At 40.3% G+C, this 576,716-nt stretch overlaps 1 protein-coding gene across 2 annotated transcripts; it reads right to left on the reverse strand.

The window, feature by feature from the left end:
• Positions 1-37,673: 37,673 nt before the first annotated feature.
• Positions 37,674-480,411, reverse strand: GRIN2B (glutamate ionotropic receptor NMDA type subunit 2B). 2 transcript variants are annotated; one of them, XM_055358714.2, is made up of 15 exons: positions 480,316-480,411; positions 479,742-479,976; positions 478,327-478,755; positions 363,881-364,309; positions 250,134-250,732; positions 172,716-172,830; positions 113,488-113,690; positions 112,530-112,701; positions 112,151-112,304; positions 108,765-108,890; positions 105,645-105,874; positions 68,984-69,144; positions 67,007-67,194; positions 64,176-64,414; positions 37,674-61,797 (listed from the first exon to the last, which is right to left on the reverse strand). In XM_055358714.2, the coding sequence occupies exons 4-15, from the start codon at positions 364,289-364,291 to the stop codon at positions 59,941-59,943; spliced, it is 4,455 nt and encodes a 1,484-aa protein (XP_055214689.1). In that variant the 5' UTR covers positions 364,292-364,309; positions 478,327-478,755; positions 479,742-479,976; positions 480,316-480,411; the 3' UTR covers positions 37,674-59,940. The 2 variants fall into 2 exon arrangements, with proteins under 2 accessions (XP_055214689.1, XP_055214688.1); XM_055358713.2 differs by having other exon boundaries at positions 479,742-480,411.
• Positions 480,412-576,716: the final 96,305 nt, after the last annotated feature.

Genomic DNA, 576,716 nt, shown 5'->3' on the forward strand with positions numbered 1-576,716 from the left:
GTGTGTAGGGGAAAAGCAGAGCCAGGCCCAGTACCAGGAGAAGGGGAGAAGGAATTTTGGTGAGGAAATTCAGTTCAGCAAGCATTCATTGAGCTAGGTACTAGAGATAAAACTCGATAAATTTCCTGCCACAAGAGGACATGCAAACAGGAAATTTCAATGTAATGTGCTCAGAAATAGTGTAGAGATGTGCTAGGGGACCCTGGGAGAGCTGCGTGGGGTCACTGCAGTCACTATGGGGATTATAAAGGAAGGGTATCTGGACAATGGAAGGCTGAGCTAATAGCCAAGATGTACAGACAGGAAGACAGGTCTAGACAAAATGGCAGTGTCTGAGAGAACAAGAAACTGCATGCTGTATGCTGGGGACTTTTAGCACTTGGTTAGCACGGGGGTAGTGCCAAAATGAGAATGCAGAGGTAAACAGGGCCAGGTCACAAGGGGCATTGCCTGCCATGCTGAAGAAATTAACCATTGTTCTGTTGGTAGCGTAAAAGCCATGGAAGGGTTGTCATTAAGGAAAAAATGGGGCCTGACCTGTGTTTTAGAGAGATCGTTTCACTAGCTATGTATATTTAAGGGGCAAGACTGGAGGTAGAGAGGTGTGGCTTACAGGTGATTTCAAGGGCTTAAGAAAGAATGGCAAAGGCCTGACCTAGGACAGCAGTTCCAGGGAGAAGATAGACTAAGTTGGAGACATAAATCAATGGAACCTGATTAGTTATTTGTGGTATAGGAAGAAAGGGGAAAAGAGCAGGTTTCTAGAACAGTGGTTCTTAAAGTGTGATAGGTGGAGCAGCAGCAGCAACATCACATAGGAATGTATTAGAAATGCAAATGTGGGGGCAACCCCAGACCTTGTGAACCAGTTACTGAATCAGAAACACTGAGGCTGGAGTTCAGCAGTATGTGTGTTAACAAGCCCTGCTAGTTCTGATGCAAGCTCAAGTTTGAGAACCACTAGTCTAGGATAACTTCCAGGATTTTACCTTTGGCTCCTGGGTAAATGATGCTACCATTGGCTGAGATAGGGGATACTCTAAAAGGAACAGAGTGTTTTGAGGGTGAGAAGTCAGCAAGTTAAAGAAAGGAAGAGAAACAGGGTGATTTTCAGCAAAGAAAAACAGAAAGAATTGGAAGGGAAAAGTGACTCTCAGAGCCTTCTTGACGTGCACAGTTGGCAGAGGAAAATTCTGAAAGCCCAATTCGCTGCTCTTGGGGTAACAGTGCAGGGGAGGTTGCAGTCTGAATAATGAGTCAGCAATTTTATCCCCCAAATCATTAAGAAAATCTCAGTTGCCCAAACTATTGATTGTAACCTGTACTGCTTTCTATAACAATACACAGTAGCCACAATTTGGCAGGATTTGATTGAGGTCCTCCTACCCTTGTGTGTCTGCGAAAGAATATGCGTAAACTCAGGACCCAGATCAAAACCTAACTGGGCCGTGAGAATAATTAACACTACGTTCAACAGCAGAGATGGTGGAACTTTTGCAGATCATGGCAAAACTTGGCCAAGGGGTCAGAAAAGTCCCTCTCATAGGAACAAGATCCCCTGATTTCTCTTATCTCTACCCAGCCTGTCTGATGGGAGAAGTTCATGAACTAGAACATAGTAGCCTAACCTGGCTTTATTCAAGTTTAGAAATAAAACACTGGAAATACAGAATTCAGCAGAGCTGAAGATTCCTGCAGCCACAGTGACTCATAAACACAGGCAAAGAATTTTTTATTCTTCGCTTCTGAAATTATTTGCCCCTAAATTTGTTGGTCACTGTGCCAGAGTCAGAGATCAAAGTACAGCTAATGTCAACCAAGTGAATGCTTGGGTCAAGGTGGTGAGACGTCAGCCACAATGGAGGGGGATGGGCAGGGAGAAAGGGTCATTCTTCTGCTGGATAGAGTGTCCTGGAGTGGGGTCAGTGATGGATAAAGTAAGCAAGGAGAGGAAAGGGACAAATCATGGGGGAGGTGGTAACAGAAGGGTTCTGCAGAAAGTTCTGCCTGGATCCAGCCCTGCATCACATAAAGAGAGATGAAATAGCATCCCCATCCTTGTGAAATAGAGTTACTTGCCCAGGACATTCAGGTCTGAAAATAGAAGATTTAATGCACCAAGGAGGCTAGTAACTCAGTAATGACAGAGGTATGGAAGCTTTTTCCTAACATGGTATCTGAAGATAAAAGCAGCTCAGAGTAGACACATATTTTAAGTGCTGTCCTCCTAATACAAATCCATCAGTTAGATGTGCTCTTTGACCGGCTTTTTAGCAGCAAGAATGGCTTGTACTGATGAATCCGCATGATCTGTGCCAACGTTCCCAAGCCTTTGGCTTCACAGCACCATGTTCCAACCAACTGTTCTTTTCTCTGCTCCAATTCATTCTACGTATCACTGCCAGATCAATTTTCTAAAGTAGGACCCATGACTTTGTTCTGCTCAAAACCAGCAATGGCTCCCTCTTGCCTGTACAACTGAATATAAACTTTTCAACTTGACCAAGGTACCTCGAATTTCCATTATTAATGCCTGTCTTTCCCTCAAAGCCATGGTGCTTGTAGACCCAGCTACTCAGGAAGCTGAGGTGGGAGTATTGCTTGAGTCCAGGAGGTAAAGGCTGCAGTGATCCTTGACGGTGCCACTGAATTCCCGCCTAGGTGGGAAAAAAAAAAAGACTCTCCTGGACAGAGGTTGGACATTTTAAAATTATATTTTCTTGATCCATTTGAGCAGTTTTAGAATAGAAAAGAAGGTACATATTAATGGAAGGAGGAGGAGGGTTCAAGGAGCTCTGATGAGCATTATGAGCAGCCTGTCCTAGGCACATGAGGCACATGAGAACTTGGCACACAGGATGGGGAGGGACCAAGCAACCACAGGAGGGGACTTGGTAAGGGCCTGCGATTTTTGTCTGATACATATGCAGTCTGGCTTCTTGTAGAAAGATCCACTTCAGAATTCCCAGCTAGGGAATTCTGCCTCTATGAGGGGCTGAGGGGACCCTGCTCCCATCAACCCCATGTGTACTACTAATCAAACATCTGCTGTGGGCTCCCTAACACCTTCATAAGCAGGCTTTCAGGCTTTTAAAATTAAAATAAAGAATAAATATGGTAGCACCAAGAAGCTGTCAATAATTTTCTTGAGAACAGGCAAACTTTGAGTGCACCTGCCTTATCCCCAGGAGAACAGCTGCAGCATGGAGCTCCAGGAGGGCAGCAAAGGATGTTCCCAGTTCCCATTCCTGGTAGAGTGCTTGGTCAAGTGGCTTAACCCACATGTGCTTCAGTGTCCTTATGTGTAAACTGGAGATAATAGACTAATAGTACAAGGTGCTGTTCTAGGTATTTTATACATATTATCTCATTTAATCTTTACAACAGTCTTGTGAGATAATATGTATAAAACACTCAGAAGAGCACCTTGTACTCAATAAGGCCTAAGTAAATGCATGCTGCTGCTATTAGTGGCAGATAAGGTAGGGTTCTGAAGTCAGCTTTCTTGGGTTCAGGTCACAGCTTTACCTTGCTGACCTTGGGCAATTACTTAACCTTCTCTCTATGACTCGGATTCTTCATCTGTAAAATGGGGATAAGCAATAATACTTTCCTCATAGGATTGCAGTGAAGATAAGTAAGTTAGTGCACTTTGAGCAGTGACTGGCATCATATGTTATCAAATATCAGCTACTAGGCTAATTATCTTAGTCATCTCCCTATCCCCCCCCACTCGTCTTGCCCTCCCCTTGGCCGACGTAGTTTTTTAAACTTTGATTCTTAATATTTTAGGAAGTGCTAGGATTCCCTGGAGTCTTCCTTCCTGCAAGTTCATTCTATTTTATGTCTCGATTAGTGGGTCATAGATTTACAGTGGTTGTAAAACTCGGGTGCTTGGGTCTCAGCCCAGAGACACTGATTCAGTTCAATTGCAGTGGGGCTCCAGCACTGGTATTCCTTTTAAAGCTTCCCATATTATTCTAATGTGCATTTAGTATTCAGAACAACTTGTCCATACTGGTTTGAATCAAAAGAATATAAGGAGGAGTGTAGACATACTAGACCACTCATCAAAAACCACCTAAGCCTTTTACTAAAGAAATGATCATAGAGCCTTGGTAAACCTTTCAAATTGATTTGGGAAGAACCTTGTGTTTGTGAAACTCTCAAAAGCATTTTGATGTGCATGTGTGCTTGGCTTCAGCTCAGATACCTGTAGTGATACTTACTGTGGAGACTTGCTCAGGTATTGTGGGTTGGGGGCGGGGCAGTGGCTACTATCTGGGGTCATTTGACATTGAATTTCAGCTATCATCTTTAAAAAATCACTTGAGTTATGAAGGGAAAGGAGACATAACTCAGCTCAGAGTGTCCCACCTGCTGGACCACACATATTTGGTATTTCTTTTATATTCACAGGCAGCTTTCACAGTCATTGTAAAAGATTCTTTGATTCAGGCTGAAGATTTTGAACTTTATTCTGTAAGCTGTGGAAAACTTGGAAGATTTAGGGCAGGAAAGCAATATGGTGACAGAAGAATTTCAAGAGTTCTGGTGGTGATGTGTAGAATGGATTGGATCAGGGAAAGAAAGAGGACAGGGAGTGTTATGAGAAGGCGATTGATGCAGTGCAGGTGAGAAGTGCTGGGAGAGAAGGGAGGACATGCAGTGGAATGAAGGACTGGGGTTCTATTAAGAGGTGAGGCTGGCCTTCTGAGGGGGTGGAAAATGATACCCCTTTAACCACATCACTGTCCCCTCATAGCTAAATTATGAAGCCCAAAAGCTATCTTAGCTCATTTCTTATTCAACAAGAAATTTACTTAATCTCTAGAATGTGCCAGTTGTAGGCACACGTGGTATAGTCAGTGGTGAATGGTCAGAAAAGCTTGGACAGAGCTCACTTTCTAGTGGGTAGGGGAGGAGAATATAATCACACAAAAAAATACATTAAAGTGCCATGCAGAGGATTATACTGAAGTGAAATTATAGAGCATCTAATGCCTAATTTAGATGTAGCCACAAACTGCCTTACCACGAATGTGGCATTTAAGCTGAGATCTGAAGAAGAAGGAACCAGCCTTGTGATGATTGCTGCAACAGCATCCCAGGCAGAGGAGCAGCAAGGGCAAAGGTGGCCATGAGCTTGAAAATCTGAGAAACCAAAGGAAAGCTGGTGCAGGTAGAGGATACTGGGGGGAACAGTGGTCTCAGGTGAGGTTGGAGGGGGAGGCAGAGGCCAGATTACTTAGGGAATTCAAAGTCAGGCTAAGGACTTAGTGTATCCTTTATTCCAGATAGCATAAAAAACAGTGGGAGGAGTTTTCAAAGGGGTGTAACATGAAGTGATTTGTGCATTTAAAAATAACTGTGGCCACTCTGTGGTGAATAAACTGTAAGCAGGGCAAAAAGGGTAAGAATGATATTGACTTCTGTTAGGGTAGAAGCAGTAGAGATGCAGGATAGTGAGTTGGTTTGAATATATTTTGATGATGGAACTGAGAAGATTTGATGATGTTTTATATATTGTGGTGAATGATAGGGAGAAATCAAGGCTACTTTATGGATTTTTGGTGTGAGACACTAGGGGCTACTTATTGAAGAGGGAAAGTTTCAAAAGCAGCAGGGTAACGGGGATAGGTTATCTGTAGGTATCTTCCTATCATGTTATGTTTTAGATAATTATTAAACTTCCCAGTTGAAGGGTGAAGTAAATGAATGTACGTATTTGAATGTAAGCATCTAGGCTAGGGAAAAGTTCATGATAGCAATAAAAATTTAGAATAAAGTGGATATGGAATGTAGTTAACGCCACAAGACCGGATGTAGTCACCTGGAAGGAGTGTGTAGGTAGAATAGAGATGGGAGCCTGGCACCAAGGTCTTTGGCTTAGCAATATTTTGAATTGTAGAAGAGGAAATGTTGACACAGTTGTCTGTGAAGAAGTGACCAGTGAGGAAAGAGAAGGATCAGGGGAATAAGGTATCATGAAAGCCAAGAAAAGAAAGTATTTTGGGATGAAGAAAGTGATCAACTGTGTGGGATGCTGAGAGGGGGAGTAATATGAGAACAGACTATTGGATCTAGCAACATGAAAATCATCAGGCCAGTGTAGTCTCAATGCAGCAGTAGGACTGGAAGCCTAACAGGGGTGGGTTTGAAGAAAGAATACAGGACAGGAAAGGACAGGAAATAGAGAAAGTGACATTAGGAAGCTGAAGAAATTTTGCTATAAAAGTGAGAAAAAAATGAGGCTTTGGTGGGCAAGAGAAAGTTTTATTTCAAAATTAAATAATACTAGAGCTTGTTTGTGTAGTAGAGAGGAGAGGGGCAATTAATGCAGAAGAAAGGGGGGCGAGTTGCAAGACTGAAGTCCATGAAGGTGAGAGCAGATGGGTTCAGAGCATGAGGGAAGAGTTGGCTCTGGATAAAAGCAGGAGACAGTGTGGACACATGGGCACCAATACCAAAAGGATGGTAGACTTGGTGGAAGAAAGATGGAATTGCTCTCTAATTGCTCCTTTTAAAAAAATTATAAATTATCTTAAAATACATGTAACATAAAATTTACAATCTTGCCAATTTTTAAGTGTGCATTTTAGTAGTATTAGATAAATTCATAATGTTGTGCGACTATCACATTTTTTTGTAAAACTGAAACTTTGTTCCCATTAACAATGGAATGATTTTGACTCTTCTAAGTACCTTATGTAATATATAATTGTACAGTATTTGTGTTTTTGCTACTGGCTTATTTTACTTAGCATTAATGTCTTCAAGGTCCATCCATGTTAAAGCATATTGCAGAATCTCCTTCCTTTTAAGGCTGAATAATATTCCATTGTATACATATACCACATTTTCCTTATTCATTCGTTGATGAACACTCGGGTGGCTTCCACATTTTAGCTATTGTGAAAAATGCTGACCATGAACATGGGTGTACAAATATCTCTTTAAGACCCTGCATTCAATTATTTTGGGTATATACCTAGAAGTGTAATTGCTGGATTATATGATAATTCTATTTTTAATTTTTTGAGAAACTGCCCTATCACTTTCCACAGCAGCTGTACCATTTTATATACCTACTAACAGTGCACCGTGGTTTCAATTTCTCCAACCTCATCAACATGTGTTAGTTTCTGTTTTTTGATAGTAGCCAGCCTAATTGGTTGAGGTGATATCTCATTATAGCTTTGATTTGTATTTCCCTAATGATTAATGACAGTGCGCATCTTTTTATGTGCGTATTGGTCATTTATATATCTTCTTTAAAGAAATGTCTATTCAAGTCTTTTGACTATTTGTGAATTTAGTTTGTTGGTTATTGTTGGGTTTTAGAAGTTCTCTGTATATTCTGGATATTAATCTCTTCCCAGATAAATGATTTGCAACTATTTTCTCCCATTCTGTGGGTTGCCTTTTTACTCTGTTGATAGTGTCTTTTTTGTTGTTGTTGCTGTTACTTTGATGGTTTTTAAAAATATTTATTTAAAAGAAAAGTTTTAGGTTCACAGCAAAATCAGGAGGGTACAGAGATTTCCCATATGTCCCCTGCTCCCACACATGCCTAACCTCCCCCATTTTGGTAGTGTTGATGCACACAATTTTTACATTTTCATGAGGCTCAATTTGTCTATGTTTTTCTTTTGTTGCCTATGCCTTTGGCTTCATATCCAAGAAATCATTGCCAAATCCAATGTTGTTAAGATTTTGTCTTACATTTTCTTCTAAAAAATGTATTTTAGTACTTACATGTAAGTTTTTTGATCCATTTTCAGTTAATTTGAAAATGGTGTTAGGTAAGGGTCCAGCTTCATTCCTTTCCACCTGGATATCCAGTTTTCTCAGTGCCATTTGTTGAAAAGACTATCTTTTTCTCACTGAATGGTTTCGACATATTTGTCAAAAATCATTTGACCGTAATGCAAGAGTTAATTTCTGGGCTTTCTTGTCTATTCCATTAGTTTATTTTTATGCCAGTATCACACTGTTTTGATTACTATAGCTTTATGGTAAGTCTTAAAATCAGGAAGTGTGAGTCTTCCAGCTTTGTTCTCTTTTTTCAAGACTGCTTTGGCTCTTTGAGGTCCCCTGAGATTTTATATAAATTTTAGCATGAGTTTTTCTATTTCTGCAATAATAAAAAGTCATTGAAATTTGGATAGGTAGGAACTGCATTGGATCTGTGATCTCCTTGGGTTAGTATTGACATTTTTTATAATAAGTCTTTCAATTCATGAACTTGGGATGTGTTTTCATTTACTTATGTCTTCTCTAATTTCTTTCAGCAATGTGTTATTGTTTTTGCTGTATAATTCTTTGAGTTTTTTAGTTAATTCCTAAGTATTTTATTCTTTTTGGTGTGATTGTAAATGAAATTGTTTTCATAATTCTCTTTTCAGATTGTTCATTGTCAGTGCATAGAAATGCAACTGATTTTTATGTGTCAACTTTGTATCCTGCTACTTTGCTGAATTCATATATTAGTCCTAATTATTTCATAGTGGAATCTTTAGAATTTTCTATATACTATAAAAGAGCATATCATCTGCAAACAGATAATTTTACTTCTTTATAATTTGGATGTCTTTTATTCCTTTTTATCACCTGATTTCTCTGGCTAGAACTTCCAATACTGCATTAAATAGAAGTGATGAAAGGGGGCATCTTTTCCTTGTTCCTGATCTTAGAAGGAAATATTTCAGTCTTTTACCATTGAGGATGATGTTTACTGTTGGTTTTTCATATATGGTTTTTATTATGTTGAGGTAGTTTTCTTCTATTCCTAGTTTGTTGAGTGTTTTAACCATGAAAATGTGTTGAATTTTGTCAAATGTTTTTTTCTGTACCAGTTGAGATTATCATGTGTTTTACTCCCTTAATTGTGTTAATGTGATATATTACATTAATTGATTTTCATATATTGAACCATCCTTGCATTTCAGAAATAAATCTCACTTGGTCATTGATATAATCCTTTTGATAGGCTGCTGAATTTTGTTGAGGATTTTTGTGTCAATGCTTATAAGGTATATTCATCTATAGTTTTTCCCCTTATAGTATCTTTATCTGGCTTTGGTGTCAAAGTCATGCTGGCCTCATACAATAAGTTAGGAAATCCTCCTTCTTCAATTTCCTGCAAAAATTTGAGAAGGATTAGTGTTTAGCTTTTTTAAATGTTTGGTAGAATTCACCAGCAAAGCCATCAGGTACAGGACTTTTCTTCACTGGGAGATTTTAAATTATTGATTCAATTGCCTTACTAGTTATAGGCCTATTCAGGTGTTTTATATCTTTATAATTTAGTCTTCATAGGTTTTGTGTTTCTATGAATTTGTCCATTTTATCTATCTTATCCAATTTGTTGGTATACAGTAATTCATAGTGCTCCCTTATAATCTTTTTTATTTCTATATACTTTGTAATCTCTCTACTGTCAATTATCATTGTAATAATTTGAGTCCTTCTTTTTAGTCCATCTAAATAAAGGTTTGTCAATTTTGTTGATCTTTTCAAAAAACCAACTTTTGGTTTCATTTACTTTCTCTATTATTTTTCTATTTTCTATTTTATTTATCTCTAATTATTCTTTCTTTCCTTCTGCTAGCTTTGGGTTTAGTTTGTTTGTTTGTTTCTAGTTCCTTAAGTTTTAAAGTTAGGTTGTTGATTTGAGATCTTTCTAGGTTTTTAATATATTTATAGCTATGCGTTTTCTCCTTAGCACTGCTTTTGCTATGTCCCATAAGTTTTGTTATGTTGTGTTTTCATTTAAATTTGTCAATATTTTTCAATTTCCTTTGTGATTTTTTTCTTTGATCCATTGTTTAAGAGTACATTGTATAATTTCCACAAATTTTTGAATTTTTCTGACTTTACTTCTCTTACAGATTTCTAACTTCATCCCATTATAGTCAGAGAGGGTACCCTGTATGAAATCTATCTTTTAAAATGTACTGATACTTAATTTGTGGCCTAAATATGGTCTATACTGGAAAATATCACAAATGTCTCAAGAGAAATATGTATGCTATTGCTGTTGGGTAAAGTGTTCAGTATATGTCTGTTAGATCTAGTTGGTTTTATGTGTCTTTTAAGTCTTCTGCTTCTTTACTTGTCTTCTGTGCAGTTGTTCTACCCATTATTCAGAGGGGAATATTAAAGTATCCAACTATTATTAGTAAAACTATGTTTTTCTTCAATTCCATCAGTTTTTGCTTCATATATATTTATGGTTTGTTATTAGGTACATATATGTTCATAATTTTTATATATTCTTGCTATATTGAAACTTATATTAATATATAATGTTCTTTGTCTCTTATAACTCTTTTTTTAAATTTAAAGTCCACTTATTCTCATATTAGGATAACCACCCCTGCCATCTCTTGGTTACTATTTGCATGGAATATCTTTTTCTTTTTTTTTTTTCACTTTAAATCTATTTGTGTCTTTGAATCTGAAGTGATTCTCTTACAGACAGCATATAGTTGAATCATTTGCTCTTATCCATTCTGTCAGTTTCTGCATTTTGATACAGAGTTTAATTCTCTATCAAAGTTTACAAAAGAGTTTACATTTAAAATAGCCAGTTACCAATAAGGGAGCATCTGTTTCTGTATTTTGCTATTTGTTTTCTATGGCTTTACAGCTCTTTTTGTCCCTTAATTTGTGCATTACTGTCTTCTTTTGTATTTGATTTTCTTTTTAGTAGTGAAGTGTTTAAATTTCTTTCTCATTTCGTTTTGTATATATCCCACAGCTATATTCTTTGTGGCTACAATGGGGATTACATTTAATGACCTAAAGTTATAACACTCTAATTTGAATTTTACTAGTATAACTTCAGTAACATGCAAAACCTCTGGTTTTTATAGAGCTAGACCCACCTCTTTCAGCTGTTGATGTCACAAAATTACATCTTAATACATTGTGTGCCTTGAAACAGAATTATATTATGTCAAATAATGATTTTAAATTCATTAGTCAATCAAATGAAAACAGAATGTAGAGTTACAAACCATGGCTATAATAATATTAGCTTTTAGACTAGTAATTGTGTGTTTTAAAAAAGTATTAGTTTCTAATATTCTAGAAAACAAAAAGTCACATTATGAACATTTGTTATAATAATATTTGCTTTTATAATTGGCCATGTACTTACCTTTATTCAGATCTGTATTTCTTCATATGGCTTCAAGTTACTGTCTAGTGTTTTTTCATTTCACCCTGCAGGACTTTGTTAAGAGTGAAATGGAAATGAGCATTTCTCACAGGGCAGTTCTAACGATAATAAACTCTCTCAGCTGTTGTTTATTTGGGAATATCTTAATTTCTCCCTTACTTTTAAAAGACAGTTTTGCTAGATATAGAATTCTTGGTAACAGATTATTTCCTTTTAGCACTTTGAATATATGGGCCCACTGCCCTGCCTCCTGGTTTCCAAAGTTTCTGATGAGAAACCTGCTGATAATCATATTAAGAATCCTTTATATGTTTCTCTCTTCTCTCTTGCTGCTTTCAATATTTTCTCTTTGTTTTTGGATTTTCACTGTTTGATTGTAATGTGTCTCAGCGTGAATCTTTTAAAATTCATCTTTCTTGACTTTCACTGACATTCCTGAATGTTTATATTCATGCCTTTCACCAAATTTGGGAAGTTTGAAGCCATTATTTCTTCACATGTTCTCTCTTTTCTGCTTCTGGGTCTCCCGCAATGTGTATGTTGGTTCACTTGATGGTGTTCCACAGGTCCCATAGGCTCTATTCACTTTTCTTTAATGTTTTTGATTTCTGTTCCAGACTTGATAACTTCTGTTAGCCTATCTTCAAGTTTGCTGATTTTTCTGCCTGCTTAAATCTGCCTTCGAATCCCTCTAATAGATTTTTCATTTCAGTTTTGTTCTTGTGTTTTACAGATTTTTTTTTAGGTTGTCTATCTCAATATTGTTTGGCTCTGTGTCTCCACCCAAATCTCATCTTAAATTGTAATCCCCCGTATGTCAAAGGAGAGACATATAATCCCCACATGTTGAGGGAGGGAGATGATTGAATCAGGGAATGGTTTCCCCCATGCTCTTCTCATGATAGTGAGTTAGTTCTCATGAGATCTGATGGTTTTATAAGGGGCCCTTCTCTCTTCTCTCTCCTGCTGCCATGGGAAAAAGGTCCTTGCTTCCCTTTCACCTTCCACCATGATTGTAAGTTTCCCGAGGCCTCCCCAGTTACATGGAACTGTAAGTCAATTAAACCTCTTTCCTTTAAAAATTACCCAGTCTCGGGTAGTATCTTTATAGCAGTGTGAAAATAGAGTAATACAGTCTCTTTATTGATATTTTCATTTTGTTCCTACATCATTTTCTTGACTTTCTCCATGTCTTTGTTTAGTTTTTTGAGCATCTTTAAAACAGTTGTTTAAAATTATTTATCTAGCACATTTGCCATCAGATATTTTTCAGGGACATTTTCTGTTGATTTATTTTTTTTTTCTTTGGGTCATACTTCTCTGTTTCTTCATATGCCTTGGGATGTTCTTTGTTGAAAACTGAACATTAGGACCTAAAAATGTGGTAATTCTGGAATTCAGATTTTGCTTCTTCCCCAAAGTTTGCTGTTTTTTGTTATTGTTTTTATTTTTATTGTTGTAGATGATGTCTCTCAGTGCCAAGGATCAGCCTGTGGTATAAACTTAAGGTCTTCTGAGCCTGCTCCTTTCCTGAGTGTGCATGGTTACTTTCTAATTTTCCCTGTAGTTGCAGTTGTTTTTGTATGTCCTAAAGGTTACTGTTTAGCTCCCAAAAGGGAAAAAAGAAAGGGTGCTGGCTTTTTTTGCTTTCACAAAATAACTAAGGCTTTATTTTTCCCTGATTTCAGAATGTTCATAAGAGTGTTCCCTATGACCACTATAATTAAGAAATATTGAAGGGTTTTTTTTTTTGTTTTTTTTTTTTTGTTTTTTGTTTTTGAGACAGAGTCTCATTTAGTTACCCATGCTGGAGTGAGGGGCAAGATCTTGGCTCACTGCAACCTCCGCCCCCCCCGGTTCAAGCGATCCTTGTGCCTCAGCCTCCTGAGTAGCTGGGACTACAGGTATGGACTACCATGCCTGGCTAGTTTTTGTATTTTTAGTAGAACAGCGTTTTGCTATGTTGGCCAGGCTGGTCTCCAACTCCTGACCTCAAGTGATCTGCTCACCTTGGCCTCCCAAAGTGCTAAGATTACAGGCGTGAGCTACCTATGCCTGGCCTGAAGAGGTTTTGTTTTTCATAAATTTCCTGAACTTTTTTTCTCCTCAACTTTTATTTTACATTTCAGGGTACATGTGCATGATGTGCAGGTTTGTTACATAGGTAAATGTGTGCCCTGGTGGTTTGTTGTACAGATCATCTCATCACCTAGGTATTAAGCCTAGCATCCATTAGCTATTCTTCCTGATGCTCTCCCCCGACCCCTGGCAGGTCCCAGTGAGTGTTGTTTCTCCCCTGTGTTCATGTGTTCTCATAATTCATCTCCCACTTATAAGTGAGAACATGTGGTATTTGGTTTTCTGTTCCTGCATTAGGTTGCTGAGGATGACAGCTTTCAGCTCCATCCATGACCCTGCAAAGACACGACCTCATTACTTTTCATGGCTGCATAATATTCCATGGTGTATATGTACCACATTGTCTTTATCCAGTCCATCATTGATGGGCATTTGGGTTGATTCCATGTCTTTGCTATTGTGAACAGTGCTGCAATGAATATACACATGCATGTAACTTTATAATAGAATGATTTATATTCCTTTGGGTATATACCCAGTAAAGGGGTTGCTGGGTCACATGGTGTTTCTGTCTCTAGATCTTTGAGGAATTGCCAAACTTTCTTCCACAATGGTTGAACTAATTTATATTCCCACCAACAGTGTAAGAGCATTCCGTTTTCTTCACAACCTCACCACTAGTTGTTTTTAGACTTTTTAATAATCATCATTCTGACTGGCATGAGATGGTATCTCATTGTGGTTTTAATTTGGATTTCTCCAATAATCAGTTATGTTGAGCTTTTTTTCGTGTGTTTTTTGGCCACTTGGATGTCTTCTTTTGAGAAGACATGTCCTCTGACCACTTTTTAATGTGTTTTTTTTCCCTCATAAATTTGCTTTAGTTCCTTGTAGCCTCTGGATAGTAGACCTTTGTCAGATAGATAGATGGCAAAAATTTTATTTCATTCCATAGGTTGTCTGTTCACTCTGATGATAGTTTCTTTTGCTGTGCAGAAGCTCTTTAGTTTAATTAGATCCCATTTGCCAATTTTTGCTTTTGTTGCTACTGCTTTTTGCATTTTTGTCATGAAATCTTTTCCTGTGCCTATGTCTTGAATGGCATTGCTTAGATTTTCTTCTACTTTTTTTTATAGTTTTGGGTTTTATATTTAAGTCTTTAATTCATCTTGAGTTAATGTTTGTACAAGGCATAAGGAAGGGGTCTAGCTTCAGTTTTCTGCATATGACTAGTCAGTTCTCCCAGCACCATTTATTAAGTAGGGAATCCTTTCCACATTGCTGGTTTTTTTCAGGTTTGTTGAAGATCAGATGGTCATAGATGTGCAACTTTATCGCTGAGTTCTCTATTCGATTCCATTGGTCTATATATCTACTTTTGTACCAGTACCATGCTGTTTTGGTTACTGTAGCCTTGTAGAATAGTTTGAAGTCCACCAGTGTGATGCCTCCAGCTTAGTTCTTTTTTGCTTAGGATTGTCTTGGCTATTCAGGCTCTTTTTGGATTCCATATGAATTTTAAAATAGTTTCCTCTAATTCTATAAAGAATGTCAATGGTAGTTTAGTGAGAATTGCATTGAATCTATAACTTATTTGGGGGCAGTATGGCCATTTTCACAATATCGATTCTTCCTATTGATGAAAATGGAATGTTTTTCCATTTGTTTGTGTCCTCTCTGATTTCCTTGAGCAGTGGGTTGTAGTTCTCCTTAAAGAAGTCCTTCACTTCCCTTGTTAGCTATATTCCTAGGTATTTATTCTTTTTGTAGTAATTGTGAACAGGAGTGCACTGATGATTTGGCTCTCTGCTTGGCTGTTGTTGGTGTATAGGCATGCTAGCGATTTTTGCACATTGATTTTATACCCTAAGACTTTGCTGAATTTGTTCATCAGCTTAAGAAGCTTTTGGGCTGAGATGACAGGGTTTTCTAGATATAGAATCATGTCATCTGCAAATAAGGGTAATTCAACTTCCTCTCTTCCTATTTGAATACTTTCTTTCTCTTTCCTGATTTCCCTGGCCAGAAGTTCCAATACTATGCTGAATAGGAATGGTGAGAGAGGGCATCCTTGTCTTGTGCTGGTTTTCAAGGGGAATGCTTCCAGCTTTTTCCCATTCAGTATGATATTGGCTGTCGGTTTGTCATATATGGCTCTTATTATTTTGAGGTATGTTCCTTCAGTACCTAGTTTATGGAGAGTTTTTAACATGAAAGGATGTTGAATATTATCAAAGACCTTTTCTGTGTCTGTTGAGATAATCATGTGGTTTTTGTCTTTATATCTGTTTATATGATTAGTTACATTTATTGATTTGTGTATGTTGAATAAACCTTCTTGCATCCTGGGGATGAAGCCAACTTGATTGTGGTAAATAAGTTTTTTGATGTGCTGCTGGATTCAGTTTGCCAGTATTTTATTAAGGATTTTTGCATCAATGTTCATCAAGGGTATTGGCCTGAAGTTTTCTTTTTTTGTCATATTTCTGCCAGGCTTTGGTATCAGGATGATGCTGGCCGCATAGAATGAGTCAGGGAGGAGTCCCTCCTTTTCAGTTTTTTGGAATTGTTTCAGTAGAAATGGTACCAGCTCTTCTTTGTATCTCTGATAGAATTCACCTGTAAATTTGTATGGTCCTGGGCTTTTTTTGGTTGGTAGGCTATTTGTTATTGCCTCAATTTCAGAACTTGTTGGTCTATTCATGGATTCAGTTTCTTCTTGGTTCAGTCTTGGGAGGGTGTATGTGTTCAGAAATTTATCCGTTTCTTCTAGATTTTCTAGTTTATGTGCATAGAGATGTTTATAGTATTCTCTGATGGTTGTATTTCTGTAGGGTCCCTGGTGATATCCCCCAGAACCATAACTTCTGGTTATGTTTATTTGATTCTTCTCTCTTTTCTACTTTATTAATCTAGCTAGTGGTCTATTTTATTAATTTTTTCAAAAAAACCAACTCCCAAATTTGTTGATTTTTTGAAGGGTTTTTCATGTCTCTATTTCCTTCAGTTCCACTCTGATCTTGGTTATTTCTTGTCTTCTGCTAGCATTGGGGTTTATTTGCTCTTGATTCTCTAGTTCTTTTAGTTGTGATGTTAGGTTGTTAGTTTTGATGTGGGCATTTAGTGCTATAAATTTCCCTCTTAACACTGCTTTAGCTGTGTCCCAGAGATTCTGGTACACTGTCTCTTTGTTCTCATTAAATCCCCTGGAAGTTACTTGAGTCAGTGGGGGAAGGACTTGTAACAATAGGGTAAGGTGTAACAAAAATGGCCAACTGCTTCTGTATCTGTACTTTGCTTTCAGAAGCAGCAATCAGTGGTCAGGGCATACATCCCTGATATTTAAAGGACAGGGTCCTTTTTGCCCACTCTGGCTCCTGCAAGCTACATGCAGGCTGCTCCAGGAACATGTGCACGATTGCCTGCCACAGGGCTGGGGGTAGGAGATGGGTAGCTACTGTTAAATTAACAACTGAAATTGACCACAATTGATTGCAATTTACTATGCAAGCCTTTCCCTGGAAGCTGAAAGCCTTCAAAAAACTCCAGAATTATTTTGTGCTATCATTGTCTAGGTGGGAGACAGATTCTTGGTGCTTCCCACTCCTTCATCTTTCCAGAGTCCTCTCCCAGTTGTTTCTATTTTTAAATTTTGTTTTTTTTTATTATTTATTTATTAGAAACAGTTCTCACTATGTTGCTGAGGCTGGCCTTGAACTTCTGGGCTCAAATGATCCTCCCACTTCAGCCTCCCAAGTAGCTGGGACTACAGGCATGCACACTATACCTGGCTTCAATTGTTCTTATTTCCAAATAAAGTATGAGATAAGGTCAATAATTAAGTGAAAAGGGAAAAAGAAATAGGGGACTTTAAAGAGAGAGAAGAACAGTAATTATAACAAATATTTTTATAGAACTTACCATGTTCTGGGTAGTATACAAATGTTTTACATCTATTAACCCATTTAATTTTCATAATAATCCTATATAGTGGTTCATATGAGGAAACCATATAGGTACGTATTTACATATGAAGAAACTAAGGCACATCAAGATTAAACTCACATAGCTGGTAAGTGACAGAACAATTGTTTGAACTGTCTCCAGCGACTAAGTGTGAAATAGTAGTCTCGAAGATTGCGAGAGTTGAGATACTATGGAAGTGTTATAGGATTGCCATTCATCAATTTTGAATGCCATTTAAAATGTGTGTTCATGAATTTAAGGCAAAACAGCCCAGTATACACTTTTCTTCAGAGTTCACCAATTACGGAGGAGGCTCAGAATAGCCACACAGTTTTGTTTAACCAGGCTTTGGCATTGCCTGGCAAGTTCTTGGACAGAGAATAGGGCAAAGGAGTTCATGATGCTTGTGAGGGAATGAGTATGATGATGTTGCTTGGCTGGAGATAGGACAGTGAAGATGTCTGGGGGCAATGGGGGAAATGGCAGCCTCAGTGGACTGGAAGGCTATTCTAGGTCAAAGCACTCAACAAGAAGTTGAGCTGAAAGGACAGGAGATGGTGCTCAGATGCTGGGAAAAAACTTTTGGAGAAGATGCAGTTATCAGTGTTAATGAAGGCAAAGGCATAAAACCCAGTTTGCTCTCTGTTTCCATTCTTACCTCTTATAATTCTCGTGATAGACTTCATGCTCCTTCTTTAAATAAGCATTGCAGTCTCCCATCACCATACTTTATGTGATGTCCTTGCCTTGCTCAGGATACATTTTCTCCTGTCTTCTCTCATTTGAATAGTACCCATTCTTCATGTCCTTCCTCAAATAGAACCACCTTTGTTACCCCATCTTCCCATACTGTGATGTCTTTAGCCAGAAGTTATTTCCTTTGCTCTCTTGTGGCACCGTTTTTACTCTTCATATATTATATATTGCCTTTTAATGAGACATTTGTTTTCGTGTCTTAGTTACTTTACTAGGTCTTAAGTGCTCAAGGGCAAGAAGTATAACCCTGCAACTTGGTATTCTGTTCCAGGCTTGGCCTAGTGCCTTCCTGCCAGTAGAAACAGGAAAAATATAGATTCTAATTTCCTAAGTATAAAAACTGTGTAGTAGATGCTCAGTAAACATCTATTGAATTGAATTGGTGAACTCAACACATTAGGAAATATCATTTTATATTTTCCACATTAGACTCATATATCTATGAACCAGCACTACAGCAAATCTATTCTCACTTCTTTGTGAGGTTAATATTTTGAGACCAGTCCAGTTATTAATTATAGACCATAATAGTAATATATGTAACATATCACTGTTAATTAATAATTATGTAAATATAATACATAATTATATAAATATAATATATAATTATAATATTAAATCTCATATAATACTTTGTGATAAGCATTAAGCACTATAATAGCATTAAGAAGTGGGTGTTATTATTCCTGTTTAAGGTTAAACAATTGTTCAAAGTCACAGAGGGAGCTGGCAGCAGACCTAATTATCAGTAAAATTCAATAAATGCTTTTAACCACTGTTTTCTAACTTTTTGATTATGACACACGGTAAGAATATTACACTACAGCCCATGACAAAGACATACACACATGTGCATCTGAAATTAAAGTTTCACAAATTAATACTTACCTTTACTATATGCAGTATACTTTGGTACTTCCCGTTTGATTTTATTCTGTTTCATTTTAAACGCTAAATGGAACTCCCTAAATTGATTTTACAACTTACATACAGGTTAAGACTCATAGGCAGGAAAAAGATGCCCTCACCAATGCTTTTACTGTTTTCCCTTGCTTGAATCGATGAGTGATTCACAATCCTCCTCTAATTCTCCTAAACCACTGGATCAAGTTTCATTTCTTTAAGAAAGAAGTATCCTAACTGGTGTGCCTGGGAAATAACATGCACTGAAGCTGCTGTAATTACACAGTGTTGAGCATAAGTTAAATGACATATTCCCTTCTGAGTTACAAGTAACTCAGCTACAGAATTGCTGGAGGATTAGTTAAGACAATTCTAATTGAAAAAGAAATATAATTAAATTCAGAGAAGTCAACTGTCTCTGAAGCAAATCACTCTCCTACCAGAAGATCTGTTCTCATTTACATCACACTGATTGAGCAACTCTTTGGTAGGTAGAACCCTGAATTCAGTTTTTCTCATTCTTGCTTTCATTTAGTTACTTACCAACTCATTTATTTATAAAAGATCCATTAAAAGTGAGAGCTAAGGACCGTGCTTAGTTTTCATGATGGGCACTGCCTGCAGTTTAAAATTCAGTGTCATAGCACTGAAAGGGAAAAATGACTCAGGCACTGGGGGAGGACTAAGGAGGGAGGCTCTTCATTGTGCCTGAAGGGAAAGAGGTCAGGAAAGACATCAAAGAGGGGATGAGGCTGACAGTGCACCTTGGAGTGATCAGGATTTCACATGGAAGGAGAAGCTGGAGAAGTCAGGGTAGGGCTGGGAGGCAGGGAGAGAACATTCCAAGTAGCTGATCCTGGTATGTCCAGGAAAATGCAGCTATCGTGGAGCATGTGGTACTCATGGGACATGAGGCAGGAAAAGTGAATGGGGATTGATTATGAAGATCTTCATGATATACAAGTAGTTTTGACTTTATTCCATAGGTGACAAGGAGCTACGAACAAATGTTTGGCAGCTGAATGATGGACAGTGCAGCGTTTTGGAAAGAGAGCACTAGTGTTGTGTAGGCCGGGGGATGACACAGGGTGAACCATCCTGGAAGTGGATTGAAGACAAGGGCCAGGTTTGAGAGAGATAGGCAGTAGAAGGGACGGGAGTTAGTGTCTATTCAGTGTGGACAATGGCACTTGGAATCTGCTTTGGGGGGCCAGGCAGATGGTGGTGTGATTTGCCAAGACAAGAGCTGCAGGAGAATGAGCAGGTATGGGGGACAAACTAATACATTCTATTGTATGGAGGTTGCATCTGAGGCCATCAAGAGATTTCAGGTGTAAATTACAACAGGGAGGCAGAAATATTACTCTGGAGTTCAGACATGGATCTGGTTACAGGTATAGATTTGGAGCTTATAGGTTATAGTTGGTAGTTAGAGCATTAGATCTAAATGAGTGTGTGTGTGCAGTAAAAATAAGAGCTCTAAATTAGGAAGAGCCTGCCTATTTGCAGGAGGTGAGCTGAAGAGGAGTAACATATTAAGATAGGAGAAAAAAAATCCCTGTATATATCAGCTCAAGAGGCAGGAAGATAATTGGGAATCATTGCCATTATGGATACCACAAAGGAAACAAAATTTCAACCAGGAATTTTCAACTGTATCAAATAACACAGAAAGCCTGCAGTGTTCACTGGCTTGATCAGAGCCAAGTTTAGGGGTGGGGCAAAGCATAGGGAGGTGGGGAGAAAGCTGGATTGCAAGAATGAACAGCCTATCATTGCAGCAGTGAAACATGCAGCAAAGGGGAATGTAGCAGAGGGAAATGCATCAGTGGAAAATGGAAATGCAGCAGTGGGAAATGAGAATACAGCAGAGGGAAATGTGTTAGTGGAAAATGGGAATGGAGCGGTGGGAAATGGGAATGAGGCAGAGGAGAAGAGAAATGGAGAAAGGGGAATGCAGCACTGGGGAAGGCAATGGAGAGAATGTAGTAGTGAGAAATGGGAATTCATCAGGGGGAAATGGAGGGGTGGAAATGGGAATGCAGCAGAAGATAATAGGAATGCATGAGTGGAAAATGGAAATGCAGCAGAGGGGAGTGTAGCAAAGGGAAATGGAAACGCAGCAAAGGAAATTGAGAATGTAGTAGAGGGACATGGGAATACAGCAGAGGAAAATGGGGTTGCAGAAGTGGAAAACATGGGAATGCAGCAGAGGGGATTGCAGCGTAAGAAAATGGAATGCAGCAGTGGGAAATGGGAGTGCAGCAGTGGTAGATAGGATTGCAGCAGAGGGAAATGGAATGCAGGAGTGGGAAATGGGAATGCAGCAGAGGGAGATGGAATGCAGGAGTGGGAAATGGGAATGCAGCAGAGGGAGATGGAATGCAGCAGAGGGAAATGGGATTGCAGCAGGGGGAGATGGAATGCAGGAATGGGAAATGGCAATACAGCAGAGAGAGAGGGAATGCAGGAGTGGAAAATGGGATTGCAGCAGAGGGAGATGGAATTCAGCAGTGGGAAATGGGAATGCTGGAATGGTAAATGGGATTGCAGCAGAGGGAAATGGGAATGCAGCAGAGGGAGATGGAATGCAGGAGTGGGAAATGGGAATGCAGCAGAGGGAGATGGAATGCAGCAGAGGGAAATGGGATTGCAGCAGGGGGAGATGGGATGCAGGAATGGGAAATGGGAATACAGCAGAGAGAGAGGGAATGCAGGAGTGGAAAATGGAATTGCAGCAAAGGGAGATGGAATTCAGCAGTGGGAAATGGGAATGCTGGAATGGTAAATGGGATTGCAGCAGAGGGAAATGGGAATGCAGCAGAGGGAGATGGAATGCAGCAGTGGGATAGGGATTGCAGCAGAGGGAGATGGAATTCAGGAGTCAGAAATGGGAAGATGAAGCAGAGGGAGATGGAATGCAGCAGTGGGAAATGGGAATGCTGGAATGGTAAATAGGATTGCAGCAGAGGGAAATGGGAATGCAGCAGAGGGAGATGGAATGCAGGAGTGGGAGATGGGAATGCAGCAGAGGGAGATGGGAAAGCAGCAGAGGGAGATGGAATGCAGCAGAGGGAGATGGAATGCAGGAGTGGGAAATGGGAATAAGGCAGAGGGAGATGGAATTCAGGAGTTGGAAATGGGAATGCAGGAGTGGGGAATGGGAATGCAGCAGAGGGAGATGGAATGCAGCAGAGAAAAATGGGTTTGCAGCAGAGAGAGATGGAATGCAGGAATGGGAAATGGGAATACAGCTGAGAGAGGGAATGCAGGAGTGGAAAATGGAATTGCAGCAAAGGGAGATGGAATTCAGCAGTGGGAAATGGGAATGCTGGAATGGTAAATGAGATTGCAGCAGAGGGAAATGGGAATGCAGCAGAGGGAGATGGAATGCAGGCATGGGAAATGGAAATGCAGGAGTGGGAGATGGAATAAAGAAGTGGAAAATGGGAATCCAGCAGAGGGGAATGGGATTGCAGCACAGGGAGATGGAATGCAGGAGTGGGAAACGGGAGTGCAGCAGAGGGAGATGGAATGCAGCAGTGGGATAGGGATTGCAGCAGAGGGAGATGGAATTCAGGAGTCAGAAATGGGAAGATGAAGCAGAGGGAGATGGAATGCAGCAGTGGGAAATGGGAATGCTGGAATGGTAAATGGGATTGCAGCAGAGGGAAATGGGAATGCAGCAGAGGGAGATGGAATGCAGGAGTGGGAGATGGGAATGCAGCAGAGGGAAATGGAATGCAGCAGAGGGAGATGGAATGCAGCAGAGGGAAATGGAATGCAGCAGAGGGAGATGGAATGCAGGAGTGGGAAATGGGAATGCAGCAGGGGGAGATGGAATGCAGGAGTGGGAAATGGGAATAAGGCAGAGGGAGATGGAATTCAGGAGTTGGAAATGGGAATGCAGGTGTGGGGAATGGGAATGCAGCAGAGGGAGATGGAATGCAGCAGAGAAAAATGGGTTTGCAGCAGAGAGAGATGGAATGCAGGAATGGGAAATGGGAATACAGCAGAGAGAGGGAATGCAGGAGTGGAAAATGGAATTGCAGCAAAGGGAGATGGAATTCAGCAGTGGGAAATGGGAATGCTGGAATGGTAAATGAGATTGCAGCAGAGGGAAATGGGAATGCAGGCATGGGAAATGGAAATACAGGAGTGGGAGATGGAATAAAGAAGTGGAAAATGGGAATGCAGCAGAGGGGAATGGGATTGCAGCAGAGGGAGATGGAATGCAGGAGTGGGAAATGGGAATGCAGCAGAGGGAGATGGAATGCAGCAGTGGGATAGGGATTGCAGCAGAGGGAGATGGAATTCAGGAGTCAGAAATGGGAAGATGAAGCAGAGGGAGATGGAATGCAGCAGTGGGAAATGGGAATGCTGGAATGGTAAATAGGATTGCAGCAGAGGGAAATGGGAATGCAGCAGAGGGAGATGGAATGCAGGAGTGGGAGATGGGAATGCAGCAGAGGGAGATGGGAAAGCAGCAGAGGGAGATGGAATGCAGCAGAGGGAGATGGAATGCAGGAGTGGGAAATGGGAATAAGGTAGAGGGAGATGGAATTCAGGAGTTGGAAATGGGAATGCAGGAGTGGGGAATGGGAATGCAGCAGAGGGAGATGGAATGCAGCAGAGAAAAATGGGTTTGCAGCAGAGAGAGATGGAATGCAGGAATGGGAAATGGGAATACAGCTGAGAGAGGGAATGCAGGAGTGGAAAATGGAATTGCAGCAAAGGGAGATGGAATTCAGCAGTGGGAAATGGGAATGCTGGAATGGTAAATGAGATTGCAGCAGAGGGAAATGGGAATGCAGCAGAGGGAGATGGAATGCAGGCATGGGAAATGGAAATGCAGGAGTGGGAGATGGAATAAAGAAGTGGAAAATGGGAATCCAGCAGAGGGGAATAGGATTGCAGCACAGGGAGATGGAATGCAGGAGTGGGAAATGGGAATGCAGCAGAGGGAGATGGAATGCAGCAGTGGGATAGGGATTGCAGCAGAGGGAGATGGAATTCAGGAGTCAGAAATGGGAAGATGAAGCAGAGGGAGATGGAATGCAGCAGTGGGAAATGGGAATGCTGGAATGGTAAATGGGATTGCAGCAGAGGGAAATGGGAATGCAGCAGAGGGAGATGGAATGCAGGAGTGGGAGATGGGAATGCAGCAGAGGGAGATGGGAAAGCAGCAGAGGGAGATGGAATGCAGCAGAGGGAGATGGAATGCAGGAGTGGGAAATGGGAATGCAGCAGAGGGAGATGGAATGCAGCAGAGGGAAATGGAATGCAGCAGAGGGAGATGGAATGCAGGAGTGGGAGATGGGAATGCAGGAGTGGGAAATGAAATGCAGCAAAGGGGAAGGAGAATGCATTAGAGAGACATGGGAATCCCACAGGGGAAAATGGGACTGCAGAAGAGGAAAACAGTCATGCAGCTGTGGAAAATGCAGGAGAGGGGAAGGCCGCAGGATCAGTGGGCAGCCTGGCATCATGAGTAAGTGGAGATACCATCACAGGTTCATTTGTTCGACTAATAGTGATTGAATACCCACTCTGTTTGGGGCATTTGTCTCAGTCCTAGGGATACATCAGTGAATGAGAGAAGATGAAAATCCCTTCCCTTATAAAGCTTACTTACATTCTCAAATGACCTGGAAATGAATACCGATTGTGCCACTTCCTTCTGTGTAGCCTTGGGAAATTCTTTAATCTTAGTTGGTCTTTGTTTACTAGTCCATAAAATGGTATGGCAATAGTACCTCTGTCACTGGGTACTTGTGAGAAACAGAAAAGTAACATAAACCACTTGGCCCAGTGTCTGCTCCTAATTATCTCTCAATAAATGTTAACTAAGTTAAGTAGACTGTGGGCTACTTTTTCAGAGACATGCCTATAATGGTAATTAAAAGAGATCTGATAATGGCTAAAAGTGCAACCAGGATTCAGGGAGGACATTTTTCATGATGGGAGAGGTCTGGCTTAATTGTGTACGTGGGAAGTGTGAGTCAAGTCAAGGAGAAATCTAATCCATGGCATGAGAGCCTGGAGGAGACGATAGGGCCTGTGCGTTCCCATTCGGTGGGGAGTCGCGCCTCACACTTACCACATCATCCAGAGTCTCAATTGGGTGAAACAAAATGGCCGTGCTCACAACCTCTCATGTTCCTGTATTTTCACCATCTTCTTATTGCCTATTTCTGGATCCAGGCTTCTTTGACCGCCGAGGGGATTAGCCCCTCAGTGTGCTGTTGGCCCACGCCAGAGGCAGCAGCCCTATTACCGGGGTGACCATTTACCCACATGTCCCAGCACTCTCTTTTTCACATCAGCCTATGATTTCAGTTCTTCCCACATTTTAAAGTCTCTTCCTTCCCCAGACTCAAGAGCTGTGGGTGTTGCAAGACCACACTAACTATGGAGCTAATATAGATCTAAATCCCCTGTTCACCAACTAGCTGTGTAGCTTTGGTAAAGTTCCTCAACTTCTCTGAACCCTTGTTTCCTCCATTGTGAACATGAGAATTATACTCCCTTCGTGGTGTTATGGAAACATCAAACCTGAAAATGGAAACTATCAATTCCACTGCCTGGCACACACTAAGTGCTCCATAAACATTTGTTTTTCTTTTATATTTTGTTTTGTTTTTTGACAGGAGTCTCATTCTGCTGCCCAGCTGGAGTTCAGTGGCATGATCCTGGCTCACTGCAACCTTCGCCTCCTGGGTTCAAGCGATTCTCCTGCCTCAGCCTCCCAAGTAGCTGGGATTACAGGTGCCCACCACCACACCCAGCTAACTTTTATATTTTTAGTAGAGACGGGGTTTCACCATGTTGGCCAGGCTGGTCTCAAACTCCTGACCTCAAATGATCCACCTGCCTCGGCCTCCCAAAGTGCTGGGTTTACAGGCCTGAGCCACTGCACTGGCCATATTTGTTTTTCTTATCCCAATAGTCCCTAAGCATACAATCATTTAATACTTACCTTAAAATGACAAACACAGAGACTCACAGAACATTACACGATAATTTACTTAACAATTTCTAACCTATAAAATGGGAGTAACAATAGCATAAATATGCAGTGTCACATCTTTGTGGTTATTTTGACTTTTGCACTCATGAAGGCAAACATGAAAATGCTCCAGGTCTACTTTTCCATCAGGACTGAAATCTTGGTGGGGTGAGAAGTTCTGGTACTAGATGCTACAGTGAGATGGAAAACTGAAGTGTGTTCTACGTTGAATATGAGAATCCTTAAACCAAAAGACAGTATGTGCCTTAAACTTCCAGTAGGGTTGTTCGCATTCCAGCGTCACTTCCAGGGCTAACTTAGAGACCTGAGATAGACTGACCCAGTAGCACGGAGTTCTGAAGACAATTCCCAGTTTTGTGCAGACTGGGCCTGCCTAAGCAGTGATGTCGGGTTTTGTGCCAAAACTGTCAGCATGGAAGGAGTTGAGAATAAAGATACATCCAGACAAGTCAGAGGCCAGGAAGGAACACAGGCAGGACAGGCCATCAGTAAGATATTTCCTCATAATGTCAAAAAGGAACCCAAATTTAGCCCCTGACAGATGTTAACATAGGAATCCAGCAGTAGCGTGTCCAAACAGCCTGGTTGTTGCTGGCATGGTCATCCCTCTTCTGTAGACACAGATACACCACCCTCTTACATGTAGGGGTGTGCTCACTGCCCTTCGCTAGGCTACAGGGGTTTCTGCCACTCCCTTTGGTTTCTCCACTCTAAATTTGGGTTTTTCACTCCAACTTTGGGTTTAACCAGTCTAAGCCATTAACCTGAGTAATATCAGTTCTGTCTGCCCTGATGGTGCACCAATCTTAGAAGTCAGCAAGGGTAAAAGAGAAAAAGAGAATGTTATACATACGATTCCTCCTCTCTCCTGTTTCCCCAACACACCCCCACATTATCCCTTTCACAGAGCCTTTGCACTGGCCGTTCCTTCTGCATAGAATGCTCTTCCCCTAGAATCTTTCATGGCTCTCTCCCACTCTGCTCATGTGGAACCTTCTCGGAGGCTTCCTTGACCACTCACCCTGGACTCTCCCCACTTCTTTCTGTTTACTCTTCTCCATAGCATTGATTACTCTTTGGCACAGTAAACATCTTACATGTTTGTTTTTTATTTGCCTCCACTCACCAGATCTCACACTTCACTAAGGAAGGGATTTTTGTCAGATCCAATCACGGCTGTACCATCAGTCACAAGAATTTACCTGGCATATAGTAGATGCTCAGATACTTGTTGGAAGGAAGGAAAGGAGGGAATGGAAAGGGAAAACAAACATATAAAAAAAGGCAAAGTTGCATTTTTTGCCTAAGAGCTTCCAATTTTACATTGTTTAACCTTGTACTCTATGCAGAGCCTCTGCTCACATCCTTGAGTGCAGAGAGGCATTAGTGCAAGTATCTGTCACTCAGGACCCTCCAGTCAGGCTGTGTTCTTGAGATCAGGTAGAAAACAAGTGGCATAAAAGAGATGTGAGCATCAAAGGAAGAGGAGCCCACATTGCTGGGGTGACTGGAAAAGGCTGCAAGGAGGAGGTGACATTTGAGATGGTGTTTCATGGGGTATTGGGAGTGCAAATGGGAGTATCTGCGTGAAAGTAGGGAAGGATGGGATGCGATTGGAGAATAGTAAATAGACTAAGTGAGCTTCAGCTCCTGGTGTGTGAGGGAACCCCAGACAAGAAAGCCAGAAGGGGAAACAAGCCCACGATGTTGGGGAAGTGTTCATGCTCATTCACAGGCAGTGGGAAGCCATAGCTAGCCTGGGGAGCCAAATGGCCAGGACCGTTTTGTGTCATAAGAAGGTCATCTGAGCAGATTTGAAGAATGGATGGGTGTGAGGGACTCTGAGGGGAGCGGATCCTTCAGGACTTCATTGCGTTCATTCCTTAGGGAGATACAGAGGGCCTAATTCAGAAGGAGGGAGAGCATTTAGATGTATTTCAGAAGCAGATTTGACAGGACTTGGAAACTGATGCATACTGGAGTGGGGACAAGGAGAGTCAAAGAGTCAAAGCTGACCCAGACTTTGAGCCTCGGCATGGGAGAAGGGAAAAGGCATATAAGGAGGGAGAATTTGCAGAGGCCATGTGGATGCACCCACTGGTTCACCCTCATTTTGAGTAGGAAAGCCCTAGGACCAAGATGTTAAAGTAAGCAACTGTTCCCACTTTGTCCATCTTTTCTGTAATCTTTTAGAACACCTGAGACTTAGAGCTACACACAACAGGCTGTGCGGTGATGTGCTGGGCAACAGAACATCGATTTCGACGTCAAAAGACCTTCATAGTGCTTCCGAATTCTGACTTAGCTTAGGCAAGTGCCTGAACCAATGGGTTCCTCAGTTTCTCCTTTCTGTTGGAATTGGGTAATGTTGATATTCACCAACCTGCTCTGCAGCATAAAAGTCTAATGGCAAACAAAGTTTGTTATGTACATTGAACTCCTGGCCTAAAAGGGACTGTGATGGAAACACAGTTGGTCCATCCACATAAAGTACTTATTATGTTAGGAGTGTAATTAAGGTCCTGCCGAGCTATTCATAAGGTAAGGTGGGGTGGAGGTGGGGTTATGTTGGATCAGGCCAGATTCCAGCTAATGGAATTACCCTCTCCCTGTGAGCCTTCCTCCGCTGCCCTTCTGGTTCCTTGTGCACCCCTCCATTCTCACTGTTGGCTCTCAGCAGCTCTGCTCTGTTCTATGCAGATGGTTTCACTCTTGCCAGCCTCTACCGGGGAAGAAGTTGCACTTGTGAGAGGAGACAAAGGCCACTAAGTGGGTCCAAGAGACACAGCTGCGCCGCTCCAGGACACTGGGACATGGCAGGGACCTGAGTAAGGCAAGGTTATTATTTTTCCTTTCTCTACCATCCAAACACGAAGCTACCTGTGGCAACTAAATTGCAAAGGCTAAGCTTTGAGTCTGTGTTGGACCTATTGACCTGGGGTAATTGGGAAAAGAACAGGAAATTATAATGGGTTGAAGGTGGCCTGCAGAGCCCAGGCCCCATGTGAATGCAGTCGCTGCTGTGAAATGGAAGCTAAGAGTACAGTGCCTATTACTTTCCCACAAGATGCTAAGAAGTAAAGCTTTTTGCTCTTTGCTATGGAGATGGTGAAAGACTGGAGGCATTTTGTGCCCCTTTCCCTGAAAAGCAGGGCTCTAATCTGATGGGCAGAGTGGCTAAAGGAGTTCATGCAGATTAAAGGAGAACCTGGGTCCAGGCTTTGCAGGGGGAGAAGCTGGTACAAGAGATGCCTGTGATCTATCCGGAAGCATCAGCACATTGACACAGCCTCCAGGCCCATGGTGTGACCCTCTCTGGTTTTTGAGCCAACATTCTTAGGATGAGAAGTTAGACAGGAGAGCTGGGAGGGTCTCCGTGAAGGCAGGCCTGGGGGACAGCCTGCCTAACCTGGAAAGCATTCCCTTGAGGTCATGGTGTCTGTCTGATCCTGCCAATTTGGAGAATCCTGTCATCTTCCTTCCTAGGGATTCTCATGCCAGGGTGATGAAGTTAAGGCCTGAAGTAGGTTAAATAAGAAAACTAAGTAGGAAGACAAAGCTTTGAATTAAAAATAGAGACCTGACCCATGTCTGACATTCACCTTCATGTGGAAAAGGAGAGGAAGATTTGGCATTCTACGTTTTTGTTTTGTTTTGTTTTGCTACTGGGATGGGTGACTTAATCATAGGGAAGGAAGGATGTCTGTGTCTATATTTGGTTTCATTGTACCCTCCCTTCTGCCAGTCCTCACAAAATCATATGTGAGTGAAGCATTCAATCCTTTTTCCAAACTCTCTTGAGAAGACCTCACTCCCCAAGTGAGTTGTTGCCTTCGCCTTTCCTTTCCCCTCAATTGCTTTGCAATCTCTCCTTTGAATCCCACTTCCCTGATGTTCACCCTTGAAGGTAAAAGCCACTATGGCTCAGAGCCCCTGCAGGGCACAAGATCAGTGATGCTGGGTGAATCTGGGAGCTTCATCTTCTGATAATAAGGGTCCACGCGCTTCGGATTCAATATGGCATGAGAGCTTCCCGGTGGCCAAGGCTGGTTTGGGGGAGGGTGACATGAATTCCTCTAGCGGCTACATGGCAGCCTAGAGACTCCCTCCCTCATTTTTTCTTTTCCGATTAAATAGAAATGGCAGTGACTTGTGGAGTGATGTGGGAGAGAGGGGATGACCACCTTACAGACACTACAGGATGACGTAGAAATAATTTAGAGCCTGAAATACCAGGAGGCAATGACTTCGCCAAGAATCTGGTACATTTTCCTGTCCCTAGGAAAAATTGTGTACTTGTTGATTTCATAGGGAGACTGGGGAGGGACACAGTGCAAGCAGAGTGGGGAGATCAAATTGTAGAGTATCAGAAACGTGACTACATTCAGCTCTCACTTTGGTATTTCCTCAGGCATGTCTATGCAATAAGATGTCAGCACCATGACACTGTTATGGTGAGGTAAGGAGAGCCAGGGCAAGTTTTTTGGGTTCATGCAATCCATTTCTTGCTGGTAAATGTTTAGAAAGGATCTGCCAAGTTGTTTTCTTCATGTGAAGGTTTTATAATAGTGACTAGATCAAAGTTATGAGGAAGGGTATGCTTCTGTCTGTATATTTGGTTCCATTATACCTTTGCTTCTGCGGCATCATTCTCATCACCGTATGTTACATTTTTCATCTCCTAAATTTCTGCAATTATCCATGCCAATCATCATGAGAGTTGCATGGTACAATGGAGAGTGCACTGGACTTGGGAAACCTGGGGTCCACTTCTCACTGTGTGGCCTTGGAAAAGTCACTTCCCCTAGTTTCCTCATCTGTAACATGATGATAATGCTGCCTGCCTACCTACCTGTCAAGGCTGTGGTGAGACTCAAAAAGACGAATGTATAGAAGCGATTTCTCTTCCTGAGTCACCTGCCCTTTTCTATCTCTCCCCTCCCACATCCCCAAGTCTAGCATTTTCTATACTTTTATATATGCCTGTGTCTCTTTTTCACTTCAATTCAGGTGTGGCTTTCCTAATCTGCTGTGAAGATACTCTTTCAAAATGAGTCTTCTGCAACAGTATCCCCTTCTCTAAAGAGGATTTCATGCCTCCACCCCAGATTTAAAGGCTCCTCCACTGAAGCTGGCACCACATGCACAGGTAGCACTTTCCAGGATGAGTAATCAGACCTACATCCTTAAGGCTCTGCAAGACCGAATGCAGTGGGCACAAGTAGCCTCCCACTTGGGACAAACCCAAGTTTGTCGGGGCCATATATGGCTTTCCAAGACTTTGCCCAAGGAAGCACTGGCATATATATTCCTGAGGGCAGGACTGCTGGTCTCTTTTGCAAGCTGCTAGATCTTTAACTCCTAGAACAATGCCTGGCACATAGCAGACATTGCATGCTCACTCAATAAATATTCGGATGAATGAGTGAATGCAAATGAGTAGAAGCAGTGGCAGACCTGCTCTTCCCCTAGAATTTTCTCATAGGTCCTGCGCCAGAATCATCTCCACAGTCCCCACATAACCTTTGTGATCGTTGTTAACTTAGATTAGAACAGCTTTATCAAAATCTGCCAGTAGGTTTATCCTAAGAAAAAAGCTACACAGACAAAATAATGAAGATATCCTTTTTTCCTCCACTGCCACCACAACCAACAGAATAAATATAAAGCAGATAGATATACAAGCACCTACTTATATAAGTGATATTATTATTAAATGAGTTATATAGAAAATAAATTATAAATTATATATTATGTAACTAATGTTATGTAAATATCATCCTCTCTATAAAGCTGTCAGGAAATATTCTCATTATGTACAGGCTGCAAATTAATTAAGTGAATTCTTTTACCATTGTGATATAGCAATAAAAGCAAAGAAAAAGTCTGGCATTAGCGTTTGGTTACAGAATAAATACGCCAGTAGCTCATGCAGCCTTTTCTTAACCGGAATCATTGAAACGGATCCCATTCCTTAAAGGGGCATGCTCTCCCAGGCTTCATGAGGGAAGCCTATGCAAACTTTTCCTTCATCTCACTTTGTGATCTGACAGCAGAGTTATAAAGAGAGTGTTCCAATATAGCTGCCATGGTCCAGTTGAGGCAACTGACCAAAGCAAGAATTTGAGCAGGGAAAAGTTAAAGAACTGTTAACTGCATAATTGTTTTGTGAAAGGGTGAAAGAGAACCCTGAGTTGTAATGTGAGTAGCAACTACAGAGAATGACTTCCACTCTGGGATAGAGGGAACGTGAACAAGGAAGGGACTTTCTGCTGAGAGGGGAGCTCCGCAAGGCTGAGATTCAAGACTAAGACCATGGCAAGGGCGTGGCTGCTGCACAAGAAAGAAACGGGCAGAAAGCCATCCTGGGATGGGGGAACTGCCCACGAGAGCTGGGGAGACGTCAGGAGCCAGATGCCCACAGAGGGGCTGGCTTGCTAACTGAACAAAACAAAACAAAAAACCTTTCGTCCACCAGTCTCCCAGTCTCCCTCTGGCGCCCTCTATTGGCAGAGCCTAGCATAGAGAGGCTGCCAAAGGAGAGCTGTAGCTTACAGAGACCACCAGGATCACAAAGTAAGGCAAGAAGGACACGGGTGAATGTGGAAGCCCCAGATTAGTAACTGACACACCTCAAAGGACATATTGGGTAAATAATATTTCTGGGTTTCCTATATTCTTACTGTGAACCCTCTGTGCATTCCCTCTGGCTGTAGGTATTTGCACCAGCCTCTTTCCCTTCTCCTGGCCCTGATTCATTTTTTCTGGCATTAACTGAGACCACTTGTTTCTAGCCCTGGCTCCAGCTGAGCACCCCCCAAAGAGTTTTTACAAATTACTGAGTATTTAGCATCTGCAACTTCAAAATCTCCTTAGGTAACGCTAATATACAGCCAGAGTTGAAAACCTCTGGACTAGACGTTGACAAGAAATAAAGCTGCCTCAGAAATGACATTTTTAGGAGCACTGTGGCCTTCAAAGGCTCCATAACAGAAAAATTCTGCGTTAAGATAGATCTGTTCCACTGTGGAACTCCAAGCTGGCTAAGTAACATCACTGCACCTTGATTTCCTTCTTTGTAAAATGAGGAGTTGGGAGGGAAATACATTTTCCCCAGCGTTATTATAAACAGCACATGTGACAATATATGTAAAATGTTTAGTGCAGTGCTGGCCATTATTAAGTATCCAATAGTTAATGTTTATGTTGACAGTGATGGTGGTGATTCTCTCTTGCAAAGACCATTTCTTCATGACTTTCTCAGAATGGCTACCCAACGTGATACTCTGAACAAAGCAAAAACCCTCAAACACAAAGAGTTACAAAGGGACAAGATCTGATAATATTGGTGCCTAAGGAAGTATAAGGAACTACTTGTTGAGCATCAGAAAGGGGCAAGTCAATGATCAAGGTGTTGCTAGACAGAATGATACCACATTACATTTATCCTCAGCACTTTACAGTTTGCAGAATAGCTTCATGTTCATTGTCTAGTTTACTTTTTGCAGTAGATCTGTGAGGTGGTTTGAGTGATAAGAGCTTGGAAATGTGCATCACTGGTTTTGAACTGCTGATCTTTCTCTTAATAGCTGTATGACTTTGAGCAAGTTGACAAATCTCTCCAAACCTCAGTACTGTAATAACATTTGTAAAATGAGGTATTAAGAGGATCACATGAGATAATGAATGAAAGGGGCTAGAATAAGGTAGGTGCACATTAAATGATAGTTATTTTGGATGTAACTTGAAAGAAAAAAATTTCCTCTTCTCTGATAACTGAGAGGTTTCTTGGATAGGATAAATAATCACACTGTTGTGTGCAGTGGGATTAGAGAAAAATCTATACAAACATTAATTTCAAGAAAAGGCAAAAGAGAAAGAGAACAATCTTGACGTTCAAAGCTTTCGAGAGAGTGTATAGCTAAGCAGTGTAGACACCATGTATGTAGTCCCATGGTACTGAGGTACTGAGGTCCCATCAATGACTAATAAAATAGCCCCCGCATGGTGGCTGTTTTATGACTCATTTGAGGGACGTCAGTACCTAGACCGACAGCAGAAGGAAAAACAAAAAAATTGGCACTGCTTTTCTCTGAAAGAAGAAATACTATTTCTCTGGTATAAATACAGCTTTGAAGAGTCTGTTGCTGCAGCTAGGAGAAGGGACCTGTGTACGTGGGTGTGTTGAGGGCCAGTGGTGGGAAAGGGGAAGTTACTGCACACTCACTTGCTTCCTGAGGTGAGACAGGTCATAAGAAATGGTAGGGGCTGCCCCAAACTAGAGAGCAGATACTCTCTGGAGGCACTCAAATCTGAATATTCAAAAAGCAGTGCCCGCCCCACAAAACCAGTTTCCTGACTGATTTTGAGGTCAGAATCAGTCTTCAGGACACCAGTTTTTGACCTTTGATTTAGAATCCCTTATTTGTGGAATAATACCAGAGGTGTCCACTGGTCAACCAGGAAAAAATATACCCCCTGCTCTCGTGGGCACATCTAAAAGAAGATTGGATGTGGAGGAGCAAAGCCCACCTTTTGCTGTCCTGATGAAGCCCCCTGTGATGTCAGACAATTATTCCGACTATGGGGCATGTGCTTGAGGGAACTACAGTGTCCTAGAGTTTGCCTGGAAGAGGGGAAGGGACTAATTTCCAGGCAAAGAACATCAATGTGGATAGGTTTCCCTAACTGAGGGGGTTAGAGAATCAAGACCCAGGCTATGGAGAGCTGAAAAAAAAGGTGCCTTTTTAGAAGATCATAGATTTTAAATTGAGGAGTAAGTCCAGGAATTATGGCCAATGAACCAACCTTGCGGAGTAAGTTTATAGTTTTGATTTTCTTCCCATAATCATGAGAATAGTCACATTGAAGGTCGATTTCAAGTTTAAATTTTATGTGTAGAATTTCCTTTACATAGAGGAGCTTTGCAGTATGTCTATATCTAGCCATGTATGCTGGGAATAGGCAGAATTAGAGAATGAGGCTGTAATCATAAAATGGTGCCTCCGTTATGTCCATTCTTCAGCTCCAAATGGAAGAGGAAAGAGGTCCTGGAGTTCCAAAGGGTGACTGTCTGTGCTGTGAGTAGTTGTCCATGGTGAGAGGAGAGTGACAACAAACAGCTGCCACATATAATGGAATTAGAAGTAAATAGGAGGCCCGCTTTCCCCAGATGCACATACATAGTGGTTCACATTCTGGCTGTATATTAAAATCACCTGGGCAAGTTTTCAACCCCTAACCCCCCCAGCCACCCAGGACAATTGAATGAGACTCTCTAGGGGATGAGACTCAGGCATCAGCATTTCAGAAATACTCAGATGACTCCACTATGTAAAACTGAGAACTACTGCTCCAGGTAACCTTTGACGGGGAGGGCAGATAGACCAACATCTGGGTTTCAAGATAAGAAAACGGAAGTCTAGATGATTTGATGCAGGCCACAAATGATAGCTTTGGCATAATTTTTTTGACAGGCCCTGCAGACTCTCAGAACCACTTTTCTGGTGGTCTCTTCCCATCTTCTTGGTCATTCCAGAATTCCACAAGAAATTTCTTTCAGAGGATCATTTATATTTTTGAATGAATTAGTTTGCATTTGTAAAAGAATAGGGGAATAGAAATATTCAAATCAAGTGTTCAGGGTAGGTTCTACCTTCCTAGTGATGTATGCAGGGGAAGAGTGTCAATCCTGGGACAGCCAAGGAGGCTCATCTTTCCGGAACCGTTGGCTGATGGGGACACAACTGGGTGCTCCCTCAGCCTTTCATTAGACTGGTCTTACTGATAGTCCCTTGCAGTGGACTTCAGGGTGGCACAAGGGCATGTAGGACACAGGTGCTCTGAGCTAATCCATTTAAGAGATTCCAGGTGTGGGTGAGGCAGGCTGTATAAAGAACAGACACTTGACATAGTCTCAGGAAGTTCTGGCACTCACCCTTGTCATTGGAGTCTTTGTTTTATTGAAGGTGTTGTGATCATGATCAAAGCTTTCATGATATCCTACTGGAGGTTCCCACCAGAATCCAGATAAATACTCTCAAGCTTCCTTATTTAAAACTAGAGCCAAGATGGGCACAGTGGCTCACACCTGTAATCCTAGCATCATAGGAAGCCGAGGCAGGCAGATCACTTGAACCCAGGAGTTCAGAATCAGCCTGGGCAACATGGTGAAACCCCATCTCTACAAAAAATACAAAATCAGCCCAGTGTGGTGGTATGCACCAGTAGTACCCAGCTACACAGGAGGCGGAGGTGGTAGAATCACTTGAGCCTGGGAGGTCAAGGCTGCAGTGAGCCGTAATCATACCTCTCCACTCCAGCCTGGATGACAGAGCAAGACCCTCTTAAAAACAAAACAAAACAAAACAAAGAAAAAAAACAAAAACAACAGAAAAATCAGAGCCAAGATTTCAAGTCTTGTCTTCCCCTAACTTTTTTTTTTAAACAAATCTCAGATTTTCAAATCAAACTTACTGTATAATTTTCAGATTATTGTTAAAACAGTTCTGTTGTCCAAAAAAAATTTGGGGTTTAAGGAAGTATCTCCAGAAGTAAAGAGAATCACTATATCTGGGAAGAATCTGGCTTTATGTTAGAGCTTGCTACTTTCTGGAATGTGCAGGGAGAAACAAGAATTTTTGTTCAGTACAAAGGAAAGTACAAGAGAGACCCTCACAGATAATCTCTCTGAGACAGTAACTTCAAAGAGATAACAATACATTATCCTGGGAGATTCCTGGAACTAGGGATTAGCCCTGCTGGCTTCTAGCCAGGGCTGCCATACATGAGCTCACCCGGGGTCCTTGGCCATGAGACAGAGTTCTTCTAAATGGTCTCTAGAAGGTCCTTTCCAGTACTAGGACTATAGGAGGAGCATGTGGCTTTTAATAAAGTGATGTTGAAATGTGCCTCATGATTGGCATGTGAAAAGCTAAATATGTCTATGCTATTTTCTTACCAGAAACAGCTAAGGGGGAGATACTATTATTTAACTTGGATAATTTAGCAATCAAGGTATAGAAAGAGAGATCATTTAGAATCCATATATAAAGCCAGTAACAGGACTGGGACTGGGAGTGGGGTGGGAAACAATCAGCAAAACAAGGGCTGGTTTGCTTTTCTGACACCTCCAAGCAATGGAAGTATGCATTAAAGAGTAAAACAATTACCAATTTACATTGTCTTCATTAATATTGGGAAGAACCAGCAAAACCCAACTGTGGGAACCTCTAAAGGATAAAGTGCTCTATTCCTTTAACAAGTATATGTCAAGAAAAAGTTAGAAAGCAAATCTTTAGATTTAAAATACATTTGAGAAATAGCAACTAATTGTATGGACCTTATGACTTACAGGAAAAAAAAATAAACCCACCACCACCCCATAAAACAGTATTACATTTGAGACAATTAGTGAACACTGGATATTTCTTATCAAGGAATTATGGCTACCTTATGATGTCACAATGGTATTGTTAAACTAAAAAAGAGTCCTTAGTAAAAGAGATATATACTGTAATGTTTACAGATGAAATCATATAATTATGGGATTTGTTTCAGAATAATACATGAGGGGGAGATGAGTGCAACCAAGGGCTCCAGCACCAGCTATAGTAGAAACAGATCCTAACCCAAGTAGATTCGCCAGTCCAAGACTCCTACCAACAATCGGAAACCAACTGGGCAAGGGGTTTTTCCCAAACAGCACTTTTAACAATCTTTTTGGAATCACAGTAAAGAAAGCACAAAGACCAAGAAAAAAACTCTGATTCTGGATTTTTTTTAACCCTGATAATTTGTGGTAGGTTTCTTTATTTTTTGAATATAAAGTGACAGAAATAATTTGCCATTAGAAAAGAGAAAGAATCTTTGACTATTTACAGCTTTTATACATCACAAAGTTTTTCTTGTTTTTTTATGTTGTCTTTTTTTTAATTCATTTTAATTTTTGTTCCTGCATCATTTGAACAAGTCCAAACTGGAAATCTATACAGCTCACAAAAAAGCCCTCCACCCAAAAGACCCCCCACCCCCACCCAACCCCAATGAGAAACAAGATAAATCAAAAGAATGAAATCAACTTATTTCTTTTGTTTAAAGGTAAGTCATTTGCTTATATATATACTTGTAATTATTTTTTTCAAGTTCAAACACCAAAATCCAAGAGAGAAAGGAAAAAATAAAAAGACCCAGTCATCCGCCCCTCCCCCCACTCCAGAATCTCAATTGATCCCTGCATGTCCAAAATAAGAAATAGATATTTACAGAAAACAGAAGCAAAACAAATAAACAAAAAAAGAACTTGGAGGTGGATGGGCTGGGGATCTGAGAGTCAAGAGGAAGGAGAGCCGGCCCCAGGAAGGAGTGTGGAGTCTGGGCCTCGCAGAGCTGAGGCAAGCCTGAGTCGTCGGTGCTCCCTGGAGAGGACATCACACGGGAAAGCTATGACCATTTCCCCTCTGCCATGTGACTTTGGGAGGGGTGCAGCTGTGAATTTGCAACGCAACCCCACAGTGGATGCATATCATGTTTCCATCATCACCCCCTTACACACGTGCGCTCACACACACGCTCACACACATGTGCACAGGCACACACACGCATCAGTCATTGTGGCTAAGTGTAATTCTGATGCTGTTGGAGCACTGGCTCCTGTCACATGGAGGAAAAGAGATTTCCCCTAGGGACAAGAGCTCACTGCCCCATCCCTTCTCTGATCTCCACTGTAACATTGCCTCTAGCTCCCTTGAATGTTTCCACAAGCGTCAGGGCTACTCTGAAGTATTAATGCTGGGATAGTCACTGGGTAACAAAGCTCCCATAAATCTATTCCCTCTGCTCCAACAATTTTGCCCCTCACTTCCCACAAATTCCTTTAACAAATAGGCGTACCCAATTTACCCCATTAACCAGGGGTGGGAGCCAGCCTGAAGGAGGGGAGATCTGAGGCAGGGTAAATGGAAGTCACATTGTTTTCTGCGCATCTTCCAAGGAGTGGATTCCGGGAGGTCAGAAAGCAAAGAGAGGTCATGACAAAACCATCCTTGGCTTCCTTTGCTTCCCTCTTCCTTCCTAAATAGAGTTCAATGCGTACTCAGTGCATAAAGTAAGGTATGACTGAGTTGGCTGTCATACCTTAAGAACTCAAGATGTGGCGTTAGATGAGCCAAGATGAACATAATTTAATCTTTTGGGGGAAAACGGCTGGCAGGATATGACCATGCTGAAGGGTTTGCCTTTATTAGTGGACAGAGAGGCTGAACCAGCAGCAGCAGTAGTTGTGATTTCATTCACACCCTGTTCAGGGTTCCGTGAGGGTTTGGAAAAATAGTTCACTAGAAATGGCCTAACGGTTTCTCTTCTCAAATTATGATTTTTTCAGGTGGCACAGGAAATAGAATTAGTGCATCCTCTGTGTCAGAAATAACGTGCAGTGTCTCTGGGGGCAGACTCTAGGTTGCTCTTGCTAAATCTCCAAATGCCTACACAGTGGAATTTTATTTTTCTGCTCTCCTTGCCAAACTACTTGTTTTTTTCAGACCCTCCCCAAGAGTCCTCACTTACCCCCTTTTCATGCAGCCCCACTCAGAGTCCTTTTCTTTCTAAGCCCTCTCCTGATCCTTGAAAACTCTTTCTCAAGGCTTTTAAAGACTTTCATTCATTTCCATGCTCCTGTCCCACTGTTTCTGTCACAAAAGAAAATACAAAATCAAAATGATCTGTCAGAGAAAACTTTCATTTAGCAGAATTGGGCAGAAGCAAAGTTGCTTTCCAATCCTTTTTATTTGATTTTTTTTTAAAGATGAACAAGGGGTAAGGTAAGTAAGAACAAATAATTATGACCCCCCCCCCCCCCCCCACAACGAGACTAGCTTAGTTGGGAACCTTAGAAAGGACAAGATTTCCTGTGAAAATGTGTACTTTCCAGGATTAATAGTCAAAATGTGGTCTCAATCCATGATAACATTTGTTGACATCTATAAAAACATGTTGTGGCCTATCACAGTTAGCAGTGGGGTTTTTAGTAGAAGTTAAAAAAGCAAATATCAGGACTGAGGAAGAGGTACCAGAGTTCCATGTGCTGCCATCAAGTCCCTGCCCCGGGCACTTGCAGCATTACCACCTCAATCTGACATAGAGACCATTAGGGCCAACCCCAAATGCCCACAGCCTCGCTTAGGGCAATCACCATGAGAAGCCCAAGACCCCCAGTCCCTCTTATCACTTGGACTTTCATCCCCAGATACCCATGCACATCTCCCATCTCAGCCCATTTCCCTTCCTTTACCAACTCCCAAATCCTGCCTAAGAATCAGTGGTTCATCACCAGCCACAACCCTGGCAATTCCTTTCCTCTTGCTCTCACAGAAACCTGGCTCCTCTTTGAGGACCCTGAATCACTCCCAGGTGGTGAGCATTTCCACTTGCACCTTCCTCATGCCCTGGGGCCTGGAGATGGAGATGCCCTTCTTGCCCCTCATTGCCATTCCAGACCATCCTCCCTCCTTTTTAAAAAAAATACCATGCAACGACAATAAAATCCAGCTTTGATGCACATCAGAGTAGGCTAGCTGCACCTCTTACTTGATGCAATGATTGAAATGTTCTCGAATCACTCTCCCTCATTCCTGTCATAATTTACATTCCTATCATATGGAAGTCAACATTTTGTTGACTTCAATATCTATATAATTCTCATATCCTGGCCTCTCAGTTCCTTGACCCCTGCTCCTTCTATAACCTTTTCCTCTATCTTATCTCAGCCCACCACCCCAACAACAGACCCCAAACCACCAATAACTGCAAGCCCTCCATAACCTCAAGCATCCACCTCTCCAACCCACCTCCTAATTTCTAGGTTATTGCTTCTGACTCACTAATTGAGTGATCCCAGCTTGAATCTCAATCCTCTGCCTCTAATATGCTTCATTGTTCCTCCTTCCCTAAAAATCCTCACTTTCCTCTACACCCAGCTTAGATTCCATGACCAAACATTATAGTTAACACACTGCAGTTGCCCTTGACTCCACATCTCTTGCTTTCATTATATTCACCTGGTTATACCCCAACCCTGTTCCAATCTAACTTGCCACCCTGTTTAAGCAGCTGAAGGTGACTGAAGAAAACAAATTTCTTTAAACTCATGATCATAAGAACTCAAATAATTCCTTTGTGCCACCTAGCATGTCTCCTATATTTTTGGTGTCTCCGACATTTTTGTTCTCACTCTTCCTGCCGGATGGCTATATGACTCATTCATGCTTTCTTCCTTCCAAAACCTCCAATACTCTTCCCCTATACTCACTCTTAACTGATGAACTCCTTTCATAGTTTACTAAAAATCAATCAGAAAAAGCATACCCCCATTATCGCATTTACCAGCCCACTTGTATCTGTGCCCAAATGCACTATCTCCCTGCTATTAATACAAACAAACCTGGTTAGTCCCCTGAAGCCAGTCCCTCTATGTATGTATTGAATCCCATGCCCTCTCACTTCATCAAAGACATTACTCCAGCAATTGTCCTCTCTCCCTAGGCATCATCAATTTTTCCTTTCTCCTGGATTAGTCTTGTCAACATAAAATGGGCTGTTATTTTTCCCATCTTAAAAAAAGAAGTCCCTCCCTGGGCGTCACATTCTCTATGATCTGCTATTTCCATGTCCTCTTTACAGCCAAACTCCTAAAGCGTTGCCTATTCCTGTTGTCTCTACCTCCTCTCCTTCCCCTCTTTCTTGAATCCACCCCATCATGCTTTTGCCCCCACCAGTCCACTGAAACAGCTCTCTTCCAGGTCATCAATGGGATGACCTCCATGTTTCCAGATAGTCTTATCCTACTCAATAATAGTACTTGTTTTACCCATTAACCACTCCTCCCATTGCTGGTCCCTTCTCATCTCCTGGAGCTTTGAACAATCCTCCACCCTGGGCCTCAGTCTAGAGAATTCTCTTCTGTCGCTACTCATTCTCTAGTTCCAGTATCATGGCTTCAAATACCAACCAAACGCATACACATTTTAAATATGTATCTTCAGGCTATATATTTTCCCTGAACTCCAGGTCCATATATCTAATTGCCTAATCATCATTTCTACTTGCAACATCTGTAGACCCCTTAAACTATAAGGCTTTCCTTCCCAGTCAGCCTCATCTGCAGGATTCCTGTCTTACACTGATGGCAACTCCAAACTTTCAATAGCTCAGGCCAAACATTCTAAGGTTATTCTTAAGATTTTTCTTTCTCTTATTCAATGTCTAATTCATCAGCAAACTGTGTGATATCGATTCTTTAAAACATTTCTGGAATCCAACTGCTTCTTATCACCTCCCCTGCTAACATCATGGCCCAAGCAACTATGATCTCTTACCAGGATTATTGCAAGAGCTTCCTAACTGGTCTTTCAGCCGCTTCCATTGTCTGCCTTCTCACGGTATACTCTCAACACAGCAGTCCCAAAGCTTCCTATTCAACTGAAGTCAGATCATATCACTCTATGCTCAGAACCTTCTAGCAACTTCTCATCTTGCTCTTGGTAAAAGCCAAATCCTGACAGTGTCCTACAAGGCCCTACCTGACTTGCGTTATTGCCCCCTCTCTGACCTCACCTCTTATACTCTCCTCCTCCCTCATTGGCCTCCCAGCTCTTTCTCAAGTTTGCCAAGCATTTGGTTTGACAGCAGGGCCTTTGCAATTGCTTTCTCTTTGCCTTTGCATAGAAAGCCCCAAGTCTCACTCCCTCATTTCCTCTAAACCTTTACTTAAATGTCATCTTTGCTTACTCAAAAGTAGCAACCCCACACCCATCCTATCATCTATCCCCCTTAATCTGCCTCATTTTTCTGCATGACACTTTGCACTATCTGACATGAGATCTATTGATTTGCTTTTTTGTCCATTTCCTCTCATCAACATACAAACTTCAAGAGGGTATGGACTTTGTGTGGTTCGTTCTTATATTCCAGCACCTAGAACAGCCTGGCATGGGTTTCCACTCAATAAATATCAACATGGATAAGTCATTTATCCAAAACATGCTCTGAAGCCACAGACCAAATATCCCCAAAATAAGAGCTCCAGTAAACAAAACAATGCAAGCAAAGAAACAACTCCTCTCCCAAAACCTGGATATTTATTCTAAGTGTTTCTAAATTTTAACCAATGGCAAGTGCAGAGCTCACTTTTCATGATTTTTCTGGTTTGAGAATTGTCCTTGGGTTAATTATTATTTTTAATAGGTAAGAAAAAAGTTACTCTGAGTTTCATTAATCTATGGCACTTTGTCCCTCCTCTCCCCTGCGGCCTAACTCCCAAATCCCCTTCAGCTATAGTGAAATACACAGACGCTGAATATTTGGGAGGATTACTTAACGTTTTAGCTTTCCTGGTTTGCTTAGAACATATGATCTACTACCCGCCAGTAATATTTTATAGCTTAGAAGATCATGTCTGAGTCAGTAAATTCCATGTTAATATGTGTAAGACTCAGGATTAAATCAATCTGTAAAATGCCTATTTGTAATCGAATCTAGCAATTTTCTTCCTGAAGTAAACAGTAATCACATTAACAACCTAGTGATTTCACTGGAGATGGGAAGATATAATTTTATTTAACAGATTTTCTCTCTCAGAGGTGACCTAACTTTGTGATCCAAAATCATTCCAATATTGAAAAAAAAAAGGTTCAGCTAACTCCATTCCCCTGATATATTCAGTTCTCAGTGCCCCTTGGCTTCCCAATGTAAGTCAATGTAATCACAATGCACACAAGGCTCTTCCACTCAGAATCTTCTTGACTGGAGAATGGAAATCATTGCAGAGGGGCTGCCCTAAAGGTTTGTAGACAAGGTTTTGAAGAAGCGAGCTACAATGCTTATCAATGTCTGTCTGGAAGGAAGCCTACATCTCTTTCTAAAGCCAGCCTGTCACCATTTCTGAGCCATCAATGGCAGCACAGCCTCTCCTTCTGCCAGAGCTCACAGGGAATGACAAATCTCTGAGGGAATACACCAGAGCATCTGGATGTGGGTGTCATCGTCTCTTCACCACCAAACCATTCTACCCCAATTTCCCTCTTCTTTGTTTCTAGATTATTTTTTTTCAACTCAGTGAAGAACATTTTTCAGAACCAAGCTTTTTGTCTGCTTGTCACTGAATCTATTTCCCATTCAACCTTCTGTTTCTCATTCCAATAGACACACAATATTAATGGTTAAAAATAACATGCAACAACTCACTGGGTGAGAAATTTAGAAACACTTGCCTCCTATGAACCCAGGGCCAAGGGGAGCTGAGGATAGTGTCACATTACCAGCATGTTCAAGCTAGACATCCTCCATCACAAAGGGCTTGTGCCTTGAAATAAATTTAAAAAGAGAGAACAAGAAAAGCCACAAAATACCTCCACATACACAACAGGCATCTCGACCAAAGCACCAGGACACATGCTCAGAGGTGGCTTAATATTCCAGAGCACATCCCTCTCCACTAAGAGGCACTCACTATCCCAGCACTTGATCTTGAGTTGAAGCACTCAGGAACAAGACCTCATTTGCCTGCTTGTCATTCTTTCTCCAACTTCCTAAGTTAAAAAATGATGAGAAAACCATGAAAAATTACTGTCAAGGGTTTCTTTTAACAGTCTGATAGTTTAGATAAGAATACAGTTTAAGGGATATATCCCATTTTCATAGGAAAGGAAAGTCGGGGAGGGGAGCCAAAAACATGAAGGGGAACCAGGAGAGCTGCCAGGAGGCTGGGAGGTGAGGAAGGGTTTCCAAGTAAGGAGCTTGGAAGGTTGTTCTCAAAGATAAAACCCACTTTGCAGTGGCTAAAAATATAAGTATTTTGGTCTATTTTATATTATAGCTGTCTTTCCTTTTGTGAAGCACCAACCACTGAAATTCATTTTGGAATCATGGCCACCCAGAAGAGGAAAGGGGTGATCATGTGTCTCAAAGAAGAGATAACTTTGAGGGAGAGGATGAAAACTGCAAAGACCCTTGGGATTAAATGAAATCTCTGATTCTACTCTTTTTTCATGAATTTCTATATGATATTTAGCAATTAGAATGTTTGACTGGCAATGGCCAGGTAGATTTCACCATTTTGTAACAAAGAGAATAAAAAAGAAAGGAAAGGAGAAAACAATAATTGGCCTAGGAGATGGGAGTTTTGTTCTTGGTCTTATTTGTCTCCCTAGGAGAAGCAGCTCTTGTCCATCCAAAGGTGAACAGAAGACTCTGCAGAGCATAATGTTGCTATGGCTTGTTTTACTGAAGTAAAGACACTGTAAATCTCAAAAATACTCCAACTTCCCTGATTCGTTTGGAAGTTATTGGGCATCTGCATTTTCCCAGGAGACTTCTCTCCACATTGTTGCAGTGTTGAAACTCTGAGATAAGAATTCCTTGCCCATCTTCTAACTTCCACCCAGATATCTGGCTTCTGTCAATAGGCCTTACCCAAACAGGGTTATGTATATGTATGTATGTGTGTGTGTGTGTGTGTGTGTGTGTGTGTGTGTGTGTGTGTGTGTGTGTGTATATATATATATATATATATTTTTTTTTTTTTTTTTTCTGAAAGCTACAGAAGAGACCTCGGAGATGTGTGAGCTGCCAAGGTGCCAATGATCAAATAGAGAAGTCTAGCTTGGAAATAAATCAAAACCATCAGAGGAATTACATTGCACCCCTGGGCTCAGTGGGAAAGAGTTTAAGTTCATGTGGATCTTGCTGTTCAGGAGCAAGCTCTGGGCTCTAAAATTGAGCTTATCTTCTCTGTCTTTCATAGGATAGCTAAGCACCCATGCCCCCTAAGGGATACTTGAAATAGGAAGATATCTTTATGTTGTGTATACTCGGTTTAGTGGCTTCAGTCTTGTGCAGATATAGATTTTCTTTGTAAGACTTCCTCCATTGGCCGCTATGGTACAGCTCAGAAAAGCTGAACTTCTCATTTCTATTTTAATATTTAATACTAAGTACAAGAGCTCTGTGGTTTCAATCAAATAGTTCTCCATTCATGCCCTCAGAGTCCCCAAGAATCCTGTTATTTTCCCACCTCCCCCTGATGAATATAGGTGTAGCAGAAGACAGGGAGTGGTCATCTTGGGGGAATAAGATGCTCCAAATACTCATCAGCTGTTGGCCCTGTGACCTGTTTTTCAGGATCATCATGATCCAGGTATCTGTAATGACACTCATGAAAAAGATGAAGTCACCACGGAGTCAAGGTAGAAATAGCTACTGCCCCTCTCTCTTAGCTTACTATGATAACACGATTTTATGTGAATTATTGGGAGGCAAAAGGACAAGGGAAAAATGAGATTTGTAATAGACTTGATTTTTTTTAGCTTAAAAAATTAGTCTAGTGCCCACCTCCTCCCCCCATCTTCATGCATGGGAATAAAAGCTACCTCCTCCGTTTCCTCCGATCATCTGAAACCAGCCTCCTGAACCAGGCTCCGGGGATCAGTACACTCTGAAGTTGATGGTATAGAAGACTCCTCACTCATTCATCTAAGGACTTTTCCATCTTCCTACATCCTCTCCTATCTTCCCTCTAGGGCTAGGAAGGACTGATAAAAAAAAAAAAGTTACTCTACATTAAGCAGGACACTAGAGCTCTTTCACTGTTTTTGGTATAAGCATAATGCTGTGAGCCAAAATTTCTTCTGCAGCCCAAACTAAAGATACTAAAATCTTTGGAAAGATGGATTATATCCTGAGCTTGATATCATTCATAAGTGAACAGGTGGGTTGTAAGAGAAGGTTGTTGCAAGATTCTCTGATCTGCGGGTGCTTAATAAATAATTCACCATTGCAACCTTGTGACAAAATCAAGGTCTCATAAGTATTCTCAGGAGACTATTAATTTTGGAGCCCCCATGCTTCCCTTTCTTCAGGATTTTGGCAGGCAGTAATTATTTATTATCGGTCTGGGGGCTATAGGTTCTTTCTTCAAGAATTCATTGTGTATGTGAACTGCCTTATATTTTTCTGTTCAGAACTAAGTTATGCCTTAATCCTAGAATCAGGCTTGTATGTTTGAACTTAATTAGACAGAGGTGCCCAGAAAAGGATGTAAGGGGCTCTCCCTTGAGGCTGCCCTGCTCACTGTGGGCTGACCAAAACTACTGACACCTTCGGAGTATCATGACTCCCCTGCACACGTTCCTGAAGGCTCTTTTGCCATGTAGCACTCTGGAAGAAATCCTCTGTCCCAGTTTATTCTTGAGCTTTTTATTTATGTGGATTACATGCTACCTAAAAAAATTTTAATAATAAAAAATTATTCACAATATCTTACCCTATAGAATTCAAAAACATTTTTATTTGACCAAGTTTTCTTCACTGTGGAAACCTCTCTAACCTTTCCAATTTTCAAATTTTTGCTTTCTTCTTGCTCTTTTTGACTTGTCTCTGTAGATGTATGTGGAGTGTGTGTGTGTGTCTACAAAGGGAAATTTCATAGATAAGATTTGGCTAAATCAGCTGCCTAGATTTCGTGACTTTTCTCCACTGCTAGATGCTGAAAACCTACAGTGGGGGCAGACAATTCAGGCAGCATTACTCGCTGAGCTAGACTGAGAGTCAGAAATTTGGACAAGTTTTGGTTCAGCCAAGTTTTGGTTCTGTCAAGAATTTTCTGTATAATCTTACTTTTGGCTAATTATCCAATTTTGTGCTTTGACTTCTCATCTGTAAAACTGAAAGATGATCTTATTTCCAAGTCAAAGGAGGTTATTTGGAGAGTGGTTATGGTAAATTCTCCTGTTCTCAGTAGAATGACTTCTGCTTCTCCATCCTCTTAGAACCAACCCATCAACAGGACCTTATGGATTCCACCAGGTCAAATAGGACAGTTAGCAGGATAACTATGTTGCTCTACCACAAAGAAAATGCTGCCTTCACATAAAGCCTCTTTTCTGTAATCCAAGATGTCCAGCTATGTACAGCAGGCCCCATCCTAGTCATTAAAATGCAGTGGGATTGACTGTGCTAGACTGATTGGGCTCGGGTTTGGAAACATTAAGTACCATGCACGTGTTCGAGCTCTGTGCTCACTCAACTTCTCATCCTAACATTGTTTGTGTTCTGAGGATGGGCTGCTGAGAGTCAACTCAGGATAAGTATACCTCAAGATGAATAAATTGAGAAAGAGAAGTAAAGAATGCAAGAGATGAAAAGTTAGTGAAGGGAAACACAGCTGTAAGTGCCCTCATTGACTTCCAAATGCATTTATATCAAAGAAAGGGTGATTTTACTACTTCATGTTTTTCTCAGTAAGAGTTCCACCTGGATGCTTCACTATCCTCCTTGCTTCCTGCCTATGTGAAACCTTGATATTTTTCTTGCTCCTGACCCTGGGAGAGAGAGAACAGATAAATTATTGAATCCGTGAAGGCATTTATCCCTATTCCTTGAGAATAGGGATTCTCAAGGAATTCTCTTATCCTTATTCCTCCCATTGAGAACAGACCTCTCCACCTCTGCTCATGATGTTTCCAAGAAGAGATGTGGGCACATGTGCGAATATGTATGTATCTAAGCAACAGGACTGTCTGTTCTCAGGGGGACTGGCTTCTGCTTCTCCATCCTCTTAGTACCAGTCCATCAACAGGACCTTAGAAGGCCACATGGATTCCATAGGGTAAAATGGGAAAATGAAGACGATAACTAGGTTGTTCCATCACAAAGAACATGCTGCCTTCACATGAAGCCTGAATATTTCTGTCAAACCTTGAGGGATCAATGATCCACAAGCCAGGTAGAGCAAAGAGAAAACACTGGCTGCATAAATTATGATATGTCTCTTTATCCCATTCTAAATGAACACTTTCATCTACCATAACATGATTGACATAGGAAATTTGGATCTATTTGTTAAGATTGTGTGTGTGCATTAGGGAGGTACATAGGCATCAGAATGCTCATGGCAAAGAGATCAAATTCTGTGTAGTTGTGCTGTTCGGGTGAATATCTGAGAGCAAAGTATAAACTACTGAGAGTATAACTCAGCCAGAGGCAACCTAATGGCCAGGTCTCTGGTTTGCAGAGGGTTCTTATGTCATGGTCAAAGGGAGCATTAAAATAGCCATTGATTTCAAAAGAAAATCAATTACAATTAAAATGTGACAATGACAGTTAACTGCAAGACTGTTCTGAATAGGGCTGAAGTTTTAGGCAGGCATGTTTTGTTTCATTTCGAAAAAAAAAACAATCCCCTCTGGAAACAGGTAATATACTTATCCTAGAGGAGCAGGCAGCTCAACAAATTCGCATTCCTGTGGCCTCTTCCCCTGACGCTGTTCTCCTGTCAGATTTCAGAGACTATGAATCTCTTACTGCAAGGGGGACAGATGGAGTCACAGCCTGGTGGCCTAAATTCTGTGGGTAAGGGTGGTGTGATAAGTCACTCCCTCTGCCCAGGGTGATGATCAAGGGCTCCTTGGGTGCTGTAATCTGAAGGACCTGGGCAGGAATGACATGGGGCCAGGTTCCTTGTGGATATCAGGACCTCACACATAAGGTTGCATTCAGGTTCCTCACTCATCTCAGCTTTGGTCCTTGCTCTTTCAAGGTTCCCTACTTTCTGAAGCTATCACTGAAGCCAGTAACCAAGGGGGAACCATGTGCCTCACATGTCAGCTTCTGGCTTTATTAGTGACACAAAAGGAAGCTCCAGTGTAGACTTCCTGTTCTTTTCCTCCCTCATATCCTCCCTTTCCTTTTATGGGTATTTGTAGGCAAAATAATTGACATGAACAGTTCATGGCTAAAATGCCTAGAATTTTGGTCCATTTATTGGCCCAAATGAGATTCATGAACGTCCTTCATGAGGATGGCTGTCTTCCTACCCTCCCACCAGCTGTTTACCAGATAATTTGTTTCATCAGCTAAAAAAAAAGTCTCATAGTATAATGAAATGGGTTTTGCTCTAAAATATTAACTATTCTCATTTTCAGGAGCATGGCTATCTAGACCCAATAGGACTTTTGAAAAGCAAAATTATCTCTCTAGACTTATATTTTAATTTTCACTAGGTATCTCCCAAGTTGTCACAAGTTTTGCCCTACCTTGCCAATAATAATTGTCCTACCCACTCCTGTCTCAATGAAGAGTGGACTTTCTTCACTTTTTTTAAAAAAAGAGACTTGTCACTGCCTGTAACTTATTTGAGTTCAGTTCTCTATAGTATGCTTTAAATTAGCACACAGTGGCAGAAGATGCCTCCCAAAGGGGAATAATTCATAGCCAATGGCATAATGAGATTTACAGAGAAGGCTGGCCAGGAGAAGGAACGGAAACATTATCGGTTACCAGAGCAGCTGAAGTGAAAGGACAGTATGAGCTCCAAGAGTTTCTTCAGAGGGACAGAGACTGACACTGGCTAGAAAGAATGATAGATTGCTAAGTAGAGGCAAGAGAGGAGGAGGAAGGGTTAACAGGGCTTCAAGAATACAGGGACCAGAGGATAAGGGAGGGCCATAAGGTCAGAAGTGATGTTGTCTCCCCCTGAGGTAATGAATCCCTTTATATTTACAGAGAAAGGAGTAGTTTAGAGACTAGCATTCTCTCTGAGCTAGCTCATTCAAATCCTAACTTACTTTCATTGTAAATATACAGATAAGAGGTAAAGTGCTCAATTACCTCAACTCTTATCCTCCCTTTGGGAGAAGTGATCCTGTAGACAAAGCCTCAGAAAGGGTGAGAAGCCAAAGAACTCAGGAAAGAAATGAAATATAAAGACAAGGTGGTGACCAGCACAGACAGTTCCCCCAAGGCCACAAATGTGGAAGTAGCGTGTAGTGAAATACAGTGGTCCTGTTGGACCACCACCTGGGGTCTACAAGGCTGTGTGATTAGTGAGCCAGAACTGTGACAAGGTTCTTTTGGTGTTGCAAGTGTTAAAAAAGAAGCTAAATATTGGATCACAGATCAGTCCCAGCATGGATCAGGTTATTAGAGACTCAATCTTGGTAGTAAAGTGTCTGGATACAAGCTCTACCCAAAGCATCTGAAAAGTTGATACCTAAAATTTGATCAATATCCTTCATAGTTTCTCCCTCTGTCACTTACTTGAACACAGGTAGTGTTCCAAGTACACTTTCCTAACCATAAAACAGTCCAAAACAACTTCAAAGGACAAAGCACTTAGAAAAAGGACAAAGCACTTAGAAAAATCCAGATTCCATTTGAAATAATGAACTGTATACATGTAGTATATACATGTGATTGTGTGTGCAGATATATATAGAGAAACTGGGGGGATTCATCCTTAGGTGCTACTGCAGATACAAATGGGCAAAATAAAGTGACTCCTTCTCAATTATAATTTATAATAATATCAAATATTTACTAATGCCTTTCATATACAAGGCACTCTGTTTAGTGCTACAGGAGATAAAAAGATTTAAAAATACATGGCCCTGAACACAGGGAGCTTATGCTGTAGCAGGAGAGATGAGATGTATAACCAAATACCTATGAAATAAGATGGCCCATGATAGCTGCCACTAGGGAGACACAACGAAAGTGTTATGGGCATTCATAAAATGCCTAAAATTATTTTCTGAATGGAAGATAAAGAAGTTGTTCTGGTCTTTGAAGACTTATATAGAGGGAATGGATATTATTCAAGAAGGGAGTGAGATGGGAGATAGGAAGGAGAGTATTTTGGACAAAGGGAACAGTTTAAGGGAAGACACAAGTGGGAAAACAAGCTGGTAGGGAAAGGTGAAACAAATGTTATTCAGCTTGTCTGGATTATGGGACACACACATAATCAAGTAACAAGAAATTATTGCTGGCAGACTACGGCAAGTGAAGCCCACTGAAGGTTGTTTCTTGATCTGAAGAATGACATCTGATTTATATTTAGGAAGTGAGTACTGACAAGAGTAGATTCAAATATAAAATATTGGAACAATACTAAAAGACACTGAAATAATCCAGACTAGAAGGAAGGGTCTGAATGAAAAGGAAAGACTGGAAACCTTAGGGGGAAGAATTAGTAGGCTTTTCAAATTTTTAGATATGCAGGATGAAGAAAATGGAGGAGGCAAAAGTGCCTGAAAAGCTTGAGTTCGGTGACGGAAGACATGGTGATACCATTAAGCAAAAGGAGGAACTTGGTGATTATGTTGGTTTGCAGCAATGGTTTTGGATATTTGAGTCAAGATGAAGTTGAGTGTTCAGAAGGTGACTGGAAGTATGTGTATGAAGGAAAAGCAAAAGGTAGGGGCTAAAAGTGAAGATTTGGGATTCATCTTCATTCAAAGAGTTATTGAAATCATAGAAGACAGAAAGATTGCTACAGAAGCATTAAGATAAGGAGAAGAGGGTCAAGCTCAGATATACCATGGCAAGTCAATGCTAAGGAGATAAGAGGAAAAGCAGGAACCAATGAGGTTAGAGGACCAGAGAACTAAGATTAAAACCAGAATGTATTGCCTCCCAATGGTAATTGTCAATGAGGTTGAAGAGCAGGGTAAGTAAAGAAAAAAGGCTATTGACTTTTGTAACAAGAACTTCATTGGAACGTTGCCTGAGAGTAGTTTCAGAAGAGTGGTAGGGTGTAGCCCATTGATGAAGCCATGAGCATAAGGTGAGGAAGTGGAGAAAGAAAGACTACCTTTTTGAGAAGTTGGGAAGTGAAAAGATAGTGATAGGACAGAAATTCAAGAGTCAAATTGGATTGAGAGATTTGTCTTTAGAGATAGTTGTAGGACGGGTGTTTCTGAGATAGTTGCAGGTAGATGTGTGGAAGGAATTAAAGATGCAAAAGAGAGAAATACAATTGGCTGGAGAGCACCTCAGAAGAGGTCAGAGCATAGGGAAGAGGAGCACTTGGTTGGGAGAAAGGATGGAAAAGATGTGTGAAAGACAAGAGAAATCTAAAGGCAGAGAGGACAGCATATGTGAGGATTCAATAATCAGATTTTCTTGTGAACACAGTAGGAAAGATTGCCTGTTGAAAGACAGGACATGAACATGAAAGGAAAATAAAACAAATTTATCAAGCACAGAATGTGACACTGAGTCAACATTGGAGAAATTAAAAAGTCCAAGTGAGTAGGCTTCAGGTGAGGTTAAATTGATTGAATTTGTGCTCTTCACATAGGTTTAAGACTTGCTCTTCTTGGGAATGCAATGAATGACAAGGGGATGGGATGCAGTTAGCTAAGCATGGTTGGTGTAGTGAGATGGCAAGAGGAAAAAGGAATTGCCGGTGAGAATATTGCTAATGTGGGTAAATACAGGGTTAGACCAAAGAGGGAATTCAATGAGGCCTGATGGATTTATGGACCAGAACAACAGAGGGGTCTTGAAGGAAGGAAGATATAGAAAAGGCAAGGTTGTGGTTAGAGAGGAAATCCCAGAGTTTTAGCTCTGGGAGGTGTAATAATTTCAAAAGAATAAGTCCAGGCCTGGCCATGACATGGGAAGCTGAATCTCTGCAATGTTTTTTCAAATAGCATAATGGATATCTTTGACTCCTACCCTGAAACCAGAAAATATTAAACTTGCATGTATAATCATACAAATGTATGCATACCTATTTATACATACATTTACATATTTTATACTTATGCTTTCATATATTCTACGTGAGTACAATATACTCCATTTTGAAACCTTTTATATCATTCACAGAACTAGCCTAGGGACATAGTACATGCACAATAGACGTTGGTTTAATTAAACTCACATATTTAACCAGAGAGCTTTTATTTTTTTCTCCTGCATAGTACTAGAATCTGCTCCACCCCCTAAATCACAACATTAAAATAATTACCGATAAAAGAGTTCAGGTTTAAAGTGTGGAAACCTAATCTTTAAAATAACAGTTTAAATTGGGCTTAGTGTTGTGCTTTTTAATTGTACCTTAATTCTTGCACTGAGTTCTTTCACCTTCTCCAAAACACAGATTCTACACACTAGAGTGCCAAGGCTCTGATGAATTCTACTCATCTACTCTGCTTTTCATCTTCAATTCTTTCAGGAGCCCTTAACCACATAATCACCCCAGCAATTATATTCAAAGCATGAAGCAGCTCCAGAAACTCACTGTACGGAGCTCTTGAGAGATGTAGAGAGAAATGTGGAAGATTTCTAACTTTCCCTACTTATTCCCAGTACTGCTATTCTAACCCATTACTCTGAACAAAATTCTTTTTTCTTGCTTCAATATTGTAAATGAGAAGCCCTAAACTTCACAGTTCTCTCCAAGGCATGAAAGTAGCAGCACTGGCTTTCAGTTTAAGGTTTTGGGTGAGGGCCTTTGTCATGGGAATAGATAGGCTATCTCTTCTAAGTCATAGAGCTCACAGGGCCACTGTGTGACTGAATCAATGTGGTTGGAATGAGTTGAGGGTGGGATGTTCTCAGATATCCTATGATTTTATACAATACTGCAACCCCACCCCCCAAACTAGAATAGAATCCTAGATTCAGATCAATATTAGACATTCTCAGACTGACTAATCTGCCATTTTAGTGTCATCCCAAACATCTGCTAGGCCTAAGAAACAATTGCCCCCCAGGTTAAGTAGCACCTGAGGTCATAAGTGGCTCTTTTACCAGATAGCAGGGTACCCCCTATGGAGGTGGAAAGTATAGGATATAGACCAACTCAGCTAATTGGAAGATTAATTAAACTGGGACAGAAACCAGACAATGACAGTAAATTTTATTGTACCATTAATTCAATTTGATTTTTCTAGCTGCCTACTCAGTAACATATAATGGAGGAGAAGCATCACTCTTCTATTTTCTATGGAAAGAATCATAGTTCTCAACCTGCCCTACAAGATACTGAATTTAGAAATTCATAAATTATACACTCATATGATTGTGTATTGAAAATAATTCCTAACCAGGAGTCCTATTTGGGTGTCACATGAGGCTTAAATAAAAGCAGGCGGAGGCCAAAATATGGTTTAAATGTCTTTGCCATCTAGAACCTGTATCCTTGTTCCCTACTCTATTGCTCTCAGTGCTCTCTGCTCCCTTCCTCTTCTCTTGTATCATAACTTATTCCCAGGAAAAGGAGTGAGATTCCTAATGTAAATTAGGTGATTAAATGTATACATCCCTAATATGGCTTAATATGTCACCTTTCCTGGGATTACTTTCATTCGAATGACAGACAGCTCAGCTCAGTGCTAAAGCAACAAATCTGTGTGGGAAGGCGGTAGTTGCAGCGGGGTGGGAAATGAAAAAGACCTTTTCAGGACCTTCAACACACCATGGACCACATAGCATACATAAGGCCAGACCCATCCCAGTGTGACTATTCACTTTCAGCTGCTTCTCCTCCATGAAGAGCTCCTTAAACAGGAGGAAAAGTCTCTGACACCCAAGTGAAGAAAGCAAAAGCTCTGCTGCAGTGTGTAGCAGCCTACTGAGCATGTATTTCCTATATGGCTTTGGGCTCAGAGAGCACATAAGGTATGGCCACAGTCCCTGGAAATGCTGAATGCATTCATCAATATCACTGCAGTGACATCATTTATGCACACATCTGAATCATTCCTAACATACAAAAACAGACATTCACAGGGTGTCAAGCAATGACAGGGCCTTTTTAGAGAGATGATGATTGAAAGAAAAAAGTGAGTTCTGGAATAGTTTTTCCAAAAGCTTATTGCCCAAACAATCTGGTTATTCTGTCTCTAAATCTTGAACTAACTAACTAAAAACCGACCAAAAAAAAAAAATGAACCAAAGAAACCTAGTTCTTAGTGACATGTGCAGGTGACCAGCACTCTGCAGAGAATTCTCCCTTGGGCAACTCCTGATGGCCACGGAAGACCGGGTGGGTGATAGTCACTTAACTGTATAGACAACTCCTACTGTATCATGTCATACATGCGTTTTTGGCACTACTGACACCAGCAACATTTAATGGAATCATTTGGGATTTTCCCCTCAATCACAACATGGCTGTGGCCAGTGCAGGGAAATACATGAAGGATGTTTCCCAAGTTCTGGCTGAGGATACACAGTGACAGATTTTGAAATAACAAAGTCCACTGTACATGCATCACTTTGAAGGGTGTGCAAAGTCTCGACTCAGGCAAATTCAAGGGTCAGATTATTGTCAGTGGAAATGCTGAGATTTAAGCATTGCCACTGAAAGGAGTTCATACAGGACCACACTCACCACCACTTCTGCAATGGAAGGGAATGATAGAGGGTACAAAGAGAGAAAGCATGGATTCTGAAGAACATGGGAATATTAGGTGCTCCTGAGGGTATCTGCGGAATTTCACAGTTTTGGATGGATTGGGTGTTGTTTCATACCCATCTGTGATATAGATTGGGCTTATAGCTGAATTCTTCCTCATGCATTTTACTTGCTTGTTATTCTGGAATTAAGTAACATCTAGATTTTAACAATGCCCAGCCTTCCTTCCTTTAAGTTTTCTTAAGCAGACCATGAGTAACTTAGTCCCAATGCAAATATCCAGTTGAAGAAAAGCAACCAATTGGGGCTAAATAAGTTTAGAAAAATAAAATTATCCAGCTAACAGCTTTTATGATGGGAGGATAGGAAAAAATGTAGTGAATATACTGGGTAAATGGATTTGGAAATTTTATCCTGTGATAGAGGCTGCCAACCTCCACAAAGCCAACAGTCTAGGAAAAGAAGTTCTATTTGTCTGGTTAACCCAAGGCCAGATTATGAACACCTGGCTCGAGGCCAGTAGCACCTTCCTGATGGCAGTAATGAGGACAAGGCAAATAAAGAGCCGCTATTGGCACCATTGCTCACGTACCCACCCTCCCACGTCTAAACCTAACTTCAGCAATCTTGCTAAGGGAATCATCTCACCGCTGAGTTTTTAGTGGATCCCATCATCTTTTCTAGAAAAGCATGCAACTTTGTAAGACACATATCCAGCACTACCTCTCTGTGACCAGATATCACATGCTTCAAAAAGTAGAGTTAGTGGAGATTTTTCCACATGTGTTTGCCAGGCTGATTTCTGAGGGTGGAGATGGGGCAGGGAGTGAGTCAGCGCCCAGGTCCTAAAGAAGAAAAGACTCAGATGACTGAGACGATTGTTTCAGCATCAGAGGAGGCCGCTGGGAGATTTCTCAGGATTGAGCTTCCTGAAACCTTTCAGTCACGCCAAGAATGGGAAGTTAATTTGACCTTAATTCTGTTTAAGCCCTTTTGGGAATCTTTCCTACCCTAGGTACTGACAGAGGAAATATGGTGCCACCAGCCTGTCTTTGTGTGGAATGTGGTAACCTAGGGTCTACCTAGAAGATAGGAATCAGACCTGGGGTTTGCTTAGAGCCAAACTGAACCCTATGTAAAACCCTGGCCAAAGTGCATGAACATTTCTCACAAACCAGTAAGAAGACTTGTTTTCTGGGGGGGATGGACACAATTACTTTCCCCTGGCTTTTTCACCATAGTGGCCTCCATGGGCATTCACTTTTTCCAGACACCCTGAAGCAAAAGCCATACAAAACAATTCCCCCAATGGAAAATGAAAACCCATAACAAAACACTTTTTCCCTCTCATTCCCATCCCCACCCCACTCCCTCCAGCCCAACACCCTGAATACTCACAAGAGAACACTTTATCTATACAAAATTAATTAGAAAACAAAATATTTACATATGAAATAAACACCATCTTGATTTCTGTTGCCAGCGGAGACTGAAAGAGCTCCCTTGGTTCTAGATTGCTGTTCGCTAGGTTAGTTGGTTTGGTTTTTTTGTTTGAAAGGGGTGAGGTAAGAGGAAGATGAGGGGATGAGTCCCTGACCCCTGGACAGAATCAGGGCGAAGCAGTGTTTACGTGGCCCTTCGCCTTCTTCCTCCTGGAGGTGCCTCACGCCCTCTGTCCTCTCTCAGTCTTTCCTGTTATCTAAGGTAAAGCACTCCGTGCTCCTCTCTCCAAATCTGTGAGAGGTTCAGCCCCTTGCCCCCATGTTCATTTTAGAAAGAAAACAAAGCTTTACAAGGCCTTCAGTTGGCTTTAAAATGAAAGATACTGAGGTAAAAATCAAGGAGGAGGGTTGGGGACAGCAGTCAAGGGCGGGATGAGGAAGGGTCACGAGTGAGGGTAAATGGGGCGAAGAGCAGCCCTGGAGGGAGTGACTTGAAGAGACATGGCAGCTTCCTTCCAGAGGAGGATGAGCACCTTTCTGGTTTATGTGTCCTGTGTGCAACATGGCGATCCTGCAGTCAAGCTTCCACACAGACCCGGGGCTCTCTGGATGCCACCCTGTGTAGGGGAGGATGGCAGGACAGTGGAACTGACCCATAGAATAGCCCTACCCCAAGTTTCAGGACCGGCAGTGACACATATTCATTTCCCTTCTCAATTTTCCAATGTTAAGTGAAGGGAGCATCAGTTCTGCCGGTACCCTCATCCCCGGAGTTTTATACATGTATATCTTTTTTTATTCCTCAATGGTACAATCTGAGAGGGAAACAAGGTGTTGCAGGAAGGTAGAAGGGCTTCTACCAAGAGTGTTCACTCTGGGCTCAAGTCACATTCCCAGGGAGCCAGGCCCAAAGAGGTGGTGGAGGGTCCCTCTCTGCCCCCGTCTCCCATTTCCAAGTCTCTTCCCCTCTTTTTGTACCTCCAGAGCTGCACTCATGGAGTGCAGCTCATTTCTCTTAAATGTCAAGCTCATTTCTCTTAACTGTCTGCTCTGTAGCAGTTGTAATCAGTTTTGGGGGGAAGAAGCCTGCTCTTCTAGCTTCAGGTTAAGTAAGAAGGGATCAAAGCATTGGAAACATCCCCCTCTCTCACTTACCCTACCATACACGACTCCTTACTTCTTCAAAGGTGGCTTTGTTCTTCCCCAAACCTTGGCCAGTCGAGAGTCTAAATGCTCAAAAGAGCTTTGTAGAATCTTTTGCTCCCAAGTGTGGGCAAAAGAATCATGGCTGTGAAAATTCTGTTTCCCTTTAGCCTTCCTGGAAAGTTCTTGGTTCAAACTGGTTGAAACAATTGCCAATCACTGAGGACTTGTTTATGTACCTTGCTCTTGCAGGATTGCTCACCACCTTTTTTTGTTTAGACCACAGAATCTTCTTTATCAAGAATTTTCATTCTCCTTATTCAAGAAGGATGAAGGGAGACACAGCCAAAATTCAGGTAACACATGGCCATCTCTGTCTGTATATAAGCCAAACAATCACACTGCTTGGGGATATTGAAAGAAACAATAGAGAGAGTCAAGGTTGCCTTCTCTTGAGGCACCTGACTACACGTGGGTGCAAGTGTGTATGAACACACATGCACGCCCAATCCACCTGCTTTTGTCCCCAAGGCACCGTGGGACACTATCATAACGTACTTTCCAGTTTGTTCAAGAATCCACTCTGCCACCAATGACCTTCTGTTCTGTTCACCGCCACTATCAAGTCTCATGGGGTTGAAGCAAGCATTTTTTGGCTTATATATAAACACAAATGGCCTCCCAACCTCTGCTTGGCACATGATTCCTAGACAGATGTCATCTAAGCAGCATGAATTTAGCCAGAGCCTCTTTCCATTCACAAGCAGTGTGCTAAATGGTCTCACATAGATGCTTTTGCTTCCTCACCTAAATGAAAAGATCAGTTTGGGAAAAGCTACCTTTGTGCTCACATAGCCTCTTTTTGGTTCTCCCAGCTTCACTCAAAGAGGATATCAAGGAGCTCTTCCACACCAGGAGGAAGCCCGCATGCAGCCCTTCCTTTCTCCGCTTTACCCTCCCCTGCTGAGAGGGCCCATGGCATCATCTCATGGGAACAGGAATGGCTGACAGCGGGGGGAAGAAGGAGAGAACTGTGAAAAGGAGGAGAGATGGTGCTGGTCACCAGGGCTGCCCTCAGTAGGAACCAGAACTCCAGGATCCCATAAATAAATTAAAACAACAAGAAAGGAGCAAATGGGAACCAAGTTCACCCCCGTCACCCTCCGTGACATGCGCATCACACGACCCACAGCCTTACCCTCCCGTACCCACCTTAACCTCTCTGTTCCCTCACTCAGACATCAGACTCAATACTAGAAAGTTTCTCATAAACATGCCCATTGCTGGAGCCATTGAAAGCCCTGGGGTTTTTGTTGTTAGGCACACAGGGGTTGGACTGGTTCCCTATACAGATGTCCTTCTGGAAACGGGCTGGCACGGCCCCATGAAGGGCCGAGACCACCGGCTTGTTGGTGACAAGGGCCCGGAAGTCCGGCCTGGCTTTCGACGCCCCCGCCACCGTGGGCTGCCTGAAGAAGTAGGATTTGCTGCCATGGAGCAAGCACTGGTCGTCCCCAAAAGTGGGGATGAAAGGGTTTTGCGTGACCCGGTCAGGGTAGAGCGACTTGCTGAGCATGTAGCCGCCGCCGGGGTTGTTGTGGTGGTGATGTCCGGCAGTGGGCACTGAGGACTTGTTGTTGGCAAAGGTGCTCTCGCCAGCTGACATCTCAAACATGTGGGCGTAGGGGCTCCCATCCATGAATCGGCCCTTGTCTTTCAGGCTTACGCTGCGCGGGGCCAGGGCGGCTTCTTCCTTCTGCAGGTCCACGAAGGTGTCGTAGGAGTGCTGCCGGCGCAGTTTGTTCCGGTTCTTCTTCTGGGCCTTGGAATTAGTCGGGCTCTGAGGGTACTTAGTGGTGGAGGCGTTTGACGTCACCGCCACTGGGGCAGCCGGCTGGTCCAGTTCCTGCAGGGAGTTGTCCTCGCTGATGTCATACAGGTTGCCTGCTTTCTTGCAAGCCTCACACCGGATGCACGCCTGCCTGCCCGAGTTCTGACCCGCCACCGTCGTGGAGTAGTTGTGCAGCTTGGAGGGACAGCTACGGCAGAAGTTGCCCCCGGACCGGTCCTCCCACTCCACGTTGGTCAGGTTCTTCTCCCAAGGTGCAGGTACCCCGCTGACCACGCCGTGTTTGTCGCCCGTCCCGTGCTTGATGTGAGACCTGTTGGTACAGGGCCCTCCTCCGCTGACGGAGTCGCGCTTAAAGTCATCACTCCGCTCCTTGTAGATGTCGGTCAGGTCCACGTGCTCCCAGTGGGGTGAGTTCTCCTTTGTTCGGAACTGGTCCAGGTAGAAGTCCCGTAGCCCTTCCTTGTCCCTGAAGTAGCGCTTGTGGTCAGGGGAGCGGGGCGGTCGGCGACGGTAGGCCAGCTCGATCTCGTCAAACTCTCTGCGGGACTTGGCCGAGGCAGGCCGCTTCTTCAGGCTGTCCTTATATTGCTGCTTACGCCTCTTGGCGGCATTGCCCTCGATGTTCCCATAGGTGACGGTGTGGGTTGAGATGTCAGAGACATCGGAGCGGATCAAGTCGTCGTGGCCACTGTAGCGGTCGCTCTTGAAGGAGAATTTGCCGTACAGGTCACTGAGCTGGCTGTGCTTGGAGGAGGGGAGGCCGATGTCCAGGGGCTTCTTGCTGATGGACCTGGACTGGGTGGTGAAGGGTGGGTTGTCACAGTCGTAGAGCCCATCGATGGAGCTGGCACTGCCAATACTATGGGGCCGGTGGTGATGGTGGTAGTGATCTTGGTACACGTTGCTGTCCTTCAGCTGCAGGTTCCCGAACGTTCTCTCTACCTCACTGATGTAGTCACTGAAGAGGTTCTCCTCACAGGGCGGGTTGTTGTAGGATTTGCAGTCAGAATGCGTGAAGCTGCGGCGGTGCTCTGAGATGTCATAGACGGATGACTCCCGTCGGATGAAGTCCAGGGCGCTCTGCGGTGAGCCATTCACACCAGACAGGTTAGCCATGTTCTTGGCCGTGCGCAGCAGGCGCAGGATGTTGGAGTGTGTGTTGTTCATGGTTGCGGTGGGGGAGTTCATTACAGACTGGCGCTCCTCGATTGCCACCCCATGGATGCAGCTGTAGATACCCTGAAACAAGAATGGAGGGACAGGTTAGATCTCCAGAGAGGCTAGAAATGACCACAAAAAACACTCTCCCACCAATAATTGCTCCAACCGGATAAGAAAAAGGGAAAGCATGAAGCGAATAGTCTAATATACTATTAGATGTGGCTAGAAGTTTGCCTAATTTATACCCCTAAATTTGGTGACTGTCATGTGGTGAGCTGAGGTTAGTGACCCGGCCATCAGAGGGGGGGGCATGGCCCCACCCAGTAACTTGAGCAAAGGGACTGGAATCATAAGATATGGCATTTTTGCCTCAGCTTCACTGTTGACTTACCGTTGTTTTCTATGCCTAGATTTTCACATCTTAAAAATGAGGCCATGATATCAACCCATAGCAAAAAATATCATCAGCCTCCTGGAAATAAACGGCCATGTTCTATGGACACTGAGGTTGCTCTGCTGTGGCTGGCCACACCTGGCTGACAGTAAAGCACAGGGGAGCTCAGTAGCTTACAACTGTCACTCTTTTCTAGCTCTGACAAATTTTAAGCAGGTTTAGAATTTTGGTCACCAAATAACAGCTGAGCAATTCTCTTCTTGAGCCAAGCATGAACAAAATTCACAGAAAGAGAGAATTAGGAAGCCCTGGGGTCAAAGAAGGATTTTTCTCCTGCTGTGTTCTACACTGTGGGAGGGAAGAATTGGGAAAAACAGCCAGTACTAAATAGGAATAAATAACTCCCTTGTTGAATTCTCTCATTTATTCTCTCTTTAGCTCCTGTTTTCCTTCTTATACTTTCTCACTCACTTAATATTATCATCAATAATTAACATCTTAACAAATTAGTATTGATCGAGAGCTCCCTGTGTACAGCTCTTTGTACAGGGCTTTGAAGGACACCGTGCAGGAGAGGCAATAGGCTGGGTTCCTGGAGGGCTCAGTATGTTTGATTCTAAAGTAAAGCCAACCTCCTTCTCACATCTTGTTCCCTGCCTGGAAAGGTGGACAAACTTGGAACTTTTCTCCCTGGCTAGGGAAAGCATTTGAAAAGAGGTTGTTTGAATTGTGTCATTATAACAAATGGGACTAATTTGGAAAGGGAAGTTGTCTCCGTGGATGGGTTAGAAGAATCGTGCGAAATGGTAAAGAAGAAAGGTTTAGACAAGGTAAGTCTCATTGTCTCACAGGGCATCAGCAAGATGGAAGATCTTCAAGGTAAGATTATTCCACTTTCCCAGTTCTTCTAACCCTTCCTGATTAAGCTCAAGAGAAAATTCCAAGCCTTTTTTCCTCTATAGAGGCATTGATCGTGTCAAAGGATTATAAATGGGGTTTTTATTACACATCACCAGCTCCTATGGCTTCCAGTGTTCCCCTATCTGAGATCTTAGGGAAGGGCTACCAAGGAAGCAACATGGCTCAGGGATCATCACCACCCCAAGTTCCAGCCTCCTGTTCTGAGCTCACCTGATGGCCTGAATTAACTCACAGCCAGAAAGGAAATGGAGAAATTGTTCTCTATCAGTAAAATACTATAGGAAAATGATGAAAAGATGAAATAATTTAATGAGAAATCAATTTTCTCATTAATACGAAACTCCGTTTGAGTCAAAGTTGGTTGGCCATATCTGGAACCTAGACCTTCATTCTAAAAGGACATTTGAGTTCACCTCTCATGAATTAGTCTCTCCACTTTATTAACAAAACCAAAAGAAGCTCACTTTTTAAAAAAACTTCTCCCTGTGACCTGTTCATACATAAAACTGTCTTCCTAGTGTCTCATTTTAGACTAGGAATGAAGAGGAGACCTAAATAAAGAATGACCTGAGAGTTTTACTCTTGCTCCAACTAGGGAAGTTTCTGGAATGTAAATTTCTTATGAGTCAGAGCTTATTTCTAAAGGTTCTGTTAAGCTCTTCAACTCTCCATAACCAACACATGGTTAAAAGGTTAAAACATAGAGTGAAACAACTAATAATATACCTTTAACATACAGTTAAAATAAGAGAGATATGTTACATATGATTATTTAAATAGAAATGTACATTTTTAAAGGATTAGATAGTTAATACAATTTATACAGAACCAACTAATGGTGATGAAAGACATTTGGTAAAAAGCCAAATTTTCCATTTTGACAGATCTGTCAGTTCTTACAGAGAACCAACTGCCCAAATCCCACACAGAAAGCTGTTTCTTGAAGGAAATATAGTATCACCCACTTTTCTGAGCCACTTGCAATCATATCACACAAACTCCTGAGAAAACATACATGATGTGGTTTCTTGCTTGAGCAACATGGGGGTGGAGATAGTGTCCTCTTGGTTCTCTCTGCTTTGCACAGTGCTAGGCTAAGCTGTCCCTAACAAGCTTTAGGCATTTAAATCAAAACACTTACTCTGCTGATGGAGAAGACCATGCCAGGCTTGCCAGAACAGACACCCATAAAGCAATGTCGGAACTGCCAATAGAAAAGGTGTTCGCAGATGAAGGTGATGAGGCTGAGAGCCATGGCCGCCCCCAACATGTAGAAGACCCCTGCCATGTTGTCAATGTCCAGCTGGCTGCTCATGACCTCATTCTTCTCATTGTGACAAATGCCAGTGAGCCAGAGAGCTTCCAGTTCTTCCATCTCCCCTGGGGAAAGGACAGAGAAGGAAAATGGATTAAAAAGAGGAGACAGGGAAGGAGCAGAGAAAAGGGAAAAAGAGGGGTATTGAGCAAGAAAGAGAAAGATACGTGACAGAAAAAGAGACAAGACGTGACAGAAAAAGAGACAAGGAGACAAAAAGAAAGGAAATGAATGAAGTTAACAGTAACCTTATTAATGCCATTACATATTAATTCATCAACGTACTTAGTAAGCATTCAATAAAAATTTCACGTGAGTACCGCAGGCGATATGAACACATGAGACATTGCTCCCGCTCTCCATTATCTAGCCTGTATAAATTGGCATATAAATAATCACAATGACAAGCTGTCTGCAGGTAACAAGAGTCCAAATTCTGTGGATGGCATGGCCAGTGGGTTTTCGTGAAGTAAGTAGGAGTTGGAAGTGGGCATGCTGGATGGATGAATTTTAATTTACGTTGTACAAAAAGGCACTCCAGGCAGCAGGAATAGTATGGTCGGTGGGAACACACAAGGCTTGTTTAAGTAAAGGCATGCAGAACAGTTCAAACAGAAAAAGGTATAGTAGGCAAAAGAAGCTGAATAAAAAAGAGTGATGTAAGAGTGCTGAAGATCTGAGTATCAGATTAAGCATTCTGTACTTTATATTATAGACAGTGGGGAATAACATAATCAAACGAGTGATTCAGAAAATTGCCCTTAAAATTGTGCAAAGCAGATTGGGTAGGGAGAAGACAAGCAGAGATAGATGGGCAGAGAGATTGATTGATTCCCTAGGGCCCCTCAGATTTACTGATCTCTTGTTGAAGAAAATAAAGAGCAAAGAGGAGTAAGCTTGGATAAAATAAGACCCCCAAATTCAGACTTGCCTTCTTTACACATTGTTTAACGGTGCTTTGATCACTTTAACTCATGTCAGATTTCAATGACCTTTTTCCACTTCACCAGATGCTAGGAAGTAGGAGGAAGTAGGAAGAGGTCCCAGACAAAAGGAAAGTAAAAGAAACCATGTGCCCTAGAATGCATCTAACTCTAGACAAGCAAAATTCTGAAAATCTCATGGAGAAAATTGCCTATTCCCATAGTTCTAGTTTGGCTAAAAAATTGAACTTTGCTTGCATAATCTGACTAAAGTTTTGGCAACTTTTGCAAATCATATCTTTCTCATGGATACAGTCTCCATTATTGCCTTTGAGTGACAGCTACACTAAAATTACAGAAGCTCTTATACCAAAATGGCTTGATAACACTCCAGCTAAAACATCCTCCTGTTTCCAATGTTAATCAAATCACTTTTCCCTTATTTTTTTGATCAAACTATGATTCTCCTAACTAGTGGAGCAGACAACTTCACCTGGATTCTAAAAATCCACCTGTGGTCTTCTGCTTCTGATCTCATCCTTAACAGCAAAGCTGCAGACATAATTGAGATAGCCACTTGGCTGATGGCTGGTGAAGCCAACTAGGGTCTGGCTGCTCATCCACAACTGAGTTAGTTTCTGTAATGCTAACAGAAACAGTAGTTTCTTTGTACAATAAAGTGAAGAGGGATGCAGAAGACAGGAATATAATGAAACAGAAGATGAGATTTTTTTCAACTCAAGTTGGTGGTTCAATCTGCTGCCAGGATGATACTGGGGAGTGGCTGATGGTGTCTGCCTCTGAGGACCCTAACCCTGCCTTCTGCCTCTTCCAGCTGAAAGAGCAAGATGGGAGAGCAGGAAGAATGAAGAGATGGCCGCAAGTTTATTTCTCTGCCCTTCCTCTGGGCACATAAAGAGCAGAGACCTTCCACAGTTCCATCTATTATTTTGGCCACATGTGAGATGACTGGATGAAACATCTAATATCAGTTCTCCTACTTTATCCCTGAAGGTTTGATTATAGCCTGCAACCCAGAAAAAGACCTCCTTGACAAACTGCTTCAATCCTCTCCCTGCCATCTTTCAGCTTGTTATGGGTTGAAAGATGTTATAGCATCCCCCTAAAATATATATGTGGAAGTCCTAACCCCCAATACCTTGGGATGTGACTTTATTTGGAAATAGAGTCATTGCAAACATAATTAAGCTGAGATCATCCCAAAGTAGGGTGAACCCCTAATCTAATATGACTGGCATTCTTAAGAAAAAGGGAAATTCAGACACAGACATGTGCAGAGGGAAAACATGCACACTGGTAAAACACCATGTGAGCATGAATCAGAGGTCAGGGGTATGCTTCTACAAGATAAGGAATGCCAAAATTATCAGCAAACCACCAGATACTATAGGAGAGGCATGAAACAGATTCTCCCTTGCAGACCCCAGAAGAGATTGACCCTGCTGGCACTGTGATTTCAGACGTCTAGTCTCTGGAAATGTGAGACAAGAGGAAATGTGAGACAAGACATTTCTGTTGTTTAAGCCACTCAGTGCATGGCACTTTGTTATGGCAGCAATAGGAAACTAATATATACCCAAAAACTACACAATATACTGTGAAATGCTTTTCCAGAAATGCACAGGTTAAAGAAATGGAAGAAAAGGAAAGGTTGATGTTTTGGACTGGCCATCAGTAGAGGACAAATGGGCACTTTCCCTTTCTTGAACTCACCATCTCCAAAGAGCTGCAGGATAGCAAGGTCCACCTGGCGCTTCCACCCAGAATCTTTTTGGATGGCAATGCCATAGCCAGTGGAAGCAAAGACCTTCCCACTGCCAATGGTCACCAGCTTGCAGCCTTCATCTCTGCCTGCCATATAGTTCAGCACTGCTGCATCATAGATGAAGGCATCCAGTTTCCTGTACAGGAAAAAAGCAAACAAATCCAATGGAGGAATTTTAGAACAAAACTACCTGTGGGGCCATTAATATGAAGCAGTAGGGTTCCAGAAAACTATGTGGAGAATTGGTTCAAAGTAAGGTTTAAGTTGGAACTCTGCCAGAATCTAAAGCCTAAATCCCAGGCTGTTCTTTATGTGCTTTTGGGTTGAAAGGAGGAGTTCTTTTCTTCCCACTGGGAATGATGAGAATGTAAGTTGGGCCTGAAGCCAACTCATAAACTGTGTCTGAAAGGAAGAAGGAGTAAAAAGGGATCAATAAAAATAATAACAGAAATAATGAAAAGTAACCACCGCAACGAGCAACAAATAGCATGGGGTTAGATTTATATAACATTTTTCATTTCTCAGTTCATTACAGTCTGGAGTGGGGATAAGTGTAGGTGTTTGTGTTTCAATAGATGTGCAATGCTATTTTTGTGGTCAGGAAGGTTCCAGTATTCTGTTGTGCAGCACAAGGATAGAGGTGAGGGGTTGAGGTGGTGGCAGTACAGGCTTGTGTAAGAGCAGATGAGTGAAACTACAAGAGAAGGCAAAATACAGAAGAATTCAGATCTCTCAAATACATAAATTACAGCATATAGTTCCTAAACATATAAGAACTTCATTTTATGTATTGTGCTTTGCAAGGCAGAAATACATAAAAAAGGGAATAAGACCAGGCGTAGGGGCAGGAAGGCATGAATCAATATTTAAAACCAACATTTAAACATGTCAAAGGTAGAGGAAGAAATTTAGATATAGCCTTACAGGCAATAGAGAGGTCTGCAAGAAAGAAAAGCAACACCATTATTCCCTTCATTTTTATTAGTTAAGTCACCTTGTTAGGTACCCGATAGAAAGGGGAACACCAAAAAACCAAAGCCCTGATATGAATGAGAACAGTGGGTGTAGCAGTGGTCAGACTACCCAAAGTGGCCCTACCTTCAAGCTCAAATTCCATCTTCTGAAATCTTCTGTGACAGTATTTATGGTGATAAAATAGAATCTAACAGTATTTTAAGTAACCATGTATCTAGGTGCCTTTTCCAGACCTGGAGCTACAAGGGTATTGAGACAAGGTCCAAGTGCTGTTAGTCATCATACAACAAAGAAAATCAGCTACGAGACCCCTTGACCTCCAAATCCCAACATCTATAATGCTCCGTTATCCATTATCTTCCATAGCTGTGGCTTGTGGAGGCCAAATGCACAAAGGGACCAGTGTGGCTGGGACTGTGCAAGCCAACACATGTGTAGGTCATGAACTCCTATGAATGGACAAACACTCCCTAGAGGACAGAGTATGTTAACACAAGCTGGCACTGGAGATCAGTCAACGCATTCTTACTGTTAATTATCTAAAAACATTTACACTTTCCCCCTTTTATTTCTCCCTTGTCCATAAGACACCAGAACCATAATTTTCACCTCTTGGACAACAGGTCTTTATTTCATACACGGCACAAATACCTTATCCTTCACTCTGCCCTCCTACTTCTACATTTATTTCACTCTTATTTCATGGTTACATTAGTGCAACTAGAAAATAATTTGTAAAAAAAATACATAGAAGTAATAGCATAGGAATCTTTGTACACTGGTCTAAATGATATGATCAAATTTAACTTGGAAATCCATAAAGAGCAAATGAAGTCTTCTTTAACATTTTATGATACCAAGCATGGTATACCTAGTGCATGTGATTCAATAGTATGCTTTATAAATGTGAGAAACAGATCAAGGACTCTGAGCTTGGAAGCAGTTCTTACCCTGTTTTCAGGGAGAGCAATGCATCATCTACACCCCTCTGGTTGAACTTTCCCATGTAGGCATGCATTTCTGCATAGTTATTGCGAATATTTCTCTCTGTGCTGCCGTTGGGCACGGTCCCAAAGCGGAAAGGGGGTGAGAAGTCATTAGGTCTCTGGAACTGGAGAAAGACAGATAGAGACAGAGCGGGAGATGGAGGGAGAGAGAGAGAGAAAAGTCATTTTAGAAAATGTGAAGAGACATTAAGTAAGTTAGCATTAGTGGATTTATAATGGAAGGGACCCAACTATAATTCACCGAATACATTAGCCCTCACTCAAGAGCAGCAATTGCTATCTGAAAGCAGACTTCAATTCAATTCAATTTAGTACATATTGTTGAGAGATTTCTATTTGCCTAACCCTGACTTTAATCTATAACCCTTCTATGTTCCTTTTATGTACACTACACAATACCAGTGTTGATGGGCCAAAGGAATGTGCTGGTGGCTTAATTACGGTGGACTAGTCACCTTTCTTTCTAAAAAAATATGTAAAATCTGTATTCAGGCCTCTTAAAGGCCTAAATACACAGTCATTGCACTATTTTGTCCATAGGGCCTTAGTGAGGTGAGCTATGTGGTACTCCTGAAGATAATTTGTTGAGTATCAAATATGTTTTGCTAAGAAATTTTCTTTTGACCTTCCCTGATGCACTGAAAGCTCATATTTTTCCCACATGAGTTGTAGGATAAACTGTACAATCAAAGACAATTTTAATTATGTTCCCTTTCTTGCTTGAGACTGAGAGTACATCTCCAGTGCCCATTATAATAAAGAGAAACCTCTTGGATTTTCATCCCTATGACATCAGCTTTATTTCTGGCTATCACCCTGCAATGCGTAAGTCTTTATGTTGCTTCCTGAACACAAAATTTGTTCATTTGTATCTTCACAGCCTCATCTAGTCCATCTCCTCAGTGCCAACTCATCTGTCTCTCTAGGCCAATTTATATCCGTTTCAAAATAAAACTCAAAACAATTTCTTCAAGAAATCTTCTGTGAATTCTTTCTCCCATCAAGTCTACCCCAAAGTGACCCATCAGAACCTGTTATTCTTTGTTTAGATCACTGTAATCCTACACATTCAATTACTCTCTAAATGTGCTAGCTAGTCTCTGATGTCATCATTAAGAGTTTAAACTCTAGATTGAAACAGATATGGATTGAAGACCAGCTCCGCCACTTACCACTGTGTAACCTTGGGCAAGTAGCATAAACGCTCTGTGCATCCTGTCCTCATTTGTAAGGAGATGATAATGCCTAGTTTTCAAGAATGTTGTGAGGATTAACTAATATAATGCATAAGAAGTGCTTGGCGGTTGGGCACGGTGGCTCACGCCTATAACCCCAGCACTTTGGGAGGCCGAGGCGGGCGGATCACGAGGTCAGGAGATCGAGACCATCCTGGCTAACACGGTGAAACCCCCGTCTCTACTAAAAATACAAAAAAGTCTCTACTAAAAATACAAAAAATTAGCCGAGCATGGTGGCAGGCACCTGTAGTCCCAGCTACTCCGGAGGCTGAGGCAGGAGAATGGCATGAACCCAGGAGGCAGAGCAAGCAGTGCGCTGAGATCATGCCATTGCACTCCAGCCTGGGCTACACAGCGAGACTCCGTCTCAAAAAAAAAGTGCTTGGCACAGCACCTGGCACACAGTAAGTGCCCAATAAATGTTCTCTTATACTATTTTTAATTTGTGTCTCTATTCTGCATTTCCTAGTAAACCTGCTATCTAAGCTGCTTATTCTATTAGTACAGCAATGATCATTGTAGCTGTGCTGTGCTTTGGCGCTGGAACAAAAATGAAGATATTTGAAGTCCTCTTGGTTTCAAGTAACAGTACCATTTACTTTGGAGATACATTTGAAAATCTAACCTGCCAACTCAGGAGAACTCTGAAGCTTTGGGATTGCCTGGGATTAGAAGTAATTCTTTTCCTTCTTAGAATATGGGAGTTCCATGGACCACAAAATATCTCAGCACCAGGAGCCATAAATGCCGTCTTAATTGCTCAGTGCTGGCCATGGTTAAAACTAGAGTCATGCAGTGGTGTTAGGCAATCTGTGATGCACCAAACAACTACTACTTCCTGACTGAGAAAGCTCCCTCTCTGACTCATCACAGGGCTTTTTGACATTAAAAGTTTTCGTTTGATTATTTTGAAAGGGGCTATAATTTTTAAGTGGATAAAGACACTACAAAAGAGTAAGAAAAATCTACAGCCAAATGGGCCACTCAGGGTTAACTAGCCCAAACCTTTCATTTTACAAATGATGAAACCCAAAGAGGGTAAGTAATTTGCTCCACATCACACAGTGGCATTGATAGCTAACAGATCAGAGCTAAATTCGCCTAATTAATAGTCACTCCTCACTGTCTCCAGCAGATAGCAAGCTTAAAGTAAATAGGGATATGCTTTATTGGAAGAGACAGACACCAGAATGCTTTGCATATCACTATCAAATACAACACTTCAGATGTTTGAAGAAAGATATTCCTCAAATCAAAAGTAGAGTAAATAACTATGGTAGATAGCAATACAACTAATTAACTCCCTTTAATCAGTAATTCCCCGCAATACTAGGACAATGACAACTGATGTTTATAATGACTAAGATACTCTAGGTCCCAAGGTATTTTCTGAAACATCAGTGAAAATTGCAATCATGTCCAATACAATTCTGGTATAAATGATTACACTTTAATTTTTCTGAAAAAATGGCAATCCATGCAAGGTATATGCAACAATTTTATGGTAACTAAATGGAATCCAGTGCCCAGAGGGCCTCACTTCCTGATGAAGCTACATTATAGGTAGTTTTCATACAGCTCTTTATATAGTAATTTTTAATTTTAAATTATTTTTAGATTTCTAAATCCTGTTTGTAATTGTATCCCTGAATAAATAAAAGCTAAAGAAATGATAAAGGGTCTAGAATAGCCAAGATAACTTTGAAAAAAAAAAAAGGAAAAAAAAAGTTAAAGGATTTACACTACCTGACTTTAAGATTCATTATAAAGCTACAGTAATCACGAGAGTGCGGCATTAGCGTACAGTCAGATCATTGGAACAGGATAGAGTGCCCACTAACAGAGCCCCACATATATGGCGCAAGGGCCATTCAGTGGAGATAGGATGGCCTTTAACAAATGGTGTTGGAATAATTAGACATCTGTTTGCTAAAAAGGAACTTCATTTCACACCTCATAAGATACACAGAACTTAAAGTGGATCATATATCTAAAATGTAAATACTAGAATTATAAAACTTATAGAAAATATAGGAGAAAATATTTGTAATCTTGAGTTAGACAGAGATTTCTTAGCTACACACCAAAAGCACAATCCACCAAAAAAGGTAAATGATAAATTGGAGTTCATAAAAATAAGAACTTTTTGGAAGATGCAGTTAAAATCATAAAAAAGATAAGCCACCGACTTGGAAGAAGTATTTGAAAATAAATTAAAGCTATTAAAACACTAAAGGAATTAGATAATAACATAGCAAGACTTATATAGTTAAGGCATCCTTCCAATGAAAATAATCAGGCCAGGTGCAGTGGCTCACGCCTGTAATCCCAGCACTTTGGAAAGCCAAAGTGGGTGGATTGCTTGAGCTCAGGAGTTTGAGGCCAGCCTGGGAAACATGGTGAAATCCCACCTCTACCAAAAATATAAAAATTAGCCATGCGTGGTGGCATGCGCTTCTAGTCCCAGCTACCTGGGAGGCTGAGGTGTGAGGATTGCTTGAGCCCAGGAGGTGGAGGTTGCAGTAAGTCAAGATTGTGCCACTGCACTTCAGCCTGGGTGACAGAGCAAGACCCTGTCTCCAAAAAAATAATAATAATAATAATAATAATAATCAAAATAATCAGAAAAACCAAGTAGTCAGTACTGGGAAGAAGGGAAGTGCTGGTCTTGGAGGCAGAGAATTTGGATTTGGATTTCAGCTTTGTCTCAGGCCAGCTGCATGAACGTGGGCAAGTTACTTAAATTTATGGACCTACCCTCTTTTCTGGAAGTATTATTTTAATGAATAAGATAATATGTAAAAAAAATACTTAATACCTGGCACATGATGGAGTCTTAAAATTCTTAGTTGCTTCTATGGAGATGAAGTTCTAACATTTAAAATTGTCCTATGTAAGGCAATGTTCCCTAAGTTTGAAAATTCTTATTCTCTAATTTGTTCCTTAAACTAGGCCAGTCTGGAGGCCAACAGGGAGAGAACATTGCCTCAGAATTAGCCAAAGCAGTGAGTTTGCCTTTTCTTTTGAAAATTCTTGTCCCAGCCTGGTGAGATCTGTGAAGTTTACATAAAACAGAGATTTTTTATACTGTCATTGGAACTTGAACTGTACTAAAATTCACATTCATGGAGAACTGTTTAGGGAGGCCCGCGGGGAAGAAGGAAAAATAATTTCCAAATATCCTGATGCTTCCAATAAATGCCCTTGTAATAAAACTTACCCCAAGCTGTAAGACATTATATGGCACTTGCTTAGCCTGAGTGGCAATTTGGGAAGGAGAAAAATTTAGCGCTGTCAAGAACCAGAATGTCTTAACATTAATAGAACAGTGAGGACCCTGAAAAAATAATTTTTAAACAAATTTAAAAGCCTAATATATCAGGGAGCTCAGTAATTGAATTAAAAAACTCAGTCTGATTTCAAAGTAGGGAAATGTGTATAGTACTCTTTATTTTCTTTTTTCTTTTTTTTTTTTTGAAACAGAGTCTCACTCTGTCACCCAGGCTGGAGTGCAGTGTTGCGATCTTGGTTCACTGAAACCTCAACTTCAACCTCCCAGGCTCAGGTGATCCTCCCACTTCAGCCTCTCAGGTAACTGAGACTACACATGTGAGCACCCACACCTGGCTAATTTTTGTACTTTTAGTAGAGACAGGGTTTCGCCATGTGGCCAGGCTGGTTTCCAACTCCTGGCCTCAAGCGATCCGCTCTGCTCGGCCTCCCAAGGTGCTAGGATTACAGGCGAAAGCCACCGTGCTGGGCCCAGCACTCTTTATTAATCACCTTTGGTCATAGAGCTTCCTTGAATGTGGAATCTTTTTCTAGGAGTCACCCAGATTGGAATTATCAACACATAGATTTGGATAGGAAAATAACACAGACAGGACGGGCCCCATTTCATAGATGAGGAAACCGAAGTCCTGAAGAGATCAAGTCGTTCAAGTAGACACAGTGTAGAGGGAGGACAAGCTGAGACTTGACCCCTGAGTATGGCCTTCCTTTTGCCAGCTGAAATGCTAGCTGAACAGTCCCACTGCTGCCTACTAGGGAGTGAAGCCACACACTGTAAGTGGGGCCACATAGAGTATCTTCCTTTTGTGGCAAATCAAATGCCAATTCCCATCCTTCCCACCGCATTTAACACACGGCTTCCAGCAATTGCTGTGAGCACACACTTGCACAAGGGCAAAACAATGCCAGAATGTTAAAAGAACTGTAATCTCATTTGATCCTCCTGGAGAGCAGCAGGGAATCAGAATTCAGCCCTCTCAGCTGTTCAGATCATCTCAGCCTCCATCTTAATGACCTCAAAGTGAATTAGTCTCAGCAACCATGCAAGGAGAAAGGTGCTCAAGGGCCAGGAGTCAAGGCCCCCACCCAGAGATGAGCAGACACTAGGGTCCTGGGCTGTTTTGGCTGCCACCTCCCTGCTAGAGAGCTTCTTATACAGCCTGGTGGAGAAAGAAAGGAAGAGGGGAGCAAGTAAGGGAAGTACGGATCTGGTCCATTTTTAATATATAAATTGATTTTCTTATGTATTAGGCATTGTAAGTCATTAATAATTGCCACTCTTATTCAATACCTATGTATGTACTGGGTATAAGTTACATTATCTCCTTTAACTATGGTAATTAAAATACATCCATTCATTTGGCAAATATTTGCCCAGCATCTATTAGGGCAGGAGACTGTATTAGGAACAGAGATACAAAGATGAAAAAAATCAGACCCAGTTTTCAAGGAGTTTGCATCACAGAGAGTCAGAAACATAAACATTCATTCAGTTTTTCATCCATTTACTTTTTCATTTCATGTATTTATTGATTTCATTCATTTATATAAGCATTCAGCAAGTATTTGTTGGTGTTTATTGTGTACAGAGGAGATGCCTGTGCTGAAGATGCAGTATTGCAGAAGAGTATGATCTTGCCTTCAAAGAGTTCACATTATAAAGAAGAGAGGCAAATAGTAAGCCTGTTTTTTATTTTTTAAATTTCTAAACAATCTTTTGTAGAGATAGGGTATCTCCATGTTGTAAAGGTTGGTATTAAACTCCCAGCCTCAAGCAGTCCTCCTACCTCAGCCTCCCATACGGTTGACTAAAGTCTGCCAGAAATTATTTGCCACTCTATAACAAACAGGTCCATGTCCCCTCCCTACCTTGATTCTTAGCTGACCTAGGTGACTTGCTTAACCAGTAGAAGGTGACAGAAGTAACATTGTGGGATTGCTGAGGCAAGGGCATAAGAAGCTTTGCAGCTTCCACCTTGGCCTTTGGGAACCTCGCTCTGAGAGAATCGGTGCACCATGTCAGAAGTCCAACAACCCTGAGGCCACCATGCTGGAGATTCCACCTATAGGTGCTCCCATCTCCAGTCCTAGCTGAGCCCTGCACTTCTACGCATTCCAGTCAGAGCCAGGCATTAGAGTAAAGCCATTATGGACTCTCCAGCCCAGCCCAGCCTCCCACTGAATATCAGTCATGCTACATGAATATCAGTCATGCTACATGAAGTAGAAGAATCACTCAGGCAAGCCCTACCCAAATATCTGACCCACAAACCAGTAAAATATAATAAAATATTCTTGCTTGAAGCCACTAAGTGTTGGGCTAGTTTGCTGTGTAGCAATAGGTGACGGAAACACAGATAATTTCAAATAGTGAAAATGAAGTGCTAGGAAGAAATTGAAACAGCATAACAGGATAAAGAGTGATTGGTAGGAGAACAAGTTTAGACTGGCTGTCCTGAAAAGGCCTCTCTGAGAAGGTGGCATCTGAACCGAGACCTGAATAATAAGAAAGAACCAGGCATACAAAGACAAGGGGGAAAATGTATCAGGCTCAGGAAACAGCAAATGCAAAGGTTCTGACATGGGGGAACAAGCTTGGTGTGACCAGGGGCTATAAATAATGTGGCGGGTGCTATGAGCAGCTGTGCCCATGCAGCAGTGACAGAACAGAACAAGGGGGCTGTCTTGATGGTGTCCCAGAGCCTGTGCACTGGGGCTAAGACTTAACCATTTAAACAAGAGGAGCAAAATGGTCTTTAGATAGAGACGAGTGTCTGTTCAAAGACACAAGGTGGTGAGAAAGATTGGGCATGATCAGAGACCACGAGCAGCTTATTGTTGCCAGAGCCTAGCAGATATGGCCATGGTGACAGGAGGTTGACCCAGCTGAAGAAGGAAGCAGGGCCTGGATCACAAAGAAAGGTGAATTCTGTGCAAAGGAGTTTAGAGTTCATAATATAAGGGATGAGAAACAGCAGAGCTTCTGGAGTTAAGCTGCCTGATTCAGATCCCAGCTATGCCACTTGATAGCTGTGTGACCTTGATCAACTCACTTAACTTGTCTGTGCCCCAGTTTCTACATTTGTACAATGGGCTGCTAATAGCACCTACCTCATAAAGTTTAAGTATTCAACCAGTCAATCTGGGCAAAGTATTGGCACAGTGCCTGGCTGATCAATACACTATGTTAGCTATTGTTATCATCATTATCATTACTATCATCATCATTGTCATCATCATCTTCATCATCGCCATTGGAAGCAACTGAAGAACTCTGCCAGAATGACAAGATTGGGTTTTTGTGTTATAAAAAGTCACCAGGTGCTGGTGTGCAGAACAGGTTGAAAGGAGTAAGATGGAGAGACAAGAGCTGAAGAGGCCCTGAGCTCTGGTGAGGGTATGGGTGCTACAGTCGGATAAGAAGGAACAGACGCATTGTCAGATATTTCCCTACACTACTAGCTAACATAAAAGACCACAGAGGTGCACGCCATTGACATATAAATTTCCTGAAAGGCTTCTAGAAGGAGGCTGAATTGAAGCTGGCAGGGAGGATGAATTGGCTTTGGAAGGGTGGCGATGGGACGTTAACATCAATTTACACCAGAGGAACTCTCTGCTTTAAGACTCCTCCAACCTGGTTAGCTTCCAGGGTGAGAATAAAGAAACATACTTGTTAAGAAGTCTTTGAGGTCCTGGCACCAGGAGAGGAGCAGGTTCTGAAAACAAAACCAAGAATGTCCTAAATACTGATGGTGTCCAAGCAGTGGTCATTCTGACCACCAGTCAAGGCCATCTCCTGATCAGCTGTCACCCAGTCCCAAGGACAATAATCAGAGTCAGATCCGGTGAATAACAGCACATAAATGAAAGCAGCTCTGTTAAAATGAAGAGGATGGTGAGGAACTGCCTTCTTGGGTAGTTGGCTTCCCTGAAAAATGGCTCTGCTCATTCAGTCTGTGTCCAATCAGCATATGCAGATTAGGACAAACCAGTGCTGTGACCTTGCAGAGGCGGATATTGCACATCCTATTTGCAGGGATCCATCCATATGAGATATAGAATCTGGGGGCTTTTGTCTTCAAAGCTTGACAATCCTACACATAAATATTCATTCCATTACTTCTGATTTTACATTTGCATCACAAAAAGAATCAATGCCCAAATGCCACTCAGCCCTTCCAGGCACCCAAGAGAAAAAGTGGGAAAGGCTTAGGAGATGTGAATGGCTTTGGGCCTGGGCTAATTATGAGGAGGTGGCAGCACATCAGAATTCTGAAGACACCACATTTTTACCTACTCAGCACCCTCCTGTTATTATTGTCATTACCCTATTTTATATTTTAATAGTATTTTTAAATTACTGACTTTTATTGTCATGAATTTTAACCAGGTATGGAATCTTGCAGTCACCACCACAATCAAGACACAAAACAATTCCATTACTCAGAAAGCTCCCTGGTGCCATTCCTTTCAAGTCACACACTCCCTTTGCTCTTAACCTCCAGCCACTCTATCCCATAGTTTTGCCTTTTCTAAAACATCATATAAATGGAATCCTATAGTACATAACCTTTTGAGACTGGCTTTTTTACTTATGATAATGCCTTTGAGATTCATCTCCAGGCCTTTGCATGTATCTGTAGGTCATTCCTTCTTATTGCTGAGTAGTATTCCATTATGTGAATGCACCAGTTGATCCATTTATCTATTGAAGGACATTTGAGTTACTTTCAGATAATTATGAATAGAGCAGCTGTAAACATTCATGTACAGGTTTTTGAGTGAACATGTTTTCATTTTTCTAAGGTAAATATTCAGGGGTGGGAGGGACGAGTCATATGACCCATGCTCCCAAAGTTTTTTACAGCTCTTCTATCTTTTGATCTTCTCAGTTTTTCCAGGAACTATCAAGCAAGTACAGAAACTGATATTATCTTCCTTAGCCCAGGGGTGTTGCACCAAACCATGTTGCCCATCACTAAATCTTCCATAATAATACCCTATGGCCCAATTAGGGTGAAGGGATATGTATGTGTGATTTCAGACTCTAGGCAGCATCTGAAGAAGGGAGGAAGTGGCTGCAGGAAGCACCCTCTCTCCTCTTCTACCATAATCCCTTGTTGGGCCCAATGGGGGAAGAAGAAGGTCAGGTGACCACACAAGGAGTAGACTTTCTGAGAGCATGAGCTCCTTCACTGTTCCATGGCCCATAAGTGCTTGGGACAGATGTGAAAAGGAGGTAATCTGTGCTTACAGTGAAAAGACAATTTTAGCCAGGCATGGTGGCTCACACCTGTAATCCCAACACTTTGGGAAGCTGAGGTAGGTGGATCACCTGAAGTCAGGAGTTTGAGACCAGCCTGGACAACATGGCAAAATCATGTCTTTACTAAAAATACAAAAATTAGCCAGGTGTGGTGGCGCATGCCTGTAGTCCCGGCTACTCGGGAGGCTGAGTCAGGAGGATTGCTTGAACTCAAGAGGCAGAGGTTGCAGTGAGCCAAAATCGTGTCACTGCACTCCACCCTGGGTGACAGAGTGAGACTTTGTCTCAAAAAAAAAAAAAAAGACAATTTAGTGATAAAACAGTAAGTAAACACATGGGTTATGGGCTCAAAGATCTAAGTTCAAATCTGAGCTCTACTACTTATTAACTGTGTGACTCAATAAACAAGCCACTTAGCTTTGAAACTGAATTTTAACAATGTTCCAAAAGGAGAAATAAGGTATAGCATCTCACTACAAATCCTCCATTTCAAAACATGGGGCCTGGAGTGGCCCCCCAAGACCCTACCCCTAAAACAAACTGGCTGTGGATATGGTGACAGAAAGTTAAACCCTTCACCTTCATGAAAGAATCTGGAATGGAGGTAAGAGGAATAAATAATTATTGTTATATTTCATTATAAAGTGTTCATTGGAGAGAATATTGTTCAAATTCATTCAAAAGGCATGGCTGAATTATGGAAACAATAATATTGCAGAATGTAGTTAGAAGCTACCGGTGTATAGGAAAATTGCCCAAATTAACTCTGTTTTCTTCCTGGGCCCCTGATGAATCTGATGACATTTTGCTACTGCCAGAAAGGGAGTTGGCATATAATAAGCATTCAACACCTTAATTGTTTCTGCTTGTTTTCCTCTTATTATTAACATTAGTGCTATAATTGCCTACAGTGGCAAACACCCTTAAGTTTACATATGAAGAGACCTGCACTTGGATGTGAGAAGGCTGGTAAGTGACCTTTCTCCTGCCTCTGGCTGTGCTGTCATTCGAGGCTGTATCTTCACAGCTCTGGATGCTGTGCTGCTGGGGAAGGAATTTTGTGCCTCTCTGAACTCAACGTGGAGCTGGGGTTCTATAATAGGCCTTAGAAAGGTGGGGATGGTGAGGACTGGAACTTATTCTCCTGTCATCACCCTCCTGCTGGAGCCGAAACAAAAGCTTGCAGCAAATAAAACACCAGTTCTTCAGATTCCTGGAATTTAGTTAATTACCAGTTTTCCTCACAACTATGGTTTTAATGCAATAAGGCAGTCATTTCTTTTGTATTTTATAAAATTTGGATACATAAGCCTTAATATTTCCTGAAATATTTCATAAAATCAGATAATGGCATGTTAGCTAGCTGAGGCTTGGTCCCTGAGTTAGCAGAGCCAAGAAAGTGGGTTTATTCCTATATTAACTATATTAACTTTAACATATCATAACCTGCACCTTGAGGTTTTAGGTGTTTGGCAAAGTCTTGTGTCTGGCCATAAAATATCACATCAGTAGCACACATTTAATGGGCATAAACCACATATAAGCCACTGAGCTCTGAAATAAAATGAGGCAACAGATACAATCCCTACCATTACAGTTTAGCTGGAAATAATAATGATGATAATTATATAATTCCAGCAGCAGCTAATGCTTCTACAGCACTCACCATGTGCCACACAATTTATGTATAGTAACTCATTGATCCTCTCATTGATGCTATGAGGTAGGCATTATTGTCTCCATTTAATGGACAGGGAAACTAATGCACAGACAGTAAGTAATTTGAATAAGGCTATACAGCTAGAAACTATCAGAGCAAGGTTTCAAATGCAGGATACTCATATTTAACTGTAAAACACACCACAGGGCTCTATGCAAATAGAATGGATGCTCAGAAAATGTACAGATTAAGGAATCCAGTGCCTGAATTAGTATGCCTATCCAATGGGAGGTAAGGAAAGGAAGGGCTACGGAAGTTTAGAGGGAGTAAAAATCATTACAAAAGGATATGGCTGGGGAGGCTGCACAGAGCAGGCAGAGATGGAGCCAACTCCTCCAGATTGGCCAAGTTTATCCAGGCAAAGAGGTCTGGTGAGGGTGATGGGGCAAGCGAAATAGCATGAGCAAAGAAGCACCGGGACGTGAGCATGGCACCCGCACTGACCTTGGGAGGAATGTTTGGCGCCTAGATAGAAACCATCCCATGGGGCACACCGAATGGTCAGACTGAGGAAGGACACTGTGAATCCCACAGTGCTCAGGTGTAGCTATTGTTCAGCTAAAGCAGCATGGCTCGAAGAACAGAGAGGTTGGAGAAGGGACGTTTACTGGAAAACTACTAAGAGCCTGGACTATTTTCAGAGGGAAAATAATGGGAGGGATAAATGAAAAAGACATCAGAGTGGAAGCCTTGACTGAATCCAAGTCTGCCTATACATTCAGAAGAACGAAGGAGAGGAAGCGGCAGAGTCAGCCTCATCCCCACCACCTTCTCTCCCACTCTCCCTCACCCACTCCTCAGGAGCCACACTGGCTTCCTTGCAGTTTCTAAAACTCACCAGGCAAGCTCCTACCCTCACATGCTCTTCTCTGCCCCAAAAGCCCTGGATATCCACATATATTGATCCCTCACTAACTTCGGGCCAGACTTAATTGCCTTTTTATTTTCTGCCCTTTCCTCCTTAGAATGTAATATAATGGACACAGTTTTGGTCTGTTTTGATCACTGCTGTATCTCTAGTGCCTAGAAAAGCATCCAACACTTAGTAAGCTCTCAATATGAATGAATGAGTGATTTAAAGAATGAATGAATTGAATCACACATGTGGATATATTTATTATATGAAAAACTCCATTCAAAGTGCACTATTTAGCTGTTGATACATTATCATGCAACACAGTTGAGCATTAACATTCCTCAGATCTAGGGCTAGCCTAGCATCTCTGGTGAATAAGGAGTTAATGTGTCCTAATGCCAGTCAAGGACATCTTTCCTGGCACTTTCTCCATTTTTCCTTCACAAAATGTATCAGATCTGAAATCCCGCAAGAGCTTGTCAGATTTAGGACTTGACAATGCATATGAATATTTCTTTGGCACCAAAAATGTGACAGAGTTAGAGATGATTATGATAACATGGAGATGAAGTGAAACAGAGGCATAAGGACAGAGGCATTTGAGTTTTATCCTTAAGTCATCCTGTGTGTGACAGGTGGCCTTCGTTGAGCTCCTTCAACCTATTCTTACACAAGATTGTTACAAAGAGGTGTTATTACTGTCCACTGCACTCTACCGCACAGACCAGCTTGGGAGGGTACAAGGGATTGTTCCAGATATTTTATAAAAGCTGTGGGTGCTAGCAAAGAGAAATGGCCTTTAAAGAAGTTTTCAAGTAAAGGAGACAGATGGATTCACCATGGAAACTGGGATTCTGAAGTTGTACCAGGAGCTTCAGCAGCTCATAAAATTTTGGAGGAGATAAAGAAGGTTACTACCAAGATTTCCACATGCAAGATTCCCAGTGAATTTAGGGTTCTCCAGTTATTAGCACAATCACCTGAGGTTCTAATACGGTATCAGCATCTTCAGAGTCATGAAGCTGGGGTGGGGCAGAAATGTCAAAGACCTCTGCCAGGTGGAGACCAGGGTGAGTGAGGATCCAGTGACAGGCAAGGCAGGGGGACAGGTGTGTCTCTGCCCTCCTGGCAATCAATCAGACCTGTCAGTTCCAAATTGAGGCATGGAAATGCCAGCATGTGTACTTACTGTCACATTGTGACCCACTTACAGCCCAGCAGAGCTTCTTCCTTTGGTCAATAAAGTCAGCCCTATGCGAGGGACACCCCGGTTTATGGAATGTTAGTATTGGGATGCAGCTTGGCGATCCCACCACGCACACTGCATGCCCCTCGGGGTTCACAATGGACCATCACAGGAGAGGACTCGAACAATCCTTTGGTAAAGAAACTTATGTAACCCTGACACAGCATTTCCCCAAACTTATTTTCCCATGGATTTCTTTTTCTAAAGAATAGCCATTATGTTTCCCAGAACACTCATAGGCTATGAAACAGTTTGAGAAATGCCAGTTGAGCAACTTTCTGCCTGTACAGAGGAGGAAACAGAGGCCTGGGAAATTCATTACCTATCCAAGACCAAACAGCCATTGTCTGCTTCTGTCTCCATCTCTTTTGTTTTTAATTTAGTCTCCACACATGTATTGAGTACCTACTCTGCACCAGGAGCTGCCCTGAACAGTCGACAGCAAGATACGGCAGACATTTCCATGTCTCAGGCTTTTAGGACTAATGGGATGCCAGTGTACTTCAGTTGTCCTTAATGGACCTCCAATTATAATGCAAACATAATTATTATAAGGTGACTGCTACAAAAGTAAAATATCAATAACCATGTTGGTAGAAAAATGAAGTTCAATTTTTCCAGTTGACTAAGGGTTAAGCCAAAAAACTTACTTTCAACCCTTTTGATGAAAATCATTCTAAACTATAGTCATTCAAACATATTCAGTGAGCATCTGCTATGTGTCATGATACAGGGAGGTAAATGATATACAGAAATGAAGACACAAAAGACCATAGATGGTTTAGGACATTATGTTTACTATGTACTTATTCCAGGAATATCCTAGAAACTATCATTACTTTTAATAATTTCTTTATATAAGCTTTCTTTGTTATCATTATATCTTTTCCCCTCTAAAAGTGGCAAGGGTTATAGTTATTTTAGGGTTGGTTACTTTTTGTTACAGAAGTGATATTTTCCTATGAAAATAGAAAGTTCTCAGCAAACACTTGGCTGATTGGGAAGCCGATGCCTCACCATTCAAAGAACAGGGCAGGCTTAACACATGCATACAAGGAGGGGACTCCTGTGCCTGTCTCACACAGGAGCCGAGGAATAATCAGGGGCTTTGAAGAAGTCATTGCCAAATAGGTCCTGAAAGAACTTTATAATTTAAGATCCGACAAGCCACATAGCAGCACAGTTGGAGACCTCACTTACTCAGTTCTCTTCTGAAATACCTGCCCAATTTAGATGGTTTGACAGGCATAGAAACCACAAGGTGAGAAAATTCTATGTGGGATTCTAAATGTCAAATATTTCTTATCTACATTACCCTCTCTTCCTTCCCCCTCAACCATTGGTCATGAAACTATCTTTCACTGTTCTCAAATTCACATGGCTAATAAAGAGTGAAAAGTACTGCCTTATGCTGTGGACACTATATGAATTACATAACTGTCTTCTTATTCATTCATTCATTGACTAGTTGGTTAATTAATTCATCTATTAATATGTGAGCACCTATATGTACGAGACCCTATTTTAATTACTGCAGATCCATTAGTGAACATAACAGACAAATTCTTGCCTTCATTGAGTTTACAGTCTAGTATGAAGAGACAATTAAATATTATAAATATGTTAAATATTAATATATCACACCATACAACATATAAATTCTATTAATGTATAAAAAGATGGAAGGACAGGGAAGAGTAAACTTTCTTTAGATCCTCTTCCAAATTTTAGATCAGATACTCATCTGGTGGCCTGAACTTAGACTGGTCATTCCCTGGAAACCCTTGTCTTTAACAATATACCACTTGTAAGCATCTTCCTCTCTGAATCTAGCCCCACTAGCCTGATGTACATTTTTTTTCTTTTCTTTTCTTTTTATTTATTTATTTTTTGTATTGTTTTTGTTTTTGAGATAGGGTCTTGCTCTGTTGCCCAGGCTGGAGTTCAGTGGCACAATCACAGCTCACTGAAGCCTTAACCTGGGCTCAAGCAATCTTCCCACCTCAGCCTCCCAAGTAGCTGGGACTATAGGTGCGTTCCACCATGCCCAGCTAATTTTTAATTTTTTTGTAAAGACAGATATTTGTCTTATTGCCCAGCCTGGTCTCAAACTCCTGGGCTCAAGTGATCTTCTCACCTCAACCTCCCAAAGTGCTGGGATTATAGGCATGAGCCACCACACCCAGCTGAATTTTCAGAAGAACAACTTCGAGTTTACGTTGGAAAAACATATTAACATTTATTTTTTCCACTTAAAATCAGAAGTCCTGTTTCATCCCAGGCTTGGAGCAGACTCTTTTTCTAGAGTAAGCAAATGGGCTGAAGAAATAGGATTACTGGTAGAATAGCTTGCCTTTGATTTGTAACAGATATTTGGGGAAATAATCTACATGAGTCAATTTCACACCTGTTTGGTTGGTGCAAAAGTAATTGTGGTTTTTGCCATCAAAAGTAATTATTTTTTAATGACAAAACCGAATGGCAAAAACCGCGATTACTTTTGTACCAGCCTTAATATAGTTTAAACATGCTAATTAGAGGGAAACAGACTCACTAATTGGGATACTTCCTCACCTACCTAGTGGGAAGTTACTCACAAATGGTCTTATTGAACTCCATGATAATTCTATCATGAGACCAGGCCACTGAATCCTTTTCATGGTCTGAAATGTGCATCTCATGTTCTCTTTGTCAATGGATTACAGAGAAGGTAGCCTACTTCAAAATTCTTGAAATTCCAAGGCAGGAGCTAATTAACAAATGGAAAATGTTTCTAACCCACAGCAAAGAATGCTGTAAAATAAAACGTTTCTCTTTTTCAAATAAGAGGCTCCATCACTAGGCAGGTGAGATATTTAGTGAAAGGATAGACATGACCAGTTGTTGGGAGTGTGGGGCAACTTATTAAACACACAGGGAAGGGTCTTGTTTTCTTTAATAACTTAAGTGACAGGATGAAAAACCTGCTCTTTAAACCTGCTGTAGGCATCAAATTGGATTGGATGGCTGGCTACTTGAGAAATAGAATTAAACATCAAAACAGTAAGTCTGGCCTGACAAAAGAAGATATTAAAAGGATGAAGTTAAATTAGGAAGCATACAAAATACTTCTTACAGGATGTAAAACCACACTGCACTAGAACTAGAAGGGACAGGAACAGGCTTTGTCAAATGCGTGCTCAAGAAAAATCATGCAGTTCTACCTGACCACATACTGCATGCATACATAATGCAGTGCTGCTTTTTTAAAATAAAGAGCCTGTCACTGGACGCTAAAGAGCAATATGTGGAATGGATGTGGTCAGGCTGCGTTATACACCAGTAGGAGGGCTTCTGACCACCGAGTGTTCTCTTCTATAACTCACAGCAGAAGGTTCAGAAATGATTAAAAGTGAGGGGATCAAGTCTTCTTGTAAAAGATTAAGACTATATTTAGCCTTGAAAGGAGCAAAAGAGGAAATTCCTCTGTTGTATTTACCATCTTATTTTTTAAGAACGAAGTGTCTGCCTCCCTCACTAGACTCTGAGAGTAGGGCTGTTTCAGCATATCTCCAACATCTCACAAGGTAGGGTTTCCGTGACATTTTGGGACATACTTATACTAAAATCATATTCACAATTTATCTGAAATTCACATTTAACTTGGTGTCCTGTATTCTTATTTGCTAAATCTGTTAGCTCTATTCAAAGGTTAACTAGTAACTATTCAATAACAATTAAGCTAATTGTTGTTATATACTAGGTATTATTGTAAATGCAGAGGATACAGAAACTTTTAAAAGCCAGGTAGATGATACAACAGAGGCTTTAGTTAATTCAAAGAAATGAGGACAGGAGCAGGATTTTGGTAACAGGTAGAATCCAAGTTGAACAAGGGGCTTACCAGGTGATTGAGGGTGGCAGTTTCTAGAGACTTTGAGATGACAAAACAGAGTTATTGATCTTTTCTATTCTGAGGGCCTCTAGGCCTTAGCTATAGGCAGTCTGGCAGATGCTAAGGACTCCTGAGATAGACTAGGTGGTTGGACAGTAACCTTAGTACCAACAAAAAGATCAGAGATTATGTTTGTGCAGAGCTGTTCTGATTTTCCTATACTCTGTTCCAGTAAGTGCTATGTAGTAGATATTTAGAATCTATCTGATGAATGAATAAATGAAAAGTAGGCGGTGAGACTGAAAAGCAATGAAACTGACTTGTATCCCTCATTTAGAGAACATCATTACTTTCTAGTTGCAACTAACAGATACACAGGATAAGTCACATTAATAGCTAGTATGCTTTAAGAATGAATTTGCCAGGAAAAACCCTATGTGGTACAGAGGTTGGAAGACAAGCTCTCTGGGCTGGGAATGAAGAAGAGGAGCTTCAGGAACTAAAACCACTGGGACTCAGCCTCTCCCAAACTCACATCTAACTTGAAATTACTATGAATTTTCCAAATGGCAAGGGGCCTTCAGAGAGAGTATTTCCTTCAATAGTGGACAGATTATGATAGACTATCAACTATGGCAATAAAAACAACTTTCATTGCTAAACACAGTAGTCAAAATGGGTATTAATTAAAAACTTAGAAATGTTATAAATTATCTGGCTGCATCAATAATTTGCAATGAAACTAAGGCTCTTCTCTAAGTCTCTGAGAGAGCTTGAAGTAGAATAAATTAGGTTTACTTTTTCTGAGTGGCTGAAAGAACAGAAAATTCTTTGGCAATATATGCCATGCAAGCAGGGAAGGCCTTAAGAAAGACCTAGTTTTTAAATTTTTATTTATTTATTTTAAGTTCTGGGATACATGTGTAGAACGTGCAGGTTTGTTATATAGGTATACACGTGCCATGGTGGTTTGCTCCACCTATCAATTCCCCATCTAGGTTTTAAGCCCCGCATGCATTAGGTATTTTTCCTAATGCTCTCCCTCCCCTAGCCCCCCACCCCCGACACGTGCTGGTGTGTGATGTTCCCCTTCCTGTGTCCATGTGTTCTCATTGTTTAATTCCTACTTATGAGTGAGAACACGTGGTGTTTGGTTTTCTGTTCCTGTGTTAGTTTCTCACTAGTTTGTTGAGAATGATGGCTTCCAGCTTTATCCATGTCCCTGCAAAGGACATGAACTCATTCTTTTTTATGGCTGCATAGTATTCCATGGTGTGTAAGTGCCACATTTTCTTTATCCAGTCTATCATTGATGGGCATTTAGGTTGGTTCCAAGTCTTTGCTATTGTAAATAGTGCTGCAGTAAACATACGTGTGCACGTGTCTTTATAGTAGAATGATTTATAATCCTTTGGGCGTATACCCAGCAATGGAATTGCTGGGGAAAGACCAGTTTTATAATTTGCCCACTCCTGTGAGAAACCATTTCCTTGGGGTAGGGCCCAGTAGTCAGGTGGAATCATAGTTGAAGCTCACTCTTGAAGTCATTGTTTTCTATCACAGAGATGGGCAAAAGACACAGATTCAGAAATGCTCACTGAGCCCTTACTATGTGCCTAGGAGGATGCTGGGAGCATGTTTTCAAAAGACCCACAAGGTTGGCTGCAAAGAGGTACTAGGCACCTCTTGTCCGAGAGGGCCATGAAGATGCTCTTCATCTAGGCATCCTCGGAGCCAGAGCTAGTTTCAAGGGGTCTAAGCACTGCAACTCGCCTGCTGCCCCTTCCACATCTTTTTTAGCCCTGACATTTGACCTTCTCTCCACCAGCCCTCCTACTCCCACCTCAAAATCTCACTGAAACAAGTGAGTGCCTGGGGCAAGCAGGGTGGAAGGAGGGCTGAGTGGTGGGCTCTTGGGTGTATTTGTAGCAGTTTGTGGCTTTCAGGGCACATGTTAATCATCTGCTAGAAACAGCATGGGCTTTGTGAGCTGGGTTTAGGAGCAAACCCTGGGTGGGTGTAGGATGTGACCACTAATATTTATTGAGGATTTAGTATGCCTGAGGCACTCTTCTAAGCTTTACAAAGAGTAACTCTTTCATCAGCACAGCAGCTATAAAGTAGGTAACATTTTAATCCCCATTCTACACATTAGGAAACTGAGGCATGAGAAGGGTTTAGGAACCTAGCCAGATCACATAGCTTCTTGTCTTAGTTTTCTCTACTGCACAGTAGAGGTAGCATCTACCTAAAAGTGGGAGATGGCAAATGAGTCAAAGAATGTAAAGCATCTAGCCTGGAGAATGCCACCCAGCAGTCACTAATGACAGGTATGCTCTCTGAGACTGTAACTATTGATGTGGTTTCATGTGATTACCATGAATGAGGGCCATGGTTGCTAATATTGCAAAAGAACACATAATACAAAGGTTAATATATTTTTGGCTTTGGACTGCAATTTTCAATAGGCAGACTCCAACCTATGAACACATTGTCCTCAATAGTTCATTTATAAATCAGCTGCTCACAAACAGAAATATGCTGCCCCCAAGAAACAATACTATAAGTGGTTGGCTCATTAAAGCCAATTTAATCCAAAAGAGAGCAGAACTTTTGTGTTAATATTATTAGCTTATGTTCTTGGAACATTTACTCATTTAATAAACTTCTACAATGTACCAGGTACTGTCTCAGGAGCTGGAAAGACATAATTATTGAAAGCATGTCTCTTGCCTCAAGGAGCTTATGATTCAGTGAAGGAAATGAGCACTTGCTCAATGATTCTAGTGGAGGGTGACGGGTGTGTTTGGGCCGTTGTAGGAGGACAGGGGTGGGTGTCTGGGGTGTGGACTCTTGATAAGTTGATAGAAACAAGAAAGAGGCCCTCGCTGGCAGGAACAGGAATGAGGGTAGGAGAGAGCCATTGTTCTAAGAAGTGGCTAACAAGCTATTGTTCTAAGAAATGGCTAACCACAAACATCCTGTCCCCAGATACCTCCTTCCAAACATAGCCCCAGCAGCATGAACCTATCTGCAGTAGCCTTTCCAGCATGACCCTATAAAACTTGCCTCCATCCCCTGCATCTTGGCAGACAGGCTTCTCTCTGCTGTACTGCCTGTTGCCCTCTTGCAATGTACCTTTCTTAGTTTCTCTAATAAATCTGCCTTTCTTTACCCACAACTGTCTTGGTAAATTCTTTTACCACCCGTGATGTAGCCCTAGCCAGTTGCACCCATGACATGGGGGTGACAAAGGCCAGAAATGGGTAATGAAGTACTGGAGGAAAGGAAAATGAATTGCCTTTGCTTGGGTTCAGAGCTGGCCCCCATACTTCATTTATCTATACCTGTACTCCACTTGCTGAGCTCTGGTGCTTTCCTAACCTCCTTTTGGGGCATCCAAGCCTGACACCCCCTATTTTCACATCCACAAAATCAAAAGCCCTGTTCTTTTGGTCTAAGGGATGACATCCAGGTGTTAAAAGGAAGATAATTTGAAAACAATGTCTTACTGATGTGTGATTAAACAAGCATTCAACTTCCCCAAAATTGTTTTTGTTGTTTATATAAAGGGTTAAACTGGAAGTTTAAATACATAAAAGCATGCCAAAAAAATGTAGTGGTCATGAAGGCCAGTTGGCCCAGTTTACAGATTGCCTTGGGAACTATTTTAAGTCATTCCTACTTCTTTACTGAACCACTAATTTTTCAGATGCTGTAAGGATAATGTGGATAGGAAGAATCAATATCATCAAAACGGCCATTCTCTCCAAAGTAATGTATACATTTAGTGCTATCCCGATCAAGCTACCATTGACTTTCTTCACAGAATTGGAAAAAACTACTTTAAATTTCATATGGAACCAAAAAAGAGCCCACATAGCCAAAACAATCCTAAGCAAAAAGAACAAAGCTGGAGGCATCATGCTACCTGACTTCAAACTATACTGCAAGCCTACAGTAACAAAAACAGCATGGTACTGGTACCAAAACAGATATATAGACCAATGGAACAGAACAGAGGCCTCAGAAATAACGCCACACATCTGCAACCATCTGATATTTGACAAACCTGACAAAAATCAAGCAATGAGGAAAGGATTCCCTATTTAATAAATGGTGTTGGGAAAAGTGGCTAGCCATATGCAGAAAGCTGAAACTGGATCCCTTCCTTACACCTTATACAAAAATTAACTCAAGATGGATTAACGACTTAAATGTAAAACCAAAAACCATAAAAACCCTAGAAGAAAACCTAGGCAATACCACTCAGAACATAGGCATGGGCAAAGACTTCATGACTAAAACACCAAAAGCCAAAATTGACAAATGGGATCTGATTAAACTAAAGAGCTTCTGCACAGCAAAATAAACTATCATCAGAGTGAACTGGCAACCTACAGAATGGGGAAAATTTTGGCAATCTGTCCATCTGACAAAGGCCTAATATCCAGAATCTACAAAGAACTTAAATTTACAAGAAAACAAACAACACCATCAAAAAGTGGGTGAAGGATATGAACAGACACTTCTTAAAAGAAGACATTTATGCAGCCAACAAACTTATGAAAAAAAGCTCATCATCACTGGTCATTAGAGAAATGCAAATCAAAACCACAATGAGATACCACCTCATGCCATTTAGAATGGTGATTATTAAAAAGTCAGGAAACAATAGATACTGGAGAGGATGTGGAGAAATAGGAAGGCTTTTACACTGTTGGTGGGAGTGTAAATTAGTTCAACCACTGTGGAAGACAGTGTGGTGATTCCTCAAGGATCTAGAACTAGAAATACAATTTGACCCAGCAATCCCATTACTGGGTATATACCCAAAGGATTATAAATCTTTCTACTATAAAGACACATGCACACCTATGTTTATTGTGGCACTGTTCACAATAGCAAAGACTTGGAACTGACCCAAATGCCCATCAATGATAGACTGGATTAAGAAAATGTGGCACATATATACCATGGAATACTATGCAGCCATAAAAAAGGATCAGTTCATGTCCTTTGCAGGGACATGGAAGAAGCTGGAAACCATCATTCACAGCAAACTAACACAAGAACAGAAAACCAAATATCACGTGTTCTCATTCATAAGTGGGAGTTGAGCAATGAGAACACACGGACACAGGGAGGGGAACATCACACACTGGGGCCTGTAAGGGGGTGGGGGGCTAGGGGAAGGATAGCATTAGGAGAAATACCTAATGTAGATGACAGGTTGATGGGTGCAGCAAACCACCATGGCATGTGTATATCTATGTAACAAACCCGCACATTCTGCACATGTACCCTAGAACTTAAAGTATTAAAAAAAAAAAAAAAAAAAAAAGCAGCTCACATGCAGGTGCCAGTACTGCCAAGTGGAAGGGCAGAAGTGGAGTGGCTGCTTGTCTAGGCCATCTGTAACCTGGGGAAACTCATCTTGGAGCATGGGTGTATTGGATAACGTGTGATTTCAGGGCATTTCCAACTGAGAGTTGAAGTTGCATTATACAGACTTTCTTCAAAAGGAGGTGGAGAACCGCTGTGCTTCCCAACACCAAATTCCTTTTTGCCCCATTCCAAGGCAATGCTACCACAGCTTTCTGGCGGAAATGCCCCTTACTACTGCATAAACTGTCTGGCTCACACAGAGTCCCAGCATGACAATTACATAATTGTGTTAAAAGCCCCTTTTTAATTACCTGGGTTTGAGAGGTGAAATTGAAATTCCAATTCAAGAGGAGATTCTGAAATGTTGGGGCAAGGTAACAGGGTGAGGCAGTCAAGAGAGAAATAAGTCCTGACAACTGTGATTACTGGAGAATGAAATAATTCTTGCTCCACATAGAGCAGGTCCTGAATGAATGAATGGCTGAATGGTACAGGTCTTTTTCAAACTAATCTCATGATGTGAGGTCTTAGTGTCCATTGATTTCTTCCTGTGTGTGTGTGTTGATCGTTCTCATGCCCTTTGCCTGGTGGATCCTGCCTGCCCTTGACTACAGGTATTCTGAGGATCGATACATTTGTGACCATGCCAGACCCTGTGCTTGCAGATGTCCACCATAACCTGAAAAATGTACTTATGGTTGTCAGACCACAGGGATATTTAAGAAATCAAGCTATTCTGGCCACACTGTTTGGACTCCAAATTATCCCGAATTATGTCAGACCTGGGGGTGACCTTCTGTATCAGGGGCCAAGTTGCACCAGGTAATGGTGCTCTGGGAGCACCCTGTCTGGTGCTGAGAACTGGCATTGACTTTGACTCTGCCTCCATCTCTACTTGATGCCTTCTCAGCCTTCTTGCCTCAGCATCAGAGGGTTAAAACAACTCCTCTAGCCGCAGCCTCTCCTCATTAGCAACCTGGAATCATTGCAGTGCTGAAGGCTGCATTGTTCTTCAGCATTTGAATACAATTTGCATAACGAAGCAGGTGAGAGCGCCTCTTGCCTGTTCAGGCAGCCGTGATTGGCAGAGAGAAAGGGATTTATAGGTAGTTGGCCACAATTAATTTGGTGTGCTTTTAAAAGGATAAAAAGAAAAGCAGAAAATTGCTCGGTGCTCCAAGTCAAAACCACATCTGTACCTTATGTGGTGTATGTGCTGGTGTGTTTGCAGGGATGGGTGGGTGTGTCATGTAAAGGCATGTGAGTTAATAACCTTGTGTGTTCAAGTGCATTTTTTTTTCTGTAAGAAAAAAAAAAAAGGCTCACTTCCCAGAGGTTCCTGAACCCCAGAGGTCCTCAGCTGCGGAGTCCTTCATGACACAATGCTGTTAGCCATCTTGTTCAATTTGTATTTGAGGCCACTCGGAGACATCATTAGAAATCACAGTATTCTTTCTTCAGTACCAGGATAACACCCAGCTCAACATCTCTTTTGTACCCAGTCCAAAAAAGGTGGAGTCCCAGCTGTCTCAGGGTCTGTTGGCAATCAGTTCTTGCAAGAAACACAGCTGGCTAATACTTTACTCAGAAAACTGTGGTGCTAGTGATAAGCTGGGAGATGTGTAGAGGAGTTTCACAGAATTAAGCATTTAGGAAATTAATATCGAGGTGGTTTATAGCCTTAAGCTACTCGTGGTCTTCTTGTCACAAGTACTTCAGAAACTAAACACTACTCTTGCTCTATTTCCCTTCTGAGATGAGGATGGAGGGGTGAAGTAGGGTGTCCTTCCCTCCACTCCATTTCTTCCCTCTCTGCCTTTTCTACTTTTCCCATAAAGGGAAGGTTGCTGAGAGTGGGATCTTTTTCTTTGTAGCTGGATTAAGTAAACACACTGGTTACTGCCTAGCAGAGAGAAAACATGACACCCAATAATATTCGATGTCTTTTTGATTCATTCATCCAGTCAACTCTCATTATATAAGTGGTTCTTAAATGTGCAAGGGGCTGTATGTGCACAAATGAAGAAAACAAACTTCGCTGGAAATACTTTTGGTTAGAATGAACAAGGTCTCTTCAAGGTTCCTGTGCACTCACAGCTGGATAACGAGTGGTCTCTGGCTGGAGTCCCATTATCACTCCTTTGAGAATCCAAGAAGCCAGGCCAGAGAAGGTCCCCAGGACAGAGGCTTTATTAGATTCCGTTGCCTCAGGCTAATGCCTCTAGAAGCATGCCCCACTTTCCTGTGTCCACACAAAGAAGACACAGGGCTCTGGTAGGCAGTATCACAGGGGCAGATGCAGGCTGTGGGGTCAGCTCTCTGGATCAAATCCTGGAACCCTCACTTTCTAGTTGTGTGACTTAGGTGAATTTGCTTAATCCTTAGATGACTCTCCTCATCTGTAAAATGATGTTAATAATGGTGATCTCAAAGGGTGGGCATAAAGATTAAAAGTAGTGAGGCAGGAGAAAAGGGTCTGGAGGAAGGGAACTTAAGGCTGACTCCTGCTGAATCAAGGAAAAACATCAAGGTCTGGGGGCAGGGAATCTAAGGCCAATTTGCACTGATTTCCCAAAGCTGAATCAAAAAGAAAAAACCTGGGCCTGGGGGCAGGGAACCTAAAGCCAATTAACGCAAACTTCCTGAAGCTAAACCGAAAGGAAAAACCCCATCTCCCATTCCCAGTAGCAAAGGATCAAAGGCTATTCTCCCTACCAACCTCCTCCTTCCACCAAGTCTCAGATGGAAAAGGGAGAGTGCCTTGGATTGGCCCTGGGCCAAGCAGGGACCATCCCTTTATCTGCATAGGGCACCAATTCACCTCAGTCTTTAATTAGCCACAGACCACATCCTTCATCCAGACAAGCGGTAGCCAATAGGAACCTCAAATGGGGCACTTAAAACCCAGAAAACTTTGTAACCAGGCCCTTGAGCCACTTGCTCGGGCCCACTCCCACCAGACAGAGTGCTTTCTCGCTTTCATAAATTCCTGCTTTTGCTGCTTCGTTCCTGTGTTTCATTACTTGGTTACTTTGTGTGCTTTGTTCAGTTCTTTGTTCAAAATACCAAGGACCTGGACAACTTCTGGTCAAGACCCTCCACCGGTAACAGTAGAACCATATGTGAAGAGTTTAATAGTAGGCTTGGCACATAATATATGCTCATTACATAGTTCAATAATAAGGGCAGAGAGAAATAGGCAGGTTTGGCCCCAGGAATCCCAGTGGCTATCATCTAGCCAAGAAATAAAACTCAACGTGATGCCAGCTCTTACAGATCCTGCATTCATTCTAGTTGTTCTCCTCCCACTCTAGGGTGGGGTGGAAGGCAGTGGTGTCAGGGAAAAGAGGAGCTGCAGAGGCAGGAAAGCACTTCCTTGGCTGGCACCACAGTGGTCTGGCATTGCCACTCCCTAGGCATGGCAGATGTCCTCCTTGCCAGGCAAGTTCTGGGCTCCCCAGAGATGCTCTCAGGAAGAACATTGGACCAACCTCAGTGCAGCTGGTCACTCACATCAGTCCCTCCAGCTTTTCCACTGGACAGCACCCCTCCTGACTCTATCTGTTGCAGTTGCCTTATCTTGGGAAGAAAGCCCTTTGGGCAGGGAGCCTTGAAAAACACCTCCTGCGACCTCAGGCCCAGACTGACTCCCTCCTTCCCATATGGCCTCATCTGGTCTTGAGAAGCAGATCTATCTGGCCATTGTGGGGAGTATGGCCCACCAGCCAGGGACCAGTTCTCACCAAGACCTGTCACCTTCAGTCTTCTCAGGTATGGGTCAAATGCCAGCCCTTCTCCATTCTAACTGCAGGGGGTGGATACCAAGCTCTCTAGATGACACCCTCAAAGCAGCTTCAGTAGGTTAAAAAGTACAGAAAAAAGAATTCCACAGCCTTCCAACAGCTACCCCACCCCCTCCACCACCCCAAAGTAGTTTTCTCTCACAATCCTTTTCTTACTTTTGATTTCCTGGCTACCTCCTTGGCAGAGTAGTGCCACACAGGTGGGAGCTTTTGGCACCTGTACTTTTATTTCCAGCCGGTTGGAGAGAGTCCTACTTGGTTTGAAAGGGTTCTCCAGATAATTTTGATATCAATGAACTGTTCTACCCCACCACTTTCCTGGCAGCTACTCCTTCCTGTGCACTCCCAAACAGAGACAACTTCTCGTACTGACTAGCCATGTACTTTTTAAAGTGAGGACCCGAGGCCTTGAGCCTCCTCCTCCTGGCTTCCTCCTGGAGTGATGGCTGACAATCCAAGCTGCTCCGTGCTGAGGGAGTCGGCTTGCCTGCTCGTTTTCTCCTCTCCACTCTGGCCATTCTCAGGATCATGTTGGCCTGAAGCCAATGCTCCTGATGCTCTCGATCAAAGCCATCACCTGAGTGGCACTGGAGTAAAATAGGAGAGGAAACATCCAAGACTATAGTGTTTTCAGAGTGTCAGCCACTTGGTCTTTAAATGGCTCTCTGTGACCCACGCTGGACAGGAAATCTAGACGTGGAATCGTAAACTAAATGGTTGGGCTTCCCTAGCCTCAGGGAGTCTCAGGCCCCCATCAGCCCTAGCATATGCCCAGCTAGGCCGAAAGGTTCCAAAAATATAGCAGGCTGCACACCTTTTCCACTCTTGCCACCATTACAGCTGGAGGCAACAAGGCTGAAACACAAAAGCCCAGAGCAGCCCTGGCCACAATTTCATTGTGAATATAATTCTGACATCTTTAAAACCTGACTCATTCTAGGCTTGATGCTTTTGGCCACATATAAATTTCCATGCTGCATTAATTTGTCTCAAAGGACTCGAACTTAGTTGTTCAGAAGTGAAACATTAATTCTTAATAAATTCTCAACCCACAACCCACAATTTAGTGAACTTATAAAAGATTAGCCCTCCCCGTACTAAAACATTGATAGTTTTTTGTTTTTAATCAGAAAAGAATGTTGGGGAACTCTCCTATTTTATGTAAATAAACTTTGGAACAAAGCAACTGCCTTCAACAGTTAGCTAAATAGAATAGCTCTCTTATAGAAACAGAGACTAGGCTGTAAATAGATTTGAAATTTGGTGGGAATCCTCAGAGCCACCTGCTCCTCCCCACCTGGGAGAGTCAGTCTGACTGGGAGAGGCCCCATAGGGAAGCTATAGACAAATTCAACGATTCCAACAGTTAAAAGAAGTGCTCATTAGCCTCTCCCACATCCAGAACATTCCAAATCTGAAAGGACAACATCCCATGCTGTGTACTTTGATTTTTGTTAATTAAAATTGTTTGTTGCCTATTTTTGGCTTTAATTTTGGGCCTAGTTCAATTCAATGCAGGTGACAAAACTGTGAATTCATACTCATGCTAGTTTGCATAGTTGCATTAAAAAAGTCGTAGTTCCAGGAAGCCTCCGGTCCTCTAATATCTTGCATAGGGATACCTTTCTAAGAAGGGTAATACAGAGCAGATCCAGGACAGCGTTGGCTTCTGATTACCTCCCTCCCTCCCTTCCTTCCTCTTTCCCCTCATACTCTCTCCATCTGTCTCCTTCCTTCTCCTTCCTTCATTTCATTTCATTTTTGTGTTTCACAAAAAGATGAGTCTACTAATATCAGCAGAATGAGACAAAGCCAAATTCTTTACCCAGGTAAGAAAGACAAACTTTCTGATATCTATTTAGTAAGTCTTCTATGCACATGGGAAACCTGTGTTCCTTGTGCAGCTTTGTGAGTGCTAAGTTACTATTTATCCAGTTATCTTGGTACCTTTATGTAGTCTTGGAGGGTAGGGATGTGTGTTTGCGTGTGTATGTGTGTGTGTGTACATTCCTGTGTAACAAGGAGGATAAGGCTACAAGAAGAGAGAGGACACCTGTTTGCTTTTGATGAGAAAAGAGTTCCCTGTGCCGGATGATCAAATAAAGTATCTTCCAGTTCTGTGATTTAAACAACATGGCACAGTCTAGAATATGAGAAGAGTGCATTAGTGTTTTTCTGCACAAAGGAATTGTGAAAATGATACATCTCACAGAAACATGTCCTCAATTCCCTTCGATAAGGACATCACTACTAAAAGGCCTCGTAGAAGGTAGTGGGGAAGTGTGCACATAAGCAGTGTAGTACGTATTGTGAGAAACTAACATTAATCCGGCTCAAGGACACAGCAAAAGGGAGCACACAATGACACTCAGGTTTTGTATTGTCTTCCTAAAATTAACCAGCAAGGAGAAGACTGCCTATAAAGCATGTCTCTGCAAAGCTTCAGTGCAAACTGGATCCATTCTTCCAGGCAAAGGAGAGGGGAACTGAATCTGATCCCACTGCAAGAAATACTCACTTTGAAAGGATGGGGCTGGGAGACTGACAATGCAAATCGGGACAAAGAGGAGAAGCACTGAAGTCTAAAGGATGCAATGAGCTCAAAGTGCAGATTACAGAAGAAGTTGTGAAGGCCTTGTATTAGGTCCCTGTGGCAGCCATAAAAAATAGCCACAAACAGAAGCTTATTCTCACATAGTTCTGAATGCCAGAAGTTCCAAAACAAGGTGTTAGCTGGGCAGTGCTTCTTCCAAAGGTTCTAGGGGAGAATCCATATCTTGCCTTTTTCGGCTTCTGGTGGCTCCATGTGTTCCCGTGGCTGCATCACTCCTGTGTCTGCTTCCATCTTCATATGGTCTTCTCATCTGCGTGTTTTCTCCCCTTCTGTGTCAAATCTGTGTCTGCCTTTTTCTTATAAGAACAATTGTCTTTGGATTTAGTGTCTACCTGGATACTCCAGGATGATCTCATCTTGAGATCTTTAACTTAATTACATTTGCAAAGATTTTTTTTTTTTCCAAACAAGGTCAATGTTTGTAGGTTCTAGGGGTTAGGATGTGGCTATATCTTTGGGAGGATACAATTCAACCCACTTCAGGCCCCAACAAGGTAGTAGAGCTTAGAGGTGAGGAATACAGTGTTAGAAGTCATAGGAAGGCAAGAAGCAGGTGGTCGTTCAAGGGAAAGAGGGCCGTTCAAGGGGAAGGGGACCACAAAAGAGGAAGGAGTAAAAGGCAACTGTGAAGCCTTGCTAGGAACCCAGTCATCAACTCCGGGTCATCTGCCCCTCAGGACTTGGAGGGTGACCACTACTAAGCCACAGGATGTTGAACTGAAGTTAAGGATCTCTTGTCTCAGTAAAGATGGATTCAGGAATTAGGACTTGGGGGTACCTGTTGGGGCACATAGCAGACCCATTCTTAAATAATGCCAGATAAGAAGTGGGGGTAGCCAACCCTGATGGACAGACCTGGGGCTAGCCAAGCCCCAGGGATCTGTTCTGGACCCATTTGGATGGAGGTCACCCTGGCAGGAATGAAGGAGGCTCAGCGCTTGGGACAGCAGTCCATGGAAAGGGTCAGACTGGCTCTGCCAATTAAGAGAACAAAAGGCAAGTGTCCTTCCCCATCTCGTGTGCATTCTGTACCTCGGACACTCCCAGGATTTGGGGAGTTTTACATTTTTCAGATCTGCTCTTGATCAGTAGCTCCAAGAAGAATAGTTGCCTGACAGGCCAAGAGGACTCCCATGCATGAATCATACCCTTACATTTTGCTCAGCTACCTAGAGGTCCAACCCAGGCCCTCATTACTAGCTCCCTGGCTAGTTGGTCATAACTGCTACTTTCTCAATTAAGTTATTTTTAGCCCAGTATTCCATGGTCTGAGTGAGATGATCTGGGCCAGGAAAAGGGTGTGACAGATCGGGCTGGAGGTTGGCTGTCTTCTGCTGGCTTCCAGCCTAAAGTTAATAGGGCAGGAAAATAAATTTGTGCAGTGGAAAGCATGGCCCCATTTCCTCACACATGCTCAACAACCACTCAACATTTCAGGGTAGTTGTGGAGTAAATTTGCTTATCACCAGGCTGATTTGTTCCAGAACACATATTTATTTACTTGCCTGCATATTGATTTAAAAGTCATGCCCTTCCTATATCCCAAAAGAATATGAAGTGACTTCCAGACCCCCATGGGACTTCTTGGAAACCCAGAAGACTCATTATTCATTTAGGTGTTACGTGGCCATCCTGATTGTACCTCCAGTGTTGCAGGCAAAGATAGCTACCCTCATTAAGCAGATGAGCACATTTTTGACATTTGAAAGTTAATAAAACTCCTCTAGTTCCTTGAGGAAAAGAGCTGCAAAATATATTTCAGGCATGTGTCACAATGGTGGTAGGAACGTGTGAAGTCGTTTGCAGCCAGATACCCTGGAGAGCCCAATGGTCAAACAGCAAACTTCTGTGACTTTAGCAGCCTCCACCTCCCTGTGGGCTTCCTCCAATCTGACCCCAGACCCCACTGACCCCCTAACTGTCCCTTCTCACTCCTGGTGCCACCGTTCTCCACCATCCAACAGTAGCTTAAAGCTAAGGGTCACTCTATACACAGGCTAAAGTCAATTTGAGGGCCATTAGCCTGCCCAAGTACTGGAAATCACCATTCTTCTCTATTTAAAATAATGTCTCTAAAAGGCTTATTAAATAAAGTGCAAATGTTACAATACTATCTAATTATTATGGCTCAATTAATTAGATAGCTACATGTTAGTAGGGGGAAAGGATCTAACTTGTTAGGCTTTGATAAGGTAGATAGGAATGTAGGAAGAAAAGTGAATAACTGGAAAAAGCATCAAATAGCATCAGGGTCTAAACAGGGTGGCACACTGTTCAGGGGCTATAGTGAGCCAGGAACACCATAAGGGCAAATTATTTAACCTCACCAAGCTTCAGCTGCCTCATCTACAAATAAAGATATTAATAGCACCATTATATAAGATAACCTATGAAATATATTTGGCATGATGCCTGGCTTGTAAGAGCTGAAAAAAATCTTACCTGGGAAGTTATCGCTGAAGTTATATTATTATTAATAATAATAACAATGATAATCATTATTATTAGTAGTAATAGTAGTGGTGGTGTTAATGTGCCCTGTTAAGTGGAATCACGGCATTACATTAAAGGATAGGGAATTAAATAGGAAAGTGGGGGCAGGGGTGTCAATTCCAGTCCTTATCTATGTCACAGCTTTCCCTGAGATTAGCTACAGGAGAAACACCCTGGCAGAGTGATTTTGGAGCCAAATACACAGGGACTCAAATTTTGGCTCTGTCACTTGATAATGTATAACTTTGGGGAAGTTACTAGTTTTCCAGAGTCTCGGTGTTCCTATTTGTAAAATGAGAATAATCATACCTGTGTGAAGACTATCCAAATAGCATACACAGAGCATACAAAATGTACCTAGTGCCCAGCAAATATGTCCCCCTCCCTCACTGGCCAAGCTCTTTTTCCTTCATACTATGGTTGGCAGACTGCAAAATGAGAAATCCATCTGGATGGGTGAGAAATATGAGAATGCATTGTGGGCTCTTTGTTAAGAGAAGAAAGATGTCACTAGCTCCCTTACACCCTCCTCCCACTGGGGGAGCTGCTGGAATGTACAGTCGGGTTGCTGAATGTTCGAACTTGCACCCATATTTAGGTACAGCATGTAGTGGAATAATTCTGAATTCACTGTAATGTGCTACCGCAAAATGGAAGCCTTCCAGTATAAAGGAGTACAAAAATAGGTTTTCATGGAAATTTAACTCTGGTTTTCTACCTTAACACAAATGAAATCTGAGTACATTTTTTTTCTGCAAAAAAGCTGAAGATAACTTTTTAAAAAGCTATAAATAGAATGGCTACAAATATCTTTCCATTATCGCTCCAAGATATTTATCACTTGATCTGAGTTATATGGAAGATATATCATCTGTAACAGTCAAAACAAGTTTAGGAACCCTTCTCCATTTTAAATGTTACTTCCTTGATGACAATCTAATCACATTGGAAAATAATCTTCAAAATCATCTCACTTCTTTTCTCAACATTATTGTTTGAATGTCTTTATTCTTTTTCTAAATTCACAGAATATACTTCCTCTCATGCATTACCATACCCTGTCCCAATAATTTGTTTTCTTTAGGTGTTAGACTGTAAGTAAGTAAGACTATAAGAATTTTAACATTTTAAGTATATTTTCAGGAAACTCTCTTTCTGATTTATATAACTGTCCATGACACTGATATGCAGTCATTAGTTACTTAAATGTTTTTTATAATTATGTAAATCATGTTGACAGATTCTGGTAGGGTGCTTACACTTTACTGTTTTGTCATCTGCGAAGTTCTGAAATGTATCAGATAACCATTTACAAAGTAAACAGCTGTTAAGGGGCACTTGCTGACTTGTTGCTTTCTTTGCCTGTGATGCTGGATCCGTTGTTTTTGCCAGGGGCTCTTAAGTAAATACAACCTCTCTTCCTCTCTCCCCACAGACTCTTTTTTTTTTTTGTCTTAATGATGAACAACTTATGGTCATTGACTTTGTGGAGTTCATGGTCAGACAGAGGAACAGGTGGTCAGGTATTGGCCTATAGATTATTGTAACAGAATGTGGAAGATACGTGTTATAATAAAGATTTGAATAGTTGCCATAATAGAGCACTAATTTCCCAGATGAGCTAGGGAAATGACTAATTTCCCAGATGAGCTAGGGAAAGCTCCACAAATAAAGGGATCTCTAATCTAGGTTTTGAAGCTTCAGTAGGAGTTTGATGAGTGAAAAAGTGGGGAAAAAAGCCTCCCAGGCAGATGCATAGATAGAGGTATGGTTGAAAAAGATGAACAGTTGTGGATACCCAGGATATGAGATGCAGGAACCCAAGCATTGGCCAATGAGACTGCAGAGCTGGGGTCACAGTGGAAATTATTTGCAAAGGTCTTGAAAGTCTCTCTCTCTCTCTCTCTCTTTCTCTCTCTGACACACACACACACACACACACACACCTGTCTTCATTCTATAAAACAAACTGATGGGATCCAACTTTTAGAACATAATCAGCATGGTATGGAGGACAGACATGTGCATATCCTGTCTGCTTTAAGAAGCCTAGAAATGGTACTTACTTCAAAATCATGGAAAAGAAAACTATCTTCCTCCATCTCAGTTATGCTTAGTTCAAACAGAAAAGCATTCAGTTGTTACTGCGTGGCCCATGAGGGTAAGAGAAAGATAAGTGCAGTATGCCAAGTAATTTTTGAGACATTTGAAGGAAGCATTTTGATACCCATGCAGATCCTCCACTTAACAGCCAAGAAGGTCTGTGACCTACCTCATCTCTGCCATATTGATGCACAGTGACATGATCTCACCATACAGTGCTATAACCATGCATAGGACATGATACACTACACCCCTGCCATGTCATGCATGGTGACATGGCCCTGCTATACTCTGTGTGGTACATAGTCTACTACATCTCTGCCACAGCCTCATGTGAAGACATGGTCTGCCATACCTCTGACAAGTCTACACATGGGGCATGGCCCATCAAGTTTCTGCAACATCCATGTTTTAGGGTGGTGCGTTAGTGCATTTTATGTTGCTATAGAGGAATACCTGAGACTAGGTAATTTATCAAGAAAAAGAAAGATTCAGTTGGCTCACAATTCTGATATCTGGAAAAGTTCAAGTTTGGGCATATGGTGACAACCTCAGGCTGCTTCCACTCATGGTGGAAGGGGCAGGGGAGCCAGCATGTGCGGAGATCATATGGCAAGAGAGGAAGCAAGAGAGAGGGGAGGTGTCAGGCTCTTTTTAACAATCAGCTGTTGGGGGAATTCTCATGGGAACTAAAAAAGCAAAAACTCACTCAGTCCCACCCCTCCCAAGGGAGCCACTAATCTGTTCATGAGAGATCCACCCCCATGACCCAAACACTGGCCATCAGGCCCCACCTTCAACACTGGGGATCAAATTTCAACATGAGATTTAAAGGGATCAGACATCCAAACAATAGGAGGTGGGCGTGGTCCACCTTACCCTAAGCCACAACCAAGTATTGAGCTCTGAGGTTGTTCTCCACCCTATTACTGTCCAGGTTACAGAAACAGTCACCAAAAGGTGATTGTGGTAGTGGCTGCAAATGGGGGGAAAAGGAGGTGTGCAACTCAAATTTTAGTTAGGGTCGTGATGAAAGATGTTGATGAAGGAACAATAAGAGAGAGGTTTAAAAATGGATTAATACATGGATGAATATATAAATGAATGTATCATAAGTCATGAGATGAGAGAAGTAAATAAAAGCTTCCAAATAAGAGAGAAAAAAATACAAGAGAGAGAATTTTTTTTTTAAATAAGGAAGAAAAATAAAGCAAAAAGGAAGACAAATCAGAGAAACAGATAACACAAAGGGGTAAACACAGTGGAGTATATATTTTCCATGGGCCATGATGTGCCCATCTCCTCAGTGTGTGTACACAGCAGCGGCCCTCTAGTAACACCCCACACTGGCAGCCCTGTGCATTTAGGCTGCCCAACCACATCTAACAGGAGGTACCATGCACTCAAAAAAATATATATATATATAAAATATATATAATAAATATATAAAAATGTATATAATATATAAAATATATAATATACATTATATAATATATAAAATATATAATATACATTATATAATATATAAAATACATAATATATATTATATATAATAAATATATAAAATATATATCATAAATATATATAGTATCTTTTCTCAAGATACTATTTATCTTCTCCACATGCTTTTGAATGTTCTTGATAAGTAGAGATGTAGAAGGAAAAATGAGAATCTGAGCCCCTGAAGAGAATATCTCCTCCTTTTCATTCTTCTCAGACCATTTGCTTAAGTGTGTAGGGTTTTAGGTTGGGCAAATCTAACCCATGTGCAAAGTACTATTTGGTCTGAAGACACACCTGTCTGCAGCTCATGGCTTCATCCTGGGGGGGTGGGGGTGGGAGTGGAAAAATATCACATTTTCTAAATCTTAAGGAAATAGAGTAGAAAATTTGTTGTAAGCACAAGTCTCCAAAATTATTTTGGCCATAAGCTTTATGGGACACTCCATGAAAGTGTCTCCCATCCCTAGTCCTGGTTACATAGTTTCAGGAGACAGATCTCCCATGGAAAATGTGATGCTTCAGGCAGACTGGAGGGTCAGATGTATTTAGAATGGGTTTTGTACATCCTCATCTAGCAGTGATGGAAAACAGCAGGCACTTTCCCTTCTCTCTCAATTGCATAGGCCCGCAGGAGGCCTGCAATTAGTAAGGGGGCAGCCCATTCATCAGCACCACACAGGGGCAATCATCCAAATCATCCAGTTAAACAGCAGTTACTTCTCTTCAAGACACAATGCTTCTTCCTGCTCAGCCCCAGAAACACATGAGTGTGCACCAGAACAAAGGGAGAGCCCACAGCCAAACACCACTGGGAAGAAAAGGAGGCCATCATGCGCCCATCTCCTCAGTGTGGGAACACGGCGGCGGTCCTCTAGTAACACCCCACATGGGCAGCCCTGTGCAGATAGGCCACCCAACCACATCCAACAGGAGGTACCATGCACTCAGAAAGCCGCTAACATACCAAGCCCCTTATTTTCAGCCTAGGGTGTACTAGTGATAACTTTTCACGAATCAGGAGGCCAACATGAAGTCACATTATTTCAGTAGGGAAACTGACTTCTACTCCCATGTTCCAATACAAGAAAACATAAGAAAGAATGGTCAATTCCAAAAATTTAGAAGACAAGCAGGTACATGAGAACTTTGAGTATGGCTGAGAACAGGATTGAGGGAAAGACGGGAGATTTCAAATGAGTCTCTTACCTTTTTGTCGCTCAGGCCAGAAACCTGGTCCACATATTCCTCTTGGATCATGAAGGCAGCTAAGTTGGCAGTGTAGCTGGCCAGGAAGATGACAGCAAAGAAGGCCCACACTGACACCATGATCTTGGAGGTGGTCCCCTTTGGGTTCTGCACAGGTACGGAGTTGTTAAACACCAGACCCCAGAGCAACCAAATAGCTTTGCCGATGGTGAAAGAGGGTCCACCAGGCTCTGGCATGACAAAAAGACAAGGACGAAAGTTAAGCCATTGTGGCTGGTTCTGTTGAAACCTACAAAGACACAGGGTGAGTCCCTGCTCAGAGCAGGAAACCCTTCCACTAAAACCAAGCCCTTTTATAGATGGCTTTTAAATTTGAGAGTGTGTATCTCTCTTTTCCAGGGACTCTCAGGAGGGCTGCAGAGGGTTCCTTAGGAGAAAAACCAGAAGCCCGGGGTGTGTGTGGGATGGTCTTTCTTGAACTAACAGTCATAACTCCCCTCTGGAGGAGCCATCAACCTGCCCCCATATACAAGACCCTCTCAAGATTACATCAAAACTGAGTAAAACAGGCCAACTATGTCACTATGGTCACAATTGGGTCATGTCTGTCATTTTTTCCTAAATTTTATATTTGTATCTACCAAGAATGCATTTTAACTTCCAAAAACATCAGCAAGAATTGTGTAAGATTGTTTTCTACCATTCATAAACCCTCTCCAAGTCTGTTTACACTGACGCTAGATGGCTTAGAATGCACTTTTTCCTGATTTTTCTTTAGCTTCTAGCACTTAGCACTCAATGTTTCAAAGACAACCCTGATCCTACTCTGATGCCAACACTTCCCAACTGGTTTCCTGCCATAGAAGCTTGCGTGTAAAAGAATATCAGGGGCCAGGCATGGTGGCTCACGCCTGTAATCCCAGCACTTTGGGAGGCCGAGGTGGGCGGATCACGAGGTCAGGAGATCGAGACCATCCTGGCTAACATGGTGAAACCCCGTCTCTACTAAAGACAAAAAATTAGCTGGGCGTGGTGGCAGGTGCCTGTAGTCCCAGCTATTCGGGAGCCTGAGGCAGGAGAATGGTGTGAACCCAGGAGGCAGAGCTTGCAGTGAGCTGAGATCGCACCACTGCACTCCAGCCTGGGCAACAGAGCAAGACTCCGTCTCAAAAAAAAAAAAAAAAAAAGAATATCAGGAAGGCCAAAGGGGAAGTCATAGAATCCTGGCCTGGCTACCTGCATCTAAGGGGAGAAAGGAAGCTGCTTTTGACTTTGATTTCCCCCCACCTAACCTTTGCACAGACAGTGCTTGGGCTTCTGCCCATGTATGTATTGTGACCTCACTGCAATCTCTATTTGCTGATGGTAAAATCTTGCCTGTTGTCTGAATCTCCATGTAGCCCCTCCACTGCAGAAATGAACATCTGCCTGCACAGTTTTACAACATATTTGCACAGGTCTTATGATGTAATCTGTGATCCTGATAGCATCTGCTCAGCCAAATAAATCATCAGGGACAACTCATGTTGAACCTGATATCTAACTGTGCACACACATCTGTGCGTGTGGACCTTATTTCATGCAACAGATGTGTAACTAAAAAGTTGTTTATAAATCAAAGCTTTATAAATTGTAAAATGCTCTAAGGAGACTTGATATTTAAAGTGGCCCCATGTTGAATTCCTCTGTGAAGACAAACATCCTTCGGTAAAGTGAGTAATTGTAAGCCCTCGCTCTGAGCTTTCTTTGCAAATCTGGGTTTTCGGCTCCTGTTATTTTTTCAAGGGAGAGAGGCAATGCACACTGACTTTAGCTCTTGACATTGCCAACCTAAGTATATACTCATGTGATTCCCAGATGTTCCACTTCTCACTGGTGCCACACAGGCTGGGATATAGCCACGGCTTCTGGATGAAGCACAGGTGGAAGGCCCCTGATTGTACCATGCCATGGAGATACCCCAAATCCCACCTCAGAATACACAAACCAAATTAAAAGGTAGGTCTTCACTTGGAAATACTTCAGTAAAGTGTTGTTTCACAGCTTAGACTGTGAATCCAACAGAAGCATGAGGAAGATTTTATAAAATACTGCTGCCTGAAACCCTATACTCAGAGATTCTTATTAAATTGGTGTAGGGTGGGGCTGGTTATTTTAACATGCAACCAACATAGAGAAACACTATTTTGAAACATACAGTGGTCTAAGCCCCAACCTAGACTTAGTGAATCAGAAAATGAGGTCCAAGCACCTGTGTCTTTTAGATGCCCCATAGATCATTCTTATGTGTAGCCAGGTTTAAGAATCTTTCCTCTTGGAGGTTTAATTCTAGGCTAGAGCTCACATTCTGGAATGGAGAAGACTCAGAGAAGGCAGAATATTTCTTAATCCTGGGGTTCTCAGGAAGTTTTAGAGGAGTTATTTACAAGGATCCCATGGTCCCCTTTAGAAATCATGTGAACTTTTAAAAACTGTCATAAATGCCTCAAACACGTGGGCAGCCCTCACATCTCTAGGTCTACCTACCCAGGAAATTGGACCATACCCAATAATAGCTATGAGTGAGAATTGGTCTTTCCCATTCATTTTATTTCCAACACCCAACTTTTATACTGTCTGGCAAGGGGGTTGAACCAGGGGCATATGCTTTGGAGATCTGGTACCTCAGTTGTGATCCTTTGGCACTGGGGAACTCAACCAGCCACAACCACCTGCATATATCCTGGGGCAATCCATTTCTTCTTGTTCTTAACATGTGTGTACAATCTGCCTTGTTAGCGACATCTGTTCCAACAGACTGCCCACAGCCTGAGGTTATCAAAATAGTTTCCTGTGACATGTTTATGCTATACCCGTATCTACCAATAGTTTTTCCTCTCCTTTACTTGGGAGTGAAACTAGGCTTGGGGCCAGGCATAAAGCAGACCTATAGATTCAAACTAACATCTTAACTGGGGTATTTCTAAAGAGACGCCAAGCTGGTGACTTAGAAGTGTTCACCTGAGGGTTCCTTTTCAGAAATGGATATGCTAGGGAAAATGCAGATAACAAATGAGGAGTCCAGAGTTTTGAAAATAAGGAGAAAAAAACGGGAAATGCAGCGGTTCCAGCCGGCCTTACCTCTGCCATCAGCGAGGCACCTGTTATAACCCACAGGGCTGAAGTACTCAAAGACAAAGACAGCCACGGCTGAGACGATGAGCAGCATCACAAACATCATCACCCATACGTCAGCGCTGAATGGCTCTGAGGAAGGGAAAAAAGCAGTGCTCAGGGTTAGAACAGAGAGCAAAAGAATTTGAATGAATTCACATATTCATTTCATATTTTAGGGGGTGGGGAACAAACCACAATGTGTTGTCTGCCTTCAGGAAGCCAGGGCCTAGGTTAGATTGTACTGAACCATTTCCTTAAAGGTCAAGGATTGCCTTCCTTCAAATACATGAGAAGGAGAGCTTCATGCCCGTGAGCCTTTTAGGTTGTAGAGGCAGTTTCTGCCATTATTGGACCAATATCTGGGTATTTCAGTAAATGGTGCAATTGGAAGAAGCACTAGCTATGAAGTGAGTGAGTTGTATTGGACTGACTCAATTTATGTTCTCATCTGTATGGCCACAGCATGTAATGGAGGCCTGGAAATGCCTTCTCCAATGCTTCTGAACCTTGCAGATACAGTCTTTCTCAACAGACCTACCTACTATTTTAGAGTTGAATTTGTTCAGGAATAATTATGTACAATAAATAAGCAGCCCCCTTTTCCCCTTGTATCATTTCTCTTAAACTTCCTAGCCTAGATTCACTTTTTCAACCTACTTTGATGTATTGTATGTTATCAGACATCATTAGGGTATGAGAATATAAGTCAATGTTAAAGTATCCTTCCACGTTAAATATTATCTGCAACAGTGGGAATTTAACAAGGGACAAGGGAACATGCCTAAGCTGTAATTCACAAACCAACTACAATCTATCCCCCATTACCAAGTGATAGGGTTGATGGGACAAGACTGGGCAAGGTAGCAAGAATGTTCCACACATACTTTCTTTAATATCTTTAATCATGTGTGCTGAATCCTTTCCAATTGAGCTAAATATCTCTCTGGCTTGGAGGTGTCCAGAAACTAGATACTATATTCCAGAAGCCATCTCTGTAAAGGCCTATAAAAAGGGACAATCACTATTCTGTCCCATGATACAATGCTCCCTCAATTGTGTCTCAAAATAGTTCTGGCCTTTTTAGCTGTCACAGCACATTGTAAACTCATAACTAAGTGAATTAACATGCTGTTTTCTCCATCTTCCAAATCATTAATAAAGATGAAGTTTAAAAAGGGGAAAAATTGGCTGAAAATTAGAAAATATATTTCTTACTCTGAAACCTACTTTATTATTGAACTCCCAAAGGAATTGTAAAAGCCTGGTCACTTAATCAATTTTTAAAAGATCTTGATAAAGCCCCAGTGCTTAACACACCAACTGTGAAATGCAAAACCTTTCAATGGCAGCTAGAGAGGTGAGCATAAGAGGTACAATTCAAAGACTCTCTCCAGAGGTGTGGAGAAAACCTCTGCACACTTGACTCTAATTGATTGCAATTCTACCCTGATTTCCCTTTTGTCTAAGATTGGGGAATAACTGAGTAAAAGCACCACCTCTATGGTCTTTTCCTCCCATTAGGCCCAGGGAAACTTTCTATACACAAAATACATCGTCTGTTTTGGTCTTTACAATTTAGAAACTACTTTTACCACATACTATATATATAATCCTTCTAATGGCCCTTTCATTAGGGATTACCTTATCTATTTTATGGAGGAGTAAACTAGGACTGAGAGGTCAAGGTTCTTTCCAATTCATACTCAGAAAGTGTCAGGGTCAGGTTACAAACTGAGCCAAAAAGTCTGTGTTTTTTCATTGTATTACATTGCTCTTTGTCCCCCCATGCTGGTTCCTGGGTTAGGGGCTGAACTCTGAAACGGCCTTATTTGTACTAGAACACAGGTTCTGAAGGCTACCATAGCTGGATTTTAATCCTACAGCTGCCAGTTATCAGCTAAGAGATGGCTGGAAAATGGCTTAATAGGTCTAAGATTCAGTTTCCTAAGCTATAAAATGGGTATAATAACATTTTATGAGTTAATATAACCAAAGGATGTACAATGATGCCTGGCACATTATATAGTAGGTGCTCAATAAATGTTGGCTTCTCTTATCCCTATAACTAACTGCTCCTCCTCTGAATACAGACGTAAACACACCCTGCCTGACATTTCTATGCTATTCCAGGGATATATTAATGTACCACTGGCTCTGCCAGTTCAGAAGTTAAGGTAGTGCTATACTGACAAGGTTAGAATTAGAATGTGGTTCTGTTTATATCTCTTAATGTTCCAATTATCCTTGCACAGCAAAAAAAAAAAAAAAAAAAGCAAATAAAATATGTATAGAAGCTATGAGAATTACTGGATACAGTGTGTACTATGTAATCACATTTCACATAAAATTGGCAAGGCTGGAATTTGCTTCACTCTGAGTAAGAAGATTAGCTAAGAAATTTGAGTAATTTATAGAAAAATTCTATGGAGCCTATAACTCCATTTTGCAATGCATTAATTGAATTAATTCCCTATGGTTAGAGCTTAAAGAAATGTTAGTCACTGTCTACTGTAATAGCCCCATTTAAAAAATGTTGATGTGCCTTAGAGAGACGGTGACTCGTCCAGGGGCTTACAGCTTGTTTATGCCAAACCCAGTCTCCTTTCTGCTAGCCCAGTGTTCTGTTTTCAAGGTGACGTTTTATTTTCCAACCCCTCATTCCATGGCCCCTGCAAAAAATATGGGGTATGAGCTCACAAAAGACCTCATCTAATTGAAATCTTGGCCTCATCTCACCCAGTCTTATATCACGTCTGAGATTTTTGACATTTAAGTGATGCTGGAGAGAATGGTATGGGGAGGGGCGCGGTGGGGTGGGAGGAAGAATCAGATCAGCTCTATCTGGCAAAGCCTCAGAAAATTTGTGTGGAAACAAAAAACCTTTTTTGGTAGCTCTGAGCGCAATTCTTGCAGATAATTAAAAATAAATAGATATTTCAATGATATCCAGAATTAGAAATTATTATGGCAAGAAGCAGTCTCAGAGATCAGCCTGGTTGAAATGACTTCTCCTATGGATGAGGAAACCAAGTCCCCAGATAGAGCAAATTTGCTCAAGGTCACATGCTGACTAAACGGCAGGAATGGGACTACAGTAAGCCCTCTGAGGACCAGCCCAGTACTACTTTCTTAGATGGCATTATGCTTTCCTATTTTTCTGGGTGTTCATCAGCTTTCATGTTTGAGATTAATTGATTTTGAAGTCCTCTAAGTGAAGTCCCTGGCTGAGTTGAGCTCCTAGCAAACCACCTTCTAGCTGGAAGAGCCTGGCCATGTGCTCCTTCTTTTTTCCTTATTTCACTTCCCCATCCATACGTCCATTTCCTTCCACCAGCAAACCCATCACTTACCTAAGAAGGCAGAAGGTGAGACAGTCCCATTGCTGCGTGACACCATGACACTGATGCCTGTCTCTATGAAGGGCACAGAGAAGTCGACCACCTCCGATCGTTCCTCATTGATGGTGAGTGAGCCCACTGCCATGTAGGCCCTCTTCATGACCACCTAAAAGAAAGGCGTAATGCTCCGATTAAAACATTCAGGAGGGCAAGGGACCACCACAAGGAAAATACAGCCTAGCAGTGGTTTTCTTTGTATAGTGGGAACAATATATCTTATTTGCCATTTTATGTTTTCTGAAATGCATAAAGTGAGCATGTTTTAAACTTATATTTAAAAGAAGGAAAATAAATGAAAATGGAAATGGAAACAGCCCTTGTGGACACTCACCTCTCCAATCATACCATTCCAGGTTCCATTGATTTTCTTCCCATGCTTGCCATTGGTAACCAGGTAAAGGTCATAGGTGAACTTCACAGATTTAGAAATTTTCTTAAGGATGTCGATACAGAACCCCTTGCAGCATTTTTTGATGTAACCCGGCTCTTCGTCTGTTTTATTCCTAGCCAATTAAAGAAACAAAAACAAACAAACAAAAAAGGCTTTGTACAAAAAGCAAACATTACCCTTTGCCATTAAAAAACCTCCAATCCCAAAGCAGGCCCCCTACACAGCTCAGCACAATTTATACTAGACTCGAGTGAAGAAATAAAGCAGGCAACAGACCTGCAATATTCTCATTATCTCGTCGTATTGAGATATGTTTCCTCTTAATTTTAATTCTCCTTTGAAGTACAAAATACATAAGAAAAGGGTACATATTTGAAGGCTTCAGTTCAATGAATTTTCAGACTGAACGCCTATTAATCAGCACCCGGATCCAGATACAGAAAAGTTACCAGTACCAGAGAGGCCTCTTGTTTCCCACTCTAGACACTTCACACCAAGGAGAACCATTATCCTGACTTTTAAAAGCATAGATTAGTTTTATATTTTTCAAAAAATTGTTCTAAATCTCAAGATTCTGGGACATGCTGGCCCAAGAAAACATATTTGAACACCAGAAGTAAACTTAAATCTCCATAAACTTGAGGTCCTAATCATTAAGGCCAAGCAAGACCAAAGAAACTTTAGTATGGGAAGTTGGCCATCATTTTCCCAGGTTACCAGCTGGACAGAACGAGACATCAGACCAGAGGGCTGCCAGTAATCCCACAGCTCAAAAGCAACTAGAAATCAGACACAGTGCCCAATTCTCATGCCTCAGGTCTCAGGCCAGCCAAGTGCTAACAGGTGCATCAAAGCTGACTCTCCCATGCCACCCAAAGTCATTGAGAGGATGCCATACTCAGTGACTATGCGTTTTTGGCAGGGGACTGTGTTCCTCATGCAGGTTCCACTCAGAGGGTCCACACTTTCCACAATGACAAATGGTGCCTCCTCCAGGGTCACAATGCTCAGATGGTCATCCTCCTGCTCTTCAGTCTCTGGACACATTCGGGGCCACACATAGTACTTCATCTGCAGGGACTTGTCTTTCCACTTCCCCACCTGCACAAGGATGAACACAAGAATCAGAAACCACTGGCCACAACATAACAGCCTGTCCCAGTATTGTCTGAACAATCCCAGGAAGCAGTTGAACAAAAGCCAACAAGTGCCAACATTGTACATACTAGAGATAGGAATACTTTTTAAATCATATGCCCCAAATGAGACTACTGTGTCCAAGTGTAAGAAAGACAATACATTCATTTATCACTCACTTACCAAACATTAAATGAGAACCTACTATGTGCTGGCACCCTGTTAAGACCCATGGCTCAAAGAAGCATCGTTCTATCCTTCATGAAGCTCACAGTGAGTGGAGTCAGATATGTAAACAAATATCTTGCAGCACTGTGTAGTAAGTGCTGTGAGGATGCTGGAGTTCCTGCATTATGTGTGGCTGCCAGTTTTTTCTATTTAGCTGTAACAAAGAGCATGATGGTGAGAGCAGCAGATAGCTTTGGAAAGGTCAACAGAACAATGGGAGCGAATGAGCCAAAATGATGTGTTTTGGCTGTAGAAGAGATCCAGTGGGGAGAGCTAGGTGGATCTAAATTGGAATAAAATTACAAATTGGGATTAAAGAATACTAACACTGTTTGGGAAGGGAGCACAGTTAGGCTGGGGATGAACATGGGTCAATGCAGATGTGCACCTCCTGGGCTGGGTGGAAGCCCTGGGATGAATCAGATATGTCTCTCTGTGAGCCACCACCTATGGCCACACAGGCTGAGTGCCCCAACACCATGGAGCACCATCCACATGGGCTCCAATGTGAAAGGCCAGTGTCCCCGAATCATGAACATGGCGGCCTGCTGGCAACCATCCTGAGAAATGTATGGGTTCCATTATTTTTCAGAAGAGCCACTCATTCCTATTTTTAAGGGAATCAACATGGCTTTGTTGGGGGGTTCTCATTCTCTCTGTCTCATTGAGTTTAATGGAGAAAGAGGGAACACTTGCTTATTTTCTATAACTGAGCATCTTCAATTATCGTAAGGAATTATGGATTGCAAGCACCTGCATTTTCTCAATCTATGATTTCCTCCATGCAGCAACGGAAATTAGTAGAACAGGTGAGGCACCAGGAACTACAACACCACTTAATTTATTAACTACAGAAATCAATAAGAAGCAACAAGTTGGTAGGACTTCATAAATTTTCAAGCAAAACGGCTTGGATTTCCATATTAATGCAAAACCCAGACTCCCTCCTTCTTGGTTTCTTTGTCCAGTAGCATAGCCACTGCCCTTGTGTTACTGCATCATTATAATGCAGGCAGTGGCTTGGTGGCATAGGCTATCTTATTTGGTACCTACACAGTCCTTGTTTGGCTGATGCTTGTTGGTTTTCTTTCAAGGGTATAAATGATGTTTTGCTTCTTTGTTCAGAATCATGCACTGAACCAAACGTTTGCTTTCCTTCATGTGTATAGGCTTCTCTGAACTGTTGATCCTGATTTTAGAACAAGTCTGTTTTTTCTCATATTGCTAAGACTACTTATTTCTAAAACAGAAATTTCCAAATGGCTCTCCAGCCAGTGGAGATACTAATGTCCTCTGCCAGTTGGGCCAGGTAGGAATTGGGAGAGGAGAGACTCAGTCCTGGGGGTCCAGGACATTGGTCACCCCCTCCCCAAATAGGCCTATTTACCCTAGTGGCCAAACTGGTTTATATTCTGCACCTTCAATAATGTGTAAAAGGTTGAGAAGCCCTAAAGTACTTATTTATTTATTTATTTATTTCCTATCATCTTCCCTCAACAGTCCCTTTTGATTTTTTTTCTCTTAAATCCAAATTTATTCTTGTCCATTTTTATTGCTACTAGCCTAGCCTATTATAGCCCAGCGGCCCATTCTGACATTATTGCAGGAAATTTCAAACCTCACTAAGGGTCCCCCAGAGTCCATTGTGGACACTGCTGCCAGATGGCTTTCTTAAAACACAATTTTGTCATATAATCCTGATTCAAAAATTTCAACAATCTCTCACTGTCCTCAGAATTGTGCCCAAATTTCTCACCTAGATAGTCAAGGTCTGTACCTTGAGTCTAGCCTACCTTGATACAGTTAACTTCACTATTTTACATCATGAATCCTTAGTTCAACTTGGAAAAGGAAGTTGTTGGTATTAAGAGCTAACATGGATTAATCAGGAACACTTTGCAACAAACTAGCTGCATTTTCTTTTCTAATAGACTTACTATATCTGTGGGAAAAATGCTACAGACATAACATTTTGGCAGAGTTTCTCAGATACTATTGTGAACAATATGGATATTGCACACTTTGATAGATTTGAAAGGAGTTTAAAATCTGTACCCAAAAAGGAAAAAAAAGAGATTGTTTAATGAATGACTGCCAACATAGAAAAAAGTCACTAGTGTCATATCAGGGGACTCTGTTCTTAGAAGCGGCCTGGGTAGTCTTTTAGAAAACAAAATACAAGTCATGCTTACAAAATTGCAGACAACAGAAAACTAGATAGGAGGAAAGATAAACTGCATTGCAGAATCAAGTTTGGAGGAGATATGAATTAGTTGGAATGATGGACTGAACCAAACTGAATGAAATGTAACAGTATTTGTACTCAAAATCTAGCATTTTGATGTTTTAAAAAGCAATTGCACAGTATCAAAAATGAGATATTTCAATCAGCAGTCTACAAAAGCTATTGCAATAACAATGGTATATTTATAGACATACATCATCGAGCATATGGGGTGAAGGGAAGGTATGAATGATCCTCCCTTGCTCTGTGTTCATCATACCACAGCTGGAAAACTGGGTTCTGATCCTATAATTCTATAATCTACTGATTTTTATTAAATATATCATTCTCATTTCCCCAACAGTAGTTTGTTCACGCAGTTCCCTCTATCACACCCTTTCCCAACTTCTACCAAGTTAGCTGGGTAATATCCTTACTTCAAGTCCATTCATTTCAACCACCAACAACTGCACACTGATTCTGTGCCAGGCACTGGGCTATGTGCTAGAGGTAACAATACCAGGTAGCATTTATTGAGGGTATAGATGTGCTAGGCACTGACCATATCTAGTAATCTCATTATATCACAGTGAGCCTGTGAGATTGAGGCTCACATTTAATGTTTCATTTTACAGATGGCTACAGAGGGGTTTGATGACTTGCCCAGGCTCCCATGGTAAGTGACTTGAAGCTGAGCAGTCTGACTCCAGAGCTTGGACTCCTACCCACCGCTCTGCACTGCTTCTCTGACAGTGAAGGAGTAAGACATGTTCCTTTTCCTCCAAGGACAGTCTAGAGGGAAAAGACACTATCCATCGATAATAATAGGCTTTGGTGATTACTCTAATATCCACTATCCATTGACAAGTTAGGCTTTGGTAATTACTGTAATAAAAGATATAAATAAAGTACTCCTGCATTCAGAGTAGAAGTGATGTTTTCTAAAAGAATCAGAAGAAATCTCAAAGAGACCCTCATTTTGAGCTGTGGCTTGAAACGTAAATGATAGCTGAGGAGGTAAGAGTTATTTATCTGCCAAGGAAAGAGCAAGAGTGAGGGAACAGAGTGGTGCAGAGGCTAAATGAAAATGGCTTATTTTTCACACCTGTAAGGTCTGAGGCATGGGGAGCAATTGTCTAGCACAGTTCTCTTCCTTACGGGCCTGCTCACTGTAGCCGGATGATCTCTGCCAATCTTGAGAGCTGACTGGATTGTGTTCATCTCTTCCCAACTCCTTGTTCAAGGGTGTCAGGCTGGTAGCTTGAAACTGGCATGGGCACCATGAAGTTGGCAAACACTATCAATCAGGCTTCCTCTGTCCAGCCCCGGCCCCTGTTGTTAAACATCTACCAGCTCACCACTGCCCAGAACCCAATCATTCATCATTTCATGCTATCTACTACCTTCTTTAATGATTTTTTAAATGTTCCAGGTGATTGTCTTAATTAAAATAATTCTAAACATGTCTCTGAGTATTTCTGAGACTGTAAACACATTTCTAAAACACTGTGAGCCTTAGTTTCTGCATCTGTAAAAATAGGTGTGTGGCATTCTGAGGTGCCTTCCACATAATTTCATGATCATAATTTCTTTAGGACAGGGGCTCTCTACATCCTACAAATTAAAGCCCGATGAAGAGGTGCTTTTAGAGGTTACTTTTTGAAGGGGTGGCAGTATCTGATTTGTTTCTGCAAAATACGAGCTTGCCTTAAAGTCGTTATTTTTTTTTCGTTTCTTCAAGGAAACAAAAAAAAAATAAGAAGGAAAGTTAAATTCCTTGAGTACTGAAAGGTGAAACTTTTTTGAAAAAAAAAAAATCAGAATATCAGATTCCCAATTCCAACAAACAGGGTTCATGTTAAAGAACATGTTTAGATAGTCACTGCCAATTCTTTATGGAGCAAAGGCAGATTACAAATGAGTAAATAACTAAAATTAACAAAAAAGGAAACAAAAATTATGTAGAAGAACAAGGTGTATTTCAAGCAATCTTTCTCTCAAGGGGGAGAAAGTATGGTGAAAAATATAAATGGGAAAGTTTGAAAGAGCAATGAAAAATAGTAAATAGAGAAAGAGAAGCCAGAGGCACCAAGCAAACATCTTGAAAGTTCATCTAGGATGTCCGAAGTGGTGTGAGTCTACAATCCTGGAAGTGCAGACAGCGGTAGAACATGAGGCTAACAGGAGATATTTCAGAGACAATGTAGCGAGAAGAACTGAATGAAGAATTTATGCTTGAGATTAATATACGATCAGGAAAATAAAAAACCTTAAGAAATAATGAAGAAAATGACTGTAAAGCACTCAGAATTCCTTTGAGGTAACTAAACAAACATCATTACCACAAGCACATTTCACAACATCTGTCTACAAAAAAATTCAGTTATCTGCCATTCTAACATTTAAAAAGATCTCTTGAGGACCAAAATCATCTTTCTCAAGAGAAAAAAAAAATTTGCCTAGTTTTTTTTTTTTTCAGAAAAACAGTGATGTTTTAGAGTTTCTGGTTTGGTTCTCTTGGTACAGGCTGAACACCTGAATAGCTGGGAATTTCTCCTCGGAAGGAAGTCTACCTTACAAACCTGTGGCACCTTCGAGTGGACTTGGCTCATAAGGCTTCCCTTAGGAAAATTCTAGGGAACTAGTCTGTAATGCTTTTAGACTTCAAAGTCTTCCTTCTGCTAACAGATTCCTCCATTACTGCCAGTGAAATTGGCACCAATTAGCACCCTGACAAGGCCACACATTAAAAAAGACCACAGAGACTGTGTTCCTCTCTGAAAGCCCCCATGTTTGTCCCTCCACCATGAACAGTTGATGTGAGCAGAAGGGCGAATGTGTCATTGTGAAGAAGGGAGAGGGGACCAGGGCAGGGTATTGAGGCCGCTGCAGTCCTTGCACAGATTAGCAAAGGACATCGGTCTCCTTGGGCTGCCTCTCTTGTCTGCATAGAAAGTCATTTTTTAAGATTCTGGAACAAAAACACTTATTAGAGCCTCTTTAGGCGTCAAAGGTTATTTTTCAAAAATCAAAGCATTTTTGTTTTTTGCTTGAGATGACATCTGGATGTAACATGAAACACTTGCTGCTTATTTTAAGCCTTCATCTGACTTTTAAAATGTGAAACTTAAAGCTACATGCTATTTCCCTGAGCAAGCTAAAGGAAGAGGCAGTCTCTGCAAGGCAGCCTAAATTCTGCATCCCATTCTGTCCTGCAGCCCCGGGGCAGGCCTCAGACTCTGAATAGAGCAGAAATCCAAGGACAGGAGGACACCCTCACTTCCCCACCCCCAAAGCTATACATCTTAACTCAACTCTGAGGATTTTTAATGTTTGAATATACGATAATACTTCATTTTGCTCAATCTTTGTTTTTCTCTATTTACCTATCTTTAGTTTGTTTTCTGCTACTATAAAAAAAACACACACAGACTGGGTAATTTATTTTTTTTTTAAATGTATCCCTCACACTTCTAGAGGCTGGGAAGTCCAATATAAAGGTGCTGGCATCTGGCAAGGGCCTTCTTGCTGCATCATCCCACGCAGAAGGCAGAAGGGCAGGAGAGTATGTGTGAGAGAGAGAGCAGGAGAGGGCCAAGCTCACTTTTATAACAAATTCACTCTCTCAATAACCAACCCACTACTTTGATAATGTCATTCATTCACTCATGAGGGCAGAGCCTCAGGACCTAATTGCCTGTAAAATGTCCCACCTCTCAACAACGTTGCATTGAAGATTAAGTTTCCAACTTAATGAACTTTGGGGGACACATTCAAACTACAGCACTACCTCTCCCCCTCATTTCTTTGTAACCAAGTGAACATTCTAACACTGTATGGCCCTGCATTATCTGTATCCATTCAAAATACATCTACATATATACAAAGAAGGGGATTTGTGTGACTTGGTATGTATGCGTGTTTCCTAAATCAAATCATAATACACACATTTCTCTACCACTTACTTTTCCCACTTCAGTGTGGAATTTCTTCCAACAGTAGATCTAACTTCTTTTAAGAACTGCATAGTAGCCTATAATAATGAATGTGCCTTGATTTATTCAAGCGTAGCCCTATTGATATTTATGATATTTCCAAAAAATTAACCAGAAGACATAATACATATCTTGGTATTTCTAAGGCATCAATTCCCAGAAATGAAAAGGTGGAACAAAAGGATATGTATGTTTTTAAATGTTCTCAATGGTGTCAGAATACAACAGTTTTCAACAATTGAAATTCCTATCAGCAAAGCACAAGAGCGCATCCTGCTCACACTCTCACCAGCACTAAGTTTTTATCACTACTAAATGCTTGCCAATCTGAGGAATGAAACACGATATCTTCCTGCTCTAATTTTCATCTCCTTGCCTCACAGTGAGCGCAAGCACCTTTCCACATCTCTTAGCCATTTAAATTTTCCTCTTTTACCCTCTAGTCACATCTTTTATCCATTTTCTATTGAGTTGTTTGTCTTTCTTATCCATTCATAGAGAAGAGCTCCTGGTGTAGTATGATAGTAACCCTTCATCTCTCAGGTAAGCTTGAAATATTGTTCCCACTCTGAGATTTGTCTTCTGACTGGTCTTTTATTCTGTGCACAAAATTTTACTGTTTTTCTTTTGCAGTAAAACATAATATGTCTTTTTAAATGGAGGGTTGGTTTCCTATCTAACTTGTAAAACAATCTACCCCACTCCCAAAGTGTTCTTCTTTGGTATTAGTATACTTTTGCATGTAGCTTTTCCTATACTACATGTGACAGAGATGCAGTTTTGCTTTCTGTTGTTGCACATGACCTTCCCCTGCCTGCAGGTCTGTCCCCTTTCCATGTTTCAGGAATGTTCTGCATTCTCCTTGGCCCTTCTCAGACCTCTCCACTGCCATGATACTGTCCCTGATCACCCCAGCCCAGAGAAAGAGCTTTCTTATTTGATCTCCTGTAATAATTTTGTGGGTCAACCTCTCCCTTTGGCTATCATATTAAAATGTTAGCTGTATTTCAAAATTCATATCTCTGAACTGGTCCTTAAGCCCTTCGAGGGCAGGGACTATATTAGATTTTCTCTTTTTTGTGCCTTGTACTGGCATGAATAACAACTATGTTCTCGGTAAATTATTGACTGATGTCACTGCACACCCTCCACAAAGCCTCCACTAGATCTCCCTCCAGTGTTCTTTCTTCCATGAAAAGGATGTAAGATATAAAGCCTGCTTCATTCTGTTTCTCTTCAGCCTTCCTGATTATAAACTTACCCTGGACAGACTCAGTTCTATGTGAATGGCTGTAAGTGCAATGGCACAATCTGCTGCAGTATCTAAAAAGGCCACTGGCATGGCTTTGATGCTTCTTCTCCTAATTATTTGCATATTCAGTGCCATCTAGGTTTAGAAATCCAGTTTTTGAAAAGTGTGCTTGGAAATAATTTCCATATTTAAATTTGATCCATGACTGCCTTTGGCCTATGACTGCCTCATCACTTACTAAGCTGGGGACCGGTGGCTCTGGGTACACACGCTGAAGGGAAGCCCATCCAGCCAATCCTGTCTGGCACCTGCATGGCTCTCCCAGGGACACTGAGACATCCACTGCCATCTCGGGCCTCAGATGCTATCCCTGGCTGAGCCCTGCCTCTCCAAGAGAGCCCAGGCCCCCTCAGCACTGTGTGTACCCATTTTTGCTGCTGGGCACTGCCCTCTGAGTGACTCTTGTTCGCTGCTTATCTTCCTTGCATCTTTCCTACTCTGGAGAGTGAAGAAATGGGAAAATGGGGGAGGTAGAGCAGACTCACCTGCCAGGAATGGAAGTTGTTGATTCCCTCAGCACCAGAGAGCTGTTATGGTCATTTCAGATAACACCACGGATGGAGATGTGATCATATTAGAGTAATTAGAGCCATTAGGGACCAGGCCGAGGGCCAGGCACTTCTTGTGGAGGTCTATCAATTCATTGCCACTAAAAAAGGTGGATATTATTAATTGCCTACAATATAGACCAAAAAACCCAAGGCTCATTGAGGGACCAGAATTTTATCTCTGATTTGTTTGACTCTAGCAGCTCATATTTTTTTCACCACGCTATGTTACCAAGAGAATATTTATGACCTCTATATTCCTTGCAAACTTACTGTGATCTAAGAGAGTAGAAGAGTCTGTTTCAGCTCACCCTAGTCTCCCAAGATCCCTGATGGTTGTGTCTAAAGGATTCATGGCAAGTGGCAACTGAAGTTCATAATGGGGGCCAGATAGGCAGAATGGTGGCAGGTGGCAGTGGGAGGCAGGGTACTGACAAGCTGTGTGACCTTGCATGAATTATTTAATCTCTCTGTGCTTGGCTCATTAGTTTTCTGCAAGTATTTGCTATTTTTTCCTCCTCCTTCTCATTATAAATATTACTACTACAATTGAAAACATCAGTGCAGCTCCTTAATGTGACTTCCTCCCAGAAACATAATTTTTTGTGCAAGTGGCTTGCAATTGTCAAGGGGGAAATACTGAACAAATTCTACTTCCCAAGCTTTTAACTCAATTTTTTCCAAACATCACGGCGAACTCTATGAGGTTCTTTTGGTTTCATTCACTATTTTCATTCACGTGCAAATAAAAACAGAAATCACAGGAATAAAAATGCCAGTACCCTTCTGAATTTACCCAAGGTCTTGAATCCAAAGAGTCCCATTGAGCGAGGTGGTGCCTCGTCATAAACCCCTCCCCGGGACAAGATGCCATTTTAGAAAAGAGCATTAATTCTTTTAGGTCAGAGAATTTTGTAAACAGTTTGCTAAACAGGCTCAAATAGGTGGAAAGATTCAACAGGATTTCCTGAAGTATCTAATGCCTCTTGGCTCAAGGGCTCAAAAACTCCCAAGCCACAACTCTCCATCCTTGGGAACCCATAATCCTCAGAGTCCTATTCTTAGACTTATAGGAGCTCAATCAGTGAGAACTGAGCTCTACCTTCTCCTTTGATGTGCCTTCTTCCAATGAAGACCTGTCTTCTGGAACAACAAAACTGGGTCCCAAACCATCTTCTGGGACATGCAGGACACAGTGAGGAACCACTCAAACAGACCACTCCCTCTAAATCAACTTCTTCCTGGACATGTGTGCACCATGCCCAAGGCCTTGGCTTGCTCCAGAACACAGCTCAGCAGCGATGCTGAACTGCTGACTGATAAATGATGGGTGGGTTCTAGGGATGCTGTTATAATCTGCTTTTGGGAACTGGGCCACAGGCTGCAATCACTGATACTGCTTGTCATCAGGTTACCTTGTCATTACTCTCTACCTTTATTCTCAAATGACAGTTGTGAGGGTAGAGCAAAAGTGTGTAATGTTGGACAATTCTGAACTGTGACTTTCTGGATTTGAGCACTGACTTGGCAAGGTCTTCATTAGTACTCAGGCAAATATGTATGTATGTGTATGTCAACTCATTCATTCACCCTACTTTATTCTAATTTGTCATATTAGTAAGGAACATAGACTTTGAAGTCAGAAATGCCCAATTTGAATCCTTGCTTTTCCATCATTGGTTGCATGTGATTCTGGATGACTTAATCTTTTTAACCCTGTGTTGTGGATGGCTACTGTTGAGCTACCAACCAGCCATCCCTACCTCTCCTTCTGACTCACTCTCCCCTCTCCCCCCTCACCATAGCTCTTTATCTCCTCCTCTTGTGAACTGCCCCTTCCTCAACTCCACCGATGTGATCCTGTGGAGGTTGCCATTTTATTCCACCTCCTGGTCTACCCACTGACCCAGCCATAGCTGAGAGGTTGAAGGGTGGGGCACCTGACTGGCTGGGTCAAATCCTCGGGATTTTTGGTAGGACCCAGGAGAATGTTAAGTCAGTCTCATTCTAGTGGCATAAGCTATAATATGTAAAATTCAGAAGCCCTGGGCAGCCATGTTTTGTAGCCTATGGAGAAACTGACCTATGGAAGGAGAGAAGAATGAAGGCAGAAGCTACTGAAAAGTAAATACAAGTGAGAGTATGAGCAAGATATATGACAGCATCAGAGTCCCGGTTTATGGCTATTCTGGGGGCTCAACCACATTCCCATTGTGAGTTCTGTTGAGATGATCCATTATCCTATAACACAGTTGTCTTTTGCTTAAGCTGGTTCAAGTTGGATGTCTATTCTTTATAATCAAAACAGTTCTCATAATGTACTGTGTATTTCATTCATAAATGGCAATATAACTATCTTTGTGGGGTTCTGATGAAAATTAAATAAAATAATGTACATAAAGTGCTTTGCAAAGTGCCTGGAGCATGGTGAGCCCTGAGTAAATGACAGTGGTTGTGGTGGCAGTAGTGACATTTATCATCGCCAATTTCTGTCAACATCTCAGGAGCCAAGAAGTAAGTTGGGTTGCAAGTGACAGGCAGATTCCTCAGCCATTCCCAAACAAGTGTCTCTCCAAAGGAAGAAGCAGCAGGGGGCCTCCACTCAAGCTCTTTGAGTCTTGGGTTCAGGCAGGGCCAATCGGCTAGAGTTCCTGTTGTTTGGTTAGTGACCTGTGGCTGCATTCTCTTCCTGGCCCTCAGGCCTTGTGGGGGTGCTTGGACAGCCACAGAGTCTACAGTCACAGCCAAACGCACTCAGCAGGCCACTTGGCATCTCTTACCACCTGGCCCATGTGCCAGACCCTGCTGCCAGGTGCAGTCATTTGCATGCCTTCCATCTCCCCTTCTATTCCCCATGCACTCCTTCTACAAGTCCCTTCCCAGGATTAAGAGCTCATAACCACAAGGGTCCTTTAAGACTCCCCACTTAGGGGTTCCCAAACCAAGTAAGTGGCAGAAACAGGATTTGAACACAGGCAGTCTGACACCAAAGCCTTTGTTTTTTACCACTCCTCTATGCCACAAATATTATGTGCCACAAGGCACATAAAATGCAGAGAACAGTATCAGGCATGTCATAATAATGTCTAATAATTGATGCTGATCTAGAATACCCGCCTGTCCTATTCTCCTTGGCAGTTCTGTGTGCCTTGGGCCTGCCATAGCATTAGATGATCTGGGGCCCAGAGAAGCAGGAGGATGAAAGACACTGAGTGGAAACAGCGCCACCATGCAGAAGGCACCAGGTTGTTGCAGAAGACCCCTGGGAGTCAGAAATGATTATACTGGTCTTCAAACAAGGCTTACTGGACTGGTCCCCAGCTTGCTCTACCCCTTGCCTGCTGACCAGTCTCATTACACCCTCTTCATGATCCTTCTCTGAATTTCAAGTGTTTTCAATATGTTTAAAGAAAAGTTTACTTGAAAATATGCAGGAATCTACTGATAGATCTTAGACAAACTAAACTAACCCCTCTCAGATATAGCTCAGGACACTAATGAAAAGTGATGCAAATCATTGCACATTTAGTAAACCAATCAAACAAGCAAAATTGGTTCTCAAGCAAATTTTTTTGGAGCTAGAACATGTAGCTGGACTAGAGCAGGACATCATCAGATGAGACTGCAGAGAGCTGCTTTTATCACTGCAGGGTGCCCATACACAAGTATCAGAAAGAAAGTAATGAGAAGCATTCTGGAAAAGGGACATATTGCATAAGTATAATGACAATATTTTCCAGACCACAAATCTGAATGTGAACACTGATAATTATGAATGTGCTTTCTGGGACAATGAAGCAATGTAGTTGAAAGTGTGATCATCCAGGAAATTCAAGACATAAGGTTGTGAATACATATGAAAAGAAACAAGGCATAAACATTAAAGAGACACATAAGAATTACTGAGGCAATGAGGGAGCACAAATGGAAGAGGTGAAAGTCATTTAAAATACATTATAATTTTAGAAGCCTAGACCACAAAGAAAAAAAAAAAGGCTTGAAGGATCTGTGTCTAAGAATGTACTTACTGTTCTCTCTAAGGTGACCTGTCAAATTCATAGAACAGTTTCCTCACACCTCACCAGGGCCATCCAAAACAAGACTAAATACTTAACAATAACACTCATTCTAAGATTGCCCAGGGTCGACCACTCTTCCTAGACAATAACGGTCAATTTGGTAGATAAGAATATCTGTAAAGAGTGAAGAAAATAGTTTTTTGTCAGATATTCTAGACTATAGGCTCCCAAACTAGGATATCCAAGGTCATTGCATCTCTCACGGAAATGCTTTTCTTCAGCTGTGGAGGGTAGAAATAGAAAGGATCCTACCTTGACTTCCATTCACAGATACTCTCCTTCTTGCCTGGATTTCTGCATTACTCCTAATGGTTTCCCCACCTCCATTCATGCTCCACTTGGCCCCCAGAGTGATTGCTCTAAACTGCACATCTGACTGCATCCTTACCCTTCTCAAAGGCTGTCAGGGCCTCCTCATTCACCTATAGAATAATATCTAACTTTGGAAAATTACACATTTATTCCCCACGTTTCACCCTTTCTCCTTTCCCTTCCTCTTTCCCTCCTTCCCTCCTCTTGCTCCTCCTCCTCCTCTTTCTTTACCTTTCTCTCCCTCTCTCTTTTCCTCTCTCTCTCTTGCCTCCCTGCCTTTGTTTCTTTTTTGGCTTATCTCTTCAGATTCCTAGCCTTTTAATTTCAATTGATAACACAGAATGCTCTTTCTTATCTGAATGTCTTTACTCATGCCCAAATCCTCTATTTTAAACCCCTGGTCTTCTGAATGACACAGCTCTTCCCTTAGGATTCGGCTCAGTAGCATCTATGCCAAGAAGTGTTTCCTTACCACACCCCTTGGCTGGACTAAGGGGTTAGGTGTCCTTCCTCTGTACTGCCAAAATACCGTGTACATATCTCGGCCTCACAACTTGCCATGATATCTTATATCTAACTGCTTATGTGTCTGGTCTCCTCCAGTAGATTATGAGTTCCTCAATGGCAGGGACTGAATATTATCATTTTCTTTTATCCCCAATACCTAGCATAGGGAAGATTACCACAGTAAGCACTAAATAAATGTTAGCTAAACACATAACAGCAAGATTTCAAAAGGGGAACCTGCTCCTGGCAGCTAATAATAGATAATGATGATTCTACCAATACTAGCTAATATTTATTGAGCATTTGGTATGTCAGAGGTGATGCTGAGCAAAACACATGCAGTATGAAATTTAATTTTCAGGATAGTCTTATAAGGTAGATATTATTTTTATATCCATTTATGGTAGATTCTTATATTAGTGGTAAATAAATGAATCAGATATCCCAGTATTCATGCCCTTGTCCAATCATTTCTCACGCTGACTCTGAGTTTAGCTTTGTGACTTGCTTTGCCCAATAGGATATCGAAAAATGTGACACATGTAGAGACTTGGATGAGCGATAGTCAGTGGGTCTTGTCTTGTCCTCTTGGAATGTTGCTGACAATGCTGAAAAAACTTGGGCCAGCCTCCTTGAGGACAACCAAACATAGAATGAGGCTCATCTGATCGCCAGTACCAACACTAGACCCATGAATTAGGCCATTTTGGATGGTTCAGCCTTGGTAGACTCATCAGATAAGTGACCCCCTGGAGACCAACCCAAAAACCACTAATTCAAACTTATTCTAATTCAAACTGCTGACCCAAAGAAGGCTGAGTAATAAAATGATGGCTGTTTCAGGCCACTAAGTTTCGAGGTGGTTGTTACACAGCAATATTCTCACACTGCTAAAAAGTACTACCTTACCCTGGGTAATTTATAAAGAAAGGAGGTTTAATTGATTCATAATTCTGCATGGCTGAGGAGGCCCCAGGAAACTCAAAATCATGGTGGAAAGCGAAGGGGAAGTAAGGCACATCTTACGTGGCAGCAGGAGAGAGAGATCAGGAGGGGGGAACTGTCAAACACTTTTACCACCAGATCTCATGAGAACTCCCTCACTATCATGAGAACAGCATGGGAAGCCACCCCCATGATCCAATCACCTCCCACCAGGTCCCACCCCAACACATGGGGATTACAATTTGAGATGAGATTTGGTTGGCAACGCAGAGCCAAACCATATCAGGTGCTCTCAGTATATCTTGTGCAACTTTTTCCTCCCAGTGTTTATAATCTAGTCTCACATCCTCCACTGAAGGGCAGGCGGATATCTGGTCTCAAAGCAAGAGATTTTAGCCTACAGCATGAAGACCTGGCCAAGCCCTGTCTGTGACTGCCCATGGGATGTTGGTACATAAACTTGCAGAGACTGATTCCGTAACTGTAAAATATGAGGGTAAAAACATTTGCCAAAATACCCTCATATAGGTTTGAGAGAAACAAAGGTGAAAATATTTGTGGAAGTTCCTTGAAACTAGCTACTCCCTGGACAAAGGCAAGGAAGGTGGCAAGAATGCTCCCATCCAGCCAAAAAGAAAAGAAAAAAAAGAAAAATACTCAGTGTTTAGAGAGTACCAAATGATGTGCCAGACACTGGGCTAAGTGGTAGGTTTTGCAGGGAGAAAATGGGGAAACTGACATGTTAAGATGCCAGGTAATTTGCCTGTGGTCACATAATTAATAAATGGCTCAACTGGATTCAAATCCTGATTTGCCTCACTCCAAAGCCTGGGCTTCTTGCACAGTGCTAAGTGGCCTCCTAAAGGAACCTCCACAGCCTATGCAAGAACAGAATTATTGGCCAGGTAGTCTACCATTAAATGGGGTCGCCAGCTTGTGGCTAAAGAAACAGATGATGAAAGAAGTGCTGAGGAGAAAATGCCTGTTTACAAACATAGCTTAATTAATTAGTCAACTCAGATGAGGCAGAAAAGGCGGGTTTCCAGATGTCTGACATCGAGAATTAATTAGCAGAAAGGCATCAGTCCTCAGGCCTTGGGTTCATGGCCAGACCACATGGTAGAATTAAATTACTAGACTTCCCCTCCAACTTAAGCCATTTGAAAGAAAACAAAACCCCAAACAATAACCTTATTAAAAATGACAACTCAACTGGAAAATCTCCACCAACCAAAGCTTCAAGTGAAGTTCAGAAAAGAAGGTTCCAGTGCTTCCAGTTCAGTTTACAAAAGAGAATGAAATGAAAGTAGGTTAGGCTAACAGTTGGTAAGTTCACATCTGTACCAAGATAAGTAAAACAGAAAATTAAGGTAGCACTTGAATTCCTATCAGGCAAAAGCCACCACCTTTGCCGAAATGTTATCACATGAGTCACTTGTAAATAGAAAGTACATGTCAATCTGCAGGAATCACCACAAAATGGGGTTGGGCCAGCCCAGGAGAACAGATAATATGGAGCCAATATTAAGTATAATGTGTACTCTTTGGGCTCTGGTGTGACTTTATGAGTAAAAGTTACTTTCCAGGAATGGGTTCCCCCACTGCTTCCACAGTTAACTTTTCACAGGGGTTCTAGAACTGCTCCTATTTTGTTGTCTATATTTTTATCAGTGAATTTCTGCAGTTGTTTGGGACTCATCCTCTGCCTAAGCAGGGAAGTTAATGAGGTTTGAAGCAACTTTGTGTCCCAGGGTGAATGGAATATAATGTACGTGGAGAGAGGTAAGGGCAAAGAGTTCAGCTAGGCTGGAGGGTTGAGGGCTGAGCAAAGGTAGACAAGGTGGGATTCCATGGGGAGGGAGGGTGTGCAGGTAGACTGGTAGATCTGGAAGTGACCTAGAAAACGTCTGTGGTTTTCAACCAGTGTATGTATTAGAATCACCTGTAATGTGATTAAAATGCTGATACCTAGGACCTATCTCAGACCAATTATATTGGAATCGCTAAGCAGGTGACTCTAATGGGCACCGGAATTGAGACCCACACACCTGTGGCAACCTATTGATTTTCCTAGTGGGGAAATGAGGGAACACATATGGAGAGGCAAAAGAGAGACTCTGTGGGTCCCTGGTGTCAGGTGACATTTCACTGAGCTGCCCTGAGAACTCCACTGCTCCTTCACAGCCTCGATCTGGCTTCATGGGAAAGGGAAATCACATAAAGTCACTCCCAGGTGCTGGGATCCTTGACCTTGTAAGGCTGTTGCACTTGTGCAGGTTTGTAGATTCCTTCACTGATGTAGAATGAGGTTGAGGGATTTAGACCAGTGAAGGTCAAAGTGTGGCCCCAAGACCGGCAGCATGGGCATCATTTGACATGCACATTCTCAGGCATCTCTCCAGAACTACTGAACTGGCAACTGTGGGCAGAACCCAGCAATCTGGTTTTAACAAAGCCTCACGCATGCTAATGTTTGAGAACTGCTGGTTTACACAACCATTTTCCAAAAATGAGTCTTTGGAGACAGGGAGAAAAGTAGGAGGTAATGGTGGTAGGGGTGTTCATGAGGATACTGGCCTGTGCCACTAAGGATAAAGGCTGGCAGTTTACTTTGGAGTAATCGAGGATGCAGGGTAAAACTCATCCCCTTCTACAACAAGGATTTTAATATTTACCAGGTATCGCCTGCCTGACCTGCAGCCAGCTGGTAGAAATAAAATGTCTCTTGTTTCCTCAAAGAGAACTCATGCCAAACTAATATATTCCTGACTTGAAAAAGTTTCATTTGCTCCTACCTGGTCTTAACTTATATCTTTCTATTGTCAACTCTTGATTATGTCTCATAATAGTTAATAAGAAGATGCATATCATAGTGAAAAGATAATCAACATTTTATTTGACTTGCAGATGTATTCACAACTCATACCCAGTCAGTAACACCAGCACCCACCCCCAAACCCACCCCACCTGTTTCTGATTCTCCCTTGGCTCAGGGTCCCTCTCAGCGCCTACTACACAGCTGCTGACGGAGGAATGTGCTGGAATGATGGAAGAGCTGGGTCACAGCAGATAATCCATTTATGGATAATAAAAAATGTGTGTCACACTTCGTTGACCATGCCAGTCCTGAGCTGCTATACATACATAAAAGATCCTTCATACCCAAGATGGATTTCAAAGCAAAATGAAAAGCCCATATGATTTGGCCATGTTCCTACTCATGTTCCAGAATAAAAGGTAGACATAATCTCTCTGACCAACATATTTACTAATTATGTGTCCTGTGCCAGTCTCTGTATGAGATCCTGCAGGGGATACGGTAGGGGATACACAGATTCTGCTTTCAAGGAGCTTAATGAAACTGAGGAAAGAGAAATACACTTATTGAGAAAGACGTTATAACATCCAGTGTATTAACTATGGTAGGCTAACTGCCGTAACAAATAGTCTGTGAAATGTATTATAATTCCAACACAATAGAATTTCATTTCTAGCTCGTGTAACCACATTGAGGTTGGCAGGGCAGCCTTTTCTAAGCAGTGATTTGGGAACCCAAGCCAATGGAGACTCTGTCATCTTCAACAGGAGGCTTCCAAAGTCCCTAGGAGGTGTCTGCATTCCAACTAGCGAGAGACAAAAGGAGCGTAGTTGAGCTGTCAGGGGAGGGTTTTATGGGCTAAGCTTTGAAGTGACACCCATCACTTCTGCCCACATTGTGTTGGCTACGGGTCCATCACATGGCCACACCTCACCATAAATGGGAAATAGAGTCCATCTGTATACCCAGAAAGGTGAACAAACACATTTTGTTAAATACCCAACAGTTTCTGCCATACTGGGCATGGTTGGGGAAGGTGTGTGAGGCTGGGGGACAGTTTTATTTATTTACACATGTGTTGTTTCATTATTTCTCACTATCACAGTAACTTCTGAAGATCCTGCTATAGTTAGGATCCTGTTATCTGAACTCGTTGCTACTTTCTTGATTTTTCCTAGAGTTTTACGGAAGACTGGGCAGTATAGCCCATTCCAAGGATGAGCATTATTGGGAGGCTATGAAAAAATTCAGCAAGAGAAGGGTAACAATCTTCAAATGATGCATCTTTAACCTCTTTGTGTTCTTTTTAGTCAATACTTCACTGCTTAGTGCCAATCCATGGAAATCACTTTCGTGCTGGCACTGCCCAGAGAGTGATAGATTTCATTCAGGTGGCTGGGCCAACAGAGGGTCCAGTAAGGCAGGACAGAAACTGCTTTACTCAGAGTGTTCATTCTGGGGTCTGATGGAATATTAATGCTGAGAGGAGGCTGAGAAACGTAGACTGTGGAGGAAAATGGGAGGAAACCTCTTCACACCGAGAAGGGGAGATGGTGAAACCAAGTCAGCTGGAAATGGAGAGGGGGCCTTTTGATGTTTTCCTGTTTTCTACAGGAAGGGAAATCAATAGATGCCTTTAAATGCTCCTCTGGGTGAAGAATGGATACTTATCTCATTTCTCCCTCTCACTACTCTTCCATCACTTTCCCAGACACCATGTTACTAGTTTAGGGTCCTGGGAGGAGCAGAGGAAGATGGAAATGCCACACACATCTGGACTACAACCCCCTGCTGCTTTGCAATGAAGACAATTTTCTAATTGGAATCAACAGACACCCAGTGTCTGCAGTCTCTGTTGGAAACAGCAGACGTAAGTAGCAATCAAAAGGTAGAGTACAAGCACAGAAGGATTAGCATGTATGTAAACCTGGGCTTTCTAACTTGGTGCCCTGAATCTAGCCATTTGCTTGTTTTAAGCAAGGCATGCTGTTTCATTTAGGCAGTTAGTGGCAGTGAAGAAATGAGTGTGTATTGGAGTTTCCTCTACATTGTGCTGGGAAAGGTATTTTATACCTCACAGATTTTATGATGGAGCCTCAGGCAGAAGTTGCCTGTATTCACACGTGTAATTAGAATATAAGTTCTTCTTTCGTTTATTCAGCAGGTATTATTTCACAACAATCAGGAGTCAGGAATTTTCTAGGTGCTGAGGACGGTGATGATAAACTAGTCCCTGCCCTCCAGAACATTCTAGTGAGGGAGAAAGACAATAAACAAATATATAGCAAAATATCAGCTAGAGAGAGCTATTGAGATAATTAAAGGTGGGAAAGAGGATGGTGTGTGATGGGAGTTAGACAGGATGTTCAGAAAAGTCTTCTAAAGAAGTGACACCTGAGCAGAGGCTTGAATAAAGTGAGTGTCATGTGACTATCTGAAGAAAGAGGATTTCAGGCAGAAGACTCTGCAAGGGCAAAGATCTTTTGATGGGACTTTGCTTGGAGTGTCTAAGGAATAGCAAGTTGGCTAGCACAGCTGGAGAACCTTGGGGGAACCAAGGGAAGTGTGGCAGAAAATCAGTCTGGTGAGATAGGGAGGACACAGACCATGCTGGGCCTGCAGCCATAGTAAGGCTTTGGATATTCTGTATGTGGTGGAAAGCCATGGCAGGATTTTGAGCAAATAGCAGACACAAACTATTACATTTTGAAAGAAGCACTTTGGTTGCTACACAGGAATTGACTAAGGGGAGCAAGAGTGGATGCAAAAGACAAGGGAACAGGAGATGGGGACGTGACTGTGATGATGGCAATAGAGGGAGTGTGAAGTGGCCACTTTCTGGATATGTTTGACAGGTGGAGATAAGAGGATTTGCTAATGAATTTGATATTGGGTTGAGAGAAAGAGAGAAATCGAAGATAACTCTGAGGTTTTGGGCCCAAGCCACTGGGTGAATGGTGGTGACATTTACTGAGACAGATCCTGGGCAGAACAGTGATTAGGCTGTGGCCAATACAGTTATTGATACCAGACAGCTTCGAATCAAAGCCCAGTTCTGCTAGTGATGAACTGTATGACCTCTGTATCTCTCTCTCTGCATCTCAGCTTCATCCTCTGTTAAATGAAGATATTAATAATACCTAAATCATAGGGTTGCTATGAAGATTAAACAAGTTAATACCTGTAAAGCACTTAGAGCAGCATCTAGAGTAAAGAAAACTCTCAATAAATATTCCCTAAAATGAGGAACATGGAGGGTGTGAAACAGACTCACAGAGAAAATCAAGAGTTTGTATTGGGACAAGGTAAGTTTGAGATTCCTATCATATATCTCAGTAGAAATATTAATGAGTAGGTGGGCATAAGAGTCTGGGCTTCAAAATTGATGATACAAATTTGAGAGACATTGACATTTAGAATATTTTGCAAGTAGAAAGACCGGATTTTATAATCTTGTACTCATTGGCCAAATTCAGGCAATAGATGAGAAATTATATGAGTTTTGAGAGCTAAAGAGAAAATAGGCAGAGTTGCAGGGTAGTATGCAAGAAGAGGAATTAATCTAGATGTAGGTAACTGATGTTTCAGTGGAAACCTGAAGGATGAACCTCCATTGGTTATTATGCTCACTGTTCCCCTTTGTATGTTTTTAATCATAACACTCATGGCCCATGTTGAGTAGGTTAAAAAATGTAAGTATAGAAAAGGACAATGTGAAAATTAATTACACACCTGTGTACATTTCCTCAAGAAAAATATCAGTTGTCTTCTTAAGTGAGATATTCCATCACCAGTAAAGGTTTTGGCACCAACCAGTGAATGGAAATGTCACAATTTCCATACAGTTTGCACTTGCAGCAAAAAATAGTCCATGGAGTAGTCAGAATTTTCTCAAAATGATAACGATAATCACGACACAGGGCCTTACCTAAGCTAACAAATTATTATCATTCATAACCTAATAGTAAGCAGGACCCTGATGAAAAGATTTACTAGTTTTCTTCTCTATTTAGGACACTATACCCTTAGAATATAGAGAGAAACTGCATCTATTAAGAAACTTATTCAAATCATCCACCTACTATTTCAGCATTCTTCTCCCTTTACTGTCTACTTTGTGTACCATATAAGTAAGGCCCAGGCTTTACTTATTTACCAACAATCAGTGAATTGTTTCACCAACTCAAACAGAGCTTGGTTAAGAGTCTAGGCCAAAATACTGTTACTGACCTGCAAATAAGTGTTATGTGTCTGAGTGGCAAAGGGGATTTAAAAGAAACGAGATTAGATTTCTCACTCAAGTGGAAAGGAAGGTTTCTACTTTTCAGAAAAACCTGCTGTCATCTTTCTGCTGTCCCAGATGGTGAGAGTTATGTACTCCTTGACCTGAGCCAAAGACAACATAAGAGAAAACAAAGAGACAAACAAGGTCTGCTCAAAGAAACTGGGCAAAAGCTCATTTCCAATGGTTTAAGTACACAAGAGACAACTTCTCAGACAAGGGCACCTCCCTTGACCCTGTTTTTCACACTATTGTTCACAAGGTTACTGAAAGAAAAGTCGTATAAGAGACTAGTCCCTACAATACCTGGAAATAACAATCATATAGTTAAAGGATTTTGAGCTCAGTGATTTTTGTTTTTGCAAGAAGTAAACCAAAACCAAGACATGTCCACGTGAATGCATAAGTACCTACTGAATGAATGTGAATGGAAATGTCCATGCAAACAGAAGGGGGTTATTGGCAGAGGCAGCCCTTGAGCACTGACCATGGACTGTAGAAAGTATCACTAGGGAAAAGTCATGCTTTCCAAAGACAGGCAAGAGCTGGGCTTCAGTTTTCGATCTGGTACTCAAAACACAAGAAAGGATCTTTTTCACTTGCAAATTCAATGTACCTCTGGAAGTATATGAGTCCATCTCTGTTTGAACTCTCATTTCAAAATGGTTCTGTCCTAAAAATGTAAGTATTAGGGCACAGATGTCAGCCCTTGACACTAAAAAACTGCTTGGAAAATAAGGTTGGCGGAAGCCTCCAAGAAGTCCTGTTACCCAGAGAACTGTGTATTCCTGGTGACCTCAGCATGGCAAATTCCATCCTACTCCATCTATGGAAATGGAAGGGTCTGAATTTTCTGGACATTACCCCGTTTCTTACCCCAGTTACCTTACTCCTGGTTCCCTAATTATGACAACCCATGGTGAAGATGAGCCCCTCTCTGCACCTTTGTTGTACCTCAGAGGAAGGAAAAAGGAAATGAAAAATAGCATTTATGGAATGCTTCCTATCTCTCAAGCCCTGAGGAAGGCCTACATACACAGTGAGCTACGTTAAGTTTTCTCCATTTCACTGAGGAGGGAGAAAAGTTGAGTTGCCCAAGGTCATTGGGCTAATGAGTTGCAGTGTCAAAACATCAAATCCAATTGTCTCTGCCAAAGCCATATTCTTTCCAGGCAAGGTAGTCTGGTTTAGATCATGCCCATTCTACTAAAGATCCCAGCAGAATTTCAGGAGCAATGCTCCTTGATTCATAGACTGTGGCAACCAGTCAGCAGCAGACCCTAGTGCCAGATAGCGCTTGGATGGGTCATAAAAATACAAAGATTCTGCAGTGGTAGAGGCAGTAAAAGCAGTCACAGTGTTCATAGACACTGAAGAGGTCAGTTCTAATGCCAGATAAATCCTGCAGTTTTCAGCAGTCCCTGTGTTAATAGCTTTTTCATACCCGAAGACCATTAATAGGTCACTTCTCAACGTTCAATGTCCCATCTCCTTTTACGTTCCCACACGTGTTCCACTTACTGCCCTTATAATCATTCTCTTGATTTCCAATAGACATTCACAAGGTTCTTTTTATCTCCTGAAAATTCTGCAGTTCTCAACAGGACCCAGTACTCAAGGAAGATTGGAAAAGCACAATGTGCCCCAGAAGAGAGATGACCTGATCAGCACTCAGAATGCTCTTATCAGAAGCATACTGCATCCTCTGCTGGGGTTCCACACTCCTTTTCTTTCATTTCACTGCAGCCTTTATTTCCTCTCTTTCTTACCTGTTTATCCTATTGTTGCTTCTTTTGTCTTTTCTTCCTCCTTCCTCTACTCATTTTCTTTTTCATCTTTTTCTCTCTCCATCCCTTTCCCTTATTAAATTTCCCATGTTCTTTTCTTTCACTTCCTCCACCTCTTACTCTTCACCTTCTCTTCTTCTTTTACACTTTTAGGGGCAAATCAGTTGAGTTGAAAAAATAGAGATGTTGAAGTCACATAAACCTGGTTCAAATGCTAGTTTTTCCACTTATGGTATCATTGGAAAAATAACTATTCTGCCCTTCCTTGAGGAAGAGGGATACCAGGCCCTGGTAGAGGTAAAATGTAGATACAAGGCCAGGCATGGCGGTACATGATTGTAGTCCCAGCTACTTGGGAGTCCGAGGTGGGAGGATTGCTTGAGCCCAGGAGTTTGAGGCTGCAGTGAGCTATGATCATGCCACTGTATTCCAGCCTGGATGACAGAGCAAGGCCGTGTCTCTAAAATAACCAAAAAGAAAAAAATGTAGATATCAACTATATTTATATGTAGATCTGAATATTAAATGAGATAGCCTGTGTAGATTCAGTTTAGGACTTTATCTGGAAATAGGACGTTCATAAATGATAGTCAAAACCCCTGCTTCCATACTGCCCCTTGCCCTGCTATTGTTAAGCCTATCTTGTCTCACACATTGATCTTGCCTTCTGTCTGTTATTCCCCATAGCTGTTGTCTCTGGTCCTGGCTCAGCATCCAATTCATTCCCCCTCTCTATTGTATCGTTTGTCTTTGACTGGATTCTCCTCATGTTCTATGCTCCTTTATTCCGAATCTGGCTTTAAGTAGAAATAACTAGACATTACAGAATGTTGCATGTTGACAAAACGTTCAAGCATCACAGTGATGGCTGATTCTAAAAAATGTAATAATAACACTATTAAATACTTTGAACCATTCTGAACTATCTATTATGAATGAGAAGCTTAGGGCCAAGGCATAGCCAAATTTCTCTGTACCTGCAGGAACCAAAATGTGTGATTGAGATGGAGCCTAGGTCGAGTAGGTAAGGACAGCACTCATTACCTACCCAAGTAACCAGAAGATAATGAGGTTTAAAAAAAATTTGAAGTTTTTAAAAATTTGTGAGCAATAGTAACCATTAGTTGTTACACCAGGTTACTTATTGGTGGACACAACTCTGTTGTGAGAAGAACCATTTAGGGTATAAACCTTCCATAAAAACTTTGGAATCATAGTTTTCCTTTCCAGAAAACATAGAACTCTGAAAATAAGCTAAACCCTGCTACTTAATTGTATTATGTTTATTATTATTATTATTATTATTATTATTATTATTAGATGAAGTCTTGCTCTGTCACCCAGACGGTGGCACAATCTCGGCTCACTGCAACCTCCGTCTCCTGGGTTCAAGTAATTCTCTTGCCTCAGCCTCCTAAGTAGCTGGGATTACAGGTGCCTGCCATCACACCTAGCTAATTTTTGTATTTTTAGTAGAGATGGGCCACCACGTTGGCCAGGCTGGTTTTGAATTCCTGACCTCAAGTGATCCTCCCACCTCAGCCTCCCACAGTGCTGGGATTACAGGTGTGAGCCACTGGGCCCAGCCTTGCATCATATTAATTTGAGGTTCATGGTAACCCACTTATCTTTGGGTAGCTCTCAGCCTGACTTGCCATTTCCATGTCTTATACTTCTCTGTCTTTATTTTCTCTGAGTTCTTGACTTCCTTTTGCCCTTGTCTTTATTGAACTTCATCCTGTTAGTTTCTGATTACTTGTCCAATTTGTTGAGGTCATTTTCAATTCTAATTGCATCCCCCAAGACTTTATTTTAGCCTACACTTTAAATTCAGTCTCATCTATGAACTTAATGAGTATGCTGTTTTGGTAACAAAGTCATGGATGATCATCTTAACTAGAAATGAATCCAGGACTGAGCCCTGTGCAGCACCATTTTTAGTGTTTACTCATTAGAGGAAATGTATAGGCAGGTGCTTTAATGAAGTTCAGTTTAGAAAATATAGGCCTCCTTCTTCAGCATCTGGAATTACTTGGCTAGAATTTTTAACATTTTTGGCAATTCAAGGCTGTATTTCTATACAAGTGAAATTTAATTAATCAAAGTCATTCTCAAAATGTAACCTTAAGGTCAGGCATGATGGCTCACGCCTGTAATCCCAGAACTTTGGGAGGCAAAGGCAGATGGATCACCTGAGGTCAGGAGCTCGAGACCAGCCTGGCCAATGTGATGAAACCCTGTCTCTATTAAAAATACAAAAAATTAGCTGGGCATGGTAGCGCACACCTGTAATTTCAGCTACTCAGGAGGCTGAGGCACAAGAATCGCTTTAATCCAGAAGCAGATGTTGCAGTGAGCCAAGATCACGCCACTGCACTCCAGCCTGGGAGACAAGAGTGAGACTCTGTCTCAAAACAAACAAACAAACAAACAAACAAACAAACAAACAAACTAGCTAACTAAACTAAACTAAAATGTAACTTTAAAAAAAAAAACCCAACTCATTATTTTGATTATGAAAGTCAGTACCTATTTTCACCATTCTTCCCTGAGAATCACTTGTGGGCACACTCTGCCTTGCTGAAGGAGCACTGAGTAGGAGGCAAGGTACTGGCTTCTAGTTCCATCTCTGCTATTCAGCGTATGATCTTGGGTGAGTCACCAAACCTTTCTCAGCCTGGACCTTATCTTCATCAAATGTGCCTTCCAGATCCAAGAAGCTATGACTCTCTCTTAAGGGCTAATTATTCTCAGTGGCTAACTATTACATGTATACTTTGATTATAAGCATTCCCATGACACTTACATATAAGATTACAACTTCAAACACATTTAAGAAATAAAAGTTAGACTAGCTTTGCATATTGCCTAGAATTCATTTGCCAAAAATGCATGTTTATTTGCTTATGCATTCCTTCTCCGTGCATGCTCAAATATTTGAATGCTGGTTATGTGTGAGATACTCTGATAACTGTTATTTTCTCATGAGGTCCCCATCTACCGATATGATATTTCAGAATTCTCAGTTGAAAAATGAGGAAACTGAAGCCCAGACTGGTTTAGTGACTGCTCAGGGCCATGGAGCTGGCTTTGGCAGAGTTGGGGCTTGATTTTGGGTTTTGGGACATAGAGTTCTGAAATCTTTCCATTATGCTATGATTGCATGGCTACCTAGCTTATTCTTCAAACTCAGTATATGCCACAAAAGAATATACCATCAATTATAGCAGCAACCAATTAAAGGCCTCACCACACAATAGAGAACTGTCTCTTTTTCAATGATGAATGACCATCAACTTAGTCTGTGAAGACAAAAGTTATTCTAAAATTTCTTACACTGGAAATGTGTAAATAATTTTCTTTAGGAAATATATAAAGGCTATTTTCTAAAAGATACTTGAATCTGAGTCTGGAAAAGAATAATTTTGAAGAAGTCAAATTCTTAGTACCAGGTGTACCTAGGAGATATTACAGGTTTGGTTCTAGACCACCACAATAAAGCAAATATTATGATAAAAAAGTCACACAAATTTTTGTTTCCAAGTGCATATAAAAGTTATATTTATACTATACTGTAGTCTGTTAAGTGTACGATAGCATTATGTCTAAAATCACAATGCATATACCTTAATTTAAAAATACTTAGAAAATGCTAAGGATCATCTGAGCCTCCAGTGAGTTGTGATCTTTTTGCTGGAGGAGGATCTCGCCTCCACGTTGATGGCTGCTGACTGATCAGGGTAGTAGTTGCTGAAGAATGGGGTGACTATGGCGATTTCTTAAAATAAAACAACAATGAAGTTTGCCACAACAATTGACTCTTCCTTTCATGAAAGATTTCTCTGTAGCATGCTACATTATTTGATAGCATTTTACCCACAACAGAACTTCCTTCAAAATTGGAGGCAATCCTCTCAAACCCTACTACTGCCTTATCAACTAAGTTTATGTAATATTCTAAATTCTTTTTCATTATTTCAACAATGTTATGGAATCTTCATTAGGAATAGATTTCATCTCAAGAAAACACTTTCTTTGCTCATCCGTAAGAATCAACTCCTCATTTCTTCAAGTTTTATCATGAGTTTGAGCAATGCAGTCACATCTTCAGGCTTTATTTCTAATTCCAGATCTCATACTATTTCCACCACATCTGTAGTTAACTCCTCCACTGAAGTCTTGAATTCCTTAAAGTCATCCATGAGGGTTGGAATAAACTTTTTCTAAACTTTTGTTAATGTTAATATTTTGACCTCCTCCCATGAATCACGAATGTTCTTAATGACATCTAAAAGGACAAATTCTTTCCAGAAGGTTTCAATTTACTTTGCCTACATCCATCAGAGGAATCATTATATATGGCAGCTATAGCCTTATGAAATGTATTTCTTAAATAATAAGACTTGAAAGTTACAATTTTTCCTTGATCCATAGGCTGTTGAATGAATATTGTGTTCACTGGCATGAAAAAACATTAATGTCCTTGTACATCCACATCAGAGGTCTTGAATGACTAGATGTATTTATTGTCAATGAGCAGTGATATTTTGAAAGGAATCTCCTTTTTTGAACAGTAGGTCTCAATAGTGGGCTTAAAATATTTGGTAAATCATGTTGTAAACAGATGTGCTCTCATCCAGGCCCCGTTTTTCCATTGATAGAGCATGGATAGAGTAAATTAAGCCGAATTCTGAAAGGCCCTAGGATTTTTGGAATAGGTCAGTGAGCACTGGCTCCAACTTAAAATCATCAGCTGCATTAGTCCCTAACAGGAGAGTCAGCCTGTCTTTAAAGCTTTAAAGCCAGGTATTGACTTCTCTTCTCTAGCTATGAAGGCCCTAGATGGCATCTTTTTCCAATAGAAGGCTGTTTTATCTATATTGAAAATCTGTTGTTTAGTGTAGCCACTTCATCAATGATCTTAGCTAGATCTCATGGATAACTTGCTGCAGCTTCTCCATCAGCAGTTCCTGCTTCACCTTGTACTTCTTTTATGTTATGAACATGGCTTCTTTCCTTAAACCTCATGAAGTAACCTCTGCTAACTTCTAACTTTTCTTCTACAGCTTCCTCACCTCTCTCAGCCTTCAAAGAATTGAAGAGAATTAGGGCCTTCCTCTGAATTAGGCTTTGGCTTAAAAGAATGCTGTGGCTGATTTGATCTTCTATCTAGACCATGAAAACTTTCTTCATGTCAGCAATCAGGCTGCTTTGCTTTCTTATCATATGTGTGTTCACTGGAGTAGCACTTTTGGCTTCCTTCAATAACCTTTCCTTTTCATTCACAACTTGGCTAATTGTTTTGTACAAGAGACCTAGCTTTCAGCCTTTCTAGGTTTTCCATGAGGCTTCCTCACTAAGCTTAATCATTTCTAGCTTCTGATTTTAAATGATAGATGTGCAAATCTTCTTTTCACTTGAACACTTAGAGGCCATTGAAGGGTCATTAACTGGACTAATTTCAATGTTGTGTCTTAGGGAATAAGGAGATCCAAGGAGAGGAAGAGAGATGGGAGAAAGGCCAGTTGCTGGAGCAGTCAGAGCACATAAGATGTTTATCAATTAAGTTTGCTGTCTTATCTGGGTGTGGTTAGTGGCATCCCAAAACAATTACAGTAGTAACATCAAAGATCACTGATCACCATAACAGATATAATAATAATGAAAAAGTTTGAAATATTGTGAGAATTACCAAGATGTGACACAGAGACATGAAGTGAGCACATGCTGTTGGGAAAATGGCAGCTGTAGACTTGCTCTACCCAGGACTGCCACAAATGCTCAATTTGTAAAAAATACAGTGTCTGTGAGGTGCAATAAAGTGAAGCAGAATAAAACCAGGTGTGCCTGTGTTAATTTCTTCAGAGAAATAAACAATTTCTTTCTCCTCCTCCTCTTCCTTTTTTTTTTTCTCTCCAAACCCTAGTTTTTCATTTTCTTTCCCACTTGATATGGGATTAGGCCTCTAGGTAGAAGGAATGATGTCAACAGCTCCCTTCCCTGACCTCCTTCAGCATTTCTCCTATCCAATTCACTGATTTCTCTGATTCACTTGCATTTTCCCTCATGGCAAGTTCTACATAAATAAATGTTTAAGTAACAGAAAGAGAAGGGGGTGACTCTAAAGACTTAGTTGTGGAATCTGGGGAAGAGTAAAGAGAAAGAGGTAAATTTGAGAGGAATGATTAGAAGAAACTCAAAGGCATCATTTCACCACATAAATTTATATTCTTCTAGTCAGTCACCTTGGACACTGAAAGTTTTTCTTTCTTAACTCCCCAGACAGTGTTCACTGATAAGTAGTCTACAACAGCTGCTACCTGGAACAAAAACGAAGAGCTGGATACAGCGGCAGATATGAGAGGTAGTGATAGGAAGTTTCTCTCCCTGATTTACAAAAAGTAATTCAAAGACATATATGCAACATTTCTAATGACAAGCTTTGGAATAGAAGCATCTGCACTCTCCTTGCTAAGCTTTTCTTTTATTACCCATTTCTCTTCCTCCAACTCTATCTACTGTCTTTGACTCCTCTTCTTTAAGAATACCTGCCTTAGTGTGTCTCCCATATACTGGAATAAAGGCACTGACATTCCTTTTATGTTTTACATACATCAGCTGTTTAAATCCTCACTGTAATAAAAAGTGGTAGATATTATTGTGGATACACCCAAAGGGGACCACACTGGGTTACTGCCCTGTGTAATCCCCTCCCTGTGACTTTCTTTTAAACAATATAATATGGAAAAGTGATACAATGTCACTCCCTTAATTAGGTTATGTTTTAATGGCAAAGGTGATATAATGTCACTCCCATGATTATGTCATGTTATATAAGCTTTCGCTTTCTTCTTCTTCCTCTTCCTCTTCTTCCTCTTCTTCCTCCTCCTCCTCCTCTTCTCCTCCTCCTCCTTCTCTTATTTCTGTATTTATTTTCATTTTTTTAGAGACAGGGTTTCACTATGTCATCCAGGCTGGTCTCAAACTCCTGGGCTCAGACTATCCTCCTGCCTCAGCTCCCAAAGTGCTGGGATTACAGGTGTGAGCCACTTCACCCAGCCACAAAATTTCTTCTTAACACACTTGAGGCAGAGATTCTCCTCTTGGCCTTGAGGAAGTAAACAGCCATTTGTCAACTGCCTATGAAGAGGGTCGCATGGCCAGGAGCTGTCAGCTGTGAGTGGTTTCTAAAAGCTGAGGGTTGTCTCCAGTCAATACCCAGTAAGAACCTCAGCCAAATAGCCACAAGCAAATGAATTCTGCCAATGAGCAGCAGACACTTAGAAGTAGCATCTTCCTCACTCAAGCCTCCAGATGAAAACATAGCAGGGCTGACACTTTAGTTGCATCTTGTGAGACCCTGAGTAGAAGATCCAGTTAAAGACATGCCTGGAGTCTTGACCCCCAGAAACTGTGATATAAGAAGTATGTGCTGTTTAAGCCACTGGGTTGATGGAAATTTATGATGCAGCAATAGATAATTAATACAATTGTTATCTCTTTTTAATAGAAGAGGAAATTAAGCTTTGGAGAACTTAAGTATGTGAGCTTTTGATAATTTGAGTAAGTTTGTTCAAGGTCACACAACCCATAAAGCAACAGGACTCATACTTAAACTTGAGTCCTCCTGAAGCCCAAAGGTTAAATGCTGTCCAATCCACCATGTTGCTTTTCCACAATTCTCTTCTCATTAACTTTCATTGTTGACTGAATATAACTATGTATGGATTACAATATGACTTCTGGTGATTTTGAACCCATAATGTATATGGTCTTGAAGTTAAAAATAACTGAAGTAGTCTGTTCCTCTCCCCATGCCCTCCTCCCTGGCCATCGTGTTAAGGAATGCTGCCCACCTCTTACCCCTGAAAGAGCAGAGAGGAGGAGAGGAAAGGGGCTGAATAGAATAGAGGGGTAGCCTGACTAGCATTGAAGAGAGGTCCACACCCACTCAAAAGGGGAATTCAGTGAATGTCTTCCAAAAGAGAACTGCTCCACCTAGGAAAAAGCTCTGAGGATCACAAATAATGAGCCTCTCACCAGGAATACCCCAGAGGCAGAAGCCTAGGGCCTATGAATAAGGTTCCATGCTCTGGGTTAATGAATCCCGCAGCTTCTCTTCAATACTATTGGTTTCAGTTGGATGAAAGGACGCTGGCAGTGGGATGACTTTGAGCTTGACGAGTCAGAGAGCATTGGTTCAGATATCTTAGGGGCTGTCTGTTTGATGTGGATTATAAAGGCTGAAAATTCATTGGTGAGGCTCGGCTGGGCCTGTCTGCTGTTGGACCAAATTGGACTGTATTTTATATGGGCCACAGTTAAATCACTAGAACAGTAATAAACTAGGTGTATCAAAATATTGACATGCCAAATTACATGAGAGCACATACGGAGTAGTATAAACCCTAGCTCTATCTAGTCTATCATATTGCTGAATTTCTAAAGCACAGTTTCAGAAAAAGCTCAACGGACAGTTGAGAACTTATTCCATGCCAGGCCCAGGGCTGAGTGCTGTGAGGGAAACACAGGGTGAGTTTTACATAGCTCTCACCCTCCTAGAGTATCTAATCCAGTAGCATAGAGAAGTATAAACATTAATAACTAAACAACCTTACAGACATTTGGAATTAGCCTCTTTGGAGCAAGCAATGGTGAAGGGCACAGCTGGCACTGGCTTTAACGCAGCCAAGTAGGTGACACTAAGTCACTTGGAAGACCAGGCGGCAAGTGTGAAAAGCTTAAGGGGCAAGGTGTCACTTGCTATAAGAAGTCCTAGGATTTAAAATTTCCTCCCACTGCCACAGAGAAAGCAGTTTCTCCTTTGATGAAAGACCTTATTGCGGTTAGCGCCTTTGACAATAGGCAGGGTCCAGTTGAAAGGACCATGAGTTCAATGAACATTTCTGGATTTTATCATCTCCACCTTCCAAGCAGAAGGCATTCACAGGAGTTGTGGAGTGAGGACTTTAGAATAAGTATAACAAATCTCTGCCCTGGAGGATCTTGTGATCTAGTTAAGGAATACTAAATTACATGCTAAATTAAATACCTAAGAGGCATAGGAGCTGTAGGAGCCTTATTGTTACATCTCCTTGAGGGTCCAGTATCTTCTTTAACTTATTAGGATATTGGTTTTAACATATGTGCTATGCGTGGTTGACATCACAAGGAAGAGAAGGAGAAGAAAGAGGGATAAGAAGAAATAGCCTGGGAAAAAATAGCACAATAGACAAAAATGCTGGCTTTAATCACACACTGGTTTGAATCTGGGCCCTGCCACTAGTGTAATTGTGCAACCTTGAGCAACTCCCTGCTACCTCTGAGCTCAGCTTCCTCATTTGGAGGGGATATTACTGACCTTGCCAGGGGTTGTTAGGAATAAGCAAGATAATGTATGTGAAGCCGGTAGCATGAGGATGTGCATCTAGTAGATGCTCAAAAGTAATTTATCAAAGGAAGGAACAAAGGCAGGCAGGGAGAGAAGACAGAAGATAGAAGTGGGAGGGACTCACTCTCCTCTACTGCCTTATTTTCCTTGAGTGTTTTAGGTTTTCGGCTGAAGCTTCTCTGTTATATACCTTCTTCTTTCCTTTTAGCAAGAGGTCAACTTGTGCTGAGAACAGCTTACAATTGGTTCCTATGAGCACTTCCACAAGATTACAGGTATTCAGGGAAAAAATTAAATCATAGTAAAATATGTTGGATAAATGCTACAGTGAAATTAAGCAACTTTTTTTACTATAGGAATCTTAGAGCCTACATTTTTTAATGTGCATTTTAACTCTTCAAGATGATAATATAATAGACAGCATTTCCCAAGTTAACTTGATAGAAACCAGTTTTTCATTGTAGATCACATGGGATTAGGGTCCATTGAATACAAGTTGATATTTATATCAAGATATCATACCAGTGGACACCAGACTGTTTGGGAAAATGTCCCCAGAAGAAGCTGCTTGGAAAATAATCTGGAAGATGAGCCCCATCTTCTGCATAACTAAGTGGTATGACCTTGCACTAAATCATTCAAACCTCTGGCCCCCTGGTTTTCTCATGTGCAAAACAGAAGGATGAAGATACATATTCTAAGTACCCTTCTAGTGCTAACAGTTTAACATTTCTATGTGAGCATAAACTACATGATTAAGAATTTGAAAACTATACACATTACTATGCTCCTTCTAGAGAACCAGCAATTCACTTCAACAGAAGCTTCGGAGGTGTTCACTGAGCAGCCACTATACACTATGCTGTGTGGTAGATGCCCTGCACTGCCCAGGCTCCTTCGATTGATGGTTCCTGGAAGAGTTTGCCTTAGGAACAAAGCAGAAAGAGGAAGAAATCTCTTTGGCTTGGCAGTCAAGGCCCTCCAGAGTCTAGGCATTTGATATTCTTCATCTCCCAATAATTATGCCAACCTTGGTCTTTCACTCCTTCCTCTCCTCCATGTGGACACTCCCTTCATATGAAAGTATTCCACATGCCTTCTCCACATGCCCAGTCATGTGCTTCCCTCCTTCCTTCGCAGCATTATCTTGCCTGCAATCTGTCCCCTTCCTCCCCTCTGTCAATGTAAATTCTCTTCTTCTTTCAGGACACCAATCAGATCACAGGAAGTCTGCCCTGTCCCCATAGTAGGGACCTTCTCTCACTCACTTACAATTCAGCAGACCATAGTGTGTGCCTTCTCACTAAGATGATAGAAAATCCCCTTTACATGTGTGTTGATTTATCTTTCCCATGAAATCTTAAAAGGTAGAGATTCAGGTCCACCAGCCACCCTTTCTTTCTGCTGGAGTTCTGAACAAGAAATTATATCCCATGAACATCAATTGGCAAATGGGGGAAAAAAGTCCCACCTCATTCAGTTCAGTAACCCCTAATCCATCTTCTCAATGAGGTCTGCCTTACTTAAAATGTCAACACACTCCCCGTAACATTTCAGACCTCCTCCCTTGCTTTATCTCTCCAACACTTATCTCTATCTAACAAATTGTATGATGTATAATTATATTGTATAATTTACTTATTCCCAACATTTTCTATCTTTCCTGCTAGAATGAATACTCCATGAAGGCATACATTTTTGTCTTTTTTGTTACTGAACCCTGGTGCTCGAGTAGTAGATTAGTTTCTGGTGCATAGTAGGTGCTGAACAAACTTTTTTAAGTAAATAAATGAATGCAGAACTCTCTGGTCAAAGCTGAGTTAGAGAATACCATTTAACCTAAAGGACTTCATATGGCCTCTTACTCTCTGCTCTTCTACCTTGCAAATCTGTGCTGGGATCTTTCCACTAAATGAGAGGGAAGTCCAGTTTGAAGCATACCTGCCAGTGCTAGAAGAAAAAGGGCAAGAGAGATAGCAAGAATACATCTGATTGTCTCAAAAGCCAAGGCCTAAGATGGTTTATATCTTCCCAAGGTCTAGTACCTCAGGCAGGGATGGCCTATAGTAGAAAAGAGAAGAAATGACAAGAGCAATGTGGGCCCAGGAATGGTCTTTGATAGTGGAGTCTGTCCTGCATTAAAACCAGGCATGTGGTCAATAAAATTAGTCAGCAGCCATGTGTAGACAGGGGGGCCTCCAACATCTGTCCCCAACCCAGTGGGGACAAGAATCTAGAAAGAAGTTTAATTATTTTGGGAAAAGAAACAGAGATGAGAGGGGAAAGAAAAATATCTCAGTGTAAACTTTGTCAAAAAATAGCACCACTACCTTTATATTCAGCATAAAATGGTGGCTCAATGAATGTTAGCTGATTGATTGGCTGGTGTTGATTTTATAGGCGTTTGTAGAAATTCTGGAAGTGAAATAGTGGCAAGTATAATGTCCATCCATTTTACTGGGCTTAGAATCCATTGCTGATATTTCCCACTCAGTGTAACTCTAACCCTAACTCCTTAATATGAACCCTTCTCTACCTGTCTCATAACTAAGCTAGAAAACAGCCTATATCAGAAGTTGTTTTCTAGTGCCAGTAAACAGAAATTAGTCCAGTGGTCTATGCAAAATGTCCATGAGGTTTGAACAGATCCACGTTTCTCTATGACTTGATATTTGCGTAATCCTGAAAAAGTTATCTAACCTCTCCAGATCTTGGTTTCCTCATCTATAAAACTGGGATAATATTTATCCAGTAAGATGTGTTATGAGAATTAAATGAGAACAGGATTTGATCTGTTCATCCATTTAACATTTAATGAGCATTTACTATGTTCTAGGCTGCATCATGCACTAGGAATCTAGAGACTAAAGAGTCAGTTCCCACTCTAGGGAACTTATACCCATCCATAAGAAATTTATTATGGTTCTCTGAATCTACCATACCCTTTTCACCTCCTTGCACTACACATGGTTTCTGCTTTGTCTAGAGGGGCCACTTTTCCTCCTCCTACCTCAGACTTTAGCACTTGGCTAACTCTTCATTATTCTTGAAGACTCACTTCAAATGTTTCCTTCTCTGGCAAGCTTTTCCTGACCTCTCTGCAGCCTCTGTGGAGAGGCTCTCTGTATCCTCTGGAGAAGAGATACAAGTAAACATGAGCAAGTGCAATATGGTGCAATAAATGTATGGATGAAGTGTGTTGGTTAGTTTGGAAACACCTAATCTGTTTCTAATAGAGGCCGCAGAGAGGTCAGGAAAAGCTTGCCAGAGAAGGCAACATTTGAACTGAGCCTTCAAGAATTGTGAAGAGTTAGCCAAGTGCTAACAGTCTGATGTAGGAGGAGGAATATTGGCCCTTCTAGACAAAGCGGAAACCATGTGCAGTGCAAGGAGGTGAGGAAGGTATGGTAGATTCAAAGAACCATAATCAATTTCTTATGCATGGGTATAAGTTAAGAAATTATGGAAAAAGAGAAGGAAGAGGCAAGCAAGACACACCAATGGGCAGGCGGCCTAACTCCAATCACCAATGGCTCTTTCAGAAAGGAGACACAAATGGTTCAACTGCATAAGGCAAAGAGAGTCAAAGGTCTTTCTCTGATCACTCAGTAGCAAGATTCTGAAGAAAGCTGCTCTAGATTGTTATTACTGAGAATTACTAAAAAGGCTGAAGAAAGAAGACGGTGGAAAAATTCAACTTCCTTTCCAAGCATCCTTCCCAGCAAGGTAGCTGTTAACAAAGAAAATAGAAATGGAAGCTCCTTAGCGGGGCTCTGAGTTTTCATCTTGATGTCACTGGAGCACTATTGCAGAGTTTTAGTCAGGGAACTGACATGAATAATTTTATGTTTTAGGAGGATCCATCTGACACTGTGTGAAGGATAGATAAGAAAAGGGCTAGATTAGAGTCAAGGAAAGAAGGAAATTGCAGTAATTCATGCAATCAATGACAAAGGCAATAAAAGAGAAAATAAAGAGGAGATGGTAGATCAAAGAGATGGATAGATGAAGAAGAGGAATCACTTAGCAAGTCCCAGCTTTCTACGTTGGACAGTTAGGTAGATTGTGATGCCAACATCGATATAAGAGGAGAAGCATGTTGGAAAGAGAGGGGAGAAAATGGGGCATTAACTTTTGAGTTTGGTGGGCTTGGGGTCTCTGTGAGACATAAAAGTTAAGGCTTAAAAGAAGGGGGTTGGGCATCTAAGTTGGGTTCAGGAGAAAAATCAGGCTATGCAGATTTGAAAGGCATTACTTTTAGACAGGCATTGTTCATAAAGTCTGTGTAGATGGGTCTCTGAGAAGACGAGAAGATCAAAAACGGTACCCTGGAGTACATCAATAAATAAGGGAAGGCAGAGTGGGAGTAAAGATGGAAGGTAAGGGGAGGGGGAGTGAGAAAAAAAGCCAGCAGAGAAAAGAGAGACTTAAACAGAAAAAAGAAGGAGTTGCAAGGAAAGAGGGGTCCCCAGTATCAAATGTCAGAGAGATGTCAGTAAGTTAACAAATTTACACATAAGAAATCACAAATGGCATTAGGAAGGGCAATTATAATGGAAGCACACAGTACAATATTAACTCAGTAGGCGACTTTCATTCTCTTCAAGTGTATATGGTGGGAGCTCACCTAACACCACAGCTTTACATCCACTATTTCACATAAGTATATCTCTACCCATTTTCAGTAGGCATGTTTCATCTATAACCACTAATTGGTAACATTAATTGTCCATCTTTCCTCTTTTCTGCAGTACAGGCCTACGGTTCACACTAAAATTTCTATTTGTTGAGCCAGTCTTAGGACTAAGTATCTGATTTTTGTCAAAAATCACAAAAAAATGTTATGCAACTCTGCTACCTCCTTTCTGCACTCTCTTCTGACTCTCAAAATCCAAAAAGGCTGTACCTATCCTTCCAGTATTTTCTGTCTGTGACCCAAAAGCAGAGGAATGCTGTGCCAGGGGTGGGCTGCTGAATAGCCCTCACTGCTAGAGTGGCTCAATGGGAATCCTCCGATGAAAGGCATGACAGAAAAGGTAGATGTTATTTCTGGAATTATTATGATAAGAGGTGTAATGAGAAGCTCACTGCAGGGCCAGATAGGAAGAAAAGGGAGGAGGTGGCAAGGGAAAGAAAAGCTTCCCTGGGCTCTTTGCAAAGAAGCTCTAGGAAAATATTTGAAAATGTGTGCATGTTGAGAAGTGGCAGGAAACAGAAGAATGAAAGACCCCAACAATGGTTAACTAATTCTGTTTGCTTGTTTGTATATGAAAAACCAAAGTGAAAATCTTGACATGAAGCACATCTTTTAAGAAACCCATTGCTGACTCTGATGGTCTCTGCTTAAACCTTCAGATAATAGCCTTACAGGTTAATGCCAATGCAATGATATACAGAACAGTCTTAGGACTGGCTCCCCCAAACTGCTGGCTGCCAATGTGTCAAATGGTTCTGTTTCCAACAGTTTACTTTCATTGAGTTCCTGTATACAAAAAGTGCTGACTCTGTTTTTCTTTCATAGATGAAACTGCTAAAAGCCCCAAAGTCCAGTTCTGGCCATCCTGCTGGTGTGTTTTGCTCTTCTCAGGTGGTATTGTCCAGATAACTCAGGTCCTGGCATCTCTGTTCACCTGTTACAATGGCAATTACAATGAGGAAAAGCTAGATTTGCCTCCAGTTCTGCAAAGCCCATCCTAAGGTTTCAGAACAGCTCTCAGGGTGAGGATAATATTCTGTCTCAGGTTCTGGCTACTTCACTGAAGGTTTTACAAGCAGGAGAAACAGGCTTACACCTGTTAGAAAGGACAGGAACCCAGGAGAACAAAAAACAATATTTCAACGGAAGAAATGGAATTGAAAAATGTCAGTCTTCCACAGCTTTCTCCCTATGAGTAAAAGAAGTGAATTAGTAATTCCCTGAGTTGGGCCAGTGTAACACTTTTGAGAAACCCAGAGAAGTTAAGATTTAGTAGGGTGGTAGTTGCATATCATTTGGAGAGAATCAACATTCAACCAAAAAACCCACCGAGCACAAGATTACCCAAAGGCATTCAAAAGCCGTAAAATTCTTATACTTCTTTCCATGTACAAGCAAACCAGTGAGTCAAAAGCCACATCTTTTCAAGTTTGTTCTCCTAACCTACCTCATCCCAGAATAGAACCACCCAGCCCAACCAGTCATGATGATAATCAAGCCATGCCTGAGGCTAAAGCAAAAATGCTGGCCAGATTCTTGCTGTCAGCAAACATTGAGCATGAGGCTTGAATTTTACAGCAGTAAGAATTGACTGAGAAGGAAAATGGGCATTAGGACACTTGGAAGCTACTGCAGATTAATCCCCACTGCATCCTCAATAGAATGAGAATGGGACCAGACCTTTCTCTGTGTTACATTCAGTGGTGCATGGGAAGTCAGCATAGTCTCTGGAATTCGACTGCATGGTCCAACGCCTGGCTCTTCCATTGACTAGCTGTGTCCTTCAGAAAGTCACTAAACCTCTCTGGGCCTCATGTTGTTGGCCTATATTTGTTTTTGTCATATTAAATATTGACTCCATAGCAATGTTGTGAGGATTTGTATGAGTTAATGTAAGTGATCTGCTTAGAACAGTGCCTGACCTATAAATACTGACACACTGTAGACATATTATAGTGTTAGCTATTACTAACACTTTGTTATCTGTCAATCAGGGCTCCAGTTGCTTGAGAGAATCGTCTTTACAAGAAGGATTGGCTGACACTCCCTAAATTTTCTTATTCCTTACTTTCATTTCCTCTGCCTTCTGCCCTAGATGGAGTCTGTGCTGTTCCTTACCTCTTTTGAGAAAACTCCACCTCCACTCCCTTCTAGCTTCTCCTGTAGTGTTTTTCTTTACCTTTCCCTCTCCGTTCTCTTGCTTCTCTACCTGTCAGTTCTCTCCACTCATCTTCCTCAATCTCCTTCCTTGGAGAACAGAATCTAGCACACTGTAGGAACGTATTAAAGATTTGTTGAATGAATGGTCAACCAAAGCATGATCATATGATTCAGTTCCTGAATACAATAACAATTTCAAAATATAAAAAGGAAAAAAAGCATCACTATGCCCTATAAATTGTTTCTAATTTTGAAGGAAAAGATTACAGAGAAAGAGACAAATGGTCACACATAAAACAGTATCTAGGATCACAGAATAAAACGAACAAACAAAAAGAGACTGTTTTGCAGTGGGGTAGGGAACACTGGTGGTGTTCTGTGTGCATGTAACCATGACACACCTATGTGCAGGCAGTTCAGCCTGATTTGAATCACCAACGTTTCTTCCAGGAAGGAGACACAAATAAGTCAACTGCACAAAGCAAAGAGAGTCAAAGGTCTTTCTCTGATCGCTGGTCGCAAGGTTCTGAAGAAATCTGCTCTAGGTTGTTATTACTGAGAATTTTACTAAATTTTACTAAAAAGGCAGAAGAAAGAGGACAGTGGAAAAATTCAACCTCCCTTCCAAGCATCCTTCCCAGGAAGGTAGCTGTTAACAAAGACCATGGAACCAAGTGACTGAGCTGCCCCATCTAAGAAATGAAGTTCTAAAAATAAGCTATTCTTATAACTAATGAATAAATAGATGTCACTAAAAATACACCATAGTCAGAACACTGGAAAATCTAAAACTGTACTTAAAACTACAGATTGTTTGAACTAGATGGACCATAAGAGTTTAATCCAACCCTCTTGTTTTATAGATATGGATGGAAACCGAAGCCCAGGGACATTTTGTGACTTGTCCAAGGTCACCCACTAGATGGATGGCAAAGCCAAGACATGATAATCCAAGGGGAAGGGACTCACTTCTTTCTGGGATACTAGGACTCAGAAAACGGATCAATCACACCAAGTCAAGTACAGGTGTCCTGCTTGAGTCACACAGCATGGGATTGCCAGAGTAGAGAAGGAGAGCAGGAGAGGGGCCTGAGAGTTGCTTTGCTGCCAGTCAGCTGACTGACTGCAAAGAGTAAATAAAAGTTATGTTCAGGATTGAAAAAGTAAGGTGAAGGGGAAGTGGAGCAATAAAACCCACTAGGAAAACCACTTCCTGTCTTGCAGCACGTGGTTACTGAATGGTGTCCTGGGGAATTGGGGATGTTCCAAGAATCAGCTTTTAAGGGCCAAATAGCTTTTCCATGTTCTAAAAGCTGCTAGAGCTCCCCTTCATAAAGAAGGGCCCAGGTGCTCATCTATTATTAAGCATGTTTAAAAAGGCATTTAAGAGAAAGCACCAGGAGACAGATTTGCAGCTGCAATGGCAGTCCCAGGAGGGCAGTGCTTGCTTAGAGAAGGAGCAGAGTTCATGTTAGCGATATGGGAAGAGCCAACACAGGCAGGTGTTTGGTGTTCCCTGACACCTGTTGGTGTGCTCTTCAGCAGTTCACTAAAAAGTGAGTGATGCAGAAGGCAAAGCCAACAAATGCCAGATATCAATACAACACGTTCAGACCAATAAGCCATGACCAAGATTTGCCCCTTGTGTTGGGGGGCAGGGAAGAGGGGAGTACAGAGGGGCAGAAATTTAAAAATCATGGGATAAATACATGAATCTAAATAGATAATGGACAGAGATTAGATATTTCATATATTTTAATAGTAGATAAATGGTTAGTTTATACGATGTAATATATTTTTGACATCATTCACAGCATATTGTGATTATAGATTATAAAACAAGATGTATAATACTATCTCAATTTTATAAAAACATTCCCACATGTTTTTATAAAACACATTTATAGGCTGGGCACAGTGGCTTACGCCTGTAATCCTAGCCCTTTGGGAGGCCAAGGCAGTCGGATCACCTGAGGTCGGGAGTTTGAGACCAGCCTGACCAACATGGAGACACCCTGTCTCTACTAAAAATACACAATTAGCTGGGCGTGGTGGTACATGCCTGTACTCCCCCAGCTACTCGGGAGGCTGAGGCAGGAGAATCACTTGAACCCGGGAGGCTGAGGTTGCGGTGAGCCGAGATTGTGCCATTGCACTCCAGCCTGGGCAACAAGAGCAAAACTCCATCTAAAAAAAAAAAAAAAAAAAAAACCAAAAAGCCAACCCACACATTTATAATATAAAGGTAAAAGGACTAAAATGATATAAATCAAAATATAAACAAATTATCTCTGGGTGGTTGAATTTGAGGTAGATTTTATTTTCTTCATGCTCTTCTCTAATTAACTTTTCCTTAATGAACGAGTGCTATACTTTTGACATCAGACACAAATAACAAAATATCGTTACATAAAAGAGAAATGAAAACGAAACAGGATTCCTCAGGTTCTGAAAAAGAGATCCTCATAATTAGATGGAATACATTTAAGACCATGGTTTAAGGTATTTTCCTTCTTTAGGATCTTACACTTAAGAAGAGTCTTTTAAGCGGCCAATAATTCAGCTGGAGAATAAAAACATAGATTTTGAAGAGCAGAGATCCATCACTGAAGAACAATAAGAATTTATATTTGGGTAAAAATATTTGTGTCCATCTATTCCTTAAATTGTCAAGAAAAACCCTAATGCCTGAGTTTTAAACAATGAGTAAAAGAACAGAGCTACATTGTTCTGTGATTGTCCGGCATGGTCTGTTTTTGATGGGGTGGGGTCTTGTGAAGCATCTCTTCCCAATGATGCATGAATGAGAACCACTGAGAAGTCAGGCTTCATCCCCTCCTCTCCTCCTTAAAGTCCCCTGCCTTCACCTTGCTGTCATGCTGTCCTGGCTCTACCAACCTCTTGGGTGATGACTACTTCTCCCTTTCCTTTGCTGATTCCACTCTCTCCTCTTACCCTGCACCCACCCAGAGGCATGTCCTGTAGCCCATGTCCTTGGTCCTCTTCCCTCTCCTTCTGTTCTCGTTAGAAACTCATCTTCTCACTAGCCTTCAATTATCCCCTCCATGGAGAACATCCCTCAGTCTGCATTCTTAGTGGTATCTTCACACCAGAACCACAAATTGACATTTCTACTTCCCTCCTGACTCAACAGTAACTCAGAATTAGAAATCCTAAAATTGAACCCATGAAACTGCTTCCCCGTCACTAATTTTGTTCCTTGTTTTGATGTCCCAGTGTCCCATAAATGTCCCATTTCCTGAAGTTCAATTCTTCAGTGGTCATTGTCTCATCTTTCCCAGTAGGTTACAGATTTATTCCACCTCTGCCATCACTCTCGCAGCCACCTCTGCTCCATGATTGTCCACATTCATTCAGGCCCAAGATGACTGCGGCATTCCTGCAGGCACCTAAGTTCCTACACCCCATCACAGCTGCTGGATGAATTTTTTGAAGAGAAGTCATAATCACATCACTCTCCCACTCACAAACATTTCATGGCTTCCGATTGCTTCTTGAGTTAATTCAAACTATCTTTGCTTCTAATGCTCTTTAAGCTCAATCTTCCCTTAAAGATGTCTCTCTACCCCCTTATTTGTACCTATCACCTAGATAATTTTTTTAAAAAAACTCTTATTCAATAAACAAATATTATACTTCACCTGTTACTCCCTCTGCCTGAAATATCATCCTCAGTTCCAATATTACTCACCTCTAAAACCTTCCCTATCATTTAAAGCCTATCAATAAAATCATGTTCTTCTCAAAACCCTTCCTGATTCCCTTAACCAGATATGTAATTTCTTTTTATAAGCCCCTTTGTCTTATCATTTATTAGTTATCTATTGCTGTGTAAAAAGTTATAAAACTTAGTGGTATAAAGCACAAATATTGATTATCCCACAGTTTCTGTCGGTCAGGAATCCAGACACGCTTTAGCTGGGTCCTGTGGCTCCGGGCTGTATACGGGGCTGTATGGCAGCGGGCAGGCCCCAGTCCTCATCTGTTGCTACTCAGGGACATCAGTTCCTTGCCACTTGGGCAGGGTTGCTCACAGCGAGGTGGCTGGCTTCCCTTAGAGCAAGGGATGCAAGAGAGAGGGCCCCAGTACAGAAGCTAGTCCTTTCATGTGCACATCTAAAAACTGACATCTTATCACTTCACTATTCTATTCCTAATAATCAAGTTGCTAAATTTAGCCCATAACTGGGGGAGAGGACCACACACAGGCATGAATAACATGAAGTACAATCTTTGGGGGTCATCTTAGCGGCTGCCTACCACATCATATACTTCCCTGCATCATACCTGTGTAATTTTCTTAACCCCTCTGTTAAAAGGGTACATTTCTTGAGAACAGGGTGTCTATTTACCTTTATATTTTCCTCTTAGCACCCAGCACAGAGTCCTTCATAGAAGAGCCCTTCAGTTTAGTTTTGTTGAATTGAACTGAAGCTAACTGATTGATAAAAGTGCTAACTCTGGACACAGGCAGCAAAAGCAATGCCTCTTTCTCGTGGACTTTGAGAATCTGCTTTCACGTGAAAAGCAGAAACACCACTGGGGATCAGAGAAGAAGAGGTTCACTAGAGCTTTGTGGAGTAGAAAAATGCTATATGGTCAATGTTGTTCTATGAATATTAGGAAATTCCATTCTGAGACGAAGTGTTTCTAACTTTTGGGGTGGGATGAAGGGATCTAAAATCGCCAAAAAGAGACTAAGCACTTCCTTTGCATCCTTATTTAGCACTTGCACAATATAAAGATACATGTGTAATTATTGTCATTATTAACTTCCCTTCGCTTCTAGCCAGACTGTTCAAAGCCTCATGAGTACGGCTCTTCTGCTTTGACAACTTCAACCTCATCTTTTCTTGACTCTGCTTTTCCTCCTCTCTCTCCATAGTTTAATCAGTATAGCATGACTTAAAATCATCATGCTTTCTCTCTACACTTTTAGACTATATCACTCTGTTTTTAATTGCTGTCAGTTTTCCATTCTTACATTTAAGATGCAACATTCTGGCCCTGCCTTCATTTCTAATTTCAGTTTTTCCTATATTCACGTTTCATTTACCCTTTCCTTCATTCTCCTAGTCCTGTAGCTGAGCTTTTCCTCTGTTGAAGCCTTCCTTTCTTTGCTAGGTAAATGCCCTTGGATCACTCAAAGTCGCTGTAAAGCTCATGCCTGTGAAGCCATTCTGGGTATTCCTTCAGTTAGGATTATTTGTTACTCTGCCAAGAAAAAAGACAAATACACACTCCTCATGTGCTGAAAACCTTTTAATGCGTTAAAAGTCGATATTTCTGTATTTCATTGTCTGACAAACAGAAAACCCCCTTCAGACAAGTAGTGCCTTTTGCCTTCTACACTTCCAGGGTACATCTGGAGATTCCGTGCAACACAGAACTGGAATTGCTCCGCGTGCTTGCATTTCCAAGGCAGTGCTCAGAACTCGTAGCTGCCCCCTAGAGACTCCAAGGTAAACTGCAGGAGCAATCAAAACGCTGTGTCAGCTCCATAAATGCCCAATCCCTTAATCCTAAATCTACCCATTTCTAAGGTATCCATTTTAGATTTTAAGCAGGGAATGACTCATTTTCGAACTCATCCGTGTTCTGGGAGTTGCAAACTCCAGTGTCTGCAGGGGCTAGGTAGATAATTAATGAAAGAGGTGGGACACTTGCAGGGGGCTGAGATGAACTGGACAGCATGTATTCCATCCAAAGGTGGCCCAGCAGAATGTCAACGCAGTGTTGCCCATCTTCTGATTTTTCAGGAAATCCAGAATCTGGAGTTCTATGGGAATCTGAATTTTTAAATTTTAGAAACCAATTTAATCTTTAAATATACCTTTTAGGCCGTATAGAACATGTCGATGGCCCAAAAGTAGTCTGTTGACTGCCAGTTTATGACCTTTCCTATACACCCTCACCAGGTCCCATGTTGTGTCACATTCGATGGTACAGGGTCAACTGGAGACAAGCAAGTGAAATAATTTCCGTAACAGCTGTGAAAGAAAGCCAAAAGATGCCATGCTCACTTAGAACAGTAGGCTAGAGTAGGTAACTCACTAAATGCAGTTCTTATTAAACAATGAAGGTTAATGCTTCTTGATTTTTTGGAAAAATCAAGCATAAATATTGTAATGTTCATAGCCTGATGTGACAGATTATATAAATCCATACCCATTCTCTAAAATCTAGCAGCGAGAAAAAAATGGGAGATAAAATACTACTTACATTTCTCCTGTGGCCTCAAAGTGGGCCTGTAGCCTCAGCACAGAATCTGTATACAATTTAGGCAGAGGACTTGTGGACATAATTTGGAAAGTTCTTACATAAGTTGCTAGTGAAATTTCTTATGACAGCTGCTGAACATACTCTGAAGAAATTTAACTAGCAACTTATTTAAAATGATAAATCTATCAAAAGCCCCTTTGAGACTGGCCTTAAGAGTCTGACAGCCACTGCACCCTGTCTTACCACCTTAAGGGTATATGGCACTATCTGAAATGATCATATGTATTGATTTGTTTATATGTTTGTTGTCTGGCCCCACTCACCAAGACACAGGCTCCTTGAGGAAGGGAACTTGTTGGTCTTGTTCAATACTGTTTCCCCAGCACCTAGAATAGTGCCCAGCCCTTAGTAGGGGCTCGGGAAAATATTCGCCAAATGCATAAACCCAATTGGCCTCGTGTCAGGGAATGTCTTGAGCAACTACATGAAGATATCAGGTAATTAAGAATCTTCTGGAGTGAGTAGGACAGGCTTTAACTTTTTCTTACTGGGCTACTGGCTCTGTCCTCCACTTTATGAAAGGATAAAGGTTCAGTTTTATTATAAAATTAATGGCTGGAAAATAAAATGAGAACAGAGAACAATGACAGAGTGGCAGCCTTAAATATCTATTAAGCAGATACTTCTCCTTGTGAAAAGGAAATGTCTGTGATCAGCGGCCCTTATGTTTTATAGGTCAAAACTCAGATTACTGGGCCTCATCCCTAGAGCTTCTGGTGTAGAAGCTGAGAATCTGTACTTCTAGTAAGTTCCCCGGTGATGCTAATGCTGTTGGTCCAGGGGCCACACTTTGAGAACCTCTGATGTAAACTGTGAAATGCTCTTCAGTTGTCTATTGTTAAGACCATTCACCACTCCCCTCACCTACCATTTCACCGCCATCCCCTTTATGTTCAACTATGACTAACCATGACTATGGGCATGTCTTTTGACATTAAACCACTTTCCCTTGCAGAAGGAATTTTTTTAATGGTTATGAGCTAATCTATCTGCTGCAGAATAAGGAAGACATAAAGGGAAAACTGGCAATTCTTTAAGATCAACCACAACATGGTGGTTTATTACAGTGAAACAACACCCAAGAAGATCAAATAGCACAAGGACACACTATAAGGTTTCATAAACTGTGATTATTGCTTAATGTGTTTTGGTTGTAATTTAATGGTTACTGAGAACCCACAATGTGCTAAATCAAAACTGAGGGGTTTCTAATTGCCTGATTTCTGAGTGATAGGCCCAGCATGGACTGCTGTGCTATGCTGTAGACTTTGTCAGTATTTTATTATTAATTAAGACTCACCTTTTAAAAATCCCTGTGCAAAAAGTCATTTTAGAATGAAGGAAAAAAGCTTGCTCATTTCACATTTATAACTAGGCACATCAAAAATCTATATACTGTTTTATAGTTTCTTCCTGTTAGTGACTAAGGCCAAAACCCAACTAGTTTGTGTGTGTCTTTGTGTAGTTAAGTATGGTCAATTTTTCCATTTTCCTGTTTTCTAGAATCTAATTTCATTTGTATTATCATTGGTTTAAAACGTGTTCAAGTAAAATGATAGCGAACACGAGAGTAGCACTTGCTACATGTCAGATATTGTGCTAAGAATTTTACATGAATTATAATTTTAGTTTTAACAAAATTAAAACTTTACAGTTTGAGGTAGGTGCTATTATAATCCCCATTTTACAGATGAAGAAACAAAGGCACAGAAAGGGGGAATAACATTTATTTAAATTTATTTAGATAAATCACTGCACTGGGCAGAGGTGACCAAAATATGGTTTCTCTTGGTTTTTGAACTGTGTGTCAAAAGACAAGTTCAAGAATCCAAGGTCAAGAGAAAAGCATAAGACAGGGCTTAAGGCATAAAAGCACAAGAGGTGCTGGAGAATAGTTAGTTGCAATTATTGGGTATGGAGGCTGAATGCAGAGAGGTGAGGAGGGAAAAGGAAGGGAAGGTGGGTCAACCTCAAACACCACGATTTTGGGGCTGGGGTGGGGGAGAAGAACACTTTGCCCTGTGGAAATGTTTCCCAAATTTCATTCATTCAAGTAGTACTGTAACAATTTTGCCACATCTGTATACCACCTATACTAATTTTTGAAATAATCTTTAAGAATATATGTATCAAAAAATTCGTGTCATTACTATAAATGTAAGTTGTGCCACTTCCCAAAAGTAGAAGATAACTATAAAAATAGATGATTATTTAAACAAAAAAATACTCATCCCTCCTGAATTAACTCAAATACTACAGTTGAAATTCACAGCCACATGTGAGGAAACACTGATGCAGCAATGATGAATTTGAAGATCAGTGTTCTTATTGTTGAATTTTATTCCTACTTTTTCTTTCTTATACATATATTTTTTTAACTTAATTGAGTTTAATTTATCTTATTTTATGTAAGATCTCAAAATTCCTCTCCCTTAGCTAGTTGAGTTCATAAAATATTTGGTTGCTTGTGTTTCAAATAAAGCAGTTAAATTTTCATGTTACTGTCCCACTAAGGTTTAAGAGCTGTTTTTGTAGGTCAGCTATTTTAAATTCCCCTCAGTGTTTTGACATTTCTCTGCACCTCCAACAGATGTCTGATCAATGGGGCTGCAGGGATACGGTGCCACTGCCATGATGGTTGATTTTAGAAAAGCTTTTAATTCAGAAGACGACTATTTCCTCGAAAATCCCTTCCATGCAATGAGGACCTAGACAGCTGTTTCTGTAGGTAGTTATGGCCTTTATAATTCAAAGAAACATGTTCTTTCCTCACAGTTTGAGGAGATAGGTTCTGAGTTTCTAACTGAAAAGAGGGTGTGTGTGTGTGTGTGTGTGTGTGTGTGTGTGATAACAGGAATTATAAGTATAGAAAGATACAAGAAAGCTTTCTCCCCCCTTTATCTTTCTTTCCCTCTCTCCTTTCCTTCCTTTCTTCCTTCTATTTTTGCTAATCACAGAAAAATGTTACACTGAAATAGCCAGTCACAGTCTGGGCTAACCAGCCTCCACACCTCCAGCTCCACCCCAGATGCTGGACCATTTCTTAACACGTAGTTTTAAAACTCAAGTAGCAGGGTCTGCATATTTCTATAGTGTGACTTGTCCTCTCGTCTGTGAATTTATCCCCATTGACATTGCTACATTTGGACCCCATTAGTCTAGTTGTACTCTTATACTCCATGTATTGAGGCAAAAAGCACACTGGACACAAATGGAGCTGGATGTAAATGTCTACACCCAGCTCTGCCACTCCTTAGCTATGTGACTTTGGGAAAATCATGTGACCTCTCTGATCCTCAATTTACTTACATGTACAAGTATTTCTCAACATTTTAATAGGAATCAAAATGGGATCATATATGCTACATTTGTCCATTAACAACATTGCTAATAACATGTTACATAAAAGTCAGATATATTCATGGCCAAATCTTCCTAATGTCCCTTAATTCCAGGCTAGACTGTCTGATCATTTATATGTCTTTCCCAGATCCTATAGGGAAAATGGAATTTTGTGTTCACTTTTCTATAAAGAGAATGCTGAGGTGCCTTAAATATTCACTATGAATTTTACCTCAAAGGGAATATTCTGTTCCTTTGCCAGCAAACTTCCTTTCCTATGGGATGGATGAAGAAAAATGAGTACATATTATTTCAGGAAGAGTCAAAGATGATGACCTCAGAAGACATCTGACAGCAAACGCTTGAGCTAGAAAAACATGGAAAGGCATCCACCAGAAGTTTGGTGTGAGCAGGAATGTGGTGTGCACCTGGAGAATAGGGCAGTGGAGCACGGGCTTCTTTCCCCTCGAGGTCCATCACTCCCTCCCCAGTGACTGCCTTCTATGTGCACTCTTCTCCTTCCAGGGTCATACTTTCTTTCTCACCATTCCCCTGGCACAGATTTGCTTTAAGTTTAAACCTTCAGAACAGCTAGCTGACAGAACTAAGACCTGGAACGCCTGTAAAACTAGCAATGGGCCACCTATATGACAGTGAAGGACACCTGGCCACAGAACAGAGAGGGAGGGTGGAAGGAAAGTAGAAAAGCTCCTAAGCAAGCCACCTTAAGACATCTCTGTCAGAATAAACTAAAAGGTTCACCAAATTATGAGCAGAAATAACCCTAATAGAGAAAATTATAAAATCACCCTGAATAATCTGAATGCTATGGCTGCTGTGGGAAATTTATGTTCATGGTTTTTATTAATAGCTTTTATTATTTTTAAATTTCATTTTTTTGTTGTTGTTGGCTATTACTTCCTTTAAAATGTTTGTACCACAGGCTGCTTGGCAGAGTTAACATGCCAAGGTCAGAGCTTCTCTTCCTGTATACATGAATTATTTCTACCCTGTTTCTGGCCAGCTCTCATAAATAGGTATCGTGGAGATACAGCCTGTGCATGGCTGGTACAAATCCATCATCACTGCAGGACAAACTCAACGCATAAGATCTTCGGGTGCTAGATCAATAAAGGCATGTTTGCATATGAAGGACAATCAGGTATTATAGCTTTAATGCCAAACTTCAGGTCTTAGCTAAAGTCAATATGCTATTAATGTAGGCACAAAGTAGCTTGTTTGGTGAAAAATATGTAAAGGTATTTTTATAGTATACTGCTATAGCAGCAAGTCAGGTATGTTCTATCCCTACTGGTGAAAGAAGGGCATTGCTCTCTCCCTTCTGGGTCATGTATGAACCACAGAATAGAAACAGCGCTGGAAAGGGTCTCATACTGAGCAGTAGTCATATGACTCCTTGGGAACGTGAGTCTGAATTTTACAAGCCTTCAACTTTCAAGAAAATGAAACCAATATGATGAAAAATGCAGACAGACATGGAACACATGGACAACCCCATTCTCTGTGATGTAACTACCAAAGATAAGAAATACATACCTCAACAAAGTTAGAAGGCAGCACACTGTATGAGAAGATCAAAAAGAGAAAACCCTCTGGGACTCCTAGCAGACCCGAAATAACAAAGGACAGCCTTCCACCAGACTGCATATGTGTCCCCTGATTGTTGCAGAATCGATATAAACAAACCAATTCCCAAATTAAGGGTTTTCATTTTTAACATTTAGGGACATTGGATAAGAAAAAAAGGGGCCAAATCTTCTCACCTTAAAAAGCAATCTTATGGCATCAAAGTTAGACCACCAACTCTGAAATTATTTTCATATGAGAACCAGAGTTTCTATTTAACATGCATATGAATGTCTAATCATAGGGAACCAGTTTGAAGAAGCATGTTATATTCTTACAGTGTAATATTCGGCATTAAGTTTCATGCTTTTGAAAAACACTTAATAAAAAGGGAACATGTCCACAATATCCTAGGAAGAGAAAAAAGTAGATTGCAAATTATCCATACATTAAGATCCCAATTCTGTTGTATTATTCTGTATTGTATTATAGTGTACACACAGAATGCACAGAAAAAAAAACACTGGAAAGAAATTTTAAAATATAACTGCTAATTCTTTGTAGGTGCAGATATGGGTAAATTTTATTTTATTCCCTCAAATGTCTTTAATAAACATTAATTACCCACATAATAAGAAAATCATAAATGTTGTTTTTAACCTAGATATAAACATAGAATTTTCTCATCTCTCTACCACTCTTTCAACACCAGTACTGGAAAAGCATTATAACATAAAAATTAGAAAAAAATTGTTTAGAGGACTCAGGGACAAACCACAGATAACTGTCATGAAACAAAAATCTCAATAACATTTAAATGAGATGGATGAAAGCCATCTTTTGGCTTTGGGGACACTTTCCTTTTCACTGTTTTTCCTGAAGCCAAGGTTAGGCCAGCACTTCTTCAGTCTCTGAATTCAGTTCTGCTTTCTCTGTCCATCAGCATGTACAGGTTTCAAAAGTAAAGTCAACCAAGGTTATCTTGTCCTTTTATCCTTTTCATTCAGTGGCTGTTGACAAGCACTGGAAGACAACCAGCCTTTCTGAAATGATATTCCAAAGTCTATTCCCCCAATACATCCTGCTCTTCTCTTTGAATTATTTCATAAATGTGCATGGGAGTAGCAGCTTGACATTTTGGACTGAGCCTACAGCAGTGTTGAGACTTTAGGGATTAACAGCACACCTCTACCTCCTCCTCTCCATGGCTGCCTCCTGTAATCTCTTTCTGGAACCCTGGAGAACGGTGTAGTCAAACAGGATGGGCCAGGGCTCTTGGAGCTCAGTGAACAAGGAAACTTCTGGATGTGAGGGTCTGCACTAATCACAACTCAGAAAAACACAACAAAATATGTAATCCAGTGGCCCCGTGTCATTGTCGTAAGTAAAATACACATTAGTGGAGTCTTTACTAATGAACATCAACCCAATGTTAGATGGTATCAAATAGTAAGATTTAAAAATCACCTTAGTTTATAGAAATGTTAAACATCACAACAAGCACTTTTTTTATTGCAATGTACTTGTTTTGTTTTTCCCAGCCACCAGGAAAGCTACCATACAAATTTGTGGGGGCAGTCCCTGGCTCATGGTAGGTGCTTAATAATTATGTGTGAGAAGGAAAGAAGGAATGAAGGAGGAAAAGGAAAAAGAAAGAAGGGGAAGTAAAAAGGAAGAGAGGGGAGGTTGGAAGGGGAGGGAGAGGAGGTGGAGAGGGAAAGGAGGGGAGGTGGGGAGGGGAGGGGAGGGAGGGGAGGTGGGGAGATAGGGAGGATAAGCCATTTAGTTCACGCATTGTTGCTTGCACAGGACTGTACATTACAGAGAGACAAGGACATATACAATTTTGAGGACTTTCAAAGTCATCCCCTGGTGTTGTTAACAGTTCCAGTACTCAACACTTCTCTCTATTAAGAAATTCTCCCTTTAGCTAATATAAACCCTCTCTGCTTGATCTTAAGCCCACTCACTCTGGTTGTGTCTCAGAGGAGAAAGTGAACAGCTGATCTCCACACTTGGTACAATTATTCTTCATACATTTAAAGAGAATAAGTCATCACCTCATTGCCTTTTTTTTCTTTCCCTTAACAACCCCAATTCCCATAGCCTTTCTCCATGGATCCTGTCTTCTAATCCCTTAATCCAATGATGCGTATTAGTACTCAGTTCAAAGTCAGTAAAAATAGCATGTTGTCAAACGGTGGTATCAGGAGATCCTGAATAAACACACTTGCCATGAGGAGCTTCTGTTTCACCCCCTTAGATGCCCTCTGTAGAGCCTGGAGAGAGCATGAATATCCCCTGGCCTCTCCTCTGAGGCTGGGAGGTGGAACAAAGTCTGTCCAGCTGTGCCCAAGCAGTCACCAACACTGCATTTACTGGCCTACTCAGTGATGTCTCACACCATGCTAGGCACAGAGGTATAGTGGAGAGGCACACAGATGTGCCAGTTTCTTCTGAGTGAGTGAATGTGCATGAGCGGGGATGGAGGAGCTGTTTTATTTTGCCAGTCAAAAGCTTTCAAGTAATATCAATAGAGGTAGTGATTGACCTCTATTGTATAAACACTGATTTGATCATTGTGGACTATGATCACCATAGTCCTTAGGGGCTAGGATCACAGAGCCCCCACACCCAGGAGTTGGTGCTACCTTCTGGACACGAAGTCACCAGAGACACAGCGTCCCTTAGCCTGTCTTATTTATTCCAGGCTGCAGATACTGGCGGAGCATTCTGTTTTACTACATTTTCATTGCTTCAGCTCTTGTGGGGGTCTCCCTTTTCTCGGTTTGGTTGCACTCCTTCCCTCCAGTTGATCCATCCATTAATTCCTGAGTACTATCATGGGTTCAAAACTGTGTGCCATGCACTTTCATTTCTAGTCTCTCCTTTACTGGTGGATGTGGCTGTGACATCTCAGAGTTGAAAGCCATAGATGGAAACAGGTTTGGGGAGTCCAGAGAAAGATCTACACAAACTGAAAATGTTTTTAGTCTACATAAGGAAGGGAGTTTTCTGGTAGGTGGAGGCAGGGAAGAGGGAGTGGGCTTATAAAACACCCTCTTGTCTCTTTCTGAAAAAGATAAGCAGAGGTGCAAATCTTACATATTCTCCTTTAATTCTGACCCAGACAGTCCCTTTAAGGTCTGTTTACATCTCAGAGCCCAAAAATGCACCATCATCATTTCTTGAAGTCATTACTCAGAGCACACCCCCACTGCATTTCATTTTTATTATCACCATTTTAGGAACGATTAAATGGAAGCAGAGAGCAGTAGCAATGAAGCAAATCATGAGAGGCTCTGATAGAGACAGAAGCCTTAAAGCTTGTTGGAACTGCATCTCTGTGCCAGACTATTTTTAAAGCAAGTTTATGCAGCTGTCCCCCACTTAGGAGCCTTACAAATGAGCCCAGTCTGCACACAATGATTTTTTTTCACCATTTCTACCCTTTCCAACTCACCATGCTATGTCTGCATGCATATGTGTGTGTAAAATATTTCTTTTTAAATGTCCTTCTCCACATTCCTATATACCAGGGAGATGTCCTTGGCTTTCTGTGAATCAAATTCTGATCCGGAGATCTCTTTGCTATTCTAGCCCCCTAAGCCTCCAAGAGGTTCCTTACATAGGATCCCATTAAAGGTTCACAAGAGCAGATACTGTTCATTTTGTTATTAAAGTAGTTGGGTAAATGTATCAAATCTGTAAATGTTTGGAGTATTTTCAGAGGAGTACATAAGAAATTGGCAATAACAATTGCTCTGGGGAGGATTCCAGAGACTGGGAACAGCATTGCTCTGGAGAGGGAAGCAAAGGGTCATAGACGAGAAGAGGACTTTCTTTTTACTGGGTACTCTTTTGTGCCATTTGATTTTTTACCATGTGCAAATATTACCTTAAAAATTACACAAGAAGGGTATTGACTACCAATTGACACTTGTTGGAGACTGACTGCTTCAGTGACTATTCACTGATGTTTGACTGTAAAACCTCTTTGAATCTTTACAACAGCCTTATGTAAAACCCTATGTTACAAACTCAGGTAGTATCCATCACTAGCTGATAAATGGCAACATGGAGAACTGAACTCAGTTCTGATTTCCAAAACCATAGACTATGTTGTGTTGACTTCAAGTCTTCCCAAGAGAACAAAATGTGTAAGACTGTAGCATTGGGACTACTTTTAGGAACCTAAAGGAACATTGGGAAGTCGTATCACATGGTTCACACCAACAACTTAATCTTCCTTGACCCGAGATGCCTTGTTAAAAGCTGGTCACACATGTATGACTCCATTGGGAATTGGGCCTCCCTGACAATTCCCCCCAAGTCCTTCCCTGGCACTGGGGTGCTCACTCGAGAGGAAGGGAAGTCACCTGTTCCCATGCTGTCTCCAGTAAACTTCTGTCTAAATGGGAGACTTTCAGGGTAGAAGTGAAATAGCTTGTCAATATTCTAGTTCTCCTAAGCATACAGATTCTTCATTTATTTAGCAATTATCTTTTGAGTGGTCCAGACACTGAAGGCAAGCACTCTTCTGAAGGGTCAGAATTACAGAGGTGAGCAAGGTCCTTGCCCCCAGGAAGCATCCATCCATCCTGGTGTGAAGAGGCAGGCAATAAACAAACAAGCAAGCAAGTAAGCAAAATGCCAGATAATGAGTGTATTCAGGAAAATTAAAATCTACTGTTAGACAGTGTGATGGGGTGACTACCTCATCATGGGTCATTAGGAGGGCCTTTCTGGAGAAATATTTACTTAAATGACAGGAATGACAAATATGTCCTAGGAGCTATGCCCTTCAAAACAAGCTCAGGTTCCTGTGTGTTCCATCCCTCACCCAATTTCTTTTCCAATCTGCTATTTATTTGCAAGGAGATTTTGCAGTCCCAGAAGTTAGCACTAGAAAGGACCCAAGAAGTCTTCTTAGTCCCATGCCATCATTTTAGAGATGAGAAAAGAAAAATGTAGAAAAGTGAAAAAAGCAGGTCCCATGGCTAGTTAGTGGCCTGACCAGTGGCTGACAGTCCTATCTGTAGCCCATATTTCTTCCACAAACCCACATTCCTCCCCTGCTTATCTGTCCAGTGTTCAACTCCTCCCTGTAGAATCTTCACCCTGGTGCCTGCCTCCCTGGAGTCCACTGACACTAAATCCTCCCTGGACCAAGGGGACTTTCTGAAGCAGCATTAGGCATCTTGAGGATGATGTCCTGGGGATGAGGATAACAGTGGAAGGACCAATACAACTTTCCATGATGCAATCTCACCACAACCCAGCCATTCCCTGGAGCCACACCTGGCTCCTGCCATCCTCCCTGCCCACAGGTGAGCCCTAATAGGAGCCTTCAAGTTGGGGAGCTACATGGCTCTATGACCTCAATGAACACTAGACATCTATCTTCCAAAGTGTTCCCTGGGTTAATTGAGTCGATATGAAAATGTTCTATTCTATTATCTCAACCCCTCCCAAATGCCCTACAAAAAGATTAACCACAAAATTCCTTTAAATAGCAACTTCCTTTAGTACATGTAAAGTATGATCTACAAAAATTCAATCTACACAAAGATTTTCTCCTGCCCCTCCCCACGAAACAACAGCTACCGTATCAAGGGCAACAACATGAACTTGGATTCTTAATGGTAGATTTTGGGATTCTTTTATTATGTAATGATTCTCATACATGCTACAAATATTTATTGAACTGCTCTATGAAATACGCCCTTACAGGTTGCTGTGAGGACACAATTGAGCTAAAGACACAGCCTCTGCCCTTTGGAAGCTTGCATATGGACAACTCTAACAAGAGGCAGATGTGATGGGTGCTACCTCAGACATATGGACAAAATCTACAGGGGATAAGGGAGTGTGAGATTTTATCTCAGTCAAAGATGAGGGGAGGAAGCTGCAACATTTTAATTGGGTTTCAAAGGATGGTTATGATTATATAATTGGATAATTCATTCTAGGAAGAAACATCATGACATGTACAGGGGACGGCACCTACAAAGGCACATTCTCAGAACAAGAAGAAGCCCAGGGTAGCTTAATTGTAAGACAGGAAATCATGAGGAGGAGAATAAAGGCTTGGAAGGCAGACCAGAGCCTTGAATGCAAGAACAGATCAAGTCTAGCCCCAGTCCATAAACCACAGAAGGCTCAAGTTGGCTTTGGGCAGAGAAGGAACATCACAGTCAGAGTTGTGCTTCAGGAAGCTCATTCTGGCAGCCATATTTTGGACTAATCTGAAGGAGTAAAGGCAGGTACCAGGGACAAGGAGGCCCATTTAAAAAATTATCACATAGTCCCTGGATCATATATAAAGTAAAGAATAAATTCAAGAGCTAGAATAAAAGTAGAATTGGTGAGGGAAGGGATCCAAACCCTAGGAAGTAGGGTCTAGTTCTAGAAAGGGGTAGGGGATGCAGGCCTCAGATTCTGGACTCAAGAAGAGGAGTCAATATGACCTGATGGTGAGTGGTGTCTCTTTAAGAAAAGGCTGTTGTGAGATGCCTCCTCCTGCTTAAGACAGTAATTGTGAGCCTACTGCAAAGAAAGCTGCCCCCTCTGTACATCTTATGAGCTACCTATGAAGCCTCAGTTATTAATAGCTCCTCTTCTAGAGACAGACAGAAGTGCCTGTTACACATGAAGAGCCCAGAACATTTCTTAAATTATGACGTCTCTACAGCAGCAGTGAAAGAAGCTTGATTGTAGTGAAAAGCAGAAGCCCAGGGAACAACCATTTCTGAACAAATGATAACTCAGTGGAGGGAGGGCAACTTTAATCAAGAACATCAGGCAGGCCAAGTGCAGTGGCACACACCTCTAATTCCAGTGCTTTGGGAGGCTGAGGCAGAAGGATCACTTGAGGCCAGGAGTTCAAGACCAGCCTGGGCAACATAGTGAGACCTCATTTCTACCAAAAATTTGAAAGTTGGCCAGGCATGGTGACACACACCCATAGTCCCAGCTACCTGGGAGGCTGAGCTGGAAGGACAGGTTGAGCCCAGGATTTTGAGGTTGCAGTGAGCTATGACAGCACCACTGCACTCTAGTCTGAGTGACAGAATGAGACCCTGTCTCAAAAGAATAAGATTAAATAAAAAGCTGGCATAATTTAAGCCTTATAATTGCGCCCTATCTGATAAAAGAAAATGCACGATAGATTGAGGTCTTTCAACTTGAAGAATTACATCCTGGATTCTACTGCCTGCGCCACACATGCCTAGTTTCTCGGGTGAGCATTCACACATTCACATAACTAGCTGTCCAGGGCTCTCTGTGATGAGGTTGTGAATTTCAAGAAGTTTATCTCTGGCCTCATTTTCTGGTAACTCTCTCTAGAAATATATAGCTGGATTTCCATTCTAGGCAGAACTATGCTAACATTTTGAAGCCCATTCTCAGCCAATTGGTCCATGGAATCTGTGGAAGTTGTCTTAAATCAGTTTCCCAACATGTTTTCACAGAATATGAATATCATGAACAAAGGGGTCTCGAGGTAGAATAATTTTAGGAAATTCCATTCTAAATAAAAGTAAAGATGTTTCCTTGCTATAAGACACCTCTGAACTTCCAAGGGTTAGTATGTTCCAAGACTCTCCTAGAGTGAGAAACAGTAGGTAGCATCTCCCAACCTTATGTATCTGTAAAACTATTTTTCAGCAAAATGTCTTGAGAGACAAGAGCACTGCAGAACATATTTGGAGAAAAATCAGTGATGACATTACTCTCAGGAATACTTGTATTCAACTGGGAATCTGAAATAATAAAAATTGTAATACTAATTGAGTGCTTACTAGGAACCAGGCACCTTTCTAAATACTTCACATATACTTAATCCTTATACCTGTTGGTACTATTATTATTATTTTCCTTCTATGGATGAGAAAACTGAGGCATCAAGTAGTGAAGAGATTTGTCTAAGATCCTACATAGAGCTGGGAATTGGACCTAGACAGTCTGGTGCCCACAGAAATTAATTTCTGATGGTAGAATTTCAAACACTGTGATCAACTGGCAGTGGGAGAGATTGAGCAGAGCCTTGCATGTGAATCCTTCAATCACAATAAGTCTAAACCTTTCTTCTCATAAATTCGTCTTTATAAGCTTCCCAGATGCTCTCTAGGACACAACTCCTGAACTATACCACTAATTCAGTTTCTTCACCAAATTATGTTATATTGTACACACATACTCTTCCACAAAAACAAAGTCAAGATTCAGACAGCAATGCAATTATCAACAATAAATGGTAATACACAAAGAAAACAATCTCTTGATTAACAAAAATAGCAAGTAAATGAACATGCAAGTTTGAGAAATGGCTTCTCCTGTGTATCAAGGTATTGATCCCTTGCTCCACAGGTCTAGGGACAAAAGCCAAAGGACTACTTTCCTTCATTGTGTTGCAAAATTTCACATTTCTACTCTACTTTGCTCAAGAATTGTCAAAGACGTGTCTTACCCTTTCCCACTTCCTCTCCTTGTTCAGAAGAATTATCACCAGTTTTGGGTGCATCTGGTAACCATCTTCACTGAAGGACAAATTCCTCCCCTCAAAAGTGACGTTGATCAGATACCTGTAAAGATAAAATAAAAGGAAGATTAAAAGTATGAAGAGGGTATACCATGAACAAGGCAGTCAGGTATATAGAGAGAAAGCTGGCTGGAGACAGACGAGTAAATAGAAATACAGATACCATTATCAAATTTGGTACTCCTTGAACTCCCATTTGATTATGCAATAGAGTCATCCAAGTTTTCACATAGTAGGAATCACATGAAAAAGTAATATAAAAATTTTAAACAAAAGATGTTTGGTCACCGCATGTTCTCCCTTACAAGTGGGAGCTGAACAATGTGAACACATAGGCACAGGGAGGGGAACAAGACACACTGGGGCCTGTAGGCAGGGAAGTGGGGAGAGGGAGAGCATTAGGAAAAACAGCAAATGCATGCTGGGCTTAATATTTAGGTGACGGGTTGCTAGGTGCAGCAAATCACCATGTCACAAGTTTACCTATAAAATGAACCTGCACATCCTGCACATGTACCCCAGAACTTAAAATTAAAAATAAAAATTTTTAAAAAGGTATTTGGTTTAAGTTCAGTCTAGAGGTATGACTTTGAGCAAATTACTCAGCCTTTTTGAGCCTCTGTGTTTTTCCCTATCAGTGAAAACTAGGTTAATAAAGGGACCTACTTCATTAGGTTTGTAAGGCTTAAAGGGGATAACTTAGGTTAACCACTTACCATGTGGCCTGGTGCATAGTAGAGTCTCATTAAGTGCTAACAATTGCTATCGAAAAACAAAGGTGGATTAAAGGTTGGAAGTGGTAGAGATAAGAAATGAAAGTAGGAGTGTACCAAGACAACTTTCTGCTAAGAGAGGTGGCATATAGGAGCCTAGAGTCTCCCTCTATCCCAGAGATACGCACATACTCTTTAACTCTTGCTAAGGTCTTGCCAAGCCCATACTTCTAAGAGTTGTGAGATGAGTACAGTAAGCAGGGATCTGATATGACAGGATGCATCTGGAAATCAGGGCTATTACACAATGTATAGGGAACATAAAATACTAAGGAATGGGAAAAGGTGGGAAAGGGATTTCACAGAGTGCTCTGGTTACTTGTGCATAGATTAGCAGAAACTCTGGAGGTAACTAGAGTCAGACCAATGAAACTGTCTTCCTCCTGGACACCTTCACCTCAGCCCACCCTTTTCCCCTCTGGCTGCTGTCATCTGATGAGCAGTCCCTTCACTGGGAATTCCCAAAGGCATGCTCATTACAACTGCATTAGTGCAACTGCACTGATGGTAATTAATGTCCTTTTACCATAATGGCCCAAGGAATCAATAATGATTAGCTCTGTGTTCATATGACATGTTACTCTGGAGCCTTGGGCTTAATGTTGCTTGTGAGACCGTGTCCCTGCTAAGAAGCAAAAGGGGTATCTTGTAACTGCAGTGAGGATGCTAAAGGAGGCAGCTTGAAGACTTTTTTTTTAACTCCTCTCATTCAATGAAACTGGGAGATCTTCTTTGATTCTTCCAGGTAACATTAGGTTAAACAACAAGGTTGCTAGGATGCATATTCTTCTGGTGATTCTAATGATGCTTATGCAGCATGAACCAAACCCTCATGGATCACTTCTCATTTCCAGAACTACCTGGGATGTTTAAGCCTGTCATTCCCTGGTCCTGTGTAGCTTCACAAATGCAATCAAGAACACAGAAGATCCCAAAGGAGTAGCGATTCCTAGAATCTTAGAATTGAAAGAGATTTTCACAATCAACTAGCCTACCACTTCTTACAGTTTATGCTTCCCTTCTATATCATAATATTGGTCTTCTCAGCTCTTCTTGAATTCTTTCACTGATGGGGAACTTTTAATGGCACCTTCTGGGCTCAAGGTAGGCATCTCGGTGTTGGCTACTTAGTTCTTTTACTTAAAGCTGAAACCTCCTCCCCTGCAACCCTTTGATACCTGTTTCCTCTTTAGAGATTCTACAGTCTTAGTCTAATCCTTCTTCTACATGAGAGTTTCTCAAGTATTTGAAGACATTTATCATACATCCCTTATGAAATCAATTTTACTCTTTAAAGACCTGTTAAACTCTTTTAGTTCTATAATTTTAACTTGATGGATTAAAAAACAAGCATAAGGAGGTTAAATTATTTCCCAATGTTATTGTATGGCAGACGCACCTGACAGCAGTAACTTATGCATACCCTGAGAATGACCCTACTGTCTAAGAAAAATGTTCAGAGTCCTAAGCTAAGAAATCTTGGAATAGCCAACCCAGAGATTCACTTTTTATCTATGAAGGACATCTAAACCCCCAGTTCATCTGCTGGAATGCAGGCCATACAGGGAATCAGAGCCCTTTGTTTTGGGTTAAATGAACCTTTAGGTGAACATTGCTAAGTGAAAATGCTATATAAACTACATGCATTTTACAAATGGTAGCTGTTCTCCTGTCCAGCCCACCACCACTGGATTGTCCTTGTATGTAAGTTTCCCCAGTAAATCCTATGTCTCATTCATTATCTCTGGGTCTCTTCTTAGGCCTTTCAGATATGGTGCCATCGCTATTGGAGTCAACAAGGGTCCAGTATGACAGTTACACAGCTAATTGGGAGCAGAAGTAACATTTTAAGCAATATCTCCAGTTTCATGTCCTTTCCTGACACCAGCCTGATTCTCATATACAACATCAGACTTAGCATCCCAAGGCCTTTACATATTCCTCATATGCCATGGCTTCGTGTTTTCTACCATCCCACCTTGGCTGCTCTCTCCAGACACCTCCACTCAGTGACATGTAGCATCCCCAACACAACTCAGTGCTCAATCTGCTCCACTTCTTGCCCTGTTCCTCAGCTCTCAGCCCAGAGCTGCTCACCCAAGCCCATCATTAGTGTGAAGGTAATATTCAGGTCTCTTATAGTTTGCAATGACTCTAACACTCCAGCCAAAGGCCCTGAAGAATTCATTGCATAGAATATAATTACAAAACCATGAGACAGGATATTTTAAACCAACAAACTAGAATGTAAGCACCAATATAATATACTTGAAAATGTATTCTTACTACAAAGACCCTGAATAATTTCTGGAGTCTTCAAATAAAGTTTATGAGACATGTAAAACAATTTGGTCTCATCTATTTTGAAAGGAGGAAGGAAAGAAGGAAAAAGGGAGAAAAGGAAAGAGGAAGGAAAGAAAGAGAGGAAAAGTGGGAGGAAGGAAGAGAGAGATGGAGGAGAGAGGGGTAAGGAAGAAGAAGGATAGGAGGGAAATAAATTATCTGGCTTAAGCATCCACCTTGTCATCAGACATTGTGCTGAATAATTCTGCCTTTAGCTAAAACACCATTAAGAATATTTAAAGGAAAGTATCTATTTCAGAAGGCAATTACAAAAGAGAAGTTCCAAAAATAATTCAATTAATAAGCAACATCAATGGAATAACTATATAGCCTCTCAAGATGACTTCTTTGAAGGGGACAGCATTGAATTAGGTGTACAAGTTGAGAAATTTGAACTTGCAGAAAATAAATCACACTCATGAGCAATGTAATTGGTCTGTAAATTTTTCTGGCTATTCCTGTTCCAGCGCCTTCTGATTTTCCTTAGAAATTGTTCTCTTTCTGGGGTGCTCCTCCTCTTCCAGCTCTAAGTTCATTTTATCTACCTAAGCACTCCGCACATATTTTACACTTATCAAAAACATTAGTAAAATTTTATGACAATATACAAAATATTCTTCTCCAAAGTATCCTTTCATCATTCATATCTGTCAGCAGCATATAGATTAATCATTCACACTGTGTTTTCATGAGTAATTTCTTGTGGTGTGAGAACATTTAGCCATTAGTGAGGAGCTTGCAAATATACATCAGCCTTGAGCAAGATGCCCTCTGAATAGCAGAACAAACCCATCCATTCATTGGTAATGAAAAGTGTGAAAAAATAATTGGGGGTGTGGTCACTTCTAGACATGTGATCTTGGCACCTGAATCTCAGTTATTCTTCTCTAAAATGGAGACATCATTTTACTTCCAGCTTATCAGAGAAGTCTGTTGTGATGATCAAATGAAAGAGTGGATAGGAAAACTATATAAAATATAATACAAATATAAGGTTATTTAATAGGAAAAATTCAGAAAAAGAATATATTAGCATAATTTGAGTGTCTAAAGGCAAGAAAGTTGCTTGATTTTAAACCTCAGTGAATAAGTGTGATAACCACATTTTAACAAGACTCAATTATCAATGAAATACATCTGAAAAATGGAGATTGGCTTCTACATATGGAGGCTAAACTAGATCAAATGGCTATATTAATCAATTTAACTTTCCATAAGACCTGAAAATATCCAACTACCCTTGGATCTGGCTGTACTTTGTCGATTTTTAATATTAATTAGAACCTCGAAACGTTCATGGGTGAATCCTGGGTAAAGGGTTAAATTATAATTAAGAGATGCCATAGCTATTCTATTTCTCTCCAAACATGTCATCCTCAGGTACACAGTCAAAAAGCTTTGCTTCAAGTGGCAGCCAAATGCAGAAGTTCTGCCCATGAGACTCAAATCCCCTGGAAGTCCCATCAAGGTTGTGTGTGTGTGTGTGTGTGTGTGTGTGTATTTTAAATTGCTTGATTTGTCTCTAGAATGTAGTTTGAACCTTAAGAAACCAGATGGTCTGCCTCATACAGTTCTAATATTACACAGAATCTCACATTGCTAAAACTAGGAGAGAACTTAGAAATTATCCATGGAGAACCTTCATTTTAGAGAGGAGAAAATAGGTCCCAAGATGCAAAACAACTTTGCCAAGGTGACCTGCCTGTTCAGGACTGGAGCTGAAGTCTTCTGACTCTCAGCTCAGGGTCCTTCCATGATCACCAAGTGAAGTAAAATCAGTTCCACAGAGCTCCAGATGTGCATTTTAGCATTCTTGAATCACATGGCACATCCTGGACTATATAGATCCCTAATACAGACTGCATAAAACAAAATCTATCTTAGATGATTAATTTACCTGCTTGCCTGCTTGTTGAGAAAGAGCCTCAGAATCCTGATGGGCTCAGAGCCAATACATTTGCTTTATATGGCCAAAGTCACACCGCAGTGAGCTTAATAGGATCAGGCTAAGGTTAAAGAGCCGTTCTGTCTCTCTCACTTTGGCCATGCCACTCCAAGCTCATCTACTGCACCACATTGATACCCACAGCAATGATTTAGCAGCATACCCTGAGTGGGAGGCACTCGAAGGAGCTCTACCAGAATTTTCCCAGCCAACCAACAGCCCTAGAACTACAATATTTACTTTACCCTGTATGTCTTTACAAGCACTAGATTTTTAAAAATTAATATCTGCTAATGTGTCAATAAGAGAAGAGACAGCATCTCATTTCATCCAATCTTTTCATCTTCAGATGAAACAGACAAAGCCCAGCAGGGCTTTTGTGATTAGATGACAAGGCTGAGAATAGGACCCAGGTGTCCTAACCCCTAGTCCGGTGTTCTTTCCGTGTGCCACCATGCTTTTAAAAAGTGGCGGTTTTTCATATCTCTCATTTTTGTTCTCTAGCTATTAAAAGTAAAGTGATAAAAGAACACAGTTCCAGGCAAGAGACAAATTCTTGACCCCCTCTTTTTTTGCAGTTTTCTGGCTCTGAAAAGCTGTAACTCTGTAACTTTGTATCATGCATGTGTCACCTTCTAAAGCCTTCAGCTTCCTCATCTATAAAACAGGTGGTTCATACCATCTTACTTGTCTGATGTGAGAAGCTACAGGGAGGATCCTTTGACCTGTTGTTTATCTCTACATTTCTTTTCTTCTTTTTTAAAAATAGTTTTTAGTGTGTATATGTAAGGTATCCAACATGATTTTATGGGATACATATAGATAGTAAAAAAGATTACTCTAGTGAAGCAAATTAACTTATCACCTCACATTTCATCTGATTAATACTGTTCTTATTAATATTGCTATAATTCTGTTATTATTAGCTGCTGTTATTACTCTCTACCATGTGAATGGAGAAAACACAATTCTTTTGAAAGACTAGAGTTTCTTTTTAGAAATTATGATTATTTATACACAATACCTCTAGAAATAGTAAAAACAATTTCCCAAAGGATTAGAAATAGTGGACTTAAAAACTTTTAAAAGCTACCTAATTACAGACTGGTATTGGAGAAAAGAGGCAAAGATATTTAAAAATTAGATTTTCAGTGTTCTAGTTTAGATAGACTAAATAGAAATTTCTGAATTTTTCCTAGCTAAGAAATTCATAATTATCAAAATAAATCCAAAATGATTAATCCAGTTTAGCGTGGTCAACATGGCAGGCAAGATTATTACAATCTGGTCAACAATGTCCTCTTTTTAAGGAAGAAGGATTTGAAGAAGTTTTAAATGATTCCTTTGAGATATGTCATATATAAAAATATTACAACTCTGTGGTTGGACAATATAATTAGAAATGCCAGTTTCCTAAGCTGTTCTTTTCTTTTAGGCAAAATGATACCTTGTAGAGAAGCTCAGGAATAACTAATTTAAAGAGCAGACTGTAATATTAGTTTATGATTACTTGAGATGGGTTAAAAAGTTTGTCTTCCAGTGGATTACACATTTTCTCTGAAATGGTGTTTATGCCATTAATTTATTTTGCAAACCATTCTTCACAAATCATAAAATGTTCAAGTTTGGGCTAGTTCATATCACTGTTATTTAAATTCTAAATTAGTGGTGTTAAGTTAATGAGATATTAAAGTATCTTAAATTCTAAATTAGTGGTGTTAAGTTAATGAGATATTAAAGTATCTTGAAGAGTGATTGATACAAATTTAATATACCTCTTATCTCCTACTGGTGGTGAGAATTGTGCTTTAGCCCCTTAGTAGTTTGGGCTGAACTGAATTCATTAGAGGTGTAAGTGGCAATGTGTAAATTCACCATCTATTATGAAGAAAAAGTGCTTTCAGCCCCCTTGGCCTGACAATAAAAAATTTCAGAGAGCTATTACCTGGATTCTGTTTCACAACTGAATACCATGAATTAGTTTAATCTGCAATGAAAGAAAACAGAGGAGGACTGATATAAGAAGGTAGAGAACATTAACCTCCCTCCAGAAAGATGCTATCTTTGGCCAATTATCAAAGCAATGAGAATTTTAAGGAGTTCTGTCACCAGCTGTGATAACCTCCTATCTATGCCACCTTTCACCAAGCAGGGTCAATGTGGCAGGCCATGGCTGGGGAACAATGCTCTCTAGACTTACCTACGGGTCCATCTGGGATGAAATGGAGGAACTCATTCTCATTAGTAAGATATTCTCATTCAAATGAATGAAAAAAATCTGGACAATGCCCCAAAATGCTTAGTGGTGAGAGGTGAATAGAAAGAAAATAAAGGGGAGAAACAGTAAGTAAAGAGGGAAAGAATACAGTGTGTATAACACACGTACACACTCATACTGCAACAGGCAGTGTAGCGAGGTGTTTAAGAACAAGGGCACAGTTCTTAAACAGTGTAATAGTCACAGTGTCCATTCAAATCCTGCACCCACCAGTTCTGAAGCTGTGTGGTCTTGCAAGTTATTTAACCTCTCTTTCCTTATTTTCTTCACCATAAAAAATATAAATAATAATATTACCTATCTCATAGGATTGTTGTGTTTCAATATATATAAAGGGGATGTGAGGGTGATCTGGCTGCGGCATCTGTCAATCCATCGATTGCCAGGGTTGATTCAGCTGATCTGTCTGGCTACGCAGGTGTCCCCTTCCTCCCTCACTACTCCATGTGCATCCGTCCCTAAGCTGCAGGCTCAGTGGAAGAAGATGACCATTCCCGATAAAGGAGGACCGGTCTTCAGTCAAGGGTATGTGAGTAGCTGGGCTTCCATTCTAGAACCTCCAAACAAGCTCTCAACATATATAAAAGACTTAGAATTCTCCCTATCACAGAGTAAGCATTATGTATTAGTTGTTATTATTATTACCTATTTTTTTACATTGCCTGGGTGTCAGGGGAGTTAGCATTTGAAGGGACTTTTGGATCACAGTCTAACTGTTCATATTTAGAGCTGAACACTCTGAAGCTTGGGACAATGATGTCATGCTTCGGCCCATTTAGTTGAGTCTGGGTCTCCTAATTCCTGGATCTCTGTTTTTCCATAATACTACCAGTTCAGTATATTCTCTCTCATTCCTATAACATCCAGAACTATTAAGGCTTGGGAATATTTGTTTTGTTCTTACTATGATTAGTTACCCCTGTGAGGTGTTTTGCAGTGGGCAGTCACTAAATCATACCACTTCGATATAAAGTTCACTTTCCAAGGAAGGCAAAAGATGTGCTCATACCTCCATAATTTTAGTCTAGAATAAATGATTCCTCAAAATGATCCCCCTTCTGACCTCCCAGATCTCTGCTTTGAACACTATGTAATTCTCTTTAAAATCCCTTTGGAGAGAACACATTCTTGATTATGTGTGAAGGTACCACACTTCCTTAGGGAACTAGCGAGGCTGCCTTTTGATGCCAATTAATCAAATGTGCAGAATACCAAAGTTGCTTCTCATTTAGCTCTATGCACAGAACTCAGTGACGAAAAATGAAATTCCTCCTTGTGCTCATGCTCACGACTCTTAGTCACCTCTACTATAGGTGAGACCTGGTAAGGTGCTACAGGAAAGCCAGACTTATTAGACTATGTTAGAAAGGTAGAAATCCCCAGAGAGAAGAAACCAAGTAGCTTTTCTGCATAATGTTACTGTCACTGGATTATTTTTCCTTTTAGTTCATATTTCCATGCTGTATATAAGTTAAAATCACTTTCTTAAAACACTGAATAAAATTCCTTTCTTCTTCCAGAGATTAGGTGTTCAGTATGTTGGAATGCAGCCCAGAGTAGGTAGGCTATCAAAACTAAGTGGTGAGACCTTCCCAGAGAAAATACCAAGGCAGATCAAAGGCTAGCTGATCACTGACTACGTTATCTCTTTTTTGCGACTATTAATAATTTTAAGGTGAAGGCTTGTCTTTCTGACATCCATTTTAGCCCACAGGCTGGCAAAACTATTCAGGGGCTATGTAAACAATGACTGGCAAAGATTTCTCTAGGACATTCAACTATGGCAGGAAGACTTTCCTTCCTGTGAACTTTCAGGCCTACTGAAAGAAACCCTGAGCGTATGTACTCAAGAAGCCCTTGGGTAAGAACCTAAAGTGACCTAGGTATGATATCAATGGAAAAGAATAAGAAGGCTTTTCTCTCCCTTTTGATCTTTCTCCATTTCCTCAATTTGTCCTTTCTGTAGCCTCTCTCTACCTCCTCTTACACATTGGGTGGTCAACAAAATCAACACACAGGAAATATCTCCATACACACAGTTCCTGCCCCCTCTGTAGCTACCATATTTTTGACTTCACAATTCCCTCTAACAGCTCTACCAAAGGGGGCAAAATGGTAGATGAATATATGATGAGTTGGTGATGGCTTCACTTACAGGGCTGGAGAGTGGAAGTTATGAGGAATTGTCACTCATGGAAAAAGAAGGTTATAATTTAGTTTTCCAGTAATGGTTGGCAGAGTTCTTCAAGTGAAGATTTATAGAAGCGATTGTGTTGAATTGGGAGGAGGAGAGGGTCAAAGGAGGGAGGGTCTTCCAGGGTCAGGGGGACATTTCCAACAGAGAGAAGACTCAAGATGCCTGGGTGAAGATTATGTCTTTAGGGGAGACAGGCATGTCATGCTATGTATGTGAGACAGAGAGTGGTGGAAGCTGTTGACTCATTCAAAAACATATCTCTGACTTCAGAAAACCCAGTCATAAACTACACCTACCATACAGATAAAATCCTTTCACATAGGGAACGAAATCATTTCTCCCAAGGAAAGACCAGAGTAACGAGAGAGATGCAAAGTGGAATATAATCTGGGAATGGAGAAAGTGAACTGACAGGAAGATTTGTTTGCAATAAGGAGTTTGTTAATGTAGTTCCTGTAGCACATTCTGGAGAACAGCTTTCTGGGCTACAGTTCAGTGAGATGAACAATCTCTAACAGTAGGGTTGGTTTTAAGGGTACAGGAAATTTGTACTAGATGGCAGTGAAAGGGATATTATGGATCTGAAAACTGCGAAGCCAAATGTGTACATAATCAAAGAAAATACATCTAGATGAGAAAAACCACAATGCAAAAGTGCTGGTCAAAAGTTATCAGTCAAACCCACATCTTATATTTCTAGAGTTTCTTTAAGTTTCACTCTAACGCAGTACATTATTGCACTGTTTCTAGACCAGGTTAGAATAAAGAGGTTGGGGAAGATCAAATTTATTTATGTATTTAGTTAAAGACATCCATTGATCTTTTCCAATATTCTAAAATGAGATTGACCCTTGAGTCAGAGTTTCAAGCAAGATGAGGCCAAGAGTTTCTTCAAACCAAACCCCATTTCCCTCTTTTCTCATCCTCAAGAGGACAGCACCATGAACCCCAATTGCATCTTCACTGGGAAGCTGAAAGAAACGTGTAATCATCTCTCCCTGCTGTACTGTGTGGGGGCTAGAACTCTGCTGTTCCTTCTCTGTCAGGGGATCCTAGCTCTTTCTCTCCCTCTGTAGGTTGATGTTTCCATGGAAACATACTCTTTAATGCTTCTGAAATTACTGTGCATTTATACCATTAACTCTTTTTTGACCAGGGCAAATCACAAAGAGATTTTTCAACCCCTATGAAAAAGTAATTTTATTTTCTATCTCTTCTTACTGGGAACTTTTTAAAAAAGTAATTGGCACCTGATGACCCTATTTCCTCCCCAGACTTCACTCCTTAACACTTGTAATCTTTGCTTTTGCCTCTTTTCTACTGAAACTATTACAGCTGCAAAATCATCAATAATCAAACAAGGCTGAGATGATTTGGCTGTCTGTCCATCCGAGCAAGGATGTGTGTCCCCTCCAAACCTCATGTTGAAATTTGAACCCCAATATTGGAGGTGGAGCCTAATGGAAGCTGTTTGGGTCATGAAAAGATTAATGCCCTCCCTTGGGGATAAGTTCCTTTTTTTATCAGGTCCCATGAGAACCAGTTGTTAAAAAGAGTCTGGGTGCACACCCCTCCCTGACCTTGCTTCTTCTCTCGCCATGTGATCTCTCAACATGAAGTGTCTCTTTCACCTTCCCCCATGAGTAGAAGCAGACTGAGGCCCCCATCAGAGGCGGATGCCCAATATTGAACTTTCCAGCCATCAGCGTCATCAAAAAGTAAACCTTTTTCCTTTACAAATTACCAGCCTTGAGTTTTCTTTATAGCAACACAAAATAAACTAAGACAAAGATCAACAAAAATAAAATCAGTAGCCTTTGCTGTATCATCATTCTCCTAAGTGTTCTATAGTCTCTAACAGTTGATACTCCCAGTTTTTCTTAGCAAGTCCCTTTTTTGTACTTTATTATTTAAAGTAGGATAATATCTTGGTTCTCCTTATACATCTCAGGCTAGTCATCTCTCCATTTTTTCTCCACTTTGACTTGAAACTCCCCAATTTGGGGGTATGCCAAGGTTCAATTTTGAGCCCATATTGTCTCCCTCTGAGATGCATTCACAGCCATAACATCAACAATCATGCCAAGGTCTCCAAAATCCCTATCATAGGTTCCACCAATTCCCTGACCTTCAGCTCAATATTTCTGATTGGAATGTTCTACTTGAATGCTCAGATCAAATTTAACATGACCAAGTCCAAGCCAGGTTCCCCTATGAGGACAATGAGACCACCACACTTACAGCTTTAAAACTGTTACAGCTTTGTCTTCTCTCTTTCTGTTATAATTTCATCTTTAACACATGAATGAAAAGAAGAATTAGCTGGCTGCTCTTAGGTACTGGATTCCCAGGATGAATCAAATCAATTAAAAGTCAACTGTAGTTTAGCTTCATGTACAAAATATGCTGACTGACATTTTTCCCCTCTTCAGCACATAGTTTCAGAACTTTGTCTCCACAAGGTAAATGAATCTCATAGCTTTCTGATCTATAAGTGAAGTTGCTTGGAAGTCTTAGTTATGCTCTGGCTGCTCGATTTTTTAAAAAATCCAACAATGCTACCATTTATTGAGCACATGCCTAGCCTTGTTTTGGGTGCTTTACATTATTTTACATTCTCACATCAATGATATAAAATAATAGGTAAATACTATAATGAAGGCCCAAGGTTGGGAGCACTGGGAGTTGAATCCATCCACTTCTGAATGATTCTAAAGCCCATTTTCCTTCCAATGCCCCACACTAAGAACAATGTTGTCAAGAGAAGCAATGGTCAGTAGGAAAGAAAAGAAAGAAGCCACAAACTTCTAAGATGGTAGAACTAAAATTCAAATCCAGATCTGAATGGCTCCAAGCCCTAGGCTCTTGATTATGATTTATACACCAACCAGTGGTCCATCAGTTGTTTTAAATTGTCCCTGATGCCATCACCATAAAGAGGCCTACAGGAAAGTCAACTAAACACACAGGCTTTTTACAGCCCTAAGAGAGACCAGAGGCACATTACTGGTAAGGAGCTATGTTCATAGGATAATTAGAGAACCCCAGTCTCTAAGGGCTGTCAATCTGTCATATTTCACAAGCACTAACCCAAAAAAGTGAATAAATTGAATGAATTTGCCTTATAAAAAAACAGGAGAAAAACCACACAGCAGTAAGCTTGACTGGACTTATAGAGGAATTAATTCTTAGATCGTGCTCTGGAAGGAAGTCAGTTATGAAAGTCTAAGACTGAATTCTTGGAGTTCCTGTTAAAGGCAGACAATAAGAGCTAGAATATTTATTTGGTTTGGTTAAGAGTGACAAAAACTTATCCTGGTTTGGCACAGAATATCCAAATTCTCTCTGGACTTAAAAATACAATATTAAAGTATTTCTTTGGAGCTATAGTCAACTCTCAATTGCCCTCAACAGGACAGGCTGATCTTCACTTATAATCTGGACAATCAAATACATAAATTAGTCTCAGTACTTACCCTGTTTGATCTCTCCACAGATGCACACCGTAGAATAGCTCCTTCCTGTGAAATTGCTTTCTGTCTAGATACTACCATGCTATGTTATCTTAGTTCTCCTCCTTCATCTGTGATTTCTCCTTCTTTACTGGATGCCTTTATCTTTTCTCTTATTTTACTTTTTAAAGGAAATTCAAAACAGGCTGTTTATTTCTCATTTTATGCAGATATCAGCCATTCCCATGGCACAAACTCTTCTTCTAAGTGGATTAGTCCAATTCTTCTCCTCCAGGTCTGACCTCTTATTCCCCATTTCCATCCTTTGCCAGTCATCCCCACTTGCATTTATCCCTATTACAAACTCTTAGTGCCTGAAATTGATTGGCTTTATCTTCGCTCTCAAAATAGCTGACTTTCAATTCTTCCTCTCTCTCAATGAGTTAAAACTTACGAAGCACTTGGAAAGGTGCCTGGAACATAGTAGGCACTCAGTAAATATTAACTAGCCTTATTCCTTTAGTCTTGAAATCTTCCAGCTGTCTCCAACATTTTTCTTTTAATTTCCCATGGCCAATCCATCATCCAAAACTTCCCTTTCTTTACAAAATGATTCTTACATTTGTCCCTTCTTTTCTACTCCCTAAATGTTTACCCTAGACCAGGCATATATCCACTCATACCCAGATACTTGCAACAGCCTCCTCCTGGGCCTTTTGCCTTATATCATTGCCACCCTCCCCAATACTATCCCCATTTAATCTTACCATGAGATTTCTTAGTGCCACATCACTACTTGCTCAAACATCTCCAATGGCTCCGCACTGCCTAGAGCCAAAGCCTGCTCTCGGCGAAGGTTCTCTATACCCTGGTCCCTTCTACCTGTTTGGAATTCTCTCATCTTCTTTACATGAACTCTTGCTGAAGCCAAGAACCATCTTTGCTGTCCCCTGACAAACATTATTTACACTTTCTGCCTCTTCCATTTCCTCTCAATTGAGCATAATCCAACTCTTGCTCATGCTTATGGACTCAGATCAAATCTTATCCTCTCTCTACACTTTCCTATCAATCTGAGGCCTTCTCCCCTCTTCTCTACTCTTGTCTTATCTTGCCTCCAGTCCACACTTCAACATTTCATTTATTGTTCACCTGACTTGTTCTGTTCCCTTTTATTACTTAATTTTTTACTTGTCTGTATCTTGTCTTCCATGATAGACAACATACTATTTAAAGGTAAAAATCAAATCTCGTCCTTCTGTTATCCTTTGCAGAACCCAAACTAGTGTCTTGCTTGTGGTAAGTATTCAATAATACTTATTGATTTGTTTTTCACTTGCAGAAGACTAGTGTTGAAATCCTCCCATGCTACTTCCTCACTTCTCACTCCCACCCACACCCCTTCTATGTCACACCACACACACACACACACACACAATTTACAAATACTTTTTTTTGCCTCTCTCTCTCTCTCTCTCTCACACACACACACACACACACATGCAACTGGCATTGAGTACTGGTTCCCTGTGGAAGAAAGTAATTCCTCCAATTATTAATTTAAAAAAAGAATAAATTCTAAAGAATATATATATCTATAATCTTTCTTTTCTAAAGAATGAGATGAAAGTTTGGATTGACTTCATTCTTGCCCAGACTCTTTTTAAACTTCTCCCTTTTGATGTTTTTCTCATTACACTGCCATAAAAACATAGATCTGCCTGTGAGGATCATGTAATCTACCCAAATCCTTATTCTCTCCATGGTATTGTGCCCTTGGAGAGAGCTGACACAGGAGTGAACATAATTAATGATCGGTAGAGAAATCAAAAGCGATTTCTCTTTGTTTCTGAAATATTTTATTCCGTAAGAAAGAAAAATAAATAAAATTTCTTGATATTGCAGTTGCTGGCTATGATTTTTTTAGTTTAGAAACTCAAAGCATTGGGGGAATCTGAAATATATGTTAAAATTAATATGTGAATATTCTTCACTAACATAAATCATTTTGTCAGTTTGGAAAGAAATGAAATCAAATTCATCTTACTTATAACATTGAGATGAGGAGGTCTTTTAAGAGAAACTAGAAAAACAAAAGGGACATTTATTCATTATTTTTTTCTAGTACTTTTCAATTTTTGAGGAAAATTAAAATATCCTCAGTGGAGAAGAGGAATAATCTTTTTCTCAATCTTCACATGGTTAGGTGCACATAACTACAAAATCCCATTCTCACTCCTTCCCACTCCTCACTCCCTACACACATCACAGCAAGGTGAGGGTGAATAGTTGATATTCACACTAAGATCTTCTCTACATTTGGCCCAACTCTTAATAACCCAGGATGTCAGTATCTTCAGAGAGGCCCTGTGGGTCCATGCAAATAATGCCTGAAGTGAATATTCCATGGCTGGGAAATTAAGAGTTGAGGATAGTTCAGAAATTTCTTGTTTGTAGATAACATCAGGACATGATGAAGTAGTTCAGGTGGAAATCAGAAAGGTATTATGAATAAGTCTCTCTGAACCACAGTAAAGACTTAATCCCTGTGAAAGCAAAGGAAGTTAATTTGATTACCACTTGCTTGAATTCCCTCAAATTCTTGGGCATCCTAGCATAACCTACAGGAATTTAGCATTTCAGTCAATTTCTTTACCCACTTTTCCAGTCACTACCAGGTTGCTTTGATTATATTAAGTTAAAAACACATTCGATATGATTGGGGAAAAGAAGCAAAATAGCTTGAAGAAATACAGTGTTTGATGTCTTCAATTACAAAGGGGGTTGGGGTGAGTGTAGAAGAGATAGAAATGTGAGAGAACAAGCACACACTAGAGAGAAATGAAGAGATGGAGAGGAGATGAAACAGCATGCAGCATGCTGGATAACATCTCCATGGCAACCACATTACATGTACAGAGAACTGCCAAAATAAGTCAAGATCCAAGCAAGTAGGTGTTGGTGGAAAGAGAAGACAAGCATTCAGCAATGGGCAAAAACCACCTAGAGGAGATGAATTATCTTTGTGAATTTAACTCTTCTTCCCATTTGTTTTTCTAACCACACCCAAAGCTCTAGTTTGAGTGAGAATGTGTCTAAAGTGTCGAGGCTGCCAAATCCAGATCATTCAGGAAGGTCTCAGGATGACATGAATGAGGCTTAAAAAGCCCCCGATTGAAGCCAAGAGAAAAATCATTAAGTGAGGTAAATAATTTCCCTGTAGCAATTAACTCACTTTCCCAAGATTTTTCAGCAATTTGCACAGAAGGAATATACTTTTTTATTTTCCAGGTGGCTTCAGGAGGGGTAACAAAGTTGATGAAAACATTATTGGGCAGGTAAAATGGAAACTATGAAGATAGGTACCAAGTTCATACATTAGGGAGCCAGGCTGTCCATTGGTGAAATCTATCCCTGTAACACAGGGAGAATCCTATTAAAAGTATAGTCAAGATGTCCCTAGAGAATATAGGTGCTCAGAATACATACAGCAGGTCCTCAAATGACATATTTTTGTTCAACTTGTTTCCTTACAATGATGAGAAAAAAATGGATTTCTGGCTGGGCGGGGCCCCTGTCTGTGTGGAGTTTGCACATTTTCCCCACATCTGTGTGGGTTTTCTCCAGTTACTCTGGTTTCCTCCCACATCTCAAAGCTGTGCACGTTAGGTGAACTGCTGTGTCTACATGGTGCCAGCATGAGCAAGTATGGGTGTGTGTGAGTGTGCCCTGTGATGGGATGCCATCCTGTCCTAGGTCAGTGTTCACCTTGACCCTCAGCTGTTAGGGTAGTCTCTGGTTACCCGAGACCATGAACTCGAATAGTTGGGTAGTAATCATTACTTATTTTCATTAATCTTTCTTTTCTTTTTTTTTTTTTTTTTTTTTTTGAGGCAGAGTTTTGCTCTTGTTGTCCAGGCTGGAGTGCAATGGCACCATCTCGGCTCACTGCAACATCCACCTCCTGGGTTCAAGTGATTCTCCTGCCTCAGCCTCCCGAGTAGCTGGGATTACAGGCGCCTGCCACCACACCCGGCTAATTTTGTATTTTTAGTAGAGATGGGGTTGCTCCATGTTGGTCAGGCTGGTCCCAAACTCCCAACCTCAGGTGATCTGCCTGCCTAGGCCTCCCAGAGTACTAGGATTACAGGCGTGAGCCACTGCACCCAGCCTCTAATCTTTCTTAAGTATACATATAGCTCACATTTATCTTAATGTTTAATATTAGAAGTGTGTTAGGTCTTTATTTAGAAGTTTGATGATGTTTTTGTGACCAAAGAGATACTATAGGAACTTAAGTCTTTATACCAATTAGCTGATGGTCAAATTGGTTTCATTCTACATCATTTCGCTTAAGGTTGCAGTTTCCAAGACCCTATCGATGAAGTTAAGTGAAGACTTATTGCATGTTTCTTGGGACATTTAAAATTACCCAGCAAATATAAAGTAAATACACATTTATATATTTTATATTTAAATATCAAAATATGTATATATGTGAAGGAAAAACTATAAAGCATGGCATATACCTTATAGCCCTTCCTCTACACCTTTAGGTCATCACATATAAGAACCGCAAGCTCTCCAGTATTTTTATGCCTTCCAGCAGCACTCGTGGAGAGCCCATGATAACATGCAACCCAGGGCTGCTTCTCACAGGTTTACATCCAGAGGCTGAGCTGGGTCCCTGACATTGGCCTGGAGAGCCTGTTAAAAATATGGATTCCTGGGCCACACTTGAAAGACAGGGATTCAATATCCCTGCTTCATAGTATGCATTTTAAATCTCCCTGGGTGGTTGTCTTGTGTAGACAGGCATGGAAACCATCAGAGGAAACATACATCCCTCCTTCCCCTTCTCCGGTGACTCCCCTACTCTCTGCCTTGCCAAGCAGTGGTGAGTAACCTTTTCCTTGCCTCTGGAACAGCAGCATCACACCTGTTAGAGAGCTGTTCCCAGGGCACTTCTGAGGCCAGAAAAGTGTCCTTCTGCACTGAAAAATGAGTTAGACCAGTTCTGGTCACCAACTACTACCATCTAGAGGAGTCTGCTCTCAGATGCACTCTCCTATAAATTCTGGGTGGAAGGGATAGAGGGGAACTAGGAAGAAAGAGAACCTAGGTTCCACCAGAGGACCGAGTCAGCAAGGGAGAGTAGTTAGGTCTTAAGGTGCAATAAACAGCCAAATTTTGAATGAGAAATAAGCACACTCTTTTTTCTCCTGTCCATGCACAGAAGTACTTCCCTACATCATAGCCTTGCCAGAAAAATTAAAGATAAGTTAAAAGAGCCCTTGAACATCACATAGCTCAACACTCAGCTCTCGTACTGTTTGAGAACACCATCATTTTCTGGTTTAGATTTATACAACTGTACATTTGGAGAAGCTCTTCCAAAACCAAATAATTGTGTAAAAAATGAAATTAACCAGGTGAGGCATCTGACAAAGGCAGTGTCAAGTTTATGCAGCAAATGCTCATTGAACCCTACGATGTGTCAGGCACTGTGAACATGGGGATAAGTAAGAAAAGTCATCATTCTTCTCAAGCACTGATTGTGTTACAGGTGTCTTATGTATGTTACCTAATATAATCCCATGTTACAGATGAGGAAACTAATGATCAGAAGGTGACTCATTTTGTTGAAGTCAGACAGCTAGTAAGTGACAGACTGGAATTAAAATTGAGGTTTACCCCAAAATTATACTTCATTAAGTCCACTACAGTAGCTCCTTCCCAGTCTATTGTACAAGAAAATGTCATATATATATACATATAAATTAATATTCGTCACCACATATCCACTCTTCTCCTCTATTTTAATCCTCAAACAGGCACCAAGGATACATGGAAATATGATGAGACAAAAAAAGAATGTGTCTTCTGAGAAGAGATGAGACACTACTCATATTACTTTTTCCAGGACTGGGGAAAGTGAAGAAAAGTCTCTGTGAATGAAGTAAAGGATTACAAAGTTTTTTTATGGCCTTCATTTGCCTTTTCTTTCATTCTTCCCTCTTCATAAGACTTGAGGCTATGTGTGCTCCTACTTTAGAAGTGACAGACTGTGAAGAATTAAGAGGATTTAAAGTGGTGTCAATGACAAGGAACAAGGAGTTTGCTGTTCTATGGAAAGCTGCAAAGGGATCTCTAAGCTTTCTACATTGTCCCACTCAATTCACCAAAGAGAGAAAACTGATGTGAAAGAAGTCTTTGTCAAGAAAATAAATGAATTTGTATTTTGGGGTGTATCCTAACCATCATATAGAAAACAGACAGGATAGGAAACCAGTGCATAAAGCCTACATCTTTCGCTCACCTATCCCCTTCCTTCCCTTCTACCTTGCCAAACACTGGCCTGCCACTGTCATATCTCTCAGGTGTACGACCTAGCAATAACTGAGTCAAGGCAGCAAAGCTGAGGAGAGGAAAACCCCATGAAAACAATGGTTTAAAGACTATGCTGGTTTTATAGAGAAGTAAGAACATAAGAAGCTGGTGGGGAGCAAGCTTCAGGCTTCACCAGGGGAGTTATTTTAGCTGGGTCTGAAAGAGCGAGTAGTCTACTTGGCAAAGAAGAGAAGAATGGAGAGTCCAGAGAGTGTGTCAGGTACAAAGAAGAGTATGGGAATGATGAAGGTATAGCTGCGGGACAGGAGGGAGGAAAGAGAATAACGGAGTCAGGGTGGGCAGAAGCAATGGAAGAAATAAGGCTGAAAACAGGGCCAATTGTGAAGCTTTTGAACAGGATGCTGTATTCCTATAAATAAGTACCCAAGAACAGTTTTCAAACAGGGCAGATAAGTGATCCAATTAATTTTTCTAATTAATTTTTTTCATTGTTGTTAAGAAAAATAGTGGTTGGCATAAAGACAGGTTAAGGGGCTCATAGTGTAGATAAGGGAAACAATGCAAACCTGAACCCCAGTAGTGGAAATGATGATTGCATGCTGGAGAATAATCTGAGACTATTGTGAAGAGTGGATGGATGTGACATGTGAAATGTAGTGGATTTAAATGCATCAATTGCTCCCTGTGACTTCAGGGAGAATAAGTATAGCTCTGACCTCTGCAGGACACTATCAAGGTATGACACCTTGTATTTATGATCTTTCTTACTGTAACTACAACCTCCTTAGGACTTCAAGGTCAAAGGTGAGCTGACTGGTTCTTATTAAAATTGGCAAAGGAAGAAGAAATGCTTGGGAGTCAAGAAGGAAAGGAAGCCTGGAGCATTAATGAAGACCAAGAAGGGGTGCAGCGTAATCATGTTGCACATTGGAAGACTGAGCTAGTATGAGTACACAGAATGATGTGAGGGAAACAGCATCCCACAAGTAAACTTTTATATATGTAACAAAAGGTGCGTAACTACCTTGGGAGCCCTCCTATCTTCAGACATGAGAATACTAGCTTGGAGTTCTTTAACTATCTTCATTGTTCTTGTTCAGCCTTCTCAAAATCACCAACATCTCTTTTACATGGTGGGATATAAGATGGTTGCTTCAGTAATTATTCCAAAGTCCACACCCTGATGTCCTCTCAAATCTCAGAGATGTTGGCGCATATCATTTGAAAAAGTTGCCCCAGGAATAAAAAAGTTGCTAGAATCTACCTGCACCATGCAGTCTCACCACCACTAAAATCTTCTACTCCAATATGTGCCAGACCTATGCTGAATAAGAAGAAAGATTGCACACCAATTTGATACTTCAATGAACTCATATGGACTTGGGCTCCCTCTCATTACGGCATCATATTACAGGAACATGTTTAAGTCATGGCTCACTGTGATTCTCAGCTGTATGTTGCCATCCTCTTTCATCCCGTTTTCCTGTAAGTGAGCTCTTCATTATCAGTACTAATGGAGGACAGGGAGGGCATACCTAACCAAAATCAACAGATAACTCCAAAACTTATTGTAGGCAAAGGGTTCAAAATTCTCCCCCACCAAGCCCTTTGCAGAGCTCCTATCATGAAGCAGAACTTAATAATGCTTTAGCCGTTCTTTATGCTTCTCCATATCAGCTGGTGGAAGTCCTAACAAGCAGCAAAATGACCAAAACCCAGCAGGAGGGGAAAGGGTGAAAAGCAAAAGACCTAGAAACTGCACAAAGTGGGTAATAAGTGCCTGAATGATGAGCTCTTGGAAAATCAGGCCCTGCTTGATGAGGTTTATTCCCCCACCCCCTAAATGCAATGAAGACAAATCACCCAGCAAGTTTGCTCTAAGATGTAAATTCTGAGTTGCCATGAATTACTCCCACAACTCAGGAGAGAGGCAAAGAATGGGAAAAGCCTCAATTTTCACTTTTTAAATGTGCAACCATAACCTTAAAATTCATCCAATTCAGGAAGCAGCTTGTCTCTAAATGTGATCAGAAAAAAAAAACAGAACAGTCTATTGAGTCTATCAGGGCTTCTGACACACTCACAGATGGTGCAATTAACATCTAGCTGAATCCGTATCCCTACCCCATTTCTCCCTTGTCACCCTACTAGCTTTTGGGAACACCTGATTTTATCTCCCCTTGTATTCTTATCCCCTGTTCTCTCTCATGTAGGTGCTACAGTCACTAGAAGGAGACTTCTTATTTGACAGTGACATTCCAAAAGCAGGAACTAGAGTGGGGGGGGGGGGGCTGGAAGGAGCCTCAGCAAAGAGGCTCTACTCCATGTTCCTCATCCCAAACATTTTGTCCAAGGTTGCACTTAGGGACAATATCCCTACCAATGAAATAGAGCCTTTTAAAGAGATCAGAAGCAATATAACCTCATCCATTAAATCTGTGCAGTGAAAACATGGTATCCAAGTTAGTATTTTCTGTACTTTTGTGTGCATTTCAAGAATTTCACATTAAAAATGTTTCACTGTATAAAACACACACTCAAAAAAACAGTTAACCTGCCCCAACACTACTGTTTCACTACTTAAGCAGAGAATGTTGATCCTGAGAGTGCATTTTGCTCAATCCAACACGTGACACTGCAACGTGCACCAAAGTCACAGATAAGATCACTTTTGCATCTGACATGTAGAATGATAAATAGACCCCACCTGCTCTTCTCCACTGGGTAGCATTTCTTAAATGAGAAGCTGGGACATTATTCAGATGTAACTACCATTGCACAGAACAGCACTATTTCTTCCAGCTTTGGCATTCAGCTGGAGGTCACCTCCCCACATCATTATCAGGCCATGCTCCATGGTTGATGAGGCAATGAGTGGATAACACACACTGCTGAGGGATGCGCGTGCATGCTGTTCTATACTGATGCAATACCATGCGGTGGAGTTGGGGCGGGGGGCGTGGGGAGCGGAATGATTCTACATTTAGGAACGTCTCCAAATCCCAGCAAATCCCTTCCTTGTTGAAACAATGAAACCCTCCACAAGGAGAGCCCCTATAGAAAAGCAAGACAGTAGGGAATTTCTCAAAATGTTCCTTTTGTGGAGACAAGTAAATATTAGTTGAAGTTGCTTTGATAGTATAATTTCAATTTTGTATACGATAAAATGACTTGTGTCTGAACAAACAAAATATATTTATAACAGATTTTGAAAAGCCTGACAGAAAATATTCAAAAAATATAACAGTATTACATCTTTGTGTGTGATAAAAATCAGTCTATTATATAATTGTTTCAAATATTTCCACAATGTGTATACATATATTACTTTTATATACAGAAAAAATATATTTTAAAAACCAAAGAAGATCTACTTTGATCATCCGCATACAGTACTACATAACAAATCAAAATTATTTTTATTTTTTTGAGACAGAGTTTCTCTCTGTCACCCATGCTGCAGTGCAGTGGCACGATCCTGGCTCACTGCAACCTCTGCCTCCTGGGTTCAAGTAACTATCCTGCCTCAGGCTCCTGAGCAGCTGGGACTACAGGCGTGCACCACCATGCCAGGCTAACTTTTCTATTTTTAGTAGAGATGGGGTTTCACCATGTTGCTCAGGCTGGTCTCGAACTCCTGACCTCAGGTGATCCACCTGCCTCAGCCTCCCAAAGTGCTGGCATTACAGGCGTGAGCCACCGCACCCGGCCAAATCAAAATTATTATTATAATATGTAGAAACTTGGGAAGGTGACCATCCATTGAAACATTGTCTAAAAAAGCAGAATAAAAATTAGGCACATGCTATGATGACAACTATATAAAAGTAAGCATGCATAAGGTCAAAGGCTACTGTAAATTAAAATACTTATGTTAGGATGGTGGGAATATCAGTGAACTTTCTTCTGTTCTGATTTTCGTATTGCTGCTGTCTACGTATTATATGCCTTGGGAAAGTTGGCTTCTCTGAGGTACCATCTCCCCAATACCTGCAGTGCATTGTTGTGCTACAAAGTAGGACATATACACTTTCTGGAACTAATAGATAACTAATAAATGGTGGCCACTAGGGTCTCCTAAATGGAAGTACAGTAAGCAAGCATGGAACTTTTATCGAGGTATTACAAATAGTATAAGAAATCTGCAAAAGAATCACAAGAATTAACATGTATCACTTGTTTAACAGGGATCTCTGAAAAAAGATAGGGTTGGCAAAGGAAACTTGTCTGTTGAAAACCTACAAAAGAAGAATTAATGTATAAAAAAGTGATTTTTCTAGCACCTTGGAGAGGAGAAACCTACCTGAAAGGAAAAAAAATAATTTTTTTTTTTTTAGATGGAGTCTTGCTCTGTTGCCAGGCCGGAGTGAAGTAGCATTATCTCAGCTCACTGCAACCTCGGCCTCCTGGGTTCAAGTGATTTCTCCTGCCTCAGCCTCCCAAGTAGCTGGGACTACAGGTGTCTGCCACCACGCCCAGCTAATTTTTGCATTTTTAGTAGAGACGGGGTTTCACCATATTGGCCAGGCTGGTCTTGAACTCCTGACCTTGTGATCCGCCCACCTCAGCCTCCCGAAGTGCTGGGATTACAGGCATGAGCCACCGCACCCAGCCTTTTTTTTTTGTCTAAATAAATACCTTTGGCAGATAACAATCTAGTTGAGATGGAAAGATTATAACTTCAGTGACACCAGACCCTCAGACCACGTAATTCACTCCTTTTTCTCTTTCTAAACTTACCAGGGAATCTTTTTATTGTAACTGGGCAGCGGCAGCTCCAGAATTTCAACAAAAGAGGACTGAAGGGCAGTAATACGCTGTCTGTCTGTGGTGAGGTGGGATGGGAGATGTCAGTACCCTGGGACTTTTCTTGAGACATCATCTGCACAGTAAGTACACTGGTTTTATTCTCATTGTATTCCTATTTTCCAGGATTTGAAAGAGAAACTGATGGCAATTTTAAGGAGGTCAAATACCATCCCCCTCCTCTTGGCCTATGTAATTTCACTAACTGTGGAATTTTTCTACTACAATGAGAACATAACGAAAAACCAACTTGAGTTGATTGACAAATCTTTTTAATAGATATTTTTCAGTGAATGTTTGGAGTTCATTAAAAATGACTGCAATTTCTCTATCACTTTCTCCATCAAGAGGTAGTCTACTTCTATCTTCCCCCATACCCCCACTACCCTTAACTCTGGATTGGGCTGTAACTGCTTTGACCAAGAGAATACAGCAGAAGTGATACTTGCCAGGCAGCACTAGTCACAATGTTTGAGGAACCCCAAGTGGCCAAGTGGAAAGGGCCACATGGACGAGAATTGAGTCCTGGCGACTCCCAGGTGACAGCTAGTACCAGTTTGCCAGGCATATGAGTACCCCACCTTGGGAGTGGATCCTCCAGCCCTCGTCAAACACTCTAACTAAGGCCACTTGGAGCTAAAATAAGCTGTGCCTGTTGGGTCCTTCCTAAACTGTGAAATTGTTAGCAGATAAATAAGTGTTGTTAACTTAACACAATAAGTTTGGAGGTGATTTGCTATGGAACAATCCACAATGGAAACTGTGTAACTAAATGATAACTGGTTTACATTTCAGTCTTTGATGAGTTTGGTGAGGTGTATTAATCTGTTTTCATACTGCCTTCCCGAGACTGGGTAATTTTTAAAGAAAAAGGTTTAATCGACTCACAATTCAGCAAGGCTGGGGAGGCCTCAGGAAACTTACAACCGTGGCAGAAAGTGAAGGGGAAACGAGGCACCTACTTCACAAGGCAGCAGGTAGAAGAAGTGCACACAGGAAGAACTAACACACACTTATAAAACATCGGATCTCAAGAGAACTCACTCACTATCACAAGAACAGCATCGAGGGAACCACCCCAGTGATTCAGTTACCTCCACCTGGCCTCTCCCTTGACACATGAGGATTATGAGGATTATGGGGATTACAATTCAAGGTGAGATTTGGGTGGGGACACAAAGCCTAACCATATCAGGTTGGTTATTGCCTTGATTCTGACCAACTCTAGGAAACTTATGAAATTGAGATTGAAAGACTAAAAATTCATGGGGTATCATAATCCTGTCAAAGCAATACTTTTTGACTTCTGCCTAAAGTACCACACTGGTCTCAATGAATTCAAAAAATTCATTTAACTAATACTTACCAAGCAACTATTATGTGTGAAATACTAGGGATTCAGTGGCACACACACACACACAAAAAAACAGACGGTTCCTGCCACCACAGTGTTCTTGGTCTAGTAGATGTCTAATTTCATCCCTCCAACTACAACAAGCAGTGCCTGCTCTAACTGAATTAACTACAACCGCACCATCCAGGCAAGATCACAATGGAAGGTTTTGTTTTGATGATGAAGACTGGATGACTAGCACAAGAAGCCCAGGACTATGCATTACAATGTGTGTTAAACTGCTGTCAGTTCAGTTTGGCTTGCTTCAAGCATAGCACTCAAAGATCCAGACAAGAACTCCACCAATCCTCCTGAACACAGCCTTACTTCAGTGTTCTTTGGATAAAAGACAAACACAAAGCAAAGCAGAGGTTCAGAAGAGCTGTGAGAAGAATCCTTGAAGGCCTGTTGAAAAATTCATATGCACCTCCTCTACCAAGTAAGTTGAGTCTTTGCTACACAAATCAGTATTTGTCAATTCAAACTCCAAGAAGTCTTTTCTTTCTACATTTGAATAATCTCAGCAATAACAGAACTTCAGCAATTTGCCGACAAATAATCACATTAATTAAGATTTGTAAAAGTGTTTTATAATTTATGGATCTCTTTCATGTACGTAATTGTTCTTCCACTATCATTCTCAGAAAGTATTTCCCATAGGACCTTAGCTTGATTCCTTCCAAGCTACTACCATCACATCCAGAGTAACAGAATTATAATTGTTAAAATATTTATAAGTTTACTGATTAAAAATATGTTCACCAGGATCTTTCCCTTAAAGAGGGAATCTCAAGGTATTTAATTTTTATTTGATAACTTTATGTGCTACCTAGATCCAAGGAGGACTTCATAACAGAACATAGCAGTCAGAGCATGCACATGGCATCTGTTTGCTCAGAGATTGATTGGTTTTCTGGTCTGGCCTTACGCTCTTGACTTCAGTAGACTAGGGAATGTCTCTGTATCAGTGATAAATGAAAAGATCTAGGATTGAAACTGTGATAAGTGGCTATAAACTAAACCAGGAAGCACAGCTGTTAAATAAGCATTATGATTTGAACACAAGAATAGATTCCATTAATCCGCCCTCCGGGGGGTCCATACACAATTAGTGAAAGTCTATCCATCCCTGAGAGCCAGCTCCATTATAACCAGGGATTCAACTCACTTCCCAATACCCCATAAAGACGGACCCCACAAGAGTTAAAGAGTGGCTTTCCAGGGCTCTCGTGCAAACAGGAGACCCCAGGCCAGCATTAAAAATTTTAAGTTATCATTTGCTCTCCCTTCCTGTCATACCACGTGTTTATGTGCTTGTCAAACTCCCATTCCTTAGAGCTAAAGTCTCAGTCAGACTAGGAAGAAATAAATCTATGCATTCCAAATTAACTCATTGCTTACAAGTTTGTATAGAAAGGGCACTGCACAAACTTAGAAGAGGGTCCATAACATGAACATCGGTCATAGCGTTTTTATGATGTCAATTTCCCAGCACATGGCAGGAAAGTGTTTGGAGGAATGGACACGTTAAAAAATTTGTGCAAAGGTGCCATGTGGGTTAAACTGTTTTGTGAATCACCACTACATTTTTATGCTCCCAGGGATACTTGTTTATTACCTCAAATAAATTTCTAATTGGGGTGGGTTTTTAGAAAAAGATTGCATGCAATGGTTGGGCTTTTCTTTAAGTGATTTCACTCCCATATGGCCAGCTAGAGAAGGAGGGAAAGAAAAGATAACAGGCCTTTAAACCCCTCCCTTATTTGGGCATAATGAGAGACCTCTTGCTGATGCCCACTCTTCATATTTGTGTTATTCCTGAAATACTATTGTCAGCTCACAACTTTATATTTTTTATCACTCACATGCTGTATGTTCATTAGAGCAAATGAAAAAATGCAGTTAAGAAAAATAATAATAATTTCACTTTGTAGAGACAACCCACATTATTATTTTAGCAACTTTCCCAGATGAAAACATCTAGGCATCAATATGCAAATACAACAGAAATATATATCAATTATACATAACTGCTGTAATGTTTTATTTTCATTCAATACTTTAATCTCTCTCTCTACACATACACACACAAATATGCAATATATTTTTAAAAATTCATAATCTTTCATTGAATTATTAACCAAAATTTAATCAACCCCCTCTTCATGAAAATTTAGGATGTTTTCAATTCACAAAAACTGGATAACCACCCTCATAGGCATATCTTTGTGCAATAAACCTATTCCTTATTTTAAGTAAGGTTGACCACCATGGGATCCTTTTAACTTCAATCCATTTATTCCCAACTGCTTCTTCCCACTTGGGAAACATAAAAATACATATAGCAAATGTAATCTCACATAGTCACTTTCACTCACAATGACATGCAGATTCAAACTCAACTCATACAGAAATACACCCAGTATACAGATTCCTCATACATTCACTTGTCTCTGTCATCAAAAGAGATGAAGAGGCTAGGATAAGGCTATGGCTGCATGAAGATAGGGACAGGATAGCAGAGGAGTTCTGAAGATTGGGGAGAAATGAAAATTAGTCAGAGATTTGTCAGAGAGATAAGAAAATAGTAATGTGGTCATGAGGCTGGCATCTCCAGTTATGAGAAGAAGGTATCAAAGTCATCAATTAGGAAAAGTTTGATGCTGAGACCAGGAGACTGACAGTGACATGGATGCTCAAGGGTAGGATGCATGAGGAGGACTTAGCCAGATGGGGGCTACACCACCACCATGCAGAGCCAATGCCAGGGCTTGCGGGAAAACTCTCAATGAGAAAGGGAAAGGATGGAGGAGAAGGGCATGGGCTGATGAGAGGAAGAAGGATTTGATCCCTGTGAAACACACTGCTTGAATGGCCAATCCTTGAACATGCATTTTACCCAGCATCTTTTAATGACTCAAGCCAAATCCTGACACACCAACAGATTTCTCTAACTCTGCATTCATCTATTTTCAGAATATGCTGAACTAACACCCACAGCATTACAGTTCTTCTTGGTCATCACACCATCCCCCAGTGCCATCCCAATCTCTAGGAGACACCCACATACCCACCTAATCTAGTGCCCCCCAAATCCTATTGGCACCATCTCCAAGTGAACTCCTTCCTTGCCAGTTAGACCCAGCACTCCATGTAATTCCATGAGATTTCTTCTCCCCATGGCTGCACCTATGTTAAATGAGATAAAACAGCGTCTGCCTCACAGCATTGTTGTGAGAGCTAAATGAATTAATACAGGTAAAAGGACTTCTAAGTCCTTTGCCTGAGGCATTGTCAAAGCTCAAAAATGTTAACCATTATTACAATGATTTCTCATTTGTAAATAAAACACATGTCACTGATACTCTTATTCCTCATTTTTTACTGAGCCCTAATTTGGAGGAATCGGTTTCTTTCTGCCTAAAATATTAATGCCACATGACTGATTTCAGTGGAATATCTTCACAACCGATACATCCTTAGGTAGCCCCTTCTCCAATTCCCAGGTACCTTTGTGTCATCATATAAGCATACCTGGATTTGACAATCCTATCCATTCTTTTTTCCTTCCCCCTGATAATGATTTGCTGTGCATACTCATTTTCATATATCCACCATCCCTAGCAGGTGCTTTACACATAGGAGGTATTTAACAAATGTTGAATTTGATTCCCCTGCTCTCTTGCCTTAGCTTTTCCCTATTACCCATTATCTGCCTAACTTCTCCATAAACCACAAAGCCATTTTATGAGGAAATAAATGCCATATGATCTCACAGTTACTTGTAGTAATCATCATGTCTATTATTTCAAATTCTCTGGACAAGGCACTCTAAGAGACACTAGGGGAAATAATCCCAGATGATCAGATTAGAAAGGCATGGATGATATAAGGCATAGTGTCTTGTATTATCTAGATTTATAATTTAAAAGTATACTATATTTTGAACTTTCATGACAGGAGGCACACATATATATGTTCGTAAGGATTCCCGAAATGTGTTTGTATACCACAAAGGGATTATGTCTGTTAACACATTAATGAACAACAAAAAATGCACTGTATCACCGATGGCCCTGTCTAACGACCTGGCTGTAACACCAGTCATTTTTGTTTTCACCAAAAATAGTCCACAAGCTTCCCCACATTGAAAGTCATTGATGAGATCTCCAAAGCAGTTATTTTGAATTTAGTCTAAATTTCTCTTTACTATAATAATTATTTTTAAATAATGTGGAGATACTCAAGAGTTCAGAGAACTTTAATCAAGGTGGCTAAAGACATTAAAATAAACCCTTTGATGAACAGTGCAAGAAACTGCAGTTGTTTAGTCTAGACAGCAGGGTCAGAAAGGTGACGAGAGTTTGTCTTCACATTCATGAAGGGTTGTTATTAGTGAGGTAGTAATCATTTGCTATCCATGCCCACAGTAGACAACACAGGAGCAAACAAATTAAATTACATCAGGAAAGATTTCAATTAGACATAAGGAAGAACCTCCCGGCTGATTAATTAGTAGAATAAAGTCCTTGAGAGAGACTGTCATCCTCATCTCTGGAGTGCTTCAAGGAGGCAGTAAACAATTCTCTACCTTGGCAGGCGTTGGTAATCATCTAGCTATGCCACCAAGACCTCTAGAGGTCCCCTCCACCTATTTGATTTGATGAGTCTCTTACAGTGCTTATTGGTATCTCATGGGTCACAGAAATACACTGGAACTGGCAAAACACTGAGGCTCAATAAGGCTGGAAAACAGCAGGGATTAGTGGGAGAATTAAGGACTGAATAGACATAAGAAATGCCATTCTTCAATATGATCATATTCTAACTCTGTTAAGATCAAAAGAAAAATGCATAAACTCATACTTTCCCAGTGGGAGACTAAATGGTTAGAAATAAAATAAAGTATCTTCCAGCAACCTAAGGAGAACTCAATCAGCAGAGAAAATAAAAAGGTCAAAGTAGACTCACTATTTAATCATATTTTCCAGGACACCGACATGCCTCCCACAGATCTAAAGCCCCAGCTTTATGCCATGTTGCTGTATGGACAGCAGTAGTCCCCAAACTAATCTCACACGTTTCCTCCTGTAGCCTGAACATGGAATTCCCAAGCTCCCCATGTCTGACCATCAAAGCGTTAACCACCTTGAAAGCCCAAGCTCAGATGCCACCTGCCCTAGGAAGATTTTTCGAATCTCCTAAACTGGAATGTCAGAACTGTGTGAGTCCTGTTTGCCTCAGCTCCACACAGCTACAGGGACAAAACTCTCACAAAGTAAATCAGAGCAGGAGACATTTTGGCCTGCTTTGTCCCAAGGCATCTTCCCAGGCCCAGAGAGCTCCCACGGTTCTCTTCTTTCCCTTTGATGCAGGCTTTCAGACACAGTCTCCTTCCTCCTTCTCTCAGGAACAGCCACCCCATCTATTATCCCTTGTAAAAATCTCTTTGCCCAAGCCTGGCTATAGAGAGGCAATGAGGTTTTCCAACCCTTCACTTCTCGCTGCTCATGAGGGTCAGCATGTAAACTCCTTTCTGTTTAAGGGTCTTATTCTTAATCTATGAGCATGAATGGTAAAAAACACAAGATCGTAATTAAAGTGAAAATCTCACTTTGCTTTTGTTCCTGAATCAAGAGCCTACCAAATGTCAATTCTGTCAGCTCTTACTCTATTAATGAAGGCCTTGTAGTCTCTCTTTCACTCCAGCAATTCATTCAAGGGAGAACAATAGATCTACACCAGCATCAGGTTGCATCTCAGAAGATCTCACAGGGGACAACGCCCAAACAAGTAGGTCTCCTGCAACTCTTTAACGGATATTTTATGAAAGATGGCCTGTGACTCAGGAGGAGAAGCCTCTGATTCCCTTTCAGTGATATTAATCACTATATCTTCTTCCTGAACCCAATAGCTATATATAACAGAGCTAGATACTCATAGAGATGCCCATTTGCTATACGTTTATGTAGTTTCCAAAACATTAACATTATTTTCTTGGGGTCTTTGGAATGTTGTGGTTATCTAAAGAAAAGTTAAACAGTGTTATATCAATAAACAACTAAATCAGGGAAATCAATGCATTTTTTTGACCACTTATCAGATCTCTTGCACCAGTGAACAGCAGTTATAAAATCTGAGATTTTCACTTAGCACCTATTCGGTGCAGGGCTTGAGATAGGTGGAGAATGTGCAGATATACAAAACATGGCTGCTTGGTGGACAGTAAAATTGAAAAAAAAAATTTAATTTAAATTTTTGTAAATCCTATTGGAATATTTCTATTCAATGCCTGAAAAGAAGGAATGAAAGCAACAAATCTCTTTGAGAATTTGTAACACGTAAAATATACAGCAAGTTTACTGGGCAATCATGGTGAGAGAGACAGGCACAGGCTCCTAGGTCTCCCACAGAGCTCTTGTAGAGAGCTGATCTGCTGGACCCAAGCTGAAGGTCTAAGCAAGGCTAGAAGCCTGATACATGTAGAGTTTGTTCTTTAAGGAACAGGGGAGTTACAGGCAATAAGGCAGAGTGGGCTGTGACTCAGCAGGTACAGACTTGGGTTGAAATTAGTCCAGCTATCCCAGACCAAAAGGTGAACAGCAGCAAAACTAATAAAGGCTGTGAATTTACCACTTCCCAATAGAATTGGTTTTGGAAATGAGCTGGCAATTATAAGATTCTCTTTGAGGCTGGGTAATGAGGAGAGGCTATGTCCTCTCCTTCCCCCAGAAAAAACCACGCTTCCCGTAAGTTTTATTCTGTCACACTTAAAACAACTTTGTGGGAGTAGGCATTGTTATTTCCATTTTACAGAGAGAATTGAGTTCGACCTGAGAGATTAAGAAAAGTCACCAGTGAGGCCACTGTAACGTCAAAGCCTATGTATGAACTCCCTTTTTCCATATGAAGATCATTTTTCTTAATAGAGAAGATGTAATTAAAATAGAGATGGACTATTTCTGATTTCATTTATCATCTGTTTACATAAGACCAACTGCCCCATGAAATAAGTCTATCCTTTGGTTATTCTTGCTCCACATTTTAAAAGTTATCTTTATTATTTTGGCATTTGAAGAGGAGAGGAGACATTGAATTTGTGGGGTTTTTTGAGCACTTATTTATGCTAAATACTTTACATACATCATTTCTCCCTATAAAATATCATTTTCCTATTACATACAAGAAAAAAACTGGTACATACACAGAGAGGTTAATCAACTTATCCAAGGTGACAGGTATTGGTAATTCTAACTATCTTCTTGCAGTACTGTTCAGGGTACACTAGTGTTTTCTTTGTTTATTAGCTTTTTCATTCATTCGAAAATATTTATGGAGTGCTTCCAATATTTATTTAGTTCCAGACTCTGTTCCCAGTACCTGGGATACATAGAACAAAGATCCTTGCCCTTGTAAAGCTTAAATTCTAATGGTGGTAATAGATAATAAATGAGAAACCCAGGTTTACATAAATAAAGAAGTGGTTTTTCTTTCATCTTGTGAAGTATGCCTTCAAAATCCAAACTTACTGGTTCTGGTTCCAGATAAGATGGAGTGAACACATGCCAATTTTTTTCTCCTACTTAACACAACTATAAAACCTTGATAAAATTCATGGCACACCTATCTGAGGTCTCTGAGAATAAAATATCAACAGGCAGATTGAGAAGAACACCAGAATTCAAAGTGTCACCAAACTGAGTGGCTTTAAATAAGGCTCAGAAACTCATAACATAATATTTAAAATATCCAAAATACAATCCAAAATTACTCAGCATACAAAGAACCATAACATGTCGGCTTGTACAAGAAAAAAACAATTGACAGGCCCCCAACATTGTGATGACACAAATGTTCAAATTATCTGACCAAGATTTTAAAGCAGCTATTATAAAAATACTCAAACAAGCAATCATGAACATGCTTTCAACAAAAGTTAAAATCGAAAGCATCAGCAAAGACACAGAAGATAGAAAGAAGAACCAAACAGAAATTTTGGAAATGAAACAATATAATGGTTAATATAAAAAATACCTGCTGGATGGAACTCAGTGACCAAAATGTTAGTAATAGAGGAAAGAGTCAGTGAACTTAAAGGTAACAAGTATAGCTGAGCAGTACCTTCTCCTTGAGGCTCTAAGTACTGCACCAGATCCACGGGTCACTACCTCTGAGCTTCTAAATTCTAATAACCACAACCCCAGCTCTAAAACGAAGTCCCGGCAGGTATTATTTCTCAGTATTCCCGTTTCATTCTTCCAGCTGTCTGATTTCCTATATTACATTCCCACTGTTGACAAACATTCATATATTTCTGGTGAGAATGTAAAATGATACTACCGCTTTGAAAAATGGTTGGCCATATCTGATAAGGTTAAACATGTACCTATCCTATAACCAATTATTCAGCTCCTGGGTATATACCCAAGAGAAATAAAAACATATGTCCACAAAAGCATATAAACAAAAATGTTCAGAGCATTTTTATTCACAACAGCTAAAAACTAGAAACAGCCCAAATGTTCATCAACAGAAAACAATAAATTCTGTTATATTCATAAAATGGTACATTACTCAGCTTTAAAAAGGAGCATACTGTTGATAAATGCAACAACATGAGTGAATCTCAAAACATTATATTGAGCAAAGGAAGCCAGACATACAGTAAGATATATTTTATGACTGAATTTATATGAAGTTCTAGGTATTGATGGGATGTATCTCAAAATAATAAGAGCTATCTATGACAAACCCACAGCCAATATCTTACTGAATGGGCAAAAACTGGAAGCATTCCCTTTGAAAACTGGCACAAGACAGGGATACCCTCTCTCACCGCTCCTATTCAACATAGTGTTGGAAGTTCTGGCCAGGGCAATTAGGCAGGAGAAGGAAGTAAAGGGTATTCAATTAGGAAAAGAAGAAGTCAAATTGTCCCTGTTTGCAGAAGACACGATTGTATGTCTAGAAAACCCCATCATCTCAGCCCAAAATCTCCTTAAGCTGATAGGCAACTTCAGCAAAGTCTCAGGATACAAAATCAATGTGCAAAAATCACAAGCATTCTTACACACCAATAACAGACAAACAGACAGCCAAATCATGAGTAAACTCCCGTTCACAAGTGCTTCAAAGAGAATAAAATACCTAGGAATCCAACTTACAAGGGATGTGAAGGACCTCTTCAAGAACTACAAACCACTGCTCAATGAAATAAAAGAGGACACAAACAAATGGAAGAACATTCCATGCTCATGGGTAGGAAGAATCAATACTGTGAAAATGGCCATAATGCCCAAGGTAATTTATAGATTCAGTGCCATCCCCATCAAGCTACCAATGACTTTCTTCACAGAATTGGAAAAAAACTACTTTAAAGTTCATATGGAACTAAAAAAGAGCCCACATTGCCAAGTCAATCCTAAGCCAAAAGAACAAAGCTGGAGGCATCATGCTACCTGACTTCAAACTATACTACAAGGCCACAGTAACCAAAACAGCATGGTACTGGTACCAAAACAGAGATATAGACCAATGGAACAGAACAGAGCCCTCAGAAATAGTGCTACATATCTACAACCATCTGATCTTTGACAAACCTGAGAAAAACAAGAAACGGAGAAATGATTCCCTATTTAATAAATGGTGCTGGGAAAACTGGCTAGCCATATGTAGAAAGCTGAAACTGGATCCCTTCCTTACACTTTATACAAAAATGAATTCAAGATGGATTAAAGACTTACATGTTAGACCTAAAACCATAAAAACCCTAGAAGAAAACCTAGGCAATACCATTCAGGACATAGGCATGGGCAAGGACTTCATGGCTAAAACACCAAAAGCAATGGCAACAAAAGCCAAAATTGACAAATGGGATCTCATTAAACTAAAGAGCTTCTGCACAGCAAAAGAAACTACCATCAGAGTGAACAGGCAACCTACAGAATGGGAGAAAATTTTTGCAATCTACTTATCTGACAAAGGGCTAATATCCAGAATCTACAATGAACTCCAACAAATTTACAAGAAAAAAACAAACGACCCCATCAAAAAGTGGGCAAAGGATATGAACAGACACTTCTCAAAAGAAGACATTTATGCAGCCAACAGACACATGAAAAAATGCTCATCATCACTGGCCATCAGAGAAATGCAAATCAAAACCACAATGAGATACCATCTCACACCAGTTAGAATGGCAATCATTAAAAAGTCAGGAAACAACAGGTGCTGGAGAGGATGTGGAAAATTGGAACACTTTTACACTGTTGGTGGAACTGTAAACTAGTTCAACCATTGTGGAAGTCAGTGTGGTGATTCCTCAGGGATCTAGAACTAGAAATACCATTTGACCCAGCCATCCCATTACTGGGTATATACCCAAAAGATTATAAATCATACTGCTATAAAGATACATGCACATGTATGTTTACTGCGGCACTATTCACAATAGCAAAGACTTGGAACCAACCCAAATGTCCAACAATGATAGACTGGATTAAGAAAATGGGGCACATATATATCATGGCATACTATGCAGCCATAAAAAATGATGAGTTCATGTCCTTTGTAGGGACATGGATGAAGCCAGAAACCATCATTCTCAGCAAACTATCACAAGGACAAAAAAACCAAACACCGCATGTTCTCACTCATAGGTGGGAATTGAACAATGAGAACACATGGACACAGGAAGGGGAACATCACACACCGGGGCCTGTTGTAGGGTGGGGGGAAGAGGGAGGGATAGCATTAGGAGATATACCTAATGTTAAATGACGAGTTAATGAGTGCGGCATACCAACATGGCACATGTATACATATGTAACAAACCTGCACGTTGTGCACATGTACCCTAAAACTTAAAGTATAATAAAAAATAAATAAAAATAAAATAAAATATATTATTAATGAAAGAAAAAAGCAAAATTAATCTATGGTGAAATAAATCAAAACAGTGGTCGCCTTTGTGTATAGATGTGTATTGGGAGTGGGGAGAGGACAAGTATTGACTGGGAAGGGGCATGAGACACAACTGGTGATAAAAATGTTCCATATACTGATAGAGGTGTGGGTTATACCCATGAAGGCATTTGTGAAAGCTCACTGAATAGGCACCTAAGATAAATGTTGAAACACCTAGTGTGCTTTGTTTTCATTACAATTTTATCTTTGGAGAATATTATAAAGTCTCTGACTATCAGGGAAAGCCAATCTTTTCTATCAACTTTTGAAATGTATTGCTATAAAGTATAGGGCGTATGTTTTCTACTTTCAAAATTTTAAACCCTAAGTTAATATGGTCAATAGCTCTCTCCCAAGTTTCTAGGTACCCCCACATCTTCAAACAGTTCTTGGAGATAGCTTCTCTTGGTGTTAATTTATATTCAGAATATGTGACAGTGAAAATGTTTCTTGATCTCAATTTAGTTCACTTCAATAAATATTACCGAGCATAACTATGTACAAGGCAAGGTGCAAAGTGATGCAAGAAATCCAAGATAGGTAGCATTTAGTCCCTCCTTCAATATGCTTACCACCAAGCATAAGATGAGATACCAAAGAATTAAAATATAGGCAGGATAGAAGTAATTTTAAAGAGTGTAATACACAATCAACAAGACATGAAACATTTACAGTACATTTAAGAAACGTTAGGTATTTCTTTTAACATCCTTGGTTGAAACCATTTTAAGTTAACAACATGACTTTTTTCCCCTACTCTTGGTCCATTTGATGCTCTCCTTTTATGCTCCTAGCAGACATAATTAGCAGACACTGATGATTTCATTCCACCAAATCTCCATTCCTATTAGCCCTAATAATTTTAGCAAGTGATCGTGAAAGAACACTGACCTTAGTGGCTTAAGCCTCCCATATTCAAGAGGTCCCCATCTTACGAAGACAGGCAGTATGACTCCCTCTAAAGAGGCACCAACTTCTTTTCAAATGAATCACAGAATCTAATTATTCTGAAAATTATTTAAGCAGAAATCAGTACCTATATTCATCCCATAAAAGAGCAGCCATGAAATACTTCCCTAGCAATGAGCCATCAGTGTTGGTAAGACGTTCTTAATAGAACAAGAAGTCACATGAACCAATACGTCATTCCACATGTGAACAAAAATTCTATAAGGGAACAACTCAGAATCTGGTTGTTATTTTTGCCTGTTTTTTTTCTTGCTATCAGGGTCACTAATGCTTAAGAAAGAAAAGTACGTAGAGAGTGGGGCAAAAGTTGAGACAATAAAGCTTGCATATTTAGAAATCTGTGTCTACAAGATGTTTCCTTCTTCTGAACAAAAGCTTGCCATTATTACCAACCACTTAGAGCTTTTAGTCTGCCTGGCTGGAGAACAATGCAGAGTGTTTAAGATGATCTGTTACCAGTGTTTTGTAAAGATTTTTTTTTCTTACTCCTAAGGACTTTGCTCCTTTGTGACCTTAAGGGTGTGTAATTTTCAGTTTCTGTTTAGCATAGACAAGATGAGTATTGTTTCTAGCCCTGTATTCTAAAAGCAAAATCCCTAAAACTCCAATTCAGAAATTAAATAGATTTCTAAAAATGTACCCTACATCACTCAGCCAAAGTCTGTCTCTCAGGAAGTGGGAGGGCATAAGATTCTCTCCTTCCTGTCCTCCCTCCCCCACCCACCACTCCTGATGGATTGGAGATGTCAGCTTGTCAAGTCTTATTGGGTGCTACCTGATGTAAGTCCACACTGAGGCAGTAAAAATCTGTTTGCAGTCAGCTCTTTTAATAAGTCTCAGCAAACAGGAGGAAAGCAGATCTATTCAGTAAGATACTTCCTCTGATACAGCAGAGAAAAAATAGTCCATGACAGAGGCTTGATATGGAGGAGACTTTTAGACAAAGAACAGTTCTTTCTTTAGCAAAGCTGGAGAGAAATAGTTTCCCTAGGGATTTGAGGATTCTAAGAAATACTGTATTTTTATGCTTATGATTCAAAGCTGACCCAGACTCCAAACTTTTTAAAAAGGAGGTCATATCTCCCCTGTAAAATGCCCCCATCCCACAGAGTCTTGCTGAGTCCTAAGCATTTTGTGGGTTCAGAACTCTGATAAATTATATTGATGCTGCCTCTTAATCTTAAGCCCAAATGGGGAACGCTGGTTGGTTACCCAGCCTTCCACCTATGCCAAAAAGGATAAGAAAGCCTGAGAAGGCCAGATGTTCTGAGAATATATTTTATAACACAAATCACCTAATTTTTTTATTATTGTTTGTGCAAGTTTAAGGGGTACATACGCAGTTTTGATACATGCACAGATTGTGTAGTGGTCAAGTTAGGGCTTTTAGGGTATCTATCGCCTGAATAACATATGTTGTCTCCATTAACTCTTTTCTCGTCATATACCAAAGTAAAGAGTTCCTCAAGAAATTTCAAAACTCTGGGAAATATGTGTTTATGTACTATCACTTCATTATTCAGATAAAATTAGGTGCCAACCACCTGAAGAGAGTGGGCCAATCTTTTCAGTAAAAGATTGCTTCTCGTAGTTCTTAGCGCATTGCTGGAGTATTATGGGTCTTAACGGTGCTAAACGTTGATGGATGGTGGTGGTGGTGGTGATAGTTATGACGATGATGTATGAAGTAATGAAGAAGACAATGATGTTCGCTAACAAGATGAAGCCAAATTTAAAAATGACCTGACAGGGTGAATTATTCTGGGAATAATTATTATGTATGTATTCCTTCATTCACTTTTCTGAAGCCTCTCCGTTATCATCCTCCATATCATATTCACTTCTCCTAGAATAGTGCAGACATGGCAGAAAGTGAATTCCAGGAGTCTGGCTAGTAACATTCAAATTAAACTTATTGCACCATTAGACTGAGAGATGTTTTTCTTTCTGGCAAGAATAAAATGATAACTATAAAAGTTCTTAACAATATAAGGTTTTTCAGGAATAGTCTTGCACTGAAGGTAAAAAGTTGTCTCTGTTCCTAACTCTTAGGAAAAGTAACATGCAATAAACACTTAGTAACATTTTGAATGAATGCATGCATGATTGGATAAATAAATGGATAAATATACAAAAGAGTGGGTAAATGAATAAATGGTTCATTGAACTATATCTCTCTACTTTTTAGAATAGTTACTGATTGTGCAGGTAAAAATCACATCGTAAGAAATCTGGGGCTTATCCTCTGAAAGAATGATCTCAGAGAACCTAAACTCTGATCTTTCAAATGAGTATTTTAAGATCACTGTACATGTGCTTCAGAAGCTTACTGCAAAATATAACCCCTTGATAATAAAACAAAATAAACTAGTCATGATGATGTCATAAGAGCAAGTCCTTTTCTAGGTCATTATAATTTTTCATGTCAATTTCCACAGAATTTTAACCAGAAGATCTGTAGAAGCAGTAGAATTTTATCTCTATGGGATGTGGTGATGGAGGTATGTTTCTTCCAGCATTTGCTTACAACTCCCATAATATCTATTTACAAATCATTATCCTGTCCTTCATGATCTAAGTCCAAAAATCACTGAGCTAACAGCCACACAATCCTTTCTGTAGGATTTTTTAAAAGCCTACAAAGAAAGTCTCAATGGATAGTTGGTGACCTAAACATCACCAGGTTGAAAACTCCTTGGGGATAAGAATATCCCCAATTATAATACCTCTGTATCTACAACAAACTTAATAGTAAGTTCTGCATAAAACAGCCTCTTAATAAATGTCCATTGATTAAATGCAGAAATGGGACTAAGGTGATGCAATAGGAAATAAATACTGTGCAAATTTAGAGACAGGAGAGTATAGTGTAGGGAGGTGAAGTCAGAACAGACTTCACGGAGGATGACAGACTTAAATAATATATTGAAATAAATGGCTGTGCTATGAGCCAGTAGTAATCTAAGCATCTAAAATGAAAAAGCACTAAGCTCTAAGGGTGCAGAGCTATCTCACAGTGGCACCTTATACAGGGTATTTCTGACTTTGAATATCTTACTGTTGAGAAGAACCCTACCTAAATGGGCCATGCATTTCATTGTCACAGTGGATGATGGCAAGTGAAATATGAGACTGATGTCGAATTTTTCAAGAAAGATGGAAGACAGGGATGTGGAATGAAGGTGAGAAAGAAAGAAGGAAAGAAATGCTTTCAATGAAAGAAATTCTTCTTTCCCACATTTCCAGTTGAAGGATTAATCTGTCTTCTCAGAGTTAATGTCATATGATGATCTTTAGGAAAACACAAAATAGAGGGCATTTAGCACTGCCAAATGTTCCTATCATTCCATTCCTGTCCTGTCCACATATAGTAGTGTTAGTTTCATAATCTTTGGTCTTTGTGACTGAGAAAGTCCTTCTCATTCACACCTCTGCCTAAGGTGACTACCCTGATGTGACTAAATACGCAAGGACTTAGTTCTTTGACCTAATGCAAGAACTATAGAAAACTGCTAAATTTTCTGCAAACCCAGAAAATAAGAATGGTCAGTTCTCAACAGAAAGGGAAATGAGGGAAAGGGTACTAGCATTTCCTATGTAATAAATATGTTTGCATTGTATCATGCCATATATGTGCATGTGTGTGTGTGTGTGTGTGTGTGTGTATTCACTCAATCGTTACAGAGACCCTTAAATTTTGGAGTTCATATCTCCTTTTTTACAGTTGGTAAAGCTGAGGTACGGACAGTTTTACACAAGTTAAATAGCTACTAAGTGGTTATGAATCCCAGGAGACTTGGGATTCATAACTAGGTCTGGCTGACTCTAAAATATACTGCAGCTCAGAAAACAGGCAATTCTGGGTAATAAAAAAACAATTCTGATTTAAAATAAAAGCAAGGCAATGCAGAATAATAAGAAAAGATCATTAGAATTAAACCCAGCCCCGCTTGGAATACTATCTCTATCATCAACCCTTAAACAAATTACTTTCCATTAGCCACAGTTTCTCCTCTGTTAAATGGCCTAAGAACTACCCGACAACACAGCAGTATGAACTAGATATGATAATCTTTGTGAATGTGCCTAACCCAGTAGCCTATACAATAGGGCTCCTGGCACAGAATCTGTACCGAGTAGGCATTCAGTAAATATTTGTTGAATGATAATGCAGTAGACGTGCGAGAACCCACAAGAACTCACAAAATCATAACAGATGGTTGTCTTATTTTTAAGGATTACCTATCCCTTCCCCACCCCCAGAGATCACACTACCTATACCTTCACTGTCATAAATCAAAAGTAAAAAAATACAAAATACTGGAGGTGGAAGTAGAGGCACAGTCTGGGTGATCCAAAACGGAAAATGGACTCATTCTTTTGCCGCAAATCACAGTATCTTTTTCTGTTTGTCTACTGAGGTGGCTTCCCTTATAGCCACCCTTAGAACAAGAAAAGTAAAACAAATCCCAAAAGAAACATGGGGGCTTAAGGTCAGACACTGAGGATGCTCCGTCAGGCATTTTCTCCCATTTTCTCTTTAATGTCTTTCCTCTTCGTTCTCCTCCATGACCTCCTTTGTCTCTTGGATCTATAATGATGATTCATTCCCTGCATCTCCTTATGGAAAGGAAGACTTTGCCTCTCACGGACAATGATTATGTTTGACATGGTGACCCTAGTCTCCTATTCTGAGACATCCTCCCCCAGTGCCACACTCACTCACTTTTCTCTAACCTGGAGCATGCTTTGGCTGCTGCAGCTCCCATGTAATTCTCCAGAAGAACATGTGAGTTTCAGTTCCAAGAACATCTCAGTGGCCTGCATGCCACATACATGCTGCTCCTCTTCCTCCTTTTCCCGCCTTCAAGGTGAGGAGACAAAGCATCTCAGCCTGATCAGTCAAGAAACTTAACCAGTAGTATTTAAGGAGAGATTCATAGCTGTGAAAGTCCACATATAGTTTCAAGTGCTGCGGAGGAAGTACCAAGGAAAAAAAGAGCCAAGACCCGGACTGGACCGAGGCAGTTCCAAAGATGAAGGGGTGGGGTGAGGAGAAGCCAGAGTTGTTACTGGCTTACACCCAAGTGTAAATTGTGTGCTTTGCCCTACAGCATTTTTATGGCGTTGGAAAGCTTCTCTAGGAAATTCCTATGGAACTGGAGGTGAAAAAAATGTAAATAAGAGAAACTATAATGTTGCCTTGCACAGTAGCTTCTAAAGAGGATCTGGAAGCCCTCTAGACAATCACATGATATCCCTGGTGGGCAAACTCTGTCACGTAAGGTTGAACTTAGTAGAGATGACAAAGTTAATGCACCACAGGGCTATCACTGGTTATGTGACTTTTGTGTTTTAGTTTAAAAGGGGGTATAATGACTGGCTCCCTTCACACTGTAAGTAGAAACACAGAGAAGATATGCATCAATGAGCAACCTCTCTCCAACTCACCACTTGCACAGGGACTAAAGATGCCTTTTGTAGACCAACGCTTCATGCCAAAATATACCAAAGCACTGACCTACCTACTTTGCTAAGAGACACATGCTAAGTCTCAACCACTCACAGCATGGGTAAGAGGCCATCATCCACCCACCCACATGCCTGTTGTCACAAGAATTCTCCCCAACAGCTCCTCATACACTGAAATCGCACTCAGTTAACTCATCACCACTCACTCTCTTCCATTTCCAGGGGCCAGGGGCTGACCTACACCTGGTATCCAACAGAGTAGACTGCCACTCCCGCAAGCTCACCACCACTACTTTCTCTCCTGCACAGTGAGCCACTTGCTCCTGGAATCAGTCCCCTCTATAAATATATGTACAGTGCATTCAGTCACTCATTCTTGTTGGCTTTTTCCCAGTTGAATAAACACTTAAGTGTAAACCTACTCCTTAATTCACTTATCCACATTAACCAGATTTATTAATTAGATAAATCATCCCTTGTACTCTGTTGTAAATTCTAAAGTAGGATCACTTAAAAAAAAAAGTCTAAAGTCTCCAATAAATTTCAACAAACATTTATTGTGGTATGAAACTCCAAACAAGAGAAGTCCATCTTAACAACCAAAATGGTGGTAACACTGATTACCACCATGAGAAGCTACATGGTGGTACCTGAATAGGAGACCATCACAGTACAATGTGCAGGGATTCTTGTAAAGCCATGCCAACATTTCTGTTCACTGAACATGAAACTTGTGATAAGCCCAAAATGTAGATATCAAATTCACATAGCTACTTTTTGCATCTTTACATGGCGTCTGTTTCAGAAAACCATTCTTATGCTAACTTGTCCCTTTGGAAGTATAGCTGTCTTAAGGCCACAGGGTCAGGAGGAAATTCTTTCGTTATTTCGGAGAAATGAAAGGCTATTTTTTAGGGCAATCACTCTCATTACTTGGTGCTTTTGTCCATTAAAATTCTGGAGCCTCTGCTTCCAAATACCAAAACTGGTTTATCACAACAGTACTGCATGATTGTGAAAAACTTCCAGTCCAACTACCTTGTAAGCCTTTAAATAGACAGAAGGAACAACTATCCCAAACCATGGGACCTGTGCAAGGCTGGGAAAAGGTTGGCCCCAGGAATGGCATGATGCACTTACAGTGTGAGGGGAGCATGATAGAAACAAAACGGCAAACCAGAGTCTCAGTTCCCTGGGCTAATGGAGACGTAGGGAATGTCGAGTCAGCCTGGCTTTGTCTAATTAAAAAATAAGCTTCTCATGTGGATAATCCCCTGGCTTGTGTCACTTCCCAGGTACCTGTGGCCTGGCATCTGTCACAGGGTGTCTGGCTCCTCAGTTCTGGCATATTCAACCAAGCAGTCTTTTTCTTACATCCCCAATACAAAATGGCATGCCCTTTCTAGCACTGTGTCAGATTGTCTACACTGGTGCACAGGACTTACTATGATGGAAAGGGGGTAGCATTAATGTACTTGAGACATAAAACTGGCTAGGGTCAAACGTCATCTTGAAGGTTTTTAAGGAAAGCATTTAATTCAGCGGCAGATTTATGTCTTTGTGACTGTTCACCAACAGTGCATTAAGCTAAGTTTCAAAAAGCAAAGTCTAGTCTGTCGAAAAACATGAACTAAAAGTCCCTTATTGGCTTCCTTCTACCAGCAGATTTCTAAAGGGCTAGAAAAGTCTAGAGTAAGCCTCAATCTTATGGCAATCCTATCACTGCTCTTGAAAGTCCCTCTATTGCCCTCTCCATGTTTGGTAAAGTACTAAACAAACACCTTATTTATAGGAGGGGCTTCCAGAATTTCTATATAGAAAGAGCCTGAGTGGAGGTGTGAGGCAGAAACCTTTTGTAAGGGGCAAGACTAAAGGAAACATCTTGGAGCTGCTCTTGCAGGGTAAGTACAGTGTTTACTAATCAGTTCCTTTAACATATACTGCCTACTATATACTGGGATAAGCACTTTAGAAACTTATATGAACAAATTCGACACAGATCTTGGACTCATGATACTCATGTCTAAAGGGAGAGAGAGATAATAAACTACAACCACAGGACTGAGGCAATAAAAATATTAACTAATGGTAGCAGCTATTTAGAGAATTAATTAGTACCGTACAATAGATAGTGACCAAGCAGCTGCTTGGTATTGGGTAGGCAGGAAAGACCATTCTGAGCAAATAGTAGTTAAACTGAGACCTAAATGGCAAGAGTGAGCTGGCAATATGAAAAACATGCCAAGGAGAGAGGGAAGCATGTTCAAGAATCCTGAGGCAGGAAGAAGCTTGGCACATTTGAAGAAAAGGAAAGAAGCTGATGGAGTCAGAAGACAGCAGCCAAGGAAAAAGGGGAATAGAAAAAGTAAGGCAGGGAAGGTGTTGGATTTTATTCTAAGTGTGACAGGAGGCCATTGAAAAATTTTGATGTGATCATCTGATTTCCTTAAAAAAAAATTTATTCTGGTTGTTGTGTGGGGAGGGCAACTGGGAGACTCTTGCAGGAATCCTGGAAAAGGATTAGGGTGATTGGCAGAAAGGAGAGCAGATGAGATGATGAAAAGACAGGCTCAATAGCATGGACTTATGTGTTGGATATTGGTGTAAGAAAAATAAGTAAGGAAAACCTGCCTTGGTGACCTTAGTTCACCATTTACTGAGTTGGGGAAGACTAGAAAAGGAGCAATTTGAAAAAGGAAAAAAGTTACGATTTTCACCATGTTAAGTTTTAGGTGCCTCACAGACACTGTTCGGAAATGTTTAGTAGGTAACTAGAGAGTCTAGTCTAGAGTTCTGAGGAATGGTCCAAGTTGTAGATGTGTACCTGAGAGTCATTACCTATAAAGGATATGTAAAAGCCATAGACCAGATGAAGTCATCTAGGAAAGTTATGTAAATTCAACAAATAAATAAATAAAGGAGCTCAAGCAGAGCTCTTTGGGCAGCGAACATTTAGTGGTGGGTAGAAAAGAACAGAGCTAGCAAGGAAGATTGAAAAACTGTCCAATAAGATGAGGGTAAAATCACAAGAGTGTAGCTTTGTGAATATCAAGAAAATCTTTCAGTAAGGAATCTGTCATTTCATCGAATGCTGCAGAGGGGACAAGATGATAGTAGACTGACTATTGGATTTGGTAACATAGTGACCACTGGTGACTTTGGCAAGAGCCACAAGAACCATTCCATTAACACAGTATGAATGGACATCTGAAAGAAATGGGTTAAGGAGGGTGAAAGAGGTGAGGAAGTAGAGAAAGCAGTTATAGACAACTCTTTCAAGATGTTTTGCTATTAAGAGGAACAGAAAAACAAGGAAATAGGCAAAAGCAGATGTGTGGTCAAGGATTTCAGGGGTTTTTTTATATATAGAATGTACTAGAACTTACTTGTGGGTACTTGAAATAATATAGTGGAGAAGGAGAAATAGCAAAGTCCTTGAAAAGGAAAAAGCCTGAGATCCAAAATTTAAGAGTTCAAAAAAGCTAAATTCAAGATCTTTTGCTTTCTCAAGGACTTTGCTATTTGTAAGAATTGGTCTCTAGTAGAAGCAGGGATTCTTCATCCACAGTAGCCAGAGTGTAGACAGAGGGCATGGGTACTGATGCAGGTAAGCTGGTAACTTTGGTAGTATAAAAATGAGAAAGTTCCTGGCAGAATAACTCAATTTTCTCAATGAATTATGAGGCAGACTTAGCAGCAAAGAGTGCTACTTATAGAAAAGAGGATATGTAATGGGTTCAGAGTGACAAGAGAGACTGCGAAGTTATTTTGAAGTGGGAGAAAGTTAACATAGTAAGGAATGTAGCTGGAGTGCTGGGCTGACTCGAGTGACAATTTGAGATCCGTGGCTTCATCATCATGGTTGTGTTTTTCCAGTTCAGAAAAGAAACTGGAGTTGCTTGATTGCTTCCAGACAAGCAAGAAATGAGCAGTTTGTTTAACTGAGGCTATTCATCAGGCACCACTGTGCACCACTTCAAATCGTCTCACCACACCTGCTCTTCCAGGGATGGATTTGGTGATCACTTCTGCTCTGGCTTCAGCCAACTTCACGGAACACCTCATCTGTAGCTACTTTCCAGCTATAGCTTCTTGCCCTGGGGTTTCTCCTTCACTTGTGTCCAGGAAGCAGGACACTAATGAAGGAACTGCTGGAGACGTGCATATATGCAACCCGGAGATACAGCAGACTGAAAGGGAGCCTCTGAATAAATGCTTACACCTTTTTTTTTTGTTATTTATTATTATACTTTAAGTTCTGGGATACATGTACAGAATGTGCAGGTTTGTTACATAGGTATACACGTGCCATGGTGGTTTGCTGCACCCATCAACCCATCATCTACATTAGGTATTTCTCCTAATACTATCCCCCCACCTTTTGTTTTTTAGTATACAGTTCTAAGACACATTTCTTAAGGCTTCTTAGAGCATTTCTTGTAGGATGAATGACCACTTACTGTCAGCAATGCTCAACCAGATAATGTACCCTTGTATCAATTTTCTCTCCTTCCCTGTCTCACTGTTCTGGTCCCTAAGCCCTGCTCCCTAGAATTACTTAAAAAAAAAAAAACTTGCATATAAGCTAGTGCCTCATTCTCTGCCATCAAAGGAACTCAGGTAAGATAACTGGCATTAGGAGTGGCTTTAGAAATCAGCTCCTCAAGATGGGACTGTGGAATTCAGTGAAGACCCCACTGCTACAGGTGAGTGAAGTAGTATTAATTCCTAGTATGTTCATTCTTTAGCATCACAAATACTAACACTCTTACCTGTGGTGGATTGGGATAAGCCAGTGGTAGAGGGTAATGTATTGGGTTGTGTGGTGGCTCTGGTATTTGAAAAATACGTGAGCAGTTGGCTGGCTTTGTCAATACATTTTCAAGTCTTAAAAAAATAAACTGGAAGAATCAAATGAACTGACTATCAACTCAGGAAATCCTGCTGAAAATCAGATCCAGAGGAAAAAAACTAATAGTGGCAATGCTACCAAAGAGACTAAATGCATAACCTTGGAATTCCTCCTTTGTGGAAATTCTAATAGGAAATTCCAATAGGAAAAGAATGGGACCTGGAGACCCACGTGGTACACTTAGGAAGACAGTAAGAGGGGATTTTCCTGAAACCTCTTAGAAGGCAAGAAAAGCTCCTCCCCTCTTGCCAAAGGAAATAAATCTGCCTTTAAAAATACTGTAAAGAACACATCTGAAGCAGGTGCCTCTCATTCTGACTCCTGTCCTCAATATGTGACCCCATCTCTCTGTAGTCCCTACAGGCCAATAACTAGAGCCAGGTCATAGCACAACTACAGCTGGAAAATACAGTCCCTAGAAGGGATGAATATCTAGGAGGAAATAGTTTACGTACTGAAGGAATTGCAATGGAAAGGCCCGGCCAATTACAGGTTTGCAGAAATCAGGAAGCACATGTAGGAATGAACTTTGAGGAAGTTAGACTGGAGGTAGAATGGGATAGAGAATTTATTGGCACAGCAACACTTTCTTGTGAAATGATATTCAAACTCCTTGCAGAGATGCCTATAGGCATTCCTAATATACTCCTGGGTTGATGGCCTAGGGGATGAGGTGATAAATGATGGGAAGACTTTGGCAAAATATTGAAAAAGAGATCAGAAGATTAAGAAGGTGGGAATGTTAAAATGGAAGTATTAATTTTATGTGAGACTGAAAATTGATTACCTGACTCTGTCCTAAGATGCATTTCTGAAGGCTCTCCTAGGATGCCCTTGTGGGATCCAGCACCTGTCACTCACAGGGTTTCAGCTCAATAAGGCTCCTATCATTGGCTTTACCCCCTTCCACATTCACTCTCCTACTCCCTAATTTCTGCTCCCTAAGATTGTTTCCCATATAAACTCCTTGCACAAAGGCTAAGACAGGCTGCTTCTAAGAAGTAGAAATTCTAGGCAGGCTAAATAATCCTGAGACTGCACAGGGCCCTACCACTACCTCCAAAAATTATTGCCAGATGCATTCTACTATGGTGTCTAGGACATAGCAGGTCCCCAGCAGATAATTTCCTCCTCCTTTTCTTCCCCCTTCATCTGAAACAGTAAATTCAGACGTCAGTGAAAGGCAAACACTTCCTTGAGACAGAGCAATAATGCTTGTATAGCAATTGCAAACTCTTGTGCTCTGTGCCTACCAAAAGCCCCTCCTGAAACCACTCTTCTTTGGGCAAACCTCTGCTCTTTATTTCTCAGCACACCGTTGTCACTATCTAGCCTCAGGATAATAGTGTCCCCTGGAGGGATCAGTTCTTCCTCTGGGGAAATCAAAGAGCAGATCAGGAATTAGTCACCAGATTGTGTCATTTTGAATACAAGGAAGAAAAGAAGAATGAGAGGAAAGAAAGGGGAAGAGGAGGGGTGGAGGAGGATGTGCAGGTAAGAGGGAAGAGGAGTCAGGCAGTAGGGTGGCAGGACTGTATTTGGTGAGTTCACACATTTTATTGTATTTCAGCATCACAATACATTTGCAAGGTGTTCTCCTAGTCATACAGCTGGGGAAGCTAAGGCATATGGTCCCTGTTTTAAACAACTGATTCTTCAGCTAAATTAGCAGCTAGGAGTTACAGGTTGGGCCACAGCATGAGCAAGACACAGGACTTGATCAAGAATGAGGGAAACCAAGCAGATCGGATACACAGACTCTTTACACTTCTGCCTTCTTATAGCTTGTATTTATTTGTTTATACCAATTTATGGAAAAGCATCACAAAACTATTACAGAATACAGACTGCTAGAATATTTTCATTTTCCCTCTGCTTAACAAGAAATGGAGCAATTTCCAGGGAAGAGGGCCCAGGGTTTTGTGAAGAGAAACCCCAACTTCACTGAACTCTAAGTTCTGATGCTGCCAGAATGAAGGAGCCCAGAAATCAGAGCAGGACACAGGGATGGGCAGAGAGATGAGGGCATGGGGTTAACTGCAAAATGAACTTCACAATGACTCTCCTGGAGATTTCACCAGACTGGAGTTTCTTGCAGATCTTCACCTGCTCTGCTTTATTTCTGGAAGGTCCAGAGCATTACATCACTTCCCTCTGCTTCCCTACTGAGATTTCTACCCATGAATTTCTACCTACACCCATGAAATTGCTAATTTCTTATTCCACTGTATCCTTTCTTGAGTTTCCTGCTGAAGTAGTCATACCTCTTAGCCATTTCAGCATTTTTCTTTAAACTAGCTACTTTGTAAATTTTATATTCTTTCTCCACTTCCAGAAATATCAAAGCTTGAAAGACTCATAATAGCCTAGAGGTGAAGGGGCCAATATTTTTTTTTAATTAAAAAAAATTGTCGGGCACATTGGTTCATGCCTGTAATCCCAGCACTTTGGGAGGCCAAGGCGGGCAGATCACCTGAGGCCAGGAGTTTGAGACCAGCCTGGCCAACATGGTGAAACCTTGTCTCTACTAAAAATACAAAAATTAGCCAGGCATGGTGGCGGCCACCTGTAATCCCAGCTACTTGAGAGGCTGAAGCAGGAGAATCACTTGAACTCAGGAGGTGGAGGTTACAGTGAGCCAAGATCATGCCACTGCACTCCAGCCTGGACAAAAGAGTGAGACTCTGTCAAAAAAAAGAAAGAAATATATATATATTTATATATTATAAATATATATATAAATATATTATATAACATTTACTCAAGCCACATACTATTTCTATTTACTTTTTCTTCTTTTTTATAATTTCATTTATTTTTTTAAATTTACTTTTTTATTTCAATAGGTTTTTGGGGAACACATGGTATTTGGTTACATAAATAAGTTATTTAGTAGTGATTTCTGAGATTTTGGTGCACCCATCACCTGAGCAATGTACCCTGTACCCAATGTGTAGTCTTTTATCCCTCACCCGCCTCCGACCCTTTCCCCAAGTCCACAAAAGTCCATTGTGTCATTCTTATGCCTTTGCATCCTCATAGCTTAGCTCCCACTTATAAATAAGAACATACCGTTTGGTTTTCCACTCCTGAGTAAAACTATTAACTAATTAATTATCGGAGCAATCCTTTCACAGAACAGTTATTATCTCCATTTTTTCAGATGAGGAAACTGAGGCTCAACAAGATTAAATAACTAGTAATTTAATCAAGTTGTGTAAGAAATGGAAAGAACTAGAGCAACCAGAAAGCGGCAGAGCTCAGGATTTGAATATAGGTAAGAGGCTCCAAATTCTGCACTCTTAACCCTAGGGATTGTCTAACCCATTCCCTTCATTTTATAAATAAGGAGAGTAAGACACAAAGAAACTAAGTGACATATGCCACGACAAGGTAGGGTGTGGACTGCCATGCAAGTCTTCTGATTTCCAGTTTAATGTTTTTGTTGCTATACAACACAGCCTTGGTTCCAGACAACAGTTCTCACATCTAGTCTATGTTTTCTGGTGGTTTCCCATGAGTTCTTGAATTGATCTGAAGATTTACAATTTCACAAAGGATGTTCATTTTATCAAGGCTGTATAGAAAAAGCACTTGAGATTGTAAGGATTTACACCTGGTCATTTGGGGCTTTAGCATTGGGTGATTCAAATGCTAGCTCTTCCCTCATTAGATGTGACACAGCTTGTTCTTTAACTCTCTGGGAAATCTAGTTGTTATAGCTGAGGGGACCTGCAAATTGTAAGAAATATATAAATCCCGTTATTACAACAGTGATGATGATTAGTCCTGTTAAAAGCACAATGTTTTACCCATTATTTCTGCAGAGTTTGTGAAATGGTGACAGGGATAGAGACTCAGATGGTCATTGTTTCTCAAGGTGGGAGGACCTGATGCTGTGATCACTGCTGGGAAGAGGGAAGGCTGTGAGTAAAAGCTAGGAAATGCAAACCATGTCCCTACTTATGCAAACCATGTTCCTACTTATTAACAGCTCTGGATAACAGCTCTGTGGGGTAAAATGTAAATCTGTCAATAAAGGAGATACTGTGAGTCACGGAAACCTACCTCTGCATGCACCCCTTCTCCTGGGCATGGATAGCATGCATCATTGACCCTTTCACTGTAGCTCTTACTGTAGCATTGTGAGTAAAGCTTATGTAAAACTGATCACATTTGGTATTTTGGCTGTTTTCCCAGCCACCTCCATTGTTGGAGATTGTGGGCCCCTCAAGGGCAGAAACCCTGGTCTTTTATTTCTGTATTTACAAAGCCAGTAACATGGTTGGCACTCAGGAAATGGTGGTTGAATAATGAATGAATGCATGATTTTACGACCTCCTCAGATTGCAATCACTTTGCTTTCATTCAGCAGCCCACGACTCAGATTCATGCACTGAGTAGTCCTCCCAGGGTTGTGGTTGGGTAGGACTAACTTTGGAGTATGGGAACCAATAAACTTTTAGGGAGAATGAAAAAGAATATTGAAGGCTAGAAATTTTTTTCAACCAGTTTTAGAGAACCACTGTTTAGTAGTTCTTTAATATTTCATCATCCAGCCACCAAAGGATGCCCACAACTCCCTATACATCAGAATATTTTCCTTATATATGTTTTAAAAATAAGAAATTTGTTTTGTAGGTAATCTGATACTTAAGGAGATACACAGAGAGCTGTAGTTTGGGGCTTCAGAGACGATTTTTAAGACTGGAAGAGAGAAAGGATGGAGAAAAAGGCCAAAGAGGGGAGATGGCAATTCATACCCTCTTTGTATGTGCTTCAATATCAAAGATTCCTTAATGGCAGGAACCAGGTGTAGACTTGATAGATCTCCCACAGCATCTATCACTGACTGTACACACAGCCAATGCTCAGTGAAAATTAGATGGATGGATGGAAGGATTGGTGGGTGGATGGATGCACAGAGGGAGTATAATTTGCTATTGCCAGCATTACCAAGAGTCACCTGTAAGTTGTTTAACTCTAGTCAGAATGCCCAAATAACCTACCAGTTTGATAATCACTTTCTTACTCATTTATTTCCTCTGGACTCTTCTTCACACAGAACTAATATTCACTTATTTTCTGTTCTTTATTAAATTATTCAAAAGAAACCCTTACCTCCCTCAGCACCCATCAGTAAAACTCTCTACATACACAAGTATCTTCTCACACAAATCACACAACATAATACAATGGTATTCTTACTTATGGTATTGTGTCTCCATCTGAGAAAGAGATGAAGTCAGAGACAGAGTTAAAGTCTAAGAAGGATGTTTTATTTTTCTGTTTTTTTCTTACTTAGCACTAGCTATCCTGTGCTTTAAACAAAGAAAACAAAATATGCTAACAATAACTTAACATTTATTCCCAGCATGGGAGTGGCGGGGAGGAGGTTAATGCAGATAAGTCCTTGTGTACCGCACTATCAATCATAACTCTTTATCACAAATAATGCACTGCCATTCCCACAGCTGCACCCAGCTGTTTGGGTCATCTTTAGTCACGTCCGAACTCATTCTCAGAGTCCTATCTTCCTTCTGTCTCTCCTGTTTTTATGTAGCTCTCTGTCTGTCTTAGCTTTTGTATGATGAAGATTTTCAAGGCCAGGTAAGTCTTGGGCTGGGAGTAGCCTGTTCATGGAGAGACAGTCTTGGAGGAGGGTGGAAGGAAGAGTCATTAGGGAGAAAGCTTGGGGAAGATGGAGGCAGAGAATGGAGCCAAATGAATCACCAGAGGAAAGAGAATCACTGGAGAAGTGCAATAGAATATGTAGGAAAGACTGTCTCCCAGATATCTTGCTCATTCGAGAACTTCCAGAAAAGAAATAGCTGAAAGAGATGGAGAATGGGTTTGAGGAAAGTCATACTCTGTTCTGTGAAGGATTCATTTTGCTGCCGAAAGGAAATAACTACAGGAGAAGAGAGAGACAGAAAGAAACCAGGAGTAGGGTGGGCGAGACAAAGAGGAAGCCATATGGGGAGGGGGGTGGGAGGATAAGGGCGAGGAGGAGAGAACATGGCATGCAGTGGGAACACTGTTGGAAACATAAGAACCGCCCCCAGAAACAAAATGCCAGCATCTCTGGGCAAAAAATCTAAATTGTCAGCACATGTATCTTTGCTCTGCGAAATATACACCTATTTTTTTTTTTTAATTTCAGGATGATTCCCCATTCCAACAGCAGTAAAACACTTCAGACTGAGAGACTCAGATAATTTCCTTCTTCCTATCATGAAGCATCCCCAGGCCACTTCCTCACTGTTCCTCATAAAGGTGCCATCCTCAGGCTGGGGTCCCTTGGCAGGGAAAATTCAGGAACAAGGAATTGCTCAGATTTCATATAGATTTATGTCTTATAAAACTATAATGGAAGAAATCCGTTCGTCTTCAAAAAATGAGAAAAAGAAAATACAATTTTTAATGATTACACTTTCCAAATACAATGTTTTATTCAATTATCAATAATTAATGTCAATAAGAGCAGGGATAGCCCAATAAAACAAGCAAAATTAGATACTAATAACCAAACAAACTGACTGTATTTTGGTACTCTTTGTTCCAGGCCCCCTGCTAAGCACTTTGTATACATTCTTATTTAACGAGCACAGAAACAGTACAAAGCCTTTAGTGTTGCCTCCATTTTTATAGATGAAGAAGCAAACCCAGAGAGGTTAGGAACCTGGCCATGGTCATTCAGCTAACAAGTATACGGGCCAGGATGTTGAGAGACCCCTGGCATCTAATCATGTGCCAAGGGCCCCAAATCTCATTGTAGGCAATAGTGAGTGTTAAGTTTCTTCCCCACCAAATTTTTCCTACACCTCGTAATAGGGGGAAAATGGTTTGAATCTTTCCCTTCCCTTAAATTTCTTCCTTATGCTGTTTATAAAATGATCAAACATTAGGCAACTGAGCAGAATAATTAAAAAACTAAATAATCCCTGATTAATGGTAGTTAAGTGTACAAAAAAAGGGAAATAAAAGGTAAGGTCGGCCCACAAATGCCTGCCCTCTCTACCACATTTGACATGACTGAACCCATTTCCTTTCTTAAAATGGTTATTTCTTTTGGCTTTAATAACATGTGCACCTATACAGCTGACCACCGCAATCCTCCTTCCCTGTCTCCACCAGGCCTGTGTCCTTCACTGAATACTGTGGCTCCTCCTGCCCTGGAACTATAGCTGATGTTCAAGGCTCAGTCCATAGCTCACTTTTTTCTAGATACTCCTCTCCTGAGACAACTCAGCTTTTCTCAGCTGGGCCACTGACGGTTGTATCCACTCTATGCTGATAAATTTTAAATCTGTAATTCCACGTTCCAGACTGCATAGCTGTAGGCACTACAAGACATCCTCACTAACGTGTCCAGCCCTCAGTTCAGAATTTGATGCAGCTTCTGTGAAAAGCAAGTTCCCACTCCAACTTCTCAGTTTCCACCAATCTATCATCATACCTTCAATCTTAAAATCCAAAAGCCATCACACCTGTAATCCCAGCACTTTGGGAGGCTGAGACGGGTGGATCACAAGGTCAGGAGATGGAGACCAACATGGCTAACACAGTCAAACCCCATGTCCACTAAAAATACAAAAAAAATTAGCTGGGCGTGGTGGTGGGCACCTGTAGTCCCAGCTACTTGGGAGGCTGAGGCAGGAGAATGGCATGAACTCGGGAGGTGGAGCTTGCAGTGAGCCGAGATCGCACCACTGCACTCCAGCCTTGGTGACAGAGTGAGACTCTATCTCAAACAAACAAACAAACAAACAAACAAACAAACAAAAAACAAAAGAAACCAAAAGCCCAGCTTTGACCATTTTGTCCCCTGTATTAGCTCTACAGAGGACATTACTGGATCCTAAAGAAGTGTCCTTCACAATTATCTTGCAATCCCAATGGCCACCAAAATTCTGGCCCTCATCACCTCACATTTGGGGAATTTGAAAAAGGCCTGACTTGCCTCCCCATCTTGATTTACTCTTGCCCCATTCTCTCATATAGTAATAATGAGATTAATTTTCTTAAAATAACCATTTATCATAACCATTTCATCAAGTGTTTTTTATGATTACCTTCCAGAGTAAAGTTAAATGACATTAATCTAGCTTTCAGGGTTCTCCATGACCTATTGGTTAATAGTAACACTCATTCAGCCATGGGTAGAGATTCAAGAACTAACTAGGCTGTTTCATAGAGAAAGGATTTAAAACAAAAATACACTAATGGTGCCTAATTGAACTCATTTACAGAATGAGAGCATATAAGAGCTAAAATTTAATGTAATGCAACCCTTTACTATTGCATGTTCATTACCACACTTTTTTTTTTTTGGATGAGAAAACAGATCTGGAGAAAATAAATGACTTAATTAAGATCACATATTTCCATGCCAACTCCCAATATGGTACCTTTCTGATGATAGCTTGTTGCCTTTCAAAAGAACAACTCTGTTCCACTTGTAAACACCACATTTATCTCCCATGACTTGTTTACAATTCCATTCAGGTCAAGTTGATTCCAGTATAACCCTCACATAAACATTCAGTGTCAAGTCCAAATCTTTGTTCATGCTATTATTCCCATTTGAAGAAACTCCCCCTTCCCTCGGGCCTCTGTATTCTACATTCTTTGAAATCCAGGTCAAGTGTCACTCCAACCCCTCCAAGATGTATCAAGGCTGTAACTTCAGCCGACCTAGACAATATCCCTCTACTATAGCATTTGAATTGTACTATACCAATGTGAGACATGTAATCATATTATTTCATGTTTACTCAACATTTTTGTGTGTGGGGACTTCACTTCTTGACTAAACTCAACTTCTTAAGTGAGCTGGATCATGTCTTTTCTATTGTGTTATCCTTCACAGTGAGTATAGCTCTTTGCAAAGTAGGTACTTTACTGTTTGTTGAAAATATAAAGAATCTAAAAATAGAATCTGAAACAAAATCTTAAACAGGTAATCCAAGAGCCCAGAGAAAATCAAGTCCACAGATAAATCAAGCTTAATTTCACAATTAGCTTAAGTTAATTCACTCATTCGACAAGTATATAATGAGTGCCTACACTGAGCTCATTAAAGTGCTAAGCATTAAAATGCAATGGTGAGTGAAACAGACACATCCCTGCCAACGTGGAGCTAACAGTCTAGTTAGAGGAACACACACATATATTAAAAGTTTAACCAGGACTGTAGAGAACATGAAAAGAAGTGAACAGATTTGGGATACATGATTAAAGGAAAGGAGGGCCAGGAAAGAATAAAAAATAACTTGTGAATTTCTGGTACGTGCAACAGGAAGGATAACCATGCCATTCCCCTGAGTTGGAGAAAACCAGTGGAGGACAAGGTTTATGGGGGTATATCAGGAAAACTCAACCTTGGGCATGCTGAACAATTCCATTAGCAGAACCTATTAGGTAAAAGAAGTTGACCCAAAATGGTTTAAAGTTTTTTTTTTTTTGACCTTTACCCTATTCATTGTCATAAACACCCTATACTTCCCCAAAAGTAAAAACTCTACCAAGTAGGCCTGAGAAGAGGAAAGCAGAATCAAGGACTCAGACAGCCCAGAATTGGGTAATTAAACTAACTGGGTAGGTTAGTGTTCGCTGAGGCAAGGAGAATATAAAATAAATCTTTTCAATCAAAGAAAATAAAATCTGGCCTATTTATTTCTCTTTATCAAGTGAATCAAAAGCTTGGCTAAATGAAAAACTAAAACCAATCTAAAAGAGGATGGCTCCTGGTGTTGTATACATCCATGCAAGAGGTAGGCTTGCGTAGAGGCTCTTAATCTTCACTCCCCCTCTGAGACATTGTTGGCTGCTGTATAATATTGTGGTATAAATGAGGCCAGCGTTCTGGATTAAAATCTCTTCAAGCCTCTTCATTGATCACAGGGTTGGAAAGAAACATAGAAGTTCAATACCTCATATAATCAAAAAATCAAAAAACTTTGGAATCAGAAGGAACGTAGGGCTCACGTCTTCTAAATTCTTTCTTTCCAAGTAAGCATCTCTTGTAAGACATTATTTTACAGAGAAGAAAACCAATCAAAGTCTGAAAAGGTAAAATGACTTGCCTGCCTAAGGTAACACAGCAAATTAGTGACAAAGCTGGGAACAGAACCATGCTCTCTTGCTTCTTGCCACTATACCATACAGTCTGGAGGGAAAAGAGAAGGGTCTGCCTAGAGAGCAGTTCCTTTCGGAAAGTAATTTGAGATCAAGTTGATGATATCTAGGGAGGATAATTTCCATTCTAAGTTTCAATTTGCTAAATGAAGCCCCCATAGGTACTTAATCACATGAGTAAAATGACCGAAATGATACTTGAAAAATACAAAATTCATAGTAGATGATTTTGTGATATTCAAGATATGGGAAATAGAGCAGCTTGTTATAGAAATCTAGGCACAGGCTAATGAGGATAGTGACTCTGCAGGTGGCAAGAAAGGATGACTTAACTTAGGGGCACTGTGCAGGGTGATGGGCATCTGACTGATGCAGATACAAAAGGAATAAAGAGCAGTGAGGAATCCCTTCCAAGTACGTTACTGATTACAAAGCCCGAGACCATGGGAATGCTTTATGTGCACATAGCAAATGCTGAAAACTAGTTCAAAGCCTAACTGCTTCTGCCAATGAATCGAGTCATTTTCACACATGAAGATGGCATATTTAATCTTTAAAAATAATAATCAGGTTTTGTACTCCACGTGCACAAACCCCACCTTTTATTTCTTTATGGATTCATTCACATTTTCATTCAATAGAAAATGTTTGTGTCTACTGTGCCATGAATCCTAGGGTGGATACCACAATGATTTTTTAATGTGAACTGTTTGCACATCTATGTGCTATGCCATAGGTATGAACAAAGGGCTATGGGAGCACAAAGAGAGGAATGACTAATTCTGCCTGGAATCGTCAGAAAAGGCTTCAGAGAGGAGGCAACACTTCAGTCAGATCTTAAAGGACACCTATGTCCTTCCAGGGAAATTGAAAGAGAGGAGCATCACAAGGAACAGCCTATGCAAATGCATGAAGGGGTAAAAGACTGCCATACTAAGAGAGTGGCCAGTAATGTTATTTGATGTTGTGAGATCACAAGCAGTGTATGTTGGCATAAGGTGGGGAGTTGGAGGAGAGGGTAGTTAAATAAGATAAGCCCAATTATGAAGGTTAAGGCCAGATATTCAAAGGTCTTTTATGGCTTGCCAAGAAATGTGGACCATATCCAGTGGATAAAATAAGCCATCAGAGATTTGTGAGGAAATTAGGTTTCTGCTCTAGATATCCAATTCTTTATTATTTGCAGCACATGGAAATCTTATTTGAGCCAATAAAACATGGTTACAACTTCTTTCTCATACCCAACTTGATTTGAGAAAGACTACTATAGCTACTTTGAAGTCTTCAATGATAATGTTTCCATCTAAAAAAGTGCAGACATGAAGGTGATAGGTTTTTTATCATCCAATGCAATGACTAGACATCAGCTTCCTGGAAGATGCTTGTTGGGGTCTTTGTCATGCCTTTGAAATGGATGTCTGGTCAAGCCTTGGGTCTCATTCCTTTGTGAAGGAAAGCATACTGTATTTGAGAAATTTTAAGCATATACTCCTACAAGGAGTCAACCTCCTTTTCCCTGAATTAAATTCATAAAAGCAGGGTTTTCATTGTCTCATGGCATAATGCTGCTATGTTAAGGCAGACTGCTCTCCTGTCATGATGCTGCTGCTTTTTCAGCAGAATCTCCATAGTATCAGAATGGGCCAATGCAATGCATGCTGGACCAACAGGGCTCTGCTCAGGGGACTAAGCACCTGGGCATTACAGGATCACGCCCTAATCTTATTTATTTCCGAAATCCCTCCTTCTCATCAGATATATCCTGTTCCTTTATGTCTCCTGTCAATTTCTTATAGACATATTTCCCTGCTGCTTACCAATAACCAGAATGACTGATACGACAGCTGGGACAACCGAGTGTGGAGAAGTAGGATCCTTTCCCAGGGTTTGGAAGGAATGGAAGACAGGATTTTTTTTTTTTTTGGAAAAAAATAACCTCAATCTGAAGCACGTGTCACTGCCAGGGCTGACAGACATAGCATGTGTGTCCTTTACACGGGATTCACAAGATTTCCAAGGCTAAATTGAATGCTGGGCTTGCTTGCTTTTCCCACTTCTCACTTTTACCTTTGCAATAGAAATAGAAAAAGAAACATTTCTCAGTTTCCTTGACACTGAGAAACATGAACTATCATCTCCCATAGAAAAGCGGGGGGGGGAGGGGGGTGGGGGGGCGGCGGGAATGAACAGGTGGCCACTGAACTCCTGGATGTACTCTCAGCTCCTCTGCTCCTCCGGGACAGCATATGGCATTTCTAGGTCACCCTTAAAGTATGGCAGCCAGTGCAGTCAGGCACTCTGGGCAGATTAACTATGGTGCCTTTTCCTCTCCCTTTCTGGTTCTCAAGACAACACCAAATAGCCAGGATGAAATGAGGTTGACATCACTTCAGGCAAGATGGAAACAATGACAACCAAGGAAAGGAAACCCCTGTCAAGTGCAAGGAACGTTAATAATGGACACAGACTCTTGCCCACTAAAATTCCCAGGTCTTAAATTGTTTGAGGATGCAATGTAGTAGCTACATCTCATTTCACCCATCCTTAACCTCAAATGCAGAACTCAGTATTGCTTTGTGTGTCCATGATATGAAATCCAGAAAAACCTCTATTTACTTTCAAATAAAAAAAAAGCCAGCTAAACACATAATCCCACTTACACTATCAGTCATTGTTCATATGGAAAACAAGGATTTAGCTGTCTACGTAAGATATTTGCAATCAAACCTTGAGAAGCCAGGTCAATATTAGAACATGCAATATACGGCCGGGCCAATCATGCCTGTAATCCCAGCACTTTGGGAGGCCGAGGCGGGTGGATCACCTGAGGTCAGGAGTTCAAGACCATCCTGGCTAACACGGTGAAACCCCATTTCTACTAAAAATGCAAAAAATTAGCCGGGCGTGGTGGTGCGTGCCTGTAGCGCCTATAATCCCAGCTACTTGGGAGGCTGAGGCAGGAGAATAGCTTGGACCTGGGAGGCAGAGGTTACAATGAGCAGAGATTGCACCATTGCACTCCAGCTTGGGCAACAAGAGAGAAACTCCATCTCAAAAAAAAAAAAAAAAAAAAAGAAGAAGAAAAAGAACATGCAACATACAATATAATAAATTCCTTGTCAAGCCCAAAAGAGGAACATGCATTATGTGGCAATTAATAAATGCTTCTTAATAGTTATTAGTTCTTCCCTCATATTACACTTATGGGGAAGAGACTCCAGAAAGCTCATATAATATCTTTTTTTTTTTTTTTTTTTTTTGAAATGGAGTCTCTCTCTATTGCCCAGGCTGGAGTGCAGTGGCACTATCTCGGCTCACTGCAAGCTCCGCCTCCCAGGTTCACACCATTCTCCCGCCTCAGCCTCCTGAGTAGCTGGGACTACAGGCACCTGCCACCACCCCTGGCTAATTTTTTGTATTTTTAGTACAGACGAGGTTTCACTGTGTTAGCCAGGATGGCCTCAGTCTCCTGACCTTGTGATCTGCCTGCCTCAGCCTCCCAAAGTGCTGGGATTATAGGCTTGAACCACTGTGCCCGGCTGAAAGTTCATATAATATCTTAAATGTGAAATCTGAAGTTTGGAGAACAGGCACTCTAGATTGATTTCTTCCTGCTCATTCCACAAAACTCAAGTCCGATGACCTTAAGGACGTGATACAAAATGGTGTCTGTTCATCCAGGCACCTTTGTGATAAATGCTAGAGAGATAGCTGGATGAGTGGAAGAAAGGGATTGAAGCCAATGATAAAAATTACCTAATAATCTCCTACTTGTTAAGTGTACCTGGAGGTTCTGCCATGGTTCTTTTCTCAGAAATCATAAAGCACTTTAACAATAGTAATAAGCATTTCTTTCTCCTCTTCTTCTTATTCCTTTAGACAAACATAAAGTTTCCAAGTGTTTAATCAGATAGATTACATTACCCTACCCATAATTCTGAAAAATTATGTTCTTTCTTATACAGTTTCAAAGCTATACCTTGGCCTTGCTTGTCCACAGTAGACATTGCCAAGATTGGGCTCGGTCAGAACCACAAAAATGCCACACATTACGCATCCACCTACAAACCCTTTCCAGAACATCATCAAGCCCATCTCAACTGGTTCCCCTGAAGGAGGACTCTCCCAGCCTCCAGGAGAAACACTGTAAGATAAAGACAGCCCACCATTTCTTTTCTTATCTTGGCACTTACCCTGTGTCTTATTCTAAACACTGCTTTTCCTTTTATCTGCAGTACTTCAGAAAGCCATTTCATTAAATATAATAACAGTGTAGTAATACAAAGAACATCACTTTCTAGTGCTAATAACTTTCATTTTTAAAACCACTTGTGTACTCCAAAATTTAGCAAAGCATCAATTTCTCATCAAGGCCAGCAGACACATCAAATTTGAAACTTCAAAGTTCTGTTTCTTTTGGGTTTATAATCTATGTACAGAGGAATTGAAATGCTGTTTAAAGTCAAATTTGTTTTGATGCTCATGTTGCCAGTTTTACTGATGAAAACTCATCCCTCTGCATAAAATAGACTCATGAAGTACCAGCAACAGGAACAGAAACCAAATTAGGAAATCATGACCACCTGCAAGAGGATCACCATGATGAAATGTTCATATCCTGTACCCTTTCCAAATTTTGAAGTTCATAGCACAATGGAAATCACAATTTTCAGACTAGTCAGGAAAGAATGAAAGGAAGGAATTCTTTCAAGAGCACCAAGTTCAAATGTATGTGAATGCTATCATTGCATTTTACCCTATTCTGATAACCGAGGTAAAAAAAAATGACAGGAGAGTGGAGAACAGTGATTTACAACTCCTGGCTGCCCTTAGGAATCAACCTGGATGCTTTTAATACACGTCTGTTCCCGGGCCCTTACCCTCTTCCAGTGCAGCTACATCAGAATGTGTGCTGGGTGGGGCCTTGGGGTCTGTATACAGTTTCTTAAAGCTTCCCAGGAAATTTTAACATGCAGTCATGACTGAGAAGCACTGACACAAGGAACTCAAAACACAGAAAACTGAAAACATGGTGAAGACAGCACGGGAGGAAGTCAGCACGTCAATACATCCCCGAGGCTGTTGAGTCAGTATCAGTTGATACATTTTAGAAGACTCTTGTATCTGAAAAAGAAAAATGTGACTGGGTGTGGTGGCTCATGCCTGTAATCCCAGCACTTTGGGAGGCCAAGACAGGCGGATCACCTGAGGTCAAGAGTTCGAGACCAGCCTAACCAACATGGAAAAACCCTGTCTCTACTAAAAATACAAAATTAGTCGGGCATGGTGGTGCATGCTACCCAGCTACTTGGGAGGCTGAGGCAGGAGAATCGCTGAACCTAGGAGGCGGAGGTTGTGGTGAGCTGAGATTGCACCATTGCACTCCAGCCTGGGCAACAAGAGTGAAACTCCGTCTCAAAAAAAAAAAAAAAAAAAAAAAAAGAAGAAGAAAAGAAAAAAAAAAAGCTAACTTCTGATGATCCTAACCAACCTATTTTACTGGGATTACTTTATTCATCATTACTGCCTCTACCACATAGCTTCCCTGCCACTGCTCTCTACTGTTCACCAAATGTTTGGGGAATGCAGGTCTCTCCTGGCCAGCGAAATGGTGAACACCTGGGCTGTTCCCCACAGTTCTGAGCACTCAGTAGGTACTCCCCGGTGTAATACTTGTGGCTGATGAGAAAGATTCTGAAAAAAAATAGCTGATTGCATGGAGAATGGTTCTAAACACACAAGTGTTCAACTTGGCTAAGGTGGTTAATTTTGGAACTGGGCTGAATGTTCGGGGAAGGAAGCGCATCCCTAAGGATTGAGCCACTAGAGGCCGCTCTGAGCCAGATTCTCACTAAATCTTGCTATGAAGAGGAATCACATCAAAGGGAAAAGGAACGCTGCTGAGTAGCACCGGGAGTCATGGCAACATCATGGTTCCTATTTTTAAACTTAGTGAGTGAGCCCACAAAGTGCGGGTGTATGCACGTGGGGGAAGGGGACTCTGGTCTATTCCCAAAGAATATTCTTTCATGAAGTTTTGAGTTTGCCGGTGGCCAATAAACTGAGACAATGAGATTAGAGAATCAAACTAGAATCAGCTATATTGGAATAGTTCCTTTCTCCTGAACTCCACTCTCTTAGTCTCTATCAGAAAGGATCCTCCATGGCCTTGGATCAGAGGTACCAGGAAATTCGTGATGGTTTTCACTAACATTCTGAAATTCTTCGTTCCTGAAGCTCATTCTGCTAGTCTTTTAGGCAATTCACTTTATATTTCAAGAAAAATAAGTCTAAACAGCAAACTAAAAGCTTGCTGTGGACACTCCGCTCCTTGTGAAGACAATCAGATGTATGCTATGCATTGTCTGTATTCCCGGCATCCGGCAAAGAGTTCAGTACATACAGAATAGGGGGTCCACATTCCTACTGGATGTGTCACTCAGTGAATTAAGAATGAATGTAATTTTGCGAAGTGCAGAAAAGTGGGCCCCACATGTCCCATTTCTTTCATTTCTAATAGCATTTTCTTTTTTTTTTTTTAACTTTTCTCCAATCTCCAGCTGAATACAAGGCTTAAACAAATCCAAACTTATCTGACCTGTCAAAAATGAATAGTGGTACTGGAGGACATTTGTAAATCATGGCAGAGGCCAAGGTCTTGTTTTGTTCTATTGCATGTCCCTGACAGTATTTGCAATGCATCTGTAATCTCCCTGAACCTTGGCAGGTTGTAGACCAGAAAGTCTCCACCCGCTTCAGTTCCAAGGATTTTTCAGGTATGCAAAGACTACAAGTTGTTGTTTTTTCCTCTATGGGTTAAAGGATTTGGGAATAGGATAAGAAAAAATAATCCTCCTTCCCATTAGGAAAAGGGAGGTATCAGCAAGATGAGCAAGTAGAGATGGGCACACTTCAGGACAGAGAGTGAGATGAGCAGGTTCAGTGTGGGAAGTCTTTACCATGTGTGTCCTGGACGCCACTCCCAGGCTGATTCTGGATTTATCATGGTCTAGTCTTTAGGGCAAGAAATAGCAGAGAATCCAAGAAAGTAAACTATTTATTTATTTTATTTTATTTTATTTCATTGCGGTGGAGTCTCACTCTGTGAGTGCAGTGGTGTGATCTTGGCTCACTGCAACCTCCACCTCCCGGGTTCAAGCAATTCTCTGCCTCAGCCTCCCAAGTAGCTGGGATTACAGGCATCCGCCACCACGCCCGGCTAATTTTTTTGTATTTTTAGTAGAGACAGGGTTTCACTATCTTGCCCAGGCTGGTCTTGAACTCCTGACCTCATGATCCACCCACCTTGGCCTCCCAAAGTGCTGGGATTACAGGCGTGAGCCACTGCGCCCAGCCAGGAAACTCTTTATTACCAAACCACCCTGTCCCACAGGTTAATGATATGTTTATATACATGTGAGTCATGCCTAATTCACTCAACCTCTTTAGCAAAGGACATAGAAAGATGGACAACCTGGGGCAAAGTACGCCTGGAATTCATAAAAATTTGAGTTTGAAACACAAAGTAAGCAAAAGTCTTAATCTTTCTGGATCTCAGGGGGTTTGGGGTTTTTTGTTGTTGCTTTTGTTTTATTTTTTTGAGACAGGGTCTTGCTCTTTCACCCAGGCTGGAGTGCAGTGGCATGATCATGGCTCACTGCAGCCTCTATCTTCCTGGGCCCAAGTGATTCTCACCTAAGCTTCCCAGGTTGCTGGGACTACAGGTGCATGCCACCATGCCTGGCTAATTTAATATTTCTGTATTTTATAAAGACGGGGTTTTGGCCATGTGGCCCAAGCTGGTCTCAAGTGATCTACCTGCCTCAGCCTCCCAAAGTGCTGAAATTACAGGTGTGAGCCACCTCACTCAGGCAATCTCAGTTTCTTTATCTAAAAATTGGAGGCAATCATATCCCTGTACAATACTTTTAAGCTTAAATTATGCTATATAAAGCCCTTGGCACATAGTATTCACTCAATAATCTTTTTTAAAAATAAATTTTCTAAATTGCTGAAGCTTAGTATTTTAAAGTACAGGCTTTTTCTTGATTATAGGAAGCATTTTAATGGAAAATTTCAGAAAGGCATTACAGAGTTCTCTGACTTTTTATACCTAAGATAATCAATATAATTTAAGCTCTTATTGATGACTTAACAATGACTATGCTTTTTTGCTATACAGGGATTTTTATGCGGGGTATATGCTTTCTGGGGTGTAGATGACATTTCTCCCCAAATGGTGTTATACAACTCTGCTTTTCAAGGTTTTCTGCTGGGTTTTTCTAATATCTTCCACTCTTTTCCATTCTGTTATTTATTAATGCTGTTGGTTTGCCTATCTGATCCTCATCATCATGTCTGTTATACCTAAGCTATTGTTATCTAGGAAATCATATAAACAAATATCTCAAAGTTGTCTACCAAAGATATGGCCTTGGCCCTCTCTCACTAGTTAACAGAACTTTGTTTTTTTGTTTTTGAAACAGAGTCTCGCCCTGTTGCCGAGGCTGGAGTACAGTGGCATGATCTCGGCTCACTGAAACCTCCACTTCCCAGGTTCAAGTGATTCTCTTACCCCAGCCTCTCAAGTAGCTAGGATTACAGATGTACACCACCACACCTGGTTAATTTTTGTATTTTTAGTAGAGATGGAGTTTCACCATGTTGGCCAGGCCGGTCTCAACCCCCTGACCTCCGGTAATCTGCCTGCCTCGGCCTCCCAAAGTGCTGGGATTATAGGCATGAGCCACTGTGCCCGGCTTAGAACTTTGATTTTTACCTGGGCACATTACTGCCCAGGTTAAAAACTAAACTAAGCTATATTTCCCAATTTTCCTTGTTGCTAGTGTGGCCATTGACTGATTTCCAACCAGCAGACTATAAGCAAAGTGTGGAACTTCAGGGGAATTTCCTAAACAGGGAAACGATTTACCTTCCTTCCTTTCTAACTTCAATCTGCTGCTTGAAACTGGAGTTCCAGCAGCCATCTTAGGCATGGGGATGAAGGACATACCCAGTGGATGAAAGAGTGGAAAGCTAGCAGGCATCTGAGTCCTGATGACATGCAGCTGTCATCCCAGCTCTGTACAGACCACCTAACTATGCTCACGTATCTCATTTAAACTGGGTTACTGGGACTCCACACCATAGATAACCCAACTGCCCACAAGCTTCTTAGAAGTATGTGTAAAATTAGAGTAAACGTGCTTTGAGCGACACTCTGTATGACAAGAAACAGCAGTCATTTTAGGGCAAGAGTTTTGTATCAGGGATTTTAGCTTAGAGCCCTTTTCTGCTTTCTTCATGACTGTTGGTTATATTCTAGATACATCAGGTTGTTGAATATGTGACCTCCTGTCCTTTAGGTAAAAAAGCCAAGTCTCCATGTGAACACATGTGAGCACATGTGACAGAAGTGAGGACAATGACCCCGTGTAGCCTGTAGAGTCCACTATTTTGAGTCATAGACTCTAATATGCACACACATACACACACACACCTTGTCCTCTATAGTCAATAATGAGGGAAATTTGACACATTATTAAGATCTGTGTAATAGTGAACTGTAATATAATAATGCTCTATTGTGCTGTTTTTGCCTAAACAAAAGTGCCTGAAAGATTTTTTTTTCAAGCAGGGGAGGAAGAAAGTCAGTGGGAGTGTCTGGAAATACCTCTGAGAAAACAAAAAGGAAGCAAGTATGTGAGGTTTCTCTGCTGAATTCCACAGCCAATCCTTGCAGTGAATAAAAGAAGCCTTCACATGTTTGTTATAATGATTTAGTGAGACGATATACAAGAAGATTATCTGTATGAAAATCCTCACTTTAATCATCATCATTATTAGCCATGATGATGAACAACGAAATTTTTGATCATTGGGTTTTTTGTCTAACACTAAATGTATTTTGACACCTACCTCCATCTGGACCCCATCTATAATCTCTTTTGGAAAATTGTGAAAAGGACCACTTACAATGAATACCATATTGTCACAGGGTGGTTTCCATGGCTATTCCTGTTGCTTGTCAGGGGAGAACTTAACTTTAGAAAAAGAAGATTCATTTATAGGCTCATCAACAATTTATAAAACCACTTGACTACTAAGTTTCCCTCCTTCGCCCAAACAATAAATGTGCTAGGGATATTTAGCGACCATCCTTACAGCTGTCAAGACTTTAACAATGGAATCAGATTGGAAGGAAATATTTACTTGATATTCATCAGAGCTAATTCCAGGCAAGCCATTTTTTAAGAATTCCTCCCAACTCCTATCCCATATTCAACCTTTCTCATGTAATCATCTAAATAGTCTCAGCAATAGAAAGAATTAGAGAAATGTAACATATAAAAGTGTTTTATCCAGTTTTCTTAATTCTCTCTTCACTTGACAAATGCAAATATACGTAAATAGGTGCTGTCTGGATGAGGAATACATGCACAATGAATACGAGTGTGTGCATGCAAGAATTCCACAGGCGGTCATTTATGAACATAGAAAGGTAAAGGCAAGAAAGGTTTTAAAAGCTTTAAATGAAAGCTGGCTAAAGAAGAGAGGGGCAGCAAAAGATCAATGAACAAAACACCCAATAAAGAAAGAGACAGAAAGGAATAAAGAAAGACAGAGGGTGGGGTGTGGAGCAGTAATGAATGAGGGAAAGAAAAGGCCTGGGCATTGAGGGAAGCTGTAGGCAGCCCCCGGCCGGCTGCTGCTGCTGGAAGCTGGACAAGAGGGAACAGATTTCAGCAGCGGGAAGCCCTAATCTGTCAGCAGCAGTTCCTTCATGTGTGACCAGCCAGCTCAGCTTGGAGACTGGTGCCAGTCTGGGCGAGCTAACCCCACCATGTCCTCCCGGAAGAGGACGCGCCACCAAAAATTTCTGAAAGCCGAGGGAAGATTCTCTTGCTAGCTCCTGCCACATATCTTCCTTGGCTTCTCCCGTGCCCTATCTACAGTGCTGTTCAGATCCCTCAGTAGTCATCCTAAATGCCCTGCTTCTTCCAAATCCTTATCGGCCACATCAGATCCTGGAGAATTTTCTCCAGGACATGACCATCTATGCATCCCTGACAGCACCATTTGAGAGGAAACAAAGAGAAAGACTCAAACCATTATCTATTTAAATTGTACAAGATCTCATGTAGATATAAAAGCCACACAACCATCTCTGCTCTCGGGAAGCTCATGTTAGTTAAGTTGACCTTGCACAGCTGTGGTCCAGCCCTCACTCAGGCTTCCAGTCCATGTCTGTAACCAGAAATGACAGCACTCCAGCTTTCTGGCAACTCATCCCCATTCTTACCCCCACCCAGGCAGCCTTTATCCTCTGGTGGGAAGAGAGAGCAGATGGAGAAACGACTCCCACTCAATTCCTAAATAATACCAGCTTCAATTCCCATTAACTGTGAATTTGCATCCTTGTCTAGGTAAGAACCAAGGGAGCAAGAGCCTTGGGGACGTTGGCAGGCCAGGGCAAAGGTTAACAGCAAAGCCCTGGCTGCCTGCCAGCCCTTCTGAGGACATGGCCAAGCAGTGGAGAGGCAGCATGCTCTAGCAAAGAGCACCGCTCCTGCCATCAGGACACCTGGCTTCTGTGCCTGCCCAGCCTCCAACAGAGGAGTGACCGCTCTGAGACTGTGTTTTCACATATGTAAATTCCATCCTACCATCTATTCATTAAGAAGACATGCATTGAAAGGGTTGGATTAGATGAGCACTAAAGACTCTTCCAGCTCTAATGCTTTGATGCTAAGGAAAGCTGAGCTTTCTTTAAAGCTTCCTTAATGTGCTGCACAGTGAGGGGCTGAAATCCAGGACCCCTAAGGCAGATCAGGTCAGTCTGGCATCACACAGCCTGAGCTGGGGATCCCTGGGCCTCAGGTTCCTTAAAAACATATAAAATGAGAATAATGATTCCTGTCTTTTCATTCCTGCTTTTTAATCTGATAAATATTTATCAATTGCCTACTTATCAAGCACTGTGCTGAGAATACAAAGGTTAAAAAAAAACACCTTGCTCTCATTGAGCATGAATTCTACTGGGAGGAGGGAGACAACAAAATATTTTAAAATATAATTTATACAGTATTTCAGATACGTGCTATGTCAAAAAATAAAGCAGGAGAAAGGGACAGAGAGTGCTTGGGAGGGTGGGGAATACAAGTTGCCCTTTTAAACAGAGTGATCAGGGAATGTCTCTCGAGGACATTTGCATCAGGATTTTTGCAGGGATCAAATTAGGTAACTGCACAGTGCTGGGGATGCAGTAAGTACTCAAAAAGGCAACTAACGATGGAGTTCATAACTTTCGCAGCCTGGCTGACAACTGGGGCTGATTTAAATATACACCTATGACCCGCTTTTTAACCCATGCCATTGTCACCAACCCACGTCCTTTCTGAGGCAGAATCTGTTTTCAGAATGAGGCTTGTCTGCTTTCTCCACTGAGAGCCATTACCCTTCTCGGGTTTGCTTCTGCCTTCAAGACCATCCTATTCCTTCCCATAGACCATATTCCATCTGTATCTTCTTCCCCTGCACAGATGTACATTCTCCACCCCACTCACTGTCCTCAGTGAAATGTAACTCTTTCCCCACTCATTCACCCTCTGTATCCCCTGCCCTCTCCTCCAAATCACACTAATTTTTTAAAGGAGTGATACGTTTGGACGTTTGTCCCCCCCAAATCCCATGTTGAAATGTGACCCCAATGCTGGAGATTGAGCCAGTGGGAGGTGTTTGTGTCACAGACGTGGATCTCTCATGAATGGCTTAATGCCCTGCCCATGGTCATGAGTGAGTTCTCACTCTATTAATTCATGTGAGAGCTGGTTATTTGAAGAGACTGGCACTTCCTCCCCTCACTCTCCTGCTTTCTCTCTCACCATGTGACATGCCGGCCCCCCTCCACCTTCCACCATGAGTGGAAGTTTCCTGAGGCCCTGACCAGAAGCAGATGCTGGCACCGCGCCTCTTGTACAGCCTGCAAAACTGTGAGCCAAATAAACTTCTTTATAAATTACCCGGCCTTTAGTATTCCTTTAGAGCAATGCAGAATGGACTATAGGAATCCATTTTGGACTTTATCGAAATGCAAAAAGGAGGAAGGCAAAGAGAAAAATAAAAGGGGGGAGAAAGAGAAAGAGGAAGAATAACAAAAAAGAGACAAAGAAGAAAGACACCACCTATATTACGGGTGAGTTTTAAATCTTAGAAGTCAGCCGCGGAATTAGTGATTAAGGAAAGAATACTGTAGGGTGTCTCAGTGTTAAAAATACTTGAAAATGCCTTTCACAAGTTTGACTTCAGGGAGAAGAAGCAACAATCACTTACTGAAATGACCATCTATATGTCTGATATGAGGAATGTGAAAGACTAGAGGAAAACAGAAGAGTTTGAATCGTCCTCCCATTCAATGATTGTTCTGTACACAGCTAACACATGCGTTGTTATGCCTGAACTACAATAAGCATTGAATGTATCTTTTAGGATAGTTATTAGGTTCTTCAATTATTTTTCCCAACTTATATATCCTTTTACACTACTGAGCAGATAAAGTCATTCCCTCCCTCTATATACAGGTCTGTGTCATTTTACTAAACATTTTGCATTAAAATGTGCATTTTTGTGCATATACATAAAAATGTAGCTTTCCTTAGACTCTGGTGCACTTCTTTAATAAGATGAAAAGCCACTGTGCCAGCTATACCGCTTATTACTATGCATTCATGTAACCTTTTGGTTATTTCACTGTAAATTAGATTAAGTGAAGTGAACCTATAACGTGTGTTTGCCTTACCATAAATCTGCCTGTGCTGGCACTCATCGAACATTTAATAACAAATAAAAGATGGGTAATGACCAAGCAGCTCTTGCCCATAATGCCTAAAAACTAATTGACTCAATTCCTCATTTATTTTTTTAACCTTTCAGCACTTTCCAGGCCAAGAGTCAAATGAGGATCCCATGAGAACAATCTGGCTCATACATTGGTTCCAAAGATGGGGAATTTGCCTCAAGGTTGTAGGAAGATTGAGCTTATCACAGCTCTTTCATTAAGAACCTAACAAAGTACTTTTTTTCACATCAGTTATTCAAAGTCACTCTTCCCCATCCCTCAAAGGCTGGGCCAGGACGACCCAGCCTTTTAAGATGGCAACTTTCACCGAGAAAGAAGAATTTAGGGAAGGAGGAAACAAATGTTGAGTAGAAAAACTAAAGACACTGGGGAAAAATAATTAGGCAAGATTCATAAGAGGTTTGCTATATTAAGATCCATCTATCTCAAATAGCATCCGTTCTTTCTACAAGTTCCAAAAGTAGCTCTGTATGAAGAGAAGCAGCGGGCTCTCAGGACAGAAAGAGAGCACAGAGGTATGTGGCAGGTGTACCATCACGTGAGTGACAGAAACAGACCATCAGAGATTACAGAGTACATGGAGAAGGAAAATAACCACTAACTGCTCCTTGGAGAAATGACAAATGAAAAATGTAGACGGGTGCCTCCTAATAACTCACAATTTCTTCCCAGCTCAGGGGAATGAAGATGGGTTTGGAAAACTTACCTAATCATTCTCTAAACATTTTCAGATCATCTGGTACCAAAAGGTTTTTAGACTTTCTCAGGAACCAAGAAAATTCTGCCCTTAGAGAATATATAGCATAAGAAATTCTCCAGCTCTTTCAATCAAATAAAGTTATCAGTTGGAATAAAACTCTCTTAGCATGTCTTGGGCTATAGTATAGGGCATTGTACTATATTTATTAATAAGGCACAAATGAATGCTATGAAGTGCCAACAGAAAATTAATTTTTATATGTATTCAAAGTAGGGTTGCCAGATTTAGCAAATAAAACTACAAGAGCCCCATGAAATCTGAATTTCAGATAAATAACAAATATTCCTTTGGTATAAATATGTCCCATGCAATATTTAGTGTTGACTTGTGCTAACAAAATTATTCATTGTTTATCTGAAATTCAAATTTAACTTGGCTTAAGTATTTTTCTTGCAACCCTGGCAAAATGCCTCCTCCAGGCAATCCAGAATCTATCTGGAGATAATCACTAAGTCTATAACAGGCCAAGCTTCAAGGAGTTAAGAAGTTATCAGTGAGGAATTTGGATTAACACCTGATAAGTAATGTTCATTTGATAGTGAATTGAAATAGTGCATTTAAGGATCCTCCCTGAGAAGGATTTTATGCCATAAAAATATATTCTTCGTTTGGTAACTAACAAGTGAATCACTTCAAATACATGTCTCTCTTTGGGATTCAGGTATATCATATAACCTCTTCTCTCCATCCCCTAAGTGTAGACTTAGGAACTTTCCCCACGTGGAAAGAAAGCTGCAATCTGGATAGGTGTGCATGAGACCTGTACCTCCCCCTACAATGCTTCTAGCAGGGAAAGGGGCCTATGAATGCTACTGCCTTTTCAGAAGGTGAGAGGAGAAGCCACTTTCCTAACCCTACATCCCTAGTGTCATGCTGGGGCTGGGCCACTCCCAGAAATCTCCCAGAGAGCCTTCCTCCCTACTGCAGTTGCTGAGAGGAGAATAGCAGGCCGAAGGAAAAGTCATCCTTATAAAACAACCAGCCATTTGCAGCAATTTTATTTGCAAAGATTTCCTGCTGTGGCTAAATGGTGTGGCTGCTTGGTTTGTTATTTAAAAGAGTGACCCTAGTGAGACCAGAGCTCTGAAGGGGTGGAGAGTCTGATTTCAGAGCAGGGTAAGTAGGAGGAGCTTGAACTGAATGTGCCTAATTTATTCCACTGCTGCTTTTGAGCGTGCTGTGCCTGGTGATAAAACTGCAGACTTGGGGCTAACTCTATAAACCCTGTTAGTCAACCCCAATCCTTTCTGGATCCTGATAGGAAACCATACTAAAATATTCTCAAGACAGGCAGGGATTACATTCAAGAACCAGAAGAAGATGTATTTGGATGGAGAGGAAGGAAAAGAAAGGCAATGGAGATAAGGGAAGAATGGAGGTGTATGGACAAGGGAGACATCCAAGAGATGTCCAGCGGGCAGGCAGGTGCAGAACCCAAGTAAAGGCAGGGAACTGGGACAGTTTGCAGAGGAAATGCTTTAGTGGAGAAGTAGGTAGGTAAATCTGAAGACACTTCTTAAGCCGTACATTTGGGAAATCAAGTGAAGCGGGACTCCCTCTCTCTCTCAGTCTCTCTGCTCTACACTGGTGCCTGAGGAATTGATGAATAATAATCCTTATTCCCTGTAGGACTGCTACGCTGGAAAAGACGGATGTGGGCCTCTAGGACTGAGTAGGGCCACCTTCCTGGGTGGCCACACGGGAGCATCTCAGGCCTCAGAGAGATGGCAACAAAGGTTAAAACCAATTGCGATTTCAGAGATATGTGGTTAGAAACCAGGCTTCAGAGATGACATTTACATTGTAATGTAACATAAGCCAAGCAGGAAATAATAATATCTGCAGATCATTGTTTACCCAGCAGAAGTTTTAAGTTAAAAGTAGGCATTCCTAGGCCATATTTATGAGCTTTAAGGTAACATTCACTTGATTTCTTCGTGTTGTTGGGCAGATGTTTTAGTCTCAGTAGTCCTTCACTGTTAGCTTTGGTTTTAATTAGCAAACATTTGGGAAAATAATCTGAATCAGATTTGAATTTAACATGAAAAGCAGTGGGAGGAAAACCAAAGCTACAGAACTGAATCAACAGTACATTTTTCAAGGGAATCTTTATTATCTTGCAAGAACAGAGCAGAACGGGAAGGCTCCTGCAGAGCAGGTGTGCACTGAGTCTTGGAGGGCGTCATTCACTTCCATGTGCCATGCATTGTGCAGGAAATGGGGTCAGAGAAATGAGTGCTATGGGAAGGTCACTACTCTCACAGAGCTCACAGGGAAGGGAGATAATACAGCATGCAATTGCCACAGTTTGAAGAGTGGCTTTATCTGAAAAGTACAAGATGTAGTGAAGGCATATAATACAGTAATCTTATTCTGAAGCTCAGGAAAGACTTCCCAGCAGAAGTAATGCCAAGACTGAAGCCTGAGGAATCTGACAAATGAAGAGCATGAGGCAGGTAAGGGAACATCAGCACCTGTGTTTGGTGGGAAGGGGGACGCTGGAGAGTAAGTTTAAGACAGAGAGAGGAAAGAGCTGGAAGCAAGAGAGCATGGTGTTTTTGAAGAATTAAGTTCAGTGTTGCAGGAAGGTAGCATGCAAGGCGGAGAAAAGCATGAGAGAATTTTGGAAAGATAGGCAGGGCCCATGAGGCTGAAGTCTTTATAAACCATATTAAGGAGAATGGACCTCATTAAAGGAGCAATGAAAAGCCTCTGAAAGGTATTAAGCAAGAGAATGATGAAATCACATTTTAATTTTGATCACCCTGGCTGCAATGCAAATTGAAAAGCAGCAGAACTTGGAGGAGGAAGATCACGTAAGAAGCCCTGTAGTAATGCACGTGAGAAAAAATGGACTGGGATGTTGTAGGAGAGATGAAAACAAGAATGGCATTCCAGAGGTATGGGGAGACTAAAATCCAGGGCAAACAGTACGATTGACTATGAGGTGTCAGGGATGTGGAACCAAGGGCATCTAGGAAATTTTTATTTTAGGTAACTTTGTAATAGAATACATCATTGACAGGCAGTGCAGATTTGGCTAGGAGAGGGTGGGAGACTAGTGGGAGAAGAGACAGAAGTTGAGCTTTGGATACTGTGAGTTCGAAGTGCCCATGGAATCCAAAGAAACATATCTGGCCACAGCTAAGAATACAAATTTAGAGCTCAAGGGAGAGGTTGCAACCAGAGATGTCACTTTGGAAAATATACAGACATTAATTGTATCCTTGGGAATGGATGAGAAAGGAAGAGGGTCTAGAACCCCAAGAAGTGCCCATATTTAAGGGATGCATAAAACAGGAGTGTGCTAAGGAGCCCCAGATGGAACTGGAATAGAAGGAAACCAGAGAGGTAGAAGAAAAACCAAGACAATCTGTACCAAGCAGGGGGCAATACCTAGGGATGATGGAAAGAGGAACCTCTAGAGAGTTGATGGTGGAAGAATATCAAGATTGGATCACAGATATAACTACTGTGAACCTGGTTTGAGTTTCAACCCTGAATTGAAGCTGTACTCTACAGACTGCAGTCCAGCTCCCTGCTAGAAGTTACCCACTCAACCTCCACTATATGTTTTTTAACATCCCAAGTACACCTTTTAATATTTTATTTATTAAGCTAGATAGTGAGTACCTGAGTATGCATTAAGTTTTTCTGAATACCTTTCTGTACATCTTAATACAATTAAAAATAATTTCAAATGGATGTCCAAAACATTGTTGAATGAAAGAAATCAAGCTATTGAATAGCAAGTATACTTATATTTCCATATATGTAACATTGTGTATTTATGTCCATATAAATGTACATGCATAGAGAGATATCTAGAAAGATGTTCACGAATTATTTCTACAATGATTATCTCCAATTAGTTGGATTTAAGATCACTTTTATTTCTAAAACACACTTCTTTATGTTCTATTTAGTTTGAATTTTTATAATGTACTTACATAGAAGTTTTATACAAATAATAAAACCACGAAAGTATAGTATAGAATCTTCTACCCCACAGAGTCATTTAATACCCCACGGAGGATGCACTGCAGTCATGGCTGGGTTATGCAAGGTGAGGGCTTGCTAAACAAATCAGACTAAGAGTAACCATAAAAGCCACCTCTATAGCAGCATCCTCACCCTTAAAGGCAGAGGCTGGAGAAGGAAGAGACAAAAACCAAGCCTGTTTCTTTAAAGAAAGAATATCCTTCATATGACTACAGATCCGCATAACCTGTTCTTCAATCTTACTACAATACGGCAACATTCCAAAGATAAGTGGACTGGTCCTCCCTTATTTCTAAGTCTCCTGCATCTTTCTTTGTGATCAAGTAGTACTTACAGATCAGAGAGGCCTAGGTTCAACTCCAAACTGACCACTCACTTGCAACATGACATTGTATAATTTACACCTCCAAGCCTATTCTTTCGTATTGTAAAATAGAAACAATCGTTAAAACCTGACTTATAGAGTTATTTTGAGGATCAAATGAAACCAAACATGCAAAACCCTTAGAGTAACATCTAACACATAATAAGTGCTCAATAAATGAAAGTTGTTTTGGCAAGGTTGGATCCAAAACACTCCCTCAATCATGACCAATTGCCATGCCCAAGGCCAGGCTTCAACCTGCTACCATCTTGAACTGTTCTTCCTGCAGTTTCTGAACTTCCAACCCCAGTCTTTGAAGCTCCCCTCTCATCTCCACCATCAATGTGCCCTCTGTTCCACACTCACCTATTTAGCATATTGGACTGGTAGATTCTCTTCTCATGGGTGTTGTAACAACTGCTTTTGGGCTCAGGGATGAAGCTGTGCTCAGACAGCATGTCAGAAGCAGCAGTGGTGATTATGGCAATTCCATCTCTCACTCTGGCGGGGAGGCCATAGTCCCATTCATCATATGATACAGAGATGAGCCCAGTGGGGAACTCTGCAGGCACTGTGTCTGTATCCCCTGCCACCAGACTGGGCACGATCCACGTGTAGCCATAGCCAGTCAGCCCTACTGAGTTGGCCACTTCAAAGATGTAGGTGGCTTCTTCCTTGGTACAGTAAAGAAGAATGATGGGGCTTTGAAGTTTCTTGAGCTGATTCTGGATCTTAGAATCTCCATCATCCAGGGACATGTCCAGTAGGAGGACCTCCTCTAGCTCCCAGCCCACAAAGCTATTCTCAATGGTGCTGCGGATCTTGTTTACAAAGTCCTGGTAGCCAGGGAAATAGGTGGTGACGATAGAAAAGATGTACCAGTCATATTCTTCCATGATGTTGAGCATTACGGAAGCTTGCTGTTCAATTGATGGGCCAAACTGGAAGAACATGGAGGATTCATCCTAGAAAAAGAACAGGACAAAAAAAGGAAGAGAGAAAAAAATCAAACCAAAGATGGTAATGGAGATTTTGAACCAAGTGGGTACAAAGATTTGTGTTCATTACTTATTTTTATATAATGCCTTTACAAGTTTGTATTTACAATAAATATTTTTAAATATCTAAATTGCAGATATTTGTAATACTTTTCTTCCTAAAATTGTCTCCTAGACTTTACAGAAAATCAACCTATGTCTATACTTGCCTTGTCTGAAATCCTTGGGGTTCCTGCCAGAGCCTAGGGAAGCTCCCTAAAATCAAATATGTTAATATTTCTAAAGCAAAACATATGAAGAGTCACATAGTGTAGAATAAAGGCTCTAAACGGCCTCATGTCAGTTCAGGTCAGGTTTTGTTGTCAAATGAGCTATACAAACACAAAAGCACATGCCCACACAGACATACACACACATACATACTTTCCATTTTTCAAGGCTTTTGGATTTCTTGCTTGTGAATGTGTATCACTCAGTCACAGAGTGCATAATCCAAAAATGTCATTGATCTACACATAAACCTATCTATGGAGGTGAGATAAGCTCAGTGGTCCAGAAGGTGAATGGTACTCAGATACAGATATCAGGGAGAAGTATACGTAGTATGAAATTGGATCACTATGTGTTCTATAAACATATAAATGTTAAATTAATATCACATTTAGTTTGCTCTCTAACTTCTACTCTGATAATAATATATGCAGAACAGAATAAGGCTCAAACAGTATGTCTAAGCTGCAAGTTAAAATTATTGCCATTTGAACTCATATCTGATTAAGCTTTACTTCAGACATATAGAAGATACACTCTTTCTCTGACCTACAGGACACCACAGGTCTTGGTTTGACCTGGGCATTGCACACACCCTCCCCTGTCAATTTTGAGCGTCTTCTGATTTCTCCTTCCTTTCCAGGGAGAAGCCATTTTAAATGTCTCCCATTTTAAGCTGTGTTTCACCTGCTGTTCTGAGATATCAAGTCCTGCATTTTCTCTCTACCTTTAGCTAGATGAGTCCGAAAACACAAAATGAACACCCTCTCAGTCTTGTCCTCCTATTTCCCCTGATTTCCTCCTGGGTAATGGTATGTCTTTTCTTGCTCTGTGCCCCTTATCTTCTATCCCATGGCTCATCTCCATTTTATAGCAATCCAGGCTAACAAAACTGTGTCTTTTCTAAGGGGCAGTTCCTTCTTATCCCCCAATGAGAGCTTCAAAGTACAGTTACAAGAGACCTGGGCTTTTAAACAAAATTACATAGTGGTTTCTTAGTTCAGGAACATATTGTTGTGCAGCTGAGAAATTGCTGAGCATTTCTTCAGCACCCCTTATTGAAAAAAATACAGATTGGGAAATATCCAGCTGGTATCCAAAAATCCTGATTCGGCAATGAGAGCTGCCAGCCCCTGGCTCTGCCTGGGCTGTTTGTTCTCACAGCTTGAACTTTTCACATTTTCCACAGGCTACCCAGAATGAAACCCTGGATGTTTGGTCATATAGGAGTAATTTTTCCTGGTAAGGGTGAAATGGTGCTCACCAGCGCTCTCTTCTCTGGACTTAAAGATAGAGTTGAAGAGGAGCTTCATAGGATCATGTAATTCAGAAAAGCAGGGAGGGTGAGGCACCAAGAATGGGTGAGTAGAAAAAAGGGAAGGAATTCACAATAGAATAATTATATCATGTGTATCTATTCCAAACCCTGGCCAATCCCTGATCCTAGACTTCTCCTACTACATGAGTACAACTCTTAGGCAAAGCTGACCTTGTCATTAGGTTAAATAACACAGTGGGACTTTGGTCGGAATGTTTGCATCCTCCTCAAATTCATACGTTGAAATCCTAACTCCCAAGGTGATGGTATCTGATGGTATCAAGAGACGAGTGAGGCCCTCATAAATCAAATTAGTGCCCTTATTAAAGAAGCCCCAGAGAGCTGCCTTGCTCCTTCCACCCTGTGAGGACAGAGCAAGAAGATGCTCTCTATGAGTCAGGGCATGAGCCCTCACCAAGCACAAAATCTACTGGCACCTTGATCTTGAATTTCCCAGACTCCAGAAAAGTGAGAAATAAATTTCTGTTCTTTTTTTTTTCCCAGAGTCTCACTCTGTCACCCAGGCTAGAGTGCAGTGGCACAATCTCAGCTCACTGCAACCTCCACCTCCCGGGTTCAAGCAATCTCTGCCTCAGCCTCCCGAGTAGCTGGGATTACAGGCGCCCACCACCATGCCAGGCTAATTTTTGTATTTTTAGTAGAGAAGGGGTTTCACCATCTTGGCCAGGCTGGTCTTGAACTCCTAACTTCATGATCCACCTGCCTCAGCCTCCCAAAGTGCTGGGATTACAGGCGTGAGCTACTGCGCCCATCCAAATTTCTGTTCTTTATAAGTTACTCAGTTTATAAGTAGCCTGAAAGGACTGAGACAAGTGGGAATCTGGGGCAATACAATTTTATTCCAAGAATTGTCAGTGGCCTACAGAGGACGACGACAGGAAAGGAAGGCCAGTGGCAAGGTGACACCCCTAGAATAGCTGTCACTTTAAAGAGACATCCATTTGTTTTTCCTGTCATGCTTCCAGCTAAAGAAAAACTGGGGGATTCCGAAATGAGAAATATTATCACATGAGCTTCCACAAGCCCAGTGGTTATAGCAAAGTGAAGAAACTTTCCAATATGCTTTAAGATGTACAAGCTTGGGATGAAAGGGATCCCAGTGGCAAACAAACAGGTCTACCTATTCTGTGATAAATGAACAGATCTTATCACAAGAAGGCTCTTGAATAGATGCAAAGTTCATGTGCTATGAAACCACAGCTGGCTGAAATACATAGCAAGAGGTACAAAAGCCATGGGGGTCCATAGTAAATGGGCTTTGTTAATTAGATTGAATTTAGAAGAAAACCAATCTATTAAATACCAACTTGGCCCTCCCCTCTGTTAGGCTTCTCTTAATACTCTCTCGCCCCCAGTTGCAAGTAGCTTGTAAAGACACTGCTAGCTACTGTGTGAAGGAAGCCAATGCATAATGAGAGTGAGAAATGAGAAAAATTGATATGGCTCCATCATCCCCAACTACATCCTTACCGTACCTTCTAGTTCTATTGTCCTCCACAATCTGATCCTTTTCCTGATTCCTCTGCCCCGATCAATGCCCAGCTCAACCATTTTATTTTGCCAAGCCCTTATTAAATAAGGATGCTTTATATGACTATTTCATCTGGCACCCAAAGGAGGCTAATGAAGCCAAACAGAAGTCAAGAAACAGAATACTAGCTTGGGCCAATGTTTCCTGGTATAATGAGTAGTCCAGTTATTATTCATTTAGTTGACACATCAATATGGTGTACAGTGATCAGGAATGGGACAGCTCTTTTTCAGTAAAGCTCTAGTCTAGCTGTAAGTTGCAAATGGTGACAGGCTTTGCAAATTACGGCCATAGCCACAAATAAAAGGGCAATCTTCATGTGTGCATCGAGTAGAAAGGACTGGTGGCCACACATCCATCTTTGCAGGCACCCAGCATGCACTGTGATTACCGCAAGTTATCGAGGATGAAGGACAGAGATATAATTCTGTTTGTAGCTCACTATGCTTCCCCACTTACATTTTTATCTCCTAATGTCATTACAAAATGTTGACTTGAAGGGTCCTTGGAGCAGTCTCCTCCTAGTGAAGAATCCCAGTCAAATTTATTACCTGAATGTCCTTCTTCAACTCACCTCAAGAGCATCTTTAACATATTCCTATATAAAGGGCCATCCTAACAGAGATGAATAAGCAGCACAGGGAAGGTAGAATTGTACACTAGACCCTAACAGTCTAGAACCATAATGTGGGGCTCCCATCATTTTGATGTTTGTGGTGTTTATTTGCTAATAAGAATAAAAAAAGAGGTGTTTTTTCATCTTATTATCTGCCTCAGAAAATAATTGCCTAAAAAATTAGCAGTACCTAAGATTCCTCTTCTGCATCATCCAGATCCCTTATCGATCCACTTCACAAATAAAGGATTAAGTGCCCCAGCGGCTGGTAGTGCCCCTGGCAGTAGGGCTTTCACTCAACACCTTTGGGGACTGCCTCAGCTAAAAAAGCCCACTTCCCCAAAGCCATATCCCTTTCCTGGGGTAAATGTGACTGAATGACTGGCTGTTACAGGTGTAAAGACCTAATCTTCTTGCCCTAACTCTGGACAACTCCAAAGGGTCAGTTTATCTTCAGAATTCCCCCACAGGATTTCTGAAGCTTCCATTAAAATTGCATCACACCTGCACTTCTCCTGTCCAGCCTTGTCCAATCTTCCCTTCCCACTCATGGTGCTGATCTCAAAAGCACCCCCTAATAAACCCCCTGCACACTAACCTCAGGCTCAGAGTCTGCTTCCCTGGGAACCTGACTCTACCCATTTCCCCCTTTTCAACACCAAAAAGAAATTGCTTCAAAGAGAACATATCTATTTTCAAATACTGAAATGACTTATTTGGTAGAAAGACAAATCTTTGCTCATTAAATTCAGAGGAGAAGAGAACTGGGAACAATGAGTAGAAGTATTAAAAGGCATTATTGGGCTCAATATAAGAAATGCATTTGCAAAAATTATAGGTTCTTAAAATGGAATGGGTCTCCTAAGGTAGTGAGCTCTCTGTCACTGTAAGCATTCAAACAAGAGCTGGATTATTATCTAACAGAGGGATTTTTGCCAGTACATGGGCTGGAAAATTTTATGATTATCCTTAAGACCCAATTCAAATGTCAGGTCGTTTATGTATGTTATCTTTTCTAACTTTCCGTGGTCAACTTACTTCTATCTCCCCTTTGCTTTTATCACATCTTGTACATGCCTCCGTCATCATACTTACACAGTAAACATGCATACATGCCTTATCTGACTAAAAATGTTTCTCAAGAGGATAAACTATACCTTGTTCATCTCTAGATCCCTAGCTGACACATGAAACATTTTTCTAGTGTTTATTGTATTAATATTGTAGACGTTTTGTTTACTGGGTGGGAAAGTAACTGAAATGAATTTGATGATCTCATCTAGTTCAATTTTTTTTTTTTTTTGAGACGACGTCTCACTCTGTTGCCAGGCTGGAGGGCAGTGGCATGATCTTGGCTCACTGTAACCTCTGCCTCTCAGGTTCAAGCAATTCTTAAGCCTCAGCCTCCCGAGTAGCTGGGACTACAGATGCGCACCACCACACCCAGCTAATTTTTTTTGTATTTTTAGTAGAGATGGGGTTTCATCATGTTGGCCAGGATGGTCTCCATCTCCTGACATGGTGACCCACCCACCTCAGCCTCCCAAAGTGCTGTGATTACAGGCATGAGCCACCACGCCCAGCTAGTTTCAAATTTTTATGCTGATGGCACATATCTACCTCATAGAAATAAGGCATGCCTAAAAAGTTATACATAAACTGTGCTTTTACAAAATGTGAGGGGATCCCTGTTGTAGCCAACCAGAGTGGCAGAAAATGCTATAGTCACTTATTTACATCCCTTTGTAGCAAACTCCTTAAAAGCATCATCTATACTCAATTCTCCTAATTCCTCTTCTCCCATTCTCATAAACTGAATCCAATTAGACTTTCAACACCACCACTTCACTGAAACCCCTCTTGTAAAAGGCAGGTGACTTTGATATTGACAATGCCAATGTCCACTTGCAGTCCTCCTTATCTACCAGCAACATTTGATGTTCTTCATCCAGTCCCTGCAAGAGCATGCTCAATGGTACCACTGGCTCTGTCTCGACCCCCTAGTCTAATGCTCAACAAAGAAGGATGATCTTTTGTAAACTTAAGATGTTATTCTATACCCCAAGCCCTAAAAGACTCCCAAATGTACTACAAAGAAACAGCCAGCACCCTTGATTTGGATCCCATATTGGCCCTTGGGTCCCAGGCCCTCACTCTGCTCCATGCACTCTGATCTGTATTGAACACACTCACACATTCTTGCACCAGGCCTTTGCTGTAGCTATTTCCCCTGCCTGAAACACTTTTTCTCCAGCTATCCAGGTATCACACATGAACCTCTTCCACGTCTTTGCTAAAATCTTGCCTTCCCAACAAAGTGCTCTCAATCCTGACCACAACACGGAATGCTGAAGCCTGTCCTCACTTTTCATAGGCATATCTGATCCCCTTGTCCAGCTTTGCTTTTTCTTTTTCCCATAGCATCTCTCACCATCAGATGGACTACATGATTACTTATTTGACATGTTTATTATGAACTCACCTGCCTCTTCCCAATTAAATGTGAGCACCAGGAGGGCAGGGATCGGTATGTGTTTGTTCATTGCTATAACCCAGCACCTGGAATTGAGGTCTGGCCCATAGGGTGCTCTCAGTAAATATTTGAATTTTTTTAAATGGGGTCATGGATGCTGCAACCAGATGCTCTCAAATCTAACCTATCTTTGTTGGCTATCCAATTGTGATTATATTTTTCCAGCATCTTAAAGTCTTTCACATTATTCAAATCTTAGTACTGTATAATATCATAGGGAATATAATCCTGTTAGGACACTAGTATAGTTTCAGATTAAATCAATCTGGTTTCCCTCTAGTCTCTTTCCTATTACATTAATAAAGAAAATTCTCCTTCTTTTCTTCTAAATTCAGTTCTTGAGGAGGATCTGTGTCTGAAAAACTCTGGAACTGGTAGGCTTTCCCTGAGACTTTCTCCATCAGATTAAGGAAGGCAAATGTAGAAATGATGGGCTAAGAGGCCAGGGTTACCCAGCTGTCCTGAGAAGTTCTGAGTACTCCATCTTCACTCCTTCCACATTTAGCACAGAGTAGAAGCAGAATATGGGAGACAAAAAAATCTCTTTCTCCTCCCAAAATAAGGGGAAATACTTTCCTCTACTCACCAAATCCTAAATGATCATCTCCTTTGATGAGTAGAAATTCTGATACCACACCATCATTTTTTTCTGGTGACTAAGGCTGGAGTTAGTTCTTTAGCATGGCTTTGAATAGTGTCAGAGTTTTGCGAACAGTGTCTTGCAAGATAGGGAAAATTTCCGATGTTCTCCAGCCTCACCATTAATCAAAAATATCATGACTGAAACACACAATGGAAGCATACTGATACAGAATCATGATCTTTCCTGCCTGTTAAATGCCAGACCCATTCTTTCTTTAAACCCTTGCACACAAAGGAGAATATTCTGAGTTTTCAAAGAAATTCAAGCAGATCTGGCAAGTTTAAGAGCCACTCTGGATAACTAAACAAGTTCTGCAGAAGCCAGCATTCTTTTTATTATTTGTTCTTTCAGAAGATAATTGTCCTTTCTACTTGAATTTGGCCCCATTTTCCTCCCTGACTGAGTCTCTCTTCGGATGTGCTTTAATCGCCAAATTTAAACCACAGTAGAGAAACAAACTAAAGGTATTCATTCACTTTGAGAATGTCTACAAGATTCTTGATATTCTAGGTCACAGAGACAACTTTATAGCCAGAAGAAAACAACAGGAAGTGTAATAAGAGGAGAAGAAGGAACAGGTAGATTCCCCATCACTAAGATACCTAAACGAATTACAGAAGTAAGGGAGCAAAGGTCCTGGAGGATAGTAAGAGCACTTTGAGAATGTGTTTGTGCCCCTTTGTAAGGTATCGGGACCAATAAAATCTTAACAAGACTCTTTCATTTCATCTTAAAGTAAAATTCCTTTCCTAAAAGCAATCAAACCTACTCTCAGATGGACTGACTTGTATTTTTATTAAGAGGTGCCTTTCTATAAAAGAGCAAGCTGACAAGTTCAGCAACAATCAGGTTCTGTGACTGAATAAATGTACTTTTAAATAAATACAAGGGAAGAAGGCAGGAAAATAGGAAAGGTTGGGAAAAAATGAAATGAATAGAGAAAAGGTGTGTACATATTAAACTAAGTGTTAAGTAGTAGGGTTATCAATATCACACTAAATTTAATAAAATCAAGTGTGGTCAACACAAATATAGGTCTGGGCATTTATAGAATAAAATGACAGGCATCATAAAACTAAACCTAATAACCAAAGGGAAGATGAATCTTTTTCTTTTTTTGGAAGGGAGTCTAGCTCTGTCACCCAGGCTGGAGTGCAGTGGTGCAATCTCGGCTCACTGCAACCTCCATCTCCCAGGTTCAAGTGATTCTCCTGCCTCAGCCTCCTGAGTAGCTGGGGCTACAGGCGCCCACCACCACGACCGGCTAATTTTTTGTATTTTTAGTAAAGACGGGGTTTCATCGTGTTAGCCAGGATGGTCTCAATCTGCTGACCTCGTGATCCTCCCACCTCGGCCTCCCAAAGTGCTGAGATTACAGGCATAAGCCACCACGCCCAGCCATCATTTCTTATTAGGTATGAAATACTAAATCCAAAATTGCCTTATCTCATCAAAATCATCTTATTTAACTTAAGCTGAAAGGACAGCATCTACAAAAGAACTGTGATTATTACTAAAGAGCAGAGTTAAGTGCAAGCCAGTGATGGCACTTGACGTACTAGCGGCATTTTTCAGAGTAAAGATGTTGACATTTGTCTCAAATAAATTAACATTCCCATCTCTTCAAACACATTTGATCAGAACATCACGTTCATATACCAAGGGGAGCAGAGAAGCGGAAGGGTAGAAAAGGCATTTTATATTTGATTAAGCTATGAGTGCTAGTACCTCATATGTTGCTGAAAATAACACAAGCACTGGTTCTAGATACAGTGATCTTGCTTGTACACATGGACCTCTTCAAGGGATCCCTGGGAAACAAAGGGCTCTTTGCCCTTCTGTCCCAGCTCCATATGGAGTGAGAGACTAGGCATAGCTGAGTTTAAAATGTGGATCAGTCATGCTTGTTTGGCCACAGATTAACAAGCCATTGTCTCCAAAGGCTAAATCCAGAAAGAAGTTTTCTGAGAAAGTTTTTTTTTTTGTTTGGTTTTTTGTTTTTTGTTTTTTCCACCAAACATCCAGCGATGTGTTTTTCTAGGTCTCTAGATTGGAAAACTGATCACTACTTCCTCACATATAGCAAAGCACGGCTGTTCACAATCAAAGAGGCTTTGAATTTATTCACATCTCCCAAACCAATTTGGTCCTCCATCTAAAAGAGGCAATGCATTTTGAAGGGCTCCAGAAATGAAAATAAAATTGCACAGAGACAGATTAAAAAAAACAAAATCTTCAACAACTTGTCAGCACCTGCATGTCCCAGCTTCATTCAACTATAAGACTTTGAACTTTAGTCACCAAGTACTGCCTTCTGATCTTTAAACCAGGATAGGCCAAGTACTGTCCTCACCGACACCATCTTCTAAAGCTGGCTGGGCTGCTGTACACCCAGGAACTGGTGCACTGATTGTGAACCTGGCTGGGTTCAGACATGGCCACCCAGATGAAGCCTGTCTTTTCGTGTGCCTCCCACGTACTCAATCCAAAGGACTAAATCACTTCCTCATGTTCTGATTTTTATTCCAGTCTCCTGTGGATGAGGAGCCTATTCGGAGCCTCCAACTACATTGGACAGTCCATGAGAAGCTGCCTAAATCCTTGATGCTGGGCTTTCTGTACCTACAGATGCCAGCTGGGGTGTGACACATCTACCGTTTCCTGTTCTATACGAGATGATTAGGGCATTATTAGTGTCAACACATTTGTGTTGCCTTTTTCCATTACTTTGTCAAACTCCTGCACACCCACACTAGCCTGAATCCCACCAATGGGGTTATCTGTTCTTAAATAGGGACTCAGAGCTTGCTGACCTCCACCCTGTGGCAGGCAACCCCATGGCAGGGTTAAGTCCAATCTTTCCCAGCTTTCTGACCCTCCCTAGACCTTGGCCTGCAATACAAGTTGTGTTCAGTGTTTGATTGGTTGCATCCAAGTTTATTTGAGATTTTCTTTGTTTTCTTTATACTGAAAATTGCTCTCCTTTTCCAGAATTATTCAACTCTTTTACTCATTTATGGCTGCTGGTTATTAGCACTAAAAATGGATGTTTAAGACTTCTGAGGTTCTAACTGCTTACCTTCATTTTCTTTTCTTGATCTCTAACTTTCCTGGGAATGGACATGTGAAGTTTCACTGAGAGTGCAATACAATCCACTAGGATGGACGCCCAGCTCCTAAACTGATACAGGGAGAAACACACGAAAACTACTTTTCTAACCACACAATTGTGTCCACAGTCCTAGAAAAGAGCCTATCCTTTTCTCTATCCATACAAAAAAAAAAAAAGGATATTAGTTTAGAAGGTACAGAATGCTAAGGATCCAGTTGCCAACACAGTCAAGAGACACTCTCTCTGGCCCAGCCCATCCCCTCTGACTTACCAGTACTAATCTTGTCTACATTCCTGGAGCCCATCTTGTCCCTCCTTGCTGCAATCAGCACTGCAGCCCAGGCTGTGACCTCTTCCTTCTTTGCCTCCATTTTTACACAGTCCTAATTCCACAGATAAAGACCCCAACGGAATGCTCTAACCGGCTAACACCGTTGGCCCAAAAAGTGTTGCCATCCTCCCCTGTGGGACCTTGGGTAGCTGAAATGCTGTTGCAATCTCAACTTGACTCTGGGAGATGGACCAAGCCTGGACAAGCAGCAGAAATCACTCATGGGAGGTACCAACGTTGATGGAAATAAGAAAAAATCTTTCCTAGAAATAAGAACTTGGCAAGCAAAAGAATGGTCTATTTACTCATTTTTATTTTGAAATTTGTTTACTTGTTTGCTTTCAAACCACATTCAGTGGTCTCCAACATTTCTATTGTTGATGGCATTTCACCCGGTTACTTTTCCTCTGATAGAAGTTGACAAGCAGAGAAAGAGGTCCTTGAAAGAAAATGTCATTTGTTATTTCAAACAGAAGGAAACTCGGGGCTTATTCTTGCCCCCATCCTCGTCAGACTCTGGAGTACACAGTCACTGTTATAATCAGATACTAGTACTTATTAATGGCTAATCTGAATCCTTCACAATGGGGCCTCTGCCTATAAATGAATCATCCCAGACAAGTATGAGTGCAACATGCAGTCTCGTTATCTTTAGAACTGGCAGTAAATCAACTCACCTGAAGCTATCAGGCTCACATCGGCCAACTGTGAATTCTGATCCATGCTAACAAAACAAAATGGGGGCATCCTTATGGCTCAGCAATGACATTTTGATGTTAATTCGGTACTGCCTAAAAGTGCCGATCTGCTCATCTTTTATAAGCACAGATGAAACTCTCTGTTAAATGCCAGCCCAAGATCTCAAAGAACAGACACTAACCAGAGTACCCTGAGAACACATTAGTTCAGCTCATAGTAGGACCACAACTAAACCGGTTTTGTAGAACATGAGGTGAAACTAGATTATTTTACAAGTCTTCAAAGAGAAGTCCACAATTTTCTTCAGTTACCTAAGCCAGTGAGTCCAGAAACCTGACTTTCAGAAATTCATCCCTTTGTCTGTCTTAAGTCCATCGTGCTGCAGATTAAGCTCTTTGGGTCTCATGCTCTCCTTGGTGGAAGGCACATGATAAGCCCTCAAAAATATTGTCAGTATGAACAAAACTGATGTCAAGATGGATGATGGTTTGTCATTACCTTGTATGTAAAGATTATTACTAAGCCCACTCTCAGCCTTTTCTTCCTGAGCCTAAACAATCTCCCTTTCTAATTCATTTCTTATAGTTCTTATGACAATATTCATTGAGTGCTTATAGTAGGCTCCATGCTGTCCATGCAGTATGTGAATATATTTTCATATTCCATTGCAGCAGGCCCTGATATTTTCTCCATTTTACCAATAGAGAAAGTGAGCTTCAGAAACATGAAGGGACTTGCCCAAGGTAACCGCTGGAAAGAGAACCTGTGTAGATCTGGCTCAGGGTGCACCCACCAACCACTGCAGCACACTTTCTCAAGTTTCTTTTATTCATCTCTGTAGCTCTCATCTGAACTGTCTATACATCCTTGTTTCTTTAGGAAGCACAGAGTGATTACAGTAGTCTAGTAAAAGTCTAACCTATGCCTAGTATATTACAGAGATTATTTTCATTAATTCCTTAAGCTTCAATCCCATGCATCTATCCACTGGCACCGCTAACTAGTGATGGACTCGGTACACATTATTACTCTGCAGTGTTCTTCTACTGGACATGCATACAAATGATTCTTTGTAACATTATTGTTTGCTAATCAATCACATATTTATTAAATGCTTATCAGGTGCTGTAGGAAGTAGAAATGAAGTATAAACCATCATCAACCTCAGGCAAGCTAATTGGAAGATAAAAATATATAAAATTATTGACGATGTTCCTTAAATGCCAGCATGAAGTTTAGAATATAAGTATCCTAAGAATGGTGAGAAGAGAGGGCACTATGTCTGGACAACTCTATTTTTCAAGCTTCTTTCTACTTATCCCTCTCTTTCCCAGTTCTCCCACTAGTTTTATGCAGTGAGCAAAGTAAACATCCAAGTGCATTTCAATCCAAATGCCAGACTGTGAAAAGAAACATAAGAAACACTGGGCCTTGAACTGTTCCTTGTATTTGTCCTCAGGTGGACAATGAGCCTCTGATATCGAGTCTCAGCTGATGGGCATACCATAGAGTATCACGTCCAAATCACAGCTACAGTCTAAATGAATTATACATATATCTTTTTCCATGATCTACCCAGCCTTTCATTTTCATCTCAGAAGATTAGATTAATATGACAGGACTTGTCCTTTATGAAGTCAGGCTACCCAGTTAAAAAACCTTTTTCTCTTCAAATGATTGCAAATTGATTTTGTTAAGATTTTTATTCTTCCGAAAAGCTGGGGGAATGATAATTCCTCATCTCTTCTCTTCTCTCAGTGTATTTGATTTCTTTACACTGGCCTTTTTCCTCTAGCCTTCCGACAGTTTTAATAATTATACACACTGGTCAGGAAATCAATCATGATTTCACTGTTCCTACCATAGAGATGATGTGGGCTTTCAAATTTAAATCCAAGCAACTCACACAAGTAGCCTAATGTTGGCCGGGCACGGTGGCTCCCGCCTGTAATTCCAACACTTTGGGAGGCCGAGGCGGGTGGATCACGACGTCAGGAGAACAAGACCATCCTGGCTAACACCGTGAAACCCCGTCTCTACTAAAAAATACAAAAAAAAAAATTAGCCGGGCGTGGTGGCGGGCGCCTGTAGTACCAGCTACTCTGGAGGCTGAGGCAGGAGAATGGCGTGAAGCCGGGAGGCGGAGCTTGCAGTGAGCGGAGATCGCACCACTGCATCCCAGCCTGTGCGAAAGTACAGACTCTGTCTCAAAAAAAAAAAAAAAAAAAAAAAAAAAAAAAAATAGCCTAATGCCAAATTTTCCTTCTCCAATTCAACTGACTAGTCCCTGTGCTCCATTCATTTAAAAAGATGTAGATGACTACCTAAATGCTATCAGTTCTCAAAACTGCCTCCATGTCTATTAAAGAAATGTAATTTTTTTTCTAATTTTCTTACTGATGAATCAAGAGTATATTTTAAAGGCTGCTTTTATTCTTGGCATGATGACATTAAGTGGATATATACTAGCAATGGCGCCCATGTGTATTAACAGTATAAACAGCAACATAGTTTCTCAACTTTTGCCAAAAAACAGCATATGATCTGAGCTAGAGGTACTTCCAGGTGCAAATAGAGTAAGGCACAATGTTTTTGTCTGTATGTTGATGCTTATTTTGGTTACCTATGTAACAATTTACCAACAGAGGTACCAGATCATAGGTTAAGTTTGCAAGTTAGCTTCACACAGATGAAAGATATCTTGGTTTGTAGGAAAATGTCCTCTTTTGTTCATATTTTTGAGTTCCATGAAGGTGCACAGGTTATCAAAATTTTCATAAGAGTCCCCAAAAGACCTCTCATCAAGAAACTCCATAGTATTAGTAACCTAGTTACAGTAAGTTATTAATATTGAAATCTTCGGTGACGAAGGGTAAGTTTGTCTCTCCTTAATTCTCTCAACTTCTTAATCCTTTCCTAATGTAAGGGAGAATAACCTCAGATTCCCCTCTCTGTTCCTTCACAGAAAGGCAAAGTTTCACCACAATAAAACTCTTCAGCTACCTAATTGGCCTTATTTATTAAATATGCACTAAAAGAGGATTTTCACTTTGCTCAGTGAATGCCTTCTAGAGTCAGAATTAGTTAAGCTTCCTTCTTTGATATGTCAACTCATCATATCCATCATGCCCAATTTTCCTTTTAGACTACCTGCCCTGGTTTACAGCTTCAGCTTTTCTTTGCACATTAAGTATTGTTAATCAGAGGTGGGTACCTGGCCGAAGCAGACCATCTTGCAGCTGCCCAGTGCCTGCAGTCTGGGCCTGGCTAGAAAAATGAGCCAGAACCATCAGACCCTCTGTCTCTCTCAGGAGTCTGAACCAAAAAAACTTGAAAGAATGGCAAGTCTTTCACCTATAACATGAAACAGAGTAAGGGCCATGACAACCAAGGTCATGGGCACTGTGAAGTAATGAGGAAGCAGAAGCTATGGGATAGCAGGGGATGCCTGCAGTAGAGAAGGAAGTGGCTCAGATGCAAGTGGAAAGCAAAGAACCCAAGATCTTCAAAATACAGACCATATGTCCTTGAGGAAGACCCAGTAGGGAGCCAGCTGGGGAGTGGTCTTAGTTCCTCTCGGCTTTCCAACTCTAGGCACAAATATCCTCATAGTAAATTGCCTGGTGTTTTGTTTTTATTTTGTTGGTTGTTGTGCAACAACTTAGTTAGTCTTTGTTCCTGCTAATTAAAAGAGCCTAATTAAAAATAAGCAGGTGGCCGGCACGGTGGCTCACGCCTGTAATCCCAGCACTTTGGGAGGCCAAGGCGAGAGGATCATGAAGTCAGGAGATTGAGACCATCTTGGCTAACACGGTGAAACACCATCTCTACTAAAAATACAAAAAATTAGCCTGGCTTGGTGGCAGGCGCCTGTAGCCCCAGCTACTCGGGAGACTGAGGCAGGAGAATGGTGTGAACCCGGGAGGTGGAGCTTGCAGTGAGCCGAGATCGCACCACTGCACTCCAGCCTGGGCAACAGAGTAAGACTCCGTCTCAAAAAATAAATAAATAAAATAAAATAAACAGGTATAAAGGCTACCGCTAGTTACTATTTCCTTGTTTTACAGTATCATTCTTGGAATTTATTCTACAGCTTCCCATTTTCATGAGGCAAACATCTGCCTCCATGACGTTTATCTTGCTCAGAATGCAACACAGCAGAGCTAAGGTGAGAGTCAGGTTTAGTCCCCTGGCCTGAGACAGGGGACAGAGTGCCCTCAGTAATGCAAGGTCACTCACACAAGAACCCTCCCACCCCCTCAAGGCCGTTTTCTTATTTCCCATTCTGTTTTCATCCCCTGTCTGGTTGTAATATTCATTCAAGTGTGGCTTTTTTTTGTCACACGGTTCTCAAGATGGATGGCAAGCTCGCCACATTTATACTCAGTGCTTCGTGCATATGCTCCCAAGTTCCCAGGCACGTCTCTGGAGCTGTAAGGGTATACATTTGCAGCATTTCTCCATCTGTTCTTTCATCTATCCAGCCACTGGTGTTTATTCAGTATGCAGCTCATGGCTAACAGAGAATTGGGCATAGCAAGCAGGGACAATTTACTTGGCGATAAAGTCAAGTCATGCACTTGAAGATTTATAGTTTGCTTGGAGATTAAATACTGTTTGCATCAGCAAGCTGAGTAATAGATGCTAACAAAACCATACTGCCTTCACAGGCATAGCAAGGGTTAATCAGAAGTTGCTTACAAACGTGCCCCCCAAATAATAAATAAGCAGGTAGATGGGGGCTGGTATCCCAGATTATGTGGGGATAATCAAAGATGAGTGAAGCTGCATGAAACCCTGGGATATGGTGGCTGCTCCACATGTCTGAAGCCAGTGGGACTCACACAAACCTCCATTAGGACTTGAGGAAGGTTCTTTGTGCAATATCAAGCAGATGTTAAACTATGCGGAAAGTTAGCTATTTATTTTATCTGAACTTCTATTTTGTTTGAGTTTCTGCTCATCTTTATATGGCTCTTGGTTTCTAAAATTTTCACTACATCCAGTTCTCTGCAGCTGCAAGAAATGAAATTTCTCCTATCTTGCCCTGCTCTCTCAAGTACCTTATCAATGCATCCTGAACAAAGGCCAGATTCACCAGTATTCAGCTTTTCCTCATTGCACATAAGGCTGATCTGCACTTTGTTCAAATCACATCATTCCCCACATCCTTAAGAATTTAGGATGAAAGAACTGGCTCTGACCATCAAGGTTACAGCTTTGTTTCTTCCAAATCACTGGGTGTTTCACACTGGCCAATGAAGTGTCCATGATCACTTCAAAAGAATTTAATGTTCATTGACACTGACCAAGTCTGATTCACTTTGAATATATCAGAATATGACAAGGTAAGATATTAAGTTTACCCTATATCAGAATATGACAAGGTAAGATATTAAGTTTACCCTCTGTAAAATGGTGGTTAAGCCGTTGTCAGAAAGACTGGTTTCTGAAATATTTAATAGGCTTCACAGAAATTTGGTGTGTGAGAGGAGGTTACAGAGTTACTTGTTAGCACAGATTTAAAAGTCAAATAAACATCAATTTAGCCCTTGGTATTAGCATCTCAACACAAGCCACAAAGAGAGGTAGATATGTGCTATTTATTCCTGAGAATAATGGTCTAAAGGTATTCTGTAATGGACAGGCCCTGGTGTGTGTTGTTTCCCTCCCTGTGTCCATGTGTTCTCATTGCTCAGCTCCCACTTATGAGTGAGAAGCTGGAAGCCATCATCCTCAGGCAATTTATTATGAGGATATATATGCAGAGTTGGAAAGCTGTGAGGAACTAAAGATATTCTGTAATGGATTCTATCTGACAAGAACCAGGGGCACCAGCCTCCAGAAACCCCTACAAAGTTTTACTCCCCGTATTTCTTCCCCGGGTGCCTCAACTTTCTGAATGATTTCGACAACTGGTTTCTGTAGCCACCACTTCACAATGGCTCCTAAGTAACTGATATGGTTTGGCTCTGTCCCCACCCAAATCTCATCTTGAATTGTAGCTCCCAAAATTCCCATATGTCATAGGAGGGACCCAGTGGGAGGTAATTTAATCATGGGGGTGGATCTTTCCTGTGCTGGTCTTGTGATAGTGTATAAGTCTCACGAGATCTGATGGTTTTATAAAGCGGAGCTCCCCTACATAAGTTATCTCGTCTACTGCAATGTAAGACAGGCCTTGCTTCCCCTTCACCTTCCGCCATGATTGTGAGGCCTCCCCAGCCATGTGAAACTGTGAGTCAATTAAACCTCTTTCCTTTATATATTAATCAGTCTTGGGTATGTCTTTATTAACAGCATGAGATTAGACAATACAGTAAAAAACTAAAATTTAGACTTTCGTCTTGATAAACCTACACAGTTTTACAAAGAAAGATTTAGTAAGTAGCCAAGGTAACAAAGCAATAATTTCAAAACAGAGCAGAAGCATATTGCTGCTATAAAAAAAAAAAGAACTGGATTTGGAATCAGAAATTTAGATTCAAATCTGAATACTTAGCTGTGTGATCTTTGAAAGGTTATTTACCATATCCAAACCTCATTTTCCTCCAGAATATAAAAGTGCTAATTCTTAGCTCATAGAACTGTAAAGAGGATTAAATGAAACACTACATAAGAAAGTGCTCAGTACAGTGCCTAGCACACAGTAACTTCCCTGGTTCATTAAGTGTGAATCTATTGACCACATATTATAGCCAAGAATATAAGTGAGGATGAGTTTCATTTCATACTGGTTTATAAACTGGTTATGTTGTTAAATTCATCATCACTTTAATTGTCCTCATCATCTAAGCATCAGTCATATCTGATCAAAAACACAGCTTCTGAGTTTGACTGGTCCTTCAATGCAACCTAGAACAGCATGGGCTCCTGAGTTGTCCCTTCTGAATATGTCAGAACACTCCACCTCCTCAGGGCCTGGTGTGGGTCCCACTGATTTTTCCCATGACTTTAGGTCATTCACTCAGCTGGATGATTGCTATGATTCCTGGCCCAAGAGAAATATCTTGCCTCTTTCCTGCTTCTTACTATATAGTCAGAAGTCTGAAGAATGTTCAACAACCCATTGAGGATACTGATTCCACTGTTCCATAAAAGTCACGTTCTTCAGCTATTATTCCCAGCTACCACCCGGTCTCAGATGGATCAGCTCCTTCTGGGGAGGTTTGGTTTGTGCCACTGATGGCTCTTTTACCATCAGGTTACCTTCCTTTGCCAGACACAATTCCACTTCACTATCTTAAGGAAAACAATCTCTTTCTTCCCATGTGAAAATCTAGATTTCCTCTAGGCTTGTCCACTCTGAGTTCTTCCCCAATCTGAGGAATGCCACCAGCTTTTTGTCTCATCTGCAGACTGGTTTGCTCTGAGCATAAAGAAAAGCTAAACCACCCACTTCTCACTCCCATTCATGCCCCCTGCTCAGTCCACAAGCTCCACCCACTTGCCCTGATTCTTTGGGATGATTCATCAGCTACAGTGTACTCGCCGAAGTATCAATTTAATATCAGCACATCATAATTTTACAATATAAAATTCTTTAAGCACACACATAAAATACTGCAAAGTAATTTCTACTGATAAAGAAGCAGTATTTAAATCATGTCTGCACAGAGTAAATACCTGAACTAAGAGCAAGAAGAGGTAAGGCGGAATTAAAACTTGAAATTCTGAATATCTGAATCACTTAAGACACAATTCTATCACAGGCAACTTTGCAACCTTGTAAGAGGTTTTTTTTTTTTTTCTTTTGCAAATCAACCAATTTCTAAATATCCTCACAGGACTATAAAATAATCACACTTTCCATTGCTATTTCTCAGGATCAAAGCCACCCCCTGTTCTATAGCAAATGTATTCTCATTTAACAAAGTCTCAGCCTCCATTCTCACCCACATCCTCAAAGGTGAAGTAAATGCTCTAAGGTCCATCCTCCGGAAGGGCCCAGAGATATCATGGACTATAGATGGGTGGATTTCACACTCCAACACAATCGTAGGAAGAACTCTTGAGCAGCCCCAGACCAATGGGGTGATGGGTTGGAGGGGACAGTTAGGACTGCAAAAGTGACCAGTGTTTCCAGGTACCCACCTAGTGACTCACAGACATGTACTTGGCAAGTTCCTACCCATCCAGCAATAAAGGAACCGTGAGTCTTTATGAAAGAGATAAAATATCCTCTATTTGGAGGCCTATATTTCCCCCAAGTCTAATTTTTTTTGGTCTAAACTAGGTAGCATGTCCTTAGTTGAGTGTGTTCATGCACACACCTGCACAATATTGAATGTTTATGTACGAAAATGCAGAAATGAGTCATCTCAGATCTGTACATGCAGAGCTACGCATCTGTCAAATACACATGAGGTGGATCATGGTGCCATGGCACCTAACATTGTCGTAAAAGCAGTTGTCTGCTTCTTCTTTAAGGTGAACACAGAGAATCACCTTGGAACAGAAGTCTACATCTTCCCAAAAGCGCTCAAAGGCAAGCAAATGCCTCTTTTTTCTCGGGAGGAGTGAAAGAAGACTTTTGGAGTATGACGAAACTATTCTTCTTGGTATGGGCACACTGATCTCTGGAGAAGAGGTGGAGAAAAGCAATAAGGAGCCAAGGATTCTGTTGAGAAAAGAGAGACTGATACTCCAAACCCCTTCAACATTACTAGAAATTCTTCTGTAGCTTGATACAGTTCAGACTGAGACCATGGACAGCAAAGAAAAATGGTGGAACATTCCATGAGACAGTGGGGAATTTGAGAAAGAATCCAGCTTTACATAAGACACTAGAGGTACATAGAGGGGAACTAGTTTCACACAGGATAAGGCTGAATCTGGAAGTCCTTCCAGACATACACACCCTAGAACAGAGGTCCTGCCTTGGGAACACTGGGTGAGCAAATGAACTAACTTAAAATATTGCAAGCCTAAGACAAACCAGAAAAATAAGTATAACAGTGTCTAGTACTGGACCACTCAGACTGTCCAGTTCTCTCTTCATCTGAGGTCTAGAAGCAGGCTGACCCATGGCCTGAGTAAACTCCTAGTGCTCTTGAAAAATCTGGTGTGGATACTACAGAGAACTTCAGAAGGGAAAGCTGCTTTTCTGTTAATATGAGCAGAAAGCAGTTTTGGTAGTAAATTTTAAAATAAGGGATGTGATTTCTCTTTATACCCCAGCTGATAACCAGTACAAATGGGTGCAAAATTGCTTACGCAAAAGATAAAGATAGAACCACTTTAGTCTAATTTAGATAATTTTGCTAGTGGGTTTTTATCAAAAAGTGAAAAAAATAGAAGTGTAATGTGGTGAAAGGTGAGCATCCAGATGGTGAACTGTGGCTCATTTTCCTAATACATGGAAACCAGTGTGACTTCAAGTCAATGTCACCAGAAAAAGCTCATCCCTGGGACAGCAACTAGGAATAATATGAATGGGAATAGTGTTGAGTCTAGAAGAGGCATTTAATAATTTTACAGGCCTCAACTGGGGACAGGGTTATAGCAGAAGGGATTACTATCCACTGGATTACTAATCTTGCAAAATCAAGTGTACAAAGTAAGAGTAAATGTCATTTTTAAATGGTGCCATAACATGTGCAGTGCCTTTGGTAAAGACATTTTATCAAGAGTTGTCATTGAGGGACATGTCTGGCAAACAGTTTAGCTTTATGTATTTCCTTTTAAACGCATAACATGCGTTCAATCTTTCCTGAGCACTTACCATATAAAAGGCCCTTTCCTAGGCACAAAGATTACCAAAAGTAATGGGAAATTATCCTTGATCAAATAGAGTTTATGGTTTTTACACCCGGAATATACAAGTGACACTAATGTAAAGTGAACTGTAATTATCACAAAATGAATGAAAACAAATATATGCGGCATAGGAAAGGAAGAGATCACATGTGATCATGAATCAGGAAAGTTCTCATGCAGGAGAGGTAAAATGATGATGATGATGATGATGATGATGATGATGATGATGATGATGATGATGCTGGTGGTGCTGCTGCTGGTGATGATTATTACCACGCATTAATGGGATTAGAGGCTGATTCCAGCAGTGGGAACAATTTAAACAGAAGTGACGAGTTGGTTCTGAGGACAGTAAAGCTTCAATTAGGCCGTCCCTTCGGCAGATATCTATCAAGTACCTAATAAACACCAAACACTGGGTTAAAGGCTGAGGATAGAGACAAGAGCCTCCTAGATCTAGCAGAGAAGCAAAAGATAAATAGAAGATAACATAATAGGTAATAACTATACTGGATTACAGGTGGGGCTTGCGAGTAAGAGCTCTGTGGTAAGATTGTCCAGGTAGGGACCAGACTCCATCATCTACGGGCTATTTATTTTAGGCAAGATAGCCTCTCTTCCAGTGGTTTTCCTTAACTGTGAAGTGAGTTAGGAATGCACCTGCCTCTCCGGGTAAATGAGATGGTACGCGGGAAGCACTTAGCATAGTGCTGGGCACCAAGTAAGTGCTTAGGAAATAGTACTGGGAGGCATGTATTTGTTTGCACTTCTCTGTCTGCCTATCTGATGTCAAGAAGAGATAGTTTCTTAGAAATAGAATCAGGGAAGAATCAGCCAAACATATTAACTTTTCAAAAGTCATTAATACATTTGTATACATTGTATTCAAAAAAATGCATCATTTCCCACTCTCATAAGCAGTATATGAAAAGTGTACCATGCCCCATAGTTAATAAATTCTTTTAAATTTTCACTAATTTGGTAGGTAAAATATGATATGTCATTGTTGTTTTAATTTCTATAGGATTACAGGGAGGCTAAATATTTTTCATGTTCATTAGTCACATATATTTTCCCTCACAAAAATAGTCTTCCCCAGTGTGGCAATTCCTCAAAGACCTAAGAACAGAAGTACCATTCAACCCAGCAGCTCCATTACTGAATATAATGTGTATATATATATATATATATATAATGTATATAATGTATAATATATATTCCCCCAAAGGAATATGTCATTCTATTATAAAGACGCATGTACACGTATGTTCACTGCAGCACTATTCACAATAGCAAACACATGGAATCAACCTAAATGCTCATCAATGATAGACTGGATAAAGAAAATGTGGTATATATACAGCATGGGATACTATGCAGCCATAAAAAGGAATGAGATCATGTTCTTGGCAAGGACATGGATGGAGCTGGAAGTGGTTATCCTCAGAAAACTAATGCAGGAACAGAAACCAAATACCACATGTTCTCACTTATAAGTAGGAGCTGAATTATGAGAACACATGGACACACTGGGGGAAATAACACACACTGGGGCCTGTCAGGGGTTGGTCAGGGGAAAGCATCAGGAAGAGGAGCTAATGGATGCTGGGCTTAATCCCTAGGTGATGGGATGATCTGTGCAGCAAACCACCATGGCACACGTTCACCTATGTAACAAACCTGCACATGTACCCTTGAACTTAAAATAAAAGTTAAATAATAAAATAACTTCCCATTTTATAAATTGGGAAATTCTGAATTTTAGGAATTTTGGAAATTTTGGTTACAGAATTTCTCTTTGCACTTAAAGAGTCAGGAAAGATATAGTCCTTGAAAATTACTGAGGAGAACAAATTAATATAATCTTACACGACAGCACACATGTGCTAGTTCATTTCTTATCATATTTTAGGGAAAAAACAGAAATAAACAAGATTAATATTAAAGCAAGTGTGTGGGATTTTGGGAGCAGGAATTAGTGGGGATTAGAGCAGAGACAAGAGAATAAGCAGAAAACCTTTCAGATAAATGAATATAGGTAACAAAACAAAGAAAAAAGGAAAGACAGTGAGAGGAACATGATTATCAAAGCAATGCAAAGAAATGGAGGAGAGGAGACACGAGCCCCCAAAACTTCTTAAAATTAATACATTTATTATTTTATAGCCTTTCATCTCCTACCTCTGTACTTAGAAAAGTGTAGCTTTGGCTGTGCTGCTTGTGCTGCACAATGAGCAATAATGCAGGCAGGAAAGATTAATAATACAGCGGGGCAGAGCAAGGGGACACTAATGGGTGTCCCTAAGGTGCAAGTTCTCAGAGCCAAGGGAATCCCAAGCCCTATCCCATTAACCTAGTGGCTCCCTCTCTGTCCTGACCTGAGGTGAACAAGAAGAATCTAAGTAAGAATCACTTCTGAATATGGATGTTTCAGCCCACATCCCCTTTGGAATGTCCCCTCCTGGTACTAGAAACGGAAGGGCCACACAGAAAATAAAGAGTTAAAAATGGGGCCAGGAATGGGCATGAATTGACACCAAAAGCTGCTTCCTCTCACCAACTTCCTGGAGAAGCTTCTTTAGCTCAAGAGTGATCACCTGGCCAAACTCTCATCTACATCCTGACCACTCAATAGTTTCCAGATTCCTCTAGACCTCTTCTTTTCCATGTCAATTTCAGTCCACCTCACCTGTGCCAGGAATCTGCAGGAAAGGCAAGTTGGGAAAAGGGAAAGAGGCAGAAGGAAGAGTTAAAGGAGGTCACTATCCACACTGCACTGAAGTATTCCGCAATACCCATCTTCAGAATAAGGACCTGGGAGGAGGCAGGGCTGCAGCTGTGGCTGCAAGATCCACAATGGCTGGGATTCAAGGCCCCTAAACAAGAGAAGGTGCCTAACGCTTGGTGCCTTTCCATCACTGGCTCCTGGAGAACATGGGTGATTTCTCCTCCAAAGTCTTAGGATTCCTTAGCCTTTCTCCTTTGTTCTCCTTCCCTAAAGAACACTGATATTCAGAATAGATGCATCACATATTAAAGGTGCTAAATATTTGCCTGCAGCTCACAAGCTACAGGTGCTCCTCCCTCTTCTTGGGCAGTCTTATTGGTTTTGGTCCAAACATCAACTCTGAGGCTAGCAAAATCTCTCCTAAATTTTTTACAATATCTGTGGTCTACTTTTTCTCAGTCTCTTTCCAATTTCCTATGTCTGCCTTGATTGTCTGCTATGGTTCTACCTAAAACAATTGAAATTCAAAGTCAAGCCTTAACTGGTTTCTACATAAAGGAGAAAAAAATCTACCTGTTGCATCCATTCTGTGAGCTTAATAATCTTGCAGACTTGGGTAGACCCAGGGAAAGACCGTGTTGTTGATAGAGTGGGCTTCCCCTATCTCCATGGTCGTTCCACACCTCTGCCCCGCTCCCTTCTTCCTCAATTGTCCTCCCATTCTTGAAGATTAAATATACGTTTTTTTAATTTTTATCTTATTCATGTAATTCTCTATATCAAGAACAGCTTCTCCCACTCTGAATCCCCTCAAACTCTCAGCTTCTACCCCAGGTGGATTTTTCAAGTTGTTTCTTCTGAAGAAAGTATTACACTCTCTGAAAGGTATTCTGGAGAACACAACTTTCTTTGATCATATTACATGACAGTGCAAATCATATAAAATTAGAGAAGTTACAAGTTACAGTTCCCCATAAGCACGGCACCTTTAACAGCCAACCAGAACAGAAGCCAGCCTTAGGGAGGGGACAGGGTCTTGTGGCTCCTATTCTGCCAGGTATTTGCCCTTTAGGTGCCGACTTACAAGAAAGTCTGGGGGAATAACAGGGCACCCAGAGGCCTTAGAGCAGCTGTCATTTACTAACTAGTATAGAGAGTTCCTTATCTTAACAACCGCACAACCACATGAGTGCTTACCAGCTAAACTTTAATCAAGTGGCTCATCAAGAACGATCTTACTTGATTCCATTTTATTTGGCCAAAAATCTTTTTCCATCTCTCCCCAGTCTTCCTTGTTGTCAAATCACCTGAAACCCATACTTTTAAGTAATCCTGTCCCTAACTTGATCGTTCACTCTTGGTTTTGTATTTTGGTCCAAGACCAGTGCTCTGAGATTTTTTGGTTTCTAGGAAATCAATCCATTCTTGATCAAATATTTTTCTTTAATTTGAGGGAGAAATCAGCCCCTTCAAAGTGACCCAGAATTGCCTCTGTAGGCTTTCTAGGTTACAGATATAATATATCCCATAACCAGCTTCCTTTCCTTAACGCGACCCAACCCCTGCTCCGTAACTTGCATTGTTCCTCTTTATTTTATTTTATTTATTTGAGACTGAGTCTTGCTCTGTCACCCAGGCTGGAGTGCAGTGGTGCACTCTCACTGCAACCTCCGCCTCCTGGCTTCAAGTGCTTCTCCTGCCTCAGCCTCCCAAGTAGCTGGGATTACAGGTGTGCACCACCACGCCCAGCTAATTTTTGTATTTTTAGTAGAGACGGAGTTTCACCACGTTGTCCAGGCTGGTCTTGAACTCCTGATCTCTGGTGATCCATCTGCCTCGGCCTCCCAAAGTGCTGGGATTACAGGTGTGAGCCACTGTGCCTGGCCTGTTCCTCTTTATCTTTATAGATGTTTTTTGGTTTTGTTTTGTTTTTGGTATTTTGCCAAACAGCAATCCTTAAGAATTAAGCTCTAGAATGGCACTATCCAACAGAAATATAATGCAAGCCACACATGTAATTTTAAATAGCCTGGTAGATATATTAAAATAAATAAAATGAAATAGGTAAACACATTTTAATAATACATTTCACTTAACTCAATATACCTAAAATATTAGTTCAATGTGAAATCAATATAAAAATTATTAATGAGGTAATTCATGTGCTTCTGTTCATATAAACCCTTTAATTCCTAGTGTGTATTTTGTGTTTACAACACATCTTAGTTCAGACTAGCCACATTTCAAGTGCTCAGTTGCTAAATGTGGCTCATGGCTACCATACTGAACACTGCAGTTAGAGCCAAATGACCTAGTCCAGCTACTAATAGCTCCACCACTTCTTAGCTGCTCAAGCTCGGGTAAATAACCTCTCTGTGCCTCAGTTGCCCCATCTGTCAAACGGTAATAATGATAGAACACACGCCGCAAGAATCTTATAATTTAGTGAGAAGGCACAGTTCCTGAAACAGAATAAAACGTCAATAAATGTCAGCTGTTATTATCAAACGATCATTATTTTGCTATTTCTTCTCCCAATACTACTATCCATTGTTCCAACTTTTTATTGAATATACAAAAGAATGGGTGTGACCGTATCAGGAAAATTCTCTCTAGAAACTCATTTCTCAGCCACTGCTTTTTCTCAGTTGGGGAAATAATGACCTAGAACAGTACCATACCTTTACTAACTAGATGATACCTTTCCTGGCCTAGATGGACCAAAAGTAACACAAAAGTAAATTCACCCAACCATAGCCCAAGTACAGGACAGTGATAAGTACAATTTTTATTTACCTATTGTATGCATCCTTATTTACCATAGAGCTATTTAAAAAAAAAAAAGTCTCTTCATTTACATAAGCAACTTCAAGCTCTGTGCCTGAATTCTAGCCAGTATTTCATGAAGGTTCAGCCAGAGAAACACGTTCATTATAATTTACCCTCCCAAATATTGCAGAATGTTATTTGTGTGGCCTTTAAGCAGGTGTCATATCCATTCCCAACCATGGCTTCATTTCAACCACAAAGAATAGCAGATGCACTATGTTTCCTGAAATTCCTTTAAAAACAGTCTTGTAGATTCCAAAAGAAATGGGAACATTAATGACTGGAGAGTTGGGAATTAAGGGCTGGAGGTAGATAGTGGGAAGGGAATGTAAAGAATCCAGTCTTATCAAGAGCCAAATTGTTAACAGAGAGCAAGGGTTTATAACATGACGTGGCAGGAGAATTTACAAAGATGAAAGTCAAATGTCAAGAGTCAGAAATAATCTAAGAACAAAAATATTTGCAGAACTAGATAGTATGACATTACTTGTGGAGAAAAAAATGGATTCTTTTCAAGGCCCAGAAAAGGTATTGTAAGGGCAGGTTTTGCCAAAAAAAAAAAAAATGCCTTTACAGAGATGTTTGCATAGTTAAGTGGCATGGTTTATAAAACTTGCAAAAAAGGGGAAAAAATGGAATAAATTTTATAGATGTAGTATGAAACTATATTTTATTTTTCTTAAGGAGAAATATTTTCTGATCACAGATGTAGACCAATATTCCAGCAGGACACTCAACAAAGTTCCTTATGTAGTTCTGGTAGAAAAAATAAAAAAATAACATAGAGAGAGATCCCTGATAGATAACCAAAGGAAACTTACTGAGTCCTGTTATTCAGCATTTTAATCAATACTTGGGGAAGAATATTTATACTAATTTTAAAAATATGCATATGGCCAGATGGTAGAAAGAATAATGAAGGTGTCAGTTGGCAAGAATCAAACTTCAAAAATACATGGGTAGGCACGAAAGTTGAGATCAACATAATCAAATGATATTCGTCTGGGTTAAATGTGAAACCAACTTCATAAAGAACACATGAGAATGTTTGGCTTACTTTGGATATTAGATTATTGTAAATTTGGGAAACCCAGCTGTCGAAACAGCTAATATGATCTTAAACTACTTTAATAAAAAGATAGCATACCAAACAAGGGAGATGATAATTCTATTGTATTTGACTGTAAGCGGAACACACTGATACACTGATAAACTGATCATTGGTAGCTTGATCAAGTTTCCAGCATGAAATATCTAAAAAATCATTTAATTTGAAAGCCAGCTAAAGAAATTTAAGCTGCTTAGTTTGAAGAAGAAAATACTCAGACACTGCCTGAGATGTATAATGCACCCAGAGGCAATCACATGAAAAAATTGTTAAAAATAACTCCAAAGAGTAGAATATGACCCTCAAAATGCCAATTATAGCACAGTAGATTTTTGTCTCAGTATAAGGAAAATCTCTCGCAATCTGAATGGAATGGATTCTCCTCATCATCCAGGTGAGTTCTCTGCCACAAGAAATGTTCGAAGAAAAGGAGTCACAGGGTCAGCTGTCAGGGATTCCTTCACTCAGTGAGATGTTGAACTAAATGACCCTTAAGGTTCCTTCTAAGACTCTTAATATGGTATTTATGTAGTAAAATATAAGCAAATTGAGTCAGTTCTGTCTGACATGATAACGTGAATGTGAGGTCATTACATACACATAGCCCCATCACAGAGTATGTGTGTGATTACTAGAGACAAACCTTAGCTCTTCTGTGTCTGTAGATCAATTATGTCAACAGAGTTATGGGCTAGACTTTGAGCTAGTGAGGTTGAACGTAAAACAGTGTCAGAATTTATTCAAGTTGATGTAATAGGCTTCACTTTTTCCATAATTAGAAAGCATATGTCAGTCAGCAGGAAGGCTACAGAGAAAAATGAAGAGTTTTCAGTTCTCCTGACAATGGGGGTCACACAGGGGAAAGGAAAAAAGGTGGCCACTCAGAATACACACACACACACACTCTCTCTCTCTCTCTCTCCCCGCTCCGTCTCTCTCTCTATATATATCTCTCTCTTCTGCTAACAGCCCAAGACCAGGCTTCTGTGACTCTCAACATTTCTCAGCAGCTTGTGAGCAAACCTTCCTCTTTAATATCCAGATGATCTTTGCCACTGAGGTTAAGAACAGTATTATGCTTTTGCTCTTCTCAAGGGACAAATTTCCCAGATTCTAAGATATCATGCTTGTCTTTGAGTTGAAACTACAATAAAATACAGAAAGAATTCTAGATGATCTCTCAGCTCTTGTTTTAAGATCAATGATTCAACATGGTTCTCCTTCTGACAGTAATGTAATGAGACAAGTTTCTTGCAGATTTGAGAATATAACTCTCACTACTTTATAGTTCTGCTGTGTTCATCCTTCTTAAGCTATCTTTCACTCGGGCGAATCAAACTTTGAGAGGCTCTTTGCTCTAGACCCAGCTCACCCACATATTTTTATCTCCCCATCACACTCCTTGCCTCATCTTACCTCTGCACCAAAGCTCAAAGCTGCAGGCCAGCAGTGGGCCAGGGACTCTGAAAGTACAGATGTGGAAAGAGTCCACCCACTAGCCTATGCAGATGGGGAAAATGGATCTATCTAGTCTTCATGGGAATGGGGATACACTGTGTAAACACCTGGAGCTCTTCCACATTTAGAGGATGCCAGTGACTTAAAGTCACTGTCCTTCCCCCCCAAAAAACCTAGACTTTCCAAAGACTGGGAAATGTTTTAAATGTTAGTATTAAAAAACTATAATTTATATACTTAATGTCAAATTTAAATAATGTAAAGGTCAATTTTATAATACACTACCAAAAAATAGCAAAAACTTCACTTTACTCAATGTCTTTACTGAAAATTCATTCAACTCTCTTCCAGATGAATTCACCTCTTTCCCACCCCAATCACCAAGGGCAGGACACTGAAAAGACACACACACACACACACACACACACACACACACACACAAATAAAACACCTCACACACCAGGGATAAAGAAAAGAGTAAGTTAGTGATTCCATGTACAACATCTACGTTCCGCTTATAGGCAACAGGATTCCCTATGTAATGAGTTACAGACATTCTATTGATCTCCAAAATATAGGACAAGAGAATTGGTAACGGAAATAGGTTTTGTTTTGTTTTGTTTTGTTTTTTGAAAACCACAGATAGGCAGCAGGGTGAAATGCCACCTTTCTTCCAAGCAATAGGCAGAGTTAGGTGGGTATTAACAGAGACATATTTCAAAAGCTAAAACACTGCAGTAATAAGACACGATGATCTTGGCATAAGAATCTGGGGCACATGGACAAAGAGAGCTGACTGAAGTCTGTGAATACCCAGAGAAATTAATGAAGGTCTCTGGGCTCTTCAACGGGATAAAAGTATGTTTCATTGTGATGAAGGAAAAGGAATGTCAAATGATCAGAGGAAAAGAGTGTGATGAAATTCTTTTAAATAAACAAAGAGGCCTGCTCCAAGCAGCAGAACTCTACAATCTACCTGCTGGCCAGACTTGGTGTAGATTAGATGAGGAACTAGAAGAGGCTGAGCCTGAGAGTTCAGTGTTTTCAGAACTTGCACCTTAGCAGGTCAGGGAAAGGCAAGATTGAACGTATACCTAACAAAAAAACATATCCCGGCCGGGCGTGGTTGCTCATGCCTGTAATCCCAGCACTTTGGGAGGCCGAGGCGGGTGGATCACGAGGTCAGGAGATCGAGACCATCCTGACTAACATGGTGAAACCCCGTCTCTACTAAAAACTACAAAAAATTAGCTGGGCATGGTGGCAGGCACCTGTAGTCCCAGCTATTCAGGAGGCTGAGGCAGGAGAAGGGCGTGAACCTGGGAGGCGGAGCTTGCAGTGAGCCAAGATCGCGCCACTGCACTCCAGCCTGGGCAACAGAGCGAGACTTCGCCTCAAAAAAAAAAAAAAACAAAAAAAAACATATCCCTTTGCTGTCATAGCTATCTATGTAGGTGTCTGTCTCCCTGCTAAATAGGAAGCTTCCTGAAGTCAGGAACAACCTAGAGGAGTGACTAAAATATGGCAAGTGCTGAATAAGTATTTGTTATGTGGGCACAATAGCTCAATTTGAGGAGTCCCCACATGACAATTTGAGCTGTCCCCAGGTGACAGAATTTGAACTGTCCGCAGGTGATAGCTGTCCCACTAATGATGGCCTCCCTGTGTCCACCTTTTTGCAATGTGACTTCGCTGTCTCCCCATTGAGAGCTATAGTCAATTTCCACCCCCCTGCCCCCTTGAAATGAGCTGGCCTAAAGACTCATCTTGGCCAATATGATGTGATAGAAGTGTCACTGTGCTACTTCCCAGCTTAGGCCTCCAGAGGCTTTGCATACTTCTGCTTTCTCCCTTGGAAGCCTGCCATGATAGGAGAATAAGTCTGGCTAGCCTGCTGGAAGATGAGAGACCACATGGCTAAGAGCCCAGCTGTCCCAGCTGAGGTTATCCTGGACCAGCCTGTAACCAGCCAACACTGAAACATGGGGCAACCCAACCAGGATGAGCAAAGAAGCCTACCAACCAAAGCTGACCACAGATGCAGGAGTGAGTCCAGTTGAGACTAGAGGAACTATCCAGTTGACTGCTAACCTTATGAGAAATGAGACATGGTTGTTATTTTAAGCCAGTAAGTTTTGTATATTTCATTATATAACAATAGCAAACTAACACACCCCACAAAATGTTGCTTTTATGTTTTATGTTCTTCATTACTAACCTTGTTTTTAAATGTTTATGATCTGTTTTAGCTTCACAATTCAATTCAAAAGAAAAAGCAAAAGGAATACTTACCATTAATTCAATTATAGCATGTCTGCATGTGTCATTTCCCTGTTCCCACTACTTGCTACTACTTAATAAATTCCTCATTTATTTCTTAATTTTTCCATTAAAATCAGTCCCTAGATGTTCCCCTGGCATCCATCCTTGTTTTAACCCCATCTGCATAATATGTAAGGGTTATCTTGATAAAACATGGGTGTGATCATATCACTCCCCTCCTTAAAAAGTTTAGACCTTTCCTATCACATACAGAATGAAGTGTGAACTACTCAGATGGCCAATTCCATCTCTGACATTTTTGCCCAAACACCCTTTTCCAGGCTGGTCTCACACCACAACTCCCACATGCCTTATGTCCCAGCCACCCCAGTCTGCCTCCACCCTTTACCAAGCATGTCTCCTACTCTCTCACCTTCATATTTTTATTCAGCTTGTTTCACGTGCTTGCAATCTCCCACCAAAGTCTCATTCAAAGCCTCCAATTCTAAAAAGGTATCCTAATTCTCCACTGTATCTTCATGTAATGAAAAGAATGTAATAACACCAACGACAATATTAAGTGTGTACTATGAGCTATCACTCTGCTAAGCACTCTATGTGCATTCTCTTTTAATCATCACATCAATCCTGTGATGTAACAAATATAGCAACAGATAACAAAATAGTTATGATTAGTATTTTCCATATGTAATATATGGGCAAACTGAGACTCAAAATGTTAATCCATTGTCAAATATCTACTAAGAGGCAGAGCTAAAATTTGAATCTAAGACTCTAGGAGCCAATGTGCTGTGCTAAGTAATGTTTTCATTTGAACTTTCCATATTTATGGAAATAAACTAAACTAAGCCACAAAGTAGTTAAATGACTTGCCCAAGGTCACAGAGTCACCAGCAGTACTACATCATGAATCAAAATATTTTGATTCCCTCAATCTTATGCTAATTTTCTGCTGCCCAGGAAAGGATAATTGCTGACTGGTCTCTCCAGCAAAGCTTGAGAGTTTTGCCTTTGCCCACTTTTTCAGTAAAGAACGCCTCGACTAAACTAAGCAGGTACATTTCATTTTCTCCTACTGCTTTAATCATCCATAGTTATTCAGCAAAGGGTCCCAAGGCTAGAGGGAGAAATTAAGCCTAAAACCAAATTAAAATAATTTGGGGTTTAATTTGATTCAAATGTCAGAAAAATTCCACCCAGTAACCCTGTTAATATACAACTGAACTAAATGTCCTATATACCCAATTGTATTCAATTTTGCTGGGACCACCGATGCCTTAAACATGTTAATCTCATTCTCATTCTATCCTACTTTATGCACTTGTCTCTCAAAGAGTGCCACATAGCTGAACTTATTTGCTTTTCAAGAACTGCACGCCATTTTAATTACATAAAATGTCAACCAAGGCAGTCCTGAGTCCTGGCAGACACACTTACATACTTAAGAAAGCAGACCTGCCATTGGCCGTGGTGATCAGGGTCCAGAGGCTAGGGGCTGAGAAAGGCCTGGTGAACCAGGAATATACCAGATTTTTCCCACAGGTATCAGGGCTGAGGGAAAAAAAAAAAAAAAAAAAGGAAAAGAAAAAAATCCCTGATTGAATTGAAACCCAGGTGAACCATGTAAGCTTGGAAATAGCTCTTTTACGAACTCAAAGGGGAAGAAAGGGAAACTGACGCAGCTTGTTTCGCCGCTGTGCCTGTTGTCCATTCCCTTTCTTTGTCCATGCAGGCTGCGCAGCAGGTGGGGGCTGGGAGGGAGCAGGTAAAAGGGCCTGTTCAAGAGTGCTTAGTCCTCCTGGTTTGAGACTGTACACAAAGGAGGGACAATAAATACAGGCTTCAAAGGAGAAAAAAAAAAGTATGTAGCGCGATCCACCTCCTCCAAGGAACATTTGATAGACAGTTCTTGCCTGCTGCTTTCTGTTCAGCTTCTACCTCCCAAAACCCCAATTCATCTAAGAAATATCTTTTAAAAATTGTTTTTTCTTAAGGCCTATTAAAATAGGCATAACTGTTAACTAGATGAAATGCAGGATCATGTCTAACCTAGGCTAGGAGAAGTGGCCACTGAATATTATTTGAAAAGCTGTCTTAAGTCTATGAGAAGCCCCTGCACTAAAGAAGATGAACTTCAGTGGAATTCCCCAACTCTTCAGCCATTCATTGCTTATCTGACACGTATCATCAGAAAAGGTGAAGATTCTATTTCATATAGTCTAGGAGACAGAAAGGAAATGGCAAGTACAATGGGACTTGGCTGCTACCAATGGTCTGAAATAGAAAAAGTACTATTCAAATTCTAGGACTATACCTGCCAGAAACATCTGCCTGCCAGAAACATCTGCATTATTTCAGGTGACTTAACCCCCAGCGCCTCTCCCTGTGCAATGTTATAGCTTATTAGCACTTCTGCAAAAGGGCAAGCAGTACCAGAGAACTGAAACACAAAGAATTGCCAATTCAGCTAGAAAAAGATCTCATGGGCGGAAGAAAAAAAGCAAGGAATTTAAGTGTTCAGAAAATATGCAAATTATCTAAGGATTTCATACATCCTATTATGGTCGTTTAAGCCTGTAACTAAGATTCCAATCCATGTAACAAACTCATAGACAATTGTGAAGATACAATTTAGGCCAGTGGGAGCCATCTTTCATGGAACCTACATTTTTAAGAATAAAGATCCCAACTTCTTTATCTCACTGATTAGGCTGATCAATCCCCAATCCATAAATACATCACATTCCAAAAAGTCATCCTTAAGCTAGTTATTTAGAAATCCAAAAGCATTCTCCCATTGATCCAATGTAATAAATGGGGATTGCAACCCCAGACCAGCCTGCAAATACCAACTTATCTCAAATACACCAGGAAGATTCTTCATAGCAGCCCCATGCCTCTCTGGGCCATAAGCCAATGGAGCCCTCATGAACCTTAAGACCTTTTGGGACTGATATCCTGTCATCTCAGAGGCAAGGGAAGAGGAAGGAAGGATAAAATATCAGGTTCCATCTGAATAGCTTATGTGGCAGGTAGAGGGAGGCTCAAGTGGGAGAGGTCTAAATATATAATTTTTCTCCCAAAGTCAGGTAGATATTAGAAGAGAGATTATGTGTGATGAAGCTTTCCACTTTGTTCCAAAGAAAAGATGCTGAATTGCGGGGACAGAACTGGACTCTCAGAACATTAGAGGGGCCACTATAGGGAACACATATAGTGTTCAACAGAATGGACTAAGTTTCCAGCAAATATAACCATTAAAATAACACATTTCTCTCATTTCTACTGATTATAACCATTACTGATACTGTCAATCAGAGAAAAATTATAAAAATCTAGGCATAAAGACCTTATTAATATACTCAACTCTTACCAAGCCTTTGCTAGAACCATAGAATGCTTGCTCACAGGAGAGCCTTGGAAGTCAGCCACCCAACCTCGTTTTAAAAATGAGGTTACCAAGGGAAGGAAAAATTAAGTGGTTTCCTGTTACTTAGACACAGAAATCACCTGGTGCCCACTGGGAAAACAACTTCACGTGCCTCTTATGTAAACTTTGGTTTCCCATCTTTCCTTTCCGAGGAACCCTTAATTTCTGTGTATTGATGTTTCATGTGACAGTTAAACCTGCTTGCAGCCAAAATGATTGTTTTGCTGAGGGAAGGTGTTAATAGTTTCAGCCCAAGCATCTCCCTTTGAACTCTGGGGACTTTGCTAGAACTATCTTTGCTGCTAGGAGAGACCACTTCCCTTTTTCTCCAAGGAAGACCTGCCTTGGCCTGAGCATCATTACCTTCCCTCTGCACTGGCTGACTGCAAGCAAGTGGAACATGAAACTGGCAATGGAGATATAAAGCTCTGGCAAATGTCGAACTCACTTAATTTGCTGACCATCTGATTAATGGCTGGTCTCCACATTTCAAGTCAGCTCTAGCTAAACCTCTGGAGCTTCTTGCCAAAGGCTTCTTAAAGAGTCCTGGTTGTTGTTTTTTTTCCTATACACACTTAAAAACCTCATTAAACAAGAGAGAATGTTTTTAAAACAGTCAAATCGTGTTTTATCCATAGCCTTGCATGTCAGAGGTTATAAACTCTCATATTCAACAACAGCCTCTGTAGGATCCATGCCAGAGTATCAGAATAAAATGAAAAACCACTGGCAACGGTGCAATAATGGTATCCCATTTACAACTGAGATCTTAAGAGGCAATAACTGCAAAAGCATGTTACCATTAAACTAAGTGCATGTGCCTTCCACATTCCAGCAAAAAGGTTTCAGAAGATGGCTGCAGCTTAAAGGACTTGGATGAGGGAAAAGGATGTTTCTAGTTTAGGATGCCCCACTCCCCTGCATCCCCTGGGCAAGTTTTCCTTAAATCACAAGAGACCCTAAAAGGAAGACTATTTTGATGGCAAATACCCTAGCGTAAGACCTGTCAGTCCAAGATCAGTTTTTTTTTAGTCGCTCTGAATATTTGGAGAAATTATCTAAGCACTACTAGCCTTAGTTTTTTCAGCTATAAACTGGTGATAATAATTATGCTCATGTAAGGATTGTTGGAAGGATTAAGCCATTCAGGGCTATGCATCAGAGTTGGGTAAAGTGAGGAGTACAAGTAAGTGCTCAATATACGTTACTTGCTATTTTTTTAAGAAAATCTAATTAAATAGAATGTCTTGCAGAGTCCACCATCACCACTGATATCAATTGAAATTAACTTGCTGTTACTATCACCCAGAAGTAAAATTGGGAGACACTGTGAGTGGCAGAAGCAATCTTTTGCTCCTCTAGCGTCTTTACTAAAATGTCCAAGGGACCCAGAACATGCATGACCATAGAGGTGAGGAGAATTGGAAGTAGATTTTTACGTTACTTACCTTGGCATGAGTTGAAAGCATCCTTACTCTTCCTACATAGCCCCTGATACTTGAGGTATGAGCTGAGAAATCCTCCTCCTTTGAGACAACTGCCCACTTTCTCAGTTCTGATCTCCCATGGAACTGGGGGATGCAAATATCCTTCAGTACAGGCCTGGATTAATCCTCTCCTCTCCTGGCCTCCATCTGCCTATCCATCACAGACGCAGTCCCTCTGTAGTAAATCTCTAAGCCTTCGGCCTGCAGGACCTTGGTCCCTCTTTCAATATCACTGCAGGAACCTCCCTCCTTCACAGCACCCCATCTTTCTGCACTGACCTTCCACTCTCCTGTGTCCTCTCATCCCCTCCCATCCTGGCTCTTCAGACTTTCCTGTCCCACACATCCCCAAACCCTTCCAATCTGAGTCGCCTCTCTTATTATCTTTACTTTCCTTGAATGTGTAGACACATTTAATAGAAACAAACAAGCTTAGTTTTTAAAAACATTGTTCCCTAATCATAAATCCACCTGACCCAGATGAAAATGTTTTCACTTCCCCTTTTGAGAGACCCAAATAGATATGTACAAGTTAAACACAGTGACATGAGGTCTGCAGAGGTCCCTCATTATATTTTCCATAACTTTTGGGGTAATTGCATTTTATAATAGTCATCTCCCATGAATCCTCTGTGGAGAATCATTTCTTTTCTTTCAGTTGCTTTGAAGGGGCATGGCCACTGTTCATTGGTGCTGAGTAGTGATTTTATAAAATACACAGTAGGAACTTCAGACTTAGAAAGGAGGCCCACTCTTGTTGACAAAGCTGTTAAAGTGAAATTAGGACCATTATGAGGACCTATGCCAGGACTGAAAGCAAGACCTAAGGAAGGCAGTTTGGTTTGGGCAAGACTGAGGTTGAAATAAGGACCCAGAGAGCGGGGCCAAGAGTGAAAAGCAGAACAAGTCCAGAGGCTGTTGTTCCAGTGGGAGTGACGAGGCTGAAACCTTTCCCTGCAGACACAGAACTAGGGTCCAGAAGGGACACAGGGGTCACAGCCTGTGCTTGGCATCAGGGAAAGGAGAAGGTGGCTTGGGGCAGCCCTCCGGGTGGCCTTCACCTAATTCAGCATAGGTCATAATATCATAGCTACAGAAAAAAATGACAGTACACAGAGAATTAAGGAGCTGAAGTAGAATATGTTTATGACAACAGGGTTAACATTCCATGTCCTGGCCAGGCGCGGTGGCTCACGCTTGTAATCCCAGCACTTTGGGAGGCAAAGGCGGGCGGATCATGAGGTCAGGAGATCGAGACCATGTTGAAACCCCGTCTCTACTAAAAATACAAAAAAATTAACCGGGCGTGGTGGCGGGCACCTGTAGCCCAGCTACTCGGAGAGGCTGAGGCAGGAGAATGGCATGAACCCGGGAGGCGGAGCTTGCAGTGAGCCGAGATTGCGCCACTGCACTCCAGCCTGAGTGACAGAGCGAGACTCTGTCTCAAAAAAAAAAAAAAAAAAAAAAAAAATTCCATGTCATGTGAAAGCCTTACAGAATTTTTAATGACAGAAAGAACCACAGATTGCACCATGGACAGTATGTTGCACTCTGTTTCTTATTGGGGTACCTGTAATTTTCCTACAATATTCTGAGTTAACCACATGAATAAACACCTCTATTAGCTTTTTCACTTTCTCAATAGCCTTATGAGGTAGGAATTTTTAAAATTAACTAAATAATTCTTTATTAATATGTATTATATGTACATATTTTAAGGGTACAGGTGATACATTCATATAATGAAATCAAAGTAATTAGTGTATCCATCACATTTAATATTTATCTCTTCTTTAAGCTAAGAACATTTGAATTATTCTCTTGTAGTTATTTTGAAATCTGCAAATGGTTAGTGTTAACTGTAGTCACCCTGCTGATCTATCGAACATCAGGTCTCATCTCTTCTTTTTAATTAGATATTTGTACCCAATAATTATCTTCTCTTTGTACTCCCTCTCCCCTACCCTTCCCGGCCTCTGGTCACAACTAATCTATTCTCTAGCTTCATGAAGTCCACTTTTTAGCTTCCATTGATGGATGAGAACACGCCATATTCGTCTTTCTGTGCTTCGTTGTTTCACTTAACATAAGCCTCAAATGTCTGCCGTGACTGATGGCAGCATCTCACTTCCTCAAGGGCAGCCATTGGCCATTGGCCTTGGACCTGTGAAGGGCATGCCCCAGCTTAAGCCAGTGCCAGCATTTTGAGTGCTTGAGCATGTCTAAGAAACTAAAGGGATGGGCTCTGCAGAAGTCTATTTTCATGAGAAACAGAGGAGCTCCCTAGAGGAGAACTTACTTTAAGGAAAGGAAGGAATCAAACAAGCTCAATCAATTAACAGAGCTATAGTCATAGGATGAGAGAAGCGGTTTAGAAACCACCATGATGGCTATCCCTTGAAGCTCTCCCAGCCTGGCCTGTGGGTCCTCAGGGAATAAGAAAGGAGAGATGTAAGTAAAAACCAAAGGAGCTTTTTCATTAAAACCTTTAGGAGATATTGTGACATGACCATCCAGCTTTGGTGCCTAACATAATTGGGGATAAGAATCTCTCTCAAATACTTCACCCCAGACCCTGTTGAAGCTTTAACTTCATGAAGGCTTCAGGGTACCTGAGGAAGGTGACTAGTGGGAAACTAGTATCCACAGGGGTCTGTGCTCTCAATGGGAGAAGACAGCAGGGTCTGAAAGAGGCCATGGTGCAAGGCAGATGCTGTGGCACCTGACAGAAGCAGCAGCCATACCTAACACAGATAGTGGTCCCCACTGCAATTAGAACAACACGAAACGTTGGCAGCACCCAGGAAAAACCAGGAAACACAAAAAAAGTGGCAGCCATTCTCAGCAGATATTGCACCTGAACTGTCTGTGAATCTGTAATAGGCCCTCCTGAGAACTCCCCACAGCACATCAGGGAATAGTGACTTTGTGGAGGATTGTGGTCTTAAATGAGTAGGAAGAAGCAAGAATCAGTGAGATCTGGACTCTTAGTAATATTATACAATCACAAAGTGGTGCAGCCTGGGGAAGTCTGTGTTACTTGTAATATTTCCAACTGCATTTGTCACGTCTGTAATTCAGATGAACCCCAAAGCAAGTCTGAATGTGCTGGGTAAAGTTATTCAACTCAGGGCAGGCCCAGTGGCTCACGCCTGTAATCCCAGCACTTTGGGAGGCCGAGGCGAGCAGATGGCATGAGGCCAGGAGCTCGAGGCCAGGAGCTTGAGACCAGCCTGGCCAACATGGTGAAACCCAGTCTCTACTAAAGATCCAAAAATTAGCCAGGAGTGGTGGTGTATACCTATAGGCCCATCTACTCAGGAGGCTGAAGCTTGAGAATCTCTTGAACCTCGGAGGCGGAGGTTGCAGTGAGCTGAGATTGTGCCACTGCACTCCAACCTGGGCAACAAAGTGAGACTCTGTCTCAAAAAAAAAAAAAAGTTATTCAACTCACAAATCCTTAGTTCTCAAGAAAATTTCAGGATGTGCTTATCCTCTAACCAAAGATGTGTTCAGTACCCTTCCTCCTTTCTGAACAGAATGAAGTCATCAGCCCTAATGGCCATGCCAATTGTGATTCTGTTTTTCTCCCACTGTTCTTTGGCCTATGATTCCTAATTCGAATCCACTCCTCATCAGTTCCCAAGGGGCTCTAGTAACCTATCCTTAGCACTTTTCCCACTGGTTACAGTTTAGAAAGGCCTTTCTGGCTATTGCTATTCCAGCTGCGTTCTCCATATTTTGACCGCTTATCTGAATGGTGTGTTCCAGGGGGATTCTTCACACTCTGTCTTAGCCTCTGAGCACAATCAGTAAGTCATATCTTCAAAATCAGACTTTTTGGAAGAAGGAAGTGGGAGAGGGTTAGGTTTTTAAATCCTTTAAAATCTGTGTCTTCAAGTCCTTCATGAAAGTGGATAAAAAAAGGGCCTAGTGCAGTGGCTCACACCTGTAATCCCAGCACTTTGGGAGGCCAAGACAGGCAGATTGCTTGAGCTCAGGAGTTAGAGACCAGCCTGGGCAACATGGCAAAATCCCATCTCTACAAAAAAAAAAAAAAAATACAAAAATTATCCAGGTGTCATAACATGTGCCTGTGGGAGGCTGAGACAGGAGGATCGCTTGAGCTTGGGAGGTGGAGGTTGTAGTGAGTTGAGATCACTTCATTGCACTGCAGCCTGGGCAATAGTGTGACACTCTGTCTCAAAAAAAAAAAAGAAAAGAAAAGAAAAGAAAAAAAGAAAAAGAAAAATCAAGAAAAAGAAAGCATAAAAAAAGTTAAAGCAAAGGAAAGCAGAGTAGTTTCCCCACGTCTACATTCTTAAGTCAGAACCACCTCCATTCCTACGGCAAGATGCCAGTATTCTCCAGCAGCAGATCCATTTCAATGCATTTGCAAAGGCACTGCTCTACTAAATTAAATGTCCAACTAGAATGAGCTATCACCAGAACACACTATCATGCCTCAGCTACTTCCATTACTGTGAACCACTCCCCACTAACCTCCCCCCGGACGCGAAATACCCAAGAGGTCACAAAGATCCAGTGGCAACCAAGAAAATAAAATATTTTTACATCAATATGTCTCCAGCAAGAAATCCCTCTACAGTTGTCTGATAGAGCCATCATTTTTCTCATGTTCAAGTCAATTGAGTAATCAGAAGAAATGAGACTAAAAATAAATAACGTTAGCCATGGAATGGGAAGATATAACTCAGCAAAATGCTGGCAAGTGCTTCTCTACTCGCCAAGCCTCAGAATGCACAATGCCCCTTTCTGTTCAGCCATGACAATCTAATTCAGGTTTTGTCCTCCCAGGAGGTGATCAGTGAGTCCAGATGGACACCAAGCTACCTCATTGTCCTGGGCATTGAAGCCAGACTGCACTGCAGGTGTGTGCTGAAATTCAGTTCCACTTTTCTATTGCCAGCAAGCCTCACCATGAAAGGAGCTGCCACATGCCTAGAGCCAGCTCCTGGGATGGCTGGATAAGGCCAGAGCCCTATGATTTGTTGGGCCATCGTGATGTTTTGAGACTTAAAGGAACAATTAAAGCCCAGCTCTGCTCACTCATGAGAATTCAGAATGACTAGGATACATAATCATGACATAATTAGAACCAAACAAAAAAAGTTTAACAAGAACAAATGAGCTTAGTAAAAATAAGCTGTGTCCATCTATACTGGGTAGAGAAAAAATATCTAACAACATTTAGTGGATAATAAGCTAACTGAGTTAATACTATAATAAGATAGAAAAAAAGTTAACACATCAGGGTATCTAAATTTTAGGTGGCAAGGTAGATATAAGAAGGCAGTTATTAAAACATGGCTGAGATCTTTTCTAGAGAAGGAACTCAGGTTGATTCAGTGGTGAAAAAAAAAAAAGGTTTTACAATTGGAAGAACTGAATTTGATCTTGCCATGCACTTTCACTATGCTGCTTGGCATTAAACTCTGAACTTTTGTTTTCTCACCTGTAAGATGGGCATATTGATAATGCATAATTTTATTGTTGCATATGTTGTAAGAATTCAACTAGCTAATGCATAGAAATACCATTTGACCCAGCGATCCCATTACTGGGTATACACCCAAAGGATTATAAATCACACTACATAAAGACACTTGCACACGTATGTTTATTGCGGCACTGTTCACAATAGCAAAGACTTGGAACCAACCCAAATGTCCGTCAATGATATCCTGGATTAAGAAAATGTGGTGCATATACACCATGGAATACTATGCAGTCATAAAAAAGGATGAGTTCACGTCCTTTGTAGGGACATGGATGAAGCTGGAAACCATCATTCTGAGCAAACTATCACAAGGACAGAAAACCAAACATCGCGTGTTCTAACTCATAGGTGGGAATTGAACAATGAGAACACGTGGACAAAGGGCGGGGAACATCACACACCGGGGCCTGTTGTGGCGTGAGGGGATGGGGGAGGGATAACATTAGGAGAAAAACCTAATGTAAATGATGAGTTAATGGGTGAAGCAAACGAACACAGCACATATATACATATGTAACAAACCTGCACATTGTACACATGTACCCTAGAACTTAAAGTATAATTAAAAAAAAAAAAGGAACAGCTTTCCAGTGTATGACATGCAATAAGAGTTCAACACACATTGGCTATGAATGGAACATCTATTTCTGATATAACCAAAGAAACATGAATGAAAATGTAGAAGGTGTTTGGAGAACACCACACATTTTTAATGTTGTAAAATATGGCCTCTCCTGAAAACTTGACCAATTGCAGACCCACAAAGCTGAGGATCAGACCCTCTGATTTTGGGCCCCAACCCCAGTCTCTGAGGCTCCAACTGGGTCATCAGCCAGACTCCTTGGATATCTTTCTTTTTAGTCTCACTTTGTGAGTCGGGGGGAAGAAGGCCAGAGGGCAGCATAATTGGGACCGCAAGGCACAGGCATGATCAACTATAGCTTGGGTTTACAAATCACCAGACGAGCCTTTCCCCAATTCAGAGAAGCTTTTAGGGGCATTTGAAATGGAAATGTCCATTAACCTTGAAAGCAGACAATGAGTAATGCAAATATTAAACCATCTTATAAAGGAAAAAGACAATGATCAACTCATTTAAAAAACCTTTGTGAGATAAACAGACTTTATGCTGCATATCTAGTGTCTTCCATCTGGCCAGCGAAACCTCTCCATCCATCACTCTAACACTTGATCTGCCATTCCACTGCAGGCTTGGGAGCATGAACTGAAAGACCTGAAAGTCCATCCAATCCAAACTTCTCATTTTGACAGATGGGAAATTGAGACCTAAAGAAATTAGATGTTTTCTAAGAACACAAATTCTGTGGCAAAATTGGTACCAGATCCTAGTTTTCCTAATTACCTGTCATGCCTGCCTTGTTCATTCTCACCGCAAAGATTTTATTTGACAAGGAATATGATTCCTCTACCTCTATCTATTTAGATTGTGAGCCCTTAAAGGAGGCTAAATTATCCAGATTTTGTATTTCTCACTCAAAGAAATAAATAGAGGATTAAAAATACTGTTTTAGTCCATTCAAGCTGCTATAACAAAATACCCATTGACTGGGTAACTTACAAGGAACAGAAATTTATTTCTTACAGTTCTGGAGGCTTGGAAGTCCAAGATCAAAATACTAGCAGAATCAATGTCTTATGAGAGCCCATTTCCTGGTTTACAGATGATGCCTTCCTCACATGATGGAAGGGGCAAAAGTTCTCTCTTGGGTCTGTTTTATAAGGTCCCACTCATGAAGACCCTGCTCCCATGACCTAATCACCTCCCAAAGGCCCCACCCCCTAATACATCATCACCTTGGGGGCTAGGATTCAACATATGAATTTTGAGGGGCCACAAACATTCAGACAATAGCAAATACTATAAGTTGCACTTTTACTAAAATGATAATGGAAAGTAGAGAAATCTGTTCCCATTTGGGCAGGGACTGGTTTATTCTGTTTCACTCACATCAGACCTGCTTATAGTTTTGAAGAATCCCTAATGGTTCTCAGAATGTGGGTAGGACCTGCTTTGCCATTTTCAAATAGGTCTACTTTCATGCAAATAGGTAGGAAACTACATACTGTTTTGACTAACGTAACAACCAACTGGTCTCCATTTCCTTATAGGATTAAAAGCTATTAAATAAACAAAATTCAGCAAGAGTTTCATGATCTATGAGGTGGAGGTAATATTCTTATTTGATGGACTTAAAACTCTATAAACAGACTTTACATAATCTTTATCCTTAGAAATCTTATAAAAAAATGTTGTCTAATTTGGATGGTTCAGCTGTTCTCCCTCATGAAAACACAGGCTGGATAGAAGCCCTTCTGTGATCCTTTCTCTACCCACTTACTTTCTGCTTTTATTACAGTGATATTCTAGTAATATTTAATTCTTTACCATCACACATCTCCTACCTATAATCACTTGCAGATTTCAGTTTGTAAGAAGACTTTCTACCTGCTCAAAGTCAATCTTTAAGTCACAACTATGATTCTGAAGGTCTGAAGCAAAGCCTAAGATTCTGTATTTCTAACAAGTCCCAGATAACATTGATGCTGCTGGCCTTTAGACCATATTTTGAATAGCAAAACTCTAGAATGTATCCCATGATCAACTATATGGATCCATTAGAACCATTCCTGACCCATTCTCCTTCCTCAGTAACCTCTCTACTAAAATACTAAGATGTTTGAAATGGCTTTTGTGTGTTTATTTAAAAATGAACATATGACTGTAGAGTTATGAAACAAGGAAATGGTATCATTGATTCATTTACTTAAAAAAAAAAAAAAAAGGTCAGTGTTGCAATGCATCATACCAACCCTTAGGGATTCAAGTATGAATAACACACAATCATATTTGGAGTTAGATGTCTTGGTCCCACAACTAACTAGCTCATTAACCTTGGATAAACCATCTAATCAGTTTCTGCTAATTTTTTCTTACATAAAATGAAGATAACAATGTTCACCATATAGGGTAGTATGAGTACAATATAGAATTATGTATGTAAACATACAACATACCCCAAAATATACTATAAAATGTTTGATATGCTTATTATCATATGTATTTATTATTTGTTCAGGTTCCTCTCTTATACTGTAATCTGCCTTAAGATAACAAATGACACCACCTGTATCCCTTCCACCAAAACTAAGCATTTAAAATACTTCTTTACACTCTACAGAATTTAAATTCTTTTTCATTAAATGTCTAATCTCTTTTATTCCCACGCTTGGACAATCAGTTTATTCTAGAACATTTCAACAGGAAAAAAAACAAACTAGATGGATCTTAGAACATGTCCTCATGACGATCTCTGTTCTGAAGTGTCTGCCATTCCAGCATTGAAGGCCTCCTTACATTCAAAAAGGTGCCTCCTTTCCCTGTTGCTCTTTTCTTCCATTGATCTGAGAACATTTCCCACAACCACTAGTATTCAACATATATTCATTGAATGAATTAATTAATGTTAGTGTTTGACATTTGTTAAATCCAAGAAAATACTGACAAGTTTGGGTACTGGGGCTGCAATTTGTAGGCATCTTTCCTTCACGAACAATTTCATTGCTCTGGGTCAGAGCAACCACCCATTGCATCCCCTGGAAGCTGTTCTGACGCCTTAATTTTGTGGCTTGGAAGTGCTTATTATTTGTACACCTGTTCCTTAAGAATCATGGCCATTGATGTAACTGACACTAATTAGCCCTTCCCCCTGCAGGTCCCCACACAGGGCCAAAGGCTAAATAGGACTAAACACATTCTGCCTCTGAGAGTGGCAAAGGATGAGTGACATGTTTTGGCAGAAGGTGGAGAGGAATTTTAAACTTTCCTTGTGGTTCCCTCAGTCTCTTTTGCCCTGGTATTCCACTGTGCTCACATTTCTAGGGACTGTCAATCTGGCACCAAATCCACTTAAGGCTGAGGCACAGTCACCCATGAGGCTGAGACCAAATACTTTCATATCACAGGACACCTGAAAGATTGCTAGACCTGATCTCAGGGTAGAACCCCAGGGCATCTCTTGCCCATTGCCTTCTCCAGGTGCTGTTCCTGCTGCCGCCACAGACAAGATTAACAAGAAGGTTATATTTAAACTTCCAAGAGGCGCTGCTGTGCCATTATGGGTCTATTTAAAATCCTCCGGGCAGCTGCAGTACATAATAACAAATCAGCAGGAGAGAGGGGGGGAAAGGAGGAGCAGGGAAGGAGGACTGGGGGTGGTCAGGAGCATGGTGGATTGTTTCTGAGAAAAATTGACTGTCAAAAGATGGCAGGGGGTACAGGCAAGTTAAGGATGCCACCCAGGGTGAGAGTGAGGAAGAGAATGCATCAGGAGAATCTGCTAGGCAGGGCAGGGAGAGAACTCAGGATCCTAATATGAAGATCTGCCAGACCTAAAATCTTGCTGCCTGCCTGGAAGAAACCGCTCCATAGTACTCTATTTCTCCCAGGGGACCTTACTGAACAATACCAGCCATTCTTCAGTGTTGATGAAAGATCAGCACCAGAATAGAAAGAGCTCTAATAATGGGAACACAAAGCAGCTCCCTCAAACCCAACCGATGTGTGCCATTTTCCTCCTGGAATCACTGATAATTCACCCCATGGGAGGACTATGTCACATTCCCTTAAAGACCATTCTCTAGTGCAGCAGTCTTAGAACCAGATGACTAACCTACAGTTGTGCTCAATTTTGACATTAAGGACCTATCCCAGTCTCTGGTGTCTTTGCTAAGTTTGGGCATAGTGTTTCTTAGCCTCTGCTTGCCTTCTCCTATCAAAGCCCTGTGGGTACTCTGGAATATTTACAATCTTCCCTCAGTTGTATAGCACAATCACATTCATTTTCATCTCCCAGCCTCTTCTTCACTGACAGTGTTTATTAAACTTAGTTTAACTGACATTATCCAAATTCCTGCCCATTTTTATCACTCTTCGCTAAAGTGGCTTCATAGTTATTAATGTCTCTCCTGATTTTTTTCTGCATGCACAGATTTACTTAAATTTGGTTATTAACCATGGTTTAAATCTCCATTAATTGTCTAAACTGTCACCCCTTGGGGCTTCCATATAGTATCAACATCTCTGAACTCACAAGCACAGAAATTACGAGACAAATGAACATGGCATCCTTGTTCAGCATACTGTTACAGTGAAAATAATAGTCTTTCATTGCCTGATTAATTTTGCTTCTATGGAAGACCAAACTGGATGTCACAGGCTAACACATTTACTATGAATGTAAGTCATGATTTGGATGTTCACAGTGATCTAATTAACCAAATACGTGTCAAAAATTCACTTGGTATTGTATAGAGATGTCTTAAATGTCATGCTATGCTATATTCTGATGTAAATACATAAGAAAATGATATAAATGATGTAAGATGCTAGGTCTATATATGTTATTTACCTGAAAAGAAGATTGTAGTAGATCAGCAAGTATTAACAGTTTATACAAATTAAGAATAAATTCCTCAAGGGGATTTATCTTCTCTTTCTTTTGTTTCTGGTTGAATGCCTAATACGCCGGAGATTTATAAAACTGTCTGTCCCTACTGCAGGAACAGTAGGCAAACAATACGTACAATTTGTAATAAACCAAAACCTGCCATATCAACATATACTTATTGATTGTAAATACTGACTTAAAATTAAGTTCTATATAATGAGGACAGTACGTGATCATTAAGCACACTATGTGGAATGTATTGTGCAAATGTTACAAACATACATTGGCTGTGTAAAACACTCTGCCACATGTTCAGATCACAGTTTGTGACCCCTATATAAAAAACTGATCAATGATTTATTATCTAGTGTCAATTCCCTTTCTTCCTTTTTTTCATCCCTATATCTTTCTCTACAACTATTAGGAGCTCAAAAGATAAGAATTTCAAAGAAAGAGAGCAAGAAGTCAAGAGAGTACATCTAGGAGGTACAACAGCACAGGCCCAGAACAGAGAAGGACAGAGAAACTTGTACTGTCCCAGTGGGGCCTGTAGAAATGGCTTTACCATCTAATACGAAAACAAAGTCTTGGCCAAACAAAAATGACCTTCTCAATAAGAAATACAGCAAGGACTCTTGATTGATACTCCAAAGAATTCCTTCCAGGTGAGGTGATCAATGAGGAAATCAGACATAACGATCCTAAGGTGTCACTCAGGAAAAATCTTGACAGAACCAAAGAAAAGCAGCCCTGTGTCAAGGAGCTGTCCAGCATTCAGCCTTCATCTGAACTTTTGGAGACCACTCAGCTCATTTCTGTCTTCATTTACTCACTGTCTTACATGTCATCCATCTCTTGTCGGACTAAGCACTTCAGTCTGTTCCCTGGGAACTGCTCTGAGCTCTATACACTTGGTTTAGACAAGACGAGTTACCTACACTCCAGTGACTTCACTGGCTGGGTGAGCAGACAGGGACACTTACCTTGGTTCAACCTTCCTTCTGTTTGTTTGGTACCCCTCCATTCACGCACCCACCAGATGCTTACTGAGTCCTTCTTCCGTGCTTGGGTGCTCAAGATACAAAAAAGAATAACATATAATCCTGCCCTGAAGGAGTCTGAAGTCTAGCCAAATAAACAAATGTGAACAAAGAATAATACTTTACTAAATGAAATCATGAAGATAGACACGGGGAAAAGACAGCTTCCATTTGAAAATACCAACCAGAATAACATACTATTCACAAAGGCAAAATTAAAATCAAGTGGCTAATAAGTATATTTGAAAAGTTCAACTTCACTAGTAAATCAACTAAATAGAAATTTAAGCACAAATTTTTTTTCCATATTGCAAAGGCGGGGGAAGTGGATATTCTCATACACTATTGATAAACAGACATACTAGTTTAAAATTAATGGAGAGTAATTTGATAATAAATATTCAAAGCCACAAGATGTTGGTACTATTCGACCAAGCAAGTCCAGTTCTGAAAATTTATGCTGAAGAAATAATTTAGGATAGACAAAAAGATTTATCTACAAGGATGTCCATCATTCTATCATTTGTAAAATCTCCCAATTTAAAAATAATATAAAATACTGAATAGAGAATTGGTTAAATTGCAGAATTCCATGAAGCCATAAGAAATTATGTAGAAAGATGTTTCTTGATGGGAAAGGATAATCATATATGAATACAAATAAATTTAAATTGTTTACATAAATAGAAAAGGACTAATACAAAACAGTACATGCAATATAACTTTATTTTATATATTGCACATTGAGAGATGTTCAGAATGCTAACTACTATCTAGTGAGATTAACCATCTGGTTAATTTTTTCCTTGTCTTCTAGTTTTTCTCAAATGTTCATGCATTGCTTTTGTAACAAGAAAAATTATTAAAGTGATACAGTTAACTCGGGAACACACAGGTTTGAACTGTGCAGGGTCCACTTACACACAGATTTTCTTCCACCTCTGCCACTCCTGAAACAGCAAGAACGACCTCTTCTCTTCCTCCTCCTCCTCAGCCTGCTCAATTTGAGTATGACATGATGAAGACCTCTATGATTATCCACTTCCACTTAATGAATAGTAAATGTATTTTCTCTTCCTTATAATTTTCTTAATAACATTTTGTTTTCAGTAGCTTACTTTATTGTAGGGATACGGTATAATAATGTATGCAGCATACAAAATATATGCTAATTGACTGTTTATGTTATCAGCAAGGCTTCCAGTAAACAGTAGGCTGTTAGTAGTTAAGTTTTGGGGAGTCGAAAGTTACACACAGATTTTTTACTGTGTGGGAGGTTGGTTCCCCTAAGCCCCACATTGTTCAAGGGTCAACTGTACTTAACTTTAACAGAAAATAAAGTGCCTGTCACGTGCCAGGTACTGGGCTGTGTTCTGTGCATGCAAGATCTGCTATTCACAACACTACCAAGTATTACTGAGATGAAATGACTCAGCTAGTCCAGACAACTAGTACCTATAGAGATTAAAAGTTAGTTCTAAAACTCCTGTTCCCCTTGCCATCTAACTAGTCTATAAGATTTGTTTCCTAGAATTTCATTTTTTAAAAATCTATGTTACTATAATGTTAAAAAAGCAGTTTTCCATATAAATCAAACCAAAATACTCTCTAAACCAACGTAAAAACTATAATAAAATTTAGGGGACTGTGAATAGGCACAGAAATACTTTTAAAAGGCTTCTTTCATGTTCTATTTGAACACACAGCAAAATACCCTAAACCCTATGGTGAGACGGGAAGGTGATGGGGACAACGGAGAGCCAAAAATGAAGCGACACACATGTGGAAACGACAATTCACAAGGGGTTACCCGCAGCCAAGTCTGAGCTGATGTAGCGAGTCAACCCAGATGGGCATTTGCCTTTCTGCCTGTGAACCTGCAGTTCTGTTTGTCCCAACCAGCCGTTTTATGCCCCTCTGTTTCTATTTAAAGTACAGGACGAAGAATGATATTGTTCTCAATATGAATTGCCACTTCACTAAGTGCTTTATTCACCATTTACCCATTTTCATCTTTCTCTGAACTTGCCAAATTATATCTTTTCACCAGAATATGCATTCCTGGGTGATCAAGTATAAACCTGCCAACTTTTGCCTCTCCTTTCTGATCTCACTGTATCTTGTCATTTCTGCAGCTCTCTTTTTTTTTTTTTTTTTTTGTTAGTGAGGTATTATTTTTAGATAAGAAATCTTTTAAATGCTCATTTAATCCTCTGTGGACTGTTTTTTTTTTTTCACCCTACACTGCATTACTTACATTCTATTAAATTTATTTTCACTCTCTGCTCTTCTCACTTCCCAGGGAGATCAGTGGTTTGTTAGTGTTTCAGATTGTTATTCCTAAAGTTCTTACTTTCATATAGTCTTATGCCTTTTAGGTTCTCCACAATCATTTAGGGTTCACTATGATCAACCCCATCTATTTTTAGTCCTGTCTCTTCCATCTGTTCAATGCAAATCCAAACATAAGATATCTGAACCCCTTCATTTTTAAAAATTATAACACTTTCATATTTGGTTGTCCTGGTCCCTCCACCTTGACTGCACCCCCTTTGCCTTGTCAGTGCCCAGGGGAACCTATAGAATTCAAATATCATCTTCTCCAGTGTGCTTTCTCTGGTCACACTAATTAAAACTTCTGATTTCCTATATAACACTTAGTTTTTACAGTTCCTGCTGTGTTTCTCATAGAGATTTATATTATATATATTGGGTTATTTCTTGTCTCCTCCAATACATTCTAAACTCCATGAGGTCTAGAAGAGTGTCTTGTAGCAATAATGCCTTGCCCATAATAGGCACTTACTAAGTATTTTTTGAATGAATGGGAAAATGAACCAACCAGGTTTCTCTAACATCCTGCTCTTGAGGGCTTGGGTTAGTGTGCACAGTGGCGTCTTGATCCATGTATACCTCACTGTGCTAACCCAGGGTTCATGGATTTACTGGTCATTAAGTTTTCCCCTGTCATATTCCCAATACACAGACATACACAAAGCCTTGTTGCTTTTACTATTAGTTTCAGTCTGGTCTAGCCTTGATTTAATTTTCCCCATTTTATTTAGAAGTCAATTTATTTCATTTTTTAGTATTTATTTAGTACTTTATGTTTGAAAAGAGCTTTTCAATCATTGATTAGCTATTCTTCTGTGAAGTAGATATGTATAGTCATCTCTATTTTACAATTAAGAAACCAAAGCACAGAAAGGTGCAATGACTCACTGGGGTTAAAGACAAAGTTAATAATAAAACCTATAGCTACCTAGCTTCTTGCCCACAGATTAACCTACCTCACCGTATTTCCCACCAGAAACCAGAGTTCATGGAACCGCATAAGATAATCTAAACAAAGTTAGATCTAGAAAAGCCTGAAGGTCAAAACTTCAAATAGTTATCCAAAACTACAAGATGGTATTGTTGTTTTCCTTGAAAGTGGTGTTCTTCAGTGCTAACTACAGCACAAGAAAAAAAGAAGATTCTTAAATCCCCATGGGGAGGTGTTTCATCTTTCTAAGAAACAATAAGCTGGCAGGCTATTATTATTTATGTTATTAAAAGTCTACAAATATTGAATTCAAATTATTTGCATTTATTTATTAAATGACAAATAAAAATTGTATGTATTTATAGTGTACTACATGATGTTTTGATATATGCTTACATTGTGGAATGTCTAAATCAAGCTAATTAACATATACATTACCACACATACTTATCATTTTTCTGTGTGGTGAAAACATTTAAAATCTGCTCTTAACAATTTTCAAGTATATAATACATTGTTATTAACTATAGTCACCATCTTGTACAGTAAATCTCCTGAATTTATTCACGTGGTCTAACTGGAATTTTGTATCCTTTGATCAACATACCCCAATTCCTTCAACTCCCAATGGTAACCACCATCCTATTGTCTGCTTCTAGGAGTTCAACTGGTTTTAGATTTCATATATAAGTGAGATCATACAGTGTTTGTCTTTCTGTGTCTTGCTTACTTCACTTAGCAAAATGTCCTCCAGATTCATCCACGTTGTTGTAAATGACACAACTTCCTTCTCTTTTAAGACTGAATAGTATTCCATTGTATATACACACCACATTTTCTTTATGTGTTCATCAACTGATGGACACTTAGGTTGACTCCATATCTTGGCTACCGTGAATAATGATGCAATGAACATGGGAGTCAGCTATCTCTGATATACTGGTTGCATTTCCTTTGAGATGCCCAAAAGTGGGATTGCTGGGGTCATTTGGTAATTCTATTCTTAGTTTCTTGAGGAACCTCCAAATTGTTTTCCATAATGATTTAATAATTTACATTCTCACCCACAGTGTGCAAGTTATGTTCTCATCCATCTCCCCATCAACACTTGTTATCTCTTGTATTTTTCATAATAGCCATTTTGACAGCTATGAGGTGATATCACATTGTGATTTTGATTTGCATTTCCCTGATGATTAGTGATGTTGAGAATTTTTCCATATACCTGTTGGCTTTTTGTATGTCTTCCTTTGAGAAATGTCTTTTTGGGTCTGTTGCCCATTTTTAAGTCAGGTTATTTGTTTTCTTGCTATTGAGTTGCTTGAGTGATATATTTTTAATATTAACCTTTATTAGATGTATGATTTGCAAACATTTTCTCCGATTCTGCAGGTTTGTCTCTTCACTCTGATGCTTGTTTCCTTTGCTGTGCAGATACTCTTTAGTTTGATGCAATCCCATTTGTCTATTTTTACTTGTGTTGCTCATGCTTTGGGGACCATATTTTTAAAAAATCTTTGCCCAAATCAGTGTTATAAAGCTCTTTCCCATTGTTTTCCCTAGTATTTTTACAGTTTCTGGTCTTATGTTTAAGTCTTTAATCCATTTGATTTGATTTTTGTATATGAGATAAGGGTTAAAAAATCCATTTAAATTCTAATTTGAGTAATATAGTCTGCCACTTAAAATTACTCAAAGTGCCGTGACAGGGCAAGTCTCCATCTCAAAAAAAAAAAAAATTACTCACAGTGCCCTGTAAATTATAACACTTTATATAAACATAAGGTCCCTCACAATGTTACTGTTTATTTTCCTGCAAATCTCATTAGATTGCTTAGCCATTTCGTCTTGAAATTTTGCTTGGTGTTAATGAACAGGGTGCAAGTTCTTTAATGTTTTTGAGAATGCTTTATGAAAAAAAGGTAGTTGGATTAGACGATTTCTGTGGTGACCTTCTGCCCAAACCTGCCACAGCTGTATGAGTCTAAGTGACAACCGTGCTGTGATTCTCCTGATGGAAATATTTCAGGACTGTGAGTAGTCGCTGTGTGGACAATTGCATAAAGTCCTTCACACCACTTCATATAAGAGGGCCTAGAAAAATTCCCATGACTTTGTGCACTAGCTCACTCGTTCACATTTCACTTCACATAATGCCCTTCTCCTTCTCACCTCCCTGCATCTCTCTGACCACATTCACCTTGCCTCCCCTCTTCTAGTACCAGTAAGTAAGCTTTCCTAGGCAAAGACAGAATCTCACCACAGCGAAATTTGCCTCAATTTCAATCAGCAACAGAGAGGGAAAAACTGTCCAAATTAAGCTGCTTGATTACGGAAATTAATCTTGTCATTTAGCGTCCCTGTTCTGCAGAACAGGGCCTTTGATTAGCCTCCTTGTTTCAGAATATTACAAGCAGACATTTATTAAGCAGAAGGCTTTTTTTTTTTTTTTTTTTTTTTTTTTGTAGTCAGGCAAGTCACAAGAAAAGTAAAGGTAGCAAGAGGCTTCTTAAAAAAGAAGTCAAGGACTATCAGTCTGCTTCTGAGTCCGTCTCACAGAGCAGGACTGTCATAGAATCAGGAACCTTAACCAACCCACCCAGCTTAGGATGGCTCCTCTGAAGGGAAGTTTAAAAAGCAGTAGAAAGAAAATCCATAATCTGTTATGCTTTTAGTAATGGAATGAGCCTTTTGACCTAGAGACAAAGGATGATTCTAGATGACATTATGCACTGTAAAGTTAAATGCAAATGTGTGGGACATCTGCTGCCTTTCTAAGGCCATATACTCTGGCAGCTCTGAATTATTATGTTAGTGTCTAGACTGACCATAAAGATTGCATGAGTGCTTTTGGGGGTAGGGGACAATAGCGGACATTCTCTCTTTCCCATCAGTGTGCATCAGCATTTTTAAACACTGAAGGGGTGCTAACTGATGGGCAATTTGCTTCCTAGCCCATGTTCTAAATCTCAGAGCTTCTAGGGCCACTTTGAGTTTGCTAGTAAGAACAGAGTTAAGTAGGACCTGATCCCAATTCACACAACTTTCTGGTAGAAGGGCTCTAATGGCCCAACTTACACCAGTCCAGAGGAAACCCAGCACAGAGCAATGGAGCAACTCAGGGCAGATCCCCAGCACATGATCAGAATGGCTCAGAATGCCTGAGAGGCCTTGCAATAGTTTGCTGAGAATGATGGTTTCCAGCTTCATCCATGTCCCTACAAAGGACATGAACTTCACTCATAGGTGGGAATTGAACAAGGAGAACACTTGGACACAGGAAGGGGAACATCACACACCAGGGCCTGTTGTGGGGTGGGGGAAGGGGGGAGGGATAACTTAAGGAGATATACCTAATGTAAATGATGAGTTAATGGGTGCAGCACACCAACATGGTACATGTATACATATGTAACAAACCTGCACATTATGCACATGTACCCTAGAACTTAAAGTATAATAAAAAAGTATATATATACATATAAAATAAAAGAGTGACTGAGGGGGTTCCCGAGCCCTATAGAGTTCAGCGCTCAGGCTATCATGAGCCAATAGATAAAGCAAGGCTAGGAGAAAACCAGTCATGACAAAAACAAAACCAAACCCAAAACAGCTTAATAACAGATTCTATCCTCTTTAGCTGGACCCAAACATCTGCTTAGAACAAGAGCAAAGAAACATAACCAGAGTGATGACCTAGAGTACAGTGGAGGTGTAACAGAATTTCTCAACCATGGCACTATCAGCACTTAAGGCAAGACAAGTCTTTGATGTAGGGGCCTGTCCTGTGCATTGTAAGATGTTTAGCAGCATCTCTGACCTCCACCCTATAGATGCCAGTATCAACCCCACCCCAACTTGCCAAATGTCTTCTGGAAGCAAAGTTACCTCATCAAGAACAACTGCTCTTGAATATTACCAGTCTCAGAAAAACCAATTTCCTAATTTCGCAAGTAAGCTCACTATACACTTCAGCTCTTTATGAGACAACAAGGTGTGGTAGGAAGACCAGGAGGTTTAGTGGCCAAGAGGCCTATGATCAAGTCCCAGCCACTTTGTACTAAGTATGTGGACATAACTAAGGCAGTTCATCTCTGTGAGATTTCATATCCTTGTTTGTAAAATGAGAACAATAATAACCCCATTGCTGGACTTTTAAGAGGATTAAAAGAGATAATAATGTACGTCTGGTGCTGCTTATATAGGAGATATTTTAAAATAATGGTTGTTATATGACTCAAAATCCTAAAATGCTAATCTAAGACAGAGAACCACTTACCAAAGATAGAATTCGTAAAGTAAAATATTAGCCTGAGAGATGGTCAGCATGACAATTTGTCTTAAAAGGGTATAAGGAGGAAAAAAAGAAAGAAATCAGCAACACCCACTAGAAGATGAGTTCCTCAAAGGCAGGAATAAGTTATAACAAGCAGTGCTAAATGAATACTGAAAAAATGGATAAACCTATCTGAATTGGCCTTCTGTCCCACTTTTGTTCCCCCACCCCCACTATCTAATCTTCATCCAGCAATCAGAGTACTCTTTTGGAAACAGAAGTTCTCCAGTTTTTTTCTACACACTTAGAACATGACCCAGAAATGTTAGGCTGCTCTGTGGGGTCCAGTCTGCCTCATCTTGTGCCTCTCTCCCCAGTCTTTCTGCTCTAGTCAGGAGATCTTCTTGCTCTGCCTTGAACTTCCAGAATCATTCCTGCTTAGGGGTTCTCTACTTGCTGTTCTGAACCCAGAGAGCTCCCCATTCTTTCCTACCCTCCGGGTTTTTGCTCAGACACCATCGCTTCCAAGAGACCTTCCCTACCATCCTGTTTAAATGAAACCCCACCACCCCCGTCCCCACCAACCTCCAATATTCTTTATTCTCTTACAGTACTTACTTTCCGCATAGTACTTAATTCTGTCTCAAATCATTTTTTTTTTTTCGAGACAGAGGCTTGCTCTGTTGCCCAGGCTGGAGTGCAATGTCACGATCTTGGCTTACTGCAACCTCTGACTGCCGGGTTCAAGCGATTCTCATGCCTCAGCCTCCTGAGTAGCTGGGATATTTGTGTGTGTGTGAGCGCATTTGGTTTTCCATCTGTGTCCTCTACTAAAAAGTTTCATTAAAGCAGGGATTCTACTGTGTCTACTCAGTAGCTTCAAGGTCTATCCTATAATGGGCACTCAGGAAATATTTGTTGATTGGGTGTAGTTTTGTGAATATGCTCATGACCATGTGGTCATTCTAAAGGGCTTTATTATTTGTGAGTGGAGCCTGTATATTTTTCCAGCAGCCTGCCTCCCTTCGTACAGGGCCCTGAGAAATGGAATAATCCCATTACTAGTGAATGAACAATCAGTTTCTATGTCTATATCCCACTCCAAACTGAACCTGAAGGCAGATTCTATGTCCTTCTTCTTAATAGTTATTGCACTTCTAATGCCTATACAGTGTCTGGCAAAAATGTTGATTTCTCTTAACTGTGAGATGAATCAGAGGAACAAGAAATAATAATCTTTTGAGAAGTGTCTGTTCATGTCCTTCGCCCACTTTTTGATGGGGTTGTTTGTTTTTTTTCTTGTAAATTTGTTGGAGTTCATTGTAGATTCTGGATATTAGCCCTTTGTCAGATGAGTAGGTTGCGAAAATTTTCTCCCATTTTGTAGGTTGCCTGTTCACTCTGATGGTAGTTTCTTTTGCTGTGCAGAAGCTCTTTAGTTTAATTAGATCCCATTTGTCAACTTTGGCTTTTGTTGCCATTGCTTTTGGTGTTTTGGACATGAAGTCCTTGCCCATGCCTATGTCCTGAATGGTAATGCCTAGGTTTTCTTCTAGGGTTTTTATGGTTTTAGGTCTAACGTTTAAGTCTTTAATCCATCTTGTATTGATTTTTGTATAAGGTGTAAGGAAGGGATCCAGTTTCAGCTTTCTACATATGGCTAGCCAGTTTTCCCAGCACCATTTATTAAATAGGGAATCCTTTCCCCATTTCTTGTTTTTCTCAGGTTTGTCAAAGATCAGATAGTTGTAGATATGCGGCGTTATTTCTGAGGGCTCTGTTCTGTTCCATTGATCTATATCTCTGTTTTGGTACCAGTACCATGCTGTTTTGGTTACTGTAGCCTTGTAGTATAGTTTGAAGTCAGCCTTCCCATTACTGGGTATATACCCAAAGGACTATAAATCATGCTGCTGTAAAGACACATGCACACGTATGTTTATTGTGGCATTATTCACAATAGCAAAGACTTGGAAGCAACCCAAATGTCCAACAATGATAGACTGGATTAAGAAAATGTGGCACATATACACCATGGAATACTATGCAGCCATAAAAAATGATGAGTTCATGTCCTTTGTAGGGACATGGATGAAATTGGAAATCATCATTCTCAGTAAACTATCGCAAGAACAAAAACCAAACACCGCATATTCTCACTCATAGGTGGGAATTGAACAATGAGATCACATGGACACAGGAAGGGGAATATCACACTCTGGGGACTGTGATGGGGTGGGGGGAGGGGGGAGGGATAGCATTGGGAGATATAACTAATGCTAGATGACGAGTTAGTGGGTGCAGCACACCAGCATGGCACATGTATACATATGTAACTAACCTGCACAATGTGCACATGTACCCTAAAACTTAAAGTATAATAATAAAAAAAAAAAGAAATAATAATCTTTGCTACTGCCAACACTTTCAAATCTTGGGCCAGTCACTCATACTGTATCAGAAGAGGGTCACAGAAAACCTGTCTTCTTCTCCTTCCAATACACCTAATACATCTCTACAAATAACCATCTACCACCTGGTCTGAAAGTCTCACTCTCTGAATTGAATTAAGGTGCCAATGAGCAATAAAACATTAGCTACATGTCACATTGAGAAGGATTAATTTATTAGGTCCAGTAGTGAGATTCATTTATCTGATCATTAGCCACTGCCATCTATGGCAACTGGCCAAAGACAGAGGCCTAACTTCAGTGAAATGGACATCAGGCATTTATAAGTGTTCAGGAAGGGGATAAGAAAAATGCCAAAATAGAGTTGGCAGTATGAAAACCAAACACTCTCTCCTCCTATTCTCATTTGGTAAGGGTCAGGTGTTATTCAGAAATGACCTAGCCTTGTAAAGAATGTGAGCACTCAGCTGAGCATGATGGCTCATGCCTGTAATCCCAGGTTTTGGTTTTTTTTGGTTTTGGTTTACTTTAGGAAGCTGAGCCGGGAGGGTCGCTTGAGTTCAAGAGTTAAAGACCAGCATGTGCAACATAGAGAGACCTCAACTCTACAAAAGAAAAAATTAGCTGGGCACACTGGCATGTGCCTGCATTTTCAGCTACTTGGAAGACTGAGGCAGGAGGATCACTTGAGCCTAGAAGGGCGAGGCTGCAGTGTGCCATTAAAGCGCCACTGTACTCAGCCTCGGTGACACAGTGAGACCCTGTCTTCTAAATAAATAAATATGGTCACTATTGCCACAGAAACATCAAGAAGAGTCCTCCCTATGCCAGTGCAATGACATTCTGGACTCTATTACTTACCTGAGGGCTGCAACAGGCATTTCCTGCATTTCCCCTCACAAAGTAGAACACTCCAGGCTTAATATATGAAGCTGTGGGATCAGACAACTAACACACTAGCCTGATTGGAGAGTGGAGAGTGATAAAATGCTTCTAGTTTGGAATTAGGCACAGAGGTCATCTTTTAATGGAGATAAGGAATGGAGGAGACATTAAAGGAAATGTATGAACATGTAGTAAACATACAAAGCTCAGGGTTTATGAATGGGCCTCAAGGGATCCTTGAATTCCCTGAAACTGCATGCAGCATTTGGTAAGTGGATACTTTTCCAGAAAAGGGCTCTATAGTTTTCATTAGATTCTCAACGGTCTCCGTGACTCGTGGCCAATCTTTTATAGAAGTCTCAAAAGAAAAAAAGTAATATATTCTGTATTCTGAAGACATACTGGTATTCACAGGCAGGGTTAAAGTTTTGAGTTAATCAACCCCTCCAACCTCCATAAAAATCGATTGAACAAATACGTACTAAGCCCCAAATTATATAAAAGACACAGTGCAGCCCCACTTTTAGGTGTATGCCCAACAGAAGAAACTGCAAAAAAAAGTCAGAATTCTTTTCTTCTACATGGGAACAAAATTCTTAGCAAAATGTTGACTGAAATAACTTCTGGGTTTACAGGCGTGAGCCACCACACCCAGCCCTGAAATAACTTCTGGGATCATGCATTTGGACTGAATTTTATTTGCCTATTACATTATCATTTCCCACTATGTATTCTCCCTAATCTCTGTTTTGATCTGTATATATCTTTTTTTTTCATTTTTCCTCTTTTCATGTTCAACTAAACCTATTTCAACTGTAGACATTTTCCATGAGCAAAATTCTGCTACACTACTTTGCATTCACTAAAGAAATATTAGTACAATATTCAACAAATGAACACTGCAAATGATATAAATTAAGAATTCTGTTTTTTTAATCTATTAAGTCTGAGGAAGCTGTAAGAGATTAAAGCACAACGTCTGAAAGAAATGGAAGTGAGAAATAGAACTAAGAAAATGAAAGGTAAGATCAGATATGTTGATTCAGGGTGTTTATTATAGACACAAGGTATTTAAAACCATGAAACTATTTGCATTGGAAATGGAGAAATAATGGACTTGTCCTTAACGTGACAACTGTAGACATCTGTAGAGGCATTTAATGAATCATGGCAGACTTGTAACCAGATATTATTACTTGCAATGAGGTAAGTAATTGGGAAGTTTTGGGGATTTTTTTTTTTTTTTTTTTTGAGACAGAGTATTGCTCTGTCTCCAGGCTGGAGTGCAGTGGTCTGAGCTTGATCTCGGCTCAGTACAACCTCTGCCTCCCGGGTTCAAGCGATTCTTCTGCCTCAGCCTCCCGACTAGCTGGGACTACAGACGTCCACCACCACTCCCGGCTAATTTTTGTATTTTTAGTAGAGACAGGGTTTCACCATATTGGCCAGGCTGGTCTCGAACTCCTGATGTGATCTGCCCACCTCGGCCTCCCAAAGTGCTGGGATTACAGGCGTGAGCCACCGCGCCCGGCCTGGGAAATTTTATATAAAACTGGAAATCAAAAAAAGTAAAGACCAAGCAATAAAGCTATTTAGAGTCATCCATTCGAATGCTAAATATCAGAATTATGATATAAGGGCAGAATAAGAGTGAGGCAAAAATCGGAACCAGATGGCAAAGGAAGCATGTGAATATGTTGTAAATTCCAAACATTACTACACTTCTGGGATGCTGGGTACCAAGAATTGGAAACAGGATGAGGAGAAAATGTTTGTTGGCAGCAATAACAACAAAAGCAGTGCAGGAACATCCAAATAACAGTAATAATAATAGCTAGCATTAATGAGCCCCTACTATGTTCCAGTGCCTTACACATATTCTCACTGCATCCTAATGACCACTCTACAAGATTCTACAGCAGATGAGGAAGCCGAGGTCAGAAAGATGAAGGCGCTTGCCAGAGGTCATTTATACAGGACTTAGACCTAAGCCGGCCTAATGTCAAAATGCTAATTCATTCAATATGATATAGGCTAAAAATAGTGAACAATTTTGAATTCATTCCTTTCTTGAATTGAGTCCATACATGTCAACAGGGGTGTGTCCAATCTCACAAAACAAGTAATAAAATTACCCGTCTTGAGTTGCTTTCTTTTTTCCTTGCTTTTCATTAAGTTGAACAGCCTTACTTTTGGAGATATTTGAAAATCACAAGACTAATAGTCTGTATGCTTCTGTGCACATGTATTCTCATGCATCATCATGGATTCTTCAGATCAACATGAGCAATGACTCAGAGGTGAAAATGATAAATGTGTCACCACTTGAGGATTCCCAAAACTGATTCCTTTTGGGGGAAATAGGAAAGTTACCATAGACAAAAAGTCATCAGGAAGGAAGTAGCGGAGATTTAGAGTTGGGATTAAATGTTCAGGTTTCCAGGGAATCTGCAAAGTGTTTAGATTTAGGAACTTAATGCCTAATGTACAAAACTCTTACAAAAGATGTGAAGGCTGGCAAAGGATTGCTTTCCGTGTTAGAGTATTCCTCAGTATGCACTAATTCTCAGCTAGAGGGACCACGAAGAGAGCAAAGAGCCAAGCCAGATCTCACATGCTATGTTTAGCCATTAGGGTTGGCTGGATGACCAGCAAAGGAGAGAGTCGTTAAAAAGCAAGGTTTTGTGTGTTTGTCTTAGTGTATTGCTTATTTTATATGTTTTGGGACTTATGACAAATTTCACTGGGCCACTAACAGTTACAAAACAACCCACAAATCAGCTCAGTACCTAAGAAGAAAACTAGTGAATTTCAGTGAATAATGAGAATTGCCTCCAAGTAACAAAACATTTTCTCTACCATTACAGATTTTCACAAGGAAATTTAAGCTCCCTTAACCTATTTTTTCCTCCATTATCAAGTTATGGACATGAACAGCCTTGCAGCACTGTCCAACAGAACTTCCAGTGATGACAGAAATGTTTTACATATGTGCTGTCCAATGTGATAGCCAATGGTCTCATGTGACTATGGAGCATTTGAAATGAAGCTCATACTACTGAGAATTTAATTTTAAATTTATTTAATTTTAACTAATTTAAATTGAAATCTAAATAGCCACATTTGGCTAGTGGCTACTGTACTGGTCACTACAGGAACTTCAGAGTATTGAGAGTTCCTAGATTCTTATTTTCTAGTTCTTCTTGTCTATGAATGTTATTTTCAACTCTTCCCTTAAGTTTCATCTCTTTGATTTTTTAAACCTATATTTAAACGTTGATCTCATTTTTCTAGATTTTGTTTACACTGTATCTTTGTCTTAAGATATGTAAAATTCCCCTTTTATAGGTCAAAAACAGTACAATATCAGCAATCTTATATGATTCAACTTTATATAATGTATCATAGGCTTCTTCAATATGACCTAGATGTAGCACAATGCTATACACATAGGAACCATCAGTGGCCGAATAAATGAAAGAATAGATGACTAAATATTGGTTGAATAAATGAGTGACAAAGTCAGATAGGCAGCAGACATTTGAGCAATACTCAGGGTAATTTTCCTCAGATGAATTCAATGTGTTGGTATTGAGATTCAGCCATGAAGCAAAAACCTCCGAGAATATGTTTCAGTCCTGAATTCAGTAAAGGCATCATTCAGAACAGACAAGAAAAAAAAAAGACATATAGGAACTTCTGACACCACCACAACAAAACAATCACAGAGTATCAAGAAATTCACAAATTCCTTGAGCAGAAAATGATTTAAAATGATAAAGAGTGGGTTGTTTATTGAGGAAGGAAATGGAATCATTAGAGATGGGAGATTTGGGGATATGTGCTAGAAAAACTTGAAGAGACTATAGAAAAGATGTATGAACATTCTGATAAAGGACTTTGGGGAGTGTTTCTATGTAATAAGAGAAACAGAGAAGTTTAAAAAAAAGATTGCTGGTTTTTAGTCTAACAAAATAAGCTGTTGCTGCAGACAACCTTGCCTGGTGTTGTTCATGGAAGCTCATTATGCCTAACTTTGAAGTGAAAAGGTGGGGTTAAAATACTCATGTATTTTCTTTCTCCCATTCTAAAAATGTGCTTGTATACTTTCACATTTCTTCTTCTTGTACTTATATTCATGGTCTTCATTTGACGTCATTGCTTACACAACAATCTTTCCATTAAAAGAACACAAGTAGGTGATAACTGTAAGTGTAAAGCAACATCTCATGTCAAGAGAACCAAATACATGCACATGTGCACACACACACACTCCCTGCAGTTCCTCAGGTATGAAATGATGCCACAAACCCACTGCTAGCAAGAGATGTACTTGAGAGGCATTTGCAGAATGAAAAAGAATTTACAGTGACTCATCTGTGACCTTTCATCTGGTCCACATGTGTGAAAAACAGCACACGTGGACAAGTCATATGAAGGGTGAGACCACCCTATGTGGCTAGATATTAGAGATGACAGGTCTCTAAAGGGACAGATCTTGCACCTCTAGTTCAACAGATTAAAAAATAGGTACAAGGACCTATCACCTACAGTACTGTGGGACTTAACAGTGCTATAAAACAGGACCTAGAAAAGTAGATGGTTATGGAAATGACAATTGATAAGACAAAAAACTAATATTCTCCCCATCCTTCTGGAAAATGTCCAGAAAATCTAAGGTTCAGACTTTCTACCAGTGTTTTCAACTCCTTTTTTTCCCCCATTTTCCCGTACTTAAAAGAGGCCAGAATAATAGGTTACAATGAGATTTCAATGATAAAGTCACAGTTTGGATAAGACACCAGCAGGCTTTTTTGGAGCCCATGCTATAAGAAGCATGGAAATTCCACTCTGGGAAGGAGTGAGCAGCAGACCTGGTTTCCATAGCACTGCCATGGAAACAGCTCTCTGTGACTCTGTGCCTCCAGGCCTTCTGAAACTAAAGCATCGCTCCAACACCCACCTCCATATCACATGCCCCCAACCCCCTCACAAATGATTAAAGAATGTCTTAAGAAAGTGGGGTCCTAACAAGATAATATACATTACATGTGCTATGTGTGTGTACATTAATATCCTTCAAAGATGATTTTAAAATTCAGACGTTTCTTCCTCTCTTATTGGGGAACGGGCTGGTAAAGAAGAGAAAAATAAAAACCTAAGCAATCTAAACCTAAGTCAAACACCCTACACTTGAAATTGGAAAAATACAAATCTTGCCAAGCAGTTTATTAAAGAGATGGGCCTACTAATCCCATGCACTGGGTTCTTTTATTTTCTTTTGTCTGCCTGGATGCCAGCATACAAATACAAAGGATTCAATTAACTGTTAGAGCCAAGGAGAGGCTCTTCCCTATCTTTATCATTGAGGGTTTGGTGCAGGATTTTTTTTTTCTCTCAATTTCTATCCCTTGGTCATAATTTTGCAAGAAGAATAAAAGTTTGGAAATGGTTTTCTAGAATCAGAAAAGTCCAACAGAAGGAAGCATGGGCTCTTTAGCTAGCTTTGCAGCCCTCGTGCCTCCCTCTCTTATGTCTCCAAGGGGGTAAATGGCAGACAGACAGCGGTGCAGTGGTCCAGAATCTGCCTCCACAGCATGTACTCTAGCTGGGCTGGAGCAACGCCCACTGACTGGGAGCAAACCAAAGGTCAGGAAGCCTGTTAGTCAGCAGATGCTCGGGAACTCGACAGGGCATATCAGAAAGGCTCTTGGCCCAGCAGCACGGTCCACACACGAGCCACAGGATTGTAGCTAGAACCCTTGAAATCCCATTCCTGTTTCCAACTCTTTCTCCACCTGATAAAATAAACTTGGGACATTAATTCTAGCACATGTGGAATGCAAAAATGCAAAAAAGCATTATACCTGAGAAGAACCTGTTGCTACAGTTGCTGGTCAAATTGTTGAGAGGAAACTTAATAAAGAGAAGTTTCAAAAATTTGCTGATTGGAGAATGGTTATTATTTTTTTAAATGTCCCCAGAATAACCCAATGATGAGTAAAGACTAAGGAGAGCCCACATATATATGGAAAGACATTTCAAGTCAGGCCATGGGTTTCCAACCACTCAGGAATGGTTCTTCTGGGTCAAACAACTAAAATGCTCTGTCATTATTTCTATACCTGAAAATTCTCCTGTCTACCTTGCTGAGTAGTGTGAAATGGAAAGCAAAGCTGGGATCAGTCAGAGTTAGACAATGGGGAGTAAAATAAGATGGGAGTTCTGAATTATTCATTTTTATTTATGTACTATAGTGGCAATTGTTATAGTTTTTTTGTTTCTCCTATATGTTGAGATTGTAAAAAGAGGACTGAATAATTCAGCATGACTCAAGAAATCATAAATGGAGTACTGTCTGGGCAGTGAATGCCTATGAAATAGACTCATTTTCTTGTTATTTTTAATATTTGTATGATATGTTGATTTATAATTTAATAACAACTTGTGATGGCACTAATGAATGCAGTAATATTTGCAAGGCATTTCAATATTCTAAACAGGAAAAGAACTGAATCGTCCCACTCCCCTTATTTTAACCAAAGGGTAGGAAGGAGCCAGCGACCCAGTGGGAAAGAAAAGGGGACATACTGGAACCAAAGGCCATTCCAAGAAGAAGTCAGAGCCCACACATGCCACAGGCATATTTCTGGGTACTAATTCATGCCCTGGTTGTTTGAACACTTGTGCTAAGCTCTTGATGCAATTTTATTTCACACCACTGCAAGCCTAGAGGCAAGGCAGGATTTATTTTTTAAGAAGGGGTGTTATTTCAGTCTAAGAGTCACAGGTAAGTTGAGGAAACACAGAAAGTATATATTTCTCATTATTCTTAGAGATCGAGAAGCCAAAGCTCCAAGTCAAACCTCATATAGTTAAATCTATTTGTTTATTATACCTGTTTCACAAAGTCCAGGAATGCTGCTTGAGAGAACCAACTAAAAAGTGAGTAAAAAAGAAAGAATAGAAAGTTGTTTTAAGAAGAGAACATCCATTCTCTTAAGATTACTAGCCCTCAACTTTCCATCAAAGACAGAATCATCATGACAGAGCCTGTCCCAGAGACTGGTCCAACCCTTTCTTTGGAGCCTTCATGAGTGTTTCACACCAGAGATGTTGACGGCCTTTTGTGGCAGACAAATCATCATACAGGGGTCTCTTTCATACTAAAAGCTGTTTAGCAACCCTAGCCCTGCCCATGAAGAGAGAGTAACACTCTACAGCCACATAACCTCTAAAGAATACATTCACACATTTCCAACACCTATGAGAGCTTTATAAGCTCAACTGTGTCCCTCCAATGTTTATATGTTGAAGGCCTAACCACTAGGACCTAAGAATGTGACAGTATTTGAAGACAGGGTCTTTAGGGGGTGATTAAGTTAAAGTGAGGCTGTTAATCCTAATCCAATCTGACAAGTGTCTTTATAAAAAGAGGAAATTGGAACACACAAGAAGACACCAGGACACAGCCATTTAGAAGAAAGACCATGTGAGTGAGAGAGAAGGTGGCCATCTATAAGCCAAGGAGAGGCCTCAGGAGAAACCAAACCTCCTGACACCTTGATCTTGCACTTCTAGCCTTCCAAACTTTGAGAAAATATATTCCTGTTGTTTGCACCACCAAGTCTGTGGTATTTTGTTACCGGGGCCCTAGAAAACTAAAACAGGGACAATACCACCTCCAGCTGAGAACCAAAACAAGGTTCTATGCATCTTCAAGACTCAGCTACACTCATCTTGTCCAAAAACCCTTACTAATCCCTGAAAGGGAATATATAATACATCTCCACTTCTTTAAGATCCTAGGAACAGGATGTGTTTCCTAGTTCAAAAATTTTCAGATTTTGAAAAGGTTAATAGCGTGTATTTACCAAATACTACCTAGCACTATCCTAGGGGTGTCTGGGGCAAGATGCTATAATCAAACACATAAACGTTTCTCCCACAAAACACAAAAATATGAGCACTTTTAAGATTAAATTAAGACTACAAACAGTTTTACAGCACTGTATGTCAGATTTTGCTGCCAAATGAATTCACATTAGTTCATATTTTAATGCTAAATAAACTACAAAAAAATCCTTTGCATATCTGAACCTGTTGGATTTCAGAGTGGCAATTAAGAGACTGTGAACTTGGTCAACTTCCCTTAATAAAATGAAATCCAGAAGGTCCAGGGTCCATACATAAATGGAGACTTCCAGTGAACAGGAGCAACCAATAAACAACCTAAACTTCCTGCACTGCGGTTTCATTTTCCTCATAGGATTCTCCCACTAGGTTCCTGACCCGAGGTGGGTCCTACTCTCCTTGAATCTCTGTCTGACCCAAGTTTAGACAAAACCTCTCCCTTAGTTTCCCTTATCTCTGATCAACTAAGCTAAGATTTTCCAAAAGATTGTACCAAATTCCAAGAAATGCCAAAGAGGAAACAAACATAGCCATGCTGATCCTATTCTTGCTAGCTAACTCTCAGAGGCTTACAGTCCCCATAGAGCCCACATGAGCCCCCAAGAGAAAAAGAGACTAGATCAATGGCCAAATACCAATGCCATCCTAATCTCCACCACCTAGGGACACAACCCTATATATTTGATACTTCTCTGGTCTACAGTAAAGTGGAGAAGAAGTTGTCATTTCTCTGACCATATATAGCCACCTACCCAAGCTCATATATTTATTCAATAAATATGTATTAAGCACCTATTAGTTTCCCCAAATCAACTAAGAACTAGAGATACAACAGTGAGTAAAACACTGAATTTACCCTCATGGAGCTTCTTAGAAATTGTTTTTCTCTGTATTCTGACAGCACGCATTGTTCACCCCTGTTATAGTACTCAATTCATTCTAATTGTTAAGTGTCAGCTTTCCTTACTAAAGTTTGAGCTTGTTATGGGAAGCAACCATGTTCTACTTATTTTTCAAGCATATAGTATAATGCTTGGCCTACATTAGGGAGCTAGATAAATGTTGATTGAATTAATGAATAAATGAACTGGGATGAGGGCAAACCTGGTTGCTAAATGCTATCCATTTTCTCTTTTAACTATCTGAAAGGAAATCCTTCCTCCTCTTCCCCACTGCTGAGCCTTTGCTATCTCTTGGCTGAATTGCTTTAACAGCCTGGTAACTAGTCTCCCTGCCCACAAAATCCACCCTCTACACTGCTACCAAGAAGAGCTTTCTATAATAGGAATTTGATTCTTCCCCCTTTTGAATTCTACTGCCCACAGAATGAGGATTAAACTCCTTTGAATAACATACATGGCCCTTTACAGTCTGCCCCAACTTTTTTTTTTCTTATTTTCCAATTTCCTTCTACTTGCTACCATACAAAGTTTGCCCCAGTTACCGAGATCTACTCGATGTGCCTAAAATACCCCCTGCTCTTCCATCTCTATACCTCTGCTCATGCTGTTCCATTTTTCTTGAATGCTTTCCTACTATTTCTCTCTTCCCGCTCTGTCCCCTACCCTAAACCACCTCCCAACCTGAAAAACTCAAGTATTTTTCAGGGCCCAGCTCAAGTGTCATTTCTTACATAGAGTTTCTCTATTTCCTCAGGCAGTCATCTTCATCCTCTGAAACCAAGCAATAGAGTAAAGGTGGATCCCAGGACAGAGGGCTCTGTTCACACACACTTACACATACCATGCAGCTCAGAGGAGCTAATTCTTGGCCCCAAATCTGAACTGTGAAATGCATCCCTCTGCCTTTAAGAGGCAGTTGCTAAAATGCAAATGTCTGAAAGATGCCTCATATGCAAAGGCTAACCTGATGATCCCTTCCATCTTTTCAGGGTTTAGTTAATGGCCAGGTGAGCAATAGAATGGGACTGGTGTTAGGAAGAAGGCAGAAGACAGAAAGGAAGAGAAGTGCTACATAAAAAGAGGTAGCATAAAACAAACTTTCCTTATTTCACCATTTGTCTGGGATCAATCCTGGCTCTGTGTAGTAATCTTGATCATTTGGTCATTTAGAAAAATTGTAGCACCAGGCACTGTGCAATGTTCTTTTGGAGCCATATATGATTGGCAAAGATATGTCCACTATTCTCAAACAGCTTACAATCTAGTGAACTATTGAATTCACAAGAATTTCAAGCCATCATTCTATCCAGGACCAGAAGTTCTTTTACCAACCAAACTTAAAGCGAAGAAAATATATTCCTTGAAGTTTTTCAGACTTCTAAACATTACTTTCTCTATTACACAAAATAAATATGGGAAGCAATGAAGCTGTAAGAAGCCTGCCATAAATATTCTCGATCTCAGCCATGAAATATGTCCTAATTCTAATATATATAAGGTATCAAGTCAAATCAAAACCAGGGAATGATATTCAAGACAATTTCATTTCCTCTGCTTTTCTATTCTGCCTTCTGAACTATAAGTATTTCTTAAAGGGCTGGGCCTAAAGTCTTATGAAATTTTTAGCACAAGAGTTTCAAAGGGAATTTGGATGTGTGCAAAAAGAGAAGGAGACAATACCTCTAGGGAAAAATGATGGAATCACACTTTTAATATATTTGGTTAAAAATAATGTTACCACTCTTCTAATATATTAGGTCAAGAGAAGCTCAACAATCTAACAGATTCTGAAAGGTATCTGTAAGGTAGGTCCACACTCTCAGTTAGGCAGTAGTAAAAGATCTAAACATAATCGGGCACACTGTATGTAGTTGTGAGGGTTAGAAGCACAAAATGTAGTTGTGAGGGTTAGAAGTATAAAAAACAGTCTACGCACTTATAATCTATTTGGTAAGATGCACTGTGCCAATGAAGAAAGGTAAATATGATAGAGTAAGACAAAGGGTAAAGAGAAGAGGAACAGTTAAGAAATGAAGGTAGGGGGTAATACTAAAAACTGTTTATTGAGAAGATTCTACATGCCAAGCACTTGACAACACCTCTGTTAAGTCTCGTAAAACCATACAAAAACATAGTGATAAAAAGTTGTCCTCCCTGACAAGATCAGGACAAACAAGAAACTTTGGTTAAGCAACAAACATTTACTCTCTACACATTTTAAGTCAAAATACATAAATGTGCATACATCCGCCAATCTTCTGATACAGGAACAAAGCCTTCTTTTGATCACTGATTTGATGACTGGCGTTCCAATCTTTCTTACATAAATGACACCCAATCCTAGTTGTAATTCCTTAAAGATACGTCTAAGGGTTGAGGATCATTTCTTTATTCCATTTGGATAGCCAAATATTTCAATATCATTTATTGAAAAGCCTTCTTTTTCCATTAAATTACTCTGGCATTTTTATTGAAAACCAACTGAATGCATAAGTATAGGTCCATTTCCGAGCCCCATTCTGTTCCATTGATTTGTATATCTGTTCTTATGCCAATACTACGTTGTCCTTTATAGCAAGTTTTAAGGTAATGTAAGTCCCCCAACTTTGTTATTCTTTAAAATTGTATTGACTATTCTAGGTCCTTTGTATTTCCATAAATTTTTTATAATGACATCAATTTCTACCCCCACCCTGAAAAAACCCCACTGGGCTTTTTACTAGGATGGAGATGAATCTAAAGATGAAGGTAAAGGGAATTGAAATCTTAAAATACTGATTCTTTTGATCCATAAGCACAGTATAGCTTTCCATTTATTTAAGTCTTCAATTTTTCTCAGCAATGCTTCACAGTTTTCAGGGTAGGGGTCTTGAATATGTTGATATATATGTATAATTTTTCCCATGGTTTTGATGCTACTATAAATAGTATTTTATTTAAATTTTTAAATTGATAATTCTCCAGTAGTATATAAAAATACAATTTATTTTTGTATATTAACTTTGTATCTTGTAATCTTCCTAAATTCATCTAAGTTCTAGTGATTTTATGTAAATTCCTTAGAATTTTCTGCATAGAAAGTCATGTCATTTGTGAAGGAAGATGGTTTTACTCTTTCCTTTCTCATCAATATTCTATTTCTTTTTTGTACTTTATTCCATATGCTACAACCCTTTGTATAAGGCTGAGTGGAAGCAGTAAAGGCAAACATCCTTGCCTTTTCCCAACCTTGGGGAAAATATATTCACTTTTTCACTATTGAGTATGATGTCGGCTATAGGTTTTCCATACATATCTTTATCAGGTTGAGGAGGATGTTCTACATTTAGTTTATTGAGAATTCTCAACATGAATGAGTGTTCAATTTTTTCAAACTGTTCCCTGCATTACTGAAGTGATCATATATATTTTTTCATATTAATATAATGAATTACATTAATTTTCAAATGTTAAACCAACCTAGTGTTACTGGGATAAACACCTCTTAGATATGATGTATTATCCTTTTTATATCTTGCTGGATTTCCATTAACTAATGTTTTTTGAAGATTTTTGCTCCTATGTTCATGAGAAATATTGGTATATAGTTTTCTTATAGTATCTTGTCACTTATTGGTAGGAAAAGAATACTGATAAGGAGTTAGAAAATGTTCCCTCCCCTTCTATTTCCTGGAAGAGTTTGTGTAGAATTGGTATTGTTCTTTCTTTATACGTTTGGTAGAATTCACCAGCGAAGCCATTTGGGCTTGGCATTATCTTTACAAGAAAAGATTTTACCAGGAATTCAGTTTCTTTGATATATAAAGAATGACTTATTATTTTTTTCTTCTTGAGTTAACTTTCATAGTTTTCTATCTCTCAAGGTGTTTGTCTATTTACCCAAGTTGTCAAATTTATTGACATAAAGATGGTTATAATATTCTTTTATTAGCCTTTTAATTTTGATATGATCTATAGTGATATCCCCCTTTCTTGCCTGATGTTGATAATTTATGTTTTATCTCCTCAGTTCTGAGCCAGTCTTGCTAGAGATCTATCAATCTTATTGATCTTTTCAAAAATTCAGCTTTAGGCCAGGCGCGGTGGCTCACGCCGGTAATCCCTGCACTTTGGGAGGCCGAGGCAGGCTGATCACAAGGTCAGGAGTTTGAGACCAGCCTGGCCAACATGGTGAAACCCCGTCTCTACTAAAAATACAAAAAAAAATTAGCCAGGTGTGGTGGCACATGCTTGTAATCTCAGCTACTTGGGAGGCTGAGGCAGGAGAATTGCTTGAACCTGGGAGGCGGAGGTTGCAGTGAGCCGAGATTGTGCCACTGCACTCCACCCTGGGCAACAGAGCGAGACTCCATTTCGAAAAAAAAAAAAAAATCCAGCTTTAGGCTTTACTGATTTTAATTTGTGTATACTCTACTTCATTGATTTCCCCTCTTCATTTGTTTTCCTTCTGTTTATTCTGTTTATATTACTCTTCTTTCTCTAGATTCCTAAGGTAGAAGCTTCAGATCATTGATTGTATATCTTCCTTCTTTTGAATATAATCGTTTAATTTTATAAATGTCCCTTGAAGCGCTGCATTAGCCATATTGTGCAAATTTTACTATGTTGTTGTTTTATTTTAATTCAGTCCAAAATATATCCTGAAGGCCTTTGTGATTTCTTTTTTGACTCATGCATTACTTAGAAGTTTAATGTTTAATTTCCAAAATTTAGGTATTTTCTAGCTATAGTTCTCTTTAATTCTAATGTGGTCACAGAACACATTTTGTATAATTTCAATCAACTTACACTTGATAAGACTCATTTGATAGAATAAGACTTATTTGATAGAATATTTTCTACCTTGGTAAATATAACATATAAACTAGAAAAGAATGTATATTCTCTCTCCTGTTGTTTGATACAATATTCTAGAAAGGTCAATTTGGTCAAGCTGGTAGATTTTATATATATAAAATGTATATATAATAAATATATATATATTTTGTGTGTGTGTGTGTGTGTGTGTGTGTGTGTGTGTCTGTGTGTGATGGAGTTTTGCTCTTGCAGCCCAGGCTAGAGTGCAATGGCCCGATCTCGGCTCACTGCAACCTCCACTTCCTGGGTTCAGGTGATTCTCCTGCCTCTGCCTCCCGAGTAGCTGGGACTACAGGCATGCACTACCACGCCCAGCTAATTTTTGTGTTTTTAGTAGAGAGGGGGTTTCACCACATTGGCCAGGTTAGTCTCCACCTCTTGACCTCAGGTGATCTGCCCACCTCGGCCTCCCAAAGTGCTGGGATTACAGGCATGAGCCACCGCACCTGGCCAATTAATCTCTTTTAACCTATCTACATATTTATATTTAACATGGATTTGTCATAGATAGCATGTAGTTGGGTCTTGCTTTGTATCCAATCTGTCAATATATGCCTTTCAGTGCCATATTTAGGCCATTTATATTTAATATTATTATTAATATGTTTGGCTCTAAATCATTTTGCTATTTGTTTTCTTTTTTATCTAGTCTTTGTTTCTTCTTTTTTTTCTTGCCTTTTCTTGAATTGACTGTTTTTTTAGAGTTCTGTATTACTTCCACCATTATTAGCTATACTCCTTGCCATTGTTTTGATGGTTTCTCTAGGACTAACAATGTGCTTCTTGAAACTGCTACACTCCTTCTTCAAATAGTATTACACCAGGCCAGGCAAGGTGGCTCACTCCTGTAATCCCAGCATTTTGGGAGGCCGAGGTGGGCGGATCACTTGAGGTTGGGAGTTCGAGACCATTCTGACCAACACAGAGAAACCCCGTCTCTAATAAAAATACAAAAATTAGCCAGGCGTGGTGGTGCATGCCTGTAATCTCAGCTACTCTGGAGGCTGAGGCAAGAGAATCGCTTGAACCCAGGAGGCGGAGGTTGCGGTGAGCCAAGATCATGCTATTGCACTCCAGCCTGGGCAACCAGTGAAACTTCATTTCAAAAAAATAATAAATAATATTTTGCCACTAAATAGATAGTATAGGACACTTCCAACAGTAAATTTCACCCCTCCCCTCATTCTTAGGGCTACTTATGGCTGTTTTTAATATTTTTCTCTTTATTGCTAATTTTCAGCAGTTTTATTTATAATGTGCCTTATTGTTGTTTTCTTTTTTTTAGTTTGGGATTTACTGAACTTATCATATGTTTTACTTCAATATACATCATAAACCCCACTATACATTGTTTAGTTTTTTGCTTTACATGGCTAGTTATTTTTTCAGGATTTTTAATAATGTTTATAAATTCCCACCAATTTACTATGTCTGATGTTCTTCAATCCATTTTGTAGTTCTAAGTTTATATCTGATACCATTTTTCTTTTGCCTGAAAAACGTTAACAATTCTGAAATACAAATGTACCATTGACTAATTACCTCAGCTTTTTTTTTTTCCTCTGAAAGCCTTTATTTTGCCTTTACATAGATAAAAAGATATTTTTGCTAGGTGTAGAGTTCTTTGTTGAGAGGTTTTTTTTAAAAATGTTTTTCAGTATTTTAAGGACATCAGTCCATTTTTTCCTGACTTGCATATTTTATGATGAGAAGTCTGCTGCTATTTTAACCTTTGTTAGTTTGAATATTATATGTCTTTTTTTCCCTCTGGCTGTTTTAAATATTTTTCTCTTTATTGCCAGTTTTCAGCAATTTTGTTTATAATGTGCCTTATTGTTGTTTTCTTTTTTTTTTTTTTTGAGTTTGGGATTTACTGAACTTCTTAAATCTGTTGATTTATAGTTTTTATAAATTGTTTTCACCAAATAATTTCATATAGTTTTAATCAAATGTGGAATTCTATTTTTATGCATTAATTCTTCCAATATTTTTTCTTTGCTTTTCCCTTCTGGGTCTCCAATTATATACATGTGGACTGATAGATAATTTCCTATGAGTCTCTAAAACAGTTCATACTGTTCTTTTTAGTCTCTGTGCTTCATTTTCTTTTGCTATATTCTAGATCCTTCATATTTTATTACAATGCCTAATCTACCATTAATCTCATCCAGTTCATTTTTAGTTCAAATATTTTTTCTTTAAGTTCCACTGAGTCATTTAAAAGATGTCTTTCATTTTTCTTCTTCATCATGTTCATGTCTTCCTTTATATCTCTGAACATATTTATAACAGGTCTTATTTTGGGTGGGGGGGGACAGAGTTTCACTCTGTCGCCCAGGGTGGAGTGCAGTGGTACGATCTTGGCTCACTGCAACCTCCACCTCCCGGGTTCAAGTGATTCTCCTGCCTCGGCCTCCCAAGTAGCTGGAACTACAGGCGCATGCCACCACTCCCGGCTAATTTTTGTATTTTTAGTAGAAACAAGGTTTCCCTATATTGGCCAGGCTGGTCTCGAACTCCTGACCTCGTGATCTGCCTGCCTCAGCCTCCCAAAGTGCTGGGATTACAGGTGTGAGCCACCGCACCCAGCCTATAATAGGTCTTTTAATATTCTTTACTAATATTGTGAATATCTTTGTTATTTCTGCGTCTGTTTCTACCATTTTTTTCTTGTTTATGGGTCATATTTCCCACTGTGTATGTGTGTATGTGCATGTGCACATATTCATGTGTGTAATAATTTTTGAAACTTCTGTTTAAAATGTGAGACCTTTTTGGCAGGAAGTAGCATTCAGGTTAGCTTGTTCCTTTTTATGGCATTATCTAATAACCTTTATTTTAGCACTTATTTATCCCTGCCTCTAAGATATGGCTCTTCTGAGATCTCTATTAAGTCTCAATGAGTTCTTTCTACTCTGGCTTAAGAGAACTAGAATGGCCTCTGGCCCAGTGGGAATTCTGGGAATTGTTCTTCTTATGGCTCCTTGATGATTGTTTTTTTCCCCAGACAGTAACCTTGTCCAGACATGGAATTTCACCTATAACATGAACAGATTTGAGCAAAAACTCAAAAGGAACCCAACGCATATTACCAGAGCTCCTAACCTTAGGAATTCCATCCCACAAAACTCTCATGCCTTATCCTCCCCAAATGCTGATCTCTGTCTCCTCAACTCAGTGAAATTGCTGGGTTACTCCGCATTGAACTTCAGTCCTGGAATTATCTCCAGGTAAACAGCCTAGAAAAACCTTACTTTTCTTTTCTCAGGAATAATAATCCTGTGCTGCCCATTGTCCAATGTCTAAAAGTAGCCATTTTCTTTTCCCCCTTCCAATTTTCTAGTTATTTACGGTGGGAGGGTAATTTCAGATTGCCACACTCCCTCATGGCTGGAAGTGAAAGTATCACAGTTTTTGTTTCTAATGTTCAAATCAGATCATATAGTTCCTGCTTATAAACCTTCAGTGGCTTCATATTACACATGAAATTAAATCCAGTCTTTACCCTGGCCTCTAAAGAAAGATATACATTATCTGGTGCCTGTCTTTTTTTCTGACCTTGATTTCTATCAATCTTCCCTTGCTCACTATATTCTAGCCACATTTGCTTCCTTTCTGCTCTACACTTCCATACTGGAACCCTTCACCTTGCTGTTAACCCTTCCTAGGGTAATTCTATCATAGAAGAGGCCATCACTTAGGGGGCATCCTCTTGTCATTTAACCTCAGTTCAAACTTTACCTTCTCAGTAATGGCTTCACTGAACACACGATACAAATTAGCTATTCATCCAATCACCTTCCACTAAAAGATCCCATTTTATTTTCTTAATAGAAATTACTACTGTCTAAAATAATTGTTTATTGATGTGTTTTATCCGACCACTCCCAGAGCAGAAGATGTAAATGCCATTAGATCTAAGATATGTCTATTTACTCCTGAATATCCACCACCTAGAAGAGAGTCTGCATATACTAGGTACTCAATATGTGTTGAGTTACATATTGTTTATTTTTAATGAAAATTCAGAACATAGAGATAGGCTTGTGACCTAGATCGATAAGAAAAGATGGTGCGGGAATTGAGCCCTTAACGTTGCCGCTGCCCTGTCTTTCTAATTATTCTTTCTTTGCCCCCACTCCTGCTTTATCATCTGCAGCCCTGGCCTAACAGCTAATTTGAGAAGACCCAATGATAATGCAGGTTTACTAAGTCTTGGTTGAGTATTTGGGATTTATCTTTATCCAAATTAAAATTGGAATCCTCTTTAATGTCCATTTCTAAGAGGGTGATGTGGGAGGGAAGCGAAGTCCTGGGAAGTCCACCTGTTTAGGTTCAGAAAACCTTTCTTTTCCTTTCTCAGATGAAGATATTCCTGAGTTCAGAGAGAAGGATAGAAAGATGACTCAAAGCAGTTGCTCCATGCTTATACTATGGAGTCCCTACAACAGCTCTCTGACTTAAAGAAAGGACCTGCCTCAAAGAGTCTTCTCCTTCTTCTTCCCAACATGTTGTGAGAAGGTAAAGGAGTGAAGTGGTAAAGTGAGCTGGCAGGTAAGTCAGTAGGGGTAGGAGGGGCTGGAAGGATGGGACAAGAGTCTGTGTGGCAGTTCTAATCCACTCTTTAAAGCACCTGAGACCCACTATCTAGAAGGCAGAGATAGTCTGTCACTGTGTCATCAAAAATGAGTTCTATTAACAAGCTGAATATAGGAGATATTTGACAAAAGCAGGGGACTTTAAAGAAGGATGTATCTAAGGTCAGGGATTATAACTTGGGGAGCAACCCAAAACAAAAGCAGGACACAGTTAGTAAACTCATTCTTATACTTTTTGTTATGATTGAATAATATGGTTTTTGTGAATTGTATTATAACCTGTTAGTACAGACTCTTTCAGTTAAGAAAACTATCAGTACTGCAAAAACTGAAACAAATAAGGTTAATGTACTCATGCTTCTACTTTGAGAAATAAGTCTTTTTCAACACATGACTTCTAGATTTATGATCCTGCAGAAATACCCAGAGATACCATTTCTTTCATTTCTTAATGAACATGAGAGTCATGGAGAAACTACAGCAAACATAGTAGAAGAAAAAAAACAAATGTCCCAATATTCTCTGGAGCAAACACAAGCATTAGCTTTTCTTTCACACATATTAGCTTATCTTTAAAAGATCTTATCAGAAGAAGAAGGCCAAATGTATCTGTGTATATATATTGACACACAAAATATGTATCTGTTCTATATTACATTTTAGATATATGTACACCCTCCCCAGCTAAGAAACTAAGCCACAAGATAGCATCAGGCATACATACAGATCAAAAGCCCTGTTAAAGCAGGCTTAATTCATGGGCAACATTTCTGCCTGAATATTCCTTAAAGAATCTTTTTTCTGCAAGAGAAGAGGAACTAAGGCCTAACAGGAAAAATCTCAATGCATATAACATTGTGGTCATCTGCCCTGCCTTATCACAGGTACATATGGAAAAATGCAGGTGCTGTAGTTTGACCCTCCAAACCTTTGTTGAAATTTGATCCCCAATGTTGGAGGTGGGTCCTAATGGGAAGTGTTTGGGTCATGGAGGTGGATCTCTCATGAATGGTTTGGTGCCCTCCTCAAGGCAATGAGTGCGTTCTCAATCTATTAGCTGTTGTGAAAGTCCCCCTAAGAGCAGGTTGTTAAAAAGAGTCTTGCACCTTCCTGCTTCCGCTCTCCCACCTCGTGGTCTCTGGACACACCAGCTCCCCTTCACCTTCCACCTTCAGAGGAAGCAGCATGAAGCCCTGACTAGAAGCAAATGCTGGCGCCATGCTTCATGTACAGCCTGCAGAAGTGTAAGCCAAATAATCCTCTTTTCTTTACAAATTACTTAGCCTCAGGTATTCCTTTATAGCAACATAAATGAACTAAGACAGCAGGCAAGTTAATTTTCTGATTCTCCATAGAACCAGCACAAGTAAATTCTAAGTTGCCCCAAATGACAATGACAGAGCTGGGAGAATTCTCAGTGTTTATTAATTGCTGGTGATCCTCTCTTCTAGGATCCCCTAGAAGATGCCAGCTCAGGCCCAACAGGCATGGAGTCACAGAAGAGGTTACTAAAACCAAGGGCTATGGAGAGGGAGATTAGCACAATGCCAGACCAAGCAACACTCAATAAATGTGATGGATTGAAAGGGACTGAAATTGAGTAGGAGAAAGGGAACACGTTAGGAATAGGCAAGGACAGTAGAAGAAGAAGAAGAGACTCATGTGGGGGAGCCCGGTGACTGCCACCCACAATTCCCTCTAGACCAATGTCATAGGCCCCTTGTCTGCACCAGGCCAGACCTGGCCGCCTCCTTGATGAAAGATTTTTAGTCTCTTTTCTTATTCAGCCTTATAAACACTGTGTGCTGACATATCCAGAAACAAATATTAATCTGACTGTTCTTAAGAGAAACAAATCAGCAGGCCCCAAATAAATACAATAAGCAGTACCCTGTGTTTCATTAGTGTTCTATCATCTTTTCAGGAGAATGTGCCTTTGGAAGAAACATTTTCATATGTCTGTTCCAAAATACAGGCTTCCATATATAGATGGGCTTTTCTTTCTTCCCCTGGTGGTGAAGGGCAGTGGGGGGCAGGGTAGCATGTTTTTGTAAGTTTATTTTTATTTATTGGTGCTGGCCAACAGAAGTAGAAGGATAAATTTAAAGAAAGGTGGTGTTTACAAATGAAAATAGAGTCCATGAAAATTTAGCAACTTTCTAAGAACTATGTTTCTTCTTACACGTATTTATTCTTTTATAAGAACATTATAAAACATGCTCATAAGTCAAAGAATTATTAAAAAGATACAGAAGAACATTTACATCATCTGTGCTACTTTTCATTCAGATATAACATTATTTTGGTGTCTATATGTAATCTGCTTTAAATGCTCACATCTTCATAGTACAAACATGTATTCCTCCTCATCTCACCCTTATCCTCTGAAATATACCACATCAAACATAGAATTTGAAAGTGTACACCTTCCACACTACCACTGGATAAAACCTCCCAGAGTAGAGACCCCTCATGCCCACTGGATGGGAGTTTGAAGTCTAGAGTCTGTCTGTCTGATTTGCCACTCTATTCTCAGTGTCTAGTATAGTGTCTTGAACACAGCAGGCACTCAATAAATATTTGTTGATTATAATTTTAACCTGCCTTTTTCATGTATTTATAGAAATGACATTTTCCTATTTCATTATTATTCTCTTCTATAACATGATTTTTAATGGTTGCTTATCATCCATACCATAATTTAATTTAACCAGCCCTTCATCACTGAACATGTAAAATGTTTCAAATTACTCACCGTGATAACTAATGCTATGATGACCACCTTTCAAGTAAATATTGTTGCATTGTCATAGGATCAATTTCTATAAGTTGAATAGCAGTAATGGGTATACATATTTTGAGGCTTTTATTGCCAAACTGTCTTCACAAAGGTCACTCCAATTTATATGTTTACCATGAAATTATGAAAGTCTCTATTTCCCTGCACTCACACCAACACTATATATTTTAATTTTAAAAAATCGTCATTCTGATGAATAAAACATATCATGAATAAACAGTATGGAGGAACAAAGGGGATCATGTAAAAATGGCTCTGTATACTGGATGATATACAAATGTTCATTGTTAAAGTAGTTATTACAGTGGTTGGAAGCTTCTTGAGAACAGTGTCTAGCACAGTGCATGACATATGATACGGTATTAAAAATTATCATCCCCTGAACTGAAAGTAGACAGAGGATGTAGACTTGTATTAACTCATGGGTATATCATCAACCTGAACTAGAAAGATGCCTGATCACTAAAACATCTCACAATTTCAATCCTTCCACTCAGAGGTAGGTACTCAAACAGGAGAATTGCTATGTCCATTGTCCAGGCCTGGTCCTCACGAGGAGATGAATACCCTAGAACCTGGCTTAGGACAGTCACAATGGGCCTCGGAACCTTCTTCCCCTCCATCTCCTCTGCATATTGGCCTTTTGCTTATTCCAGTTTTGCTCTCCAGCCCTTCCCTGATTCCCAAGTCCGGTTCTTTAAGTTAACCGAGAATGTGTTCTGTTACAAATTGAGGTGTGTTCTCATTAGTTTTCCTGAATGACCTCTGAGCCCAAGATACTCCACATCTTGAATTCCTACTATCTGGCTTATCTCCCACCCTGACCTAAAACGAGGCTGTCATCATGTTGCCACCTGATAGGTAACTTTTAACAAACAGCAGGTGCAAACATGGGACTGATAGAAACAAACAACATCCTTGCAACCGAAGGGGCTCAACAGCCCCCACTTCACTCCCATTCCTACCCCATTTTACAGATGCAGAAATGAAGGCCCCAGAGCATAAGGGACTTTTCCACAGTACTACGGATTGTTAATGGCACAGCAGGTATCACAGGTCCTTCCTACTACCCCAGGATTCCTCCCTAATGAAGATTACAGATGAAAAAAAATGAAGGTCATTCCAGCGATGCTTTCTGAATGTGGTCAAAAGTGTGTCATTTGAAAGCTTGCTGCCTCGTGCTGTACACATGCCCACCGCCTACAGAAAAGGTGCAAGGTGAAAACACAATAGTCTCTTTGCTAACTTCTTTTTTTTTTTTTTTTTTTTTTTTGAGACGGAGTCTTGCACTGTCTCCCAGGCTGGAGTGCAGTGGTGCGATCTCGGCTCACGGCAAGCTCCGCCTCCCAAGTTCATGCCATTCTCCTGCCTCAGCCTCCTGAGTAGCTGGGACTACAGGTGCCCACCACCACGCCCGGCTAATTTGTTGTTTTTTTTGTTTTGCTTTTTTTTTTTAGTAGAGATGGGGTTTCACCGTGTTAGCCAGAATGGTCTGGATCTCCTGACCTCGTGATCCACCCTCCTCGGCCTCCCAAAGTGCTGTGATTACAGGCATGAGCCACCATGCCCAGCCCTCTTAGCTAACTTCTAGAACTAGAAGAGGCTGTCCACAGGAAGTTCCACCAGCAGCTTTAGCTCAAGCTCCAGCAACACATCAAAGGGCCACGTCATGTTTCACTTACAATGCAGGGTGTCATCTTTGACCTACATGTGACTGCACCAGTGTTATTTCCCACTCTGGGCCCGCATATCAGCAGCCCTGACACTGCCTGGGCTCCCATCTTGTCACTGTCTGGCTGCAGTGGACCTCGTCCCTTGGTCAACTCTTGTCTTGTTTACCTGGCTAATTGTCTTGGTGCTCTCCCTTCAGCCCTTTCACAGGTGAATATGCAGGGAACAGAGGGGAAGGTTTGAATGAATTAAATCTGAGAATTTTGTGCCTTTTGTCCAAGGATTTCAGAGATAGTCACTTTATAGCCAAACATTTGGAAGCCATGATTTCTGTCTTCCAAAAGCAATCACCATCTAAGCCAGTAAATCTCAACTTCTGTATATTAGAATCAACTGGAGAGCATTTAAAAATAATTCTAATGCCCAAGCTGCACCCTGAAACAATTACATCAGACTCTTTATGGGAGTGACCCAGGCATCTGTATTTTTTTAAACTCCCCAGGCAATTCCAAAGTGCAGCGAAGTTTGCACATCTCTGCTGTAAGTGTGGGCCAAGGAACCTTCTCTAATTGGCCTTCATGTGCCAAGGACAGAGCACCAGCAATTAAAATAAGAAACAGGAGAGTTAAATCGGTCTTGCTTTTCTCATTCTCTTTCTTTCCCCATTTTTATAACAGACTGTAATTCAACTGGCTCAAAGAGCTATCTACAATCTATGGAGCAGAAATAATCCTGAAGGAAAGGAACGCCTCCATCCCACAGCCTTCTCTTTTTCTTTTTTTAAAACATTGACCAGTTTTTGTCCTTACCCTCAGATTACAGAGCTTTCTTGATTTGAAGTTCATATTTTCCTGGGATCCTAAAATGAGTGGTACAGAAAAAGCTGAGGCGCACGCACCCTCATTTATCCTGAATCCTGTCTATCTTGTGAGCATCCCCTAAAGGGAGCATGTGCCTGGGAAGAAGTTTCTGGGAAATAATATTTAAAATCCAAGCCACAGTTGTCTCTTCCTTACCTCTTTCCATTCACAAAAGGGTTTTATGTAAAACAGAAATTCATTTGCTACCAGCCCAGCCCAGAAAAAAAAACAGGCATCAGGAGAAAACCTCACAGAAAGGGCTCTCGGAAGGCCACGGAAATGGCAGCCCCACAGACATAGACCCACGTGCAACGGGGAAAAGGATGAGCTTGGAGAGAACATCAGGAAGGCACCCCCTTTAGCCTTCAGACCTCTCCAGTTCTGGGGACAGGTACTTAAATTAGCATTCTCAAGGAGAAAGGCAGGGATGGATGTAAAGAGGCACAGGAGTTGTATGACAGGGAAAACAAAGCACATTAAAAAAAAAAAGAAAGAAAGAAAGAAAGAAAGCCAGCAGGAATATGTCCTAATTTGGAGAAACAGGCCACATTGCCATGGCAACTCTGAATCTCCACAAGGCAGCCAGGCATGCCTTTAAACATCATGTTAAATAGTTCAACTATGAAGAAGAAGAAAGAAAAGAGTGTAAGGGAGGGTTGAGAGAGGAGGAAGAACCCTGAAGCCTGCTGAGGGCCAGAGGGAGAGGCTGCCCAAGGCCCAGCCATTCTTCAAGAGAAATTTCATACAGCGAAGCTGCAAGTCCTGAACTGGATCTTTTCTCTCTGATCTGGGCAGGTTGGGGACTGCATTTGTATGTAGTTAACCTGTATCTTCAGAAAGATTCTCCCAAAGCCACACAGATGCCAGCCCACTACTCCTCATCCTCTTTTCCAGGACTGTCCTCAGGGCTACCAGCCCCACAGCAAACCTGCCTGCCATACTCAGGCCTTTCCCAGGAGACTTGACGGGCATGTGATCTTGTGCCATAGGGGAAGTGAACCCAGCAGTCCTGAGGGCTGAGCACAGCAATTATTTGGCCACACCTGTAACCATGCGTGGAACACTGGTTAGGAATTCTGGCCTAAGGGGGAAGAAAAAACATTTTATTTATTCAAAAAATGTAAAAGCCACCTGGAAACCATGCCTAAATGAAGTTATGCCATGTGTGGTCCTTTGGGATCAAGCCAGTGATGCTGGCAATTCAGGGAAGAGTTTTCTGCGTGGCTCTGAACCTTTGGAAAATAGGAATAAGAATATAAAACTGTTCTCCCATCTGGAACATTAATTACTCAAATTATGCACTTAATGTTCAGCATTCATTTCACCCTGCAACTAGTTCTCAATCACATTGCCTTCCACATTACTTGGTCTCTTTTTTCTTTCAGAAGTCTCTCCCCTAGTCCTTCTGGCCTGTTTGCCTGCTCTGCCTTTCCCCTTTTCTCTTCTGTTAGGACCTGGAGATCTTTTGACAGAGCCCTGTGAGCTGAGCAGCTCCAGCAGTTGAGGGCCAAGCCAGAAGCTGAGAAGGAGAAGCAAATGGTCCCGTGCCTCATGGCACACTCAGATGCCACTGCGAGAAGTGGTGTGTGTCATAGGTGTCCAGGTAACCTGATGAGCCCCGTACGGCCCGGGGAATGGAGAATGCATTCTTCTCTTAGCTTAACAACAACAATAATAATAGAAGCAGATGGGTGCACTGCTATCCCCGGGCTCTCTCTTTCTTTTTGTTCATTGGCTTACATCAAATCATTTTCTCTATAGATTTATTCTTAGCACACAAAACTGAAATTTCCACTTGCTCTGCTGTGCTCTCTCTGAAACTTTCCATTCCATAAACATCCCACAACCCAGAATGAGTCCATCTTATCTGTCCTGTATGGCCCTGACTCAAGGCAGAGGCCTCAAGGCCTTTAGGGGGCTTCACTATATCCCCAGCTAAAGGAAATCACACCTCTCCCACAAAAAAACACCCTCTCTTGGCCCTATCTCCTCCAACCAAGAGCAGATCTTTCTCTGAGACACCTCCTCCACCACTTCACACATGCATGTCCTGGCCCAAACCACAGTCCCCCTGAGTCCTGCATTTCTGCACTTGTACAACAATCTCTACCTCACAGGATTGTTGGGAGGCATGCATAAAATATCTGTGGGGGAGGGAGGCATGGTGCCTGGCCCATTTGCAGGCTGGCAATCAGAAGGGCGCCCTTCTCAGCCAAGCACTGGACAGAGTGTTTAGTGAGGTAAGGCATTTCCTTCTATGTTAACCATACATGGCTGGCATTATTCCTGTTTTAACAGTGAGGAGCCTGAAGTTCCAAAAGGTTAAGTCATTGCCTAAGTTCACACAGACAGGAGCCAGCAAAACCAATTTTGACTTTCAAATTCACTGTCCTTAACCATGGCCTTCCTCTCGATGGTGGTGCAGGATGTCCAAATAGAAGGGCTTGGGGTTGGCGATCTGTTCAAAAGGCAGGGCTCAGCAGCTGTGCTGAGGCAGCACCACATAGCAAACATATCTACATTCAACATGTGTATTTATCTGGGATGGCTGCTATGGTGTGGGGAGAGGAAGGGGTTATAGCTGATGGAAATCTGTGAACAGCTAGAAGCTCCTACCTCCCTGCCTCCCTAGGAGCGGCCATGGGCACACTGTGTTTCTAACAAATGCAAATAAATACTAAATATTTGTTTAATAGAAAATACCATGCATTCTTTGACTGCAATTTTGCTTTTTCTCTAGTTGGATCTCCATGAATTACCAAGGGATGTAAAGACTTAGAAGAGAGTTACAAGAGGAAATGTAAAACCATCCATTTTTACCAAAATTAAATGTGCAAAAGGCTACATATCGGAGGGATGAGGACAGGAAAGAATAAGAGGTAAATAGCAAATGGGAAAATGAGAAAGGAAAACAAGAAGTGTTTAACAAACACTACTTAAAATTCTCCTCAAGACAAAGCCTGAAGCACAGTCAGCCTCGGCCCAAAGCACCTGCGTGGTCCATTTTCCACCCTTAAAGCCCCTGATATTCCCTTGGATGCTTCATTCTCTGAGGAAAAAACCCTAGTCTAAATCGATTTGATCCTGAAAACACAAAGGTCCATATCCGAGGCACCCCAGTCCTTCAGTGTAACCTTTCTTACCTTCCTAGTTCTGTCTCCTTTCCTCAGCTGAATAACCTGCATTTTAAAAATAATTGAATTATCGATGCATTGTTTTATCACATTACTTCAATGGCCTCTTCTGATTACAGCGCCAACCTTCTGGCCTCCACTTCCTATAATATCTGTCTCTTCCTGTCTGTCTTTTCTCCCCACCACCCCCCGATCTTATCTATTCCCTTTCCTGTCACCTCTTCAAGGATTAATAGGGTGAAAACACTCATTCCGTCAGCAGTCGCTGATGCTCAGGTGTGGCACAGGAGAATTTCTAACATGGCCTGGAAGCAATCTAATAGGAAGGGCGAGGAAGGGGAGTGGATGGAGAAGCCAGATGTCTTGCCCAAGAAATATCTGTATTTCAGGGTGGTGTGTAGAGGAAACTACCAGCTTGCTCCCAGTGCCCTGCTGATGCAAAGCAGCATAAACCTGCCTCTTCCCCTCTTACATATTATTCCAGGCACTCCAGCATTCACATACTCATGTTCATTGACAACTGCCCCTCTTGGAAGCACTCCACTGGGGAGCTCATCAGATAGCAGTCATTTAGCAAGGCCCCCAGTGCCTGAACCACTTTTTTTGCCAGCATATTCACCCATTCACTCTGCCAACACATGGCAAAAGAGGTGCCACCAAGGACTCTTCTGTTTATAACACCTACTGATCACACTCTGAGGTTAAGTCAGCTCTGGCACTGTGAAGCATACATGTGCAGAAAGGTGAATGAAGCTACAGCAAAGAATCCATGATCTCTACAGTAGCCTGGCAGGCTGATTTTCTATCATCTAAAATTAATTATATGGCATAACATGCAGAGACATCCACAGAACAAGGGAGACAGGCTGGATCAGGGCTAAGAAGTAACTGAATGAGAGTGATGGAGCCCAGAAGCGGCTTTACCATGATTACTTACACAGAGGAGATGTTGGGCTAGAATATTTTCCAGTTGGAGAAAATTTGAAAGTGGTTCAATCAGTGAAATGTAACCACACATACAATCGTCATGGTGAAAATCCCTGAGATGTTTTTCAGCTCCCTCTAGCCAGAATATGAACAATACCTAATGATTGTGCAGTGCTTATAGCTCAACGAAGCACTCTCATGTATCTCATTTCAGTCATTACATCATCCATTATTTTATGGACAAAGCAGCTTTGGCTCAGAGAGGTTCAGTGATCTGCCCAAGGTCATGCAGCTGGCAAGAGGCAGAGACAAACGGAAGCCCCAGGTGTCAGACAAAGGTCTTGTGACTGCACGCCTCAGATTGATGCCACCATGGTCCACAGTGCTCAGAAAAACAAGGACAGGAACAAGAAAGGCCCAAAGAACCGAGAACAATGTGTGTACTAAAGCCATCCAACAGCATCAATCGACTATTAAAAATTCAGCTTCTTTAGTGAGTCATAACCAGGTCAAAGCTTTGATTTTATTGAACGGTCCAGCAAGCTCATTCAATGGACATAAAAAAATCTCCATAATAGAAAATATGCATATGCATGTATATTTATCCCATATAGAAACCATGGGATATTTTTATACTTGAATCTTTTGGAATAAAATGTAATGTTTCTCCCCACCTAGCTAGAAGGAGAACAAGTGAGTTTACCTTAGAGTGAGGGATCAAACCACTTGTAACTCAAAGGGTGAGGTGTGTTTCGCTCCATCTCTAAGAGGGCATTATGCATGCCACCACAGTGCGTAACGTACTGCTCTGTTTCAGCCTGTGCCTCTCAGTTCTGCCCCACCCAGCCCTCCATATCACTGGGGCCAACTTCACTCCCTCTGGATTTTGTTCATTCGGTAGGGATCCAAGCATTCTAGAAACATGGAGCTGGAAAGGAATTCAAGGTCATTTTGTTGAAAGGAAAAACAGCAGAATAAAATAGGTAAAAATTCCAAGGCTGAGAAATGTGCCTTGGATGCTTACTGTGCATTAGGAGGTGGCAGTAAATGAATGTATCAGTGCAGGGGACCTTGTGATTCCTAGACAAAGATACCTGATTTAGATCCTGGCTGCCCCTCTTACCTGCTGGACAACTTTGACAACAAGTCAACATCTCTGGGCCCCAGTTTTCTTGTATATAAAATGGGAGTAATAATAATTACCTCACAGGATTATAGAAAAATAAAAACAAGATCATTAATGTCATATGTTAATTAATATAATGCAATTAAATAATATAGCCATTGTAATAAAATAAAAAATAAAGCACACAGCAAAGTACCTGATCAGTTCCAGTTAGGTTACTTTCTACATTTTACATGTCTAAAAATCACTGGATGTTTCTTTACTGATTGGTTCCAAAAATAATACTACATAGCTGACTTTTATCTTTCATATGCTACATTCTCTGAGTTTTTTGTTGTTGGTGGTGATGGTAGTGGTGTTCTCTCTGAGCCTTGAATTATTTGTCCTATCATTTTTTACATATTTCTAAAAACATAAGAACTCCTTCAGCTCCATTCTCCAGAGGGCAGAAACAAGAAGTAAAGAAAAATTGTTCCTCACTATGAGTATGAATAACGCCCTATAGCCATGTGTTTATTAAGTAATCATAGTTTTCCTCTTTTTACAAATATATATTGGAGCAGCATGAGATTCCTGTACATCAATGATATGACATAATATTAACTCAAAGCAAAGAAACATATTTTTCTTAGCCTAAGCAGCCTAGTTGTAGATAAATGTGAAGTTATGTTGGGTTTTGTAACACTAAAGACAACTTGATGAGCCCCAGGAGATGCAATTCTCATTGTATGGCTGAAGAAGCTGAGACCTAATGAACGATTTATCCAAGATCACACAGTTAGCCATGCCGGAACCTAAACTCTAACCCAGTGTTTCTAACTCTCAGATAAGCCCTCTTACCTCTGTACCACACTTTTGAAATAAACTTCCAACCAGAAAGTTGTGTAGATTCTATTTTCTCAGATTATTGATGAATATGTCACACGGGACAGAAATAAAAGGCTTGCTAAAGTCAAGACACAGTACATTGATCACTTCCCCCCAAGTCCCGGAACCTCATCAGTCTGTCACTGCTGGAGATGATGATATCCCATAGGACCTCAGTGCCACACTTTTCACTGTGCTGTAATTTCTGTCAGAGAAACAAGACACGAGCAGAGCCCTTACCTGTCAGGCTCTAGCCTAACAGTTCAGGGGATGCATCTCGATCCACAGCTCTTAGAAGCAATTTCCTTGGAAACACTGCCTCTAGCAACAATATCTACACCAGTGCTTCCCAAATACTAGCCCATGGATCAATGACAATCCATGATAAAGTTATCACTGGCCCACAGAAAAATGAGAAAAATAAAAACAATGTATTGGGTTGTTGACACAGCTAGATGTATTCAATTTAAAGGACTGTTCTTTATTCTGAGATCATATATTTCTTAGTTTTGTTTGTAGTTTCCATATCCTTTGTTTTTTTAAAAAAATTGTGGTTTAGGACTGTTTTTTAAAAGTCAAAATTGGAAAAATAACAATTCCTTGTGCTACATCATGCCACCACTGCCACTATCATTATAAAATAATTAGTCTGCAAATTGAGAAATCAGAAACCTCTCCTCTAAGCAACTGGTAATAGAGGCTGTGTGCCTGGAAGGAGCAAAGTCCCCACCAAGACTGGTTCCCTCTTGGCCAAAAAGGAGGCTTGACGAAGGGACTGCCACTGCCAGTATGGGTCATGGGACATCAGGGAGCTTCGTATAACCATATCCCAATGTGACACTCTCCACTCAAGTATCTTGTGAATTCAGCCACATAGGGGTTTCATTATATTACAGTTCAGACTTCTGTTTTAAATTATTTCCTTTCACTTTTCACTTCAATTAACGTAGGTGGGTAACCACCTACCAGGTGTCAACATCACCAGCAGTTTTGATATGCATTATTTTACTTAGTCCTATGAGATAAGCCCTTAAAATGTCCAAGGTATACCATACCCGGCTTTTGTAGCTCACTGCCGCAAACTTTTCATGATCGTCCCCCAGATCTTGGTTGCTCAAATTCAATCTTCCTCATCTAATTTCTGTGCCATTTTCTCCTTTAGTGATGCATTCTGCATACCACTATTGATTAAAACACTATGCATGTTCATCTACTTCTCCAGCTTCACCATACCCTCAGTGATTTGTACCACATCTAACACATAAAGGATGTTCTGAATGAGTAAAACTAATCCTAGACCACTTTCCAAAAAGCTAATCATTAGATAATTTGATGAAATTATCAAAATGTTGACTTCTTGCATAAAAATAAACCTGAAAAGTAGGCTAACTTCTACAGTTCATTATGGAAATAGGGTGAAAATGGGGTCTAGTGAAGTGATGGCAAAATTAATTAGGAGAATTATAATGAGATAATTCATATAAAGCTCTTACACATAGCAAGGGCTCCATACATAATAGTCTTCCTTTTCCAACTCCTTTTCTGATTAGTTGCTCATTGGAATGTTGTGGAGATTGGTTTTTCTTTTTTCTTTTTTTTTTTAGAAAATCTTATTGTTTTCAAAACACTGCTTTTTAATTTTTTGCAGTGTTTTGTTTTTATTTTTTACTTTTTAAAATTATTTATTATTTATTTATTTATTTATATTTTATTTTAAGTTCCAGGATACATGTGCAGAATGTGTAGGCTTGCTACATTGGGGGGGGGAAAAAAACACTGCTTTTTAAAAACAATAATATCAACACTGGGCCCAGGAAAATCACCTCAAAAACACCATTTTGGCTTTTCTTATGTTCTCCTGAATCCCCATACACACCACACACCCACACTCACACAGACACACAAATACTCACTTTCCAAATTTTGGTTGACATCTGAATGCTGATTACTATGAGTGTGATCTTCCAGACAACTGTGTCCGCATCAAGTACCCCTAGGGGTCATTCCCATTTGATTCTGTGTTAATATTTTTATAATTTTTGTATTTTTATAACATTTTCACAAAATTTCATAATTTTTCCATGAGGCCAAATCAGAAGCTTCTTCAAAGTAAAGATTAAATATACCTTTTTTCTTAAAATGTCTGCACCTTCAGGCTTTCACAGGATATTAAATCAGTGTGACAGCACTTTTACGAGCGTAGGTAAGCTACTAGAAGATGAGCACAATTTAATTCTAAGAACACCTGGTAGTTGATAAATATTAAACAGTCAGAAGACAATTTAGGGCTAGAAGCACCAACATTCTAAGAGTCATGTACGATTATTATGTCTGCTTTTGAAAGAGGCATTTTTAAAAGTATTAGGAACATGTTGCAAATCTATCAAGATCCCATCATTTGTGAAGTCCAACACGACTTAGATTTTAACAATTTGTTTCCAGCCAATCACCAAATCTCTTCGAAATGTGTCATGTTATATTGGCTTGGCATGCTTGTCTCTTTCTGTTTGTGCCTATGTATTCTATTTACACCACCCAGGGTAAAGTGATGTTTAATACTCATTTTAATACCAATGTTATCAAAATATATTTTAGCCTACATTCAATAGCTCTGGAGTAGGCCAAAACCTTTTCTCCTCATTATCACCTCAGTGAGAGTCCCTTGCCAGGATCTGGCTAGGAGGCTTATATCTGACAAAGCTTAATGAAGTGTTAATGAAGGGAAACCATCCCAGCCCATTTAGAGCTTTATTCAGAACAGATTTAAGAGTACTCTGGTAAAAAGCTTTAATAGTGGCTCTTTTTCTTCCCCAGGAGGGGACAGATAAGGTGAGAGGCTGTAGACTTAACTTGGTCATGTTTGGCTTGAATGGTTTTGCCTTTTGTTCACTAAACTGAGGTTTAATCCTTCTCCTTATTTTAAAATTCCTCTGTATGGGTCTATTCCTCTGTATGGGCCTATGAATTCCTCATTCTAGATAGCTGCCCAACCTTTCCAATCAATGTCTAGGCCCTTAAGCATGCACTGTTAACATACCCATAGCTTCTTTTTCTTCCCTTTAAGTAACTTCTTCATCCTCTGTAGTCCCATCAAAGCTATTCATTTAACAGAAAACCATCAGCCAAGGTCTACAAAGAATTCCGTGGCCAAATCCTCTGCATTCCATTTGACTCCCCTGTGCTGACATGGCACCACTCATCACTCATAGCCATTCAGCACTCTTCAGTGTAGCTTACATGGTTCTCTTCTCTTGCAGCCATTAACTTAGGGGCCAGAAGACCTACATTCTAGTCCTAGCCTTGCCACTTAATATTTCTCCGTCTTTGACATATCATTTAACTTTTCAGAGACTTATGGTGATGATGGGGATAGTGACAATAGCTATCTTCACTTTTCAGAGACAGAATTTGAGATGCAGTTTCCCATACTGCACAATTGTTATGAGTATCAAATTAAGGTAAAGTATATAAATTTACTTTGAAAACTGTATAACATCATGAAATGTAATATTTTGTTATCTTTATCTCCTACCTCCAGCCACATGTACCGTAGTGTTCCTTCCTGTTCTCTCTTCCAATTTTCCTTTCCTTTCTTTCTGGAAGACTCCCTGCTTTTCCAGTATGAATTTCTGCTGTACACGAATTTCTCTGCATACTTGAGCACTTCTTTCCTAAGTAACTCATTAGAAGAATGCTTCAAGATGAGGAGTGAAAGGGCTGACCTCAGGGTGCCACATTTGGAAGAAATAAAAAAACTATCTATGGCCTGTGAGTAGTTGGGACACACCAGTTTCTGGAGCTTTCTTTGATCATTGAAGAGTCTCACCCAAATAGAATTTAGATTATCCAAATTTTCTTTCCATCTGTCTGCCTACAATTATCAGAAGTTCATATAATCTCTAATATATAGGCTTTCTACTATATACAGCCCCAAATGCCATTAATATTAACTTTTATCAATATCAATATATTTTATTAATATACTTTCAATCAATTATCTCAAACCACATTAAAATATCATATCCTCCCTCCCTACCCTAGTCCTAATTTCAATTTGCCCTTGTCCTTACCTCTAATCAGGAGAGAGAAGAGATAGCAATTCATTACATCATATTATCTGTAGATTATGAACTATTAGACAGGACTGGTATTTTGTTGACTTTAAAGTTCTACTAGAACTGATCTGGTAATCTGGAAAAGTAGGCCAGCTCCAGGAGAGAATTGAGATGTGGCCTCAGGCAAGTCACTTAATCTTTCTTGGCCTCAGTGTCCTCTATTGTAAAATAAGGGTATGAGACTAGTCTCTAAGATCCCTTCCAACCTTGATGGTCTCTGATACCATGTAGTAAGATAACATGTTCATCTGGATTTTTGTGGAGGGGTGCGGAATAGAGTGGAGTGGGGATGAAAATAGAGTGTGCCTTATTAGGAATTCCCTTTCCTTTCCCTACTGCACGTAAAGAGCTTCAACATTCTCTTTGCAACCTTTTATGTGCCAAATCTTAAAATCTGTCAGCAAGGATGCAGTTTAAAAACTCATAATTTGATCACACATTTTCAGATTTTGCCACCACTGCTCATTTCCTTTGTTTACTTTTAATCTACTCACCCTGAACCCTGTGCATTTTTGGTGGCTTTCCACCTATTTATTCACTCACCTTTCCTTCACTCAACATTCTCTTCTCATGGACATCATACCAGAAACTTCTTGAATAGATTGTAAATCCCAACCCCTCTATTTTCAGATGAAGAACAAAGAAAGATTAAGGGACTTGCCCAGAGTCAAACAGCTATATGGATTATAAAGCAAAGATGAGAACCAGACCTCTTGATTTGGTAGTTTAGTTTAGGCTCTTTCCACTCTAACATCTACACCATGCAATGAGTATTTCCATTCAACCCTATGGAGTACTCCAAAGAAGAATAAAGCCCTAAAAAGCGAGTAGCAGCGTACCATCCCCTACATTGCCCATAAGACTTAAATTATTTTTAAAAATATTAGCCCTACTCTCTTTCCCTCTATTTCAAATATCGGTGACATATACCTTCCATTTTATATAATCCTAGTTGTGAATAATTGCATATTTTTCCCAGTTGCTTTGACAAATGAGGTTGAGACTTCTATAGACTTTATTGCTGCATCTCTACCTCAAATCCGCCCAAACCAATCTTTTTCTTGTATTGAGACTGCCTGCTGATATTCGACTCCACCACCATTTAGCTCAGTCAATGCTGTAGGATCTATGTGAAAAAGCAATTAAATCATTTCTGTAATTATTCTCCCATGCTTATAAATAATTAAGAATTGCACATCCCCCCGGAAGCCACGAAGGGCCCAGAAACAGTGAATGACAGGGAGGAATGAATGAGGAAACATATTTGTGAAGGCAGTAAAAATTCAATGAGGCGATGATAAATGAGAAAGTTGGAGAGTGAAAATAAGGAAATGGTTAAGAGTCGGGAAAATGGAAAGAGAAGCACAAAATTGGGAGAAAGGAGGGGAGGATTCCTAGGAACATTGGTAAAAATAAAAAACAATTAAGAAAGAAAGCAGTATAACAAAATAGACCCAGGAGCGAGAGAGAAAGAGAAAGGAGTGCAGGCAGAGGAAGGTTAAAAGAGGCCAAACACGTGTTGCGGTTGCTATTATTTTCCTTATTGCAAAGCTAAGGAAACTGAGGCAGAGAAGAGTTAAGCAGGCTAAGAACATAGAACTAATAAGGGAGAGCCAGAATCAGTCCAGGTCTGTCTGGGCCTGAATTCTATCTATTATATTGAGCTCAAACTCTTTTTCAATTTTTAAAATTACAAAATGTGAATCTATGATGATCTCACAACAAAATGTTTAATCTAAAAAATTTATATTATTATTCCTGATATCCCTTATCAATAAATTAGCTACAGCTCCTCACCCAGACCCCCACTATGACCAAGCATATGGATGGAGAAGGTGGCTGCTGGAGGGCATCTCTGCCATGGGATGGAAGAGCACTACAAGGTCCCACAGAGATAGGGCATTATGTCCTTGGGTGGCCTCATTACATGCTAAGTTCTAACCAACTGAACCAACTGGCCACAGACAATAAAGCTAATGTTTGATAGCTCCAAAAGTCAAGAGCAGACCACCTGGGAACTTTTAACTATGCCAGGTCCAAAGGTAGGCCACAGAGGGGCCTCGGCACTGACAGGATGAAGCACGATGATGGCTGCGTGTACCACATAAGGTAGAAGCCGTGTGGAACAGTGGGTCACAGGAGATGCGGGGGAAGAAAAGGTGGGAGAAGGGCAGAGAGACACGAACCAGAGATGCAATGATGGAGAGCAGGGAGCAGAGCAAGGAGAGAAAGGAGGACAGAGAGAAGGAACAATCAGAGAAGCCAAGAGGGGAAGAAACAAAGAAGGATGCATGCACAGGCAGGCTGAGATGAGTCCATGAGGGCAGGGAAAGGCAGCTGAGGGTTCTTAGTGCAGAAAGTAGGGTTAAGCCCTCTCTGTAGTGTGGATGGTTAAAACGGTCCAGAAATCGTCGGAGTTCACCAATTTATGTGGACTTCCCTCCTCTGCCTGATTCTCTTCTACTTCCCAGAGCAAGTCCTGAAGTCCTTCTGCCTTCATAGACAAAATTCTCTCCAGGCTCCAGAGCAGGTATGGACTGTTCCCTGCTCAGCTGAGGACAACTGACACCCTCCTCAAGCAGCTCCCCTTCAGGGTTTCTGTTTGCAGCAAGGTATCCCAGCAGAGCCACCCCTCATGCTAGGATCGGAGAGGATCCCCACAAATGGTGGAATCTGTGGCCGTCAGGAAAGTACCTTCTGTTTAAAATACATATTTTCCTTATGGTCCAATGGGGTATCTGAAATTCCACTATTACAAACTTCTTCCACTAAGTTAGAATACAAATGCCCCTAGGGAGGGAAACCCATTAGTTGTTCTTGTGTATTTGGACCCTGGCAAGGACTTAGTGTTATAAACTGAAAGGAGGAAATTCTGGGGCCACGTGGAGGACAGACCCAGGACTGAATCGAACAGTACTTCCTGGAGAAACCCAGCAGTGCCAGGAGCAGAGGGAAGCAGGAAGAGAGTCCTCTGGGCAGGCAAAGGGCAGAAAAAAGGCACTGGAGAATTAGAGGTAGGAGCTGTCAAATGACAGAAAAGAACATGGAAAAGGAAGGAAAAAATGGTTAAAAGTAGATTATTTTCCAATTGCATAACTTTTCCCTGAACTGACCATCAAGATCAAGATGACAAAGTGGCCATGATTGCTACTTGGAAGTTCCAGAAGCACACAAAAAAACCCTTTTCAAGCCCTAATGCTTCCTCCCACAGACAAAAAGCCAGCTCCAGATACTTCCAACTCTTAACAGCTTCAGAAGCCCCCACTACAATGACTAGTTAGCCTCTTTCTGGAACCCAACAGAGCACAAGAGTGGAATACACCAACGTGAGAGAAAGTGCTCTTCTCCCAGAGCATCTAGAAAGCTGAACGGTGTCCTTATCCCCCTCTCTGCTTTGCTGAGTAGTTTTCATAACAACCACTGAACTGGTTTCCCTTCTGGAAGAACTGAAATGACACCAGTAACTACTTGCTGGGTTACCAAGTCTTCCCTTTCATTGACCAGTGAGACTTCTCCTCGGGCACAGAAACTGCAGGGCCAAATGGGTGAAGTTCCATGACCCCAAATAGTACTTTCCTCAATAAAATTAGTCACCAATTTGTTCTTGGAGAACAACAGTGACGAGAGACCAGGGCATTCACGTCTGTATCAGCCTCTTCTGATACAGATGTGCTGGTTAGATGTCTGGAAAAAATGACATGGCAGGCAGGCAGGCAAGCAGGACAAGAACTGGGACTCTGGCCGCTGCTCTCTTTCTACCCTGCAGAGCAGCCCAGTCTTGAGTCCTGCTACTCAGCCAGTCCCTGTATTTGGCCAGAGCAAAGCTTCCATGGCCTATATGAGTGTAACTGGACCTACAGCTGTCACAGCCGTTGGACAACTTCAGGTAATGTTGGTCTGAGCCATCAGTTCCCCTACTTCTCTCCTGCTTGGTTCTGGGAATTGTTGCACTCACACTTCCTGCCCCAATTCCTCTCTTCCTGGGCTCTGACTCCAGGCTTCAGACCTTATTTCCTGTTTTCAGTATCAACTCTGGCTTCTAGAGCCATCCATCCAGAACAGAAGACTCTCTATGATCTCCATTCAGAGGGGCGGTGGGGGAAAGGTTCTGGCAGAGACCCCAGGCAAGCAGCCAGCTGGGGCCTAGGGGAAAAGAATTATTCACAGGATCACAGATGTTAGAGATGGAAAGAACTTGCAAAAACACATCTCACTCATCCATCCCACCTTGTAATGTAGGCCGTTTTCCAAGAGCATATGGCCTGTTCCCATCTGATTTCAAAGAATCTATCATTACCGACAAATACATACTGAGCACACTTCGTGTGCTCTGTGTTGTCCCAGCCATGAGGGGTGGAAACCAAGGGGCTCTCTTTCTCTAGAAAGGGCTTGCACACTGTGTGATAAATTTACTTCTCTCATGCATTGCCTGAGCCCACCTAGATATCTGTCCCATCATGCTCACACAGATATCTTCCAAACACCTGAATACCCCTCTTGCAGATAAGCAAGCCTCTGATTATCCTGGGAAAATAATAGGGACAATAGATGCTGAAGGACCAGCAATGGGAGGAACTATGGGAGGGTGCTGAGGGGGACAATGGAAACAGCCTTTGGACAACACCGACACTGATTGGTAAAGATTTTGGTCTGTGGTAACAGCAATTACAGCTGATTCTCTAAGAATTCAAGAAGTAAGAAGGAAAAGATTGTTCTATGACCTATCGCCATCCAGGATAGTGAGGAAAGGATACTCTCTTCCTTGTCAACTTCTCATCTACTGAGATGGAATCCTAGACCTTAGACTGATGTGCACTCAATTTTATTTTCTCCTCATACACACCATGGTACAGAAAAGAATTCCCCCAATCTCCAGGGTTATTGAAGAGTTTCAGCTGATCCAGGATCAAATCCTGGGGCATCCAGTTGAAAGTGTTCTGGGCTTGAAGGTCTCAGGTTCACTCTTGACCACAGTCTAGAGTTTGGAGAGAATTGGAATTCCCATGCAGCTGCAGCTCCCAGGCCCCATCAGACTGGGGGTGGACCTGACAGTTTTGCCCACCCTACATCCTTTCTTCTCTAATTCTCTTTCCCTTTCTACTTCTTGTCTTTCATCCCACTCTTGTCTCTCCCTTGGCTATTCCCTTATTCTGAATATTTAGGTCTTAATCAAGGTCAACTGGGAAAGGGAGGAAGTCAACTTTGCCAGGCTCCAGTTAGCCCCTGTTGCAATAGCTGGGATATCCTATTACTCCAAGGCTAAATGCTTGATGTCCCAGGAGGGCTGAATAAATAAAAGTGTTCAAAATAAAGTGAAGCATACTGGTGAAATCCATGGACTTCACTGTCATTTAGATAAGTGTTCTAGTTTCCACACTGCCATTAATAGTGCGGGCCAGTTGCTTTCCTTTCTGATTCTCTTTCTTCCTCTGTAAAAGAAGGAGAATAGTACTACTACCTAAATCCTAGGTCTCCTTTGAAGGTTAAATTGGCTCAGTGCAGGCAAAGCACCATTTCGTATAAAGAGTGGCACCAGAAATGCAGTAGGCATTTCGTTTTTCTAAAGGGGTAATAAAATGAAGCTGACCTCTTCTGAAACTCCAAATTTGGCCCACCCCACTCTCCTCCCAACCAGGGCAAATCCAGGATTCAAAACATACCCAAAAGAGTATGTTAATCAATTCTAGGTTAAGACCCTTAACAACCTGCACTCCCACTGAATATCAGAGACAAGAGAGTTGTTGAACTGACATCTGATGGTGGATTTCATCGTCTCTAATTCCACGGACTTTCTTTGTCATTTTCATGGTATTTCCTCCCTTCTGTTTTCATTTCCTTTCCTCATCTCCATTAGCTTCTTTTCATTTTTCTCCAACTCGTCTTTCTCCTTCTTAATCTTTATTAAGCATTCACTCAATGACATTGCACTGGAAACCATGATGAGAAATCTCAACAAATAGAGCCTGACCTGTCACAGACTTTATAACCTAAACAACATGACATGTTCTACTCACCAGCGGTTCTCAAACTGGGAAGTTTATAAAAACAGTAATTAGTAGGGCTTTGCTCCAAACCTATTAAATCGAAATCCTTGGGTATGAGGCCAGAGTATCTCTATTAAAATAACAATAATAAAATAAAATCTCCCCTGTTGATTTCAAAGTCAACCACTACCATACACTAAAATAAACTATAAATTCTACCAAGCTCCTTTCTCTCTTTCTTGCTATTTTTTAACTCCTTCGTTCTCACCATCCTCTCAGCTGATTATGTCAAACTGTTTTATTTTTGAGAATTTACAATATTTGCTTTGATATAAGCAATGAGAATACAGGAATGGTAAGAATAAAAGGCAAAGAGGTTGGAAGGAGATGGAAGGAGTATGCAGACAGTAGATCTATGAAGGCAAAAGAAGTGGAGCGATGCAGATGGAAGACAGCAGAAATAAGAGTAGGCAGAGGAGGAGGGTGGGTGGGTGGAAGCAGCATGCAGAAACCACAGTGCAGCCTGGCTTCCTGGGAAGCCTGTTGCCCTAGCAACATGATGCTGAAAGGTTAAAGGCTGCTTGCTCCCTACTACTGTGGATTACATGTTCCCAAGGCAACAGAAGGCATCCAAGACACGTGGTGGCAGGCCATGAGGACTTGGGGGTATGCCAGGAATCCTCAGTTCAAGACAGGCTACCCTGGCTGGCTGCACCATTGTGCTACCTTCCACTCTCAACCCATACCTCAGAAGCTCACCCCAGATGCAGCATTCCCTGTGATACTCTTCTCAGTGCCACCACCCCACTTTGGGAAGGGAGGAAATGATATTCAGCTGCAACTAGGTAGACAAATCCAGGAGGAGTCAAGGGACACTAGTGCATGGAAACTCCAAGAACTCAAAAGGAGAAGCAGCCATTTAGTTAGAGGAAAGCCAATTATAATGTATCTAACTTCCTCCATTGCTTTGCTCAACTGTTTGCAAGCCTGTAAACAAATTTTGTAAAAATAACAAAACAAAACAAAACCTGCATAATACACCTATCAAAAGAAAAGGATGCCTTTTCTTTTAAGAGGAATTTGTCTTTCAATACTAGTAGATAACAGAAGCCATTTATTCAAAACCAGGTGTGTACCTGGCAGAGTAATGAGTGACTTAAAAGGTTATTTCATTTAATCTTCATAACAGTTCTTTGAGGTGGAAGAGTATTAACCACAACAGAGAGATGAGAAAAAAAAAAACGAAAAAAAAAAAAGCAGATCACAGAAATCACACATGGCAAGAGGTCACCGGGCTCTGAAAGGTGGAACCAGAACTCAAAATGGCTCCACGGCATATGCTCCATCCACGATACTATACTGCCGCCATCTGAAAAGACACTATATCAGGTAACATGGCCCCATTCTTACACCCAGAATGAATAAAAAAACAGCACCCTGCCAATACCTCAGGCCCTGTATCAGCCAACTCCGGAGCACTTCCTCAGCCTCAGCTATACTGACCCTCCTATTACTCATCAAGAAACAACAGCAACCAAAACACTTTCCCACTTGAAGGCCTTCACACCTGCTGTTCTCTCTGCCAAAATGCTGCCCCTCAGATCTTCAGGCGTCTTGATCCTTCTCACCATGAAAATCTCAAGGGCTACCTCCTCTGCAGCCTTCCCTGACAACCCTAACTAAAATAGCTCACAATACCTCTTTCTGCTATTTTCATTAAAGCATTCACCACTATCCAAAATAATACTGTTTAATTGATGTGTCTGTTTACTGTCAGTCAATGCTCCATGAGGACATGTCTCTCTCACTGATCACATCTCCAGGACCTCAAATAGTTCCTAATACCCAGTAGATAAAAGATATTTTGTGAATAAATAACTGAGAAAGTATGTTGTTTGGAGAGGAAGTTACTACCTTTGAAAAGTTAATTACATTGATTAAATATAGTTGGGTGATACCTTGACAATTAGCATATAATATGAATTGCATACGTTTATTTTCCAAAATGTTTAAAACTGTTTATTTCTTTCTGCTCACTCTTTTGAAAGAGCGCTAATAAAGTCAGGGCTATCACTGGCACTTAAATATTTTCATGATAAAAGTCTTGCTCTGCTACCTCAGATGGCACCCCTAACCTGAAGCAGGCCTTTTGCCATGTCTGTCTGCTAAAAATAAAGTGGACACAAATGTGATAACTCCAGCTGGAAGTGCCAGGTTGCTGATTGCTGGTATCTGGCCCTTATATCTGTGAGGAAGGAAAAGGTGATAGAGCTAGCAGCCCAGAGAGACATAGGAATGTATCTGCCAGTAACCACAGAGATTAACCTATCAGCCATTTTCATTTGGGTTTAAAATACTTTTCTCTTAATTGCAACTGACATTTGCTGCCCCGAAATAATTAATTCATCCATACATTTAATAAATATGTATTAAGGGCTTACTCTGTGCCAAGCTATATGTTAGGTTCTGGTGATACAAAAATGATAAAGACCTAGTCCTTGCCCTTGCAAAGTCTGTAGTCTAGCAGGACAGAGAACTAAAAAAACTACTACCATTACTTACAGTTGTGATATGGACTACGTATGAAATGAAAAGAAATAAAGGGAAAAGAAACAGGAGTTTTGAACTGATGGTAGAGAAGAAAAAATATCTGAGGGCATGAGGACCTTGGGTGAGGAGTACAGCCCTAGATGAGATGTACCACTTGGGCCCTGGAAAGTAGAAAAATATCAGCACCACACTTAAACACACACATGTACACGCACATGAAACAAGAAGCATGCCGGAAGCAGTGGCTTATGCCTGTAATCCCAGCACTTTAGAAGGCCAAGGTGAGCGGATCACGAGGTCAGGAGTTCGAGACCAGCCTGGCCAACATGGTGAAACCCCGTCTCTATTAAAAATACAAAAAATAACTCGGTGTGGTGGTGGGTGCCTGTAATCCCAGCTATGAGGGAGGCTGAGGCAGGAGAATCTTTCAAACCCAGGAGGCAGAAGTTGCAGTGAGCCGAGATAGTGCCATTGCACTCCAGGCTGGGTGACAGGGTGAGACTCCATCTCAAAACAAAACAAAACAAGAAGCAAAAAGCAAAAACAAAACAAGGAGAGAGGCATGCAGAAAGGGAAACACTAGTGCTAAAAGACAAACTTCACCTTGCCAGTCCCACCAAGGGCCTCAGTAGTGGAACAGCTAAAGGGAACACTGACACTTAACCGTTTCAGCATTGTCCCAGGCCTGGAGTGAACTAGAAAGAGCATCACCTTTGGAGAGAACACCCAAACTGCATGTCTAATGACCACAGAGCTAGGTGAGTTCAAGATCATACTGTTGATGGTTTGTGTTTCTGTTTACTTCATTCATTTATTCAGTGGAGACTTACCAAATAACTCTCATAGACCCATACTTGCTGATTCCTACAATTTTCAAGGCCTTTTCTAGGTACTTCGAACAACCTTACTTAATAACCTCAAGAAATAGGGTCTAGGCCAGGCACAGTGGCTCACACCTATAATCCCAGCACTTTGGAAGGCCAAGGTGCGTGGACCACCTGAGGTCAACAGTTTGAGACCTGCCTGGCCAACATGGTGAAACCCCATCTCTACTAAAAAAAAAAAAAAAAAAAAAAAAAAAAATGCCTGGCTTGGTGGTGCATGCCTGTAATCCCAGCTACTCAGGAGGCTGAGGCAGCAGAATCACTTGAACCTCGGAGGCAAAGACTTCAGTGAGCCGAGATCATGCCACTGCACTACAGACTGGGTGACAGAGTGAGACCCTGTTGAAAGAAAGAAAAGAGACAAGAGAGAGAAAAGAGAGACAGAGAGAGAGTGAGAGAGCAAAAGGTCTATTTGTATCACTATTTTATAGATGAGGAAACTAAGGCTCAGAGAAGTGAAGGAATTTTCTAAAGGTCACACAGTAAGTGGTGATAGAACCAGGAAACAGCAAGGCAGTGAGATTCCAGAACTCCCTCACTTAACTGTGGTGTGTGTATTCATTTCCTAAGGCTGCAGAAGACTCGGGGGCTTAAAACAACAGAAATGTATTCTCTCACAGTTCTGAAGGCCAGAAACCTAAAATCAAGGTGTCAGGAGTCTCACACTCTAAGGCTCTAGGGGAGATTCCTTCCTTGCCTCTTCCAGTTTCTGGCGGCTTTCCTAGCTTGTAGCTCAACAACTACCACCTCTATCTCTCTTTATATGGGCTTCTCCTCTGTGTCTGTGTCTTCTCCTCTTCTGTCTCTTATAAGGACATTTGTCATTGAATTTAGGGCCCACCCAAATAATTCAAGATGATCTCATCATGACATCTTTAAGTTAATTACATCTGCAAAAACCCTTTATCCAAATAAGGTCACATTTATGGTTCCAAGGGTTAAGACAAGGACCTATCTTTTGAAGGATCACCATGCTACCCAGTGCAGTGTGTATAGAGTGCACAGTTTAATGAGTGTTAATTGTTTAATCAAAGTTAGCTGTCACTACGCACCTGACACTATGTGCTAGGAAGACGAAATTACTAAAGCATAGCCCTGGTCCACAATGAGCCTACTCTACAGCAAGAGAGACAGATGTGTTAACAAGACAGGTTATAATAAAAGCATGAAGAGGGCACAGGTGACGCACAAGAAAAGAAATGGCAAATTCTGTGAAGGTGGGAGTCGGGAAAGTGTGCACAGAAGAAACGCCATGAATTCTCCTATAAAGTGGACAAGGGGTGGGCAAGGAAGAGGACGTTCTAAGAAGAGGAGGTGGCAAAGACAAAAGCACAGAGATGTAAAACAGGCAGAACCATTCGGGGAGCTGTAAATAATTTAGTGTGGCTTGACACTGCTGCTCAAGGGCAGGGAGGTTAAGAGAAATCCTGGAGAGGTGGCCTGGGACCAGATTAAAGAGGACGCTTCATTCTAAGCTGAAGGAAGCCAGGGCGGTTTTAAGCAAAAAAGTAATAATAGATCTGAGTTTCTAAAGAATCATAGGTAAGCTTCCATGTGGCAGCACAGACAAGAGAGAATGAGTGCTAGCCCTTGGGTCACTGCAGCGTGTATGGAGTTGAGGGGACAAATTGGAGCTACCTACAAAGGTGGAACTATCAAGGTCCCGTTACCGTTGGAGGGGAAGGGAGGGCTCTAAGTTGATTTCCAGACTGAGAAATAACTCCCTTTTTAGAACTCTTGGTTTCTATAATGTTTCTCCTTCTTTGCTCTTCTTGTTCTTTTCTTATCTCTCTGATAATTTTGTCTTAGATCCTTTATCATCTGCACCTTGCACCTCCCCTGGCCATCCCTCAAATGGTGGTACACCCAGGGTTCTGCCCTTGACCCACTTCTCTCCTCTTTCCACTGTTCACTCTGAGCCATCTCATCCACTCTCATGGTTTCAGCTATCCCGTCCCCGCAAATGAGGCTTATAGCTACATGTCCAGCCCAAATCATTCACTCTACCTCCAGGCCCAAATCCAAGTGCTTACTAGACATTTCCACCTATATGACCCACCCATGTTCTAAATTCTATACATTCTCATTGCCGCTGTCACCAAATCTGTGATAAATCTAATTACTCTTGTCATCGTAATTTTTGTGACTAGCACTAAAAGGGTCAACAGTATTCACTGCTGCAGAAGGTCAAGAACAACTTGAAAAGTCCATTGGATTTGGCACCTTGGAGAAGTGAGAGATGAGGAAGTGCAAAAGGCAATTTCAGACTACCCTTTAAGGAGCTGAACTGTGAAAAGAAGGAGACAGGGAGGGAGAATGAGCATCAAGGAAAGCTTTCATGTTTGTTTAATAAGATGAGAGTGATTTGAGCACATTTATGGGCCACAGTGATAATTGATATTTTGGGTAAGACTATTCTTGACAGTGGGACACTAACACATATATTACAGGCCACTTAACATGCCGGTTCTCTAAGTTCTCAGTGCCTGTGGCGCACGTGTGCATACACACACACACACACACACACACACACACACACACTCACACACACCAGTTATTATGGCATCCAAAAATCACCCTCATACATTCCCAAACATCTTCTAAGCATCCCTAAAAGGGAAGATACCAGTAGAGAGGAATAAGTTGAAAGTTAAGTTCTGGAGAAGACTAGACTAAAGACACAAAAGAGGTTTGGCGTGAGACAAGGGAAATGCACGATGTTTGGGCTTTGATTCATACAGGCATTGGTTGAATTCCCAGGATGTCACTTCCTTTGAGACACAGTGTACTACACTGTCTGTTGACTACACTGTCTGTTGACTAGCCCCAAAGCCATTCCCACTCCTTTCCCCCCTTGTCACCTCCACCAGAGAGACTTGCAACGTCCACAGGGTTGCCCATGTGACATTGTTTGGGCTCATGAAATCAAGGATGTGGGGAAGACTTTTTCTAATCCAATACCAACCCAATTCTTCTTCCTTCGTTAAGTATGAGCATGATGGATGACTAACGCTGGAGCAGCCACCTTCCAACCATGACAAAATGCCAGGCGAACCCCAGATGTCAGCACTGACATCACTGAGCCAGTGAACCACCCCCAGCAGCCTCTGTCTCTAGACTCTTTGTTCTGAGACACCCACAGACTCATTTGTTTAAGCTACAGTGAGCAAATCACTACCTAAAAGTATTGGGCAACATAGTTAACCTCTCTGATCTATAGTTTCCTTGTCTCTAAAATAAAGATAAAATATGTGCTTTCTAAATTCAATGAAAACATTAAATGAGATAAAATATATAAGATGACTAGCTCATATAAAGTGACTAGCTCAGAGTTTGACAAAAAATAAATGATCAGTGTCAGTCTTTCTCATCATAACCTCAAAATAACTTACAATAATTAGATCTTCTTTGTCCGTGTAAAATAGAATTATAGCAATAAACCTTTATTGTACTCAGGAAGGTAGAATAAAAATAACCACCTTTAATGTTTAACCACCTTTAATGTTACTCTCCTGCATGCTAGACCTTTAAACTACAGAATCAAAATACAATTTTGAATAAAATGTAGATCCAACAGTAAGACAAAAAGAATCACAGAAGTCTCAGAAAGGGGACTAAAAATATACTCTTTGTATAGAACTCATAATTCAGGGAGTTTTTTTCAGCAATATCAATGTGATGTAAAAATTGGCTGGCAATATTTAGTAAATTTATGTTTTCTTGTATCTATAACATTTTACTACTTCTCACCTAGTACCACTACTATTTTCTTCATGTAATAATTCACTTTTTTTTAACATATTAACACTTCCAAATCTATGAGTGACTCTGATTCAAACACTATTTTATTCCGCTATGTTTTCAGAAAATGATCTTGACTTGTCTTTAATGCTTATATCCTATGTGTATCAGTTTGTTGAAATCACTTTATGTTTCTGCTTTGAAAATCCTGATAAGTTCTGATCAAGTCAATATCAGTAATTGCATCACCAAAGAAGTGGAACCTACTGAGCTGTTGTTTATCCACCATGTCTAAATGGAAGCAGGTTAACATCCCCAAATCTTCTATTTCTGTTAATAGGAAAAATTAGAATCCATTTTCCTCAAATGATTTAGGACAAGTCTGGTTTTTGAGAATGCAAGATGGCATATACTAAGCACCAACTGTCTACCATGCACTGGGTACATTGCGTCATAAGGCTTGCTACCCTTTTTGAGCTGGGTGTTATTTTTGTTTCCACTTTACAGAAGGAGATTTTGAGGCTCAGAGAATCTGAAGAGTCCAGCTAAGGTCACATGGCTGAGAATGAATAGAGCTCAAGCCCATTGACTCCAAAGTCTGCATTCTCTCCTTGTGCTGGTACCTTCTTTTAGACACCATCACGTCCCTGGAAAATGTATGACAAGTGATGGCTGGTGTGTTACTTTCCAGCACCAAGTGCCTGTATTTCTATGAATGTTGAAGCAATTTCTGGGCTTCAATTGTTACAAGCATTAACACTGCACCTAAAGAAAATCCTAGCTCCAATTTTTAAAGACAGGATGTGCTGGCCAACAAGAAACACATTTCACAGAAGCAGGTGGAAAGAGCCAGACAGACAGAGCTACATCACTACAAAGTTTCCAGTGCCTTAGAGAGCACTGCCTACCCATCTTTCCCCAAAATATAGTTCAAGTAGGGAAAATTGGAGAGAAGAAACTGAACTCCAGGTAATTTTATCCTGGCTTTTTTTTCTTACTCCCTCATCGTATGCACTGGGAAAAAGCCTTAAAGTCAAGCACGTCTGAATTCAGATTTCAGTCCCACTATTTTTGTAGATGTGTGACTTTGGCCAACATACATAAACGCTCTCTGATTTAGTTTCCCCATCAAGAAAGAAGAAATACTACTACTTCCCTCATGGGATTGCATAAGAATTAAAATGCTCATTAACATCATGCCTGGTTCAAAACTGACATATTATGTTAGTTTTTTTCCTCTCACTTTTCCTACCTCTATGTCTTAATACCCTTCATCCAAGAAATGCCATAACATTACAGTTTTCTCCCAAAGTATTCTGTCCCGAGGAATATTATATCACAGACAACTAAAAGCAAGGTAACAATCTAACAGACACCAGAAATTAGTGAAGAAGCGTAGGGTAAGGCATGAGTAACATGTAGCCATCTTGGTTTCAAGATTATGTTGGATATGCAAATCCATATGAGCCAAGGGAAGGCAATAGTCTACTCCCAGTGTCACACACCACTGCCAGCCCATCTACTCTCTCCAAACCCACTGTCATTAAGCAAGTGGGGGTAGAGGATAAGGGAAGAGGGCGAGAGGATGAAGCCAAAGAACAGTAGGGCCATCTTCCTATCCCCAATTAGATTCCAAAATGTGGCTCTCAGTACAGAAAATGAAAAGTGCTATCGAAAGCATCCATTCCCAAAGAAGCAATTTATTATTTATTTTATTTTATTTTATTTTTGAGACAGAGTCTCGCTCTGTCACTCAGGCTGGAGTGCAGTGGTGCAATCTTGGCTCACTGCAACCTCCATCTCCCAGGTTCAAGCAATTCTCCTACGTCAACCTCCCAAGTAGCTGTGATTACAGGTGTGCGTCACCACGCCCAATTTTTGTATTTTTAGTAGACACGGGGTTTCACCATGTTGGCCAGAATGGTCTCGAACTCCTTACTTAGGGTGATCTGCCTGCCTCCGCCTCCAAAGTGCTGGGATTACAGGCATGAGCCACCGTGCCTGGCCCCCAAAGAAGCAATTTAGAAAGAAAAGAATCATAGCAATAGACTCCACAGTAAGAATATTTTTGCATGTCATCTAAGGAAGAATAAGATCCAGAATGTGATGCACGTTTTAGCTACCATGCTACACCCTGATCAACACGTCTATTTCCAGATCCTGACCCTTTACTCAGCATACCTTTTTCTTCCCCATTCTTGGAGCATTAGAAGTTGGATCTTGAAACCTTTTGCCTGCTCCTACTGTAACTTCTACCTTTCTATTTTCCTTCCTACCTTCTGCCCAAGCCATTTTCATTAGTCCTAATGCCAAGGACAAAACAGTTTTCATTGACTCTGTCATTCCCTATCACTACTCCTTATTTCCCTCACCTAAAGTGTCTGTTTGCCACGGTACTGCTCTAAAATCTTCCACATATTTTATTTCATTTTATCTTCAAAATGTAAGGTGTATAGGGCAGAACACAAAATTTATATCTCATAAACTATAAACTGAGTATCATGTAGTATAAGTAATGTGTTTGCCCACATTTTCAAAGCTCATTAGAATGGAGACTAAAAACTCAGGGATGAATAATTCTTAGTTCAGTGTCTTATGATGCAGAATTGTATAATAGAAAGCATAGGTTTCAAAATAGGTATTCCTGAGATTTGAATTCTAGTCCCATTGCTAATAGTGTGTTGTGATATCCTGGATTAGTTACTTAACCTTTCTAAGCTAAAATCTGAAAACCCAGGGAAGATTTCAGACAATCAGTAGAAAAACCTCCTAGAAATAAATGGAAATACATCTAGCTTCAGTTCATTATTTGGATTCAGATGGGCATCTTAAATCCAGGATCTCAGGGAGAATAAAAGCAATTATAACAAGGCAAAATAAAATAGGCTCTTTACACTCAGGTGGGGAACTGCCAAAAAGCACCTCATACATTTTTAAACATTCTCCATTACTATTCAAAACAGTCTCTGTTACAAGCACCTAGCAGTTCTTTCCAGGTTAGAGATTTTCTTTAAGGGACCCTGTGTGGCTGCAGCAGGCTTCCATACTACTTGTGAGCCTTAGCTTCCCTGGTGGGGTGAGACCAAGACTCCCACCTCACACTTCAGAGCCTTCCCCCAGATTTTCACCTTTCAACCATATGCCCTTCTTGGGTGGTCTCCAATTTAGAGTTTTTCCTACAATTGTCCATGCTGCTTTTCGATTCTCATTCTTTTCCTGCATTATGATACACTCTCACTCCCTTCAAACTGCTCCACATAGCCTTCAGCTTCACCTGCTGAATGTTACGCTGGACACTTTAGTGAAGCACTTGCCATGTATCACCTCATTTAATCCTGGACAACCCTGTAATCAACATATTAGTATCCCCATTATACAGGCAAGGAAACCAACGTTGCAAGTCAGGGATTGGTGACTTGTCCTGATTCCAACATTTAGGAAGTGGTGCCTGAATCCAGCTTCGACTCTAAATTCTGATTTTTTAATAGCCCTACTCAGCTAGCCCCCGTGCTTCTTTCCACCATAATATAAAGCTCATTTCCTCTTTGGGAAAGCAGAGTGCTAATTAATGTTCTTACTGATTAATTAGCATATGCAAAAAAGTGAGCACATGCTATTTGACCAGGTGCTGAACTGCAGAACTGTGTCTGTGCTGTTGTCAAAAGTCTTCAGAAGAATGCTGTCCTTCCAGCATCAAAAACTTCTTGAATACAAACTTTATCCCTGTAATGCAATCATCCACAAGAGCACTTACTAAGTGGGTTTTATTGGAAATAAACCAACAACAAAAACTTAAGTTAAAACAGACTGACAATTACCTGTCTCCAAGAAGGGGAGAACAAAATAGAAGGCTTATTGATCATCCTTCAGACGATTACTGTGAGCCTTCAATGTGGCCAAGCTACATGTCTTAGATTTCCTGCATCAGTTCCACTTTCAAATGTTTTTTGTCCTATTCCCCTGTTGTTGATTAATAGTTGTCCAACTGTGTGTCCCCATTCTATGTTTGTAAAATATGGTCATGGTACTTAAAAATAAACTTCTATTAAAAAAAAAAAAAACCTGGCCTTAGTTTTGAGGTGTTTTATCTTTGAAACTTGTCCCAAAGGCTTTTTTCTCTGAGATTTGGGGACTCTTTTTATTTGCCTTTATGCAAATCCGTTAAGCCCCCAGACATTCCTCTGCATGGCTGCTGGGAAGTTTGCTGCTGGCACTCTCTCTCCAGGTAGCTCCTGCCACCACCCATTCAGCATCGATCGCCTGGGGCTGAGCCTCCAACTTTCCAGGATCTCCATTATTGGATCTTTTTCTTTCTTCTTTTCCTTCTTGCTGCTTACCTTCTAGAACCCATTCTTTCCAGGTCAAAAGTCAGATATTTACGCTATTTTAGAAAAGCATCTAAAAGTCACTGCCCACCTACCTCCTTATTTGGCAGAGAGAAAGACATGATGGAATATTTGGGTGTGGTAGCAATGAAGGCAGGAGTAAGGGGAAAGTGATGAGAGGAGGTCTCATTACAGTGACCTGGAAGAATTCACTTTACTGGTGTCAGTTCTCCTATTTACTCCTGGAAGGCAGTAGCCAGTGGGTCCTCTATGGAACTGTGCTACACTTAAGCGCTCTACCATTTCATACCCTTGTTATGTTCTCTTGTAGTTAGACTCCAGTATTGCCTGATTATAAATCATGTAATAGATCACTTTCAGTCAGATGACATCCCCCACAATGCCATCTAACAAGGGAGAAAGTGAAGGGTAGTAAGATATATGAGACCTTAACCAGTCATTTTCTTGAGAGGCAAGAGAGTAAACAGCCTTTGAAGCCAGCAACCAATGTTAAAATCCTGGCTTCCACTTAAGAGCTGTAGCATTTTGGATATGTTATTTAACCTCTTTGAGCCTCAGTTTCCCCATCTGTAAGATAAAGATTAAATAATACCACTTAGGTCGCTAACTGGTTAAGAGTATTAAATAAGATAGTGCATACACAGCACTAAGCACCTAGCATATGGGGAACACTCTCAAAGCCCCTAAGATACATCAGTGAAAAAAAGAGTTCAGTCTCTCTGCATGCTCTGCATGTTACCTTATATTTGTATAATGATGTTGTGGATTTGTAAACGGTACCAGAGAGAAGCAATCAGCTAGTTTAGGCATAACCTTTTCTACCAGGGAGAAATAATATAGGTTGCACAATAGCCCACATGAGAAAAAAATCATTTTTACCTGTTGTGCTCTCAAAGTAGATATGTACTTATTCATGGTAATTTTAAAATTCGCTCTTAACCATATCAGAATTCTTTCAAAGCAAAATTGTGCTCTCAAATTGCCACTGTTAAAATAAAATATAATTTGCTAAGGACAATCATGTCTGAAAAAAAGAAAAATCTACCTGAAGTACAACTCAACGGGTTCTGCCACAGCAGTCTACATTTTCCGTTTTGCTTATTTTTCCCACTTCCCTTAGCATGGGCTATTTGTGCTAGTGCCTATTTTCTAACATCTGTACCTGCACCCACGTAAATGGAAGAATATGTTTCTCATATGATACTGGAATGTCTTCACTTAACACTTTCAACTTGACCTTTCCTAGACTGAAGGGAAGCTCTGAAGCAGAAGCTAGTCATCTCTGCCTGCTGCCGACAGGTGGCGGTAACGGTCATGCAAGGTTCTTTTAGTCTGGGCTCAGCTGCTCCACTGCAGAGGTTCTCAACTAGCCAGGCAGCATGCTTGTGGTGTCTGTGCTAGGTTTTAAGGTGTTTACAAACATTATTAACCCGAAAGCATGTCTTTTAAGTACAAAACTAAAGGCAGGTTTGAATGTGGTGATAAAAAGTATGACAATGACAATAGTAGAAACCCAAAATGATGAAAAATGATAAACGTAGCACTTGTGGTGAAACTAACTATTCTAAGACGTGAATGGCTGGCTGCAAAGGACAGTGCATATGTACTAAGTGCTGTATCTAAGTAATGAACAATAATCAGTAAAGCAAGGAAAATAACTGAATAACTGATAGTATGTAAAAACAAAACAACCCAAAGCAGAATAAAACGCTTTTTTCTGCAGTTAGGGAATAAGCCCCAGTGTCAAGTGGCAATTAGTCATATGACAATTAACCTAACATTAACGCAGGAGAGGCTAGGATTTGTTGGAGATTTAAAGCAGTGGTTGTCAATCTTAACTGCACACTAGAATCACCTGGGGAGCTTTTAAGACTCCCAAAGCCCAGGCCGATAATCAGAATCCCGAGGGGTGGGACTCAGGCATCAGCAGTGTTGAAAGCTCTTCAGGTGATTCTAATGTGCACCCAATTGCCTTCAAATCTAAGCATGGGGAAAAATGTGTTGCTACAGCTTCCATGGATTAAAATCCATCTGGATGTGCAGATCAATGTGTGTGATGAGCGTTAATACCTTGGCAAGAATTATTTCCCTATGACATTTGTATCTTCAAGGAGAGAAATCACCTGCCTTGAGGGATTTTTCTTTTTATAGTCTTGAAAACAGTATGGGGGAGAACATGTATTGCCAAAGAATAACAGAGTATGCCTTTCATGTACCTATTTGAAGAAAAGGTATCCCAGAGCTACAAGCGTCAACATCCCTTAGTCATTTCAGTGAGTCCATTTACAAACAAGTGGACACGAAAACCTTTTCGAAACTATAGGAGTTTCTAGATACCAGCACCTTTCCCTCACTTTCATCTTTAACAGATTGCTGAGCATGCACGGTGGCTCACGCCTGTAATCCCAGCGCTGTGGGAGGCTGAGGCAGGTGGATCACCTGAGGTAAGGAGTTTGAGACCAACCTGGTCAACATGCTGAAGCCCTGTCTCTACTAAAAATACAAAAATTAGCTGGGCATGGTGGCAGGCGCCTGTAATCCCAGCTACTCGGGAGGCTGAGGCAGGAGAATCACTTGAACCTGGGAGGTTGCAGTGAGCCGAGATGGCATCATTGCACTCCAGCCTGGCTGACAAGAGCAAAACTCTGTCTCAAAGAGAGAGAGAGGAAAAAAAAGGATTAATTGCTGGCCTATCCATGCTGTCAGTGCAATCTGGTTACCTTCCATCATTAACAACCAAGTTTTACAGGAAAACAAATGCATGGTTTAGTCCTCAGTACAAACCCTCAGGCCCTTCTCCCTGCAGTCCCTTTTTACCTTATCTGCCATTATCATAGAGGAGCCCCCGTGGATGCCCAGGATGGGGGTGAGAGTCTGTGCTGAAATGAAATCGAGGATCTGGGCGATGGCTTCCTGGTCTGTGTCATCAGCAAACACCACCCCCTGGATCTTCCGGTCAGACATGAGATCACAGATGCGGGTGATGATGCTCTTTGGGTCGGTCTCATTCATGGCTACCAGTTCCACCCGGGGTACCACGGAGAGATGGTGGAAATCATCTTTCTCGTGGGCATCCTTGATGGCCACCTCGTCGGAAGTGCCCACAAGGATGACAGCAATGCCAATGCTGGGGGGGCTCTTCTGAGAACGAGCTCTGCTGCCTGACACAGCCAGGACGGCCAACACCAACCAGAACTTGGGAGAACAGCACTCCGCTCTGGGCTTCATCTTCAACTCGTCGACTCCCTGCAAACATAAAGAAAGAGCATGTTAAAATAGGACCTACATCACGTAACCTGTCTTAGAAGAGGCCAGATACTGCAATTCAAGGACCTTATCTCCTTTCACTGAGCACCAAACCCAACTCCATCTACCAGCCTACTCTCTTATCTCTGGTATTTGCTCTGCAGAATGAGAGAAAACGAAACTTTCAAAAGCCTCAGAAATCCTTGAGCAAGGCAATAAAAGGTGCTATTGCTATAGTCATTGGCAGCTACAGGCAGAGACAAAGGAGGAAAAGAGGTTGTGAGTGGTCCAGGTAGCCATGCAAGAATGCATACACAAATCTCCTGGCCCTCCTGTTACAGCCCACCCTTGTACTGTTCTTGGGCTGAAGGAAAGCAAGGCCAGACAAAGTGAGCAGAAAAACGTGCTCAGCAGAGGTGAGCAACAGAACATGGGCTGGATAAACTGGATGTGGGGGGCTATAAGTACACAAGCCCTGCATTCTTGCTGCCTTCACCTTATGTTTGCCTCAATGAGGACAACAGCCAGAAAATTCTTTAGTAACCTTGTTAGTATCTGGCTCTTAATATTAAATTACAAGAACAACTGATACATGACTAGTAGTTTTAAAACACTGCCTCAATTGATCCTTACAATGACCCAGTAGGGAATAAAATAAGAAAAACATTATTATCCCCATTTTTATAAATGTTGACGCCAAGGCTCAGAGAAGCTAAGTGTTCTAAGACCATGAACCAATCAATTAAGTGAAACAAACCTGAACCCAGATCTTCTGACTTTTGTATTCCAATATGTGTTCTATTACACTACGTGGAACTGCTTCTCATTTAACCAATTATTATAAGGAACACATATTACTCCAATCTATTTATACACCAAAATACAGAAACTTAAACAAATACCATTAGCAGCTGAAGTAATGTTAGAGCCACATTTGAAAAATGTTCCTTTTTTTTCCTGATGCCATCCTATAGTCGTGACTTCCCTAAAATGACTGATACCGTATTTTCATATAATTTGTCACCTTTTACCTACAAAGAACTCCTTCCTTTTTACTTCCACATATGACCCTAAATCTTACTCTATGCACCAAACTAAGGACATAACGCTCTATAGAATATAAGCCTTGGCCATCTCTCTCTATGCTTCTCATTATTCTCCAAGAGCTCCTCTTATTTTAATACAACTAGTTCTGCTTATGTCGCTTTATTTTAAATAATCAGTGTTCACTATTCAGGTGATGGCTACACTAAAAAGCCCAGATTTCACCACTATACAATATATCCATGTAACAAAAGCACATATTTACTGCCCGAATCCATAAAAAATTAAAAAGAATCATTTATTTTACATCTTTTATATGCTGCACACTGTGTTAGACATTTCCTCATATATAATCTCACTGATCTTCATGGGCACCCTAAAAATTAGACATTTTATTCCCATTTCTCAAACAGAAAAACAGAAGCTCAACACAGTTATGTAATTATCCAAGGTCAATGGCATTATAACACCAGCATGCCAATACATAAACATAGCATTTTAATACTCCAAGGCAATACTCTACAAACTGCACCCAGAACAAAAACCAGATTCTCATTCTTCTACAAAGAGAGAGAGCATGCAATCAAGGATGAAAATGCTGCTTCAGATCTCCTGCTTGTTTCAAAAAAAAAAAAGGTGAGAGATTAAAAATCTAAAAGTGTTGAGAGATTAGCTAATTTAAAAAATCATGACGGTACTGAATAAAGAAAGATAAGGAAGTGTTCGAGCTGAGCAGTCAGTCTTGACTGCAAAGGGCATTAATGATTTGGGAGCAAGATGCTGGGGACATTTTGTGGCTGAAGAAGCACAAAATCCAATCCAGTTCTTGGCAGAAAACATTTTGGAACTTTTACTGGTATAGTCATCCTTCAACACTGCCAAGAAGGAGACCTGTATTGATTGCCTTGTCTCTCTCTCGCAAATAAGATGAGTAGCTCAGTGGTTCATGCCTGAGCAAAGTTTACTCCTGACAGTTTTCTGATCTCAGTGTCTCTGTGAAAACAGGGAATGACTCCATGAGCCCTGGAAACCTTTGCTGATGGGCTGTACACAATTTAGCAGAAGAACCAGGGCCTGAATTCCTCCTCCCAGAACTTAAAGGAAAGAAACACTAGATAGGCAATTGAGTAGTACTGATATTCAGAGGAAGACAGAAGGGGTTTGACACCACAAAGAGCTGTGGACTAAGTACACACACACACACACACACACACACACACACACACACACACACACACAGAGTTCAATTCCAATGACTGGTTCTCAAGGAAAGCCAAAAGATTTACCATTTGGCAAAACTACAAGCTAACTTCATTCCAATGGTATTCTAATCCTACAGTTACAAGTCACTAAATTAGTTTCCTTCACATTTAAAAGTGGCCCACTCTGCCGTGACAGTTTATTAACTTTAATGCACTCCACTCTCCCACTTTGATGTTTTATTTGCTCTCTCTAAAGTATCTCTTGTGTTCCTTTATCTTGTCTCACACAATATATTATATTTGGCTATGCAGTGGCTAGTTGTGACACCCAAAGAATAGCATCTGGTTTTACAGAGCATCTCATTTATACTCAGGATACAGCAAAGCACTTTACAAAGCAATACATTATGGGAGATAACACTAGCAGAGGGGCTGTGAGACAAAGAGGCTACTTTGAATACAAACTCAATTTCCAACATTAAAAGGGGATTCATTGAGAGAAAGCATGTAGTCCAAGATAAGCAGAGTGGCTTTGCTCCCTTCCTCACAGAGACCATAAGTCTTGATGCACCTGCTCTAGGAAGTCTTGCTCCCCCTGTAGAATTGAGCATTGCTTCCTTTGGGCTCTCACCATAGCCTGCATGTATCTATCTAAATACACATAAACTTTTATTACCAATATATGATTATGTGTCCACCTACTTTAACTAGTTGATAACCTCCTTGTGAGCAGGGACTTTTTCATTTCAGTAATTATTGAGCACTTATAACCTAGAGAACTTTTTTTTTCTTTTTTTTTTTTTTCTTGGTGGTGAGGATGCAACAGATACAGATTCTATCCTTCAGGACCATGGTCTAGCAGAAGATACAGACATAGACCCATAAAGAAAATGTTTTCCTCACTTTTATTCATATTATTGAGCTCTAACAGTGCCTCATATGCAATAAGGAAGGACTCAATAAATGGTGGCCAATATTGAGTTTCTACCATTAGGTTGAACCATATAAAATTGTTAATATTTGACCATTTTTGACCTGCTAGTCAAATAGTTCAACCCGCTGGGTACCAGATATTATTATTGCCAGGTAAATTTCATGCATTATTAGATACTCACAAAAACATTGTAAGTCATACTTTCCCTTTACTACAAATGAGAAAACTGAGGGTTAAGTACATGACCAAGATTACACAGCTAATAAGGGATGGCATCAATTTTCAAACCCAAGTTTGTCTGGCTCCAAAGCCCTTCCCCTTTCCCTTCTGGGGCCTCTCAGTATAATATGAGTGTTGAGTGAATGAATGAATGAATGAAATCCCCAACCAAAACCAACTGACGTTTTAATACCAGTTCTGTGTTAACACAGTGCCTGAGGATGGGCGAGTCACCTGATTACCATCTCTATGCTATCATCGGTGAAACCAGGATAATATACCTAACCTACATACCTGAAAGATTTTTGTGAAGATCAAATGAAAATATGTATATGGAAGTGCTTTGAAGCATCTAAAATGCTCCACAGATGCAAAGGATATTACGTTTAAGCTTCTATAGAAGCTGTTCAAGGAGCCTAGCTATTTATGATAGCACAAAGTGAGCGTGTGGGAGGTGAGGGTGAAAGAATGGCAGACAGAGGCTGAAAGGAATGTTAAGAGGAACCGCGCATGGGGCAAAAGATGTTAGTTCCCTGAGCGATATAACTCCCTGAAGATGTCCCATAATGGCCTCGGGGTAGCAGCGACCTCCACTGACAGCTTACTAGTCATGTAGATGAATTCAATAATCACTCAGGCCAGGGCCAGCATTGGGAATCAGTGGAGCTCAGCATATCGAAATCATGCCATGAATTCAGAAACCAGGGTGCACCAGCAGGACTAGCAACAAAGCAGCAGGATTAGAGAGCTGACTGTTCACTCATTTGGCTCTTTGCCTCCTTGAAGCTTGGGCTAAGTGATCCCGAGATCCATAGCAAACAAAAGGCCACAGGAGCTTATCTTCATGCTGGTAACTGGTACAGGGTAACTATAGCAGGAAACAGTCTACACTTTGCTCAGAGCGCGCTCAAAGGGAAGATACATCTGGGTGAGAAGCCAGGCCAACCCTGTCCTTAGAAAACTGAGTCCTGGGGCAACCGCAACTGGAAGGATAAAATGTGACTTAATCAATAATTAAGTCAAAAATATTCCAAGCACCATCCCTTAATGCAGTCAGGACATTATTTGGAGTGATTCAATTAAGGAGACTATGACTGGAATATGACAGGCAGTGAGTGAAGTTAAGATTAAGATGCCAGAACTATGTATCAGGTCCAGTTTTCCAAGCTACCAATAAAGACAGAAAGTTAAGAGACATAGGCTTAAAATGTGTCACATTAGAGAGTGGGGAAACAATAATTCTCATACAATGGAAGTCAAGAAGAGTATAAACGAGTATAACCTTTTTGGAGGTCAAAGTGGTAGTATCTATCGAAATTTTAATATCAAGACAAAATAAAATTCAAGGGCAAAAAATATCAAAAGGGACATTAAGTGGTATAACATATAGGTACCAGGAAGAAGCAATTATGAACACATATGAGGCTAAAATATAGACTTTTCATGTATAAGGCAACAACTAAAATTTACATGGGGAGAAACAGACAAATCCAACTGACAAAAGATCTTATTAACTAAGACATAAAAGATTTTTTTAAACCATGAGTTATAAGTTCGAACTAGTTCAGATACCTAGAAATGCATATAGAACAGAGAATAGATGTTCTTTTTAAGTACATACATGAAAAATATTAAATCTACAAAAATACATCAATAGATTAAAAAAATCAATATGAAATCAATTGTCATTTTTCTATAATGTGATTAAATTAAAAGTACTTTTTAAAGGTACTAAAAATACTACATATCCAAAATCTTAAAAAAAAAAAACTTGTGATTAAATAACTATAAGGTTAAAAAGGAAATCATAAGGGAAACTAAAATTCCTTTGAACAGAATAACAATAAAAATACTAAATGTCAGAATTTCTAGAGCACAATTAAAGCATTTACAGAGAAAAATACACTTTTAAATACATTTATAAGAAACCAAGAAAATAAAATATGATTAATTATAATTAAGTTTTCACTTACTGCATTAAAAACTTAACAGTCAACCCTAATAAACAAGAAAATAACAAATGAATGAAACACAAGACAAAGAAAAGCAAAAAACAAAACTGATCTTTTAAAAGACGTAAAGTCTTGACAAGATGAATCAAGAAAAAAGTAGAGAAAATGTGAATGAAAGAGAAAATAACATATATAATAGAAATTTTGAAATAATGAATATTATGAAAACTAGTTACTTTTCCATTTAATGTGTAATATATAATAAAAATGGCAAATAGGGAAAGGGGCTTAAAAGAATGTAGAACATTTGAATTAAGTTTTAGAAATTTTAGAAATTGTTATTAAAGCCCACACCCCTAATTCGACAAAACTACTCCCTACCCTAGTCCTCCACTCCCCACCCAATCATCCCACCAGCCTACCCCACCTCTACCAAAATAAAAAGAAGCAAAAGTGGTACAGATGGTTTTATAGATTAAGTATATCAAACTTTTAAGGAAGAAACGAGCCTTGCTCATAAAAGTGGAACAAAAAGAAAAATACGGAAAGCTTGATTCTAGATTCAGATAATTATAAGAAAAGATTATTATAAACCCCTTCCACTTATGGACATAAAGGGAAAAAAAAAAACCTTAAAAATTAGTGGCCAGGCATGGTGGCTCACACCTGTAATCCCAGAACTTTGGGAGGCCAAAGTGAGCAGATCACTAAAAATACTAAAAATACAAAAAATTAACTGGGTGTGGTGGCACGTGCCTGTAATCCCAGCTACTCTGGAGGCTGAGGCAGGAGAATCCCTTGAACAACGGAGTCAGAGCTTGCAGTGAGCTGAGATTATGCCACTATACTCCAGCCTGGCAACAGAGCAAGGCTCCGACTCAAAAAAAAAAAAAAAATAGTGCTAACTAAAACACAGTATATTTTTAAAATAGTAATCATCATCACCATGATCAATTGCGGTTTGTATCTGAAATGCAAGAATGGCTTAACTTCAGAATATGTATCAAAATAATTGACCACATTAAAGAACTAAATGAGATATTTACATGAATATCTCAAAAAAATGCAGATAACATACTTGACTAAGGGAAATATATATGATAGAAATGTTAAATTGTGTTTAAAACAAACAAATAAAAAATAACTCTTTGATAATAGGAAATCAAGAGATCGTCAGCTTTTACCTGGTGGGTACATCCAATAACTGTAATCTATGTAGGAATTAACAAAAGTCTTAACAAGACTTCTACAGCAAAAATTTGAAAACTTTATTAAAAGATTTGAAAGAAGACCCAAACAATGTAACCATATACCACATTCATGAATGTGATATCATAGTATTTTAAGTTCTGTTCTATCATTTCAAGCCAATTCTTATCAAAATAATAGTAAGATTTTAAAAGAAATGCTATAAATTTATTCTAAAATGTATAAGAAAGGATAAAAGTACCCAAAGAACTATTAAACACAATGTCCTTATCTGAACCTATAATGAAACTGTGCTATGAACTAAGAAGTATGGTTGACTCAATTCTGCAGAACAGATCCAAAATAATTTTTAATTAATACATTTTTAAGAATTGTAAGTTCCAAGTCAATTAAAGTTTTAAGTTATACCTTCTAAATTTAAATCTAGAGAAGCAGGGCAAATGTTGAACCAAAGAAGTGATCTTGACTCAGAATGCTTAGCTTAGGCAATACATGCATTCATCAACCATCTGAGGTAGGAAATGTGAGTATCACAGATGACAAACATCTACTTTTCAATATCACTATTAAGTAGAAGACCAATATCTATTTTTGTCAAATGGCATCTATATATTCAGGGCATTTAAAAATCCAATTTCAATCCTCTAAATGCACTTAGTGTCTGGTAAACTACTAAATATCATCCAAGTCTGTAGAAATAACACATAAAAGGCACCAATCTTTGATTTGAATTGACTTGGAACCTACACTTCTGTGTTCTGTTATTTTCCTCCCTCTCACACTATTACCATCATCCGTTACTCTTTTCAAGATTTTGAGCTCCCTTGCCCTGCTCTTTCTTCAGAAAGGAGCAAGGTAAGAAATCCTGAGAGTCTGGGGCATGGAGGCAGGGGCTGAGACTGTGCCCCTGTGAAACCAGTGGAGAAAGAAATATCTCCCTGGACATGCTAGATACATGCCCAATTCATTTGTCATTGAGTGACCCACATGACAATAAACAGGGATCCTTGGTCCTGGAGTTGGGGTATTTACTCACCTAAATATAGTCCTGCAGAGAATTAACCCCAAATCGATGTCAATATATCACAGCCACATAAATAATGGAAACAGAAAATCAAAACCTTCATTAAAGCTGTTTCTTGGAAAATATTTGATCAGAGAAGAGCAGGATAGATGGGAGAGAGGGAAAAGACACAGGCTTTGATTATCCAAATCTTTGAGCCAGCAGATGAACCAACAAGTCTTCTTACGTAATGCATGTAAGGACGCCCATCCTAAGCCCCCCAGCTCCTGTAGACCCTTAGGAGAAGATGGCCCCATCACTGCCAAAAGCAAAGGTGATACTGGATCTCTTGGCAGCAATATTTCTGCTACATCTTTCCTGGAACCTCTCCCGAGTAAGAGCCTTCTCATTCTTAGTTCAACCAGACCTGTCACCTGGGCTCCTTGTCCTTACAACACTTCCAGTGGCTCAAGCCAGGTTTTTCTATCTGAGCTGTTCTTTCCTGCTGTATGCACAAAGCAGAAGTATCACTTCTACTGTCACCCAGATTCTTGATACAAGGTTTGTACAGATAACTAATAAAGGATTATAAATCATTTTACATGTGTGCATTTTAATACAAATTTGTAATACAAACGTAGATGATTATCAGTACTCTCACCAGCAGCAAACACTCATGGGTTTTTCTTTTTTCCTTAATATGCTGCAAGAGCAGACATCAAAATTGCTCAAAGTTCCTCTCCTAATATCTGCACGCAGTTCTTAATTATAATTAATTTATAGGCCTCCAAGGACAGTGTGGGCACTGCTGAAATCCAAACCTTTTGAAACCTGATTCTGATTATTACCATTTGGCAGCAGATTAGGGCAATTGTGTGTATTGGTTTAACAGCAAAATAGCATTTTCAAGTGTTAATAAAAATTATTGGCTTGTCACTATCTATTAAGAGGGGGACAGGCAGTGAAAATGAGCAGATGATAAAAGGACAAGCACAGGAGCAGGGCAGCAGGAAAATCTCAACTGGGAAGGAGTCAAAGGAAGATACTGGAAGGACTACAGAGAGCAGGGAATAGGGGACAGACGACCAAACCTATAGGCATCTACCCAGAAAACAGTGGTGTTCTGAGCTGCAGATGAACAGCCTGCACTAGAGGAGATTTAAAAGTAGGAGTTATACAGGTAAACGTCTGCCATAGTAGTTTGCTGCACAGATCAAACCATCACCTTGGTATTAAGCCCAGCATCCATTAGCTATTCTTCCTGATGCTCTCTCTCCCCCACTCCCTCCCCACCCCACAGGCCCCAGTGTGTATTTTTCCCCCATTCATGTATCCATGTGTTCTCATCGTTCAGCTCCCATTTATAAGTTTACCTATGTAACAAACCTGCACATCCTGCACATGTACCCCAGAACTTAAAATAAAAGTTGAAGAAAAAAAATAAAATAAAATGGCCAGGCCCTGTGGCTCATGCCTTTAGTAATCCCAGCACTCTGAGAGGCCAAGGTGGGTGGATCACGAGGTCAAGAGATCGAGACCATCCTGGCTAACATGGTGAAACCCCGTCTCTAATAAAAATACAAAAATTAGCCGGGCACGGTGGTGAGCGCCTGTAGTCCCAGCTACTTGGGAGGCTGAGGCAGGAGAATCGCTTGAACCCAGGAGGCGGAGGTTGCAGTGAGCTGAGATGGCGCCACTGCACTCCAGCCTGGTGACAGAGCGAGACTCTGTCTCAAAAAAAAATAAAAAGTAAAAAATAAAATAAAATGTAGGTGTCGAAGAAGGCTATTTCCAAGCCCCAACCCCCAAAACAATCTGCTCTGTAGCCTAGACATATTCCAAGCCACCGCATCCCTCCACAAAGCCTCTTTTGCAATAATAATCATGTTGTTTTGTAATGGAGAGAGCAAAGCTTTAGAGTTAATGGACTCACTTTTAACATTTATTCTTAATTTGCTGTGAGATCTTTACCTCTCTAACTGCAAGTCCTTTATCTGCAAAATGTGAGATAACTACTGCCTTCACAGAATCACTGTGAAGATCGATTCATTTGATAAATGTTTGTTGAACATTTTCCATGGGCCAGGGAACCTGCTAGGAGACAGGATCCAACACAGAATGGGAATGGGATCCTATCTCCAAGCAGCCGTTAGACGAGTGGCCAAGACAAATAAACAGGAAATTACAGTATCATGTGAGAGGGCTGTGACAGAGCATGCCCAGTGCTACCTAAGAGATCAGGAGAGTAATGAGCTAAGGACGAACAGATAAGTAGGAAATAGTAGTGAAAACGGCAGATTGAAATTACAAAAGTAATAAAATATCATTCAGAAGATCCTTATAATCTTTTGAAGAAAGCAAGGACCTGAAGTCAAAAAGAGCTAGAATTGAAACCTGGCTTTGACACTTATCTTGGGCGGGGGAAGGAAGAGAGTAACTTAAATTACCTAGACCTGATTTTCTTCTTTATAAAATGGGAATTATTATCCTCACCTTACAGAGTTGTTGTGAATATTAAACAATTTACTTGAAAGCATCTAGCACAATGCAGTTACCTGATATTTATTCATTGAATGTGAATATATTCTGTTCAGAAGCAGATAAGGAGCTTCTGTTGACTCCAATTACTTAGAAAGGAGTCAAAGAGCTTCTTCCCTCCCACCTCCTTCCCTGGCTTTAGCACAATTTCTACTGACCTTAGAAATAGGTTGTTTTAAAAAGTCTGTAAGTGACAATCTCATGGGTAATGTAAACAATACTTAAATTCTAATCCCAGGGAGAGCCAGCACCTACTTCCTCACTCCCTCCCTCCTACCAGCCACCAAATAGCCACCAAATTTTATACAACTATCATATTACTGACATCAGAATAGTCACACATCAGATTTGGAATCAATATCTTCAATCACAAAGAGTACTGGAAAGGAGTATAGAAGTACAGGAAAGGCAGAAGTCACACTCACTGCTTTTGCTAGTAACAAGGCTTTTCTTGCAAACCCTAATGAAATGAGGCAGGGACTATGTCTTATTTATCTCCAGTACTTGGCAAAGCATGTGGCATAATGGTAGGTGCACAATGAACATTCGTTAATGACATTAATGAATGAACCAGACCAATAATGAGTTGCAACTCTCTAACTCCACTGATCAGAAACAAAGGCACTGTTCTAGGTCTTTCATTTCTCAAGGGTTATTATAACAGAAGGGCAATACAATAAACGCCAATACCATTTCCAATTTCTTGATATATAGGGATCATTTCTAGGTCAATGTTGTTAGTTGGTAATTGCCTATGTATCTGGATGTATATTTGTATGTGTAAATCAATGTTTATATGAGAGTTGCATGTGTGTGAGCTCAAATTAGCCCTCTTTCCCTTGGTCTCTAAGCTATAGGATGGTTCTGCTGATGGAACATGGCACCCAAGTATGACTCAGACTTCACCTCAGAGCCAAGGTTTAAAACAAGCTTTTGAGACTATACCTCAAAGAAAGCCCTGTAGCTAGGCCAGTGTCAATAGGGAACAAAAGCTGCATTATTTCAGCTTCCTGGTTATCAGGCCAACTATAGGTGCAATCACACATTTCCTAATATAAATTTCCATCATTATTCCTACCAGGATACATAGTTAGCCACACAACTAAGCATAACCGAATTGTGAACTCGTTAAAATCCCTCTAACGTTACCTGTGTAACTGAGCACCTATTCGAAGCATTTATTATAAGTTGAAGCTTTACTCTTTAGTTGTTCTTGCCCTTCCTCCTCTCTCTCCTTTCTCCCAAATTACAGGATGAGTAGAATAGTGGGGTAGGAGGCACACAGACTGAGGAAATTGTTAGGCCTTGTTACAGTTCTGCCACTGACAAGCCTGTGGCTCTATTTCCTGATCTCTGAAATAAGAGAAATGAACTGGTTCTTGAAGTCTCTTCCAGCTTTAAAATTCTGTGAATTCTGGTCTTCCACTCACCACTTAAGATCTACTCTCAGGCCAGGCGCGGTGGCTCACACCCATAATCCCAGCATTTTGGGAGGCGGAAGCAGGCGGATCACTTGAGGTCAGGAGATTGAGACCATCCAGGCTAACATGGTGAAACTGCGTCTCTACTAAAAATACAAAAAATTAGCTGGGGGTAGTGGCACACACCTGTAGTCCCAGCTACTCAGGAGGCAGAGGCAGGAGAATTGCTTGAACCTGGGAGGCGGAGGCTCCAATGAGCCGAGATCGCACCACTGCACTCCAGCCTGGGTGACAGAGCAAGACTCTGTCTCAAAAAAAAAAAAAAAAAAATCTACTGTCTACTCCGCTCTGCGCTAAGCCCTGGGAAGCAGACCTGTTTGGACTATATGGTAAACTTCCCAGTCGTCTGGTTTCCAGGTTGGTTTCGCCAATAGACAACACAAGCAGGAGATGAGTAGGAACAAGACCAAGACAGGGCTATCGACTCCCCCGACCCACTTCCCTTTCTGCCACTCACTGTGGGCTGGTTGTATCACTTGACTGAAGGTCACAGCTTCCGCTAAGCAATCCTCTCCCCATGACTGGCTCCATACAGCCTACTTCCAGACTCCAGAAATTGCTCCCACCTTCCTCCTTCGGGGCCACGGGTGGTGGTAGCTACACCCAGCTGCTACTAGCTCCAGGATGCCAGATCATTTCTTGTGGTTTCTGTGCACTGTCCACACCTTGGTAAATAGCCCTTTGACTGAACTCTCTTCAAATTAAACAAATTGAGTGCGGCTTCTGTGTTCTGCTGTGACTATAAATGATGCAGATTCCTCCTGAGTTCCACAATAATACCTATGAGGCTTTCTTTGATTCAAAGTGGAGAAAGCAAGACCTGAATTCTGCCACCACCACTCCACCACTGAGTCGAGTATGGCCTCTCCTGATGCTGCTCCCTGCTTATCGTCAGGCCCTGGTGAGCAGCATCATAAGCAGCAATGGTCTCCAGGTGCCTGGTCCTCAGCAAAGAACAGATAAACAGCTGAAGACTATTTCAAGAGAACAACCGTTGGGAGCCAGCATTTTGAGAATGAGAAATGTAAAAGCACTGGGAGTCAGAAAAATATAGCAAGCAATTATTAGAATGACTACAAAATAAAATTCAGAGAAAGGCAGTGCATTTTCACTCAGGGAAAATGTGGTCATTAAATGGGACTTTGCTGAAGAAACAAACTGGTTAATGAAGCCCTAACTTTTTATTCTTCTCTTTGATTTGGTCAGAATCTGATTCATGAAAAAATTGAGTTTTAGAATCAATTTTTACTGACTATACAAATTAGAAACCAAAGTATAAGGAAATACAAGCATGCGTGGCTTAATGACAGAGCTATGTCCTAAGAAATGCATCATTAGGCGACTTCATCATGGTGCAAACACTATGGAGTGTATTTACACAAAGCTTGATGGTACAGCTATTCAAACCTAAGCCATATGGGATAGCCTATTACTCCTAGGCTACAAATCTGTACAGCATGTTACTGTACTGGATACTGTAGGCAGTTGTAACACAGTGGTAAGGATTTTTGCATCTAAATACATCTAACATAGAAGATGTGCAGTAACGATACAGTATTATAATCTTACAGAACCACTGTCATTATATATATATAGGGCACATGACTGTATAACAACACAAGAAAATAAAAAGGTGATATTGCAAAGAAATATATAACAGTTAACTTTGTGGTTTTTCTTAATATGCAGAAAAGAAATTAGAATTAGTAAAAAAAAAATGAGAACTGTTTGTGAATCTTTTCCTGTAACAGTAATAATATAGTTGCAATTTGGTCACCCTTCACATTTCATACTGTTTTTGAAAGCAAGTAGCTGCTCTCTCTGAATCCAGCCTCTTGACCCTGCTAGAACAGCACATATATCAGGCCTGAATGACCATGTCCACCATCGCCATAGGAATGGCAAGGGGGACAGGCCAGTACAGTCAGTGCCTCCTTGTCCATGCCCCACTGAGGCCAAATGGAGCTCCTCTCTGACATGCCGGACACAGCTGCAGGCCAGGCCAGAATTCATAGGCAGAATTCTCCAAAATCAGCTAAAGGGAGTACAATCAGGATGTCTGCAACTCTCCCACCTTAGATTAAATGTTGAAAGCTGAAAACTTGACTTACGACTTCACACACCAGCTTCTATCCCTCTGTCCTCAAAAGTCCAATGAACCAACATGTCCTTATTGTGTGCCCATCTGTGAGTCACTGTAAAGTGTGATAAGGAGTCAGAATTCAGCCACAAGGACCTGACACCCCTGCACAGAAAAGCACACACTCCCCAACACAGGACTGTCAGGGCCGCAGAGAGGGCTAAGGCAGTATAAAGACAAGGGCACAGGGACTGCCCTGGCCTTGGGTCCTGGAGATGCCTTTATTAGGAAGCAGCTTTTGAGCTGGACTAAAGAGCACCGAGGGTATCTGAGGAAAGGAGCCAAAATACAAAAATGAGGCTGCCTTAAGTCAGAAAACAAGTGAGGCACAAAACATATTGGGGAATGAGAACAGCGTGGCCTGGCCAGGAGCAAGAGCCCACAGAAGGAATGTTTGGAGAAAAGCTGAAAAGGCAAGCCAAGGAATTGGGGATGCTCAGCTGGCGCTCGGACTTAATGCTAGAGATGCAACCAAAAACAATGGAAGATCGGGAGGAAGAGGAACAGATCTCCCATCGCTAAATCCAGTTTATCCTCAACTTCCAAGGTGACTGAAACCACAGCTGCCTCTGAGAGCTGTTTAGGAAATCAGCTAGGCTGGCTTATTACAGCATGGAAATTCCTTCCCTGCCTCCCAAAAACAGCAAATAAGCTGCCACTGTTGAGAAGTGAAGACCCCAGTTTATAATGATTAAGAAACTGAAGCGCTTACAAAATAACATTCACTGAAGTGTTTTCAATTGAAATAATATTCATGGAAACAGTTTTCTTCTCTACACAAAAACTTCCCTCTGCTCACATGAACCTAAGTACAATGACCCTGGGCTACTGCCTGCAACTGCCCTGTGTACAGACGCCTCTGTTCCCTCATCTCTAGCCCAAGTCTTCCTTCAGCTCTTGCCTTCCTGTTTACTGTGTTCACTCTCATGCTGTGCAAAGGTTGTTCCACAGCCTCTTTGAGACCTCGCATCTGGAGGCAGCTTTGTTTCAGTTTTCAAATTCTCTTGCCTTGCTTCGGCTGACAAAGGAGTATAAGGTTGTGTGCTTGCACGCGTGCACGCATGTGCGCAGGTGTGCATGCACATGTGCACACGAGAGTATGTATAAAAAAGATGACTTTATTTCTATTCATTTTGCCTCTCCTACTCCATCCTCTTTGTTCTATTCCTCACCTTGTGTCTTAAATCTGTCTTCTCTATTCTTAAAATATGTTCATGAACAACTCCACTTGCCTCTTTTTTTCTGCTGTTCTAATTTTCCCTTGTTGTCCTTTACAAGATTTGTCATCTATTTCTTCCCCCATTGCACCATCCACCTCAACACTTAATCTCTCCACATTTCCGTGGTCCACTCGCAGCTGGCGGTCTCCTTCGGCACCTCTTCCTCTACTCTCTTCCCTTGCCTGGGCCATTCTCTCTTGTTCTTCATCCTGTATCTTCAGCGGGTTTCATTTCTAGACCAGGATATAACCATGACCCCCCAGTCCCCTGTCCCCCAACTGAGTCAGTGACTCAAAAGTTACTCTTCCTTAACTAGAAGAAAGGCCTGGTTTCACACTTTTATCCATCTGCCTAGTTGCCTGGCCTCACTGCAAGGTTGACCCATCTGAAACATTTTCACAAGCTCTTCGCATGCCCTTGTCATTTTCCTTGTCTAATATATATTCAGGCCTAAGTCAAACCCTGCTATTTTCTCTACTTTAGCACCAAATTCTTTCTTCATCATCCGATGCAATATCCTAATATTTTCCAACAACCATCTTTTCTCTGGCTTCTCCTCTCATTCTACATCAAAATATCTCCATTAGAATCATTTTCTCCTGCTTGCCATACTACACTTTCCTTCCTCTAAAACCTGACATCTTCTCTCCTATTCTCCTCTTCCCTCAAGAATCTACATAGAGAGATAGTGATGTGGCTTGACAGGAACATACCTGATTCAGTCTGAGCTCTGCAGAGTTTAATGAGGGAGTCACTAAGCCTTTACCTCTGCATCTCATTAATCATCTACACCTTAAAATTTACTCATTCTTCTATCATCCTGTGCATATATTCATTCCTACACCAACTCTCTAAACTGCCATCTGTCTCCTCACCCCAGAGTCAATATGAGTCTTTCTTACACAAATCTCCCAGAGATAGATGAAGAAATAATGCAGAAATAAACTAGTGACATAAGATACAAACATAGTATATGTCTCATTTGCCAAGAGGAAGGGACACAGTTCCTGACCTAGCATGCTCTTGAAGGGTAGGAGATTCTGAATTTATCAGGAGAGCTTTCCCAAGAGATCTGTCCTTTGGACAAAATGGAACTCTGGCAGAGGACTAGTGAAGTGCTCGGAAGCTCTCTGGAATTTGTCTGGATAAACGGAAGGCACCAAAGCAGGAATTCCCTGTCAATCAAGAGGAGGAAAGAGAAGCCAAGTAAGCCATAACAAACAAATAAAAAACTTTTTTTTTCAAAATTGGCAAATATGATCTATTTTTTAAAGAGGCATTGAGAAATAGTGGAAAATCTCTGGATTTGAGAAAGATTTACTATGTGACCTTAAGCACATCATTTAGCCTGTCTGAACCTCAGAGAGGCTCATCTCTAAAATATAAGCAACAATGCCTCTTTCACAGCGTTGTGAGACTTACGTGAGAAAATGGGTATGAAAGCAGTTTAAAAGTTGAAAGATACTATGCAAATGTGGAAGCTTGTTATTACTAAATGGGCCTGACAAAGACATTATTCATTTATGTATACATCAGTATGTAAATTTTAATTTATGAAAATATTTTAAGATCCAGTTTACTGAGGTACAATTTGCATACATTAAAATTCACGCTTTTAAGTTTACAGTTCTATAGGTTTTTGACAAATATATACAGTATATAACCACCACCATAACCAAGATATAAAATATTTCCATCACCCCAAATATTTCCGTGTTCCTTTATAATCAATCCCTTAGCCCTCTCCTGTGTGTGACAATCACTGATGTGATTTCTATAATTTTGCTTCTCCCAGACATCCTGTAAATGGAATAATACTGTATGCAGCCTTTTGTGTCTGACTTCCTTCACCTGACATAATAGCTTTGGAAATTCCTCAATATTGTTGTGTGTATCACAACTTCATCCTTTTTATTGCTGAGTAATATTCCTTTGTATAGATTTATCACAATATGTTTATTGATTCACTGTTGATGGACATTAAGGGGTGTTTCCACTTTTGGTGATCATGAATAAAGCTGCCATAATGTTCACATATGGTCTGTAGTGTGGATATATGTTTTCGCTTTTCTTAAGTAGGTACCTGACAGTGGGATTGCTAAATTATTGGTTAGAGTACTTTAACATTTATATTTAATTGCCAAATTTTTCCAAAGTGACTATCCCATTTTGCATTCCCACCAGCACTTTCTCCACATTCTTACCATTCCTACCAACCTATTCTTTCCAAAGTCTTGTGAACGTTCTTTTCTTCCTTCCTTCTTACCTGCCTTTGGTCCTTCTTTCTTTTTGTTAAATTTCATTCATTTTACTTGGTGTTCAGTGGTAGCTCATTGTAGTTTTGAGTTGAATCTCCTGCCAACTAATGATGTGAAAATTTTTTTCAACGTTTATTTACCATCTTATCTCTTCTTTAGTAGTGCTTGTTCACATCTTCTGTCCTCTTTTCAATTGAGTTTTCTTGCTATTGAGTTGTGAGAGTTCTACACATATTCTAGATATGTCCTTTATATAAAATATGTATTTTACAAATATTTTCTCCCATTTTGTGGCTGATCATTTTCTTAACAGTGCCTTTCAAAAAAAGTTTTTTGTTTTTATGAAGTCCAGTGTAGTTAATTTTTTCTTTTATGGCTCATACATTTTGTATATCTAGAAAGTCTTTGCCTAAACAAAGGATATAAAGATTTTCTCCTGTTTTCCTCTAAAAGATTTTTAATTTCAAGAGTTGTATAATTATAGTTCTATGATACATTTTCAGTCTATTAATCACTTTACATGGCACAAGCTATGAGTCGAGGTTCATTTAGGGCTGTATGTATGTTTTGCATATGGATGTACAATTGTTTCAGCATCATTTTCTGGAAAGACTGCCATTCCTCCACTACCTTGACACATTTGTCAAAAATCTACTTGTGGACTCTTTTATGCTATTACCACACTGTCTTGACTACTGTGCTTTTGAGTCTTATAGACAGGCAGTGTATGTCCTGCAACTTTTTAATTCCAGAATTGTTTTGCCTTTTTGGTTTTGCCATGTAAATTTCAGAATCAGCTGTTAATTCCTACAAAAAAAAAATCCTACTGGGAGTTTGACTGTGTTTTTGTTGAATCTACAAAAATTTAAGAAACGTAGACACCTTAACAATATTGAGTCAGATATTTTATAAAATTTATACCTAAGAATATCATGTTTTTGATGTTACTACAAATTTCTTAAATTTCAATTTCTAATTGTTCATTGATAACATATATACAATTAATTTTTGTATGACCTTGTATCCTGTGACCTTACTAAACTAACATTTATTTTAGTAGTTTTTTTGTGTGTGTATTTTTTGCTGCTTTCTACATAGACAGTCATGTTGCCTGGGAGTAATGATAATTTTTTTTTCTCCTTCCTCTTCTTTTTCTAGCCCAATAACACTGGCTAGGACCTCCAATAAAAATTTTTATAGAACTAGTAACAGAGAACATCCTTATCTTCTTCCTTATCTTAGGGGTAGCATATTCAGTTTTTCAGCATTAAATAGGATATTACCTGTAGGGTTTTCACACCTTTGTCAAGCTGAGGAAGTTCCTTTCTGTTTCTAGTTTGACGAAATTTTTTAAATCATGAATATGTGTGTGTATATATATACATATTTTTGTCTTTTTCCTTTACAAGAAATATTTCTTTCCACTCTTGCTTCAAGATTAATTCTATGAACTTGGCTGCTCAAAAAGTAGAGACTTAAGAAGGGAGTTGTGCACTTAAATTAGCACATGTAGTGGTTATTTTGGTTAGAGTTTGAGAGATTAAGTGAAGGATCACAGAAAGTAAGAAACCTCCCAAAGAGGTTATAGCTATTCGTGTAGAAGATAATCAGGCCATAAAAAAATGCTACAGACAAGATAATAGATTTGAAATTGATGAGGGGTAAAACACAGTAAGATGTGAAAAAAGTTGGAGAGGAAAATTGTGCAAAATTGTTCCCTACACCAAAATTTGGGAGAAGTTAGTGGTGGGAAACAATGTAGAAAATAAGTTCTGTGTATTTTATATCAATTTCCAGATTTTAGCAGTAGTACATAAAAATGTAGAAGTTCCTATAGACAATGAAAGACAAATATTAAACCACAAAAAAGAGCAGTTAGGGTGAAAAATCTGACTTAAGTGTCAACTAAATGAAGACATTACAAGAATGAAATCTATCTCTAAATTGAGAGTGCAAGTATACATTCCTAAGAGATCTTCCTCACTAGCTGGGTGTGGTTAGAAGCCCTCTAAGAGGAACCTTTTCTCCCCGTTAATGTGAAAGATTTCACTCTTTCATCTTTCATGTCCACTTCATCCTCCATATAAATGTTCTTCCCCTGTGTTCTTCCCTCACTGCCCCTGCCTATAATCCAAATCCTGGTCCCTCTGTCACTCAACCCAGTGCTACCAGCAATCAGGTCTGAGAAGCACTGGTAACAAGATCTACAGGAGCGCTTAACAAGGCTTTTATGTATTGGTTTAGGAATCTACCAAGCTTCCTAAAAGAAGTAGTATTCTGAAGTTTTAAATAGGAGTCTCAGAAACTGACTTTCAGAATACAACTTGTTCATTAGACAAAGTATTCATGCACAGAAGGAAATAAAGGTGGTAACAGTATATGGCTTAGTTGAGAGCATATATCTAATGCAGTGTTTCTCAAAATAAAATCTGCAAGCAACCTGCATCAGAAACACCTGAGCACTTGGCAAAACTGGACAATATTTAGGCCTGATCCCAGGCCAGGTGATGCGGTACACCTGGAGATAAATTGGGAAATCTACATTTTCCACAAGCGCCCCAGATGACACTGTTGTGCACTAAAGAGAGAGAAGCCCTGATTAGAAGAGTGCAGAAAAGCCAGTTGTCCCCCAACCCAATGCGCCAAGTACACACAAGTCTCAGAGCAGTGTTTTTCCAAATATGCTCATAACTAGCATATTTTAAGGGAATGAAATAGACCAGATCAGTTCACATCGTGTTGTAAAGGCAAAGATTATTTTCAGTTTAATATTTACTGGTGTATGTACTGGTTTGATGTTAAATGTATTTCTTAATTGGAAATGTTTTAAAAGCCATGGTTCATATAGTTCATACAGAAATTGCCTCCGAAGAAGCATCCTATACATCATCTGCTCCCACAGTTCCATATCACCCCACATGCTCTGGCTTTGAGCTAGGGCTGGGTGCTTGACCAAGCTCAACCAATTAGGAAAACTGGAACATGAATGCCTAGAAGCTAAATAAGTTAGCTGTGGGCAATGGACTTTTGAGGCCGACTAAACTGCCGGGTTGAGACTATCATTTGGGGTGATGGATTTTGAACAGAGGAGTATTGATGAACAAGCAGGAAGGGCCAGGTGGCAAAGAGAAACAGAAACGGCACCATCTGAGAAGCAAAGAATGAGAAGCAGAATCGAGTTCCCGCAGCCAGCAGGGAAAGGAGACAAGGAGAGCAGCTGCCTGGTTCCTGCAGCCTGCCCAATACTCACCCACCACCCTCCCCAGTTCCTCTTGAGGGCCATACTCCTTCCTCTATAATAAACCTCCTAATGCAAGCCAGCTCCAGGGGTATCAGTGTTTCTTAACCACATGTTTAGAGTATGATGCTTCTACAATAGAGGTTCACAGAATAAACCCTCACCCATAAACACTTATACAGTACTTATGTCACATGCACACTCCAAGTGCTTTATATATAGTAATTCACTTAATCTTCACACCACCCTATGGGGTAGATGCTATTATTAGCCCAATTAGCCCCATTTAACAGAAGAATAAACTGAAGTACAGAAAATTCAAGTAACTAACCCAAGGTTACATGGCTACTAAATGGAGGAGCTAGGATACAAACCGAGGCAGTTATCTCTAATGCGCATGCTCTTAATCACTACCCTATATATCCTCTCAGATGTTAACATAGGAAAACAAATTAGATTTCAAGCCAAAAATAATTACAAAAATAAGCTGCAATGCTTTGGAAAAACCGTTCAATGATACAGGAGAAACAAAGACACAAATTTTTTAAAAAAGCACAGATGTGAATAAGGGGCTTCTTAAAACTTTTTAATAATTTGTGGTATTTATACAGGCAAGTACAACCATATAAATACATACATTATAAAGGTACATGCAGCTCAGTGAATTTCTATTTTAAAACCCACCATTCATATTTTTCAATACTTTTGTAATTAGGAAGTGTACTAAAATCTTCACAGGAAAAAAAAGTTTTCTCTATCCTCAAAACTGAAAAAAACCCAAAAGACTAATACGTAGGCATGGGATTACAAGGCACAGAATTCAACAGAACTCATACAAAAGGATCGGCAAAAGATAGCATGAATGGAAATAGAAAAATAAATAAATAAAAAGAAATCTAAACTTCTAACAGAATGAATCAATTCTTAGTCAAAGTGACCTGCTTTTAGAATGCTTTGGGGATTTATTTCAGTCTTACTTATACTTACCCACTCATCCAGGACAAGTAATAATTATGGAAAGTGAGTAATGAAGACTGGTGGTTTGCGGAGCTCATGTATTTTATTTCTTTGGAGCAATCTCAAAAAGAAGAGAGGGACAACTGATGCCTCCACGGGCGAGTAGCTCTTAGGTATTTACTTCTGAAGCTTGCTTTGCAGCCAGGTATTACATTTACATAGTGCTTGCCCTCTAAAATGGGAAGAAAACTGTGTCATGTCCTCAAATATATGGTGACAATGGCTCTATCTTAGTGGCTGTGGACTTAGCCCCAGGACTGACGCAGTGCACAGTCCACCTTCGGCCACTTCTACAAGCCTGTTGGCTCCTCTGTCCTAATTCCAAGTCAGTTGAGCAAACAATAAAACAGCTGAATTGGTATCAGAAAGAGAAGGCAGAGAAATGAGAAAGGGAAAGAGAATGAGTGGAATGGACAGAATGTAAAAAGAAACAATTTTGTTTAACCCAAAAAAATCAATATACGGCCATGTATTGCTTAACAACGGGGACACGTCCTGAGAAATGTGTTGTTAAGCAATTTCATCATTGTGTGAACATCACAGAGTGCACTTCCACAAGCCAGGTTGGTATAGCTTACTACACACCTAGGCTCTGTGGTATAGCCTATTGCTCCTCGGCTATGAACCTGTATAGCCTGTTACTGTGCTGAATGCTGTAGGCACTTGTAACACAATGGTAAGTATTTGTATATCTAAACACTTCTAAACATTAAAAAGGTGCAGTATAAATACAGCATAAAACATAAAAAAAAAAAAAAAAGGCCAGGTGTGGTGGCTCACAACTAATCCCAGCACTTTGGGAGACTGAGGTGCGTGGATCACTGGAGGTCAGGAGTTCAAGACCAGTCTGGCCAATGTGGTGAAAACCCGTCTCTACTAAAAATACAAAAATTAGCCGGGTGTGGTGGTGCACTCCTGTGATCCCAGCTACTCGGGAGGCTGAGGCAGGAGAATCACTTGAACTCGGGAGGTGGAGGTTGTAGAGAGCCGAGATCGCACCACTGCGTTCCAGCCTGGGAGAGGGAGCAAGACTCCATCTCAAAAAAAAAAGAAATATCATATACAGTATAAAAGATTTTTTCAAACTGTGTAAAAGATAAAAAAATGGTATAGGGCACTTACCACGAATGGAGCCTGCAGGGACTGAAAGTTGCTCTGAGTGAGTCAGTGAGTGAGTGAATGTGAAGGCCTGGGACATTACTGTACACTACTATAGACTTCATAAACATTGAATACTTAGGATACACTAAATTTATTTTTAAGAGTTTCTTCAGTAATAAATTAGCTTACTATAACTTTTTTACTTTATAAACTTCTAAAATTGCTTAACTTCTGTCTCTTTTGTAAGACAGCTATAGAAAATATTTTCTTTCTGTATATCCTCATTCTATAAGCTTTTTTCTATTTTAAAAATTATTTGTTTTGGCTTTTAGATTTTTTGTCAATAACTGAGACACAAACATATACATTAGGCTAGTTCTACACAGAATCAAAATCATTAAGACGTCACTAGGCAATAGGAATTTCTTAGCTCCATTATCATCTTATGGGACCACCATCAAATATGTGGTCCATTGTACACGTGGTCCATCATTGACCAAAACATCATTATGCAGCAGCACACAATTGTACATTACATATCTAGGCACATAAAACAATTTTGCCATCTACTGATTAAGCTTGAGATAGGACATATAAAATGCTTTTATATCTGAGTCTACTGAAGAAATTTTAAGTAAGCACAATATAATTACCCAGCTTAATAACAGTTAGTGCTTCATCTGCCAACTATTTTATAACCTTTACCTAATTAATTTTCACAAAACCTCTGCAAGGTATGCATGTATTAAATACCCATTTTGTAAATGGACAAATCACGAGCAAGAGGTTAAGTGACTTACCTTAAAATGAAGAAAAAGGCTAGCATGTGGAATCAGAACGTGAACTGTAGTAAAATATTTCTGTTCCCCAAGACCATGCCAAACTCATTTTCCCCCGAAACTATCATGCTGTCAACCTCCTGGCATTATGGAATGGCAGCAAGGATGGATTTTCGCACTGGCAAAATTGGCATACACCTGTCTTTCATTCAAATGACAAAAAGCAATACAATTTTCCTTTGGGAGGCCGAGGCGGGCGGATCACGAGGTCAGGAGATCGAGACCATCCTGACTAACACAGTGAAACCCCGTCTCTACTAAAAAAATACAAAAAATTTAGCCGGGCGTGGTGGCGGGCGCCTGTAGTCCCAGCTACGCGGGAGGCTGAGGCAGGAGAATGGCGTGAACCCGGGAGGCGGAGCTTGCAGTGAGCCGAGATCGCGCCACTGCACTCCAGCCTGGGCGACAGAGCGAGACTCCGTCTCAAAAAAAAAAGCAATACAATTTTCACAAGTAGATCTGAGCCCAGGAAGCTAACACGCTCAATGGTAACAGGTACAGAGATGTACAATCAGGGAAACAATCCTCCCCATCAGTGACCGTCATTCTCCAGCCTTGCTGCTCAGAGGATTTCATCTTGCCTAGACTTCTAAGAAAAGCCTGGTCAAAACAATAGGCTGGCACCCTCCAGTTAGTGAGGATCGAAACTGTCTTCCTGCTCTAATTTTGTCCTCCCTGTACTGAGAGGATGTGAGTCCCTGCTGTCCACAAGACGTCAGCCTTCCTTTCAGCCCCTGCTGGGCTGACCCTGACTATATGGCTGGCCTATCTCGTTTCATGGACAATAAACATTCAGGACGTTATTTCAACACAGATGAAGAATGGGTGTCCTTTCCTGGATGTTTTGCCACTCCTTACAAAATCACTGCCCCCTCCAGTAATTTTCTCTTGCCCTATCTGTCTGTTCTTTTTGGTTTTAACATCCTATGAAGTCTGCCCACCTATCTACCGCCTCTAGTAAGCAAACTACATCAGGGATTCCTCAAATCTAACTCTCTTACTGATTGCTCTATAGGTTCTGAAAGCCATATTGGGGATTTGTAAGCTGCAGAGCCTAAACAGCATCTCAAAATCTGATCGTTTGCGGAGGACTGGAGAACAGGTACCACCACTACCCCATGCACCCAGTGGCAGCACTAGAATTTCTATTCAGGAGAGGTTCAGTGGCAGCAATCTGGTTGGAGAAGAAAACCAGGGGACTTGGTATAGAGTAGCATTTCCATAGCTCACACTATTTTTACTTAGTGTATATATTTCTTGAGAAGAAGGGGTGCTTCACGAAGGCTTGTTGACAGTATGGGATTATATGTTTCTCCCACAACACCCCTTGTCTTATTGCTGTCCCTTGAACCAGCTTAGGCACTTAGATCTCTAGGATTGAACATGGAAGGGCCCATGAAATTAAATTCCTGGTCTGCAGTCTGGAAACAGTGTGACTCCTGCTCAGCTTCAGAGAAGGCAGAGTCCTTTGAGCACCATGCAGACTTTCCACCCTGGGAGACAGGTAGTGCCCTGGGTATCACAACTTTGAGGCTGCAAAGTCCAGTGGGCCCGGAACCCATCTGAGCAGGTTTCCTCTGCAGATGAGGCCTCTTAAGGCAATGGCTTTTCCAATCTTACACATTAGCCAAGCCAGACAATCTCCGCTCACTATCAGTATTACTGAGGCAGAGCCACCTTCAGCTGATTGCCATCTTTCATCTTCTGAAATGTGATTTTTAAATATGTTATGTATTTCATTTGTGCAATGCCCTGGATACTGGATTGGAACACAATTGCAGCAGATTACACTATTTATTTTACATACTTGAAGACAGAGCCTCTTGAACTCAATATGCAAATGCATGTGAATAATATGCAAATCTGTGTTTTCTGCCAAGACTCTGGCATTTTTCTTTTAATGGGACTCTGATTCCTATTCAAGAAGGAAGAACATCTTCCTTGCATCCCCCTGCACCAATGTTCTCCCCCTCCTCCCTTCAAGGTCCTGACCAGCTTGTAACTTCACTAAGCTTCAAAGCCCTGAAAAAATTACAGGCTCCACTGAATTCCATTTAAACCTATAATGGTCATTGTAAGGCACTGTTTAGTGCATATCTATAGATGTGCCACCAATGCAATGAGGTTCACACCATCTAACTGCCAATTTGGAATTTTATTCTTAACCTCATGGAATCTGACAGTCTGCTTAATAAGTCTATATTTAAATGTTCTCACCTACTGTACAAATGTGGCCACACAACGTTTCTAATGAAAAAAAAAATGCAGTTTACAAAGCTTTTTAAAGTGAAATTTACCATGGTGCTGGCAAAAGGTGTCAGACTGGCAACTGCAAAATTGAATCCTCTATCCTTAGAATGGTGAATTATAGGTATCTTACAAATGCTGCCTGCACCATCACCATTATGATCACTATCGTCAACACCAAAGCCACAAAAAGCCCAAGAGGTGCTCAGACCCAGAAGAAGCTACTGAAGAAGCCAATCAAATTCAAAAATTATTTACCTACTATGTAAAAGGCACTCTTCTAAGTTGTCTTAAATATAAACATAAGACAAGCCTTGCCCTTTAGAAGCATACATCTAACAAAAATGACGGCAATAACTAACATTGCCTTAGCACTTCTTTTACACCAGGCACCATGCTCCATCACTCAGCCTGGGACATGTCATTTGATCCTCATGACAATCATACTTGCCCAAGATTCTACAGTTAATAAATGATGGAGGCTAAATTCAAAGAAACCACCCTAGTGACTCAAGAATAAATAACTGTTGAAGTGAAATGAATTGAAATTTCATAGGTGAAACACAACCGTCCCAAAGAACCAAGGTGAGATCCTTAAATTAAAACTTTCTCATAATAGGTTTTCATTCAGGGCTATAATGACAGAGGGGAAGAAAAAAACCAGAAGTCCCATCTCCCAATGGCCGAGTTCTAATTTGTATTTTATGTTTATACGTCAAATCCAATATAATGTCCTTACAGTTTTGCAGTCTTGGTCCTTTTATAAAGAATATTATTTTAAAAAAACTATTTCAAATTCTCATAATGAAATATCACACAGGCTAGATTTATCCTCCCTATGCTGGGAGTGGAATAAATGAGATTCCCTAAGTGATCCAGGGGGCCAGTGAGCACCCAAGATTCCTGGATACCATAAGCTGAAACAGGGCGCAGGCCAGAATGAAACTAAACTCCCATTGTCTCTAATCTCCAACAGCTTGCTTATTCCACTTAGCTTTGCAGAAGTGGTGGAGGTGAGGCAGAGACTGCCACCTTGGAGAAAGACACCTCTCCTTGTAAATACAAAACACTCTCCTAAGCTTTGTGGTATATGAGAATAACACGGGGGCCTAAACTACCAACAAAAGTCCCAAGAGCTAACTGCAGCCCACATAAATCATACTGTTCTCTTGAGGACTTTGAGAGAGTGAAGATTATCTACTTAGCCTCCTAGGAAGATATAAGATTTATGAAACTGTAGAGAATGAATCCTATAAAGCTTGTTCTAAACGTGAATTCACCTGACTCCCTGAAAGAACATTCTCTTTCACGGAACCAGTGGGTTCAAAGCACAGAGTAAGCAGTCATCAGGGATGAGAACCTGAAGTCAGAACTGAATGATGACCTGACCAAAACCATCCCTGTGACCCCTTGAGAATCATTTAGTTAGCTCTAGATTTTGTTCAGTATTCAAATTGACTTGCTTAGCATTGATCAATGACTAGCACTTGGCCCGTATCTAAGTAAATTTGATTAAATTGTTTCGAACAGCCTTTGAATTACATCTAAACAGCCATATTTTAGAATAGTAAACATGCTCTATTTCACCACTGTTAGCAATAAAATATTCATAGGGCTTGCATACACATTGATTTCTAATCATATGGCCAACTACTGAAGAAGCATGTGTTTCTATTTTTCCTGTGCTGGTGAAAAATGATGCAGAAGACAGATGGTGGAGGGGAGGGGGTAGCAGAAAACATTAAAAACTAATACTTCCAAAAAAGGTTTTAATAAAATAGAAAAATCCTAACATTGTTATATCAAAGGAAAAGAACATGAAAAATTAGTATTCCGAATCAAATAATCCACACACAAAAGTAGGAAGAAATATACCAAAATATTGGATGATAAATGTTCATAAATTATTTGTTTAATCATTATTAACTAATGCCAAATCAGAAAAACTTAAGACTTCAGACCCCACAGTGACCTGGAAATCTGTGAAAAGATAGACAAAAGTGAATCTCACTTTTATTTAATAGATATGTGCCTCAAAAGCTAAACATAAAACTCAAATCTATAAATGTATTCCACAGATATTTGAAAGCCATCTACTCAAAAGCACATAACTTACTATTTTAAACAATGATTTTGAAGAACTGATATAGGAAAATAAAATCAGCCAAGAATGAACAAAAAAGGCAACTTAAAGTGACTTTTTTAAAAAAAAAAGAAGGGGGCTTGCATTTATCTGATTTATAAATGGATGACACAGAATTATGTTCACAACTATAATAAAGAATTTAAAATATACTGTAGATATGAGCAGAAAATTCACAAAAAAGAAACAACAATGAAGAAACCTGGAAAATTGTCCAATATTACTCATAATTACAGAAATAAAAACACAGCGGTGGAGTGTAATTTTTACCTACCAAATCATAAAGATTTTTTATTTAGATTTTAGAGGGGGCTGGCCAAGGACATGGTGAAACACAGCACTCTCACATATTACTACAGTGAATATAAATTGATACAAACCATTTTAGAAAAGCCATTTGGCATTACAGATCAAGAGCCTTAAAAATGTGCATACCTTTGACCCCGTAATTCAATTTCTGGGAATCTTTCCTAAAGAAATAATGTAAAATACAGGCAGAAAAAGCTTTATACACCAAAATGTTCACTGCAACATCATTTATAATAGTGAAAAATGGAAAGTAATTAAATGGCCGACAGTAAGAAGGTGGTTAAGTAAATTGTGCTATAGCTTTATGACAGAATGCTAAGTAGCCTAAAAAATTATGTTTACCAAGAGTTTTCAATAACATAGAAAAATCTGTATGCTGTGATGCTAAATTTTAAAAAGAGCACCAAAAAAATGGTGTGATTTCATCTATTTTAAAATGCATAGAAAAATGCTGGAAGGAAATAACAGAACATTAGCAGCAATTGTCTTTGTTAGAATTCGAGTGACTTTTTTTTCTGTCCACTTTTCTATTTTTTTTCCAAATATCCCACAATGAACTTATGTTATTTTTATAATCAGAAAAAAGTTATTAAAGTTATATGTTAAACATTGCTTAAGTATATATACCAGTCGATAGACAAAGGAAGAATAATACAACTGAAATGAGACAGAGAAACAGATTAATGGAGAATCAACCACTTCCTGTCTCCTTTTAGGTAATGCCACTAAATTTTTAAGGCTGTGTTGTAATTTAGCAATTACTAGCATATGAAATATTTACTCCATTAGTTGGATAAAATTAAGTGCCTAAATCTGTCTAGGGTCACATATTTCCCAGTCTTGACTGAAAGGAACCATACAATGAATCATTTTGGAAAGAATCATTTCTGTAAAGTAAGAGTCATGATCTAATTTTGAGTTATCACATTTATTTAAAGTGCTACACCCTCATTTGTGTGTATATAAAGGCATATGTACTTTGGGTAATTTTTGTGAATGTGTGCACATTGTGTAAATATATATGCATGAATATTAGAGCAACTAAGACTTGAATGGTTTGATTCAGTTCAACCTCCTCCTTCAACAGATGAAGAAACTGAGGTCCAAAGAAATCATGAGGTCAAAGAACTCGCTCAGGATCACTTGGCTGGCCAGTGGCAAAGCCAATCTGGAGGTTTTCCACTAATTTATATTGCCACATTTACACCCAGCATTATGACTGTAAGAAGCTGGAAAATTGAGATAAAGTTGCAGTAACATCCAACTCTTACCCTACACAGGAAATGATCACTTTCACTTTAACTATTTTGTATGTTCCTTCATTAAAGGGACTTGAAAAAGCAGTTGGAAGTGTGTGGCTGAGCCCTTAGATATGTATGTGACTGTCCTGGTGGTCACTAATGTCTCAATTAGCAGAATAAAGTGAAAGTAGAGGCTAAAGCACTTCTGTTTTGTTAGTGTTTTAAGATCGAAACAGCTCTTTCCAAAGTTTGAAAGGCTAAGAATTTCAGTTCTTGAGAAATGACAGAAAAGTGGGTTAATAATGTAAACGGAACTCTCCAGATAATAAATATTTTACTGTTCTTGTACAACATTAGGCTAGCTATCCCTGCTTTGCAATTCTTGCTTGCTGTGATTAGCATATGTAAAGTTTTTCAAGGTGACTTATTAAGCTTATTATCTAGGACTTTAGAAAAAGTTTTGGAATGTAGATCTTCAGATCTTTTCATGCTATGTGAGCTCCTCTAACTTCAAGGTCTAATGAGGTGTGTGTTGGCTCTTTTTTAAGAGTCCTGTGCCTATTAATCATGGTACTATGGTATATGGCAGAGGTTAAGTCATGACTTAAAACACTTTGCAGAACAACTAAACTCCCTTTATATCTGATAGGCTTTTACCAAATACATGTGTGCATACGATAGTATATCATATATATCCTATATTAATCTATACTATTTCAACAAATTCACTATGCAAATGTTTTCTACATATAGTAACTCAATGTTGATAACAAAATAGAAAATAAAGTACACAAACAGAGGATCGCAGTGTGATTTCAGAGGAGAGATTAGGTTTAACAGAAGGCTCTACCAACGAGGAGGCTCCTTTAACTGGCAATAAACTCAAAGCTGAGAACAGCAGGATCACGCCAGGGGAAATGAGTAATAGTGAGGAAGATGGGGACAGGAGTGCAGAGCTGACAAAGCGAAGGTGCAGGATGAGCTTGGCTATGACAAGTCCACGGAGGATTGTAATTAAAGATCAAGACAGCCATTTGGAATAGACTCAAGAAGAGGATAGGGTGTCCACTGAAAAGAGCAAAGTGATGGGTTAGTCCTTCAGAAGGTCTGCAGTATTACCACTGGTCAGTGAGGGCATGCAAAGCATCCAAAGGAAGCAAAAAATGGATGATTAAAGGGAACGATCATTAAGGCCATAGTGGCGCCTGTAACATTTGAAACATGTCTCCAAAATGAATATAATGTACAACTACATGGCAATGATCTCCTTAAGTCACTACAGAACTCCATTCCATTTTTTAAAATAATACTCATATGATGATCTCACAGCTCTGTGGACAGTAAAGTCCTTGAAAAAGAAAAGCTCAGAATACAAAATGTGTTGGGGGATTGGGGAGGGCCTTTGGGTATTTAAACATGAAGAATATTATTGTTTTATGAGCAAGTTAATTATATGCAATACAGTTCACTATGTAGCAAGCACTACAGACAGAGCTAGTGTGGCTTTCACATGCACTAGCTGGGTGACCGTGAGTAAGCTGTTTAAACTTTCTAAGCCACAGTATTCTCATCTGTAAAATGGTAAGAATAATATCTACCCTGCAGAACTCTTGTGAGAATTAAATGAGATAATGTATGTAAAGCACTCAGAAAGATGCCTGGAACATCTGCCCCATAATAGATACTAGTTATGATAATGATTATGATGAGGATGTTACTTAAAATATTGCAAACATTCAAAATCCTCCTTCTCTCGCCCTTTTCAATTACCCTAAAAGGAAGCATCGTTCTGCCACTCCCCCTCCTACTCGCAACGCATCGATAAATGGACAAGAACTAGGAAAAGCCTGATGTGTTAGAAAAGTTTCTCACCAACTCAGCATATTTCCTCAGAACTTCTCAGTTCAGTCAGCCTCACTCACGCAGGGAGACTAGGGCCCATCCTAGCTAGAGCCCCACTGCAGCACCTGTCCAAATTACCCCATCACTTACTCCATTAGCACACTCTAAATAAAAGACTCCCCAGCCCTGCCCCTGCTTCACCGGTAAAGCCAAAGTCTACCAATGAGCAGGCTCCAGGGAGAGAAATCTTACTGTGTGATAAAGAGCACCAGAAGAGCATCAGCTTAGAGAGACTCCCAAATCCTCCATATTTGACAGAGTACAGATTTACACCTTTACCTAAAGAAAGGTCTCCTAAGCCTTCCACATTCTATTTCAATCTGTAGAAAATGTGGGTTCTCCCAATGAGTCGAGAGCCCTTAGACTCTTAGAAGTAACTAGCTATGAGATCTCAGGCAGGACACTTATCCCTCTGGGCCCTGGGATTCCCCGCTAGAAAATAAGAATGTTGTATTAGGTAATCTTAAAGGTCTTTTCTGGAAATAACAGCCTATGAATCTTTAAATATCATTTTAAAAATTACATCAATAAAGCAGAAAGAGATGGATGAATAGACATTTAGATAATGATAAATAGATGATAGATATATAACGAAAGCATGTTTTTATTGGGAAAGTCATAATGATTGAATGACTCAATGATTTGATTCTACTAGAAAATTTTATATCCTGGGCCCAGATTATCTTAATAACTTGGTCCTTATTGTCTACCCTCCCAATATGTAACTAACCTGCACATTGTGCACATGTACCCTAAAACTTACAGTATAATAATTAATAAATAAATAAATAAAAAAGAAAGGGCTACCTTTATACAGCACTAGCTCTATCAACAAGGCTTATTGTTAATGAGGAAAAGAGAGGTGGAAAAGAAACAATGACAGTGAATATAGACAGGGGTTAAGTGTGTTACTCTCTTCTCCTTTCTAAGCAAAACAAATCCACAGGCTGCAAATGGGAACTATTAGGGTCTGACACTGGTCTGGAGGGGTTTTCCAAGTCATTATTTCTATCTGGCTTCTTGTATTATTGATTAATAGAACTAGGGAAATAATAATGTCATTTATTGAGTATTTAAGTATGTGCCAGCCACTATGCTGTGTGATTTACACATATAACTGCATTTAATAATCAAAGCAGAGACAAGTTACTAGCCAAAGACCACACAACTAATAAATGGCAGAGTAAGGATTTGAACCCAGACTTGCCTGATTCTCAGGCTAGTGCTTTTAACCACAGTCACTTCTTTTAGTTGACACTGTATGACCACTACGTGGCCAGATCATCCCACTTGCTGGATGTGGGAGAATGCAAGAGGAAGAACACAAATGTGGTTCTTCCTTGTGTGCCTGTTACATTTCCTGGCACATTCTCTAGTGCAAAAAATAACGACAACTGGGCTGGGCACGGTGGCTCATGCCTGTAATCCCAGCACTTTAGGATGCCAAGGCGGGTGTATCACCTGAGGTCAGGAGTTCAAGACCAGCCTGACCGACATGGAGAAACCCCATCTCTACTAAAAATACAAAATTAGCCAGGCGTGGCAGCACATGCCTGTAATCCCAGCTACTCAGGAGGCTGAGGCAGGAGAATTGCTTGAACCCAGGAGGCGGAGGTTGCAGTGAGCCGAGATTGTGCCATTGCACTCCATGGGCAACAAGAGCGAAACTCCATCTCAAAAATAATAATAACAGCAACAACTATTACTACTACCACTATTACAACTACTACCACTACCAATTACTGAGAATTATGTTTTGTCAGATACTGTGCTTGGTTTACATAAGAATTATTTTTCCCATTTTACAGATGAGAAAACTTGAAATTCTAAGAGGCCAATAAGTCAGGTCAATCTAGCTTATAAACCGGAGATAAATTTAGAACCTAACACTGTCTTACACAACTCAAAATATATTATGAAAGATTTGAATTCTGGAATCAATACCACATTAATTAAATTAACATAGGAGACTAACTTGTGCAAAGCCCCCTATTGTTTTGAAGTCAAAAAAAACAAACAAACAAACGAAAGAAAGAAAACAAAGCACACAGCTTCTTTAAATTGGAAAAACAGCCCTTAAAGAAAAAAAAAAGACTGGGTAATGTTCAATAAAAATAAGACACTATGATCTGGCAAAAGGAAGTGGGTCAGTATCAAGTTGAAGAGTGTTTAATCGTAGGGCAATCGAGGAGGTACGTTACGTAAGCCATGTTCAACCCAAATGAAAATGAAAATAGGCATCAATGTCCAGAGGGGTGTTGTCTCCTCTTGGCCCAGGCATTTTTGTTAGGCACACAGCATAGTAGTAAAAAGTAACTGACACACATTAAGGAACCTATTAACATTAAATTTGATTATTTCCTATGTCAAAATAATAATTTAAACCAAATAATTCATCATAATTAAATAAGTCAAAGGGGGAAATTGCCAACTATCCACTTCCTGTTAGCTAGCATATACAAAGAAGAGCATGTTAAGATGTTGGAAACTTTTCTTATTTTGTCTGATACTAAAACCTATGAAGACGTATGTATGGCCATGCTTTTTTTAGAGAAATCCACAGATGTGCTTTATAGAAGACAGTATATGTACAAATTTTTTTAATTGAGGAATAATTTCACCATAGTCTTTGAGTCTATGATGATCTCACATGCTATATCTCTAAGCTGTATAACAGCCTTATATCCTACCAACTCCCCTAAAGGACACCCACATATTATTCATAGGCTCCAAACAGGCATATTTTACCACTCCCATGTGGTTTTCATGATGTTCCCATCCTAGGATGATCTTTCTCTTTCTCTATTTGTTAAATCTATTCATATTTCAAGAACACTCTCAAATATCCTTCCTCTACAACTTCTTTTCAAATCAACTCAAGAAAATATAAGCAGCTTAGAGCTTCCCTTCTTCATTACTGTGGAATATACATATAAAAAGTTAATAAGGCCGGGCACAGTGGCTCATGCCTGTAATCCCAGCACTTTAGGAGGCCAAGGAGGGTGGATCACCTGAGGTCAGGAGTTCGAGACCAGCCTGACCAACGTGGAGAAACCCCGTCTCAACTAAAAATACAAAAAATTAGCTGGTCATGGTGGTGGACGCCTATAATCCCAGCTACTCAGGAGGCTGAGGCAGGAGAATCACTTGGACCCAGGAAGCGGAGGTTGCAGTGAGCAGAGATCACGCCATTGCACTCCAGCCTTGGCAACAAGAGTGAAACTCCATCTCGAAAAAAAAAAAAAGTTAATAAAACATTTATGCACATTGTTCCAAATTCTGAAGCAAATACTTCCATAACTATCACCCAGATTAAAGAATCCATAAGCGTCCCAAAATGTCCCTGTGTGCCCTTCCCATATTATAACCTTCTCCCTCACCAGTGCAGGAAAACCCCATTGAGTACTATAATCATATTCTGAGTATTATCATCGTATTCTTCCTTTTCTTTGTAATTTTCACATAATGACACATCCCTAAACAGTATGTTCAGTTGTTTGTTTTAGAACATTACGTGGATAGAATCACTTAGAATCATACCATATGTATTATTTCCCCTCTTGCTTCTTTTACTCTGTAGCATACTTCTGAGATTTGGCCATGTTGTTGGGAGCAGCTGCGGTTCATTTACCTTAATTGCTATGTACTGTTCCACTTTATGATTACACTTCAACTTCTTTATCTACATTAGAATGTAGATAAGACCTTTGGGTTGATTCCAATTTGGGGCAATTCTGACATGTCTATTCTTGTCCAAGAATCCTAGTACAATAATAACTGAAGTTCTCTAAGATTCAAATTTAATAGATAATGCCAAAAAATTTTTTCAAATTGGGCCAATTAAATTTCCACAAGCAGTGTAGAAGTATTCCTCTTCTACATTCTCATCAACATTCAGTATTGCCAAGTTTAAACAATGTTTTAACCAATCAGTTGAGTATATATTGGCAATTTATAGTGGTTTTCATTTGCATTCCTTTGCTTCCTAATGAGGTTGAACATCTTTTCATATGTTTATTGGCCACTTAGACATCTTCTTCTGGGAAAGCCTATTTGTCCACTTTACCACTGACTTATCTTTTTTATTATTACTCATTTATACAAGAATATTCATTTCTTTATACATTATGGATACTTTAAACAGATATAAATGAATATAAGTTAAAGAAACTACCCTGTATATATTTTGGATATATATTTCTTTATAAAATCTAAATCAGTGTTGTCTATCTAATATGGTATCCAGTAGCCACATGTGGCTATTGAGCATTTGAAATGTGGCTAGTGAGAATAAAGAAGAATTTTTTAAATTAAATTAAACCTAATTTAATTTAAATAGGCATATGTAACACTGGCTACCATTTTAGACAGTATAATAGTAAATATGAGTCTTTTGTCAGCTACGTATCTTATAAATATATTTTCCCACTCTGTGATCTGTTTTTTCATTATCTTTTTGGTATAATTTGACATATAAAAGACTTTAAGTTTAATATAGTTGAATTTATCAATCTCATCTTTTATTTTTAGAAGTATTTTGCTTTATACACAAAAAATTACCCTACTCCAACTTCAAGTTCATGAGATATTCCTATAGTCTCCGTATTTTACCTTTCACATTTATATCTCAAATAGATTTTTGTATATGCTGTGAAGTGAGAAATGTATTTTTTATACAGATATCAAATTTTTTCAGCATTAGTTATTAAAAAGTCTATCTTTTTCCACCAATCTGCCATGCCCTTCTATTATTTATCAAGTGACTATAAAAGTGGGGCTCTGTTTTGGAAGTTTTCTATTCCATTTCATTGATATATTTGTATACCATTGCAAAAATGTTACACCATTCAGCTTTAAAATAATCCAATCTGATAATTATTTTTTAATTGGAGCAATTTTAGTTAATGTAATGTAAAATAAATCTTGATATCTGGTAAAGCAATTTTTCCCATCGTATTCTTTCTCTTTAAGTGTCTTAGCTGTTTGCAATTTCAAGTTAATTTTACAATCTATTTGTTAAATTCTGAAAAAAAAATCTGCCGCATATTAATTTCAATTAAATTGAATCTTACATCGTTTGGGGGGCAAGTTAATAATTTTAAAATGCAGTCTTTCAGTACGTAAATATAGCATTTCCTTTTATCTACTTCAATTCATAATGCTTTACATTATTTTTTGGTCTTTGCAGATACATTTAAAAAAATGAACCAAAAAAACAAAACAAAAAACTAAGGATTATCATCTCTTTTTTCATTTTCTGAAGAGTTTGTGTAAGAGTATACTTTTTCGCTGGGCATGGTGGCTCATGCCGATAATCCTAGCACTTTGGGAGGCCAAGGTGGGCAGATTACCTGAGGTCGAGAATTCGAGACCAGCCTGGCCAACCTAGTGAAACCCCGTCTCTACTGAAAATACAAAAATTAGCCAGGTGTGGTGGCCCGCGCCTGTAATCTCACCTACTCAGAAGGCTGAGGCAGGAGAATCGCTTGAACCCGGGAGGCTGAGGTTGCAGTGAGCTGAGATCAGCCATTGCACTCCAACCTGGGTCACAAGAGCAAGACTCCATCTCAAATAATAATAAAAATAATAATAATAATTTTTCTTTCTTTAATGGTTGCCAAGACTTGCCAATGAAGCTAACTAAGCCTGGCACACTTTTTTAGAAAGATTTCTATTACTAATAATTAAATGTTAAAATGATCATAATCTTTGAGTTTTCTATTTATTTGTAAATCAATGTTGGTGAGTTATATTCTCTAATAATTTTTCTATTTCAACTGATTTTTTTAATTCATCAACATAAAATTTTATAATGATTTCTTACCTCTTTATTTCATGTAGGACTTCTAGTGATATCCCCATTTTTCTTCCTTAAACCATTTGTACCTTATATTATTTTGTGTTGACCAGCCTTACCAGACATTTGTAAATGTATAAGTTTAAAAAAAACTTTACGTTTCGTGAATACTTTGCAATATATGTTTATCATAAATTTCTTTTGTTTTTACTCTCATCTTGATCATTTCCTTCCTTTTGTACTCTTTTAATTTTATTCTCCTCCTAACTTCATAAGACAGATGTCTAGTTTATTTTTCAGTCTTTCTTTTTTAAAATATAAGCTATAAAGACCATAAATTTCTGTCTAAGGATTGTTTTAGCTGCAACCTACATATAATGATATGTAGCATTTTAGTTATTGTTCAATTCGAAATAGTTTCTAAACTTCTATTATAATTTCATCTTTAACACATGAGTTATTTATCCGAAACATATGAGATTTTCTAGTTGTCCTTTTGCTTTTTACTTACAGCTAAATTGCACTTCGATCAGGAAGAACAAGGTCTTCCTGGCCTTAATTTCAGTCCCTTTGAAATTCACTGAGATGTAATTTAAGTTTTGATAAATGGTCAGTTTCCTAAATGTTCCATACATGTTTGAAATAAAAGTAATATTTGGTAGCTTTTTACTAGAGTGTTCTGTATTTACCTTTTAATGTCAAGTTTGTTAATCATATTAATCAAATCTCCTATATCCATATCAGTAACTGAGAGAAGTGTTTTTAAAACCTCCTATCATAATCATGAATATTTTTATTTCTCATTATACAACTGTTAATTTTCATATTATATACTTTGAGATTTGCTACTAGGTTCATATAATCTAAAATGTTTACATTATAATCTAAAATATTTAATCAACTCAAGTGACCAATCTGTCTAAAGTCTATTTTATCTGATGTTAGTATCGGTATATTAGTGTTATTTTGACTAATATTTGCATGGCATATGTTTTTCCAACTTTGTATAGTCACTCTTTCAGTACCATTATGTTTTAGATATGTCACTTATAAACACAATATTATTTTTAATACAATATGAAAATGATTTTGTAATTTCAGCATTTTTAGTTAGTGTAATTATTGGGCTTAAATTTATCACCTTATTTTGTGTTTTCTATTTGTTCCACACCTCCTCTGTTTCTTCTTCTTTCTCTCTTTCTTTCCTTTCTTTACAATGATTGAATATTTTATCATTTTTTATTTCCAATCTGCTAATTTTAAATTCTACACTTGGTTTCTGGTGTTTTAGTGATTGTCCTAGAAATTAAAATATGTCTACTTAATTTATCAAAGTTTAGAGTTAATTCATATCATTACCCTTCTTTCAGAAAATACAAGTATCTTAGGACACTTTAACCCCATTAACTTTCCTGCCTAATTTATACGTACGCTTTTGTTGTCATTATTTTTCTTACTTTTAATTGCATCACTATTAGTCATCTTTATCTTTTTGCAAATGGCTAATAATCATTTAGTTTCCCATTTTCTACTCCACTTGCTCTTCACTCCATCTTGCATCTCAGACATTTCATCTTGGGCTCATGTTCATTAGAATATCGTTTACTGAAGGTTTGCTGGTGTTCAAAATTCTGGTTTTTATTTTTCCAAATCTTTAAAACTTTTATTTCATTCTAAAAGACATTTTCACTGGTGTAAAATTCTAAGGTGTCAGTTATTTTCTTTTGACACATAAATTTTCTACAATGTCCTGGCTTTTGTTGTTCTTGAGAGGTCAGGAGTTCATCTGCCTATCATTTCTCAAAAATAATCTTCCATTATTCTATAACTTCTTTTAAGATATTCTCTACTTAGCTGATTTTCTGCTATAATATTATGATATAATTTTGAGGCAGAAACCACTTTGAGATATAAATGTTACATACATTTATTTATGTTTCTTAGTTCTTATTGGGCCTTTTGAATCTGTAGATTTGACTTTTTCTTCTTGTAGATTTGTTCATTTATAACTATAGGTAGATAAACAGAGATATTTTGAGGCCATGTTTTTAAGTATGTACAAATTCAAAATTGTTACATAGTTCTGGTAAAATAAACTTTTTCTCATCAGGATGTGATCATGGAAAATTCTACAGCATTATTTCTTCGGATATATTTCTTCTGCCTATTTTCTCTCACCACTCTGATTATATGCATGGAAGACAGTGGGGAAGGTCTCTCCCTGCTGCCTTCTGGAAAATTCTTCAGACCCCTCATCCAGTTCACTAATTCTCTCTTTAGCTCTATACAAATCAGCTGCTAGATCAATCCGATGAGCTTTTATTACACTTTCAGTTATTTTCTGTTCCTAGAAGTTTTAGTTGGCTCTTTTACAAATCTTCAAAAATACTTTTTGCACTTTCCTGGTTCCTGGAGATATTTTTAAGCTTCCCTTTTATTTATTTAAATGTGGTAAGTATAGTTGTTTCATACTATATGCCAATAATTCCAAAGTCTGGAGAATGTGCTGATCTGTTTCTGCACTCTGTTGTTTCCTCTGGTTTTCTTTGACTGTACTATTCGCTACCCTTGAAAATGAAGGAGTGGGGAGGTGGTTCCCAGCAGTCTAGGACGTCTTCCTTAAAGAAGTTTTGCATTTGCTTCTGCCAGGTGCTTAAAAGAACTACAGACCGAGAACCATCTCAAACTAAATTCACTGCTGGAGGGTTCTTGACCATTCATTTATGCAAATATAGCTTACAAGTATTCTGACGAGCCGAGAGCCAGAAACTTCTCAGGGATAGGGTCTTGTTTTTTGTTGTTGTTTTCTTCACTTTCCCATCCCCAGCCCCGTTCTGCTCAGCCTCAAGGACGCTCTCCATAAAATTGCCTGTGCATATAATTACAGGTTATTTCTGGTTCTGAGAGTCCAGCTTAATATGGGAGGGTTTCCCTAGGCTCCCCACTTGGGTTGAGTCCCAAGATTTGTTTCTGCCCTCTTCTGCCCGGCCATGAAAAGTGCAGCTTAATTATCAGCAAATACCGTTGGGTAAACAGAGCTCCCAATACTTTTCTTGGATTTCAGCATCATGATGCCTTATCTTCTTATAGCAATTTGATGGTTTCAGACATCCTTTTATTGACATTTTAATTTGTTTTTAGCAGAGGGTTGGGCTAAATAGCCACACAGCCATATTCTCAGAAATGAATGGTCTTTTTTATGCCTCTGTCACTTAACATACTCCATCTTGTATCTGGCCCCCTAACTACAAGTAAACCCATAAATCCACACGTAGTCAGGACCTAACCTCTTGTCCTCCTATGTCAAAGCTTAAAGTACACTGAGCACTAAAGAGCAATTCTTCTACCACTTTTCCATCTCCTCTCATATCCTTATTTTATAGTTTTGCTGTATTCAATCAATTGCAAGAACAACTTTTTGAGTTTCAATAACAATAGGGTTGTAGAGAGACAATGTCTCACTTGATCTAGAGATAAATGGTTATACCCTAGAAAATGTGTGGTTTTCACACATTTCATGTAGGTAGTGTATGTCTGCTTATGAATATGTTTGTGTGTGTATGAAAGAGAGAAAGAGAGAATGTAAGTGTTTAAGATTTAATCAGGCAAAATCAATTCCATTTTGTTATACACAGCGCTTCATGTCTTATGTTAATGAACATGATGACAATGATTTCCTTAACTGGACAACAAGAACAAACTGCTCTAGCAATGGCATTGTCAAAATGTGTATAAAATCCAAGAAGCCAGGCCATTAACGAATAGGATTAATTTGTATCATATTAATTTGTAATTTTAGTATTTAATATAATGTAATTTATAAAAATTCACATTTCCTATGTATAATTCAGACACTATGTGCATGACTCTTACTGAGAATAATGTTTGCAACAGATTTATCTCTATGAAGATACAGCATACTAGGTTACTTAGCCATTAGTTAAAACTATGCAGATTACTTAATATCTTCTGGTGTCAGATGTTTCACATAAATCAAATGACATGGACATGAAGCTGTGTAAGATTCCTCCCAGCCTCACAATTTCCAAAAATGTATTTGTAGTAAAATAATTCATTGTAAATGTAAAGCAATCTAGATAAAAAATTTTTTGCATAAACTCATTATATACAACAATATGAAAGAATCTCATAGGCAAGATGCTAAGAAAAAGCCTCCAGAGGGCCGGGCGTGGTGGCTCATGCCTGTAATCCCCATACTTTGGGAGGCCAAGATGGATGGATCACTTGAGGTCCAGAGTTCGAGACCAGTCTGGCCAACATGGTGAAACCCTGTCTCTACTAACAATACAAAAATTAGCAGGGCGTGGTGGCACACACCTGTAGTCCCAACTACTCGGGAGGCTGAGACACGAGAATTGCTTGAGACCGTGAGGCAGAGAGCCTGCAGTGAGCTGAGATCACTCCACTGCACCTCAGCCTAGGCAACAGAGTGAGACTCTGTCTCAGGAAAAAAAAAAAAAAGTCCTCCAGACACAAGAGTACTATTGCTTGATTCCCTTTACATGACGTTCAAGAACAGGCAAAATTTATCTCAGGTTGACAGAAGTCTGAATAGTGGTTATAACATAACAGGGAATGGTATTGACTGGAAATGGGCATGAAGAAACTGATTTGTTGGAAATGTTTTATATTTTTATCTGTTTAGTGGTTATATGGATGTTATACATATGAAAAAATTCATCAAGCTGTATATTTGAGATGAGTGAAGTTTGCTGTGTGTATGTTATGCCTCAATTTTTTTAAAAAAAGTATATGAACAAGAGCTCAAGAAATGGCAAATTACAGATTTAATTATTTCAATGTTTCTTAAAATTCAGGATAAAATAATTCATCTTTTTCTTTAAAAGAGTGTCCATGAATGGCATTTTACTTACTACTACCCTAAGTGCCTTAATTGGAAATGCATACAGTATTTTAAAATCCTAAAACTGCATTTTTTATTTTAAAAAGTCCTAATTCAACTTTTCAGCAGGGCAGAATGGCATCCTCACCCATCCTACCCCATACCCCAGTTATTTTGAACTCACGACGCTCGGCACTGTATACTTTTTCCTAAACATCACAGGAATATCTATGCCATTCAAGTTATTCTGAAAGCTAAGCCTTCTCAGTCCTCCAATCATCTCTATCATCCAAGAAAAAACTGAGAAAACCACACATATATATTTCAATGAACTACATATTTGAAAAAAAAAACAGAAAAGAACATATAGTGCTCAGTTATAATGGGAAATCCTGGAAACTGTTGTTAAACATGTATACTATCTTGAGACAACTGAGACTGTTAATAGTTGCCAGCATTATCCCTGTGAGCATCATGCTAAGAGCATGGTTAGCTGATGTATGGCATCAGCTAACCATAACAATTCATGAGTTAAATACTAATATTGTCCCATATTACAGATGAGGAAACTAAAGATTAAAAGAGTTTTTAAAAAATGTACCCAAGTTGATATGGCTAGTGACTAGCAGATGATGGATTTAAATTCAGGAAGCCTGAACTCAGAGCAAAATTCTTAACTATCACACCCGAAAGTTCTTCCTTATAATGAGTTGAACTCTGTCTCCCTCTACCTTGCACCTGATCTTTGAGGAGACATAGAACAATGTTAATCTCCTTCCCTACAACATTTCAAATACATGAAGGCAACTGTCATGCCCTGCCCTGAACCTCTCTACTCAAGTTAAATAACACTACTTCCTTCAACAGGTTTTTCTACAACTCATTTCAAGTCATCTCCCCTTGCTTGAGACATCTCACAAAACACACACCAGTATATTCAGTGATTGCATGGTATTGAAGAAAGTATATTTCAAAGTGGTCTGATAAGTGCATAACACGAAGCACACTGCTGCACTGCTCCAGAAGGGAAGAGCCACTTTCATGGAATCTAGAAATGTTTGGTAAAGAGTGGAGTGACCCGAAGAAGGAGTCCTGGGATTGTGTGTCCACCATGCTCACTATAAATGGCTGCTGGCTCGTACTCTGTAACAAACGCAGGCTCCAAAAAAATGACATGAATATACTTTCTTCTCTCCTTCTGCCTTCCACAAGCTCATCAAAGCCAATGATCCTCGAACAGCACAAAGGGCAAAATTTTGGAGCTCCAAATTCCACAGCTCAGGCAGGCCATATTACAGAGGGCTTCATTTAAAGTTGACTTACTACTGCTTACATGTATAGAAGATCATATGCTAAGCCAGGACTGGTTGTGAGAACAACCGCAGCAAAGAAAGATGAACACTACCATTCACGAGAGCTTGTCTTTGGTAAGGACTACCTGGATTCATCCCAGGGTGTTTAAAAGTCTATTGTTTATGTTGAATGGTCAGTAATAACAGCACCTTCAGGTTAGTACCTCGGGATAGGGCCGTGTGTCCTAGTGACGTAGAACCTGAATGTACGGGAGGGCAGGAAATAATGAGCATTGTTCTTAAATCCGGTGAAACTTTCTGATGAGGCTTATTAAAATCTCAGGGAAAAATATCAACTGGGTGTATCATAACAGACACAGGTACCACATGGTCTGGTGCCCAGCACTAATGCACTGTGAAAGCAGATTGCATCCAGCGGCCTGACGGCTGACACTTCACTTGTCCTTAAAATGGGACAAAGACTAGAAAGACTCGGGAAGAAAAAGGATAAGAAAGGGCCTTAAGGTGTGAAGGAATATCTAGCAGCAATAAAGGTAAATGTGACGAGGAAGTAAATAGAGAGAAAAGGGTGCTGTAAATCACAGACAAATGAGTGGTGGCTGTCCCGACTTATGTAAGTATCAGGAAAGAGAGGAGGGACCTGAATTAGAAAATATTAAGCATCATTGTAAAAGTTCTTGTTTCTAAAGACAGGTCATCAGAGATTATGGAACAACAAAGAAATACTACCTCCTATAGTTTTAGAAACAATCTCCAATTAAGCCAACTAAAATATTTACCTAGACAAACTAAGAGCAGAAGCCACTTATATATTTCAGGAATGGGTTTGACTATGTTCAAAAGTTCAAATAATTAAGATTTTCTTATAAAATTTAATCGTAGCCAAATTGCTTCCAAACCTGGTTATTTCATTACTGACAAATATAATAATGTTCCTGGGGCTCAGATCTTATTACTATTAAATACTTATTAAGTATCCCTGGTGTGCTGAATGATGCACATTATAGATGGATGAATATGTTGTGTGCGCCCTCCCTCGAAGAGCGTAGAGTCTTATAAAACTGATAGGACACACACATAAACACCCCCAAATTTCTTCCAGGGGATATTTAGAGTATTTGCAAGAATCTATGTCTCTAAAATGCCTTGGTGTTAGGTTCCTGGATGAAAATGGACCCACACTTGCCTGATGAAATGGGGAAAACACATGGACAAGATTATGCTAGCAACAGGCAGCCTTCTCTTGCTTTCTCTCTGGTTTCAAAGAAGGTGCAGCCCCTCCTGTCCACAGCTAATCCTTTGACGCCAAGTCCTCCTTCCTCTTCCTCTCTTTGCCACTGCTTTGGCTAAGGTCTTCATCTTTTCTGGCCAGGATTATTGCAAAGGTCTCTAAATGAGCTCTGCCACCAATTCACATTGCTCTAAGCAACACTGCCGCACACCATTTCCCAAGGAATTTTTTTGTTATAAAATATAAACCTCACTGTGTCATTCCTCTGTTTAAAGATTCTTCAGTGGATTCCTGCAGCTCTGAGGATATAGTTCAAATTAATCCTTTAGCATGACTGAAAATGATCATTGTGGTTTGCATCTTTCATAGATTTTTACTTTCATCTCATGGCATCTCTCAGGAACCCATTTATACCAAACCAATTGCCCTTTACTTCAAGGTTTCCAAATCTGTCATGCTTGTTTGCATCTCCATACCCCCGCTTTCACACTGATGGGTGTCTGGGATATCCTTTTCTTCTCTCCTTGTCTAGCCATCAAACTTCAGTTTACACATCACCCTTACGTAAAAGATATTTTCCAACCCTTTCCGCATCTCCCTGGACCAGGCCCTTTCTCTTCTCCTATAGACCCTCTAGATACCTCTACTGTCGCACCTACTACCATAGTGAGTCTTATCATCTCCTCAACTAGACATGAACTCCTTTGGAAAAAAGACTATACCTAATTCATTTTTGTATCTCGAACATTTAGCACAGAATTTACAAGAAAAAAAAATAAAGGATAATGAGCCAAGCAGAATAAGATGATAGTTTTGAATAAGAAATGAATGAATGATGACATAGGTGCTTCAGCCAGAGGGGACTGTACAGAAGGATCAAATGTCAGATCTGTGCACATCAAGCCTTGCTAGAAGTCAGGGGCGAGGATGTGGAGGTCTGAAGAAGTAAGCAACAAGAAGGCCTCGTCAACGAAAGCAAGTGAGCCTCAGAAGTCTGCTCTGAGCTCACCACTTGGCAAACAGGAACAACCCCCAGCCTCTGTAGTTTGTGTCAATATTCATTATTCTTCACATAGTTCTCCTTGGCTACCTCTTTACCCCAGGCAATAAATCAAAATCATGTCTTCTGTCTTTCTGGTGGGTCCCTTTTCTTCTATGGCTTTGAAGGAAAAAGATTTCTTCTCCCTCCCTTTTCCACGAATCATGATCTAGACCTCAGGGTCTCCCTCCAGCCTCGTACGTACACACGCACCCTCAAAATGACCAGGCGGCATGAAAGATTCCATAGGGGTGCTGTGGTCCAGTCCTCGCAGAAGGTGGATGACCGCAGACACATAGGGGAAGGTATTCAAATACCTGCTCACTTCGGTCTCTTTCATTCTCTGCCTTCTCTGTTTTTTTCCATCCCCTCACACTATTTCTTCTACGAAGAAAGCATTTAGCAAGAAAACGGCAGGCTTGATTGCCTCTGCTATCAGTGCAGCAAAGCTTTGCCGTACTGTGCGTGCAGTGCGGAGAGACAGAGATGAAAGCAGCCACACTCGGGGCCAGGGAATGAGTGACTAGTGCGCACAAATTAACCAAGCCCCTCAGAACTCGCCTACTGCCTCTTCCCTCAGCAACTGCACCTTACACAGGGAGGAGCTGCTACCCTGAAAGGGCACTCTGCTGTAGACGGTTCCTTAGTGCTTCCCAGCCCAGGAAGCATGGGGCGCTCATTCAGATGGAGCTGATGCCGTAGCTCTTCTGTCACAGGCTGACATTCACTCTGGGTGCAATCTAAAAACTCTGTGCAGTGAATAATAACCAGTTGGGGTCTCTTGCCACTCACAGAGAATCAGCAGAGAGAGAGAAGCAAAAGAGACGAGAAACAAGCAGATGTTAATGAAGAAGAAAGGAGAAAGTAAGTGAAACATAAAGTGAGAGGGGAAAGTGAATCACTTTCCAAAGGTTTAGCATTTAAAGGAAATGATGGGTGAACAACGCTGAAAGGAATTAATACTCCTATTGAAGTTACGTATTGAACATGACCTACACTAAACCGCCATTAGGGTTTCAGGGAGTATGGCCGGTCTAAGAGAGCAATGGGCTCACCTGAGCCTCCTGCTTGGAGCTCCGTACTTGTGGGCACAGGGTGCGGATGTAGCTTGCTCTGTCTGAACCTGAAGTGTCCCATGCACAAGAGTCAAGGCCACTGCAGTATGGAAGGAGTGTGCCCTTAATATTTGGAGGTGCTGGTTCAAACGACTTTTTTTTCAGTATGACTAGACCTTTAAGAGTCTCAGTTTCCTCATCTGTAAAATGAGGATGAATGTTCTTCATGGAGTTCTTCGGGGGAGTGAATGCATGTGTATTTTGTAAAGTGCACTTTTGGCGCCTCCCAGTGGGAAAAACCAGAGGCAGGAAGGTAAGAGGGGTCAGGATGCACATAAAAAAATCCCTGAGTCCCGCCTCCTCAAGGTCTCCGCTTAGAAAACGAAGTAGGCAGGCTCCTGGTCCTACAGGCTAGAATTGTAGTCCCATACCTCAGTGGGTTTGGTAACTCCTCATGTCACTCCTTAGTCCTCCCATCAGAAAGAAATGACTGAGCTCCCCAAGCATGCTCCCCAGCCTTCCACCTGAGTCGAGAGTAACAGTGGCAGTGGAAAGCTACTATCCCATGTGAAAAGGATAGAAACTCAATGCCCAGAGTCCACATGGCCTGGATGGAGGATCCCACATAGATCTTCAGTACTGTTGGAGCCACGCTTACCATATTTCCTTTTCTTTCCTAAAACAAAAGTCTCATGAAAGCACAACATTCAAGTATGGTTTTAGAGGCCAGAATCTTCCATTCAACACCCCTGATGCCCTTCCTGTACTCACCCTACTCGCACACAACCAAAGACACTTGTGGAATGGCTGACAGGGAAACAGGTGACAGAAGAGAGTTTTTTTAGAGCCTCCAGAAGGCTCTAACAGTGCCCCCTTTGAGAACCAACTATGCCAAGAGGGGTTAAAACTGTGGTGCTGGAGGCAGGGAAGGAATCCTAAAGGGCAATGAACTGCTGGCACTGCTGCCTGTGAGGCACCGAGTGAGTCACTTCGTCCCTCTGGGCCTCTGGTTCAACCTCTGAAAATTGAATAGTTACAAACTGTCTGCTTGTCTGCAATATGCCACCTGCAGGTGAGTTTTGTCTGGGCTTCATTGAGATGTTGCTGAATTGTTGTGTTGTGTAGTGTGAATATGAAACACTAGACGAGGCACATACTACAACTCTCCCTATTGCCCCACACTCAGGGACTTCTAGCATTTACATCATCTACCTTGCCCCAAGGCCATCTCCACTGTAAATGCTTAGTGGAGATAATGGTCTCTCAGGGACCACTTTCTTGCTGTGTGACCTTAGACAACTTACTTTCTCTCTCCAAACCTCAGTTTCCTCATCTATAAAATAGATGTAACAGTAGTATCTACCTCATAGAGTAGCTGAGAGGATTAAATAAGTTAATTTATGAAAAATGCTTAGTACAGTGTCTGGCACGTACAACAGCACCTGCTACATCATCATTATTATTAATTATATTTTCATCTTTGATCTTAGATTCAGCAGATCCTCATTCCATTCATTAAGCTTACCATAGAAGAAAAATTTACTTCAGCATCAGCTTTTAACAACAGACTTTGAGAAAGTGGTTGAGCACGAACCAGGCTCTATGGGATGAATGAATGAACTGGGGCAACCAGGTCAATGTCAATTTCTTCAAATCAATTGTCTCACCTTTTCACTACTGGTCCCCTGCCTACCTCCTCCCCACTCCTCCCCACCCCTAAAGCCAAAAAAGCACTGAACTCAAGAGTTAGAAGCATCAGGTTCCAGCTTGCACCCTCTTTTCCATGGTACTTAATGCCTCTTAGTCTCAGCTTTTTCATCTGTAAAAAGCAGACCACAACACAAGGAGATATCGTCTCACCCCAGTTAAAATGGCTTTTATCAAAAAGGTAGGGAATAACGGATGCTAGTGAGGATGTGGAGAAATGGGAACCCTCACACACTGTGGGTGAGAATGTAAATCAGTACAGTCACTATGGAAAACAATATCGAGTTTCTCAGAAAAACTAGATATAGAACTATCACATGACCCAGGAATCCCACTAGTGGGTATACATCCCAAAGAAAGGAAATCAACATATCAAAGAGATGTCTGCACTCCTGTAGTCATTGTAGCATGATTCACAATAGTCAAAATCTGGAATCAACCTAAATGCCCTTCAATGGATGAACAGATAAAGGAAATGTGGTATAATGTATACAATGGAATACTATTCAATCATAAAAAGTGAAGTCCTGTCATTTGCAGCAACATGGATGGAATTGGAGATCACTATGTTGAGTGAAATAAGTCAGGCACAGAAAGACAAATATTGCATGTTCTCACTCTCATATATGAGAGCTAAAAGAGTAAATCTCTCGAAAATAGAGAATTATCTATTACCAGAGGCCAGGAAGGGTAGAGGAAAGAGGGGATAAAGAGAGGTTAATTAATGGGTACAAAAAAATACAGTTAGATTTAAAAAAAATACCTAGTGCTCAGCAGTTCAGTAGGGTTTCCACAGTTAGCAATAATCTATTGTATATTTTCAAATAACTAGAAGAGAAGAATCCAAAAGTTCCCAGCATAAAGAAAAGATAAATAGTAGAGGTGACAGCTATCCCACTTACTCGGATTTTACCTTTATGCATTATATGAATGTATCAAAATATCACATATACCCCCAAAATATGTACATCTATTGTGTAGCCATTTTTTTAGCAGGCCATTATCTTATCTTAGAGGTTGAAATAAGGTAACAAAGCCAAAAGCAAACAACATAGTTCCTGGCATACGTTAGTCACACTGTACTTAGATACCAATTGGAGTCTAAACCACTCCATTTCCTTCCTCTTCACTAGCTATGTTTCAAACCTGCTAGTTGTACCCATGGGCATCACCCAACCCCTGGCCACAGGCAGGCCAAAACCATTTGCTGACCTCACTCTCTATTTTAAGCTGTGCCTCCTGGGTCTGCTCCTGGCCATTCAGGAAGTCAGGATCTTGCAGAAGATACAATGTTATAGGCTCCAGGCCCCTTGTAACAACACTGCTCAAACAGGACTGTCTGCAGTGAGGGAAATTTATATCCACAGTGTCCATTATAGCTGCCCCATGCAGCCACTGGACGCCTGAAATGTGGCTTAGCAACTGAGAAACTGAATTTTTATTTTATTTAATTTTCATTCATTTAAATGTAAATAGCCACATATGACCAGTGGCCACTGCATTGGCTAGCACAGCCTTAGCACCACCTCCAGTTGTTGCCAAAGTCCATCTGAAGCCACTCTTCCAGACTCTTCTGAAACTTCCAAGCACCTGGCTGGCATCTTTACTTGGATTTTGCTACTACTTCCATCAAGGCTGGCGTGATGAGGCAGGAAAATGAGATCACTCAATGGCTATTTCCAGTGCCCTTCAATCACTAGGCAACTAGATGATTTGTTTTTTAAAATGCAGGTAAAATCAACATCTCCCCTTGGTTCACTGTATTTGGGGAGTGTACATAAATTGGACCTATGCTTGTAATGGTCTCTGAAGGGTCCTCCTGCAGTGGTATAACTCTATAGAGCTGTGGGGCACCTAAGCAAAAACCAGAGCTTTGAGGCCAGGAAATAAAAGCCTGTGCACTGACTGCAGATTAGGGGCAAGAGGCTGGGGGACTTTTTGAAAATGAGATCTTTGACATTTCCATTTCACTCAGTCAAAAATTCCACAAGAATACCTTACTTAACAATATTTTTTGCATTAATCTTGCCAAGATCAGATTCCAAGAAGCAATAAAGAATATTAAGTTAACTTTCATTTTAAATCAGGAAGTTTGTTAGGTTTGAGATCATAAACAAATTATCATCTTTGCCAAACTGAGATTGGCCCTAAGAGAGAACAGATTCATTCTCTCATTTGGAAGGCATGAGTCTTGTGTGGTTTCATGACCTTCATTCCATAACATTAAATGTGTTGTGTGAATGGTTCTAAACTAGTTGCTCTAGACAAAAACAAAACAAAAGTCTTGGTCCAAGTAAGAAAAAGTTGGGAATGGAAAGGAAAACTGATCTACTCATTTGATAAATATCTATTGGCCAGGCGTGGTGGCTCATGCCTATAATTCCAGCTCTTTGGGAAGCCAAGATAGGAGGATCTCTGGAAGCCAAGATAGGAGGATCTCTTGAAGCCAGGATTCGAGACCAGCCTGGGCAGCAAAGCGAGACCCCATCTCTATCTCTCTCTCTCTCCATACATATACATACACACACACACACACACACACACACACGTTTGTGTGTGTGTGTGTATGTATTTTAATCCTCACTGTATGCCAGGATGACAATGGGCTCAAAGTTCAGTTAGTAACAATGCTATAGCAAATAATTATTATATATGGTACATGGTGCACACAAGACATCTGGGAACACAGAGAATGCAGCAATACCTGGTGCAGGGAAAAGTCAAGAAAGGCTTTACGAAGAGGTAACCTTTGAGCTGCAACTTAAAGAACAAACAGAAATATGCCAGGCAAAGATGGGGAAGAGAAAGCTACACTTCAGGAAAGGAACACGGGAAGAAAGGAAAGCACAAAGGAAGAAAGTGGCATTCCACACTAAGGGGCAAGCCTGAATACTGGCCCCATTTTTATTTTCAAGCCTGTCAGTCCTGCCAGTCCTTCCTGGCTCCCTTGAGCCTCTTCCAAATTTATGCAACCAGTCCAAGCACATCATGTCCCTCTGGGTCACATCCCATTATAACAAGGCTCCAAATGGGGTCCCACTAATAAAACACCATAACCCTGCTAATCAAAACTGCTTATTTTACAAGCCCCAGCAAGCCACCATATATGGGAATAGTGTTTGCTGTTTCCTGGAAAAGACCACGCACTGCTGCTGCAGGTAGCCAACTATCCATACGATGGTGACGCAAAAATTCCAGTGGGAGCTGGAGACCCTCTGGGTGGGCCGGCTGTATTGCGAAGTGCTGTGGTACTTAAATAAGAGGCACTAAATGACAGTTAATGTAAAGAGAGAAATGTCAGGAGGCTAAAAGCAGCCATAAAGTACAGTCCAATAGAGTGACGCACAAGAAGGAAAAAGAGGACAGCAGCGACCAGGGTAAATGTGGACTAGCTGGAAAATTTCCTGGCATGCCATTAGATTCTTAACATTGATCTTCTATGCCATGCTTAAGGAGACCAAGTTTTAAGGAGGTACACTTACCCCAAAGTACAGAAGGAAGTTAGAACATTCACAGAAAACGATATAATATCACTGATAGGTATAAAGTCAAAACCAGCCTATAATTTTTGGATGAAAAACATTTGTTCCATTATTGTGGGAATATCTCACTTTAAGTGGCAATTTCAAAATATGCAACAGTGTTCTTTTTTTCTTTTTTATTATACTATATGCTAGAAAAATATCAGATTTTTGGTAGAGTTTTTGTTTTTGTTTTTGTTTTTAATCCTCTGATAAATTAGGTCACCTCACCAGGCTCTTCAGACATACTGGGTGGATTTTCTCAAATAAAGGCATCACAGTGGTCAGCTGGCAATATCAATGATAGAATTCAGGTCCCCAGAAACTGGAACCAAGTAGGGCAGCACTGTGAAAAAAGCCCTACTTGGCATCAGACATCCATCAGATTTAGCTTTCAGTACCAGTTCCACCCTTTTCTCCCTAAGTGCATTTAAAGATACAAGTCTCTTAACTCCTCTGGACCTTAATTTTCTAACCTGTAAAATGGGAATAGTAATACCTCACAAGATTTCTGCAAAGATTAACATAATGATGTGAGTGAAAGTTAGCCAGACTTGGTGGCACATGCCTGCAGTCCTAAATACTCGGGAGACTGAGGCGGGAGGATAACTTGGGCCCAGGAATTTGAGGCTGTAGCAAGCTATGACTGCACCACTGTACTCCAGCCTGAATCACACAGCAAGACCCTGTCTCAAAAAAAGAAAAGGATACGGAAAATAGTCAATACTCAACAAATCTTAGTTCAATTGAATTTGACAACCAAATACCATGCATTTATGCATTAATAAGAGTTTGATGTTCTGAAATCTGGACATGTTAAAAAAATGGCCACATGGCAATTGAAAATCCCTTTTTTCTGACCCCTTGCCTAATTATCAGTCACAAATAGCAGCAACCAACCCCAGTTCCCTTTCATTTTCAATGCACGCTCTGCAATTAGACATTGGTTAGGAGAAAAGAAAATGTATTAAAGGGATGGTTATTTGCTTCCTCTCCTGAAATCCTGTGGACGATTGATTCATAAACTACACACTACGGAGTTGAGGTCTCTTTTTTATACAGTAGTTGTAGTTTCAAAAATGAATGGCTTTATCAAAACAAAGCTGAAAATGGATTTCTTAGTCCCTCCCTTCTGTGATGTCTTTTTGGAACAATTAGCTTGAAAGTCAGCTTTCTTTGTCTAGGATCCTTCTCAATCTTTCCACCCACTCAAAACTATTAGCAGTTCAACTAACTTATTTTCATTTACTTCATGTATTTAATACCTATCTTGTTCTCAAAAATAAAAAAATAGTGACTTCTAACTCCAGCTAAGAATAGAGATTCACACCCCTTTCTGGGAAATTCCCACAGTGGGCCTGAGTTTCTTTTCCTCCACATGCAAATTCCAAAAGCTCTACATTTATCTGCCTGATTTCAATAATTAGCATGCATATAACCAAACCTTCCCACAAATATGCACACTGACCCGACCTCCTTTAACCTCCAGTCTTCTGAGTTAGAGTGTGTATGTTCAAAGTTTGGTTCTTAGAGACCTTCTGAATCTAGTTTATACTTTATGGTTCTAGGAGTCCCCATATATCATCTACGTAAAAAGCCAACAAAGTTAAGTTAGGGATTAAAAACTCCTATTCTTCAAATATTCTATTATAATGATTCCAGTGAAACACCCACATAAATTGAATCATTTGTTTCTCTCACAACTTTTCTAAAATTCAAACTCTTTTCTAAACTAAATTCCCTAATATGTACTTTTGGAATGACCTCAACTTTTTAGAAATAGTGGCCCTGTATGACATGAAAGATTCCAGGTAGAGGCAATATGGCTTTTTGTTTTTTTCTTAAGGGCTTAATAATATCTCTAAAAATAACAAATGCCACGTGATGCAGTCTTTTAAGACCGTGCATCAACTTAAACTAAGTCTTTGGGTTTACTAGTGGAAAATGACAGTATCCATTTATAAGAAGGTAGGGAAGCATCCAAATGAACCCTATAAAGCTGTTGGCCAAGATCTTGCTTGAAAATTGGAAGCTGATGCGGGGATGGTCTTCCTGGAAAGGGTCCATGGCCCTCCATTCTGAACACTGATGGGAATGTGGGAGCTCAGGAACTCAAAAAAAAAGCAGACATTCTTGGGGTCATATCAGAATCACCTTGAAAATGAGAGCAACAACGACGCAGATGAACTGGCTGGAGCATTTGATGCCCTTTACCACAGGAGAAAGAGCACATTCCTGCAGAGGAATACACCACAAAGCCTTGCCATCAATTCAGACTTTCTCCCTTCTGTCTTCCCTAAAGAGCTTATCTCTGAAGAGGTCTAGGGTGGTAAAAAGCCCTCAGAGGAATTCAGTCACAATCCTGGGACTAAGAGCCCACCTCCTCACTGAAAAAAAGGAATTAGAGCTGGGTGTGGTGGCTTACACCTGTAATCCCAACTACTCAGGAGGCTGAGGCAGGAGGATCGCTTGAGCCCAGGAGTTTGAGACCAGCCTGGGTAACATAGCAAGACCCCATCTCAAGAAAAAAAAAAAAAAACGGGGATTGGGAGGACTAGGAGGGTGGAGAGTAGGAGGTGAAGTGAAAAAATGAGAGTCAACAGAATTAAATTTCCCCAACTCACTTACGCTTCTCACAGAAGCATCATTCATTGGTACTTTAACTTCTCAAGGAAAAAATTCAAAGGAATAGAATGGAAGTAGGGAAAAGATGGGATAAGACTGCTTTATCCTAGGCAAAAACATCATTTTGTAATTGTGCAGGATATTGTTTGTTGATCTTTAGCACCATTCTCACATCTCTAAGCTCTCTTTTGCATTCCAGGTTTATGAAGCCTAGAAACTTCCTTCCTTTCCTGGATGATTTTGCTAACAAGTTCCTGGTTAGATCCCAGCAGTGAGAGGCTCCAGACTGAGGTGGGGAAGGTGGAAGAGAAAAAGAAGCTGCTATGCTCCAGGTGTACCTGGAAGACGTCACTTTGATGTTGGCCTGTGGCAAAGGTACAGTTTTGCTGGTGACATCAGGCATCTCCTGAGAATCACCCACTTGCCTCACTGTAGCCCTTCACTTACATTTTTCCCAAATGAAGCTTTCCTGTTCTTCACTCCTCCAGCCTTCTAAAGATTGTGTAAACCTCGAATTCCCTGTATTAAATTTCCTCTTCAAAATACCCAAGGTGGCTTCTGTGAATCCTGACTAATACATTAGTCTGCCCCATGGTTCTCAAGTTGGAGGACTTGTACCAATCCTGACGGCCCCGAGGATATGTAAAACCCTAACAAAGCACAGTACGTATTCTTGAGCCATTTTACTCAATAGTATGTAATTTTAGAAATTTATTTTTATATTGAAATAATCACTGAAACATAATAGGGAAAGGGCTTATTAAAATAAAGTTTTCGGATCCAGGCATGGTAGCTCACACCTGTAATCCCAGCACTTTGGGAGGCCAAGGCAGGCAGATAATTTGAGGCCAGGAGTTCAAGATCAGCCTGGCCAATATGGTGAAACTCCATCTCTACTAAAAATACAACACATTAGCCAGGTGTGGTGGTGCAGACCTGTAGTCCCAGCTGCTTGGGAGGCTGAGGCATGAGAATCGCTTGAACCCAGGAGGCAGAAGTTGCAATGAACCTAGATTGTGCCACTGCCACTATACTCCAGCCTGGGTGACAGGAGCAAGACTGTATCTCAAAAATAAAATAAAATAAAAAAGTTTCAGGACAAAATATAGAACCTAAGAGAAAATAACTCTTGCAGAAGGCTACTTTACCTTGCACTCTCAACCTGAAGGATGAGCTTCCACCCTCCTCTGTAATTTCGAGTATCTTGATGGAAGAGTTTGCAACACACTGCACATCTTTCTCTCTATATGTCCATCTAAGTTTCTCTTGTGTTCCCTAAGAAGGGATTTAAGATGGTACAGCAGTATTGGGGAGGTTGAAAGTCTGTATATTCTCTGTGAACAGCAAGTCAGGTTCAATTAAGTCAGAGTTTCCATATAAATCTTTTCTTAGCCTACTAGAATGCCAGATCCTTGGTGGCAGGGAAGACACCATGTCTAATGAGCTTTGTGCCCAGCACTGTGCATCTCCAACAGCCCCTGGCCCACAGTAGGCATGCGATAGATATGTTATTCCCTGAATTGAAGAATCAGTGGATAGATGGATAGGCAGATAAGTATGTACCAAGCACAAGTGGCAACAGAGGTTAAATGATAAGAAATATATATTGTTAAATATGCAACCTTGACCAAGTTATTTTGCCTCTAAGCCTTAGGTTCTGTATCAGGAAAATGAGTGTTATTATACCTATTTCTCAGGATTGTTAGGGTTGGAATGAAGGTCTGAGAGGTGGCACAAGCAAAGTACCTAGCAAGGTGTCTAGCACACAGTAAGCTCTCCTATATAATATTTATCGTTACCAATTTTTACTGGATTTGAGTAGTGTAAAATATGCTTAAGTTAAACAAGTAGACTGAATCTAATTCAATCTTTCCTCAATGGTTCAGAGAGCACTAAAGTGCTTCAGCAGATCATTTGAGACATGGTGTCTCCAGTTCATTAGCCAGAGTGGCAGATAGCAGGGTGCCCTGGGTGTCTGAGCTCAAACCCCCGCTTCCACAATGGAAGGTGGCGAGAAAAAAACTAGCTCATGTTTTGGCCACATGGCAGTCTTCCAAACTGAATTGTTATTTGGGTTAGGATTACAAGATTAGTAGAGAGGAGCACACAGTCAATGAAATAATACATTTTGACTCCAGAAAAGAGACTGATACAGCAGCGCATGAAATTTCAAATGGGCAAGACTGTAAAACTCATCACAGAGGCTAAAGTCTGACTAAAGGCAAATGAGTAATTATCAACGATAATGTACACAGGCAGAGGAATGCCTGGTGGGGAGCCTGTGGCACCCGTGGTAAGTCCGGTTTTATTTAACATCTTAGTTAATGATCTGGAAAAGAGACAAACAAAAAACTAAAGAGAGATGATGAAGTGGATATCTGTTGGCTTTGCCTGCTGGGCACCTGATCTCCTACTGGTGGTAACAGCACCAAAACTGTGCTTTGGGAAACAACCCCTCCTCCAGTGGATAAAATCTCCATGGAATTGTCAAACAACACGCCCCAACCTCCCTTCTAAAAGATGGGCAAGTGACCTATGCTGGGCCAAAAGGATGCTCTCTTCCTGGAATTCTAATCTTAAGCACAATATCACAAAGAATTTTTGATACAAAGACATTAAACCATCTAGCATCACTTATTCCAGTAGCATATCTCTGAGGGAAAAAAAAAAAACTATTAATTCCTGCTACCTACATCCTTGGAAGCACCTGGCATTTTTCCTTTCCTTTTTCTTTAAATCTAATATACTTCTTTTTTTTTTCCTGAAATTAGGCAATGTTATTTTATATGAGCTGCAAAAAAAGGCCCAAATAATGGAGATACAGCTTCTACTAAATCTAGGGTATGCATTCTGTTTATCTGATCGTTCAGCAATTCTCAAAATATTTTTCAGACATTAGCGTAAGAAACACTACAATAGATAAAGCAGTCTATTTTAATATCACATTGTTTAGATTCAACTTGGAAACAATTCACATTGACATTTTTCTGGAAAAAAAGAAATGTATTCTAATATTCACACATAACGGAACAAATCACCTAACCTTAGAACTAAGGTGAAGGCAGAGAATCAGACATGAAATTGCAATGAGATGAGGCACTTTTAAATACCATTAAAGTTCTATATTGCATAAAGTACAACACATCAGACATTAGCAAAATACATCCATGGTAAGTGACCTCTATGGTACATTGTCTGAGTTATTAAGTACATATTTTCTTTAAAGAGAGAGAGTAGGCAGAGAATAAATCCAAGGGAGTTTAGAGACGTGTACTAAAAGTGAATCAGGTTATCCAGGGTAAAGGGATGAATGTTCACAATACACTTGCTGTTTTCCAACAGCCCTGCTCTCTTGGGTAGAAAGCATGGAGGGATGCCGCCATCTTTGCTTGGGGCTAAAAGAAGCTCCTTGTTTAAGGGCCATATTTGCTGATTACAGAAAATTTAGCCACTGTGGACCAAAAGAGGAAATAAAGTCTAAGGGTGAAGCCAGTCTACCCTCAGCCCAAATGGATGTTTCTACCGTTGAACAAACACCCTACACTGTCTCCATGACAACTCACCTACATTGCTTTTGGGCCAGAATAAGAAAGCTACTCCAACAATAACTAACAAGGCCACTCTCTTGTAAGGAGAATTTGAAAAGGAAGGATGAATATTTTCTTCTCAGTTTTGGAGAGAATGAAGATTCATTTCTTACCCTATAAAAAACAGAGAATCTTACTCTTATTGTTCTTTCTTCCCAGAATCTATAACCTGTGCCTCTGGGGGGACTAGTCAGTGCCACATTCTGGTTGGTGCTTTAAAAAGACCCGAGGCATACACTGCACACAGCATGTAAAAGCGGTACACAGTAATAGGTATATTGTATATGGATAAGATATCTAGGATAGTATCAGTCAGGGTCCCAACATAAAACAGATGGGAACTCCAAATGGGAAGATAGAGGAGAGTTTAATGAAGGGACTATTTTAAAAGGTGTGGGCAGAGTCTAAAGGAACCAACAAGGACTGGTGAAATGCCCAGGCTCTGACAACTGTGAGAGCTATTATCATCCCTGCTCCCCCAAAGAAGAAAGGTGAGGGAGCTGCTAATAGAACCCAGCAGGAGCTGGACGTGTAAGAGTGGCCACTCTACAGGAGCTCTGGCTTTTGGGAGAAGAAGGCAGGGATTCTCAACCCACAGCACAGCAGGGATAGAGGGAGCTGGGGAAAGGGCCATCTAACCTCACCCTCCTGACTGCTCTCTCCTGGCCAATGCTAACCAGATCCTTAGGAAATCCACTGATCCTGTCTATAGGGTTCAGTCTCATCACGGTCAAAGCAGAGTGAGAAGAATGGGAAGAGGATCTAGAAGAGCAAAAAGAGGAATATCTGTATCTTCACTGATATCTATATCTATATTTCTCACACCATGGCAACTTTTCACGTATTCCTCCAAAGTGTGTAATTTTTTAACCCTTCTGTTTCTGTGTGAGATCTCCTTATCCTCTCTAAATGGTAATCTGCATTTTATTTAAATTTCACAGTTTTACACCCTAGAGCACAGGGTGCAAAAGTGGTATTTTCCTATTTCCCACTATCCATGCCCAGTCACAGACATGGACAAAACCTTCCTTAAGGCTATAATCATGAAATAAAAATGAAGGCAATGGTAGAAATGCTAACTGTCCTCCAAAACCTCAAAGGACAAAGAAAATCTGTGCTTTAACAATATATAAAAACCAGAATCCAGGTATCATTTAATGCACACCTGAAACGAAAACCTACACTAAGAGGACCATGAAAAACAATGGCTGAAGCGCCATTGTTGCCTTTGACTATGGCACTGACCTCCACTTAGCCTGACTTCACCTTAGAAACAGCCCTCAGCAGCTCCCAGTCTTTGACTATAGGCAAAGTCCAAGGCTTCCTATAAAAACTTGACCCACGACCCTGGTTTCTGCAAAATCCTATTTTACGAAGCATAACAGAGCAGGAATAACAGGAAGAAATTAAGGAGTAATTTAGGAATGTGATGTTAGAAGAGACTCCAACAAAAGGAGAGCTGTTATGTCACAAAAGGACTGCAAAAGAAAGTAGGACAGCTGTCATTTTTGAGATGTTTACTGACAGAATCTTCAAAGCACAGCTTCTTTTTCTGATTTCCACCATTTTGAAAAGAAACATGTTTATGGCTCAGCAGGTCAGACCAGCACTTCTTACACTTTATCTCTCCCTGGACAGTGGCACCAGATGCTTTATGACCAAGCTGAATTCACCACCACCTATGGCATTAGCCTCACACTTAAGGAAGGACCCCCGAAACACCCCACACTTCCCTAACAGCCTTAAAACTAACCAAGCCCAATAGTCACCTTACTCCACCTTTCATTCCTGGCAATTAAAATTCAAGCATTTCAAAGCTATTGAAGCTATTAATAGTGCAATTTTGATGAGCTAGTTCAAAGTCAGCACTAATGACCTGTTGATGATTTTAATGGTTTTTACAATAAGTACTGCGAATGACCTATTGTTAAAATACAGAGTGACGGGCTTTTACATTAATCCATTAACTCTTCTTTTCTCGTCATTCTTTCCAGACTAAACTATTTTCCTCCGTTCAATTTGAAGAGTTCATAGATAAAGAAAACTAAAGTACACAGAAAGAATACGTTTTAGCAACTGACAATCAGAGGAGGCAATGGAACGGGGCAAGAATATGCCAGATCTGAAGTAAAGGCCAAGTCCTGTGTGTATGAAACTGTGGGTTAGAGAGGGAATAAATCCATCTGGGGCACACTTAGACCAAGGAGAAGAAAGGGAAATGGTGCAAATTGAGAAGGCAGAAAATGAGCAGGTGTCGGAGATGGACAGAATGACCAGGCCAGGGAACTACTAGAATCCAGAATCTTTAAAAAGCCACTCCAGCTTCAGCAACACACACCCAATGACAAAAAGCAACATCTATCCCCCGTTTGTCACTTCCAGGTTCACTGCTTTTGTTCTGTACCTTATTGAATCTCGGGGCTATCGACCCTTGCCTGGTGTGTATCCTTAAGCCCATCCACACCTAAACAATGTGCATTGCTTTCCTCCCGGGAGCAGAAGCAGCTACTCTCCTGATTGGTTTTATCCTTCTCCAGTTGACAGCATGTGCTCAGAGACCACCTTGTACAATAACCCTCCTTCCCCAGTTTCTCCAGCATCATCCTGCCCCATGGATGGAACCTGGATGAGAGCTGGGAAGGATGTCCAACAATTATAGAAGGAGCAGAGTGAGTCTACAAATGAGCAAAGTCAAGGACTTTACCACCTGCCTGGCTCTGCCCGCATTTTTAAAAAGACAAATTTGTGGCCGGGTGTGGTGGCTCATGCCTGTAATCCCAGCACTTCGGGAGGCCGAGACAGGCGGATCACAAGGAGAGGAGATCCAGACCATCCTGGCTAACACGGTGACACCCAAGCTCTACTAAAAATACAAAAAATTAGCCGGGCATGGTGGCAGGCGCCTGTAGTCCCAGCTACTTAGGAGGCTGAGGCAGGAGAATGGCGTGAACCCAGGAGGTGGAGTTTGCAGTGAGCCAAGATCACACCACTGCACTCCAGCCTGGGGACAGAGCGCGACTCCGTCTCAAAAAAAAAAAAAAAAAAAAAAAAAAGACAAATTTGTATGGAAGGCATTTAAGGGGATGTAAATGTGTATGGAAATTCAGGAACCAGGATACATGGCTGAGAGCATTTGAGTGAAAGATAAAATAAGACAGATAATAATATCACTGTAAGAGCAGAGACCACCCAACATCTTAGCCTGAAAGAGGATATTGAAAATATTTACTGAAAGAAATCACAAAACTGGCAGAAAGGCAAGATATGATAGCGATACAAGATTTCAAGTATTTAGACATGCTAGAAGTTTAATTCTTTTAAAACAGGGCATCTGATTTTTCCTTCTAACAGCAGTATCTCCCTGGAGGTTAAGAAATCTTTGAGAAGAGCTGCTATCAGGGGTTTAATTTTCCACCTCAAGGAAGCCTTAGTAACAGGCTAGAAATGTTTTTTTCTGTAAAGTGACAGATAGTAAATATTTTACACTTTGTGGGCCATATGGTCTCTGCCTCTGTCATAGCTATTCGACTTTGCCCTTGTAGTGCAAAAGCAGCCATAGACACTACTAAACAAGCAGATGTGGCTGTGTTCCAATAAAACTTTATTTATAAAAACAAATAGCAGACCAGATTTGGCCTACAGACTGTAGTTTGCCAACCCCTGCCCTAGGTGGTTATAAGGAACTAATGATATCCCAGTGAGAAAATAACCACACCCTACCGGTGTTTATATTAGCTAACAGAGAGGGTGCAGCCATATGCAGTGGCTCCCAGCACTTTGGGAGGCTGAGGTGGGAGGATCGCTTGAGCCCAGGAGTACAAGACCAGCCTGGGCTACATAATGAGACCCCATCTCTACAAAAAAAATAAAAATTAAAAAAAATTAGCTGGGTGTTGTGGTATATGCCTGTAGCCCCAGCTATTCAGGAGGCTGAGGTGGGAGGATCACTTGAGCCCGGGAAGCCAAGGCTGCAGTGAGCTGTGATCCCACCACTGCACTCCAGCCTGGGAAACAGAGCAAAACCCTGTCTCAAAAAAAAAAAAAAAAAAAAGGGTGGGGATGCTGTGGAAAGGATGATAAAGAAAATAAAATGTTGGAGGCCAGGCGCAGTGGCACAACCTGTAATCCCGGTACTTTGGGAGGCTGAGGCGGGTGGATCACTTGAGGTCAGGAGTTTGAGACCAGCCTGGCCAACATGGGGAAACCCTGTCTCTACTAAAAATAGAAAAATTTGCCAGGCGTGGTGGCACGCACCTGCAATCCCAGCTACTTGGGAGGCTGAGGCAGGTTGAACCCAGGAGGTAGAGGTTGTGATGAGCTGAGATTGCGCCATTACACTCCAGCCTGGGTGACAGAGCAAGACTTCATCTCAAAAAAAAAAAAAAAGAATGAATGAATTTGAGTCTATGGACACATCTAAAAGGGCAATGTGATTTAAAAGAGATTCACTGCTTTAAATTATTTCATTCTGGCTGTATAATAGATAACAATTCTAATTCAGAAGATATTTAAAGGAGATAATATGGTTACCTAAAAAGTTCTGTGATGAAATCAGATTATGTAACAAAATACACAGAAGATGAGGATGCACTCATAATATATAAAAACAGAACAGTTATAAAAGTATAAGGATAAACTTGTAAGAAAAGTGGCTAAAGCTTAGAAAAAATGGTAAAAGACTTGTTAAAGCTATGTTCAAAAGAAAGTGATCCAGGAAGTGATAGAAACAGTTTTGTGTGATGATGGAAGGTTACACGATGACAAAGAGAAGGCAGAGGTATTCAACTTTTATCTTGCTTTTTATATCTTCCACAAAGGAAAATGATCTTCAAACTGCAAAGGGTAAGGCAAACATGGTTTAAGATAAAACTGAAACCCTATATGGGAAAAGAAATAGTTAAAAAGTAGTCAGTCACTTAAACATACACATCAGGTACTGTCCCAGGACAATGACAATAACTTAACAACAATGGCTAGTGTTTATTGAGTTCTTAAGAGATGCCAGGCATTGTGCTAAATACTTAATAAGCATTAACTAATTTAGTCCCCACAACAATATTATGTAGTATGTATTATGATTTTTCCCATTTTATGGATGAATAACTAAAATATTAAGAAACCTGTTCAAATTCCCAGTTAGTAAGTATAGAGCCAGGTCCTGAATTCAGTGTGTCTAGCACATAAGTCTTGCTTTTATAGATACTTAAATAACCTAAAGATTTGTTCAAGAATCATTATCAATAATCCTTAAGAAATTATGCAGAATAAAAAGATACCTAAATGGGAGACCAGCATGGGTTGTTATTTTTAAGACAAACAAAGAAACAGTGAAATCCATAAAATATGACCAGTTCTAACTTGCATAGATTCACAGAAAAGCTCTAAAGCAAACCGTTAAGCAAATAGTGCTGTTGCTTTAAAAAAATACAGTATGTGATCACCAGGAATCAGCATAGATTCATTACCAGTCCATTTCTGCACTAGCCCTGCCCAGCTGCCAGTAATAATAACCCTAACAACATAGTCTCAGCCCAGATCCAATCCTGAGTTTGGGAAAGGCAGGTCTTATGTTATGCTAAAGAAGATTTCCATTAGTACTGGATATCTGCAAACTGTCTTCTGCTGTATACCTGCTGTTACTACGCTAGGCGTAAACAAAGCCCTGAGTGTCTAATGCAGCATCCAGCTTTCCTCTATCCTGTCACCTGTGAACAACAGCCTGCCATAATGAGCTGCCTAGGTCCAATTTCCAAACTCCATGTCAGTGGTTTGAATCTGAGCTTTACCATTTACAAGCAGTCATGAAACCTAGGGTAAACTACTTCACTTCCTTGATAATTTCTTCATCTGCAAAATAAAGCACCCTAGAACCCAGTAACACCGGGTTACTGTGATGGTTCACTGCAATGGTTAAGTGAGATACATACTAAAGCACTCCAAACACCACAATATGCTAAATAAATAATTATTGGCTGGGCGCAGTGGCTCAAACCTGTAATCTCAGCACTTTGGGAGGCTGAGGCGGGCGGATCACGAGGTCTAGAGATTGAAACCATCCTGGCCAAAATGGTGAAACCCCATCTCTACTAACAACACAAAAATTAGCTGGGCATGGTGGCACGCACCTGCAGTCCCAGCTACTTGGGAGGCTGAGGCAGGAGAATCGCTTGAACCCGGGTGGTGGAAGTTGCAGTGAGTTGAGACTGTGCCATTGCACTCCAGCCTGGGCAACAGAGCCAGACTCTGTCTCACAATAAATAGATAAATAAATAAATAATACAAGTTATTAACCTTATTTTTTAATAGAATCTTATTATAACCTTTGCTGATAGGATTATTAGACTGGTGATTCAGAGAAATATAAATACATGGGATCTTGATTTCAATGGGGGCATTTGGCCAAGTTTCCTATGAGATCTTTGAGACTATAAGAGAGAACGGTGGGCAGATTCATGGTGCAATCAAGGAGACTCACAGCTAGATGAGGGGAATGCATCTTAGAAGGAGCCTTTGTGAACTGGTCCAAACTCACCCACGCAACAGCAGCGTCCACCTGCCCCTGATCTTGAGCCAGTAAAAACCAGACCCTCTGATGTTGTGGGGCCTTCCCACCATTAATCTGTCTTTAAAAATGGCCTTTGGTTTGTCTACATTTGTATTAATGTATCGGTAATTTATAATTTATACCCAGCTACTTCCACAGAATGTATGAAGCAGCTAACATGTTTATTAAGGATTTGGATAAAGGCAGAGGGAGCTGCTTATAAAAGGATGACATCAATCCCCGAGTGACAGAATTTGGATGTAAAATAGACCTTGGCAAGCCAAATCAAACAAGATGAAGTGCAACAGTGACAACCACCAGGTCCAGCACTTCAGTCCAAACCACAGCCCCCCAACAAAAAAACCCATCTATATAATAACAGGGTGGAGAATTTGCTTTGAAATGCATGTGTGTTCAAGATTTAAAGCTTAGATGATAATATCAATCAGAAGTTCAATGTGATTGTCAAAAAAAAAGCAATGCAATCTCTCTTAGGCTACAGCTGTAAACATAGAATACTCAGAATGAAGAAAAATGTTTTCCTGATATGTTCTACGTGGGACAGATCACACATGGACTACTAGTTCAGTTCTAGGCATTACCTAGAAGCACTTGAGGTCATATAGAGGTGGTTTGACCAGAAAAATTATTTAATCTAAAAATTTTAAATTATACTAGTTGAAAGACCCAGTGGCATTTATTTCCTAATACTTGCAGAACATCATTTACTCACACTCTATTCTCCCTTTAATCCTCTACTGAAATTGCTTGTGTAGACGTCACCAGTAATCCCCATATCACCAAATGCAATGGTCAATTTGATCTCTCATCTTCCTCTGTCATCTGCATTCAACAATGTTGACTATCCTCTTATTTGTGAAATGATTCCTTTTCTAGGTTCAATAACACTTCAGTATCCTGGTTTCTTCCTACTTCAGTGGTCAGTCTTTTCTGTCTCTCTCTGTCTCTCCTCCCTTTCTCTCCCTCTAAAAGTAGAATGCTCCAGGGATTGATACCTGACATTTTTTCCATCTAACTAGGCTCACTCCCTAAATGACTGCATTCATATCCATGGCGTTAAATACCATCTCTATGCTGACAGCTCCCAAGTTGATATGTCTAGTTCTGACTTCTTCAAACCTCAAGATTCAAATGGATTTCTAAATCAGAAATACCTTAAACTAATTCAGACAAAAACACTTCCAGTTTTCTTGCACCAAAGTTGCTTCTCCCTAAGTCTTCCATATCTCAGTTAATACCAGCACCATTTATGCAACTGCATAGTCATCCACAATTCCTCTCTTTCCTTCATCCCTCCATATGCAACCTCCACAAGTTAAGTCAGCTGTACAGTGAATATAGATCTAGAATCTAACACTGTCCACCACCTCCATAACTGCGACCTTAATCCCCATCATTTCTCACCTAAATGATGAAACAGCCACCTAAGTGTCTCTCTCCCTTACAAACTATTCACTCTCTAGCTAGATTAAAACATAAAAAGACAACATCCTCCAATCATCCTCTTTCCATCACACTTAGAATAAAATGACTTTCCATTATAGAATAAAAATCCAAACCTCTTGCTGTAGCCTGAAAGGCCCTCATGATTCAGTTCCTATCTATCTTTCCAATTCCTTTTTTTAATACACTTATGCTCACTACATTCCAATCACATTGACTGTCTAGCTACTGCTCAAACATACCAAACTCGCTCATGTCCTGGGGCATATGTCCTGGTTGTTGGTTCTCTAGTGGCCCACTCTCTTTGATCTATCAGGTATCTGCACAAATGCCACCTGCTCCAATAGATCTTCCATGACTACATTACCCAAAAGAACCCTAAACTCTCTATATTTTTTGAGGAATTTAACATTGTCTAAATTTATATCATGTTTTACATGATTAATATTTATGTCCTCCACTAGCAAGTCAGCTCTACAACAGGGCTTTTGTCCATCTTCTTCACCACTACATTCCCAGTGACTACAGCAATGCCTACCACTTAATTGGCAGTAATAAATGTCTGCCTACTAATCTGCGCATTACAGGTGTAGGCCATCACACCCAGTCAAAAGTCTTTATTTCAGATGTATTAAGCATTCAAAAAATGGATGGGAACATGGAGGAGAAGTCCTGAGGGAGAGAACACAGAGAGGCCTTTCCACAATGCCTACCCTAAAGCTTGTACTGGAAAGACTAAGACTAAGTGAGAGAGATTTCCAGAAATGGGAAGGATCCAGAGAAATGTTCAGTCAAGAACCAAAAGGTTGGGAGAATCTTGATTTTAGACTTTGCAGAAATCAGGATGAAGTAGGAAGCAGCCAACCCTTAACCACGAAAGCCTAATTTCTACACTATTCTCTTCCCGGATAAGGTAAGTAGAAAGACTTCATCTGAAACTATTGGTATTTCTTCATTGGTATTCCAAAATAATGGTAAACTGTTGTTTGCACTGAAAAGGGCTTTGTCGTGTGTGTGTGTGTGCATGTGTGTGTGTGTGTGTGTGTGTGTGTGTGTGTGAATGGCCACAGCTACTGTTGGGCAGCTTCTCTTCCATAGCTACAGCTTACAGCTCTCACCAGGACCCTGAGGCATGTTTCCTTTCCCCTTGCCCATTCAACCAGGGGTGATCACAGCTTCCAGCTGTTGCTAGTCTCCAGCCTGTTAGTCATCAGCTCATGCTAAGTCTCTTATTTCTTCCCATACCTCTGCAAATAGTCCCTTTAACAAACTCTCTTCAATTAAACCCTTTGAGTATGCCATTGTCTCCCTGCCAGGACCCCGACTGAAACACAGGTAGGACCCAAAAGATGAAACCCTTCCCTGGGGCAGCACCTTCTATCCAATCAATTTAATGTGGCTGCTATATATCTCCGTTTGGGTCACTACCTGACCTCCAAGACTGGTAGATTAATTTAACAACAATCTCTGTTTCTAGCTAATAACCCATTGAATCACCATTCCCCCAGACATCTCCTTGATACGGCCCTACCTGAATATCCTTACACTTACAATTCTGTTCTAATTTTACTCTCCATTTAACCCTGCCTTCCCAAATGCAACCCACTAGCCATTCCCTAGGATGCCTCTGATGCTGCTGGTACCTCTGCAAGAAGGGTATCAGGTATCAGCCAAAGCAGCTAAGACTCAAAGATGAGCATGTGGCCCTGCAGAGCAATTGGAAAGGAAACCAAGAAAGTAAAGTAGAGGCCCATGGTGGAACTAGACTGTAAGAACTGAAAGGATGGCTGCAGGTGCATGGCCAAGTTGCCAGACACTATAGATGAGAGGGTGTAGAGCTACTTGCTGTGGTAAAGCCTGGTTTGGGATGGGGACAGGTCCAAGCTAACAGAATGAGGTTCACCCTGCCTGAAGGTGAGCAGGGCTAGAAGCGCTAAGAGTGAATATTTTCCTCCTCCTCAAACCTTCCTCTTACCCTTCAATATCTTCTGCTCACCACCAACCTACTCAAATTGCTGATTCTCCTAAAACATCTGTTACCACCACCAAGTCCTACCACTTGAGGAGACTATATGCACATAGAGGCATGAATTCTGCCTACTATTTCTGCTGTGTTTTCTGTAGCATTTAGCCTAGTGCTAAGTACCAAGAGGACTTCAGAAAATGTTTATTAATTCACTAGCTAATCTTGGCAGCTGATTTTTCAGTGACTCTCACAGACTCAAATCCTAATACTCCTTGACAACCCATGCCTACCCATGCTCTTCCTCTGTGTCCAGATTTCTCCAGCCAACTGTTTCTATGTATGTTTTATTCAAAAATCAAAATTACACAATAACTAAATTTCCAGAAGTTGCATGCCATTGACTCTTGTCCTTAGGAAACTATTTGGAAACAGGGTTAGATACTATAGTTTACATATACATTATTTCCTTTTCTTCACAAAATTCCTTAATGGTGGGATGTGACAGGCATTGTGACTTCCACTTTAGATTTAATGAAACCAAGGCTCAGAAAGGTTAAGTAACGTACACAAGACTGCAGGGCTTGTAAGTGATTCTAACTCAGATTAGAATCCAGGCCTGTGCCTGCTATTCCACAGTGCTTCTCCGTTAGCACATCTCTCTTCCTACCCCAGGTTGACACCCTCTTTCCTCCACAGGCTACCAAGTGGGTGTAACATCACAGACAGATGCCCATAACAGGGCATCTGGCCATCACGTACAACTTCATCACTGGCAGGAAGCCAAGACCCCAATCCACATGCTGAGTCCTGACGCCTGGCTTCCACTTGCTGTTGCACTCACTCCTCAGGAGTGATGCTCACCAACACTCTATATGGAAAGCATGGCTCCAAGTTCTGATGTCAGCAAAGCCATGTGTGCTCATACATCCTCAGCCTCTGATCATCTCTCAAGGCAGCTATGACCAGCAGCCAGAAAACACTCTGCTCTGGTACTCTTCTAGGTCTCCAGCTAAAAAATCCGATCACAAGCAGCAGCTTGTTGTCTTATTTCTCCTGTTCCTGGTTCACCTGAATGGATAAGATGCTTGTTTCCATTTCCCTCTAAAAGAAGACCCAAGTTTTCTGAGAATAGATAGCCAGGAACTCCTGGGACTGTAAGATAGAGAGATGGAAGGAACAATTGGTCCATAGATGAGAAAAGTATGTGGAAACATAAGATTAACTTAGGGTTTTAAAGAGCCATAGCTAAGTAAGCTTGACCCTGTCATAGCTATTCAAAAGGCTAGCATATGTGACCAGTAAAAAATTATAAGTCCTCTGTATCATACAAATCTTGACTATAAGCCATAGTTAGTAACTGCTATGCTAAAACAGGACTCAATAAACTACTTAACTTCACACCAACCTCAGAACATAACATGACCACACCTTCTTTTGGGATTCCCATACCAATAATCGTATGTGCATTTATGAAGCATTTCATCTCATCCTTAGAGGAGAAAAGCATTTTCTCCATGGTAACAATACACTGAATGATACTCCCAGAGCACTGACTATTGTCAAGTCAGGGAATATATGATTTAAAAGCATTAACTTGATTCAAACTGCCTGGGTTTGAATTCAGACTATGATACTTACTAGCTGGATTTCCTGCCATGAGTTACTTAGCCCCTTATGCATCTGTTTCCTCGCTTACAAAACTGTGATAAAAAATGGTACCTATTTCATGGCATTATTGTGGGAATTAAACTAAATCATACATATAAAGTAAATGGAAGAGTACCCTGCAGACAGTAAATATTCAATAAATGCTAACTATTATTAAAGACAAAGATGAGTGGAAGCCTTCTGCTTTTTGCCATGGTAAAATACCTGATTTCAGGCCAGTTTCCTACTGGAAACAACTATAAAGCTGGACAAAAGATGTGAGGCAACTATTTCCAGGCAGTGGACAATAAGCGGCATAAGACTTTGCTTCCTCAGAAAATGAAAATTTTATGAGATGAGCCCATAATCATCCTGGCTCTTTGGCCTAGAGACAATTTCCTGACAGAGAGCTAGAGTCAAAGCATAACACAGTGGCTGCACTGTGCTGAGGAGGCAGAGGTCATAGTTTGTGGCAGCTAAAGAGGCTAGAATCTGCAGGGTGGATTATCAGAGACACATGTGCAAAGAGGGCCCCATGAGTCCAAGATGAGGTCCTCTATGAATTCATGGCTGAGGGCTGAGTTATACATGCTCAGGGAAAGACTTCCAAGATTTTCTAGACAGCACCCATTACAGTGTTAAAGGTAAAACGCAGTTACTAGAGGTTGAGCACTGGTGGGGAAAGAGAAGTGCTGGAGCTGATTGGAGTTCCAGTCCTGCCAGAGTAGAACAGCCTTCTTTAAATGTTAAAACATCTGTGGCATCAATCTGAGATTCCAGAAATGCCCCTCTGTAGGAGTAAGATCTGTACCCCAAAATAAGACCTACTATAGTCTCACCCTAATAAAGACTACATTCAAACTACAACAAAATCCTCAAGGGAACAGTTTAAAGATTGAGTCTTACCAAGTTAGAGGGACTTGGAAAATGCCATGAGTTTTCCACAGATATGTAATAACAAAGCATAAAACCAAGCCTGCAAAAGTTCAAGGTGATCAGCCAGTATTTAAGCTGCAAGAATTAATACTTTTCTAAGGGAAACAACAGAATCTAGTGTCTCTAAAACATATTATCCAAAATGCCCAGTATTTAATTAAAAAACCATTTATACATACGAAGAAAATGGAAAATGTGGCACAGATTTTGGACTTGGCATGTGAAACTTTAAGGCAGCTATTAGCAGCTATTATAAATATGTCTTAAAAAGTACAGAAAATATGCTCAAATAATTAAAGGTAAATATGGCCCTAATGAGTGAACAGATAGGAAATCTCAGTGGAAAAGCAGAAAATTACAAAAAAAGATGCAAATAAAAGTTCTATAACTAGAAAGTACACTAACTGAAATGAAAAACAAAATCATTGTATGGGCTTAACAGCAAATTGGAGATGGCAGAGAGTTAGTGAACTTGAAGACAGATTAATAATATCATTGATCTATTCTCATTCTTTTATTTTTTTCATCTTGGCTGTCTGCCTAGAGACAATTTCCTGACTGCAGTAAAGAGCTAGAGTTCAAACACCACAGAAATAAAAAAAAGGGGGGGAAAAAGATTGAAGAAAAATGAAAGAGCTGCATGTTAATATTTGACACAATATTAAATAATCTAACATATATATATATAACTGGAGGAGTCCCAAAAGATTTTTTTTTAATGAGATTGAAGCAGAAAAAAGCATGTGAAGAAATAGCAGCCAAAAATTTCCCGAATGCCAATTCGATTTTCACTGACTTACAGGTCCAAGAAGCTCAGCAAACCCAAGAAGGATAAATAAAGGGAATCAAACCTAATTACACCATAAACTTCTGAAGACCTGGCTAAAGAGACGATCTTGAAAGTAGCCAGTAAGAAAGAAAAATAAATGAAGTACAACGAAACAAGGATAAAAATGACTGTTGACCAGAAGACAATGGAATAATATCTCTAAAGTGCCAAAAAAAAAAAAAAGAGAAAAAACTGTCAACCCAGAATTCTATTCTCCAAGAATGAGAGAAAAGTAAAAGCATTTTAAGATAAACAAAAGCTAAGTGACAGAACGGCCTTCGGGCTGAAGGGAAACAACACAAGATGAAAACCCAGATCTACAAGAAGAAATAAGATGTACTGAAAATGGAAAATAAATGACTAAATATAAAAGATTATGTTATCATTCTTTTTATAATTTACAGAAGATAACACTGTTTATTAAGACAAAAATGATTATAAGGTGAGGTTTATAGTATACATAGAAGTAAAAGATAGGACAACAATCATACTAAAGACAAGGTGGACAGCCATATGAAATTATCCTCCTGCGAAGTTATTACACTTCTGAAGTGGGAAGTGAGAATCAAGAAACAGGAAATAAAAATTGGGAGGTGATGGGTAGGAAGTGAGAAACAGGAAGTATGCAATGTCATACCTTACGTGTGAAGAGATACAATGTTGACTCTAAATAGACTAACATAATTAAGAATGCATTTTTTAGCCCTAGAGCAACCACTAAAAAGATACTAAGTAGAGGTATAAGTAAGAAGACAACAGAGGAAATAAAATAGAAAATATGAAATATATTTTATTTACCCCAAAGAAGGCAGGAAAGAAGAAACAGAGAAGCAATGAAAATCAGAAATGACAAATGAAATCCAAATAGCAAGACATAGACATTAGCCTAACCACTTCAATAATTACATTAAATATAAATATACCAACCCTCCACTTAAAGGGCAGAGATTGTCATGCTGAAAAAAAAGCAAGACCCAACTATATGTTATTTATAAGAAAAGCATTTTAAATATAAAGGAATATATGGGTTAAAGTAAAAGGATAGAAAAAGCTGTACCCTGCAACTACATGATCCAGCAATTCTACTTTTTGACATATGTTCATAATAATATTTGAATGTAAATGTCCTTTGTAGGTTTATTCGTAATAATCAAAAACTGGAAATGATCCACTTGTCCATAAATAGTAAACAAATTGTGGTATATTCATAAATTCAATACTCAATAAAAAGGAACAACCTACTGTTATGTGCAATAAAATAGGCAAATCTCAGACAGTTTGCTAAGCAAAAAAAAGCCAGATTCAAAAGATTACATAGTGTGTAATTCCATTTATATGAAATTCTAGAGCAAAGCTAATTTGTGGGGATACAGATCAGAGTGATAGTTGTCTTGGGTAGGGAACTGGTGAGTAAAACTGACTGCAAAAGGGCACAAGAGAACTTCCTTCGATGATGGAAATGTTCTACTTCTTGATCAGAGTTGCTAGCTATTACAGTTGCTTATGTTTGTCAAAAGTCATGGACCTGTACACTTAAAATACGTAAATTTTTGTGGCAATTTTACTTCAATAAAGTTGATTTAATTTCTTAAAAAATAAAGACAATTAAATGCTTCTCTTCTCTTTTTGCCATTACATCAAACTTCAACTTACGCTCATTCAGGAAAGAAAGAAAAGAGAAATGGAGAATTAGAACAAAATAGGAGCTCACCTCGAAAGAATTTAACTGTTCCCTACTCCTTGTCTATTCTGAATGTAGTCTTTGAATTACCATCCAATATCATTATTATTGTTACTAATCAACTTTGTTGATCTTCAGTAGCATTTAGTTATCTAAAAATCTAGTTTTTAAAATTCTGCTGTGGATCAGGGAAGTTCAAAAACACAAAATACATTCTTGATATGGTTTGGATGTTTATCCCCTGCAAATCTCATAGAAATGTGATCCCGTTTGGATGTTTATCCCCTCCAAATCTCATAGAAATGTGATCCCCAGTGTTGGAGGTGGGGCTTGATGTGGGGTGTTTGGGTCAGGGGGCTGAATCTCTCATGAATGGTTTGGTGCCTTTCCCCAGGTAATGAGTGAGTTCTCCCTGCTGTGGTTCACAGGAGATCTGGTTGTTTAAAAGAGCATGGCATGCCTCCCCTCCCTCTCCCTTGCTCCTTCTGTTGCCACATAACACGCCTGTTTCCCCTTCACCTTCTACTATGATTGAAGGTTTCATGAGGCTCTCACCAGAAAGACAGATGCATGCACCGTGCTTTTTTTTTTTTTTTTTTTTCCTTTTTGAGACAAGGTCTTAGTCTGCCACCCAGGCTAGAGTGCAGTAGTGCAATTTTGGCTCACTGCAACCTCTTCCTCCTAGGCTCAAGCAATCCTCCCAGTTCAGCCTCCTGAGTAGCTGGGTGCACACCACCATGCCCAGTTAATTTTTGTATCATTTTTAGTAGAGGTGGGGTTTCACCATGTTGCCCAGCCTGGTTAAAATGCTTCTTGTACAGCCTGCAGAACCATAAGCCAAATTTTCTTTATAAATTACCCAGTCTCAGGTCTTTTATAACAACACAAAATGGACTGATACAGTTTTTAATCCAAGAAACATATCCAGCCCACAGAAAGTACACAGAATACAAAACTAGAAAGGGTTGAGTGTGCCTGCGCATTAGGTACAGCATCAAGGCAGGAGCTGGGAAGTAACCACAGTGACCTGTAAACCTGTAAGTGCAGGTCCATGGTCCAGTGGTATTTGTATTGCAAGCTTATGAATATGTGGAGAAAAGAGTTTGCAATGTGTAGATTCTATTGCTAATTTTTACCAGTCCATTGAGATATTTACAGTTTCACCATTATAAGTGAAACCAAGACTTAAATATTCTGCAATAGGGCCTGCCTTTTGAGTCTGTTCTATCCCATTCACCCCTCAGTGCCCTGATGCCACTTACACCCGCAGCATCTGGGAAAACGATACAATTTACAGTTACTTAGATCCGTTTTGATGGGCTTTACCTCAGACTGCTTTATGATTTATGGAAAAGCAGAATAAGGAAACCTTCTCACCTTTAAAGAATTCCACATAGCTCAGCCTGAAGGCATTATTCCCCAGCGGTTTTTCTTTCTTACCTTGCCATTTGTCCTCCAACTCATCTCCTTGGCGCACACGCACACACACGCACACACACGCACACACACACACACACACGTACGCACGCAAACAGATAAGGCTCCAAACTACCAAAATGACGAAGTGGGAGAAAAGATTGATTTATGAGGGTAATACAAGGGGTGTAACTAGGAGATAATGGGGTGAAATTGAGCAAAGGGAAGTGTAGGCTGAATATCAAGAAACATTTCAACTCAACAGAGTGTGAAGCAAGCTCCCAGGAGAAGCCAGGGAAGCCCTATGGCTGGAAATCATTAAACACTCAACCATGGGAAATAACAGGTGGCCTGGCAGGTAGAAAAAAAGGGAGCAGGGGCGAAATTTACATTTCACTAAAATCCTAGAACCATTTTGCTAAATAAGCCATTCTGTGACAGATGAGTGTTCCATCTCTGTATTATCTCTCTCCCTCCCTGCCCCACCCTGACATATACCCCACAATCACCCATGCTCTCCACACACCTTCCAACATGATGATTGAAACTAGGGGACTCTCCACACACCTTACAGGGACTTTGGGGCTCCAATTCACATTAACCCTCCCTCCAATTTCCCTTCATTTCCCACATTTTCTTTCACTAACCATTATTATTTATGCTAGTGCCCCACTAGCTTCCCCAGGGAAAGCAGACACACATATGTTCACACACACACACACACACAGTAGGTAGGAGGTAGATAGGAGGGTGGGTAGACAGGGGATTCACACTCTCTGTGGCCGTTGGATAGAGCTGGGCCAGTTACCAAGAATGACCAGAACAGTACTGCTAGATATTGAGAATTAGCTTATATTTCAGTGCCTTCTACCTTTAGTACTTTGATACTCCTTTATATTCCCACATTGAACCTGGTCAAAAGCTAAAAATGCCTGTAACTAGCACACAGCTCCCCACAAACCTTGCAGCCAGAAAGTTGTCCCAGAAGAAAAGCTGACAACTCCAGTCATATGCATGATAAGGCTGAGGCAGGTTGCCAAACCCTCCTGCTGTGAAGATGGACAAAGAGACAAGAAAAAAATCACAATGATGCTCTGATTTTAAAGCCAGGTGAGGAACGGGATTGGGTGTGACCTTTTGTTTCTGAGTCTGAGGTGTAAAATTCTGTGGGGTAGGATGGAGGATATAAACTGTGGGGAGCATGACTTGATAGTCTAGAGAAGTCGGGGACAGGACAGCCACCTCAGTGGCTGAGGTAGATCGGCATAAACTGCCCTTAAACTGGACCCACAGGGAAGTGGTGGCCGAGGCATGCAGCATTCACAGCATCAAACCCAGGGGACCATCACTGCAGATTTCCAGTCTGTTAGCGTCCTAAGGACAAATGAAAAGTGTCACTTCTAGATCTACGTGTGTGCAAACCATGGTAGCCGAAGGCTGAAAACAACTAAACATAAGATTGAACGCTGATCAGGTGAGAATGAAAATGAGGCCCAACCGTGACTAATTCTATGCTGGCTCCTGCAGCGCAGTGTCTGCTAAGGACAACTGGAAAAGCTTAAATGTTAGCATGTTACTGCCCTCTCCTGGGCAAAAGGTCAAAGTCGGTACAAATGTGTGAGTCACAACTTGTTCAAGTTTGTGTGCCCCATAGCAGCTAATCTTTAATCCACTCTTTTACAAGCCTTTGAAAAAAGATCTGCTTTTACCGTCTTCCACGTGCAAACCTCTCTCCATGACCACCACTCTGTTACTTTTTCCATTGGAACCAAGGGCTTCTGAGATCACAGACTTCATCGGGGGTCATAAGTAATTGTGGGAAAGGGATTAGCATCATTTGCCAGAAGAGGTGATATGACAGGGGTGGGGAGGACAGCCCAGAACTTCAGAGCTGATCTACTTTTTAAGCAAGAACCCCCTTTTTCTGTTTATTGCCCTGCAACTGTTCTAGGCAATTCTGGGTCTGAGAAAAATTCCTCCTACAATCTTCATCCCACTACATACTATGTCTATACTTCAGCCTCAGGCACAGGCACTAACCATTTGGGAAGCTAAGTTGTACAACTGAATAATGTAATTAAATGTAATTCATTCCAAATGTTAAGGGCTAGAATGTCTTCTCAAAATTAATGAAAACTCAATTCATTTGGAAATAATTATTTCATGACTTTTAGTTGCTGTACAAATAACATTTTAACAGAAGATACATATGAACAAGTAAAATAAAATGAGGCAAATTAATTAACGATATCCTAATAGGCCTAAGTTAGGTAATCATCTATTTTCTGTAAAGTTCCCAAGTAAGTTACTTATTTCCAACTCTTCATTCATACAAACTACAAATGTATATAAATTAAAATAATTCAAATTAGTGGGAGTTTAGAATACAGTATCTTTCAGTAGAGACAATAATCACTTTGAAGGATTCTCATCCTCAACAAATATTTATCCAGAGCCTGCTGGGTACACAGCACTATATGGGAGAGACACAGCACAATCTCATTATCATGTCTCCCTGTGAGGATAAATTGCAGAAAATCCTGAAAGCCACTGTCGGAGTTATCTTGCTTGGCTGGCACTTTGATCACATCCTTGACCCCTCTGGTCCCTCAGAGGCCCTCCCATCACGGTTCATGGAGAAAAGCATCTCTTTAGCGGCAAGTGGTATGGGGTGGGGGTGGAGCAAGGGATGCCACAGGGAATGAGGGGACCTGACTTCTAGCCTTAGAGCAGCCACTGCTTCCGTCTGATAAGAGCGCACCCCCAGGCGCTTCTCAGTAGATGTGCCTGCCTGTGCAACAGCAGTTCAGGAAAAGTTCACTCAATCCTCACAACAGCCCCATAGGTGGATCTTCTTATTACTCCACCATTTTAAGGATGAAAAAGGAGAAGTGTGCGAAATTTAAGCATTTTGCCCAGTTACAAAACCTTAAGAAATAGAGTCAGGATTCAAACGCAAGGCTGTCTGAGTCATAACTTCACATCTGAAATGGAATCAACCCATCAGGCTTGCTATTTTCCTGACAATAATTTGTTTATGTAAAGGATCCTGAAGTCAGATGATGTCACACTCCTACTCAAGATTCTCCCCTGACTCCCCCATTGAATTTAGAATAAAATCCAAGCTTTTGCCATGGCCTTCAAAGGCCTACGTGAACTGGCCCTTGACTACCTCCGTGATCTCATCTCTCCCATTTCTGCTCCATTCCCTAAGCCCTAAGCATGGCCTCCTTGTTTTTTCTTTAACAAACATGTACATTTCTACTCTAAGGTCTTTGTATTTGTTGTTTCCTCAGCCTGGGACGCTCTCATCCCAAAGAACTACATTCCCACCTCTTCAGTTCATTTATGCCCCTCTGCTCAATGTCACCTTATCCAAAAGGCCTTTCCTGGCCCCTCTACCTAAAATAGAAATTTCCATCACTGTCCAGCCCCTCACCTATAGTCCATTTTATTCACAGTACTCATCACTCTCGTCTATGATCATATTTGCATCTCTTTGTTTATTGTCTCTCCCATTACAATGAAAGCTTCAGGAGGCAGTGACCCGGTCTCGCCTGCTCACTGATGTATCCCAGCCACTAGAGCAGTTCATGGCACATAGTAGACGCTCAATAAATATCTACTGAATTAATGAATAAATAAATGAGCATAAATCCCTTTATCAATATATCCAGATTTGGGTACTTTAAGTTTCATTTGTAAAACAAATCTAGAAAAGACAATCTCAAATTTATATGGATGGGCCTATTCATTACCCAATTTATCTAATTTCATCCATTTCTGTCGAGGTCTTATATCATTCTCCAAATCTGAAACATCCTGTTTTGAACTGCCACCATTTCCTTCCTATAAGTGCCTTCCATGATTTCCTAAAACCCTTCTTTAACCACATACTTTTGAGGAGAGGTAATATTCCAAAGCCACTATCTCAGTCATACAACCCAACATTTCACAACACTTCACACAAGTCTAAACCACCAAATGACTCCTATGTGTTGCTACAGATAGAATCCTTGTCCCTGCCCCAAGGTAGCTTCCCAACAGAAGCAGAGCTGTGTGTACGTCTACTTGAGACACTTCTCCCAGCTGGCTGGCCTGCTGTCCACCTCTTGCTCTGTGGCCAGGTTCTTGCAAAGCTCCACATACAGAGAGACACTTACTGAGATGGCTTTGAGGAAAATGGTAACAGCAGCTCCAGTTATTCAGCATCTTTGTATTTTACATCTACTTCCTGTAGTCCTCCCAACTCTGCATGGTAGGCTTCCTACTTCTCATTTTACAAACAATTAAAATGAGCATCAGAAAAGTGCAACAACTTGCCCAAGGCCATGAAGTTAGTTAGGGGCAGGGACGTGAACCCATAACTGACTTGAGTCCAAAAAGTAAACATTTCTTATAGTTTTAACATAGAAATATAAAGGCTTTCACCTAATTAATCAAGTATTTTTCATCAATTGACTATATGTCTCAGACCATGACAGGTAATCTAGAATACAGAAGAAATGTGGAAGTTCCCAGCTGAGAGGGAGAGCTATGGGCCATTGATTCAGTTATCTATTTTCTTACATGCTTATGGCTTTAATTTTTTAAGTTCTGGACTGTTGGTTGAGTTAATTTGTATGATTCCAGTAAACCATGAGTTGTTTATCATAAATCACTTCTCAGATGGCTACAGCTAGAAAAATAAACTGCTTTTCTAGGGTGATGTGCTTTTTAAGAATAGAGTGGTTCAATAGAAGTTCCTAAGTTGACACTAATCATAAATAGGGGCCAAAAGTTCAGGGTCTAAACAAATTGTGGCAGGCCAAAAACGAAAAACACAAAGCAAACATATAGGCCCACAAAGCAAAATGCAACTAAGCACCTGCTACTCTTCTTGTTCCAGATTCTTAATCCATTGAATGTATCATTGTTATGACATTAGAAAGAGTGAGAAGTGGCAGGGTGGTAAGCATTTTTATGAGGTGTTACAATGTTTTAACTAACCTACACCTCCTTCTGAAGGCTTTGTTTTCCCTATCACTCCAGATCCCTGTTACACTGCAGGGTGTTACTGCTTGAGTCTGGCTCTGCCTGTGTGATCCTGGAGAAAGATTATTTAGGAGCTACCTACCACTGTTGATACGAGAACCTTGGTCTTACCTGGTAGAACAGTGATAAGTTCCTGTGAATACAATGGCAGCAGATTTTCTATAGACCACTTCCACTGTTTCCTCTCCAGAGCTAGCCTTTTCATAGAACACAGTGGGCAGCACCAGTACCTACCTGTGTGTACAAATCCTACAGTGAGATGGGCTGTATTAAGAGTCAATGAGGGGTGATCTCTTGGCTTCAGAAGCAACAGTACAAAGGCAGTCACTAAAGCAGGTCAGTCTAACCCCAGCTGAAGTCTGCGAGACATGGGAACATAAACAACTAGTTCTTCACCTGATTGATTTCAGAGGCAATAGAGTCTGATGCAGTCATACTTGGAAGTAAACCATCTATTACTACATTTAATTCCAAGGAATGACTACAGATGCCAAACAGGGCAGCCTAGGATGCCAAGCCACTGCTCATATTATAACAACAGTGCATATTATAACAATGCAAGAAAATGGAAGAACAAGCCTCATTTGGGAACAGAAGTAGCAGCTCTGTGGGAAATTCCAGAGTATGATGTAGACCACCCCATGGAGAGATAATGAATGAAAATACTGATGGGTCAAAAGAGGAAACAAGGACAGTCCAGTGTTGAAGTTAGTATAAATATGTAAATTCTGTGTGTGGAGGGGGTAAATAATGTCTTCAAACTTGTTTGCTCAGTTACCCACTAAAAGGATTCTTAAAAATTTGTTTTAAGCTGATACCTAATTTCATTCATCATAATCTAGTTACAAAGTATATAATTTCTGGCATATAATAAATACTAACATTTTAAAATAAAATTACTTCACCACTCTTCCAAATTATTCCATGGAATACAAAGACCATAGTAAGTTTATATCTACTACCATCCATTTTTTAAATGTAAGATTAACCCTTTTTTAAGTTATACATTTGATATCATTCCTTCTTTTCCCTGACATTGAATTTCTTTTCCATCTCCCCCACAAAATTTTATTGTAATGTAATATATAGGTTACATTACATACATGATGCTTGAAAGTATTTTATTGGTCACTATTATACTTCTTTGCAACCAAAATATATATATATAAAAGTTGAAGTTTATAATTATTTTTTATTTCCTGTAATCATAGGTGTTTAAGTGTTGTTTTCTGGATTGAGATAGTGTTACAATAATTATTCGTAAACATTTGGTGAAAATAAAATGACCACATTAATTTTGACAGACAAGTATTAAACATAAATGGTAAAATCTTATTACATTTTATGATATGTGTATTTTACCACAGTTTAAAATATGTGTATTTTACCACAGTTTAAAATATATAAAAATGTATTATTAGGACTGTTATCTTTTAATAAGCTGGAGACAGAGATAGTCTATGGTTCTTGATGAAAGGATGCTTCTCCTAACACAAATATTTCCAATTATCCCTTTATGTGACCCTTAGAAGTGTTTTCACCTTTGAGCGATGCATATAGTAAAATTTGGGTAAGTGAGAGGCGTGATTTTCTTTGGTAAGGACAGAAAAGAGCAACCATGAAAGGGGAGGTGACACTTTCTCTAGCAGATGGATTTTAGGAAAGACTATAGTAGGAAACTGATAATCTGAACATTAAATCCTTTAAAATGATCCATGCCTTCATACTGCTTTGAAAGTCTTCATGTACTCACAAAAGTATCTGTTCTCCAGTTTGTTGCTGTGTTGCAGAACTTCTGAAACACTTTAGACCTGTTGCTTTTCCCACTGACTGTGGTCTGGTCAGTGTAGCTAATAAACCATGAAGTTGCACGTATGTATCCCCTCACTGTCTACAACACCATTGATAGGAAAAAACTGAGGCTCGCCATGTGAATTGTCCTTGGATTATAGCAATGTAGGCTGCATGTTGCTTTCTTCTCCTCATTGTCTTCCCGTAGGGATGAGTCAGCAGCTTGGTCCAGCAAGCAGCAAAACCTATGAACCAGCCTTTGCCAGGGCAGTTGTAACATAGCTCAGACAGTCACGCTTCACCTCACTGGAGAAATGTGGCCCATAAAGGGAAAAAAAGACAATCACAAGCCCATACACATGGTTTTCCCATACATCCAGTAGCAATCCTATCCACATCCTGCAACAGAATGTTTCAACATCCCCATGGGTGTTCTACATCGTATATATTCTTAGATTTTCAATAATCTGTTCCATCCTCTCCTTTTCAACTTGAAACCCTAGCATCAAAAGTGGCTGTTGATCTGATAGGACCCCACCTTTGGCTGTGGCTCATTTTCCAGCTGCAGCCCAAATCTTCCAGTGATGACGCGAAGCTATCACCATGGCAACCATCACTGACACACAGTGCAAAGCTGAGGATGAAGCATGAGTTGTTCTCCAACTCACTTCCATAACGTTAAACTACGCTGTAGGCTTTAACCTACTACCCTCTGGGTTTACTGTCCTGTCCCAGAACCACAGAAGCAGCCCATTTTTAAACTGAAATTGTTCTTTCACTCTCCTCAGGACCTCTCCATAAGAAAACAATGGCAAAGGTGACCATATGGCCACCTAGGCCCTGAAAGTATGGTATTTACTCACTCAAAACCCAACAATGTTGCAGTTAATTGTAGAAGTGCCACTGGGGAAGGATAAGATGGTATCTAAAAGCAGCACATGCATAAATATGATACAAAAAGTCAACTTGTTGTCTAATAGCTACAAGAAAGAAGGTTCTGAGGCAAATATAACCACATTGCCTCATAGGAAAAGCCTAAAGAAAGTCTCTGCCAGGGGGGATCCTTGGGGTAAATGCTTTCTTTTCATAACGATCAATCCAACCCTGCCCCATATGTTTAAATGCTAAATTCAAAAATGGGCTGCGATGAAAGAACAACAAACCTTTGTTAGCCCTCTGGGGGTACTAAAGATGCTGAGATGTGTTCCTTGCTGAAAGAGCACTGTAAATAGCAAGGAAGTCCTATTTTTCTTTGCTAGAGATAAAGCACAGTCTCACAGATTTGGGTCTTAGATTTTTTTATATATATCCTCTCAAATTCATTTTTGCCAGAGTCATCCGGTTCTGCTCTGATGCCAAAGATTTCAACACAGTTGGTGGTGGCAGAGCCAACACTGGTGACTTAACAAAGACTATTCACTCAAAAGCCACATTTCTGAAGAGAAGAGACCTGGATTCTGCAAGGAGCAACTGTACCTCTAATTACAAAATTTCTGAAATTCCCCTAAATGTAGGTTACATTAATCTCATCAGCATGCCAAGGATGGTGTGTCTTGATTTACTTTTGAGTAAAGACTCAAAAGTTGTGGTGCTGCGACATCCAGAATGTAAGGAAGGTAACTGGTGACTAATGGGAATTCCATGGACAGATGGGCCATTTAGAGTCACCGGTATTTTGGTCCCTCTAAACTGATGGGCAGCCACTCAGAAAACCCAGGAACCACAAACTCACCAGACTACTGCAGATCGCTTTTTCTCTGAAAGAACTAAGTTCTTGGGAAAGGAGGGAAAGCAGTCTTAAGAGGGTGTTCCCAGAGGTTCTACTACTTTCCCTGCATCTCAAGTCCTCAGCAGGGGCAGGCTATTCGTCCCTGCAGCAGGTGATAGCAGAATTATCTGTGTGGTTGCTGGACTTTGGAGGGACCATTGCTTCAACCCTAAGAGTGCCCAGAGATCCAAATCAGGGCTGAATCCACTGCCTGAAGAACCCATAGTTCCTGGACAGAAATGAGGGGAGAAGGGAGGTGCTGGTTTGCATTTCAGCCTGGACAGCAAGCAAACCTCAGCTAGGTAAAAGAGTTATTACAGACATCTCAGAAGATTCTGGTTGCTACAGAGATGTCTCAAACAGAGTTTCCAATCTTTCCATCTCCTAGGCCCTCCCACATCCTCCAGACCCTCTGAGATCAAAGGCAGAAACCTTCCTCTCCCTCTTCCTGCCTCTTCTCTCCAGGGCTGCTACAGGTTTCCAGGACCCTTAATCTGAACACTCAATCAGAGGGACCACAGGGCCTCCTGGAATCCTTTAAGTGTGAAAGCTGCCGTGGCATTCGGCAATCAGCTCAAAACCACCGACATTAGTTGCTTCAACTGTGAGGGACTCTATGGCCTCATGATCGATATAACATCTACACTGCCATTAGCCTCTACAGGAGGGTGTCAGGTATCATGTGGTGGACATAGCATTGTTAACAAACCATTTCATTTATATACATGTTCTAGTATTACAGAGGAAGATCACAAACCACGATGCCAAGAAGTTGCATTCAATATAGTGTACATTGATGGGCCATGAGACAGAGATGGATACAGCCTAAAGGGAATCAGCAAAATATCCACTTTTAGATATGTACCAGGCTGTACTGTGTTTGCAGTACAGAAGCCTGCAAGAACCAAACCAATCAAATTTACGTTTATTATGAACTTTATGCACGTAAGCACTGTGATTCTCCAAAATATACTAAATTCATTAAGGAGGAACTCAAAAGAGAGCAACAAAAAGTAGTAAACATTATAGAACAGGCACTTAAATTACCTTTGATCATGATGTCGATTACAGAACCTAAGAAGAAAAAATAAGAGACAACCAGAGGAAAAAGAAAAGTTACCACTTTAAGGGGAAGATATGGATCAACTTGCTATTTCTACTGAGGCTAAGGAATGGTTTTATACGCAGAGGGAAAATCATTGTATTAATCTATGGAAGAATAGCCAGTCAAAATAGGGGATCACACACTAGAAGTTACAAAAGAGGTTATAAAGTATTCTTCCTTGTTGGAAATCATTTAAACAGAGTAGATGAATCAACCCAAGAGTGTTTACTGAGACCCTAGCCCAGGCCCAGCCCCAAAGGACTGTAGCATTGGGGTTGTAGGTGGGAGCTCTGTAGTCAGATTTACATGACTTCAAATCCCAGTTTGGTCACTTATGGGCTACACAACCTAAGGCAAGTTATTTCATCTCTTTAAGTTTATTCCTTATTTGGGAAATAAGGATGATAAGAGTACTTATCTCATTAAATTATTATGAGGATTAAGTGAGAACATACATGGAAAAGCATTTAGCTTGCTAGGACGTGCTCAATAAATTCTTGCTATTATTGTTTCTTATATTTGACTCCTTGCCTATCTAAAAATTACTGGCCTAGGGTTCTCATTTGCCAGATAACAATGAACAATGAAGAAATAAACAAAAGGAGTGCTGAGATGCCTCAGATTCCTGCACGACAGTAAATGCCCTTTGCTCTCTGAGCCTACTCTCATGCCTCTGACTCATGCTTTGGGCACAATTCCTTAAAAAGAGTTTCCACTTCAAGCTTATGGAGAAAAATAAGTTTTAGGTAAAATGTTACTTTGGTAAAGCAGTTCAACCAAGGGCCAGAATTTTAATACCGCCAGAATCCCTATCAGAAATAAATTCAACACGGAATGACAGGCCTAGCCACCTACAACATAGAAAAAAGCTAAGTTTGACCAGGGAAGAGAAAAATGAAGGACAAAATCTCCAATCCAGAAGTGGTGCTTCTAGAGATAAAAATTTCTTACACATCCCACTCCCTTGTGAAAATTCCAAGAAGAGCAAGGCCAAGAGACAGTAGTGATATGGCCTGCCAGATAAAATACAGGACACCCAATTGAATTTGAACTTCAATGATAAATATCAAATATTTTTAGTATAAGTATGCAAATATTACAATATTTGAAACATACTTCTAAAAAATTATTGTTTATTTGAAATTCAAATTTAATTGAGTGTTCTAATTCACTAAATCTGACAACCCTAGATATAGTACAGGGAACCTCCTGTATGCAGACTGACTGAGGCCAGAAATGAAATACAAACACTGAAAAAACCCAGAGTGATCCCTGAGCAGTCTCTGCCTGGTAGACAAGCTAGAGAGCATTCATTCCAGGGAAGGATAGGAACCCTGCAGCCTGAATAAGAAAATCCAATGTAAAAACCATTTAGCCCAAATGTAAGGGTGAAGAAGTCCCCTTGGGCAAATTAGCTTGTCTTGTTAACAGGATATTCAAGTCAAATAATCCAGTCTGTTTGTAGAAAGCTTACTGCATCCAAAAGCCAAGCACATGCAATTCATGGTTGGTAGAGCTGTATAATTGCACCCATTTGTCAAAACTCTAGGAAGACTTCATGGACACTTAGCGTCCATACCACAGGCTCCCACACACACTGTATTTGCTTCCATCACAGCACTCACCACACAAAATATGATTACCAATTTATCTGTCCATCTCTCTCTCTAGACTGTGAGCTTCTCAAGAGTGGAGACAAGGTCTAATTTATCTGTGAAACCACAGCCCTAATAGCAAATGGCCACCATACTATATAGCTGGTTAACCTATGTGGCTTCTGTAAGGGAATTCACAGGAAGAAGGTGATAAATAGACTTTATTGGTAATAAGAAAGAGAAGAGGGGAGAAAAAGAAAGAAAAAGAAAGCTATCCTTATTAATTGCTTGCAATAGATTAATACATTTATCTGTACAGGTCTTATACCTAAGCACAATTGATATATCAAAAGTGGATCTGTGTATATATAGCAGTAAGAGAGAAAATTATTAAAGATTTTTGTTGGGTTTTTTTTTGGTTGGGGGTGTGAAGAAAGAAGTCAACGTGTATATGGTGATATAAAAATAAAAATGTATATAAGGACCTTAAGGATGTGTCTATATGTGCAGGTCAGGTGCCCACACGGAATATGTTAGAGCTTCCGTAAAGGAAGTGAGAGATATTAGAAAAAAGACTCAACCCAATTCTCTTTCTAAAAATATTCAGATCTCTGAAGCACTCGATTCTAGAATCAGTTCTCAATAACAGTCCCCGTTGTGTTAATGAAACTGTAACTCATCTTACCCACTCACCTTTATACAGTGTCCGCAGGAATCCACAAATTAGGATATAGTTAGCAACGGTCCTCCTGAATGGCATTACAGAAATGAAACTAAAATACTCTGAAAGCCTAATACTGCTTCAGGAAAATCTCCACCCTGTTTAGGAGCCCTGTGTTCTATCCCATGGAACCTCTCCTCCTATGTTTCCTCTCTCCTTCCTGCATTTCTCCGGTGAGAACCTCCCTATCTGTACCTCCCCTCTCTATCACTTGCCCCGTCTTTCTTTTTCATAGATTGTTGAAAACTATTTAAAAGATCCTGAATGTCAAAGTCTGTCTTCTTCTGGCCATGTATTTAAGGTATATAATAGCATGTGGTTTCCAATCCCCCAGGAGCTGGGCATGAAAATAAAATGTTAGAACTTCTATTTACATTTATTTTTATCTCACCCACTTTTAATTTCTGTTTTTTTGCGTGCTTTATAATGAACACAACATATTAGACAGTATACACATATAATTATGTACTAAATAAACACGCTGGTCATTGGCATTCCAGTTCTGTAGGGCTGCATACCAAACCACCCCAAAACTTGGTAGCATAAAATAACAACCAGTGTATTACGCTCACAAATTCTGAGGGTTAGGAGTTTGGATAGGGCACAGCTGTGATTGTTTGATTCATTTCCATGACTTTTGGAGCCTCCGTTGAGAAGACCCAAGTATCTGGGAAGTGACTCCAGGGATGCATGCTAGAATCATCTGAAACTTCTCAACTTACATGGCTGACACCTGGGCTCAGCCAGGACCACTGACCAGAGTACCTACACATGACCTGTCTGTGTGGCTTCTCACAGCATGGCAGCAGGGATGTCCAAACGACAAATGAACCGAGGGAACCAGATAGACGCTGCATGGCCTTTTCTGACCTGGCCTCAGAAGTCACCTAGAGCCATGCTCTTCATACTCAATTAGTCAATGCAATTATGAAGCTGCCCAGATACAAGGGGAGGGGGCTGGACTCTCCACACCATGATGTGCAGTAATGACCAGGTCACATTGCAGAGGAGAATGTGGGATGGGAGAGATTGTTGTAGTTACCTTTGGAAAATAATCTACACCAATTTGCTTATTCACTCTGAGATCTGTCCCCCATCCCTTCTCTTTACTGCTCTTTATTGCAGAGAGCAAAAACCTTGCAGACCACATTTCCAAGCCTCCCATGCCAAATAGATTCTGGCTAGGATTTACCAATGGAGATACTGCCAAGAGATGGTGGGGGTGCTGGAGAGAGGAGAAGCTAGAATATATCCGCCCTTTCTCTCTGCTTTGGTCAGCATCTTCCCAGGAGCTGTATCTCCTCCCTGACTGACATTCTCTGCCAGGCAGCCACCACTTGTTCCATTCTCAGTGGACAAGCTCTACCTTGTTCCCTGTGACCCAAAGGTTCACACTGGCTTCCTGCTTTGCTGATCTGGGGTTGCACATGGGGTTGGCCATGCCCCATTTAGCTTTCAGCTCTTCTTATCCCTTTGTCCCTGATTCCCAGCAATAAATTCTCCCTTTTGAATTACTTAGTATGGGCTGTTTTCTTCACTGAATAATAATATACACAGACTACGGATAAAAACCCCCAAATGTTTTACTCATCAAAATGTGGGATTTGAAAAGCATGTAGACTATTGACATAGTTTCAAAACCTTGGAATGGGAGTCAGGCTGCCTGAGTTCTGGCCCTGGACCAGGCATAGCTACATACTTTGGTATTTGCTTAGCCCATCGGCCTTAGTGTCCTCAGCCACACAATGAGTTGTCCTCTTTGGTGCTAACATTCTGTGATTCTATCTTTCAGATATAATCTGCCTACTAGGTCTGGGCCTAACCCACAATGGCATTGATTCTGAACGTCTCACCTCAGCACTAAAAAATATCTCAGCACAAACAAACGTAATTTGCTACATGATTCAACAAAGGATGCTGGCCAGGTTAGAGATACTAGAGCCATCTCCACTGCAACAATTGGCCCCTGACATTTCACCTGAGGTTGAAATGGGACATATGGAGCCAGCACATCAGGTTAGTGTGGGAGCTCAGAGCACTTCTGCCTCCTCAGCTTTAGATAAAAGCAAGACAGCATTGGTCATCAGGCTCTTACAAGTAAATCTGGCCATCTGCAGACTGAGTCCCATCCAAGTTCAGGGGAACCACTGGGTGACATTCATATGAAAGTGCTGTAATCCCAGCACTTTGGGAGGCTGAGGCGGGTGGATCACTTGAGGTCAGGAGTTCAAGGCTAGCCTGGCCAACATGGTGAAACACCATCTCTACCAAAAATATAAAAAATTACCTGGGTGCGATGGTGCACGCCTGTAATCACAGCTACTCTGGAGGCTGGAGCAGAATCACTTGAACCTGGGAGGTGGAGGTTGCTGTGAGCCAAGATCTTGCCACTATACTCTAGCCTGGGTGACAGAGTGAGACTCTGTCTCAGGAAAAAAAAAAAAAAAAAAAAAACTTTTTCTTCTTTGAAGGGACAAAAAAAATCTTATGACACAAAAGGAGCACAATTTGTCGCAAAAGGGAAGAAAAATTGTGCAACTGAGACCTCCAATTATACCATCACAAGGAATAGCTTTAGAGAAACGCTTTCATTATAGAACTGATAGAAACAGGGACAAAGTCATGTGGTTGCCCTTTTTTAGGCACATAAATGAGCCTTGCCCAATGTACCCATCCTTTGTCTCTTTTCTATTCCAGGAGAAGAAGATTTGACAAAATTGATCATGCATTTAACAAAACATCTTTTAAGATATTTGAAGTAAATAAAATATTATAATAAACTATAAACAAATGTGACCACATATTTTAAGGTCAAATATTCTATTTGATTGGATATTATTTGAGGCAAATGGGTTACATATTTATTTAGACCTAGCATTCCTTGTTAGCAGAGAGATTTTCATGCTATTTCTTGTAGCAGGATCTGACCTATAGATAAACCTAAGTACTATTCAGAAACACAAGTTGGCAAAATGCAAATCCACAACCAAAATCTGAAAGTAATATCAAAGATGCTGAAAGATTAACAGAAAGGACAGAAGACTCACCACACGTCTGCAGCAGACATAGAATCTTGCCTAAACCATTATGTTGGCTCTATTTGAACAGGGTAGAACCTGTGAGGCATTCAAATTCAAAACTTTACTTCGATGATTTCAAGGAGCAAGAAACAGCTGAACTGGTTCTAACTGAAGCAAAATGTCCTTATTCTACTCAGCTAAAGTCAGTTATGCATCCAAATAATTTTGAGATGAAATGAGCAGAATTCATCATGTACACTGGAGACGGCTTCTTCACTTAACTCAATTCCACCTTTGGGCCTATATATGGCATACAATACTTTGAAACTACAAAACAAGTATAAAAGGCAAATGAAGAGATAAAGGTAAGCAGCCAGTGGTTTCAATTAAGACACAAAGAGCCATCCCATTTAATGTGCCTGCTGTATGCAATGCACTTTTCTAGAGTACGTGCAGTGTGAAGATCAAGAAGATGCAGCCTGGCTCTCCAGGGGTCCCCAGCTGCATGGTGGCGCCAGACACGTATATTAATAACTTGCAAATAAGACAAGGGTGACAAGGGCTGTTGAGAATACAGAGTGATACGTAAGAATGCAGGAGAGAAAAATGCGTCCCCTGTTTGAAGGATATGGGAAGGCTTCCTAGAGGAGGTGAGGTTGCAGCGACACCTTGAAGAACTTACTTGCAGAACTTTGACAGTGCCGGGATAGAGTAGGGGATATGTCTGACCAAAGGCAGGAACGGCGTGAGCAAAGCCAAAGAAATGTGTCAAGGGCACTAAGTGTGTCAAGTGCGCACTAAGTGCACGAATGAGCTGGAGCAGAAAGAGGAGGAAGCAATGCAGTGGGCAGGAGGCGACAAAGGCCGTGAGAGATGAACCACGGACGCCCAGGCACGCTGCGGAGGAAAACAAGGACTTCATTCTGCACGCAATAATGAGCCATTAAAGGCTTCCGAGGAGGCAGATATGATTAGATCTCTGATTTAAATGACAACTCGTGGCAATTTGAGTTATGTTCTTAAAATCTACATTCCTCAGAGAAAATTTTGCAAGAATCTCTTATCAGGGCAGTAACTCTTTCTCTCTGTCACAGCTGCCCTGAATGCTCCTACCCTCATTCTGTTCTAAAAGCCTCTGTGTGAAAACAAGCGCCTTTTTCTCCAAGTCGTTTCCTCCAACTGTTCATTCCGTATGGACTCTGGGTGCCCTGTGTGGGCTCACATCTGACTGCCCAGCAACGAGCCGCATCATCACGAGCATACCTGGAGGGTCTTCTGGGGACTCACCAGTAAGCCCACGAGCCACAGAACAAAACTTCCATTTCCCTGTAAACATATTCACGGCAGTGAAGAGCACAACGGAACATTTTTACGTGGATGAATAGCATCCATGTCCCTTAAACAGTTAACTCCAAGGTGAACTTCTTCCACGATTTCTCTAGACTCAAGAGAGTCAGAGTTCAGATCTCCCTCTAGTCCCGCAATTAAAGATTCTGAATTTCTAAGGAAAGTTCTTTTTCGTCCTCTACCCTTAATTTCTGTGTATAAACAGACTCAATTTATCTAGGGTGAGAATTCCAATGCTGTATGTCCCACAGGTTAAAGAGAGTTCAGGTTATTTTCTTATAGGCATAAAAAATAAATTAGATTAAAATTCAAGTGGAGCAGAATAGTGAACAAGAAAAGAGAAAGAAACCAGCAAAGACAGGGTCAGGCCACACCATGCCATACCATCAACCTATTGCTTCCATTAGCTGTTCTCTTGGGGATCTGTCATTTTCTGATGCTTCCACTGGACTCGGCTCGGCTGCAACAAGTCTGCCATTGGGAGCCTCTCCTGGGAGGTCGGCCTCAGTAAATATAGTAACTAGTATTTTTGATGTAATGCAGGATATGGGAAGAAAGGTACTTAGGGCATTTGGTGTGTATACCATATACACGTGTATGGGTACACACACAAGCTTGAGACAGAGAGAGAGAGGACTGCAAAGAGAGGCTTCTACCATAAAGCACTACTGAGGTATCTCTCCGTGGAAATTAAAGACAGAAGCACCCAATGAACTCATCTTCATCTCATTGGTAACCTTCCACTGGGCCAGATGGAGAAGGCTAATGCTATAACATATTAGAGCCCCCTCCACCCCAATCTCTGAGAAGCAGTTCAGCTTCCTCCCATGACCTGTCTTCTGTGGGAAGAGGCGAGAACCACACAGGAATGAGTGCTGAGCTCCTATAAGGCTGCTAGAAGGGAAGAGACCCACCCAGGAGGTGGCGGTTTCTCCTCCACAAATGCCTCCCACCCAGTGCCGACTCCCCAGCACAGCAGTCGGCTCCCTCATCTCTCTTGCCTCCCTTGATGACGATGCAGGCTCTGCGGAGGCCCATCTTGGGTGAGCTCCCACATTCTGAATCTTCATGGTTTACTGTAACCTCCCAGAGGATGAAAAGGGAAGGGAGATGTGAAACCCAGATTAGGCAAATTACTAACCCTGACAAATATAAGGACATAACGAATCTGGAGCTGACATGTCCAAGGAGGAAACCACCGGCTGCATATGACTGTTGGCACTTAAATTAACTGAAATTCTCCATTCTCACTAGTCACAGGTGGCTAGTGGCTATCACATTGGACAGTAAAGTTAGAGAACATTTCCATCACGGTAGAAAGTTTTATTGGACAGCGCTGGTCTCAAGTCTCTTGGGAAAAGGTCTATTTGCACCTTGGATTAGGAATAAAATGTAGTGTTTGTGATAAAGTGAAAAGAGCACTAATTAGGATTAATTCTAGGCTGAGTTTTACTAATAGTGGACTAATAATGGCAACACAATCTGTAAAAATAATGGCACTGAAGTGGACTGAAGCTTTACCTTACAGAGTAAGATAAGGCAACAGGGTTCAATGGAAAGCATGGGACCCCGGAATTCACAAGAACTGAGTCCAAACGCCAGCACAGTCCTGATGCCCAGGGGCAAGTCACATGAGCTGCCCTAGCCTTCACTTCCTCAGCTGCATAATGGAACATCATCATCTATCTCATTTGCCAAATGAGGTCATAGATTTAAAATATACTTAAAAATGTCCAGCTTTCTGCCAAATGCTAAACAAAAGCTGGGTGTACCCCCATAGGTTAGTACACAATATGTTTCTGTCTCCTTTTTCCCTAGGGAGGTTCTCATTAGCAGATGCCCAGGACATGGCACTGGTACCTTTTTCTCATACCACATCTCTCATCCCGTGGGCAACCTCTGACGGAGGCACTTTGTTGCCTGTGTTTGGCAAGCCCAGATTTGCTTCCTCCTCCTCCCTCCACTCTTCCTCCTCCATGTTCTCCTTCTCCTCTTTCTCCTTCTCCTACTCCTCATCCTCCTCCTCTTCTTCCCACCCACTACCAACACAACCACAAAAAGACGAGAAGGTTATTTTAAAGTCACCCATAAAATATGCCCTTGAAGTCCCTCCTTGGCTTTGAGAGAGGGGAAAAAAGACGTTATAGAGACGTCATTTATTGAAGTCCTGCTCTATCCAGAGCACTTGATTTGGACCGCGGGAATTAGCTTAAAAGAAAAAAAAGGGGGTGGAGGGGAAAGAAACATACACATTTGGATATTCTCTAAAAATACTAAGGGATTCTTCATACACATCAGCAAGTGTAAATTAATGTAGGCCAAGTCTAATAAATACTTGTGACCAAAATGAGAGACGGAGTAATAGGACACAGAGAATCTGGTGGGTTATTCAGGAAAGTTTCTTAGGGGAGTTCAAAATTGAGCCAGATTTTAAAGGAGGTGACAGACAGAGTTTGGCAAAAGGAGAGAAGGAGGCTTTCCAGGAAGGGGAATTATAACACTCTAAGGTGTAGAGACAGACAGGGAGGAGTTCCGATAGGTGAATGCCCAGAGACTGGGAGGGAGTAACACAAAGGCAGGCAGCCGCCAGGGTGGGGCACGCAGGGAGAGGGAGGTCAGGCTGCAGAGGGCTTCCTGGGGAATTTCCTTTTGCTAATAAGCAGTAATGGAGAGCCACCGTGGATTCGTGAGTAGAGAAAACAGTGTTTAATGAAGACAATTCCAGCAGCTGTGTGGAGGGTGGAGGAGAGGAGGCGAGGTCCAGGCGGGGGATGCCAGCTAGAGTCCTGCACTAAGCAGTAGCCATGGAAATGGAAAATGAGGATCCAAGGAAACCATGCGGAGGGAGAACCGGCTGACATTGGCATGGAGTGGAAATGGGGGATTTTGGAGAGGGGGCCAGTGGAAACTGGTGCCAGGACAGTGTGCCACTGGCAACCATAGAAATGTGTTGGCGAAGAGATGCTGATTGAATGAAGGGAGAAGGGAGAGGAACAGTGGGTTTCTTTCTTTTTTTCTTTTTCTTTCTTTTTTTTTTTTTGGTCTTCACCATTTTCCAATATTGGGAGAACATGCCAGGAGAGATTTTTCTATCCACCACTGGAGATATTATTATTCAGGATGATGGAACTGTAGATTGCAGAATGATCAAAACCAGTTTGTAACTGAAACCAGGTGAGAAAATGAGCATTCAAGGGAGTGGAGGACGGAGAAAAAACAGAATGGACGTTTGATTGAGCCTTGAGAAAATGGTGGCATAACTGGAGCAGAGCTTTTCAGCCTCAGCAATGCTGACATTTTGCGATGCCTCATTCTTCATTTTCAAGGGCTGACTCGTGCATCCTAGGACGCTGAGCAGCATCCCAGGCCTCTACCCCTGCTCCCCAGTCATGACAACGAAAACTGTCTGCAGACATTGGCAAATGTCCTTTGAGAGGAAAAACAGCCCCCAATAGAGACCCATGGGTTAGAGGTAATATTGATATTTATTAGACATTTATAATATGCCAGGCACTGTTCTAAGTCCTTTATAGGTATTAATGTATTTAATTCTCAAAACTATATTTTTAATCACTGTATTACTATTATTCTCCATTATTCCCAAATAAGGAAACCAAGACTCAGGAGTGATGTAATTTTTCAAAGTTTCCACCACTAAAAAGTGGCAGCTTCAGGCAGTTTGACTCCAAGGCCCATGTTTTTTATCAAAAGGCTCTACTGCATTTTTGTGGAAAGAGGATTCATATGCAAAAGCACTTTGAAGACACCACAGGGGGACTGCGGAGAGGGTACTGGGGGCATGGAGGAGACCCCAAAGCATCAGGCCTAAGGCACTAAAAGAAGGCTCGTACTACCTAAGAAACAGGGACCCCAGAGAGAGGGGCTGGGGGAAGACAATGAATTTTGTTTTGGATCAATAAATGTTTTAGGGTGACCACACTGAAAGCAGCAGTGAAGAAGCAGAGAAGACAGAACTTCCTGATGTCAGGGAAGACAGGAAGTATTGTGTGACAGCAAAGTCCGTAATGAAGAGACAGATTGGGTCAGGACAAAGGCAGTTGTAGCTGTAAAGAACAAAACAAAGTCCCCTCTGAAGCATCCAGCAAACAAAAGATAGACATGAGTGTTTATACTGGAAAGAGAATGATTATGGACCTTTACATCAAAGAACGATGATTTTTCAGCAAAGTGTGATGACACCATCAACTGAGACCAGGACTATGGAGGAGAGAATGCTCAGAGAGCCCATGTTTTGAGAGTGGGGTGGGTGCTTGTGAACAAAGGCTGGTCATGCCATCATTCGTGATGATGGGCTCTGGAAGAAAGGATTCTGAGGACTTTTTTTTTTTATCTGCCCTTAGTAGTGTGAGTGACAGAACACTAAAAGCAGATATGCCTGCAAGTGGGTGGGTCAGTACTGGAGAAGCTGAATTCCAGTTCCAGGAAACAGAGTGGCAGGGGAGGGAAGGAAGGGAAGCAACAAGGAATTCTAAGCCCAGGAGAAGGAAGCATTAGAGAATTCCACACTGAGAGGTAGGTAAGGTCAGTGATGTAAGCGAAGTGGAGGAAGCAAAGCCTGAAGTCACAAGGAGAGAGGATCCAGATCTTATGGGAGGGGTGAGAGAGATACCATAGGGAAGAAATGCTGCTGGACACCTGGACAAAGAGGCAACGTGGAAGAATTGGAGGGCACACTTTTGCCAGTAAGTGGTTGATCTGCAATGGAAATGTGCAAGAATCCATAAATCCAACATATTAAAAAAGTTAATTTAGTGTATATTTTGAAATATGTAGGAGAAAATGTAACAAAGTGCAAAAATGTTGACCATTTTAACTGAATAACTAAATAAACACTTGTTTTATTAAAATTAGACAAAGTTCTTTCCCTCTGGGCAATCTGGGCAATCCACTTACAATGAAAAATCTAAGAGCAGTTATTTCCACAGCATGAGGAGCTGTGTGCATAAAATTAGAGGGTTAAGAGCATTTATTTAATCAACCCACCACATCTTCTAGAAATGTAGGTCCAGCGGAATGGCAGACAAGAATCGCTGGAGTCCCGAGAAGTCAGAGGCTGTCTTCCTCCCTTAGACTGGAGGTTGCAGGCAGCACGGCTCAGGCACACATGAGACAAAGGAACGGGTGTGAGAGAGGTGGTGGGAGAGTCTGGAAGAGCAATTCTCAGACTTGGCTGTACATTAGAACCACCTGGGCAGCATTTCAAATATTCTGGTCCCTAAGACAGAAATCAGAATCAGTGCCCTTATGAATATACCCTAAAGTTCTTATACCCTGTGAAGAAATGGTTTTTCATTCATATTCTCAGATTCTCTCTCTCTCTCTCATACATACACACACACACACACACACACACACACACACACACACACGTGCACGGAGCTGGCTCTTCCACACAGTGAGCGGCAGGGAGCATGGCTTTGCTTGGCAGCTGCTTCTTCCTCCAGCTGCATCTGGGCTTGAACCCAACTGCACCGAGGAACCAGGCGGGAGCAGAGGGAGGCTCACGCTCTTCTTGTCTCCACATCTACTTCATGCCCACCCCTGATTCCAGTACCAAAGGGAGATCAAGACCCAATGCCTTAAATATATACCATCCCTTCTCCCATGGAAACAGAAGGGCTTCACAAAGATCAATATATCCACCAGCCTGCAGTTATTCAATTCAGATTTTAGAAAATTGCATTCGTTTTGTATAAAAGTAACCCTGAATTGCCTATGCTACAAGTAGGCACCGTACTACAAATAACCTAAAACCAGAAACAATTTGAAATTGATTTATACTTGCCACTTGAATGCTTGACATTCTGTGAACTCACAATGCTTAATTCCTTTCCAAAATGTCTGTTTGCCACCATTTACAGGCAGGAGTGAGACAAAGAGATGTACACCAAGCAAATATCTGCCCGGCAGAGGACTGGATTATCACAGTGACCGTAACACCCAAGCAAGCCTTGGAGGCTGGCAGGCGGGCGGGCGAGCTGACCTCCACAAAGAAGTCACAAAAACTCCCTGGAGTCCAGACAGAACTTCCCAGGGGGCACAGCAGCTGTCGCTTTCTGATTCTCCCCCAGAAGAGTGCCAAAATTGCTGCCACCTCGTCGTCCGCTAGGCAGGGAAGGAGGAAGGGTGATAGGCACTGTCCCTCCCTGGGGAATGCAGTTAGACAGACCCTCTGTCTCCCCCTGGCTGTCAGAGAAGGCAGACCTCCTTTCAGCCCCTCACCCGCCACCTCTTCCTTTTACCCTGTTTTTCTCATCCTTCCTCTTCCTTTATTCTCTCCCTCCCTAGTTTTTTCCTCCTTAACACACAGGTGGAGAAAAAGCAGAGAAGCTGATGGAAGTTCAGGTCCTGGCTATGGCACTTTCTTCTTTTTCATCAGTGTCACCCTCTCTTTTTAAAAAATTTCCCTCTTTCCTTGCTCCTGCCATTCTCTCTAATAACCCAAGGCTCCCAGCCCCGAGGTCTCTCTGGATCGCCCCCTTGGACACACCTAATTTCTGGGCTTATTCTGTAACACTCCCAATTTCCTGAGGCTCTCCTAGGCACTCGGTTTCATACACTTTACTCCATCTCCCTCATCAGCAGAAATGAACGCACCCAGCTTCTGCAATTCTCCGCGGCATGACAGCTGTAGTGGAGGATCGTTGAGGCACAGGCTGGGGTAGGCATTTATGTAAGAAAAACAAAAGAAGATGGAGAAGGCCAGCAAGGACCATCCCTTTTGCTTTTTCCTACCCTACTGAGAAATCGGCAGCGTTACTCACAGGATATGGACAAGAGAGGCAGAGAGCTCAGTTCCAGGCGCTTTACGTACCTCACCTCATCTAACCTTCACATAACCTGCATTTTACAGCAGAGGAAAAGCTGGCAGCCAAAAGTTGAAATGCCTTACCCAAAGTCACTCGGTGGCAATTCCAGGATTCTGAACTCAAGTCCCTTTGACATCAAAGACCCAGCTTTTGACTCCCATGGGCTGCCTCTCTGGGAAGTGGCACTAGGGCTCCCATCTTTACTTCTAGATGTTGAATATTCAAGATCTAGGCTTGCCTTGGTGTAAAAGCCACAGCAGTACCAGCCCAGGATCCTGAGGGTGCCAGGACTCAGCTGTCCTTGTAAGGCACTGCTTGGCACCCAGGAGAAAATAGAGACAAATCTCCCATGGTGGGAAAGGTAAAGAGAGAATCCACTGAATATCAACTTTGAGAGGGGAGGAGGACCTTACGAGAAGTTTCAAGAAATCTTCACCCTGGGGTCCTGATGGAGACTTAATCTCTGACTGTGGCTAGAATTTGTTCTCAGGGCCTTAGACAAGAGTCAGAGTCCATTAGGGTGGACTGGGAGGTGGCTAACATAGTAGACAATTATAAAGAAAGCTAGTATTCCTCTATTCCAATATTATCTGAATCACATTCATCCCTTCCTAAGTACTTGCATCCCCTATCCCTGGGTGGTCACATTGGCTCACCCGTGTCTGGGCCAGATAGCTGGGCTCCTACATTACTTGATTTCTGCCACCTTAAAGACACCATCAATTCTGCCTTCTTCTCTAGACATTTTTGCCCAAATCTCAGCTCCTTGTTTGTGTGAGCTCTCGGAGGATAGGCATTAAATTTGATTCCACAGCAAAGAGGTCCTGCCCTTGGCCACAAACCTTCATAAACATCCTATAAATGAATCCATGCGGTGGGTTAATCTTGAAAGACAAAAAAGTCAGGATTGCAAGAAAAAGCTGTTCTCCAAAGTCTTCACCTTCTAGAGACAAGTAACCAGAGGAATATTTGCCAGGGTGTGCCCTGGACACATAGTCCAGAGCAAGGGCTCTTAACCTGCCATTCATAGATGGGCTTCAGGGATGCTAAGTCCCCTAATAATACTTTGTGTGGAATTTCAGGCATTGGCACAAAGGTAGATTTTTCAGGGAAGAGGATCCAGAACATTCATTTTGGGAATTGCTGCTTAAATGTGTGGAATAAAGGTCAGGGTAGAAGTGGGAAGGCAGCAAAGATGAAGCGGGTTTGGGGGTCAAGGAGGGCAGCGTGGACTTCACAGGCTGTAAGCCAGGCTGTTTGTGTCGGCAGCGGTGCAAAGCTGACTCGCAGAACACCTCATTCCTCAGCAGGAGCTCAGCCTTCTTTGTTCAGACCTGAGAAGCAGGCACAGTACTTAACCGTTCCCACCTTTGTTGAGAATGTTAATATAGGTTGGGTCCAAGCTCCCCCAGGTGAGAACCACATAGCATCTTTGGCATTGCCCTAGCTGGCAGCCACTGCCGTCACTCCATTTTGAGCACCATCTATTTAACCCACCCCATTTTCCCTGTTTAGAAAGTAGAATCTCAGGATAAGCCAGATCTTAAACTTTTCTTACTTTTCCTTAATTACATATATCAGTTTCCTGCAGCCTGCCAAGCCTGAAATTCTCACAGAGCCCCAGATCTAATAGGATTTGTTCTTTAAAAAGTCATTTTGAAGGTTCCTAGCCCTGGTCTCTTTAAGGTAACTGAAAGGTTTGATATTTTTTGCAACCTAGTATTTATGCTTATGAGTTTGTAATTTCTAGCCATCATCTCTTTTTTCAAAGAAGGTTATACACTGGCTCTCAGAGATCTTTCCAGTCCTCTGTGATTTTCCCAAATGGCAGCCTTTGGCCCTGCACTGGCCACTTCTTTGTTAAAGACATTTTAGAATCTGTCATGAAGACCTGGGGTTATTTATCATATTCTCCTTAATTAATGTTTTAAAATCCTCTCCAATTTTATATTGGTCTTGTGTTCCCTAACTCATGCTAGAATCCAGATTACACACCATACACACACACACAAACACACGTGTGTGATTGTATGTTAGTTACCAGTTCCCATTATATTTCTAAGAAATTAAAGATATACTTCTTGTTCTTATGAAGATGGCTTTTACTGCTTTCCCTTTAATTTCTCATATAACTAAAGTTTTTCATTTTTTATTTCCTAATCATCTTTTCTAAATATAAAAATGATATGCTTTATTGTGGAAATTTTGGAAAGTAAAGATAGAGAGGTAAAATGGTAATAATTCCATCGCTCCTAAAGTCTTAAATCTTTTGCATGATATGTCAATCTTTCTTCTCAGATTTCACAACTTTTACCATTTCTGAAGATGCCTACCTTCCCACTGAAGTGGCTTTCTTTTTAGAATAAGCCCTTTGTTTATCCGAGCAGGATTCCTCCAGACTTTCTCATCTAGGAGAGCAAGCTGATCTCCTAAACTATCTCAAGGCACCTGCAGAGGAGAAAGAGCCCCAGACACGAGATTCAGAAAAGCTGGGCTTGAATTCTAGCTTTTTCTTCCTCTTGACTGCATAATTTTGGGCAATCATTAGAGCACTTTATATCACTAGAGTACTTTGTACCTCAATTTCCTCACCTTTAAAATAGGGTTAATAGTTCATGCCCAGAATTCCTCCTGGTGAGTTCTTGGGAAGACCAAATAATGTATGAGGAAGACAGTATATATGAGAAAGCTACTGACACAATATCAAGCTTTAGAAATGTAAGTGATCAATATTATTACATCCAATTTGGTTTGTCCTTGCCTCCGTTGCCTTCCTTCATTGAAAACCCTCCTTTTCTTTCCCAAGTTTTGGCTTGTTTTAGTTTTCCTTACAGTTTTTCATGTGTGATCAGTTCATGGTAACTTTGTCCTAGGCTCACTTGAAACTTTAAATCCTCAATTAATTGGTTTCCATTTGTATCTTCTGCATTTTTGTACTAAAAATTCATGTTCTCTAAATATTCTAGAAACATGGCACCTCGTGGCCAGATTGTCTTTTCTTGCCAGATGTAATTTGATGAGATACTCAAAGAAGTCAGACTTGATCTGGAAGCTTCTAATTCAGAAATGACTGCTGGCCCTCTACATGGGACAACTAAGCATCACACTGCACCACCCAAACTAGCTCTGATTGAATACCTAGTGGGTTGGAAACAGGGGAAGTCACAATAATTAACATTTATACAATGCCTACTCTGTGACAAGTATTGTTGAAAGTGAAATAACTCACCTGATTCTCACAGTAACTCTAAAAACCCAGAATTATTAATGCTCCATTTGATGGATAAGGAATCTGATAGTACAGAGAAATAAAGACATTTGCCCAATAAATGAACAAGGGTCAGAACATAAACCCTGGCAGTATGACTCCTGAGTTCTTGCTCAGGAGAAAAACCACCGTTTTCTGCCTCTGCCACCATGTTACACTGCAGAAAGAAAGGTGGAGAAGACAGTAGCGGGGAAAATGTAAAAAACCCAAGATGACAGCAAGGAGCTGAGGAAGTACAAGTGCTGAAAATACAACTCATTTCACCTTCTGCATAACTCAACAATTACATTAATTACACTCCTGTGCATTTCTGGAAGACTGTCTTGGCTGTGTCCTATAGCTAATGAGCACATCAGAAGAAAGAGGTCCACAAATCATTCACAGAAGTCCAGGTCCTAACCACCTTTTGAATCCTGCTGTGCACCCTTCTCTTTCTCCACTCTCTTCATTATGTAGAACCAGACACACAGTATGTTTCTTTTAAGTCTCTGAGCATCAAGTCAACCATAAACATTTACTACAAAGCTTAGAGCAAAGAGTTTAAGAGTGTGAACTTCAGCCAAAACGCCCAGTTCAAATCCTGGTTGTGCCATTTAAGCAAAGCAAGCTTTTAATGTCTTCATGTCTTAGTATCCTCATCTGTGAAATGCAGATAAATTTACATACCTCTATGGATGTTTGAAAGGGTTAAATTGGTCAATTCATGGAAAGCACTAAGCACAGAACCTGTAGGTGCTCACAACAAAGTAGCAGCCATCCATTAAACATCTATGGTGTGCCAGCATTCTGTTAGGTACACACCAGGACATGAGGGTGGATGCTGTTTCTCCCCTTGAGAAATTCACATCGGGAGGTGGGATGGATAGAGACACGATAGCAGTCCTTTCACATCCCAGGGTGGGCTATGGGAGCAGGAAGAGGCCAGTGATTCCAGTCTGTGGGCAACAGGAAGACCTGGAGCTGAGGATCCCTGAGCTGAAACTTGCAGGCATGAGGGGAGGTGGGGAGGGCACTGCAGTCAGAGCAAGAGGCATGAGCAAAGGCCTGGAGTGTAAATCAGCCTTTCACAGTATCCCTTGCCCCTGCCTGTGTCACCATCTCCATCTCTTTACTTCTTGGATCATGTAAAGATAAAAGATAAGCCTGGAAAAAACAGTTTCACACATAAAGCTAGAAAGATTAGTTTTGCTCTCCTTTCTGACAAGTATTTATCTAGTTTTCTCAATAAAATACTGTGAAAGAGAACCTGGGGAGGAGACATAGACCAAAGATTAAAAACCGCAGGTCACAATGCCTAGGTGCCACTCTGCATTCCGAATGCTGTGTACCTCACCACTCACGGCATGTCTTGCCCATTAAATATTTTCCATTTTCTTGTTCACTGAGAGTGGATGTATTGAATTCAAGGCCACATCGTACATTGAAAACTGGCTATTTGGAGCAGGATGAAGTTATTAATTATTATTTCATACAGCACATGTGTATATTACACTTATGGTTGAGGAGATTTTTTACATTTCCTCATTCAGTCCACAAAATGACATCTTTACAGGGGTCAACACGATAACTGGCTCCCCTAAAGACCTCATTTTACAGATGAGGAAGTGAGTTCAGCAAGGTTGTATAGCTTGCCTGAGTCACACAGTGCTGGCCAGGGTGGGGCCAAGATGGGATCTGCTCAACACGGCCAAAGACCAGTGCCTCTCTCCTCAATTCCACCTTGCTTCAAATTACTGAAAGGCCTTTTTAAAATATGCATGTGGTAAAGTTAAGGCACTCCATGTGGCACCAATATATATCCTCTTTCACAATAGAAAGAAAAGATATGGGGAATTTAACCTTTGTATTTTATATTTATTTTCTATAAAACTGCCCTCCAAGTTAACAGCTGATAGAGATATTTGAAACAAAACTAGCTCGCTCGTGTCCTTTTTGGAATTTCCTCTTTAACAATGATGACCCCTGTTAATAGTAAAATCCAAGCACAAAGCCATACTTATGACTGCCATTCTCTTGCACTTAACCATTAGTCTCTATTCAAAGGAGTAGTTTGCAAATGGGTTTGAGAAAGAAATAGATGCAAGAAAATGGAGAATCTTCAAAATGTCCAAGATTACATGATCAGAGAGAAGTAGATTGTTCCTTCCCTCTTAGAGGAACCAGAGTCTTCAAGTTCAGAGGTGAAATATATTTACAGAATGGTAGGGGTAGGCTAAGATGATGATGCCCAGGCCTTAGCCATATGTGAAATGAATGAGATGCTTATGGCCAGTACCATGAGTTTCTCATCCTTCATCCTCACTGAATTAAATTAAGGTCCAGAAATCAACTATTTTGTAGGGATCCATTTTTTCAGTTTAAAACAACTTTGCCTTTTACCAACAGCAAAGCCCCAAGAGAAGGGATGTAGAAGGAAATCACTTTAGCTGAAGTTTCCAAGTACATGCTGTTTATGAGTTCCCTACATGCAGCATAAACCTTTATCTTTTTTAACATGGAAGCAACTCTATATAATTTAAAGAGTCAGGGGTTAGAATCAGAAGATGTAAGTTGGAACCCTGGCTTGCTCCTTATAGCTATGTAAGATTCAGCTCTCTACTCCTCAGTTTATCTGAGAAACAGAAATAACGTCAGCCTTGTGGTGAGGATTGAGCAATGTGCATTAATATAATCTAGAATATAATTGGCATAATCTAGAATATAATTTCCAATAGAAATTTGTCTCAAGCAAAGGCAAGGCAATTCCTTATAGATAACTATATTTAGACTGACAGCAATAATTCTTAGCATTTTCATTCCACTTCTTATCTTTAAATGATATACAAATTCTGATTACATAATTCCAGGACCTTCTCACTCCTTTTCCTAATCTCTGTCTCAGTTGCGTAAATGCAGACTTATCAATAAACTAGATTGCCTGCAATGGTTACTGAAAGATCACTTATGAGTTTCAGTGTCAAACTTGAATTTTATGTTGAAATCAAAGCAGCTTTGTAAATGGGTACATAATAAAAAGGAGAGGTTGAGAAGGTAACCATGATCCCATTTATTCCAGACAGTCCAGGCTGGAGTGCAGTGTTGCAATCTCAGCTCACTGCAACCTCTGCCTCCCAGATTCAAGCAATTCTCCTGCCTCAGCCTCCCGAGTAGCTGGGATTATAGGCAACTGCCACCGTGCCCAGCTAATTTTTGTATTTTTAGTAGAGATGGGGTTTCACCATCTTGGCCAGGCTGGTCTCGAACTCCCGACCTCTTGATCCACCTGCCTCGGCCTCCCAAGGGAGAGTTCACTTCTAGTTGGGGAGATCAAGGAAGACTTCATGGTGGAGCCTGCCTTTGAGATGAGCCTTGAGGAATGAACAGTATTTACATGGAATTTGAAAGGAAGGGCAACAGCATAATTAGTGATGAGAGAGAGCTTTTTGAAGAAATGTCCATATCGAACACAATGTGAAAGGAAGCTCAAAGAACTGAGGCACTGAGGAATGAGTATATTTTCACTTCATCAGCCTAAAGCTGGCACTAAAGATACTTTTGTCTATTCAACTCTAATAAATCTCACCCAAAGCATTAAGAGGTGCTTGGATGGCAAGGAAATGGAAACATAAAAGGTATAAACATGTCAGCTTTATCTTCAATGCACATTCATTTCCATCATCATCTTTACCAACAACCAACATTTTCTGAGCACTGACCATGTGCAGAGAGCACTCTGCTAACCACTGAGGACATAAAACGACAAAGACATAAATCTTGTCCTCACAGGAAAATAAAAAATTAATAAATTTGATCACTTTAACAAATTTGATCACTTTTAAACAAAAGTGATTTCTCTTCTACATGCAGGCTCTAAACACACACACACACACACACACACACACACATCCAGTATTTCTTTCTTCAAAAATCCAAAGGGTAGCATTCTCCTACTCAGGAAAGATCTTTCAAATCTGAGCACCTGTATTTGGCCAGGGTAGAATTTCTTCTGCAGTCCTTCTTCCTATGTGAACTGAAGGAAAAACCAGGATACAGATGTAAACAAAATCAAATAAAAACTGAAATATTCTCCATTCCCCCTCAAGCTCAGAAACAATTCTGGAGCCTCTAACAAGGTGATGAGAGGAAGAACCACGAATCACAAAGACAGCAATTGTGGCTCCACAGAGCTCACGGGTGAAGCTGATCTATCTGCATGGTAACAAATTCCAGGGTAAAGGCTGCAGTAGCTCCGTGATTTGGATGTTTTGCCTGTGTGGGGCCAGCCAGTAGATATTTGAAAAATTCAAATCAAGGAGTATGCGTCTTAGTTTTCTCCTAAATATTTAGTGCCTCACACCACCACACAGCCCACCAAACACCACTGAGTCCAAACCACACTCATACCCTTTCTCTTTTATCTTCAATGGCTATTAGCAGCTGTCCAAAAGAGAAGTAGTGTTTTTATTCTTTTATAGTTTGTCTTTTTAAAGACACGGATTCATAAATCTGGGTTTTTTCTTGCCTCTGTACATTTAGGTTCACATTTATTTTAAAACAGGGAAGGGAGTAAGCCAAAAAGGAAGGATGTGAGAAAACTATTAACCCAGCCAGCCTAATAATCAGTGATTAAAGTTACAGTCAGAGAAGAACGACATCTTGATGCCTCCTACCCTCTTCCTCCTCTGCGTGCCTTTAATATTCTACTTCAGGCACTGAGAGGGAGGGCAACAGGGCTAGTGAATTCCAACTAGCACTCAGATAATTGCACCATTCACACCCCTCACCAGTCAATCAGGGTCTGCTTAGCCAGCCCCATTTATTAATAGTTTTCCTACATTTACACTGTTACAAAGGACCGAAATGAGGTTTTCTCTCCGAAACAAGAAATGGGGCACCCTCAATAAAGACTAAGTGGAACAGAGGATGTTTGCAAAACCAAGAACTGCTCGCCCTATTTTGCAGCCACACCTGTTTTAAGGGTGTCAGGAAAGCATTCTCCCTAAGTTTCCTAACTTTCAACACCAGGCCAGTGTTAGTGTTGAGAGAGCTTCCCTTAATTCAACCCCCAGTTCCACCCCTTGGGTGCAATCTGTAGACTAAGTACCATCATATCCCAACAGCATTTTTTTTTAACTTCTGGCCCAGGGAACCCTCCACTAATCATAGAACAGTTTAACAGTGACAAGGTCTTACCTTCATGTTAAAATGCTAGTGTAACATAATGTTTAGAGCTAACAGGTGCCTTGTCAATCATCTTGCCCGGTCATTCTCAAATATGGCTTCGCATTAGAATCCTGCAGGGAAGTTTTTTAAATGACCATCGCCTGAATCCCTCCCTGAGAGATTTCAATTTAACTCTTTGGGGTAGGGTCTGAGCATGGGCATCATTCTTTTCTTTGTTGTTATTCTTGTTTAGTTTTTTGTATTTGTTTTTGTTTAAGCTCTGTGGATGATTTTGTTATTGAAGTGGAGTTCAAAATCACTGCTTCAGACTATTGTCACTTTATGGAAATTAGAAAATTGAGGTCCAGAGTCAACGGTTTGTACATGGTCACAGAATAAAGCAACACAAGCAGAATTAAATATAAGCTTCTGACTCCTAAGACCACCACCTCCTAAGACCACCGCCTCTTTCATTATCATATAGGCAGCTACTGGACAGCCTGGAAAAATCTAACATTTTTAAAGACCCATTACATATAAAGAGAGAACTCCGGACTCTGATGCTATGTGGATGAGCAAATGCACACCACTGGCTGATTTAGGGCCATGCATTCCAAGGGGGCTCGTGGGGGCAGGATACAGGAGAGGAAAGTACTGAAATGAGGGTCAGTGGACGTGGCTGACCACATTATGTGGCTTTAGGCCACATGGCCAACCTTAGGACTATTTTCACAGTTTTTAAAGGGTGGTTGTCAAGGAGGACACGTAACCTCCAAGGTGACTGTCAGCATTATTGCTCTATTATCCTGCGCCACACACACAGACCACATGCATTATTGTCCCTAAATTGCACACATTTAATGCATTTAAGACTTTGGGGCCTACTATATTTGGTAGGTAAGTCACTGCACGAACATATCCATCCACACACAAGTCTAATATGCACAGGTGTGTGGGGTGTGTGTGGATTTGGATACATATCCAATACACTAATCTCGAATCCAAAGTACAAACTGCTGTGGCATCTGTGTGACCAGACTACGGCCCCTAGAAGGTGGGAGGATTAGTTAAGAATGTCGACCATTTTCACAGAGTACAATTAGCTATGGGAAAAAGAATGAGCGTCCTCACCTGAGCTTCAGGCTTCTAAGACTCTCTTCTCCCTTCCTGTAACCATGTAGTGCTTTTATTCAGCCATTGTTTTTAAGTCCCCCCCTCTTAAAAAGAAACAAGATCTGATTTCCTAAGAAATTCTATGTGGTTGAAGCCCTGAGTGGGTCTATATAAAGATTAATGGGAACTTTAAGCTTGACATTTCTTTCTAAAGAAAGAAATTTTCAGTCTGAGTGAGGCAGTGAGGAAAGACACAGAGGATGGTGTGTGGACAGCATAGTTTGCCGTTGGTGAGTTGAGTGAGTAGTTCAGAGGGTTAATTCATTGAAACTTTAATTGTCTTAATCTAGGAAGCTCCTCTACTACAGACTTTACGCTCCCCATCAAGCTGGGCTCCAAGGAGGGCCAAAGCCTGTAGCTTCTCTCTCCTTCCAGGTCTGCCATTCACAGACAGCTGGCCCTGCTTCCCCTCCACCGCCTTCTCAGGGACCCTGGGCACAGCCTTATCACTGTGCCTCCCCTGCTCTGCCTCTCAAGTCCCCTTGGAATGCATGACTCTTAGGTCAGTCAATGGTGGAAATTTACTCACCCACATATCTTCAGATCCAGGGTGCTCTCTTTATATGTAATGCATCTTTAATAAGTCATCAGGCTGAGCTTAGGTTTCTTCTGCTAATGAAACAAATACAAACCACAACATACGAAGAATGGTGAAAGTGTAGATAAATGGTAAAAGGATAAGGAGCAGAAAAAGATAGAAAATAAATTTAGGGAATCATCCATTTCAAGCCCATCTTCCCTTAGGCACCAATGCTATAGTTTAATCAAGAGGTGACTGAAGGTGTCTCCCCAGCATCTCCACACCTGGACATCCCCAGGAGTAAAAACCTCTAAAATATCAAGCCACTCTAAATAGACTACCAAAAAGCATTTTGTGAATCCCCTGGGAATAATGGGATTCCCTCTTCATCCATCACTCCCTTTGCCATTACTGAAAGCAGCTGGTGTCTGAAGGGCATGGCAACTTTTTACCTCCCTACTCCAGAAACACATGGGCTAGGCTGGTCCTTCATTCTGAGTAGCTTGGCCTGGGCTAGGATCCAGGTTTCCCTTTGGACACAAACCAACTAACAGCTGTCCCTTTCTTTGTAATGGACATCAACAGAGTTAGCTGCAATCCAGTGGTCTAAGATGAAAACTGTATCATTTGCTCATTCTAGAGGCAAGTCTAATAAACAAGGCTAGGATTTCACTAACTATACAATCATGAAAGCAGAAATTAGAGCCTCTTCCTTCTTTTAAGATGACCCTGGCTTTATTCTCTAACCTTGTCATTTGTAATCTGAAATTCCTAATCAAAGAAGCAGCAAATTCCTGTGTTGTTCTTTTCCTTGAGTTAAGGGATGCAAGGAAGAGTGGGAGGCTTGCCTTTTACACCAACTTTCCTCTTCATATGCTTTCTGTCCTCCTAAAATGACCTGTCTTTCTGTATCCTACAAATCTCCTATTTTTTCCTCAAGACATAATTTAAATGTCAACCCCTCCATGAAGCCCTCCTCACTCTCCCAGATTTCTCTCCTTTTTAGATCTTACCTAAATATATAATTATCTCTTTATACATGTCCACACCACTAGATCCTGGTCCACACCACTAGATCCTGGCAGGTACAGACAGAGCTAATTCTTTTTCATAGCACAATATTCTTAAATGTTGTTGAATAATTGAACAAAGCAAAAGACATGAAAATAAATGAAGTTAAAAGAACAGAATAGTGTAAAAGAGACTGTGAGACATTAATAAAAAGATAAACTAAAAAGCAGGAGGACATAAGAAGAAAAAAAAGAAAGAGAGGAATCAGTTACGAGAAGCATCAGAATAAGAGAGCACAGAATGAAAAGAGAGCAGGCAAAAGATGTGCATAGGTGGAAAGAGTGAAAGAAGAGAGGAGATGGGTGAACTTAAATATACAGGTTTCTTTCTGATTTAAAAAACAAAACAAAACAAAAAAAAAGAAGTGCTGGAATCCCAAAAGTAGAATACAAGCACAACTGCCAACGTTCTGGTGCCAAGGCCACTAACCATGGTCTGTAATTAAAAGCAGGGATGGTGTAGACCTGTGATGCGTGGTCCAGCAACTCTGGCGTCAACTGATAGCTCATTAGAAATGCAAAATGTGGAGCCCCAGCCCAGGTTTACTGAATTAGAATATGCAGTTTCACAAAATCTCCAGATGATTTTAATATACGATACAGTTAGAGAAGCACTGACGTAGATATTTAAAATCCACAGATAACTCTGCATTTCACTCTAATCAATGGCATGGTGTACAAAGCACTGGCGCTAAGAAGTTATACAACCTTAGGAAAATCACTTAATGTCCCTGGATCTCAGTTTCTTTATTAAATGAGAAGTTCAGAGTAGATGCTTTCTAAAGTGTCACATAGCTCTGATATTCTTGATCTCATCTAACAACATAACGTTAACCCTTCCTAAACCCAACAGAACAAACAGGTAGCATCATCAACTAATTAATATCTCACTTCCTTTCTCTGTTCATTTATTTAACATTTTCTGATAATCTATTATGTGCTAGTCACTACGCTAAGTACAAATGATTCTAAGATGAATAAAACATCTCTCCCTGCCCTTGAGGAGTGCACAAACTTCTTAGGGAAACAGGGCATATAAACAAAGTCAGGATAAACTAAGAAGCATGAGCACATGCTGGTGAAGACCAGAAAGGAAGGCAATTCCACAGCCTGGGGCAGCCATGGAGAGTTTCACCAAGGGGACAAGGTAGACGTGCATGAGGTCCCTTCTCTGCCAACCTCTGCTGAAAGTACTAGGAAGTGAAAAGACCAAAAATAAGGTGGAGAACATCAAGAAAACAACTAAAGGTTCATAAACACACCTTGCTGGGTTCACAATCCCCCAAAATGTTCACAGCACAATGGATTCTGTGTAATGGCCACAGGCACCATTAACAGCCGCAGGTGAACCTCAAAAACCCACCTTCTCTGAGCTATGCCTGCTCTTTCATCCCGACTACATTCTGTTCTAGCTTTGGCCTCCTTCTGGAAGATATCAATTCAACCACTAATCTACTCTCCCTGGAGACTTCTTGTGGTTGCAAAGAGGAGATGCACTTTAATAAATGCGAACAATTCATTACACCAGTAACTCTTTTGATCTATATTTATTTACAATGAGAGACAATACTGGCATCCAATCATGTGCACAGGAGCAGTGACTGAAAATGTAGTTTACTGAAAGGAAGAAATTTCTAGAATTCCTAAGGATGGGATAGAATGGCACTGAGGAAAAGGAGGAGCTTCATTTTTCCAGCTCAGCTACTTTTGACTCCAACAAAATACACAAGATGAGTGGTTTTGTTGGCCCCGGTCTTCAATATTAAAGACACAAGACTATCGTTTGGAACAACAGTTTTCCCGTCTTTAGAATGGTGAGTTCAACCCTGGCTTTTTTCTCTTCCCTAGCTTCTACATGCTGATTTGGGATTATGATTTCTTCCCATATAATTTGTCCTTTCACCTGTCTCCTTTTATAGTCCATCAATATTATTTATAGCCCATAAATATTAACAATTTTTTTACTTTAACCTGTTAGTAGTATATATGTCACCTTTGTTTTCAGATTCTTAAACAAGAATATAGAAAAAAAAAACCCTGCCCCTGGGGTTTATTGTATTCATGGAGGAACTGGAAGAATGTTTTACAAGGTAATATTGTGGCCAAAGGATGCATCAGCTCAGTCCTGTTTCTCCCAAACACCCCTCATTCCACCAGCCAATTTCAGTCTATTTGCCCACCTCCCAGGTGCCCCCTGCCTCTCCCCACACAAGGCTGGGTGCATGCACATGAAGGTCAGGGAAGACAGTCAAGATTCCAAAGCTATCTTTCTGGAGGTAAACCAAGAACACAAAATCAAGGTTCCTGCTGTTCATCCCTTCTCCAGAGGAAGTCGCTCTTCTCAATCAGCCTTAAAGAAAAGCACTTGGTGTGCAAAGTATTGAATAGAGGATTTTTTCTCTTTCCCCTCCTTTCCTGTCATTTCACCTTCTTATTGATTCTCTCTGCCTGCGTCCATCCCTGGCAAAAATTGCATATATACGTTAGCAAAGCATGGATCTTCAGACAGACAGGCTTCCTAGGGATGGAACCAATGGGAGAGGAAAAATTAGACAATCCAGTGGTACTCCCGGCTCCTCTCCTCACATGTAACACCTAACTCTAAACTGCCACATCACTCTGTGTTCACAGATCCGCCATGCTCTGCCACACCTGAAACAGACACAGAAGATAACCATGTTGTTCTGCTTCTCTTGAAATTACCCACCTAATGTCCTTAACTGTGTCCTGGGAAGTCTTTATTTCCCATTATTATTATTTTTCTTAATTGCTCATCATGGAGGTTCCTCGACTGAAATTAAATTTGCTCTTCCTCCCACCAGCCGCCACCTTTCTTTCCCATGTCACCCACACTGTAAGGGGGCTGGCAGAAGGAGAAAAGACAAAATAGAACCCAGTCAGCTCTGTGCTGTGAGGGGAAAAAAGGGGGCGAGAACAATGGCCCTGAGATGGCTCAGAGCACCACTGAGTCACAGCCTCACAGAGACTGCCTACGAGGATGGGGAACACCTGCTTCCTCATCAGGGTCTCCAAAATGGCTTTGCATGGTGAAAAGGCACAGACCACCTGTGGCGATTCCTCCTTGAATCTTAACAAGCCTCTTCCAGTTGGATTACCTCTCCTTTCCCTTTATAGCTTCCCCACCCACTTTTTCCTCTCTTCCTCAACTCCCTCCCCTTTCAACCTCGCCTAGTCTTAGGGACAACTAATGATAGCCTGGAACCTGGCTTCATCCATTGGCATTCAAGATAAATGAGGTAGCTGAGATCCTGTCAAACAGCATCCTTGTCAAACCCATCACCAACAAACAAATATTCCAAAGGACCTACTGGGTGTGGAGTACTGGTGTTGTGGCACTGGGGATGCAAAAGGGGCCCTGTGCCCCATCAATGCCCTCCTCTCCTTGTCCATCTGTATGTATGAAAGCATTGCACATGGAGCTGCCTTTCTCACCCATACCTCTTTTCTATTTTGAAGTCAAATTAAGAGTTCATCCTCCTACTTGGAGTGGAAGCAGATGGAGAATGAGCTCAGGTGTCTCTAAGGTGAGCACACACCAGATAACCTCAGCTATTTGTAGACATGGTGAGAACATGGTTCAAAGTGGGATCCCACCCTCTCACTCTGATTACACCATGGTTACAAAGTAGCATTTCAGCAGTAAAACTCAAAAGAATGAAACCTAGAGAAGGGGGATAGTGAATTTGGATTACATCTATCCTTTCTGGACAATGAAGAACTATCATCTACTGTCATGTTGAGCGACAAAGATCTTTCACCTCTTCCCCACATCCCTTTGGTATTTTGGATTATCAAAGAATTGTTGTTTTAAAATGCCAGAAAAAAAATTTTGTGTGTGTTGGGGGGGTGGTAATACTTTTAGGAAAAATAATGATGCTAATGATTCTGCTACATGTTTTTGGAGATCTTTATCCCAACCTGATCCCTGCATTTAGACGCCTTCAGAGTTCAGGGACATATGGTCAGTGGAGCAAGGAAACGAGCAGACCACTCACCATCATGGCCTTCCAACCCATGAATGATCTGATTCTCCCAAGAGTTGTCTTGGATTGCATGAGTGACTAGCTGAAGAGTCATTAGCTAAGTCTTTTCCATTTCTCCTGCTATTTCTCTTCTCAAGTACATTAAAATACTGCCTAATCACATTTCACATATTGTAAAAATTGATGAAAGGGAAAATGTTAAAGTATTAATTCCATTTTTGAGGGTACAAGACTAACACATGCAAACAGCACATCTCTTTGTTTAACACAAAGACTCACGTGTCGAATTCTGCACCCCTTCCACATGCACAGCATTTTAGAACTCTGCAAGATAGCCATTTTGCAAGAGTGTGGAAGTAACAGTTTGCTTGGAGGATGTGTGGGTATAAATAGATGTGTAGACAGAAGGAGAAATTTACAGCTCAAAAATAATAGCACAGGAAAAAATACAAATTAAAAGCAGAATATTGACAGAATTCCTCCTTTCCGAGCTTAAGATTTAAGTCCTTTAACCTGCAGCATCCTTCAATTCCAGGTGTTCTGAGACCAGCCCGATCCCCACCTAGACCTACCCCTCTGCAATAGGCCTCCCGGGATTTCTGGGCCCCGTGTCAACCCTTTAGACAGCAAGTGGATTTCAGGGCAACAATCACAGTAATCTCAATCATTATTTTTATCTGTTTTAAAGGGCATAGAAAGGATGCCTAGGAAGGTAAAGACAGGAGACAGGGAGAGAGGCATGAAGGTGACAAGGGGAATAAAGCCAACCTGAAAAAAAAAAAATGATTTCTAGATTCCCATAAAAATCGGAGCTTTAGTTCTGGGTGAATAAAATGCTATTTAACTGGAAAATCACACAGGTCTCCTGGCTGGCTATGTCTATAGATATAGATATAGATACATTCCCCTGATGCCATCCAACATCTTTTGTGCCTACATACATCCACCCCCACTGCCCCCCAAAAGCCCAAAACCTGTTTGATGAGAGAAGAAAAAGAAAAAACATGGGAGATTTCCTTCTTTGTAATAAGCCTTTTTCCCAAAACAGCATTATTTTCATATCTTATGACCTTTTCTTCCAAAAAGATCCACTTGAGGGACTCGAAGAGATAGATAAAAGGAGGAATCCCTACCCCAGGTGAGGAAAAAATAAAATAGAATTTGCCCTACCTTGGTTTGTAGAAGCCAAACCTCTAGACGGACAGATTAAGGGAGTGAGCATGTTGGGAATGTCCAGTCCCTTCTTCTCGCTTGCATATCCACATAAGAAAGACGAAGGATAAATGAACGGAAGATAATTTAAAATCCAATTTAGCGTAAATTTTGTTTTAATCTTGTGTCTTGAAGAGATGCAAATTCAAAAAAAAAAAGATTTAATTCAAAGGTAATTCAGGGTATGGAGAGCAGCTCACAATGCAGAATCCAGAGTAATTATTCCGTGTGCATGTGAGGTTAGTGGCTGGAATAGATTTTTAACGCTTCTTCTGGCAATTACGGTTTTTGGTTTTTGGAGCGTTAGTGGAGGAAGCTCTGTGTGGAGAAGCTGGGGGCCGGCTCCGTCCCTCGGTGGAGCATGGTCATTCCCAAAGCGTCCCCTTCCTAAGGGGGAAAAAGAGGCGGTCAGGGCTTGATTCGCGTGTCCCCCGGAGGGTGAGAAAAATGCATTCCGAAAAAGATATCAATTCGTTTTAAGGAAAGGGGGGAGGAAACCCCGCATTTCCCACAGAGTGCACACGAGAGGAATTGAAAACAGCTGGTACCGGTCTATAAATAATTCAGAAAAGGTCTGGCTATACCATTCCTGGGACAGGCACGGATGAGAGGTGGGAAAGCCAACCTGAATGGAAGAGGAGAGAGGGAGGGAGCGAGCGAAGGAGGGAAGTGGGAAGGAAGGAGGAAGGGGGGGAGAAGCGGCACCATACAGCAACACACACTCACACACACGCAGAAACACAATTCCCACTTAACTCGCCAGCGAGTGCGGCCCCCAGCCCCATCTGCATTGCTGCTGACATGTCTGTCTCGCTCTCCTCATCGCCTCCAGCAGCAGCGCCGCCTCCCACCCCGGGCTTGTGCTGAATGGGTTCTGATTGTGCACGGGGTGCACACTGGGCATTTCTTGGAAGGGGCACACTGACACGCGCGCACACACGCCCCCGACGCGCACGCGCCCCGCGCGCACTCACACTCACCCCCGCGCACACTCACCCCCGCGCACACTCACGCTGCCGCCGCGCTGAGGTGCAGCGCACGGGGCTTCACCTGCAACGTGTCGATTGGACGGATGGGCTCGGCGCGTGGGTCCGGCCCGGGGCGCTGCTGCCCTGCCCCTCTGCTAGGTGAAGGGATGAAACCCCCCAAAAGACCAGAGACAGCCCTACCCAGTCACAGCACCCCCTCCCCCACAAAAAAAAAAACCTTTAAAAAAGCCACGTCCAAATTAGCAAGTGCCGGGTTCTGCTGGATTTCAGAGCTTTACCTCATGCCAGGTTGGTTCACGATTTCACGGCTTCGACCCTTTATCTGCCTGACACCCCCAAACCCCTACATTGAAAGGAGAGACTCCAAAGCCCATCTTTACGTACCGGCTCCGAGCGCCTCCGCGGTTGCAGTCTGCGGAGAGGGGTGGCCGGTGGCTGGGAATGGAGGGTTTTCCTTTCCTGCAAAGCAGGATTAATGATCCGTCTCGGGGGTTTTGAAGTTCATGACTCTTCTTTGCAAGGCAAAAGGATATGCATTCGGACGCCAGCACTACTGGATGGTGGTGATCAAGAATCACCCTTGACGAGCACTCTCGATAGAGCGAAGCCCCGAGATTTCCTAGAGGTGAAGAAGCCGAAGGAAGTGGTTTTTGAAAGGGGGTGGGGGGAACCTTCCTTTCTCAAAAAGAGGTGGGGGGTGGAGAGGCAGGAGCCCAGATTCCAGTTGGTGAGGATCGGAGCCGGGGGAAGGGAAGCGGGCGGGGGCAGGCTGTGCAAGTCAACCGCGCGGCAGCCGGAGAGGGAGAGCAGGAGGGGAGGAGGGGAGCGTCAGAAAAATGGGTATTAATCACCGGGGACGGGGGGAGGCGCGGGGAACGCAGGTTGCCTGGTCTGGATTTGGGTCTCACCCTCAAAAACGTGCCGCGCACACACACACAGACACACACACACCCCCTACCTCGCACACCCTGACTCCGGGGGGAGGAGAAACCCACGAAGCTGGGGAAGATACTGCTTCTGCTCCCAGGGGCGGGTGTGAGCGCGCGTGTCCTCTTTCTCCACACCCCCCACCCCACCCCACCCCCAAGCCCCTGCACCCCCTCACTCCTCTTGCTAAGACTCTGGCGGAGGCAGCTTCCCACGTCACGTGCTGGGGAAGTGGGGTAGGAAGGGGGATGGAAGGGGGACGGAAGGGGGAAGAAGCTTAGCCCGAGTCCGTGGCGCCTCCTCCCGGCCGCAGCGGGGAACAGCACCGACGGAGAGCGGCTGAGGGGCGAGGGGAGCTAGACAGTGCCCCCCGTGGGCGGCCCGCGGGCTGCGGAAAGCATCTCCAAGGCGGAGCTGTAGTTCGAAATTGAAGACCCTTGCTGTATTTTCCATAAATCAGCCTGTGCTTCCTACGAGCATTCTGTGTGTCGGACGCAGTCTGGGGCCGGGTTCTTTCTTGCCTTCAAGGAGCTTAAGATCTATCTGAGCACACGAGGCTGACGCCTAACACAATAGAAAACAAAGCAAAGCAGGTGTCATCCGTGGCTAAATTGTACAGTATAGACCATACGCGTGCTTCTCTGGCTGCTAGTGAAGGCGTGAGGAGTTTGACATTTTTTATTAAAGTGGATCCTGTTATTTAAATGCCTTGAGAAGAGAAGATGGTGAGGCCCGTGAATAATCCCTAAAGGAAACTGGATTTCCTGGCATTTACAAACCCACCCTCTTTGAAAAGGCAAACATCCATTCATTTCTCTTCCTATTGAACTCTTTTATATTTTAATAGCCCTCATCACCACCTGTAGTATTGTTTACTTTTAACATTAATATTATTGTATATGCATAATTTTCATTTTCATCCATTGTCTTTTCAAATATCTAGAATACTACAGTGGTGGAACATTTTCGTATTGGTTATATCATGGGCTTCTCACCAGCATTCCTGAGAAGCGGCCATACAAACGCACAGGAGAGAAGGCTGTGTGAGTGGATATACCTAGTGGCTTGGAACTTTAGTCTGTAGAACCCATCAGATATGTTTTTGCTGTCCTGTAGACCAGACTACTCATACTTCTGAACTACAGTAATTCTTCAGTTTCCTGGTTTTTCTCAGGCTTAATTTTTGAATCTAACATATTTAACACACACGAACACATAAGCATTGTGTGAAAACACAAAGAGTGTGTTCACATGCAAATTATTCCTTCTCAGTAATGGTTTTCTATTTTTCTAAGAGTTAGAACTGATCTTTCACTACTTTGGGGAAGTGTCGAAGCACCCCAGAGTTGCTGTGCCCTCTTGATACACAGCAGCCAACCCAAGCCCCTCTAATAATTTGTCTCCAGGGTTTTGAAGTTCACCTGCCTATGGGCAGGTTTGCAGTTGTTAGAACACCGATTCCAAGAGGAGTATAGAATGCAGAAAGCAAGAACCTAATAGAGATTTCCTGAAACACTCTTCCCTGAATTTTCCAGGAAAATTACTGTTACCTGATCCATTACCTTCAGAATAACATCCAAGCTCACTCAAGGATCTTCATGGGTTGACCTTGAATCTACTTTTTAAATTTTTATATTTTTTATTTCTGGCTCATAGCCCACGTTCCCCTTCCTATCCTCAGTCCCTTCACCAAAATTATACTATTCTTCTCTATTTTCTTTCCTTTTCCTCCCTACCTGAACCCTGTTGCAATTCCATTCCACCCTGTTCACTTTTCCAAGTGTACAGGGAAGAATGAATGCTCATACTTCCTCCATCTAATTGAGTCCACACTCCTCTTCAGTTTCCAGCTCAAGTCCCACCTCCTCTGGAGATATTTTTCAGTCAACCAAGCCTGAATTGATTTCTGTAAAAATTGCAAGGATTTTAAAATGAGAGATGACACCTCACCACCATCCCCTCCACTCTCATTTTCTGTATTCAGCAATGTATGAAAGAGTTTGCTTGATCAGTTATCAAACTGACCGGGTGATAACTTCCTGCATTCATTAACCAGGTACTAGCCTGCTATAGGGAAAAATATTACCTCTGTAGCTATTCATGTTGAACCATGTGAGACTACTGATATTCAATCATATGAAATTGCCAATCATATGAAATAACCATTATTGACATATAATAAAAAGGCAATTTCATAAAGTTAAACTTAAAATTGTATTCTGGTGTCAATTTCCTGTCTTCCTAACTAGTTGTTTAGCTCCCTAAGGGGATAGACCATAACCTAAGTCATCCATATATTCCCAGTACCTGGCTCAATTCCAGACATGCAGCAGAGGTTCAATAAATATTTTTTGTGACTATTTGAAGCCACTTTATCAAGCAGTTTTTCTGGTTCTGAAATAGCTAATTCTAGGGACCACACAGATTGTGAAGTGGAAAGTAATATCCCTTGCCCATGGCATTCATTGCCCACTGACTACTCAATGGAACCAAGATTCGTCTCCTTTTTTTCTGGCTCCTTGTCACTCACTTGCTCTTCTCACTAATAATCTTTGCCTTCATGGACCATAAGCCTCTCAATAAAACTATTTCAGCCGGGCGTGGTGGCTCACACCCGTAATCCCAGCACTTTGGGAGGCCAAGGCGGGTGGATCACCTGAGGTTGGCAGTTCAAGACCAGCCTGACCAACATGGAGAAACCCTGTCTCTATTAAAAATACAAAATTAGCCAGGCTTGGTGGCACATGCCTGTAATCCCAGCTACTTGGGAGACTGAGGCAAGAGAATCACTTGAACCCAGGAGGCAGAGGCTGCGGTGAGCTGAGATCATGCCATTGCACTCCAGCACTCCAACAAAAGTGAAACTCCATCTCAAAAAAATAAAATAAAACTATTTCAAGGACCACCCAGATTCATGAAATTTGAAACACCATTTCTTAGTGTCACAAATATATATTTCCTAACTCCTAGTCCAGCAACACAGAAAACAATATTCTAATGAGACAAAATGTTGCATCATGTTTCACAGCATTGCTTATTGAGGAGAAGCTCTTGCTTGAGGCTGCTAATGACACTTTTGGAGGTATTCTGCCAACTCAACCCAAAGAGAGAGTCCCAGAAGATGCAAACACTCTTTTTCATGGCCCAATCAGCAAACGCAAAGCCTATGCCTTGCCTGGCCAACAACAACAAAAAAAGTATGTTTATCTGGCAACATCTTTCAGATCAAACACTGGTACCAAAGGCTGGAGCCTGAAGTTTATACAATTTGGAGTCCCTCTTTAAGAGAAAGAATAAAAAATTAATGCAAAAGTGAATATCCACTTCGAAAATAAATCACAACAGTTTAAAAATTCTTTAGTAGTTATAAACACACAAAAATTAAAAATTTAAATAATAATCTTTAGTTAACTGCGTATTTCTGTAATATTTGTTTTTGTATTTTTTTTACCACATTCTCTTTGAGCACCTCTTCACATTGTGATTTAAAGTATAATTTTCTATGAAGATACTCAAATCCAAAAAAATAATCTGGGATCCAGTTTATTCTTCAAAATAACTGAAAATTGTTTTTCATTATAGATAATTTAGAAAAATTTCCTATTTATTGGTATCAGTACAGTTTACACTTTTAAGGGTTGTTGTCAAATTTAGAAAGACATTTATCAAATTTTTTTGAATATAAGCTCTAAGGTTATAAGGATTTCAAGTTTTCTTGTACAGTGGCTAATCTTAAATATCTCTTGAATTGATAACATTCATTAACTAGTTTGTAATTTATTATAAGTTTTATACTGTCTTCATCAATGACAGCATTTTGTCTCGAACGAGCCAAAAATATAAATATTTCCCCAATATGTTCATATGATTCACTTCTCTTCATTAATTTGATTGTCAAACATTCCCACGGGTCTATTCATTACCTCTATTTAAAATTTCTGTTTTCATCTTAAAGAATTAGTTTATGTATGACTTGGGAAATGCAACATTATGTGGTCTTGGGAAATGCAACATTTGGGCAGGAAAACAAAAATGCCTTCCTCACCTAGGTCCCTGGGCACAGGCATGGGGTTGGAACCCTAGCCAGGGACCACGCCCTTCCCTTCCCAGCACTTCCCTGCCCCCCTCTGGAGGCTTGAGCAGCTTCCAAAGGGTAAACATTACACTTAGATTCTTTAAAGAAAATTCTTACTTGTCATATATGTTTAAAACACTCCATTTGACAGACAAATCTGAAGGAGAAAAAAATGTTACAAAATACCAAAGTGGTCAGAAACTTTGAGGTAAGGGAGAGGCAGCTTTTTCTTGAACTAGAATACCGGGACGACACATATCCTGTGATGACACATATCCTGTGACACCTTTGTGTCACACCTGGAAACCTTTTCTTCATTTGGAACAGTGAGCAATAACTTAACTCTATGGAGAACTGATTGCAAGGTGTAGAGATATATCTTACTAAGCCTAAATGAACGTGTTTCCAATTCAGCTTTCCCTTAGCTTCATCCCAAAAATGGTCACCACCACTCCAATGACACCCAGTGTGAGGGGAAATCTGACAGGGAAAGTTGGAATGGAAAGAGCAATTTTAAAGGATTGCAATTAAGGCCTGGCACGGGTGGATCACTTGAGGTCAGGAGTTTGAGACCAGCCTGGCCAACAGGGCAAAATATCATCTCCACTAAAAATACAAAAACTAGCCAAGTGTGGTGGAGCACACCTGTAATTACAGCTATTCGGGAGGCTGAAGTAGCAGAATCGCTTGAACCCGACAGGCAGAGGTTGCAGTGAGCTGACATCCTGCCACTGCACTTCAGCCTGGGTGACAAAGAGGCAATTATAAAATAATAATAATAATAATAATAATAATAGATTACAATTAAAATATGCTACTTTTGCAAATTTCACCAAAACATTTGGGCACATTTTAGGGCTCCTCCCAAGACCTTAGAAAGGGCCCAAGTGAGAGTCTATGAATCCGAAGCTGTATTAGTTTCAAAGTCAGTCTGCCTCTCAGTTCATTACCTAATGTAAAACAGGCTTGCTGGTTTCTAGATAAAATATTTGAATGATTTTTATCTTTGAAAAGGTAATCATTAAAGGCTCAGTTGACAACACGCATATTAATGTTTTCTGCTTAATCCAATCCATCTTCTTTTGCTTGCAATTCCTGGAGTGTACAGGAAACACAGGCAGAGCATTCAATTTTAATAACTTGCACAAGCATACTAAGATCCTGCCTCTACCATCATTACTCTTTTAAAAGAATCTCTATTTTGTTCTTATCATAATAATATTAATTATTCAACTCAGACAGTCTTTTTCAAAGGAAAAGTTAAACAACCCTCATCCCCTTGTCTGAAGACCTGCTTATCCTCCAACAACGAAAAAATTATTCATTATGCAGGGCATTTTATTGAGCCTGTTGTATACACTGTAACAATACACTTCTAGACATTTACATTGTGTTCTCATGGAAACATTTCTTCAATACTCATCTAAATCTGCCTTTTTGTTTTTTGTTTTTTTGAGACAGACTCTCGCTCTGTTGCCAGGCTGGAGTGCAGTGGCGTGATCTCAGCTCACTGCAACCCCACCTCCTGGGTTCAAGTGATTCTCTTGCCTCAGCCTCCCAAGTAGCTGGGACTACAGGCATGCGCCACCAACCCTGGCTAATTTTTGTATTTTTAGTAGAGACGGGGTTTCACCATATTGGCCAGGCTGGTCTCAAACTCCTGACCTCGTGATCCACCTGCCTCAGCCTCCCAAAGTGCTGGGATTACAGGCATGAGCCACCGCACCTGACCCTTAAATCTGCCCTTTTCTTTTGGAAATTAATCAAAGGGGCAGGATGGGAGGAGAGAGAGAAAGGAGGAATGAATAAGACTTTCAGAGAGAAGAATGATTGAACCTAGAAAGGAGGAAATATAGGATGCAATGTGATAGTAAGCTTTCTCTGTACTAAAGAAAAGGGAGAATTTACCTGCTATTTCTGGCATCACTCATACCCTGAATGGAAATAACACCCTATTAAGCCTACCCCCCTTCAGAGGGTCCTTTTATCTCCTAGAGTAGCTTTTATTGATAATGACTTCTGCCCCCTTCTAGAAAAGACATATACCCCTCCCTCACTCCTGGCACCCTGCACCCTTCCCCACTGGCAGCCAAGAGAACTTCTGTGGAGCCCAAGTAAAGGAAATGAGAACAAAACGGCTTAAAAATCTACCCAAGTTGAGGGAAAAGAGGAGGCCACTGGGAGACCTTGACAATCTGTTGAGAGAACATGGAGTAACATGGGTGTGCGACATTCACGTCTAGAGGCAGGAGTCTCACAAAATAAATGTGAAATGAAATTAATATGAAATTGTGTGAATTAGGGTGGATTTCATTAGGGCACACACACATACACGTGTGCACACACACACATACACACACACCTCTAGTGCCTTTGGAGAATTCTGAGGTCCCCACCTGAGGTGGTGGGGGTTATTCCTCCCATGTTCCAAATTCACACAATCAACCCCCTGGCCACGTACCCTGGGAGGTGTGTACTGTAAGCGCCACAAGGGCAGGGGCCTGGCCTATTTTGTTCACCGCTACATTCCCAACACCTAGAGCAGTGTCTCAATGAATCAATGAATGAATGACTTGTAAGAGGACCTGAAGAATGAGGTCAGTAAGTATTTCTGGAAGGATTTTCTATGCCTCTATAATAGCTGCATTATGATGACCCTACTTGAACTTCTCAACAGGCTCCGCAGTAACAGATTTAGTTCAAATTCTCCCTTGACACACTGGTTCCTTCACTGTCTGGTCCCAGCTTACCTCTCCTCTGTAGCTCTTTATAAAATACATTCATTTATAATTTTGTTTTCAAATTGATATTTATTTTTAATTTATATTTTAGTTTTATCAAAACTATGTAAGTAAAGAGTTTAAAATAATTGAATAGTTTAGCAGCAGTCCCCTTATCCCCTCAGCACCACAATTTTTCACTCCCTAAAGGCCCCTTTCAGCCTTTTTAATTGAAATTTTTGGCATTTACTCTCACAACTCAAAATGGCACACTTACATTGCTACTTCTTATTTTTTTGGTCCATTCGTTATGAATTGATATAACACTGTGGAAAATAAGGGTTTGCCTCCCTTTCCCCAAAAACAAAAACAAAAAACCTCTAATGAGCCACACACATGCACTCTTCCTAGTCCTATCCCCATATCTTTCAATATGCATATATCATAATTTTATTTAAGTCAATATTCATAGTTTACAGTTGTTCCATAAATGTCCTTTATCACATATTAGATTTGGTTATTTGTCTCTTTAGTCTCCTTTAATCTAGAATAGTTCCTTCACCTTATTTTGTCTTCCATGACATTGACATTTTTGGATAGTCAGGGCCAGTAATCTTACAGAATATTCATATTCTAAATGTGTCTGTGTGTTTTTCCTCATAAATAGATGAAGGATGAGCATTTTTTGGCAAGGTGTTATTGCACACTTCTCCGGCACGTCATACCAGAAGGCCTGGAATGCCAGTTTGTCACATTACTGATTATTCCAAATTTGATCACAGATTTGGGAGTGTCCAAGGGATCTCTCAATATGAAAGTACATTTCCCTTTTTGTAATTAATAGGTAATCTGTTGGATGATAATTTGAGACCACACTCCCATGTCCCTGTTTCCTAATAATTTAAGGACAAAGAGAATTGAAATAAAATATTAAGTGACAGTATGTCTGTTGTTGATAGTGATATTAGTGCAGTAATTATTAGCAGAGCTAGAAAATTATATATATATATATATAGTCTAAAGAAAAGAAGTCAGTATGTAAAAAGAAATGCAGGTAATAAAATACAGAGCTATGTAACACTTATAATAAAGATAGAAGTAGAATTCTAATACCTCTAAACATTCGTTCCAACAAAAGTGTGGAAACTGCTTTATTGCCCTCAATTCTTCATTTCTTCATATAACCACAGCCTTTGCCATGCAACACTGCAGTGGCCCCCGGATAATGCAAGGGGCATACCTCCCTACACTTTGAGTTTAGATTGGGCAGTATGACTTGATTTAACCAATCAAATGAAGTAGAATTGGTGGAGTGCCAGTTCCACATCCAGGTCTCAAAATGCCTGCATTTTTCTGCTTCAGCACTCACACCTCTGCCACTGCCATGAAAAGAGCATGTCCAGGGCAGCCTGTTTGTCCTAGGAGGAAAAGGGGCCACGCAGCGCAAAGCTGAGTCACCCTAGCTGAGCCCAGACCACTTTTAGCGAACCTATAGATATGCAAGAATAAATACTTGGTGTTATAAGCCACTGAGTTTCAGGGTGATTTGTTGTGCAGCAATTTTATCACACTACCTAACAGATACACAGAAGGATGAGGGAAATCTTGCATCTCAAAGGATGTGGTACCAGTTCTGGACTTAGAAGTAGACTTTTGACAGGGAGAGAAGGAGTTAGACCATTTCAAGCTGAAGGAGGGGCATGAACAGAAGTTCAGAGGGACTTTCAAGTAGTAGTAAGAGATAGCACAAATGTGGAAGAGTATTGGAACACGTTCTAGAGGCTATGGAATTTTATACTAAGTAATCTATGTTTATTTTATACCATAGGGTTCTGGAGGAAGAAAGGAATTTGATCTGGCCTAAGCCTTTGGAAAATAATATTGGCAATAGTTTGAGCCAAATTTAATGGAGGAAAAAGGAACAAAATTTAGAATGGTTGATTCTGTACGCTGAGTGCTTTACCTTGATTATCTCATATAGTCTCTCAACAATCCTATAAAGTGAATATTGGCATCCCCTTGTACCAATGAAGAAAAACAGCACTGAGAGATTAAGTAACTTTCCCAGAATCTTATAGCTGGCAAGACATACAGCCAGAGTTCAAGGTCAGTATGCATGGCAAAATATGTGCTGTTTCTGCTATCATCATTCTGTCTCCCAAATATTGTACGCAGGCAGGCAAATTAGGAGGTTATTGCTCTATGAAAGTGGTAATGAATTACAGTAGTAACAATAAGAAAAGATAAGAGGGAATGTATTTTGGAGAGATTATAAAAGTTTTATTTATTTATTTGTATAGTCAAAGTAAAATCGCCAGGATACAGCAACTGGCTGAATATGTGTGGTGATGGGGTGTGATAAGAAGATTCCACATCTTTTATTTTAAGCAAACAGTCTGTGTCAATGCCACTAAGATAGAGAACACAGGACAGGAAGAGCAGGTTTGGCGGTAAGAAACCTAATACACTAAGTTTATTTATCATCTCGGGATGCTTTCTGACTAGTAATGATAACATTAATAATAGCTATCTCTCACTGAGCACTGTTCTAAAGCACTGTTGTTAGTGCTCTGCATGAATTAATTCATCCATTCACACATCAACACCATAAGGTAGGTGCCATTATTATCCCATTTTACTGATAAGGACACTGAAGAACAAAGAAGTTAAGGAACTTGGACAAGTAGCTATGGCACTTGGATATGAACTCAGGCAATCTGGCTGTAGGATCACACTCTTTACAGATACACTGTTGAATCGATCCATATGAGTTCTTCCAACGTGGTAGGCCCTGGTCCCAATAGCTGTGTTAGTTGGGAAAATCAAGGTTCCACTGCACTAAAGAGCCTCCTAACAACAATGGCTTAACAAAAGATTACTTCTTGCTCTCTCAAAAGCTACTACAGATTCAGGCAACCCTTCAAGACATAGTTATCCATGTGTTGACAAAACATTCTGTGTTATATCTTATGTCACTTTCACAGCAACATGTGCTACCAAGACAGCAGCTGTAAGCAAGGAGAGGGATGACATGTCTTGAACTGGCAATGAAATGTTTTGGCTTGAAAATGATACATCTCACTCCTGCCCACACTCATCAGTCAGAACTAGTCCCATGGCCAAGCCCAGTTTCATGGGAGCAGGGAAGTGCAATCCTGTCTAGAAGGAATAGAGCCATAAGCATTGTTTAGCAGTAATGATATCTGCATCCCTCAATTATGCTGCCTCTCATAACATATGAGTAATTAGACATTTGGGTCTTAAAACTCAAGATCAAAGTGAAAGCACTAATTTGAAATGTATTTGGATAAACATATGTATACTTATCTATCCTAATTTCTACCTCTTTTCTCAAGACACAAGACATTTGTGCTCTATTTTCTGTCATAACTGCCATTCCTGTCGGGGGTTTGAAAAGACCAAATGACATAATCCATATGCTTTTGATTGTTGAACTTCAAAGTGCAACATGACTAGTATCCTTCTATATGATGTTCAGATCTTTATTTACCCTCAGTTACATATTAGCCAGTTATTTAACAGTCATGGAACACCTAGATGAAGGACATTCTACTAGGCACTGTGGAGACAACATAATTTAAGACCTATCTCTGCCCATAAGGAACCAGGCTGTGTCCATGAAATGTTAATAAACACAAGCAAAGCAGCAGAAAATAAATAGTATTCCAGGCCAGGGGCAGTGGCTCATGCCTGTAATCCCAGCACTTTGGGAAGCCAAGGCGGGTGGATTACTTGAGGTCAGGAGTTAGAGACCAGCCTGGCCAATAGGACAAAACCTCATCTTCACTTTAAAAAAAAAATACAAAAATACAAAAATTAGCCGGGTATAGTGTCAGGCACTTGTAATCCCAGCTACTCAGGAGTCTGAGGCAGGAGAATCGCTTGAACCTGGGAAGCAGAGGTTGCAGTGAGCTGAGATTGCACCACTGCACTCCAGCCTGGGCAACAGAGTGAGACTCCATCTCAAAAAAAGAAAGAAAAAAATAGTATTCCAGAGATCACTGAAGAAAAAAATGCAGGCCAGGCACAGTGGCTCACACCTGTAATCCCAGCACTTTGGGAGGCTGAGGAAGGAGGATGCCTTGAGCTCAGGAGTTTGAAACCACCCTGGACAACATAAGGACACCCTGTCTCTCCAAAAACAATGACTAGGCTGGGTGCAGTGGCTCACACCTGTAATCCCAACACTTTGGGAGACCGAGGTGGGTGGATCACTTGAGGTCAGGAGTTCAAGACCAGCCTGGCCAACATGGTGAAACCCTGTCTCTACTAAAAAAAAAAAAAAAATAGAAAAATTAGCTGGGCGTGGTGGTGTGTGCCTGTAATCTCAGCTACTCAGCAGTCTGAGGCAGAAGAATCGCTTGAACCTGGGAGGTGGAGGTTGCAGTGAGCCAAGATCGCACCACTGCACTCCAGCCTGGGTGACAGAGTGAGACTCCATCTCAAAAAAGTAAAAAAGAAAAAAGAATAAACTAGCCGGGCATGGGCATGGTGGCATGTGCTTGTGGTCCTAGCTATTCGAGAAGCTGAGGTAGGAGGATCACTTGAGCTTCGGAGGTCAGGGCTGCAGTGAACAGAGTTGAGACTCTGTCGAAAGGAAAGGAAAGGGGAGAGGAGGGGAGGGGAAGAAAGGGGAAGGGAAGGGGGAAAGGGGAGGGAGGAAGGGAGGAAAGGAAAGAAGGGAGGGAGGGAGGAAAGGAAGGAAGGGAGGGAGGAAAGGAAGGAAGGGAGGGAGGAAAGGAAGGAAGGAAGGAGAAAAATGCAAAGTGTGGAATGTTTTGAAATGGTTTTATGAGAGTATCTTAACAGTTAATGAGGTGGTGAACTCAAATGTATGAAGAAGCCGAATGTAAGACTGGCGAAGGCTGTGGTGAACTGGAAAGTATACGCTCATTCTGAAGGCTTTCAAATTCCAGTGGGGGCAGGGGTGTGTGTATGTGTGCACAATTAAACACTGTAGGGATTAAACAAAACACAACTTCTTGGCAATATCTAGACTGTGACCTCTGGTTGAGAGAACATTTTATGTTCATTGATAGCAAAGCCTTACATGACAAAGGTAAATTATTTCTAACCAGAACAGTTCATGTGGAGAGTCAGGAGGTAAGGGAGGTAGGGAAGGATGGGCTTCAGAATCTCTCTGTTGACCCTGACAAATCTTACCAGGGGTCAGGAAGAGTTTGCCTGATCTAGTAAAACTAGTCAGTATGATGCAGTACGTAGATAAATGAAACACATTTTGCCTAAATTATTGCAAATTTCAATTTAGGAAGGTCAAAATTAATGAGGTTTTCCTGTACTTGGAAGTCATATTTGATGGCATGATAAATGTTAGAACTAAAAACTTAACAGCTATCTAATAATGTCAGTATCTAATAATGTCAGTAGCTAATGGAGAAAAAGGTGAGGGTAAAACGATTAACCAACATGATTGCAGAAGGAAAAACAGATTGGCTTAATTAAGACTTTCCAAAGAAACATGCCATCACGCTATAGGTTTTCTTGGGATTTTAAAGAGTGTACATTTACCCTTGACATAAAGTCTCTTAGAATTTGGTCAAGTAGAACATCTACTTTTAAGTTGTATCTTGCCCTCAGATCTTTATAAATGATTGATTGACCATCACATTTTATTTGAAAAGAACTTAAATTTACACTTATTAATAAAGATTTTAAAATCTGTTTCTTCTGTATTAGTTTTTTTTTGTTTGTTTTGGTTTTTTTTGCAACTGTCTCGCTCTGTCGCCCAGGCTGGAGGGCAGCGGCGCGATCTCGGCTCACTGCAAGCTCCGCCTCTCGGGTTCACGCCATTCTCCTGCCTCAGCCTCCCAAGTAGCTGCGACTGCAGGCGCCCGCCACCTTGCCCAGCTAATTTTTTTTGTATTTTTAGTAGAGACGGGGTTTCACCGTGTTAGCCAGGATGGTCTCGATCTCCTGACCTCGTGATCCGCCCACCTCGGCCTCCCAAAAGTGCTGGGATTACAGGCGTGAGCCACCGTAGTATTTTTAATTACTCTTTCATTTAAAGAACAATTTCCTCTACACCTTAATTTTGAAACAGCTGGTTATGTCACCTGCTTCAATCTTTATAGGTATATATGTAAATATGTAAATTGTATGTAATTGTAATTATGTGATTGTTACCTATTTTCTTTTCTGATTTAAATCTACTTTTTATATAATTTTCTAGATATCTACATAGGTCACATATTTATCAAGATAAAGACTACAATTTTCTAATCTATCCCTTAAGTTTTGTTTCCAAGTTTTTAATATAATGAATAATTTGCTATAAACATCTGAACACAAAAAAATACATTTTTTTAGAAGTATTTAATTTGAAATGTATTCCTTCAAAGTAGGATTGTTGATCACCAAGTACTATCATGTGTATTTCCTTCATTTCCAATGTTCTCTAGATAGATTTTACAAATTTGCAAAATCTTACTTGCACCTCTTCTTCTACTGCCCCACAAACTTGGATTTTATTACCATATTTACATTTGTTTATACAACAGGGAAGAAGGAGCATCTCCTATGGCCTTTAATGTATTTTGCTGTAGCTATTACCAAGCATACTGACTTAGTGTTCATTCTTTCTTGGTGCAAATGGTTTGCTCCACTTCTTTGGTCAATTATTATGTGGAAGAGGAATATTAATTTTATGTATCTATAGTCATTCTCTTTACATCTGAATGTTCAAATTATACCTATCATATTTATTTTTGCATGTTTCCCCTAGTATAACCTATTTTTTCTATTAAAAACATTTTTAAATAGTTATAGAAATATAGAAATTTCTAACTACCATATTCTAAACTCCCAGGAACTTAATTTGCATTGGCCTAAATTAGTCTCAATCTAGTGCTGAAAGTCTGGACGATTATTTTCATCCTTTGCAATGTGGCTTTAACACTATGACTTCATGAATCACCCAGGCAGACTGGTATTATGAATGTGAGTAACGTTGAACCTGGTACACAACCAGGGTTTACACTTTTAGAGAGCTGGTAAATACAGCATAGAAAGGCATTTCTCAGTAGCTTTCCATGGATTAGAGATCATACAACCTGTGCTTGCACATGGCAGCCTAAAGCCACACTATTATTCCAAGAATACATTAGTGGGAATTACTTTTCAGAAGCCACTCCAGAAGCATCCTGGCCATAATCTCTCTAGAAATAGAGATAAACAAAAACTCGCAATGATTGAGCACAGTTAAGGAAAAGGCCATGTTCTTCTTGCAGCAATGTTAACTATCTCTCTTTTCTCTGACAGCAGTCGTCATCCACCACTTCAAAGTTAAAGGAACAACAGCCTTACATTGTGAGAAATTCTATGTACTTTCTGAAGTTTTATCTTCATTAAGAAAAGATTATTGCATTAGAAAGTTCACTGAAACAACACCTGTGGAATTCATTTCCAAATTGATCTCATCTGCTCCCATGGTTTCAAATACCAACTGTACAATGATTTCCAAAAATCGTCTTTGTTGCAGAAGTTTCTTATATGTTTTGGAGATTAACAATAGCAATAGACTCTTAATTGTTCTTCCAACTTCTGAATGACCCCTTCCCAAATAGCAAAATGCACCAGAGGGCTCTTTTAGGAACATACATTGATCATGGCACCTCCCACCATAAAATCCTTTAACTATCTCTTATCACTTACAGGATTAATTCTAACTTGCTTAGCATGGCAACGACTTATGTAGGATATTTGTTATTTACAGAATCCCAGCACAGGGCAGAAAAAAATGTGGATTGTTAATTCTACAATAGTGAATTATACTGTATCATTCGAATCCTCACATGGGTTGTCTTACGGTTGACACAGCTCTTACATGGCTAAGTGGAAATAGGAAGGCAGTTTATGACTACATTTCAAGTTTTTCCATACTTTCTCCTTAGGAATATAGTTATGTGCCACATAATGACATTTCAGTCAATGATGGACCACATATACAATGGACTGCATATACAATGGACTGCGTATATGAAGGTGGTCCCATAAGATTATGACATTTTTATTGCACCTTTTGTTTGAATATGTTTAGATACATAAATACCATTGTGTTACAATTGTCCACAATATTTAGTACAGTAACGTGCTGTACAGGTTTGTAGCTTAGGAGCAATAGGCTACACCATATAGCCTAGGTGTATAGTAGGATATAACACTAGGTTTGCATAAGTCCATTCTATGGTGTTCACATGATGACAAAATCACCTAACGACACATTTCTCAGAACATATCCCCTTCGTTAAGCAATGCATAACTGTAGATAGTTATATTCTCTAATCCAATTTCTATATTTTTTGGAGAGCAGCTTACAAAATGCTATGTAAGTTACAATGATTCTTATTAACTCAATAGTGGATTGGTGCTTATCAACACATTGGGCTTTAATGCTTTTGATGCTGTGACCACTTAACATATTACGAATGTTAATAAATGAATTAAATCTATCTCATGGTGAATTGTATCGAATCATATCACACAAAAATTACACTAACTACAGTAACAAAGCAAAATCAATGGTTCTTTAGATCATAGTTTAAGCTCAGACGAAACAGGAAAAATATCTAAAATGACTGGTGAATTGAGTGTCTTGTTGGCTTCTTTGTACTTGAATAATCAGTCCTCCAAAATGTTTTGCTAGTTCCACATGTAAAAACTTTTTTTAAATATTGCTAATTACTGAACAGCAAAACTCCTTTTACTCTCTCAAATTATATTCCAAGATCACTTCCATGACAACCTCTTCCTTTCCCACTTGGATCATTTTCCATTTTAGTATTTCTTTTCTTAAATAAAACATATGCAAAAAACCATCTCGAGAACAGAAGATGATAAAGCGTTTTCTTGTGCTTAAAATTTTGAATTATTCAAAGGTATCTTTGAGATGACTCGTTCCTGAATGTGTGCCTTAGAAAGACATATAATGGATGCTTATTCTTTATTTTATAGAGTGATATAGTTTGGCTCTATGTCCCCACCCAAATCTCATCTCTAATTGTAGTCCCCACGTGTCAAGGGAGGGACCTGGTGAGAGACTATTGGATCATGGGAGTGGTTTCCCTCATGCTGTTCTTGTGATAGTGAGGGAGTTCTCACAAGATCTGATGGTTTAAAAGTGTTTGGCAGTTCCCCGTTCACTCTCTGTCTCTCGCTCTCTGCCTTGTGAAGAAAGTACTTGCTTCTCCTTTGCCTTCTGCCATGATTGTAAGTTTCCTGAGGCCTCCCCAGCCATGCGGAACTGTGAGTTAATTAAACCTCTTTCCTTTATAAATTACCCAGTCTCAGGCAGTTCTTTATAGCAGTGTGAAAATGCATTAATACATAGAGTTTTCTTTATTCTTGCCACTTTGCCCTTTTTCCTTGTGCTTACTCTAGCAAGTCAGATGGCAGAGGAGCTGAAGGAGATGGAAATGCCGGGAGAGGTGGCTGAGCAGGAGAGTAATGTTTCTGCTCTCTCTCCTTCTGGATTCTTCTGTCCCTACTGTATCTGAGGATTGTTTCCTTGTTCCTGTTGAAGAAGAAACCCTCTTCATTTCTTCATAAAGGGCTTATCCCCTCTGTCCCTTCATGAGGTGCAGTTTCCCGGGAAGTCTAAGAATGTGCAGCAAGAATTTACTAAAATATTTTCTCTAACCTTCAACTCTTATTTTACTCTCCAAATGGTGACTTGGGGCTCATTTTTAAAGTAAAGATGTAATTAAAAATTATATCTAGAGCTGGAGCTATCTTTGAGGCTGAAGGTCATATTTTCATTAAAAAGGTTGTAAACGTGCACTTAGAGTGCTGGAACTATTCCTTGGTCCCAAACATTACTCTTTGTCACTTTTAAAAATTATTGTTTTGGGTCTGAAGAAATTATATTCCTAGTAATTCCTACTCACTACACAGATGTGATATGGCAATAACCAATAAAGACTTATAAAGTCTTCTACAATCATTGCATGCTATATGTATGCTTAGTAAATTTTAGCATCAGTAATTCCTAACTAAAAGTTTGTAGAGAGAAATGAAAACCACATGACTTAGCACCATCCCAAAATTAATTATAGTTGAGTCAAAAATGTCCATTCACACAATATATTTTATAAATCTGCTCATTATAATGCCCCTTTTTTCATTTCTACATTTAATAGTAAATGTCGATGTGATTTTAGAAAAATAAATGAAGACCACACAAGTGAAAAAAACAAAGCAATTAGCAAAAATGACAGCTCAGAGCTTGTAAACTAAATTACAAGTTTCAGCATGGTGTTCAAAAAGGCTGCAAATTTAGGATTGTTACTTATATTCAATTATTAAGGCCAGGTTTAAATAACAGGCAAAAATACCACTTTTAGTCATAGGAGAGTATATGCAATTATTCCAAAAGAGTTGACAGAAAATCTGCTTGTGGCACTGTCTTAGTTAATGGTTTGATAAAAGTGATTTTTCTTTTTCTTTTTTTTTTTTTTTTTTGAGACGGAGTCTCACTCTGCCACCCAGGCTGGAGTGCAGTGACGCCATCTCCTCTCACTGCAAGCTCCGCCTCCTGCGTTCACGCCATTCTCCTGCCTTAGCCTCCTGACTGGCTGGGACTACAGGCGCCCGCCTCCACGCCCGGTTAATTTTTTTGTATTTTTAGTAGAGAACGGGTTTCACCGTGTTAGCCAGGGTGGTCTCAATCTCCTGACCTCGTGATCCGCCCGCCTTGGCCTCCCAAAGTGCTGGAATTACAGGTGTGAGCCACCACGCCTGGCCATTTTTCTTACTTTTAATATGTTTTTGATGGAAGAACTGGACAGAGCCACATGGGTCTCTTTCTTCCTAAAAAAAAGTACAATGCAGGAAAATTTTCCTCTATTCTTTTGTGCTATTTTCTGAGCCCCAATGTTATTAAGACTCCAGAAAAGGCAGAGAAGGCAAAGGACAGGGCCTTCTTTATACCAGCTTCAGGGTCTTCCTCTCTTCATGAGCTAACTTCACGTTCATTCATCCTTCTATGTCCTCTCGTGCACCTTTACTTTCTCCTTCCACCTTCAAAAAAGTCCTGAGTGTAAGAAAACCATACAGTCTCCAAGGGAAACATCAGAAAGAAAAGAATTGAATAGCCTCATGTTTGTTTATTTTGCTCACTAGAAACAATAGGTCCTTGCTGTACTCCTTGCTCTGTTGAGACAAGTTCAAAAACAATTGCAGGGTTATCAGCTCCAACTTTGAGCTGGGAGCTGCCCAACGGTGGAAATGTCTTAGTAATCCATTAGCTCTATTGGCATTTCTAACTGAGGGCCCTACGTACATTAAACTGGCTGTGCCCAGAGCTTTAGTATCTCAGAATTGTTTCCTCACGGTTCCTTCAAAAAGTGGAATTCATAACAATTTTTAGAAGAACTCCCAGGTTAAAAATACATAAAACTCAATGTTATATTTTCTAAAATAGTCTTTCCCAATACCCGATGTCCCCCTTTGGCAGAAGAAATAAAGATGTTTAATGGTATTTAGTTTGGAAAGCTGTAAGGCAGGCTGGGTTTCTCTTCTCCTCTGATCTATCTCTGCATGTCTTGCTACATTGGTCAGGTCACATTAGGTTTGAGGAAGACAAAGGAGATATAGAATAAGGTAAATCAGTCAAGATGCCTGAAATAATTGATTGCTCTAAACATTATATTTACAAGAAAACCCCTCTTCATTAAATTGAATATGAATGAAACTCTGATCTATAAGTAAACATTCCACAGAAATATTAATTCGACTTTCTAAACTGGAGGAACACTACTCTTGCTTAGTAGCATGGTTTAAGAACCTGTTATAACTTTAAAAATTGGGGAGTTACATGGACAGTTACCATGTTGTAGTATGTGTAAGTCATTCCTGAACCATGAAATAAATGCACACTGCGAGGAAACTCATCAGCAGGAGCAACAAGCTACTGTTTAAGAGTGGGCAGTGCAAAAGTGAAGGCAGGAGAGAGGTCGTTTTCACTTTCATCTTATTTTATAAGAGCAAAAAGGAAGCCACTTTATGATACTAAGTATGTTGTAATGATCGTTTTTGAACCAGGAAAAAGCTTGCAACATATTCAAATAGAATAGGAAAGTAACAACTACTTTAATCAAAAGGAGTTTGAGGACAGGGTATTGGTTGGTCGTAGAAAGTAGATTTGGACCTCGAGTTTCCCTTGACTAATGCTTAAGTTGACATAAACAAACTCTTTTTGGGAGGAAATTAATTGCATTGGTGTACTTACAGCTGTTTAGTAAACATGTGTCCTTACAGTGATTCTTCCATATACAGCCCTTCCCTTTACTGAAGTCTCTATGCCATAAGTCACTTATTGTGGACAACTACCATGTCACTAGAAGCTGGGTTGATCCAGAAGTGTGCAACACATAATTATCCCTTTCTTTCTTTCTCCTCCTCTGCTCCTCAATCCATGCCCAGAGACATCTCAGTCTCCTAATGGGCATAAGTCAAGAGAAGACAAGGCCTTCTCCACCTCCACAGTTGGGATCTGGGATCCAGGATATGTGGCCAATGTGATAGAACAGTCTTTCCCTTTTAGGCTACTTTGCCCTTGTTGCACATCCACAGAGAATAATTCAAATGTCTAAATTGTGGACTAATTCTTGACATGTCATACCAGTATATTTGATTCTTCTTTCCACTTTCTGGTATGCAATAATTGTGCAAAACCAAAGTTGCAGTCTGTTCATTTCAACACAATTTTTTTAAATGTTTTATTTCCATAGGTTATTGGGGAACAGGTGGTGTTTGGTTACATGAGTAAGTTCTTTAGTGGTGATTTGTGAGATTTTGGTACACCCATCACTCGAGCAGTATATACAGCACCCAGTTTGTAGTCTTTTATCCCTCACCTCCTCCCCACCCTTTCCCCCTGAGTCCTCAAAGTCCATTGTATCATTCCTATGTCTTTGCATCCTCATAGCTTAGCTCCCTCTTATAAGTGAGAACATATGTTTGGTTTTCCACTCCTGAGTTGCTTCACTTAGAATAACACTCTCCAATCTCATCCAGGTCACTGTGAATGCCATTAACTAATTCCTTTTTATGGCTGGGTAGTATTCCATCATATATATACACACACACACATATATATATATATTCCATCATATATATACACATCATGTATATCATATATATCATATATATGGTGTATATATATGGTATCATATATATGATATATAGTGTGTATATATGATATATATATATATATGTGGTGTATATATATACACAAACACACATATATTCCACAGTTTCTTTATCCACTCATTGATTGATGGGCATTTGGGTTGGTTCCACATTCTTGCAATTGTGAATTGTGCTCCTGTAAACATGTATGTGCAAGTATCTATTTCATATAATGACTTCTTTCCCTCTAGGTAGATACCCAGTAGTGGGATTGCTGGATCAAATGGTAGTTCTACTTTCAGTTCTTTAAGGAATCTCCACACTGCTTTCCATAGAGGTTATACTAGTTTACATTCCCACCAGCAGTATGGAAGTGTTCCCCATTCACCACATCCACACCAGCATCTTTTTTTAGTTATCATTATGGCCGTTCTTGCAGGAGTAAGGTGGTATCACATTGTGGTTTTGATTTGCGTTTCCATGATCAGTAGTGATGTTGAGCATTTTTTCATATGTTTATTGGCCATTTGTATATCTTCTTTTGAGAATTGTCTATTCATGTCCTTAGCCCACTTTTTGATAGGATTGTTTGTTTTTTTCTTGCTGATTTGTTTGAGTTCATTGTAGATTCTGGATATTAGTCCTTTTGTCAGATGTATAGATTGTGAAGATTTTTCTCCCACTCTGTGGGTTGTCTGTTTACTCTGCTGTCTATTCCTTTTGCCATGCAAAAGCTCTTTAGTTTAATTAAGTCCTAGCTGTTTGGTTTGTTTTTTTGTTTGTTTGTTTGTTTGTTTTTTGCATTTGCTTTTGGGTCCTTGGTCAAGAAATCCTTGCCTAAGCCAATGTCTAGAAAGGTTTTTTCAATGTTATCTTTTATAATTTTTATAGCTTCAGGTCTTAGATTTAAGTCCTTTATCCATCTTGAGTTGATTTTCATACAAGGTGAGAGATGAGGATCCAGTTTCATTCTCCTACATGTGGCTTGCCAATTATCCCAGCACCATTTGTTGTAAAGGGTGTCCTTTCCCCACTTTATGTTTTTGCTTGCTTCGTCAAAGATCAGTTGGCTGTAAGTATTTGGGTTTATTTCTGGGCTCTCTATTCTGTTCCATTGGTCTATGTACCTATTTTTATACTAGTACCATGCTGTCTTGGTAAGTATGGTTTATAATATAGTTTGAAGTCAGGTAGTGTGATGCCTCCAGATTTGTTTTTTGTTTGTTGGTTTGTTTCTTTTTGGGTTTTGTTGTTATTGTTTTGTTTTTGGGGTTTTTTTTGGCTTAGCCTTGCTTTCGCTATGCAGGTTCTTTTCGGGTTCCATATGAGTTTTAGGATGGTTTTTTTTCTAATTCTGTGAAGAATGATGCCAGTATTTTGATGGGAATTTGGCAGTATGGTCATTTTCACATGGATTGATTCTACCCATCTATGAGCATGAGGTGTGTTTCCATTTATTTGTGTCATCTGTGATTTCTTTCAGCAGTGTTTTGTAGTTTTCCTTGTAGAGGTCTTTCACCCCTTGCTTAGGTATATTCCTAAGGTTTTGTTTTTGTTTCTGTTTTTTTGCAGCTATTGTTAAAGGGGTTGAGTTCTTGATTTGATTCTCAGCTTGGTTGTTGTTAGTGTATAGAAGAGCTACTGATTTTTGTACATTAATCCTGTATCCAGAAACGTTGCTGAATTCATAGATGACTTTCATTTCATTGAGGTATGTCCCTTATATGCCGATTTTGCTGAGAGTTTAGTCATAAAGTGATGCTGGATTTTGTCGAATGCTTTTTCTTTGTCTATTGAGATGATCATGTGATTTTTGTTTTTAATTCTGTTTATGTGGTGTATCACATTAATTGACTTGCATATGTTAAACCATCCCTGCACCCCTGGTATGAAACCCACTTGATCATGGTGAATTATCTTTTTGATATGTTGTTGGATTTGGTTAGCTAGTATTTTGCTAAAGATTTTAACATTTATGTTCATCAGGAATATTGGTCAGTAGTTTTCTTTTTTGATTATGTTCTTTCCTGATTTTGGTATTAGGGTGATTTTAGCTTCATAGAATGATTTTGGGAAGGTTCCCTCTTTCTCCATTTTTTGTGGAATAGTGTCAATAAGATTGACAATAAAATTGATAGACCAATCTTTTCAAAGAAGCAGCTTTTTGTTTCAGTTATCTTTTGTTTTGTTTTTTGTTTGTTTCAGTTTATGTAGTTCTGCTCTGATCTTGGTTATTTCCTTTCTTCTGATGGGTTTGGGTTTGGTTTGTTCTTGTTTCTCTAGTTCCTTGAGGTGTGACCTTAGATCGTCTGTTTGTGCTTTTTCAGACTTTTTTATGTAGGCATTTAGGGCTATGAACTTTCCTCTTAGCACCACCTTTGTTGTATCCCAGAGGTTTTGATAGGTTGTGTCACTATCGTCATTCAATTAGAAGAATTTTTAAATTTCCATCTTGATTTCATTTTTGATCCAATGATCAGGAGCAGGTTATTTAATTTCCATGTACTCACATGGTTTTGAAGATTCCTTTTGGAATTTATTTCCAGTTTTTTTCCACTGTGGTCAGAGACAGTGCTTGATATAATTTCAACTGTCTTAAATCTATTGAGGCTCATTTTGTGGCCTATCATATGATCTGTCTTGGAGAAAGTTCCATGCACTCTTGAATAGAATTCATATTCTGCAGGTGTTGGGTAGAAAGTTCTGTAAATATGTGTTAAGTCCATTTACAGAGTACAGTTTAAATCCATTGTTTCTTTGTTGACTTTCTGTCTTGATGACTTGTCTAGTGCTGTCAGTGGAGTATTGAAGTCCCCCACTATTATTGTGTTGCTGTTTATCTCATTTCTTAGGTCTGTTAGTAATTGTCTTTTAAATTTTGGAGCTCCAGTGTTAGGTGCATATATATTTAGGATTGTGATATTTTCCTGTTGGACAAGTCCTTTCATCATTATATAATGCCCCTCTTTATCTTTTTTAACTGCTCTTGCTTTAAAGTTTGTTTTGTCTGATATAAGAATAGCTACTCCTGCTCACTTTTGGTGTTCATTTGCATGGAATGTCTTTTTCCACCCCTTCACCTTAAGTTTATGTGAGTCCTTATGTGTTAGGTGAGTCTCTTGAAGGCAGCAGATAGTTGGTTGGTGAGTTCTTATCTATTCTGCAGTTCTGTATCTTTTAAGTGGACCATTTAGGCCATTTACATTAAATGTTAGTATTGGGATGTGTGGTACCATTCCATTCATCGTGCTATTCGTTGCCTGTATACCTTGGTTTTTTGGTTGTTTTTTTAACTTGGATTTTTGTTTTATAGGTTCTGTGTGATTTATGCTTTAAAGAGGTTCTGTTTTGATGTGTTTTCAGGATTTGTTTCAAGATTTAGAGCTCCTTTTAGTAGTTCTTGTAGTGCTGGCTTTGTAGTGGTGAATTCTCTCAGCATTTGTTTGTCTGAAAAAGACTGTACCTTTCCTTCATTTATGAAGCTTAGTTTCACTGGATGCAAAATTCTTGGCTGATAATTGTTTTGTTTGAGGAGGCTGAAGATAGGGCCCCAATCCCTTCTAGCTTGTAGGGTTTCTCCTGAGAAATCTGCTGTTAACCTGATAGGCTTTCCTTTGTAAGTTACCTAATGTTTTTGCCTCACAGCTCTTAAGATTCTTTCCTTCCTCTTAACTTTAGATAACCTGATGACAATATGCCTAGGCAATAATCTTTTTGCAATGAATTTCCCAGGTGTTCTTTGAGCTTCTTATATTTGGCTATCTAGGGCTCTAGCAAGGCCAGGGAAGTTTCCCTCAATTATTCCCCCTAATATATTTTCCAAACTTCTAGATTTCTCTTTTTCCTCAGAAATGCTGATTATTCTTAGGTTTGGTCATTTAACATAATCCCCAACTTCTTGGAGGCTTTGTTCATATTTTCTTATCCTGTTTTTCTTTGTCTTTGTTGGATTGGGTTAATTCGAAAATCTTGTCTTCAAGCTCTGAAGTTCTTTTTTCTGCTTGTTCAATTCCATTGCTGAGACTTTGCAGAGCATTTTGCATTTCTATAAGTGCATCCATTGTTTCCTGAAGTTTTGATTTTTTTTATTTATGCTATCTATTTCATTGACCATTTCTGTCTTCACTTCTTGTGTCATTTTTTTATTCCCTTAAATTAAGCTTTGCCTTTCTCTGGTGCCTCCCTGATTAGCTTAATAACTAACCTTCCAAATTCTTTTTCAGGTAAATCAGGGATTTCTTATTGGTTTGGATCCATTGCTGGTGAGCTAGTGTGATTTTTTGGGGGGTGTTAAAGAGCCTTGTTTTGTCATATTACCAGAGTTGGTTTTCTGGTTCCTTCTTGTTTGGGTAGGCTCTGTCAGAGGGAAGGTCTAGGGCTCAAGGCTGTTGTTCAGATTCTTTTGTCCCATGGGGTGTTCCCTTGATGTAGTACTCTCCCCCTTTTCCTATGGATGTGGCTTTCTGAGAGCCGAGCTGCAGTGATTGTTATCTGCCTTCTGGGTCTAGCCACCCAGCAAGTCTACCAGGCTCCGGGCTGGTACTGGGGGTTGTCTGCACAGAGTCCTGTGATGTGAACCGTCTATGGGTCTCTTAGCCTTGGATACCAGCACCTGTTCCAGTGGAGGTGGCAGCGGGTAAAATGGACTCTGTGACGGTTCTTAGCTTTGGTGGTTTAATGTTCTATTTGTGTGCTGGTTGGCCTCCTGCCGGGAGGTCGTACTTTCCAGGGAGCATTAGCTGTGGTAGTATCTCAACACAAATGTAACAGGACCTTCTTAATCCCCCTCTTTGGAGAAAGTACTACTGAAACTAAAATCTTTTGGGTAAAGTACTCCTAATATTAAAACTAGTCAAAGATATACAATCATGCAAGTATGTTTGTGTAATAAAAAATGTGCTTGAGCAGCAACTGGAATGTAATCTTCCAGGATAATAGGTCCTTCAGTCTGGCTTGCTTATCAGTGAATGCCACATTCCATACACTGTTGAAATAAGAGGCCACGTTCCACAACCAAAAAGAATACCAAGATTTTAAGAGCTTTTGGGCTTTCAGTTCTGAACTGCAAAGCAACCAGATCCCATTGTACTGTTCAAAGAACTTTAAGTGTTTTAAAATTCCTCAAAAGACATCTGACATGGAAAATGGTATTATTATTGCTGCAATCATTTTAATATTTAGATAAATATAAGCATCTCCTAGAAAACCCTGGGGAAAAAAATCCTCCTACTCTATTCTACCTTTCTGTGCTATTTCCTGAAATGGGGAACCCCATTTTGGTATCTGTGAAGCCTGACATGAATTTGACAGCATTCCCAGGAATGGAATGATTTTTACATTTGGGAAATAGAATGAAGACAAATGAAAAGAACTATATAATTCTTTCACAGTGAACAGGCTAAAAGCTGGCTTAACAGTATTCAAGGGTGTAAATGGTTAGTCTAAGAGAGATGATAACAAGCTTAACTTCACTCCACTCAGGACAGGGTAAAAGAAAATGGACTTAAAGTTGCACAAGAAAAAGATGTATTGTGTATGCATAATTACATGCATAGACATATATTGGACACACTCATATACATACACATAAATAAATACATGCAGTCTTCATAAAGCCTTAGCGTATGTTATTTTCTTTCTCTGATATATCTTAAAGCTTAATAACTTAGTTTGGGCTTACAATAGAAATAACCTATGCAGAAGTTCAGAAGTGAATTTATTAGACTCCAGAACAACTGTATTATATAGTTATAACAACAGATACTCAAAGCAGGTCCTGTGACAAATAACACAAATGGCTGCCATAGACAAGAAGACAGTAAGCAACTCTGGCTATGGAGTTAAAGTTCGTGTCACTTTTAAGAAGAAAATTTCCTTGAATTTATATATATATATAGCTTCTGTCATACCTACAACCCAAGTTATTAAATTTTAAAAAGCTATAGCAGGGCATTAGGAAATACCTGTATATCTTTGTATAGAAGAGTATCATAATATAAAAATCAAGTCTAAAAGCAAATAAAAGTTTGACAACTTTTATGTGCCCCCAGGGAATGTTTGTTTTGAAGCTTTTAATTTTAATCTTTGTTCAATAACCATGTCATTTCCTAAAACTATTCGGTATATGGCGCTTTTTCTTATATCCTCTTATTATAATACTTCCTCAACCTTCTTTGAAGGCTCTTCCTTCCCTCCACTCCCTTTAGATATTTAACCTTTAAAGATAACTAGTTATGCTCCTATGTGGATGGAGGTTGAGAATCCCAGTGGGGAGGATAAATCATTCAAAAAGATGGAAGAGCCAGAGCAAAGATACAGGAATATGGAACAGTGTTAAATGTCTAGGGAAATGCAAATATTTGGGTATCGCTGAAGTATTGCTTCTTGTTTGGGAGAGAGGCAGTGTAGATGGGAACATGGTGCCAATCAATAGATAGGGCTATAGATATACAGGTTATGGAGGCCTTGTTTATCACATCCTGAGGTTTGGAGCTTCTCCTCTAGGCAATGGGCAGCTAACAATGGGTTTTAAGCACAGCAGTTGGGTCATCATATTCAGATTTAGAAAAGTCATTCTGGCAACAGTGTGCAGGATTTACTGGAGGGCAAAGATGACCATAGGCAGAAAATACTATTTGAAGACTGATTTAAAGCAGTAATGGAGGAAATGGAAAAGAAGGTAGCTAGTCAAAAAGAAATAGAAAGGAAAGAATCTATAGGACTTAGCACTAATTGAATGAGAAGTTAGGTGAGAGGGTAGAATCCAGGATGACTCTGAATGTTCTGAATCCAGAGGCCAGGTGTGTGATGGTACCACGCATTGAGACGTGGTACCCAAAATAGGGAAACCTGTAGAGACAAAAAGTAGATTAGCCATTCTTTATGGTTAAGTGAAGAGTGAATGGTGGGGATGGGGAGTGATAGCTAAAGGATATGGAGTTTCTTCTTGTGATGATAAAAAATATTCTAAATTGACTATAGTGATAGTTGTGGATATCTGTGAATATACCAAAAACCATAAAATTGTATAATTTCAGTGGGTGAATTGTATGACATGTGAATTACATCTTAAGCTGTTTTTTTAAAAAGAGCAAAACAGATTTCCTAAAGAAGAAGAAATATCTTCCTCAGCAACTTCAGTTTCTGCCAGAGAATTTCCAACATGTTGACATGCCCTATAGATTTGGGACTTGCCGGCCCCCACAATCATGTAAGCTAATTCATTGAGATAGATAGATAGACAGATAGATAGATAGATAGGATAACTGACAGATAGAACTATAGAGTGAGAGATTTAGATAGATAGATATTAATAGATGAGATAGAGAGATTGATTGATTGATTTTTATATCTCTCACTGGTTCTCTTTCTCTGACTAATACAGAACCCTGACTAATACAGATTTTGAAACTGGGAAGAGGAATCCTGCTGTAATAAATACCTTAAAATGTGGGCAGTGGTTATGGAATTGGGTTACTGGTAGAGGCTGAAAGAATTTTGAGGTACTTGATAGAAAATCATAGATGGCCTAGCAGAGATTAATGGAAATACAGATGACAAGAATGCTTCTGGTGATGTCTCCAGAGAAAAGGAGGAAGATGTTATTAGAAACTGGAGGAAAGGTGAACCTTGTGAAAAGTGGGAAGAAATTGGCTCACCTGTGTTCTATTACACTTTGGTAAAGTAGAACTTGTAAGAGATTAACTTTAATATTTAGTTGAGGACATTTCCAAGTAAAGTGTTGAAAGTGCTGCCTGGTTTCTTCTTGTTGCTTATAGTAAAATGCAAAAGTAAAGAGATAAATTGAGGAAGCAAAAAGTTAAGCAAAAATGAACCAGCACTTGATAATTTTGGAGGTTCTGATCCATAGGACAAAGGATGCTAAAATTAGAAAATTCGCTATTGAGAAATCCTCTTCCAGAGAGAAGGCCAAGTGTGCAACTTGAAAACCTTTTGCTAAAGAAATTAGGTATGTGATTCATGGATGCAATCAACCATGTTAGCAGAATCCAAGAATAAAGATTAGGTTATCTAAGAAGAGAACCCTTTTGCTTGATGGTGTGGATCCCTGTGACACACACTGGAGGCTCACAGATGTTTAAGAATATTATACTAAAAGAAACATTATGAGGTTGGGCTGAAGGAGACTGAGACTGGACAAAATTTTAAAAGATTGTCAGACTCCTAAAAGTCTTCAGGCAGGAAATGGGCTTATAGAGCTATTCTGCTGCAAGCATGTGCTATTCAAAAAAAAAAGGAAGAAAAACTCCAAGAGCAAAAGTGCTATTGGCCCAGGGGCAAAGGGCAATGGAGCCACTGCCAAGGGCACAAAGCACAGTGGAGCTGCCTGAGGCCACAAAGGATGACAAAGCCACAGGCACAGAGTGTGGAGCCACAAGCCACAGACAATTATTCTCAGGCATTGAAATCTAAGGAATCTGGCCCTGCCAGATTTCACATTTGCTTGGTACTGGTGACCCCTTAATTTCTTCCAATTTTTTTCTTTTGTAATAGAGTTGTTTATATTATACCCATCCCGCCATTGTATTTTGAAGGCAAACAACTGGTTTTCTAGGTTCACAGGTCCACATATGGACAGAAATTTTGCCCCAGGATAGATCAGACCCAGGATATTATCTATACCTGATTTAGACCATAAGATTTTGGAATAATAGTTGACGCTTAATGGGTTGAGACTTTTGATAATGCTGGGATGTAGAAAATGTATTTTGTATGTGAGATAAACATGAATTTTGAGGGATCAGAGGGCAGATTGTAATGGTTTGAATACTGTCCTCCCAAAAGATACATCTACTCAGAACCTGTAAATGTGACTTTGGAAAAAGGGTCTTTGCAGATATACTTAAGGACCTTGAAAAGAGATCATCCTGGATTAGGGCGGTCCCTAAATCCAGTGAAAACTTCTTGTAAGAGAAGAGAAGGAGAAACAGACACAGAGATACAAGGAAGAAGAACATGTGAATGAAGAAGCAGATTTTGGAATTGTGTTGTCACAAACCATGGAATACCTGGAATCACCAAAACCTGCAGAAGGCAAGTGAAGATTCCCTGCAGCCTTCAGATGGAGTGTGGCCCTGCAAACCAGACATATCTCAGAGATATTGCAGATTCAGTTCCAGAAAACCAGAATGAAGTAAGTCACACAAAATTTTTTTCCTAGTGCATATAGAAGCTCTGTTTATACTGTACACTATTAGGTATGCAATAGCATTATGTCTAAAAATGTACATACCTAAGTTTAAAAAATACTTTACTGCCAAAAATGCTAATGATCATCTGAGCCTTCGGCGAGTGATTATCTTTTTGCTGGTGGAAGGTTTTGCCTTAATGTTGATAGCTGACTGATCATTGTTGCAGTTGCTGAAAGTAGAGGTGGCTGTGACAATTTCTTAAAATAAGACGACAATTAAGTTTGCTGCATTGATTGACTCTTTTTCATGAAAGAATTATCTGTAGTATGCGATGCTGTTTGATAGCATTTTACCTAGAGTAGAACTTCTTTCAAAATTGGAGTCAATCCTCTCAAACCCTGCCATTGCTTTATCAACTAAAGTTTATGTAATATTCTAAGTCTTTTATTGTAATTTTAACAATGTTCACAGCATCTTCACCAGGAGTAGGTTCCACTTCAAGAAACCACTTTCTTTGTTCATCCATAAGAAGCAACTCCTCATTCATTAAAGTTTTGTTATGAGATTGCAGCAATTTAGCCACATCTTCAGGCTCCACTTCTAATTCTAGTTATCTTGATATTTATCTCTACCAAATGCAGTTTCTTCCTCTACTGAAGTCTTGAACTCTTCAAAGTCATTCATGAGTCATTCAACTTCTTCCAAACTCCTGTTAATGTTAATATCTTTACCTCCTACCATGAATCATGAATGTTCTTAATGGCATCTAGAATGGTAAATCCTTTTCAGAACATTTTCAATTTACTTTTCCCAAATCCATCAGAGGAATTACTATTTATGGAAGCTATAGTTTTACAAAATTCATTGCTTAAATAATAAGACTTGAAAGTCAAAAGTACTTCTTGAGTCATGGGCTGCATAACAACATTAATCTCTTTGTACATCTCCATCAAAGTTCTTGGATGACTTGGTGCATTGTCAATGAGCAATATTTTGAAAGTAATCTTTTTTCTGAGCAGTAGGTCTCAACAGTGGACTTAAAATAGTCAGTGAACCATGCTGTAAATGCATGTGCTGTCATGCAGGCTTTGTTGTTCCATTTACAGAGCATGGGCAGAGTATATTTAGCACAGTTATTAAGAGGCCTAGGGTTTTCAGAATGGTCAAAGAGCATTGGCTCCAACTTAAAGGCACCAGTTCCGTAAACCCCTAACAAGAGTCAGCCTGTCCTTTGAAGTCAGCCATTAACTTTTCTGTTCTAGCTATGAAAGTTCTAGATTGCATCTTGTTCCAATAGAAACCTATTTTATCTTAATTGAAAATCTATTGTTTAATGTGGCCATTTTCTTTTTTTTTTTTTAAGATGGAGTCTCACTCTGTCAACGAGGCTGGAGTGCATTGGCACAATCTCAGTTCACTGCAACCTCCACCTCCCGTCCCAGGTTCAAGTGATTCTCTTGCCTCAGCCTCCTGAGTAGCTGGGATTACAGGTGTATGCCACCACACCTGGCTAATTTTTGTATTTTTTTGTAGAGATGGGATTTCACCATGTTGGCCAGGCTGACCTTGAACTCCTGAGCTCAAGTGATGCACCTGCCTCGGCCTCCCAAAGTGCTGGGATTACAGGAATGAACCACCGTGCCCAGCCTAGTGTGGCCATTTTCATTCATTATCTTAGCTAGATCTTCTGGAGAATTTGCTGCAACTTCTCCAGCAATATATGCCACTTCACTGTGCACGATTACTTTATGAAGATGGGTTCTTTCCTTAGACCTCATGAACCAACCTCTGCTAGCTTCACACTTTTTTCCTGCACCCCCCTCATCTCTCTCAGCTTTTATAGAATTAAAGAGAGTTAGGGCTTTGCTCTATGTTAGGCTTTGGCTTAAGGAAATATTGTGGCTGGTTTGATCTTTTATCCAGACCTCCAAAACTTTCTCCAACAATAAGGCTGTTTGACTTTATTATTAGTGTGTTCATGGAGTAGCACTTTTAATCTCCTCCAAGAACTTGCTCTTTGCATTCACAACCTGGCTAAATGTTTGGTGGAAGAGGCCTAGCTTTCGGTCTGTCTCAGCTTTTGACATGCCTTCCTCACCAAACTTTATTATGTCTAGCTTCTAACATAAAGAGAAAGATGCACAATTCTCCCTTTCGCTTGAGCACTTAGAGGCCATTGTAGGGCTAATAATTGGCCTGATTTTAATACTGTCATGTCTCAGGGAATAGGGAAGTCCAAGGAGAGAAAGAGAGGTGGGGAAAGAGCCTGACAGTGGAGCAGTTAGAACACACATAACATTTATTGATTACGTTTGCTATGTTCTGTGTGAATGGTTTGTTGCACCCCAAAACAATTATAATAGTAACATTGTAATATTATATTACAATAGTAATATAATTAGTGATCACAGATCACTATAACAGCTATAATTATAATGAAAAAGTCTGAAATATCATGAGAGCTACAAAAATGTGACACAGAGACATGAAGTGAGCACGTATTGTTGGAAAAACAGCACTGATAGACTTGCAGGGTTGCCTCAAACCTACAATTTGTAAAAACTGCAATATCTGTGAAGCAGAATAAGGAGAAGCACAATGAAACAAGGTGTGCCTGTGCCTTAATTTCAGACCCCTGGGCTCCAGAACTGTAAAAAAATAAATTTCTATTGTTTAAGCCACCAAGTTTGTGGTAATTTGTTATGGCAGCCCTGGGAAACTAATACCCTTAGCAAGAATGAATTCTACTGCCAGCTCATACTCTTTATCCAGATCATCACTCATCTCTAATAACTTATATCTTGATGCTGAATCCAATTCTCTGTCATAGATTTACCTCCACATTGTGGAAAATTTATCCTCAAGTGTCCCATTGTCCTTTCCTACAATCAGCTTTAGTTGGAGCCATCCCATAGAACAGACATTATTTTATATATCTGAACCTCAGTAGGAGGACGGAGTGGCCAGAATACCTGCTGATTTTCTTCTAAGAGAATCCTCCACTGAATGTAAATTTGTGGATGCAAGAGAGACCTGCTGAAAAGAGTGCACCTAGTTCCAGATGCCAGAGCACCCAGACCCTGATAACCAGAGCAATATTCCAATCCCTGCAATATCTGAATTCAAAAATATCCTGTTATGTCACAATAAGGGTACTTAATTCTAACTGTATTTTAATTTATCTTTAACATATTATATTTATGATTACTGTAGGCCAGTCGTTTGGGTTGTAAACTTAAGACACAGCTTCTGTCTTCTGAGAATTAATAATCTACTTGGAAAATACCTACTTATTATCATAATATTTATTTATAAATAAATAGAGTAAAATATAAATACATTAAATAGGATAAAATATACTAGGCATTCTGTGAAGCAGATACACACCAAAACCTCTCTTTGTTATAATCTATTAGAACAAAATAGATATAGGTTTTAGTAGTTTCAAATATACCTTCTTATCCTATTGCACTATTTGAATTTCTTATTATATCAATGTGTTACTTTTTAATAAATTAATCACCCTCTTTTAGAGGCAAAAGAATTAAGGTGATTATTATACTTAACATATGGCAATACGGGATCCATTTCATGGATCAGAATTGCGGCTTATTTAGCATAGTATTTAACACAGCATGGGAAACAGAACTGTCCTCTCTGACTTCAATCTCAAAGGTTTGGTATTTAGCTGAGCTTCATTTCAGAGCCATTATGATTCTGTGAGTCATAAACATAAACATTTATTTTTAACTAATATTTCAAATGCTTCAGATAAGCTGCATGCTGTAACAGCTGCTCTTCTGAATGTCATTCCATAATGAGAACCATTCCTGAATCAATAGAATAATAATCATACTGTATTCTTCTGATATCAGGGCATTTCATCTTCCTTTTGTGCTTAGCAGGTATAGTCTTTAGGAATAAGAGTTGGCTGTGTATTGCAGAAAAAAAAAAAGAATGCCTGGAACAACAGAACTTTATTTCTCCCTTAAACCTAAAAAAGAAGGCTTGTATGGACAGACCAGGGCCCCCATGGTGGCTCCTCAAAGTCTTCAGAGGCCCAGGCTCAAGGTATCTTTCTTCCCAACCTCCTAAAGCATGGCTTCCATTCCCAAAATTTATTCACAGCTCGAATATGGCTGATTAATTCCAGTGGTCACATCTCCATGAAGACGGAAGAGAAGAAAGAATACTCTTCCCCTCACTTTCAGAAGCTTTCCTGAAAGTCTTGAAAACACTTCCACTTACATTTCATTGGCCACATCAATCTGCAAGGAAAGCTAGAATATACAGTTTTCAGCTGGGCCCATTTTGAGGGTTTGGTTACTAAGAAACAAAAAGAGAATAGATTTGAGGAGGCAATTAATGGCCTGTGATGCAGCAGAGTATCTACTTATACCATAGGTCAGCTTCTGAAGGTGCAAAATGTACCTCTCACTGTGACACTTAACCAATTTACATTCTTTTCATCACTTTGCCTGAGCAGCCACAATCCAAAAAAAGTAAAGAAACTTCAGTTTTATATGTCATAAGATAATTTTATATTTTAAAATTCTGGTATCCAAATAAAGATAATTCTAACAAGGTGAAAAGAAACAGTAGATCCAAGGGTTTAAGAAAAGTCCTTTGTCCAAGGTGCTGTCTTGGGACCCTCTTAATAACAATGTAGTAAAAATCAATACTGAGCCATCTTCCGCCGCTGTGTTTTCAGGTATGTCTGGATGTGTTTGTCAAATTGATGGAGTAGACTGACAAAATATGTTTTCAGGGGGGTCTCAGTACTTAGTGGCAGGTAAGGAGACAAGCATGACAAGGCGGACCTCTGAAGTGAGAAGAGAATAGGGATTCTGAGAACAGCATGGTTGAGACTGAGAAAATCTGTTCCCAACACTGTTCCCTTGATGCAGGTCTGGAGACTCAGAAGAAAGACGCTATGAGTAAAAATGGAAAAAAATCTCCCTCTAAACTCTCTAAAAGTTTGGGGCCCAGGCAGCACTGCCTTGGGGTGCATCTAACACAATGCAACCCTGTGAGTACAGAAGGCATCTTCTTCAATTCCACAGTAGGCCACCTCAAAGTTTTGTGATGCCAAGAGCTTGCTAATATTGGACATATCCGGGTACAACTGATATGTCCAATACCCAGGGATGCAATAGCATAGGCTCACACAGTACCTCCCTGTTGCCACTCTACCAGGCCAGATGTGTAGTCCTTCTCGCAGCATGCAGAGGGCCAGTTGAGAAGAAGCACCATCCGCCCTACCTAGAAAAGTGAAAATAGCCACAAATAGGGACACTACTCTGCCCAGAATTGCAGGGGAGATATCAGGGGATAAACTGCACTCGAGCACACATGAAGTATTCCTGGGGCTGCTGGAACTGGGTAGAGGATGAGACACTGCTGGCAGCACTGTATAAAGGTCTGAACACCTGCATGGTTAGTGGTTTATAGCTAGGATAATGTGAACTACATGTGTATTTTTCCTGGTAAGAATAGTCCTACATCAAAACTGAAAAAAAAATTTAAGAGAAAAAAGTAATATGATGTGACTTTGCATGTTACTGTGGAACTGTGAAATGGGTTTTGCTGTAGATACCAAATACAGACCTTCAAGACATTCATAATTCATGTCATTCAAAAATATTTATTAAACACCTACTATATGTCCTATAAATTTCTAGGACACAGTGGTGAATCACAAAGATGTGACTGGGAGAGTCAGGTTGAAGCCAATGTCAGATGTGAGCTGTAGAAGCTAGTGGTTCAGTTTGACTGCCCCAAGAAATTCATCAACATATTACATTTACTCCAAAAAAAAAAAAGTGTATCTGGTTACCTTGACAGATTAAATTATTGCTCCAATATTTTTACTTGTTATACATTATTATACATTAGATAGCCTTTTTCATGTGACTTTTTAAAACAAGTTTAAAATATAATTTATATACCATAAAAATTCAGTAATTTTAAGTCTTTAGTTCCATGATTTTGGATACATTTATATAATGGAATTTACATAACAGAACAACATCACGGTGCAGTTTTAGAGCACTTCTCTTACCCCAAAAAGTTCCCTTATGCTGTCTCTAATCAATCCCTTCTCCCACTCCCAGCCCCAAGCAATCATATCTCTACCATTTTTCTTTTCTTAGAAATTGTATACAAATGGAATCATACAACATATCGTCTTTTACCTCTTTCATAATGGTTACTTATGGTTTTGAGATTTGTTCATGTTGTCGCCTATAGCACATTTCATTCCCTTTTATTGCTGACTAGTATTTAATTGTATGGCTATACCACCTTCTGCTTATCCATTTCTCAGCTGATTAACATTTGGATTGTTTCCAGATTTTGGCTATGACTGTTCACCTGCAAGTATTTGTGTCTTTGCTTCTCCTGAGTAGATACTAAGGAGTGCAAATGCTGGGTAGTATGGTAAATACAGTATATGTATAACTTGCCGAAAAACTACTGTACTGTTTTTCTAAAGTGAATATAACATTTTACATTCTCATGAGCATTGTAGAAGGATTTCAGCTTGTCTAACACAATATTGTAAGACTTTGATAACAGCCATTCTGGTGGGTCTCTAGTGGTATTTCGTTGTGCTTTTACTTCGCCTTTCCTAAATGTTTTCATCTTTTTATGTGCTTTGGTGAAACACCTATTCAAACCTGCCCATTTTTTAATCAGATTCTTTGTCTTTTTCTTATTGAATTGTAATAGATATTTATGATTCCCAGTATGTCTTTTATCAGTTATATGACTTAAAAGTATTTTATTCTAGTCTGTGGCTTAGTTTTATTAATAGTGCCTTTTAAAGAGTAAAATATTTTAACTTTGATAAAGTCTAATTTACAAATTTTGTCATTTTTGTTAGATTGAAGAAATCATATTTGTGATCTAATGTTTTCTTCTAGAAATGTTACAGTTCTTGCTCTTACATTTGACTCTGATCCATTTTGAATTAATTTTGTGTGTGTGTGTGTGTGTGTGTGTGTGTGTGCAGGGTAATGTAAGAGTCTAAGTACTTTTGCATATGGATATTAAATTGTCTCAGCACAATTTGTTGAGAAGACTATTTTTCCCCAAATGAATTGTATTTGCACCTTTTTAGAAAACCCATTCATCATAAATGTTAGAGATTATTTCTGGGCTCTCCATTCTGTTCCACTGACCAATGTTTATCCTTATATCAATAAATACCACACTGCCTGATGACCAGAACCATGCTGTAATTTTGAAATAAGCTAGTATAAATCCCCAACTTCACTTTTCTTTTTCAAAATTGTTTTAGCTCTTTGTATTTCCATATAAACTTTAGAATCAACTTGCCAAATTCAACAAGAAACAGCCTGCTGGGATTTTGATAGGAATTGTGTTAAATCTACAGATCATTTTGAGAAGAATTGCCATCTTAATAACATTGAGTCTTACATTCCAAGAATATGGTATCTCTTTCCATTAATTTAGATCTTGTGTGATTTCTCTTAGCAATGTTTTATAATATTTTGGCTTATGGGTCCTACACTTCTCTTGTTATACCTATTCCTAAGAATTTTCTTTTGTTCATACTTTTGTGAATGAAATTACTTTCTTAAATTTATTTTCAAATGGTTCATTGCTGGTATAAAGAAATAAAATTGGTTGTTGCAAATTTACTTCATAGCCTGCAGCCTTGCTAAACTCACATTAGTTTTAACAGGTACTTACCTACATATAATCTTGGAATTTTCTACATACAAAATCATAAAGGCCTTTAATTTATTTCGTAGCTTTGTTACATTCGCTGGAACATTCAGTAAAATGTTGAGTAGAAGTAGTGAGAGTGTATGTACTTGGCCTATTCCCAATCTAAGTGGAAAACTTTTACAACTATCATTCACAATTAAGTATAATATTAGCTGAAGGTTTTTCATACATACTCTTTCTCAGGTACAGGAAGTTCATTCCTATTTCTAATCTGTTGAGAGTTTTTAAACATCAATGAATACTATATTTTGTCAAAAGTTGTTTTCTGTGTCTACTGAGAAAATTGTATAGCTTTAGTCCTTCATTCTATTAATATAGTGTATTTATTAATTGATTTGCAGATGTAAAGTCATTCTTGCATTTCAGGAATAAATTCTACTGGGTAATGGCATATAATCCTCTGTTTATGTTGCTTGTTTCAATAAGCTAATATTTTGTTAAGAATTTCTGCATCTATGTTCATTAGAAATAATTGTATAGTTTTCTTTTCTTGTGATAACTTTGTCCTGCTTTGGTATCATATCAATACTGACAAGTAAGGAAGGGTTTCCTCCTCTTTTTTTCTGAAAATATTTATGTAGGATTGGTATTATTTTTTCTCTAAATGTTTGACAAAATTTACTAGTGATGCCATCCAGGTCTGAGCTTTTCTTTGTAGGAAGCTTGTAAATTACTAATTCAATCTCTATGAATTTCAGGTTTATTCAGATTTCTATTTCTTCTTATGACAGTTTTGGTAACCTGTATCCTTCTAGAATATTAACTATTTCATCTACATTGTCTAATTCATTGGCATAATATTCCCTTCTAATTCTTTTAATTTCTGCAGGATCTGTGGTGATGTTCTGTCTTTCATTCTTGATTTTGTTAATTTGTCTTCTATCTCTTTTTTTGTTAGTGTAGCTAAATGTTTATCAGTTTTACTGATCTTAAATAAACAAACTTTTGATTTTGTGGATTTACTCTGGTTTTCCAATTTGTATTTCATTTATTTCTTTTTTGGTCTTTATTATATTCTTCCCTATGCTTACTTGAGATTTAACTTACCATTCTTTGTCTAGCTTCTTGAGGTGGAAGCTTAGGAAATTGATTTTAGATCTATTTTCTTTCTAATATAAGCACTTAACATTAAGTTTGTCTGTAAGCACTACTTTAGCTACCCCTCATAAATTTTGATAGATTAGGTTTTAATCATTATTCAGTTAAGCATATTTTCTAACTTACCTGGTGATTTCATCTTTGACTCACTGTTTTTCTAAAATTATTTGTTGAAATTCCAAATATTTGTGAAGTCCTAAATACTTTTCCGTTGTTGGTTTACTGAATTTTTTGTAGTCAAAAATCATATTCTGAGATGTGTTTGACAGTCTATAGTATTATTATTTATCATGTAAAATGTTCCATGTACACTTGAAAAAAATGTGTACCCTGCTGTTGTTGGATAGAGTGCTCTATATATTATTTACATCAAGTTGGTTAATGGTGTTGTTCAAGTCGTGAATATCCTTACTGATATTCTGTCTAGTTCTGTCAATTACTAAAAGAAGGATATTGAAATTTCCAACTACTACAATATTATATTGTCTGTCCTTTAATTCTGTCAATCTTTGCTACATTTGGGACTCTGGTGTTAGATGTTTATACATTTATAATTGCTACTTCTTCCTGATACACTGAAAATTTTATTATTATAAAATTTTTATCTTTGTCTCTCATAATAGTACTTGTCTTCAGGTCTATGGTTTTGTATGTAATAAAGCCAGTTCGGTTCTTTACTAGCTATTGTTTGCTTTTTCTCTCCTTTTACTTTCAACCTGTTGGTATTTTTCAATATAATGTCTCTTATAGATAACATATAGTTGGACCTTGCTCTTTCCTCTGTTACAGTTTTAATTATATTTTTAAATTATTTTCTTAGTAATTCTTCTAAGGACTACAACATATATCTTTAATTTATAATAATCTGTTTCAGGTTAATAATAATAGTAATAATATACAGGAACTTTGCTCCAGTTTATTATTTCCACTATCTTTTCTCACTTTAGTGCTAGTATTGTCATATATATTACAACTATATATGTAAGATATCCTCCAAAACATAGCATTATAATTATTGCTTCAAGTACTTTTTGTTTTTAAAGAAATTAAGAAAAGAGAAAACACTGGACAGTCTTTTATAGTTGTCCATATATTTAACATTTTCTTTTTTTTTTTGTTTGAGACGGAGTCTCGCTCTGTTGCCCAGGCTGGAGTGCAAGTGGCGCGATCTGGGCTCACTACAAGCTCCGCCTCCTGGGTTCACGCCATTCTCCTGCCTCAGCCTCCCGAGTAGCTGGGACTACAGGCACCCACCACGACGCCCAGTTAATTTTTTGTATTTTTAGTACAGACGGGGTTTCACCGTGTTAGCCAGGATGGTCTTGATCTCCCGACCTCGTGATCCACCCGCCTCGACCTCCTAAAGTGCTGGGATTACAGGCGTGAGCCACCACGCCCGGCCATATTTAACATTTTCATTGGTCCTTCTTCCTTCCTATGTAATTGAGCAATCATCTGCTGTCATTTCCTTTCAGCCCAAAGGACTACCTTCAGATTTCTTGTAGACAAGGTCTATTTTTATTTTTGTTTATCTGGGAAGGTCTTTATTCTGCATTCATTTTTTATTCTTTTTTATTTTTTGAATTTTTTTTGAGATATGGTCTCACTGTGTCACCCAGGATGGAATGCAGTAGTGCAATCATAGTTCACTGCAGCCTCAAACTCCAGGGGTCAAGGGGTCCTAAGCCTCCTGGGTAACTGGAAGTATGGAAGTATGGGTACACACCACCATGCCTGGCTTTTTTCTTTTCTTTTTTTTTTTTTTTGTAAAGATGGGGTCTCATTATGTTCCCCAGGCTTATCTCAAATTCCTGGCTTCAAGCAATCCCCCCAACTCTGCCTCTCAAAGTGCTGGGATTACAGGTATGAGCCACCTCACCCAGCCTGCCTTCATTTTCGAAGACTGTCTTGCTAGAAAGAATATTCTTGGTTGATAGGCTTTTTTTTTTTCCTATGAGCACTTTGGCTATTTATTTCACTGCCTTCTACACTCTGTATGTTTTATGAAAGGCAAGCCACTAGCCATCGTGTATCGTTCTTCATTCACAATGAGTCACATTTTCCTCTCACTCTCACTATTCTAAAACTTTGCTTTTGTCTAGGCTTTTAAAAGTTTTTTATTATCATGGGTATAGGTGTAAATAACTTTGCTTTTATCTTAGTTGATGCTTAATGAGTTTCTTCAACATACAGATTAAGGTTTTCACTAGATTTGAGTTTATGGCCATTAATTCTTCAAAAAAAATTTGCCCTTTACTCTCTCCACTCCTTATGAACTTTCATTCCAATATGTTGATAGGCTCTATAAGTCTTTGAGTCTCTTCATTTTTCTTCAATCTTATTTTCTTTTTTGTTCTTTAGAATGGATAATTTCTATTGATCTATCTTCAAGTACACTGATTTTCTCTTCTGCCTTTTCAAATCTGTTGAGCCTATTTAGCAAACTTTTCATTCCAGTTACTGTATTTTCCAAATGTAGAATCAATAAAAGCATTAAAATATTTAAAACAAAGATTTGGCTCTTTTTTATAGTTTTATTTTAGCTATTGTATTTTCCAAATCAAGAATTTCTATTTGGCTTTTTTTTGTAGTTTCTATTCTCTATTTAGATTTTCTATTTGTTGAGCCATTTTCACCATATTTTCCTTTATTTCTTTGAATAAGATTTCCTTTAATTCTTCAAATATATTTATGTTAGCTGCTTTGGTGTCTTTTTCTGCTAAACTCAAAATCTTGACCCACAAAGACACAGTTTCTATAGACTACTTGTTTTCTGAGTATGGATTTTACTTTCTTGTCTATTTGTAGGTCTCATATTTTTGTTAAAAAGTGGATGTTTTAGATACTATATTATAGCAATTTAGAGATTGCTTTATTGATTTATTTATTATAAAAATAATAACTTGAATGAACTTTAACTGCAGAATTTGTCTCCCACATTGGGTATAGCTGATGATGTTTCTGTTCAAGTTTTAAGCTGTGCTTTTAAAATTACTTTTAGCCTGCCTTATTAGGGCTCAACCTATGTGTCACTAATGCCTTGATGGTCAGCTAATGATCTAGGTAGAGGTTTGCTTAAATACCTCAGGCCCAAAAGCACTTCTATCCCCGATAATCAATATGTGTCTACATTTGGAAATAAATTCAAAGCTGAGCCAATTCTAAAGTATGGCTTGGCATTTACTTTCTATTACTCTTTTTGGTCTCCTCTGTGCACATGCATAGTTTGTAGATTCTCAGTTATCCAGAAATGTGTGGAACACCTATTGGGCTCTTCTATGGATGTTTTGTTTCTAGGATTTCCCCATTAAATTACTAGTTGGTCTACTATTTTCCCCCAAATAAAACCAGAGCCTTGGGCTAGCAAAGCTGTAGGTTTCCTATTTATTTCCTGTAGGTTTCCTATTTGGCTTGGTCATGGGGTTTTGCCCTGAGTTGAGTCTGCCTACTCAGGAAGCAACCCTACTGGTGTTCATGGCCAGTGTTACCTTGGTGAAACTATAGCTTTTGCCAACTTTCTTGGGTGAGAGGAGGTATGGGAGATTCCCCCAAGCAAAAAAAAAAAAAAGCCACATATTTCCACAATTCTTACCCTAAATTCTTGCAGTTTTCTTTTTTTAGAATAAACACATCTCAATTATTATCTGCCTTTTGCCAATTCCCACATCCTTGAAATAGTTGTTACTGAAAAAACTTTTTCCACTTTTATATCTGACTTTTTTTTTTATAGAGAGAGGATTCACTAACATCTTCACACTATCATAGCGGGAAACACCTCTGTCATATTGCTTTATAGTACCTCTTCATAGGGTAGCAAGAATATATCTCTTTGTTCCATTGATATTGAACTTGGTCTTATGTTAATGATGTATTACCAGAGGCTTTAACTGTAATCTCATGATTTGGCTTGGCTCTTGGGCTCCTGTGATCCATCATCAGAGGAGCATACCTTGTATAGTCATTGGTAGTAAAATAAAGAAACATAAAGCAGATCTATTCCAATTTTCAACCTGGAGCCAAGCCCAGCTGAGCTCAACCAAGTTCAGCCAAACCCCAGCTGAAACTCTACTGACCTACAGATGTAAGAATAAGAAAACAAATATTTATTATTATAAAAAACTGAGGCTGGGTCCGGTGGCTCATGCTTGTAATCCCAGCACTTTGGGAGGCTGAGGCAGGCAGATCACCTGATGTCAGGGGTTTGAGACCAGCCTCGCCAACATGGCGAAACCCGTCTCTATTAAAAATACAAAAAATGGCCGGGCACGATGGCTCACACCTGTAGTCCCAGCACTTTGGGAGGCCCAGGTGGGTGGATCACGAGGTCAGGAGATCAAGACCACCTTGGCTAACACGGTGAAACCCCGTCTCTACTAAACATACAAAAAATTAGCCGGGCGCGGTGGCGGACGCCTGTAGTCCCAGCCACTCAGGAGGCTGAGGCAGGAGAATGGCATGAACCCGAGAGGCAGAGCTTGCAGTGAGCGGAGATCGCACCACTGCACTCCAGCCTGGGTGACAGAACGAGACTCCATCTCAAAAAATAAATAAAATAAAATACAAAAAATTATCTGGGCATGGTGGTGCGGGCCTGTAATCCCAGCTACTCGGGAGGCAGGGGCGGGAGAATCGCTTGAACCTGGGAGGCAGAGGTTGCAGTGAGCCCAGATAGCAGCCACTGCATTTTAGCCTGGGCAATAGAGTGAGACTCTGTCCACAAAAACAGCCAGGCACGGTGGCTCACACCTGTAATCCCAGCACTTTGGGAGGCCAAGGCAGGTGGATTACCTGAGATCAGGAGTTTCAAGACCAGCCCGGCCAACATGGTGAAACCCTGTCTCAACTAAAAATACAAAAAAAAATTAGCTGGGCGTGGTGGCAGGCGCCTATAATCCCAGCTACTTTGGGAGGCTGAGGCAGGAGAATGGCTTGAACCCAGGAGGCAGAGGTTGCAGTGAGCCGAGATCGCACCATTGCACTCTAGCCTGGGCAACAAAGCGAAACTCTGTCTTAAAAAAAAAAACCTGAGGTTTTTAGCATTGCTGTGTAGCAATATTAACTTATGCAGCCACCTAATAATGGATGGTGTCCTATCTAACCTATTACACATAAGCAATAAAACAAAGTAGTACCATGCTCTGTTTCCTACAACCTATTCAATGAATCCAGGCTGAAGGGTAATGCCTAAGATACAAGTATCATCAAATGCCATAGAAAGGTAACAAAACAATTGTCATGGATTTATCACGAAATTCTCTATAGAGAGGGCAATGGACTGGTATAAGCCTTAAAAAGCCATTTTCTTCTGAGTATTATTAACAAAGAAGTAGAGAAGTATGTAAAAAATTCAATTGTTTCTTTTTTGAGGCCGATAGATCAGGTTTAGATCTAACTCAGCACTACTCTATTATGCTAGCATTATAAACTGAAGGCCCATAAGCAAAAATGCATTCTAAACTTCTGTTTTGTTGCAAGCCCTGTATCTTTTGCCCATACCACACAGAGCTTCTTGAGCAATTTTATCAGGTTTGTTCAATTCACAGCATCTAAAACAGAATATCTACATTATGGGGCAGCAGAAGACATCCTAGCATATCTCATTCAAATGATAGAACTTACCAATAAATAATTGTTCATAACACAATGTCATATGGCTCAAAATAGATGTCTGTGTATTTGGGAAAGATACCACCTCACAGATCTAGGAATGTTAACTTAAAAATCAGATCTCTTACCAGCATCATAAGGAATATTGTCAGTCTTGGCATTGAGATAGTCCTCATACTGATGTACCACTGGAATGTGTGTATGCAGAGAATGGAAGACAGCAGGACACTCAAGGAGCTATTGTGTAAGAAAGCTGATGTCAAAAAAATCACAAGCAAGCAGAGCAGGATAAACGCTATAGGAACATATCGAAGCACAGCTTCAAGCAATGCCACAGAGCTTTGGACTGCTGGGAAATAGCAGCCGTACACAATCAGCCCTAACTGCCGCTATAATGAATGTGAAGAAAGCCTTCAGGTGAGAAGCTAAACAACAATGGGCTACCTCTGCTAACTCAGGATCATATTTCTTATGTGCATAGTTTATTCTACATTTGCCTACTTCGCCACACTTGAACTTAAAACATAGCAATGGTGGCTTGATCCCACAGCATCATCTTAAAAAATAGAAGCCAACAGAATAATTCTACCTATAGCCTATCAATCCTTTATTTATTTTTATATTATTTTTTCAACAGTTGTATGCATAAATTCTAATCTCATTTGAAAATGCCACATACTACAGGTAATAGATTAGTAGGAAGAATTCTGGCAGCCACAGATATCTCATCCGTAACCACTAATTCAGAAGCCAGAAAGATCTCCGCCCTACAAGGAAATCAGCTATAATAAAGCTTATGGAGTTTATCTGCAGAAGAAACAGCCTGCCATGGGTTTCAAGACTTACATTTTTGTAAAAGCTTATAGGCTTCATAAACTATCTGCTTTCTCTAGAAAATGATCAGGTTTTCTGAATTTCTAAGGGGCATCCATGTTGCATTGGAAAGGGCATAGAAGTATACTTAGGAAACAACTAGAAACATCGTGAAAAACACAGCCAAATTATCAAACATAATCACACATCAACCAGGGGGCATATTATATGACAGTAATAGTCTTATGAGACTCACTAACTCATAAGGCATTAATAAAACACAACATAAAAAAATAGTGCTTCATAATGATGACACTGGCCTATCAAGAAAATGCTATATTAAGTTGCTTTCTCTGATTAAGAAGATGTAGAAGTAGTGGGGCACAGTGGCTCACGCCTGTAATCCCAGCACTTTGGGAGGCCGAGGCGGGTGGATCACTTAAGCTCAGGAGTTCAAGACCAGCCTGGCAACAAGGTGATACCGGATCTCTAAAAAAAAATACAAAAATTAGCCAGGCGTGGTGGTGCATGCCTGTAATCCCAGCTACCCGGGAAGCTGAGGTGGAAGGATCGTTTGAGCCGAGGAGGTAGAGGTTGCAGTGAGCCACAATCGCATCACTGCCCTCCAGCCTGGGTAACAGAGCCAGACCCTGTCTCAAAAAAAAGCAAAAAGAAAAAGATGTAGAAGTAGAGTACACTTAAGGAGACTTTCCAAAAAGTAATTTAAACAGTGAACATTTTAATGTTTAAGTGCATTTGGAAAATATAAGCATGTAAAACACTTCATTGTGCAATGGCTGTAGATTGCCACTGTCTAATAGAAATATAAATGCCAGCCACAAATGGAAATGACATCTGTAATCTTTAATTGTCTTGTAGTCACTTTAAAAGAGATTTTTTAAGAGTAAAATCAATTCTAATAGATGTTATTTGACCCATTGTAGTCAAAACATTATTATTTTGACATATAATCAACATAAAAATTATTAATAAGATTTCCTTACTTTATTTATACTAAATTTATAAAATCTGGTGTGTGTTTTATACTACAGCACATCTCAATTTGTACTAGACACATTTCAAGTCCTGGATAGACACATTTGGTTAGTGACTACCATATTAGACAGTGCAGCTGTCAATCAATGAAGGTTTACTGAAGAACTGAAATTAACGTAATATACAATCCCAATATTCCAATCCAGTATTCCGAACCACTAGAAGAAATGCAGACATCAAGCCACATGTGTTTCCTGAGTTCCCCCATAAACTCTGTAAGCAAGGATAAAATAATTTCATATATATGTTTGAAAACCATTACAAAGGCATAAAAGATTAGTACTAATTCCTGGGGAGGGGGAGCAGAGTGCTAAATTCTTAAATTTTAGAGTTATAAAGAAACTGTCTACATAAAATTTTTTTGAGCATTCAGAAATTAAGTATAGCCTTTGATACTGTAGTCCTTTCATAACTGGAGAGAACGGAGAATTGCAAGCACTTAATACCATTTATTTAGTAACTTCTTGGTTTTATAAAAGTTCAATCTTCAAAGCCATAACTCTAAAATAACTAAAACTTAGAAGATTTAAGTTTTAATCTATTTCTGGATCACAGAGCCTATTAAATAAATCTACTAAAAATAGTTAAAATTACAGCTTTTTTTCATTTTTTTGTACCAAATATCTATTTAGGGTAATCTGTTTATACGATTCTGAAATGTTTATGAAAACTTGCTATGAATATTTGGTAATTGTGTTATTATTTAGAGCTATGAGACTAAAGTCATATGTAGATTTGCTTTGTTTAATTATACCTTTTCTAAATAGAAATAAATTTAGAACTTAATAATGCAACATTAAAATTAGACTTTTTATATACAAAAGACAGGAAATATAAAGAAAATATTTCTTAGGGAAATATGCTTTCTCTTGATCTAATTTAGATCTTGTGCCATTACATTATTTTCTACAAGTCCTGGTCTTACTGAGAATTGCGCCTTGTGGAATTCCCTGTTCAACTTCCTATCCTATGTCAAAAGGGAGGAGGTGATCCTTTTTTCTCTAATTGGATGAGACCTAGAACACAGTTTAGCAAAGCGTTAAACAAAAAGGAATTGTAAGTTTATGCCAGTGTGGACTGGTGAGAAGAATAACTCTTAAATGACGCAGGTAGAGAACAAGTCTGAGATCTTAACTCAAGGGGTGGTAATTAAGAACCACTGGAACACAGAGGGGGTTTAGAAGGCACATTGCAAGACACAGTACTTTTGGGAGGGAAACTCACTGCTTGAGTAAATAGGGAACTCAAAGAAGGAAGTATGGCAAGGATGAAACCTGCAAGGCTATTACAAAGTTTTACTTACCATGTATTTAGTTTGTTTAAATATACTAATCTTAACAAAGTATGGAAGCTTATTATATATTTCTATAATTTTATTTTCTCAAGGCTAAATCATCCTGTATCTTTTCACCTTCTCTATGGCTCTCATATTCCAATACTTGGTTACTCTCATCTGAACTTTCTCTAAGCTTTCTTCTTCTTCTGAGTTGTTAAGGATTTTAGTACAAACCATGATACATATTAGAGTCAGCTGAGTACAATAAGACAAAAATCCAGTGGTTCAGACTTTAACTTGCTCTTATGAAAGATCTTTGTGTTACAGGTTGATTTTTTTCCAACAAAATTGCATGCTGGGCCTAACCTGTTTTTGCCCCTCGTTGACCTTGTATTCTCTCTCAGCTTTGGAAGACCCTTTTATGGATCAGCAGTATGAATGAATACACTTCATAGTAATCACATACAATAGATTGATGCTGTTATGCATCAGTTAGTTGATAGAAAAAAAAGCTGAAGTGATTGCCTAAGGGCAAAGAAATATGGTAATCTTAAACCTTTGTGTTGACATTTAGACGCAAAATCCAGCTATTCAAAGTAGTCTAGGCAATTCCCATGATGTCATGTCACCAGGATGAGTTTTCAGAGTCCAGAACTCATTATTGTTTTCCAGTGGTACATAAAGTTCTGGCTACCCTTCCTTTTGTAGGTATAGGTAAGTAGACAGGAATCTGAAAGTAAATGGAAGGTGGGTGACAAATTGACTCACGCTAAGAGGTACATGAGATGAAAGTAAACATCAAAAGGCTCTTGCATTAATTTACAGTGAGAAATATAACACCACATGTACAAGAAATATCACATTGGCCTGATCAAAACATTTTTTTTTTTTACTTGTGGCCCAATCACATAGAAATCAAAAGATGGTTTTGTGAGCACAGACTCAAAAAAACAGGATGTAGATAAATCAAATCTTTAATTCATTGTTTCCCAAAATGCGTTATGTTCTGTGAGATGTTTTAATACATCTTCCAACAACGACAAAAAGTTCACTAATACAATAAATTTGAGAAACACTGGATTAAACTCAGATTTCATAACTGCATTCTTTCCTTTGGACTGCAGATATACATTGTGAATCTCAACGGGCTCAGACAGACAGCTTTTCTAAAGTGCATTTGACTCCTGTCTATATAGAATACTTATCAATAGCTCACGAAACAATACTATTCTACAGATATAGTTTCAGAATGAATGAATTCTTAGTCTGATGTATAATTCTACCATAAAGATAATCTTGCCAATGGGCCTGGTATATTTGAAATGCAAGGATAAATCTCTGAATTATTCACTCTAGGGACATACTGTCCATGAGATCTAAAATAATCAGTCTCTGTTTTGAGTCTCCCTTTCCATTTTAGAGCTTAGGTGAGCACTACCAATATGAACCTATGTCATTCTCCTTCTGCTTTAATTTGATTTAATTTTACTAGTGATTAAGACACTGAAGAGGTTACAGTATGGGTGTGCTTGCCTACAAATAATATCTTCTTCAGATGATTTTGCATACCTTTATTGTAAATTAGGTGTTGATTTTTAAATGTGACTCTAAATTACTCTATGTTCTTTATTTTCAATGTTAGAGTCCTGCCACACTGTAACACCTAGATGCTTATTAAAAGTGTATAACCAGGCTGGGCATGGTGGCTCCTGCCTGTAATCCCAGCACTTTGGGAGGCCAAGGCAGGCAGATCGCCTGAGGTAAGGAGTTTGAGACCAGCCTGGCCAACATGGTGAAGCTCCATCTCTACAAAAATACAAAAAATTAGCCAGGTGTGGTGGGGGGCACCTGTAATCTCAGCTACTCGGGAGGCTGAGGCAGGAGAAACGCTTGAAACTGGGAGGCAGAGGTTGCAGCGAGCCAAGATCGTATCATTGCACTCCAGCCTGGGCAACAAGAGTGAAACTCTGTCTCAAAATAAATAAATAAATAAATAAATAAATAAATAAATAAATAAATAAATAAATAATAAAAGCACACATAACCAGAAAATAATGTAACTGTGGTAGGCAGAATAATGCCCTCCCCCAAAAAATCTACATCCTAATCTCCAGAACCTGTGAATCCTTTTACAGCAAAAGGGACCTTGCAGGTATAATTAAGTTAAGGATCTTGAGTTGGAGAGACTGTCCTGGATTATCTGAGTGTGCCCAGCATAATCACAAAGGTTCTGGTAAGTGAAAGAGAAAGGCAGGAGAGTCAGACTCAGAGGAGATGTGATGATGGGAGCAGAGGTCAAAGTGATGCAATTAATTGTTAACTGCAAGGGGGCCATGAGCCAAGGAATATGGGCAGCCTCTAGACTGGAAAAGTCAAGGGAAGGGATTCTCCCCTAGTGCCTTCAGAAGAATTCAGCCCCACTAACACCTTGATTTTAGACCCATGAAACACATTTCAGACCTTTGACCTTCAAAACTGGAAAATAATAATTTTTTATTGTTTTAAGCCACTAGCTCCATGGCGATTTGTTAAAGCAATAATAGGAAATAAATACAGTAGCTAAAACTTTTAGAGATACCTACCCCCTCTCCACTTGGCCTTTTGTCATGCATATCCAATAGATGACCCTCTGGAATCTACCCTGACTAAACACTCTGAGCCAGTATCTATCTTTTCTTCTTTTTTTTTTTTTTTTGAGACGGAGTTTTGCTCTCATTGCCCAGGCTGGAGTGCAATGGCATGACGTCAGCTCACCGCAACCTCGGCCTCCCGGGTTCAAGCGATTCTCCTGCCTCAGCCTCTCGAGTAGCTGGGATTACAGGCATGCACCACCATGCCCAATTAATTTTTGTATTTTTTAGTAGAGACGGGGTTTCTCCATGCTGGTCAGGCTGGTTTCGAACTCCTGACCTTAGGTGATCCACCCACCTTGGCCGCCCAAAGTGCTGGGATTACAGGCACGAGCCACCACGCCTGCTGAGCCAGTATCTATCTATCCTTTATAATTGATTTAGGGAATCATATGAATCTCACTTTACAGTGCTATGGAAACTTTAAGAATCTTAAGTACTTTTGAAAAACATTAAATAAACCACTGAATTTCTCAGAAAAAGGTCAATGTAGTCAGTTAAAAGAGGAAAGAAATTAACTGAAGATGTTAGCTAATTGAGAAATGTGAGTTTTCAGAGCCCCTGGAATAGAATCAACTCAGGAGAACTGTCCTATGCTAAACTAATTCACAAGAGACTTGATATAAACCAAAATGTCAACTTATTCATTTAAATTTGGGACATTTCTTTCCAGTAATTAAAGTATCTATGCTCACAAGCCAGGAAACCCTCTTAGTATCAGATCATTTGATGGATTTAATTAATAATCCTAAAGCTAGTTGATGAGTGTGAATCAGAACAAAGGTAGTGGGATACTTGTGGGAATAATCATACTGTACTGGTCAGAGCCTTCCAATTATATTAGTCTTAGAGAAGTCTCCAAATTTTTGCCCTTTAAATCTGTCTCTATCAATAGATTTTTATTCTTTATTTCACTCAATCCCACAGAGATGGGCCACTATCTAGAGGTCTAGGAGGTGTCCCTGTACTGAATAGAGAGTGACAACTCAGTAAGATCATCTCTCCTTTAGATTTTAAATATGAAACATACAGAGAGAGAGGAGAGAGAGAATAAGTAAAAGCCTTAAGACAGTAGAAGCAATCTTTTATCAGAAGCAATTATACAGAAGAATAAACAGAGATTAGTTGGATTTGCAGTGTAAAGCAAGTGCAGGTAGAGAAAGAAGCAAATACATAAGTGCTAAATCACGCACCTGGCAGACTAGTGGAGTCAGAGGCCCTTCCTGTGACAGCCATGCTGCTGTCCCGAGTGCAACAACCTGCTAGTTCTCCATGAGACCTGCCTGTGAAATGATTGTAGATTTTGTTTCCCTGCCTTCCTATTTCCCTGTGTATCTTTACAACAAATCCCTCTAGTTGGGGTAAATTGTGAAAGTCTCCTCTACCTTTTGCAGCCAAAAACTTGAACACATTTACCTAGGCTCTAGGAAAGCCAGATAAAATTTCACAATTTCACTAAATGTGATGGTTAATTTTATGTCAATTAGATGGTCTAAGGAATGTCTAGTCAAGATAGCCAGTAAAACATGATTTCTGGGTGTGTCTGTGAGAACGTTTTGGGAGAATATTTACAATTAAGTTATTAGACTAAGTAAAGATCTGCACTCACCAATGTGGGTGGGTATTATCCAACCCTTGAGGACCCAAGAACAAAAAGGCAGAGAAAGGGCAAATTCTCTTTCTCCTTCTGGACCTGGGACATCCATCTTCTCCTGCCCACAGACATTGGAGCTCCTGGTTCTAGGGCCTTTCCACTCTGGGACTTACACCGACAACCCTACCAGTTTTCAGGCTTTCTGCCTCAAACTGGGAGTTACACTATGGCTTCTCTGGTTCTCAGGACTGCAGACTCGAGCTAAATTACACCACAGGCTTTCTTGGTTCTCCAGCTTGCAGATGGCATATCTGGAAGATCATGGGATTTCTCAGCCTCCAGAATCATGTGATCCAATTCCCTTAATAAGTCTCCTCTTTTATATCTGTATACATCCTATTGATTCCGTTTCTCTGGAAAACCCTAAGATACTATCCCACTGACCAGTGTGTTTCCACTGTCTATACGCTAGATCTTTTGGACAATGCTGGAGATGTAGAGACTTTCTATGGCTTTTTGGATTCCCCCCTCAATATTATATGATTATTGTAATCATATAATAATTACAACATACAAGATATATATGCCCAAATAGGCAACAGACAATTGGTCAGGTCAATGCTCTGACCCTGTTATTACTATAACCTATGATTCAGCTTTTTCATCTGTTTCCTGGAATGGCTTGGGTTACACTTGCAAAAATTGTGGTACCACAACAAAAGTAAAAATAGATAAATTGGGCTACATCAAAATTTAAAACTTCCATGCATCAAAGGACACAGTCAAAAGAGTGAAGAGGAAATAAATGGAATGGGAGAAAATATTTGCAAATCATATATCTGGTAGGGTGTTAACATTCAGAGTATATAAAGTATTCCTATCACTCAACAATAACAACAAAACAACCCAGTTTAAAATAGGTCAAGCATCAATAGCCACTGAGGACTACTAGAGGGGGAAGGGAGGAAGTAGGGGGCAAGGGTTGAAAAATTATTGAGTACTATGCTCACTCAGCATCTGGGTGATGGGATCAATCAATCATACCCCAAACCTCAGCATCACATAATGTACTCAAGTAACAAACCTGCACACGTACCACCTGAATCTAAAATAGAAGTTGAAATTATTTTTCAAAAAAAAAAAAAAATAGGCTGGGCATGGTGGCTCATGCCTGTAATTCCAGCACATTGGGAGGCCGAGGCAGGCAGATCACCTGAGGTCAGGAGTTCGAGACCAGACTGGCCAACATGGTGAAACCCCGTCTCTACTAAAAATACAAAAATTAGCTGAGCATGGTGGCATGTGCCTGTAATCCCAGCGACTTGGGAGGCTGAGGCATGAGAATAGCTTGAACCCAGGAGGCAGAGATTACAGTGAGCTGAGATCGTGCCACTGCACTCCAGCCTGGGAAATAGAGCGAAACTCCATCTCAAAAACAAAATAAAATAAAATAAAATTTATCTGAGTAAGAAAAAAATAAAAATTTAAAAAAATTAAAAGGGAACAAGGATTTAAGTAAACATTTCTCCAAAGAAAATATACAAATGGCTAGCGAGTACCTGAAGAGATGCTCACCATCACCAATCAAGTGCAAATCGATAGAGTGGCTGGCAAGATGGCCGAATGGGAACAGCTCCAGTCTGCAGCTCCCAGTGAGATCAACCAGAAGGCGGGTGACTTCTGCATTTCCAACTGAGGTACTCAGCTCATCTCATTGGAACTGGTTAGGCAGTGAGTACAGCCCACAGAGGGTGAGCCAAAGCAGGATGGGTTATCACCTCACCCGGGAAGCACAAGGGGTGGGGGGAATTTCCTCCCCTAGCCAAGGCAAGCCGTGAGGGACTTTGCTGTGAGGAATGGTGCACTCCAGCCCAGATACTACACTCTTCCCACAATCTTTGCAACCCACAGGCCAGGAGATTCCCTCGGGTGCCTACACCACCAGGGCCCTGGGTTTTGAGCACAAAACTGGGCAGCTGTTTGGACAGACACCAAGCTAGCTGCTGCAGGATATTTTCATACCCCAGTGGCACCTGGAATGCTAGCAAGACAGAACCGTTCACTCCCCTGGAAAGGAGGCTGAAGCCAGGGAGTCAAGTAGTCTAGCTCAGTGGATCCCACCCCCACAGAGCCCAGCAAGCTAAGATCCACTGGCTTGAAATTCTCGCTCCCAGCACAGCAGTCCAAAGTTGACCTGGGATGCTCAAGCTTTGTAGGAGGAGGGGTGTCTGCCATTACTGAGGCTTGAGTAGGTGGTTTTCCCCTCACAGTGTAAACAAAGCCACTGGGGAGTTAGAACTGGGTGGAGCCCACCGCAGCACCACGAAGCCGCTGTAGCCAGACTGCCTTTCTAGATTCCTCCTCTCTGGGCAGGGCATCTCTGAAAGAAAGCCAGCAGCCCAGTCAGGGGCTTATAGATAAAACTCCCATATCCCTGGGACAGAGCACCTGGGGGAAGGGGTAGCTGTAGGCACAGCTTCAGCAGACTTAAATGTTCCTTCCTGCCTGCTCTAAAGAGAGCAGTGGATCTCCCAGCATAGTGCTCAAGCTCTGCTAAGGGAAAGACTGTCTCCTCAAGTGGGTCCCTGACGCCCATGCCTCCTGACTGGGAGACACCTCCCAGCAGGCGCCGACAGAAACATCATACAGGAGAGCTCTGGATGGCATCTGGCGGGTGCCCCTCTGGTATGAAGATTCCAGAGGAAGGAACAGGCAGCAATCTTTGCTGTTCTGCCGCCTCCACTGGTGATACCCAGGCAAACAGGATCAGGAGTGGACCTCCTGCAAACTCCAGCAGACCTGCAGCAGCAGAGGGGCCTGTTAGAAGTAAAACTAACAAACAGAAAGGAATAGCATCAACATCAACAAAAACGATGCCCACACAAAAACCCCATCTGAAGGTCACCAACATCAAAGACCGAAGGTAGATAAATCTGCAAAGATGAGGAAAAAACAGCCCCAAAAGGCTGAAAATTCCAAAAACCAGAACACTTCTCCTCCAAAGGATCACAACTCCTCACCAGCAAGGGAACAAAACTGGATGGAGAATGAGTTTGACGAATTGACGAAAGTAGGCTTCAGAAGGTGGGTAATAACATATTCCTCCGAGCTAAAGAAGCATGTTCTAACCCAATGCAAGGAAGCTAAGAACCTTGAAAAAAGGTTAGACAAATTGCTAACTAAAGTAACCAGTTTAGAGAACATAAATGACCTGATGGACCTGAAAAACACAGCACGAGAACTTCATGAAGCATATGCAAGTATCAATAGCCGAATCAATCAAGCAGAAGAAAGGCTATCAGAGATTGAAGATCAACTTAATGAGATAAAGCATGAAGACAAGATTAGAGAAAAAAGAATGAAAAAGAACAAACATAGCCTCCAAGAAATATGGGACTATGTGAAAAGACCAAACCTACATTTGATTGATGTACCTGAAAGTGACTTGGGAGAATGGAACAAAGTTGGAAAACACTCTTTAGGATGTTATCCAGGAGAACTTCCCCAACCTAGGAAGACAGGCCAACATTCAAATTCAGGAAATACAGAGAACACCTCAAAGATACTCCTCGAGAACAGCAACCCCAACACACATAATCATCAGATTCACCAAGGTTGAAATGAAGAAAAAAAAGTTAAGGGCAGCCAGAGAGAAAGGTCAGGTTACCCACAATGGGAAATGCATCAGACCAACAGCAGATCTCTCTGCAGAAACCCTACAAGCCAGAAGAGAGTGGGGGCCAATATTCAACATTCTTAAAGAAAAGAGTTTTCAACCCAGAATTTCATATCCAGCCAAACTAAGCTTCATAAGTGAAGGAGAAATAAAGTCCCTTACAGACAAGAAAATGCTGAGAGATTTTGTCACCACCAGGCCTGTCTTCCAAGAGCTCCTGAAGGAAGTGCTAAATACAGAAAGGAAAAACCGGTACCAGCCACTACAAAAACATACCAAATTATAAAGATCATCGACATCCTGATGAAACTACATCAACTAACGGGCAAAATAACCAGCTAGTGTCATAATAACAGGATCAAATTCACACATAATAATATTAACCTTAAATGTATATGGGCTAAATGCCCCAATTAAAAGACACAGACTGGCAAATTGGATAGAGTCAAGACCCATCAATGTACTGTATTCAGGAGACCCATCTCACGTTCAAAGACACACATAGGTTCAAAATAAAGGGATAGAGGAATATTTACCAAGCAAATGGAAAGCAAAAAAAGAGCAGGGGTTGCAATCCTATCTCTGATAAAACAGACTTTACCAACAAAGAACGAAAAAGACAAAGAAGAGCATTACATAATGGTAAAGGGATCAATGCAACAAGAAGAGCTAACTATCCTCAATATATATGCACCCAATACAGGAGAACCCAGATACATAAAGCAAGTTCTTGGAGACCTACAAAGAGACTTAGACTCCCACACAATAATAATGGGATACTTTAACACTCCACTGTCAATATTAGACAGATCAATGAGACAGAAAATTAACAATGATATTCAGGACTTCAACTCATCTCCGGACCAAGCGGACCTAATAAACATCTACAGAACTCTCCACCCCAAATCAACAGAATATACATTCTTCTCAGCACCTCATCACACTTATTCTAAAATTGACCACATATTTGGAAGTAAAACACTCCTCAGCAAATGTAAAAGAACAGAAATCATAACAGCCTCTGAGACCACAGTGCAATCAAATTAGAACTCAGGATTAAGAAATTCACTCAAAACCACACAACTACATGGAAACTGAACAACCTGCTCCAGAACGACTACTGGGTAAATAATGAAATGAAGGCACAGATAAATAAGTTCTTTGAAACCAATGAGAACAAAGACACAACATACCAGAATCTCTGGGACACAGCTAAAGCAGAGTTTAGAGGGAAATTTATAGCACTAAATGCCCACAAGAGAAAGCAGGAAAGATCTAAAATTGACACCCTAACATCATAATTAAAAGAACTAGAGAAGCAAGAGCAAACAAATTCAAAAGGTAGCAGAAGACAATAAATAACTAAGATCAGAGCAGAACTGAAGGAGATAGAGACACAAAAAGCCCTTCAAAAAATCAATGAATCTAGGAGCTGCTTTTTTGAAAAGATTAACAAAATAGGTAGACCACTAGCAAGACTAATAAAGAAGAAAAGAGAGAAGAATCAAATAGACACAATAAAAAATAATAAAGGGGATATCACCATTGATCCCACAAAAATACAAACTACCATCAGAGAATACTATAAACACCTCTATGTAAATAAATTAGAAAATCTAGAATAAATAGATAAGTTCCTGGACACATACACCTCCCCACCCCAAGACTAAACCAGAAAGAAGTCTAACCCCTGAATAGACCAATAACAGGCTCTGAAATTGAGGCAGTAATTAATAGCCTACCAACCAAAAAAAGTCCAGGACCAGACAGGTTCACAGCCAAATTCTACCAGAGGTACAAAGAGGAGCTGGTACCATTCCTTCTGAAACTATTCCAAACCATACAAAAAGAGAGACTCCTCCCTAATTCATTTTATGAGGCCAGCATCATCCTGATACCAAAACCTGGCAGAGACACAGCAAAAAAAGAAAATTCCAGGCCAATATCCCTGATGAACATCGATGTGAAAATCCTCAATAAAATACTGGCAAACCAAATCCAGCAGCACATCAAAAACTCATCAACTGCGATCAAGTCAGCTTCATCCCTGGGATGCAAGGCTGGTTCAATATACGCAAATCAATAAACATAATGCATCAAATAAACAGAACCAATGGCAAAAACTACATGATTATCTCAATAGATGCAGAAAAGGCCTTCGATAAAATTCAACACACTTTCATGCTAAAAACTCTCAATAAACTATGTATCGATGGAATGTATCTCAAAATAATAAGAGCTATTTATGGCACACCCACAGCCAATATCATAGTGAACAGGCAAAAACTGCAAGCATTCCCTTTGAAAACCGGCACAAGACAAGGATGCCCTCTCTCACCACTCCTATTCAACATAGTGTTGGAAGTTCTGGCTAGGGCAATCAGGCAAGCAAGAGAAATAAAGGTATTCAAATAGGAAGAGAGGAAGTCAAATTGTCCGTTTGCAGATGACATGATTGTATATTTAGAAAACCCCATAGTCTCAGCCCAAAATCTCCTTAAGCTGATAAGCAATTTCAGCGAAGTCTCAGGATACAAAATAAATGAGCAAAAATCACAAGCACTCCTATACACCAATAACAGACAAACAGAGAGCCAAATCATGAGTGAACTCCCATTCACAATCGCTACAAAGAGAATAAGATACCTAGGAATAAAATTTGCAAAGGAGATGAAGGACCTCTTTAAGGAGAACTACAAACCACTGCTCAAGGAAATAGGAGAGGACACAAATAAATGGAAAAACAGTCCATGCTCATGGATAGGAAGAATCAATATCATGAAAATGGCCATACTGCCCGAAGTAATTTATAGATTCAATGCTATCCCTATCAAGCTACCATTGACTTTCTTCACATAATTAGAAAAAACTACTTTAAATTTCATATGGAAACAAATAAGAGCCCATATAGCCAAGACAATCCTAAGCAAAAAGAAGAAAGCTGGAGGCATCACACTACCTGACTTCAAACTATACTACAAGGCTACAGTAACTAAAACAGCATGGTACTTGTACCAAAACAGATATATGGACCAATGGAACAGAGCAGAGGCCTCAGAAATAACACCACACATCTACGACCATCTGATCGTTGACAAACCTGACAAAAACAAGCAATGAGGAAAGGATTCCCTATTTAATAAATGGCATTGGGAAAACTGGCTAGCCATATGCAGAAAACTGAAACCAGACCCCTTCCTTACACCTTATACGAAAATTAACTCACGATGGATTAAAGACTTAAATGTACGATTTAAAACCATAAAAACTCTAGAAGAAAACCTAGGTAATACCATTCAGGACATAGGCATGGCCAAAGACTTCATGGCTAAAACACCAAAAGCAATGGCAACAAAAGCCAAAATTGAGCAATGGGATCTAATCAAACTAAAGAGCTTCTGCACAGCAAAAGAAACTATCATCAGAGTGAACAGGCAACCTACGGAATGGGAGAAAAATTTTGCAATCTGTCCATCTGACAAAGTGATAATATCCAGAATCTACAAGGAATTTAAACAAATTTACAAGAAAAAAAAACCCCATCGAAAAGTGGACGAAGGATATGAACAGACACTTCTCAAAATAAGACAGTTACGCAACTAACAAACATGAAAAAAAAGCTCATCATCACTGGTCATTACAGAAATGCAAATCAAAACCGCAATGAGATACCATCTCATGCCAGTTAGAATGGTGATCATTAAAAGGAAACAACAGATGCTGGAGAGGATGTGGAGAAACAGGAACGCTTTTACACTGTTGGTGGGAGTGTAAATTAGTTCAACCGTTGTAGAAGACAATGTGGTGATTCCTCAAGGATCTAGAACCAGAAATACCATTTGACCCAGCAATTCCATTACTGGGTATATACCCAAAGGATTATAAATCATTCTACTGTAAAGACACATGCACACATATGTTTACTGCAGCACTGTTCACAATAGCAAAGACTTGGAACCAACCCAAATGCCCATCAATGATAGACTGGATAAAGAAAATGTGGCACATATATACCATGGACTACTATGCAGTCGTAAAAAAGGATGTGTTCAAGTACTTTGCAGGGACATGGCTGAAGCTGGACACCATCATTTTCAGCAAACTAACACAGGAACAGAAAACCAAACACTGCATATTCTCACTCATAAATGGGAGTTGAACAATGAGAACACATGGATGCAGGGAGGGGAACATCACACACTGGGGCCTGTTGGGGGGTTGGGGGATAGGAGAGGGATAGCATTAGGAGAAATACCTAATGTAGGTGATGGGTTGATGGGTGCAGCAAATCACCATTGCACGTGTATACCTATGTAACAAACCCGCACATTCTGCACATGCATATCAGAACTTAAAGTATAATTTTTTAAAAAAGAAAATGCAAATCAAAATCACAATGAAATAATACCTCATACCCATTAGGATGGCTACTATAAAACAAAACAACAAAAAAGAAAAGGATACGTGCTGGTGAAGATGCAGGGAAATTAGAATCCTTGTGCACTGTTTGTGGAATGTAAAATGGTGCAGCTGTTATGGAAAACAGTATGGTCATTCCTCAAAAAATTAAAAACAGAAATGCTACATGATCCAGCAATTCCATTTCTGGGTATATTTCCAAAAGAACTGAAAGAAGGGTCTCTTTCAGTTCAAGAAGTACTTGCACACTCATGTTCATAGCAGCATTATTCACAATAGTCAAAATGTAGAAGCAATCCAAAAGTCCGTCAATGATGGATGAAAGGATGAACAAAATACAGTAAACACAAACAATGAAATATACTCAGCCTTAAAAAGGAAAAAAATTCTAAAGCATGCTACAACATGGATGAACCTTGGGGATATTATGGTAAGTGAGATAAGACAAAAAGACAAATACTGTTTGATACTATTTACATGAGGTACCTAGAGTAGTCCAATTGATAGAGACAGAGAGTAGAAGGGTGTCTGCATGGACGCAGCGGGGGAGGCATGGGGAGTTTTGAATGGGTACAGACTTTCAGTTTTGCAAGATGAAAAGAGTCCTGGAGATTGGTTGCATAACTATGAAAAATGTACTTAACAATACCAAACTGTATACTTAAAAATAGTTAAGAGGATAAATTTTATTTTATGTATATTTTATGACAATTAAAATTTTAAACTAGGAAAAAAGTCATGGTACCATTTTTTCTTCTTAAGACTATACCCTGGTCATCCTGCTATATAGAATACCATGTTGTCACACAGATCTTGTCCTCTGGGCATCGATTTCTCAATTTTTCCTCCAGGTGTATAAATTTTATCATTCATTATGTGTGGACCTCTTTTTTTTTTTTTTTTTTTTAGTTTTACTGCCACAGGTTAACATTATTTTCCAGTTTCCATGTGGCACACTTCATTTTCCCCTTTTTATGCTGACAACAGCATCATGCTTATCAATGAAAAATTCAGAGCTTTCGTTAAGAGTCATCACCACTCCCTAATCTCAAGTACCCAGGGACACAAACACTGCGGTAGGCCGCAGGGTCCTCTGCCTAGGAAAACCAGAGACCTTTGTTCACTTGTTTATCTGCTGACCTTCCCTCCACTATTGTCCTATGACCCTGCCAAATCCCCCTATGCGAGAAACACCCAAGAATGATCAATTAAAAAAAAAAAAGGTATATCAAAATTATATCTTGAGTTGCACTCAACTGTACAGTACACTATGTATATTTAATACTTTTAACTTTAAAATAACAAATTTTTCTCCATAGTATCTGGTTCTCTTAAAATATGATTTTGTGGATCTTGCAGAATAAAGCATGGAACATAAAAAAAAAAGAAAAATTCAGAGCTTTAAGATGAATTACACAGTAAACTTTAGGCAGATGCAGAATTATAATGTAAAAATCCAGGCTTATTCAATCAAATTTAGTGTATTCACATTCAAGAGAGCAACAAGGAATACAAAAGCTGATGTCAATGAATCTGACGTTCTTAAATATTCCTTGCCTTGCATTGAGCAGGTGAGCAACGACAGAATACAGCAGGCCAGATGCAGTCAGGAGCGGTAGTCTCTGAGTTGCAGGAGCCTGGCAGGTGCTTCTGGCCCAAGACAACAAACCCTCGAGACTGAGTATTGAGCCACAGAGGAGAACCCGGCAGATACAGGGGCTCAGGCAATGAGAGGACTCCTGCTTGAGATGAAGGCAAGAGCAAAGGGGCAGAATAAGAAAACAGGGCAGCACCACCAAACAACCGTGGCCCTCTGACCCCAGCACAGAGGCCCTTGACCCTCTGCCCTGGCTTAGGGGTGGCTCCCCACGTGTAGGAGGCCCCCAAACTTCTAGGGGCTGTTTCTAACTAGAAAGAATGAGTTGGTCTGCAGATGAATGCCATTCCTGGAGAACGCCTGGGCAGACAGTTCAGCTTGCCCCACTTTCTTGTCACAGGAAGCAAGCTGCCATAAAAATCCTTTAGAACAGTGATTCTTTTTGTAATAGTTAGCAAAAGAACCTTTCTTCGAGTGAAATTTTTTTGAGGAACGTCAATATATAAAAATAGTTTAAAGCCTATCAGCCCCGAACAACCCAGAGCCCAAACACACAGCCACCCCACTGTGCCCCACCCTCACAGCAGCCTCTGCAGCCCCTCCATGGAGCTACAGGGACGGGTGGGACACAGTGTGAAAGCCACTGCTTCAGAATGCCAGACAGTCTGTCTGTGAAAGCCTCAAAGCAGAAACTCAGGCAAATGTGAAAAATAAAAACCGTGCATCATGCCAAGAACTTGAAAAACTTATCAAAGTTGAACCAACTGGTCCCTGGAAAACCCTAAGTGTCAGAGGCATCCTTGAATCCTATCACATCAGCAGTCTGCTGTTGGAAATACTCTTACTGAAAGGCACCTAAGAGGCCATGCAATGCCTTGGGACATGTCATTTGGAATTCTAAGCCCTGAATTTGAGTCACAACTCTGCTCAGTGACTCAGAAAACATCTCCAACTGTCTGAGCCCTGACTTTCTCATCAGCAAGAGTAGGATATAGGTTCTGCACCCACTTTACATGCATTACAAGGATCAAATGAAAAAATTATTAAAGCAGTATCTAATTTTTTTTTTTTTTTTTGAGACAGTCTCGTTGGAGGGCAGTGACGCGATTTCAGCTCACTGCAACCTCTGCCTCCTGGGCTCAAGTGATTCTCCTGCCTCAGTCTCTGGACTAACTGGAATTACAGGCATGCACCACCACGCCCAGTTATTATTTTTATTTTTGGTAGAGACGGGGTTTCGCCATGTTGGCCATGTTGGTCTCAAACTCCTGACATCAGGCAATCCACCCTCCTTGGCCTCCCACAGTGCTGGGATTACAGGCGTGAGCCCCCACACTGGGCCTAAAGTGGTATCTAAACTCTAAAGTTCTTGTATGCATGAAAGCTGTCCACATTATAAAAATCTGCTGTGTAGTGGACCATCTCGTGCATTCATTCACTCTACAAATTGTTATTGAACAATACTCAGCCAGCTACTGAAAGATCAATAAATTGAGCTGATTTGGATGTGACTTCTCTGTACCCACTGAACAAGGTAACAGTAAAGAGTAGCAACCCACTTCCATGAATAGTGATGGGATCCACACCACCTGCAATGGCTCCTCCCCACTTCCTGCCTGGTCTCCCTGACATGCTACTGTAGCTTTCTCATGTCATCGGCATGGCCTCTCAGTCACTGCTACACTCACTGTCATCTACCCCACACAGGAGCCCTGAGGATCCCAGCATCTATGCAGAAAACTCAGAGCCAGCTGACCTAGTTGTCCCATGATAGATAGAACTAACTTTCACCACTAACTGGACTCTGGCCACACCATCCAACAGAACTTTCTGCAATGATGGGAATGTTCTGTATATGCACTGTATGGTAGGTAGCCTCTGGACAAATGTGGCTATTGAGCCCTTGAAATGTGACTAGTGCACCTAAAAGATTAATTTTATTATTTAAATTAATTAAATTTAAATAGCCATATGTGGCTAGTAGACAGAGCAGTTCTACAGGAATGGAACAGAGGGCAAGCCTGATCTTTTTCATGAAATGTGAAAAACATATAGTAATTGCATTCATATCATTTTCAAACATAAAATCATTGTTAAATTAATAAGTAATGGTTTTACCATGTTCATATGATTTTTTTAAGAGCAGATGAAGTTCCCTGTCCTAATTCAGTCTCAAATAGTGCTTCTCCTAATTATTCAAAGTTGTGAGCAGAAGCCAGTGCCAGACAAAAAAAAAAAAAAAAGAGCATGCATCTGTGGGGTTTAGCATGCATTGTGAACAAATAAAACCTGTGATAAAAGTAACCTGTCACCTATTAATGATGTGCATAAGAGCTATGGTACATGCAGTAATTCATTATAAGGGGTAAGTCATTCTCTTAAATTACTAAACCTAGCAGAACTTTTACATCATTTGTTCTCTGGTATTAACTAATTACACAAACATTCCCAGCTTCTTTGAATTCTTTGTAAAGGTTCATACACTGCTCATCCCCAGCGTCATTAAGAGACCAGAATCTTGGCTCCAAAAACCATTGCTGCATGTTCTATCTCAGTATTCTTCCCCAACCTGATACAGCCCCAGGCTGAGGTGTTCCTGGCCATACTGCCAAGTTCTGCCACTCTCTGTCCCATCCTTCATATGTCGCTGAGCTAAGCCATTATCACTGCTCCCTCTTGAAGTTTCTGTCCAGGAGGGGCCAGTGGCAGAAACTCTGAGGCAAATTGTGAATGAACAGCTCTACCTGATCACACACGTCAAAGAGAGGAAGCAGGGAGGAAGTTAGCTGCTGGGCAAGGGCAGCCCTTTAGAGTACGCAGAGGAGGTGTTGAAGATGGACTCTGGGTAAAGGACAGATGGTAGTTTGGGGCCACAGGGGAATGGAATGAAGTAAAAGAAAAAGCGCAACAGTTGATGAGAGGATCTGCACTCTTGCAGATTGCAATTCTGGTCCTGTGGCCCACCTGGCAGGAATAGTGGCCTCTGGGCACATGTGCCCGGCTGAGCAGTCCTTGGCCATGAGCTTCTAGTGCTCTCATTCTGAAATAGATTTCACAGTGAAGAACAAAAATAGCTAACATCACTGCAGCCTTTGATCTATTGGAAGACTAGGGGAAGAGGAGGGCCAATAGGCACCTGAAAGTAGACAGAGGACAGGGTGACAGGGAAGTCTGGAAAGCCCAGGAAAAAGAAAGCTCATGGTTCCCCATGGCTCGGAAAACTGCAGAAGTCCTGCTATACTTGAAGGAAATGATCATCTCCATGGCAAGTGTTGTGCTGTATGTACCTCAAGTCCAACCCGGTCTGGCCCTGCAGGCAGATTTACATGCTTTCCAGGTAAGGTCAGGAGTTAGAGGGCAAATAAATGCTGCAACTTTCTCACCAAATTTTCTAAACAAGGAGTCAAGACATTATCATCATGCTCAAGCTATGCTTTTTCTCAGGTGGAAGATGTCAAGTTCTGCTTTATTGTTCCAAGTCCAAAAAAAAAAATAAAGAGAGCTCACAATTGCATTTTTTGCAAGGACCCTCTCTCTATCTTCACTGTTTTCAGACTCTTAAATGAAATACCAGGACAACCACAACAAACCACACTCACTAAGGGATTTGTATAAACTGCACTAAATGTCAGCCCCCACCTCTGCTATGCCATGTGTGTGCATGTATATCCCTCTTTCACAATCATACACACACACACACACGCCCTACAGCTGTTTCTGCCATCAAAGTTCATGCTGCATCTCTGAATCCCAGACTTGATGGTCATATCATCCTTGTCTGAAATTCTCCTCAATTGCCCTCCTTACCTAAATGCTTTCATATAAAAGACAAGTTCCTAAATACTTGATCATCTTTTCTATGTGCATGGCTTTCTCAAACTAGGTTATAAATGACAAATTGCAACTTGAACCTGACTTAAGGTAAAAATCCAGATGACTCATTTCTTCTGAGGAAGGGAATAGAACCACAAAAAACCAGGAACCCAGGCAGGGGGCTCCTTCAGCATCCCAGAACCGCATGTCTCTGCACTTCTACACCCATCACCCCTCAGCCCACTGCATGGCTACTGCACAGGTCTTGGCTTGACATGTTCTCCATCCACAGAGCCAGCTTAGCTAAAAACCAGCATTTCTTGGTCTCAACCTAAATTCACGGGGAGGGAGAATTAACTGGCCCAGTTTGAGTTAGAATCAAACATTGGTGGAATCAAGGGATGCTGGAAGATACTCATAGAACAGGATATCATGTACTCAAGAACAAAGGTGAATAATGCGGGGAGGGTGAGGTGGGAGCATGTGGCAGGGCAAGGAGGCTGACAGTCCTCGGAGAAGAGAAATGTGAGCTGAACAGAACTTGGAAACATGTTTACTGCAGCGCAATACTTAATACCGTAAGTATGGAGTTTCTTTAATATTGGGCAAGAATGATTTTCACTAGAGGTGAGGAAAACACTCAAATAGGGGCTGAGGTAACCTCCAGCTTCTGCACGGTTTTACCTAAGATGGTCTCAATTACCTCCAACTGACCAAGACAAATAATAGCTGTGTGCAAAGCAATTTGGCTCTGCCTGATCACATGCACACAGGGAGACAGAATGACAATCTCTTTTTAATAAGGTGCTACCTCTCATTTCTCTGAAGCTAAGAGGTCCCTTGGAAGGGAGACATTCCTGATACTGAAGTCCTTGAACTGAGAGGTTGTCGTGTACTCCCTTCTTTTTAGGGAATCTAGACTATCTGGTGGGAGAAAAGGGCTCAGAAGGCAGTAGGGGGCAACTGTCTTAGAGACTGTGTGAAGGGGAGACCAGCTTATGTTCTATCAGTGAATCTATTGTTAAAGATTCCTGTCCTCGTGATTAGGTGATTAAATAACTAAAACAGTCATTGCAGTTGGACTCATAATGGTATTCTTAGTTATCTTTATTAGACACTAGCAGAAAAAGTAAGGACCAAAGACCAGAAGATTAGGCTCACTTTTGATGGTGGCTGATAGAAAGTAATTCTGAGCTGCATCTTTGATGGTGCACTCCTTATGACTAAGAAGAAGACACCAGTACAGAAACCTTTCTGTGGGAAAACTTTAAATAAAGAAGAGCCTTATCTCCTAGGAAACCAATTCACTCCTCCTCATTCTCTGTTCAAAAAGATGGCCAGCTTTCCCGTTTCCCATCCCCAACCCCATCCCCATTTCCTTCTTCAGAAATCTCACACTCTAACAAAGCAGGCATTTTAGGAGAGTGGGTTTTCTTTAAGCCAAATAGTATCCAGCTAGGGTCCAACACCATTTCCAGATTCAGAATCCATTTGAAAAGATATTAGAATGTAGAAAGGCAGGCAGCTGCTGAATAATTACTTGGATATGACAAGGAATACAGGCTATGAATAGAAAGACAGCTGGAACCTACCTATATAACGCTATTTTCCATAGGGCAGGATTTAGCAAATGGTGTCTCCATAGCAAGGGATCTGGCTGCTTATATCTCCTATAAGCAATTTCACTGATGCTTTGACCTCAAGGTACAGCGCCTTATAGGAGCTTTCATCTACTCATTTATTCCATAAGAGATGAATTGGGTGTCTATTATAAGCCAAACATTAGGCAGGGCACTTGGGGGATAAAGGTAAAGAAGAAACAATTAAGGAGCTTACAGTATAGCACAGGAAGCAGGCACATAAATGAATACTGGATTCACTAAATAAAGAGGTGAGTACAAGGAACAATTATGGGAGAGGAGAAGATCAAGAAAACTTCACAGAACAGAGAGTCTTTGCATTGGTGTCATGAGAACAAATAGAAGTTTGTCCAGAAGGCCACTCATGGGAGTAGAGGGTGGTAGAATGACTTCCACCCCTGGGGAATAGCATTTGCAAAGGCATGGAGGCATGAAACTATGCATAAAGTGCAGTTGTGCAACTGCAAGTCAGTAATTCAATAAGGTCAGTGCCAAGGAAGAAAGGAAGAGAGATGATTACAGAGGAAGACACCAGCTTGTGAAGGCTATGGTTTTTCTTTGTTGAGCAGTTTGGATTTTATCCCACAAGTGATGGGGGTGGTGTGTGCCAGATCATCTGTGGTCTTCAGAGCCATTTCCACTCCTTCCATGCTCTCTCCTGTATAGCATGAGTTGAAAATCTGGGAATCCATTTTCTAGATCCCATGTCAGCTGTATTCCAGTTTAAAGGCCACCAATTTGGAATCCTGCCAGATTCAGAAAGAAAGAGCCAGCATTATTCCTCCAACAGTGGCAGGCAGATGCGTGAGCTCCAAGAGACCTCAGGTTTTTCTCGTTCTGCTGTGTGTGAAACACTCATTTTTGTGCTACAGGCAACTATGAACATCACCACTGGTTTTCTAAAGTCCTTAACTTGGGCAACAATAGCCTCTTCCTTTATCCCCAGAACGCTGCTATCACATTATAGAGCAACTGGCAAACTTCAGAGCCACTGGCAACCTTTTCTGACCTACAGTCCTACAGCCTTTCCAGGGTTTTGTAAGCACCAGTTAGCAGTTTTAAATTCATTCCTGCTTAAAATACTTCACGTGGTTTCTCTTTCTGTGATCCAAACTGGAGCATTTTAGAAGATGACCCTGGCGGCTTGGGGAAGAGAGCATTGAATAGGGAGAACACAGGGAGATCAATAGACAGATTATCTCAATAATACAAAGGAGAGATGATGAAACTCAAAATTCAATAATGAATTTTGACAATGCCAATAGAAATAAAGGAGGAAGATGAATTAAAGAAATATTTAGGACCTATGACCTACGGATGAAGGGGCAAAATAAGAGACATTTAGGAGTCTCTTGGACTTCTGGTCTGGATGATTGCACTGATGGTGGGAAACAGAAAGTGAAAACAGGGAGAGTGGGACAAGGAGATTTGGCAGGCATTATAGAGGATGAGTTCAATTTAAGATGTTAAGTTTTACCAGGTGTGGTGGCTCACGCCTGTAATCCCAGCACTTTGGGAGGCTAAGATAGGTTTGAGCCCAGGAGTTCAAAATTAGCCTGGGAAACCTGGTGAGACCCTATCTCTACTATTTTAAAGAAAAATTTTAAACTTAGCCAAGCATGGTGGCACGCACCTGTAGTCCAAGCTACTTGGGAGGCTGAGGTGAGAGGATTGCTTGAGCCCAGAAGGTGGAGGGTCCACTGAGCCAAAATCATACCACTGCACTCCAGCCTGGGTGACAGAGTGAGACCTTGTCTCAAAAAAAAAAACAAAAACAGTTAAGTTTCAGGTCTAGATATTCAGCAGGCAGCTACATTACTCTGAGGGTGGAGGATTTAGGCTGAAGGTATTTATTTTGAGGACCAGGAACATAGAAATAGTCAATCATGAGAGTGGGTAAAATTGATTAAAGGAAGTGTGTAGTGTGATAAAAACAGAAAATAAAGAAATGAGCCCTGGAAAACATCAACAGTTAAAAACAAATACCAAAGAGAATCCATCAAAAGAGACTAAGAAGGAGTAGTAGAGAGGTAGAAGCATCCAGATAGTATAGTGCTAAGCAGAAGGAGATCATCTGAAATCACAGGTAAAGAGATGACAATGGCATAAATTATAATTGATGGATGACATCAACTTTAAAATGTAGGAAGGACTCTGACTATTTATATTCATTCAAATATTATTTGTTGCTTTCACACACAGAGGCCTGTTTTATGCAACATAGAAATGAAGAGATGTTCTGCAGCTCTTTGCAGATTCACCTCTTCACTGGGTTCCATCTCTATTTCCATCTTCTTTCATCCTAAACACAGTTTTTTGTTTATGCCCTCATTTTATTCCTTGTGCTCTTTTCAGGATGGAGTCAATGCATTTCTGCCATTACAAATAAGAGTTCCTGATCAAGTCTTCCAAATCCGTACTCTGTGTTTCTTTGACCAGGCAATATGATCAAGGCCTGTGGACTCCAAGCCTATGCAATTTTGACTTGTAGCCACTCACAGACGTATGGGTTCAACAACTGGTAAAAAGTCCTCTAGAGCTGTGTGGAAATCAGCTTAACTGGTCATGACCAGACAGTTTTATAAAATAAAATATAAGAAAGTAAAACAGAATAGAAAATACAAGCAAGGGTAAATATTAGGTCGTAAAACATTTGTTTCAGTGACAGATTATATGTGTGTGTTTCTGTTTTATGCATGGTATGTGAGTGTTTCCATTTTATGCATGGTATGTGATATGGCATGGATATTTGTTCTCTCCAAATCTCATGTTGCAATGTGATCCCCAGTGTTGGAGGTGGGGCCTACTGGAAGTGTTTGGGTCATGGGGACAGAGCCCTCATGAATGGCTTGGTACCCTCTTGGCAGTAATGAGTTCACATGAGAGTTGGTTGTTTAAGAGTCTGCAACACTGCTTCTCTCTCTCTTGTTCCTTCTCTCGTGTTCTCTTTCTCTTGCTGCCTCTCTCTTGATCCGTTTCTCACCATGTAATATGCTGGCTCCCCTTCGCCTTCTGCAATAATTATAAGTATCCTGAGTCCCTCACCAGAAGCAAATGCTTCCTGTACAGTCTGCAGAACCATGAGCCAAATAAACCTCTTTTCTTTATAAACTACCCAGTCTCAGGTATTCCCTTCTAGCAGCGCACACATACTAGCACAATATGTGTGAAGAGTCACCAAGTGAATAATGGAGCAAGATCTCATAAGTGTAACATGAAAAAGAACTACCAAGGGGGATTGAGTTCTATATTAATTTGTATTTCCTCCAAAGCAAACAAGGTCTCAGATGCAGGTAGTTTATTTCCAAAATGGTCCTAGGAAACAGAAGTGAGGGAGCAGAGAAAGAAAGATAGGAAAGGGCAAAGAGCCAATAAAGTGTGCATTAAAATGCTGGTTACCATTGTGAACATCTGGGTCTCAGTCTTGCTAAGAACACACTGAGGAACCACGCAGAATGTGCCTCAGAATCGTCCCACTAAAGTAGAGGTTGGCAAACATGTTCTGTAAAGAGCCAGATAATAAATATTTTTCACTTTGCAAACCATGCAATCTCTGTTGCTACTATTCAGCTCTGCCATTGTAATAAGCAAGTTGCCATGATGATTTGTAAATGAATGGGCATGACTGTGTTTCAATAAAACTTTATAAAAACAGGTGGGCTGAATTTAGCACACAGGCTGAAGTTGGCCAACTCTTGCAGTAGATCACGTGGAGGCTGGGTCTTTTTCCTTTTTCCACCAATTGCTATGCCATTTGTTGAGGACTGCCCTAGGCAATTTTTTTGCTTTGGAAATACTAAAATCTGGTGGTGTTATATTTGTTGTCACAATCCATTCTCTAATGAAATTAGTTATTGCTCTTCCAGGGCAGGCAAAAAAACAAAAACCAAATAAATAAAATTAATAATAATAAAAGAAAGTAGTTATTACATTTTAAAGTTTTTTCTTTTACTTTCTCAAAGTTTGCTGTGTTCAGCTCTCATACCTAGCTTGGCATACATTTTACTGTTTCAAATCATTTTCTCTTAAAATTGTCCACACAGAGGATCTCACCTAATTATTCTTACACAGTCTAAAAGACATACTGTCTCTTATGCTTTTAAGCTCATTTCCTTTTCCATGTGCTTTTCTTTTTTCTCCAAATGGATACATTCAATTACTCTCCTCTTGGGTATTTTAATTTCACACATTTTTGTACACTTAGAAAAACCATATATTGCACTACATTCACTAGAAAATCATCAAAAGGCATTTAGATGAAAGAAAACTTTAGTAAAAACATGTCTTTTGTAGCTACATAAGCCTGAGATCGTTCCTTGTTTTAAACCACATAACTAGAGAAGAGAAAAACATGGTTTCACAATTTGAATTCTTTTGAATGACTTCATTTATATAGCATTTTTACAGTTCACAGAGCTCTTTCTCATAATAGTCATGTGATTCATACATTTTCTTATTTGGCCTACAAGGAAACTGAGGCTTGGAGGTGAGCAGCTTTATAACTTTTACAGAGAAAGATGGTAACATGACTGGATCCATAATCCAATCCCACTCCAGTATGCTTTCTGGTGTGCCTTACTCACAACTGCTGTGTGAACCGTAGAAATTTTAAGTCATTTTTTAGCTACTTACTTCTGACAGGTACTTTATTATACGATGCTATTCAACTCTCCCATGGCTGGATATTTGCTATAAATGCTTGAATTTTTGTTGTTATTGTTTGCTCATTTCTTAATATAGGTAAGTCCTAAGCAGGTTAGATTGTTTGCAGAGATGGCTACAATACTCTGTTTTGTCCCCATATGCCACTCCTCCCATAGAGACAGTCTATTTTTCCCTCCCCTGAATCTGGGCTGGCCTTGTGACTTGTTCTGAACAGTGGAATGCAGAGGCCCTCCCAAGCCTAGGCCTCAAGATGTTTCTTGATGTTCCATGTGAACACCAAGGCCTCATTGATGCCATGTGAGGAAGCCTGGGCTCTTTTGGTTGAGGATGAAGGACTATTGAAAGGGGCCCAGCCAATAGCCAGCACCAAATGCCAGGTAAATGAGTGAAGCCACCTTGGACTATTCAGCTGCATTCAAGCCACTAGGTGACTGAGCCACAATAGTGAATCTAGATTACACCAGTAGAAGAACTGTCCAGCTAAGCTCATCCCATAGAATGATGAGCAAATAGCAGCAACAGCAAGTAACAACAGTTGTTTTAAGCTACTAAGTTTTGAGGGTATTTGTTATGCAGCAACACATAACTGATACACTAGTAATGAGCAATTCCATAGTCCATCATTTTGTGGATGTAGAGATTCCCCAAAGTTCTGAAGCCATCTTCAATGCCCCTTAGATTAATGAGTTTTCCTGCAATTTTGAGGAATTTTATCTCAGTTCCCCAGGCTTTTTGCAGAGCAATAGGGACCTAGTAACATAAACTTATTATATTACTATCTCACAGAATGGCTCAATCTCTCCACAGAGGTGATTTCTGGGAGCTGTCTTTACTCCTCTCTGTCCCAGTGGCCATAGCTACTTAGTCCAAAAATAGATACCTAGTACAAGTTGGGCAATCAACATCTCTCTAAGGTAAATATGAAATATTGACTGGAGGCCCAGAAACTAAAATCTTTGAGAACTGAGTCTGTTGAATGGTAGTGTTCTGGAAGGAAATCTATCACTACCCTGAGGTTCCAGAGCTACACTGGTCCCTGCCCTTCCTGAAGAGTGGGTGTTCGACTCCTCATTAGACTGTGTCACATATTCTGATATTCTTCCAACCTATCTTTGGCCGAATGGAAGCCCATGGCTAACCCCTAAGGACTCCTCAGGGGACAGTGGCCTCTGCTCTTCTCCTGTTCAGGAGTCAGAAGGGAGCAGCTGTCCAGGAAGATAATCTTATTTTATGAGAGGATCAAAAAAGTTGGCATCTCATGGTTCTTCATTGTTTCATCTGCTGCCCAAATCACTGCTAACATCAAATAAAAGTAAATCTCTGTCAGTAATGATTTAACTGATAAAAGCTCTTCCCGTCCCTACTGCTCCACACTCTTATCATATAGACACATGGAAGCAGGGTTTATTGGAGGAATATTAGAATATGTGACAGAATCTAATGAGGAGTCAAACACACCTACTCTTTAGGAACAGCAGGACCAGCATAGCTCTAGGACCTCACAGTGGTGATAGATTTCCTCCCAAAACACTACCATAAAACAGACTCACTTCTCAAAGATTTCAGTTTCTGGGTCTCCATTCAATATTCTGTATTTACCACAGAGAAACATTGATTGCCCAACTTGTACTAGTTGTCTATTCTTAGACTAAGTAGCTATGGCCACTGGGATGGAGACAAGTAATAACAGAAAGATGACTATCAGAACTCTGTGCTGTTCACATCCACCTGTTGGTGATGTTGCGTGTAAATGATGATACCTATAGTTGATTTCTCAGGAAACAGGGCACACGGTGGTCTGTGGCACTGTGTACAAGGTCTTTTCCCCACTGCCTACCAAGGGAGGTGTGGCCATTATACAACCTTGTTTTCTGTGACATCAAAAATCTATACTCCTCTACATATAACTGTAATATTCTAATTTTGTATAAGAAAGCTTACTTTTAAAAGCAGGAATCTTACATAATTACCACAATTCAGGACCCAGCAAAAAGACTGCAGGTAACAAAGTCATTTTCTATTCTATTTGTACATGGAAAGGTGAATGCTGTGAAATAGCTCCTGAGGGCATCTTGTTTTCAATAAGAGCTCACACAGTCCACAGCTAAATTCCACCTACTTCATTCAGGAGAAGTCTGGGGATTGATTTGGTTTTGTTACTAAAAAAGAAAAATTATCTTAGTAAATGTCCAGCAAATGAGAATTAGAGAACTTTACAATGTCATGGTAATATTTGCAAAGGATGAGTTAGAATAAAATTAAGTGCCTCATTGCCAGATGTTAATGTGCTTGGGTCTCTTTTTGGCTCTTTAAAAAATATAAACAAGGCATTTGAGTAAATTTAAATATTAAAGAAGTTGGGGTCTTTAAGTAAACAGTTTCAAGCTGCAACCCACAGATTGACAGCAAATATTCACCTTTGGATAAGAGCAAAGTCCCTGATTCTGATCATATTAGAACCTTTTCTTCCATTTTCAGAAACCAAAATGTTGAGTTTTCTGAAAAAGTTATGATTTACATAAACCATCGATTTACTTCAACTCCTTGTTAAATGGAAAAAGGGAGAAAAGGGAAATCATTATACAAATATAAAAGTGGAAATGTTTTTAATCCCATTCTACCAATCCTGAAGTTTAAAAGAAGTTTCCTAAAATTGAACTAAAACATGTATCATTTTTAGTTTTAGTAATCCCAAAGAGACCACATTTCATATATAACATCTCTATTCAAGTTAAAAAAAATCAAACAAAAATTTCTAGACAAAAACTATCCCTTTAGCACTTTCATTAAAGTTAAAACCATTTCTTTTAAAATGAGCAATTACATACTGATAATAGAACCCTGTGTATATTGTGTAGTATGTACATTTTTGTACATTATATGATGGATAAAGACTACGTAGATACCAAACACATTCCAAGAAAGGGTTGAATTTGGTCAGTGGAAACTGCCATTCTTTCAACAACCTATGCTCATGACCTGTGAATCATTTTTCTTTCATTTATTCACTCACTCCTTTATTTACACTTTCACTCAGAAACATTTACTGATGGCTACAGTATACAGTACCAGGCAATGTGCTAAGCACTGGGGATGAACAGAATTAAAATACAGGCTTCCATCCTCAGAAGCTTACACTCTGATCATGGGAACTTTCCACTCTCTTACTCCCTACATCCGATCATGAAAATTGACGTAAATGTCTTTTCTTTCCATCTCTTCCTTGCCTCCGTCATGATCAAGGTCATTATCTTCGCAGCTGAATGGTTAAAATGGTTTTCCAATTGGACTTCCCACATCTAGCGTCTTCTCTCTCCACAACTTCTTTATACCATTATGTCATTCAGCTTACAAAAAGATTGATCTGATTTTGTCGCATTCCTGCACAAAAGTCTTCACAGTAGCTCCCCCACTTTCCCCAGGGAAAAGATTAACTCCACATTTCAACTAGTATTATCAATATTGCTAATAATTGCTTACTATTAGCAATCAGGCACTGTGCTAAACACTTTATGCATTATTTCATTTACTTCTCACGACTGCCTCTTAAGACAAGAACTGTCATCTTCATTTTATAAATGAGAAAAATGAAGCCAAGAGGTGATCAATGACTTTTCCAAGGTCACACAGAGAGTAGGTAGCAGACTGACACCAAAATGCATATTCTTAACCACTCACGGACCCAGCATTCTGCTCTTGATTCAGTCTTAACTCTGTGCAAGCTTTGCCTCTGTGCAACCTTTGCTCCTGCTAGGCATCCCATGCACCTGTTCTTTACCTTCTCCATGCCTTCTAAATCCTATTAATATTCATTCAAAGCCCAATTTAAGTCCCCTCTCCTCTGTGAACTCTTCCTAGACCACTCTAGTCTGCATGCTATTTTCTCTGCCACTCATTTGGCACTGAGAGATGTTCTGTACCATAGTTTTTACATAAATATCTCATATGTCTCAGGTACAACAATGAAAATCTCTTAAGAGAATTTAGAGACAGAGTCTCACTCTGTCACCCAGGCTGGAGTGCAGTGGCTCACTGCAACCTCCACCTCCCATGCTCAAGCAATTCTCCCACATCAGCCTCCTGAGTAGCTGGGACTACAGGTGCACATGACCACACCAGGCTAATTTTTGTATTTTTATTTTAAGTAGAGACAGGGTATCATCATGTTGGCCAGGCTGGTCTCAAATTCCTGACTTCAAATGATTTGCCTGCCTTGGCCTCCCAAAGTGCTAGTATTAAGCCACAACACCCAGCCCCTCCTAGATTCTTAATGAATATTTGCAGTTTTTGTGGTGCTACTCACATAACACACACTCAATAAATTAACGTTACATGAGCGAATGAAGAGTTTAGAGGGAAGTCTATCACCGTTTAAGTGATTTTGATGCAGAAAACATTCTCCTGCCATGATTGGTGAAAAAGGTGGGTGTCTGAGGTGCTGTATTTCTCTTTCCCAGCATGTCATAGAGAACAGAAACTCCCAGGACGTTACAGGACTTCCCCAAATCCTGCCCAAGTATTCAGACCAAAAAGGATTATTAAAAAATCCCTGTCCTGATCCTCAGTCTGAATAAGATCTATGTGAAACTTTAGCCCCAGGGTCTTAGCAAGCTCTGAGATAAAAATGATGGACTTCCCAAACATTTGACAGTAACACAGTCTGGTTATGACCCAGTGATTACAAAGGCTGAAGATTCCCACTCTCTCCTCAAACTGCAAGGAATGGTTTTAATTATAGCTCCAATCTAAGCCACTTGGAGGCGTCTGGGAACCACAGAGCTCCCAGCATGCTAGCCGTGTCCTTGCAAACTAATACCCCCTCACCATGCATGGTGGAAAAGGTTGACTATCCCGCATGCAATATCGGAGGTTGGCCAACTGGACAGTGATCTCCAGTTGCTCATCTTATTAGTAGAAAAGCCTGCCCAGTAGCAAGACAATACAAAATACCTGACACCATCCTTATCTTTGGGAATTAGCAGCAGAGCAGGGTCCATGCCTTCACTTCTTTGCTAAGAAAAACAACATGGTGTATGACTTGACAATGGAAGATTCTGGACAGAGCCTAAGATGGCTTAAAGTAAGCATTGTTTTTTCTGAGGAAGGGAAGAAACAGAAGCTTGAGGCATGTTGGATACATGTTCTCTGGAAGAGAACTGATAATACATTACATTTGGAACTAGACTTTTCGGTTTTCAAAGTGGTTTCATAAAGTGTTATATGACCTCAGCCTCTATCAACCCTAGATGGCTTGGGCAGCTTACATATCCTCCATTCAACACAGGTGGTAAGAAGACCCCTAAGGGTTGCTGGGGATCTCACAGTTAGTGATTGTCAGAGCCAGCGTTAGAACATTTTAGTCTCTCACATTGCCTCTAGCTGCAGGGCCAGTCACATCACATGGTTATTTCCCAAGACTGAAGGAGTTGTAATATAAAATTGCTTGGTTAGGTTGGTTCTTTTTTTTTTTTTTTTTTTTTTTTTTTGCTTCCATTCCTATTTCAATTTGCTCACTTTCTATTCCTTCCTTCCCACCTTCCTAGGCCACCCCCTCCCTCCCCCGACACACTGTCTCTCCTAAGCTTGCTTCAGATGCTACTTCACTGGCAGCCTTGGCTGCAAATCTCCTAGACTCACAGCCAACACTTGGAGCTCACAGATTACAGAGCTGTGTCCTCAGACTGCCTGTTGCTTTTTCTCAGGGTTGGATGGATGAATTGCTTTCTTTTTTTTTTTAAAGGAGGAGAAGTGTTGGAGAGGAGAGGAAAAGAATTGAATAATTCTAGAATTAACAGCAATTTATTTTTACCCAAAGAAGGCCCCAAATTATCTAATGCTAACTCCTTAGGTTTGTGACGGACAAGTCAGAGACATTGGCAGGGGGGTAGGAGGGAATACCCCAGGATAAAATGCTTTCGGTGTTATGGCATTTTGTTCTAACTTACTGGCTATATTAGTCTGTTCTCACTGCTATAAGGACATACAGGAGATTAGGTAATTTATAAAGGAAAGAGGTTTAATTGACTCACAGTTCTGCATGGCTGGGAAGGCCTCAGGAAACTTACAGTCATGACGGAAGGCAAAGGGGGAGCAAGGCACCTTCTGCACAAAGCAGCAGGAAGGAGAAGTGCTGAGCAAAGGAGAAACAGCCCCTTATAAAACCATCAGATCTTGTGATAACTCACTTATTATCAGGAGAACAGCACGGCGGAAGCCAACCCCATGATTCAATTACTTCCACCTGGTCACTCCCTTGACACATGGGGATTATGGGGATTATAGGAATTACAATTCAAGATGAGATTTGGGTGGGGACACAAAGCCTAACCGTATCACTGGCCAACATCTTAGCACCTAATGAGAAAGATAGAAACAGAGCTCTCATATTACTCAGACAGTTTACTGCCAAAGTGTGAGCAAGAGTCATCAGAGGGGGGGTGAGACATGCAGGGAGCTGTCAATCAGCTTCTCTGACTACCATTAAATTCACACTTGCACACAAAGCACATATGAGCAGTGAAAAGGGAACAAGAGGAAATCTGAAGGCTAAATTGTCATTCTCCCCAGAGGGAGAAAAGTTCTGAAACTATCAAAGCGAAGGTTCTACTTTGGTCTTCTCTTTCTTTCACATCAAAACTGTCCACACAGCTCCTGCCATGACCAACACTTCCACTGAGCTTCTCAAGGAGAAATGGCGACACAGCCCTCCTGTGCTTCCCGAGGAATAAAGACTGTACCTGAACTGAGCATTGCTGTGGGATCCGCTTGTTGCTGGCAGGCTAATAAGAGAAAAGATTCACCACTGTGAATCAAGTAAATAAACATGCCTAGGAAACACTATGGCAGCAGATAACACTGAGAGAAAAATGAGAATCAGTACTATTTTAAGTGGCAGCTTTCTGATGATAATTGTACTTGAAGAGCAACTAGCATGAACAATATAAAGGCAAAGTTAATTTCAGATCCTAAGCTTGCTGTACTGTTCTTGGATTATTTGAAATACAATGTAATCCACAGTCATTTTAACTGTGTGACAAGGAAATCTGGGGACACCTTAAGTAGCTGCTGGGAGGCTCGGGGGTAAATGAGAGTGGAGGAAAGTTGATCATAGAAACATATTTTACTTTTAAAATATCTTATAGAGTGTATCCCCTGCTCCCTTTCAGGCTAACATTTGCTGGAGACTTATGTTCCAGGTACTGTGTTAACTACTCTAGTGAGAATGATCTCATTTAATTCTCACAGCCTTGTGAGGTAGATGTTATTGTTTCCATCTTATAGAAGCCATGCAGTTTGTAAAGATGGAGCTAGAATTTTAACCCAGTCTTTCTGACTCTAGAGTCAAATCACTGTGCTAGTGTAGATGGAGAAAGGAGATTCTGGGGCTCAAAAAACAATGCCTCCAAATGAGGGCCCCAACAGCAGCTTCAGAAGCAAAATCTTTTCTGTGACCTTCTCCTGCCTTCATCCCTCTCAGTCCCATTCTCCCCCCAGGCTAGCCATAGAAACTAGAATTTCTCTTCCCCAACATGCGACATAGAAGCCAGAATCCCTTTTTCCTAAAGCCAGTCATAAAATCTAAAAAATCACTCTAACTTTCCCTCCACCTTATCTATGTAAAAACCAGCCATAAAGAAATTATCTGACCTAACTTGTTTGATGATAGGTCATAAGATCCCCATTCCAGAGAGGGTCCTGCTGCACACCCAGAAGGAAGAAATGCATGCTCAGAGAGGCCAAGAAGAATCTAGACAGACAGGCCTTGCTGGGTGTCCCCAGTGTCTATTAGCACTCAATCATGCCTTCTTTGTCCAACCATATTTCTATAATAGAAGGCTGCCTCATATTTTGTTGAACCTCAGCATAAAAATGGACAATTTCCCCTGTCTTTGGGTCTTTATTCTGAAGACTCCTGTGTATATACATTAAATAAATGTGTACACCTTTTCTCCAATTAATCTGTCTTTCATGAGTTGGTTTTCAGTGAACCTTCAGTGGGCCAAAGTGAAAGCTCTCCTTTGGCCCCCACAGTGATAATTCACCCTTCTACTTTCTGTCATTTGCTATAAAAAAGAATCATGCCCTAATACTTGCGCTGACCTACCCATCCATCCCTGAGAACAGGACCCAGGGCTGCTGATGGGAGCAGAGCTGTCTCAGTGAGCCAGAGGTAATGATGGCTACAGCCTTCCCAGCACAACTGGAGTGCCTCCCTGTGGATCTACACAACCAGGGTCCCTCTCTCATCCTAAGTCCAGGCCCCGGCTTCACGGCACAACTCCTGTCATCCCTTTATCCAGATCAGAACCCTGAGACACAGGCTGTCAGGGCCCACTCTAACCACAACTCTGCCATCGCCCATGGAGCAGGATGGCTCGGAGAGTCTTCCACAGTCTACAAAACTCAGTCTCTCCTTCCTTTTCCTGCCCTTAAGCTACAAAGTAGCCAGATTCAGGTTCATTCAATACATGTATGAACACAAACAACCTTCATTCATATAAACTATACCAAAGGCTGAGCTCACAGGATCAGTAAGGAACAAATTCTCTCCACATTTTATGAGACTCTGAGTATTAGTGTTCAAGGTGTAAATACAGGTCCCACTGTGGGGGCTCCATCCATGAATATTGTTGTGGACCTGTATTCAAACATATTCAGATTAAGATGAGAGCCAAATCAAACTGCAAGCATAGGACAGAAGGGAAAAACTCCCATTGTAAAGGAGGCAGGTCTAAGAAGCTTTGCAAAGCACAGCATGCTTGCTGACAGACCGCAGGGTGCTGTGATGTGGTCTTCTTATCTCATTTCCAACAGCCTGTGGAGAAAATTTTCTTAGGAAGGAAAAAAAATCATAACTTCATAAAGGAATTTCATGAGACAACAGTATTTGCCTTTAAGGAAAAGTCTTATCCTGATAACCTACCTGGAATACTTTGTATCATTTTAAGAAAATTTCAGTTCTAAGTGACAGAAGATCCAACTCAAACTAGCTTGAGTTAAAAGGGAACTTGTTAGTGGATGCAACAGGCCTAGAGCTAGCTTCTGACACATATGAATTCAAGGACACAAACTCTGTCACCAGAATCTGTCCTCTTTCCCTACCTGGGTTCTGTTCTCCTTCATGTTGCTTCCACTGTGAGTGTCCGCTTGGTGGCGGATAGGACCATCAGCAGCTCCTGTCCTAACACTCTCCAGACTTCAGGGGGAGTTTGCAGAATAAGTGTTCTGGGTGCCACTCTGATTGGCCTGGCTTGTTTCATGCACTCATCCTTCATCACATCCCTGTGGCCAGGGGCATCGAGTGCACTTTCAGCCAAATTGAATCCCATGTCCACCCACAGAACCATAAGGGGTTAGAAAGAAAAGGTCCCCAATGGAAATTCAAGAAACTATTTCTAAAAAATGGCGGGGGGCCGGGGGGGAAGGCCTAAAACCAATAGAGGTTCTCTCTATAGCATCTCCTTATAAAACAGAAGTACTTGTATTCATTTATTAAAATTATTCAGTGCTGACACATAAAACATCTAACTATGAGTACATTTAGGCACCCCCCCCCGCCCGGCCATGTAGTATTTTTAGATGGACCTAACATATTGGCATATATTTTTAAGATTTGGGTACCCACTGGTATGAAAATGCTTCCAAAAATTATGTAGACCTAAAATTAAAATCAAAGACCAAGACCAAAGAATCTTGTATTTCTATCTCAGATTGGCTCCTAACTCATAAAATGTTATCCCGATAAATTTACATAAACGTTCTGTACTATTCTCTTTATTTCCGGTTTGCCTTCCTCTCACAAAAGATGTGCCTGCAGGTCTTAGGTATTTTTACTTTGTATTAAATGCAAAGGTATGTAACTCTAAGAGATTTTCAATGGAGATAGTGAAGGAGATTTGCCTCTTTTTATAAAATGATTCATATCTTTTCTGTTGACTCCTCCAGATACACTGTCCCTGATTTTCCAACCTAATCTCTGCCCTGGAGAGACTGACTTGTATGATCTACATCAATGGGCTCTCTTATTCTCCAGCTTCTGGTTGGGTTTCAGCCAATGAGGGGACATAGTGGAAGATCAGGAGAGAAAAAGACTAAGAAGCAAGCTGCACCCCTCGATCAAAAATCACATTGCCTAAAAAAGATGTCCTTTCTACCTGACTCTCTTCCTAATAGTTCTAATAATTGTTCCCTCCTGTTGCACCTGCAGGCCCCTAGCTCCTGCACCATCCACCGTGGTTCCCCAACACTTTCCCACACCTTTGTAAACAGTCTCTTCATTAAACTCTTCTCCCATTTTTCTAATTTGAGGGTGTCATTTATTTCCTACTGGAACCATGATTAATATAATCGGTAAAATGTTGACAGAGAGGGGGAGCAGAAAAAAATGGAAAGGTGACAGAAACTTCAGATTAAGAAGTAGACCTAATTAATTATCTGATAAACAATAAAAATGCTATAAGTGGGTCCAACCAATTTGATGTTTGGATTAATTTACATTTTCATTTCAATAAGCCCTTCAAACCCTCACATTAAAGGTGGAAACCAAAAGACTAATAACAACACTCATTGAAAATTTTCCACTTCAGAGGGAGTTTTAGCACATACCTATCATAAATCTCTTAGCTACATTTTTGGTAAACAAGAGAGATCAAAGAAATGAGACAGTAATTCAGGAGGATGCCAAGGAAGACGGAAGATTTTCTATTTGAACTCTTTCCTTCTGCTTGCTTCTTTCACAACAAGCACCATTCACAGCCCCCATATTCATTTCCAACTCAGAGGAACCAGCTGTTTCCATAGGAGTCATTAATGTTTTTCAGAGCGTTCTCTTTGCCAAGGTTCAGACACGATTGTGATCATAAGAAGATGGGCAGGAAGGGAACGAGAAAGTTGCAGAGGGTTAGAAGAGGTGAGATGAAGAAGTGAGAGAATGAGAGGACGGGGGAGGAGAGCAGACATGAGAGGTGGACACTGGGGAGACTGGACGGCAGGTGGAAGAGGGGGCCTCAGAAAATGGAATGGACAAGAGAGGAACAGAGGGACAAGACGGTCGGACCACTGGATATTATGCAAAGAGATTAATTTTGTGGGGAGAGGACTGGCAAAGACCTCATGGTTGCTCAGTAACCAGAGAGCAATAACCTGGAAGCTATTTAGCCTACCTTCCATTGGAAACAAGAGCTACTGTCCAGTATGGTTCTGTGAATGCGTCCTAAGAAGGGCTGATTTACCCATACTTGCCTGCTCTTTGTCAGATCAAGTGACATTTTCTGTTTATAAATAGAGGGTGTTGGGCTGTCACCTTAAGTGATCTAATGGATCTGAGGAACAAATAAAATTAGATGGGCCGGGCGCGGTGGCTCACACCTGTAATCCCAGCACTTTGGGAGGCCGAGGCGGGCAGATCACGAGGTCAGGAGATCGAGACCATCCTGGCTAACACGATGAAACCCCGTCTCTACCAAAAATACAAAAAATTAGCCGGGCGAGATGGCGGGGGCCTGTAGTCCCAGCTACTCGGGAGGCTGAGGCAGGAGAATGGCGGGAACCCTGTGGGGCGGAGCCTGCAGTGAGCCGAGATCGCGCCACTGCAGTCCAGCCTGGGCGACAGAGCGAGACTCCGTCTCAAAAAAAAAAAAAAAAATAGATGAAGGGAAGAGTCAGGGGTTAGCCTTAAAACTCCCTTGCTTTTAATCGGCATAAATTTTCCTATCAGGGGCTCACTTTCCCTATGGCTGAGCCAGGGGAACCGCTTACATAGTGGAACGTTTCCCCCTCCTTGGTCTGCAAATCCCTGCTACTGCTGCTGCTTGTTTATTTGTTTGCAGTTAATTATGTTTTAAAGACAGTGTAAGAGATCCAAGGAGTAAGAAAACATATTTGTTTCATCTTCTTGGCTGATGGACTTTCTTAAGTCTGATTTTTTTTTTGTCTGCCCCCATCCACGGTGGCTGCTTTCAGTTCCCCAATGATTCTGCATTTTAACGAAAAGCGTGATCCTCTTCCATTCAGTTAGTATAATTGTTACCCAGACAAATCACTATAATTAAATTCAGTTTAAAAGTGAGAACCCACCTGCAACCATATGTTAAACCAGCCTTTGGATAAGGAAGTTGGTATTTTCATTTTGTATTAAATGCAAAGTTGTGTAACTACAAGAGATTTTCAATGGAGATAGTTAAGGAGATTTGCCTCTTTTTAAAAATGATTAATTATAATTCACATGTGTCTGAAAAGAAATTACTTGACCCTTAGAAAAACATTTTCATTAAACAGAATCTACCATTAATCAGGCTTCTAGTGAGTGGATTTGGTATTGACACAGAGAAAGTAATGGAAATGAGAAAAAAAATTTTTAAAAAAAGATCCTTTCAGTGAATGTTTGAAATAAGACTAAAACATGGAAGGCTGCTGTAAGAGAACGTTTGGCACTGTCTGGCTCCCCTAACTCTTTCTGCTTCTCTCTCACACACCATGGGGTGGCCTTCACAAACTTAAACCAATCAGCCTATTCGGTCCCTGACCATAGTGATTTGATTAGGAGGCAGGACAATGAAATGTTTGCTAGAACTTCTGGGAAGGAGAAAATTCTTCTCTCTTCTATAGGAACCATTTAAAGAGACTTTCTTTTCCTGGAGTGTGTGATTTGAAGATGTAAGTTTTAGGACTGCTGTAGAATTTTGCAATCCAGAAGGGAGATCTAAAGCAGCTGCATCACTTCAGTGATATCATTTGAGATGTTAGATCAAACTAGTGCTACCTCTGGATTTTTCAGCCATGTGTACCCACATTTATGGCTTAAGCTAATTTAAGTTGAGTTGTCTGTCACTTGCAACCACAAGAATCCTGGCTGTGCTGAGGCAAGTTCAGATCTCCCCCAGTTAGTAACTCAGTAGAAGGAATGTCAATACCTGCATTACTGAGACAGTGCATTAGATCAGGGATCCTGGGCCTGGCTGAGTCACCAGAATCACCTGGGAACTTCTTAAAGATACATGTAAAAAAAATTAAAGATCAATGATTTTTAAAACAAATCAATTAAAACAAATAGGTGATTTTAGAAAGGGAACCAAGATAAGCATAATTAATGAGCTATATCTAAGAGATAAGGAAATGTTAGAAGATGAGGGCAAATGAAGGCAAGTTTAATTCTCTTTTTTGACTATTATTTATTTGGAGTCATCTAAAAGCAAAGTACTATTACAAAACTCAGTAGAATTGATGACAAAGCTATATAAGACAAAATCTATCCACTCAAGAGATTTTTTTTAATCACTAGGGAAACTAAACATGTACACTTATAAGTCCATCACTCACAAGACAAGTGCTGAGAAATACTTTCTGTAGTCTTTAACAGCTTACTAAGCATATTCACACTCATCATATCATTTGATTCTCACAACAACCCTTTGAGATAGGCAGTTGCACTTCTCTATTTGGCATAGATTTTAAAAAACTGAGACTAAAAGTGTGCAAAGACAAATATAAATGAATGTCACTGTGGCATTATTTAAAAGAGGAGGAAACAGAAAACTGCCTAAATATCAATAGCAAAGTGGCTAAATACATTTTGTACTTCCATAAAACAGAATGGTAGGCACTGTTAAAATAATGAGGTAAAGTTCTTGTTCTGGGGAAAATGGAGTAAGCACACTCCACCTCGTCTTCCATTGAATTAGGATTGCCAAATGTATCAAATAAAATACAGGATGCTTAGTTAAATGTGATTTTCAGGTAAGCAATAATTTTTAGTTTAAATATTTCCCATGCAATATTTAAAATAAACTTATACTAAAAAATTATATAGGATGTCTTATATTTTACCTGGCAACCCTATACTGAATGCCATTAAAATGCTAGACAAAACAAATGGAAAAATTATCTGAAAACTGAAAAGTAAATGGTAGCAGGTAGATTTCTTGGCTAGTTAGGCATTCATGAGCAGGACAGGAGAGGGCCCCTTCCTCTAGGAATGTCAGGTGATGATGGTCAGGTGGTTGTTAAACTCTCGCTCTAAAATCATAATTGGTCACAGCTGGCACCAAAGAATGACAGTCTCCCAATAGATAGACAACACCTAGAACTGGTGATCAGCAGCTTCCTGATAAGAAAGAAAAACTCAAATTATGAACAATCTAGCGGTAAACTTCCTGAGTTTTTCATTTTTCTTTCCTTATCTTCAAGCCTAGACTGAAAAGCAACCTAAACCCCAGAGCTGTGGACTCACCACAGATCAGGTGCTCCAAAAGAAGCCCTCTCTTTCTGATCTGAGGAGTGAGAAATGGGTCCCTTTACAGGACACAGAAAATGAGAGAAATGCCCTGCATTCCTTCCTTCCTTCTTTCCTCCCTTTCTTCTTTCCCTCCTCCCTCCCTCTTTTTCTCCCTCTGTTTCTCCTTCTTTCTTTTTCTCTTTCCTAACCAAGACTCCAAGCAAGCTATAGTCCACAGAAAAACAAAGTCCACAGAAAGCCGGTAGGATGCAAAGCAGCTGGATGATGGCAGTTTTGACCAATAGGCACATGCAACTCTAAGAAGGAGAACCTCTCTTTGGCAAAAGATCCACTTCATACTTTTGTATTCAAGAAAATTCGAGATGGGTGTATATATATATACACCCGCAAAGGACCAGAAAGGGGCACTCCTGGATGCAGAGAGTGTTGGGGAGATTAAATAGAAGAAGCCACTCAAACAAAGGATCCTATATATCTGTCATTAAATTCTGGGCTCACCCTTGAAGTGTGCATGCATGGAAATGATCCTAAACAATATACTAGCTCGAGAGCTGAACTATGGGATAGAACACCACTTAGGTCCCAGATTGCCTACTGGGTGGCACACACACAGTACGGATTTGAATAATTTTCCAAAAGCTTTGAAAACACAGTCCACAGAAAGCAGGTAGGAACATGCAACTTAAACATAATAAGTTTAAATGCCTTATGAGGTGGCCAGCCTCCAAGATGGCCCCCAATGACCCCACATCCTGGTATTCACACCCTCTCCTCACATACTGTACCAAGATTGGTCTACATGGCCAATAGAGTAGGGCAGAAGTGACTGCTTGTCTCTTTCGAGGTTACAAGACTGTGGCTTCAGAATTGGGTTCACTCTGTCTTGATCACTCTATCTAGGGGAAGTTATGTCATGACCAACCCTACAGAGAGGCCCACGTGGGTGGTGCAGAACTGAAGTCTCCTGTCACCCTCCACATGAGTGAGCTTGGAAGTGGATCCTCAAAATCCGGTCAAGCTTTGATTGCAGCATCATGAGATATCCTAAGCCAGAAGCACTGAGCTAAGTCACTCTTAGCTTTCTGACCCTCTGAAGCTGTGAGATAATGTTTGCTGTGTTAAGCTACTGGGGTTTGGCATAATTTGTTATGCAGCAGCAGATAACTAATATGCCTACCAAAACAAGCAAGCAAAAAGCAACATTCTCCATAGGATTCAAACAAGACATAGAGTCTTATAACAATCAAAACGTCAATGATGCAATCCAGATTACTTGACAAAAGAACTGAGAAAAATCTCAACAATTTGCAAGGAAAAGATAATCAACAAGAAGAAGCAAACAACCTAATTTCAAAGAGCTGGCAAGGATGCTAGGTTTACCCCTAAGTATATCATTTTTAATGTAACTATTGAAAAATTATATTTTTACTTTACTTTCCAAATCCCTATTGCCAGTACATAAAAATATAACTGACATTTTTATGTTGACCTTGTATCCTGTAGTGTTGTTAAATTCATGTATACAGACTTTTAGCAGATTCCTTGAGATTTCCTATGTAGACACAATCATACTGAGTAAAAGAATCCAGTTTCCAAATGTTACATAATGTATGATTCCATTCATATGACTGAAAAGGGCCAGAGGTTACAGGTGGGGAAAGGTTCTTAATACAAAAGGGTAGCACAAGGGAATTTCTGAAGTCATAAAAATGTTTTTTATTCTGCATATGTGTTGGTGTGCATATACAATATATGCATACACAAATCCATATATGTGCTTAAACTCAAAACTGTATATCAAAAAAATCAATGTGTGCAAATTTAAAGCAATAAAACCATAAAAATGAGAGAAGCCTGTAATATATAATGCTTCCCATAAAAAGTCTCAAAAGTTGTTTTATAGTATTACATATTCTCCTAATTATAGGTAAAATGTGTGAATGTTTACACACTTGTATGCCTATGTGTTTGTAGGTATGCATTATGTGAGTACAGAAATATCTTTAAGAATCCAAAGTAAATTATTAACAGAAGTGGAATTGGGGAGGAGTAAAAAATTTTACTTGAGTAAACTTTTTTATTTTATTTTTTATAACCAACTTGTATAATATTTGTAAATCATTCAAATTAAGATTTGTGTAATGAGAAAAATTGAGGCCCAGATACACTGTCTTGTCCAAGGTCATACAATGACATAATCAAAAGGATTCTAACATTTTATGCCTAATGTTCTTTTCAATAAATCAGAGGCAATGGATTCTAAAGAAAGTCAGAAAGCAGAGACTGGGCAGTTAAGAAAGGTATTGTAGAGGAAGAGGCATTTTGAGCCATGCCTTAAAGGATTAGAAAAACTTCAAAGATGTAGATTATGGGAGGGAATTTTTGGTGAGGAGAATATCTTAAGCACTAGAGCAGGGTCAGGAAAAAATAAAGCCTGTTCAGAGTAGTTCAGATTAATTAGATCAATTATATAGATATACATATGGCATTAGTACAAAACGATGCAGAGATTTTGCAGGGCATGAGAACTTCGAAAAGACTCTATGATAATTAGGATTATATTAATAGGTTTCAGAGGAATTTCAGGGGAAGTAGAAGGGAAAGAAGCCAGAGTGCAGGAGGTTAAAAAACAAGTAAATGATGTGTCAGTAAGACACAGGGATATGTTTGGATGAGAAAGAAAATTACAGGAAAGTAATTTAAAGGGAAAGTAGTATCAGTGAAACAATTGAAGGAGGGTAAGCTTTATGATAATTGATAATGGGCATGTTTCAGGCAAAAAGAAATATGGGCAAGTGAAAAAAGAAAAGAAAAGCACCAAAGAGGCAGCATTGATGAAACAAGAGCCAATAGGAGGGTGAAGATAGGGATAAGGGTATAGCTTTGGCTCTGAGGCTTGCTTCTTGATTGATTGTTTGTTTCATTGATGAAACAAGGGCCAATAAGAGATGAGGGTAGAGATGGAGGTATTAGCCTTGCCTTTGAGATTTGTAGAGGACTAAAAGGGATTTTTGGAAATGACAAAGAAAAAATGTGGAAGATAATATGGCAGATTGTATTTTTCTCAGGTGGCTGCAACCATACCTACCACCCTACATGCTCTTCTTGCAATTTTATTTTTGGCATTTCTCTCTTTAAAAGGTAGGGTCAATTGCCTTTCCCTCTTACATATGGGTGAGATTTGTGACGATTTCAACCAATAAAGTTCAGCAGATATGAAAGCTAGGATAGAGGTTAGCATATAAAAGAAAATACAGCTTCTACTTTGCTCACTGGAACACTCATGCTCAAAGCCTTGAACTATCACTACTCAATAAGTCCAAAGACTTTGAGTCTGCCGTCCTATGAGAAAGCCAACACACATGGAGAAGCCATATACAGGTGCTCTAGTCTACAGTATTTGTCTTTGTTCCTCTTTTCCCATCCACCAGACATGTGAGTAAATTAGTCTTCCAATAATTCCAGCTTCCCCGTCATCCCAGTTAAGACCCCCAGATACCATGGAACAGAGGTAAATCATACTCACTGTATCCTTTCTAAATTCCTGACACACAGATAATGAAGTAGTTGCTGTTTTATGCCACTTACTTTGGGGAGCTTTGTTATATAGCAATAATCAGAACAGAGCACCTCAATTTATTAGAAAACCACTGTTCTGGGTTTAATGGGTTATGATGCAGGCTGAGAAAAAGGTAGTAAAAGATGAATCCTGGCCTCAGGAAGTTTATAATCAGAAGACAAAATAAGACATGTACGTAAACACCCAATCACTCATAACTACGTGTAACCACCCAACAAGGCAGGAAGTCGGTAGCGCTACTAGTGACAACTTTCTCAACAACCTTTCCTTTCCCTGACAACCTTTCCCAGAGAGAGTAAGAAGCCCAGGGTGGGACTAGGGTTTCAATGAGTTAAAGTACTTGGAATAAACTATTACAGTGAGTGTTCTAGAAAGGCAACAAGACATGACTAAAAAGATGATTCAATATCAATGAGGGCACAGCTGGATTTAATAGCACGAATTTGGAAAGGGCCATATCAGCTCAGTTGGATTATGTCCTCTAGCAATGTTTAACAGTTTGGAAGAAGAAGGTGGAAATTCAACAGTGGCAAAGAGCTGAATTTTATCTGGCATGACAATTACTTGCACACTCCTTGATTCATTTAGCAAATATTTGTTAAGCACCTACTCTATGCCAGGCACTATGCATGATAGAACGAAAGGGGGACTATATAGCTGAGTATTAAAATATACTGAAATAGGAGGGCTTTGAGAAAATTTTGAGAAAGTTTTTGAATGGAAATGAGACAGATCTTCTTTCCGGTAATAGCATTAAAGTGAGTATAAATATCACAATTAAAAGGAAGTAAGCCTGAGATAAATTAAGGCCCCTCGCACTCCTAAGATTCTGTAATTTGGTAAGGCCTGAAGTGAGGTCTAAGGGAGGGTAATGGTTACAAGGAGGCCATAACTGAATAGTATTTGAGAGTTGGTCAAATTAAATTTTAACTTACTCTTGGTTCTGAATTATTCTCCTCTAAGCCACCAAACAACAGTTATCTGAAGATGGACAGTGGCTAGCTATGATTTCAAGAATAAGTAGTTATTTCCCAAAAATATATTTCAAAGTTTGGCTGGATTTCTTTTCAAGGAAGTTATGTTTAGCCCATCTAAAGACTTACATCTCATATTAATTGTATTTTACTGATCTGATAATTTAAAATGGTACCTTCCGGTTTTACTTTTCAATTCCCTGGGAACTAATGAAGTTGAACATATTTTCATTAGCGATTGTCCACTTGGGCTTCTTGCTTTTTAAGGTGCCTTTTCATACACTTTGCCCATATTGCTACTGTATTCTTGTAGGGTTTTTAAAAATATATTTGGGATTTATATGTGGTTTCTGTTTAAAAAAAGGACTGATATTTCACATGTTTTGAGTTTAAAAGAATCTTTGGTGCTCTAAGAACTGAAGAAAACTGTCCTGACATTATCCTTTTCATCAGTTTTTAAAAATAATCTCAGCTGTTCTGGAACGCTTATTCCAAGTCTTACTGGCACATACTGGTGACCCTTGCTCCACACTATGTCATATCAGCTAAGGACAAACGATGTTTTACAGCTGTTTGCCTATGAGTTGTTTGCAACAGAATGCAGCAGACTGTCTGAGTTTTTTAGTAATCATCTTAGATTTATGACTTGTACTTGGCTTTGGTGGAACTAGGCAGGTTTAACAGTTAAATCTAGTCACTTAACTATAATGTGCTTCTATGGCCATCTCAGCATAAAAGAACTGGACCTGGAGCAGTCTTTGAGCTTCCTAGTAATGAGATGCTTTGCACACACAGTGGTGGTGATTTGTGACCTGGAAACAAAGCATGTTTTATTCGACCCAGCAATAGAAGGACAAAGAAACTTAGATAAGAAATCTCTTGACATTTTAAATACATATTCTTTTCCTGATATTGTTGTCCTGTATCCTTTGCTTGTAATAAAAGTGTTCGAAGAGTATAAATGATTTGAGTCTTATGAGTCATTTCAGCAATCAGTAATGGAACAGTTAAGGTAATTGATATAATTAATGCACATAGTATGGGGGTTAGGAAGGCATGAAGAAGATCTCTAAGGGAAAACTTATTTATTTATTTATTCAGCTTTTACTGAGTGTTTACTGGCTCCAAAAATCTCACTAGGCTAGAAAACGAAATCCTGCAAGAAGGAAGAGAAAAAAAAAATCTCACTAGCAATTGGCAGACAAAAATAACTCAGGCATGACCCTTGATCATAAGATATTCACATTGTGAAGAAAAATATAGACATACAAACAAAAGATCACAACCAACTGCAATAACTTCTGAAAGAGGGATGCGTAAAAGCAGTGAAAAAGAGAGTAAATCTTTTTGAGGGAGTTTGTTAGGGCTTTGTATTTAAGCTTAGTCATAAAAGATGGGCATGACTTACCAAGAAGAAGTAAAAAATGCAAATGCAAGGGAGAAATATATTCCAAGAAATTGATGTGTAGTTTTGTTTATAAATTTTCATTAACATATACAAGTGAGTTTAACATTTTTTGAGAAAATAATTTTTTGATTTCATTAACAGAGAGCCTTTTAAACAAATTATGGCAACATTTGTGCCACTGAATACTATACAACATGTATATATACATATATAAAGAAAAAGAACATTCTCTAAATACTAATAAAGAAAAATATCCACCACAATATAGAATAGATCTCCATAATTCTGGTCCTATAGGAAGACTATGTCCAAAGAATATGAGTTACTCATGAAAATTACACCCTCTTTGACATAGTGAATGAGGCAAAAGCAATATTGGAAGAAACATTGTGGCAATTTTCCAAAATAGTTTAAAAACATGAAGCCATGGGTGGGAACAGTGGCTCATGCCTGTAATCCCAGCACTATGGGAGGCCGAGGAGGGCAGATCGTTTGAGATCAGGAGTTTGAGGCCAACCTGGCCAACATCGTAAAATCCCATCTGTACTAGAAATACAAAATTTAGCCAGGCATGGTGGTGCACACCTGTAATCCCAACTACACAGGAGGCTGAGGCAGGAGAATCACTTGAACTTGGGAGGCAGAGGTTGCAGTGAGCAGAGATCATGCCACTGCACCCCAGCCTCAGTGACAGAGCAAGACTGCATCTCAAAAAAAAAAAATATATATATATATGTGTGTGTATATATATATATAGAGAGAGAGAGAGAGCTAAAAGTAATAGAACTCTAAGTAGAAATAGACAAATCCACAATCACATGCGGAGATTATGACAAATTTTCTCATTAATCTATAAGTTAAGCAAAGGGAAAAAATCATTAATAATGTAACTTGAACAACATGATAAAAAAATCTAATTTGCTGAACACATGTAGAACACTGTACTCAACAGCTATAGAATGCACATTCCTTTCAACTGTGTATAGTATATTTGTGAAAACTGATTATAACTTAGGCCACAAAAGAAATCTTAGCAAATTTCAAAAGATTAAAATTATATAAAATTATATGTCCAGGATCACAATGTAATTAACCTACAAATCAACAAGTGAAAGATAACTGAAATCAACTATCTTTAGAAATTTAAAAATACACTATAACTATATGTTAAAGACAAAAATCATAGTAGTAAATATTTGAACTGAATACTAATAAAAATATTATACTTTTAAAAATTTTAAATTCAGTCAAAAATTTCAGGGGTATTTGTAGCTTTAAATGTATACAAGAAAGGGAAAATACTAAAAATCAGTGATCTAAGCATTTATTTCAAATTTTAGAAAAATAAAGCCTGAAAAAAAGCAGAAAGAAGAAAACAATTAATAGAAGAAATTAGTGAAATAACTGTAGAAGGTACAATAATGAATCAACAAAACAAAAAGTCTAATAAAATTGACTAAAAATTCTTGCAAGATCAACAAGGTTGCAGGATAACAGATTAATACACAAAAATCAATTGTATTTCTGTAAACTACCTATGAACACTCTGAAAATTAAATTAAGTAAAACGTCCTTTTACAACATCAAGAAAAATAAAATAGTTAGAAATAAGCTTGATGAGGAATGCAAAACTTCTACACTAAAAACTATGAAACATTATTGAAAAAAATTAAAGACCTAAATAAGTAGAAAGATCTCCCATGATCATGTATTGGAAGGTGTAATATTATTAAGATGGCAATACCACTCAAACTGATATATAGATTGAACAAAATCTCTATTGAAATCCTAGCTGGCTTTTTTTGCAAAAATGTAAAAGCTGATTCTAAAATCCATATGCAAATGCAAGTAACCCAGAATAACCAAACAATCTTTAAGAAACAAGGACAAAGTTGGAGAACACACCCTTCTCAGTTTCAAACCTACTACAAAGTTACAATACCAAGACAGTTTGGTAATAGCATAAGACTAAATATAGCATAAGTCTAGATATATAAATAAATAGAATAGCATTAAGAGTCCATAAATAAACCCTTAGTTTCTGGTAAACTGATTTACCAGCACACTGGGAAAATGCAATGGAAAAATGAATATTCTTTTCAAGAAATGATGCCTGGACAACTGGGTATACACATGCAAAAGTATGAAGTTGAGTCCCTCCCTCACATCACATACAGTCATGTGCCACAGAATAATGGTGCAGTCAACAACACACCATATATGCAATGGTGGTCACATAACATTATAAAGGAGCTGAAAAATTCCTATCATCTAGTAATGTCCTGATGATCCTGACCCTGTGTAGGCCTAGGATAACATGTGTGTTTTTATCTTAATTTTTAACAAAAAAGTTTAAAAAGTAAAAAAGAAAACAAATTAAATAGAGAAAAATCTTGTAGAATAATGATATAAAGAAAGAAAATATTTTTGTATAGCTGTACAATGTGTTTGTGTTTGAAGCAGTATTACAGAAGAGTCAAAAAGTTTTAAAAATTAAAGTTTGTAAAGTTATAGTATGCTAAGGTTAATTTATTATTAAAGAAAGGAAATTATTTTTTTATAAATTTAGCATAGCCTAAATGTACAGTTTATAAAGTCTACAGTAGTATACAGTAATGCCCCATGTCTTCACATTTACTCACTACTTACTCACTGACTCATCCAGAACAACTTCCAGTCTTGCAAGGTCCATTCATGGTAAGTGCCTATACCAGTGTACCACTTTTGTATTTTATATTTTATTTATATGATATCTTTTCCATGTTTAGACATGTTTAGGTACACAAATACTTACCATTATGTTACAATTGCCTATAGTATTCAGTACAGTAACATGCTGTACAGGTTTGTAGCCTAGGAACAATGGGCTATACCATATAGCCTAGGTGTATAGTAGGTTGTCCCATCTAGGTTTGTGTAAGTTCACTCTGTGATGCATGCACAATGACAAAATCACCTGATGACACATTTCTTAGAACATATCCCCCTAGTTAACCAGTACATGATTGTATTTCTTTGAATAAGCTTTTAGTCCCCTTCTCTTTCTCTTCTCCTTTTGTAACTCTCATAATGCACATATTGTTGTCCCATACTCCTTTAAGCTATCTTCATTCTTTTTTTTTAATTTTTGCTCCTTTAAATGGATGATTTCCAATGACCTGGCTTTTTTTTCTGATTCTTTCTTATGTTTGATTTAGTCTTCTGTTGAACCCTTCTATTTAATTTTTCAGTTTAGTTATTGTATTCTTCAGTTCTATAATTCCTATTTAGTACTTTTAAAATATTTTATATTTCTTTGTTGAAATTATAACTTTGTTCATGCTATGGCCCCCTGACCTCAATGAGTATTGTTATGACTGTTATTTTGAATTCTCTGTTTAGTAAATCACATACTTCCATTTCATTAAAGTCAATTTCTGAAGATTTATCTTTACTTTTATTTGGAATACATTTTCTTATTTATTCATTTTCCACAACTGCGTTGGTCTGTGCATTAGAGAAAATAACCACCTTTCCTAGACTTCAAAGACTGGTGTTGTATAGAAAACCCTCACTAATCAGCTTGGCCAGAGATTTTGGGTGCCTCTCAAGCCTTTATGCTGGTTCAAACTGCTGTCCTTTGTTCTTAGCAGCCCCTAGAAATCTAGAGAATACCATTTCCCATCAGCACCCAAGACAAACAAAATAGAAGCTAGTTCCTTAAGGAGCAGTCAAAAAAGTTGGGAAGCTAGATCTGTGGTCCACTTTTTTGCACCACAAGGTAAGTTGGGGGCTGGAGTTTATTGCCCACTTGCTCTGCACTGAGGTGAGAGAGCCACTGTGGCAACTTCCCACACAGGTATTAAAACCACACACTTTTTCGAACTACTGTTTTGCTCTCTGTAGCCTTCAGGGAACTAACAGATACCAAGTCCCATGAGCTCCCAGAGACAGGCAAGTTAGAAGCCAGTCCCTGGATATTAGCCAGGAAAGTTGGGGTGCTAGTTGTGTGATCGAGCTCTTTCTACTGAGAAGCCAGAAGCTTGGTTTTATAGGTTTTATTGCCTGAATGAGCCAGGGGGAGGAGCTATGGGAAGTGCCCTGATACCTGTTCAAAATCACTGCTTGCTTTGTTCTGTACAGCCCCTGGGGACTAGCAAGTGCAGGGCCCTGCCAACTTTCTGTGAGGGGGGTCGGGGATGGGGGAGAGAGAGAGAGAGAAGAAAGATTTATTATATGCAATTGGCTCACATGGTTATGAAGGCTGAGAAGCCCCAAGATCTGCAGTTGGCAGGCTAGAGACCAACGAGAGCCAACGTTGTAAATTTTAGTCTCAATCCAAGTCTAGAGGCAGAGAAGACCAAAGTCCCAGCTCAAAGACAATCAAACAAAATGAGAGAATTCTCTTTCACTTAACCTTTTTCTTCTATGCAGGCTTTCAATGGATTGGTTGAGGCCCACACATATTAGGAAGGACAATCTGCTTTTCTCAATCTACTGGCTCAAATGTTAATCTCATCCAGAAACCCTCATTATCCAGAATAATGTTTAACCAAATATCTGGCCACTCTATGGCCCAGTCAAGTTGGGCATAAAATAAACCATTGCACTGCTATATGTACATTTGTTTTTTCTACAGTAACCCTGTGTTTAGTAACTCTGCTACACTTATTTATTAATTCAATAATTTACCTGTAAGTTACTTGAGTTTTCTAAATATACATCATATTATCTGTAAGTAATAATTTTATTTTTCTTGTCCTACCTTTGTAAGTTTTATTATATTTATTTGTTTTGCCTCCTTGAATTTTCTAAAACCTAAGTACAGTGTTTATTAGAAGTGATGAGAGCAGACATTATTGTTTTGTTTCTAATCTCAGAGGGAAAGCATTTGACATTTCACCATTAAGATGTTTGCTGTAGCTTTTTTATTAGACACATTTTATCACAAGAAAATTCCCTTTTATTCCCAGTTTGCTAAGAGTATGCTTGCTATTAATGTTTTTTAAAGTAGATACATTGCTTCATTCACATCTACTGACTATATAATTTTATTTTCCTTATTTTACTATTGATTTTTTAAATGTTGCTTTAGCAACATTAAATACTAAGTTTTACATTCTGGAAAATTCCCACTCAGTTATCAGTTTTATATATTGCTTAAGATATTGTTTTCAAATTTGTGCATTTATGTTTATTAATGATATTAGCTTATCATTTTTCTTTTTTACAATGTCTTTATTAAGTTTTGGTATCAAGGTTCAGTGGGCCTAAAATGAGATGAAAAATATTTCCTCTTTCATTTTCTGAAAAAGAAAACATAAACTTGCAACATTTTTTCTTATATATTAACTTAAATTTGCAAAATTATCTTTTTTTTTTTTTTTTTAGAGATAGAGTCTCACTCTGTCATCCAGGCTAGAGTGCAGTGGTGCCATCTCGGCTCACTGCAAGCTCCACCTCCTGGGTTCACGCCATTCTCCTGCCTCAGCCTCCCGAGTAGCT

Source organism: Gorilla gorilla, chromosome 10, assembly GCF_029281585.2.
Source record: "Gorilla gorilla gorilla isolate KB3781 chromosome 10, NHGRI_mGorGor1-v2.1_pri, whole genome shotgun sequence".
Taxonomy (NCBI): Eukaryota; Metazoa; Chordata; class Mammalia; order Primates; family Hominidae; genus Gorilla; species Gorilla gorilla.

Excerpts from the sequence above, each read along its gene's own strand:
- GRIN2B (XM_055358714.2), bottom strand. The coding sequence starts at position 364,291 with ATGAAGCCCAGAGCGGAGTGCTGTTCTCCCAAGTTCTGGTTGGTGTTG. Across the intron at positions 250,733-363,880 it reads CTATGATAATGGCAGATAAG|GATGAATCCTCCATGTTCTT; the intron begins GTAAAAAGGGAC and ends TTCTTTTTCTAG. Across the intron at positions 105,875-108,764 it reads GTGCCTCGCTGATGGCAGAG|AGCCTGGTGGACCCTCTTTC; the intron begins GTAAGGCCGGCT and ends TTGTCATGCCAG.